Source organism: Nomia melanderi, chromosome 2 (assembly GCF_051020985.1).
Source record: "Nomia melanderi isolate GNS246 chromosome 2, iyNomMela1, whole genome shotgun sequence".
NCBI lineage: Eukaryota > Metazoa > Arthropoda > Insecta > Hymenoptera > Halictidae > Nomia > Nomia melanderi.
The window spans coordinates 1,000,430-1,577,145 of NC_135000.1; the positions used below are offsets into that span (position 1 = coordinate 1,000,430).

Sequence of the window (576,716 nt, forward strand, 5' to 3'; positions counted from 1 at the left end):
CGTGGGCGTCAGCTAGACGGAGACAGGAATAAGCTTTCTCGATGCGCAGGTTCTTTGAAGGCGACGCGATGCGTTGCGACGGGTGAAACGGGCGAACAAGCGAAATAAATATTGGAGAGCTTTGGAGGAACGGTCGAAAAGGGTTTCTTCTTTTGATGCGTCTACTTTGCGCGCCGCGCTACGCAACGCCGCGCCACGCTACGGCGGGGGTCTGTGTCACGGCGTCGTGTGGCGCGCGTGGAAAGAGTACCCTTGAAACTAGCCGTAACGACCGGTAACCCCATCCTAAACGAAGCCTTAAACAGAGAAGGGGGCAGGGTAACCGTGTAACAAGAGGTCGTGCGAAGGGGCTGAAGAGTCGCGAAACCATGAGGGGGATGCATGAGCGACGTCCACGAGTACATAGCTGTATTGTGACCGGCGAGTGGTGAGACCGGGAGAACGGGGTGGGAAGAGTTTCCTTCGCGATGCGTCGCTCCTAGCTCTTTCTCTGTCTTCGCTTCTTTACGTTCGCGAATGAGAACCTTAGGCCAGGGGTGTCCAACCTTTTAGCTTCCCTGGGCATCATTGGGAGCGGACGGTTGTTGTGAGCAGCAGATACATTAACCTGTTAACCCTTTGCGGATGAAGATTCTTTGAAATATATGAAACCTCCAGGAGATTAAGCTAAATAATACACCAACTGCTTAATTAACAGGAAAAGAAGGAAACTACATGCTGATCTCTCGTCGTTTGACTAATTCAGTCATTTGTTCGCGACTTGGTTTTCCAAATGCAACAATTTCTTCTCGAATGCCGACATTCGTCCGCAAAGAGTTAACACTCTGACTGCCACGGAGGTCACCGGTGATCAGAGCTTTCAATTAGAAGAAAATAATTATGACATAACGTAAATAACTAGATGATAGGGTAATATAAACATTTTCATACCAGATACAAACTGGACCCACACACCACAAATTGAAGAAAAAAGTATTGTCATGTCGAAGAATTAATAATTCTTGCTTTGTATCTTTGCTATAGAAAGGATAAGTGATACATAAAACGCCGATATTTTTCGTGGCAGTCAACGTGTTAACTGTGAAATTTAGTTTATTATTACTAACTTCTTATGTTCTACACAGAACAGACATCAATAATGCTAAAATACAGATGAAGTACAGCGGTTAAATAGGAACCGTAGATACGCGTAGTAAATGGCATAATAAGACGTAAACAAGAAAAATTAGAAATCTCAGATGTGATATTTTGTAATAATAGTACTGGCCATCATTGTTAACTAACCGGGATTGCCATGTTCTTCTCCACTCTTTAACCTGTTAACTGTGGGATTTAGTTTCAAGAAATTCTCATTCTGTGCGCAATAAAATCAAACAATGAAGTGTATACTGGTCGAGCAGAGTTCAAATGCAGTCATAATATATTCTAACGAAAAATTAAAGCGAAACGATGAAAAATTACATGTTTATTTGAAAAAGTAAAGAATTCATTGTTGAAAGAATTAGTATTATTTCAAGCTTTAAGATGACGTGTATACTCGTCAAGCGCAGTTAATACGTTCATTACCATGGGGGTCACCAGTGATCTTAAACCAAATCGAATTACTGTACTTCAGTCAGTTAAATGATAATTATTTGAAAGCATTTCTATATTACAGATAATGCTATCTAGTGCGGTAGCATTTAGCTAGATGATAATGCAATAACAATAATTCAATTCCATCAAATGATTTAATATTACATTTTCTCCATTTTATGTAGCTTGCTCTATGAAATCATGCTGCGTTCAACGTGTTAACTGGTTAATAGCATGTTCAACACTAAAATCACCGGATGGTTCAAATTGATCCACTTCAGAAGTTTTATTTTGCAAGTACACTTATCCCTCGATTTAAATAGAAGATCAGTGCCTCGGAATACCGTATGAATCGAAAACAAAGCAAAAAAATTCATTAATTTAAATTCATTTATTTCAACGTAAAATAAAAGTAACATACTATGAGAAATATAAAAATATCAGTTCACTCGTGGAATAACAAATATATGTAGCTATAAGTACATAATTCATTTTATAGAAACGAAAAATATATAATCCATACAAAAGTAGAATCAAAAGTTAAAGCAAGAAACCAAGTTTATATTGTTATTAGTAAATTATAAAAATACTACAAAAACTATAATTGTTTATCATTAACCAGTAAGTATAACAGTTTGAAAAATTCTGATTATAAAAAGCACAACGATACACACCTTTTTGCTGCTAAAGATTTACCGAGCTTTACTGCGCTAATGCACGTGAATGGTTCTCGTGTGCGCACGAAAAGGGGAATTCCCTTTTTTGGATTTAATGTTAGTGTTACCAATTGAATGAGATTAAATATTTTTTATATTATAATATTAATACATTATGTTTAATAATATATATTATTACATAGCAATATGTGAGCAGCAAAAATATTTATTTTTAACATTTTTTTATCTATTATTTTGAAAACATTGTGAAAGCAAAATCGTGTAAATAAAGTAACATATAAATCGAGGAATAGCTGTATTTAAGTTATAAAGGCGTTTTTGTGAAATTTTCAATTAAATTCATGTATATGCATGGATACAAATTTAGGAGACACTTCGAATTTTAAGAAACGTTCAAAGTGTTTAGGTTTAGGGTTTAAGATTCTGTATGTTGGGTTATACTATCTTGTTGTTCTATACTACCTATACCAATCTATATTATCAAAATAGCAATTACCTCTATATGTTATCAAAAACAATATCAGTAAGTGAAAACAAAAACTTATTCATAAATAACTTATTTATAAATATGAATAATTTAAATAAGAAATATTAAATAATTTAAACCTATGATTTCTTTTATATTGCGCTCGCGAGGATAAGTAGCTACTTATATCACCTGTACCCACCTTTACTTCAGAACATTATATTTATATTTATATTTATATTTATATTTATATTTATATTTATATGTTTGGAAAATTATTATATTTTCATAGAATCTAAAGACTCAAATGTTTCCTAATAAAAGTATTTTTCTGGACGTTCTTCGGCGAAATATATAAAAAATATAGGAAATATAATCAAAGGTCGATTTTTATGTGCAGACAATGTAATTGCTGCAGCATCAATTGTCGTTTGAAAAACTTAATGTATCAAGTTAAAATACATATTTAACCGTTAATTGAGGCACTTTTGTCGTGCTGAATATGTCGTTAAATGGATAAAATATTTTATATATGTAATTTAATGTTCCCTTAAGTAAATACAATTTATAAAAGTGAAAAATAGTGTTCATTTTTGCTGATCATTTTTCACGTTACTGGTTTCAAAGGCAATCAAGAAACAGTCACAGCGTATTTGCCTCGAAAAATTGGCCCAAAACTACTTTAAAGTTATTTCAGAGTTTCACTCCTTCGTCTCGAATAGTATACGTGGGTATCACGAACATTTTAAATTACCCGAAAGCTAGAAAACGCCGTAAAGATAAAGGAAATTGTACCGCACGGGGATCGTTGTTTATGGCTGACAGTTGCTAATCAGCTGTCAGTACACGTGTTTCGGTTGATTAGTGAGCAACCGTAGGATTTCTTCGCAAAATTCATCAGTTATTCTAATGGCATTGTTTAGTTTGCAAAATACATATTCAAGGACAAATGGGTTATGATAATGTAGTAAGTCATAAAAATTTGTATTAATGTCAATTACAGCATTACGAAGTCGAAAATACACAATGACAGTTAAAAAGTTAAGGTGATTCTAACTTTTAATAAAAAAATGTTTCAATCTTTAATAACGAAAATAATAACACTTTATAATAATAATAAAAACTTTTAAACGTTTTTTATATTTCAATTTGTAATTGACTAAATACTGTGTAACTTTTATCTGAAACATTTCTTCCTTAGATTACTAGAAATGTTGTTTCCAAATGAAAATTTTCTGGGTGAGACATTGATTGTTGGAAACGGAATCTACTGTGCTTCCTAGTGGAGTAATCATCGTAAGGTTAGAAGTGGTTGATGCGATTTTAAATAACCGATATAAAGGAAGAACACCAGAAGGGGCATATTTCAAACAAATTAAATTACTCTATTCTTTATATTTTCTTTTAAGACCTTTGACTTTTCAAAAGCCTATTTATAAAATTCGAGTTGTTTTTGTTAGTTCAACAAAAACACTGTCAAATATTGGGCTGATGCGAAAGTTTTGACGTTTCTCTATAAGAAATAAAAAGAAGAGTTGTCAACTGTTCGCTGGTAAAACCAATACTAAGTAAAAACGCAGGAAGAAGTGTCCGTTATATACGCCATAGTAGTTTGAAAGCAGGTGATATTTGTTTCTCAAGAAAAAAATTTGTTTGCTGACCACGTACAGAGAACGTGAAAATTTTTGCATCAACTCAGTATAATAACTCTTTTGATGTTGCAAACATCAGGATTCCAATTTAACCATGCTTTGTACTTCAACCTTTATCTTTTGTTAGCAAATATTAAGAAAAATGCGTTAATACTTAAATTGAAAAATGATCGAAAATATGTTATTTTCAATATATTATTTAAATAAATGATTTTCTCACGAAATCATACTAATCTTGACATTTTACATGATTACTTTACCTGTAGTAGTTAGCAAGTTATTGGTTGAAATACTTTTAGCAACCCTAACCTTGAGGGCGTTGCAACAAAGAAAACACTTATAAAATCATTAGTGGCGCAAATTCGCGATAAATTTTTTTGCTATTATAAATAAAGAGTCCACTGATTTTGATGACACCAAAATAAGCTTTTGGACTACTTTGGAAGTATAGAAACATCATATGCGAAGTATTTGAAACCCAAAATATTTTACTGAATATTTGAATATCTTTGAACATCTTTGGTCATCTTTGAACATCAATAGTCACGAAAATATAGGTAATAGGTACGTAAGATATTCGTAACATATAAGTTACGTAAAATATACGTAACATTTACTGAAAAGAAAAGAGTAGACGTTTCTAAAAAGCTTCTAAAAATATAAAAATCATTAATGAACATACGGCAATTTGGAGATGAACTGAGAAAGTAACATTACCATAAAAACTCTTTGCTTTTAATAAAGAGTAACGTTTTATGAGTGGATAAACAAAGAAAACAACGTTCGTGCATTATTTTTCATATATTCAACTTTCATAAAAATAAAATATTTTTTGTTTTTAAATTTTTAACGCGCAGTTAGGAATAAAATGCCTGTATGAATGCAACATGATGTCACACTAATCAAGAAAGATAACGTAACAGTTTTTTGCTAGTCAAATTCTGCTGATAACTATATCTAATAACTTATTACTTAACTGAAAACTAGCGATGACTGATAACTTATTACCCTAAATAAAATTTTCATCGCTATCCAAGAGATCTGTATAATATATTTGTAACAATCATTCGAAAATCACGTTTCTTGAGTTACAACTTTGTTCCAACAGGAGAATCTATAACAGGATGTACCGTCTAATGGTGTCCACTATTTTTTAGGTATTTCCAATAATTTTACAAGACAATTTCTCAAACAGAAGTTAATTAGCATCAACTTAGCTGCAAAGTGCAAGAACAAAATTGTTTAAAAATTTATCAATGTATTCTTAGATACATATTTATCAAAAATTTATATCAATGTTATCTTAGTTTTTTTTTACTATTAACATATTATTTCATATCTTATTATAGTAAGGACAATTAACTTTCAACGCGATTTGTTACTCTCCTTTCTTTTTATCCGTCTTAGTTAATTTATCAAAATCAACACAATTTATAGTAGCATTTTCGGTGATCTGAAAAAATGACTCCTAATATGGAACGCCTACACAGTTAATTTGTCAACAAAACTCATTTTTATCACGAACAATGAATAGTTATGGAATTGAAAAGGTTAAAGAAATGAATTTCCCACCTTTTTCAACTTATATTACGTTAATATTTTTCTTTTATTTCTTTTATATATTGGATATGTGAATAATACACCGGCATCATTACATTCTTCGTGAACACAATGCATTGGACATATTTTTTTCTATTTTATCATTCTTGTAATTTCCATCATGAAATAAAAATGTAATAATAACATGTAACGTTCACAAAGAATGTGCTCCCAATATAGGTACGTGTGCCACATTAGGAACCCACATATTCCAATAGAAAAATAATAACTATTCTAAGAAGAAAATTAATTTGGAGCAAATTCCTTTTGAATAGTGAAAAACAAATATGTTCAATGACAAATCATGACAAAAAATTTTTGGCCGATACATATTAAGAAATTTGACTATTTAACTCATCTTTCATAAATTTAGTGTACTGCCAAAGACAATAATGCTTCGCATTCAATGGCAAATTCTTAACTGACGTCCGACCATTAATATGATTATTTTCTATTACTAATGAAGTGTTTCCCATGGCAACTGGCACATCAAGCTATTTATTTTCGTCACCCTACTTTGAGTGCAAAAGATTAATAGGTCTTATTGCCGCGACACCACTAAATTTGAACCGGTTAAATAATATTAATTAACACGTTGACTGCCACGAGGATTTCTGGCGTTTTGCACAGTAATACTTATTCTTTAATAACAAAGGCAAATGGTATAGAAAATAATTATTATTGATTTAGTATCACAGTAGTCATTTTATCTAGCTACTTGTGTTATTAAATATCTTTATTTAACATCAACCTTTTTATCGCAATTGTTCAGCAATTTGGAAGCTCCGGACATTGGTGATTACCGTGGGAGTCAACGTGTTAAACAGTAATGAAGTAATGTTCCTTGCAAGATGAAAACTATCCTTCGTTCTGTCCAACGAAAGTCTGAGACGCTAGGAGCAATCGATGCGCGTATCGCGTGCCCGTCAGTCGTTTTCGACTTTTCGGCAACGGGGCCATTTTCCAGGCGTCTAGAGCCGGCGGAGTCAGCGGTTCTCCACATGCACGCGATGCAAATCCGTTTATTCGGGCCGGAATCTCGGCGGGACTGATTCCACGAGAGAACGAAGACGGTCGTTGTGGACAATGGATGGAAGTCTCGAAAGTTGAACACGCTGCGCGAACTTTGGATCCTCGGTTGGTGTCCTCTCCTCTGTTTCTATCAGCGATTCGACCGCTGCCAAACGCAACGCGTTTCCTGTTCCTTCGCTTTCCTGCTCTGTCTCTCTTGGCGACGAGTCGCGAGCGTGTATCTTCTCGTTTCCGTTTGCCCGTCTCTCCGCTATCTGCGCGCTTCCGTCAATTGGACGTTCTCTTTCCCCTGTCACTCGACCTTTTTTCTTCGTTATCTTCGTGTTTTCTCCATGACTCCTCCGTGCCCCTTCACGATCGCTGGATATCTTGATTGTCGTGGAATTTTCGATTCCTAAGTCGTTCGACGATTCAACTATAACTCGTCGCTTCGCCAATTGATTCGGGATCGTATCGCGAAAAATTCGATGAAAGATCGGTCAAACACGCGGTTGCTGAAAAGAAATCGAACGTGTAGGTTATGTTTAGGCGCGGGAACGCGCACGGTTGAGACCCCGATCGACGATCGTTCGAGTTCCGCAACGCGTTCGCCGTTGTTCGCCGGCTACGCCATTTTTTTATCTCCTTTTTCTTCGTTTTGTTCTCGTAAATACGCGCAAACACTCGACGACGAACGGCTGGTTGACTGGCTGCGTGGCTGGCTGGCTGACTGGCTGGCTGGTTGTTATTCCTCTTTCTCTTCGAGGTAAGCCATGCAGCGACGGACTCGAGTGTATCGTAGGAACAGTAGACAATACTCTTTTGTATATAACCGAAGTCGCGTACTGTAGGAATATTGCGGGACCTCTAGATTAACGCAAAGATCGCCGGATAAGGAAGCTCGCGGCCGCGACCGTCGCTCCCCGATTTTCCGCGGTTCGTTCGACAAGCAGTTTACACGTTCTTTCCACGAACGTTGATTTTATAGTCTTCATAACCGGCAGACGTTCGACGGCGAACTTCTTTCACGAACGAACGACCTGAATCGGATGGAATATCGGGCGCACAATGATGTGTTTGTGCCGAAAAACCGGACAAAACTACTTTGGCGTTATTTATAGGCTCGATGTGATGATGCTGTAGGTCGTTCAATTCTACTTAAAGTCAGTCGTAATTCTGTGAAATCGGATATTTGTTTTGACGTTGAAAAAAGTACGGTGACTTTGGTATTTTTGAAGGTCTTGTAACTATTAAGAGATCCAGATTAAGTTAAGTTTGGGTTAGGGTAGGCTAAGTTAGGTTTTGACGTTTAAAAAATAACGGTGATTTTAATATTTTTTATGTTCTTGTAGTTACTAAGAGATTATTACTGCTGTATTTTATTCCCTTTTATATTGAATGACTTTTGTAGATACAGGTTTTTCGTGTTTCGAAAAACAACGGAGATACTCAGATGCAGATGCTTAGTGAATCATTCTGCGTATGTACAGTTCCTGATTGAAAAAATAGGCTCACCATTGATGTCATCTTTGAGATCAGCAATGACTCAGCGATCGGATTCTTGTCTGGCCGTTTCCTCGTATTAACTTTTTATAACTCAGGTTTAATTTCTTTGCTTAACTCTTGGTCGTAACCGTTTACAGTTTAGAGGCGCCTCTCAGTCGTCGATCGATTTGACACAGGAAAATTGTAAAGTTTGATATTTAATATTGAACTTCTCTAATATATTAATATGCGAAATATTGAAATAAAATAGTTTTGTTCCTTTATTAATATGCGATCTCTCGTCAAGTTAGTCAGAAAATGTCGTCTACTTCTCATCAAAAACTGTTGAGTACTTCCAATGAGACACTTCTGGAGTACAAAGGGTTAACACTACGACGAAGAAATTATTATTAACTTACCTTTTAACCCTTTGAACTCCATAGGTGCCCCTCAGTCGCTATTCGTTTTGGCACAGAGAAATTGTGAAACATACTATTTAATGTTCAGTTTCGTGTGATGCATTAATATGTGAAATATTTAAATAAAACAGTCTCTTTCTTTAATTTATGTGCGATTTGTCATGAAGCTAGTTTCAAGAAATGTTGACCATATTTCATCAAAAAGTGTGTTGGGTATTTTTGGTAAAAAACTCTTGGAGTGCAAAGAGTTAATCAGGGACGATACAATGAAATAAAATGGAACTGCGTATGAAAAACAAGTATGACGATTGCATTCAATAATAATAATTTGAGTTCGACGATATGTTGAAAATAGACTAATTAATAATAACTGTCTGTTTAAAAAAATATCACTGAATTGTTGCCATTGAATTCTTCTAAAAATTAACGAAGTTATGAAACGTTAATACGGATGTATCCGGATGCAATTATTTTTGCATCCTCACACAAGCCTTTACGAAGCACGGCTATGTTTAAAATAACGCAGGGTCTCACTCTTAAGTGTAGCAAAATTATTCATGGAGTGGTATAATCATAAAAAACGTGAGTGATGTACCAGTTATGTTCAAATATAGATTTTCACATAAAGATGCACGGTAAAAAGGAGTAGAAGAAAAGTGTAGAACATTTTAAAGAAAAATTTACATAGTCTTTCTGAAAAATATGAAACTCGTTTCAGAGAAATGCAAAAATAAATGGTACAAAAATGTCCAATTTTCAACAGAGTTCAGCACTTTACGAATACACTAAGATTAACAAAATAATTGATAAATACGTTATTCTTCTTACATTTAATTATCTCAAAAAGCAAACATCACATGGGTTATTAACCCTTTGCATTCGAGAGGCACATTTGTTTAAACACAGCTAAATTATAAACGTTAAAATTCAATATTAAATTTTGTACAAGATATCAACATATGAAATGTGGAAATAAGATAACTCTGATTTATAACCTTAATTTATGCAAGACTTTTCTTTATATTAGTTACAAATAGTATTATCAATATTTCCTCAGAAAATAATGAACATTTATAAGGAAAAATATTGTCTAGTGAAAAGGGTTAAATATCAAGCGTAGTACAAAGGTACACACGATTTTTCATTAAAATCGAAGTTTTACTTAACAAAAGACGGCTTGTATGCAGGATGTACTCCAAAATTCGGTATCCTAAGTTTAACGCTGGAACTACTGAGCTTTTAATATGATCAGTACGTAATTCTTACAAAAATTGTGACGATAGACTTTCTTTGAGTTTTTCATGTATTTGTTGTAGTTATAATAAAAGATTATTGTAAAATAATATGATATTGTTGAAACATTAATGTAATAATGTCTCTTATTTCACAATACAATGTAATACTGTAATAATCTTTCTGGTAACAATGCAACATTATATCAAGTGAAAGCTATTTATTTTTGAAATCATTTCGGATATTTGATACTTTTCAGGTATAAATAATCGCGGAATCAGAAAACTGAAACTCATCATTCTGACGAGAGCGTCGATTCTAGTGGTAAAAGGGTACTTCATTACGAACGTCACAGAATTCATCAACCTTCATCCACTTTCAATTTTCAAAGAAAACATTTTTGCAGTAACACTCTACAGTTAAACTTTTTCTGATTAATTTGTAAAGATACCGTACGTCATTGATCCTGCGACTGTAAATATAAAAAGAGGATATCTATATCTTACTAAAACTATCATTAACCCATACGCATCATCAAGTGATATGAAAAAGAATGCTCTAGTCACCAATTTTTAAAAAGATTTTATTTATGTAGGAAAATTACAACAAATAAGAATAACTTTTATTAATCAGAACTATTAGTTTCATTTCCGATAACACCTTCCATGTTTATTTTCTAGTTATTGGAAATATAACGTCACGCTCAATTCTCTTGTGATACTGACCAACAAAATTGAGCGTATATATACGCTCCAGTGATAGTGACCAGGAAAATTAGACGTTTATATACGGTAATGATGCAAATGAGTCAACTTATTTTTTTCCAAAAATGGATTTGTACCACTGAACAAGTTAACACGTTTTTTCCAAAAATGGACGTTCAAAGTACCACTTTCAAAGAAAGACGGCTGGATTGTTGAAATTGTCTTTTGTCCGGTTTTTCGGTGCAAAATACCCCGGTGTGCGTCGACGCGACGGATTTACGGAATCGGATATCGCGTGTAGGCACTCGACTGCACGGTACTCCAGGACGACGCGAACGGCGCGGCGAGACGATCGAGATTCTTTGAGCTCGGGAATAGGCAACATTCGGCCAGGGTAAATTGTGTCGACGCATCGGAATTAGAGTCACGTACGAGTCCTCGAGGACGTACGAGCACTCGAGAGGAGAAAGGAGGCAGGAATAGACGACAGAGGACGGAGGACGGAGGATGGAGGGTAGACGTGGGCCGACGGAACGCTCGTAGAACAAACATTTTACACCGTTTCGGCGGATCGTGATTTTTAACCGCCTCCGATCGAGCGATCGTTCCATGCTAGATCACGATTGAGAGCAGTGCTGGATAACATTTGGCGAAATAAATATTGCAAACACTATTCGGATATTTTAGGTACTCTTACAGGAAATGCTAGTTTATGTGGGATGCAAGAATTCGGCGAATAAAATATTTCCGTTTGAATGCATGAACTATAAAATGAAATATTTTATTTTAGCCCTTTGTCCTATGATTTTTTTCCAATTGCGGTCAACAGAGGTATTTTATCGTTCATAATTCGTTAGGGAAAGAGAAAAAGTGGACAGTTATGTTATGTGTTCGTTTACTTAGAAGCATTATAATTAATAGTAGAAAAATAGTATTCGATTTTGATTTGGAAGAATGAAGTGACGTTTATATATGTTTAATTCTATTTGAAATCTTTACCACGAATTTGACGTGATATTGTTGAGCAAGGGGTTCGTAATATGAAACATAAAATTGTTTTAATTATTTATTTGTTTATTGTTTTTCTTTGTTATGGGTGTTGTTGTCAATTGAACGTGTTTAATAGGGATTTCTTTGAAAATGAGGTTAGAAACTAAACAAAGTAATGTTATTTTTCGTACACGCTGTATTATTGTAATTTTTGGTTTTATTTTTATATACAGAAAAATTATTTGGTCAGGTGTATTAAAATTTGTAGTATGGTTTGTGTAAAGGAAAATGAGGAAAACATTTATATTCATGGATCTATTAATGTTAATATTTCCAGCGGTAATAATAAAATACCATTTTTAAATATTACTTGATTAACTTACTGTATCAAATAAAATATTCCATTTTCAAAATTATGCGTGGACTTTAAAATAAATGGAGTTATTTATTATTCACTATTTAAGATAATATTTTACTCACCACTGGCGGAGGATAACGTGTTACGATGATTGTAACAGCACGGTTCAGCAGTTTTTATTTGAAATGAATTTCGTTCATAAAGAAAATAACAGATAAGTTGGTTCGCAAATAAAGACGTGCAAAAATAAATTTTAGAATTTTATATTTTGAAATATAAGTTTTTAGGTATTAAATATGCAGTGCATTCGGATGTATGAAGTATGGCAGTTTCGCAAAAATCATTATTATTATATTGATAAAATCAAATAAGTTTTTAAATCTTAAATAAATATCAAGTTTTTGAAACATTTATCTCTTAAATACATTATTATTCGAACAATATGGAATACAATAAAGGAACAAAAGACATAAAAAAATAATTATTAAAATCAGCCATCAACTAAATATTTCTACGCAATTTCAGTTAACAATTAACTAGGGATTTCTTATTATCTTTCAAAACAATGACAATTATAATTAAAAACCAACAATTTCCCTTATATAACACGTAACAAATATTTAAATATCTTTTGAAGTTGCCAGGAAACTTATTAACAAACATTGCAAGGTCTATTTATAAATTTTCCGGTAGACAAAGCATTAATAAAAGCGTTCCGGGTAAATTGAAAACATGGCTGCACAGTGAACCCCCGGCTAATCAACAGTAAACCAACTAATAGACTTGCCAGCCGCATACAATACACGACATTCATATCGAAAACGATAAAAAAACGTCTGCTCCTAATTACGAGACTCGTTCAGCGCGACTGCATTCACCCGACCGTGCTAAATTTTCCAAAATCCGCGGTACTCAGAGCCACCCAATAATCTCAAACTTAATGCACAGCGGAGTCGAAAAAGCATGAAAAAAAGAGCACAGAACGAAGATCAAAAACCGAAACGAAAAAAATTGCTTACAATTATCCGAAAATACGTGGAAACAAAAACACAACGAGCAGCGTTATTCGAATCGAGTCGGTCGGCTCGCACCACTTGCGTGCGTCGGTAGCGCAGCGCCTCAGTTCGCCAGCGCTCGGGAGGTCTCGGTTCTCCCCGCCGGCAAGTAGCCGAAGAGTGGCGCGCGGCGCACGGCGCACGGCGCGTCAGTCACCGACGAGGCTTCGCCGCGCGATTTTCGTTCTCGAGTTGGTCCGGCGACCTTGGGGCTCCAGGCGAGAGTACGCCCGCGATCGCGGCGAACAACGGTTGTCCGTGGATAAACACCGCAACTCGACGAGCGTACGGAACATCAAACTGCCAGAACCGGCGCGCGAAAGTCGACGGCCCGAGGTGGCACGGGTACGAACGCGTGTCAGTGCAAAGTTACGCAGTGGCGTCGCGTCGCTCGGCCCGTTCAGTGATTTGTTTTGACATGTGTGTGTTCTGCCATATTGGATTATCTCATCGTGCCTCAAGGGCTATGCGAGCGCGAGTTTCGCATTAAAGAGGTACGTGTCGCGTCTACTCTACCTCCCTCCCCCGTCCCGCTCCCCACTGCTGGCCACCGACGTCCACGATACGCGTCGCGAACGCTACCGCTAACGAAATCGGTATCCTCGGCGACCGGATCGATGATAACTCGTGCGCGTCATAGTAATTCGGCTCGATCGCAAACCGACCCGATCATTGGCCGCGTTCCGCGGACTATTTCGGGAAACGGCGTATTTCGCATCGGGAAATGGCTGTCGCTTCTCCGTTGTCTGTTCCGGAACCCTACGACCGTGAAGCGAGTCCTTGTACGCTTGTCTCGATCGGCGCGTCGATTCCCTCGAACGTCGTCGGAGGAACACACCGCGTTTAGAGGGAACCGTCCGCGAGCGTCCGGAAGCCGACATCTTTCCCCACGGAATTTTCTCGTCGGTTCGATCGCGCGGTCCGCGACGAATTCGCTTCCGGTTTCCGCGTTTTCCCGATCGATCACGGGGTCCGCGAGCAGCCAGCCGTCGGGGCGACGCCAGCGAAACGCTCGCTCGCCGACCACTTTGCGTTTTATGGTCCGACGCTCGGCGGGTAGGAGGCTCTTTCTCTTTCTGTCGCGGGGGAAGTGGAGGGGGGGAGGGGGCACGCGACTCGCTGGCTGTGCGAATTCTATTCGATAGGAAAACGCAACACGTTGGAGGGACACCTCCGAAGGTTCGTACCGGGGGACCGACGGGACGCACGTAATTCTCGCACGTAATCGCTGCTCGTCAACCGCGGAACGGTTGTCGTTGGTTAGTGAGGGGGGTGGGGGCGGCGGGAGAAGTGGAAGAAGTGGAAGAGGCTCGACTGGCCGCGAACGGATCTGTCAGGCGCGATGCGTTTACCGCACGGCGTTGTTTATCTCGACGTCTAGTAGATGTTTTTGAAATTCAAATTTCGCGCCGCCGCCTCGACCAATCAGCGGTATTGATACTGTCAGCGGCGTAATTTATCGGTTCAGGCTGGGAGCTTAGAATTTCGAATCAGGTATTGGAAGTAATTCAATTATGGAACGGTTGTAGGATTTATGGTTAGGCGTGGATGTTCGAGTCTGCTGTTTAGCGATTGCGTTCGAAAAGGCATCGCGCCGGCATTGAACGTGACCTGTTTCGACCGAGAGAGTTATTCTCGGCCGATATATCGGTCGCAGCCGCGCGTTCCTTCGGACCCGTGTATACGTTCCCTGTTTCGCAACCTGCCCCTTTCTCGACGCGCGTTCACGCGTCTAAATTCGAATCATCGATCAACCCTCCGCGCGTGTCGGCTCGGAGCGGTGGCGTAGTAGGCTCGCTGGCGATACGTTGCCCGTATTCCGGGGTCGAGGAAAAACGGTTTTCTCTCTTTTGTTCTCGAATTCCGAGCGACTTTCTCCGGACTTGGGGCACGTTTACAGCGGAGCTGTGATAGAGGCTGATTGTGGGAGAGCGGTACGTCGATCGGAGCGACGATATAATGTTCTTTGAACGATGTTGACGATGAGGAATTATCGTTATCTTGATGATACACTGAGCAATATCGTGAAATGACGCTGACGTGAAATAACGTAAACGATGTATACCGTATTTCTATTGTCGGTTACCAAAGACAGCTCTGCGCGTCGCTCGTATTGTGAAGCTGCGTGCCCACTAGCAAGTACCTTGCGACACTTTTCGCTGGTGCGACCTGCAGAGGCGTGTATTTATATTTCTCTGGCAATATTGATGCAACTCGCTCTCTGCAATAGGTGTCGTGAGACTGGTCTTTGAACTTGCTCAATAAATGTCAGGGGTGTTAGAGTCGAAGCAGCTGTTTGCACGTTGAGTTTCAATCAAAATGTCGGCTCAGCAAGTTGGATGTGCTGCTGCTGGTACGTGGATTGCGATTATTTTAAACGAGGAAAGGAGGAACAGAAAAGTTCGCGTCGGGAACTGGATATTCTGAAGCTGATGCTTGTGAATTCTGTCTGAATTAAGAATCGAGTGTCTTTATTCAGCCATTAACCATACCGGCACTTTTCCTACCGTAACTAATCAAATAACCGGCTACAAAATAGAGATAAACGAATTGGATGATAAATCTTTCTCAGTGGAAACAGAAATTAAAGGATGAATGAGAATTGAAAAACCAATTAATCGGATAATGTGGGAATTGATGTAATACAGTAAAACTATAAAATTAGATATTTAATGTTATGCTTTGTATAATGCATCAATTTGAGAAATATTGAAATAAAATAGCTTTATTCCTCAATGTACGTGTGATTTCTCTTCAAGTTAGTTTCACAAAATATCGTCTTCACCTCATCAGAAAATGTAAAAATACTTCTAGTGAAAAACTTCCGAGTGCAAAGGGTTAAATCTGGCCATTTGATTATTAATATATTCTACAGCATCAGTCTGTAATTAAATATCCTGTAACATAAGTCCATCTGATTCTGAATTTCTTTTGAAACTTGTAGGTACTAACACAGTGAAAGAAGGTACAAAAATTCGTCCTGTCATTTTAACTATCAACGAACTCTTGCCAGTTAACATTAGAACCACCGAGCATTTAACATGACTCATATGCAGTCTGTATAAAAATTGTAACAATAGGTTATTTTCAGTTCCTTCAAGTATATTCATTACAGTATTCAAGTGAATCTATTTATATTTAAAATCAATTCGAATACTTAATACTTTTAAGGTATCATCAACTGCGAAATAAGAAAACTGGAACCAGTCATTTTGACTGATACGGTAGTTCTAGTGTTAAGTACATTTACGTCTCTGGCAAGAATGCTAGTAAAATCGCACAGAAGCCAAAGGAGTTTGCTTTGTAGCAGCATTGATAAATAATACATCAGTATTGAAAATAAGATGAGAACAGAGGAAAATTGACCAATCAGGTTCGCTTTACTAGCACTTTCGTCAGAGCTACAAAATACTAATGACGCAGTTCGAAGCTGGAGGTTTCTGGTCAAAACAAATGATTCAACTGTATACACGACGAATTGCGTTGCTATTTGAGATTGAGTGTAGGAAATTGATTGAACTTGTCACCCGCTATTTAGCTACAAATATACTCGCAAGAAACTCGCGACATTTTTTTCTGATAGTAATTCTCATGACGTGTGTAAATGCATTTGAAATTGCTGACATCAAGTCAAAGTCACTAGAGATAGCAATCTCGATAAGTTGCTATTAGAACAAATATGTCGCAAATTTATATATTTAAATTAGAATTCTGTGAGGACTCGTATACGTTGGGAACCTGAAAGAGTCGGATTTAAGTAAAAGTAAAGCGCAACTCTGCGGAATTCTCGCTACACTACCGATTTTAATAGAATTTGGAAACTAAACGTTTGCATAATTTTTGTCAGCAGAAAAAGTCGTTCAAACTGTGCATTTCTACATTTGTCAATTTTACGAAAATTGGAGATGCAGTGAGAATTGTACAGTATTACCATTATTTGTACTCTATAGTTTGTTCTTTAGAATTTCAAAAAATTCAGGAATCTGTCCAGAACTCGGAAAAAATACCCGATCCGACCCGAATTCGGAAAAAATACCCGACTTGAACCTGAAAAGAAGTACCTGACTCGAACCTGAAAAAGTACCCGATCCGTATCTAAAAGAAGTACTCGATCCAATCCTGAAAATGTACTCGACTTGAACCAGAAAATAATACCCGATTCAAACCTGATAAAGGTATCCGACTCGAACTAGAAAAAAGTACCCAATACGCAATTGAAGAAAAAACACCCAATCCAACCTGATATTTTCGGATTTACCGATACTTCTAGCTTTCATACGTCACAAGAGTCGCTGTCACAAAAACTGTTGCAAGTTATGTGCTAGTGAACTCATCCTCTGATGGAGTGCTATCGCAGCGCCGCTGTAAACATACTCCTTTACGCCTGTCATATCGGTCCGACATTTCCTCGAGGATTCCAAGCGATACGGTGGTCTAATGCGTCGCGACGTTTGGCGAAGCTTTTTCAGTTATGGTTGAACGATAAACATGATGCTCAATCGAAATTGTGATCACCAATGCACAATGGAAATTCGTAACCTATATTAACCCTTTGTGGTTCGAGGTATTTTCAATTTTTCATTTTGGAGATGAAATGAAAATTCGCATTGAAATCTTTTATCTTGAATGTAGTACGCATTCACATCGGGATATCTTTTTTTATGTTTCATTATAGATGATAATAACAATAAAGCAATGTTTGCAAGATTGACGTTGAAATGGATTCTTTTGTTACATATTTAGTTTTCTGACTTTAGGTGCTAATTGTGGTTGAATATTAATTAATAATTTAATAAATATATTTATTATTAATGTGAATTTGTTTTAATGTTATAAATTAGCTGTGTACTTATTTAAAAGTATCTGATAAACACTAAAATTACCTACATAAGATATTACGATGTTGTGAATAACTGTAATAAAACTCAGTAAATTACGAAGAAATTGGAACGAAATTGAATGCCAAGTACCTCGCTATACGATCGTCAAGGGTTAACGCGAGTACTAATTGTGTTTTTTTTTTTAAACTTTTGCTTTTGCGAGATTCGGGAACTCTCGAATGATTGATTAATTTTTTTCTCTACGTTCAAGATTCCCTTTCGTTAATTTTAGAGAATTTTGAGATTGTAACAAAAAATTATTTGAATGACGATATTTGTTTTAGTAAGAAAAAATCAAAATAAAGCAATAAAATTTGACAATCATTTTAACACGATGTTAATGGCGTTATTACCTTCATCGTGTGACTCTTTTGAAATCTTATGCTTTGATTTATAAATTACATAAAGATTTACGAATTTACACAATTATGATACACATGTAAATGAATTTGCAGATATTTTTTCAATTTTTTGTTTTTCGGAGGTCTACTCTCGAGAATTAAGAATTTCAAAATATGAAAAATGAAAATTCTTCGAGAATCGAGAATTTCGAAATAAAAAGTAAAAATTCTTTGAGAGTTAAGAGTTTTGAAATATAAAAAGTGAAAATTCTTCGAGAAGCGGAACTTGAAGTTCTTTTTGTCAATCTTGAGATTTCTCGACATTCCTCAACATTTCTCAAGACTGGATTCTCGAGCACAATCGCTAAACGCGAGAAGCTTGGCGTGTCTTGTCCCGAACCCCTTGCCTTACGATTCGTCTCACAGCTGCTCCCACCGGAAGTATTTATTGAAAGAATAGAGTTTTACTTTCACTGCAAACTATGCATGTAAATCCAATATTGTATACCGATAAAAAAGTCGCGCTCTGTTTCTACTTTAAATAAAGAGAATATGCATTTTTGTTAACTTTGTGAATCTCGTTGGGGTATATAGTTTGTCTTATTTTAATACTAGAACTACCGTACGTCAAAATGACGAGTTTTACTTTTCTTTTTTTGAAATCATTAATATTTTGAATGATTTTGAAAATAAATAGTTACACCTGAATACTATAAGGAATGTCTGAAGAAGTCGTACAAAATTGTATTGTTACAATCTTTATAAGGATTACATATCAACTCTAATGAATGCTCGGTAGTTCCAATGTTAATGAACGATTGCTTTTATTTCTAAAACTATTTACTATACCAAAGAATGTTTCTCACGAAATTTATTCTATTTCAAAGGGGAAATAGTTCAGTGCAATTATTTTGTTCGTGAATTTACGTGTGAATGAGGCATACATATCAAGTTCATTGTTTTATTCCTTGCCATACAATACCGAGTCAGGCTCGTGAGCAAGTTCTTAAACGAAAGTTACAAAAGTGAAATGTTACTCAGTTGTTTTGCATTCAAACTAAATATTATTTTTCTATTATTAATTGTTGTGTTCTGAGGTAAAGGTCGATACAGATGGATTGGATATGCTTCTTTGTTTTTTGATAAATTATTAAGGACGAAGTTATCCTAGTGAGATCAGTTATGAAAGAAATGATAGGGTAAAGGGTTAAATGGACTCATACGATTTTTTAGACATTATTCTATACATTTTAGTATCCAGTTCAAAAAAGTATTATATAAACTGTGAAACTAATTGCTCTGAATTATGTTTCCCTTGAAACAGAGTTTTCATATGAAACATTTGTTTAAATAAAAAATTATTTTCAAAATAAAAGTATTTATTGATTGAAATCGTGAGTGTTCAGAAAAATAAGCCCTTATAAACAAAGTTTTCTTAAAATAACCACTTAAAACATTATTTTTTATATTTATATTGGTGTTTAAACATGACTCATCTAAGCACTTTGAAGGAATTGCAGTTTAATAGCTACACGGAACGCTCCTGCATTAAGTTGCTCCGTATGGGAAGGGTTAAATTGAGTCTGAAACCTTCATCACGAGTCTTGTTTAATATTCCATGACTAAAGGTTAAAAAGTTTGTCCTTTTTAAAATCTTTTCTTAAATTTTGCGATTCGCAGTGTTTTCAGTGTTTTACTTTGAAACTTACATTAGCATTATTTAGCTCAACTATAGTTTAATATCACTTTACTACTCAGTATATCCAGGGGGCCAAAAAGAAATCTATTATTTTTAGTCTCGACAGAAAGCTGTGTAATTTCATATTGATTTTTAAATATTAATTCAAAATATAATTCCTTTCTCTCTTTAAAACCATTTGCCATCTAGTAGTGATCTATTTTTAAAGTTCCCTTTTTGGATTAATATTTAATCCCTTCTCCGATAATATCGAGCCAAAGTCGTGACGAAAATTTGTAATATTACTTGACTATTATCAATCTTTAGTCTTTAGAATAAACGTTAGACACAGAATAAGCATGGAATTCTTTTTTTTTCTACTAAATCATCCATCGAGCACAGTTGTGAAAGAAATTATAGGACAAGGGGTTAACACTAAAACTACCGAGTATCTATGTGCCCGCAGGTAAATGAAAGCTTATTTTTCTAAGTACATACAGGGTGTCCCATTTCAATCAATAAATACTTTTATCTCATAAAAAATTATACAGTGCAATTACACGATTGAAATATCTCCCAAACTAATGATTTTTCGATATAAGGGAGTTCATACTTTTTTATAGAGAAGACCGAAATGTATAGAGCAGTGTCTAAAAAATCCTATGACTCTATTTAAAGTAATGAAATTGATATTTATCCCTCTTTCACACATAAATTCCCGAACAAAATATTTGCACTGGATTATTTCCTCTTCGAAACAGAATAAATTTCGTGTGAACGATTCTTTGAAATAATAGTTTTATAAATAAAAGCATTTGTTCATTAACACTGGTACTACCGAGTATTTATTAGGGTTGATACGTAATCCTTATAAAGATTGTCACAATAAATTTTTCTTTATTTCTTCAGATATTCCTTATAATATTTAAGCGAAACTATTTATTTTAAAAATCATTTCGCATATTGAATACTTTACAAGTATCAGTACTTGAAAAATAAGAAAACTAAAATCATTTTGACGGACATGCTAGTTCTAACGTTAAGAATCTATGCGAAATAAAGCTTCCTGTTTTGAAAATCAATGAATTTTCTTGTGATCCTCCAATTTTTGGAAGCATAGAAACAATAAAGGCGGGATTATGTTATTACGAGCAATTAGGGTAAGAATTACCTAGTACGTAGCTATTGGAACGAAATTGAATGTCCAGTGACTCAACCAAGAACTCCGAAAGATTAACTCTTTAGCTACGGTCCAGTTGACCGCAAGTAAGCTGCCACGATTTAGGGTGACCGAGTCGCAACTGTGCCCTTTAACTCGAACAAAGCTTAATACGTTGAACTCCAGACAATTTTACAAGGAAATATACATAAAATGAAGAGAATATCAAATTATTTCATTGAATTGAATTATCGTTATTATATTACACATTCATTTTACAAAATGCCACCGTCTTAGGTTGCATTATTAATAACATAGAGAAGTTTCCATATAATCATCGTTTAATTTAGCGAATTTCAATAATTTGATCTAGTATTAATAACAAATGTATTTTGTTGCTCGAGTTCCATCAGTGGAATTTTCATTAAAATGTTGTTTAGAAGTATTATTCAATTTTCCATGGAAAGTTTCAAGGATGGTTGAGTGCAGTCGCCTTTTAATATACAATGAACGTTCAAAGTTAGATGACTATAGTCGCTTTTAGCAACGAAAGGGTTAAGCACTCGTCCCCCCTCCACTAAGTAGTTTAACCTTTTAGCTACGCCGTAACTAGCTATGGAGCTACACTGTTGTACCACCAGTGCCATCGTGGAGGGCGAATCGACAATATCGACTTGTTATATTTTACCGTATTAATTATTAGTTACATGCTTTATTACCTTAGCAACAGTTGAATAAATTAGAATATTTTTATATATTTCCACGTAAAAACTCGAAAGAAGAAGCATTATAATGGCTTTTCAGCCTAAAACGCGTCAGACTATTTAACAGATAGAATGCCTAACCAAATCGAACCACTGTAAGTCACTCAATTAAACGGTGGTTATTTGAAAACGTTTCCATATTATAATTAACATTGCAATATCAATAACGCAATTCAATTAAGTAATTCAATATTATATCTTTTCTCATTTCGTGTATTTTGCTCTGTGAAATCGTGCGGCATTCAACGTGTTGAAATCAATCGCGGTTGTTTTTGGAAAAAGGATTTACAAACACAAGTGTGGAACTCAATAAATTGAGTTAGAAGTTATTAATTTTAATTTTAAAATTAAGTTTTAGTTTTTTCAGTAGCTAGATTATTACGTTTTCAATTATTGTTAGTTACATGGTGATTAGAGATTAAATTTTGTGGGAACATATTCAGTAAATTGAAGATATTTTATCGAGGTAGAGATCATAGATTTATAGATCCTTTTCCCAGGAACATCCTCAATTACATATTTAATAAAAATTATTCACACACATCGTGTGATCATGAACAATGGTTATGAAATTTTATTATTAATTAATAATGAGAAACAAGTCGGAGATACAAAATATTTTTTAAATAAAGTAAAAATCACAGGTGTGTAAAAATTAAAACTTATACGTGCTTTATAAGCACTTTGTGCTTATACTTTGCTTGCTGCAAAGTTTTCGAGATTCCGTCATTTCTAACGCTGTCATTCAATTGTGTACTAGTTTCGTAAAGCTCTCACATTTTTGGGTCTAGGAACTGCTGACATAACTTAATGAAAAATGTATTAAGGTTCAAAGAGAATTTTAAAAGACGATGAAATCATTAATTCAAAACTGATTTGTGACTTATCTAGTACTTTCCAGAAACTTTTGTAGCAACCCATGAAAATGTCGTGTAAATTGAAGTCGTGCAATTTGAGTCCACTTACTATAAAATATATTACAAGAAATTACGAATATTACTTTTTATCTTATCAGCATTTTCTTTATATACCACGTAAATACATTTTCTTCCAATTCCTTTTCTTTCTTTCTGTTTTTTGTTTTTAGCTTCTTATTTACTGAAGATTTTTTTTAGAAGAGTCTGTTCCGCTAGTACCCATTTGGTGGTTGTAATATTTCAAAAAAGAATTAATGTAATTTTTGGATTTGTCTAACCCGATCGTGTTAACATTTTGCTTGCCAAGTAAACACTCATCAAAACTCCTATACAGTCGAAACACTTTGCTTGATAGAACAGAAACTAAAAGGTCAAAATTCTTCATAATAATTGCTCTACTATCCTTATGTCTTATACATCCAACAAAATTCCGATCGTTCGATACCTCACCAAGGAAATTAATGTTCAAGTTTATGCAAAACATGATATCGCCCGAATTTGGCTGATACAATTTTTCTTGCTGACGTATCGAAGGAACCGAATTTTAATGGATGTATCAAATATAAATGGAGCAATCGTTCTGAGGAATCTTGAACTTTCATTTAATCGAGTGCTTAGTTTCCAAACGTGTTAAACCGAAATCGTGCAATTTGAATGCCACGCAAATCGAAGGCCAAGAGTATTAGCTTTAAGCTAGTAGGACTTCAAACTGAGTTTCGATAAGATTTAAAAAATCTTTTCTGAATTTTTTATATAAATCGAAGAAGAGTCTTGACTCTTAAGGACTGTCTTTAAAAAAATTCGGGTCTCGAACGGGTTAAATGATACACTTGAAGGGTTAATCTGAGGAATTCGGTTTGGTTCCAGAAAAAGAGCTCTCGAGGCAGCGATGGATCCTACGAGCAGAGCCGCGTGGATCAGTTAAGGTAAAGCTACGTTCCCATTGAAGCAACATCGAGCAACATTTCGTTGCTCCTCGTCGCCTCTTGTTGTTGCATGCCCTGAAACGTTTCCAATAAACATTAATTTATAAAGTGAGTCCTCATGGAAGCAACAACGAGGAACTTTCGATTCGTGATTCGATTGCACTGGTCCATAAAAATATTTCCAATATGTCTTATAATTAGACAGTCGATCTTTATGCAAATTCAAACTTTTAAGAATAGAATTAGAAAGGTAGATGGTTATTCCTGACTAATATTGTAGGAAGCGGTACACATTAAATATTTTATAAATCTTTTTATTATTACTTTTAGTAAGGTCTGTCCTTCAGAGTAGGTTTACTCAATGTTCTCTTGTTTGTTGATAAATATTTACAGTTATACCTAAATTCATAATGAATCGCAAGAGTATTCGCGCTTCCTGCAAATTTCGAGGTTCTTACCGACAAGAATGTATGTTGGAATTACGAAATTTTCAAACTTATATATACTTTATTGCAAAACAGTATGTCAGTATAACAAAAATGTAATTTCATGCAAACCGGAACAAAATTGGTCTCACAAGCTTGATGATTCAGATCATCCTCATGTCTTATCGTCTCAAATGTATTATAAAATGCAAAGGTAGTCCAACCAAATATCAGTTATTAACACATTAATTGTATTCTTAGTATAGCTTGTATAGGTACGAATACTCTTGTAAGACTAATTTTCTTTCTGTTTACGTAAAATTACATTTTTGTTATATTAATATGTTGCTTTGTAATAAAGTACATATAAGTTTGAAAGCTTCTTAATTCGAACGTATATTCCTCTTGATAAGAACCCTGAAACTTGCATTGTAAGCAAATATCAATCATTTATATAAATTCAGCAGTTCAGGAGATAAATACAGTCTTTGATGATTGGAAAATTGCAATAATAATCAAAGTTACTTCAAGAACATACCATTTTATGTATTTTACATATTTGTTAGATTGAAGCTGTACCTATGTTAATCAAGTAAAATACACTCTATTATAATAATTCGATTTTGCATTTAACACATTGTCTGCCACGGCAGTCACCGATGACCGGAGCATCCAGATTACAAGAAAATAATTATAACTTATAAGACAACTAACGTCGAATACAAATGTTCAGTAATGTAAATAATTAGACAATAGTATAATGTAAGAATTGTGATACCAAATAATTAATAATTCTTCCTTTTAATCTTTGCTACAGAAAGAATAAGCAATACATAAAGTGCTGATGTTTTTCGTGGCAGTCAACGTGTTACAGGGAAATTTTAACAATCAAATATGTAACGATTGTGTTACTTCTCTCTACTTTTTATTTTGTGGAGTTAATTGGTTTGTTCTATGAGTGGCTCAGATACGACAAAATGTACATGACTTTATAGAAATTTCGTTCATCTCACTCGCACATTTTCTAGAACATTCTTTCGCCACCGTCCATTAACTTCAAGTACATTTGGGATATTCTAAATTCGTTTGACACAATTGCAAAAATCAATATTTTAGGAAATCGATAATCTAGAACATTTACTCGTACTGCACACACAAGCACACTCATTGGTTAATACACCTATATCCTCATATGAAAACACGTCGCGACGTGAATATGTTAAACTACATACAAGTTAAAAGATTTTTATGCAAATTTTCATTTTATTTTTTTCATATTTTATTTCTCTGTTTGTTATCTATGTAAATAATGCAGTTTATACCTTCTATCTGAAAAAATTAGGGTAAACAAAACATTTCGTAATCGTTCTATAATGTATAGATAAGTAATCTGCAGATAATAAAAGAGACCATACTTTAGATTAAAAACATTGTATTTATCTTAATTGTTTAAAACAGGAGAAATATAAAACAACTGCATTATCTATGGAATGATCCAATATTTTTAGTTATTAAACACTTTCGAAACTTCGGTCTTCTAACACTATTTCTATTGAAGGTGTCAAAAGATACCTTTTAACATTTTAACTTAAAATTACTTTTTCAGTTCAGTCATTTTTTCACAATTGAATTTTCGACATTTCTTGCAGTTAATTGTATAATCGTTATTGGGAAAATTTCAAAAGGTGTCTTTCGACATCTTCGGTGGAAATAGCGTTAAGTAACCTTTTCCTGCAACAAAATGGAATCTTATACGTGTAGCGCAGCGGCACACGATTCTAATTAACACGTTGAATGCCATGGGGGTCATCGGTGACCCTCAACCAAATCCAATTAAACAATGATTATGTGAAAACATTTCTACATTATAAATAATGACACCTTTCACGATGCCATTGAGCTAGATCAATGTGCAATAATAATAATGCAATTCAAACAAACGATTTAATATTATATTCTTTCCATTTTGTGTATTTTGCTCTATGAAATCGAGTGGCATTCAACGTGTTAACCTTAATCGTGGAATTTAGTTTGAAAAATCTCTCATTGTGCGCGCAATGAAAATCAAACAACAAAGTGTATACTAGTCAAAAGGGCAAATGTGCCTATAATATATTCTCAGAATAAACTAAAACAAAACGATGAAGAATTACATGTTCATCCGAAAAAATAAACAATTCGTCGTTAAAGAAATTACATAGTACCGTTCTGTGTTTTAAGATGATGCGTATTGTGCGTTGCACTCGATATTTGATTTTACAAATATTGATTATTTCCTGATGAAATATCAACAACATTATTTGCAACTAACGTAAAGAAAAATCTTGCATAAATTAAGAGACCAAATTATTTTATTTTTATGTTTCACGTATTGATACCTTGTACAGAATTTAATATTGAATTTTAAATTTTACAATTTTACTGTGTCGAATCAAATGGCGACTAGGAGTTGCCTCTTCACTGCAAAGGGTTAAATATTTTCGTGGATCAGTGTATCTTGAAACGGTCTTCGTCGTCGAATGTTCCCCTATGTTTCCTTCTGTTTCCGTTGCCAGCGACGAATACTGTCGTTCCCATTCTCGGCGGTGAAGATCAAAGGGAAATAGTAAACACGGGGTAACATGTTGCGACAAAAAACAAATGTTCCTTCAGTGTGTTTGCACTTGATGCAAATAAATGTCGCCTTGAAACCGAAACAGAATCGGATGTTCCTGAAACTATGTTGCTTCAGCAGGGACAGAGAGTTTCTATGTTTCGCTCTCAGCGGGAGAGAAAAAGATGCAACTTCCTTTTGCTTCTTGTTGATGCATGTTCCAGTAAACACCAACTTTCAAAAACATTTTGTTCACGCCGGAGTAACATTTCTGTTCTTTTTTTTTTTGCTTCCATCGCGTGTTTCCGCTTCAAATGGGAAAAGATTGAAACAGGAAGAAGATTCATTGATAAGTAGCTACTTCTTTGAATCGTTTGTTTAGAAAAACGAAGTAGACTGATCGTTGAAGGCAGACTGTTCAGGAACGAGTCGATTTATTTCACATTACAATATCTTAATACTTTATCTATAGAAAACTTATTAATAGGGTTCTTAATTGTGTGTTTTACAAATTCATTTTTCAATTTTAAGCAAAAATATGAGAACTTTTCATTCATGCTGTTTAATAGTTGGAGAATATATTTACGAAAAATGTATTAACAAAAACGGTGGAGTTGAACGTAATATGGACAAAACTATCCGAAACACCCAATTTATCATCCCGAGTTTACTCGGATTAACAATTTTTAATACAACGAAATTCTCAAGGTAAAATGAAATAACTGTTTACGAAACTTGCGAAACACCTATATAATATGGAACACCTGATTTGAAAAGCTTGATATTCAGACCACAGTAAAAAATGTAAATAATGTTAAAAACAGCGATCTGAAAGAATAAACAAAACTCATTTTTATTATAAGAAATGAATATTTGTGGAACTAAAAAAGATAAATAAATGAATTTCCCACTGAACTTTTTGAACTTATATAATGTTAAATATAACCTAATAATATGTAACATTAACTAAGAATTTGTACTCAATTTGGAACGTGTTACATATTAGGAACACACGTATTCCGATATACAGATAATAACTCTTCTAAGAAGAACATAAATTTGCAGCAAATTGCTTTTGAGTAGTGAAAAACAAACGTGTTCAATGATAAATCATAAAAAAAAGTTTTTGGCAGATCTATATTAAGTAATTTGACTATTTAAGTCGTCTTCAATAAATTTAACGTACTACCAAACACAATAATGCTTCGTATTCAATGACAAATCATTAACTGACGGCCAACTATTAATATGATTGTCTTCTATTATTAACGAAGTGTTCCCCATGGTAACTGACACATGCAGCTATTTATTTTCCTAAATATTGTGATGTTTCATATCAGGTGCCTTTATCCTGTATCGAACATCTACGAAAAGTGGGTGGCCGTTGTTTCAGTGGGGACGAAGCTTAACAAGGGTGGGCGCGGGTGGCCGCGCGCCGAGCGACAAACGAGCCGAACATCGGGTTCGCATCGGTGGTCCGTGATTGGGTCATTGGGTCGAGCCGAAGGAACGGCCGCGCGCCGAGCCGAAAGCGGCGAACGTATTTTTCGAGCGTTGCACGCGTGCCCGCGTTAATTTTAGAAGGAATTCGCCTTTCGTCGGTCGCGCTCCTCTCGCCTACGCCCCTTTCCCCGTCGTTTTTCCAACTTTCCGCTCGACGGTTACGCGGAAACGCCATCGCGATCGGTCCGCTCGGTTTGCTCGGTGAAATGGTATCGAACTTACGATCGGGGGCTGTCAACACCGACGCGAGCGGACGATCTTTCCTGTTCACTTACTTTTGCTGTGGCTCACAGTGGTAATGTCTGTCGGAAATTTGGTCAAAATTTGCGATTTCACGAAATTTTCATGAAAGTTGGTATTTCGTAGGATTCTCGTAAAATTGGAATTTCATAGGATTTAAAAAAATGGTATTTTATAGGATTTTTATAAAAATGGTATTTCATAGGATTTTTATAAAAATGGTATTTCATAGGATTGTTATAAAAATGGTATTTCATAGGATTTTTATGAATATTGGTATTTCATAGGATGCTCATAAAACTGGTATTTCGTCGGATTCTCTTAAAATTGGCATTTCATGATTCTGATGAAAAGGGTATTTCATAGAATTTAAAAGAAAATGATATTTCATACAGTTTTTGTGAGACTTGATATTTTATAGGATTCTCATAAAATTGGTATTTCATATGATTTAAACAAAAAATTGTGTTTCATAGGATTTTCAGAAAATATGATATTCGTAGAGTTGGTATTTCATAGAATTTCCATAACATTTTTTTACGACTAACATCATTTGTAATCAATCCACCATTTTAATTGGATTATGTGGAAACGTGGTGATTGTAAAGGCTTCGGTGAGAGTAGCGCGCTTTGTGTTCCTCTGTGTTTTAACTTTAATTGCGTAGCCTCCGGTCTTAAGTGACTTTAACGATTTGGGAACCAAACCGTTAAGGCAAATCTGAAGCATATCTCTTGAGTCTTCGTACAAGAACATAAACTATAATCTCCAAAAGTTTGTTCATGCAAATTAATATTTCCTAAGCAAGTGCCTAATCGTAAACATAATTATACAGAAGTAGGGATTTCTTCAACTTTTACGATCTACAGCTCAACAATAATAAAATTGTTAATAATTTTATTGAACGCTTTAATCTATTTCGTTTAATAAAAAATGTAAGAAAAAAATTGTAATAATTAAGAGATGAGTAACAAAAATGATGTTTTTTTTTTTTGATTAAGCAATGTTAGCTCATATTACAATTTTTCAAGATTCCACCTAATTATTTCGATATTTATACCTAAAGAAAAATTATGAAATTATGCAAAGTAACAAACCTTTGCAGTTAAAATTTGTCAACATGTTCTCCATCGTTTCCAACATAACTCTGCGGTGGTACGCGCCGGTGTGAACGTGTCAAACGTCTCACCCTGTATATCTTTTTCTTTGCCATTTCCGCTTCAACAGCCTCGTTCAGTTCTTCCCAGGCTTGTTGTATTCCGTTCTCTGCGAATATTTCCTTCACTCCGTGTTTGTATTTAGTTAATGCATCCTCACTCCATGCGATAAAATCAAACAACGATTACGTATTTGTTCGTTATCCTTGTTCAAATAAAGTTTTATTCGAATAATGCCCAACAGTGTTGCGCGACTCTGTCTCGCGATATTCCGTCCTTACTGTGCCAGTGTCATGAATCGATTTCATTTCTGTACGTTACGTGAGAGAAGAGTGTACGAGTGGCGATTTATTATTTGCTTGACCCTACAGAGGTCACGGTGGATCTGATGGATACATTCTAATTCTAAATCTCTGTAGATAGAATCATTTCGTTCCACTTGTTTACAAATATTAGCTGTTATCTGTATACAGGGTGTCCCATCTTAATCTATCAACGCGATTATTTCTGGAATTGTTCGTAACTTGAAAGTTGTCTATAATGTAACTTTTTGGATAAATGTCTAGATGAGTTGCCTTCTCACGGATTTCAATGGCACCGAAATATATTGTCAAGGACGCCATTCCGAGTAACTTCGCTTATAATTATAATAGGCAGTCTCTTTTAGTTTTCAAATTATATGTAAAAATATGTGGTAAATATCTGGGCGAGCTCCTTGCACAATAATCAAATAACTTTGAAATATGTCAACACGTTCCGTGCTGGACTATTTTTTTAAGAGTTTCCGTTCAGGCCGTATGGGGCGTATACGACCCACACTTTTACAATAAATTAACATTAAATAAACGCAGTATACATGATATTAAAATATCTATCTTTGACTCTACAATAAATTTTTAAAAAGTTCTTCGTTTTTCAAAGAGAATTCATTTTCGGTCTGAACGGAAAATTCAGCACGGGACGTGTTCAGGGGCATCATTCTGAATAACTTTTTTCTATTCATCTCGTTGATCGATCTTTCTTGGTTTTACCTACCACTATTATCTAAATGAAATTGATGCGTACATATAGCAAAAAACAATATGAATAAATAAATGTAAAGGCGAAAGATTTGAGTTTCACGCGAAATTTTAATGCTTCACAATTTTTTATCTAATAGTCATTGTTAAGAAATTTAAATTGCTAGGTACACAGAAACAATGTCCTTCACAATATATCTTAATGTCAAGGTCATACAAAACTCCGTCCTTTTTCTAAATAATTTCGATAGCTTCTCTTTCCCGCTCATATTTGTGCGAATATCTTGAAAAATGAAAGAGACCGCCTATTATATGTATAGGAATAAGTTGTTTAGAATAACGTCCTTGACAACAGATTTCAAGGTCATTGCAATCGGTGAGGAGGTAACTCATCTCGACATTTACATTTTTTTGTTTTGCTGGGTTTTCGACGTAGATAGGTTAACATTTTTTTTGTAGAAAATGACACATCATTGATTGACATACAAAAAATACATGATTATCCTGTTCTCGACCAGCGTTTGTTTCAGTGGCAATCGTCATAGTTGCAATACTTTATTAAATGTAACAGTCCTCTTTACAAAATATAAATAAAATTTAAGAAAAAAATTTTGTTAGTTCCTCCCACGTTACGCTATGCGTCATGAAGTTAAATGAAAATACAGGTGAAAATAATTTAATTTTCTTTACGCAAGATACAGAACGTTGAGCCTCACAAATATGTAACGCTCGTAGTGAAAGTGTTATATTGGAGAAAATAGTACCTATTTACATATCTTCATATCTTGTACAGATCCATTTGTAAGGAAAGGTATCGAACCCGGAAATTAAAAAATTATCTAACTTCGTGTAAGTAAAGTAAGTCGTGCCTAACGCGTAGCTGCTTTTTTTTTCTTGTAAAATTTTAGTTTTGGATAGTGAAACCGCCCCTTGAAAAAATTAAAACATTACTTTTTCGTGGATTATATCGAAAAATGTTTGAGAAGAAATGCAGTATTTTTTCTTATATACAAAACTGATACTTTTTTTTTTTTAAATTCGAATTTTTCGAAATTGGAAAATATGGTTGATGGTTTAAAAAATATTTTGAAAAATTCGAAACAAGAGTTGGCGATTTAAAAAATATTTTGAAAAATTCGAAATTTTTGAAATTCGAAATGAGGGTTGATGGTTTAAAAAATATTTTGAAAAATTCGAAATAAGAGTCGGTCGTTTACAAAATGTTTTGGTGGTATCAAGAAAATTCTTTAGTTTCTAGGGAGTAGTTTCATCCTATAAAATTGAAATTCAACACGAACAAAAAATAGTTACACGTTAGGCTTGACTTACTCTACTTACACACAAAGTTTCATAATCTTCCGACTTCCGGGTTCGATGGCTTTCCTCGTTAGAAACAAATTATGTATACCAATTTACCGCTCTCTAAGAACAGAAAAAACTTTGCATTTGAAACACTTTCTAGAAAAGGAATAATTCGATTCATATGCTAAACTCGCGAGTCGACTCGTTGAATGGGGAGGTTCACTTTTCTCTAATTCGATCGTTTCCTTTCTTAATATGATCAAGCGGCAGTGCCACAGTCGATCCGTTGAATGCCGGACGATTTCACGGAACAAAAATACACAAGACGCAAAAACTGTAATATCAGATTGTTTAATAAAACTGTGTTATCATTGTTGCACGTTTATTTTGCTGAATGTCATCGTTTTAAGTTATGCTTAGAATATAGACAAATAAATATAGTAAATATAATATAATATTGCGATGACGTAAAAATGTTGATGTTTTTTGTGCGTGGTTGACAAGAAAATTTGTTGCTACGAAACAAACCACATATATATCAAACTATTATAACGCATACAGAGGACGCTTCTTTTTTCGTTGTTACTTAGTTTCGATTTAGCCAGCGAATAGTTAACTCTTCTTTTATTTCTTATAAAAAACGTCAAAAATCTTTGTATGAACACAATATATATATAATTTATAATATAGTAAAATAAATATAGTAATGTAGAAAAGTTTTCAAATAACTATCGTTTAATTTAGTGAATTAAAGAGAATTGATTTCGTTAGGGGTCATTGGAGACCCTTGTGTTATTCGACGTGTTAGCTTCTCGATGTGCTTCTCATGAACATAATTCACATCATTTAAAGGTTGTCAGCGATTATTAGTTTGCCATATTTTGTAGTTGAATTAAGCTATAATTGATTGTTATGCTAACGTAGTGGTATACAACGCTTTGAGCAGGCATATTAAAAATTCGGACAAAGAGTATGGACCGAATTTTTTTGTGGAATGCGATTCCACAGTATAGGGGCTGGATGAAATAATAGAATCGTTGCTTATTAATGGACTGCGAATTTTTATGCATTTATGCTTTCAAAGTGCAAAATTGCACGGAACGCAGTATGTACAAGGTGTTCTATATAACTGTCGCTAAGATTTTTCTTAGATGAAAGTCAGTCAGCCTTAACCCTAATCGTACCACGCGTTTTTATAACGAATCATACCACGATGTGACTCTCAGTCACTTATGAGAATAAAAGGAACGATTAAAATGTTATTGTTTTTGTTTATAGGGCACAAATTTTAAAAGCCCAAAAAATCTTTTAGAAATGCAATATGAAATAATCAAAGAATTTAAGTAAAAAGTTCAAATGTGACTCAAAGTCACATCGTGGTCCGATTAGGGTTAAATGAGCTGTTAATTATGATGCAACGAATTTCCATAAAGTTTTGCTGTCGTCAGAAAAACCTTGGTCCCCTTGGTTTTTTAAATTGCACTATATATTTTTGAATGGATATTCTTATAGCCACTGCCAGGACGATTTTGACTATCTACCGAAGCGTGACTTTGAAGTGACCTTGTGCTTTGAAATTTGAACTCCACCAGGGGAACGGTGTCACGAGAAATTATTTGATTAGGATAAACTTTTTGCATTAATTGAATCAAATTACATAATTTTTAACATAAAGTGTGTGCACCTCGCAATACTATGAACGTTCGAGGATATCTTAACCATAATGATCTCGAACAATAAAAGCAATGTATTTTGATTCAATTAATATAAAAAGTTGATCCTAATCAAATTTCGAAGCCCAAGGTCATTTTAAGGTAATACTCTTGCGAGTCGTTGAACTCGAGTCTTGACATCGACTATAAGAATATCTGTTCAAAAATATACATTGCAATTTTAAAAAACCAAGGTGACCCTTACTTTTTTAACGACAGAAGAGCATTTCGGGAATTTCTCGTATTGCAATTTATAGTCTTTTTAAGGCTCGTTAACTTTTATTCGTTGCTCATGAATGTTGTGCCTTCTATAATATTTATAATTTCCTAGAAAGAACTATTCGCTATTTTCCAGTACTGTTACTATTCTTCTTTCATTGCTAAATGTTAGTTTCTATCGTAACTCTGTTTCTTCGATTATGGTTTTAAACATTTGCATAAAGATCTACAGTCTACTTCTATTAGTCGTGCATCGTGTAAAGATTAGTAGTATCTAACTGCAAACACTCGGAAGAGTTTCTGCACGAGGAATAATATCCCGTTAAATGTTACCGAGAATTCGCATGATTACGTTCTCAGAACAGTTCAGCTGGAATAAATACTAATGATGGTCTCATGTGATATCGATGAAAATATGTTTAACATATCAGGTGTTTCTATTATCTTGTCCAACCACTATATACGAAGCGATCCGTTGTCTACTGGGAATTAGAAGTACCAATTTTGAACGGGGATTAAAGGAAGACGTCACCTAAAGACGTTTTAAATGTAGGTAAACATTAGGAATTTTTTTGTTAACTATTAAGTTGAAACTTCTGATTTTTTCTGGGGGTACAACTGTAACCTTCTGCTTTATATTTATATTTTTTCTAAGCCAAAATGTTACATACTGACGCAGTTATTCGCTAGCGTCGGAACCCCTTTTCGTAAAACCTCCATTGATGGCCGGCTCGATTGCAAACAACTGAAACATCCGAAAATGAAAATTTGTTGTGGGTTTATAAATAGAAATATATCGTCTAAAATGTAGCGTTCGGATTTTTCGAAATTTTAATTATGGAAATGGCAAGCATTTGAAGCGAAAAAACCTGTTTTTACCCTAAAAAATTGGTTTCAAATGTTTATAAAAAATTAAATAATTGAGATGTCGAGAAGTCCGTATACTGTACTTTAGATAATATATTTCTGTTTATAAATTCACAGGAATTGTTGTCTACGGATGTTTCAATTGTTTGCAATCGAGCCGGTCAACAAGGGGTTGGAAAAGCGAAAAATTTGTTACGATTGTATTAACCCATTGTGACACGTAATTTCTAAATCATGAAAATCTCTTTGAAAAAGTTTTAGAATACTGTAATAAGATGTAGCAAATATGTATTTTTTATTTATTTTTTAAAAATTAAACTTCCATTTTTACTGGCCTTGGCATTTTGCCAATAGAGAAACGAGTAAAATTAACACATTCGGAGATATGTACTGAAATAATTAACAAGAAATAGTTCGAGGAAAAATTATTTGTGTTTAGTTCCTTTTGTGATAAAAATATGAGTGAAATCACATTGCAAATTCGAGAAATAATAGAAACGAAGGGTTAATCTTTAAAATGGTTTAATTTGGAACACACTTATTGTTAGTCACAAAGGGTTAATTATCAAACGACCATTTTAGTAATAAAGCTTATATAAAAGTGAAGTATGAAACATGATTTGAAAGTTTTATTGTTTTTGCAATGTAAATAGAATATGAAAAATATTTTAATTTGGAAACATTTTATTTTTATCTTTTGTAACATGACAAACCACAATAGGTCCATAAGACCCAAGAAAATTCCATTTGTTTTATAAAAGGGGAATACCCAAAACGTCTATTTCGTTTATATTTTCACATTATGTTTCATTTCGCTACTTACAATTAGTTTTGGTGGTTTGGTTAGGTGCATTCGAATATGCTCGGAGCATTAAAAGAATCATTACGTGTGCATCGAAACAATGTGTAAACTGAACCATTAGTTTAATTAAAAGTTTCAATTCATTGTTATTATTAGTTTTAATTAAAATAATGTAACAACAAAATTTATTATATTTCTCAATATATTTTTTACACGTGTGATAGAATTATGCAGTGTAATGTGTATTATAAGACATTTAATAAACCAAATATATAAAATCTACAGATCAAACCGACACAATTAACATTCGACATACAAAATAGAAAACACACGCAAATCACGTGTACGCCAAGTTCACTTTGCACACTTTACATCCATTATATGAACCCTCTATGGGCCGAATTTCGTTTCATGATTATAATAAAATTTATGCAGTATGAAATTAATAAGTATCAACATATAAACACAAATTAACAATGTATTCGGTAGTTTTAATAATTTTATTGAAACGAATATATTTGGTCACTTTGAAGTTACAATGACGTTGAACGTAAATGCCTGTGTGTACAAAAGTTTAAGTTAATTAATTATTTAATGTCGTTCGTCATTTTGCAATAAAAAATTAAATAAATCAATTTAACCCGGTATATTGATGTGTGACTTCAAAGTCGCACGAGCCTATAGAGGGTTAATTGACATTCGTCCAACAATGTGGTCGTCTACGTTGCATTTTTTAGGATAGTTTGATAGTTAACCCGTTCGAGACCAGAGTTTTCTTTATATAGTGATTAGGTATATATAAAAAATTTAGAAAAGATTTTTGAATCGTATAAAAACCACTTTTGATGTTTTACAATTAATTTGAAACCAGTACGAGTTACAATCCTTACACACTTTTAATTCTATATTTTACTTCCGCCTGATTGGTCTTCACCGCTAACAACTGCATCACACACCTGGTGTGTAATTGGTTTCGAATGGGTTAAAGACACACGCGTTATGAATGTGTCCGTGTTTTAATTCGCGTAGTCTTTAACGTACTGTAACCGTATAGTTTTTAATAGCCGCGTAGATTTTATTACCCGTGTAGTTTCTAATATACGAATATACACTTCCCTGGCAATTTAAGCTCAGGACTTAAACCGTGTCGTATAATCAGAAATTTATTGTGTAGGGTGTATCTAGTAACCGGGACAGCCTATAACTTTATTCTCGTTGAAGTTATTAAAGAGATTAGGAAATTAATTAGAAAATTAGGAAATCTTTAACAAAATTAAACAGTTGAATAAATCTAAGAAGCTCCGTCTAATAGTGCAATACCAGTTGTTTCATAAAGCATCGATTATGCCATTTGCAGTTGCAAAACGAATTTGCACTTCCTTTTTAAACGAAGTTGTACGTATCTGTGTTTTACATAAATAGTTCATTTGCATAATTTTGTGTGAGGAAGGGTTAAAGTACTATCATTGGAAACTGAATATTTTTTAAAAATATTTTACTTTGAATATTCAGTGTTGTACGTGTTGACAAATCCTGTTACCTTATCTGCTAACAGCAAAGCTAATATAATAAAGTATCTTGAAAAATGCTCACACTTCGAACCTTTCTTATTTACCCTTATTTATATAAAAATTAGAGTTTCGTTTCAAAACAAAAGTGCAAATCTGCTTTGCAGCTGCATCAATGAATTTTTAACTCATTGCACTCGAGATGTGACTCTCACTCACCACTCGATTTCATACAGTAAAACTATAAAATTTGACATTTAATATTATACTTTGTACAATGCATCAATTTGGGTAACATTGAAATACAATAGCTTTGTTCCTCGATGTACGCGTGATTTCTCTTCGAGTTAGTTTCACAAAGTATCGTCTTCACCTCATCAGGAAATGTAAAAGTATTTCTAGTGGGAAACTTCCGATTGCAAAGGGTAAAAAAGAACTGATGTATTGTAGTTTGATCGAGCCTGCTAAATAGTGCTAAGCTTTCATCTATGATTTTTTTCTAACTTCAACGCGAACGAAATTGTAGCCTGTCCCAGTTACTGGATACAGCCTGTAGATCAATAACCGCACAAAAGACTGATCAATAACACGTAAATACAACAGTATTGTACATCTCGATATATTCCGATTACATCTCGCGCGTGTTTCAATATGCAGATACAGTATTCTCGCGATAGTACCCGGTCCGATCTGCAGGATTAATGCTCGGTAGTCATCCCTCCACTGAGAGGCGAGTCTCCTCGGCAAGCCGCGAAGTTCGACGATCGAGCAGTTGTAGCGTGATACGTTGTTCAGTGATGGTAGATACCGGTGAGATAATATTAATGCAATTATACAATCTTTTTATAAGGATTCTATTGTAAATGAAACTTTTATCAAGGCATTTCTGAGATTCTTCTGATTAAAACGAGACCAAACATGACATGCTTTAACCCTCTGTAGGCCCATGTAACTTTGAAATCACGTATCAGTACATTGGCATCTTGTTGATTTATTTCATTCTGCACTGAAAGTGGTGAATAAAATTAAGTAATCAGTTAACTTAAACTTTCGTACACTCAGGCGTGAAAGTTTAACGTCATTATAACTTGAAAGTTATAAAATATATTCGTTTGATGAAATTATTGAAACTATTGAATACATGGTTAATTTGTGTTCACATGTCGATATTTATTAATTTTGTACTGCATAGATTTTGTTATAATCGTGAACAAAAATTCGGCCCATAGAGGGTTAAGTCACAATTTACTAGAAGAAAATAGAGTTTTGTAATTAATTAAATAAGTAAATATGATCCAAGATGTATCGTGTTTGGTCTCGTTTTAATCAGAAAAACTTTACAATTGAATTGGTAAAAGTTCCAATTAGTAAAAATGAGAATGTTTAACATTGCATTAATATTCCCTATATCCCCTATTATCTCGACTTCGAATCAGCACCATTGCACGATTGGCGTCCGGTCGCAGTACCGATTTTCGAGTACTAACCGCGAGGATACTGTACCCGCATCGTTCTATATCTGTGTAGCCGTGTATGATGAAATACATGCTTTAAAAACACGGTTATATTATCACGTTGAATGCTGCACGATTTCATAGAGCAAAATACACAAAATGAAAAAATATAATATTAAATCATTCGATTGAATTGCATTGTTATTGTTGCTCATACATCTGGCTGAATGTCACCACATTAGGAAGTATTATTTATAATACAGAAATGTTTTCAAGTAATCATCGTTTAATTGAATGAACTATAGTAATTCGATTTGGTTGGGGATCACCGGTGACCATGGTATTCAACGTGTTAATCAGTTAACTGTGCTTTACGCTAAAATTAACAGACAAGTCAAAATGTCTCATTCCTGATTTCTTTTTTTTGCAATTATTAAAAAGGTAGCAGATGTTTTTCTGAGGAATTATTAACCCTTTCCATACGGCTGTCTTCCGCGCATATGGTTCTACTGAACGGCCAGATGAAACGCGAACGTAGACTTTATCGAGTAGGATGAGATATAATAATGTAATGTATTATAAATATTTATAATAACATTAATTATTAATCATAATTAATAATGTAATGCATTTTAAATATTTAGACTTAAAAAATTGGTTAATAGTTTAATTCGGCGTGATAAATCTGAAAACTGGAATACACACATACACCTAGATCACATGACTTGAAACAGTAATGATTTATTTACAAAAATATCAAGCTATAGTCACCGGTAAGACACAGTGAACGTGCGACGGTGGGTGACTATAGTCTAGTACTAGTATCGAAAGGGTTAAATAAATTGATTTAGCAATACGCAAACTGAATTGTGAATCAACTAAGTCTCAATGGATGCACTCTCGGAGTTTCTATACAGGGATTTCGAAAAGTCAATTCAACTGCTCGATAGTTTTAGTATTAATGAGCGTACCTGTCCTCTTAACCCTTCCACTCCGAATAGTAAAATGTTCCACGGACATTTTGAACTACCGAAAAGCTAGAAACTCCCTTAACACGTTGACTATTACAGGGTATGTTGGAATTACGAAACTTTTAAGTTTATATATACTTTATTGCAAAACATGTTAGTATAACAAAAATGTAATTTACTTAAACCGGAACAAAATTGGTCTCACAAGCTTGATGATTTAGATCGTCTTCATGTCTGATCGTCTCAAATGTGTTATAAAATGCAAAGGTGGTCCAACCAAATATCAGTTATTAACACATTAATTGTATTCTTAGTATAGCTTGTATAGGTACGAATACTCTTGTAAGACTAATTTTCTTTCTGTTTACGTAAAATTACATTTTTGTTATATTAATATGTTGCTTTGTAATAAAGTACATATAAGTTTGAAAGCTTCTTAATTCGAACGTATATTCCTCTTGATAACAACTCTGAAACTTGCATTGTAAACAAATATCAATCATTTATATAAATTCAACAGTTTAGGAGATAAATACTTTGATAACGTAAGAATTGTGATACCAAATAATTAATAATTCTTCCCCTTATTAAAACGCTGATGTTTTTCGGGGCGGTCAACGTGTTAGACAAATGAAAGTTGTACCACGCGAGGATCTTTGCTTATGGCTGACAACTTAACCGGTTAATTGTGGAATATAGTTTCAAAAGTCTTTCATTGTACACACAATGAAATCAAACGGTGAAGTGTATGCTGGTTGAATGGGAAATTAAAGCAAAACGAAGAAGAAGTACACGTTTATTTGAAAAAATAGATAATGAATCGTTGAAAGAATTAATACTATTTTGACTTTTAAGATGACGTGTATTTTTGTTTTTCTACTAAATTATTAACGATAAGATCGTTTCATCTAGTACAGTTGAGAAATAAATCATAAGGTAAGAGATTAATTGTAGATTTTAATTTAAAAATTCTCTAATAATTCTCGCAATGAAATCAAATAATGACGAGTATACTCGTTAAACGTATTCCAAATGCACCTATAATATATCCTAACGAAAAGCTAAAGCAAAACGAAGAAGAACTACACGTTTATCTGAAAAAATGAATAATTGATCGTTGAAAGAATTAGTACAATTTTGATTCTTAAGATGACGTGTATATTCGTTAAACTCGGTTAATTGGTTAGGTGTCAATTATTATTATTAGTGCTTATTTTGTTTCTTTTACTGAAAAGCTTCAATTTCAGTTGAATGCAGCTCTTGGCTCTCTCTTTGATTTAGAGGAAAAGATATATATTCAGAGACGAAAGAGTTAAAACTCAAAACAAATAAATGTGTAGTTCTTCTTTAGATTGCTTTAGTGTTTTATTGACACGTATCATAGGTCCATTTGCTCTCCGTTTGATGCTTATATTCATCATTTCTTGATTTTATCGCGTAAATTACGAGAGATTTTTAACTGTAAAACTACCAAGCAGTTAAATCGACTTTTCGAAATCCCTTTATAGAAACTCCAAGAGTACATTTATTAAGACTTTAATTGATTCACAATTCAGTCTTTGTATCGCTAAATCAATTTCTTTAATCATTTCTCAGAGAAACATCTGCTGTCTTTGTAATAATTGCAAAAAAAGACATCAGGAATGGGTCAGTTTGACTCGTTTGATAGTTTTAATGTTAACCCCTTCACTTATAATAACGTGTGAGACTCGCGATGAAGATTTTAAATAGAATTTAGCAAAAATAAGTATTACTCAAGTCTTGTGAATACAAATGAAATATCATGTTTCCGTTATCAATTATTACATTTTAAATTTAAATTTCCAATACATTATTAATAACGAAGTCATTGTATTGATCGCAGTTGAGAAATAAATTATAAGGCAAGAGGTTAAAACTAAATTCTACTTTTAACGGGTTAAATTGGGGGATGAAAAGAATTATGAAATCAATTTCGGTTTTCAAAATAGTTGCGGAGAATCGAAATAGAGTTACAACTGTTATTAGATACCTGTATCGGTCCTGACCTATATTAGTTTCGGTTTCGGCTCTTCAAAATCAATATTACAGCCGCCCCTCCATTTACGCGACTCTCGTTTTACGCGGTAAGTAATAACACTGTAGTAACATATACACAACCGTATAGTTTCTTTTGTAGTGAGAGATTCTTTTTACGCGATTTTCGTTCGCGTAAAAAGAATCACGTGAAACGGATACTCCGCGTAAATAGAGGTACCAGCGTATATCGGTTCTGAATCTCTATTGATTTGAGCATGTATTTATTACACGCATAAGTTCTAATATATGTAATTATATAATTGTGTATACAATTAAGAATAACTTCTAATATATGTAATTATATAATTGTATATATAATTACGAATAAGTTCTAATATATGTAATTATATAATAATATATACAGTGTGTCCTGTAACTGATGCCACAAGCGAGAAAAGGTGATTCTGCGTGAAAAACAGAATCGAACATGTAGAATAAAATTTTGTGATACGAAGCTTCGTTTTCGAGAAGAATAAGTTTAAAAATTTCTCGGGTACGTGTGCACTTGATCCAGTTTCAGCTCTACGGATTTCACTGTCTTACTTTCCCGAGTAGCAGAGCATTTCTGTACTTTTTGAAATGTTTACAAACGTTGCGAACACGATGATATCTCTTGTATTGATTCTACTTTCTTCTTATGTTTATGGATCGGGGTTTTTAGTTTCCGAAATATTGTGAATATAGCCGAGAAGTAAGACGCTTCTTAAATGAGAATTATCGCTGATGGATCGGCAAAATACTTTAGCCGCCACGAACTCTGGACCTATCACCTTTAGATTTTTATTTCTGTGGTCATATCAAGTCATTTGCGAATAGTGATAATATAACGAACGTTTAACAGTTAAAACAAAAAGATATTACAGCGTTTGAACGATTAAAATTGCATAACGATACATTATAAAACGTTCGGTGTCATTTAATAACAAAAGCACAGCTATATTTGCAACAGCATGGACATCGCTCCCAACGGTTCATAAATTAGATGAATTCCCGAAAAGTGAGTACTTTTAAAGTCATACTTTTAATCATCGATCCATTCGGTGTATACAAACATTGGCAACGTTTACAAACCAGAATGGAGGTGGTCCACAGTGAAATCCGTCGAGCTGAAACTGGATCAAGTACACGCGTACTCGACAAATTTTTAAACCTATTTTTCTCGAAAACGGAAGTGTCATATGACAATTTTATTCTATATTTTCGATTCGGTTTTTCACGTAGAATCTCCCTTTGCTCGTTTGTTCCGTCAGTTACGAGACACCTTGTATAATTACGCGTGAAATTCTAATATATATCATTTATAACTGATACATAATCATTCTAGGATTGTAAGATGTCTATTTAGTTACTACATGTTTATTACGTAGAATCAAATCAAATCGCAGCCGAAATGCAGAACCGAAAAGTAACAAATAAAACCGATACAGAACCAATACAAAACCGATGCAATACCGATTCTGGAGAACCGTAATCGAAACCAATATAGGTCAGAGTCGATATACCTAATAACAGTTATGACTTTAGCTCGGTTCTCCATAACTGTTCCATTCGAAACCGATATACACGGTGGACCACGAAGCGAGATCAGCTTAGATGATTCTACTGCTAGCTCGATTGGAAATTTTATTAGTTAAATAACATGGTTCAACGGGAGCTTTAAGATGATTGTACCAAATTTGTTGTCAACCCTTTCTTCTCAGAATTATCAAGATCACCTTCAGTACCGTCTGTTGCAGCAAACCCGGCACTTTTGCCTCAATGGTCAGATTCGAAGGCGCACGCCTGATTGGCTGAGGCGCTCACGCCCACCAATCGGATCGCGTGATGAAGCGCGAATAGCTGCTTCCGTACTCGTAATTAGGTTTCTCACAGTCACTGTCACCGCCCCTATGACGTCACGAGTGCCAAGTTCCCAGCAACTGACGGTACACGCAAATCACGAAATACTACTAACACTTCATATCTGATATTAAATGTGTCCCAACGTACAGAACGAAATGTTTACAAACAGTACGCGAGGGATCAAGTCAATAATGATTAATACTTATCTATTAACAACTCTAGAAAGTGTACAACAGTGCAGCTTGCTATTCTTCTTTAACACTAGATTTACGGACATTTATTGTACATTATATTCTAGTGTTCCCAGAAAGATTGATGTTCATCCGTTTAGATTATAACAATACATTTTCAGACATTTGATTGATTTGATTGATCACGTAATTGAATCAATCAAAATCAACCCAAACATTTACCAAATAATGTTCATAAAATTCAATATGAGTCAAATTGATTCGTATCGTAAATCTAGTTAACAATCTTTAAGAATCTTGGAAAGCTCTTCCAACTAAGAGTTTTCTTCAGTCTTTTTAGCTTCAGAAAAAAATATTTGTGATGATGCTTGTCGAATTCGTCTCAGCGTCCTCCAAAAGGTGGGTGTAAAAAGATCGTAGGTTTACCTGTAAGATGACCTTGATAATTCCAGAAAAAGGGTTGACACCAAATTTGGCACAATCATCTTGAAACTCTCCTTGAGCCATGGTGTTTTAGCTAACAACATTTCCGATCGAGCTGCTAGCAGCAGGATAATCTAAGCTGATCACGCATCGTGGTCCACCCTGTATAACGGTTTGAAAGAGATCATTTCAGAACTTTCGCAATACCTGTGTTAAATACACGTGTTACCCTAATTGTAAGTACAATTACTTACATTAAGCACAAGTGTAATAGGGATCTCTATTAAGAACTTTAAGAACTTTCAGGGCAAATGCTCACGGGTGGATTTTCTGGGAAAATGTTGCAGCGTCTATTGTTTTAGAGTAACAGAGAGAAAGACTTTTTCTGTCCCGCTAAAAGAAAGATAAGAGAACTTAACGTTTCTATTCTTCTAAGACAATCGCAGCTGCGACATTTTCCCGCGAACCACTCGTGTGCATTTGGCATTAAGGAGATTCTTTGAAGGTAAACGAGCGAAGCCAATTAATTCTTTCGTAAGTGAAGATTTTATAATTTGATAATGATACTTTTAGCTATAAAAATATGATTTTCTGTAATTTATTATATAAAATAGGCGTTAAATATAATATAAATATTTTTGATAAATTATGCACTATTAAATATATTCGGTTGTATATTAACCCTTTGCATTTGAGAGGCTCTTTCTAGTCGTCATTCGATTTGACCCAACAGATTCATGAAATTGAAAATTCAATATTAACCATTAGAGTGCTAACGTTGTTTTCAGCGACTCTTTATTTTTGATAGCGATTAATGTAATCATCAATGGAATTTTAAATATTTTCTGTTGTTTTTTTTTTAATTGTACCTCGGATTATACATTATGATATAACGTTTTTTCATTTTTATTCGATTTACAAATGGCACTCAAAGGGTTAAATTTTATGTGATGCATCAACACGTGAAAGATGCAAATAAAATCGATAAATGTTTTGTCCTTTAATTTAAGTCACACGTTTCTTTATGTTACTTCCAAAAACATCATTGAAATTTCGTTAGTAGGTAATAAATATTTGTTGAGAAAACTATTCTTGAGTGCAAAGGGTTAAACTTCGCAATTCTGACAATTCCAGCGACTCTGCAGACATTTATTTGGACCTATCATTAAAAGTTGCTGAAGCGAATATTTTGAATTTATATTTTATTACCTCTTGTTTGTTACTGAGCAATATTATATTAACTAGAAAATTGAATAATGCAAAGGTTGTAATAAGCACAAACAGTGTTTGCTGCAATAAACAAAACTGTTGGATCATCCCCTAAATAATATGACTCTTTATGCTTCTTTTATCTTTAAAAATGAAGATAACGGAAACTTTTTTAAGAGTAATTATAATGTATAGACAGACAATTTATAGATAATGAAGGAGGATATGTTTTATATTAAAAACTGTTTTGTTTTCCTTTATTTTTAAAAATAAAAGAAATATATTAGCCCTCTACAATCGAATATCGTCGTAATGCCGACTTCAAGTTTTTGTATCTAACATCGCAGACTGCAAATGGATAATTTAACTATTTAAACGATGAAAGATTAATAATGTGAAGAAGCTTTTAAAAGTTTAGAAATTTTCGTCCGCAAAGAGTTACGAAGATATTAATCTTTAAATTTTTTATGTGATTTCTTCGTTGAAATGTACCATAATTTACATTAGAGAGGTAAATTCAGAAAAAGTCTGATTTAATGGCAGTTGCAATGGATAAAAATGTCGAGGGTAAAGGGATAATTCTGAAATGAATTATTTTCCGCAGCTTTCAACTATCTTAACCTAATATTTTATTACTTCTTAGCAGAGTCGAGCAAAAAAAATGTATTAGCAATTTTAAGTGAAGCTGCAACTATTTAGCAATTATTTTAGTAGCTGATTGTCAATGGTATTTTTGTAATTAATAATGAATTTTAGTAATTTTATAGAGACACATCCTTGAAAATAAACGTAAACATTGACTAAATTTTATACAATTATCTATCTACTTATTTATTAATTTATTAATTTATTTATGTTTTCAGTAACTTTTAATACAACACATTTTTTAAACATTTCATCACATTGTTTTTGAAAAGTCTGAAACAAATCATCATTTGGCTGTTAATTGAACCTGCAATTGACTTCTCTTAACACTGTTCACAATTAAAACAACGGAAATCAATCGGAACTGAATTTAAACGCAATTTAGTCGAACAATTAATTCTCTTCAATTGATGAATCAATTGCGATAGATAATAATTGATTGTGACCCAACACTATTTCTCGGCCAGCCCGTTATAAACGAGCGTGATAAAATGTCAGCCGAAAATACATGTCGACAATTGAATTCGGCAATCACATAGAATAACGATTTCTCACCTATTTTAATGACCTTGAAATATATTGTCAACGTCATAATACAAAACAATTTTTGTCTATAAATGTCACCACCGTCCGAACTTAATTTTCTAGACACACCCAAAAATATTTTTAATATAATGCAATTATATAATGTTTTGCAGTTTTTAAAAATTCGAATGAAATTTTAGTTACATTGAGGTTAGGTTTGATTTGTACTTAGATTTAGTAATATAAAAAACAATAATTACAATTTAAAATCGTGATATTTAACAGTGTCGGGTAGGAAATAAGTAAATTGTCGCCTGGCACTATGATTTCTTTCAATCGTCTATAGAATTATTTTATTGTCCATAATGCATACATGCAAAAAATGCAATACAATGCATAACTCAACCAAATCGAAATACTATAATTCACTCAATGGAACGATTCTTATTTGAAAACTGAATTTCATCTGCTACACATTCAAGAACACAAAAAATGTCGTCCTCGTTAAATGTCGTTAACCTACAAAGTATTAATACGTTCGTGGGCAGTTATTGCATATGCAGTATTTTAGTTCTGCTCTCGTGGGTTAACATTATGCAGTTACATATGCAGTCAATTTTCTTTTTTTAATTTTTATAGTCAATACGGTGGAGAAATTTGTTAACGAAATTATCTGTCTAATCTACATTCATCATACATACAAGAATTTGAATCCCGTCTTTTTATTATCAACGACAGTAGAAAATACACTTTGAAAAATTCGCCTAACAAACATCGAAATTAAGTTTCCGAACAGTGCTTTTGCACTAGAAATTAATTCAGAGATTCATCAAAGTCTCGCTCGAAGAATTTTGTTTTTCCTATTTTACACGAATATGTACACTAATTTTGTTTATCAATAATTTTGTATAGAATGATCTATTTCAAAACAATTTAGCAAGTGAGACTATCGATGTGTATAAGACGTCATTGGCAATTTCGGAACAAAAACAAAAATGACTAAATTAATCAGAGAGTATCTTAAGATTTATCTAATTAATAAAGGATATTCTTAAAGTTTATTAGTTTAATTATTAGGACGTGGTACGTCTTTCCAACGCTAGAGGGTATCTGCGACTCGCGCAAGCGGGATATCTCATCCATAGTATTGTATCTACGATGTATGGAACCGAGATATCTCATCGTCCGTAGTGAAGGGGTTAAACAAGGTCAAATAGAACGTAAGCACATATAAACCTTTTATATTATCTTCGTATCCCCTATCCCCCTTCTAACAAGAAAAGGTATCGAACCTGGAGATTCAATGAACTATGAAACATTGTGTGTAAGTAGAGTAACTCAATCCTAATACGTTGCGATCTTTTTATGCCGAATTTTATGTCGAAGGGGTGAGACCACCCCTTGATAAAAATACAAATTTTTCTTCGCCCTGGATTACCTTGAGAACGGTAACAGATAGCGAAAAAAGTAAACGAAAAATACATTGTTCTATCCCGCCTATAAAAGTGAAAATAAAATTTTCAAAATTCAAATTCAAAATCGAAATATTGAAAAATTGTGTACAATTTTATAGACGCAAGAGAACAACGTATTTTTCGTTGAAACTTTTTGCCACTGTCTCTTACCATTCTGAAGATATGCAAATAAAACAATGCAAATATTAGTATTTAATCAATCCAAGAACATTTCACAACAACTGTCTTCCTCGAGAACTCATAAATGAAAAGTTCAAGTTTTGAAGAATTTTGAACAATTTTATTTTGCAATTTTATAGATATGAAAGAACAATGTATTCTTTGTTTAAACTTTTTTTCTACGTCTTACCGTTTTCAAGACGATCCATGGGAAAGAACAATTTTCATTTTTTTCAAGGGGTAGTTTCAGCCCTCCAAAGTGAAACTCGGCACGAAACAGGATTACAATGTATTAGGCTTGACTTACTCTACTGACACAATTTCATAATTTTTCGAATCTCCAGGTTCGATACCTTCCCTCGTAGATAAGTGTATCCTTTATTATCGTACGTCCTGTATAATTACCCCGAAATCTCCGTTCACACACGGCGAGTTCGGTGAATCGGTGAGAAAACGAACGGAATAACGACGCTCGGGGGGCGTCTAGAGGCGTCTAGAGGCGTCTCTAGAGGATCAGTAGCGAAACTATGAAACGCGGATGTTGCGCCCGCTCTCTCGCGTTTCGTTGGCTCACGCTCGCCCGGCTAGGCCTGGCGGGTCGCGCTTCGCTCGTTGGAACGGACGGCCGATGTGGGAACGCCGTGCCCTGTATTCCCGTGTCTCTACCACTTTTCGATACCGACTGTCTTCCCGTCGAACGAGTCGGACCGATTCGGCCGACCGCGTTACCTTTCTCTTCCCATTTCCCGTACGAACTTCGCCGCTGAAGACTCAATCTCTGTACCAAAATAGTGCCAGCCTGCATTTCAATTTTCCACGGGTCAGAGTGTAACTACAACCTACGAACATTTTCAAATTTTTCCGTTAGCCCCTTTTGCTTCTAGTGCCGACTGTGGTTCGCGTTCATTTAACACGTTGACTGCCACGAGAATTTCTAGCGTTTTGAATAGTAATGCTTTTTCTTTAATAACAAAGGCAAATGATATTGAAAATAACTAGTAACGGTTTAGTATCACGGTAGTCGTATTACGCTATGATCTAGCTAATTATGTTACTAAATAGTTTTATTTAAAATAAAGTTTCTTATAGTAATTGTTCTCGAGTAATTTGGAAGCTCCGGTTATTGGTGACCATCGTGACAGTCAACGTGTTAACCCTTTGCACTCGACAATAGTTTTCATGACAGACATTCATTATTTTCTGACGAAATATTAACAATACTATTTGCAACTTACATAAAGAAACATCTTGCGTAAATGACGGGACAGAGTTGTTTTATTTCTACGTCATGTGTTAATACCTTGTTCAACGTTTTATATTGAATTTTTCATTTTATCATTTTGTTGCGTTCAGTCAAATGGCAACTCTCGAGTGCAAAGTACACTTAGCACACTTTTGTTACTAAGCTCATGTAATATATTACTATTCAAAATTTGGTAGGAACGCAAACAAATTTTCTGTTCCACAAAAAGTGCAAAGTTACTTTGAAGATAATAAATTGATAATAGTGAAATAGATTTGTACTTTGATCCGTGTATATTGAATAATATTGATTTGTGTTGAACTAACTCGTTATTGTGTGGCAAGGGGCTGAGGGGGTCTTTGTTATAGAATTTTTAAAATATCGATTTGGCTGTTAACTTTTTAGATTCACTACCTCGGGAATTTCGTACACTTTAACCTTTTGTAGTCTTATATCGGATCTGACTTGACAATGAATTTTATCTCAATGCCCACTTATTTCACTAATTCTTGCTATGGTTATAGTAAATAATGATTATTTACAGTATTATAAATGCTCGAATAAATAATTAACACTTTGGACTCGGAAATCTTTGAGGGCACATTTTGAATGCAATATTGAATTCTGTGATTTTAAAGGTTTAAAACGCTATATTAAACTACAATTGAATTAAATAACATCGATGTAAGCTTCAAGGTGAAAAACATTTTGCATTGCAAAGGATTAAGAATATTGCTTTTTGGTTTCAGATTTATAGTCGACGGGCTAGATGTTCTATTGTCTTAGAACATTATATGATATTAAATCATTTTTTGTGTGTTCAGAATATATGTAATTGAATGTCGAAAACCACAGACAGTTATATTATCTATTATATATTATATTTAATAAGATAATTATATTATCCATTATTATATATTGTCTTCTTTACTTTGCCAGAAAAAAGGTTCTCAAGAATTAACTTTTTTTCAGCTTTTTAAATCGGAATGACCTTAACCCTTTTACTGCAACTTTAATTGAACAAAGAATTTTAAAATGAAATTCTATTGTCAAAGGGTTAATCGCTTCAAAGGAACTAGGAATTCATTTCTTTAAGGTATTAGACGCAGTTTGTGCACTTTCTACAATAAATAACCCAAGTTGCTGCAACGTTATTTTATTTCTGTCCTATATAACAATTTTTCCTTACACAGTAAATAACGTTATTGCCCAATTGATTCGTTTATTCTAATAAAAGAAATATATTTTGCTAGTTTTATAGAAATTTCAATGTTTATACTAAAGGGTAATTAAGTTTTTCTCATGCCGAGTACACTCGTCATTGCTAAAAAATTGTCCATTTTCTCATGACGAGTATACTCGTCATTACTAAATAATTACCATTTTATCGTGATGAACATACTCGTCAAACACTATTAAAAGATTAAGACGTGTTAACCCTTTGCACTCCGCAAATTTCTCATTACAAACATTTAATTTATTCTGATGAAATATAGATGACATTTATTTAAACTGACTTAACTTAAAAGGGCCAAATGTGTTTTATTTCCACACTTCACGGATCGACGCATTACTTGAGATTCAGTATTAAATACGAAATTTTACAATTTTGATGTATCAATCGAGTACTGACTGAGTAGCACCTTTAGACTGCAAAGGGTTAAGATCTGTTACTCTTTGTATCGACCATATGTGTCTTTCAGTGCCGTCACAGTCATTTGAATACTTCTCCTTTTCATTAACAATTTTATGCTAAATCTTGTATTCATTAAGATTTCGAAGTTTATTTCATAATACTGAGAACATACCAATTGTTAAAAGCTAAAACCACGTACCTACAGATTCGCGTCGGAACGAAAGAAAAGAAACAACATAACACTAAACCTACAGAGCACTTGAATAGACTTTTCGAAATTCCTCTAGAAACTTTGAGAGTGCATCTATCGAGACTTTAATTGACACACAATTCAGTTTCCGTATTGCTAAATCAATTTCTTGAATAACTTCTGAGAAATATCCGTTATCCTTTTAGTAATCACAAAAAGAAGTAATCAGGGATGTTTCATCGTGACCTGTCTGGTAGGTTTAGTGTTAAAATTGATTAGTTTTTTATTTGCCTTCGATGAAATCCCTCTAATTTCCGTTTTACGGACTTAATCCATTTGGCAAATGACGAAACACGACTCTTTTGTGTACGTAGTATGGTGGAGTGTCGGTTATACGAGTCTCGTTTAATCGAGATCCGTGTTATCCGAGGTGCTTTGAAGATATCACGCGACGATGGTCTATCTGCTATAGAAACAGCTGTATCCTATATTGAACAGCAGTACACCTGCCGATATTTCATTTCTAACACGTCTACCTAACGCAACGTCAAAGAAACGAAGATCTATTGGGTCCAACAGAAAGTTTCGTCGGCGAAGTCCTTACGCATTTGTTACGGAACTTCCTCCGAGGACTTCATCCTTTTCCAGATACCTTTCCTTTGTACGTGTTTGAGAATATAACATTCTATAAGCCCGTGTGACTTCGAAGTCATACATCAATATACTAGATTAAATTGATTTATTTAATTTTTTACCGCAAAATTACGAATGAAATTAAAGTAATCAACTCAAACTTTTATACGCAGTCGTAAACGTTCAACGTTATTGTAACTTCTGAGTTATAAAATATATTCGTTTTAATAATATTATCAAACTATTGAATACATCGCTAATTTCTGTTTATACGTTGATATTTATTAATTTCTTACTACATGAATTTTGTTATAATCACGAAAAACATGTGGCCTGTAGAGGGTTAATTGTTTATTTGTTAATTCTTGAAGGAAGATGATTTTTTATTCTCCTAAGTTCTATAAAAATCTGAGAAATTTTTGAGATATTGATTATAGTCCCTAATTTAATATATAAACGATACTTCAGCGAGATGTTCATATTATTTTGCAATACAAATCAAAATCGTGGTGATGTCACGAGAAAATGAGATTTTCGGCAAGCCTTTAACAAGGGTTTTAAATATATGAATGTTTAAATATTATTCAATTAAATAAACATTTACTTTTCCTTGTTCACTGACGAAACCTTCTGTTCAATTTAATACACTTAACCCTCGGTTCTCATAGTATGTCTGAGCGATCCACTCATTACTTTTGACAGAGATATGTTCAAAGCAACAATATAATGTTTTAATGATAAAATTTTGAGAAATTCAAAAGTTATGGATTTATATTTATTAGAATGACGACATTCTTCTTCGAAGGATTAACTTACTGTATCAGTTTTATATATAGGATTCAACCCAATAATATGTGCAGCTGGGCATAAGATGATTCCTCATGAAAAAATAACAAAAAAATATACAATAAAGTTTACTCATTCTCAACTCACGAGGAAAGGTATCGATCCTGGAAATTTAACAAATTATAAACCTTTATGTAAGTAGAGTAAGTGAAGCCTAATACATTGTAATTTTCTTCCGTGCCGAATTTTACTTTGAAGGGGTGAAACCACCCTCTGAAAAAATGAAAATTTTTTTTTCCCATGGATTATCATGAAAACGTAAGACATGGCGGAAAAAAGTTCAAACAAAGAATACGTTGTTCTTTCACACCTATAAAATTGTTCAAAATTGTTCAAAATTTGAACTTTTAATTTCTGAGTTCTCGAGAAAAACAGCTTCTGTGAAATGTTCTTGGATTAATTAAATACCAATATTTCAATTAAAAATACTAATAATTAACCTTCCAACCGTGGGTAATTCTTTGAAATATAGTTTGTACTGATTTATTACAAGTAATTAGGTCTAAGAACTAGGAAAATAATTGAAGATAAAGAAAACATATTTATTGTTCTCAAATATTTGTATATTTTAAAATTAATTTGAAAGTATCGAATGTTATATTAAGAAATAAATTATTATCTATTTTAATAAATACTTACTGTTTGCTGATTGCTGGCAAAACTTTCTATTCAACCTAATAAAAGTATGACGCCCTTTTAGAGAAGTGAGGTCGTTGTAATTTCTGTAGCTGCCAGGCAGATCGCAGAACTTCACAACAACGCCTGTTTTGTTTGACACCGATATGCGACGAGCATCGCATATCTTCGTGCACTAAATGTGGGAGAAATGATTGAAATTTCATTATTTCGCTGTTAGTATCCACTTTTGTAAATAAATAGATGTTTTCATATAATTGAATTAATTTCTGTTACCCAAACATTGCTCTTCTTCAATATTCAAATTATTTATTCAAATAAATATCTTCTTTAAAGCTTTCACAAGAAAACTGTTTTTTGGTCTTCAAAGTATCTCATCTTAACAGTATCACTTTAAATTTTTAGGTAGAAATGTTAAGGTACAGACAATTTACAATTTTCATTAGAAAATCCTTTCCTTTTAGAATTTACGATTAAGAAACATATTTTCTAAAATTAGTGTAATCTTGTTTAATAATTTATTTGATCAAAACGTACTTTACGATATTCAAACTGTTTCTACATTCATTTTGATTTAATATCAGAGCTACTTTTTGAACAGAAATCGATTAATGTTTCGAAAATTGAACTAATCCTAGCTTCTGCTAATCAGTTTCATTCGTACAACATATTTTACGACGTTCAGACTGTTTCTAAATTCATTTTGATTTAATATCAGAGCTACTTTTTGAACAGAAATCGATTAATGTTTCGAAAATTGAATTGATCCTAGCTTCTGCTGACCTAACTAGCACAATGACAACTATGTTTTCTAAAAGAAGCGTGATATCCTACTTCGAGAGTGTGCTGAAAACACAATTTTCTTTTTAGTACTTATACACATGGAATATCTTCATCCCAAAGCAAAGTGCTTTATAATCTCAAATTTCTCGAAAATTTCTGAAAGAGGATCTTGAATCTCTAAAAATGAATTAATTACTAATTTAAGAATTCCCAAGTCTAAAGAAAGCAAAACGCCCAGAAGAACATAATTATGAGGAAATATAAATACGTCTGGGTTCAAGTATCAACACGTTCTAATTCTCAGAATCTAATCGTAACTTATCGCAAATGTGCACAACTGTGGTGAATAAGAAACTAGTTCTGGTCAGTTGAACCCTCTACTCTATGATGTCACCTCTGATGTGATAACGCTATTTTTAAACCAATCTGCATTGCATTGTTTATTGTACACTTCACTGTGCTATTTTTAAGAAAAGGATGTTTATCTATTATTTATAGATCTTGGAAAGTAAAGTCCCAGAAACAGAGAATTAGTTGCATCAATCAAAATCGAGATGAAATGTTACTAAATAATATTTATAACATTTATTATCAATTTAATGAAAATTGACTGATTTCGTGAATTCAATGTTACATAACTGCAAGTAGTCACGATTCCTTGTTAATCAACATGAGATATCAGAGACAGAAAAATTAAATCACTGTTGACCAAGGACAAAATGGAAAAACAATTACAGTGCAACGGGTTAAATCGAGCACTATTATTTCTCTGTTTTACGTAACTAATAATCAGTGTTGGGTAACGATCAATTAATATCTATCTGTTGTAGTTGAGTAATCAAATAAATAAAATTTATTCCTCGAATAAATGTCACTTACATTCAGTTGCGACTGATTTCAATTGTTAATTGCAGTTTATGCACAGAAATGTATAGAAAATGGGTAAAATTTAGTTCTTAGCTATAGTATTAAATATAGTAAATAAGTAAAGTTGTAAAGTATTAAGTATATGTAAAAACAAATGTTAGATTTCTTTGCATAATGTTTTACTACATTATTTACAACTAAATACTAGATAAAATTACCAGAAATTAAGACACACGAGTGGCATATTCGAAATTACTATTTGTGGTGGTGGGGGTGTAACAATAAAATTAAAATGTGTAGTATACAGTTACATTTAGAATGAACAAGGACAAATTGGATCATAGGGTGAATCGAATCAGAATAAAAATCTAGCCCACTTATATTTCTTACTTCAGTTAAATTTTTCATTTCTTATTTCTTTACAAAAAGAAAATTTCAAAATTCGCTCCCATTTCTTATTACTAATGTTCAAGTATCTTTATTTGAATACTGTCGAACAGAAAATGATCTAATTCTCCTCGGACTGTCCCATATATTTTCATTATATTATATTAAATTATTTATTTGATTATAGCAAGTAATTTAATGGATTATTTAATTACCTCTTGATAAGAGTGTAAGAATGAAATGTTCACTTTCTATTAGTAACTTCTTTTTTATTGTGTATTTTAAGTTACGTCAACCTAATTGGGTCAGTGGTAACTACTTTAAATTATGCAGATGGGTCATCCATATATATATGATTGTATTGTTAATCCTTAATTGTGGATGGCTGATTAAATTAAATATAGCATATTGATTTCTTTTAGAAATTTCGAAATATTCGAACACAGTTTCTATTAGTAATATTTCAGTATTTTATTCCTGTCAAAGAAACAACAATTCGATTTGCCTCTACATTCGACCCTACAGATATATGAACGCAGCCTCAATATATTTATTAACACTTTAAATACCATCAGAATTTCGAACGTTTGAATAATATTTGTTCGTGCACGCTGTCCAGGCAATGTTAGTGGACGTTGCGTAACACTTTCACACGCCGAATTAATTTTATGTGAAATAGTTGGGATGAAAAAGGCCTCCTCCTTTTCTCTATTGAAAGTGGCCTGTATTTGTTAGTTGATAATGAGTGAAAGGAGTGTGTATGCGTGTACAAAGTTGATGTGTGTGTTTGTCCAGTGAGTACAGCGTGAATCGTAATTAACTTATGTTGACTACATATCTGTCTGATCTTATCGCGAGTCTGTAACTCTATATACAGGGTGGAAATTATAAAGCGTTACAGTCGAATATCTTCGAAAATATTGATTATACGCAAAAATGTTTCAGACGAAAGTTGTTCAGTACCGAGGAGAGCATCACGTGGTGGAACTTTTATTTTTCCTGGTGGACACTGCAAGGTGAGGCGAAGGTCAACTTTCTTTTTTTTTAAATTGAATGATACGTTTTTTTATCCACCATCAAATAGTGCATTTCAAGACGAATTCAACGAATTATGACTCAAGGTCAGTCAAGGTCAAACTTGAAGGGAAATGGAGAAAAGGTGTGATCGTTTCATTTGTACTTTAGTCCGTGTCTTCGAACATTCACAGCGACACATAACAGGTGTCAATGTCAGCATTACTCGGGACAAAATCAAAGTCATTATCAATGATATGAAGACAAACGTATTTACGTATTACTGTGCTCTTCCGCAAGATATTCAGTTTACTTTCATTACCATTCGTGATAAGATGAAAACATAAAAGTCAGAATACGCGAAGCTTGTGGTAAGATAAATGTTGAAATGTTGAACAAAGTTACAGAATCATTAAGAAGAAGAATTGTTAAGTGCATTGAAGTAAGAGGTAATCATTTTGAATGCATACTAAAGTACAAATAAAACGATCATACCTTTTCTCCATTTCCCTGCAAGTTTGACCTTGAATGAGCTTGAGTCATAGTTTGTTGAGTTCGTCTTGAAACGCACTATTTGATGGTGGGTAAAAAAACGTATCATCCCATTTAAAAAAAGAAAGTTAACCTTCACCTCACCTTGGAGTGTCCACCAGGAAAAATAAAAGTTCCACCACATGATGTCCTCTTCGGTATTGAACAACTTTCGTCTGAAACATTTTTGCGTATAATCAATATTTTCAGAGATATTCGACTATAACGCTTTATAATTTCCACCCTGTATATAAAAATAGTGGTGTAGGGCGGTGTTCTTAGTATCAAATCGGAAAGCCGAAGGATCGGTGTATTATCGATGATAGTTTTTCGCCGACGCCCACATTACTTGTGGTGAAGGTAAGGAGTACGTCTTTCCTTCTGTTCTGCGAGGGTATCGGTGGCTGCGCGCTTGGGGTTCAAGTTGTTGAGCTGCCGTTTCGGTCGGTTTATGGTTTGTCAACTGCTGGTCATTTATGACACCAGATAGTAAAATGCAGCTATCAATAAGACACTTCCAAAATTTAGTTATATTGTATTAGAAATGAGCGAGCGTAATTGTCCGTACCATAAACTTACTCGCATAGACGGCTGTGTCGCAATAAACCGTGCCGGAACAATATTACTTATTCTTTCGTAACAAAGGTAAATGGTATTAGAAACAAATATTAATCATTAGGTACCATAACTCTTAAGTTATACTGTTAGTTATTTACTTATGACTAAATATTTTCATTCAGCATCAATTATTTTATTGTCATTGCTTTCAAGCAATTTGGAGGCTTCACCGTGGTCAACGTGTTAACTAATTAGTATCATCTCTAGCCTACGTAGCATATGATACAAAATATGGCAGATTTTAATTTGTATTTACAGGTTGATATTTATTAATCTCATACTGCATACATTTTGTTATAATCACGACAAAAATTCGGCCCATTGAGGGTTAATGGTCGAAGGAAGTTGATTTATTATTCTTGTAAGTTTTATAAAAATTTTACAAAATTCTAAGACATTAGTTATAGTCCCTAATTTAATATATAAACGATACTTCAGCTAAATGTTCATATTATCTTGCAATAGGTATATACCACAGTGCTTAAGTTACACTATTAATTAATTACTTGTGTGACTAAATATTTTCATTCAGCATCAATAATTATTTTATTGTAACTGCGTCTAAGCAATTTGGAAGCTCGCAAGCTCTAATTAATCATTATCATCTCTAGCTTATACAGCATTCGATACAAAATATCGCAGATTTTAAATGAATGTATATGAATTTATAATAAAATAGAAACTATTATTTTTGATTCTAGAGGGGATGCAGCCACGCAATCCCTATGAACGAACGCCCCTGGCGTTTACGTACTTGGTATTTTTAGTAAATACTCATGCATACGAATTTTAATTATTTATCGGAAAATTCAGTAAATAATGTGTCTAATATATACTTCAGTTTTTTTGCATATGGATTCTTTTTATGCGTTCGATCCAATGTACTTACTGCTAGGTTGCGTCTATATAGTTCTATAACCTGTGATTTTTTCGTTCTTCACTAGTCGGCGTGGAATCGAGGTGAGCAGACACAAAGAATGGCATTAACCCCTTACCCTATGATTTCTTTCATAACTGCGTTCGCTAGGATAACTTTGTCCTTAATAATTCAGTAAAAACAAAGAAAAATTCCCAATTCATCCACGACTACTTCATAACATAATTAATAACTGAGAATATCCACGTGTACTTCAGAATATAATTAATTTACTGAAAAATAGTATTTCATTTGAACCCAAAATAATTGAAAAATAATATCTAGTTATACATAAAATAAATAATAATTGAAAAATAGTATCTAATTTGAACCAAAAATAATTGAAAAATAATATTTAGTTCTATATCGAATAATTGAAAAAACTGAAAAATAATATTTACTTTGAACCCAAAATAATTGAAAAATACTATTTAGTTATCTATAAAATAATGAATAACTGAAAAATAATATTTACTTTGAACCCAAAGTAATTGAAAAATAATATTCAATCCTATATAAAATAATTGAGTATTATTTAATTTTTGTAACTTCTGTTCAAGGGATTAAGGAATATTAAAAAACACAAAAGCAATGTATAAAACATATAGCTTATATTATATTTTAAAATTTTTCCATGATACACAGGGTGTCATGTAACTGTTGGTACAACCGAGTAGGGGCTGATTCTGTGCCAAAAAGGAAGTCGAAGATGAAGAATAAACTTTGTTCACACGAGGCTCAATTTTCACTTGAAAAATGTTTACTGTTCTTGAGAACAATTTGAAGTTTTAATATTTAAGAGTTTTAACCCTTTGCACTCGTGAGGCAACTCACAGTTGCCATTTTGTTTGATACAGTAAAATTACAAAGTTCGATGTACAATATTAAAGTTCATTTAACGTAATTATCCATGAAACGTTAAAATAGAATAGTTCTATCCCTTGATTTCTATATTATTTATATTAATATTACTTATAAAACCTACCATTGATGTTTCATTAGAAAATGAAGAATATGTCTGGCGAAACAATTTTCGAGTGCAAAGGGTTAATCCGTTGCACTCCGAAGTTTTTCGCTAGAAATATTTCAACATTTTCTGATGAGATGAAGACGATATTCTGTAAAACCAACTCTACGAGAAATTCATGTGAATTGGCGGACAAAGCTATTTTACGTCAATATTTCTCAGATTGATGCATTATATGAAGTATAATATTAAATATCAAACTGTATAGCTTCACTGTAGGAAATCAAGTGGTGACTGAGAGTCACCTCCCGAGTGCAAAGGGTTAATAAATGGTTACTGTAGACAATATTCGCACAGTTAGTGTTTGTTTGGAGGTGAATTCTATCCAGCTAAGACGGCCACTCCGTACGCTGTGCGATACAACGAACGTATGCTCTGTTCACGGTCGAAACGATCATCTCGGAAACTTGCTGGCGCTTCCGACCGATAACGGGGCAGGTTGTTCCGCGGGTTTCTAATCGAATTTATCCGCTGTTCCACTGTCGCATCGCGGCGCTTCGCTTCGTTTCCATCCTGCACTTTCTCCGGCGAGATTCTTACGTAACGTTACGCTCCGACGATTCCGCCGGCGGGAGAGTCGGGCATATCGTATCCCGTGGAGGTATTTAGGGCGGAAATTCGCCGACGAACCGTTCGTTCGCAATCTCGAACCGAAACTTTCGGTCAAAGATCGTCTTGTTTGTACCAGGTATCGGAATTAACCCTTTGCGTTCGAAAGTTTTTTCATTGTAAATGTTTCCCGATGAAATATCGATGGCATTATTTTCAGTTGACACATTCGCGGCTTTTCGAGTATAATAATTTTCAAAATATTCTATTCTTCTTCTCTTTCCGACTGGGAACTTTGTCCCTTTGAATGTCAGGGGAAACTTTCATGCATATTCGAGAAATGCCTGAGAATTTTAAACAAAGATGCATGATTATAAACAAAAATTTATATTTCGGTCAATTTTGATCTAAAGTTTTTTATCCGATCCTAAAAGCATGTTAGACTTTCTTTATTACTGGGAAAATTTTCGCACGTGCAGGAAGGGGCGATGTATCGATCCTTGGCGCTTGAAGGGTTAATGGAGGACACCACCTAGAAACGTTTTGAATATAGGTAAACATTGGGAATTGTTTTGTTAACTGTTAAGTGGAAACTTCTGATTTTTTCTCGGTGTACAATTCTAACCTTCTGGTTAATTTTTATAGTTCTTCCAAGATAAAATGTTGTAAAATGACGTAGTTGTTCGCTAGCTTCGGAACCCTTTTTCGTAAAACTTCCATTGTTGGCAGACTCGATTCCAAGCAACTAAAACATCCGAAGACAAACATTTTTATAGATTTATGAACAGAAGTATATTATCTAAAATGTAACTTACGGATTTTTCGAAATTTTAGTTGTTATAAAAATAACAAGCGTTTGAAGTGCGAAAACCTGTTTTTACCCTAAATAATCAGCTTCAACTGTTTGTAAAAATTAAACAATTGACTAACTGAGGCATAGAATAAACAATAAAATTGCTTTTTCCTAATAAATCATTAATTATAAAGTAATAGTACATCGATCACAATTAATATTTCCTTAATATTGCCTTTTTTGAAAAATCTTTTTCAAAAATTCATTCCATTATTACTACTCCTTCGTCTATAATAATTTACTAGAAAGTCAAAAGAATTCCATGCTATGTTTAGGTCTACTTTAACCCTTTAAGAACGAATGTCATCATTTTGTCAACATCAAACATTCTAAAGTATAAAATTACAAGCAAACAATTTAATTATTCAACTAACAAGAAATAGATATATACATAATTCTCTTTTTTCAGTTTTTAGGAATACAATGCATAATTCAGCTTCCTCTGCTGAAGGTTTTGTGTCATTTAAAAATCCTCAACCGGAAAGGGTTAAAGTACATTGATTGATAACAGATAAATAATATTTACTTCAAGCTGAAAAGAATGATATTTATTAAACTACATCTGAAATCTCGCTACCAGCCTGATATGATATGCTATTACAAAGGGTTAATTTAAAGACCTAACCCTTTGACTACGATAGACTTCGCGACGCATCAGTCGTACCCTACAGTAGGAATTCAATGGCGACGTACACCGAGAACGGCGAAACTTTTCGTTAGCTGTGCATTTCTGAGAAAGTATATTTTAACCTTCTGCACTCGGGAGGTGACTCAGTCACCACTTGATTTGACGCAGTAAACCTATAATATCTGATATTTAACCCTCTGCGATTGATGCCGCCACAATAGCGACATTTAACATTTCTTTTCGAAATCGGTGTCGTCAATATGGCGGCATGTTCTTTCTTTCTGAGTATAGTATTATTTTACGATCGAAAGATATTGTATTGATTATTCTTTACACAATTTATATTCAATAAAACACATTGATGTCAACAAATTTTTAATATCCATATATTTATTATGAACTACCTATAGGAAAATAGCTTTGAATACATATATAAATATATTCAAAATATATATTTATATATATTATCGCCAGAAATATTAAGGGTTAACATTAAGAACAGTAAGAAGTTAATATTAAGAATATATTAATAACATAAACATTAAGGGTTAATGTGGAACTTTGTATAATGCATCGATACGTGAAATATTGGAATAAAATAGCTTTGTTCCTCAATGTACTTGTGATTTTCCTTCGAGTTAGTTTCAACAAATATCGTCTTCGCCTCGTCAAAAAATGTTAAATACTTCTAGTGAAAAACTTCCGAGTGCAAAGGACTAATAATCAAGATACTAAATTCCACTACATTAAAACAATACTATTTATTTCTTTGTACTTTGCATTCAGTTGTTAGTGTACGCACTAAAAGTTTAACATTTGCATTAATGTTTTTTCACAATATATCTAATAATCTAATGAAGCAATATTTTTAACCTCTTGCGTTGGAAATGAATTCAAAGATTTCGCACAGTCTTGCCTGAAGAATTTTATTTTTACCTATTTTATGCAGATATATACACTAACTTTATGTATTAATAATTTTGTGTAGAATGATATGTTTCGAAACAATCTAGTATCTGTAGTAGTCTAAAACATTTCGACCTGCGTCATACGTCTTTCCAGCGCAAGAGGTTAAGCACCTTTAGGCGCCTACAGTATCACAAACGTCTTCTCTGAACGCCTTTAGGCGTCAACAGTAGTCAAAGGGTTAAATCAAAATTTAAACACAGAGAAGGTTGTCGTAAAATGATTTTATTTCATTTGACACCAATAAAATAACATAACTTGCTGCAAATACCAATTTCATTCGTCAAACTAGTGAACTACTGATCAAAATCGAACCTCAGGTCATTAGTACCAAGAAAACCGCATGAACTTTTTCCAGTGCTCAATACATCATACAGAATTTAATCCTTTGAGAACGTATCTCGACATGTTGGCATCTGTCAGGATGTGGTTTGTTGGAGCACAAATTATGTAATTGAATGCACGAATTGTTGCATACGTACACGATTTACTTCAATATAAAAGTTAAACGATATTTACGCTAATTACGGAACACGCGGACTCTTTCTCACGATGCCGGTTACTACTCATTTTCGGTTCAGTAGGTGTCACTAATTACTTGAAGCATCCGTTGATGAATTTTCTTAACACAAAATATTGCCATATTCATGACGAATTTACTCGTCGATCACATCTAACTGGTTAATACTTCAAGTAAAGAGCACATTCGGGATATCAACTGAACTACAAAAATTCTTAATTTGCCTTGTTACTGTTTATAGAATAATATTTAGAAGTTGCTAGAATTTTTAAGAATTTTGTCAATATTGATGAAGAAATTACGATGTCGTTATGACAAAGAATCGTTTATTTTTACATCGTATGAGTTCCATTACAATCTTGGAACTTTTAGCCTTAAGAGCTTCTATTTACCTGTACTTATCGGGACTTATAATTTAAGAACAGCTTTCAGAGAAGTCCCACGATTCGCGTTTCAAATAGAATCTATTTAAAAGTTGCAGAACTCTTTCGACCCCTGATTTCCATATTTCCATTCGAACTTTCCTTTCGGATTCGATTCTAACTTATTGATGACCCGATATCGTAGAATAGGTCTTTCCTCGTTTACAGGATACTTTCAGGAATTCGTGAAATATGCGTACAGTTTTTTTGAAGAATAAAACTGTTTTATTAAAAGAAATCTTTCATTAAGTCCTTGTCTGACGATTTCTTTTAATGGCTTAATTAATTACTGCTTATCAATTATTCTCCTTTTTAATTCGGAGTATCAAGCCTTTTTTGTTGCGCCTAAAATTACTGTCGGTGTATTTTCCATTGTATGTTACTGTAAAAATAAGAAAACATTCCCAGTGTAACAATTTTTTACTTAAACGAAGCAATTTGAATATAACATCAATGTTGTACTATGCTGAAAATGTGTTATAATGTTAACGCATTAGAAATTTGATACAATTTTACTATTATTTACTATTAATTATCATTATTTATTATTTATTATTTACTATTATTTAGTATTATTTATTATATACTGTTATTTATTATTTACTATTATTTACTATTATTTACTATTATTTACTACATTGGTTGTTTCGAAAATGAATATTCCCTTAACGAGTTAGCTGTTTTTGGATGAGTATATTCGTCATAACACAGTCTTGCCATTTCTTTATAACAAGTATACTCGTTACAGTAAAAAATCTTGTCATTCCTTCGTGACGACTATACTCGTCATAATACAAAATTTTGCCATGTCTTCATAGCAAAGCAAAACAGCTAACTGGTTAAGTGCCTATTGTACACAGATGACGTCGGAATAAACGGACAACGCATGCACAGAACACGTCGTATAATTGACAATGCGCTCAACAGTAGTTCGGATAATAGAGGTCCATTTAGGAGTTCATATATCAGAGGTTCGGAGGGTAGTCTGATACTTCCTGGGAAGAAACCAGCTCATTATGCGGACCATTTACTTGCAGACCATATTACGTCCGGTACTAATGGCGTATACTCCATTAACAAGTTAACTGTGTTCGACGAGTATACACGTCACACGTAACACTAGTGTCAACTATCGCACCCGTCATAATGACGGGTTTCAGTTTTCTTATTTCGCAGTTACTGGTACCTCAAGACTTAGGTAACCGTCTAAAAAGAACTATGGCTGTAACCTCTTCTTCATTAACTTTAATTGAACTCCTGTGACTGACTTTGTTAAAAACATTGTTTTATAAGAGGAAGAAAGGTATTTCATGGATTATAAATAATCCCAGTTCAAGACTTACTAAATAATAAAAGAAATTTAAGCAAAGGAGAAATGCGTTGTTAAGAGAAAAGTGGGAGGTCTCCAAATTCGGTTGGCTAAATGTTAAAAGTGTTAAATATCCGAAATGATTTTAGAAATAAATACCATCACTCGAATACTATGATGAATTTATGAAAAATCAAGAGAAAATATTTTGTTACAATTTTTGTAAGGATGAGTACAGAATTCAGCGGTAATCAGTAAGCAACGCATAAAGGAAACAGCTCTTCAAAACCACATCCCCCACAACATACTTCAAATTCATCGAAATCGGTGCGGTCTCAGTACATCGACAGGTTGACCGTTGCTTTCAGTAATAGTACTTTACGTTCGATGGCATATTGAAAAAAGATCAAAACGTTGACTGCCACGAGAATTTCCAGCTGTTTGTATAGTAATACTTATTCTGTAATAACGAAGGTAAAATTACGCCATGATCTAGCTACTTATGCTATTAAATATTTTTATTTAAAATCAAGTTCTTTATTGTAATTATTCTTCAGCAGACTGGAAGCACCGGTCAGTCAACGTGTTAATAATCTTTGCGTAAAACAGTTGCGTAGTAACCTTAACACGTCGAGCGCTGCACGATTCCGTAGAGCAAAATACACGAAATGGAAAAAATATAATGTTAAATCATTTTATTGAATTGCACTATTATTATAGCATATTCGACAAGCTAAATGTCACTGCATTATATACTATTTATAATATAGAAATGTTTACGAATCATCGTTTAATTGAACGAACTGTAGTCATTCGATCTGGTTGGAGTCACCGGTGACCCCCGCGGCATTTAACATGTTAACCCGTTGCCCTATGATTTCTTCTTCAATTCTGTTCGATGCGGCTACTTTGTCATTAGTAATTTATTGGGAAAAGAGAAAAATTGTAGGCATATTCTATGTCTATGATTGCTGTTAACACATTGCGTGCGTGCCATTTTGTTCATTTCAACTTTATTATTCAACATATTTTCGAGAGTTTCCATTACAAATAGAAATACTTTCAAGCATACGCAAAAGGAATCAACTATCTACATTTGCCAAAAATGTTAACGAAGTTATACAAGTATTTACTTAACACTAGAACAACCGTACCAGTCAAAATGACTGGTTTCAATGTTTTTATTTCGCAATTACTGATATCTTGAAAGCATTGAATATTCGAAATGATCACTTGAATACTATAATGAATGTCTCAAGAAATTAATAATAATCAATTATTACAATTTTATAGGGATTACACATTAATCGTACTTTATAGGGATTACACATGGAAATAGTACTTTTACGTCTCCCGCGTACAATGCGTTAAGTACAATAATAATCGATAACAGAAGAATAATATTTACTTTGAATTCGAATAAACCGAGTAATATTTGCGTTTGTCGAGCGATGTTGAAAATCTTCACCGCGAGTCTGACACGTTGTTAGAAGGCGAGGAGTTAAACAATTTCGTTTATTTTCCGCTAGAAGCCCGGCATTTACCGGTTCGGATAACCGAGGTTCCGCCGTAAAGGGAATAGCGAGTGAGCCGCGGGACTAGTGGTTCGATAGCGGATCGCATTCGTTTGATACCCGTTCGCCGAGCGTCGGTCGTGTATCGATCGCCTGGCGGACGGTACTGACGGCACGGCACGGCGCGGCGCGGCGCGGCGGCAGTCTGCTCGCGGAGATTTTGAAACGCTCCTCTCGGTTATTCGGTCCGTCGGGTTCGCGCATGAAACGTGCCTTCGCGTGACAGCCCCGCGACTGGATTGCAGCCAGATATAGGACGACGATGAGGAGAATTTATTCGTTTGCACGCCTCTGAACGTTGCCGCTGCATCGCTTGCCGAGCTCGTTACACCTCGATGCCCTGTCTACTCTATATACCTCTTTCTCTTTCTCTTTCTCTTTCTCTCTTCATCCGTCCGTCCGTCCGTTCGTCCGTTCGTCCGTCCGTCCGTCCGCTCGTCCCTTTCGTTTATACGATCGATGGATTTTCTTCCTTGGGTATTCAATGTTTCGAAGTGTGTACAGTAGAACCCTCATATGAACTTACTAGCTGCTATCCGCGGCTTCGATCGCCTGGTTGTTAACCCTTTGCACTCGAAAGTTTTTCACCGGAAATATTCAACGGTTTCCGATAAGGTATACACGGCATTCTTTGAAATTAACTAATGAGAATATTTCACATATTGCTGCGTTGCGCGAAGCTTAACCCTTTGAACTCGATAGCTATTCAGTGGAGGTTTTCAACGTTTTCTTGCGGTACAGATAACAGTTAGAACTTACTCGTCGAGGAACCGCACGGAAATTGAGGAACAGCGGTGCTTTATTCCGATATTTATTATATCGGTGCATTGTGTAAAACTTAACACGTTGAATACCGTGCGATTTTAAAGCGCAGATATGCGTAAAATACGATATTCAATTATTTAATTAAATTGCGTTTTTATTATCGCATGATTGTTTTGCCGAATGACGTCGCATTGGGTAGCGGTATTTACAATATAGGAGTGTTTTCAAATAATCGTCGTTTCATTGAGGAAATTGGAGTAATTGAATTTGGGCGGGGGTCACCGGTGACCGCCGTGGCATTCAATGTGTTAATGTTAAATAATAAACTTCATAATCTGGCAATCATATTTGGAACTCGGGAATTCCAAAAATTATGAAACTTTATGTATAAGTAGAGTAAATTGAGTCTAATATACTGCAATTGTTTTTTGTGCCAAATTTCACTTTAAAGGATGAAACCACCCCTTTTATTTCCCGTGGATTATCTGAAAAATGAAACGAGATAGTGAAAAGAAGTTTAAACGAAAAATACATTATTCTTCGCGTCTGTCAGATTGCAAAATAGAATGTTCAAAAATCGAAGTTCAAATGCAGCATTTTGAAGAATTTTATTTTACGATTTTATTGGCATGAAAGAACAATGAATTTTTTGTTTAAATTTTTTAACGCTATCTCCTACCGTCTTCAAGATAATTCACGGGAAAAAGGAATTTGTATGTTGTTCGAGGGGTGGTTCCATCCCTTCAAAGTGAAATTCGGCAAAAAAAATTGCAGTGTATTAGGCTTGACTTACTCTAATTACACAGCGTTTCATAATTTTTGGAATTTTCGAGTTCGATACGTTTCCTTGTGAGAGTTGTCTTTCGAGTGTAAAGGGTTAACATTATGCATAAGGCTTTATAATTTTGCTATACCAAATCAAGTGGTGACTGAGAGTTTCGAATGCAAAGAGCTAATATTATTATCCTATGATTTCTTTCACAATTATGCTTAATAACTTTTTCGTGAATAATTTAGTAGAAAAATAAGTGTATTTGATGCTTATTCTGTGTCTGCGTTTCCTCTGAATATACCAGATTGATAGTAGACAAGTGATATTTCATTCATGCGAAAATTAAATAAATAACGTTTTAATTTGTCAGATTCAATTGAAAATTTTCGTCACGAGTCTGACTCGATATTATAGGCGAAGAGGTTAATAAATTATTAAATGCTTGCGATTTTGTTCCCGTGAAATATGAACTGCGCGTAATTATTCATTCGTGTAATGGGAATATAGTGATAATCTCAAAGTAGAATTTTTGATATGCGTATTTTATGCATAGAATTGATTTAAATGTTTGACACCCTGTATTTTACACCCCTTATCACAATTTTAGAAGTGGTAAAATACGTGTTAAACTATTTGTTTTATGAAATGTTCATGCTAAGTTTTAAGTGTATTGTAATTTTAAGTGTCGAATAAGTTTTTTCCATACAAACTTTGATACTCCCCTTCAACCCCTTAACCTCTTGCGCTGGAGATTAATTTAGAGATTTGGCGCAGTCTTGCGCGAAGAACTTTGTTTTTACCTATTTTATGCAAATATGTGCACTAATTTTGTTTATTAATAGTTTTGTATAGAGTGATACATATCAAAACAATTTAGTATCGGTGTGAATAAGATGTCAATGAGAATTTTGGAACAAAAATTTCTCAACGTATGTAGTACATTTGTTTAACGTAAGAGGTTAAGGGTTGAATTTCGAAAAATCTTTTCTTAGTAAGTTTATACGTCATGAAGAGAAGCTACTGTTCTAATTTCATGTTTTTAGCTTCAGTGGTTTCAGTTAGGACATTTCGCTTTAAACAACGTTTAAGATTAATATGTAATTCTTATAAACAGTGTAACAATATATTTTTTTTTTGGTTTCTTCGTACATCAGTTACAGTATTCGACTGAAATTATTTATTGTTCAAATCATTTTGGATATTTATCGCTTTTAAGATATCAATTATTGCGAAATAACAAATTGAAACCGTCATTTTGACAGATGTGGCTGTTCTTGTGTTAATGCATTGAATGCCACTGACCCATAAATTGGACTACTATAGTTCACTCAATGAAACGATCATTAGTTGAAACCTGGACTTCATCTGCTACATATTCAGAAATACGACAAATTTCGTCTTTGTTCACCAATTGGCTGTTTATGACGAGTATACTCGTTACGAATGCACTTCTCAAAGAGGTCGCGACAACTATCTGGTTAAATGTCGTTAACCTACAAAGTATTAATACGTTCGTGGGCAGTTATTGCATATGCAGTATTTTAGCTTTGTTTTTGTGGGTTAACATTATGCACTTGCAAATGTAGTCAATTTCCTTTCTTTAATTTTTATAGTCAATACGATGGAGAAACTGGTTAACGAAATTGTCTGTTTAATCTACATTCATCGTACATACAAGAATCCGAATCCCGTCTTTCTATTGTCAACGACAGTAGAAAATTCACTTTGAAAATTCGCCTAACAAACATCGAAATTAAGTTTCTGAACAGTGCTTTTGCACTAGAAATTAATTCAGAGATTCATCAAAGCCTTGCTTGAAGAATTCTGTTTTCCCTATTTTACAGAAAGATGTACATTAATTTTGTTTATCAATAATTTTGTATAGAATGATACATTTCAAAGCAATCTAGTATGTGTTATGCAGCGAGACTATTAATGTGTATAAGACGTCATTGGCAATTTCGGAACAAAAACAAAAATGACTAAATTAATCAGAGAGTATCTTGAGATTTATTTAATTAATAAAGTATTTCCTTAAAATTGAATAATTTAATTATAAAGACCTGGTACGTCTATCCACGACAAGATGTTAAGTGACAAACTGTTTACATAATTCCTGTGATCACACAACTCATTTTGTTTCAATTTTACGTCACTCTGTACATTGCACTTAGTTGCAACCTTACTGCGTCCGATTAACTGTAGTTTATAATATTGTAACATTAAATATAATAAAATCGTGTACTATAATATTACATTTAATATTGTAGTACATTATTTTATTCTATTATTATATAAGACTTTATTATATTTTATTATATTTAACACTAGAACTACTGTAACAATCAAAATCACTAGTTACACTTTTTTTGTCTCGAAATTATTGATATCTTAAAAGCATGAAGTATTCAAAATGATCTTAAAAATAAATAGTTTCACTTGAATTCTATAACAAATATCCGAAGAAACTAAAAATGATCTATCGTTACAATTTTTATAGGAATTACATATTAATCGAATTAAATGCTCGGTAGTTCTAGTGTTAAAGCGCTAGAACACGCACACACGCGCGCGCGAGTTTTTATATTTACGACTAGAATGCAATTGGGTTAACGGTTAGTTCAGTCGCCTACAGTATCGATTAAAGATAAAAAAGAAAAATGGAATCGTACCGGAGACTAATTACTAAAAGCAACACATAAAACAGCATATAATATGAGCTCTGCTACAGTTCACTTAATCACATACGTACTTGCGTTTCGTTCAGATAAACGGAATTCTACTGTACATAGAAATCTCCGTTACATGAACTAATTAGGGGACAAAAGAGTGGAGTAAGAGAAAGATAAACGATTAAGTCTTGATTTAATTGAATGATTCACCCAAATTGAAATACAATTGGTATGTTTCCTTTTTTTGAAATGATGATTGATTTTTGGAACATTTATTGTGAAAATAAATGTATTTTTCCTAACAGTTCTTATGTGGGACCTATAGGGTTAAATATATCTTGGTAAACAAACAAAATATATAATTGTTAATTAAATCTGTCATTCTATATTCAAATTCTGTCTCATTGTTTCTTATTTATTACGTTCTATTTATTAATCTTTAGTTCATTATTATTCTGAAACATGTTAAAAATACAAACTTTCTTTTTATTTTACCGCTTCTACTTTGAATAGCAAAAAACTGTTTTCCTCCAGGACGAGTATACTTGTAATTAAACAAAAAATTACCATTTTTTTCGTGACGAGTATGCTTGACGTGAACATCAAAAGGTTTAACACAACGTGTGCTGAGAGTACTTCACGAAAAGTTCTACTCGGAGCGAAAATACAAATTCTGTTAAGATAATTTGTTTTGTTATTAAATTAAAATTGTTTGTCCCGGTTTTTTTTGTAAATGTAGGTGATATATTATGGAAAAAATGTTACATAAATATAGGATGTTTAACACGTTAAACGCCAGGTGGTCAACGGTGACCCCCAACCAAATCAACCTACTATAAATTAGTCAATTATACTAATAGTATAAGTAGTAGTCATTTATACTAATTATACTAATTAGTATACTACCTAAAGTGAAGTTCGGCGAGATAAACGTGCAATAATAATCAAATGGTTTAATGAAATAATTTCATACTATATTTCCTTCATTTTATGTAGTTTCATTAAAAGTGTGACAAAAATATGAAATACGAGAACGGTTAACAGACACACGTTTACCATCACAGAATATATTCATGTTCACTGTATTTATATAAAGATAATTTATATTTCATATTTCTGCGATAACTTTTCTATAAAGTTCTAAACAGTCTACAATTAATAAATATTCTATTTTCTTTGTTACATCTCTAGAATTCTCCACTGACTTTTTAAAAACTTGGACGCCCTGTATATACTTACATATAAAAACTATTTCGTAGTTTAATATTTGAACTTTACCTATACTCTATAACTAAAAGTCAGACTAAAATGTTACATATAGTAAAAAGTTCACAAATGTTTCGTTAAAATAATAAAATGATATTTTTTAACACTGAGTGGAAAACACACAATTTTAAAAAAACAGAAAGTTTGCTTATTTTCTCACTCGTCGCATAATGCAGAAACATCATAGGAAAAAGTGGCTTATAAAAGCTGAAAATAGAAGCTGCATATTTTACAATCACACACTCTAAGGTAGAATGTTGTAACAGGAATTTTTATGTTACAGAAGTTTGAAGATTCTTCAATAACATTTTAGTGATTCGTTAATTTTCTGAAGTATATTCATTGTGTTTAAAAAATGAACTTTTATTATTGTATTCAATGAACATATAAAAAAATTTAAATAAATGAGTCCATTTCTGGGAGACGAGACACTAAAAATGTTAATGAAGTGTTTATACACTAAATTTAGAATTTTGAGGAATACTTTCTTACAAATGTTGTAAAAAATCATCAATTTTCATGAATGTTTTTGGTAATAATGGTTCGACTAACGTTCTCAGTTATTATTGTACCTTGTTTAGAGCAGGAGTGACCAGCTTATCTATGTATTAAAAAAATATGTCGCGATTTACTTATTAGCACGTTGAATGCTGCACGATTTCATAGAGTAAAATACACAAAATGGAAAACATATAATATTAAATCATTTGTTTGAATTGCATTATTATTATTGCATGTTGATCTAGCTAAATGACGTCACAGTGGGTAGCATTATTTTTAATACAGAAGTGTTTTCGAAAAATCATCGTTTAATTGAATGAACTATTGTAATTCGATTTGGTTGGGAGTCACCGGTGATCCCCATGGCATTCAACGTGTTAAAATCTTGTCATTTAACTGATTTTGAATAGTATAAATAGCTTGCATCGAGTTGAAATCGTATAACACGGTCCTAACAAGTTCTACATGTAGTTTGAGATCGACTGCAGAGTGATGCATGAGTTATTTTTCGATTGAAAGCATTGACAACATATTCGGTGAAAAAGTTTTGATGTTACGTAGATATTGCATTTGTTTCGACCTTTCGATGAAAAAATTGAACGAGATAGCTACAGTATTGGATTCTACGTTCCTGGAGCTGTATTTTTGATACTTCAGTTATTTTTTTATCCTATGCCAACCTGTCAATTTTAAATGTTTTTCTAAATTTTGTATTTGATAAATGATTTGATAAAATTTCTTGCTATGTGCTTTGTTTATAATTTTAATTGATTACGCGTAATTGTATTAATGTATAGCAAATTAGAATCAGAGATGAGACAGAAACTGTCCAATTATTGTAGATTGCACCAGTGCGGACAAAGAATTAAAATGCAGGATCTCGCACAAAGAATTTTGTTTTTGCCCATTATATACCAATATGTACAATAATCTTGTTTATCAATATTTTTGTACAAAGTGGTAGATTTCAAAACAATCTGGAATACGTAATCCAATAAGATTATCAGTGTGTATAATGTGTCGTTTATATTTTTTGAATAAAAACATCAGAAAAACTTCAAACGCAAACAGTTAATACAATATATAAGACTTGATAATTTCGTTTCGCCAAATCAAGCGGTATCAGAGTTATCTCTCAAATACAAAGGGTTAATACGATTTATTTTTCAACTATGGTTGACACAACTACTTTGCTATTAATAATTTATTGAAAAGAGAGACAAATTGTAGGTATATTCTATGCCTATGTTTGCTTTAAACTATAATAATTGATAACAAAAGGATAATATTTTATTTGTATTCACAATAATTGACTAATATTTATATTTGTTAACTTCTGTTTAAAACCTTCACCACGAGTCTCACACGTTATTATAAGGCAAGGGGTTAAAACTACCGAGCAATTAAATGGGCTTTCTGAAATTTCTCTATAAAAACTTCAAGGGTGCATCTATCGAGACTTTAATTGATGTATAGTTCAGTTCTCATATCGCTAAATAAATTTCTTTAATAATTTCTTACAAAAATTGTTACTTTTATAATTATAAAATATACTTAATCAATTATTAATTTGTAATTAATCTTTTATTGTTCATTTGAAATGTTTTCTGTTTAATAATTGCAAAATGAAGAAATCAGGAATAGGTTATTTTGACTCGTCTGGTAATTTTAGCGTTAATCATATTAAGCTCAGTAGTTCTAGCGTGAAACTTCGGGTATCGAACTCCGGAATAGATTCTGTATGTGAATAACCTGGCACCGAACATGTCGGAGACATTGAAGTTCGATCTGGCAAGATCGACGCGACACCACGAAATTTTCGAAGTGGAAAACCTTCGAATCGCCGATTAGCCGAGGGACCGAGATTACCGGGGCCACGAGATTACCCGGCGCCGAGGTGGGGAAGGTTACCTCCCCGCGGAAATGCATTTACGAATTGCGATTCCTCCATCTCCGGATCCAGCGGCGGCGGGTCCCGATATTGCAGGTGCCGCTCGAAACTCGATTTACTCCCTGAGGCCCGCCGCAGCCGATTTCCTCTGCGAAACTTCGATCGACGGTGTTCGAGATTCAAAAGCATATTCAGTCAGCGACGATTTCTAGAATATTCTTTAACCCTTTGCAAACGCCAGATAACTTGAATTATTTCTTACAAATTAACCCTTTGCAAACACCAGATAACTTGAATTATTTGGTAGAAATTAACTCTTTGCAAACACCAGATAACTTGAATTATTTGGGAGAAATTAACTCTTTGTGTACGAACGTCGACGTTTCGGTGAAATGAAATTTTTCCATCTGGAAGGCTAAGCCGTGAACAAATGATTTAATACTAAACCTACGAGCAGTAAAATTGACTGTTTGAAATTCCTGTATAGCAACTTGAAGGGTGCATCCATCGAGACTTTAATCGATTTAAAATTCAGTTTGTGTATTGCTTGAATAATTTCCTAGAGAAATATCTATTATCTTTTAAATAATTGCAAAAAGGAGACATCAGGAGTGGGTCATTTTGACTCGTCTGATAGGTTTAGTGTTAACACTAATCGTACCAACACTTTTCTTGCCGGAACCAATCAAGCAACTAGCTACAAAATGAAGGTACACCAGTTAGGCGATACATTTTTGTAGTAGAAACAGAAACAAAAGATAAGACAAAAATTGAGGAACTGAATAATCGGACAATAAAGGAATTAATATAAAGTTAAATGAAAGAATACGCAGAATTTTAAATCCGTTCATTTGACCGGCTTCCGGTACGGTTAGTGTTAATTGGTCAAACAGTAAGAGATCGGTACATAGTTTCTGTATTTTCTATTATTTAACACTAGATTTACGGACGTTTGTTCTATACTTTATTCTATTGTTTCTCGAAAAGTACGTGTTCGTTTATATAAATCGTGAAAACTGTAGCTTCAGAACTACAGTATTACAATACGTATTCGCATAATTGCACGAATCAAAATCGACTTGAACTGTTAGTAAAATAATGCTTAAAAAAATTCAGTATCCGTCACATTGACGGGTTCGGTAAATCTAGTGATGAGCAATTGACAGAGAGATGTCCTTAGTCTTATTTCCGAGTTCCTGCCGTGAAGGCCTACCTCAGAACGTCCCCATGGTCGCGAAATTGGGATCAGGCCCAATCAACCGAGGCCGAAGCCTTATCAGCGTTGCCTCCTGGGGATGACGAGTCCTGTGGAAGTACAGTGCGTTATTGACGTGAGCCAAGCCGGCCTGTGGCTCAAAAATGAAAGGGGGTAAGGAAACTCGGCCGCACGCTCCACCTCAGTTCACGGCTCGGCCAGTAACAAAGACGTGCCGAAACTAATTCCGCCATTACTATCGAGCCGAGCGCTGTGAGTGGACGTCTCCACTTGCCCCTCTTCACTTTTGAGCTACAGGTCAGCTGGTTCACGTCAGTAACGCACTATAAGTATGAATGCTTCGTTGGGTTTTTAGTGGAATGACGTTTAAGTTAGGTCGATGATAAAATGTACCTGTGTTTCGCAACGAACAGGAACACCACTGTTTTTAGCTGCAACTTTTAAGATTTATCCTGGACATTCGGAAAATTGTTGTATCAGGTTCTAAGATAAATTAAACATGTAATGTATCTATACAAGTAGAGTGCGTTACTGACGTGAGGCAAGTCGGCCAGTGGCGCAAAAATAAAGAGGGGCAAGGAAATTCGGCCACACGCTCCACCTCAGTTCACGGCTCGGCCAGTAACAAAGACGTGCCGAAACTAATTCCGCCATTACTATCGAGCCGAGCGCCGTGAGTGGACGTCTCCACTTGCCCCTCTTCATGTTTGAGCCGCAGGCCAGCTGGGTTCACGCCAGTAACGCCCGTAGACTGTTGGTAGCGCCGAGCTCACTTTCCAAAACTCTACCAAATTTTGTGTCTGGTCCAGGAGCAGCGCTGCTCACGTGCCGAGATCCTCGAAAGGTCTCTAGCACAGCATGCGGTCTTTAACCTTTTAGGTATGACATGCCGCTATAATGGCTTTCGTTGATGTCATTTTATATTACGATGCGTCACTATAGTGGTTTTCGCGGATATGATCTTTTTGAACGGTACGTCACTATAGCGGCACAATTCATTCTGTCATCGATAGTCGTGCACATTATAATCTAATTGAACGTAATTGCAGAGAGGAAAATTCGTTTAGCTTCAGATTGCAGTGATATTACATTTATTATATGTAGACCGTGTCAAACCTTGTACAGAGGTATAGCTTCGTGGTTAGTACCGTAGGTAAAAGGTTAACACTAAAACTACCAGACGGGTCAAAATGACCTATTCCTGATTTCTTCCTTTTGCAAGTATTAACACTAGAACTATCGAACAGTCAAACTGACTGTTTGACATTTTTCTGTAGAAACTTCAACAGTGCTACGATTGAGATTTCTATTGGTTTCAGTTTGCCTGTTGGTAAATCAATTCTTGTAGTAATTTCGCAGAGAATTGTCTATTATCTTTTTCATAAGTGTAAAAAGGAGAAATCAGGAATGGGTCAGTCTGACCTCAATGGTAGTTCTAATGTTAAAAAAATAATAGATGTTTCTCTGAGAAATTATTAACCCTTTGCTGTCCGAGGTGCTCTTGGTTTCTCAGTTTGAGGTTCATGTCGACGTTAGTTCATTCAATTACAGCTTGATACGACGCTCTATTTATTTATTCAAGAATATTTGGGAGTCATTGAAATGTTACCTTTAAATGGTACAATTGTGATACTACAAATAAATATAGAAAAAATTGTTAAAACAGGTAGAGGTTGCAATAAAATAGAATGTCGGGTCTGACTCAACATAGGACTGCTAAGGGTTAAAAAATTTGCCTTGGCAATACGCATACTGAATCGTAAATCAATCAAAGACTCAATGGATGCACTCTTAGAGTCTCTATGGCGGAATTTCAAAAAGTCAATTTAATTGCTCGGTAGGTTAGTGTTAACCTTTTGCACTTTGAACAATTTTTAATATGAGCTACCAGCTACTCCAGGAGTATTTACAATGATAGAAGCGCATCTCTGTGAAAGATTGAAGATCCTGTTTTGTCATTAAAAGAAAATGCGTTTACGTTTTAAAGTTGTTTCATCGAAAACGGAGTTGTCAAATCACCTTACAATGTCACCGAGCGGCGATAACGGAGTTCAAAGGGTTAAACCACTGCCACTAGGGACACTCGGACCCCTAGTACTACTTGTCGCAGGTCTATTGATGGGACCTGTTCGATTTCTTAACCCTTTGTACTCGAAAAGTTTTCACTAGAAATATTCAAAATTTTCCTATGAAATATACACGACATTCTTTGAATTTAACTAATGAGAAAATACACGTAAACTAAAGAACCAAGCTATTTTATTTCAATATTTCATGTACTGATGCATTGCATAAAGCTTAATATTCTACATAAGACTTGTTAACTTTGTTATATCGAAACAAGTGGCGAATGAGAGTCACCTCTCGAGTGCAAAGTGTTAACACTAACAATATCGGCACTTTTCCTACCGTAACTAGTTAAATAATTGGCTACAAAACAGAGATAAACAAATTAAATGATACATTTTTCTTAGTGGAAACAGAAAAAAAAGAATGGATGAAAATTGAAAAACCAATTGGACAATATAGAAACTGATATGAAATTCAATGAACAAAAGAAATCGCAGAATTTTAAATCCCGTCATTGGCCGATTTCCGGTATGGTTAGTGTTAACACTATTCCTACCACGACCAGTCGAATGACTGGTTTTAAAATTTCGATTAGAATTTTCTATAGATAACGTAATTGAATCGCCTTTATACTTCACGACTTTTCCTAAAATATATGTATAAAAAATTTTTCAATATTCACCTTTTTTTATTGCTTATTTTCTGAGAAAAATTTGTAGTCTGTCTTACCCACCATGACCGGTCATTTGACCGGTAGAACGATTTATATCTTTTTGTAATAGTATTCTCTCAAAGACTCAATTCCGAAACTATAAAGTCATTACAAACGAAAGGTAACGCAATTGTGGCATGCTTTTAGCCAAAAAGTGCCTTTCAGGAACTGCTCTACGGTACTTCCAAGTGTTTACAGTTCTCGCTCGCCTATCGGCCTCGGTAAAATCGGTAAAATCTAAATGTCGGAGATGGCCTTTACAGGTATTTTTCTATATCCTAGATTTAGCCGGGATAAATGCACGGATTTTATATAAAGAATCCACGGGAGAAGAAATTTCGAGACAGGAATTTTTATTTCAATTGGCAGAAGAACTTGCCATTGAATATCAAAAAGAACTAGAGTTAGGCAAAGAAAATCAAGCAACACCCATCACAGATACAAGTACAGGTTCACGCGAACGGAAACCTGCCAAATAAGATATTGCACAAACAATAAGACTAACAGGATCTGTCTAAAATGTAAAAAGTACGTGTGCGGGAAATGTAGAATCGACAAATCTATTTGTAAAAAATGCGGTGAAAACGAGTAAAATGTAAATTATATACTTCTAAATAAAAGAAACTATATTTGTATACTGTCAAATTGGCTATTATCTTCATTCTATATTAAAAACTATAAGTTGTACTAAAGACCAGTCATTTGACTGGTCGCGGTAGCAGTAGGTATACATGCAGTGTTGGTAAGAGTAGTGTTAAAAAAAATATAAGCAGTATCTGCTGTATCAAGGTATCTCGTCCAACCAGGATTCCCATACCATAAGCCATGGTTAACACGTTGAATGTCGTGGAGGTCACCGGTGACCCCCAACCGAATCGGATTACTATAGTTTACTTAGTTAAACTATGATTATTTGAAAACACTTCTATGTTAAAAATAATGCTACCTACTTCGGTGCCATTCAGCTAGATTAACATGCAATAATAATAATGCAATCCAAACAAATGATTTAATATTATATGATTTCCAGTTTGTGTATTTTTCTCTATGAAATCGCGCGGCATTCAATGTATTAAGCAATTGACACAGTTTAGCTTCGTCTGCTGAAGATTTTGTATATTTCAAAGAATCTTCATCCCCAAAGGATTAACCCCTGGTACTCTGTTGTCGCCACTGCGGCGACATTGTATGATAAGTTGATAACTCCGTTTTTAATAAAACGTAACTTTAAAATGTATACACCAGGTGTAGGTGCCAGGTTCCCAGCACCCGATGGTACACGCAAATCACGAAACACTTCACATTTGATATCATTAAATATGTTCCAAGGTACAGAATGGAATGTTTACAAACAGTACGCGGAGATCAAGTCAGTAATGACTAATACTGATTTATTAACACCTCTAAAAAAGGCACAACAGTGTAGCTTGCTATTCTTCTTCGACTTTAGATTTACGGACATTTATCAAAGAAGAAACCAAATGTTTATGGTTCCTAATAATACATTTTTAAACATTTGATTGATCTGATTGATCACGTAATTCAGTCAATCAATATCGACCCAAACATTTACCAAATCATGTTCATAAAATTCAATATGAGTCAAATTGATTCGTTTCGTAAATCTAGTTAACAATCTTTAAGAATCTTGCAAAGCTCTTCCAACTAAGTTTTCTTCAGTCTTTTTAGATTCAGAAAAAAATATTTGTGATGATGCTTGTCGAATTCATCTCAGCGTCCTCCAAAAGGTGTAAAAAGATTGTAGGTTTACGTGTAAGATGACCTTGATAATTCCGGAAAAAGGGTTGACGCCAAATTTGGCACAATCATCTTGAAGTTCTCCTTGAGCCATGGTGTTTCAACTAACATTTCCGATCGAGCCGTTAGCAGCAGGATAACCTAAGCTGATCACGCTTCGTGGTCTACCCTGTATAACGGTTTGAAAGAGATCATTTCATTGAACCATGTTATTGAAGCTAACAAAATTTCCGATTGAACCGCTAACAGCAGAATAATCTAAGTGTATCACGCTTCGTGGTCCATCCTGTATAACGGTTTGAAAGAGATCATTTCCTTGAACCATGTTATTGTAGCTAAGAAAATTTCCGATCGAACCGCCAGTAACAGAACAATCTAAGTGTATCACGCTTCGTGGTCCACCCTGTATAACGGTTTGAAAGAGATCATTTCGTTGGACCGTGTTATTGAAGCTAACAAAATTTCCGATTGAACCGCTAGCAGCAGAATAATCTAAGTTGATCACGCTTCGTGGTCCACCCTGTATATAAATAAGCAAAGGACCAAACAGCAGCGAGAAAAGCTCTTAGGTGTCAGTAGTCCCCTATTGGGAGAGTAAGAAAGGTGTCGCCACAAATCTAATAGATTTTTCAAGAGTTTCAGTATAAAATCATCATTTTATATAAAATCTGTTTGAGAGCAATCAATGCTCCCCAGTCAAGCGTTTGGGGTACTGGGCTACCTGGTCGTCAAACGATGTGATTATATTGGTTGTGCACATAGGGGTTAATAACAGGGATTGAATAGGTTCCGAAAATAGCTGTTTGATACTGTTATACATCGGTGCCGACTGAAACAGTTATGAAGAACCGAAATAAGTTATACCTGTTATTCGGTATATCGATTCTAAGCTGTATCACTTTCGATTCTGGTTTTTCAGATATTATATCAGTTCTGAAACGGTTCTGTACCTGTTATTTTTTGGTTGTTGAAACTGTTATGGTGAACCGAAATGAAAAACTGACAAAAAAGCAGTTCTATAGCTGTTATTTTTTGGTTGTTGAAACTGTTATGGAGAAACGAAATGAAAAACTGACAAAAAAGCAGTTCTATAACTGTTAGGTTTTGGTTCTTGAAACAGTTATGGAGAACTGAAATGAGAAACCCAAAAAAAAGCAGATCTATAACTGTTAGTTTTCGATTGTTGAAACAGCTATGGAGAACTGAAATGGAAAACTGAAAAAAAGGAATCGAAATACTTCAGATATATAAATATATTTTTTCAGTTACTTTTTGATATTTACTGTATTTTATCCATATTAGTTATAACAATAATTTTGTTTACAAAAAGCGAAAGAGCATTTGTAATTTTGGCCAACAGAAGTCGCTCTCCAGACCACTGTGCGTCGATGAGAAAAAAAGAGAAATTGGGGATTGATACTTTATCATTTCGATGTCATCGTTACTAAGGATTTCGAAATTTGTCATAGTTCATTTGTCATTTTTTAATAGATTTATCAGTAATGTCGATGGAAATGAAAGAGAAATCCCAGATCGACATTTTAACGTTTGAAAGTCATCGTTATGAAAAGTTTCTAAAATTGTCATATCTCATTTGCTATTCTCGAGCAGATTTACCAGCGACACTGACGAGAAAGGAAGAGAAATTGGACATTGATACTCTAGCATCTCAAAGTCACCTCTACTACGAATTTCTAAAGTTGTCATAGTTTCTTCTCTATCTTGACTAGATTTACCAGTGACATTAACAGTGAAGTTACCAGATGGCTGAAAATTACCCATTGCCTGATTTCTTCTTTTACAATTACTGAAAAGGTACATATACTTCTACGAAAAATTATTAATGAAACTAATTCAATAATGCCAAAACTGAAATACAGCTCAATTGAAATCTTAGTAAACGCATGCTTATGGTTTTTATAAAGAAATTTGTAAAAATCAGTTTAAGTGATCAGTAGTTCTAGTGTTCAAGAAGCTGATTTAGTAACACTTACATTCAAATGTAAATATAACTAAAATCTTGATAAATTCACGAATCTTTTATAAAGAAATGTTCAAAAGTCAACTTAAGTGCTCGGTAATTCTAGTATTAACGAGAAAGACAAAGATATTAGCGGTTAACATTTTAGCATCTCAAAGATACCACTATTAAAAATTTTTGCATTAAAAGAATTTCTCATTAATATTGACGAAATAGAAAGAGAAATTAAATCGACGCTCCAGTTACTCGAAGTCAGCAATTTCAAAATTTCCATAATCTTCTCTTTTCTTTTAACCCCGGATAGATTCTCCACGGTATATTAACGAAAAAAAGAAACCCACGATCGACACTTTACTGACTTAAAGTCCTAGCTACCAAGAATCTACAAAATTCTCGTAGTTTATTTTTCATTCTTAGATAGATATCCGAATATATTGATTTAATGCAAGAGTTTTGACGTTGTAGGAACGTGGTTCATAAAAAATTTTATCTTTGAAACAAATTGCATTTGTTTTCAAAGCACTACAACGTGTAGAAAGGACACTTCTTTCTTCGCTTTCACTTAGTTTTGGTTCAGCCAGCGAACAGTTGAGAACTCTTCGTTTTATTTCTTATAAAAAAACGTCGAAAAGTTTGCATCAACGAAATACATTACTAAGAAAGAAACACACATCCACGATCAACACTTCGGCAACTCAAAGTTAGTGCTCCCAAAAATCTTAAAAATTCCTACATTTCATCATTTTATTCTCGGAATATCTACTTTAACATACATTAATCCTGCTAGGTTCTTTGGGAGTTTTACGATCCACTCATGTTTTTATTTTCCTAGCACCATTTTGTTTGTTTACTGTTTTCCAATTCAGTTACTTTCGAATTCTATCAAAGGTACTTCCAAATTATGCGATAACATGAGAAAATTATTATTAGCTTATAGTTTATAAACTTATAAACAGCACTGGGTTTAAAAGAAAGGTTAATAAGAAAGAAGGAAAAATCTTTGATAAACTGTAAAGAAAAAATCGAAACCTCAATAACCTATTTGCATAAATTTTACAAGCAACCACGAAACAGTCAATTTCACTGCTCAATGGTTTCAGTATCAGTAAGAAAGGAACGAAAATCCTCGACTCAAACTGTTTTCAAGAATGCTCAAAGCTTCTGCACGATATCATTTTACTCACAGGAAAACGCTACAACCTGTGTCGACAAGAAAAAAAGTATCATAAACTCCAACGGAAAAGCTGAAGCTTCAATGAAACTGTTTGCATAAATTTGATAAGCAACCGCGAAACAGTCCATTTCTCTGCTCGATGATTCCAGTATCGGCAAGAAAGAAACAAAAATCCTCGACTCAGACCGTTTTCAAGAACGCCTGAAACTCCCGCTCGTTATCATTCTACTCGCAGATAGTCAGTGCAGCTTGCACCGGTAAGAAAGAAAGAGAAATCCGCGATCGACTGCAACGGAAAGTGCAAGGTTAGGTTACGTCGTCGACGGACAGACGGATCCATCGCGTACAACGAACGGATGAAGAGAGACCGCGGGAGCGAGCGAGAGATCGAGTGGGAGGGAGCGAGTGGTTCGAGGTTAGTCTCGTGAAATATGCAAGCTGCAATCACGTCCCTCGAATAGAAAAGGTCAGAAACAGAGAGATGCCAGTGGTAGAAGGAGAGAAAGGGAGCAGAAAGATAGAGAGAGGGGATGGTGAGAGTGAGAGGGTTGAGCGCGGAAACCGGCGGCGGGGGTAGACAGAAAGAGAAAGGGAAAACGACGGTTCTCTCCGTTGAAACGTGGAAAAGGGAAAGGGGGAAAGAATGGCGAGAGCAGCGAAGGATGATAGCGACGGCTGCGAGCAGAAGCCGAAGCGCGAATACGGACGGATAGCGTGTCGGTGGCAGGCGGGGGCCCAGGGGGGAGCAGAAACAGGGGAAACACAGGGAGAGATAGGTGACTCGGGGCTGATGGCTAGGGTGGAAAAAGGAAAAGGTACCCTTTGCGGGTTCGTTTCGTAGACCAGCGTCCGAGTCCCTGCTGCGTCCGCTGAAAATTTTCATAACTCCCCCAGAGCCGTCGATTTTCCAGGCTACGCCGCGCCGTGCCGTGCCGGGACTCGATCGACGAAAACTCCTCGGGAAAGTCCCGTCTCCCGTCGACAATGGGGGAGAAACGATTCGCGCCCGCGGCGCGGCGCGGCGTGGCATGGCGCGGCGCATCGGACCCGACCGGCAAATGAAAAGTACATGCGCGAGGGCCGGTGTTTTCTGCTGAGCAAGTAGGCGCAAGGATAGGGACAGGGTGAGCGAGCGGCGGTAGACGTACCGTCGATTGGGGATGTGGAGGGACGGGTCGGGGGAAACTGGGGGTTGAGGGAGGAGCGGAGCTGTCGGCGACTCTCGAGCATCGGGTAAGCGCGGTTGAAGGGATTCCTGCTGGGAAAAAAACGCGAGCGAGTCTCGAGTGGCAGCACTTTGCTGAAATATGCACGATCTAGCCGAAGTTAGCGGTACTGTACCGCTGCTTACATAATAAGTGTAAACGTCGGTCTCGAGAGACGCGATCGAATCCCCCGAACCAACACGCGCGGCCGGGACGGAGCGTCGTTCGGACTGGAGCTGCTACTTTTACTCGGGGTCTATGAGATACCTAGTAGAGTTCTGGCTTATGATAGTCGGGTATCCGAGTTAGTCGTGGGATGTCTGCTGGAGCTGTGACTTATGAAACACGGGCACCAGAGTTACCCGTGAGATACTCGCTACAGTTGGGACTTGCGAGATACCCGGCTACGTGGTTCACTCGTGAAGTATCTGGTAGAATTCTGACTTATGAAACACGAGCACTATAATTATCCGTGAGATACACGGTACAATTGAGACTTACGAGATATCCGACTACCTGGATTACCCGTGAAGTATCTGGTAGAATTCTGACTTATGAAACACGGGTACCAGAGTTACCCGTGAGATACACAGTTCAGTCGAGACTTGAGATATCCGACTACCTGGATTACCTGTAAAGTATCTGGTAGAATTCTGACTTAGGATACTCGAGTACCTGGATTATTTGTGGGATACTCGGTGGAGTCGTGACTTATGATACTCGGGTACCAGGGTTAACCGTGAGATATACGGAGTAGTTGGGATCTACGAGGTACCCGGCTACTCGGATTACCCGTGAGGTATCGGGTAGAATTCTACGTTATGATACACGGGTATCAGAATTATCCGTAAGATATCTGGTGGAGTTGTGACTTACGAGATACTCGGGTAACTGGATTACCCGTGAGGTACCAGATTAGAGCGAGATTACTCGGGTATCTGATGACGCAGTCGAATACTCAGGTACCCGAGTATCTCATGAGGTCTTGTTACCGATTACTTGTTACTTCCTTGTTACTCGTTACTGGAAGTATTACTGTTCGATCTGCCGGGTTTTATTTTCAAATAATTCATTGTCTTATTTTTATAATTTCATACAAAAGGTATGAATTACGTAAATTGTAGGGTGATACAGGTAGAGTACTTGAGTAAAACGTACTCGGGAATATTCTGTATACCTTAGTAAATACTTTCTATCTGAGAATATCGAATATCTGAGTATTCGATAGGTCTTGGTAGCTTCAATAATCAGTTATAAAATTATATGAGATACTCAAGTATCCGGATATTCGGATGTTTCATAAGATATCCGGATATGTCTGCTTTACCCAGGTATCTCATGGACACCCGAGTACTCGACTATTTCTTAAGGTGTTGTAACTGGCTACTAATGCTTCTATTATTCTAATTAATTCGAGTACTCCTATGGTATCCGAGTATATAGCAAATCCTTGAGTATGTTCCATTCAAGTACCCTACTTGTGTTACCCAGGTATTCGAGTATTTCATATTTTTGTAGAAAGTCCCAGTGGGTCGGATACCAACAGCACTAGTAGCCAGTTATAAAACGTTACGAGATATTGGAGTACCCGAGTACTAGGTGATCTCATGAAACCAAGGTAACCACCGAGTAGGAATGTCGAAATCACGAGTACTCGGCCTTAAAAAGAATCTGGCAGGCTCGTGCGAGTACCTGAAGCATACGAATACCCGAAAAATCTGAAAATTTCGGGTACCTTGATGTTAATAATATCTATAATACGATATAAATATTATTATTATCTACTGCCCAGTAGGTTATTATCATTATCTATTACTACACTGTAGACATTACTACAATATTACTATTCACACTAACAATAAGGTACTAAAAAATGTTGGGTTGCCCAGGTACCTACATATTTCGGGTACCCATCCGATTCTTTTCAATCCCGAACCGAATCTGAAATCTGAGGAGAATACCCGTACACCTCTACTAGCCGAACATATCGCGGGCAACTCGAGTACCCGAGTATTTCATAAGTCGCGGCTCCAGTTCGTTCCCGGTCGTCGCGTTTCCTTCCGTGCGCGCACACATGTCGCAGCGAAATTGATTAGAGTGCTTGGCATGTTTCAGGCCAGGGGCGGTCGATGCCTGATGGCGTGGTTTGGAACGCAACGCTGGAGAAATCCCGCTCCAGAGTAAGTAGATTATCCCCGACGAAAGAAAATACGCGCGATCTTCGCTTCGCCTCGCCTCGCCTCGCCTCGCCTCGCCACGCTTCTCTCATCCTGCCGCTTCTTGCTTTGTCTTTCCCCGTTTTTCATTTCTAGCCAGCTCGATCCAGCGACTCGAGAGACACTCGGGCCCGAGATATTGCGGCCTCCACCCCCTCCGCGTTCGATCCGAATCAATCCGGCACCGAAAAGCCGGGCAGAGGACGCACCGGTTCGCAGGTTCACCCGCACGAGTCACCCTCTAGAATACTCTAGATCGATCCAAGACTCGGAAGTTCTTGCCAGGGGAGCATCTTTGATCAAAGACGGTCTCGATTGGCTGCCCGGCCGATTGGTCGGAATATTCTGATTATGAATAATCGAGGATCCGGGGGCAGATCCGCGTGGTAAGCGCGATTGTATCCGAGCGGATCGTTAACCGCTACCCGACCAGCCTGTACCCGGTGTCTTTTTTTTCACCGGCGAAAACCGCGACACCGCGACACCAGCCGCAGAAGAAAGGGAACACCGGCGCGTTGCCTTTCCGTTTCCGTGATCAGCTATGCGGGCGATACGGATTAATTATCAGTTACTGGCTCCTCGGCTGAGTGAGTGGGTGGAGGGGGAGGGGGGCAACGCGAATGGGGGCGGGATTGAAAATGGGAATGGCTGGGGAACAGGGGGCGAGGGGTTAGCGGTATCGGGCAGCAGACCAATTAACTACTTACGACGGCTTTCATCGGCTCGACAATCGGACGGATCGATTCGGGGTGAATAACTTTTCTAGCCGCGCGCTGCGTGCACCGACCGAGATGATGCCACGTTGCGTAGAGCCTGGCGACCGGGATAGACACTGGCCCTCGTCCGCTTCCGCTCTTTGGAGCCTTTTCAGGCTCCGTTGTCGGTCGGCCGAGCTTGCTCCGCACACCTCTATTCCTTCCACCCAACCCACCCCTCGATCGTGTCTCGCCTTTATCGTCCATTGACCAACGTGAAAAGACCTTTCGTTCCGAGGAATAAGCTGATCGAATAGAGAGCTGCAGCGAAGGTAGCTCGCGTTTTTTGCGCTGTGATTAGGGGATGGAACGGGCTCGATGCGTTGTGAAGGATGAAGTTCGAGATGGAAGAAAGAAATCGGTCGCTGATTGGCCGAATTGATTGGCGCCTTAACCTACGATTTATTTTATAGCTGCACCGGCAAGAAATAATTTGTGGTTTGTAATTTAATTCGGAGAAAGGAGACTCCGTATTGCTCTGTATCCACGTTTACTTTAACTTTTACGCGTGGACGCGCGGTCTCATAGATCTCTAAATAAAATATTCTGAATTTTGAGATCAGTGAGATTTTGACTGAGTTTGCTATCGCGAAATAATAAAAAGTCTTTTGACCGTCTAAAAATTGCAATAATAATAGAAATTACTTCGAAGATTTACTATTTTATGGATTTCACATGTTTATTGGAATAAAGCTGTATCTGTTATAATAAAGTAAAATACTTTCTATAATGGTTTTTTGATTTTGTATCTAAAGGAAAATTTTTAAAATCAATGTATTTGCATCATTTTTCTTTACTTTGTGTTTTGTGGAATTATGTAGTTGTGACTGTTGATATGTAGAGATATTTAAATGAGTAAAAACAAATGAATTTAGTAAACTGTTTTACTAGTTGCTAAAAACTAGATTATTTAACATTATTCGGTAATTTTCAGAGTTCTATATTTAAAGGTTGAATTCACGTTTATACTTACAGGTTAAAGTATAATAGTTGCTAACAGAAATATAATATTTATTTGGACTCAGGAGAACTGGGATTTATTTATTTTTGTTAATTTTAATTAGAGATCACGAGCCTGATATAATATTTTATGGCAAGAAGTTAACTTAACTATTTGAATTTTCTAAGTTTTTATTGTCAATGCAGTTGATCGACTTTTAACTTTTTATATTTAAAACAAATTGTCTTACAGTACTTTGGAGCCACGAAATAACAAATGTTCTTTTGGCTATGCTAAAATTGTGCCAATAATTAGCTACACCTGTAACAATAAAATGAAATACATTCTATAATGTTTACTTGATTTTTTATTTTATGAGCAACTTAAAACAATTAATGTATATTGCTGCATCATTCTTTGCACCGTTAGTTTGTGCAGTTCGACGAAGTAATGAAATGTAACTTGAATTCGATGAGCTGTAGACATGTTATTTAAAGTTACTTAAAGTCGTGGAATTATTGATGGAATAGTGAAATGTAAATTTTACCATTTGTAGACGGAAAAATGAAAGGTAATTTGAATTTGGATTGTTGTAGGCGAAGAATGAAAAAAAAGAAGAAAGAAAGAAAAAAAAATGAAATGTAATTTGACTTTGGCGAGTTGTAGACAGAAACATGAAATGTATTGTAATAATTTGACTGTGGCGTGTTGTAGACGGAACAATGAAATGTAATTTAAAGTTGGGGAATATAGACGAAAGAATCAAATGTAATTTAAAGTTGGGGAATTATAGACGGTAGAATCAAATGTAATTTGAATTTGGAGAATTATAGACGAAAAAATGAAATGTAATTTAAAGTTGGGGAATATAGACGAAAGAATCAAATGTAATTTAAAGTTGGGGAATTACAGACGGTAGAATCAAATGTAATTTGAATTTGGAGAATTATAGACGAAAGAATCAAATGTAATTTGAATTTGGGGAATTGTAGACGAAAAAATTGAATGTAATTTGAATTTGGGGAATTGTAGACGAAAAAATTGAATGTAATTTAAAGTTGGGGAATATAGACGAAAGAATCAAATGTAATTTGCACTTGGGTAACTGTAGACGAAAAAATGAAATGTAATTTGAATTCGGGGAATTGTAGACGGAAAAGTGAATTATTATTTAAATTTGGGAAGTTGTGGACAGAAAAATGAAATGTAACTTGAATTTAGCAAGTTGTAGGTGAAAAAATGAAATTTGAATTTAGGAAATTATAAACGAAAAAGTGAGAGGTAATTTGAATTTGAGGAATTATGGACGAAAAAATGAAACATAATTTAAATTTGGTGAGTTGTAGGAGGAAAATGTGCACTAGGACCTCGCTTATCTGAACAATTCGAGGGACAAATCTGTGCGGATAACTGACGAGTTCAGATAATAGAGGTTCACCAAATATTCCCACCTGCAGATCTTATCTGTTTCGATAAAATAGCTGTATCCTTGGTCACGTTCGGATAATAGAGTCTGTTTACGTACAGTAGACTCCCATATAATGCAGCGCTAATACTTTAAATTAGTACAATTAGCGATATTCAATTGTTTAGACACTCGCGAGACATAAGCGAAGATCTATGATATTTATGAATATAGTCTACACATTGTGAATAAATAATAAACGTAATACAAATCGTTCAATTCGTTTAGAAAAATACAATAATAAAAATGCGTAGTACAATTTTTAAAAATTGCATTGACCTTGAAATTTCTGTTTTTTGAAGAGTGCATTCTTTTTTTACGTGTCTAGTTTTCTGACTTCAATATCTAATTGTGGGTAAATGTTAGTAGAGATTGAAACCAGAAAGCTATTTTTTGCAAATTATTATTATTACGATATACAGTGGCGTTGAAAAGTTCTTGGCCGGATCTATTTTGAAACTCTTTTTACATGATAATGGTTTTTTTATATATATTTTTTAGAAATAAAGAATTCAACATGTTCAAAGGTTTCCAGTCAGAGTGATTAAAAAAGAAAATAATGCTTGCTTTCTATTGTAATAACAATTTAATGTATAATATTTAACACATGGCATACTGGCAACGAGAAATCTCGTTTTATATAAAGGTACTTGGCTATGTAACGTCGCTAATTAGCACAGCATTTAAAAGATATTAAATTTCATTAGGACTAATTATCTATTTGAAATGTATTACATGACAATATGATATCTCAGTTTTTTAATATATAGTGTTCTAAGTTGATCTCACTGAAAATCGCAATTCGCATAATTCAGTTGTCGGAAAATTAGCCGATACGCAATGTGTTAACATATTATATTTAATATTTTGTGGTCATAATCTTTGCATTAATTATAGCGGCGCATCGATGTGGTATGGACTCAATTCCGAAAACGATTCGGCCAGGAACTCTTGAACGTCACTGTACATACGTTAATCTCAGCGTCGGCAATCGTCTAAAATAAAGGAAATGCTTCCTTAGCTTTTGAATTCGTAAATAGTCACTCTAATACTACATTAAAATTCATGGTTGAAATTCAAATTATTCATGGTTGAAAATATTCAATGAATAAAACTCTTATTCCATTATTCCAATTTTGGTTATACATCGCGTGATACATAAACAGTGTCTAAATGTAGACGTAATGAGCATGAAATCTTTTCCTCCTTCTACTGAATTAGAAGCAGTAAAATAATTTTCACGAGCACAAAAAAAATTTGAAAAAAATCATAAGACAAGGGGTTAAGTTCCAATTTAACCAAGACTCTGGGTAATCTAGATCGTGGAAAATTGTGACTCGGTTAATTGAAGTCCTATCATGTTGTAACTTTTACAAGTCCGAGTTGAATTTGATAAGGAAGATGGGTTTTTAAAACGATAAAGTTTTAACGAGTATACTTGTAATGCAACATCTGATTCTTTCAGCAGTGGAAGTACCAGATGGGTCAAGATGATTCATTCCTGATTTCTTCTTTTAAAATTATTGGAAAGATAACAAATAATTGACTGAAGAATTCTTGGAGAAATTGTTTTCGTAATACGCAGACTGAATTATAAATTAAAGAAAAGTCAATTGACTACTCGGTAGTCCTAATGTTACTGTATTGTCTGCTCGGTTTATGGAAATTGGCTTGGAGGTTTAGGGTGAGTACTAGGATTAGAGGAGAAGATCTAAATATGGGCTAGTATATACTTGGTACTTGGTACTACTAAGTACTAACAGTAAAGTATTTGGTTACTAGTGAGTAATAGTACTAAAGTATTTGGTGTTAGTGAGCAATAGAACTAAAGTATTTGCTACTAGTAGGCACCAGCACTAAAGTATTTTCTACTAGTAAGCACTAGTGTTAAAGTATTTTCTGCTAGTACGCACTAGTACTAAAGTATTTGGTACTAGTAAGCGCTAGTACTAAAGTATTTTCTACTAGTAAGCAATAGTACTAAAGTATGTGGTACTAGTAAGCGCTAGTGCTAAAGTATGTGGTACTAGTAAGCGCTAGTGCTAAAGTATGTGGTACTAGTAAGCGCTAGTGCTAAAGTATGTGGTACTAGTAAGCACTAGTGCTAAAGTATTTGGTACTAGTAAGAACTAGTACTAAAGTATTTGGTACTAGTAAGAGCTAGTACTAAAGTATTTGGTACTGGTGAGTAATAGTACTAAAATATTTGGCATTAGTGAGTACTAGTACTAAAGTATTTAGTTTTATTAAGTACTTGGTTTCATTTCAGAAATTACTGTCGAATTTGTTGAAACTGTTTTAAAATGTATCACTTCAATGTATATCTATTAACACTTTGTATTCTATAGGCTCCACTACGATATCATTTATAGCATTGAATATTTTAATAAACAAATTTGACGAAAGTACTCTAAGATTATTGTATTTGCAACGTTATTACAATTCAGTTTTATTATATTAATAAACAATTGAATCGATAATTTGTAAGAATTAACTTTACCTCGTTGGCACACTACATTTCTGTAACTCGAAAAGACACTAATGTTATTTTAATGGTGTTTTTAGTCAAAACATTCAAGTACACAAATCACTTCACAAACCGTCAGTCACAATCTTCCCTCCCATTCACTCTAATTGACACATCTCTCTTTCTCTTCTCTCTTAACCCCTTGCACTATGATCTATTTCTCAACTATAATCGATGCAACAACTTTGCCATTAATAATTTACTGAAAAAAAGAGAAAAATTCCAGACCTATTCTATATCTATGTTCCTTCTGAAGTATAATTATTTATAACAGAAAAGTAGTATTTAATTTGAATTCAAAAGGATCGACTAACATCTTGCTTTTAAATTCTCTTTACAATCATCACTACAAGTCTGACACGTTGTTATAAGGAAAGCGTTTAATAATAAAATCAATCATACACACACAAAAATGCTATAATACATGTTTTAATTTCCGACAGTACTACTATAAAAATGGCTTATTACTGATAGATTACAAAATCAGCTGAACTGTTAAGGGTTAGCTTTTCTTCAATAAAAAATCCTTTAATTTTACTTACTACGTAGTATACAACATGTTTACATTATAATATAGAGCTCCATTTTCTCTACTTACAGGTTTCGAAAATTTACTGATAAGTAGTCCGAGGGATTAATTTTGATTAATTTCACACAGATATTAATACATCTCATGCCACGTCATTCATGTGCGCATGATAGTAATGTTTCCTGCGAAGCCACGTCATTCATATGCAGGGTCCGGCCGAATAACATGTAAAAGTGGGCACAAGGTGACTCCTTATGACTGCATGTGCATGTATCAAGGTGACTCCTTATGAAGCGAGAAAAAATATATCAGGTCTAATAATAATTAATTTCGATTAACTCACAATTTACAATTTTTTTCACAATAATGCATCAGAAAACTACTTCACCCTTAACCCCTTGCTTTATAATAACATGTCAGACACCTGGTGAAGATTTTAACCCTTTGGAGACGAATGTCTTCCCAATGGTCACATAAAATTTAAATATCTGGAATTGGAAGTTACAAATAAAGAATTTAATTATGTAATAAATTTCGTTACGATCGATATGTAATTTCGTTATTTTCTAGTAATTAGGAATTCAGTGTATAATATAGGTTTCTATGGAAACATTTTTAATGCTGCTAAAAATTTTCGTCCGTAAAGTGTTAAACGTATTTTTAATTCGAATTAAATATTATTCTATTGCTATCAATTATTATACTTTGGAGCTAACATAGAGATAGAATGTGTTCGAATTTGTCTCTTTTTTTAATGAATTATTAATGACAATTGATCAGAGTTGAGAAATAAATCATAGAACAAGGGATTAATAATTGAAGAAAAAAACACAATAATTTGACCTTATTTTACGTCTGCGTTTACTTCAAAGATTAACAGTTCATAATAGAAAAGTAATGTTTAGTTCATATTTAACAAAATATATAACTTGCAAATTTAGTAAATTCAGTTTAAATTTTCGTCGCAAATGTAATACGATATTAACCTTTGTACACGACAATATTTTTTTCATTATATATATTCATTACTTTTTGATGAAATTTTGGTAATACCATTTGCACTTTACACAAAGAAGAATCTTGCATCGCTTAAGGGTCAGAGCTATTTTATTTCTATGTCTCATATATTGATACATTGTTCAAAATTGAATATCGAATTTTTGATTTTATAATATTTGCGGTATTAATTCGTATAACAACACAGAGTCACCCCTCGAGTGCAAAGGGTTAATATCGTTCTTCTAGGTATACTTTTGGAAATATTTATTTCGAAGATAAATAAAAATTCATCTGTAATATAATTGCTATTATTAACTTCACATTTTCTGTACATATAAAATGTTTTTAGGTTAGGTTGTTTAGATTATCATGGAACAAATTTAACCCTTATTATACTACCATATTAATCCCTTATACTTTGGTCATTTTCTGGTACTGAACTCTAGTTCATGTTCTTTAACAACAAAACTTTTGAAAATGAAAAATCCTGTTTCGAAAATATGAATTCAATTTTTTATTCATTTAACAAATATGCCTTGTTTTAATGCATAGGTTATGGTACTTTTACATGTGGTATTTATACGTAACTACGTTAATAACAACTGTCTTCGTAGCAAAGTCAGCAGAGTGAAAAGGCTTAATTATTATTGATAAAATCAAATTTCTTCATTCTTCGCTTAATCTTCAGCGAAATCAAATTTGAAAATTTACATACCTATGTTGTTACGCAAAGTTAGATTATGCGGAATGGCGTATAACGCATATCGTATTCATAAACATTGCTCTACGATACCGAACATAAAAGAGAAAGCGTACTAAGAAGATATTAAAAATCGGAATAAAATTAATACTAACTATTAATCATGCATTTGATGAATGATAAAGAGAAAATACGTTACCGAGGGCTTCTGCTTCGGTAGTCAGAATAGAGTTATGCATCCAACTACGAGGAAAATAATTTGAGAAATTTTGCAATAATAAGAATAAATAATAAAATAAAAAGCATATTTTTTATCATTAATTTTCCTTATGCTTTTCTTTGTACCCAGTAGATTCTAAAAGTAGTATAGATATTGTTTATAGGCACAATGCATACTATACATCACTCCAGATTCGAATTTTGTAGTAATAACATAGGAATATAGCAAATTTTCAAACCTTTCATAATGAATTTTCAAATTTTTCACCCAGTGGATTTTAAAAGTTGTATAGACATTGTTTATAAGCACACTGCATACTATACATCACTTAAGATTCGAATTTTGCAGTAATAACATAGGACTATAGTAAATTTTCAAACACGATTTTCTTAAAAACTAACAAGGAATGCTATCGAAATAAAAAATTAAACAAATTATGAACCTTTGTGTGTAAGTAAAGGAAGTCAAGTCTAATACATTGCAATTTTTTTCCTGCCGAATTTTGCTGAAAAAAATAAAAAAATTTTTCCTCGTAGATCTTGAAAACGGTAAGGGATAGAGAAAAGAAATTTAAACGAAAAACACATTGTTCTTTTACGTCTATAAAATTGCAGAATAAAATTTTTCAAGATGTTGAATTCGAATGATGAATTTTAAAAACATAGATTAAAAGTTTCGTTACGTTGATTATAATGAGAATGTAAGTGTATTTGATTTTATTTGAATTGATATTTTAATCGAGTAAAAGTTGAAACTAACAATTTACATAATAACTATGTAGTATTGCCTTGGGCTTCGAGAAAACATTCATGAAATTCTTATAGCACACGATACATTTTAACTAGAAAAAAATTGTGTGATCTTTATGATAGCCATGAGGATCATGAGTGTTTTGTACAAAGTGTTTAAAAAAAGAGTTCACTATGTTTAAGGCAAATAGTGAATAACAAAAAACCATGTATTATCATTCACTACCAAGTTTGTGAATATAAGAATCTTAGTAATATCAATAAATATAACTTAATATAAGACTCTTATTTATATGAATAAATATAACTTAATATAAAACTCTTATTGATATCAATAAAAATAACTAATATAAGACTCTTTTTAATATCAATAAAAATAACTAATATAACACTCTTATTAATACCAATAAACATAACTAACATAAGATTCTTATTAATACCAATAAAAATAATTAACATAAGTCTCTTATTAATATTAATAAACATAAACGCAATCGCAATTCATTCAGTTCAGTTCGTAAAATTCACTCAACGAGTATACGGCGATCTATGATTCATAAGCGTATGTTATGCATCCAAATGCAGGAAGACATCATTTATTATGAAGATTCATGCTATATTTGCATCTGTAGAGTGTGTATGACCGAGATTCTGTAAAAGGTAACGCCACTGACGTACGATAAATAAATCATGAGAGTTGTTTTCTTATCGAAACCATTGCTTTTAGACCCTACGTCCATTAGAAATTTATATCCATCAGTGAGTATTATACGCCTTTCACGTATCGAACCACTTTTTTTAATACTCCGTATAGTATTTATTCATTCGTAGCGAAGATCAATGGAAACAATTATTAATAATTTGGTACTCCAATTCTTACACTATTACACAGTCACGCTATTTAGTTACTTAACATATTGACACATTCACGTAGGGACGTGTTCTGTATGTTTATTCATACAGTGGCGTTCAAAATTTCCTGGACAAATCATTTTTGGAATTAAGTCCATGTCACATCGATGCGCCGCTCTCATTAACGCAAAGGGTATAGCCACAAAATATTAAGTGCAATATGTTAACACACTGCGTACCGGCTAATTTTCCGAAAATTGAATTGTGCGGATGGCGATTTTCAGTGAAATCAACTTATATCACTATATGTTGAAACACTCAAATATCATGTTGTTATGTAATATATTTTGAATGGATAATTAGTTCTAATGAAATTTAATATTTTGTAAATGCTGTGCTAATTAGCGAAGTTACATAGCTAAGTGTCTTTATATAAAAACAAGATTTCTCGTTGCCAGTATGCGATGTGTTAAATACTATACATTAAATGAGTATGTAATACTCATAGAGTAATGAAAATAAGTATTATTTTCTTTTTAAACACTCTGACTGGAAACCTTTGAATGTGTTGAATTCTTTATTTCTAAACAACATATATATAACAAATAGATGGTGTTGATTCTTTGACAGTATCCCCTCATGCATTATGCCTTTTATATATCACAATAACAAGTTCTGAAAAATCTTTGTTGCATAAGAAAAATTCCAAAAAGATCCGACCGAGAACATTTAAACATCTGCAAAAATGATGATGTTAGAGTGCATTCTCCCGCCACGTGTCTAGTTTTCTGGCTTTAATCTCTATTAACATATACCCACAATTATAGATTGATGTCAGAAAATTAGGCACGTAACAAAAGAATGCACTCCAACGTCATTTTTTAAAAATATTGAAATATCCGTTTCGCAAAAATGGTAAAACGAGACACTCATGTACAGTCATGTACAATTACAAAATTTTTATTTCAGCTAAATTAAATTTACTAGCTGAATACATTTAATTGTTACTTGATATACATAAACTATATATAAATTTATATATATATATTTTTTTGTGAACAAAAATCATAAATAAATGTGCCATCTTCTTTGTCTGCATTGGTGTAATCTACCTGGTCGATTTTTGTCTCATCTTCAATTCTAGTTTACTTTAAATCAATACGATTACAAGTAACCAATTAAAGTTATTTGCCCCGCGAATCATAATTCAGAAAAACATTTAAAATTTACAGTTTGGCATAGGATAAAGAAATAACTGAAGTATCAAAAATACAGCTCGAGGAACGTAGAATCCAGTGCAGTGGTTATCTTGTTCAATTTTTTCATCGAAAGGTCAAAACAAATACTTGGAACATCTATGTAACATCAAAACTTTTTCACCGAATATCTTTCCAATGCTTTTAATCGAAAAATAACTCATGCACTGCTCTGCAGTCGATCTGAAACTACGTCGAGGATTTATTAGAACCGTGTTATACAATGTTAACTTGATACGAGCTGTTTATCTATGAACAACATCGTTGTCCCGTTCTACCTGACTGGTCCGGTTTACCCTACTAATAGAATTACACACTGCAATGTGAATTATAAGACACTTGACCAGTTAACTGCGTTTGATGAGTATACACGTCATCTTAAAGCTTGAAATGATACTAATTCTTTCAACGATGAATTATTTATTTTCTCAGATAAACATATAATTCCTTTTTGTTCTGTTTTGGTTTTTCATTCAAGTATACCCTAGGTGCATTTAACAAGTATATACATCATCTTTTTATTTTGTTGCGCGTAAGTCGAGAAACTTTTCAAACTAAATTACATCGATTATATAAATTAACATTCACCTAACACTTACTTTCTCCTATATTTACACCGTTGCCTTACGATTTAATTTCACAGTTACACTTGTTAGAACCATTTATCGTTACCAATGCACTAGTAAAATCAAAAATTCCTTGCTCTTTCTACGTCTAGATTCACTCTAGATCATACAGATTGCTAACAAGGAAAACAATGTTACACTTGAACTCAAAAGAACTGAATGACATAGTTTTTGAATCACATTAGAAACGTTCGCCATGAGTCTCACAGGATATTGTAAGTCAAGAGGCAGTTACACTTGTTAGAACCATTTATCGTTAACACTGCACTAGAAAGACCAAAAATTACTTACTCTTTTTACGTCTAGAATCACTCTAAACCATACAGATCGCTAACAAGAAAATAATGTTTCATTTGACCTCTAAAGAACTGAATGACGTTTATATTTGATAAACCATACTAGAAATCTCCGCCACGAGTCTGACACGATATTGTAAGGCAAGGAGTTAAAAAAGTATGCGTTAAGGGTTAATGAGAATAACCTAGAGAACAGATTCAGCTGAATAAAGTGTTTCGGTTAGCAGAACTGAGAAGTTAGTTATGAACGAAGAACTATCGTGGGCCACAGGCTGTGAAATATAGATACTCATGAAAGATTCCGATCGGCTCGGTCATACTTCGAGCATACTTGGAACCACCGTTTATACATTTCTCAAAATACTTGGAAAGTGTTCGAAACTGTCTTATCTGGGTTGAATCCACTTTATTCATTCATTTCTTTATTTATTTACGACTAACCATTCGAATAGAATACTCATTCTCCACTTTGGGTACTCTCTGTACGGAGTGTCCCATTTTAATCTATCAATGCAGTTATTTCTAGAATTACTCCAGGTATTTCTAATTATTTTCAATCGAGGTTTGTCGATAATCTTATTTCTTCGTGAATTCGTCACGATTCTACATTTTTACTAGAGAGTGATGCGAATAGTTGGATAAAATGTGTTTGTATATTAAATTATGAACTATAATCAGTATCTTCGAATTCTTTCAGATTTTTGTAGAACTCGCAACAATAAAGAATTGAAACAGGCAATTGAAGGTCCATATTGCCGGTAGAGAGTTAAAGAATGCATTTTTTAAATGCAAATTCAAATACAACGTTTTCTGTTTTGATCATTTTTATAGAAAACGACTTACTACCTCGATTGGCGTAAATAAAATTAAATAATCACACTTGGAAGAATTGAAGAGATCGTATCTACACATGTACACTTAGAGGTAAACTATGTAACTGTGCTAAATTACTGCTCCCTTAGAACAAAAGATAAATATTCTTGAGACGTTCTTCAACCCTTTGCATTCGAAACATTTTTCCACTGATATTACCAGCAACTCGAAGCACTTATAACAGAAAAAGCATATTAACCTTTTGCGGAAGAAGATTCTTTGAAATATACAAAACCTTCAGCAGATGAAGCTAAATTATGTATCGGTTGCTTAAATAATAGAAAGAAGGAAACTACGCGCTGATCTCTCGCTGTTCGAGTAATTAAATCATTTGTATGCAATTAGTCTTTGAAACATGAACATTTTATTTAACCGAAATACCGACATTCGTCCGCAAAGAATTAACCCTTAGCGGACGAAGATTCTTCGAAATATACTAATACTAATATACTAATCTGTTACTGTTTGAGTAACTAAATCATTTGTTTGTTATTCAGTGCTCCAACTATGAAAATTCGATCTCCCCGAAATGTCGACATTCGTCCGCAAAGGGATAATGTATAAATAAATGATACGCGCGTGGAAAGAAAAATCATTGATGAATTTTACTGCTTTTATCGATTGTAGATACAAATATTATAATGTATTTAATGACAAAATTTGACAGTTTGTAACGAATCATTTTAAATGGCTCTGCACCGAAGCCCTCGAGTTCAAACAGTTAAAGTAACTAATAGTTTTAAAGATAATTGCATTTATATGTTAAAATCGAACACCCTGTACATGTGTGCGTTTTCAAAGATGAATGTTTATAGCGTTTTTCACGTGTAACCCTGGATATGATAATAATATCATAACATTTTGTTTAAATACTTAATGACTGACGAGCATTAGGTCGTCTTAGACTGCACGTAATACTCTCTATTACAGTACACGTCAATTATCCGAACCAATTAGGATCAAGGTAGTGTTGGAAAATCGGATTATTCGGATCATCAAACAGTTCAGATAATTAAGTCTGTACGATGTTACGCGGTTTGTGTTACTCGAAATATGAATTAATATTCGAAGAAATATTTTGCAATAATAATATATATTTGTTATATACATACGTGCATAAAATTTATAGATCCTAAAGTTTATGGTATTCCTGTAATGCGAAGAGAAATAATTCCACAATCAACTGATATTGATGAACGATGTGTGTTTAATGATAATGAAGGATTTTACATATGTTTGTTCATTCAAATAAAAAGATAAATTTTTGAGAATCGCTAGAGATAACGACATGAATGACGATTTTTATATAATTTATAAAATATAATATAAAATAGTAGTTGGACTGAAAGTTAGAGCTTTTTAAGATTGACAAAACTGTGCGAAAATGTTCCTGAAATAATCAGCTATAATGGAAATTAAATTTAAACATTGATTTTATGGAAAGACTTTAAATAAATATTTATGAGTGTCAAGAACTTGCCCTTCTTAATTAAACCATTTTTTAATATTTCCTATCGTTTACAATATGTAAGCAGTTTCATCGAAGGTCCAGCTTGATTAACATTAGAACTATTGTACCCATCAAAGTGATGCGTTTTAGTTTCCTTATTTTGCAATTATTGATATTTTAAAAGTATAAAATATTGAAATGATTTTGAAAGTAAATAGTTTCATCTAAATACTGTAACAAATATCTGAGGAGGTCGTAAAAAATGTATCGTTACTATCTTTACAAAAATCACGTGTCAACCCCAATATATTTCTTTGGAAGCAATTACAATAAAAAGCCACATATCGGATAAAAACATTTATTAATCTACGTGACTAGATCATAGTGTAATTAAGATTCATAATATCAAATTATTAATAATTAATTGTAATATTATTTGCCTTTATTATGAAGGAATAAGTAATATACAAAACATTCAAAATTCTCATGTCAACATGTTAAAGTAAAAAAGAAATAACAATTTACTGCTAAATTCTTAGATAGGTCTGATAAACAACAGTGGAAAGTTTTATCAAAATTATTATAAAAAGCCAGATATCGGATAAAAATATTGAGTAATCTAGATGACTAAATAATAGTGTAACTTAAAAACTATAATACCAAATTGTTAGTAATTAATTCTAATATCATTTACCTTTGCTGTGAAACGTTAAATAGTACACAAGACATTCAAAATTCTTGTGATGGTTAACGTGTTAAAGCAAAAAAGTAAATAACAATTTACTGCTAAATTCTTAGTTAGATCTAATAAACAACTGTGGAAAGTTTTATCAAAATCGGTGTCTATCAAGATTCCTTTGTCAGAGTCCATCTGACGCCAGGATGCGAAAAGTATCGCGAGTGGCCGAGATTCTCGAGGTACACGAAAAGAGCATCCTGATAGTGTATCGTTGTGTTAAAGTGGCCTTAGTCCATCGACTGGAAAATAAAGCAGCGTTTAACATGCCTGAGAATTCAGTTGGAGCGTTTAAAACAATGTGAAGTAAATTGAAACAACTTAAAACGATACTCGAATATATCGCTTTCCTTTGTTAACACGTTGAATGCCATGGGGGTCATCAGTGACCCCCGACCAGATCGAATTACTATGATTCAATCAATTCAACGATGATTATTTGCAAACATTTTTATATTATAAGTAATACTGCTTAATGTGGTGACACTCGGCCAGATAAACGTGCAATAAAAATAAAACGATTCAATGTGATAATTTCATATTATATTTTTTTCATAGTGTATAGTCTGCTACATGAAATCGTGTGGCATTCAACGTGTTAAAATACAATGGGGTATCTTGTAATCCTTGTAAATTGTAAGTATAAATTGTCTTTTTCATGAAACTGAAATTTCTACAACAAACGAGTGGGTTAAATAACTAATCGATTAACGTTATATAAATATGAATATTTGATATTTAACACTATTCCTACCGACACTCCACGTATACCTATTCCTACCGCGACCAGTCAAACGACTGGTCTTTAGCACAACTTATATTTTTTAATATAGAATGAAGATTACAGCCAATTTGACAGAATACAAATATAGTTTCTTTTATTTAGAAGTATATAATTTATATTTTACTCGTTTTCACCGCATTTTTTACAAATAGATTTGTCGATTGTACATTTCCCGCACACGTACTTTTTACATTTTAGACAGATTCTGTTAGTCTTATTGTTTGTACAATATCTTATTTGGCAGGTTTCCGTTCGTATGAACCTGTACTTGTATTTGTGACGGGTGTTGCTTGATTTTCTTTGCCTAACTCTAGTTCTTTTTGATATTCAATGGCAAGTTCTTCTGCCAATTGAAATAAAAATTCCTGCCTCGAAATTTCTTCTCCCGTGGATTCCTTATATAAAATCCATGCATTTATCCCGGCTAAATCTAGGATATAGAAAAATACCTGTAAAGGCCACCTCCGACATTTAGATTTTACCGATTTTACCGAGACCGATAGGCGAGCGAGAACTGTAAACACTTGGAAGTACCGTACAGCAGTTCCCGAAAGGCACTTTTTAGCTAAAAGCATGCCACAATTGCATTACCTTTCGTTTGTAATGACTTTATAGTTTCGGAATTGAGTCTTTGAGAGAATACTATTACAAAAAGATATAAATCGTTTTACCGGTCAAATGACCGGTCGTGGTGGGTAAGACAGACTACAAATTTTTCTCAGAAAATAAACAATAAAAAAAGGTGTGAATATTGAAAAATGTTTTATACATATATTTTAGGAAAAGTTGTGAAGTATAAAGGCGATTCAATTACGTTATCTATAGAAAATTCTAATCGAAATTTTAGAACCAGTCATTCGACTGGTCGTGGTAGGAATAATGTTAAAATACAATGGGGTATCTTGTAACAAATTGTTTTTTTCATGAAACTGAAATTTCAACAACAAACGAGTGGGGTAAATAACTAATCGGTTAACGTTATATAAATATGAATATTTGATATTTAATACATTGAATGCCATGGGGTCACCAGTGACCCCCGCCTAAATTCAGTTACTCTAATCGTCTCAATTAAACGATGATTATCCGCCAATACTCCTATGTTGTATATAACGCTATCTAATGCGGCGACATTCGACAAAACAACACTGCGATATCAACAATTAAATCGTGTAATATTGTATTTTTTACATTTCGCACATTCGGTACCGTAAAATCACGCAGTATTCAACGTGTTAATGTAGATATTTTAATATTCTAATATGAATATTTTAATATTTTAACCCATTGTACCTCAAAACTTTTTCACTGGAAACATTTTCCGAAATTGACTTGACAAGAAATCGCACATACATTGAGGAGGAAACCTATTGTCTTTCAATATCCCACATATTGATGGATTATACAAACTTTAATATTAAGCACCAAACTTTACAACTTTGCTGTGTTAATTCAATTGGCGATCGAAGGGCGCCTCGGAAGTGCAAAGGGTTAATATAAATATTTGTATAGCTTAATATAATTATTTATATTTATACAGAAGTATATTTATCTTATAAATATAATCTGTATAGCTCTAACTGGTTAGTTATTGCTACATTTATGTGCCTTAAATTAAAACGATACAAAAAAACATAATTGATTGTTATGTCGAATACATAAAATAGGAATATAATAATAAATTAATTTTGTGATACATAAACATACGTATATTTGTTATTTGACACATTTTTTATCAGGAATGTATGCTCTATCCTTAACACGTTGAGTGCCAGACGATTCCATAAACCAAAAAAAAGAAAATGAAAAAAATTTTAAATTAAATCATTTGATTGAATTGCATTATTATTGTTATTGCATATTCGCAAGCTGAATGTTACCGTATTAGATAGTAGTATTTATGATGTAGAAATGTTTACAAATAATCATCTTTTAATTAAATGAACTGTAGTCATTCGATCTGGTTACACTGCTGGTCAAAAGTTCGGAATCACTTGATATTTAACGTCATAAAAATGATACATCTTACAAATATATAAAATAAAATAACAAAAATCGTATATATATTTACATTTGACTAATACACATATGTCCATGTTCCTTCATCATACACAAAAATTCTCCAACGAATGTTATTCACAAAAAAAGGGAAGTTTTTCTTTTATCCGATGCATTAGTCCCAAACTTTTGACCGACAATGTATATACAATAAGTATCCACCAACGAACAAAGGTTTGGAATAAATTAATTCTTCATAAAATACCTTGTTCTACTCCTGGAATTTACTAAATGATCCAGTTAGATTCGAACCTGGAAGTATACCTTATTCCAACAGAGAACAGGAGAAAAAGTACCATTGTTACATTTGGCCTAACTACCCATTACCTTTCAGTGGTACAAGGCGGAAAATGATGTCTTTCGAAAGTATATTTATTGCTCTGTCATTTGACCCTGATCTAGCCTTATGTGACTAATAATCGAGGAGTTACCGCAGTTTTCCACGGTGACTACCACTGTCAAGGACAGAAGCACGCACCGTGAGAACGAAAGTCACATTAGCCATTTCAAAGAAAATTAAGTAACAACACTTTCTGCGGCATCAAATAGAATTTTTTATTATAAGAAACTATACAAAAAGAGATACTAAATACGCGTTGAATAAAGATAAAAACGTATTTTAAATAACGAAAGATAGAAAGCACATTTCTATTGTATAATTTGGTTCCGTTTGGATTAAATTGTAATCACTCTGAAACCTTATTACAATATATGTACCTAGTGGAAATCCCCTATGGTGTAGTGACTTGCTACTTTTGTCCCCAGCCATGATTTTCAGAGTAGAGGCGTTATAACTTACAACTTGTACAAGACATGCTCGAACTAAGTGCAAGAACCTGTAAAGGCATCATGTAAAAGAGATCTAGCAAATAATTCACTCAATATGTACCTTTAATTATTGACATTTACACTAAGTTTACCGAACACGTCGATTTGACGGTTATTGAATTTGATAAGCATCATTTGGTAAATATTTATATTGTAGTAATTTTGAGGTTTGTATCAGAGGTGTAGTGGGCAGAAACAGTAAAATTGCTATAGGAAAATAAAGAGTACGTTTATTGAGATGTGGTTTAAAATACAAGATCTATTCTACGCGATGGTTCGGCTGTGACTGAGTGCAGCCAGCGATGGGACACTTAATTTATGGTCCACCATCGGGCCACGTGCTTTAAGCACTTCTTAAAGAAAACAGTCCCGTGTCGCACCAGGCGCTCGAACCGAATCTCCTATTACAAATTTGGAGAGATCACCTTCTAGCGCGACATATATCGATTTTGAATGGTGCAGTTATACGAATGTGTGCAGTAAACCTTGGATAATTGCAATATCAGAATCCCCTTGCTAATTGCAACGTCGCCGTCCTCACCACATCCCCAACAGGTTCCTTTTGACACACCATAATCCTCGACACCGACCGCGGTTGAATGGTGTAACATGATCCGACTAACAAGGGAAGTTATCGAACCCGGAAATTTGAAAAATTACGGAACTTTAAATACAGGGAGTCAAGCCTAATACATTGCAATTCTTTTCGTGCCGAATTTTTGTAGGGATGCAACCGCCTCTTGAAAAAATTAAAACATTTCTTTCCCGTAGATTATCTTGAGAACAGTAAGAGATAGTGAAGAAACGATTCAACAGATGATACACTGTTCTTTTACGTCTATAAAATTGCAAAATAAAATTTTTCGAAACGTTCAAATTTTTCAAAATGTTGAATTTGAATAAGTTTTGAAAACATACATTGAAAGTTTCGTTGATTATGATGAGAATGTAAGTGTATTTGATTTTATTTGAATTGATATTTCAAACTAGTAAAAGTTGAAACTAACGATTTACAAATCCAAATTGAAAATTTTGAAAAGTTTTAACTCTTTTCGATTTTTATACGGTTTTTCTACAGTATTCTTTAATCGTCGTTCGTCGATATTGCACATTGCTATAATTTCCTCAAACATTTGAATTTTGAAAAATCCCTTTCTCGAAATATTCTACATACTTCGTTTCTTTAAAACATGAAAAAGAATTCAATTCTCTGATCCATCAGAGTGGTCTCATCCTTTAAAATAAAATAATATAAAATTTAAAAAATAAAATAATAAAATAAAATACTACAAGTACGTATACATTAATGGAAAATATATTTTTAATTTATTGACCTCATGCTAAGAAAACCAATGGAGTAGGTTTACATAATTCTAAGTTATACAAATTATTTTATTTAAATGTTATGTGTAATAATAATAATAATAATAATATAACAACAACGACGACGACGGCGGCAATAATAACAATAATAACATTGACGACGGCGACGACATTAATAATAATAATAATAAAACGACGGTAAGAACAGTACACTCTCTTTATTTTTATTCTACCACGTCGCTGTGCGCTGCACTTATTTTCTCTGCCACTTACCTTCTAACCTAACTTAACCCAACTTAACTTAACCTATTGGTCCGTTTTCACCCTTTTCTTCCTCTTTTCTCTTCCTATCAATTTTCCTCGGCCAACCCTCTCTACCCTCTCATCCATTCTCCCCCTCACGACCTACTCAACGTCCGTCCCTCTTCCCATTTCTCTACATTCTCTTATCCAGTGTTCTATACACATACAATTGTGTCAAACAGATTGAAACCTTTGTGTTTAATAAATAATTCATATTAAAGATTAACAAAACGGCGAATGTTTAAACTACAATTTCTAGAATCTTTCCCTGTTTTAATAATTTCTTAGTGAAAAATCAATGATGAAGTCGATATATAAATATTATTTTACTTCGAATGAAAACGACGGGTATATTAATTAAATAAATATTTCTTTATTGTTTCGTTTTGTCCACATTCAGTGCTTCAATCATTTATATCAATCTTTAAGGCTTGCCTTCATTCTGATATGGAGGAAAATTTAATTAACATTCTATAAAAAATTATTGGGCCACTATAAAGTAACTGAATAAGCTACAACAAAAATTGAAAACGTTACTTGAACTGTAATTAAAAACAAACATTCACGACAATTAATCGTCTTTTCTTTTTTTGGCGCTGTTTGTACTGGAAACACCTCCTTAATAGTTTGTTATATATTGTTTATAAACTGCATTGGCTTTTTAAGTAAAGTACTGTTGTATTTAACTTTTTGGTGACTTTCATATGTGTTCATATGATTTCTTTTCCATTTTCTCACAAAATATTTTCACATGTTTATTAAAAAGTATTTTCTTACACAAACCGATATTTATTGAAAATGGTACACGTGCTCAACCCTTTAACGGTGGAATTCATTTTAAAATCCTGAATTTACTAGTAAACTTGAAACTTAACAATATCGAGTATACTCGTCGAACATTATTAAAGGATTAATAATTATGCTCCGAAGTATATGTCATTCCGTAAATCTTCCTTTAATCCTTTAACCCTTTAAAGATGGAATTTCATATCAAAATTTTGAAGTTTCTTATAAAATTGAAACTTAACAATATCGAGTATACTCGTGAAAAATCGTTAAAGGTTTGATAATTATTCTCCAAAGTATACCTTGTTGACTAAATCTTCTTTCAACCCTTTAAAGATGGAATTTCATTTCAAAATTCTGAATTTTCTTATGAAATTGAAACTTTGTATACTGCAAGTATACTTTGCTGACTAAATCTTCTTTGAACCGTGTAATGGTAGACTTCCGCTTCACAATTCTTCATTACTACATATAAATGAAACCAATGATGACACCGACGACGAGTATACTCATCCAATACCGTTAAATCTGTAGATCTATTTATTATCAATAAATATTACGATATATAGCGTTATGTGTTATATTATACAACGTTAATTCGCTATAGATTCATTTATATAAACTTCTACGAATCGTATTACCGACAAAGAAAAATTAATTTTTCGACTTTGGTCTCGGATCGACGAACTGTAACACCGTTACTTTGGTCTCCGTATTCAACGGCACGGTTCCGTTGGCCGAAGACAACTCGGGGGCGTATTACCGTTCGCCGTCACGGAGTCGTCGACGAATTTCCGAATTTCGAGGGCAATCGCGTTCGACGCGACATCGAAATTTCGCGACGTAGCCGATAGCGTCGCACAGTGGTGCTTTCTGACGACAAGCTAGCAAAAATTCATAATTTCATGGGATCCTCATAAAAATTGGTATACTTATATTTTTGAATTTGATAAATCTATCAAAAATATAAAATTTACAAACGGTGGATATAATGTCACTGATATAAGCATAACTTTTAAGCAAATTTTTATCAAAATTAATTGCTTTTCAATTTCTGACAAAATTGAAATTAAAATATCGAATTTATATTATTCTTATTTAATATTAGTTACTACCATTTAATAGAATGCTGTTAATTGCAAAACGTTTTGCAAATATTTTACTTTCAAAAGAATTATTGAACTGACCGCTCTAAACCGAAGTTTTATCAAGTTACAATGTCGAAAATACTGTTAAGCAAGGCTGTATCAATGATTCAGATAAATTTCCTTATTTTATATTCAATTTTTGCAAATATGTTAACATTACTAATGCCAGACGTATCGTTAATATGATTTAATGGGACAGACAGTATATAGCCCTTATTAGCAATTTAAATTTAAATACCTGAAAACGCTACATGTGCAAATTTTCTCAACGGGATATCATACTAGACACGTTACCTGATATCAGGAAACTTGTCCCAGCGTGACACTCGGTGACACTCAGCTTCGTTTTACTTCTGATTTATCAAAGCATGACCAAGATTTATGCTACACTGAGAAAGGAATTACAAGAGTGTTCTATCCTTAAGTTTAAGGATATTCCATTTTACGTTTATAGCTAATACATGCTCGTACCATCTATTTTAACAGTCAACTATTTTAGACAAGAAATTTTTTAAGAGAAATTTTTCCTGACACATTGAAGAGTCTCTCATTTTCCAGACATTAACGCTATTTCTACTAAGGTATCGACAGACACCTTTTGAAATTCTCACTTAAAATTATTTTCCGAGCTTAGTCGTATATTCTAAATTGACTTTCAGACTTTTCCAATAACCATTATAAAATCAATTCCAGGAAATGTCCAAAATTCAATTAAGGAAAACTGATTAAACTGAGAAAGTAATTTTAAGTTAAAGTTTCAAAGAGTGTCTTTCGACACTTTCGGTAAAAATAGTGTTAACACTAAATCTACCGAGCAGTTGAATTGATTTTATGAAATTCCTCTATAGCAACTGAAAGGGTGCATCTGTCGAGAATTTTAATTGATTTACAATTCAGTTTACGCATTGCTAAATCAATTCCTCTAATAATTGCTCTAAATAAAAATAGATAAGATACATTTTCCCAAATAGAAATTGTTATTTTTATAATTATACAAAAATAGTTATTATTAAAATAATAATATCAACAATTATTTATACCTATCAATTATAAATTTATAATTTATTAGTTATTTTTTATAATTATAAAATTTATTTAAAAATTTTTTTTTAATTTTCTAATTAATAATTCCTTATTGTTTATTTGAAATGTCATTTTTTGAATAATTGCAAAAGAAGAAATCAGGAATAAGTCATTTTGGCCTGTCTGGTAGGTTTAGTGCTAAAAGGCCCGAAATTTCGTCAAGTTCGTCTATATCCCAGTACCCAGTGAATATATTTAAAAATTGTAAACAATATTGGATACAGTGAAGCGTATGGGATAAATCTACTGCATGAAAAAAATGCTGGCACATACTTCGAAAATTGATTTTCGGCCAGGTTTTCGTGAAAAGGCACCGCTGTGCGCCGCCTTCCATCGCAGCAAGTTGAACGACCGTGGAACCGGGTCCGCGCGCTCGCTCTCTCGCCTCCGCTGTAGCCGATGTCGCCTCGGTTCGATAATTGACAGCGCTGAAAATCCCGACAGACGCTAGAAATTGCATTAGCCCGGAGGAGAGGTTCCTCGTTGATGTTGCATTAACGATGCCCACGGTGTCTAAGAGAACCGCCGAGCTGTCCTGCAACGCTTGCAACGGAAAAACGACGGGACAGGCTCTGGCCTGGCGATCAGTCGATCCTGGAAAGTACGGAGAATATTGCATGCAGAAAAATGTGAACGCTTCGAGTGGACTGTGGATTTTTATGCATTTGCTGAATGCACACAATACGAGAACGTTAGGTTGGCAAGAAAGTCTCGTTCTCTTAGGGAGAATTTAATGTTATAGGAGAATCCGGGAAGAAAATGCGACGAATAATTATTTGTTGTACATAATTACATTGTCTTTCAAGTGAATGTTTCGTGCCACTTCGTATTTGTCATTGATACCTGACAGTAATGCTAAAAACATAAACTTTTTAATGAAATTAAGGAAAGTATTAGGTTAGCAAGAAAGTTTCATCGCTTTTTTAGGAAAAATTCAACGTTATAGGAGAATGCAAGAAGAAACTGTAACGAATAATCATTTGTTAAACATAGTTACATTGTTTTTGTCCTTAATACCTAACGGTAATGCTAAAAACATAAACTTTTTAATGAAATTAAGGAAAGTATTAGGTTGGCAAGAAAGTTTCATCGCTTTTTTAGGAAAAATTCAACGTTATAGGAGAATGCAAGAAGAAACTGTAATTAATAATCATTAGTTAAACATAATTACATCGCTTTTCAAGAGAATTTTTCAAAAAATTCAAATTCAATAATATTACCTCTGGATTACTGCAAAAGTCATCCGTGGAGAAACCAATAAACGACAGAACTTTCTTGCCAGTCTATTATATAAAAGTTTGCATTTGTCGTGCAAATGGCAGATTTTTTATGTATCATTTTTTACTATCACTAAATAGTAAACATTTGAAAATCTTAAGGAAAGCTGGTGACATATTTGAAATGGCAATAATATTTACTTATCGGTTTAGCAAATACTAACCACTATGCATACTAATTTTAACCCTGGAACCACCTAGCAATTAGAGCCATTTATTTCTAATTTTTAATCAAAATCAGAACAATCCATTTCTCAAGATTTGAAAAGTTTCTTATCCTTCTATCTGCACAAGTACGCAAATTGATTTTACAGTCTGTTGCAAAAGCTTCTTCACGATTTAAATAATTGCAAAGGAAACATAATAAAATCGATCGATCTAACTCGTTTGATAATTCTAATGTCAAGTATTTACTGGAAAATCCAATGAATACCGTCTATAGTAAATGCTTCGCTCTTTATGCATATACGATCAAGTATTTACTCCAGAATCCCCGGTGAAAGCTAATACTTCTATCCCTGCACACGATCCAATGCCTGTACTTCTCACATAACGTATCGTACATTGTCCAGAAGCGCTCAAGTTAGAATGTTTACAAATTTGGTTTAGTTGATGGAAACGAAAATTCTTAAGTGAACCGTTTATTACACAAGTGACGTAAGTATACTTTAAGAAATTGGGGGAACCATTAACCAGTTAACTGTGTTTGACGGGTATACTCGTCATGGAGAAGTTGCAGGATTTTGTCATGACGAGTATACTCGTCATGGTAAAAAGTAGTGATAATTGTCTTTTCACAGAAATTACAATTTAAATAGCCAATGGTCACTACTTTTTACCATGACGAGTATACTCGTCAAACACAGTTAACTGGTTAAAAAATAAAAAGGTCATATAGACTTGTACTATCATAACGATTAATTGATATTTTTGGAAAGTGAACTGAAGCCACTTTCAAAATGAACATCTCTAATATCTCAATACATGAATAAATGTACTTATAAGATCAGTTAACACGTTAACTGTCACGGTAGTCACTGGAGCTTCGAGATGACTTGGAAACAATTATAACTCCTAAGACAACTGACGTTGAATAAAAATATTCAATAACGTAAATAACTATATAACAGTGTAACGTTAGAATTGTGGTATCAAATAATTAACACATTGAACCTTATGTCAGTCACTGGTGACTAACGCTTCTGAATGACTAGAAAACAATCGTAACATACAAGATAACCGATGTCAGATGAAAATGTTTAATAACGTAACTAAGTTGATGATAATGTAATGCAACAATTGTAATTCCAAATAATTAGTAATTGTTCCTGCTTTTCTTTACTACAAAAAAAAACGCTTAAGATTTTCGTGCCGCTTAACGTGTTAACCCTCCGCACTCGACAATATTTTTCATCTTTACAATTTTTTAACTATTTTTTCATAATTAATTATATAAATTAAGGGACAGAACTGTTTTATTTCAATGCTTTATGTGTTGAAACATTACACAAGGTTTAACCCTTTACGATCGGCACATTTTTCTGGCGGCAGTACCAACTAGTCGAAGCAAATATATATTTTTAAAGTTATTCTTCCAAGGTGATTTATAATAAATATATGGATTATGTTTTTAAGTTAATGTATTTTGTTGAATATATATTATAATAGAGAATACTAAGTACGTATAACAGCTCTCGATCGTAAAATAACACTGTACCCAGAAGAAAAGATAATGCCGCCATATTGTCGACACCGATTTTGAAAACATGTTAACCTTTTACTCTCGAGAGGTGAGAGGTCACTCACCACTTGATTTCATACAGTAAAAATATAAAATTTGACATTTAATATTGAACCGTGTATAATGCATCAATTTGAGAAGTATTGAAGTAAAGTAACTTTGTTCCTCGATGTACGAGTGATTTTTCTCCGACTTCTCTTCGATTTCTCTTCACGAAATATTATCTTTATCTCATCAGAAAATGTTAAAATATTTCTAATAGAAAACTTGAGAGTGCAAAGAATTAAATGTCGCCGCTGTAGCGGCACCGATCGCAAGGGGTTAACCCCGAATTTAAAATTTTATAATTTTGCCGCGTCGAATCAGGTGACGACTGAAAGGCGCCTCTCGAGTGAGAAGTGTTAATAATTCCTATTCGTCTTTGCTACAAAGGAATAAATGATACGTAAAACGCCGACGCTTCTCCTTACAGTCAACGCGTTAACACTAGAACTACCGTACCAGTCAAACTGACTGGTTTCAGTTTCTCTGTTTCGCAGTAATTGATATCTTCAAAGCATTGAATATTCGAAATGATTTCGAAGATAAATATCTTCGCTTGAATACTATAATAAATGCCTGAAGAAACCGAAAATAATGTATTACTACAGCATTCATAACGATTACATTTCAATCGTATCAAATGCTCGGTAGTTCTAGCGTTAACACATTGAACGCCGGCTAAATTTCCGCTACTAGAAACGCGAGCGTCGGTGATTATATCGATACATTTTTGAACATCGATTAAACGAAAATTTCTAACTTACGGAAGAGAATTCTATTTTGTAAATTTTATATTATAAATATAAAATAAATAATAATCTATATTATATATAGACTAAAAAGAAACGACTCGCAGGACAGTTTCAAACAGTTCTACGTAACCTTCTCAATCCCAGATTCCACCTCGCTGCATCTTGAAGACGACTGTACCAGGTAAAAGTCGATCGGCGCTGTTCGACGATTCGAATTTTCGTATTTAGAGCAGCTGCGGTTGCGGTCTTGCTCGTGGTCTCGCGCTCTCGTTCCCGGAGTACGTATCGGTTTATGAGTTTGCGTGCGTCCGTCCGTCCGTCCGTCCGGCCGGCCGGCTGTCCGTGCGCCGCGCGAGTCTAGCCGGCGGATAATTCGATAAAGAGTTACGGAGTACTCGGGTCTGGATATGATTAGGTCGTTAGCCGAGACGCTTTAACGCGATTTGCTCGGTTGCCGGAAGGGCTGCGACCTTATTACACTGCGGATTAACCGAAGGTTCTTCGTGCCCGCGGTAAAAAGGTTTGGCCGGACTGCGAGCCTGAAAAACTGGTATCCGCGAGATCCTGCGGACGAGTAATTCATCTTTCGCCTCTGCCGCGGGCTTTTTAGAAAGTAGATTCAGGCCGAAGGATCTTGGTTCGAAAGCTGGACGAAGGAAGCGTAAAGAGGTTCGACGAAGAATGATCAGAAGAGTCGCCGAGGTTTCTAGGGGATAGATCCGTGATAGATGGAGTTGTGTAGGGGTTTAACCCTTTGCGGTCCGAAGTGCTCTTGGTTTCTCACTTTGAGGTTCACGTCGACGTTAGTTCATTCAATTACAGCTTGATACGACGCCCTATTTATTTATTCGAGAATATTTGGGAGTCTTTGAAATGTTACCTTCGAATGGTACAATTGTGATAATACAAATAAATGTAGAAAAAATTGTTAAACCAGGTAGAGGTTGCAATGAAATAGAATGTCGAGTCAGACTCGACATAGGGCTGCTAAGGGTTAACGTGTTTGCTAGCAGCGTGACATATTTGTGATAGGCGTAAGCTTATATGTGGTATTAATGGAAATAAATATGTTTTATTTTTAAAAGAACATAGGAATAGTTAATCTAATAAGATAGAAATAAATAGAAACGATATTGCTCGCAGTGTACAGGTCTTTTCTCTTCTAATGTCAACCTGACTCTCTCTCTCTCTCTCTCAAATCTCTCGCTGTCCGCACTTAAAAATTATCCTCTCCCCCAACAACCACTCTCAACCACACCCTACTCTCACCACCACGCACTCATCCTCGCTTACACATCGCTCGGGAAAACTCGCCAACCCTTGGGCCTGGTCTCCATCAGTCCCTCTCTCTTTTATGGTCCTCAGAATACTCGCTGACCCACTGCCTTAAAACTACGATACTACATATATTTTATACAAAGCAAATGAAATTAATCTTATAGGTATTATTACCAAGGAAGCGTAAAAAGCTTCGACAAAGAATAATCAGAGAGCTTTGCGGTCCGAAGTGCTCTTGGTTTCTCACTTTGAGGTCTACGTTTGACTTCTACGGTTGACGTTAGTTCATTCAATTACAGCTTGATACGACGCTCTATTTATTCATTCAAGAATATTTGGAAGTCTTTGAAATGTTACCTTTAAACGGTACAATTGTGATACTACAAATAAATGTAGAAAGAATTGTTAAAACAGGTAGGGGTTGCAATAAAATAGAATGTCGAGTCAGACTCGACATAGGACTGCTAAGGGTTAACGTGTTCGCTACCAGCGTCACATATTTGTGACAGGCGTAAGCTTATGTTTTATATAAAGCAAATGAAATTAACCTTATAGATATTGTTATTTAATTATAAGCTACTTGTTCCAGTTTCATTTTTTGAATATTTTGTTTAGAAGATTTATTGGGTTGAAGAAAATATTATAATTAAGGAGACCGTCATCGAAGTAAGCAATGGTAGCGAACGTGTCAACGTATTTGCCACCTGCGATTGTTTCGGTGATCGTCTCGGTTGTAAGAGTTTCTTTCATCTGGGGAATCTTCTAAAGAATATTGAAATAATGGAGGTAAGACGTAACTAAATGTGATATGTTACAACTTTAACCCTTTGCGGGCAAACGTCGACATTTCGGCGAGATGAAATATTCATATTTGGAAGACTAAGTCGCAGATAAGTGATTTAACTACTAGAACAGCTATAGATCAACACGTTTACTTTTTTATTGATTAAGCGATTGATAGATAATTTAGCTTCGTCTATTGAAGGTTTCATACATTTCTAAAAACCTTCGTCCGCGAAGGATTAACGCTAAACCAGACGAAACACAATGATCCATCCCTAATTTCTTCACTTTGCAATTATTAAAAGATAACAGATGTCTCTCTGAGAAATTATTCGAGAAATTGATTTAGCAATAGATTTAGTAAATCGATTGACACTAGAACTACCAGTGGGTCAAAATGATCAATCCCTAATTTCTTCTTTTAGAATTACTGCAAAGGTACCGATACTTCTTTAAGAAATCATTAAAAAAGCTGACTTAGTAATACCTAAACTGAAATATAAACTAATTGAAATCTTAATAAATTCACGATTATAGCTTTTGTAAAGGAATTTTAGAAAGACGGTTTAAGTGCTCGGTAATTCTGATGTTGAAGTCTCGATAGATGCAGCCTTGAAGTTATAGAGGAATTTTGAAATGTCAGTAACTGCTAGGTAGGTTTATTGTTAACGCTATTTCTACCGAAGGTGTCGAAGACACCTTTTAAATTTTTAATTTAAAATTATTTTCTTAGTTTAATCATTTCTCCAGAATTGAATTTTGGACATTTCCTATACTTGATTTTATAATATTTATCGGAAAAGTCGGAGAATCGATTCAACTGCTCGGTGGGTTTAGTGTTAAATGAGGATATCTATAGGATTAATCTAGTTTCCTTTATGTAGAGTGTAAGATTGCATCTGTTAGAAGTATATGACGCTACTAGCGAACGTGTTGAGGTTAATAGCTTCGAAGATTAATCAGCTTTTGCGATTCGGATCGATGAAGACTCTTTTATTGACCAAGCTTTTTTAAAAGATGGATTCGCGATAGACGAGGGAATCGTGTGGAAGTTTAAAACTGATAGTTTCGAAGACCAATCAGTCTGCGGGATTCCGATTAACGAGGACTGTTCTACTGTCCAAGCTTTTTAAAAGATGGATTCGTAATAGACAAAGGAATCGTGTAGAAACTCGAGACCAATAGCTTCGAAGATTAATCAGCTTTTGTGATTTGGATCGATGAAGACTCTCTTTTATTGGCCAAGCGTTTTAGAAGATAGGTTCATGATAGATGGAGGGTCTTTTTTCATTGGATAAACGAAGTAATTCGCGGGAAGGTTTAAAACCAATAGCACTGGAAATTGATTAGCCTTTCGGTTTGGATTGATGAAGACTCTCTTTTATCGTCTAAGGTTTTTACAAGATAGATTCATGCTAAACGAAGGATTTCTTTTCGCAAGATGGATGAAGATGAGTTGCATACGTAAAAAACAGAGTAATAATATTGTACACGAAGTTATTCGCGATCGACGAAGGATTTTTTTTCGCGCGATACATAAAGGAATCATGAAAAGGTCCAAAGGCAATAGTTCTCAAAATTGATGGACTTTTACTGTTCGAATTAGCGGGAACTCTATTCCCGTGTTCGATTTCTTTAAAAGATACATTCAAGATAAATAAAAGACCTTTCTTTAAACGATGAATAAAGAAATTACAAAATGTTTTAACCCTTAAGTATGGACGTGTGTTCTCACAGAGCTCTATATAAAATATTATGAATTCTTTTTCGTTATATAATTGATACTATTGCTATGCAAAGATATTTAAATAAGTAAAAACACATAAATACAGTCAATTTTGTTATTACTTGCTAGAGACGATAATATTTAACATTAATCGGCAATTTTAAATTAATTTGAATTACAAAATATATTTAAAAAATATTTCTTATAAATTAATTTGAACCATAAAATAAGTTCAAACAAATTTTTTTACAAATTAATTCAAATCATAAAATAAATTAAAACAAATTTGTTTTATACATTAATTTAAATCATAAAATAAATTATCTTAACCCATATCTAAAGGTTAAGACTAATAGTTCTGAAAACTGATTAACGATTTTGATTAATAAAGAGACTCTTTCACTGTTCAAGCTATCCACAAGATAGATTCGCAATAGGCAAAGAATATTTCTTCGCGCGATAATCACGGAAAGATCTGAGGCTAATAACTTCGATCAACGTTCGCTATTTGAATGAACAAAGAGTCTCTTCCGAGCCCAAGCTTTTTAGAAGATAGATTCGTGATAGACGAAGGAACTGCTTAAGCTTTAAGGCCAGTATCTCCGGAGACTACTCAGCTTTTATGATTTCGCTTGACAAAGGCTCTTTTATACTGTACAAGCTTTTTACAAGATACATTTATGATAGATGAAGAATCTTTCTTCGCACGATAGATAGGAGTAATCTGGCAATGAGGTGAGACCAATAGATTTGAAGACTAATCAACGTTTATGATGTGAAACGGTGGAGGCTCTCTTCTACTGTTCAACTTTTTGCTAGATAGATTCACGATAGACGAATAACATACCTTCACACGACGGATACAGGAATCATGAAGAGGATTAAGGCCAATAGCTTCTATCGACGTTTGCCATTTGAATTGACGATCATGTTTTCCCAGATACAAGCTTTTCTTTTCTTAGTTCATTCTTATGAACGATGACATTGTGAAAGCGGTTAAAGTCGCAATTCTGAAAAAATCACCTAAGTTTGTAATTTGGATTGGAAAAGACTCTCTTCCAGTTTGAGTGCTGAGTGCAATTATAATTTTCTTACTATGTTTTTCAAGAAACAAATCAAAGTAAGTTTATTTGAATAAATGTTTTTGTAATAACACAATATTTGTGATCTAATTAAGTGACTACGCTTATTAATTTGTTTTCATGCACACCCAATCACTTCCGCTTTTTTGGTATATATCCACAACATTTTTTTAGCACTCGAATGGTTACGCGTCATGTCAATCACCGATGACAGACACTTCTGAATTACTCGAAAACAATTGTAACATGCAAGATAACCGATATTGCATGAAAATGTCCAGTAACGTAACTAAGTTGATAATAGTGTATTACAAAGATTGTAACGGCAAATAATTAACAATTGTTCCTGCCTTTCTTCGGTCAAGATTTTCATGGCGTTTAACGCGTTGACCAGTAAACTGTGGAGCTTAGTTTCAAAAATCTCTCATCCTGCGCGATTAAGTCAAGCAATGAAATATATACTCGTCAGACGTAGTGCAGATGTACCTATAATATATTCTAACGAAAAACTAAAGGAAAACGAAGAAGAATTATCAGAGTTTGTTATTGAAATGTACGAAGATTCTCTTCCAAGTGCAACTTTTTGAAAAGCAAATAATAGATGAAGGAATTGCGTTAAAATCCTGTATCATCGAAAACCAATGAACATTCGCTGTTTGGAAATGAAGGATCATTCCTTTACACGGTAGACGAAGAAATCTCGTAAAGTTCTCGATAGTTTTGAAGATTATTCAACATTTTCGACGTGAAATGCTGAAGACTCTCTTCTACAGTTAAAGCTGCTCACAAAATGGATTTACGATAGACGAAAAATCTTCCTTCGCGAGATAGACGCAAGGAATCACGAACAGGTCTGTGGGCAATAGGTTCGAATATCGATCAACGTTCGCTATTTAGACAGAAGTCCTTCTTCCAAGTCTAACCATTTTGCTAGGTAGATTTAAAATAAGCGAAGGCATCGCGAGAGGATCTGAAGCTAACAACTTCATCCCTTTGCGCTCGAGAGGTGACTCGGTCACCACTAGATTTGATATAGCAAAATTATAGTCTTATACAGGGCGTCCCGCGACTCATGGCCAACCTATTAGGACATTCTACATGTAAAAATGAGTTCTTCAATTGAACTTATTTAACTGATTTTATCAAGAACTCTGTTTTATAAAAGCAAGAAAAATATTTGACAAATTGCAAATAACTCGAATTCAAGACTTACTAAATAACAGAAGAAAAAATGAACAACATAAAAGGCAATGCGTTGCTAAGGGAGAAATGAGAGATCCTATTCGGTTGGCGAAGTGTTAACACTAGACTTACGGAACCCGTCGATTTGACGAATAGTGAATTTTTTATTATTTAGTAAATAGAATTTTAACATTATTTAGTCAATACAATACCCTGGTTTTGAAGTTACTATTCTCGCGATTTATATAAACGAACACGTAATTTTCTAGGAACAGTAGAATACAGTGTAAAATAAACGTCCGTTAATCTAGTGTTAATTTACGTAGGTTTCCTCGTTTGTTAGTGTCGAAGAACGTCGTTTATGTCCCATTAAGAAATATTACACATTTCTAGTGAAGAACTTTCGAGCGCAAAGGATTAAAGAATTGTCAGAGTTTGCGATTTGGAATGGCAAAGACTCTAAAATTCACGCTTCTTAGAAAATTTATTCACCATGAATGAAAGAAAAGAAAATCGAAAATAAGTAGCTTTAAAAACAGATTAATATTTACATTTTCCATCAACCAAATGACTCTTTCACTATCCAATCTTAAAGCTTAAAATTCGAAAATCAATAGCTTTAAAAACGGATTAATATTTACAGTTTCCATTAAACAAATGACTTCCACTATCCAATTTATTCATAGAATATATTCACGAGAGACAAAGAATCTTTATTCACACAATGAATAAAAAAATTACGAAAACCTAAGCCCTAAAAACGAAGGCCAATAGCTTCTATCAACGTCTTCTATTTGAATGAATGAAGATTCTGCCTCTAGTCTAAGCTTGTCACTAGGTAGATTAAACTCTTGCGCTGAAAAGACGTGCCACGCATGTCGAGATGCTTTTGTTCTGAAATTCCCAATGACGTCTTATACACATCGATAGTTTTCTTGCATTACACATACTGAATTGTTTTGAAATTAACCCCTTGACTTACAATATCGTGTCGTGATGAAAATTGTAAATTGAATTTCAGACATCCAAGTGTTAATTGTTTTCTTTAAATATAAATTAAATATTACTTTTCCATTATCAATCGTTAACCTTTGGAGTAGACACAGACATAGATACGAAATTCTTTATTGTCCTAGTAAATGATTAATGACAAAATAGTTGTATCGATCACAGTTAAAAATAAATCATAAGGCAAGGGGTTAACCCATTAAGTCCCATGAAATTTTTTTTTTAATTTTTAAATGAAATTTTGTATTTCGAGTAATGAGTGTCCATACTATCTTGGAAAAATAGTGAAAAAAATCTGACATATTCAATATACTATATATAGCAGTGGCATATTCACAGATCACCTAATGTAATTGTTCATAACATTGTTTATATTCAATGTTAATGCATATAAATAGAGGTTTCATTATTCTGGAAACATTTATTTTGTAATTCCAAGTTACAAAAATTTTAACTTTATTATTTCAAATTTTATAAAAAATTTCTCGCGGCAATGCAATCATAGACCGTTTTATAAATTTTCGAAACTTTAAATGAAGTATAAATTTTATCTGGAAATAACGTCTGATTCAATTTATTCATATTTATCCTAATCATTAGTTACATTATTTATTAACAAATAAATTGTCTATAACAATTTAGAGTGAGTGATCTATTAATAGATCACTGGGACTTAATGGGTTAATAAACAAACTTACTGTACATATAAAATAAAATAGGTAAAATAGGTAAAATAGGTAAAGACAAAATTCTTCGCACGAGACTTTGCCAAATCACTGAATTCGTTACCAGCGCAAGAGGTTAAGGGTGAACGAAGAAATTGCGAAGAGGTCCCAGACCAACAGTTCTGAGGAATGTTCAGAATTTGTTATTTGAACGAACCAAGATCCTCTTGCAAGTAGAAGCTCTTTAGAAGAGTCACAATGAATGAAACATTCGCTTAAATCTCTAACATCGGTAGCTCTAAGAACAAATGAATATTTGTTGGATATCATGCGAAGGCAGTCTAGCCGATAAAGCAGGGATCTACTGCTAATTGTGTTTGCACCTATTAATGAGAACTTGGAGCAGCTGTCACTGTTATCAATTACGGAGCACGCTCTCGTGTAATGTCTGCCGTGCGAAGTAGTCACGTTCCCTCTCTTCTCATTTATTTGTGTTTTTATATAATGTGCATAAATATATTTTATTATGCAGTGTTATCCTGGTTTATTTATTTACCCAAATAAATAAATAACATCGATATTTACAGTTCTTTGTCTGTTCTTCTTCAATCCCAGAAATTCTCGAAGGAATTATATAAACCTGTAGGCGTGTCTTCGAATCATCGCTCTGTTAGTAAATTAGTATCATTATTAACACAGTACTGAGAAATTACTTATTTTCATGCCGAGTACTTTTAACACTAAAACTACCAGAGGGGTCAAATGACCCATGCCTAATGTCTTTTTTTGCAATTATTAAAAAGGTAACAAGTGTTTTTCTGAGAAATTATTAAAGAAATTCATCTAGCACTACACAAATTAAATTGAAAATCAATTAAAATCTGAACAGATGCACTCTTGGAGTTTCTATAGCGAAATTTTAAAAGATCAATTGAAGTGCTCGGTAGTTTTAGTGTTAACTACACCTGACCCTCGATTTACGCGAAAATCCGTTCCACGTGGGTTCGTTTTACACGAACGAAAATCGCGTAAATAGAGCCTGTCGGTACAAGAGAAAACAAAATATTGAAGAGAAAAGCTGGTATAAGTTTTAGAAATACATATTTATTTCACATAGCTCAACAAAATAAATAATAATAATGACATGTTAGAAAACAAAAGTATATTTTATTCGCTGTTACTAAATACAAATCGCGTAAATTGAGATCGCGCGTAGAAACTCTACGTAAATAGTGTTCCAATTTACCGCGTGAAAAAAGTCCGCGTAAATCGAGGGACAGGTGTACTATGGGTTTTGCAAAACACAGCATGAAAACGTGTTCCGTCTGTTAACACTGTTTCTACCGAAGGTGTCAAAAGTCGCCGTATGAAATTGTAAAAAATATTTTCTCAGTTCAATCATTTTTCCTTAATTGAATTTTGCACATTCCTATAGTTGATTTTATAATCTTGATTGGGAAAGTCGAAAAGTCAATTCAGAATATACCACTAAACTTGGAAGACAATTTTAACGCTTAGGCGACCGCCTAAAAAGAACTATAACTACAACCTCCTCCATTATCTTCGATAGAACTCATTCAATTAATTCGATTAGAAACTGTGTTTCGTAAAAACAAGAACCGTGTTTGATGAATTGCAAATAATCCCGCTTCAAGACTTACTAAATAACAAAAGAGAAGATAAACAGAATAAAAGGCAATACGTTGCTAAGTGAAAAGTGGGAGATCTCCTCGTTCGGTTGGCTAAGTGTTAAGTTAAAGGTTCAAAAGTTGTCTCTTGACACCTTCGTTAGAAATAGTGTTAAATGCTGACAAAGTGACTCTTCCACTATCGAATCAATTCACAAAATGGATTCACAATAGACAAACAGTGTCTCTTCGCACAATGAATGAAAGAATCTCGAAAACCTCTGAGGCAACAGCTTCCACCATCCCCTATTTAGATAAGTCCTCCCTCGAGTCCAAGCATTTCAGGTACAGTCAGCAACAAAAGTGTTCGAACGTTGTGCTCGCTTATATAGACACAATAAATATTCCATAATTTGTTTGCATATTGCTAAATATTTCTTTAATTTTATTTTATTTGTTTATTGCAATTTATCCTTGACGCTGCAGATCTTACGCACTGATATCGCTCAATACTCGACATCAGTTTTATTCACAAGTGTGCTTCTTTGTCAAAATATTTTTAAAATAGATTTATTATTGTGTTATTTTCAATATTATTAATAAGACGAATCGTTTACACTGCTCTCTACAAACTATCTATTTTTTAAAATGCATTCAAATAAAATATCGTTATAATACAGAGTTATCGAGGAGAAAATGCAAACGAAATCCGGAGTTCAAAGGGTTAAAGTGCAAATATTGCTGTGAGCGACGCTGAAAATTTCTGCAAATAACACGACCACCAAAAGATGAAAACGTTTACTATCCCTTATAAACGTTTTAGTACATTGATATTGTAAGATAATTTTAGGGATGGAAGAGTCGAACGCTGATCGCCTGCGTTTCGTCACTCGGTGCTTCCTTAAGGGGAAGCGTCCCCGAGTCTCGGGGTGCAATAAATAATTAGGTAACTATAATTGTAATTGACATTTAGCCAGCGTAGAATGTGTTAATAAACAAAATTGGTGTACGTATCTGTAAGATAATCTTAGTGAAGGGAAAGCCGAACGCTGGTTGTCTACGCTTCATCAGTCAGTGCTCTCTTAACACTAGAACTACCGTACCAGTCAAAATAACCAATTTCGATTTTCTTGTTTTGTGATTATTAATACCTTAACCCTTTGCAGTCGAGAGGTGACTCTCAGTCACCACTTGATTTGATGCAGTAAAATTGTAAAATTTTTAATTGTAAAATTTGATATTTAATATTGAATGCAATATTGGAATAAAAAAGCTTTGTTTCTCAATTTACTTGTGATCTCTCTTTGAATTCGTTTAAAAAAATATCATCTTTTGTCCAGTTAGAAAATGTTAAGTATTTCTAACGAAATACTTTCGAGTGCAAAGGGTTAAAAGCATTGAATACTCAAAATGATCTTGAAAATAAATAGTTCCACTTGAATTCTATATCGAATGTCTGAAGAAATCGGAGATAATCTATTGTTACAATTTTTATAGGGATTACGTACTAATCGTGTTAAATGCTCGGTAGTTCTAGTATTAAGGGAAAGCGTTCCCGAATCTCGGGGTGCAATAAACAGTCGGAGTCACGCTGACAAGAGGGGGTCCTGTGGCTAAGTAGTCTCCTTCTCAGGAAATGCTTCCTGTAATCTCCAGGCGAGGAACATCAATTTAAAAGACGAGGTCAAACTTTCATATCTGTAATACTAAGTTGCACACAAACAATTGAATTATTTAAACAGCGAAAGATCAGTCCGTTGCTTCTTTTTTCTCTATTATTTAAACATTCGATGTGTAATTCGACAGAATCTGCCTTGGGTTTCGTATACTATAAGTAATCTTTGTCCGGAAAGGGTTAAAACCAAGTTTGCACCAACCCATTATTCAGCCTACCGTCTTGCAATATAAATAGTAAAATTTTTGTAGACATTTTCCGTAAGCTAAGCATTTCTCGATAAAACTGCATGGGAATTTTCGAAGGAATTGTAGCAATCACAAATGGCACTCAAAGGGTTAAAAGAGTAATATTCAAACCAAGTTTCTACCATTTCATTATTCAGCCCATAAAATCCTGTCTTAGAGAGGGTTCTTCAATTTCTACAATGCAACACGAGGAGTCACGACTTATCTAAAGTCTTTTCAATTTCTATGCACCCTTGTACCAGCGGGGACTGTGTCATTATTTGTATTCGCGACTTTTTGATTATTACTTTCAGAAGAATAGGCTATAGCTTCTCGTAAACTCATGTAACACGTGCCAGGAAGTTTCGAACTAACAGCTAAGACCTCTTTTACCTGCGGACCCCCCTTCGCGAGGGATATGGGCATTAGGCGCGTACAAATAAGAGGCTTACGCGCCAAAATAATGTACCACGAAACTTTGGAAAACCAAAACCCATCACTTGTAGCGATGCGTGCATCGCCGTAAGTTTCAACGTGTATGGGGGCCTTAACCCCTTCCGGCGTGACTTAACCCTTTGCACTCGACAATATTTTTCGTTATAAATATTTATTATTTTCTACTGAAATACTAATAGTACTGTTAGCAAGTAATATAGAGGAAAATCTTACATTAATGTTTGCAATTAATTTATTTCTAAGGTTCATGTGTTGACACCTAATACAAAATTGAATATTGAATTACAGTGTTCATAATTTCGGTGTATCGAATCAAATGGTGAATGAGAGTCGGCTCTCGAGTGCAAGAATGATTTTTAACACTAGATTTACCGGCGTTTATTCTACACTTTATTCTATTGTTCTTAGAAAACTCCGTGTTCGTCTATATACATCGCGAAAATTGTATGGCGTTTGCTCGTTCCTTTTGAATTAAAATTAAATATTCTTCTTCTGTTATCAATTAAATAATTTTGTTTTTTCCCTTAATAGATCATTAATGAGAAAGTAGTTGTATAGTTAAATCAAAGGGCAAGGGGTTAATCTTATTGGTTAACCCCTTACTGTTAATCTTCCTTGTTTGGAGGTTACATAAACAGTGCCCTGGAAGGGCAATGTTTAGCCACGGGACCTCCTCTTGTCAGCGTAGTCCTCACTGTGTTTATTGCGCCATGGGGGTCACCGGTGACCCCCAACCAAATCGAATTACTGTAGTTCACTCAATTAACACTAAAACTACCGAGCAGTCAAATTGATATGTTCAGATTTTTGTATTGAAACTCTAAAAATGCAGCTCTTGGGATTTCGATTGGCCTATGATTCAATTTGCTTATTACTAAATCAATTTCTTTAGTAATTTCGCAAAGAATTTTGTCTGTCTAATAACTGGGAAAAAAGAATTTAGTAATGGATTAATCGCTCAACGGAACGATGATTGTTTGAAAATATTTCTATGTTATATGTAATGTTACCTAATTTCGTGACATTCAACTAGAAGATTGTGCAATAATAATAATGCAATTCAACAATAAAACGAGGATTATTTGTAAACATTTCTATATTATATATAATGTTACCTAATTTCGTGACATTCAACTAGATGAATGTGTAATAATCATAATGCAAATCAATCGAACAATTTGGTATTATACTTTTCCGTTGTGTGTATTTTGCTCGGTGAAATCGTGCGGCGTTCAACGTGTTAATGAAAATTTCAGGTTTCGTGTCATTGAAGTATATAGCGTTTAACATAATTATAGAGCATTTAACAAGATTAGTATATAATCCCAATAAAAATTGTAACAATAGATCATCTCTAGACATTCGTTATAGTACTCAAGTGAAACTATTTATTTTCAAGATCATTTCGAATATTCAATGCTTTAAAAATATTAATAATTACAAAATAAGAAAATCTAAACCGGTTATTTTGACTGGAACGGTAGTTCTAGTATTAAGAGAGCACCGATTGACGAAACGCAGACCACCAGAGTTCGACTTTCCCTTTACTAAAATTATCTTACAGATATGTACACCAATTTTGTTTATTAACACATTATACGTTGACTACATATCAGCTACAGTTATAGTTACCTAAATATTTAACTTATCAAAAAGAACAAGCGGTTTTTTCGTTTTTTTTTAGGATCTGTATTATATACATCTAAAATGTCGCAATAATGGAGAACCAGTCGTTAAGCGGTGGTTTAACCCTTTGCACTCGAGAGGTGACTCTCAGTCACCACTTGATTTGCTGCAGTAAAACAATCAAATTTGATATTTAATATTCAACTGTGTATGATGCATCGGTATGTGAAATGTTCGGCTAAAATAGCTTTGTCTCTCAATTTACTTGCGATTTCTTTTTCAGTTAATTTACACAAATATCATCTTCGTCTAGTTAGAAAACGTTAAGTATTTCTAACGAAAGGGTTAACACTAAAACTACCAGACGGGTCAAAGTGACTCATCCCTGATATCTTCATTTCGCAATTATTAAAAGACAACAGGTGTTTCTCTAAGAAATTATCAAAGAAATTGATTTGAAGAATAGTTAGTTTGTAGGAAACAGTGTAAACAGTTTTTTTTATTAAACCTTAACGGCCGAGAGCTTTTCTTGTAATACTCGCCCATAAGACGTTACATTACGGTAAATACTTTTTGTCAGTGCATTATCAATAAACTAATCATGTAATAAGTTGCAATATTTGATAAAGAAAACTACAGCGATGATAAATAAATGAAATGAAAGCTAAATTCTTTTCATGTTCCAGTATTGAGGCATTTCGTTTTCTATGGAATAAGTGCTATGTCCACGTAGAAGGGCCTTTCGGCTGTTAACCTCTTGGCTTATGACTTCTTTTTCAACTCTGATCGATACGGCTGCATTGACATTAATCATTTATTGGAAAAAGAGAAGAATTCTAAACATATGTTAACGCCTCTATTTTCTTTAAATATAATTTCCTCGGTACATGTCGACTTTGTGCATCTCACTATACACTCTTGTTTTGATTCTTATTTGTATTTAAAGACATAATAATGACCTCGGTAGATAGTTTATCGTTTGGCTTATTATTAGTATAATGTGAGGAAGTGGATTGTGTATAAAAACAAAATGTTTGCTATTGCAATAGTTTTATTTTATTAATTCACAAATTATTGAAAATGCTGTCCTTGCAATCGCATACATAGTTCAGTTCTTCGCAGATTATTACGGACGCTTTGTAAAGAATTCTGAGCTTTTAAAGATTCAAATGCGAATAATATTTTATCTTTTAAATGCTCTTTATTCCTGATTTATTCAGAGTATACGATATTATTGATATGACTCCAGAGGTAAAAATCGAGTGATCGCGGTGGCTAAAGTATTGGCCCACTACGACCTATCCAATGTTCATAACGTTTATTTAAGAAATCTCTAACTAATAAAAAACGAACTATAAACTATCAACCGAGGTCATTACTATGTCTTTAAATATAAATACGAATCAAAACAAGAGTGTATAGTGAGATGCACAAAGTCCACATGTACCTAGTGTACACGTGCCTAGAAAATTTTCGACTTCGATTTTCTTTTTAACACGTTGAACGCCGCACGATTTCGTAGAACAAAATACACAAAATGGGAAAAATATAATATCAAATCATTTCATTGAATTGCATTATTATTGTTACATGTTCATCTAACTGAATGTCACCGCATTATGTAGTGTTATTTATAATATAGAAATGTTTCCAAATAAGCAACGTTTAATTGAATGAACTAAAGTAATTCGATTTGGTTGGGGGTCACCGGTGACGCCCGTGGCATTCAACGTGTTTATCTTTTTTTTTCCGACTCATTTTTACATGTAGAATGACCTAATTCATTGACCGTAAGTATATTTGTTGAATCATGTTGAAAATCTTCATCACGAGTCACACTCGTTGTAGAATAAGAGGTTAAGGGTTAATAATATTGAAAACCGCGTAATAATATATTTTATTATAAAAATATCTTGACCAAGAAGCACACCTGTGAATAAAACTGATATCGAGTCACACTCGACATAGAGGCGCAAAGGGTTAACCCTCTGTACTCGGAAGCTTTTCACTAGAAACATTCGACACTTTCCTATGAGACGTAGATGACATTATTCGAGACGAACTAATGAGAAAATATACGTAAATTAAAAAACAAAGCTAGTTTATAGAAATATTTCACATATTTCGAAACTTAATAGTATATATATAACACTTTGTAATTTTATTATATCGAATCAAATGGTGACTGCGAGGCACCTCTCGAGTGCAAAGGATTAACACGTTGAATGCCATGAGGGTCACCGGTGACCTCAACCAAATCGAATTACTATAGTTCATTCAATTAAACGGCGTTTATTTGAAAACATTTGTATGTTAAAAACAATGCTACCTAATGCGGCGACATTGAGCAAGATGAGCGCGCAATAATGATAGCGCGATTCAATCAAATGATTTAACCCTTTGCGGACGAATGTCTACATTTCGGTGAGATGAAAGTTTCGTATTTAACACTATTCCTACCGCGAGCAGTCAAATGACTGTTTTTAAAATTTCGATTAGAATTTCCTATAGACAACGTACTTGAATCGCCTTTATACTTCACGACTTTTCCTCAAATATATGTATAAAACATTTTTCAATATTCACTCCTTTTTTTATTGCTTATTTTCTGAGAAAAATTTGTAGCCTGTCTTACCTACCACGACCGGTCATTTGACCGGTAGAACGATTTATATCTTTTTGTAATAGTATTCTCTCAAAAACTCAATTCCGAAACTATAAAGTCGTTACAAACGAAAGGTAACTCAGTTGTGGCATAATTTTAGCCAAAAAGGATCTCTCAGGGACTGCTTTACGGTACTTCCAAGTGTTTACAGTTCTCGCTCGCCTATCGGTCTCGGTAAAATCGGTAAAATCTAAATGTCGGAGGTGGCCTTTACAGGTATTTTTCTATATCCTAGATTTAGCCGGGATAAATGCATGGATTTTACATAAAGAATCCACGGGAGAAGAAATTTCGAGGCCGGAATTTTTATTTCAATTGGCAGAAGAACTTGCCATTGAATATCAGAAAGAACTAGAGTTAGGCAAAAAAAAATCAAGCAACACCCGTCACAAATACAAGTGAAGGTTCACCCGAACGGAAACCATGCCAAATAAGATATTGCACAAACAATAAGACTAACAGAATCTGTCTAAAATGTAAAAAGTACGTGTGCGGGAAATGTAGAATCGACAAACCTATTTGTAAAAAATGCGGTGAAAACGAATAAACTGTAAATTATATACTTCTAAATAAAAGAAACTATATTTGTATTCTGTCAAATTGGCTATTATCATCATTCTATATTAAAAAATATAAGTTGTGTTAATGACCAATCATTTGACTGGTCGCGGTAGGAATAGTGTTTAAAAACTAAGTCGTCGACGAATGATTTGATTACTCGAACAGCAAGATATCAGTACGTAGTTTCCTTTTTTTGTATTAATTAAGCAATTGACAAATAATTCAGCTTCATCTGCTGAAGGTTTCGTATATTTTATAGAATCTCCGTCCGCAAGGGGTTAATGTTATACCTTTTCCATTTTGTGTATTTTGCTCTATGAAACCGTGCGGCGTTCAACGTGTTAACCCTTTGCACTCGAGCGGCGCCATTCAATCGCCATTTGATTTGACCGAAAAAAATGATCAAATTTTATATAATGTGTCGACACATGGTACACCGAAATAAATTAGTTCTGTCACTTAATTTACACGAGGTATTTCTTTATGTCAGTCGTAAAACATATCATTGATATTTCATCAGAAAGTAATGAATATTTGCTGAGAAAAATATTCTCGAGTGCAAAGGGTTAATAGCGAAAGTAAAGAGTACGGCGAGGGGTTAACACTAACCTGTAGATGCATTGTCGCGAAGGCGAGCAGCTCGATCGATCTTCGCGGCGATCGGATCGGTGAACTTGACTCGTTTAGGTTCGCCGTTCGCCGACGCGTGCGTCAGCGACAGGAGCGGGAGCGATTGGCAACCGGTGCGATGAATCACGGAGCGGCTACGCGTTTCTCATATGGCCGGGAGTGTGCAGGAGAGCAGGGCGGGCCGCGTCGCGCGATGCTGCACGCCGGACACATCGGACACGCGTATCGACCACTGACCCACATACGGAAACGGCTGCGCCGTTCGATACTCGCCGATTCGCTGAATTAGACGATACAGCCACGCCACGCCGCACAATGCTCGATGAATCGACAAAACTCGCTCGAAAATCAGTGTTACTTGAAATCTTACCTTTTTCTTTTCTTTTTCCTGATATTAACCCTCTAAGGGCCGAATTTTTGTTCATGACTATAACAAAATCTATGCAGTACAAAATTAATAAATATCCACGTATGAATACGAATTAACAATGTATTCAATAGTTTCAATAGTTTCAATAATTTCATTAAAAATTTAATTAAACATTTCAATAATTTCATTAAACATTTAATTAAACATTTAATTAAACATTTCATTAAACATTTAATTAAACATTTATATTTTGTAACTTTCAAGTTGCAATAACGTTGAACTGTCACGCCTGAACGTGTAAAAGTTCAAATTAACTGATTACTTAATTTTATTCACCACTTTGCACACCGGAGATTACTTTCTGACTAAATATTAAAGACATTTTTCGCAACTAACATAATTAATTATGTGATGTAAATTACGGTACAGAACTGTTTTATTTCGATGCTTCATATGGACCGTTTATTTTGAAAGTGGTGTAAGTCCATTTGCAGCCCGTAAGTATACATCAGTTTAGTAAAATACGCCTAAAACAAATTTATATAAGCAAATTACATATTGATAAAACAGTAGAAACATTGCCAGACTTCATATAATTTGCCTAAATTTTTTAATTAACAGATATGTTAACCTCTAATTTCCTCGAAACAAGAGAAAATGGACTTACACCACTTTCAAAATAAACGGTCCATATGTTGATACATTACACAAGGTTTGACCCTTTACGATTGGCACATTTTTCTGGCGGCAGTACCAACTAGTCGAAGCAAATATATATTTTTAAAGTTATTCTTCTATAGGTGATTTATAATAAATATATGGATTATGTTTTTAAGCTAATGTATTTTGTCGAATATATATTATAGTAGAGAATAATAAGTACGTATAACAGCTCTCGATCGTAAAATAACACTGTACCCAGAAAAAAAGATAATTCCGCCATATTGTCGACACCGATTTTGAAGACACGTTAACCCTTTGCTCTCGAGAGGTGAGAGGTCACTCACCACTTGATTTCATACAGTAAAACTATAAAATTTGATATTTAACATTGAACCGTGTATAATGCATCAGTGCGTGAAATATTGAGATGAGGAAGCTTTGTTTCTCAATTTATTTATGATTTCTCTTTGAGTTAATTTCCAAAAATATCATCTTTGTCTAGTTAGAAAATGTTAAGTATTTCTAACGAAATACTTTCGAGTGCAAAGGGTTAAAATAGAGTCGCTGTGAGCGACGCTGGCACTTTTCGGACAAATTTTCAGCGTCGCTCACCGTCCTGTACACGCTTCATTCTCACGGTCCCAAACACTCCTCGGTAATTATTCAGTTCAAGGTGTTACCCACCGATTTCGATGATTTTTAGATATGTTGTCGGGAACGTAATTTTAAGTAACTTTCTCCTATGTACATAAGTGTCGCTATTTCTTAAGTTTCAAGGTAATCGCAAAAAGTTTTTACGTTTTTACCTATACATACGCAACTATCACACAATTCTCTCTGTTATGTAGTGTACTGGCGACCGTCAATTGCCCGATGACGTAGTAACGGAACAGACCGTATTATGCATAGGGTGTACGTTAAGAAGAAGTACCGCAACAGTAGTAGAATGGCAACAGATCTTCACAAAATCAGCGTATATTATAAAAATCGATGTTTACATCAACTTTTTTCTGTGACAAGAGGATTACTAAAGCTTAAATAAAATTTAAGGGGGATTTATTTTATTAATGAAAAATTAATCAATAACAAATTTTTATTAATATATATATAGTAAGATTTCATTTTAATATTAGTAGTTATTCAAAAACGTATATAAATTTATTCCTATATTAAGGAAATTTTCGCATTGATATTGTTTGGGGTAGTTTTTTAAGGGCTGGGAGGATCTTTTATTTCATAATTGCCCAAAAAACGCATTCAAACTAATTGTTAACAATTATAAACGAAAAGAATACCCCTCCTCCCCAAAAAACTACTCCGACCAATACCAATACCAATTGCTGTTATTCTTCTCAAGGGAAAAATTTGATGAGAACATCGATTTTTACAATATACATCGATTTCGTGAAAATTGGCCTTACCGTCATGGTTTCTGTTTCAGTCAGTTCACCCGTTATATCTACGTACTCTCGTTCACTACGATGTGTTTGTAGTAGCGGCAGATAAGCTGTTGCCTCAGCCGACGCATATGCTAGTCGAACGTGCACGTATAAGCACAGTTCAATGTAGTAATACCAAAATGACATATCGAAAAATTATCGAAATCGGTAGGAAACACCAGAAACTATAAATTACTCACCCTTCTTTCGCACTTCTCCAAGCACTCGAATTTTTCACATGCTTTCACGTTTATTTCCAAACAAACTGACATCGGCCAGTAGCAACACGACACCGACATGCTCGAACAATGTGTAATAATTTTGAGGTTTGTATAGGAGGTGCAGTGGACAGAAACAGTAAAATTGCTATGGAAAATAAAGAATACGTTTATTGAGACATGGTTTAACCCCTTCGCGACGGCGCACCTGTACCATTCTTCGCTACTTTTCGCAACAGTGCGACTGACCATACTTTGCCACTTTTCGCGACGGCGCGACTGACCATACTTTGTCGTCGTTCGCGAAAGCGCAAGTGAACCATACTTCGCCACCAATGTATTTATAGCTTTATTTTGAGTTCGATATTAAAATAAAATAATAATATAAAAGAACCAGTAAGTGACTGCCGTATCTAGCCGGCGTCAGCCGCTGTAAAGTAATAAATGACTGCCGTATATACACGGCGTCAACCGCTGTGATGCACCAAGTGACTGCCGTATATACACGGCATCCGTCGCGAAAGGGTTAAAATACAAGATCTATTCTACGCGATGGTTCGGCTGAGACTGACTGCAGCGCCGCTTTCGCCAACGATGAGACACTTAATTTATGGTCCACCATCGGGCCACGTGCTTTAAGCACTTCTCGAAGAAAACAGTCCCGTGTCGCGCCAGGCGCTCGAACCGAATCTCCTATTACAAAGCAGAGAGACCGCCTCCTAGCACGACACAATCACCCGGTCGAACTTCGCAGATTTTCCAAACCGCAGTCATTGCACTTTTGTCTAAACAAACCGATCAGGCAACGCGATCACCCGAGGCACGCTCGACTATCCATACTGTAGCGTTACTATCAACCGTTTGCACTCGATAATATTTTTTGTTATAAATATTTATTATTTTCTGTTGAAATATTGGTAATACTGTTCGCAAGAAACGTAAAGGAAATTCTTATATAAATTAAGGTTTGGAACTAATTTATCTCTAAGGTTCATTTGTTGATGCCTAATACAAAATTGAATATTGTGTATCATTGTTCATAATTTCGGTGTATCGAATCAAATGGCGAATGAGAGTCGAGTGCAAAGGGTTAACCATTTTCACTTGAAATATTCAATACTTTCCAGTTAGATGTAGACGAGATTCTTTAAAATTAATTTATCAAAAAATCATGTATAATTAGGGAACAATGCTATTTTCTTTCAATATTTCACGTATTGATGCAGTGTACAAAGTTAAATGGTGAATACAAAAGTTTCTAATTTTACTGTATCAAATCATCTGGCGACTGGTAGTCACCCCTCGAGTTCAAAGGGTTAATTAGCACCCTTTTCGGGAATGCGGACAGCGGGTTCCGAGCGTCCTTCAAGGGGAGTAGTACAGGGGCGTAGCATTTTTAACGCGTCGAATACCGCACAGTTTTATCAAGCAAAATACACACAATGGAAAAAAAAGATATTAAATCATTTAATTGAATTGCATTATTATTATTGCACATTCTTCTAGCTGAATATCACGAAATTAGATAACATTGTTTATAATATAGAAATGTTTCAAAACAATCGTCGTTTTATTGATTAATTCCATTATTATTATTGCACATTCTTCTAGCTGAATGTCACGAAATTAGATAACATTGTTTATAATATAGAAATGTTACAAAACAATCGTCGTTTTATTGATGAATTGCATTATTATTATTGCACATTCTTCTAGCTGAATATCACGAAAGTAGATAACATTATTTATAATATAGAAATGTTTCCAAGTATTCGTCAATTCATTGAGTGAACTATAGTAATTCAATTTGGTTGTTCAACGCGGCATTCAACGTGTTCAAGTGTCCCCTTCAATACCCACAATAATACTGATTTTCGTCCCACTTTGTAGATCAATAGATCAATCGACCACTGTGCACCACTCTCTCTCTTTTTACCCACGTTCCACGCGGCGAGTCTCGTTACTCCGGCCGCGGTACGCGCGTTCGCGCCTTCCTCTCTTCAGCCTCTCACGCGAACAACGAGACGCGCGCGGATTGCTCCTCGAAGGTAATCGCCGCTACCCCCGCGACGATCGATTCTCGTCTTGGAAGCTCAAGGTCTTGTCGGATGCCCGAATAACGACGTCGAACCGGTTCGATGGGAATTTATTCGAACGTGTATAGGCGATTACGCGGTATCAAGTGGTTCCAGTGGCGATTCGTGGTGAGGCTGCAGCGAGGAAATTTAGAGTACAGTGGACGTCGAATGATTGTAATATAGACTTCTTCGTAATCGCGACATCGTCGTTACCACCCCATCTGGTTTCTTTAACACCAGAACTGCCGTGCTAGTTAAAATGAGTGGATCTTTTTGTTTCGCAATTATTGGTATCTTGAAAGCATTGAGTATTCGGAATAAATAGTTGAAAATAAATAGTTTCACTATATTTATAATATACACCTTTTTTAGGTTATAAATTCATCAACGCACGAAATATTCAACTAATCTATCTTTGTTCGTTAATTTATCCATGTACCCTTAAGAGCACCTTTGGAAAATATCGTCAATCATCAGAAAGTTTTCACTGCTTTTAATAACAAGCTCTCCAGTGCAAAGGATTAAATGCAGGTTGAAATGTGAAACGATTCAATGGGTAAGCTTCAAACGACCAAAAGCCAGGTTTTTTCGTAATCCTTATCTCCAGTGAATCAACCTAATAGCGACTGATTATCCAGCAATCTGCTCTTCACCGTTCTCCGCAATATTCATCCCCCTGCCCCCGCAACCCCTGATATTGCTTTTTCGAATGTCAAAGGAGTCGAATCGAAAACGCACCCAATTCACCGTGGAATAATTTTCAAAGACAGCAATCGACCCGTCGAGCGATTCCAGGGAAAACATTTTTTCTACGGCACTCCTTTCTTTTCTACCCCCTGATTGGCAAGCGCGCCGGTCGTTAGGCCACGGTTCTCGTTAAAGCGATCTCGTTTGCTTTCGAATCGGACGAACGCACGGCGCGTTTCCGCGCGAGCGATCACGGTATCCGTCGGAAGCGGAAGTGCCAGCTGGACGCGTAACGAAGGGGAGTTTTCATGATCGCGAAACGAATCGAATTTGGAAATGGCACTGCTCGAATGCGCCGTTTTCTTAGGGCTCGAACATATGGTAGAACCTCGTTCACCCTAAACCGTTGGAAGCCAAGTCGCGTTACTGCACAAATCGTCAAAATAAACCATATAAAATTAAATGATTAATTTCTAATGAAATAGAATAAAATTTTAATCGATCGATTAATAAAATTTAATTAATATTCACCATTTTTCTCTTTCCTTTATTTCAATGTACAAAATAATTGAGGAATAATTCATGCTTTTGTCGTGAGTTTTTAATGCAGCTTATTGGCGGTGTCAGATAATAGAAGTTTACTTATCATGTGAGACAGTTTTTATTATTCCAAATAACAGGAAATCATTAAATTACACGCCACTATTTTAGTAAATTACACAAACAAGATACTTAAACAGAATGAAATACTTAAAATTGCGTATCGCTCTTCTTTCTTTACATCAAACCATAGAATACTAGAATCAAACAGAATCATCATTCACAATGGAACGTCATCTAATGCCTTTCCTATTTATCAGTCCTTTACCTATTTGTATACAGGGTGGATCACGAAGCGTGATCAACTTAGATTATTCTGCTGCCAGCGGTTCGATCAAACACTTTGTTAGCCAAAATGACATAGTTAAGGGGAACTTTATGATGATTATACCAAATTCCAGAGTCGTCAAGGTCACCTTCAGTTCGAACATCACGAAACACTACTAACACTTCACGTTCGATACCACTTAACGACCGAAAGGCCCCGCTACGGGGACATAAAAAGAATTTCCTTTTCATTTTATTTATTTATCATAGCTGTAATTTTCTTTATCAAATATCGCAACTTATTACATCATTGGTTCGTTGATCGTGCACTGGCAAAAAATATTTACCGTTATATAACGTCTTATGGGCGAGTATTACGAAAAAAGCTCTCGGCCGTTAACACTTTCACGTCCGCACGATGCACAAAAATTTTCTTTTCTACCGCCGGAATTTTTTGCAAAGTTGTTCATTAAAATGTACAAATATAAAATATAAAATTCATTACAACATAATAAACTTAGCTGCTTTTTATTAAATGATAGTGTAAATACGTGTAATACGTGTAATACGTGTATTTAAAATAATACATGTAATTTCCAATAGCACCACGTTGAGGTCACCGCAAATAATAAACGGGATGCAAATGGCACCACGTTGGTGTCACCGGACGTGAAAGTGTTAATCAAGTCAATAATATAGTGTTACTATAGTGTAAATAATGGAAGGATGGATCTTGAGTAATCGAGAGCTAGGAATAAATATCATGTATTTAATAAAATAAAGCTAAAACTATGGTCAAAATATAAAATATGGGAACAACACGGACAACACGTAAGAAGTACAACTCAATGCCACGGAGGCCAACACACGACTCTGCTCCCGCAACTCTCTTACAGGCTCTCCCAAAAATCATTCTCTCCCCCACAAGCATTCTTCTCGCTCGCACTCATCAGAAACACTCGGATGCACCCCTGAAAGGCTGGCCCTGCAATCTTGGGTCCGCGACGTTGTGCAGGCCATTTTCCCTCGACCGTTTTACAACCTGTCCTTCACTCACACTCATTCTTACATTCACTCTTCTTAAAAATACCTTAACCTACGCTAGAATTCTAGATACTACAGTAATGACTAATCTATCAACACCTCTGGAAAGTGTACAACAGTGTAGCTTGCTATTTCTCTTTAATAATTTTTATGAATCTTGCAAAACTCTTCCAGCTAAGAGTTTTCTTTAGTCTTTTTAGATTCAGAAAAGAATATTTGCCGTGATGCTTGTCGAATTCGACTCAGTGTTCCCCGAAGGCGGATGTAAAAAAATATGTAGATTTACCTGTTTAAAAGCTGAAGGTGACCTTGATAACTTTGAGAAAAAGGGTTGACTTTGAACCATGTTGTTTTAGCTAATAACATTTTCGATCGAACTACTGGCAGTCGAGTAATCTAAGCTGTAAATTATTACCCTGTATAGTAGAACCTTGATTATCTGATTTAATTTGGCAATTAACGGGCAGGATAAATGGCGATTTAGGAAGAAAATTTTCGAAATGTATATATGAAATTTTATCGTACAGAAATCAAGCTAGGGGAGAATGAGGTAGTGGCGGTGACTTAAGCAGCAACTGTAATAAAATGAAAGTATTAGGTAAAATGTTTATTTAAATGAGTATTTAAACTTAAATTAATTATTTATTAGTACAATATAAATTATAATTTTAGGTTCATTTAAATAACAATTTGTAAAAATAAAAAAGGTCCACCAAGACCATATTTTATCATCAAAATATTATCAACTCGGAAGCAAATATGGCATTGTTTATATCAAATTCATCATAGCTTTCGATAACAAGTTAATTTAATATTGATTAATTTGTGAAATTAATTTTTCTTATTTTTCTCCCTTCTTCCTTTACAAGATTTTCTTTCATTTTTCTTTGATTTTATCTTCTTCCTATCAAATATTTGTTGTTTATTGAAAAAATTGTAACATTCTTCCTTTATCGACCTCGAGTTATCTTGTCTTTTTGTCGTTAACTATGAAGCTAAAAAAGGAATATTTAATGATTTATTGGCAGTTCATTGAGCTTTCTCAATTTTTCTAGACCGTGCTCTTATTATCCACCAAGTAAAGTCGTTGTAATAAAGAAGAACTTTATAACGCGCAAATAAATAACGATACATGCAATAACGATACAATCAATCAATAAAATTGAATGTTAAACAAATAAAAAATATTTACATGAAATATATTCAATATTAAACATGTAAATAAAAAATATTTACATGAAATATGAATACAGTTCCTTCTACTGATAATCTATCAATAGAAAATTATATAGATAGAAAATACATCAATCATGTTAAAAAACAGATAAAGCTTGTTTTTCTTTGTTGTTAACCCTTTGAGTGTTGAGGAGTACTACAGCGCTCTTGTGTTGTGCCAAAATTCTGAGGAGCGTGATAGCGCTTCTGTTTATCAGTATCAATTATAATTTTCTTACTGTTTTTCAAGAAATAAATCAAAGTAAATTTATTTGAACAAATCTTATTTTTTGATATTCTTTTTGTAACAACACAGTATTTGTGATCTAATTAGATAACTACTCTTATTAATTTATTTTCATACATACTCAAACACTTCCGCATTTTTAGTACATACAGAGTTTTCTGAAGTTGGTAATGACAAAATGAAAGGCACAATTGAATTAAATCGTCATATAACTGTACGAGAGATTGCAAAAAGGTTGAATATATCACACACAACAATTGAAAATCACATAGGATGTCTTGGACTCGTTAAGAAGCTCGAATTGAGTTTTATTTCACACTGAAAAACCGAAATTACTTTCTTGCCAACCCAGAGTTTCAGCATTCGCCAGTTCGAATAAGCGAGGTTCTACTCTATATAGAACGTACACACGTTCGTACAATTAAGAGTACGCTGAACATCAGTTCGAATAGTAAATGTTCAGTTATTATTGCGCGTATTAAAGGTTCAATTACGTTTCCGCATATGAAAAATTCATTTCTGTATCCATATATTAGAGTTTCAGCATTCACCAGTTCGAATAAGCGAGGTTCCACTGCATTTAGAACGTACACACGTTCGTATAATTAAGAGTACGCTGAACCTCAGTTCGAATAGTAAAGGTTCAGTTGTCACTGCGCATATTAGAAGTTCAATTACGTTTTCGTACATTGGAAACTTATTTATAAGAATTCGTATATGAAAAGTTCAGCATTTACTACTTCGGAGAAACGAGATTCTACCGTAGTTCGGATAATAGAGGTTCGCTTATGAGTTCGTACACCGGAAGTCCAGCAATTGCTGGTTCGGATAAGCGAGGCTCTATCGTGCCCGATTGCGGCTCGCTCTGGCAAAGACCGCATTGCGCCAGCACGCGCGGGGTGGTTTGTCGGTGCCGGCTCGCAGCGTCGCTCGCCGACGCACCCCCGCTTCCGCCGCCGCCATTGCCACCGCCTCCATCTTCGTCTGTCTCCCCCCTCCCGCCCCTCCTCGTTTCCCCTGACCTTTGCACGTTCTCGGTTCTTTGCCCCTTTCATCTCCCACCCTTTGCCCTCCGCCCCCCGCCACCGCCGTTCCACCTCCTTGTTTTCTGGAATCCTTTCTTCGTTTCTCGAGAATACGTTGTCTGCTACCACCACCCGAGTCGTTGTATCCCTTACGCGATCAACCGGCGTGCCTAATTAAACCCCTTCGTTGCTGGAGGAACTCCCTCTCGCGTGATCGTCGCTTCACCGAGGAGAAAGAGTAGTCGTAGCTAGGAGAGCCGATCGAATACAGTGGAGCCCCGTAAAGCGCGATTAAAAAGTTGCTGAGGAATAACTGTAGAAGTAAGATTCCTCGGATATATTCGTATATTCGTGTATTCTTCGTAAATGATATAACTAGAGGAAGAAGTTGGACTAATGTACAAAAGATGTCCGTGGAATTTGACGCGAAATCCGAGAAAGTGAAATCCTTGAAATTCTCCTTGTAAACGTTTTGCTTTGTAAGGGGTCCTACTGTACAGTGTTTTAATAATTAATCCTAAGCTGTAGCCGCGGCTCAACCCTTAACATGAGTTCTCAGGACTCGAATCTTGAGCTCTGAAAGCTGAAGCCTTTAACGCTTGCGTCTTTGTGTTCAAAGACTTGAACTGTCTGTTGCTATGTTAACATCGTAAAGCTTGAGCCTTCGGAGTTTCAAAATTTAAGGTTTAGAGTTCAGTCTTCAAGGCGGTTTTCGTCAAAAGTGTTAATTGTTTATAGAATCTTGTAGTTCACTGTTTTCTCGATAGCTCAGATCGAGGCTTTGAACCTTCATGACTAAGTCATGAAGCTTCGAAGACTCGAGCTTTATAGAACTCTGAACTTCCAAGATTCAATCTTTGATTGAATTCAAGCTTTCCAAAACTCAGCCTTTGAAGTTGAGCCTTGAAGCTTCGAAGACTCAAGCTTCATAGAATTCCAGTCTTCGAAGACTCAGCCTTTAAGACAGCCTTGAAGCTTCGAAGCCTTTAAGACTACCTTGAAGCTTTAAGATTGAACCTTGAGGCTTCGAAGACTCAAGCTTCACAGAATTCCAGTCTTCCAAGAGATACCCTTTAAAGTTGAACTTCGAAGACTCGACCTTTATAGAATTCTAGCTTCCAAGAGCTTCCTTCGAATCAAGCTTCGCAGAATTCCAGCTTTCCAAGACTTAACCATTAACCTTTGAAGCTCCAAAGACTCGAGCTGTTTACAGCGCTAGATCGAAATTCATCGGGTGTAATGTCTCTATAGAAATCGACCGATACGTTTGTTCCAGAGGTGACGATGTACAACGATCGATCGAGTTGCTGGACAAAGTGCTCTCCGAGTACGACGAGCACGAGCCAGAGGGTGAAGGCGGAGGAGACGGCGTCGACCAAGTCGGAGGAGGAGGTGGAGGTGGAGGTGGCGGTGGCGGAGGAGTCGACAGAGCTGAAGACGGAGACAGGGACGGGGACGGCGGAGGACGAAGGGGCGCCGGAGACGTTGGGGATTGTGGAAGCAGCACCGAACCGAGTATCGGTCTCACACCCGACGACGAGAGTCCGTCCTTAGGTATTTTTTGGTCCTGTTTCCTGCTCCCCTACCGCGATACCCCTGCCTCCTATCCCCTCCACGGATTCAGAGACGTTTTCCCTTCCCCCGGTTTCAGATCGTCGACGGTTCAGACGACCGTTCATGCGACGAGACGGGGCCGAGGTCGATGAGATTCGCTGTTGGCAACCGATCCCGACGAAATCCGTCGGGTAGGGGTGCGTTTATACTATCCGTTCAGACGCGTCACGTTTCTGTTCAGGCGAAAGTTCTGTTTATACTGAATCTGCAACTTGTGGTGTACCCGGTCTACCCGTGACGTACCAGAGTAGAGAAACATTGCTCGGTTTACCCGTGGCATACCCGAGTAGAGCAAAATTACCCGTCTTACCCGTGATATGCGCTGATAATGAAAAATTACCCGAGTTACCCGTGACATACTCGAGTAGAAAATAATTACCCGCGTTACCCGTGAGATACTCAGGTAGAACGAAATTACTCAGTAGAGCAAAATTACCCGAGTTATCCATGATACATGTAGATAAATAAAAATTACCCGCGTTACCCGTGAAACAGTCGGGTATTATGAATTACCTGAGTTACCCGTGAAACACTCAGGTCTTATAAAATTAGCCGAGTTACCTGTGACATACCCGGGTAGAGCAAAATTACCCAAGTTACCCATGATATACGTAAATAAATAAAAATTACCCGAGTTACCCATGAAATACTCGGGTATTATAAAATTATCCGAGTTACCCGTGAAATACCCTGGCAGTGTAGAATTATCCGAGTTGTGGACCAAATTACTCAGACATCTCATGAGATATCCAAGTACCCAAGTATCCGAATACCCGAGTGTCTCATAAGGTTCTATAACTGGCTACTAGACCTATTACTACCCGACCCGCTGGGTCCTTCTCCAAAAATAGAAATATTTAACTTTTAAATGATTAATTGTTTTATTCTTAACGCATTGTGTACCGGAAACGAGAAATCTCGTTTTTATTTAAACCTACCTTTACAGTTTTTCGAACTACCACACCATTTTAAAAAATATTAAATTTTATTGGAACTGATTACTTGTTTAATACTTATGTAATAATAATAAGATATTTGAATATTTTGCATATTGTGATATATCGCGAACTTATAAGTTGATCTCATTGAAAAGTCGGTCAGTTTTCTAAGAATTAACAGGTACGCAATGTGTTAACACGTTGAACGCCATGGGGATCATCAGTGACCCTCAACCAAATTAAATTATTACAATTCACTCATTTAAACGAAAATTATTTGAAAACATTACTATATTATAAATAACGCTACCTAATGCGGTGACATTCAGCCAGATCAATATGCAATAATAATAATGCAATTCAATCAAGTGATTTGATATTATATTTTTCCCATTTTGTGTATTTTGCTCTATGAAATTATGCGACGTTCAACGTGTTAATACTTCGTACAAAAATCTGATTTACCTGAATATTGGGATAGCTTAAGTAGAGTACTCGAATGAAACATACTTAGAGATTTTTTGATTGATCGGGTAAATACCCTTCCGGGTATCCGTGTACTCGACAGGTCGAGTAGTAATAAGCTCCAGTAGCTACTTATAGCACCTTATGAGATACTTAGGTACTCATGTACATGGTTATCTTATAAGATATCCGGATAATTTTTGGTACTTTAATATAAATGGTATTTTTGCAAGTTTATGCTATATTTCAATAGATTAGCGTATTCTGAGTATAAAAGCACTGAGATAAATTTGTTCTAAAACATCCGGTAGTTCTAGTGTTAACCGAGTGAACTATAGTAATTCTATTTGGTTGGAGATCACCGGTGATCCTCTTGGCATTCAACGCGTCAAGCATGCAATGAAAAATAAAATTAGAACCACAAGAAAATTTGTACATGCTAATTCGGTACCCGTGAGATTGAATTACCGACAATCACTTTACCGACAGTGTTTTCATCGATAACGAGTTTGCTGATAATGTTTATTTACCGACGCATTCAAATCACCGACATCGATTTTCATCGACAATTACCGTGATTATCGCTATTGACTGTGGTCGACGTGTCCTCATAAACACATCGGCTTTGGTACAGAATGAAATTAACCCCTTGGCCTATGATTTCTTTTTCAACTCCGATCGGTACGGCTACTTTGTCATTAATAATTTATTGGAAAAGGAGACAAATTCTAAGCATACGTTATGCCTATATTTCCTTTTAAGTATAATAGTTGATTACAGAAGAATAATACTTTGAATTCGAATGAACTAAATAATATACAGGGTGTCCCGTGACTCATGGTCAATCAATTAGGAGGTCATTCTACATGTAAAAATTAGTCGAAAAAATAGAATAAAATTTTTTCCTGCGAGTCTTCGTATTCGAGAAAATCGAGGTCGAAAATTTCCTCGGTACATGTCGACTTTGTGCATCTCACTATACACTCTTGTTTTGATTCTTATTTGTATTTAGAGACATAATAATGACCTCGGTTGATAGTTTATCGTTTGGCTTATTGTTAGTATAATGTGAGGAAGTGGATTATGTATAAAAACAAAACGTTTGCTATTGCCATAGTTCTATTTTATTAATTCATAAATTATTGAAAATGCTGTCCTTGCAATCGCATATATAGTTCAGTTCTTCGCATCAGATTATTACGGACGCTTTGTAAAGAATTCTGAGCTTTTAAAGATTCAAATGCGAATAATATTTTATCTTTTAAATGCTCTTTACTCCTGATTTCTTCAGAGTATACGATATTTTTGACATGACTCTTGAGGTAAAAATCGAGTGGTGACAAATCGAGTGATCGCGGTGGCTAAAGTATTGGCCCGCCACAACCTATCCAATGGTCATAACGTTCTTTTAATAACTAATAAAAAACGAACGATCAACTATCAACGGAGGTCATTACTATATCTTTACATACAAATAAGAATCAAAACAAGAGTGTATAGTGAGATGCACAAAATCGTCATGTACCGAGTAAATTTTCGACCTCGATTTTCCCGAATACGGAGACTCGCAGGAAAAAATTTTATTGTATTTTTTCAACTAATTTTTACATGTAGAATGACCTCCTAATTGATTGACCATGAGTCGCGGGACACCCCGTATATTTGTTGAATCATGTTAAAGATTTTCACCACGAGTCTCACTCGTTGTTGTAGGACAAGGGGTTAATGGAGGAAATGATAAATCATACTCTTAATTCAAACCTATACACTCGACTATGAATACAGTAGAAAAATATTTGTATTGATATACGACAAACATTAATCGACATAGGTAATAATAGTATGTCACGATAACTTGGATCATTTGTCAAAATGTTTTTATTATGCGCAGAGGCTAATGCATATTTAAAGACACGTAGGCTATAATAAACGATGATTTATCATAATAGTATAATAATTGTCGATGAAAAAAGGTATGAGGTGAAAATATTGTTGATATATAAACATTGCCGGTGATCTCAATGCCGAGAAGAACAATAAGACATACGCATGGAAAAACGTAAATACTTACAAGTATTACAAGTATTATTAAAAACGTAAATACTCACAAGTATTATTAAAAACATAAATACTTACAAGTATTATTAAGGATAAGTGAAAACAAATGCAAGATTTCTTATGTGCAAACTTTATTAACACTAGGTAGTAAATGCTGGAAAATCTTAAATAAATATTATAAGTATTTACTTCCTGATTTTAACGTTTGTTTTGTTATGATTGATGTTTGAAAAGTTTTCGAAAAAACGTGGAAATATCGATATAAATGATTAACCCTTTGATGATGAATATTGTAGTTTTAGGGACATCGGATTTTGATCTCTGAACTCGAAAGTTATAAGCAAGGAATATAATTATTTAACACTGAAACAACCGAGCGTTTAACATAATTAATACGTGGTTGTTGTACAAATTGTAACAACAAATGTTTTTCAGTTTCTTCATATATTAATTGTAATACCGAAGTGAAACTATTTATTTTTCAAATCAGTTTAGATATTTAACGCTTTTAAGATACCAATCATTGCGAAATAAGAAATCTGAGACCTGTTATTTTGACAGGTGCGGTTGTTCTAGTGTTAAAGCAAACAAATAAATAGCAATTCTAGTATTTAGAAGTTCGACATATAATTTAGCTTCTTATGGGGAAGCTCTTTAATAATTCGAAGAATCCCCGTCCGCAGAGGGTTAACCCATCTGCTGCAATCTAGCATACTTAAAATTAGTATAGAATATACAATAGAATAGAAATTAGAATATTTGCTTGATATTTTCAGTAAATACCAAGTGTTATGCATACGAAATTTAATTATATATCGGAAAATTTGGTAAATATATTATTTATATTAATAAAAATTATACTATTTATTATAAAAAATATATTATACAGTATAATATATTATATATAAATCTAATATAACATATTATCATACAGTAATATATTAATATTAATAAAATTATATGGATAAAAATATTATTGACAAAATCTCTGGTAAAAGCTAGTACTTCTTTTTATACATGCGACCCATTGTCGGCGATTTAAAAGTAACCTCATTGTTCTGCAGTCGACATCAGAGTGACGTCCTTAGAGAATCTTTCTTGAAGGATACTCGATTCCGCGTAGAATACTTCGTTAACGCTTTGACTACAATGGGCCGTATGCATAAAAAGAAGTGTTAGCTTCTGCTAGGAACTTTGTGAGTAAATACTCGGTTCTCTGTACACTCAGCAACGAAAGTTTAAACAAGATGGTAAGGAATAAAGTACCGTTAAAACAATGGTACACCGTATATTGCTATTCATTGAAATTAAATAAGTTGCATTTATGGTATATAGATGCAATACAAATTTTTAAATACTTAGCAATATGCAAACAAATTGTACAACATTTATTGCGTCTGAGCATGCATAACGTTCGAATACTTTTGTTGCTTTTGTTACTTTTGGATATACATAAAGAGTGAAAATATTTACTGGAAAATTCGTAGGTGTCACACGTAGTATTTATTAAAAACGTTAAGTAAATAATTTCAAATATGCCACTCACTTATATTAAGATTTTCCAGCATTTATTGTATTTTTTATTGTAAAAAATATTTTTATGAATAACAAATCTGATATTTGTTTTTATTTATACTTAATACTTGTAAAAATTTACATTCTTTCTATGCGTAGAACCCCATGTCACATGTTCGGGACGCTTTTTGTATAGATTTCAAGCCAAATTTTGTATGTAACATATTAAACAAATCAAATTTTGTTGAATCTCTGATTCAAAAAGAATTAAAAGATTAGAAGAGCAGTTTACAACTTAATTACGTTTTCATAATAATTGTCGATGTTAAACTTGTAATAAAATAATTCATTTAATAATTGTTGATGCTAGTTTTATAATAAAATAATTCGTTTGATAATTGTCGATGCTGGATTTAAAATAAAATAATTCATTTAATAATTGTCGATGGTGGATTTATAATAAAATAATTCATTGTTTTATTTAATCAATGTTCAAAGTCCTTGTAAAAATTCTTAAATATCAACACTAACCAATCTCTTCCTCCAATCAAACTGACTTACTACGCAAATAAAGAGAGGGTTTTTATTATTATTTATTTAAATAGGTCGATAAAGTTTAATATTATCCTTTTTAAAACCTGCGATGTGTTAGGAGCAAGATCGTTAAAGGGTTAACACTTTATCCCTTTATAATCCGAAGTACTTTATTTTCACTTGACCCTTACCTGATCAACCGAAATGTTCGTGGTTATTTGAACTTTAATATTACCCTTCGATATTGTTACGTGAATATTTTATGTAAATCGATAAAAGAGTGGAAAATGGAAATTCAAAACAGTTCTGTTCAATTTTAACATGATAAATTACTTGGCAGGGAATTTAGAAATTAACCTAAGGATTAAGTAATTTTCATCATTGTTTCTTGATTCAATAGTTGCATACAGCACCATACAAACTTATTTAAGAACACTTGTCGAGGAATATAATGAAAATTGGTAAGATACTTAACAATTGGAATAAAATCGCATGTCGACACTATGTCGACTCTGGTTCACAAATAGTTAACACATTTCCGGGTAAGCTGTCTTTGAGTAGGTGAATTATTCTGAATAATTCAAAAAATATACATAAAAACTACCTATATCCTCGCCCTGTGTGAGCTATAAGGGTGAGCTGGAAAATTGTTTAATATTATAAATATTAAAACTGCAACCACAGAATAAAGTCTTACAAATATCATCACAAAGATATAATACCATTAACCCAAATCCTCGATTTATCTATGCATCTGAAATATTATTAACCCTTTGTGAAATTCTAAATGAAACTCTTAAATACCGAAAAAAAGAAAACCGTGTACTAATCCTATTTGTTTAAATAACCAAATTATTTGTTTGCAATTTTCTACTCTACATATGAGAGTGTGATATCATTAATATATCGACAAAAGATCCTCAAGCGGTTAAAAGGAATATATAGTGTAGTACCAATTTTCATTTTATTATTATTATTACTATTACAATATAATTATCATATAATTATTATAGTATATTATATTTATAAATTTAAAATATTGTTAATAAAATAAGAACTCGACTTAATTGAAAATGATTAAACGTGCAAGCTGATGTTAAAAAAATGAAATCGTGATTAGATAAAAAATGACCCAAAGAATATTCTTTTAACCCTTTACACTCCTCTGTTGAACGTGACTCGATATCGGATTTATTCAAAAGTGTGCTTCGTTTTCGAGACATTTTTAAATTGTATTGTACTATTACACTATTTTCAATGACATTAGTCAAATGAATTGTTTACACTGTTTCCTATCAATTAACTATCTTTCGAAATGCTTTTCGAATAAAGTAATGCAAAATTGTCGAAAGGAAAATGTAAAATGAAGTTGAAGTGTAAAGGGTTAAAATACAATAAAATTCTAACATTCTTCGGAGCCTTTTAGAATCAATAGCGTTTTTATCCTCGCAACATCATCAAATTTATCGTGCTTTTCTATTTGTCCGCCTTTTATTTTGATTAAAAATCAATGCTTTAATTCGAGGAAATTTCAAGCATTTTGTGTATAGTGTACATATGTCTAGTTTTTCAATAGTACTTCCAATGTGTAGATAAACTGAGAACTGCGGCAGGGTTAAGGGTCACGTAATTAGCAAATTAAATATACCGAAATATTGGGGAAACTAAAATTAAAACTTCTAACGCAATTTATGAAATTCGTCGTTTCGGCTTGTATTTTTCTATTTCGTTTAAAAACCTCCCCCAATTATTTTCTTGCTCTTTATATATTTATAAACGTTCGTTTATTTATTCGTGAGGAATATCTGAAATTGAAATTAACGAAGACAAGTAAATCTCAATTCTCTTAAGTCTAAATTAAATATTATATTTCCATTATCAACTGTTACGCTTTAAAGTAAACATTGATATATTGAAGATGGAATTCTCCTTTATTTCTGGTAAATTATTAATGACAAAGTAATCCTTGCTAGTGCAGTGATGAAATAAATCATAGCTTAATGGGTCAGTAAGAAAAATATTATTCAGTTTTGAAACAAGTTTTCAATACACAAGGAGATATTAAAATGAAGGGAGAAAAAACTAAAGGCGCAGTGCCACTCAGAAATAATCTCGTTACTTTATAATTTAATTTCAAGATTTCAGAGTGAAACTTACTATTTAATTCAATCGCTTGACGCTCTGGAAGTGAACGCTTCATCTACAATTCTGTATTCGATTTGTCGATCGAAAGACGCATTTAAATAACATAGAAAACTACTATTATGAACGGCAAGCAATTTGCATGAGAGAAAAAACACGATGAATAATTTGAAAAATCGTATGACCTCACCGGGACACGTCATAATCAAGTTGGCACTAGATGACGCCTTTCGGACATCATTATAGACCAAAGGATTAAAGTAATATGTTTTGATTTCAATTTTTACAAAGTCACGGAACGCTTTTGATTAAAAAAACATATGCACAATACTAAAATCGTAGACGATAGATATATCGTGAGAACCGCTATTTTAATATATTTTAAATTAATTTTTTCTTCCTTGTTTATAAATTTAACACTCATGTATATAACTTTAAAAATAAAAATAAGTATACACGTATGTTTTACTTAAAGTTATTATATATAACTAACAAATGATTATTCTCAATCCGTCGTATATATACCAGAATATTTTCATGTGATACGAGAAATCATATCGTATTTAATTTAAAAAATTCTTAAACTTAATTATCATAACAAATTGAATTTTAAAAATTCTTAAATTTAACTATCACATCAAATTTAAATTTAAAAATTCTTCATTTGACCATCATCAAATTTAACTTAAATAATTAAATTAGAATCCTATTTATTTGTATTTATTTTTTACTCATAGTTCAGAGCTAGGGGGATATCCTTTTCTACTTGGAGAATATTTTCTAGTTAAAAATATGCCACTGCTTTAAAATATACTATATCCGCAAAAACTATGACTTCGTTAAAACTAATTAAAACTAATTCCATGATATTGCGAAAAACTCTATAATAACAAGTGGAAAACATGGTAAAATTTCTCGCTTAAATCAATAACAATCAATATTATTCATTGCACATAAGTTACAATAAAAAACTATTTTGCTATTAAAAATAAAGCCAAAAACTTTCGAATTAAATCGTACACTTACTGTGAAAAGAACATTTTCTTTCATTTTGTCGTAGACTAATAACCCTTGAATGGCGATGGCCGGGTCTATTTTGACCCAGTGTTTTAGACATCATTCAGTTTTTTACGCATTTATACATAATTCGCATTCGTGGTTAATTATTTCAGAGTTAAGAACCAGACTGACGTAACCCGTATAAATATGTTTATAGAAATATGTAAAGAAATTAGTAAATAACAATTTAAATGATTCATGACGTCTCTGCTATCGAAACTATAAGAAATGTCCGATTTTTTCAATGGTCAATGGATAATAAAATAAATTTAACGAGAATTGTACAACCGAAGCAAGATTGATTCCACATATTTCGAGGTGCCGTTTAAACATTCAAATCATTAAATTCTCACGCAACTAAAATTTTGAACGGTTGAGATCGTGGCAAATGGCAATTCGATTAATATATGAAACATATAAAATATATGAAATATATGCAGCGGTGACTCGTGGGAACTTGCTGCGCTGGGGCTGCATCAATAAAATTAAAGTATATACTTCCTACATAATATACAGGTGTTACATGGCACAAGTATATGAATGCAGCACCAACGTTGGGTGTATTTGTTAATTATTATCTTCCCCGCTCTAGACTATAATAAAACAAAAACTTTCATTTTTATTCTGGAGGGGTTGCAGCCCTCCAGCCCCATACACGCACGCCTCCGAGTATATGAAATATCTGAAATACGTGAAATACGTGAAATAGGGTAACTCAGGAAGAGATGGCTCATTCTTTTGTAAAAGAATCATTACATAATGATTCTTATTGTTACCAGTTACTAAGAAAAGGAATACATTTACAAAAGCAAATACGTATAAGACAAACAATTAACATGTTCGCGGACAGCAAGAATTTTAATGAGCTGCAAAAATACAGAAAATGCAAATGCAGTACTCCGGGGACTAAAGAGGAGAATAATTCGAAAAAGTTAATGGTATATAGAATTAAATGTATTATAATGTGACTTATTATAGCATTCATGTCATTTTGCATCACAATGAAAATGAATGCTACAGCATTCGCGTTGACGAACATGTCAACCAGCCTTCTGTGTAAGAATCAGTGTATTATCAGAAACAGTTAAGGATATAGACATTTGACGGTCTAAATGAGATTAGATCATCTTACCCGGTATTATCCTATGTGAAACATATAAAACGTGTAAAACATATAAAACATGTAATATATATGTAACATATGAAACATATGAAACGCGTAATACATATGCAACATATGAAACATGTAAAACATGTAAGACATATGAAACATATAAAGCATATAAAGCATATAAAGCATATAAAAGATATAAAACATACAAAACATACAAAACATGCAAAACATAAAAAACATGCAAAACATATAAAACATATAAAACATAAAAAAAACTTGTAATACATATGAAACATATAAAGCATATAAAACATATAAAACCTATGAAATATCCGAAAATGAGCAAATCAGCAAAAATTCACCAGCTCCCTTAAAATAGCGAAAATTGCCTTTCATCCAGTTTTCCGCTGCAAATACCCACGGCCCCGTGCTCCAGCCAGTTCGCGCGTGCTCCGAAATGTCGGTATACGCTAACGAGTGGCGTTCTGTCAACAGGACACCAATCCGAGGACGACGGTTACATGAGCATGAATGGACGGAAAGCGAAAATGGCCCTGGTAGCGCTGCGTCCGGTTCCAGATTGTCCAGAGCCGCAGGACCCCACGGCCGGGTTGCCCGCGCAGGAATTCCCTCCGCCGCCGGAAGAAGCCGAGAGAATCATTTCCACCTTGTTACCGATGTGAGTCTCGCCCCCTAATCGAGAATCCCCGTCTGCCCCGTTTCCACTCTCACGATACGCGATCTTCCTGCGACAGGGTGTCGCCGGGTAACTCCTCGAAGAGGAGCGGCCGCTCGTCGGATCGTCGCAACGGTCGCCAGCAGTGGATGATCGCCATGGAAGATAGTATACGAGAGGGGACCGGTAGCGCGGTTACCACGCAAACCACGCTTGTAAGTATCCGCCGCGATAAGTTCGCCCTTTAGGTTTGTTCCGCGGACCCTGATCAACAAATTAGGACCACCATTAACCCCTTCACTTACAACAACGTCAGAGACTCGTGGTGAACATTTCAAATAGAATTTAACAAACATAAATACCACTCAATTCCTTTGAATTCAAATTAGATATTATATACGTTTTTGAGTAACTATTGATATTAGAATGAAATTTCACTATCAATGTATTTCAATAAACATTTTTTATTGATTAATTTTTTATTAATAATCTGTTATCAATTATTATGTTCTAGGGCAAACATAGACGTAGAATATGCATAGAATTTTTATCTTTTTTCAACAAATTATTATTGACAAAGTTGTATCGATCACAGTTGAAAAATGAATCATAGGGCAAGGATTTAAGGGCCACTCTAAAATTTTCAAAAAAACGATTTTTTTTATTAAATGATGAAAATGTTTTAAGTCAGGGAAAATTGGGAACACGATTTTTTCCGAGGTGGAGTGCAACTTGCGCGCTGTAGGTCTGTTTATTGTAACTCGTAGGAACGCACACGATAATTAGCTATTTACAATGTATTCGTTATAACGCTCCACGTAATGAAACGTGATTTTTATTCCCAACTTTCTCATTTTTAATTTTCTCTTCAAAACGTTTTATTATCCATTTCCGAAGTGTCAGAGCTTCTTGCGAGCGAAATGGCAACCGAAACTTTAAATGCATTTTTCTCGAAACCACATTTTTTGAACTGGTCAGAAACATAACTCAAAAAGTTTTCAACCACTCGACTTGAAATTTTGTGCAGAGGTTGAAAATAAGATAACTTAGGGAACATCGTGGAGGTTTTTTGATTACTTGACAATTCTTTTTTTTTATGAACACTTTAATGCCAAATTTTTCATTTTCTTGACGCTCTTCTTTAAATGTTCGCTAAATTAACAGTTATCAATATTTTTTCACTTCCTTACGATGTTCCCTAGATTTTGCTATATAATATCAGAGAATCTTTTATTTTTTCTTCTAAGACTATCCGGTATAGAAAAACTTTCCCGGCCATGCAGCCCTTCGAAAAAAGGTGTTATTGTTTGCCAGCACCTACAGCCGCCATTTTGGATCCAAAATGTTTATAAAGAAGTTCACAAACCTTCCTGAAAATATATGCAATGAAGCTTTTTTGTTCTTGATTCTATACTTTGTATGGTTTTTATTTTAAAAATTCCCATCGTCCTATTTTTCGACCTCTAGACTGGCGTTACCCCTTACTGCCATTTTTGAAATCAGCAATGAACCATTAAGCTGAATCATGCCTGGTCGTTTTCTCATATTAGTTTTTTATCAGTGAGGCTTCATGTCTTTGCTTAACTCTTGGTCATAACGCAAAGACGTAGGAATTAGTATTAAATTACTCTTTATAGACTTTCAATTCTATGATCACCGCGAAAAATGTTAAAAACTATGGTGGCCCTAACTTTTTGATCAGGGACTGTAAGCTGAACTTTACTTTGGGAAGAAGTTTTTTGCGATTATTTCGGAAACTAAAAGAAAGTATCAGTTTTCTTAGAGGAAAAAATTGTTCAAAATGATGAGCTTAATAACATATTTCAAGGTCATCAAAATCGGTGCTGTCTATAATATTGTATGCACATATTTGTTAATTAACTTTGTACACGCATAACCTATAAACTAATGAATTACTAAGCCTAAAATTTGAAATTTCGTCTTTTGTCATCGAGTACTGTCGGTATATTTAAAAGAAGTTTAAAAAAAGTGTCCCGAAGTAAAGTGTAGCCTTATTCTATACCCTTCACCCTTTTCCATACACAGGAACATGTAACTAAACGTAAAACACCGGTATTTCTTGGTTATATCTTCATAACCCACACAGAAACTATAATATTAAAAAACTAGCATGACATAATACCAGTATATTTAACCTATATAGCAGTATTATTACGGTAAATATTATCTCGGTCTTTTTTTTTATCTGTGACGAGAACTTTCCTATTGATTACTTTTAAGTTTCCTCCAAAATTTCTCTATTATTTTATCTTTAATAATTTACCAAAAATAAACAATTGGTAATAGAAAAATAACATTCAATTACAACTTACATCTATATAATGGCACTTAACTTCTCTTCGAAATTTTTATCACGACTCCGACACGCCATTGTAAGACAAAAGGATAATCCTTTCAGTGTTGAATACTTTAGTATCCCTAATGTATTGCATAGTTAGCATAAAAAAGTCATGAGAAAATTCTGCAAGTTCTCCAAGAATATTTTATAAATACATAAGTATCTTTATAAGTCGAGATTCTTTAAGTCTGTCGCGTAGGTAGAAGAGGACCCTTTCACTAAAGATGACGCTCAGTACTTACAGCTACTGCTAGACATGTACTTACTTACATGCGGCGCTTACAGCACTGAAAGGGTTAATGCACTTCCATTATTTAGGCTAACCCCTTACACTAGTAGGCTTGAACCCACCGACCATGGGATTTATAACATAACCAACTCTCTAAGTAATTCTTTGGACCTCTCAGGCTTGCTCACCTCGTTTAGATAGAAGCTACTTCCACCCTTAAGGTGATTTATATGGTCACTCGGTATTTCAACGTTAAAGCTCGCTAACATTTATTCATCCTGTCCTTCCTTGTGCAACGTTTCTTAACCCTTTAAGGACGATCGTCTTCATATTGCTGGGCTGTGTCTAAAGGGCTAGAAAACATGGGTTATTCCGATCTTATTTAGATTGACCTACATTTTCATTTGTTTTTAAGGGTATACCGAAATTTACACTGCTCTTCTTATATGTATTTATTTTCATAAATATATTTTGTTTGTTAGTTAAGTATCAATGATACTTACGATGTAACAGTTATGTTATAAGAAGTGAGCTCTTTCCCTAGCTTATGCTATATCTCTAAGTATCTGCAATCGAAGGTTAAAAACAATTCTATCATTCGCAAAAGATCAATCTATAGTCTTAGATTTTCCAATTTTCAAGTATTTAACACATTGAGCGCCGGCGACTTTAGAGACATTTAAAGCCTGAGCGCCGGCTTCATTCGCTTGTATCTGACCAATGAGTAGCCAAAGAAAATATTCAAAACATTATAAATTTTCGTAAAATAGTACAGTTTAATTGCATATTCGTCATATACAATTTAACGGAAATCCAGAAATCCGCATTATTGCGGGGCCGGCGGTCAAGCGATAGACTCAGAATCCCGCGTTTTCACGGGGCCGGCGCTCAATGTGTTAAGAGTAAGACTTTCCATAAGAATTAACCTTCATATAAAACCAGTTTTCGACATTTCAAGAAATCCTCGTCTACCAAGGGCTAACCCTACATCACCTCTCCTTCCTGCACTAAAAGTCTCTCCACTCCCAGTGCAAGAAGCGAACAAAACGTAACCAGAAAATAAACAAAATTCGCTTTCCACGCAGCCAAAAACGCGCCACCAAAGACCATACGGCTGGAAGAACGGTAATCCGGAGCCCGTGAAGCTGACCAGCGGACTAGCGCCCAGTCCGCCGAGCAAATTCGCCAGCCTGCCGTTCGACGGCAAGGTGTCCTTCGGCTGGATCCCACCGAGGACCAATCCGATGGTGTCGGACAGGCACCGCGAGGTGCGTCGTCGCTCTTCGGAAGAGGACGAGGAGGAAGAGGAAGAGGACGACGAAGAAGAAGACGAAGAAGAGGAGGAAGTCGAAGAGGAAGAAGAAGAGGAGGAGGAAGGCCGGTTCAACAGATTGGACAGGGAAGCCAGGAACCATCGCCAGAGCTTCGACGAGAAAGACCGCCCGTCGATCCTGCGCCAGCAGCGGCAGCACGAGATGATGAAGTCCAGCAGCGTGGAGGACCGGCTGCTGATGAACCACGACCGCAGGGTGGACCAGGGGCGCGACAGAAGAAGAAACGACTCTGACTCCAGCGAAGGCCGATTCTCGAGAAACTCGGAGTCCGAGAGGTCGTCCATCCCGCGGTCCAGTTCGGTCAGCGTCGAGAGGTTCTCCATGCGAGCCATCTGCGACTCGTCCGACTTCTCCAGAGCTAACTCCACCTCGAACTCGAACGAGAGATTCCACTCGGACTTCTCGATAGCCGTGGCCAGCGCAGGGTCCAACGACCGTGTCTCCGTGCCAACCTCCGACCCCTTCTCCATCCGCAACCTGGACTTCGTCTCGTTCTCCCTGCCGACTAGGGCCGACTCCAGCGAGAGATTCTCCGCGCCGACCTCGGACAGGTGTTCGGAGGAACGGTACTCCGACATGTTCTCCACTAGGAACTCGGATTTCTCCACGCGCAACTCGACTGACTTTAGAACGCAGTCCGAGGAGGAACGGTTCTCGGATGACTCGCTGGAGGAGGCTCTGCCTCCGCCTCCTCCGCCACCTCCTCTGCCCATAGGCAAGAGACACTCGATCGCTTGGGAAGTGTCGCTGGAGGACGATCCTTTGTACGCGCCGGGTAGCACCAAGGTGATCGGCAGGAGGCGACGCAAGAGCAGCGATATGTCCAGTAAGTTGTTGCGCCTGATGGGTGGACTGTGGTATTGGGAGCATGGTATGGTTTTGTGGGTACTTTAGCGGTCAAACGCGGTGTGGCTAGATCAAGAGTCGTCTCTTACTTTTTTCTATCTCTTTTACGACTCCCTTCCTCGTCAGCAGGCATCCCCCAAGATCCCGCAAACACCTCAGACCTGCCACGTGACGTAGTCTGCGCAACGTAGGCAACACTTATCAGCTATCGGTAAATTACAGTATCATGTGACTGATCCAGTAATACCAAGCAGAGGGTAACTCTTTTTCCCTTGATTCCCTCTATCTGGTTATACTGGTCAAGAGTTTGGAACCACATCGGTTAACACTTAACCAACGTTTATTACTGTAAAAATACCCGTTTCGCCTTTGTTGTAGATTGAAATTATTTCTAAATTGTCCACCATAATAATTATCTATTTCTTTATAAATTTATATATTTCTAGCAAGAATCACATGCTAACGAAATTCATAGTTCACCTCCTCTTTCTGTAAACTTAGAAAATACTGCCAGACATTAATGAAAATTCTCTTTGTCCTCTTTTCTCTCTCTCTCCTAACTACCGACCGGTTAAGTGTTAACCCTTTGAGACACGGAATTTTATAAAATGGAAAGACCCATGTTGTACAGAAACTTTATTTCTTTTCAAATTCAACAAAGTTGGTTTATTTTTATTAATAAAGGAATAACATAATATAGAAACATAAAAAATAATAATAATTCAATTAAGTTTTTTGTTATAGGGTGGGACTCAAATAGTTCCACCGTGCCACATGGGTTCAGGAATGGTAGTTATTAAAACACATCCTTTTCCCAAGGCACAGAGGTACTTTGCATACAGTACAAGACCACGATGTGCAAACTTCATTTTTTTTTTTGGTATTACAAAGCACACATCGTCTACGAGTAGAATATTCCGCTTGATGTTTTGTATCTCGTCTTCTTATTTCTAATGAAATAAGTGCACGTAGCTATTGCAATATTTGGAGGTAGGACATTTTTAATACCGCCGTGCCTCAAAGAGTTAAGAAAAAAAATGTCGACTTATAAAAAAGACTTTTACTTAAGAATGTTTGTACGTAGTAATGGTATATTAATAAATCTGCAGACATGTCTACATGTATTAATTAAATATAAAAATTTTAAAAATATTATAACATGGGTCACATAAAAAATGTAAGTGGTGCCAAATTTTTGACCTGCAGTTTCTACACGATATAGCGTCAATTACCCGGATCTATGTAGAATTGTTGTTTTCATCAGGAATTTTTGGAAATGAGACTTTGGTCTGCATTTTCTCTTATTGTTTCCCTCTCTATTCGACAACCTTCTGATTTTTTCCTCTTCCTCTTGCTGTACCTTTCTGTCCATTCTAGTCTTTTGCCATCATCTGTAGGTAATCCTCCAAATTCCTTTTCTATCGTGTAATTTCTTCATATTCTCATCTCAGGTGCCTAGCTATTGGAATTCTTTTCAACATAACTCGTATTTCTTCTTTTCTTCCGCCATCCAATATCTATTCCCTTCTTCCTCGTTTCCACATCTGAGTTCCATCTCAATATCTCTTTGTAACCTAACCAACTATTAGCATTTAATAAATGCATCAATAGAAATCCGCAGCGTTATATTAATATAAATAACCGAATTTTTTTTATATTGTGCAATTTATAATCATTATCTACTACTTATTTAGAAAAAACAATTTATACGTATAATTCAAGTAACAAACGCATCAATCGAACGCTACTGAATCGTTAACCTTTTAGCTACTATACGCCATTATAATGGCGTTCGTGTATAACATCTTTTTGAACGATACACTACTATAGCGGCATAATTCTCTTTGTGTCATCAATAGCTATGCACATTATAATCTAATCTAACGTAATTGCGCAGTGGAAAATTCTATCAGTCTCAAATCGCAGTGCCACATTTATGATACGCAGACCGCGTCAAACCTTGCGGTGCGGAGGTACAATAGCTTGGCGGCTAGTCCTGCCGTAGCTGAAAGGTTACAGATCAAACGTTGCGTCGATTTTATAATTCATATACATTGAAAGATTCATTTACGCTTCTTCGGTGAATTTTATTGAGAAGGTTGAAACGAAGATAATAGTTTCCTGTAAGACTAGAACTGCCGAACAAATAAAGTGACTTATTTTTCTAACATTCTACAATAATCATAAAAATTTCTTGAGGTTTGAAGAGTCTCTTACTCTAGTATCAGTACAAATACACAAATTTATTTTATAATCTCTCACAAAAGCGTATTTACAATTTGAGCAAAATGAAGATTCCGGGATGGATCAGTTCGACTCGTCTAGTAGTCCTAGTGCCAAATGCCACAAAAACTAGCCTTCAGCCTTTCAAATGTCCCACAGTTCACACCGCGTTTCGCCATTTAAACGGAAAGTCAAACAAAATCAGCTACGCATCGAGCGCATTACTCGCTTTCACGAACGTGATCAGCCCAGGTGGTTCCCCTTTACCGCTATAATACAACGTGTCGAATTGTTTCAGGCGCCGGATCCGTGTCCAAGCTGCGCGATTTTGACGACTGGCAGGATCAGCGGCTCTCGACGACGGACGACGACTTGATTTCCCCGTACTCGGACTCGTCGACGAACGAGCTCGACCAGATTCGGCCGCGGGACCTGACCAAGAACGGCACCTACGTGATACGCCGCGGCCGAAAGAAGGAACGAAAGGGTTTGCCGAAAGCGCCCACCAAAACCAGGAGCTTGTCCTTCGAGAACGGTGAGGAGACGCGGTTGTCGGACGCGAAACGATACTCGAGCACCTTCGACAACATCAGAAGCTTGCTGAGGGAGGGCAAAGTAGAGCCACCGCCACCATCACAGTTGCCATCTAACGGACAGTCAGACTTTCCGTCGGCAGTCCCGCCAGACCTGGTCAGAGGCGTCTCTCTGCCAGCCATCAACGACGAAGTTGGTACACGTGGACAGTTAGAGGTAACTGTGGAGGAGGAAGAGACGTCGGACTTCTCTGACAAGGACAAGACGCGAGACAGAGTCCAGCTGGCTTCTAGATTGTCGCCTTCCCTCGAGTCCCAGCGTCGCGCGAAGATCGAGCAGAGCGAGTCCACGAACAGAGTCTTCATCTCGACGTCGAAGAGCTGCTCGAACAACAGCTGGGGTGGCAGCAACGATCGAGGGAGGATAGGCACCTCGAACGCGATCGAGGAACTGCCGATGGGCGGCTCGAGAAAGTCGCCTAGCGCCGCTCGTGCTGATCATAGGTTGGCCTCTAAAATCCCGGTGAATCTGCTGATCGAGGAGCAGATCGTGAAAAAGGCCTTAAAGGAGAACCGCCGGCAGCTGGAGAAAGTCAGCGACGCTATCAAGGAGATCGAGAGCGTGAAGAATAGTGAGTCCTACTCGGAGAGCAAGCGATGGAAGAACGCTGTTGGGGACTCGAAGTCTCTGTCGTTATCGACCAACAAGAGGAACAGCCTCGAGATCGAACCGAAAGCGATCGACGGCCTAACGGAGGCTCGCGGCAGGAAGCGACACGACTCGGACATCGAGTCCGATAATTCGAAGAGCGGCGGCGGGCCCGAGGTGGACTTCGACGGGAGCAGAACGAACGGAGCGGATATAGAGGGAGTGATCTACAGCTCGGAGAGGAGGTCGCGGCAGAATGGCGTTGTGGAGAGCCACAAAAATGACCAGAAACAAATTGAGAATGTTATCGACGCGATACTCGAGGATTCGAAGAATCCGGAGTTTCAGGTACTTAGTAGTATGGACAGTTTTGAGCCTGGTACACACTGTCGGTTAGGTCTCGATCCACTTTGGTCCGCTCTCGGTTCAATCAAGTATTCAGTTATAGTGTTTACGATATGAATTGTTAATGTGATATCAGTTGCATTTTGCTCAATTTTCGTTCATTGACAACAATAGACAAGGAAAGAACTTTGAGTAAAGAGTAAGTGAACCGAGAAGGGCTGTTAGTGTACATCGGGCTTTAGAGGATCAGTAGAAACTACTGTTGTAAAAAGGATACTCTAAGTCTTGAGCTCTAAAAGCTAGTGTTCGACGTTCGAGACTTTGAGATTGAAGACTCGAGCCATCTGTTGCTATATTAACACCGCAGAATTTAAAGCCTAACTAAATTAGAAATGTCTTGAAAATTGAATTCAAAGTTTGAAATGTTCAATGCCGTGTTACTGTAGTAAGGCTGGAGTTTTCGACTGTCTTCAAATATAAAGACTCGAGCGTTGAAGGCTCTCAACAGTCAGTTCCAGTTTTTAAAGCTTCAAGGCTGCGTCTTGGAGCTTCGAAGACTCAGCAATTGCAGTTGAACGTTGAAGCTTTATTGGACTCTAAGTCTTTAAGATTAAGCCTCGAAGCTTCAAAGACTCGAGCGTCCGACAACACTAACAAACAATGCAGGACCCATTCTAACCGTGTAATTTTTAGGTGAACGTCGAGGTCCTCGAATTTCCTCCGTTGCCACCTTCGCCGGTAGAGGAGGCGGACGAGGAGAATTCGGACATAGGACAGAGCGGCGGTGCGGTCGCGCCTAGACCCAAGGCTCACAGCAGCAACCGAACGATGGAGTACAGACCCAGGGTGCCGCCGCATCGCGGGCCATCGGCCTGTATCGCCAGCGACTCAAAAGACCATCAATCTTCCTTGAACACCAGATCCATGGACGCCGGATACTCTCGCGGTAGACGCACGCCCGGGACTGCCACCAGTTCCAGGCGAGAGGCAAGTCAAATCGAGTCGAGTTACTTCATCTCTGTCCCTTCACCACTTAACACGTTGACTGCCACGGTGGTCACCGATGACCGGAGCTTTCAAATTACTTGAAAACAATTATAATTTGTCAGACAACTGACGTCGAATGACAATGTTTAACAGTGTAAATAAAGAGATAATAATGTAACCCAATGATCGCAATACCAAAAAAGAAGTAATCGTTCCTTCTATCTTCGCTATGGAAGAATAAACGATACATAAAACTCTAAAGTTTTTCGTGGCAGTCAACGTGTTAACCTTCGGTTGTTTAGAGAACGCTTAATCCCGACCCGATACAATAATCACGGTATCATTACTATCGAACGAATGTCTAACTGTTAGATGGTTTGCTCCAACAGCAAATACCTGCAGAGCGACGGACTCTACCCACGGATCTACCCGGGCCGTCTCGCCGGCGGCCATTGACCAAGCGGCACTCGCCGTTGACGGAGCCCTGCTCGAGCTCCTCCGGCAGCGGCAGCAACGGCAACGGCAACGGCAACGGAAACGGTAACGGCAATGGCAACGGCGGCGTCGCCGGCGGCGCGGCCAATGGAATAGGAGGCTCCGTCTGCGGCACCACCGGCGCGACCAGCGGTAACGTTTCGGCAGGTTCCGGAATGCAGACGTCCTGCTCGCTGCCGGAGACACCGGTGTTCACCAGAGGCAGCGACATACCGAGGACGCCCCAGCACGCGAGCAACCCGACGCAAACGCGCCGGCAACCTGGTTGGTACGCTCCGACCACGTCTACCACTGGGTAAGACGATGACGAATAGAAAGTAGAAGTAAAGTATCCAAGAACGTTGTCCAGACGCGCTGTATTCTCTCGGTGCAACGAATGGGGCGCCTATCCTGCAGCGTCTCGGACGCTGCCTCGCCAAGTCGTTCAGTTCCCGGGCACTGAAACAGAATTAATATTAGCGGTTGTATCCGTTTCACCGAGAATACCGTAACCCTTTGAATTTATCATGGATCGATACAGACCAGGAAGACATTTGCTAATCGTTGCTGCGAACAACGGCGACAGGTATCGGAGAAACAATCCGGGTTTGGAACAGGCGATCATCGGTACGGAGCTGCTGCGGCTGGCCGGCGGGCCGAATCGCGGTTGGTATCCGACGAGGAAGGCGAATCAGCCGCGGCCGGCATCGATCGAGCACCTAGAGAGGTTAAACAACGCGTTCGACGCTCGGCTGACCGGACCCGGCGATCAAAGGAAACCCCTGACTCTGCCCACGAACATCACACCGAACAAATACTTCGGCCAAAGTAAGCACAGCTCCTCCTCCAGCACTCGCGAGGCGCTACGGAGGGTCACTAGCTTGCTCATCAAGAAAGGTAAGCGCTGGAATTTGCGCTATTACGGAGAGAGAGAGAGAGAGAAAGGGAGAGAGCCCGCGGTCGCCACGATAATACCGATTATGAACGCGCCGCCCCCGTCGAAGGCGTGACGGTGCCTCTCGCCAGGCCGCCACGGTTCCTGATCAGACGTTATTCCGTTCGCTTTCCCGTTTCGCTTTCGTTTTTGGTCCTGCGCGACGGTAGGGTAGTTCGCCGCAAACGAGACACAATGTTGGGCAAATGTGAATTGCATTAACGGTTAACACCGTTCGCTACCCGCGTTTGTTTCAGTGGCGATCCTCTCAATTATAATATTTTATTCGATTCAATAGATCTTCTAAACAAACTATTGAAACAAATAAAACGAGTCATTGAATCCCTAAATGTAATTTCGTAGTTTATAACTTTAACTAACTATATCTGTAGAATTACATTTCATTTTCTTTATATAAAATATAGGATTGCGGCCGTCACAAATATATGACACTGGTAGCGAACTTGTTAACGAGTTAACTGCGTCTGACGAGTGTACTTGTCACCTGGAAATCTAAAATAATAGTAATGGTTTCGGCAATTGTTTATTTCTTTTTTCAGAAACACATAATTCTTTTTCTATTTACTGTCTGTTTGTTTTCTGTTTTAATATGTGTAAGTGTATTTGTACCTCCTTTGATGCGAGCACTTGTTATTATATCATTTTAATTGATTATTAATTATTGTAATTGATAATTGTTCATGGAGATTTGTTAATTGTCTTGGACAAGAGCATATAATTAATTCTAAAGAGATATGTTTACAAATGAATGTAAACACTTACTGAATTACATATAATCATTTATGTATGTGACAGATAACTTATCGGAATGTCTTTCCGAATTTCAGGACTTAAAATCGTCATTCACTTGCAAATTGATATCGCTCGACATTATTTTAATTGACAATTAAATTTTTTGCGATCAACTCCAATTACAAATTAAAATCACTTATCACTGAATATATATGCAATTTACTTGGACAATTAGTTTTATTTAATTAATTGATCCATCGTACTAAACATCTCTGAATTGGACCGAACCCAAAGGACCATAAAACGATAACTGGAGCATAATAGCGAACGCAGTAATCTTGATCGCGAACCGGCCACGGTCGCGAATGATCTTCGGAAATGACGCTTGGAAAGTTGCCTTGCTACTTGCTGTTCCAACGATCACGCGAATCAAATCGCGGACGTTCTCGTCATTTCCAAGATTATCCGCATCGAGATTACGGACAGTGTCTACCTTTCTTTTCGAAACCTCGTACGTACCCGTACGAAGCTGCCTTGCGTGAAAAAAGAAGTAACTTTGCGGGTTGTTTCCTGCGTGACCTTTCGTGGCACTTGAGCGCCACTAAAATTTACTTTTAGCTGTTTTACATTTCTTCCAGTAGTTGTGTCAGTATTTCTTTTATATGCAAGATTTCTGTTAGCTTCATCGATGTCTGAAGCCGTGACGTCGCGAGGAAGAGGTTAACTCGAGCAGCTTCTTCTTCGCGACCAATTCTATATAATGAATGGTCGTGTTTGGCACGTGTTCGCAGCGTGATTTCATTTCATTATTCATCTTATCGTCGTTATTATTTTTACTTAGCTCCTTGTTGCTGATTGACGATGCTTCCGCAAGCTTGTAGAACATTGCAAGTGGATGCTGTGTTTATTTCGAATCGATGATGCAAAAGCACGCGCGAATTCGTTTACGCGCTCGCCGAGTTCACGACTTCGCGGACAGATGGCGACTCGAATCCGAAAAGCAACCGACCACCGAAAAGAAATTTAGAACTGAATTTTTCGTGTAGTCAGTGTGCTGGTAACCATCGTGTACGCAGAGGTTAGATTTCAAAAATATTTCGTGATATGTCAGGCACTAATTTGTTAAAAAATATACTTACCTACATATCTATAAATTTCCCTTTCTATAAATTTCCGGTAGAAAATCAAACACAAATTTAAGGGGCACGTGTTATGTACAGATTTTTAAATCGCGTGTTACAGTGCGTGAAAAGTAGCGATATAGCAATTTGCAGATATTTTGCGTTATATCAGAACTACAAGGGTACCTTTAATTTATAAATAGTGTTGTATAAGTACAACGCTATACAATGGTTACCTATAAATCCAAAATGTCCACAACGATTCGGAAACAGCAATTAATTCTTCGCTATACAATCTTTGCAACTATGCTTCTCAAATTTATTTTTATTAACACTAGAACTACTCAGTCAAAATGAATGGTTTTGGTTTCTTTGTTTTGCAGTTATTGATATCTTTAAACAAGCATCGAATGTTTAAAACGATCTTGAAAAGAAATCATTTTATTTGACTACTATAATGAATATCTGAAGAAACTGAAAATAATCTATTGTTACAATTTTTATTGGGATTCCATATTAATCGTATTAAATACTTTAGGTAGTTTTAGTGTTAACAATACTCTACGAGGCCATAAAAGAATTTTCAGTTAACAATAAGTATTACATCAAACCAGAAATTTTCATTAATACGTTGAACGTCGCACGATTTCGCCGAGCAAAATATACACAATGGAAAAAGTATAATCACAATAAAACTAAATCGTTTGATTGAATTGCATTATGATTACATGTTCATCTATCTGAATGTCACCGTATTAGGTATCATTATTTATAACTTAGAAATGTTTTCAACTAATCATGGTTTCATTGAGTGAACCACAGTAATTCGATTTTGTTGGGGGTCACCGGTGACCCCCATGGCATTCAACGTGTTAACCCTCTATGGGCCGAATTTTTGTTCATGATTATAATAAAATCTATGCAGTACAAAATGAATAAATATCCACATATGAATACGAGTTAATAATGTATTCAATAGTTTCAATAATCTCATCGAACGAATATATTTTGTAACTTTCAAGTTACAATGACATTAAACTTTCACGCCTGAGCGTATAAAAGTTTAACTTAACTGATTACTTAATTTAATTCACCACTTTGAGTGCAAAATCAAATAGATCAAGATGCCGATATACTGACACGTGACTTCAAAGTTACATGGGCCTACAGAGGGTTAAGTATCTCATTCGCTTCGAACAGCAGGCGGTTAACCGCGCGGGAATCGAATTTTTCGCGATTCGCAATTTACCTGTCCAGTGTCTCCACCTACCGAGCAGCCAGCGCGGCGCGCCGCGAGTCAACGTATTTATTCTTCGATCGTCGAAGCGACCGACCTTGAAAATGCCATAATGTAGCAGAGCGGAGACACGTGCTGAACGAGAAACTCGTTCGCGTTACAGATCGGGGCTCGTAGCTCGCGTTTTCATGGGTCAATCCTTCGTTCGGTTTTCTCGCTTACCGCGCTAAGCGTTCGTGGAACCGGCGGGGCAATAAAAAAGGCATAACCTGGCCGAGGTGCAAAGACCTACGGCAACGTCGCGGCCGAATTTCTTTGTCCTTCGAGGCTTTCTTTTTTTCAAATATTCTCGAATCTCTTTTCTGTCGTCCGCCGCAGCCGACCGTCCGGCCGAGCAAGATTTCGGTTGCGTCGGCGGCGAGGACGAAGCGGCGGTTAGCACGGATCAATACTCATCCGCGCGGACAGGTACAGTGTCGTCGCCGGTCCTAGCATTTCTTCCGTTTCGTTTCCTCGGATTCCGTCGAACGTGTTCGCCCGAAAAGAACGGTCGCCCGACCCCGACGCGAATCCGCGAGGCGACTTCCTTTTATTATACCGAGCGTTCCACCGAACGCATACAGAGGAACGCGAGGACAATGCACATCGCGCGACCGATGTGCACGTCGAATCTTATCGCTGCCGGTTATTTTTAGAACGCCGCCGCGGTACCGACGCGGAAAAAACACGGAGCCTTTTCCGCGCCCGCTCCGAGCCGCGGCTCGAATTTTCGCGATCGTCATCCTCCCTCGAAAGTTTCGAGTGCTCTTCGCGAGTATCGCGTGGACGGCAGGGTCGAGCGCAAGCTTCGCGGCGTATCGTGCGCGGCGATAGGCTTGCGATAAGCGATAAACTAGCCAGACGCACGCCGATGACCAGCCGCGCTCGCGCGTGCGCCTGAGCGGCCCGAGTCTCGTCTCGACGTTCGTTCCTCTTTCCACGAAAATCGGCGTCTCGCGAGCCACGGAACTCGATCGAGTAAACGACCGAGAAATGAGAATGCTTACGTGAGAGCCTTAGTGACACGTGTATGATGATTTTGATGAAACTTTGTGTTCGGAAGTTTCTCGCTAGAAGTATTTCAGATTTTTTGACAAGGCGGAGACGATATTCTTTGAAATTAATTCGAAGGGAAATCACAAGTACATTGAGGAACAAAGCTATTTTATTCCAATATTCCACGCATCGAGGCATTATACGAAGTTCAACGTTAAATTTCAGATTTTATAGTTTTACCGCGTCAAATAAAGTGGTGACTAAGAATCACCTCCCGAGAGCAAAGGGTTAATCCTTTACGATCGGCACATTTGTCTGGTGACGGTACCAACTAGTCGAAGCAAATATAAACATTTTCACAGTTATTTTTCTATAGGTGATTTATAATAAATATATGAATATTAAAAATTTGAAGTCAATGTGGTTTGTTGAATATAAATTCTATAAAGAATAATAAATAAAATGACACTGTACTTAGAAAAAAAGAACATGCCGCCATATTGCTGAAACCGATTTCGAAAAGAAATGTTAAATGTTGTCACTGTAGCGGCACCGATCGCAAAGGGTTAACTTGCCGTACAATGACGAGAAAGACTCGCGATGAAGATTTCTAGACTAATTTAAGAACAATGTTGTTCGTTAGCCGCAGATCAAAGCAAACAACTATTTTGCTATTCAATGTATTATCTTCAAACGAAATTTCCACTTGAAGTAGAATGGAAAACTTTGTTGCATTTCTCCCGAATTGTCGATAATAAAATATTAGACGAGGTTAGTAGCAAAAGCAAATAGTACACCAAGGGGTTAATCAGCTTTTGCCTAAAAATTTCGTTGTAATTCGTTCGTGTTTGACTGTTGCTTTAACCGGTTCGCCACCAGCGTCACATATTTGTGACAGCCGTAATAATATATTTTACATAATGAAAATGAAATTAATCCTATAAATATTGTCATTAGAAATGATAAACTACGGCATTATATTTAGGAACTCAATGACTCGTTTCAGTTTCATTTTTCTAATATTTTGTTTAGTTTCTCTTATCCGAACGATTCTGTGTAAGTATATACTTTTAAACAAAAGATGTTACAAAGTGGTTGAAACAAAAGTTACATAGTATTTTGAGACGTATGAATGTACGTGAAAATTTTTTAAAATAATTTCGTATGAAAATTAAATTAAAAAATCAATTCCAGAAGAAAACCTTTTACGGATGTTTCTGGGTTTCTTTGTAACCATTTTTTAGTATCTCCTATTCTTTATAGTTCATGAACACTTACATAGAAGCTGCGTTACAAAGGTCAATTTTTCCTTTAAAATAAAAACTAAGCACGAACAAGTCACGGAAATATTAGACAAGTTAACGAACATTTATTCAAACTTCCATCAAAACTAGCCTATAGAAGTCATCGAAATTCCCTGCGTTAAAGACAAAGGCGATTGAACCATGAATGATCGCCTTGAACCCAAATCAAATAAGGCACTCGGCATCCTCAAAAATAGACAGACACTATTTATTAATAGATTTTACAAAACACAGTTGCAAAAGTCTCAAACAAGCGTAGATCAAAGAAAACACAACCATAACCTTGCTTAGCAACCACAGCAGAAACGATTTCCGAATCCATGAATCATGGAAAAATGTCGAAACAAGCAATTGAAAGATCCGAAAGACACAAACCCCGAAGGGGTAGCATTACAAGGGGATGTTTTTGGATCAGTTGGCAACCGGTTCGACCCGACCCAACACAACCGGACTGAAGCAAAGTACCCGACCCTAGCCGACCCGATCCAACCCCGTAGATTGTCGGCGTGGCATCGGGAGAGGCGGGGGAGGGAGCGGCTCGTCGCGCTCAGGGGGGTGGCGCACTGGCAATCGTTACTCCTGTCTGCTAGTCCGTCTAGCGAACTAGCAACCCTCCAACCGCCATTCCGAAGCCGGTCGCATCACGGTCGATCGTTCACCGCGCCGGAGTCTTTCGACCCCAACAACAACACCAGTCCGAGCGCTCGCCGGTAGTGACGGACATTCGAGTCCTCGGCTCCGATACGACTCGAAGTTTTTCGATATTGCGAGAATTTAAACCATTTCGGGCATGACTCCATTAACTCCTTGGAAGTTTTGATAAGATCCGAAGTCTTGAGAGTCTGAAACGATTAGTCTTGAAAGTTTTGGAAAGATACGAACCCTTGGACGGTCTTGTTTACTTTGGTGTGCGGGTTTCCCGGATATTGATAGTGCTTGCTTTGATTTTCTGAATTTGGGTATTCAAGCTCTCGCGGTCCGGGTGTTCGCGGTTTCCTTTTGACACGTTGTATGCGGGCGTTTTTTGCTTGTCTTAATTCATATAAATTTTATTCGATTTGTTTATTTATTGTTCTACATGCTTTTGAGAGCTTTCATTGAGAATTGTGTGGTTTTCTAGTTTGGATTGTTTAGCGTAAGGAAATAATGTGAACATGTATTTTGTTAATATTAATTGTATTAATTAATATAAACTATTTTACGGCATTATTGAACAACGACTGAGCAACGGCGAGTTATAAACACGATTGAAATAAACGAACTTTGTGTTGCTATGCTATGTATATTGCATATCGGGTGTAATGTTTTAACATAGCAAACACTCTACATTTATATGAAGAAATAGAACTATTTTCAAATATACATGGAAGGAACGAGACTTTTATTTTTAACGTAAATTGTTAATGCAATAAATATAAACATTTTCTTCTCGACAGTACACGGAAAACGAATTAGCACGTCTCCTGCATACAATGTGTTCAAACTTGACTCGAACATGGCTAGGCAAAATAAAAGCATAATTATTCATAAAAGAAGCGAGATAGATGTAGTATATGTTGAACATTGAAGGACGAAATTCAACACTTTAATACTAGATTCATGAACATTTATTGTACATTTTATTATATTATTCCTAGAACAATAAAGGTTCATATAGATTTCGGAAATTTGAGTTCCCAAAATACAGGATTGGGATATGTATTCCTATAATAATTGCGTCAATCAAAATTGACATGAACCTTTATCAATATAATGTTTATGAAATTTAATATTCGTCAAATCGTAAGGTCCTGTAAATCTAGTATTAGAAAAGGAATGTCAAAAGGAAAATGTCACACACATGGGTAGAAAATAATACAATAAAGAAAATTTTAGTTTTAGTCATTTTAATTGTTACTTTTCCTAATGTAGTGCCAGTAGATTTTAATTAAAATTTTTCAAAAAAAAATACGTAAATTGAACTAGTTTTATTGATTTACAACAAACTCAAATTTATGTTTGATTCAAATCAATACAACTGGTTCAATTTACGTGTTTGGTCACAATTTGATCGAATAATTTGCAACAATCTACTATATTTGAAGTGTTAAAATTAAAATGACTGAAATTTTCCTTACCGTATGATTTTTTAAACTAGCTTATTTTTAAACTGTGTCCATTCCTTTTCCCATCATTGTATTAATTTTCTAGTTCGAAAAAGTGGTGGAAGTAGAGTGTGGCTGAATCTTTAAAATTTAATCGAACAGGGTGTAGTCAATTTTAACCGGGTATCTGTATTAACATCACCGTGCCTTCGACTGAAAAACTTCGAAACCGAACAAGACTTCGAATCTTCGAAAATTTTGAACTTTCTCAAGTCTTTAAAGATCTATGAAATCTTCCAGGACTTCGGATTTTTTCAAGTTTTCAAGACTTTAGATTTTTTCAAGTCTATAAAGATCTCTCGATACATTCAAGCCTTTCAAAATCCATAGAATCATCCAAGATTTTCGAAATCTATCGAATTGTTCAAGACTTTCAAGATCTATCGAATCATTCAAGACTTAAAAAATCTGTTGAGTCATTCAAAACTTTCAAAACCTATCGAATTATTGAAGACTTTCAAAACCTATTGAATGATGAAAACCTTCATTCTGTATTGAATCATTCAACATTTCCAAAACCCGCAGAATTCAAACAATGGAATTATACGCTAAGCGATTCTAATCCTTCATCATAGATTGGAAGCGATTCACATCCTTCGTAATAGACTTAAACCGATTTAAATCGGTTCAAAGCGGTTCTAATCCTCCGTAACAGATCCAAAGTGATTTAAATGCATCGTCATCGATTTAGCACAATTCAAATCCTTCATCATAGATTCAAAAAGGTGTTCAAAATGCATCATTGCAGATTCAACGCAATTCAAGTCCTTCGTTATCGATCCGAATCGATTCTAATCCTTTAACATACATTCGAAATAATTTAAAATTCCTCGTCATAGATTCAACGCGATTCAAATCCTTCGTTATCGATCCGAATCGATTCTAATACTTTAACACACATTCGAAATAATTTAAAATGCCTCGTCATAGATTCAACGCGATTCAAAACCTTCGTTATCGATCCGAACCGATTCTAATCCTTTGCAATAAACTCAGAATGATTCAAAGCCTTCAACATAGATTCAAGGGTTTTGAAATACTTCGGAGCCGATCTCTACTCACTGGTAGCCTATTGTCCATCCACCACTTGATGACTAACGTAATAACACAGGGACAAAAGAAATCTCTCGCTGTGCATCTTATTCATAGTTTTGATTGGTTACGTGCAACCCTATTGACAAATAGCAAATTAGTATCAGAAATGAGATAAGAAAAGATGAAAACTGGCCACTTATGTCAAACCTGCATTCCTCAGTCTAGAAATCAAGTATCAGACGAACTACACCTTAACACTCTTAATACGATTAACCGTCTGGAAAAAAACTGCACCTATAATCTTTTTCATTAACCTGTTAACTGTGGAATTTAGTTTCAAAAATCTCCCGTCTTGCGCTCAATAAAATCAAAAAATTAAGTGTGTATTCGTCAAACGCAGGACGAATGCACCTAGGCTATATTTTGATGAGAAATCAAAGCAAAATAGAGAATTACACGTTTATGTGAAAAAATAAAAAATTTATCGTTGAAAGAATTAGAATCACTTGTATACTCAGTCAAACGCAATCCATTGGTTAACTTTAGCTAAACTCGTTTAATAGATTTTATTAAAAATTGTGTTTTATAAAAGCAAGAAAAGTATTCAATGAATTGAAAATATCTCCGATTCAAGACTTACTAAGTAACCAAAAAGAGAAGATAAACAAAATAATGATAATGCGTTGTTAAAACAAAAGTGACAGATCACCGCACCTGATTGACCAATTATTAAAGCCTCCATACAAGTTGAAACATTCGGCGAAGCATCACTATAAGCAATTGGTTTGAGCTTTTTTCACTTTTTGTTTGAGTGCAACATGCATCATGAAACCTTGAAAGACTCGAACCCATCACTTGCAGCGATCTGAGCATCGCTGTAAGCAATGTGTTTGAGCTGTTTTCACTTTTTGTTCGAATGCAACATGTATCATGAAACCTTGAAAGACTCGAACCTGTCACTTGCAGCGTTGCTTGCAATATGTTTATAGCGTAGCTGCGATAGCCGCATTGTTTCAGTCACTTAACCCTTTGCACTTCAGACTCGACTGTAGGGACATGGAAATTTTGTCTCGTCAATCTGCAGGCTACAAAATCATTTATAACACACCCATCTCCCAATCTAGCGAACTAATCCAGACACTATCCATCTAGGCAGATAACGTTTCTATCCAAACAAACAGCAGTTCCATTGCTCTTCAACCTGCACACAGCAGAAAAAGCTTTTCCGAGTCTAAACGTTAAAGGTCTCTCATAAACGCATATGCAGGTATCGGCACAAGTGATGGGTTTAACACGTCGACTGCCACGGTGGTCACCGGCGACCGGAGCTTCCAAATTGCTTGAAAACAATTGCAATAAAAAAATTGATATTGAATCAGAATATTTAGTAGCATCAGAACCTAGATAATAGTGTAATATGAACACTGTAATACCAAAACATTAATAATTATATTTAACACTACTTTCCTCTATTATAAAGGAATAAATCTTACTATAACAAAACCCTCGAAATTCTCGTGGCAGTCAATGCGTTAAGTGTTTCAAGTAAAACCGTTGGGTTGATATGGAAGCTGGAGGAGGTTCGAAAAGATTAGTACAGTAAGTACAGATTAGTTATAGTAAACCCGTACCTTATACACGGGGACGAGTGTATTTTCTTTCTTTCTTTTTAAATCAGGTGGAGCCTGATTGGTCGTTACCTGAAATTAGAAGAAAGAGAATTGTCTCGAGTATGTTCCGTAAAATTCTGAAACAGAGTATAAAAGATATTAGATAATTGTGAGAGGTTAAGTTGACACACCATGCACGAAGCGAGAAGTAGCAGGACAATGTTCAAAAACCTACATGCGTGAAACGCAGGGACGAGTGTTAGTATGTTTACGGACGGTGTATATACAAATAAAAATATAAAACCAGTAAAGGACTGAGTAGGACTTTTAGGTGTCGGTAGCCTTCTGGCAGAGTAAGAAAGGCGTCGTAAAGGTTTCATGATACATGTTGCATACGAATAGAAAATGAAAAAAGCTCAAACCCATCGCTGCAAGTTTCAACAAGTATAGCAACCTTAACACTTAGCTAACCGAATGAGGAGACCACCCACTCCTGCCTGAACAACGCATTGCCATTTGTTTTGTTTATTTTTTCTGAAGTCTTCCAAGGATTCACGATACACATTGCATACGAACAAAAAGTAAAAAAGCTCAAACCCATCGCTGTAAGTTTCAATGAGTATAGCAGCCTTAACCATTTGCGGACGAAGGTTGTTCAGAGCACGCAAAACCTTTTGCGGATTCTGTTAAATTAGATATTGAATGCTTAAATAGTAGAGAACAAGGAAACTATATTCCGATTTCTTACTATTCAAGTAGTTGAATCATTTGTTTGCAACTTGTTACTTCAAACATGAACGTTTCATCTTGGCAAAATGTCGACGTTCGTCTAAGGGTTAATACTTAGCTAACGGAATAGAGACCTCTTGCTTCTACCTGAACAACGCATTGCCATTTGTTTTGTTTTTCTTCGAAGTCTTCCAAGGATTCATGATCACGAACGGAAAGTGAAAAAAGCTCACACCCATCGCTAGCAGCGATGCTTGCATCGCCGCAAGTTCGAACGTGTATGTGGGCCTTTACAATTTCTTCCCTTCCAAGCTTTTCTTTGGACCTTTCCTTCTCGCGGCTTCACGCGTTTGCGTGGAACGCTCCTCGACTTCTCCCATGGAGGAGGACGAATGGAGAGCTGGCACGCGGCACTCGTGCAGCGGCCCCACGAATTTTCCAGCAGTAGGAACCGAGGTGTCCTCGGCGAGATACTTCTAAAATTATACTTTGGTCGTACGTATCGCGTACTTACACGCCTCCGAGTCAGCCTCGAATAACGCTCGCGCTTGATCGGCCGCGCTACGTTTTCCCGACTGTACCGGACGGACCCGTGGCGACTCGTTGCACCCGCGATTATACAGAGTGTCCCGGAATAAACAGGGAATATATTTTAGGAGTGGCGTCAGCGTATCTGAAGAAGGAGAAATGAAATGAGTTCATATAACGAGGGCGGTTTTAATCCTCATCCAGTGTTGGGGAATAATTAATTGGATCGACCATTAACGACTATGTGATGAAATTTTTATTGAAATTGCAATTAACCCAGAAATTATTTGAATTATTACTTGTGTTTTTGTTATTAGTTGTAGATAATTGGTTATTGTATTTTGGCAAGTAATAATGGTTAACTATTAACTGTACTTTGATTATTAATAATGGTTAATTGTTAATTGTATTTTAGCAATTAATAATGGTTAATCGTCTTTTGACAGTTAATAATGGTTAATTGTTAATTGTAATTGTGATTGAACTTTGCAGCTAACTTTAATGCTGCATATTTTTGAAAATATATATAAACCGTTTATACTTAAGTTATATACAATTATTTATTGGTTCTTTTGTATAACAATTAGCATTTAATACAAGACATTCTTCGAATATTTCATCAAGGATTTCGCACGTAGATTAACAATTATATTCTCGCAGATTAATTGAAATTGGCAAATGAAATCAATCATGATTGAATTTTATTGTAATTCGTCCAAACAATGAAGTTTCTTTAATAGATCGATCGGTTGCAATAGATGTTGTTTGTTTGTTGCCCAACACTTTCCTCATCCGACTGTTACTTTCGCAACTTAATAAGTACTTGTGACAAATTAAAGTAATTTGATATCTGTTTTATAGGAATATATATTCATAGAGCAAATTGCTCGCGTTCCAAAATGAAAGGATGCATGTGCTACACTACCCCTTTATACTGGGGTGGTTCATAACGATATGGGTCTAATCCCTATTAATTTAAGTTCTTTAAAAAAGAAGATTTTGTAGAATATTTTTGGATTAATTAAGGACTAATATTACAATTACTAAATATTAATAATTAATAATTATTAAATATTAATAACATTGTAATATTAGTATTTCATTAATCTAACAACATTTTACACAAGTTTTATTTCAAGAACTTAGAAATAGTAATTTCTATTTTTAATATTATTATTCTAAGCTGCTTATCTATTGCAGCGTGAGCTATGTAAATACAAGTGTGTGATTCCACACCTTCAATCTAAAAGAAATCAATGTAAGGGTTCACAAAATTCACTTTCACCTTGAAAAAAAAAAGATAAAAATCTTTTTATTGTTATATCATATTCTACTAGTTAGGAAAGTGAACAGTTGAAAAGGAACCATGAATACAAAATGATTGGTTTTTTGAAAATTCCCATAAAAGTTCGCATAAGAAAGAGAAGGATCGCAATATCCAGTGTCCTTTTTTATTACACGATGGGTCACCGGACTTGACGCCATAGGTCTTCGTCCTTTGGCAAAACGTGAACGACATTGTTTATCGATCGGTCGTCCATTCAGTCATGGAGAAATTGCGTCACGTTTTGTCATTTTACACCGTAGCAGAACGCAGTCGTTGTACTCGCTACCTTGACTAATCGATACTCGTGTATATACGATTCTTTATTGTTTGGACGTGTAAAAATCACATTTAAAATATTTTCTGTTTATTTTTTGGACGCCCTGTAGATTACTCGGAGAAATGCATCCGAGGAGACTGAAACTGGTAGAGAAATGATTTTTGTGAAAGGGTAGGAGGAATATGTTTTTTGGAATTTTGACAGTGTAATTGACTTGAAACAGTAGCGGTCTAACTCTTTTTTCTGAGTTGTCGGGAAAAAAGTCTTTGTGAAATATTTCTGGATTAATGAAAGAATATTACAGTTACATGTATTGATAGTTAATAATTATTAAAACTATTAGTAGCATTGTCAATTGGAATATTGTGAATTAAAACATTGCAACATTACTAATATCAATAATTAATGATGATGAATATTATTATTAGCATTGTCAATTGGAATATTGTGAATTAAAACATTTCAACATTACTAATATCAATAATTAATGATGATGAATATTATTATTAACATTGTCAATTGGAATATTGTGAATTAGAACATTGCAACATTACTGATATAAACAATTAATAGTAATCAATATTATTAACAGTATTGTAATATTACTACTTAATTAAACCAAAAGTATTGCACTAGACGTGTTTCCTTTTCGAGAACTTAAAAACAGAAAGTAGACCGTTATTATTTTTAACCACTCATATTTTTAATTGCAGCAGGGAATCTTCTTTTCTTTAAAAATTTCGCATACTTCACTGACATTACGTCGGCCATTTTAATAAGACGCTATTTTTAACATGAGGCTCCAGAGTTTCATAAAAATTGAACAATTTTAAATGTATGAAATAAGATGATTATTAAAATAAAATTGTCATATAGCTATCAATATTTAAGTTCTTGCGAAAAAATGTTCTTTTCTCAAATTAATTAAAAAGAAATGGAACTAATGAAATAACTCTGTGAAATAGGGCTGAACCGGTACCATGAATTGCAGCATTCAATGATAAATGCAAGTTGCACTCAGGCATAATGAAATTTTTTCGACTTATATGCTGTTATCGATTTCCAAGCTGTGTAGTGACACTTCTGTCAACGTTGTGGCCTCATTTCATTCTTTCAGCAGTTCTTTGTGCCGAATACTTACTGCGTTTGAGCTTTCTTCTTTTAGACGTTCGGGTAACACTCAATCATCAGGCGTTGTCTCTGGCATCTGATAAGCTTAATTGATAACTTCAAGGCATTGTTTATCTTTTATTGCCATTAATAATATGGTTGCTCCATCGTTGATCACATGTGACGTACCCGCAGCAATATTTAAAATAGAGACTCTATTGTGAGGCATAGGAATATAAATAAACTATATAGTCTGTTATAATATAATATAATTAATATTATAATATTAAATATAACGCAATGCATCAATACATCATTGTTTAGTATAATATATGATATGATTATATTATACAGTATATAATATTATTTATATTAAATATAAATTGCATTTAGATTCTCGAGTAACATTATTCTTTCATTACTTTTCAACATTTTTAAAAGTACCTTTTTCTAATGTACGTTTGTCCAAAGCTTCGTAAATTGATCTTATCGAATCAAGTATATAATAGAGTTTTTAAGTCTCATAATTTTATATTTCTACACTCGATCAATAGTTTTTGTTCTTTAGTAATTGATCCTTAAATTGAATTGACCTTTCTTCTAGATCCATCTATAATTGAAGACGTTCAGCTTTAGTACCATTTATTGCCTAAATCTCTCTATATTATTGCCTCTGTAACGTCTATACGTCTCTGTGTTTTTATTAATACCTTTATTAATTTGTCTCTTTTTGCCATTACACATTATCTTTTATCAATCTTTATCTACTATTTTATTTCATTCGTACGTTCATTTATCCTTGTATATTCTATTTTTACTTGGAATACAGAAAATACTACATCTATAGGGTGAGTCGTTAGATAGTACCACTTTAATTTACTTCTAAACTATTTATTTTATAAAAAATGTTTGAAACAAAAGTTACACGATATCAGACGGTGAGTCAAGTGTAATAGTTAGTTTTTTTTATATATAGGAGTTTCGTCAATATGTAAAGGTGACCTTGAGTTTACCTATAATGTGTCATATTTGATTTTGCCATTTAAAAGGAAATTAAATTTTGGCTTAAGGCATATGCGATTAAATATTAATATTTATCGAGATACTGTTATAAACAATATTTATAATCACGGTAAATTCGCGTATCGAATAGACATGAGCTGCATGACTTTTTCATTCACATAAATTCCATCACTTTACCTCAAGAAACATCTCAATGCTCATTAATTTTTCATCACATGTACCCTTATAATTTTTTAAGCAGAATTCAGTTCTCCTTCGAACAGCAGAATCAAATATTTAAGTATCATAAACTAAAAATACAAGGTCACCTTCATATCTTGATAAAAAAACCATATATAAAAAGATTAATTATTACATTTTACCCATCACTTATTTCTTCTAATATCTTTTTATAATTAATTACTTATTCTTTGAATAATTCTTTTTAATAATTCTTCCAACAGTTTCCTAACAGCCCCCTCTGAATAAATTCTGAGCAAACCATTTTTTAATAGAATATATAGTTCAGAAGTAAATTTAGGTGGGGTCGTTAAATGACTCACCCTGTATAAATAAATAATGATTTTCGTTCACTTGACCGCCATCAAACCGCCCCAACCTCGTCCCAAGCAACTCCTGAATGAAACATTCACCGAGCCTTGCACTTTCGACCGAGCACACGATCATTGTTAAAATCGATTTCCCCCGAGCCATTCAGATGCACGGTAATCCCTTAAGCGCTTCGCAACGTCTCGAGCATTCGACGGTGCTCCGCGAAGTAATACTACACTTCATCCCGAGACGCGCGTGACAGCCAACGGTGTAACATTACGCCTCGTTGTGAACTCGTCTCTTTCTTTTGACCTGATACGTTTCTGAGAGAGAAACAGAGAGAGAGTTAACCCTTGCACTACCAAGGGGAGATACCTCGAACTCACCATGTCATATTTTCTGTCTTTATTTCCTTATCACTGCGGGTAACATTTTCAGAGAATTAAAGTTAAAAATTCTTTAAAAATTGGTAGATAAAATTCTGAGAAAATTAACCCTTTGCACTCGAGAGGCGACTCTCAGTCACTATTTAATTCGATATACCAAAATTCTAAAGTATTCCATAAAATATTAAGTTTCGCGTAATCTATAAATATGTTAAAAATTGAATTAATAATTTTGTTTCTTAATGTGTGTTCTCTCGTTCAGTTCGTTTCAAAGAATGTCATCTATAACTCATTGGAAGATCTTGAATATTTCTAGTGAAAGACTTCCGAATGCAAAGGGTTGAATTGAAATATTAACAAAGTTCCGAAAAAATTAACGGATAAAATTTAAAAATAATGAAATATTAAAATGTTCTTCGAAAAGTAACGAGTAAAATTATGAAAAAATTAAGTTAAAAAATTCTTTAAGAATTAACTGGTAAAATTTTGAAAAAATTAAATTTAAAAATTCAGAGGAGTATAAAGCAGTAACCTGTAAGAAACGCCAGTCATCGTCAGAAGACGATTAGCATAACGATTATATCAAAGCGCAAAATATTCGAAATGTATTCAGCAGAATTATATACACGGTGCACCACCTAATTTGAGCACCTCAATTATATCTCGCCAATCTTTTACGATGGAAGGAAAAAAGTATTTATTTCGAAGGGATAAATGTAACTGATAGGCAAATAAAATTGTCTGAAGGTCATTTTTCTCAAAATTTCAAAACGCCAATAATCGTCTTCTTACAGTTATTTTATCATTTTTATCGAGTTCGTAATCTTTATAAATTTGTTATACTCAAGGTCGTATGAAGGTCATGGTAATGTAGGTCGTTGAATTGGTCTCAAGGTCGGTTATCTCTTATCAAGATAACAGAAACATGTACACCCATCTAAAACATCTTCGATGACCATGAAAGTTCAAAAAATATGTCCTTGAGAAAATTGTTTCATCTACTTCCTCATTCGTCCTTTTGAGCCAAATATTTATTTCCTTCGACATTTCTTTTTTTGTCATAAATAATAAGTGTGATAGTTAAAATGCTCAAGTTAAGTGAGACACCTTATATACAATTCTTTTCGAACAAAATGTGCATTGATATAAGCGTTATCATCACTATCTTCTGATGATGGCTACCGTCTCTTGCAGGTTACTGTTTCTTACTTGTTTGAATTTTTAAATTTCATTTTTTCAGAATTGTTCATCTGTTAATTTTTAAAGAACTTCTTAATCTAATATTTAAGGTGCTGAAGTTAAATAGGACACCCTGTATATCGTAAAGGTATGAAAGGTTTTATCCACAGCAAAAATGCTAAGTAAACGTTAAGTCATCATTTAGTGAATTAAATTTAGTAAATAAAACTAAGTATTTCGTAAAGGTGAATACAAAATGGTCCCACCCCTTTTAGCAATTCGCATTTTAACTCGTTAACTGTGAAATTTAGTTTTAAAAGTTTCGCCAATGTTTTTTTATAAAATATAATGATAAGTACATACATCAAACGTCAGGCAAATGTACCTATAATATATTTTAATAATTATTTAAATATTCATTTTAAAAAAATTGATGAGCCGTTTATTTTAATAGTTACTTAACTCTATTTTTTAAAAAATCAAGGCAATGGTTATAATAGTTACAATTTTACATTGTCTTTTTATTTTCAAATGATTCTTTTATGAAGATAAGGTAATTTCAAAATAAACGGCTGAAATAATTCATTATTGAAAAAATTAGTATTGTTTGAGATTTTAATATAACGCGTATATATGTCAAATGTAGTTAACTTTAATTAATTCTCAGAAAATGGATGAAAATTTTGTCTCATAATACAACCCCCATTTCACGTAAGTTTTAAACAGAAATTCTACATTAAACGTAAAGCACATTATTAACTGCGCGCATTAACATTATTTATGTGTACATTACATGATTGCATAAATGAATTCCTAAATAGGCAAATGCATACAAATACAACAGTAAATTACCACTGAATAACATACACTTTGTAGTACGAAGGTTGACCCTTTTAATTCAAAAGTTTTTTCGCTAAATATATTTATAATCTAATTTTTTTCCTATATTAGATACATAATCACAAAACAGAATATAGAACTATTTTATTTCGATACGTAAAATCTAATTACATTATATAAAATTTGATATTGAATATCAACTTCCATCATTTTGCTATGTCAAACCAAATGGTAGTTCTGAGTTGAGTGTAAAAGGTAAACGTTAAACGGTACTCAAAGGCATACAAATCGAATTACTGTTACTCGTTCAGTTAAACGATAATTTTTTTAAAACTTTCCGTATTTATACTTAATGTTACATAAAACGATGACATTCAGCACGATAAACGTGCACAGATTGATAACGCAACTCAATTACATAATTTGATATTATATTTTTTGTATCTCTTTCACTTCATTGTAGTCGATAAGGAGCAAAGATTTTTATAAGAAATATGAAACAATGTATTAACTGTATATTTTGTACTCTTGTTATTGTCTAAAAGATTATTAGAAAATAGTAGATAATGTCACACTTTCCCAATCTCGAAAGAAGGCAGAATATAAAAAAATAAAAAAAATGTTTATGCTGATTTAACCAAGAATTAATTATCTTCAAGGTAACGTTCGATTTTTTTAATATCTTCAGTATTTTTAGAAATACTGAAAATTTGTCTTTTTTGGCGAAGATCAAAACCTTGCCTTTAACTGTCCGTGATTTTCTCATTTTGTTAACTAATAAAACAATTTTACTTTATTTTGAAGATAATCTGTTTTTCTTTAACTAGGTATCAAAATTTATTTTTCTATTTCAAACCTTTTTTACATTGAGTGCACATTAATACGGTTTTTCTAGACATGAAGTAAAAAACGTTCTATCATTTTATAATTTTAAACAATAAAAAAAGTATTACTCTTCAGGTAAGACATCTCTTAATCCTTAAAAGGCCGATATTCTTTCAAAAATATAGCGTTCAGTATTCTCCGAGTTGTGTATATAATGTATACTGTACACACAATATAAATATACAGGGTGTTAAAAAAGATGGTTGCAGTATTTATGTGGTAAATCGAACACACTATACCCACAAAGAATTTATTCTAAGGCTCTTTTGAAAGCGTTACTAAAAATAGAATGAAATTTTAACCTTTCAGGGTTATTATATTAGGTCAATCTTAATATTATTATATTAATATATTATATTTTTATTTTTATTATATATTATTACATTAATATAAAATAATGATATTAAGATTACTTAATTTTTTACTTTTATTATGTTACGAATATAATACATATTTTATGGCATTCGATGGACCAACGTGAATAATATAAATTCGACGCTTCACATGTACCTAACCTAATTATAGGCACATAATAAGTAAATACATATACATGGTGTGAAAAAGAATATTGTTAGATTTTTGTATATAAGTAGAATAATTTGTGTCATTTGTTTACTTTGAATCTTGAAATGTTACTAAACACGATTTTCTATTATTTTTTTAAGGATATATATTATCTCCTTAAGTTTTCGACAAAGATATAAAAATGACGATACATAGTATTACTCCCCCCGTTATACAAATTATCAGTGTTTGTCTGTGAAATACTTCAATATTTACTATTTACTAAAATTTGTAGCTGAATTTCCTTTACGTCTTTAAATTTGGTTTAAAAAACGCAAATGATGTTCAACATTTTAAATGGCCCCAATTTATTGATCAAGAAATATATATTATATTAACACATTGTTACCATATCAAATCATATTTTGGAAACTCTTAAGATTTCAATCTATATTTATGTACCAATTATAATGTTATATATATTTATGGGTACTTTTGTATTATACGGACTGCCTTTGTTTTTACGAAATAAAATATTCATAATAAAAGTAATAATAATGACAGTAATAATAGTAATAACATTCATAATAATAATGACAACAGTAATAGTAATAACATTCATAGTAATAATGACAACAGTAATAGTAATAACATTCATAATAATAATGACAATAATAATAATAATACTTAATAGCTCCTTGTTATTAGGTTGTCTCATAAGTTTCTTCAACAAGTTTCTTAAGAAAGAAGGTAACAAATCGAAACAAATTGTACATAATTCTATAACACAGTATAAACATAAAATATCGTGCCTGCATTAAGTATTACCACTAGAACCACGGAGCACTCAAATTGACGTATATAAATTTTACTAGGAGATCTCTAAGAGTACATCTATTGAAATTTCGATTCACTTATGACTTAATTTGCGTATTAGTAAATTATTTTTTTAATCATCGTGAAAGCGGAATTCAAAAATTGGTTCGGACATTTCAGAAATTTGGGTATTTACTTATTATACAGACTGCCTTTGTCTTTAAGAAATAAAATATTAATAATAATAGTAATAACAATGATAGTACTAATAACAAAATATCAATAATGTGTTATAATATTAACACGTTCACTGTCACGAGAATTTCGACCGTTGTGTTATAGTAAATTCCTTTATTATAGAGGAAAGTGGTATTAGAAATAATTATTAATGTTTTGGTATTACAGTACACATATATAACACTATTATCTAACTTCTTGCGTTACTAAATATTTTGATTCAATATCAATTTTCTTATTGTAATTGTTTTCAAGCATTTTGGAAGCTCCGGTCATTGGTGACCACTGGCAGTCAACGTGTTAAAGAAATACTAACCCAGATCTAACCTAAATAACTGACCAGCGCGACGTTCAGTCAGAAAACAAAAGTGATTGTACGTAAGTGTCTGGTATTCTCATTATTGAAAGCAAATCCGAACCGATGGACCTACAATCGCATCAAAGTAGTTAAAAATTTTGCGTTGCCCTGTATGAAGTGATAAGATTGCGGGTATCTACGCGTTTATGATGCAGCCAAATGATAATCGATTATTAAATTCAGAAACTTTATTGTCCACTATAAGTTATAACAGCAAAGAATGAACTCGAAAGATCCGAATGAGAGTTATTCCCAGATCTAAGATGAAATTAACCCATTTATCATACAAATGGGTTGCTCATTTGCTAAATTGATCAACTCCTTCTTTCCGAATTTTTTAAGATTCTATCATTAAAGCGTTTCGTTGGCTCTTAATTTTATATATTTGAAATAAAAATTATAACTGAGTTTGGTACTACAAAACAATAAAAAGTCTTTTGATCATGTAAACATTGCAATAATAATAAAAATTATTTTGAGGATTTAGTATTTTAAACATTTTACATGTTCGATAGATTTAAACTACACTTACAATAATAAAGCAAAATTCATTCTATACTGATTATTTGATTTTGCATTTAGAGGGAAATTTTCAGAATCAATTGTATTAATAATAATATTAATTTAATAAATCAGCAATAATTTAAAGACATGCCTACGGGTTCATATAATTTCTTCAAAAATTCCTAGGACTGGAGAAAAGTAGACAAAAAACCACCCGTCCGTTAAGTATTAATCGATTTGCCCAATGAATCGTTCGAATGAATGGCTCACTTGTCAAATCGATTAACTCGAGTTTTTGCATTTAATATTTTATCGTTAAAACGCTTCATTGGCTCTTGACTTCTCATATTAAAAATAAATTTCCTTATTACTGTGTGTAATACCACGAAATAACAAAAATTCTATTGCCCATAAAAAGCTTGCAGTAATAATAAAAATTACTTCGGGGTTATACTATTTTATACATTTCACATACTCTTTAGATTAAAGCTACACCTGTAATAATCAAGTAAAATACGTTCTATAATGATTATTTAATTTTCTATTTAACACTAAACGTACCACGTCCGGTGAAATGTCCGATACTTCCAAATTAAAAAATGCATCTATAGTTTACCTTTCTGGTTAACAACAAATGAAAATACGTAATCGGTTTCTTATTATTCAAAAGTTATTTTATATATTGTCTCCGTATGAACCCTTTGCGCTCGGGAGGTGACCCTCAGTCACCACTTGTTCTGACGCAGTAAAACTATAAAATTTAATATTTAATGTTCAATTTCGTGTAATGCCTCGATGCGTGAAATATTGGAATAAAATAGTTTTGTTCCTCAATGCACTTTTGACTTCCCTTCGAGTTAGTTTCAAAGAATATCGTCTTTGTCTTGTCAAAAAATGTTAAATATTTCTAGTGAGAAACTTCCTAGTGCAAAGGGTTAAATCAACTATCACCTATATTCCTGTCGCAAAAATATGATCGGCAGCTTAAGTGCCGGTATTTTTAGTATTAAATGGAAATTTTGAAAATTATTATACCTACTGTATCGCTTTCCTCCACTTTTGGTTTTATGGAGTCAACCCTTTGCGGTTCGAAGTGCTCTTGGCCTCTCGCTTTAACCCCTTGCCACATTATTTACTTTTGCTACGAAGCTCGTACCAGATGTTTCTATCAGCAGTTTAGAAGAAACGCAAAGAAATTGTCCATTCCACTTTAAGTACAAATTTACTTTCAAGATAATGTATTGGTAATAGCAAAATAGTATTTTGCTTTGATCCATGCGCATTGAACAACATTCATGTTTATTAAACTAGTCCCGAAATCTTCATCACGAGTCTCACTCGTCATTGTATGGAAAGGGGTTAATGTTCATATCGACATTATTTCATTTGATTACAGCTTAATATGACGCTCTGATTACTTATTCAAGAATAACTAAAAATCACTGAAATGGTACCATTAAATGGTACAATTGTACTACAAATGAACATAGAAAAAATTATTAACACTTGAACTACCCAGCATTTAATACGATTAATATGTAATTCCTATAAAAATTGTAACAATAGATTATTTTCAATTTTTTCAGACATTTATTATAGTAATCAAGAGGAACTATTTATTTTCAAAATCATTTCGAATATTCAGTGCTTTGAAAATATCAATAATTGCTAAACAAAGCAATTGAAACCAGTCATTTTGACTGGTACCGTAGTTCCAGTGTTAAAATAAGTAGACGTTGCAATAAAATCGAATGTCTGACTCGACATAGGACTGTTAACCCCTTGCCCTATGATTCCTTTTTCAGTTCTGTTCGATACGACTACTTTGTCATTAGTAATTTATTGGGAAAAGAGAAAAATTGTATGCATATTCTGTGTCTATTATTGCTCTTAACACTTTGGCTGCCACGGTGGTCACCGATACCGGAACTTCCAAATTGCTGAAGAACAATTACAATAAAACAATTGATCTTAAATAAAAATATTTAATAACATAAGTAGCTAAATCATAATGTAATATGACTGCTGTAATAGTAAATTATTAATAATTATTTTCAATATCATTTGCCTTTGTTATTAACCACTTGCACTGGAAAGGCGTGCCACGCACGTCGAGACGTTTCTATCCCAAAATTCTCAATGATGTCTTTCGCGCATTGATCATTTTGTTGCATTACACATATTAGATTACTTTGAAATGTTTCAGTCTATACAGAATGATTAACCCCTTGTCCTACAACAACGAGTGAGACTCGTGATGAAGAGTTTCAACATGATTCAACAAATATATACATTATTTAGTTAATTCGAATTCAAAGTGAATATTATTCTTCTGTAATCAACCATTATACTTAAAAGAAAATATAGACATAACATATGCTTAGAATTTTTCTCTTCTTCCAATGAATTATTAATGACAAAGTAGCCGTATCGATCAGGGTTGAGAAAGAAATCATAGGCCAAGGGGGTAACAAACAAAACAAGTGTACATATCAGCGTAAAATACGTAAAAACAAAATTCACCGCAGGAGACTTTGCCAAATTTCAGAATTCATTTCCAGCGCAAGTGGTTAAAAAATGAGTATTATTATTCAATACGCTGGAAATTCTCGTGGCAGTCAACGTGTTAAGTATAATAACTGATTACAGATAACGTTTACTTTGAATTCGAATAAATCGAATAATACTCGTGTTTGTTAAGTGATATTGAAAATCTTCACCACGAGCCTGACACGTTGTTAGAAGGCAAGGGGTTAAGGGTTATTCGATTTGGAAAGTAAGCCATTCGGATATGGCAACGTCCTTTCTGAACACCGTGTATATCTCGAACCAGAACAGAACAGCCGTCGTGCGGCCGGTGTATCGATCGCCGCTGGTGGTGTACCGTACAGTTCGTGTCGGGGCTCTTCTTCACGGTCACGACCTCTCCGCAGAGGTCTAGGCGATTGACGAGAAGCGATGAAAATCTAGAGGGCCGCAGGGAAAAGAAACACGAGGATTAGGACGGGAGGCGGACAACACACGCCACCCGATCGGACCTTGAACATTTGGACAGGCTGGGTCGGCAACGTCAGCTGGTTTCAATATGTTGCATCGTTGCATCCTGTGCACTGCCCTGCGGAACACGATAAGCAGAACCCCTACGAGTTCGGACCGCTTCGAAACAAAACCGTTGGGAGATTAGGCTTCCGGTGTTGCCTGGAGATTTGGAATTTCCCGATAACGAATTCTTCTGGCACGTTCGCTACCGGTGTTTAGGTTACGTCTGCGCGACGACCGATGTTTCGTACTCTCTTGCGGTCGGAAACTTTTCGAGGCTTCTTAATTGTAAAGCTGCTTCTATAACATTTTCTCCGATTGTGAAGTTACAGTTTATGATGATACAATTCATATTTCAATTTGCAGTGCTCTAATTTATAGTATTTTAATTTAGAATGGTACGAATTACAATATTTTAATTTATTCTGCCTTAGTTGGTAATATTACTTTTTACAATGTTTCAATTTAGAATGTTTGAGTGGACAATGTTACAATTTACAATGTTACAGTTCATTATGTTTCAATTTGCAGTGTTCTAATTTATAGTATTTTAAGCTAGAATGTCACAAATTACAATATTTTAATTTACCCTGTTTTAATTTGTAATATTACAGTTTACAATGGTATAATTTATAATGTTTCACTTGACATTGTTACAATTTACAATGTTACAGTTTACATTGTTTCAATTTACAGTATTATAATGTACCGTGTTTCAATGTATATTAAACTTTACACATCAATATACAACGTCACAAACTACGATACTTCAAACATTAATTCCTAATGTTAGTAATTATAACATTAGTGTCCAATTAATCCAAGAACATTTCATAAAAACTTTTCTCTCTTGAGAATTCAGAAATAATAATTAGACCACTATTATTCCGAGCCACTCAAATATATGTAGGTCTTCTTAAAGAAAGTCCATCGACTCCCGATAACCGGGTTACAAACGCGAAATTCGGCTGCAGAAATTTCGTACCCTTCGGAAAGAAGAACGTGCATCGGTTATTCATCCAGGTACATACTTATTGATTTATCGGGGGGTGAACGATCAGCGCCGACAACGAACCGAACGTCGAGGCACACGCGTTATTGTTCTGCTGCTTGTCGTACCGTATCCTATATAGCTGTGACTTATGAAATACCCGGGTACCCAAGTTATCGACGAAATACCCAAGTAACATGTGGGCTCATAAAATTTTAACTGCTTTTGTAACTGACTGCAAAATATATAACTAGTAGTACTTGACCCTCCGAGTTTTATTTTCAAATAACTGTTTTATTTTTATTATTCTATACGAAAAAACGAATTATATATATACCGAATATTAGGCTAACATAAGGATGGTACTGGAGTGAAACATATTCGGAGATCGTTTGCATACCCGTGTAAATACCTTTTCGAATACCTGAGTATCCAGCAGGTCGGGTAGTAATAGCACTAGTAGCAGTTATAAGACTGAATGAAGCCTTTGCGGTCCACTGATTTTACTGGAGTGTCAGTAGGCAGGTCCAAGTTAATTTATAGAACGAAATAAGTCAATTTGAATAAATGAAAAAAATATAAAAGTGCAATGAATTACTTTATTTGCTGATGAAAACAAATTATAATTTAAAATTGGTTAACATATGGCATCTTTTAAAACAATTTCCTACGTGAATTGCAATTGCAAGAACCGTTATAAGTATGTCAATGGAATATGTCCAGTGGTACTGGGCAGTGGACCCCAAAGGGTTAACCCCTTGTCCTACAACAATGAGTGAGACTCGTGAAGATTTTCAACATGATTCAACAAATATATATATTACTCAGTTCATTCGAATTCAAAGTAAATATTATTTCTCTGTAATCAACCATTACACTTAAAAGGAAATATAGGCATAATATATGCTTAGAAGTTTTCTCTTTTTGCAATAAATTATTAATGACAAAACAGTCGTATCGATCAGAGTTAAGGAAGAAGTCATAGGCCAAGGGGTTAATATCCTTATACTCGAGTACCCATCAGATTCCCGGGTAAGAGTAGTAGCTCTAATATCCAAATATCCATGAGGTACCCGGATAAAACTGTTAACTCTAATACCCGAATACTTATGAGGTACTCAGTTAAAAATAGCTTTAACCCTTTGCTCTCAAGAGGTGACTCTCAGTCACCACTTGATTTAATTTGCAAAATTATAAAGTCTTATATATCTAGGAGAAAGAGAATTTTTATTTAAGACAGTATAATTGTTTCATCGCGGCTCACAATAAAACAATCAACGAATCGAACAACACGTATACTATTTATACACTCAGATATTCTTGCCTCACTCGCACACTTTCTAGAACATTCTTTCATTACCACGCATTAACACGTTGACTGCCACGAAAAACAGCGTTTTATCACTTGTCCTCTCTATAGCAAAGGTACAAAACACGAATTATTAATTCTTTGATATGAAAATTCTTATATTACCCTATTATCTAGTTATTTACGTCACGGAAGATATATATTCGAGATCAATTATCTTTCAAGTCATAATTATTTTCTTGTAATTTGAAAACTCCGGTCATCGGTGACCGCGTAGCAGTCAAAGTGTTAACTTCACGTATATTTGAAATACTCTAGATCCATAAAAAACGAACATTACTAGATAGAGCAAATCAATTTAATCTAGAATATTCCAATGCTTTGAACATTCATTCAAAACGCGCTCACACATTCATCACTCATCAGTACATCTATTCTCACACTCAAATACATCCATTCCCACATATATAATATTAAGCTTTATATGATGCATCAATATATGGAACATTGAAATAAAATAACTTTCCTTCTTAATTTATATATGTCTTCTCATTAATTAGTCTCAAAGAACATCGTCTGTATCTCATCGGAGGATATTGAATATTTCTAATGAAAAACTTTCAGGTGCAAAGGGTTAATATTCCAGTACCCATGAGATACTCGGACAAAAATATTAGCTCTAATACCCGCGTACGCGAGTACCCATAAGATACCAGGGTACGTTATGAGATAGCCGAGTACCTGTGTAATCGAATATTTCATGAGATCTTACAACTGACTACTAGAACTAGTAATCGACCCGCCAGACTTTTTTCAAATAATTAATCGTTTTGTTTTTATTATATCAAACACAAATATGAATTATACCTTAACACGTTGAGTGCCGCACGATTTTATAAATCAAAATACACAAAATGGAAAGAAGATACTATTAACACTATTCCTACCGACAATTCACGTATACCTATTCCTACCGCGAGCAGTCAAATGACTGGTCTGTAGCACAACTTATATTTTTAATACAGAATGAAGATAATAGTCAATTTGACAGTATACAGATATAGTTTCTTTTATTTAGAAGTATATAATTTACATTTTATTCTTTTACAGCGCATTTTTTACAAATAGGTTTGTCGATTGTACATTTCCTAGACATGTACTTTTTATATTTTAGGCAGATTTTGTTGGTCTTATTGTTTGCGCAACATCTTATTTGGCATGGTTTCCGTTCGGGTGAACCTTTACTTGTATTTGTGATGGGTGTTGCTTGATTTTCTTTGCCTAACTCTAGTTCTTATTGATATTCAATGGCAAGTTCTTCTGCGAATTGAAATAAAAATTCCTGCCTCCCGGCTAAATCTAGGATATAGAAAAATATCTGTAAAGGCCATCTCCGGCATTTAGATTTTACCGATTTTACCGAGGCCGATAGGCGAGCGAGAACTGTAAACACTTGGAAGTACCGTACAGCAGTCCCTGAAAGGCACTTTTTGGCTAAAATCATGCCACAGCTGCATTACCTTTCGTTTGTAACGACTTTATAGTTTCGAAATTGAGTCTTTGAGAGAATACTATTACAAAAAGATATAAATCGTTCTACCGGTCAAATGACCGGTCATGGTGGGTAAGACAGATTACAAATTTTTCTCAGAAAATAAACAATAAAAAAAGGTGTGAATATTAAAAAATGTTTTACACATATATTTTAGGAAAAGTCGTGAAGTATAAAGGCGATTCAATTACGTTGTCTATAGGAAATTCTAATCGAAATTTTAAAAACAGTCATTTGACTGCTCGCGGTAGGAATAGTATTAAATCATTTAATTGAATTGCGTTATTATTAATACATGTTCATCTAGCTGAACACCGCATCAGGTAGCATTGTCTATAATGTAGAAATATCTTCAAATAATCATTGTTTAATCGAGTGAACTATAGTAATTCAATTTGATTGGGGGTTACCGGTGACCCCCATGGCATTCAACGTGTTAATATGCGGGTACCATACGAATGATACTCGAGTAAAATATATTCGGAGGTTTCTTGCATACCTGAATAAATACCTTTCCGAGTATCTGAGTACTCAGCTGGTTAGGTAGTAATAGCTCTAGTAATCAGGTATAAGATCTTACGAGATATTCAGGTACTCGGATACCTCGGTAAAAATACTAACTCTAATATCTTGGAGTTACGGTAACTAATTAGTTATTTGATTGAGTTATTTGATTGTCTAATTGAGCCACTCATAGGACAAATCGATTAACTCTACAAAACAGAAATTAGAAAAAAGAAATGGAACAGTTATATATTGATTTTGAAAATTTCCCTTTAAATGGACAATTAAGTAATCATTCTATGATGTGTTTTACTTTATTATTACAAGTACAGCTTCAATATAACAAATGTGTAAAATGTATAAAATAGTATATCCTTAAAGTAATTTCTATTATTACAGTTTTTACATGTTTACAATTTTTATTATTTCATGGTGCCAAACCCAGTCATAATGTAATTTATTGTACCACATTGTACACCATGGGGGTCACCAGTGACCCTAACCTAATCAAATTACTATAGTTCACTTAATTAAATGAGAATCGTTTGAAAACATTTCTATATTATAACTAATGCTACCTAATGCGCTGAAGTTCAGCTAAATCAACGAGCAATCATAACAATGTAATTCAATCAAATGATTTAACCCTTCACGGACGAATGTCGTCATTCCAAGAAGATGAAATTGTCGTATTTGGAACACTAAGTCACAAACAAATGATTTAATTGGTTAAACAAAAAGAGATCGGTATGTAGCTTCTTCTCAGTATTATTATTTAAGATAGTCGATATATAATTTAGCTTCATCTGCTGAAGGTTTTGTGTATTTCAATGAATCTTCGTCCGCAGAGGGTTAATATTATATTTTTCTCCATTTTGTATATTTTGTTCCTTGAAATCGCACGGCATTCAACGTATTAAATATAAAATTCGAAAACTGGAGTTCATCGATTTGTCTAATGAGCGGCTTAATTTACGCCAGCCAGCTTCCCGAAATTCCTTCTCTCCGAATATGCTCGCGATGTCGCCTCGCAAACGGCAATCGAACGCAAGGCTCGACCGACGTACACGTATTTCCGGCACTTGAAATTTCGCCTGATGACTCACACCACCGGTACAATGACTCACGAATTTGTTCGCGAAAGGGTTTCATATTTGACACGATGGGAAAGTTGAAAATCGAAAGGAAATATTTTATTTCTGGTAATTGTACAGATGGGCGTCATCTATCGATGTTTACACTTAAAGCACTGAGCAGTTAAATCGACTTTCTGAAATTTATCTGTAAAAACTGCAAGAGTATCTATTGAGACTTTAACACGTTGAACACCGCACGATTTCATTGAGCAAATACACAAAATGGAAAAAATGAAATATTAAATTATGAGATTGAATTGTATGATTATTATTGCATTTATTATTGCAGGTGCATTATTTATAATATAGAAATGTTTTCAAGTAATCATCTTTTAATTGAGTGAACTACAGTAATTCGATTTGGTTGAGTGTCACCGGTGACCACCATGGCATTCAACGTGTTAACTATTCTTTTCATATGTATTTACTTCTATAAACTATATTTTTTTAGGTATCAATTATATTTACAATGTGAGAATTCGTTTAAACAAACGTGGGCCATCTCTCACCGACAACTTTTTTAATCACCGATCCCTTAAAAATTTTCGAAACCTTTTATCGACCCCCAACAATTTATTTTTAATAACTTATATATGTGTTACAAACAAAAAAAGGTTTTACTATTTTTATGCCTTCATTTTGTTATAAAAAATTTTACATTTGTTAACCCTTTGCGGACGAAGATTCTTTGAAATATAGAAAACCTTTAACAGATGAAGCTAAATTATATATTGATTGCTTAAATAATAGCAAAAACAGAAAGTACATACTAATCTCTTGCTCTCCGAGTAATTAAGTCATTTGCTTGCGACTTAGTTTTCCAAATATGAACGTTTCATCTTGCCGAAATGCCGACATTCGTCCGCAAAGGGTTAATATACGTAATAACAATTTTATAATAATCATTTTTTAACCAATTCTCCCTTCAACCCCTATTAATGTTACATCGACCACTTTGGTGACTCCTGTCTTACACTGATGTATTGTTCTTCTCCTCTACACTTTGCATTTTATCATTTCACGTCTTGGTTCGTGTAACGTCCTTCATCCATTCAATATCCATTCTTGAATCATCCATCAGATTTTCCATTCTCTCATCTTCCCTCGTATATTCACGTATCGTGACGCGTTGTCTTATCTCTTTCGCTCTCCCACATATTCTGCACCATCTCTCCTTCTCCCTTGCCATTCAGTACTTAAACGCGTAACATGAATCTTGCCATCATCTTCATTTTCTTTCCATTCTCTTCCCCTTTTAAATATTGTAGCATCTTCTCTAGCGTCCAATTTTGTTACTTTTGAGAAATATTCATTCAGGATTACCGATATGATCCCTTTCAAAGTAATCTTCGTGGAACGTAACACACTTGTGGAACACATTGTTTTCAATATCGTTTGAAATGCATTCTTTTGGAATAGCCTATTCATCTTTGAAAATAGTGTTTCGAAATACTGTTGTGCTGTTTCTTAACAATAATTTCTAAAACTGTTTTGCTATGTATTTTAAAACCATCGTGTCGTGTATTCTTCTTAACTTCATATTATTCTTCATATTATTCTTAACTCCATAAAGCTTCAAGCTTTATATTGAAATTAAGTAAAATAAATTATAGGAAAATGCAAACAGAAAAAAGTAATGAATTATCATATATATATCAATGGTTAAATATAATTGTGTTGTCTTTCAACGCTATCAGAAAATTTCTTATCATACTTCGTGTTCTCCCAATACTATGCTTAATTTCAATGGTAAATTTGAAGCTTCAAGAAAAATACAAAAAGACAATATAATCAATTATGAAATATAATCGTATCGTTTTTTAGTGAAAATTTCAGAGAACTTTTCATCGCATCTCGTGTTTCTCCTAACTGTACCTAAAACTTCAGACTATCCATCAGAGTCAAAACTTTTGCAACGAAGCGTATCCACGTGAAATCCGAGAAGGCGACTGCCAGCGCAAAACCGCGCGGCTGTACTTGCGTTCGTCTCACGGACGCGCTCACGTATATAGAATTGAATGTAGTGGTAGCATAGTTTTTCACGGTTATCTTTTAAACTAAATGTCAGCGACATTTGTCTCAAAGGAAAAAGTTGTTCGAAATGTCCAATTCTTGCAGTATCGGATGGTTTCATTGAAATCGGTTACTGCGGCGATCTGCTGATGTTCTACCCGGAACAGTATCTCGTCGAAGTTTGCTTTCGCGACGAACGGAACCGTTTCCCGTATTGTTCCCCGTCCGTTGTGGCGCTATCCGCGGTGGAAAACGCGCGATCGGGTTGAAAGTGGCCGAAACTTTGCGAGATTTACTCGCGACAGGGCAGGGGCGCGAACGCGCGCGTCGCGGTTTATTATTATCCCTCTAGAAATAGAGCCGCGAAGATGAAACTTAGCTCTCCGTTCGAATAATTCCGCGAGCGATGCAATGTCGGCCCGCAGTTGGATCGAATGAAGAATTCCACCGCCTCCGTGTTGCTCCACCACTAGTGATAGGATGCAATATGTCGCAAATGGGTTCGAACATTAACACTAACCACACCGACACTTTTCCTTCCGTAACTAGTCAAATAACTGGCTACAAAATAGAGATAAAAAAATTAGATGATAAATTGTTTTCATGGAAACAGAAATAAGAGGAAGAGATACAATAACGAGGCAGACTCATGACGAAAATTTTAAACTGAATTTGAGAAATCTGATTGTTATTCATTTTGTTTAAATGTAAATTAGATGATAAATTTTTTTCATGGAAACAGAAACAAGAGGAAAAGATACAATAACGAGGCAGACTCATGACGAAAATTTTAAACTGAATTTGAGAAATCTGATTGTTATTCATTTTCTTTAAATGTAAATTATATATTATTTTTGTATTATCTTTGGATTAAACATAGAAATACAACAAGCATAAAAATTCTTTCTTTTTCTAATAAATTATTCATGATAAAGTACTCATATCGATCATAGTTAAGAAATAAATCATAGGGCAAGGGGTTAATCGGACAATATAAGAATTGATATAAAATTAAATGAACAAGAGAACGCAGAATTTTAAATCCGGTTATTTCTCGGTACGGATAGTATTAACCCTTAGCGGATGAGGATTTTTTGAGATATTCTTCGGTAGAGAAAGTTAGATTATATGTTGAAATCCTACAGAGTAAAGAAAGGGGGAGCTATTCATTGACCTTTTGTTATGCGAATGATTACATTGTATGTTGTGTTAACTCTGTACCTCGAATATGAACGTTTGATATCTCAAAAATGCCAACGTTCGTCCTTAACACGTTGCGTACTGGTAACGAGAAATTTCGTTTTTATATAAAGACTCTTAGCTAAATAACTTTGATAATTACAGCATTTAAGGAAATATTAAATTTGATTAGAACTAATGGTCCATTTAAAATATATTACATAACAATATGATACCTGAGTTTTTTTTATAGATAGTGGTATAAGTGGATCTCACTGAAAATCCGCACAATTTAATTTTCTGATAATTATAATTAACTGGTATGCAATGTGTTAACACTATTTCTACCGAAGGTGTCAAAAGACACTTCTTGAAATTTCAACTTATAATTGTTTTCTCAGTTTAATAATTTTTCTTCCATTGAATTTTGGACATTTCTTACAGTTAATTTCATAATCGTTATTGGAAAAGTCGGCAAGTTAATTTAGAATATGCAACTAAGCTTAAAAAATGATTTTAAGGTAAATTTCAGAAGGTGACTTTTAACACCTTCGGTAGAAATAGTGTTAAAAGATTAACTCTTAGGGCGCGCAGTTTTAAAGAAACAAAATTTTCGAACCTGTACGGAATAATAATATAAGAGTATAAGTAATTTTATTTAAGTTTGATGAATTACAAAATATCCAAATTTTTGAAATTAACTGCCAGAAAGTAGTGGGATAAATTGAAATCCACCTAACCCCAAGGGTTAAGAAGGGACACCACGCAGAGACATCCTAAATATAGGCAAACTTTAGACATTTTTTAATTGATAACTATCAAATGAAAAGTTCTGATCTTTTGTATATGTATAACTGTGATCTTCTGCTTCATATTTATATTTTTTCTAAGCTGAATTTTCAAAATTTTATCTCAGAAGCAACTTGTAAGTGATTCTTAGTCTCTCTTAAACAAAATATTCAGTTTTCTCAAAACCGATTATTTGTTTAGAACATATTAACCCATTTCGGTCGAGAATTTTTCAAACCTCTAAAAACTCTTTTGATAAAACACTGAATTATGTTTCGAAATTTTAACCCTTTGTGGACAGAGATTCTCTGAAATATATAAATCTTCCAGCAGATGAAGCTAAATTAATCGATTGCTTGAAGAATATAAAAGAAACTATGTACCGAGTTCTTGCTATTTTAGTAACTAAATCATTTGTTTGCTTTTTAGTGCTCCAAATATGAAAATTCAATGTCGCTGAAATGTTGACATCCGTCCGCAAAGGGTTAAATATCAGAAAAAAACCATATATAAGTCTCTCATTATTTGAATAGTAATTAAATTGTTCATTCGTAGCTATCGATTTCAGACATAACAGCTCGAAGTGGTCATTATGGCAACATTCGAAAAGGGTTAAGTAATAAGATATTTAAATTTGTCTACGTACAGTGATGCAAGTTACTCTCATTAAATATCGTCAGCCAGTTTCCTAAAAATCAATCAATACGCAATGCGTTAATTTAGAAACCTTCTTCCAATCGCGAGAAGGATCGTCATTGCTAACTCGTAATTTATGTCATTGCTAATTTGCTGTTTAACGATAAGGTTACATGTAATCAATCAAGAAAGATTCTTCTCGCCCATGTGCCATTCTGCTAGACATCGAGTCGTCTCGCAACTGTACGTGCGAACCAATACGCACGCGCTCGATTTGCTTACTCTCGCTTTTATTCTTCGAGCCCTCGCAACGCGTTTTGTCTTGCGAATCGTATACAGGGTGTATCTTGCGTGCGACCTACTTTAACCCCTTGTCCTATGATTTTTTAATAACTGTGCTTAACACATTGAATGCCACGTATTATCTATAATCCCAGTATCTTGAAAATGGTAAGAGATAGTAAAAGAAAGTTTAAAAAAAAATACATTGTTCTTTCACTTATATAAAATTGCAGAATCAAATTTTTCAGAAAGATCAAATTGTTCAGAAAGTTTAAATTTTCCAAAATATCCCCACCACCAACCCTTTTTTTCTTGTCGAATTTCACTTTGAAGGGGTGAAACTACCCATTAAACAAAAATGACAACTTTTTAGCGAAAAGGAATTTAAATGAAGAATACTGTGTTCTTTTACTATAAAATTGCATAATAAATAAAATTTTTCAAAAAGAGTTGGTGGTGGGGGTATTTTGAAAAATTTTATTTTGCAGTCTTGTATTCGTGAAAAAATAATATATTTTTCGTTTAAACTTCTTCCCACTATCTCTTAATGGTCTCAAGATGATCCACGAAGCAGAAAAATTTGCATTTTCTCAAGGGGTGGTTTCAATCCTTCAATCTGAAATTTTGGACGAAAAAAGATTGCAGTGTATTAGGTTTGGCTTACTCTGCTTATTCTAAAATTTCTCTCATACCCCTGGAAATGCTTTTTCGCAGCCCCAGAGATGCAAGCACCCCAGGTTAAGGATCACTGAATTAAACAAAAAAAAAAAAAGAATTTAATACTTATTCTATGTTTACGTTTGCTTTAAAGGTTAACAAATTGATCGCCACGAAAAATTACAAATGCTTTATGTATTACTTGTCATTTATTATTAAAACATTGACTGCCACGAGAATTTCGAACATTTTGCATAGTAATACTTATTCTTCCATGATAAAGGCAAATGGTATTGGAACTAATTATTAATGATTTAGTATCAGTGTACTCATATTACACTACTATCTAGCTGCTTATGTTACTAAATATTTTTATTCGACATCGATTTTCTTATTGTAGTTGCGATCAAGTAATTTGTAAGCTTCGGTCATTGGTGACCACCGTGGCAGTCAACGTGTCAATCGTTTTCATTTGATATTGGTTATCTGATAGAGTAAGTCAAGGAGAGATGGTCCACTTTTTAGAAAAGAACTAATACATCATAAATATTATTGATGCCTAACAAGAAATAAAATATATTTATGACAATAAGTATACCTATGTAAGAAGAATAGTTAAATAGATCTCTGTACAAGAGTCAGTATGGCACTAAAAACAATAAAAAATCTTTGACAATTTTAATGAAATTGGGCCATCTTAATCGAAATTACCCTAAATTATAATTGTTTTACAGTCATTTGGAACGACTATTGGTGACTGTCGTGGCAGTCAACGTGATAACAATTGATAATAGAAAAGTAATATTTCACTTATATTCAAAAATAATAAATAATATTCAAAATTTTCGAATTCAGTTTAAAATTCTCGTCAGGTGTTTGGCGATACAATAGGACAAGGAGTTAATACTAGAATTATCGAGCAATTAGAATTAATTATTTAATATTTCATACTCTAGGGACAGGGGAATAAAGTGTACAATAAATGACCGTAAATATAGTGTCAATAACGAATATTATAGATTTGAAGGGACTTCAATTTATAAATAATTATTATTCATTTCATTATTGAAAATGTACTCAAATTTCTTTTGTTCAAGGTGTTTACGTTATTTTTATCCGCCGTCTTTTTTGGAAATAATAAATATGAGAAGAAAATGGTAAACAACAATGTTTATGATTACAATATTTTATATTTTCATTCATATTAACAATAAATAAACTTTCATATAAACTTTCATATAATTTCATATAAATAATAAAAATTATATATAAGATTTCATGTAAAGAAACAAAAAAATACAGTATTCTATGAAAAAAATGTAAAACCACCTTGGTTTCCTGAAAAATACTATAAACATAAAAAATTATTATCACTACTGTGTTGGTCGCAACAAACAGTACAACTGCATCCTCGGCCACTTTTTTCTCATCTGTACCATTTCCAAGAAAAACGGTGGACAAAAATAACGCGAACATCCCCCACATATTTCTATGAACTTGTCTCATTATTTTTCGTCGTTTTGATTGTTCCATGTGTTACAAAACACCCTGCATACACGGCTTTCATTATCGTTTCGCGGTTATATCGTGTTCGTTACTTTTGCTCGAGCGTAGGACAACTTGTTGGTCAGCTTTGTTGGTTTATTCGTTGAAGCACGATCATAGGAACGATCGCGAGAGAATATTTCTGTTTGGTTGTTCCAGGAAACGGAAGCAACAAGGACGGCAAGGGCGCGAAGGATGCGTCGACTTCGTGCGGAGGTCCCTACGCCGGTGAGTCTACATTCTTGTCCGTTATCCATTGCTATTAAAGGATAAAATTAGTAATATCTTTAACTGATTAAAACCTTCCGATGTTTATGTCGAGTACACTCGTCATGAACACGTGGAACGGTTGTGGTTAATGGCGAATGTACTCGTCTTGAAAAGATATGATTTTGTTCAATGACGAATATACCGGCGTGGAAAAATGGCCAGTATTTGTTTAGTGACGAATATACTCGTCGTAGAAAGATACCAAGGTTTTGTTTAATGATGAATATACTAGTCTCGAGAAGTTGGCAAGTTTTTATTTAATGACGAGTATACTCGTCTTGAAAAGCTGGTAAGTTTTTGCTTAATGACGAGTATATTTGTCAAGAAAAGATGACAAGTTTTTTTTTAATAACGAGTATACTCGTTTTGAAGGGCTGGTAAGTTTTTGGTTAATGACGAGTATACTCGTTTTGAAGGGCTGGTAAGTTTTTGGTTAATGACGAGTATACTCGTTTTGAAGGGCTCGTAAGTTTTTGGTTAATGACGAGTATATTCGTCATAGAAAAATGGCAAGTTTTTGATTAATGACGAGTATACTGGTTATGAAGAAAAGAAATTCTGTTGCTATTCAAAGTAAAATTTAAGATATTCATAACTTTAACACGTGTAGCATGATAATGAACTGAATATTAATAACCAAAACGCGATACTCGAGAAATAATTAGATAAAATTTAAATAGGGAATGTCAGCTTTAATTATTCCAGTCGGTAACTTTTACAGACGCTGAATATGACTCTGCACTATAAACAAATTACATGTTTCATTCCAAACATTTCTCTTTTACATATTGTTCCTTTGTGAATTAATAACCTGTACATTCTTATTCCATGAATAATAATGAATCTTCATACAATGGAAATTTAAATCTTGTAAAATAATATGATAGGAATATTCGTCATTTGGTTATAATTTATTTTAATTTTTTGCCAAGTACACTTACTCTGTTTTTGTCGAGTATTTTCATTATTACTAAAAAATAATTAAAAATATAAAATATTTTGCAATATTTATTTATTTTATGTATTTTGGAAGCAATCGAGTTTATAAAAATTTATGCACTTTTGTAAGGATAAAATTTATTTCTTGCACAAGTCGAAAAGATAAAATTCCCTTTCTACAATTTAGCAATAACAACTTTAAAAACAAAGAAAAGGAATTTAAAAAAATTGTAATTTTTGTTTTTGAAGTAATTTTGTAAAAGACATAAGGAATCTACAGTTTTCTCTGATAGATTATATCTGATTTTGCTTAATTTTCTTTTTATTATACATTTTGAAAGAAATTTATAAAGACAACCCACTGGTTTTTAAATAAAACCACTGGTTAATTGGTTAAATTGTTTTGGTGAAGGATTATGAATTTAATTGATTCATCATCATTCCCTAATGAATTATTTTTAACCAATTAATAGAAATAATTAAGAATTAAATAGGTTTACTCTTTGTTTTTCATACGAAAACGAAATGATCTAGATCTTTACAATTAAAGAGATTTTTAATTCACGGAAAATCATTTTAACACATTGCGTACCGGTAACTAGAAATCTCCTTTTTATATAAAGACACTTAGCTATACAACTTCATTAATTACCACAGCATTGAAAAAAATATAAAATTTCATTCGAATTGATTATCTATTTAAAATATATTACATAACGATATGATATCTGAGTTTTTCTATGTATAGTGATATAAATTGACCTCATGAAAATTGCCATCCGCACAATTCAGTTTTCTGAAAATTAGCCGGTATGCAATGTGTTAATATGTTCTCTATTATTGGCACCGGTCGACGCTTTTCAAATATATATGTTTGGCAATGTTTCAATAGATGTCACAAATTGCTTCAAAATTTGTTCATTCAGTTATTGCAAACAGAAAATGTATCCTCTACATTGTAAAATAATATTATTTATATCACTAACAAGGAAAGGTATCAAACCCGAAAATTCAAAAAATTATGAAACTGTATGTAAGCAGAGTAAATCAATTCTAATACATTGCAATTTTTTCCCATATCGAATTTCACTGTGAAGGGTTAAAACCACCCCTTGAAAAAAAATGCAATTTTTTCTTTTCTCTGGATTATCTTGAGAATGGTAAGAAATTGCGACAAAGGTTTCACCGAAAAATACATTGTTCTTTTACGTACATAAAATTGCGTAATAAAATTTTTCAAAATTTTGATTTTGAAAATTATTGATTTGAAAATATTATTTTGCAATTTTACAGATGTAAAAGATCAATATATTTTTCGTTGGAACTTTATTTCGCAATCTCTTATCATTTTCAAGATAATCCAGGAGAAAGAAAAATTTGCATTTTTTTCAAGGGATGATTTCACCCCTCCAAGATGGAATTCTGCGCAAAACAAAAATTGCAATGTCTTAGACATACTTACACCCAAAGTTTCATAATTTTTGGAATTTCCAAGTTCAATATCTTTTTTTTGAGATATCTTTAAATTAATCGTGTGACATTAGGAAATATATTCATTCAACGTATCTGTAATACAACTTCATTTACAACGACAGATCGTATTTATGGATACAGCGTTTTTAAGATGTCACGTATTATCAATGTAAGACAAGTTAGTATCTCATTTGTGTTCTTGAAGTTCAGTGAATGTAAAACTGGTATTATGGAAAGTGGTTATTTTATTACCATGCTTAGTAATGGACGTCACGTTTAGTAATAGGCGGATGACTGAGACGCTTGAACATGTTCATCGTTTGCTGATAACCTGATTACATATGTATATTGACTGTAATGGATACTGTAGGAACACCAGTTGAAATTATATATCTACTTCAACGCTGAAACTATTGAGCAGTCAACCTGACTCTTTGAAACTTTCCTACAAAATCTCTAACAGTGCATCTGTTAACCTTTCTATTAATGTACTATTAATTTTATTCGATATTTGTGTGTTGCTGAACCAATTTCATTGGTAATTTTTCAGAGTATGTTATCTTTTTAATAACTACAAAAAGAAGAAGCTGGTTATGGATCATTTTGACCTGTTTGGTAGTTTTCTAATGTTAACACTTGGATAACCGGCTCAAAAACTATAACTATAATCTTTCTTATTAAATTCATTGAACTCATTTCACTGATTTGATTAAAAAATGTGTTTTATATAAAGCAATATATAAAGTTTAAAGTTTTATATAAAGCAAATTTCGATAAATGCCAAATAACGCTAGTTCAAGATTTATTAAATAACAAAAGAAATAAAGAAATAAGACATTGCGTTGCTGAGGGAAAAGTGGGTGATTAATGAATCTTCCCATTGATTAATCATTCATGAATTATAAATATTATTATTAATATCCATTAATAAGTGAGTATTAATCTTGAACCTTACTTTGTATAATAATAATTAATGAATTATAAATATTGTAATTGTTAATATTCATTAATAAGTAAGTATTCATTTTAGACCTTGTTTCGCATGATCATTTTCTACGTAAAATTTGATGCTCTACTCAAATCTAGAAATATTACGCACTCCATTGAGTAGACTGAACTTGACCTTCAAGTCTCGATAAAAAATATACAGTATTATAATTGGTTTCACTCTGTTTTGTTTTTTTATCGAGATCTCAAGATCAATTTCTGTCTTTTAAATGGAGTATAAGGTTTTCAAATAGCTCGAAAATTATTTATGGCGCGAAAAATGTTTTATACAAAAGCTGCTTGGTTTCCAGAGGATATACAGTATTATAATCCGCTGTTTGCTCTTTTATCCCCTGGAAACTAAGCAGCTTTTGTATAAAACATTTTTTCCTGTCGCGGGAATATACTCGAAAAATAATTTTCGAGTTATTTGAACCTTATATTATTATTTGACCTTGTATTACGAGACTCACCCAGTATATTGTACAATTATTGTAGGAGAAAGATTAGAATAAACTATACTTAACGACACGATTTTTTTTCAAATTATTTCTACAACTAGAATTTTCTAAAATATTATTTTATTTTACACGCGTGTCAAATGTTTCTAGAATATTTATATTTGTAATAAATATATATTTATATTTGTTCACGATACACACACATGCATACTCATTATGCATGCATAATTTTACACATGCATATTACAAACATCAAATTACCATGAATAATAACAGTATAAATTGATAAAATGGATAAGTACCGTAATAGAAAATGATAAAGCGTTTAATCCTTTGAAGCTTAATGCACACTACAATGTACACTGTTTTCTGTTTTGATCATCTGATAAAATATTAAAACTATGACAGGCAACGAAGTATACTATCATTTTTTATTCGCTATATGTATATGTCATTACTCGCGATGCATTGAATAGCAATCTTTCGTTATTATGTAAGTGCACGTCATTTTGAACAGTGCAATAAAGTGTACAATAAATAATCCTGAATCTAATGTTAATTAACAAATGTTATAGATTTGAAGAAATTTGTACACTTTACAAGCAATCATTATTTATGTAATCATTGAAAATGTACACAAATCTTCTTGTGTACAAGACGTTAGCGTTATTATTGTACATAATTTCGTATGAAAATCAGGTCCGAAGAGGTTAAGCGTCGCAGTAAAATTCATTGTCGACTCAATATAGGATCGCAAAGGGTTAAAGATCTCGACAGACGCAGGCCGATGATCGAACGAGGTTTCACCTCGGCGCAGAATGGTCTAGACGGTTAAATTGAAAAGAAATATTCTGATATTATTCCTTTATTGATCACAATATTATTTTCTGTACAATCGTGTATTTTAAATGGAACGTGAACAGAATCAAATGATTGAAATTACCTGATTTTAAAATACGGTGGAATTTAACGCTAAAACTACCGAGCCGTTAAATTGACATTTTGAAATTCGTCTATAGAAACTCCAAGGCTGTATCTATCGAAAATTTAATTTATTTACAATTCGGTTTCGGCAGTGTTACATTAATTTCTTTAATAATTTCTTAGAGAAACATCTGTTATCTTTTTAATAATTGCAAAAAGAGGGAATCAGGAATGGGTCATTTTGACCCGCTTGGTGGTTTTAGTGTTAAATTTAGAAAATTCCTAACTTGCTAATAAGTTTTTCAAATAAAACCGTTTAACAGCTTAATTAACTGGATACGTAGGTTGCGGCAAAAGTTTGGAAAAAGTTGCTAGAAACTTTGCTTTATTTTTAAGTATCTAATTACTGGCACCGGCTGCAACTTGATTTCTATTGAAGTTAAAAAAAATCGTAAAGGAAAGCTGTGCACTGTTTAACAAACTCTATCACACTATAGTACCATTTTTTCATAAATGGATTGGCACAGTTGCAAAATGCAATTGCACTAATTATTTTTTATTGGTACTTTGTATTTGTCTTTACATAAATCAATTCTTTGCGTCATTTTACTTAAAACAACGTTAAGATACTATAATCGAAACCATAATATTTTTCAAGATTTTTTACTTTGAATATTATTCAGTGATTCAAAAGTGATATATTCCGAAAACCATTCAGTTTCCAATGATAGTACCTTAACCCCTTGACTTACAATGTCGTGTCAGACTCGTGATGAAAATTTTAAACTGAATTTGAGAAATTTGTGTTATTTATTTTCTTTAAATATAAATTAAACATTACTTTTCTATTATTAATCGTTAATCTTTAGAGTAAAGGACAAGAACAAGCAACAAAATTCATTCTTTTCTTAATAAATTATTAATGATAAGGTACTTATATCATAGTTAAGAAATAGATCATAGAGTAAGAGGTTCAACCATTTTCCCGTAAAACAATGCCAAAGAACAATTTATCTAAAAGAACAAAGGGTCTCATTAAAAACGAAAAGTGCAACTGCACTTCGCAACGGCGTCAATAGATTTGTGAAAAGTCTGGCATCTTACAATAAATAAAGTTTTCTTTTACGATGTTTTCCTAAGCTCAACAAGAACACGGTTACAGCCTGTCCCAGTTACTAAATACACCCTGTATATAGCACACGAAACATTCATCAATACTCGGATTCTCCCACCTTTATTTCTGGACTGTTATCCTAATTATACGATCTAGAGCACTGTGCACCGATTCATGTGACTGACGCATCGATCTCGAATCGTTTGACGGATTGCCCGGCGATCTTGGTCGCGGTTCAAGGGGAATACGCAACGCGGCGCTCCGGTTCCAAGGACTCGATTTCCAGGAGGCACACGCGCGCGTTACGTTAGTGACTATTTATAACGCTGCTCGACCGCGTCGGCTTTGAGAAATAGTCGAAATATCGGGACCGGCGAACGACGAGCCAGGACCAAAATAAACGAAATCCTGAACGAGACGCATAGACCCGCAACTTTGTATCTCTTGAAGCGACTACTCTAATCAATGATAAATATGTATGACGAGCGAACTTTACTTTGGACCATCAATTTAACGATAGAACTACCGAGCATTTAATGCGATTAATATGCAGTCCCTATAAAAATTGTAATAATAGATTATTTTCGGTTTCTTCGGGCATTCATTATAATATTCAAAGGAAATTATTTATTTTCAAGATCATTTCGAATGTTCAATGCTTTGAAGATATCAATAATTGCGAAACAAAGAAATCGAAACTAGTCGTTTCGACTGGTACGGTAGTTCTAGTGTTAATATAATTTGGCTATTTTAAATTCTACTTTTCTAATGTTCTTGATTTTGGGACTTTAGGTGGTAGTTAATACATTAACCCCTTGACCTTCGATTTCTTTCTCAACTATGATCGACACACCTGATTTGTTATTAAAAATTTATTGAAAAAAGACAAAAATCCTAGACATGTTCTACATCTATGTTTGCTCGAAGCTATAATAATTCGTAACAGAAGAGTACTGTTCAATTTGTATTTACAAAAATTAAGTAATATTTATGTTTGTTAAATTCTGTTTAAAATCTTCACCGCGAGTCTGACACGTTGTTATAAGGCAAGGCGTTAATTGCCACGATAATCTTGAGCGTTTCATATATCACGCACCGATTTTTAGCAAAAATAAATACAAACAATTATGTATTAATTATAATTGATAATAATTGCTAGGCATCACAATTCTTACGTTAACCTGTTATCTAGTTTCTTACGCTGTTAACTCCTTGTGAACGAGGATTTTTAGTGTTATTATTGATTTCTACAAAAATATCTTTTATGTGCATCGATCCAGTCCACGTGGATTCGTTTTACGTGAATGGAAATCCGAGGAAAGGTTGTTCGAAAGGATGACCTTGGGGACATTTGAAAATGATGGAAATCAATGTTGCCTATGACATTTCAATGATTCACTTGCCGAATCGATTAACTCTATACAACGAAAACTGGAGGAAAGTGATAAAATAATACAATATGTTTTTTTCAAATTCCTTTACAATTATAAATTCAAATAAATATTGTAAAATGTATTATTACAGATGTGCTCTTTATTTAATGACGTATAAAATGTATAAAGTAGAATATCCTTGGAGTAATCGTTATTATTACTACAATTTTTGCATGATTGAAGGAGTAATGGATTTAGCGAGTGAAATAAACATCAAATTCAATCTCCATTTCTGTATATTGCAGAAAAGCTTTATTATATAATATTATAACGGTATATTTTTTTCCTTTTTTTAAAGACTGATACCAAAATCGAAATAATTGTTTAAAAATCACAAGTGACTGGTTCAGTGGCAGTTTTCCTGTAATTGATTAAATATTTTTTATATTTTATTTGTTTTTATGATGATACAACAACAATAAACAATTTATTGTTATCATTTCGTATTACATCATTGCATTACAAAAATTCTTAACTAATTTTTATTACGTATTAACAATAATACCAAAGATTTAAATTAGAGTATGGAATTATTTAGATTGGCTTCTGAAATAAATAATTCAATGACCAACAAAATTTTCTCATTTATTGGTGTTAATCCTTATTAGTAAAGAAATTTGTATAAAATATAAGTAGTTAGTAGTAAACCAAGTTCTTTGGCACTAATATTTTAAAAAATTCAATAGGTGAAGTTAATCAATTTAGCAAGTGAGCTGTTCATATATAAGTACACATTTATTAATTAACTTTATATACGCATAACTTGTGAACTAATGAATTCTTGAATCTGAAACTAAAAAATTAATCTTTCCTCGTCAAGTACTATCAATGTATGTAAAAAAAATTTGTTAAATGTTCTCCCGAAGTAAAGTTCAACCAAGCTGGCAGACTTTAATGAAAAAGGAAAAGAAAAATGCGGAGTGCGTTTCGTTCGAGTCTGTTGGAGGACTTGTCCGTTGGATTTATCAAACAGACTCTGGCTCAGACGCAGAGATATATGACGTTTCCTTTTTTCTTCTTCCTCTTTTTTTAATCTGCCAGGTGCCTGAGTGTACAACTGAATATTTTTACGAAAGTGCCCTGGGGTTAAAAATTATTTCCTAACGTTGTAAAACAAACTTTTAACACGTAACCATATTATAGTTGTAAAAACTTGCATTATCCAAACTATATATTTGATTATCTGAACCATCTTCCAATTAATTCGGATAATCGAGGTTTCATTGCTCTTATATTTTTTCATCCATAATTTTTAACTTTTCTTCTCCTAATTATACACTTTAACATTAATAATACTAAACAGTCAAATCAACTTTCTTACATTCTTCTATAAGGTTTATGGGAATGTACTTATTGGGATATTTAGTACCTTATATTTTAGTTTTTGCATTACGAAATCAAATTATTAGTCCGTTCAAGACGAATTATATACCAGATGTGTAATGATCATAAATCTCTGTTATCAATTAGTAGTGAAAAACTACTACATTACTGACAGTAATGTAGTAAAACACTATTATATAGTATTAATGATTTATTTAAATTAAATTGAATTTATTTATTTGTTTAAATACAGAAACAAGAAATAGAATTAATCATTATTTATTTATATACCTTTTTGATTTATTAAAAAATCAATCATCAAAACTACCTTTCTTTACTAGGTAGTAGTAAAAATTAAAGGTGTGGAAAAATTCAAACTTGGATTAATTTCAAGCTAAGACCCCAAAAAGTAAGACACCAAGATTACAAAAAATGAATAAATTTAAAAAAAGGTTACTCTCACTCACCATTTAATTTGATACAGCAAAAAGATACAGTTTAATATTTAATATTGAATTTTGTATAATCTACTGTAAAATATAGAAAGAAAATAGCTTTATTCCTTAACTCCTTGCCCTATGATTTCTCTCTGAACTGTGATCGATTCAGTTACTTTGTTATTAATAATTTATTGAAAATAAGAGAAAAATTCTAGGCATATTCTATGTCAACGTTTACTCTAAAGTATAATCATTGATAATTAAATAATATTTATGTTTGTTATATTCTATTTGAAATCGTCACCGCAAGTCTGAAACAATATTATAGGGCAAGGGTTAATTTATCTGTGAATTATCGTTAGATTAATTTCAAAATACATCCGAATATTCCTAGTGGAAGGCTTTCGAGTGCAAACAGTTAAGTAGCGTGCGTAGGAGGCACCGCTACATTTTATTGCTCGGTCCTGTTCGCAACGAGTTCCTCGCCAAAGTATATCAAGACGCGTCGCACAGTGGTGCCTTTCGACGAAAACCTGGCCAAAATTTATAATTGCATAGGATTTTTATAAAAATTGGTATACTTATGTCCTTGGAGTTGCTAGATCTGAATATTTTTTTCGAAAATGCAAAATACAAAATGGCGAATCTAACATTAATGGCATAAACGTAATTCTTAAGTAAATTTTTGTAAAAATTGATTGTTTCTCAACTTTTGACCAAATTCATGCAATTAAAACGAATTTAATAGGACGATGATAATTTGAAAACGTTTTTGGAAAGATCTTTACTTTTAAAAAAATTATTAAACCGACCGTTCTGAACTGAAGCTTTGGCAAGTTACAATTTCGAAAATATTGTTAAGTAAGATTGTATCAATGATTCAGAGAAATTCCCTTATTTTATATTAGATTGTTACAAATATATTAATCTTACTAATGCCAGAGATATCGTCAACATGATTTAGTGTGGCAGACATATAATATATATACACCCATCATTAGCACATTAAATTTAACCCTTTGCAGACGAATGTCGACATTTCGGCGAAATGAAATTTTCATATTTGGAAGACTAAATTACAATAAATGATTTAATTACTCGAACAGCGAGAGATCAGCACTTAGTTTCCTTTTTTTCTATTATTTAAGCAATTGATACATAATTTAACTTCATCTATTGAAGGTTTTGTACGTTTCAAAGAATCTCCGACCGCAAAGGGTTAAATATCTCAAAATACAGCAAATTTTGACAAATTTTCTCAACGGGATACGATACTAGGCACGTTACTTGACACGAAACTTGTCCCAGCATGACACTCGGTGACCTGTGTTTCCGGTGACCTAAGATTTATAGTACATTGAAAAAGAAATTACAACTGTAAATTCGAGGATATTTCACTTTATTTTTATATCTAATACATGCTCATACCATCTATTTTAATAATCAACTGTCTTAAATAAGAAATTTAACACATTGCGCATTGTTAACGAGAAATCTCGTTTTTACATAAAGACACTTAGCTATGCAACTTCGCTAACTACCAAAGCATTTGAAAAAATATTAATTCGAATCGATTATCTATTTAAAATATATTACATAACAATATGACATCTGAGTTTCCCTATATATAATGATATAAGTTGATCTCACTGAAACTCGCCATCCACAGAATTCAGTTTCCTAAAAATTAACCGGTACGCAATGTGTTAAGAGAAATTTTCCCTAGCACATTAAAAGGACCCTAATTTTCCAGACATCAAGAAGCTTAAAATTTCATAAACTTTGATGATCTGTGTCTCAGTAACCAGTGAATATATTTAAAAAATTTCGATATTAGATGCACTATACAATAAATCTGCTGCATCCGTAAAACGCTGGTGCATACTTCGAAAATTGAATTTCGGCCAGTTCGTCGTCGAAAGGCGCCGTTGCGCGTCGCGATCAGTGGTAATCCCAAAAGTAGAAATCGATCCGAGATCTCCGTATCCGAGACCTAGAAATCTAGCACATGAGTCGACATTGGTCGAGCAGCATAACTACAGAATAGTGATGTTCAAAAATATCCATCCCTCTTCTCCCGCGTCGAGGGTGTTTACCGATGTGTCTGCTCCCGCCTCGCCCCCGGTTTCTCCTTAACCGATCTATTAATATTCTCCGGTTATTTTCGGGAACCGCCACTTACCGAACCTAACAACCGAAAGAAGAGACCGGTCCTGACCGAAATTTCTCGCCGATCGCTTATCGGTTCTAAGAAAGGAACGCCGCCGCAGTGGGCCAGAATCGTAAAAACCCGGACTAAATACATACGCATTACTCGTATGTTTGTTATTTTTGTATGAATAATTACACGATAACCTATTCCTAAGGCTTTCGGAATTGTAGAATCTGATTCTGGCCTTAGTTTTTTAGTAAGATCAGAAACTACCCTTATGGAGGGTGTTTCACCCTAAGAAAATGAAACTTTGCTAATTGATTCGGAGTGTGGTTTTAAGTAAAAAGTATTATGCAAATGTAGCCTCGAAACTTGATACTAACCCTTTGAACTCTGTAGGCTCCAATATTGCACCAGTTCTAATATTAAATATTTTAATGAATTTTAAGAAAACTACCTTAAGATTATTAGACCTTCCAAATATACAAAGTTTGTACTGAGAAGGGAATTAAAGATCTAACAAATGTTATAACATTGTTAATTTTCAGTAGAACTACTATCAAAATTGGTAAGCGCTGCTGACATATCACAAAACTATGTGGAGTGCTAAGGGTTAAAGAGTTATTCTTGATAAAAGATAAAGTTCCTGTTCGTATTGGTATTTTCGGACGTGCTGGACGAGTTTTGAATGGTTACAGACTCTTAAAATGGTAAATACACATTGCTGATCAAAAGTTTGGAACCACTAGATATGTAATGTCGCAAATGAAAAATTATATATTTCATAAATATATAAAATAAAATAACAAAAATTATACACCTACGCAAAAGTATTCGAACGTTTAGATTATCAACATTTAACACGTTAAGCGCCACGAAAATCTTGACCGTTTCTCCGTGAAGTTATTCTTTTGTAGAAAAGAAAAGCAGGAACAGCTTTTAATTATTTGGCGTTGTAATCCTTGCATTACACTATTGACAGCTTAGTTATGTTATTAAACATTTTCATTCGACATTGGTTCTCCTGCAAAATTTCTTCCCAATCAATTCTCGATCCTAGTCAAATTTACTCCAATCAAATATCCTTCTACATGGTCCTCATAACTAACGAATTCTAATACAGTGAACATTGGATAATTGCAACATCGTCATCTCCACCATATCCTCGCCACGTTCACACACCATAGCCCGCGTCGACCGGCCACGGTTTAATGGTGTAACATGTCGAAGTTACTATCGTCGAAGTCGACGATTTCAACGCCTTTATTTTTTATCCGCAGTCCTTTTCTACATCCAAAACTCCAATCGCTTATTATACAAGCAATTACGATCGTAATTCTATCATGTTTGGTGTCATTTTAATCAAAACGTCATAACAAACGTAATGGTAAAAGTTTCATTCATCAAAAGTCAGAAATAAAACAGTTTGATTTTTGATTTAAAAGTCTCAAGCTCTTCGCGAGCCTTCAACCCCTTGCCCTTCGATTTAATTTCGCAGTTGCACTTGTTAGAACCATTCAACGTTAACATACACTAGTAAAACCAAAAATTCCATGCTCTTTCTACGACTAAATTCACTCTAACCATAAAGGGTACTAACAAGAGAAGCAGTGTTTCATTTGAACTCAAAAGAACTGACTGTCATACTTGTTAACCCCTTACCTTTCTTTCTCCACTGTGATCGATCTGACTACTTCGTTATTAACCGTTTGAGTCCCACGCGTTTTTGGGAAAACCTGTTCAAAAACTGCCAAGCGGTCGCGCTTCTTTCGTTTCAATTCAGAAACTGAATTACGTTTTTCTATTATTACAAAAACAAATTTTAAACAGTGCGATCGTATCATTTTTCCAGTTCAAAGCAGGTAATAACAAAAATAAAAGTAAGTAATTAAAAGGAGAAGATATAAATAAGCTTAAACAGCCAATAAACTGGCACTTTTACGCAATGAAACGGAGAAGCGCGATCGCGCTGCTTGGCACTCAAACGGTTAATAATTTATCGAAAATAAGAGAAAATTCCAGTCTTATTCCATGTCAACATGCTTGAAGGTTTAATAATCGATAAGAGAGGAATAATATCTAATTTGCACTCAAGCAAATTGAATAATATTTATGTTCGTTAAATCCTATTTAGAATCTTCCAAAAGAGAAGGAGTTAAATCATATTAGAAACGTTCGTCACGAGTCTCACAGGATATTGTAAGACAAAAGGCAATTGCACTTGTTACAACTATTGATCGTTAACAATGTACTAGTAAAACAAAAAATTCCTTGCTCTTTCTACGTCCAGAACTCAAAAGAACTGAATGTCATACTTGTTAACCCCTTACCCTATGATTTCTTTCTCCACTGAGATTAATCTGACTACTTCGTTATTAAAAATTTATCGAAAATAAGAGAAATTTCAGCCTTATTCCATGTCCACGTCAACATGGTTGAAGGTGTAATAATCGATAAGAGAGGAACCATATATAATTTTCACTCAAACGAATTGAATAATATTTGTTTGTTAAATTCTATCTGAAATCTTCGCCACGAGTCTGACACGATATTGTAGGGCAAGGGGTTAAATCATATTAGAAACGTTCGCCACGAGTCTCACAGGATACTGTAAGGCAAGAGGTTAATGTGACCGAACACTTCGACCCCAGTCTTCCTTTTTCCTTCACTCGCGTTGTCCTTTTCTACGTCCGCCATGCTAATGGCTAAATGTTTCTTGGGGTCGAATCGATTCTATAATTCCAACGTTCTCCTGTTGAGTGTTGCCATTACCCAGTGTTCGCTGTACAAGTTCCGTTCGGATCCGTGACCATTGCTACTCAGGATGCTGCGCATAGGAGATCAGACACGCCCAAGAGTCTGCTTGTCTACCGAGCGTTGCATAGTGGCACGCTATCGGCGCTATCGATCCGTACGCATCTTCCTCTCTCCTCTTTGCTCGGCTCCTACTATTTCCGAGTCGGCTGCGTCCGTTTCCGCGTGGCCGTTCGATAAGAGAATCGATCTCGATCCTCCCAACGTGAACCTCACTTACGCTTAGTTAAGGGGACCTTACACTTTCTCGGTCGAAAATCTTGACAATTTCTGTGGGACTGATAAAGTAATGGAAAAACAGTTTTTGAGTCCGTAATTTTGTTGACATACATCTTAAGTTTTCAAATACAAGGAAAAATTTGTATATAATTTTATAAATGATATTTTATAGGGGTTTTTTGCAGTCCCATGGAGGTCAAATTAAAAATTTTGATCTGCTGGCGTGCATGATTACGGGTCACTGGAACGTCTAAAGAAAAAGGAATTACCCTTAGAAAAAGTATGACTATGACTCCAGTATAGACTACGATTATTTTGTTTGATCAAAAATTCTAAAAATGGTGGACCTCCAAAGTTGGTGGTCTCAAAAATGGCATTTTCTTCGTAAAAGAAACGTTAAAAATTGAAGACAAAATTAATCAATCCTATTTATTCTGGTCTATACTGGAGCTGTTGTTGTGTAGAAGAACATTTTAAAATTTCAGACCCATTGATTAAATGGTTTTTGAATTATCATGCACGCCAGTTACAAAAACGTTTTGAGAAAAACGCGTCTGAAGCTTTGACAAACGAATTTTCACATATAAATCTACTTAGGTTCAATCAGCTATGCTTGCTGCATACAAAATTCCTTCCGACTCCTCATACGCCACGTTCTCAAGAGTTCTTTTTTCTCTCGTTAAATTCATTTAATTAATAATTAATAAATTAATTTAACACGGCCGAAATAACGCAGCCTGTATTTCGAATTTTCCTCTGAAATTTTCAGAAAATATTATTAAAATATGATACTTCCGAATTACTTTCTAAAAAGTCGGTTTTTCCGACCCAAGAAAGTGTAAGGTCCCCTTAACACGTTGACTACCACGTAGTTTCGAGCGTTTTGTATCGTAATAATTATTCTTTCATAACAAAGCTAAATGGTAACAGAAATATTTATTAACCCTTTGCACTCGAAAGGTGACTCATGGTCGCAACTTGATTGGACGTAGTAAAACTATAAAATTTGATATTCAATGTTGAATTTCGTATAGTGCCTCGGTACGTGAAATATTGGAATAAAATAGCTTTTTTCGATTTAGTTTCAGAAAATATCGTCTTCGCCTCGTCAAAGAATATTAAATATTTCTAGTGAGAAACTTCCGAGTGCAAAAGGTTAATGATTTAGTATTGCAGTACCCATATTACGTTATTATGCAGCTACTTGTCACCAAATATTTTTATTCGACATCAATTTTCTTATTGTTATTGTTATCGAGCAATTTGTTTGTATACACGTCATCTTATCACTACAACTACCAAACGGATCAAAACGACACATGCCTGATTTCTTCTTTTTGCAATTATTGAAAAAGTAACAGATGTTTCTCTGAAAATTTATTAAAAATACTGATTTACCCATACACAGACTGAATTGAGAATTAATTAAAGTCCCAATAGATGCACTCTTGGAGTTCTTACAGAGAAATTTCAAAAAGTCAATGTAACTGCTCGGTAGTTTAGTGTTAACTTCCAGATTAGAATTCTTATCAAATTCTTATCAAAGATGACGCTTTGGATAATAAATGAACCGCTCATTGGCCAAATCAATCAACTCCACTTTTAGAATTTTTGAAGATTTTATCATTAAAGCGTTTCCTCGGCTCTTAAAGCTCTGCTCGGTAGTTTTAGCGTTGAAACTCTGAATGGTGCTAACTTTCTCAACGATAATTCATTTACTTTTTCTAGACAAACATGTAATTCCTCGTTTCGATTTAGTTTATCGTTAGAATATATTATAAGTACATTTGGCCTGCATTTGACGAATGTACACTTCATTATCCGATTTCATTGCGCGTAGAATAGGATTTTTTAATCCTTTGCACTCGGAAGATTTTCACTAGGAATATTTGAACACTTTCTGATGAGATAAAAACGATATTTTATGGAACTAACTTTTATTTCAATATTTCTCAAATTGATGCGTTATATAAGATATATTAAATATCAAATTTTATAGTTGTACAGTGTGAAATCAGGTGGTGAGTGAGAGTCACCTCTCGAGTGCATAGGGTTAAACTAAATTCTGGACTTAAACGAGTTAAATCACCAGCACTCATTTCATCGGCGGTTCATCGAAACTAGACCCGACAGACGACAGTTTCGATCTAACACATCTTTTCGATAAACACACATCAGTTCTGATGAAACTTACGTGAAACATAGTTCTCAAGAAAATATTTGACACATTTTTCTTATCAGCCAACATCCACTTCGAAGGTGAAAACACTCCCCAAAGTTCAGAGTTGAAACTATATTTTTCACAATATCCCTGACACTGGGGGACGTGGAAAATATCTTTTTTAAATTGCTCGCCTCGAAATGAACAATTTGGATTTCTTTTATACACCCCGTGGCTTCAGAGATATTGTAAAAAATATACTTTCAACCCTGAACTTTGAGGGGTGTTCTCATCCCTTCAAAGTGGATGTTGGCCGATAAGAAAAGATACGTGTGTTATATTGCCACAACACATAGGAGGAACACTTCCGAAAAGGAGGATAAGATCTTGTCCGGATCCGGAGGGAAAGCAAAGTTGTTTATGTTTTGTGTTTTATTGTGTCACACGATGGCGAGTCCAAGTTGGAAACACGAGATAAAGATTTTGGCTTGTTGTTGGCAGTTGCGTGGTTAGGATGATTCTGCTCTTCTTCTTAGTTGATGGAATTTAGATAAACTCGGAAAAGGCAGAATTTAGCAGAGAAGGGGAAACATTTGGGCCGATGATTCACGTTGGAGGTTGGAGTGATTAACTCCTTGCCCTATAATTTATTTTCCAACTGTGATCGATACAACTTTGTCAGTAATAATTTATTGAAAAAAGAGAAAAATTCTATGCATATTCTATGTCTATGTTTGCCTTACAATATAATCATTGATAACAGAAGAATAATATCTAATTATAATTCAAAGTAACTGAGTAATATTTATGTTTATTAAATTCTATTTGAAATCTTCACCATGAGTCTCACAGGTTATTGTAAGGCAAGGGGCTGAAAGCTTCCATACACGTTGAAACTTGCGGCGATGCAGGAGGCATCACTACAAGTGATCATGAAACATGATGATGCACTCAAACAGAAAGTGAAAAGTGCTCGAACCTTTCACTTGTAACGATGGGTTTGAGTTTTTCAAAGTGTCTTGGTACATGTTGTACCCAAACAGAAAGTGAAAAATACTCGAATCCATCACTTGTAACGATGGGTTTAAGTTTTTCGAAGTTTCATGGTACATGATGCACTCAAACAGGAAGTGAAAAGTGCTGGAACCCATCACTTGTAGCGATGGGTTTGAGACTTTCAGAATCTCATGGTACATATTGCACTCAAACAAAAAGGTTGAAACCCATTGTAGGTAGCGATGAGTTTGAGTCTTCTAAAGTTTCATGATACATGTTGCACTCAAACAAAAAGTAAAAAAGGCTCACACCTGTCGCTTGTTACGATGCCTGTATCGCTGTATGTTTCAGCGTGTATGGGACTCTTACCCCTTTGCACTCTGAATTTCTTTTGCATTTTTTTCCTCGATAACTCTGTATTATTTCGATATTTTATTTGAAATGCATTTTTAAAAATAGATAATTTATAGAGAGCAGTGTGAACGATTTTTCTTACTAACAACAATTGGAAATGGGTGATTAACCTCGACACAGGAGCGCAAAGAGTTAACACATTGAGCGCGGTGCCGATTTTCTTCTGCTCTTCGTTCAGGTGGCAGAGAACAATTGCACAGTCCGAATACAATGTTCGCTTAGGCTGTGGTTCTTCGTTTACAAAGTTTAAACCCCTTGCTTTACGATTTATTTTTCAACTATCATCGGCACAACCACTTTGCCATTAATAACTTATTGAAAAGAGAGACAAATTTTTATATACCTATGTTTATTTTAAATTATAATAACTGATAACAAACAGATGATATTTCATTTGTATTCACAACAATTGAGTAATATTTATATTTGTTTAGTTCTGTTTAAAACCTTCACCACGAGTCTCGCACGTGATTATAAGGCAAGGGGTTAATTAAACTTCGTTAAAGTTACAACATTTATCGTTTAACTTTGACACTGCCGGTGTCACGCACCGATGTCGCATAAACGAAAAGTTCGCTGTCAGTCCACAGGGACTGACGTCGCGCTCAACGCGTTAAGGATCTGGATCTATTTTAGAAATATCTTGACAAAGAAGCACACCTATGAATAAAACTAATGTGGAGTCACATTCGACACAGGAGCGCAAAGGGTCAACAGTATCCGTACGAACAGTATCGTATCAGCACTCTTCATTTTTCCCGGCTCGACGAAACCGTTCGAGTCGGCTACATGCAACGTAGCCTCGCCACACAGGCTGTCACGTATTTCAGCCACGTTTTTACTCTCGCTATATGTTAATGGGGGAAGCGTTAGCAATTGTCTGCCAGCTGCATAATAATCGACGGTCTTTCCGGCTCCGTTCGATTCGACGGAGTTTAGACACGGGGATAGCGGACGACGTCCGTCATCGAAGGTCCTCCATCGCCGTCACTCGCGAAAACGGAAAAGGATCAAAACTCGAGTCGCCAGGAGGCTCGAAGCGGAACGAAGTGGAACCTATCGCATACAGTGCCTGATGAAACAATTAGGGCCAACATTGATGTCATCTTTCAGATCAGCAATGAAACAGCAGACTGATTCTTGTCTAGTCGTTTGTTCATATTAATCTTGTAAAACTCAGGTTCCATTTCTTTGCTTAATAGTATGAAAGAAGTTACTATTAAATTACTTTGTGGACTCTTGATATTATGATTATTATCAGGAATGTTGGCGCAAAGATTATGGTGGCCCTAATTTTCATGGGTTAGCTTCATTGATACGAAACGGATACCAATGATGATCGACGATTGTTTTCAATAATATCAATTCTTAGCTCTTGTTTAATTTGTTACTTGGAGTGAAATTTAATGTATGTTACCCTGCTGGTCAGGGTGGCTAGTTCGAATAATTTTTATGAGAATTAATTATATAGTATAACGGTTTTAATAATTATTTAGTTTAAGAGTTATTTAATTAAATAATTTATAGTATAATGCTTTTAACAATTAAAGTTTCGTCTTGAGATCAAGACAACATTTGTCCAGACCGAAATGTTCGGTTAGCATTATAACTGCGTTCACTTGTAAACCTAACCGCTCTGTAAACATCTTGTACATCTGACGAAGCCATACATAGCTGACAGTCCGACGTCCAGATCCTTAACGCGTTGAGCGCGACGTCAGTCCCTGTGGACTGACAGCGAACTTTTCGTTTATGCGACATCGGTACGTGACACCAGCAGTGTCAAAGTTAAACGATAAATGTTGTAACTTTAACGAAGTTTAATTAACCCCTTGCCTTATAATAACGCGTGAGACTCGTGGTGAAGGTTTTAAACAGAACTTAACGAATATAAATATTACTCAATTGTTGTGAATACAAATGAAATATCATATTTTTGTTATCAGTTATTATAATTTAAAATAAACATAGGTATATAAAAATTTGTCTCTCTTTTCAATAAGTTATTAATGGCAAAGTGGTTGTGCCGATGATAGTTGAAAAATAAATCGTAAAGCAAGGGGTTTAAACTTTGTAAGCAAAGAACCACAGCCTAAGTGAACATTGTATTCGGACTGTGCAATTGTTCTTTGCCACCTGAACGAAGAGCAGAAGAAAATCGGCACCGCGCTCAATGTGTTAACTCTTTGCGCTCCTGTGTCGAGTGTGACTCGACATTAGTTTTATTTATAGGTGTGCTTCTTTGTCAAAATATTTTTAAAATAGATTACATTACTATGTTATTTTCAATGTTGTTGAATTATTACTAATGCTAAGCTAGCAAAAGCAAAAATGCCCAACGTTCATATATCTTCAGTCTAAACAAAGGCGATAGACAGGCAACCAAAAGTGCCTGGATTTTGTCACGCAAAGTCAAGAGGCTTTTATCCGGGCAAGGTCATAAACGATCTTGTAAAGAAAAGCGGACCACAACTTACTTTTGGGTGTTCCGATTTATTCGCATTCGAGAACTTGAAAGAGCTAGACATGTTTTTCAAAGCCGTTATAACAGAATCACACTGTAGAATGTATACTGTTCCATTATTTAATCATCCATTTCCAATATTGACCTATTTCAGAATGTTTGTTTTACAAGTATTGAACACATTGTTGATCGTTCACGAGTTAACTCATTGTACTCAATTTATTTTCTATGTTGTTGGATGTAAATTTGCATTTATTTTTAGGGAACTGAATGAAAGTAATTTATATCGGTAGAATTCAACGTGTTATGTTTACTTTATTTGTTACTGATATAATAAGATTTAATTTTTATAATCATTTAAAGTACGGTATTTTTTCAAACTGTTGTATACCGAATGAAAAGGTCGATAGTCGAAAATATTCTGTGATAGAAATATATTTCAACAACTCACACGGTTATTACAATATATTTGAATTCGAGGTTTGAATTTGAATGCACAGACTCTTTTGAATTCGGGTACTTACACTACCGGCCAAAAATTTGGAATCACGTGATCGGCATAACTACTTTGCCATTAATAATTCATTGCAAAGGGAGACAAATTTTAGGTATATTCTATGCCTATGTTTGTTTTAAATTATAATAATTGATAACAGAAGAATAATATTTCATTTGTATTCACAACAATTGAGTAATATTTATATTTGTTAAGTTGTACGGTACTTCTTTAAACTGTTGTATACCGAGTGAAAAGGTCGATAGTCGAAAATATTCTGTGATAGAAATATATTTCAACAACTCACACGGTTATTACAATATATTTGCATTCGAGGTTTGAATTCGAATTCTCTTTTGAATTCGGATACTTAACTACCGCAAACATTTGGAATCACTACGTAAATTTAAAGGAACAAAAGGTTTTTAAGAAAGAGTTAGTGTCAGAGTAACTAAGGAAGGTTTATTTATCAAAAACTTGTAAATAATATGTTTTACAGTTTGTATTATTTTTTTCTATCGAAGGACGAATACTTTCCTTCAAATTGTCTTTTCATGAAAAAAGTCGCCTTCACTTTTAATGACAGCTTGACATATCCTGGGCACCCTGGCTATTAGTTTTTCGAGTGTTTCTAGTTTTGTATCTTTTCTGTATGTAATGCTCAACGCTTGTTAGTGAACAAAAGAATCACGGGTTTCTGTATAAGCCGACAACAAAACATCTTCCCCGGTAGTAGGGAAGTTCATTCCGAGAATTGCCAAACTGGGCGTGTTACCTATATAAGAGCGCCATTAACATAAGAACTAGCTGAAATCTCTTAAATCATGATGTAGTGTGTTAATATCTTATATAATAACAAACGATCGTTTCAAAGTTAATCGGTATATTCGATTACGATGAAAATCAACAAGTGATTCCAAACTTTTCACCAATAACGTATGTGTTACAGGCAACATGATAAGGCGGGGGTTATACTAACACGTTCGCGACGGGATGTACCACCGGTGGTACATTCTTGTCTCTATTGTCGCGTCATACCATTTAACCCTTTGCACTCGAGAATATTTTTCTCAATAAATATTCATTATTCTTTTATGAAATGTCAATGTTATTTTTTGCAGTTGACATAAAGAAATCACCTTGCATAAATTAAGTGACAGAACTATTTTATTTCGATGTTCCATGTGTTCGTACATTATATAAAATTTAATATTGAATTTTCAGTTTTACAATTTTCTTGGGTCAAATCGAATGGCGACTGAAAGGCGCCTCTCGAGTGCAAAGGGTTAACACTTTGACTGCCATGGCGGTCACCGATGACCGGAGCTTTCAAATTACAAGAAAATAATTATGACTTGGAAGATAATTCATTACGAATACAAATTTTACGTAATGTAAATAATTAAATAATAGGGTAATATAAGAATTTTCATATCAAAGAATCAATAATTCTTGCTTTGTATCTTTGCTATAGAAAGGATAAGTGATACATAAAACGCTGATAATTTCGTGGCAATCAACGTGTTAACCGTTTGAGTACCAAAGGTTTTTAAGAAAACAATCGAAAAAAGCCGAACAGCGCAATAGCGCTTTCTGGATGGGATGCGAAAAAAGCCATGCGCGATAGGCGCTTCTTTTTTTTGTGTCGAGAAAAGCCAAGCAGCGAGATAGCGCTCGTTTTATTTCATGTCGAGAAAAGCCAGGCAGCGCGGCAGCGCTTGGCTTAATCTATGTTAATACTATTATAAATGTATATTAATTTATAATAGGTAACGACGAAATACAAAATATATTACTTGTATTATCTACATACAAAAAAAGTAGCAACGCGACGTACATGTGTCTGAAAAGTTGTGCTCGTTTCGCCAGATTGTGAGCGCCGCCGTCAGTTCGTATCGTTCAAACGCGCTGAGTTTTTTCGACGTGAACCCTGAAGAGTGCGAAAGCGGCGCGTGGGACTCAAACGGTTACATAACTGGTTAATGTAACTAACAAATTTATTTACTTCTTTACATACATAAGAGATCTACTCTCTGAGGCCTCAAGTGTAACACCAAGGAGAAAATAAATACATACATAATTTCGAATTAGCCCCAGATGGGAGGAAGTACGAAAAACAACACCGCCCCACGGCGGGGACACTAAATTCAAGCCCCGCCGCGACGTATTAACACTATTCCTACCGACACTCTATGTATACCTATTCCTACCGCGACCAGTCAAATGACTGGTCTGTAGCACAACTTATATTTTTTAATATAGAATGAAGATAATAGCCAATTTGACAGTATACAAATATAGTTTCTTTTATTTAGAAGTATATAATTTACATTTTACTCGTTTTCACCGCATTTTTTACAAATAGGTTTGTCGATTGTACATTTCCCACACACGTACTTTTTACATTTTAGACAGATTTTGTTAGTATTATTGTTTGTGCAATATCTTATTTGGCATGGTTTCCGTTCGGGTGAACCTTTACTTATATTTGTGACGGGTGTTGCTTGATTTTCTTTGCCTAACTCTAGTTCTTATTGATATTCAATGGCAAGTTCTTCTGCCAATTGAAATAAAAATTCCAAATCTAGGATATTGAAAAATACCTGTAAAGGCCATCTCCGACATTTAGATTTTACCGATTTTACCGAGACCGATAGGCGAGCGAGAACTGTAAACACTTGGAAATACCGTAAAGCAGTACCTGAAAGGCACTTTTTAGCTAAAATCATGCCACAACTGCGTTACCTTTCGTTTGTAACGACTTTATAGTTTCGGAATTGAGTCTTTGAGAGAATACTATTACTAAATCGTTCTACCAGTCAAATGACCGGTCGTGGTAGGTGAGACAGACTACAAATTTTTCTCAGAAAATAAACAATAAAAAGAGGAGTGAATATTGAAAAATGTTTTATACATATATTTTAGGAAAAGTCGTGAAGTATAAAGGCGATTCGATTACGTTGTCTATAGGAAATTCTAATCGAAATTTTAAAAACAGTCATTTGACTGGTCGCGTTAGGAATAGTTTTAAAGACATAATAACGACAAAGTGCGGATACCGCTCTTGATACAAACGCGAAGCGGCACTCAAATTACCCTCGCACGCTCGAAGTGCGAGAATCATATTCGTATACTCACTATTCGAATAAGCTGCTGAATAATTATACCGAGATGATAAAGTCGACATGTATCGCATGTACACGTACCGAGTAAATTTTCGACTTCGATTTTCTCGAAAACGAAGACCCGCGGGAAAAAATTTTATTTTATTTTTTTCGACTCATTTTTACATGTAGAATGGCCTAATTGATTGACCATGAGTCTCGGGACACCCTGTATACTGAAATATGAAAGAGAAAGAACAACGTAGAGTCATTAGGGCAACATAGATCGAATCATTAGAGCAACGCAGCGCAGATAACGTGGATTGGTCATCCAACGGAACAATTTCCAACGTTCTTTAACACGTTGAATGCCGTGGGGGTCACGGTGACCCCCAAGCAAATCGAATTACTATAATTCACTCAATTAAACGATGATTATTTAAAAACTGTTCCATATTAGAAATAATGCAATCTAAAGCGATGACATTTAGCAAAGTGACCGTGCAACAATGATAACGCAATTCAACTAAATACTTATTAATATTATATTTTTTCCATTTTTTTGTGCTTTGCTCTATGAAATCGTGCAGCATTTAACGTGTTAAAAGTATTAAATATGCGAAATAGTTTTTAAGATGAATAGTTTCACTCAAATACTCTAATGAACGTCCGAAGAAATCGGAAAAAGCTTTTGTTACAATTTTTATGAGGATCAGTTCTAGTGTTAAAAATCTCTCGCGGGGTGTCGAATAAAATCAACCAACGATGAATATACACGTCGTACGCAGGACAAGTGTATTTTTCTCTTATTATTCACTTAATTATTTTTACTGCGTAAAATCGTTCGGCATTCAACGTGTTAACAAACTTGTATAGTCATCTCCGGCATGACGTACGAGTGCGTAGGGTTAACTCGTGTTTTCATGGCCAAACGTTGTTGACTGGTCACGAGTTAACCCTTTGTGTCTTTGACTTTGAAGTCACACATCAATATACCGAGTTAAATTGATTTATTTAATTTTTTATTGCAAAATTACGAATGACATTAAATAATTAATCAGCTTAAACTTTTGTACACATAGGCGTTTACGTTCAACGTCATTGTAACTTCAAAGTTACAAAATATATTCGTTTCAATGAAATTATTAAAACTATTGAATACATCGTTAATTTGTGTTCGTATGTTGATATTTCTTAATTTCATACTGCATAAATTTTGTTGTAATCGCCAAACAAAATTCGGCCCATAGAGGGTTAACTCGTGTTTGAAATTGCATTAGCTATTTTCATTTTTGAAATGCAAGCAATATAGAATACTGCAAAAACTAAATATTCAAAGTTATATAAAAGATAGATTCAAAGATTCACTTCAGTTTTTTATGTATGAATAAAGTATACTGAAGTTTATTTAGGTTGTTTCACTTTCATATGTAACGCCGCACAATTTTACAGAGAAAAATACACAAAATGGAAAAAATAAAATATTAAATCATTTGATTGAGCTGAGTATCATCGCAGGCAGCATTATTTATAATACAGAAATGTTTTCAAATAACCGTCATTTAATTAAATGAACTATAGTAATTCGATTTGGTTGGGAGTCACTAGTGACCCCATGGCATTTAACGTGATAATTATGAAATAATAATCGGTGACGTGGGATAGCTTCTGCGTACAAAAGCTGGTTAATGTGTTAAGTTACGGAAACGTTCTTGCAATAGATTTTCAATTAACCCATTCACTGCCAGTCACGAATATACTCGTAGCGAGAGATTGCCAGTTTGGTACAATCTTGGTTGTATTTGAAATGTATCGTCATATAAAGCAAAATAAATTGAAAGTACAGATGAAATCACACATTTTATGCTAGCAGTGAATAGGTTACTATAAGATTTGTCATTGTTATAAAAGAATAAGGAATATTGTATAGAATGCCTAAAATTCTCATGGCAGTGAACGAAAAAAAATAAAAATACACAGAAACGAAAAGGAGTAAAGAAAAAGGAGTAAAAGGAAACAGAAAAAATAAAAATACATAAAAACGAATAGGAATAAATCAAAATAAATAAAAGTAAATAAGAGTAAGTAAAAGTAGATAAAAGTAAATAAAAGTAAATAAAAGTAAATAGAAGTAAATAAAAAAAAATAAAAATAAGTAGAAATAAATAAAATAAATAAATAGACTTAATTTAACTCTGTGAACGGATACTCTGCCACAGGCAGTAAACCTGAGAAGCGCAATCTGAACGTCTGGCACACAAATGGTTATGTCATTAATAATGACCTTTATTAAATCAGTTATTAAGGAAATCAGCTTTGCACAGAACCTTTACATTCCATACGGACCTTTTAATGGATTAAAAATGAACGATTACTTCCAAGATATTATTACTAGTGCCCCTTCGCCTTCAATAAGTTTTTCGCTCACTTCAGCTTAGAATCAATTTGTTTTTGGCAATCTGTCAAAGTTTTGTTGGTCCTGACGCCATACATGAATGACTGCTTTAGTAAATTTATTTGCGGTGGTAGAGTCACTTCTGAATAATGTGCCCACACAAATATTCCATAAATTTTCCATGAAATTCAATCCTCGTGAATCTTCAGGCCAGACCAAATAATTTAGCTTCCTTTCTAGAAAATGTTTCTGGAACGCTTTAATTTTTGGCATGGAAGCGAATCATATTGGAAAATTGATTTGCCATTTGGACAAACATTTTTTAATCCATTATTCAAATGTTCCAACAATTATTTATGTACTTTATTTTTTATGTTCATCGTCATTTCAAACTTTATAAATTTAAATTTTATTATTAAATTTAATACTTATTATTAAGTTATTAAATATTTATTAGTATATTATTAAATTTACATAATTTAAATTATAAAAACTTCATACTTTAAATTATAAAAATATGAAAAATTCGGTTTACAGTTAATTTTTTATATTAATTATTGGATCTTCCTTGTGGGGGAGGGTTGTACTTTTATTTATTTAATATAATATATTAAATAAAATGGATTATTTTAATGTTTTACTCAATAAAGTTTAGATTTACTTTTCACTGTGATTTTATATCTGTAATATATTTAAGAACAGTTTAATAATTACTGGAATCATTATGTTTTATAGAATTAATTATATAGAAAATGATTTATATATTAACCGATTTAAATTTATAATTTCTTTATTTGTATTATCAATATGTTTCTTTTAATTGGAACTAGTAATTCGACTAGTATTCGTCACATACAAAAACAGAAACAATCACATAAAAATCTCAAATGAACATATATTTACATTACTTTGATCTGCATTGTAGAAAACATTGTAAGTGTTAGATTTTTCGAGAGGCAGAAGAAAGTTGCATAACGTTGCGTTGGAGGCACTCGCAACATCTTCCAGTGGTATCAACGATATTTACAGAAGGAAAATTGCACTTCACATTAGAAGCAAAATTTATTCTTCCTTTATAATTATTGGAAATTTAATAGACACTTTTTTCGAAGATCATTAAAGAAATTAATTTAGTAGTAACCTGTTGACTGAATTATAAATCAGTCGGAATCTTAATAAATTCACATTTAGAGCTTTTACTGAAAAATTTAGAAAAGTTAATTACTGTTCGATAGTTCAAGTGTTAAATTAAGGGATCCAATGCAAGAAGAAGTTAAATAACAATATTAACTTTCCAAGATATTAAGGCTTCTATGAAAAGCTGCTCTTTAACTGAAACTATATAATTAAAACTCCAATTTTTTAATTTACACTTGTTACAATATGGTACCTAGGAAAATTTCCAATTTTATTTTATTTCCTATATTCTTAAATCTAAAAGATAGATTGAAAAAGGAACTTTACTAAACTATCTTATTTAAAACCATTTTACTTGACAAATCATATGCTTTTGTACGTTTCATTTGTGCTGAAATGTATAGAAAAATTGTAAAAGTTCTAGAAAAAAATGTATTTCACTTGAAAACCTAGAAACAAAATGTGGTTTATACATTAGCAGCATGTAACAGTTATTACAAATATAAGCATATATCAAACCGTTAACACTGCAGCATAAAATACTAAATTTCCAAATTCAGTTCTATAATATAAATCTCTTAAGCCAATTTTATATTATTCCAATTTTAATATTGAATATCTGTATTAAATCTTCCCATCTCTTTCTTTCTCCGCTGTTCCTCCTTATCCTCGACTTTCTTTAATCGTTCTACCACATTTTCTTTCCTCTCTTTTGGTAAAATCTCTTCCACCGTCGATTCTCTTCCGTTGATTCCGTTGCATTCCTCACTTCGATGTCCCATACCCATTGTCTTCTCCTATTCCACAGAGTGCACATTTCCCCGTATCTTCTTATCGCCAGAATTTATTCTCATTTTCCGAGCAGCCGCATCCAGCCTTTGCTATAATTCTTTGCTCGCCTCTTCCTTCCCTTAAACAACCTGCATCAATTCTAATTCTCTTGATCTTGATAGTGTATCTTTTTTCTCGCATTCTGTCCCATTGCTGTTATTTTTGTACTTTTCTCCTGGAACAACTTGCATCAATTCTAATCCCCTTGATCTTGATATTGTATCTTGTATCTCGTATCTTCTCTTACTATTATTTTCGTACTTCTACCCGTTTTCCTTTTAGTGCATCTCCTATTACTTTACCTTCTCTCAGCTGGCTCGTTCCTTTTTGACTATAACTATATTCTTGGAGGTGGTCCAACCTCTGTCCGAGACAATGTTTCTATTACTTTGATCAACTTGTCAGATCTAGGAAATGTTTTCATTATTTCCTCGACGGTTTTGATATCGTTTTGCATATGTGATTTAAGAGGAATAAAATATGTTTCTGCGTTAACATTTTTAATCGTTTAGTTAAAATGTCTGCGTTCAAGGTCACGCGAAGGTCGCGCGTTATACATGATTGAATTTGTCTAGGTGCCAGCGATAACTCTACCAAGTCGAAAATAGTGTCATTCAAAGAGAAACTCAGGTGATCTTGACTTTTCGTTTAAAGAAAACGAAGTTTAAAGAATCTTTTTTATTTGTAACCAAGTCGATGCTGATCAACTCTCGTTTCAAACATTCTTTTGTGAGATTGTTGGGATTATTTTGTGGGATACTCTTAGATGATACACACTGTATAAGGGAAACCAGGAATGGATGACTCCTTTCTCTTAAAAGAACTATCACATCTATGACTAGTGTATTAATATCTAACAAAAAATACAGTATGTTTATAAAAGCAAAAATAAAAGCAGTTAAACATATTTAAGAAAAACAGTTAAATAGCAGTCTGTCCAAGATACAGTTGAACCCTAAAAACAATTGAAAATACAGATATTTGACAACATAATTAAATGGGCAATTTTATAAGACATTATAAAGCAGTGAAAAGCTTGAAAGATTTTCAGTTGAGCATTTCTGATTTATAAACTAAGCTTCACATTTAAAGTACAAATGCAAGTTGGTTAGTACCTATCGAAAAACAATATATTCATGAAAGCAAAAATAAGAATAATTAACACGTTGAACGCCGCACGATTTCATGGAGCAAAATACACAAAATAGAAAAAATATAGTATCAAATCATTTCATTGAATTGCATTATTATTATTATTATTACATGTTCATCTAGCTGAATGTCACTGCGTTATGTAGTATTATTTATAATATAGAAATGTTTTCAAATAATCAACTTTTTAATTGAATGAATTATAGTAATTCGATTTGGTTGGGGGTCATCAGTGACCCCCATTTAACATGTTAAACATATTTAAGAAAAACAGTTAAATAGTTCTCTGTTCAAGATTCAATTTACCCCGAAAAACAATTGAAAACATAGATAGTTGACAATATAAATGAGATCGGGCCATATCAGCTTAGGACACGCCGTTCAAAGAGATGGTATCCACGGAAACCACTACAGTTATGCTCGCTTAAATTTTACAATTTCGGGTCTCACCAGTGAAATTTAGCCGAGCAGAAAAACAAGAGAAAGCTATTTCCTTCCAGGAATTAACTCGGGCACAGCGTAACGAATAATTAACTATTAACAATAAAGAAAATTTGAAAGAATTTCTGAGATCGTTGTGATTAAAATGACGCCAAACACGACGAAGATTATAAAATTGAAAGATTTGAAAAGATTTTTGTTATATAAAATGTTGATAATCATCTAAATACTTTAATTCCTCTTGGCACAGCAATTACTATTGTAGCTGCAGTAAAATATGCTCGTGTACCAACATCTAGTCCTACAGTAAATATATGGTGAACTCAAGCAATAAATCATTGAATCGGCAAAACTAGTCCGATTTGCGTCGTGTTTGGACTGAATTTTAATCAGAAAAATTTCAACAACCCATCGGTATTACATTTGAGAAGGTAAGGTTAAACTACTAGCACAGCCTGACAAAGGCAGAGAATCGATATAGTGAGTGGAAGTGTAACTATAAAGATGCAATAAAGAAAATTTCAATTGCAGTCATTTTAACCTTACCTTTTCAAATCTAGTTCCAGTGAATTTCTGAGATTGTCGTGATTAAAATGAGTCCACACGCCATGGGAATTGGACTAGTTTTACCAACTTAATGTAATTAACAAAACTAAAGCTTCATTTCCACTAAATCGGTAAAACTAGACCGATTTACGTTGTGTTTGGACTCGCTTTAATCAAAAGAATCTCAATAAACCACTGGTACTACATTTGAGAAGGTAAATCTGAAATTCGTGAAACTGAAACTTTCCTCGATGCATGTTTATTTTTGACACGTGCACCGTCGTTTTGAAGTCCCACGCCTCGACCTTCGATGCTCGACGGACTGCATCTACCCCGTTTCTGCTCATTGTATTCATTTTCTGTCCCTGTCTACTGGGATCGCGTTACACTGACCTCGAGAGAGCGGGTAGTGGAGGAAGAGTAGAGATGGTCCAATGGAATTTAGCCGAGCAGGTTTTGTAGAATTTAAGCGATCACTTACAGTGACTAGCGTGTAATAGTTAACCCTTATCAGACGCAAGCTTTTCATATATGATTCTCACTAGATTGCAGTTGATTTGGGTAAATATGCGAAAATTACGATGTTAATAATTTTTTCTATATTTATTTGTAGTATCACGATTGTACCATTTAAAGGTAACATTTCAATGACTCCTAAATATTCTTGAATAAATAAATAGAGCGTCATATTGAGTTGTAATTGAATGAACTAACGTCGATGTGAACCTCAAAGTGAGAAACCAAGAGCACTTCGGACAGCAAAGGGTTAACCCTTTGCACTCGATAATATCGTTCATTCTAAATGTCTATTATTTTCTGTTGAAGAGTTGAAACTAATTTATTTCTAAGGTTCATGTGTCGATACCTAATACAAAATTGAATATTGAATATTGAATTTCAGTGTTCATAATTTCTGTATATTGAATCAAATGGCGAATGAGAGTCGCCTCTCGAGTACAAAAGGTAAATTGCTCCGTTGCTGATGCTTAAATGACAAGCAATCGCGCCCACATTTTACAGACAGCGAGTTTCAACATGATCCGTGTCACCACCCACGTGACATACTTTTGTTACTTTTTTACCTTTTCACTCTTTAATGAAAAAAGATCATTAAAACAAAAAGGTTCACATTAAGAAATAAAGGGAGAATGAATTAATGCCAAGTGTATTTCAATATTTGTTGAAAATCGTACTAAGCATATTTATTCAAAGTCATCAGGAAAAATGGAAAAATCAATTTTCTTGTATAAACAGTATTTGCAAATAAGAAGAATCATGGTTTAGCCTTAGTTTGATATAGGACACGTAGTGTAAAGCATATATACTGCATTTTCAATTATTTGTTACAAAATTACTTATAAAGGTAACTACAAAATTATTTCTAGCAAACCCCAAGTGTCAAATTTCTTATCACTCTAACGTATACACAGTCTCGGTACCAATCATCGCGAAATATAACGAAAAGTTAAACTCAAACAATTTTACAATTCCTGGAACATCTCACATAGGGCTCGTAAAGAGGAATTCAACCATTTATAACATTTTATAAATTTATATTGCGACAGAGTTCTCTTGCGATGCGAATAGTAAGGCGCTATCGCATACGCGACGATATATCGTCATTGACGCTTTCCGTAAGTTTCGCTAACAACGATAAATCGTTGTTCGGCACTAAAAGGGTTAAGGGTTAACCGTTTGAGTCCCACGCGCCGCATTCGCGCCGCTTCATGTCGAGAAAACCCAACGCATTTGAACGATACGAACAACTGACGGCGCACTCACAATCTAGCGAAACGCGCACAACTTTTCAAACGTGTATACGTCGCATCGGTACTTTTTTTGTATATAGGTAAACCAAGTAATACATTTTGTATTTCGTTGTTACCTATTATAAATTAATATATATTTATAATAGTATTAACATAGATTAACCCTTTGCGGACGAAGATACTTTGAAACACAAAACCTTTAGCAGATGGAGCTAAATTATATATCAACCGCTTACACAATAGAAAAAACAGAAACTACGTGCTAATCTCTTACTGTTTGAGTAATTAAATCATCTGTTTGCGATTTAGTCTTCGAAACATGAACATTTCATCTCGCCTAAATGCCGATGTTCGTCCGCAAAGGGTTAAGCCAAGCGCTGCCGCGCTGCTTGGCTTTTCTCGACATGAAATAAAAGGAGCGCTATCGCGCCGCTTGCCTTCTTTCGCATCCCATTCAGGAAGCGTTATTGCGCTGTTCGGCTTTTTTCTGTTTGGTATTGAAACGGTTAAAAAACTAAGAAGGTTGCAGTTAAGAATAAGGTGAAATTTTAGTGACCTTTCTGTTTCAGCGGCCGAGTGCAGCGACGCGCCGAAGAAGAAAGGGTTCTTCAAGGGTTTCTGGAAGAGGTCGCGGCATTACTCGCTGGAAAACCAATAGCCCAGGTGCGGCAGGTTGACGGGCCAGCAACGGCACAGGCACGTGTCGAGGCAACAGCAGCACTCTTACCGGCAGCAACGCGTCGCCACCGACACCCTGGCGAACAGTCCTTGCTGCTGCGTCGTCCAGTAGCGAATCTCGATCGAATCCCGGAGGACAACGCCGGTCTCCCTCCTCGCGCGGTTCCATCGACCCATCAGGATCAACTTGCGATGGCGACAGCGACGATCCCTGCGACTGCGACCACTCCGACTTCGAGATCGTGCGTCCGTCACACCGACACCGAGACCCGAACCTCTAGACCCAGAGTTCGAGGGAACGTGTACCACTTTTTGCCACGGGTAAATCCACTTTTCCGTAAGCCTTTCAGTTTCGACCGACTGTACCTATCATCAGTTTCTTCTATCGCGTTTAGCCTCGGCTTCCGTTTCTTTTCCCGCGACCAGGAAACGACTAGCAGTATTCCGAAGGCCATCGTACACGTTGAAACCTGCGGAGATAGGTTTGAGTCTCCCAAAGTTTCACGATACATGATGCACTCGAACAGAAAGTGAAAAATCCTCGAACCTTTCACTTGTAACGATGGGTTCGAGTTTTTCAAAGTGTCTTGGTACATGTTGTGCTCAAACAGAAAGCGAAAAATACTCGAACCCATCACTTGTAACGATGGGTTTGAGTTTTTCGAAGTTTCATGATACGTGATGCACTCGAACGGGAAGTGAAAAGTACTGGAACCCATCGCTTGTAGCGATGGGTTTGAAACTTTCAGAGTCTCATGGTACATATTGCACTCAAACAAAAAGGTTGAAACCCATTGTAGGTAGCGATGAGTTTGAGTCTTCCAAAGTTTTATGATACATGTTGCACTTGAACAAAAAGTGAAAAAGGCTCAAACCCATCGCTTGTAGCGATGCCTGCATCAACGCATGTTTCAGCGTGTATGGAGGACCTTAAGGGGTTGCTTTCGAAAAGTAAGTTACACTCAGATGAGGAAGGGTGGAATATTTAATGTTTCAGGATGTTCTTTTTTACCTGAATTTAATTTGCAGAATATTCTTCTAGGCGATCCTCATTTTTTCTTGGTTAATATATTTTATATATAATTACATAATTTCTGTATATGCATAATCTCTTGGATATAGCTTTAGATCTTGTATGTCTTCGCTGAAAGTTTCAGTTTGAAATGGTTCGTTGTTATATTGTTTTTTTCAAGGTTTTGTTCTATTTATTGGGAAATATCGAAATTGCGAGATTTATTAATTAAATAGATTCTCCTAGGGAGAATGTTGTTATTTGATATAGAAGTTGAATTGTTTATGAATTGGAAGACTTTGATGTTAATGGACTCGATATTTTATTGACAGAATATAATTCAATCACGACGATCTGTCATATCTAAAATAAAAAATTACAAGCAAGTAATTTAATTATTCAAATAACAGATCAATTTATAGTTTTCTTCTTTCCTAGTGTTCTAGTGTTTTACACATAATCTTCTTAGGCAAATTGTTTGTAACGTTTCAAAAAATCATCCTTAAATAGTTTACCATAGAATGAAAGACAAATGCAACATCAAGAATATGATTTCTGTCGACAACACTCTCCTCATTTTCTCTTATTTTCTTTACAATCAACTTACAAAAATCAATATTTATCTAATTTATAAACAAACAAAACTTTCGATAAAATTTGAATGAAGTTGCTTTTGGAACATTTACATAATCATTACTAAAATCATTATTTGAGCCCCTCAATGAGCAAATCGATAACTCCACAAGACAAAAAGTAGAGAAAAGTGATGCAACAGTTATATATTAATTGTTAAAATTTCTCTTTAACTGCAAAATCAAATAATCATTGTAGAATACATTTTACTTTACTATTACAGATGTAGTTTAGATCTATGAAACATTTAAAATGCATAAAGTAATTTATTCTTGAAGTAATTTTTATTATCATTGCAATTTTTACACGGCCTAAAAGACTTTTCATTATTTCATGGTACCACACCCTGTTCTAATTTTTATTTCAAATACATAAACTTAAGAACCAATAAAACGCTTTAGTGATAAAATTTTTAAAACTCAAAAACTGGAATTAATCGATTCAGCCAGAACTCTAATTTCAAAATTAACACTAAAACTACCAAGCAGTTAAATTGATCACAAAATTCCTCTATAAAAACTCCAGGAATGCCTCTATCGAGACTGCAATCGATTCACAATTCATTATACGTATTCCTAAATCAATTTCTCTAACAATTTCTCACATCAAAACATCTGTTATCTTTTCAATAATTGCAAAATGAAGAAATCAGGAATAAGTCATTTTGTCTGGTAGTTTCAGTGTTAAATATAACCCCTTCCATACGACGACTGAGACTCATGATGAAGATTTCTGGATCAATTTACCAAAACTCAATGTTGTTCATCTCCCACGAATCAAAGCAAAAATCTATTTTGCTATTATTAATGTATTATCTTCAAATGAAATTTCCACTTGAAGTAGAACAGAAAATTTTGTTACATTTCTTCAAACTGTCGATAGTAGCTACACGTGTTCAATAACGAAAGTAAATAATACGCCAAAGGGTTAATTATTAGATATTTGAAAAAATCTTGGAAATAAATAATAACAGGCGATAAGTTCCAAGCAAGTGTAACTTACTTTTCGAAGGTCCCCAGTAAATACACGCGTCATCGATGGGATCGAACGGTCCGTTCGCACAACTAGACACTAGCCGTGATAGAGGCTCGCTCTTCCAGGCTGCGCGCGAGTGCTGAAACGGTTAGGTCTCGAGCTAACCGTACGACGTTTCAACTGCGTTCGCTTTCCCAGATAATCGCGTTCGAAATAAGGTCGACCGGTTGATTCGCAGTGCCAGGAAAACGCACCGACACCACCCCTGCCTCGTCGCGTTCGAGGCAGCACCTTTCTCTTTCGTTCTCATCTTCCGTTCTACCGTTTTCCGTTTTTCTTTTCTTTTCACACGCTACACGAAGAGATTCTAGGTAATCGTTTGCTTTCAGAGGCACTACGTTGGATGACCTTGACCTTAACACTTTTTGTCGAGGACATTACTCTGAATTGCTTTTCCTAGTAACTTCTGTTTACTCGTTCTAGTGACTGGTGGTCTGTTATGGTTTTCGAGGTATTTGTAAATAAGTGATTTTGCTGGTATATGTCATTTCTTCGACATTCGTGGAAAAATCTCTCGTGGTCTGTATAGTTTTTGAGATATTTGTAAAGAAATGGTTTTGGTGGTTTCTCGTGAGTATTTGTGAAAAATGGTTCTGGCGGTATATGTAATCTTTTACGTTTTGGTGGTTTCTTGTGATTTTTGAAGTATTGTGAAAACGTTTCTGGCGGTCTGCATAGTTTTTGAGGTATTTGTAAAAAATGGTTTTGGTGGTATACGTAATCTTTTAGATATTCGTGGAAAAATGTCTCGTGGTCTGTATAGTTTTTGAGATATTTGTAAAGAAATGGTTTCGGTGGTTTCTTGTAATTTTTTAGGTATTTGTAAAAAATGATTCTGGTGGTCTGTATAGATTTTGAGGTATTTGTAAAAAATGGTTTTGATGGTCTATATAGTACTTGAGATATTTGTAGAGAACGTTCCAGAATTTTGGTAAGAAGAAGGAGCGTGGTTTAATAATAAAATAAGAAATATAAAAAAACGAAGTGGAAACATTATTGAGTGCTATCCACACGTGTGAAACGCAAGTATCATTAAATTTGCCAGTTGGCTAAAGAGCCAGTTGTAAATGTAACGTAGAGGAAAAGAAAGGAAAATAGAAATTTTGGTAATTGAAGATGTTTTTGGAAAAAGGATCTATGGATTCGTGAGGTCCTCCTTTGATAAATCGTGTAATTGTAAGTTAATCAACTATCATACGTTTAAGAATATTTTTGTAAAATTTCATTTTTATGACCTACGTAATTAATGATTCAAACATATCAATCTAGTGAGGAAGCTAAAACTAACATTTCTAACGTGATTTATTCGATTCGTCATTTCATTTTAAACATTCTTAATTACTTCCAATCAGTATACCCTACCGAGTTCGATGACCTTGGAATATATTTTCAAGGACACAAATGCAAATCACTAAAAAATATATTCAATATTACATGCAGATTATAAAAAGATTATAAACTGTGTTTAGCATTTGTTATTAATAATAAATTGAATAATTAAGCCGTTCATTGATTGCATTAGTTAACAGCACAAAACAAACGGTCCAGAAAAATAATGTAATGTACACATCGATTTTTCAAATTTTCCTTTACATGCAAAATCGAATGCATCGAATAACATATCCTTGAAATAATCTTCATTATTATTACAATCTCTGTATGAAAGGAATTCTTATTTTCTCCTTGCACCAAACCCAATAACAAATGCATATTAAACATTAAATTGAATGTCGATTGAACCCTTTGGCAACAAATTCAAACAAGTTCAAAAAGGTGAGAACCTGATCAACCAGATTAACCAGTTTATTCAACAGCCGTATCAACCATCAATTATACTCACTCTCTATCTATTAACAAATCCAAGTACTCGTCAAACGTAACCTCACTTCAACCTAATCGTAACCCACAACTAGAAAGAATACATAACGCGCTAAAAATATTTCCACGAACATCCACGAGTATCTCGAAAACTATAATAGACCACCGATTAGGTCTATTAGGTTATCAGGAAGAGTAACTCAGAACCGTGACCTTGACTATACGGATCAAGGTTAAGGTCAGCGCCGCGACGTGTCCCTGAAAGTAAATATTTACCGATTCCAGATAACGAAGTATTAATTATCTCGTATCCGATACAGTCCGTATATTTTATAACGTCGTCGACGTTGTGCGTAGACGATGCGACGACGACGAACGGATCCGTTCGTCGTATCGCAGCCAAACACACACAAAAACAAAGCCACACTACATACAGACACACACACACACACAGAAAGCGCACGACTCGTTATCTATCATCGATACGATTGATATTTCCTGGAAACTGTCATACGTCTCCGCTCTCTTCTATTATATTTTTCCCCTTTCTGTCTTTTTTTTTTATTTATCGCGATATCGCCTCCTCGTTGTTAAGCATTACCATTACTATTATTTCTGCGAATTGTTTTTCCTCTAATATTATCCTTATCGTTTATTACTATTTCTCCATCGAGCACACCCGGTACATTACGTTGCGTTTCTGATCCTCGCTGTCGACGTACGTCGTACGACCGTCGTCGTTATTGTTAACATTCTTCTTCTTCTTCTTCTTATTATTATTATTAATATTATTATTTATTATTGTCCTTATTATTATTATTACTATTACTATTATTATTTCTATTATGATTATTTATTATCACCGTTCTTGTTGTTGTTGTTGTCGTTGACGTTGTTGTTATCGTTGGCGTTGTTACACTCGTTATTATGATTTCCCCGCATCTCGATACTCACACGGATACATACTTACATATACCTATACATATACATATACATATTCATATATACATATATACATATATACATATATACATACGTACACGCACACACGTGTATATTCACACCTATACACACTAACCGTAACGATTTCTCGCACGCGCTGCATACGCGTTTACGCGAGCCGTGTTGGTTCGTCAGCCAAAAATACAGAAAAGAAAGAAAGATAGAAAAAGAAAGAAGGAAAATAAAACGTTCGTGCACAAAACGGGGTTCAGAGGGTGGGCTGGGGAGGGGGGAAAGGGGGGGTAGGGGGTGGGTTGGGGGGAAAGAAGAAAGCAGAAAAGATCTGTCTCACGGAATGGCAAACGATTATTATTACGATTCTAACTAACGAATTACTTACTATTATTGATAATCGGTATTATTATTATTAAATAACACACACGTAATATTATATAAACGGTATACATACATTATAGATGATCGAGATTATATAGCTGAATAATATTAAACGGGAAACATGGCGGGCGATTAATGGTCGGCGCTGAAACTAACGCGGGGAACGGGCGGCTCGTGTCCCGAGCCGTTCTTTTTTTTAGAAGATAATTTTCGAGCTCGTAGAGTGTTTCACGGTTTCCTCGGGTAATCGACGAGGGAAACGTGAAAACGCAAGAAAATCGGAATAAAGAGGAACAGAAACAGAAATGGGGGAAACGAGAGAAGGTCGATCGTACCGGAGAAGTCGCTTGAATGCCAAAGACCGCCTCGAGGTGTGTTCAGTTTTAATCCTTGTACAGACGTACGGTATTTAATAATTCGTCGGGAGGAGAAAAAAAAAGAGGAGAAAGAAACACGACGAAATACCTTTTTTTTTCCGTTCGACCCTGTCTCGACGGATCTCGGGCGCAACAAGCAGCGGTCGGTTCCCTCGAGAAACTTCATTTCCCTTCCGGCGAACCGAACGACACCGCAGGAACGCGTTTCTCGTCCTTTCTGTACAGAGGCAAACGATCGAGGGGAAAACAGGGAGGAGGCTCTTCCTGAACGGAGGACGCGCCGGTGGAGATAGAAGTGGGATGGGGCCGGACGAGGAATAGAAACTACACGACCACAATTTTAAAACGCATAGATTTTGATATATACGTAAAGTACGCCTTTCAGAAGTTCGCTGGTTATTTGGAAGCTAAAACTGCACCGAGCGAAGCTGAATTTTCTCGCTGTGTTGAGCACTGTAGGGAGGAGGATGGCACACTTTTTGGGTTAACTTCTTTTTAGGTTAGAATCCCTTGCCTTACGGTTTGTTCCGATTCGAGGGTTACTACTTGCGCTATTTATTTCTTCTTTGTGGGTACAGTTGTTACGAAGAAGAGTGTTGCAGGTTTAATTACGTTCGTTTGTGAAAATAAGAAAATTAATTTGGTTACGAGACGACAGGTTTAGAAAGTGATCTAATCGAATTGTGAAGAGAAGCTGTAGAGTTATACGAAGTATTAAAAGATAGAACATTTAACTGACAATAATGTATGAAGTCATTTCCAGTCAAGGGGTTGAACGAACTATTACGTCGTGAATATCATTGATACCTAAGGGAAAATGAAATATGTTTATGAAAACGAATACATGTGGGAAGAATAGTTGGATAGGTCGCTGTGCAGGATTCAGGGTATCACTAGAAACGATTGAAAAGATAAATATTTGATCATTCATTATGAGATCGGGCCATCTCACCCGAAATTACTCTAAATTATAATTGTTTTCAGGTACTTAACCCCGTTGTTTATTATGACGGGTCTAATTTGTTATTCTGGCAAAAATTGTATTATTGTAGCTATATATATATATATATATTTATATATATAATAATTATTATTATTAGTATTATTTTCTATTCTTTCAACTCTTCAAAACTACCGAGCAATTGTAGTTACTTTTTTCCAATTTCTTATAAAAATTAGAACAATACGTTCCTTCACATTCGAAGAGTCTGCTAGCTTTGTATCTGTGCAAATACACAAGTTTAACCCTTTGCACTTGAGAGGTGACTCTCACTCACCATTTGATTTGGTATACCAAAATTATAAAATTTTACATACAATATTAAACTTGATATAATTTATAAATATGTGAAATATATAAACGATGACTTTATTTCTTAACTTATATATGTTCTATCATTCAGTTCGTCCAAAAAAATGTCACCTATAACTCATTGGAAAATGTTAAATATTTCTAGTCAAAGATCCCAGTGCACAGGGTTAATTTCAAATCTTTCGCAAAAACGCCTTTATAGTTTAACACGTTCCGTGCCACGTGTACCATTTGTGGTACACGCCTAATTTTTCTGAGGAAATATTTTTTGTGAAACACGTGCAAATAATAGCAGCACACGTTGCGAAACAGCGAAAACGTGAAGAAATAATATCAAAATATACATAAAAGTCACCAAAAACTTGAATGTAACTTAATATTTCATTTAAAAAATCAGTGCACTCATAAGCAAGATATAACCGAAATTTCCGGTGGCACGGAATGTGTTGAACACTTGCAAAATAAAAATTCTGAAGTGGGTCAGTTTGACTGGTCCGGTAGTTCTAATGTTCAGTAGCCGAGTTTGATTCTGAGACTACAAGTTCAACTATTAACACCTTAATTATTTAATTTTCTCGATAAACAATATTATGTTGCTATTCAATTCCTAGTAACAAAAGCTTTTTGTTTTTTAGAAGAAAACAAACCGTTTTCCTGAGTTTAAAGAAATCAGTAAGATTCATTTGTTTTCAAAGTTTTATATTATTAATTGAATTGATTCTGTAAAACTTCTGCTTTTTTGTTTAATGCTTTTGTAATTTATTGATGTATAAAACTTGGCCCTCTGATTCTAAAAATGAGGTAAAAGGGAAAAGAACATTTTTCGATGAACATTCGTATTCCTAGAAACCATTGAATTGTGTTTTCTCGATCTATTCGTTTTTTCAATGTCCATAATCACCTCGATAATTTAAAAAATATAATGAAATATCCATCAAAATATACACAGAGATATATACACACACGTGAACCTGTATGTGAGTTTTAATTTATTACTACACAGTCCACGTGCAATTTATAATCATTGAATCACAGATCCTTAATTTCTTAATACTTAATAAGTTTCGTTTATAATCTTGATTAGTTACGTGTAACCGTATTGACGAATAGCAAATAAGTATCGAAAATGAGATGAGAACAGTTGAAAACTGATCAATTTGAGCTGTATTCTTTAACCCCTTGCCCTATAATATCGTGTCAGGCTCACGATGAAAATTTTAAACGAAATTCACCAAATCTAATTAATCTAATTTTTCTATTATTAATATAAGTGGAATATTACTGGTCTATTATCGATCTTTAATCTGTACAACAGACGTAGACACAGAATAAGCATCGATTCTTTTGTTTTTCCACTAAATTATTAGCCTTTTAACTGGGTGTTCTCCAAATGACTAGAAACGAATTCAATGAATATAATAAACATTGGATAACTATACACTTCAATATACCATGGTTCGTATTAGTACGAATATTCTGATTTGATAACGCACGATTATTTATCGAATGAACACGAAAATGAAGAGCTATTGAGAAATTAAAGTAAACTTGAATTGAGCCGTTTTGTCTAAAATGGTAAAAGTCCATGCTTTCAAACATTGAGATATTTGAGGGTTGTGTTTGAATCAACTTAAAAATATTGGCAAAGATTAATCAACTCGGGTAATATTTATAAAACCATAAACTTGTTAAGTTTTATTATGCAATAATAATCGGTAAAACTGTTAAAGAGAATAAACGATTTTTTTGCTACAAATAGACTTATTCCACTTTCAAAGAAAACATTTTTACGATAATATTTCACAGTTGAACTTCTTTTGATTAATCTATGAAGATATCGTACGTCATTGTTGTGTAATTATAAATATGAAAAGAGGATATCTATATCTCACTAAACTACCATTATTTTATTTTTTTCCAAAAATGAACTTATACCGTTTAAAAAAACGGCGCAGTGATATGAGATTAAGAAGAGATATTAACACGTTGACTGTCGTGGGGGTCATCGGTGAGCCCCGATCAAATCGAATTATTATAATTCAGTCAATTAAACGATCATTATTTTTAAATATCTTTATATTACAAATAATGCTATCTAATGCGGTGACATTTGGCAAGATAAACGTGCAATAACAATGAAACGATTCAATGAATTGTTTTCATTTTGTGCATTTTGCTATGTGAAATCGTGCAGCATTCAACGTGTTAAAATTATTTAAGATTGATATATTAAAATTAATCCCCAGTTAACAGGTTAACTATAAAGTAATTTTATCAAGCATATAACCATGGAAGAAATCATAGGATAAGGGATTAAGAACTCTTCTCCTGAGCAACAAAGACCACACGTATATTTTACTTTACATCCAAATAAAAGACCTCCACTGTGAATCAAATCATAGGAGTTGTTTTAGAAGAAATCAGGAGAAAGGAGAGCACGTCTCCTTTTATCATTGTGTAGTTTTAGCTTGTAGATATCCGGCTAACTTCTCAAAGGCATATGATACCCTATGTTCTAACTGGATGTCGCGCGACGACAAAATAGCTGTCGTATGGAACAAAACCAAGATCTTTGACGAACAAATGAAAAATGACAATGCGACGTCGTATTTATCGGTCACCCCGTGTAGAATTGCAACTAGTTTACTTTTTACCAAACTACACGTACGACAGATAATCAATAATTGATCGATTGCAACGGACAAATATGCAGTTACATGAAATTGTTGATTTTCGAAGTGCCAAGTCGACCTCTTTCATTGTTCCATCGTTCAGTCGTGCAATATCTTCGAGTTAGATTCATAAGCGTTTTGGCCTGTAACGTACAGTTACGTAGAGTTACAGAAAGTTTTACAGTTTAGATTTGTTCAGTTTCACAATTTAACCCCTTGCACTCGGAAGTTTTTCTCTTGAAATATTTTAACATTTTCTGATGAAATAAAGATGATATTTTGTGAAACCAACTCAAAGAGAAATCGCACGTGCATTGAGGAATAAAGCTATTTTACTTGCATATTTCTCAAATTGATGCGTTGTACAAGGTGTAATATTAAATATCAAATTTTGTAGTTTTACCGTATGAAATCAGGTGGTGAGTGAGAATCACGTCTCGAGTGCAAAGGGTTGAACTGTAGGGGTTCGACCGAGTGTTCACACAGAATTTAGTAATTCCTTGTCAGATGTCCGTAGTAACCGATTTCAATAAAACCATTGAATACTGCAGAGAATGCACATTATGAACAACTTGTTCCTTCGAAAAAATTGTCGCTGACATTTAGTTCCCGAGATAATCGCGGAAAACTTTTGCTACCACTACATTGAATTCTATATACGCGAGCGCGTCCGTGAAACAACACAAGCATAACTGCGCTGATCGTCGTTTTTTCGGATTTCACATCGGTGCACTTCGTTATAAAAATTTCGACTCGATCGTGGCAATTTCATACCTTTCTTCGTACATATAGAACTAAATTTCACTCAGATAATTGATATCGATATAGGTAGGACTAGTTTTTTGGGGACGATGGAGTGGAAACGCATTTACTGTATAATTGCCCAAAATTCTTTTCAATATTAACCCTTTGCACTCGAAAGTTTTTTGCTACAAATATTCAACGCTCTTTGATAAAATATAGACGATGCTTGTTGCGACTAATGTAAATAATTTAACCGATAAATTAAGGGACAAAAGTAATTTACTTTGATATTTCACATAATGATGCGTTTACAAAGTTTAGTATTAAACATCAAACCAAGTGGTGACAGAGTCACCTCCCGAGTGCAAAGGATTAAATAACTTTTGTCGAGAAGAGTACTCGTAACCTGAGAAGATCGAAGGCTAAATAATGCAAGCCAAAGCAACTGTGCTTGTGTTCATCTCGCATGTGAGATGCGAAACGACATGTGCGACATTTTTTCCAAAAGAAAAATGTGCATTTCTTGCAGTATTCAGTGGTTCCATTGAAATCGGTTATTACGAACATCTGACAGACTATTAACTTCAGATTTCATGAGTTTTACAGTTCACAACATAGAGGTTCGACTGTGTATTGCCACAGAATTGAACAAAATACTTGTTCATTATACGACAGCGATTTGGTGTTCGCGCGATGTCCAATCAGTGCATAGCCACACACGTGTACGCGCGTCGCGAATGACGAGAGGAGGCCGAAACTCCGCAACGGAGAATGATAAGCAAGGTGTAAATAACGATTCACAACGATAGGGCGAAGAACAGAGATAGGGGAAGGGTAGGGCGAGCGATTTTTCGCGGGGAGGATCATCCTCGTCGGGAGACGACGTGAATGGGCATTCGTGGAGCGCCGGCTGATGCCGGGCCACCCACTGTTTTGAAGGCGCAACGATCGACCGTTGCTGTTTGTTTTGTCGTGCGTGTAGAACACCTTCCTGACAAAGACACCGACTCGATCAAACGTAGTTTCAATAAAGGTTCATTGGAAAAAAATCCCTCTCGTCGTGACAATTACATGACAACCACCCTCGCGAAGAGCTGATCGTCCGATCGCGTGAATCACGCGGTTCGATGCTGGACTAGTTTGAAAGCGGTGCAAGTCCTTTTCTTATATCTCGAATAGACGTTTATTGCAGAAACAGTTCTCTCGGGGATTAACTGGGTTACTGTCTTTCCACGATGAAGTTTTGATTAATCAAGATTTTTTAATAATACGATTACTGATTATTACTACATTTTTGAATGGTTCAATTAGTAAGTACTACAGTTTTTGATAGTTTAACTACTAAGTTCTACATTTTTTAACACTGGAACTACTAAGTATTAAATTCTTTGACACTGGAATTTTCAAGTACTACAGTTTCTGACACTAGTACTACTAAGTACTAAATTTTCTAGTACTGGAACTACTAAGCATTCAATTTTTTAATACTGCAACTACTAAGTACTACATTCTCTGACACTGGAACTACTAAGTACTAGATTTTCTAATGCTGCAACAACCAAACACTGAATTTTCTAACAGTACATCTACTAAGCATTAAATTTTCTAACACCAGCACTACTAAGTTCTAAATTTTCTATTACTAGAACTACCAATCACTGAAATTTCAAACACTAGAATTCTTCGAATATTTAATAATTCATTTTACGTATTACTAAATCAACTTCACCACTAATTTTAAAGAACAATCCTCTTCTCTTCAACAATTATAGGTAATTCCAACACCACTTAATGGTTCTATCATTAAGAGATCAACTATAAATCTGTTATGAACGAAGAATTTGCATTTTCTCAATTTTCCAAAAGACAGGTTTACACCGCTTGCAAAATGGACGAGTCCGATGCGTCGTGTTTTATTCGAACGGCGCGTACGCCTTTCTTCTCGCGGCCGATTACCCCGACGATCGGTTTTCCGCGTACGCCGGGAAACTCGCCGTTATCGGCGACTTTTGTTCGGACCCGGCTTCATTGAAGGAAGGATGAATGCGTCGCGTCGTCGCGAGTCGGGTTTATCGCTTCCCTCTGCCCGGAGGCGATTGTTCGAACTTCGCTGCCTCGGCCGGCAGCGATTATCAATCCACTCGCGGATTCTGCCGCGTTGTTAACCAGTTAGCTGTTTTTGACGAGTATATTCGTCTTGAAGAAGGGGCAAGGTTTTGTGTTATGACGAGTATATTCGTCATGAAGAAATGGCAAGGTTTTATGTTGTGATGAGCATACTCGTCATGAAGAAATGACAAGGTTTCATGTTGTGACGAGTATACTCGTCATGAAGAAATTGCAACGTTCTATGTTGTGACAAGTATACTCGTCATGACGAAGTTGCTAAGTTTTGTGTTGTGACGAGTATATTCGTCATGAAGAAATTGCAAGGTTTTGTATTGTGACAAGTATACCCCTCAAAAACAGCTATAACTTACTTCTTGCGACACATTTTAAATACACGATTTTCAAAAAAGTCGCAACAGCTAACTGGTTAAAGAGGGAAGATAATGCGCAGGTTAATAACATTTCTCACCAATTTCCATGATTTTTAACCTTCCTTGGACGAGAACTTTTAACCTTTTAACTGGGAATGACGAGTGAACACGCCATCCAATTTCAATTTCATTTCTCAGTAGTTCTTCGGTTTCGTGCAATATCGAAGTGAATCATCGTACAATATTCACTGCACTAAGTGAGACTCGTGATGAAGATTTCTGGGTTAATTTAAAGAACTCAATGTTGTTCATTGTCTATGATTCAAATCAAAAAACTATTTTGCTGTTGTCAATCCATTATCTTCAAAGTAAATTTACACTGATAGTGCAAAATATTAATAATAATTTTCCTGCGTTTCTTCTAAATTATCGATAATAAAATGTTACGCGATCTTAATAACGAAAGTAAATACCGTAAGGGGTTAATTTAATTCGCTTCGAGTTGTGGTTTCACGAATGATCATACTTGGAAGATATACAGTTAAAAGGTTAAAGTATCCGCTGAAACTCCAAATACTAAGGAAAAAGTTCTTTGAATAATTAAATTATTTTTCTTAACATTCGCCCTTGAAGGGTTAAATGTGTCGCAGAAATCGATATTTTGAATAAGTCTTTTCTCTTACGAAAATGTTGGACACTTTCAGTTTCTGAGATATTTGTGAAAAAGTGTTGATACTAGCATAGTGAATTTTATCAGTATGTGTATATTTGTGACACTACAGTCCTGTAGGACTGCGATATCACTTATCACTGGTTGCGGCTTGAGTGTGCCTGGTTTATATCTGTTATAAAAAGGATGTTTTCTTTTAGTATCGCCGTGTTTGGTAGGAGATTCTTTTCATGTTGCTTTTTACTGTGTATAGGCTGTTTCCAAAATTGTGATACAACCAGAAAGCAATTATTTTACGTAAAATGTTAAATAGAGAATATAGAATGACATCTTTCCAAATAGTACTTTTCTATCATATATTTTCTATTATATATCTTCAAATAATACTTTTCAATTATATATCTTCAAGTAATACTTTTCAATTGTATATCTTCAAGTAATACTTTTCAATTGTATATCTTCAAGTAATACTTTTCAATTATATATCTTCAAGTAATACTCGAATAATACTTCGCAATAGAAATCACATAACATATCTATCTATGACTTACTGTTTCCACTTACAAATATCAATGCGTGTTGACATTATAAACTTCTTAATTGTAACTTTTAATCATTTTAATTTTAAACGTGTTGATAATAAACTTTCGAAGTTGATTATCTCGTAACTGAATCTTCCTATAAAATACTATTGTTCTATGTTTGACTTACTTTTTTATAATAGATACATTCTTTATCCGGTTCTACGATTTTGGAAACACCCTATACAGGAATAATTTTCCTTCAAATGACAGAGATTGATACCGGTGAAGCTAGTTTTCGTTTCACGATTTTATTTTAAAATTGTCAAAAGTCCTGCCAGTTTGGACTCAGCGATTTTTTACAAACATCTCGTAAACAGAAAAAGTCCACCATTCTCGCAGGAACAAAAAATCGTTCGAAATGTCAATCTCAAAAACATATTTAAAAATCATGAAAATGGGTGAAGGGGTGAGTAATTAATCCACGAGTTCATCAAGAGGGATGGAAACTAGATGTGTGCGGATACTTGGAATCGAGTGTTCCGTCGAGCTTACAAAAAATTGGGCAGACTCGCGCGGGTACCCAAAATATAGAGATGTTCGGGCAACCCGAAAATGTGGAGTTTGTCCAAAAATATGGGATTATCCGAAAATGTCGGGTAACTCGAAAACATAACACATGAAAGTGTCGAGTTGCTCAAAGGCATCATATTACCAGAGAACGTCGAATTATCCAAAAATATCCAATTACCCGTAAATGTTGGGTGATCCAAAAATACCCAAATAATAACGTCGGGATACCCAAAAATAGCCGACTACCTGACAATGTCGGTTTGCCCGGGTACCCATATATTTCTGGTACCCACCACAACCCGCCCCATTCTTTTTAACCCCGACCCGAACCCGAAGTACCGGGTACCCGTACGGACCTCTATCAGAAGCATACCCGCAAAATCGAGTCGGCAGAACGGAAAAGGTCGGAAAGTTTGCGAAGCCGTATGCCTTATCGAAGATGTTCACGCGAGGGAAGCTTGGAGTCGCGTTGCACGAGGCCGTGCAACGGGTCACGTGTGTCTTTATCGTTCGAGTAAGTTAAAGGGGAAGGACCGGGTAGCCAGGGGGATTGGGAAGGATGCCTTTTTCTCGAAGGAGAGATCGTCTCAACCGTGGCCAAGAGAACTTTGTCGACAATCAACGGTGAATTAGGCTCGCGGTTCAAGCAAACAGAGGACAAGCTAATTGCAATCGTTTCTCGGGCGATCGTTGTAACTTATTTTTTTAAGCGCGACCGATGATGATGATGATGGTGATGATGATGATGATGATGATGATGATGATGATGATGATGATGATGATGATAATTACGATGATGATTATGATTATGGCGATGATGATGATGATGATGATGATGATGATGATGATGATGATGATGATGATGATGATGATGATGATGATGATGATGATGATGATGATGATGATGATTATGATGATGATGATGATGATGATGATGATGATGGCGATGATGATGATGATGATGGCGATGATGTTGGCAATGATGATGATGATGATGGCGATGATGTTGGCAATGATGATGATGATGATGATGGCGATGATGTTGGCAATGATGATGATGATGATGATGGCGATGATTATGGCGATGATGATGATGATGATGATGATGATGATGATGATGATGATGATGATGATGAAGATGATGATGATGATGATGATGATGATGATGATGATGATGATGATGATGATGGCGATGATGTTGGCGATGATGATAATGATGATGATGATGATGATGATAATGGCGATGAGTTTCAAGCTGGTAACGGGCGATCGTTTAGTGGCTAAATTTTCGCGAGCAATTTCTAATGGATCGCGGGCATCGTCGGTACAATTATACTTTTTGCCGATGCTGTAACGGTGCTCGTCGCTTGCCTAAGAGATTCTAATGTAACGTTGACGAATTAATCGAATCGACTTTCTTCCAAAAACGCGGCGCAACGCGGAACGGTGCCCGGTGATCGCATCGAAGGGGCTCTCGGATTTCGAAACGAGCACGGTGACGTCGGGATTAACGCTTCGAGTAATTTAACTTTAGCTTCCGAGATACTTGTATAAGTATTTTTAGAGCTTCCTGATTTGAAGCTTCTGTCAAGTTTGGATTTAAAGAATATGCGCACGCAGCGTAGATAGACATTGGACGAATCTCAACTGTATATGAGAACATGCGATTTCGCGTGTCAAAGTTGAAACGAATATTTAGCCTTATAATCGACGCACTTCGATATGCGAATAGCATTTTTCAATGTTACGGTTATAATGTTCCAATTTCTACTGTAACAGGGTAGTCAATAAGAATCCAGTCTATTTATTATATCACAAATCATGTGTCTCGATTTTTTACTTTATTTATGAAAGATTTAAAAAATCTCATTCCTTCTTACCAATATTCAACTATTTCTACTTTAATATTGACAAAAAGAAAACGATACGATTCGCCTCGGTCTACCCTAAAATATTTCCACCCCTCGCCCTGTGATGTCTCACAACTGTGCTTGATGAAACTCTTTTACCGTCAACAATTTCTTCGGGAAAGAAAACAGATGTTTATATTCGAAATAAGTAACCAACATTTGAACTCATCGGATTCAGTTCAAAATTTTTGATCTGACACGATATCATAGTCCACGGGGTTAAACCCAAGCGAAGCTCAAAGTTAACCCAAGAAGCTTCGAAAATATTTGTACAAACATCTCAGAAGCTAAAAATAATCGACAGTTACACTTGCAAGGGGAAATCACCCAGAACACAGTCCCGACGCGCCCTTGTCGATGCCATCATCCCGCGCCGAAGTGGAGAACAGTGATAAGTAGACAGCGGGTTTCACGCGGCGACAAACAAGTGCGTAGAATATAAAGTAGAGAAATGTTCATAAGTATGTAAGAAACCGCTATCACTTTATTTTAACGTACCAAGATCATTAACCCTTCAACTGGGTATTCCCGAACGACTCGAGGCGAATTCAATGAATACAGTAGACACTGGACAACCGTACACTCCAATATTGCGCGATTCGTATTGCTACGATTGCGGTTGGAGCACGATTGTTCACCAAGTGAACACGAAGACGAAGACCTCTCGAGAAACGTAACTAAACTTAGACGACTTGTTGACACTAAAACTATCGAGCGTTTTACATGACGTAATGCTTATGAAAGTTGTAAGGGCACATTTTTATCGGTTTCTTCATGTATTCATTATAGTATCACTTTATCCACCGGTTGTGATCGGTACGGACACTCTTAAATGACCGATATAGTTTCCCCTTCGCGTTGGAGTGCACGTTTCTACTTGTAAAGCTGTACTTTAAAACCAAAGTATGATGGAATCTTATTACGTGGCTTTGATTACTTTTACTTTATAGCGGCGAAATTTGAATTGGTTGACAGCTGTTAAATATTCGGAATCTGAAAACCGATTAGGCTTGTGGTAGATAAAGTGATTTTCGAGTGAAACTATTTATTTTTTCAATTATTTTGCATACTTAACACTGAACCTACCGAGTACTCAAATTGACTTTCTGAAATTCCTCTATAGTAACTTTAAGAGTGCATCTATTGAGACTTTAATTGATTTACAATTCAGTTTGCGTATCGCTAAATCAGTTTCTTTAATAATTTCTCAGAGAGACATGTTATCTTTTTAATAATTGCGAAAAGAAGAAATCAGGAAAGGTCATTTTGACTCGTCTGGTAAGTTTAGTGTTAACCTAGACATAAGCTAAACATGACCTATACAAAACCTAGACACCTCCAAGGTACCAATAATCGTGAGACAAGAAAACTGGAGCCCGCCGTTTTATCAAGTGCGGTAGTTCCAGTGTCATAAAGATAAGCTGCACATAACGTAGATACTGTCAAGGTATCAAGAGCCGCTAAGAAGAGAACAGAGAGCCGCCTACTGAAAGGCGCAGTGGTTCTAGTGTCAGCTGGTCGTCCCCGGTTAAAAGGTTAAAAGGGCAACGTAGCTCCTAACCCACTCGTCACCGCTTCGACGAACCCCGGTTTCGCGTGTGGATCCGCTGTCTAGCGAGGCGAAAGAATTCCTTACACGATTAGCGTTAACACGTAGCTGTACGATATTAAAGGGTAGACACAGGAATATGTAATAATCACACGACTTAACGAACGAATCCCGGCGGCGGAGAGGTTCTAGTACAAAATCGATAGCTTTACCAGTTGAAACGGAACGAGGAAGAGGAAGCGGGCACAGGAGCAGTGAGAAAAAAAGCAGTGGCCGATGAGGAGATCCAACGGTGGACGCTGATCTTCCGACAGCTTCGCGAGACTGTGCCTCGCGGCACGGTTCTAAATGGGATTCAGAAACATTTCGGGGAATCCCCGGACGCGTTCGCCGAGCGATCCAGATATTCGGACTCGAATGATCTGTGCGTGTCGGGTGTGCCATTGACTTTGGAAAGGTGCGTGCGCCTAATGCATCGTTCCGTCGTGTCGACCACTTCTCTTCTGGGACGCGCTGAAGGCTCGGACACCGGAACCATCGCGATCGATCCCTCGGGACGAGCCGGGATGGCTTCGACTCGACGGGAATAGAAAAAGGGAAACACTCACACATACACAGACCCATATGTATACACACGTACACACGCCGAGCGACGCGCGGAAAGTGAACATTTTATTCGCTAATCTTTAGAAAGTAACGTTTCTTAGAGTGAAGTCAGTGCGGACATGCGAGAGAGCGATTTTTATGTAAATCTTCTCCATAATTTTGTAAAAAATTTTATTTCACGTTTTAATCTACCAATAAACCAGATGAAAATTTATGACACTCGCGTAACCGTTGACGTGGACGTAGGGGGGGGGGGGGGGGATTGGTGGAGCTGGAAGGTAAGTGCATTGTTATTTATGCATGATAAACGGACGCATGGATAGACGATAGGTGTAATAGTTTAACACGTTCGCTGGCTGCGGCACATGTTTGTCACGGCCGTAATCCTATATTTTACATAATGAAAATGAAATTAATCCTATGGATACTGTTATTAGAAATTATGAACTACGACATTATATTTAGGAACTCGATGACTCGTTTCAGTTTCATTTTTATAATATTTTGTTTAGAAGATTTATGGGATTGAAGAAAATATAATTGAGGAGATCGTCGCCGAAATAAGTGGTAGCGAGCGTGTTAACTCGTCCGCTGTTGGGGAAATTAACCTTTTGCACTCGAGAGGCGACTCCTAGTCGCCATTTGATTCGAGTGAAATAGTAAAATTTAAAATAAAAATAAAATGTCTCTTAATTTATGCAAGATTTTTCTTTACGTTAATTACAAACAATGTTATGAATATGTCATCAGGATATAACGAATATTTATAATATCAAATATTACCGAGTGCGAAGGGTTAAAGATGTCTTGCATTGAGTGACAAAAATGGATTTCGAGGAAAGCGAAATTATTTCTGAATTATTTGTAATGAATTTTGCGACAAAATTGAATAAATCATAATCGACAATGGATAATTATTTGTAATGAATTTTGTAAAAAAATTGAATAAATCATAATCAACAGTGGATAATTATTTATAATGAATTTTGGGAGAAAATGAAATAAATAATAAATAAATAATAAACAATAATTAATTAGTTATAATAAATAAATAATTGTTTATTATTTACTTGTTTTTTGCCTAAAATTATCGTTCGTAAAAAATAGCTGTTAATCCAAGCTTATAACGCAAAGTATATCTTGTAGCTGGCAGCGAACGGGTTAATCACAAACGGAAGGAACACCGCGATGCGGTTTATAGGGAATTTCGTGGCGCGGCGACATCCGCACAGTGGTCTAGATTTTAACACATTAACACCTTGCTAACTGTTCACGAGTTGATTCGTATTTTCACTATCCGAACCGTTCACGAATTAAGTTACATTTTTACTTTGTGAATTTTTATCTGAAAACAATATCCTTCAGCAGGTTCTTATAAAAACGTTTTAGATCATGTTCTTTAGTTCAATCCCTTATCCTATGATTACTTTCATAACTGTACCTGATAAAACTACTTTATCGTTAATCGTTTATTAGTAAGAAAAGAATTTTATACTTACTTTATGTGTACGTTTACTTTAAAACTTTCGAATTGATAATCGAAAAGTGATATTTAAGTTTTTATTCAAAAAGGTAAATAGCAATTAGATTTATTGAATCCCAGTTAAAAGTTTTCATTGCTAGTCTAACACGATATTGTAAAACTAAGGGTGAAACTTAGTTAAATATTTTAACATATTATATGTAAGTAAAGTGTGTATATTGAAATTTAAAGGAATAATTTTCAACGATGACATTTAGCTAGATGAACATGCAATAATAATAACGCAATTCAATTAAATGATTTAATATTACACTTCTTCCATTTTATGTGCTTTACTCTATGAAATCGTGCAGCATTTAACGCGTTAAAAGTATTAAATATGCGAAATAATTTTTAAAATAAATAGTTCCGCTCAAATATTGTAATGAATGTCTGAAGAAATCGAAAAAAGCTTTTGTTACTATTTTTATGAGGATTAGTTTTAGTGTTAAAAATCTCTCGCGGGATGTGTAATAAAATCAATCAATGATGAATATATACATCGCACGCAGGACAAATGTGTCTAATGTATATTAAAATACAAAACTGAAGCGAGATGGAAAAGAATTATATGATTATTTGAAAAAATAAATAGTTAATTGTTGAAAAGATTAGTATTAGTTTGGTTTAAGCTGGCGAGGATTTTTTGAAGACGTAATCCAAAAGCCAAGACTCGAAATTATCACTTTCATCATTATTCTTAGTTTTTGCAATCCTGAAAATCTTAACGCTTAGGCAAAGAAACTACAGTACAATCTCTTACATTAACTTCAATTAAACTCATTCAAGAAGAAAAACAATAAAATACAAGAATTAAACCAAAAGAACAATAATTGAAACAAAATAAAATAATTTTCCTATAATAAAACTGCTACAGCCCAAACGACTTGAATTTGCCAGCATTAAATTTCTAATGCAAAAACACAAAGAATTTTTATATTATGTACTTGGAAAATAATAAAATAAAATAATAAAATAATGATAAAATATAAATTAAAATAATTTTCCAAAATAAATAAAATTTTCAAAAATACATAGAAAATAGTATTACTCTAAAAAAAAATGATTTAAAAATCTTTTCCTCCTAACTAGTCGATCTAGACCACCGCAATCCATTTCACCAACACTTTGCAATGCTCGTTTACCTACCTACTCGAACAAACCACGCACAAACTCGGATGAAAACAAAAGACCTTTGTTGCACCGCTTTATACAAATTTATTATTCTCTTAAACATTACTGTTCGTACGAATCCGAAACTTCTTGTCGACGTATGCAAAAAGAGGACCTTCAAAGGAAAGTATTTTTTATGATGACTTACAATGTGGTATACATATATATATATAAAATATATATGTAATATATATGATATATATATACATATACATATATATCTAATATTTCAACCGACACAAATATTATTCACCCCCTACCCCCGCCGCCGCCGCCATCACCGCCATCTCTCGCACTCTCACTCTCACTTTCTTCGTTCCGCCGCACGTTCATTTCCTTTTCCCATCGCTCTCGGTACTTCCCCGTTCTGTTCCCCACCGAAAGCTTTAACCCTCTTAGTACACCTTACCGTTTCTCCGCGTACCATCTAGAAAATCTCTTCCACTGAAAACACGCACCTTGAAATCCACACATTCCTCTCAAGAAATAAAGATAACGTCATACTTTCTTTCATAATTTATCATAAAATGTATTTTGTTTTCCATAAAAAGGAGACATTCATTTCTTTACGTAAATCGACATGTAAAAATCAGTTGCTCAGCGTAGAAACCAACTCGGTGCCTTCAAAAGTTCACCGTCTATTTACAAATAAAACCGTGCATATGTCTATCCCCGAAACATTCGCCGTTATTTCATCCGTCTTGCACAAATAAACGATCCCGAAGCGGCAAGGAAACCTCTAACCCTTTGCACTCGACGACTCCCAGTTATTAAGTTCCGTACAACGCAATCGATGAGACATCGGAATAAAATGTTCTCGAAACAAGAAATATTTCCCAAAAGCATCGCCTACGTCACGTTAGAGAACGCTGAATATTTCTAGCGAAAAAATATTCGAGCGCAAAGGGTTAAATTTGAAAAAGAAATTCCTAACTTGATGAAACGGAAAGGCACCGGATTCATTTCTAAACCTATCACACGCGACAAGCCGAAATATTGGGTCAAAGTGTTCGTGGCAAAAGGTTGAGCCGATATTTCGGCTTTCGGGTGCTAAGAGGGTTAAGGGTTCGATGCACCCTCGTTATCCCAGCTCCCGTCCGTCGAGAAGCGCGGTCCGCCGCCGTTCGCCGTGTCCTTTCGTTTCTCCGCGTGTTCCCTCCCCGCTCGCCGGCTTGGCCGACGAGCGGCGACGGCGTAGGCTCGTTGACGTCGAAAGGAACCGACACGGCGCGGCGGAAACGATACTAGCCGCGGCATCGAAAGAGAGTTTCGAGTGGACACGCACATAACACCTAAAAAAGCGAGAGTGATGCAAGCAATTTGGACGACGCGTGACAGTTATGTTATTTTTTTTTCATTTTTTTTTTACCTTTGATTACAATTATTATTTCAATGTTTATTCCTTTCTTGTATCCATAAAAATCGTTACATAGTAGTTTAGGTTGCTGCTTGGCGTCAGACGAATCGTCAAGCAACCAGTTATAGTAATAGTAGTAGCAGTAGTATTACAGTAATAATAAGTGGTAGCGGCATTGTGTCGTGTTCGTGTACGTGTACGTGTACGTGTACGTGTACATTTTTACGTGTACATGTATATGTATATGTTCTATGTATATGCATACACGTGTGTACATGTATATATATATATATGTATATATGAAAAAAGTGTCTATCTCGATGTGTACAAGATGAAGCTACACGAGTCGAACGGGCAACGTGCACGCGGCGCAAACGAGTCCGCGTCGCTTCTGCTTTCTTCGTCGCTGCTTTCCTTTCGTTCCAAAGAAATCCATCGATTCTTTCCCGATACAAAAAAAGAATATATCGATCATCGCTCGCGCGGTGCTACGATTAAACGTGCCAGAGAAAGAAGACGCGTCAAGGAACCACGAGCAGAGGTAAACCATAAGAAAAAAAAAAGAAGAAAAGGGTTGCCGCCGCGTATACGTTCCGTTTGTCAACTTTTGCAGTCGCGCTTATGCGTGTGCGTGTGTGCGTGTATGGTCGGGTACGGGTACGTGTACGTGTACGTGTATATACGTCTGTTATGCGTGTAATGTGTGTCTCATATTTTTTTTGTTGCTTTCTGTATGCGTGTACGCGCGCGCGTGCTCGCGCCTATCATATATATGTATGTATATACACATATACGTTATGTATACCATATTCCGGTGTACGGTCTCGCGACTCCTCGTCACTCCTATTATATCACGCCCTTATCCCGCTCTCTTTCTCTCTCTCATGCTCTCCCTCTCTCTCAAACACCTTCTTCGTCTTCTTCTTCGTCGTCATCGTCTTCTTTTTTCTTTTCTTTTCTTTTCTTTTTTTCGTTTGTTTGTTTGTTTACCGATAAAAGTCTCAGCAAATATGACACATTGTTCGCCGTTCCTTGTTTTTTTCTTTTATTTTTCCTTACATATAGCAGTAATAAAGACAGTAAATAGCTAAAAGGACCGTATCGATTTGGGGGTGGGGGGTGGGGGGTGTTGGGAGAGGCGGCCAGGACTGCGGCCAATCCGTGCCGTTTCACCCGCTGCCGCACGCTCGCCTGCCTGTCTCTCTCTTTCTCTCTCTCTCTCACTCACTCTCTCTCCCCCTCTCACTCCTCTCTTATTCTCTTACACGCTCACTCACTCTCTCGCTCTCTCTTTCTCCCGTTAATCGTCGTCTCGTATAGTCGTGGCGTTTATATCTCTACCGCGCACTCTCGCACACCAAACTCTCCCTCGCTCCTCTTCTTCATTCTCCCTTTCTCTCTCTCCCACTCTCTCCGTCATCCTGGGCGTTTGTTCCGACATCGAGGCTTCTGTTAACCGCGCGCGCTCGAATTATCATGTCGCGAACGCTTGATTTCCTTGCGCGCGTGTGCCTCCCCTTCTGCTATCACACACACACACACACACACACACACACACACACACACACACACACACACACACACACACACACACACACAATCACTCACTCGCTCACTCGCTCACTCACTCTCTCTCTCTCTTTCTCTCCCTCCCGATCTCACTCTTTCGCTCTCGCTCGTGCAAACACACATACTCTCTCTCTCTCTCCCTCTCTCTCTATCTCTATCCATCTCGTTCGCTGGCTATGCTCAAACACTGCTCGATACACTTTCTCGCATTTACGCCCTTTCGAACTTTGACTTGCGCTCCTATGTGACTGCTTGCTTTCTCAATCAATCTTTCTCTCTCTCTCTTTCTCTCTCTCTTTCTCTCTCTTCTCTCTCTTCCTCTCTCTCTCTCTTTCTCTCTCTTCCTCCTCTCTCTCTCTATGTTGCTCTCATCCGTTCGTTCGCTACAAAAAACAGAAACTGTAAACCTAACGCAATAGTTTATTACTTATTACTTGTTACCTCTTACGTTTAATGCATGCTCGTGTACATGTTTATGTATGCGTGTGTGATCATTCCACGTCGACGGACGACGTTCGCTCGTGTACGTGTATCAAGTGTGTACGTGTATATGTGAAAAAAGAACAAAAAAAATATAGAAGAGAAAAGAAACAACGATACTACCGTTTTCTCTGCCTAGCCGCGTCGCACACACTTCCCTTCTCGCGCCGCTGTGTCGCGTGTGTGCGCCCGTGGCCGTGCCTGTATGGGGGAGAGCGCGTGTGCGTGTGCTTGGTGGGTCGAGTGGCTGTGTACGTGTCCGTGTGTGTATGCAACGCGTGTGTGATGATCGGTACCTATGCTTCCACATAGCTTTCTTGTATTTCCGCGAGTGTGTATCGTTAATTGTGCGCGCGCGCGCGCGTGTTACCGCGCTCCGATCTTCGCCTTTCCTCGTTCTTGTTTTTTTTCTTCTCTTCCCGTATCACAACGATCCTTCCTTTCTCCTTTCACTCTAATTTTCCTTTCTCTTTCCTATTCCCGTTGTTCCACGCACGGTTCCGTGGCAATGTCACCCCGCAGAGAAAAGCAGCATTTTACTGTGTCCGGAGTTCCGTCCCGCGAATGGAACCGGAGGAGAGACGAGAAAAATCAAATGAAGCAAGAAAGGATACAGAGACGACACGCGAGGATGAATGCGCGCAACCGCGTCCGGAAAGTTGTTCTTTACGGTGTTTTGTTTGTTTTTTTTTTCTTTTCTTTTCTTTCCCCCTTCGTTTTTCATCCTGGCCCGCCGATGCAGATGGTAGTGTCCGTTCCATTTGGGGCCGCGCACGCGTCCGTTCCCGAATACATCGTGTGTCTGATCGAAAAAGGAGAGAACGACGACTCAAGTATTCGAATGATATTATAACCGTTGTTACTGTGTGTTATTGCTGTTGCTGTTGCTGTTGCTGTTGCTGTTGCTGTTGTCGAGGGGTGGCTGTTGCTTCTCACAGAGTATTGCGCGGCAAGCTTGCGGCAGTTCCGGCGCGACTCGTGCGGCATGACGCATTCCATTCGCTGTTCAGTAAAATAATCGATCGTATCGTTTAGTATTAATATTAGATATTTGTGTGTTGGGTCCCAGAGGTTACTGAAACAGAAAGCAAACGGAACAATGGCCTAGCGTTCGATTTTTTCTCCTCTCTTTTTATTTGTGTATTGCGTGACTAGCCGAATTAACCCCTTGTCTTATGGTTTCTCTGTCGAGTGGACGCTTGATGAAGCTATTTTATCGGTAACGGCTTATCGGAAAAAGTAAAGGCTTTAATAATTATCGAATGTCTACGTTTGCTCCATTTGTGAACTACTGATAATAGGAAAGTATTGTTTTATTTATGTTCAGGGAATTGAAACAATATTCAGATTTGCCAAATTGTACGCTTGCTCCAGAGGTTAATGACTGATCATGGGAAAATGTTATTTAATTTATATTCACGGAAGGCAAATTATATTTAGATTTGTCAAATTCTACATTTTCTCCAGAGGTTAATGATTAATAAGAGGATAATGAAAATTATTTAATTTATATTTAGGAATTAAATAATATATAGATTTGTCAAATTCTACGTTTGCTCCAGACGTTAATGATTAATAAGAGGAAAATGAAAATTATTTAATTTATATTTAGGAATTAAATAATATATAAATTTGTCAAATTCTACGTTTGCTCCGGGGGTTAACAATTGACAACAGGAAAGTAGAAATTATTCAATTTATATTCAGCGAAAGTAAATAATATTTGCGTGTGTCAAATTCAGTTTAAAATATTCATCGTGAGTCTAACACGTATCATAGGGCAAAGGATTAACCCTTTGCACTCGAGAGCCGACTCTCGGTCACCGTTCAATTCGACACAGCAAAATTATAAAATTTTCAATTCAATATTAACCGCTTATCTTATGTATTCGTTTCTAAAATTTAACGAAAAATATGACAATTTTTTATTCGTGTTTCTTAGCATTTGTACATGTTATGAAACATATATTCATAAAAAAAAAAAACAAATCAACGATAATCTGGCAAAAGCAATCAGAAACACCCAAATTAACTCGAGATAATAATTTTGATAATTTTTTTTAGTAGCTTTTTAAATAATTTTTAGAACAAAAAAAATGCCAAGTACACTCGGGATGAAAAGGCAAGTGGTCAATTCTTTGCATTCGAAGGTTTCTCACTTGAAATATGCAACATTTTCTGATCAAATACGGACGATACTTTTTTAAATTAACTTAACGAAATGTCACACATAAATTAAAGAATAAAGATATTTTATTTCAATATTTTACATATTGATCTATTACAGAAAGTTTAATAGTAAATATGAAACTTAATTATTTTGCTGTATTAAATCAAGCAACGAAGGATTAAATTTTGTGTAAGATATCAACGCACGAAACGGAAATAAAATAGTCCTGTCTCATAATTTCTGTAATATTTTTCTTTACATTAGTCGAAAAAAATATCGAATATTTATCATGAAAAATATTGTCAAGTGCGAAAGGTTAAATCTTCAGAGACGACACCCAATTCTCGGTTCCCCTCAATTCATTTAAATTCGTCTCTATGTTACTGATATTACCAGAATTTCTTAATAATTTAGACATTTTTAATATTCTTCGGAGCAATCTTTAATTTTTAAAAATTAGAATAAATGATAATTAAGTAAAAGAATACAAAATAAATAAAATAAACTTCACTGATGTAGTCTGTAAAGGGTTAAACCGAAAGTACAAAATATATATGGCTATGCAAAAGAAACAATGGTGGAATAAAAAGACATTCAAAAATTGCGCGAAAACGGACAGAAAAATATATGGAGTTAACACTAGAATCACCGAACGGGTCAAAATGGCCCATTCCTGATTACTTCTTTCCGCGATTATTAAAAACATAGCGGATGCTTTTCTGGGAGTTGAAAGAAAGAGGGAAAGAAATTGATTTGACAATACCTAAATTGAATTATGAATGAATTAAAGTCTCAATAGATGCACTCTTGAAGTTTCTATAGAGAAATTTCAAAAAGTCAATTTCAGTGCTCGGTAGTTCTAGTGTTAAATCTCATTTTCTCGTCCGACGGAACGAAAACTGCCAAGTATCGGTGACTTCGCGAAAAAAAATGATAATAAAACAAAGGATTTAAAGAGTCACGTAGCAATAGCTTCTGCACAAAGCCGTTGAATGAAAATATTGGTCCGCGATTCGAGTCGACTTTTGCGATTGCGAGCACAATTGCCGGCAGCAGATTAGTCATCGCGGTGAGCTGATACCAGGTTCGGAGCGAGCAACTGATATTACGCGTGCGCGCGCGCGAATGATTCACTTTGAAACGGGACAGGGACCAACATTGCTCGTTGACGTCCACATTGGGTGAAGCCAAAGCGCTACTTCCTTTCAGAATTCAATGATTCTTTAGTATGCTGTGGAAATTCACATTTTGAACAACTTTTGTGTCAGCATATGTACAGTGTCGGGATTAGTTCCCAAGATATTAATAAAAAACCTGTTGGCACGATACATTGAATTCTATTCATATAAACATGTCTATCAGCAGTTTCTTGTAATACACAGAAATGGGTTTTATTTAGGTAACTTCTAATGTCACTCTTTACTTTTAGCTAATAAGTACTTGTGTCTTATCTCTCTATTAGTTGTATATCTTCAATTTATATTACTTGTTATGTACTTTCAATTTATATTATTTCTTAGATATTTCCAATTTATATTATTTGTTATGTATTTTCTATTTATATTGTAATATTATTACATATCTTCAATTTATATTATTAATTGTGTATCTTCAATTTGTACTATTAGTTATGTATCTTCATATTATACTTAATTGCTCCTGTATACTCAATATCTATACTGTGTAACGATTAGTTAAGTTCTATTCTTCCCGAGTTACAACGCCATCTATTTTGATAAAAATTCCCCTGATGAATTGACTACAAATATATTTAACGGCAAAAAGAATTAGATAGCACGGACTAGTATTAGTGAGGTTAGTTTTTCCAGGGTGAAAATACACTTTTCTTTCATAATTTCTAAAAATTCTTCTGGTCTGAAGCTGTAGCCTTAAGCGATCGATTTTTCGTGGGACACCCTATAGACATTGAGGTCAATATCGCTATTCACTCAACAACTCACTGACAACTACTGCAGCGAGGACAATTGTATTAGTCATGTCTACACAGGCTAAATTCAATGTGTTGTGCAGAAACCTTTTCATTAACATTAGAACTACCAAGAATTTAATACGATTAATATATAAACCTTATAAAAACTCTTTTAATTTCTGCTAATATTAATTAAATTATATTAATTATTCATTTTTATGTAATTAATTACTGTAAATTACGTAAAAAATCAATTTTTTAATCATTTTGAATATTTAACGCTTTCACACTGTCAGTAGTTGCAAAATAAAAAAATTTTAACCGGTCACTGTAACTAATACAATCGAACTATACCTGAGTAATAGTTTTAGTGTGAATATTTCTTAAATTAAACCCAACCGCCGATTACACACAGTGGAAAAAGTTGTTCAAAATCGTATTTCCTACAACATATCCGAGGATCATGAAAACCGGAGGGGAAGTACCTTTCCCACAATTTGATGGCAGTTTATTTAAATTCACGTTCATTAACACGTTCGGTACCACCATTTGTTTCATTGACAATGTTCTTGCAATATTTTACTAAATCCAACAAATCATCTAAATAAAATATTGAAAAGTTGAAAATAATCTCCTAATTGATAGTTGATAATCTCCTAAGATAGTTGAAACTATCTCCTAATTGTAAATAATAATATCTATACCACTAATTTAATACGTATAATAAACATGTTATAATAAATAACACTATGTATAGCATTAATTTCGTACAATTAATCATCTTTACGTGAAGTATAACGGAATATCCTACAACGAATCGATTCGCTCCTAAACCTTCGTTGCAGGACACACGCGTATAAGTATGCTCATATTAAGGACAGCGCATACATTAACAACAGGAAGTATATAAAATAAAAACATACAAGCATGCTTATGTATCACAAGTTTAATTTATTATATTTAAATTTTATATATTTTTTTATCTTTTTTTTTTTTTTGTCAAGCCAATCGTATTTCCCCGCGTTGTAGCGTACTCAATCGTTGTAGCAGTGTCAATTTCACGAAAAGGACTGTTCGTTATAGGTTAGAGTCCACTGTATAGGATTGTGGCCGTCACACGAATATCTGAGGTTGGTAACGAACGTGTTAACAGTTGCGCTTGAAACGACTGGAAAAAGCGAGTAAAACAGAAGAGAGGTACAGTAACATTGTAAGCGAAGCGTCTTATTATTGTTAGTGTATACCAACCTAATAGCCGCAGGCCAAGAGGTAGTCGCCGAGTTTTTCAACGACCGACGCGGCTTGCTGTGGCTGTATGGGGTCTTCGTAGAGGGAGACGACCACGGCTTGCGTCGTCTTCATGCAATGGACGCCGACCTTGCCGAGTTTTGCCCTTATCACCCGATCCGTGCCCGACAGATAAATGTACCTGTTGCCGGCCAAGGTGACCCCCGACGACGTCAGAATGTCCTGCTCGTCGAATCCCTGGACCAATTTCGCCAGCTCCTCTTTACTCACCTAGAGAAGGCACACGCACACGCAAACGCCGGTTAAACGGATGCAAATTTAGACCAGGCGGTCTTACATCTTTAAAAATATTTTCGCCGCCCGTCGGAATACGTTCACGACCGCCGCGTTTTTCCCGGTGCTCGTCGTTTGATAATTGAGAACAGTTCTGGGAAAGAGTCTGTAGATTTATGGATTCCTTTTTCAATCTCCTCTGGGTAACTTAACACTAGAACTACCAGATGTATCAAGGTGACCAATTCCTAATTTCTTTTTTTGGAATTAATGCAAAGGTACAGATACTTCTTTAAGAAACGATTAAAGATGATTTAGCAATAAGCTAACTGAAATCTTAACAAATTTAGGCTTATAACTTTCATAAAGAAATGTTCAAAGGACGTTTCAAAGGTAGTTCTAGCGTTAATCGTATAAAATTGTAATCTTTAACACATTATTCACCAGTTATTGAAAGGTTTGTTGAAGATTCATGATCAAGTAAACATTTCTTAATAAATGTTTCAATAGCGACAGCAATTGTAATCCTGATTCAACAAATCATTCTGGGTAACATAACCTAATCACTTTCCTCGGGGACTATTATTCAAAGAAAATTGTTGAGCTGCTTTTTGATAGAAGACAGTCATTAAGGAATCTATTAATAGACGGCCGGTAAATAAAGTGTTAAAGTCACGTACATCCAATCCTGTTTTTACGCGATAGATGCGTTCCATGTAAAAAAAATATACTATGCTTATGAAGAAACAGAGATTGATCCCAGATTTCAGAAATCAGGAAAATAATTATTCCTTGTATATTGAATTCGAGAATTTTTTCCTTGCAATGTGAATGATCGTGTTAAAATCAAATTTGTATAAAAACAGAGTTGAGTGTATTTAACATTTCGAACATAGAAATATATCGGAAAAACTAAAATTAAAATTTGGCACGGTTCATCGTTTCAACTTGTGGGCTCTCTCCTCTGAAAAGTTCTCAATTGAGAAGTGTGTGTAGAAAACACTGTAAATGCCGAGTATAAAATTTTTAAAGGAAAAAGGTTACCTAACTTCTGTTATTTTTCGACATTACTGACAAATACTTAGGAAACCCAAAAGTACATTCAAATTGTACATTACAGTATTCACATTGACAAGTAGAACATTTTCCGATAAAAAAGATTTCCAACCGTGGCATTTACAATATGTTCTACAAAGTCTCTTTAATTCTTGGCTTGAAAATGAATTAAAACAATGAAAGCAAGTTAAGACGAAACTTGCGCTTGTCATCGTATCAATTTGGTAAATTTCTGCATTGTAACCGGAAATAAATGAAAGCCAATCGTTCGTATGTCCCTTGGCGTACGATTTCTTTTATGATTATGTTCTTCATAAAATATTTCCTTTTATTTCAACAATTTACCTATCGGTAAGTATTCAGTACTTTTTTTTAAACATTAATAACAAATAGTTACGGATTTCCCGGTAAATGTTTAATATAATCGAAGAGCGATATGTCACTCGTGTAACATAACCTAACAATTTCGCTCAGGATTCCTATTCAGGAATAACAATAAAATAATTGAACTCCTTTCTGATATAATATTGTCACTCATAGACTTATCAATAGACTTTCAGTAAGTAAACCATTAAAAACAGTAACATTACTTTTTATCAAATTAAATGACAAATCTTCACCGCAGGTTTCTCTCATACACTAAGGGATCGCCATAGGAGACATTTTTTTGAGAAAGGAAACGGCGGTGTCGCTCGGCTAAATCTTTTTCGAAAGTAACTTCAAACCAGATTTTCTTTTTGCGGTGTAAAGCGGGTCGCGGGTCGAACGGAGGACGTACAAAAAAAGATCGGGACATCCGACTCGGAATTCCTACCAATTTCGTACAGCGAACGCTCGGTTCGAGAATCCGTTCAGTTCGCAGGCGACCGCGAAAAAGCGAGGAATACAACCGACACTCCGATTTCGGCGAGCGAAGGCCGCGCAAAAGCCCTGACTCACTAATTTCAAGTACGAGCTAGCGGACGTATCGCCGCGAGAAATTTGCTTCGTGTGGCCCTGACTAACCGACGACCAGCGCGACGATGAATCAGACACCGAGCACGTTGCTCGGCTAATGCGTCGTACGCTCTTCCCTTTCGACAATTCGACACTGTAAAATGCGAGATTTCAATGGGAACGATGAAAAAAAGAAACAAATTCATCATATAATTACCGATTTCGTATTACACGATGATATTTGGGGGAAATTACTAGAAAGTTGGCAGGCGTTGACAAGGGAAGCGGACAGGACGGTCGGACGGACAGTCGCCGGGTTGGCGGGTCGAATGGCCGGCCGGCCGGCATCGCCATTTTGGCATTGGCAAGCGGAAAGTGTTCGCACGACATGGAGCGGCGCCTACGACGCGATGCCAAAGCCGCCAACGACCTTTGTGCGGGCTTTCGACCTTTTTCCGACGATTCGTTTCGAAATTCAATGCATTTCAGTTGCTCGGCCCCTAACAGCGGTGTATGCGCACGCGCAGATACGTACGCGCAAATAAAAAGCGACAGTAACACGAGTTTCTAGGAATTTAATAACGCCGCGTGCTATGATTGAGGTTATGTTCTTCCATTCGGAGAAAGGTAGATGAATTTTAATATTCGTTAGGTATTTCATGAAAATTCATTGAACTGGTCGTCAAAATGACATTAATACTTGTGCACATCGCTATTCTGTACCGACATCCAGGTATTTACCGACGAGATACGACAGGAGTGCCGATAGCTACTCGCTCGCAACACTGATGGCGCCGCGATCGCGTCGAACCTTTCTGGAACTGTCGGTTTTGCAATTTTAAACGACATTGCCGTACGGCGTACAATGAAAACGGAGTGACGAAACAAAAAGTCGATCGGTACAACGTACCGAAACCATCGAATTCAATCCGCTGTTCAACAGCCCCGTCCGTTATCGTAAACACATGCACGCGTACAGTAAGTCCCTCCGTCGCGTTAATCACGCGTCGCGATTACGAGATTTTTCGCAAAAGAAATTGAACTTAACGATCGGAAAACGTACGTTCGCAGTGCCGCACGTATGTAGGCGTCTTCGCGCGTCTCTTTCGATAACGGAAAAACGCTGCCGAAGAAATGAGTCATCGTTCGCAGGCGAAATCGTTAATGACACAGGGGACAGAATTCACGTGGAATTATCTAGGATCGAGTATAGCCTGAAAAAATGCGACCGTGGACATTAGAAACGCAGTGGGAAAGACGAGAAGAGACCACCATTTCCAGCAGCACGAGCAAGACGGGCGACAACGTGCCCGGCAGGCAGCCATGTTAAACTTTGTCGAAAACCGTTCAACTTCGGGCTAGACAAAATTTTCTGCAGCGAGTATTGCCACACCCAATTTCACCTCGGGATAGCCTCCATCCCGGGTAAATCCGTGCCCGACACGATTTTGGAGCGATCGGCTGCCTTTCGAGTCGACCGGTCGACAAATTTTCGATCGAACCAGCAATTTACACGAGAGCTGGTCCGGTCCGGTCCGGTCCGGCCTAGCCTGGTCTGGCCTGCTGCGCTCCTAGCGAACACATCTGGGCGGTGGAGAGAATTTCACCGGAGAATTTTCGATCGGAAGAAGCTTAGCCGGCCGGCGACAGACTGACTCGGTGTCGAGTCAAAAATATATTTGCCCGTTTAGCCTTTCCGATGCTGCTTTACGTCTCTCAGCCGGCTTAGGCAGCACGAGGCGGAATCGTGCCGGTTCAGCACGCGGAACTTTCCGAAGGATTTCAACCGTTTCGTCCGATGCAAGGATTTATCGTTGGTTTCGGGAAAGTCGAGACGCGCGAATGGCTACGTGGCACCATTTTTCCCCCCTATTTTTTTTTTCTTCAAACGATTTAACCGACCGTACTTGTCATCCCTCGTGAAACACATTTCGGGTCCCCGCTCACGGCGACTACATTTCGACTCGGCGCATACCGGATTCCGGCGACACGAGCCGCTAAGTGAACGAACGAGATATCCCGAATATTTCTACTGATATTCAGGATATACGTGTCCTACGCGCACGAGATATGAATGCGTGCACATGTGTGTACAGTATATACGCTACGAAGAAAAATGTTCACGACGGTGTGTCCACCGGGCCACAGCGAACAACAAAGAAAGGCGGAGAGGAGACGAGGAACTTGAAAGCTACGATGCGTTTTCGGTTTTCCTGTATACGCGCATTCGGCTTCTACTGCCTTCCTTTTAGCTGGACGAGTTCGGCTACGAAGACGGCCGACGAGGACGACGGCCACCACCACCACGATGACGATGACGGCCACGGCGACGAGGACGACGACGATAATAGTAATAATAATCATGATAGCAATAATAAACCTCCGAAGCGTTAGTCGGGCTCGGATAATGCGATTACTCACTTCGAAACCCTCAGACTTCGCCCAAAGGTTGCCATCGTGTCCCGCAATCGCTGCTTTGGTAACACACCTAGACGCGAGCAGCTGCTTGTCAACGTAATCCTGCCAGCTCATTTTTGAACACAAGCGATTCGACTCAACTTTTCACTACGGCACTAGAGACACAACCCGTCACCGACTGACTCCTCTCACGACTACCTATATGCGTTGAACGCCGGTCACACTTCTCTTTCACCCCTCCTTATCCCTTCGTGGTTATTCGTAGCCCCTCTTGGCCCCTCTACGCCCCCTCGTTTCTCTCTGCCCCCCCGAAAACCCCGGTATCCAGCGATCGCGTCCCCCCACTTTCGATACCAGCACGGTAATTGACTGCCGACCAATGCTGCCAACCCCTGCGACAACCTCTTTACATTTTCAAAGTTTGCGTATAATACGATGCACACGGTGTTGATCGTTTCTATTATTTCGCTAGGTACACCGGTTGCATCGATTCTCTCATTCGAATCATTATTTTAATCGAATTTTTGGTTTTTGCTTCAGCCGGTGTTGCCAGTTGAACATGCGCTACTTTTCCACCTATTCAACTTTAAAGATACCAGATCTTTTTTCGTTCTAGACTGTAGGTGTATATGCGTATAGTTTCATTGAAAATGCTTGTTCTGTATTCTTTTTTATTTTCGAACGATTATATTTGCAACGTCAAGTTAGAAGTCACGAAAACGTGTTAGAATTTTCATTAAATTATTGTTCGGGTATTTCTTCTAGTGATTTTCGTGTTTACGAATATTTATGTAAATTAAATTGTGGCGACCTCTTCGATAGGGACAAAAATTGTCTAAACACGTACACATGTACAATACGTACGTACGTCGCTACTTATTATGATAATAACGTTCCACGTGCTTTGCTGTTAACAGTTTATTATTTTCGCGCGATGCGAGTAATACGTTCGTTATATTGTTAAAAATTTCTAACATTCGTCGTCACGATGCAAGTGTCTTGTCCCAACAATGTGAAAATTTATAATTTAAGCGCTGGAAAGTCTCTTCCAGAGGTACATGTTTATTTATTATTGTTTTTCAATCTCTATCAACTTTATTAATTTTTATCATTTTTGTAATTTTACCAGTGGTTAACTGAACGCAAAAGGCGAAATTTATTAAAAAAAAATGTTGGTAAGTCAATTTACATACCAGATACATTTGTACCTATGCAATGTGTAAATGATTTCAATAATACCTTACCACACATATAGATATACGGCGACGTATTGAGCTTATCCAGGATTTTGATATGCCTGGAATTAGTAGTAACATTAAAGTTTCTAAGGATGGACAATACATTATAGCGACAGGAATATACAAGCCACGTGTGAAGTGTTTTGAAGTTCAAAATTTATCACTAAAATTTGAAAGATGTTTCGATGCTGAGGTTGTAACTTTCGATATACTTTCTGACGACTATAGCAAGGTATTTATTTACACATTTTCTATGAATCTGTATCTTTATAATTATAACAATTCATATTTTGTATTATAATTCAGATGGTATTTTTACACTGTGATCGAACTATTGAATTTCATGTTGCCCATGGGAGATATTATAGGCTAAGAGTACCACGTTTTGGAAGGGATATTAAATATCATTATCCCCTGTGCGATCTTTTTGTGGTCGGAGATAGGTTTGTCCTTGTAATATTTTCAATTATAAATACTATTCGTAACAATACTTTCTTACAACTAAACGTACTGCAACCAGTCAAATGACCAGTTTTAAAATTTAATTTAAAATTCTGTGTTTTCTTTCATTCAATTAACTTCATATCAATTCCTATATTGTCTAATTAATCAGTTTTTCAATTTTCGCCTTTCCTTCTGTTCCTATTACCATTAAGAAACGTATATCATCCAACTTGTTTACTTTTATTTTGTAACTAGATATTTGATTGGTTATAATGGGAATAGATATGTACAAAGTGCTGGTATATTTAGTGTTAAAACATCCCTTTCTAAGAACATATTCTTTTACAGTAATGAGATCTATCGAATAAATCTTGAAAGAGGACAATTTCTACAGTCCTTCGTGACAGATGCATCGTCAATAAATAAATGTGAAATAAATCCAGTACATCAACTTATTACTATTGGAACTCAAGAAGGGAAAATTGAAGCATGGGATCCACGAGTAAGAAACAAAGTGGGTACACTGGACTGTGCTTTGTACTGTGTTGGTCAAAACAATAAGTATGACAGTTTATTATTGACTATCAAATAATCAAATAGACATTTCAGTTTTTTGTAATTACATCAGTTTTGTTGCTGTTATACAGAGTAGAAGCGGTTCCTGCTGTTACTAGTTTAAAGTTTCAAGGAGGATTAACATTAGGAGTTGGCACATCGACTGGACAAGTATTATTATATGATATTCGCTCAAGTAAACCCTTTTTAACAAAGGATCATATGTATGGATTACCAATCAAGAATATAGAATTCCATCAGACAATGGATATGGTTTACTCTATGGACAGTTCTATTGTTAAAATATGGGAAAAAGATAGCGTAAGTAGATATAATTTAAATTAAGTTAATTTTCTCTACATATTGATGCACAATTGAAATAAATAATAGCAACTGGAATTTGCTTATAATTAGGGCAAATTATATACATCGATTGAGGCACAAAATGATTTCAACGATTTATGCGTCGTACCAAACACTGGAATGCTTCTAATGGCTACTGAAAATACAAAAATGCAGACATATTATATTCCTACTCTTGGACCTGCTCCCTATTGGTGTAGCTTTTTAGACAATCTGACGGAAGAGTTAGAAGAATTAAATTATGAAACTATTTACGATGACTATAAATTTGTTACCGAAAAGGAATTGGATGAGTTAGGCCTAGCGCATTTGAAAGGCACTAATTTACTTAGGGCCTATATGCATGGCTACTTTATCGATATTCGGCTATACAAGAAAGCGAGAGATGTGATGAAGCCTTTCGAATTCGAGGAATATAAGAAACGAAGAATACAACAAAAAATACAAGAAACTTGTGGCAGCAGAGTACAGGTATTAAAATATTTTATCATTTTACGATGCTCATTGTATATTGTATATTTATTCTATACAATACGATACATTATATATTGAACAATTATTTGTAGATTCAAAAGATGCCAAGTGTAAATAAAGAACTCGCTTTGAAATTAATGGATGCTGAATCAAACGCAAAGAAAAAGAAGAATGCGTCCAATATTTTGAAAGATGACCGTTTCAAAGCACTGTTCAGTAATCCTGATTTCCAAGTGGATACAAATTCGGAGGAGTATTCCTTGTTAAATCCTGTTATTTCTCGCCTCGACAAAACCAGAGCGAAAAAATTGGAAGCTCAATTGGCCGCGGAAGAGTTACAACGAAACATGGAAATTGATGACAAAGAGCAAGGTAGAATTTTCCACGTAGTCGATTTCAAATATTTAGTAATATGTATTGAAACTTTTAGATCACAGTTCGGATGAAAGTTTCATTCATGATGATAGTAGTTCGGATGACGAAAGAGGATGGGTTAAGGAAGTGAAAAAACAATATCGGTTAATACGGAAGAATGAAAGGGAGAACGAAGAAAAAGAGGAAAATGCGAATAACGATGAAAGTTCAGAAAGTCGTAGCCATCTTTATGAAATCAAAGACGGTGTAGAATTTAAAGACGCGAAACCGATCGCACAGAAAAAGAACAAGTATGTATATCTAATCATATGATTGGCCGAAAATTAACATTATCAAACATGCGTGTGGCGTTAATAAATTACTTTTGTATTTATATTTTTATAGAGCTACCCTGGGAGATAGGTTGAGAAACGAAAACATTCACGATGTTAAAATTTCTGGTGCTCGTGGTAACCGAGAAATGACTTTTCATGTGGAAAAGGTACGTTTCTTTATTATATAAATACGTTAACGTGTACCCATTATATTTCGTATCGTATTTTATATATATGTATATATTCTTTATATAAATGCATATATTTTTTTCATAGAAAAAATCTGGGCGAGCAAAACTGCAAGTAAAAAGACACGAGAAAGAATATAAACACCTCTTAAGGCCAGCCGGAAACTTGTACAGAAAAAAGCGCTGATATTTATTGTTGTACTAACATATTGGTTTTTTTTAAAATAGTAAATAATCTTGTTTTTTAAAACGATTTCTTCTTTGCTCACCCATTTCATAGCATAGGAAAGAAAACAAAACGAAACGGCATCTCCTCTACTTTCCCAATATCCTGTGTTAGAAGACGCTTCCAACACGAATAAAATAATTCGTTTCGGAGCAATGTGTGTGTATATCTTGACAGAGGTGAAGTGTCATCTCAAAAGGCTGATATAATTTAAATTCATACGTTAGGGTGATTCACACACAAGGTGCCGATACAAATGTTTTCTTTTCAAGTTCAAAAGCATTGTGCTCGTCTGTCGAGAAAAATGACATTGGTAAGTCTAACGATTATTTAATTATTAAACATTTAACGAACTATTTATTTTATATATATACATATATAGGAAATAGCGTAAGATCGGATTTCTGTTTTCGGGACATTTAGTTGTGTCTCATTGGAATTAAATTTTATGTTGATAACTTTAGTCTTAATCGTCACTGTTTATTTTGATTCTGAAGGTCCGACCGTACTATTGTAATTTGTCAGAAAGTTCAGCGTTTCGGTAATTTCACGATGGCTCGCGTCGTTCCATTTGCGATAGATTCTAAAATTCGAATGACCGATAGCGTATATTCACTCGCTTTAATTACACTTGTAGTTAAAGTAAGAAATTCTGTTTTAAAAATGAAAACACTTTTCAATCACGACAGAAAAGTTATTCTATTATACTGTGTTGCTTTTAATAGGCAAGTTCGAACAATGAATCCAAAAATGGGAAAGATCCTCCTCAACAAAATCACGAAGAAACGACACAAGCATCTACACCATCCGGATTATCAGACCTGCAAATGCAAAGCACAGAAGTAGGAGCACGTATTTTCACAACTAATGGTAGTGAGGTAGTTAAAGATTATTTTTATTAAAATTACAGGTAGGTGAAATCACGGAAATGCCAGATTTCGAGATGCTGAGCACATCGGCAGTACTCCATTACTGCAAACATAAGATACTGAGGCCGTATCTAAGGTTATTAGGCGTTATGGGATTGAGACCAATGAGTACTGATGATTCCGAACGTTATTCACGTTATTGCATTCTTGTGAATCTCCATACCTTTCAAGTAACAATATTTATGTGCATTGGATATATTTTACAGTTCATGGCATGCTTTAGGTGAGATGCAGCTAGCGATGCTCGAGTTACTTCTAATTTAATGTAATTCTAATCAAGTATAATATATTTACACTTTCAGAAGAGACCGTGGTTTTTGTTATAAATCGTCACCATTAGAAGCTGAACTTCCATCAAATACAAGCGAAGATGAAGTACCACAGATTGGTTGCTTTGGCAATGTTGTGTTCAGCTATTTCGTTCCGAGTATATTACACTTAATAGCATACTTGTATACCGTCTACCTGTTTCGAATTAAAGAGAACGAGCAGCTACAAAATTTAATGGAGAGAGCGTTTCTTCTCTCCTCTAATCCTGTGAATCGTGGAAATCAACGGAGACTCGTGCGAATACTATGGTTATTCATAGCATTAAGCGTGGTGTGGATAATTACGGCACTACTTACAGTAAACGTTCTAATGGCCCGAGGAGTTATTGTATTCCAGTGGTTGGAGCACAGGTAACTTATGCGCTTACTCAACGTAGGCTGCACACAAATCTCTTACATTTTATGTTGACGTCAAAATTGTTTTCCTTCTGTTATCAAATTATCGCGTTCGTTTCTTTATTTCAATATGTTTTATTGTATCGCGTATACACGTTGTATCATTTAACATTCCATTCAAATTTATTTTTTTGCACAGCCCGTATCAAGTAAAAATAACGTTGAAGGTATTTTTAATCGTATGCACGTTGTGGCACGATATGGTGCAAGGAACGATTATAACCAGTTACTGTTTGCAAGGACAACTTTTATTGGCGCATCTGTACTTCCTTCGCGGGAAATTACTTCATCATACTTTAGCACCCATTGATTGGATGCGGGTTTGTTAAAATTCGTTTTTGCATAAATTTTCAACGTTTGCTGTTTACTTAAGATCAAAGTTATACGAACATTCTTATATGTTGCAGGAAATTTGTGAGTTCAAAAAATTGTTGAAATATTTTAATGACGAATTAGGCCCAGCTGTATGCATATATACCGTTGTGAATTTATCGTGGGCTGCAGCGGGAACAATATGGTTGCTTCAATATGATAATAGCGACCCGCAACGTAATTCTGTCACTTGGGTCGGAATACTGAATGTTATTTTATGGATTTTAATATCGATAGCTCCATTTATTCAGGTATATATTTTAGTAGAATAAAATTAGCAAGAATTATGTAAATAAATCTAAACATCTTTTATTAATTGCCACGAAAATTCCTACTCAAAAGATACTAAGAGTAAGTACGAAGTTATTGGTTTATTTTTTACTAGGCAGCTCGTTTAACTACTGCTTGTTCGATGATACAAAATATTGGTCACGAAGTGCGTGTTCGACCATTTGTTTATCAATGCACGCCGGGTGAAGATCTGGATACCATACTTCTGTACACATCGTCGTTAAAGATGTGTGCTAGACTTTTCAGAGTACCAATCACAGGTAGATATCTTTGCCTTCTACTGACTGTAAGCAGCATCGTGATTCTCACGTTAGGACTGTGCCAATTTCTCTAATCGCAGTATTACGTTTAAGTTAACTGTAAATATGCAAGATACTCTTTTTATACATTTCTCATTTTAAACATATCATGTATTAAACCCAGTCTTAATGTTCTATAACATCCCTGTTCAAGTCAGTTCCTTTTTTGTCTTGTCATTTATTTAGATCGATTTTCACAATTAATAAATATTATACATTTTAACTACTGTATATGTATATACTGTTTGTTAGTGGTATGCAAGATTTTATAATGTATTATATGCAATGAATTATTTACCTAATAAAATGTATTTAATTCATTAATTGAATTTTTTATTGAATAAAGTAATGAGCGTAAATCTTATGCAGCTTGTACTTCTATGTGATTCTTACATTAGAAATTTGTTACCATGTAAACGCCATTCAGCGATACTTCGATACTTTATAGCGTTTCACGAACGGTAAATTAATATTTACAAACTTATTAACAATTAAAAATCTATACAAATTACGATCGAGTATGTAGTTTAATAGTTACAATTCATTATAGTTTCTTCAAAAATTATTTTCCATTAATTATTTCTAATTACTAGACTACAGAACATAATTAGAAAAATAGAATTATGGCAGAAAAAGATTTTTCCTAATAAATATTATGAAGAACATTGTACTTTAAATATTTTATATATTTTTCAAATTTCCCATAAATGCATAAAAATCCAAACTCTACTTTTAATAATAATTACAATTTTAAAAATGATTAATTTTATAACATAGTAAATTCGCACAGCATATGTAATATATACAATGTTTATACTATATTTAAATATTAGCAAAAGTCTACATGACTATTGTCAAATTGTTTATTACAATCTGTATCAAGAGTATCCCAAACATAATTCCTATAACACATATTTTTATAACTATTTAATAAATCATTTTTATTTATCGTGTAATATTTTCACTCTCTGACTCTTTCAAAAGGTATTAATTATTGTGTTTCCTCTATTTATTTTTATAAATTGAATAATGTTGTCTTTGTACAATGTGTACAGTTCTAAATACTAATCTCTTATTTGAATTAGATTATACAAGCAAGGTACCAAACAAATAATATGTGTGTGGTATCTCTCGATTAATTGCCAGTCTCAGAGGCCTTGAGACTCCCGTACCATTTTAATGTCGTGCACGACATTACCGATAATTTAAGAATTTAGGCTTGTTAGTAAAAATTGAGTATCCTATATATTTTATTTCTACTGTGAATAGTAGTACGATTTACAATTATCAGTATGATACGTAAGTATGTATGTACATTCAAGCGATGAAAATCGTGTTTATTTAACATAATACTACAAAAATGCAGTTTTTATTCATTTATGAGCATAAATACTTTGAAATGTATATTTACTTTACAATTTACTCTACACGTATAATCATTCATATTGTTATATCTATAAATATTTTCATTAATTTCTCTTCATAAATTTTTCTATCAATTTAATTGTTCCTCAATAATTATTCGACATAAGTATATACCTAAAAGCATTTGTTATTTATTCGTTTTACGCTTTAAAACAATGTTCCAGTTCTATGTGAGAATGCCAGTATGAATTGTACGTGATATGTGAAAATATACGTACATTTTTTTATTTTTCCTCATTTTTTAAATAAATTTCTGTTAGTTTATGTTTACGTAGTACATATTTTTAAAATTTTAGCTTCTATTAAAACATAAGATTAATTGATGAAATTTTATTACTAGAAAAAAATCGTAATTATTATCACGATATTGTTTTAAAAAATTGAATATTTCTGTTTTGCAAATTAATAAAACCAATCTGTTACATAAGTGGATATTCGTATATTACAAATTATACGATTTAAAATATAAATACATGGAACATAAATTTAGTAACTCAATGTATGATCTTTTACAGTTTTTGGGATATTCGTGAAAAAAGTTTGACATTTTTTTTACATAGACCCAATGCTACTTGTGTTTGGGCTAATGTAATAATTATTTGCAAAAAGATATATTTTATTAATTTCAATGATCTTGAAATTTATTATCAATTATTTATAATAAACGGTTGTCGGCTGTAAACACGAGTTTTTTCAAATAAGGTATGTTATATCAAATATATTTTTATGTATATTTCTGAAACTATGGCTAAGTGACAGTTGTGTATTTCAAAGTCACTGCAATCGGTAGGGTGTATTTATGTATTTTTTTGTACATATTATCAAAATATCGAAATGCTTTTACAAATACATATTTCAAAAACTATAGGATGTTGCCAATTTAATTATTAGAAAAAGCTATTTAGAATCGTATCTTTAAAAACATATGTGAAGGTCAAACTGATCATCGTGGTATCCTTTAACCCAAATAATTACAAAAATTTATATTTGGATAAAAACATGCAGATTAATTTGTTTTCTGTTTCCATTTACTTTTATTTGTTCATTTGGATGTATTTATACTATATCAATGTAAAATAAGGTAGCATTTCCTGCTGAATATGTTAATGAATGTGTATATAATTATTTCATGAAATATTTCATGTATCATGCATTGATTTCAATTATAATCTAGTCTTTGAATTTTAATCATTTATAGAAGTAGGTTAAATAAAGAAAGAAGAATTGATCTTTTTATTTTTTAATCTCACTGATTTTCTTTTGAATTTAACTATTTAGGCACGACGTGATTATATTTTCTTAAGCATACAATAGCATAAAAATTTAATCTCCAAAAACACTTTCAATTAGAATCTTCTGTGTTTCAATAATTGACCGCTAGGAGTATTTTTGATAGCGTCGGTATTTCAGATCTGTAGACAGATTTCAGAATGTTGATTAAAGAGTGTTAAAGATATTAGGACAAGTTATTAAAAAATAGTGATGGACAGTTATTTTTTTGTGGACGTATTAGTTTTTGAAAAATTCAACGTCTTCCATTAAACTCGAAAACGAATTGAATAAATAGCCGGTATCAGTGAAATTGATTGCATAGCGTAGGTGGCAGAGGATTAGAATGAATCACACACGTTCCTGAACATTTTGGTTGAGGTTACAGTAAATCAGGTATTTTTAAATGACTGTTAAATAATAATTTCTTAATAATTGAGAAATTTTACTTCAAAACCGCTAGTATGTTTTCTGATAAAGAATATTTCGTTCCGGTGGATATTATAGGTTATGTTCCCGCCTTTTGAATACGTTTATTTTGATGTTATAATATAAGAAGATAAAGGTTGACACGTCGTGGATGACCAGATAGTGAATTGTTCAACTAGTTTGGAGTACTGTGAACCAAAAATATGGGAAAAGAAGTGAATACCTCCACAAATTATGACACACCTATAGATGGTAAGCCACTTTATTGTTTTCCTTCTTCTTATCTCCAATTTCTTTCTCTTTCTTTCATTTTTCTAATAACTTAATTTTGTATAATGTATACATATTTAACACGATGTAGACTATGATCAACTATGATTGCTTTTAAAAATAATCTCTAACAATAATACTGGAAAAGGAAGCATTAGTTCATTTATATTAACCGAAAATAAGATGTGTTATCTGTTACGGCATTGAATGTTTGATAAACTGATAAGTGTTGTTGCAAAGTGACGCAAAAGAAATGTAACGCATATTCTATTGCACATCGAATCGGACACAGCTTAGGAGTGGTTCGATTATCACAAGGCAAACATGTAGGATAGATGTTTTACTATAGAAAAAAAAATGTTTAAGTCGCCCAATCAGGGAACTCAGATAAATTAAAAACATAAGTGCCCCAAGTGGAAAATGCAATTGTTGTAACAAAAAGTGTGATGATACTTGGCCCTATTCCGGCTATTGCAAAATCCTTGGTTTTTATATGGGCCGCAGCAGTGACGATTGCATTTGGGGGTGTTCCTACGGGTAGGTGAAATGAAAAGGAACAACAAAGGGTGGCCGGCAGCATCAAGTACAAAGGATGTATTCTCATAGCAATGCTCTGAAACAACCACTTTTATTAAGAAATCAGTCCACATAAGAAAAAATAATGAAATTGATGTTGCTTACCATTTCGGCCAATACTGGTAGAATAATGTTGGCAACGGCAACGTTAGATGTCAGCTCAGTTACAGTTTCCGCGAACAAGCAGACGATGAACAATATAACGACGGGATCGATCGATTGCAAAGCGATCAGAGCGTGCCCTAGAATGGAAGAGAGGTTCGAAGTAGTACTGCCGGCCGAGATGGCGAAACCGCCGCCTAATACCAAGATCAAGCTCCAGTGCATCTTCTGATGTATCATTTTCCAGGTGATCATGCCAGGTGATGGTTTGCTAGGTCGTTTAGCAGGATCCGCGTCGAACGATCGCAAGAAATCAAGCTTAGACGGCAACACAAAGAACAGAAGGGTAACGAAAGTGGCCGCCGTTGAATCTTTCACTTGCCTGAAAGAATACAGGATGTTCCTCTTTCTCTCCGCCGAGTATATCAATTGCTACATATTACGTACAAATTGGTGATGTAAGTTGGCCAACCAGGAGCGAATCCAGGACTCCTGAAGAACCAAAGTAGGACAACCGTGATAAAAAGGATGCCGACGCACGATTCGTGCCATGTGATCGGTCCAAGTTCCTTGTACTTGTTTTCGATCACGGTAGCAGCAACTTTTTCCCCGTGTGGACCTATATCAATGGCACTCGCATCCTTACTGTCTGGCCGGAACATTCCCATATACATCACTTGAAGCCACAGCCACGTCAGGAGTCCCATTATAAGCATGGGAGGAACCGAGTAAAGCATCCACGAAGTTAGACTGATGCCAGGACTGTTCGGGAAGCGTCTGGAATTAAAACCACGCGTTGAAAGTCCAGACAGGCAAACGCACATGCTTGTTCTTCAGCAACGCTGGCTCGTTCTTTATTTCGATAAACCTATAGAAACAGAGCGAACGACAGGTAAACGTGTCTTACTTCTCAAAGAATCCTTTCAACGTTAAATTGGTGCCAGTACCGACTAACGTGCCAATACCGCCAAGACTAGAAGCGTATGCTGCCACCAGATAATAAACCATGGTGGTGCGCGTTGGTTTCTTCTGCCTGCAAATATAAAGAGAATCATTCCGAAACTATTCACTTCGGAATCATAGTCTAAACTACAAAGTTACGGGTACGTACGACTCTTCGGCTGCTCCGTCCTCACCACCGCAGTCGCTGTCATCCTGCACGAACATGCTACCCAAGCCTTGCTAGAACACGAGCACAAAGTTTCAATAAGAACAATCTTCTTCAGCCAGTCTGTCGACTTACCGCTTCGATTTCAAGGAGAACGGTCTCGATGATTGGTAACATCATCGCGGTAGCTGCGGTGTTCGAGATCCACATGGACAGGAACATGGTCACGAAGAATAGGCCCAGCGTTAATCTGCGAGTTGTATGCAGGTTGTGTGTGTGCGTGTGCGTATGCGTATGCGTATGGGTATGCGTATGCAGGTGCATGTGTATGCATATATCTACGTATGATGTACATTATGCATGTCATTTTGGTAGGAAATGACCTCCGATAACGCCCTCGGAGATTGTTGCCTTTAGAGAGGACAGCGGCGAGACTCACCTTCGATGACTGCACCCGATCGTCTTGATGATCAACAACGCCACGCGCATGTGGAGGCCGGAGTTCTCGATCACCACCGCTATCACCATGCTACCGATAAACATCATCGTCGTGTCGTTCATATAGCAGGCGCAAGTGTCGCTGGTGCTCATTATGCCCATCAGCGGATAGAGGACAACGGGGATCAGTCCGGTGATCGGCAAAGGTAGTACCTCGGTCATCCAGAACATCGCCATCAAGCTGACGACGTAAAGGCATCGCATCGCTATCACCTGCGTCGAATCGAGATCGAGATGGTTGTTTTTCGTGTTTCTCCTCGAACCGAGGAAGTAAAAAGTAAGGGATAAAGGCAGAGAAGAAAATAATAAACGCTGGGAAGCGCATATTGATCAAGAGAAGAGATACCGCAAGAGTATAAACCGTTCATTGTCCACGAACCTCGGTGGTGTTTACGACGAAGATGACTGGCAATAGAATCAGCGGCCATAGTACGATCACGAACGATCTCCAGTAAATCGAGAGGAATCGGGCCAGCAGACTGCTGAGACTCCCCGTCTTTCTGAAACAGCTGGCATTCAGAGTCACGATGCTGCGCGTCCGGTTGCTTGAACATTCGATGGAAACATAGGAGCACACACGGAAAAGGGGAAAACCGGCTGCCCCTAAAGCAGCTCCGGCTTTTTATTGGAATTGAATTTCAGCTGTGCACGAAGCACGCACACGTACCTTCTGTCCACGGAATTGTTCATTTCCGGGTAGGGAATGTCGGATTGCGTGGCCATTGCTCCTTATCGAGCTAAAAAAGAGGATTGCTGTGATGTTTTGCGTAAAGTTGGGAGCTCGATTGACAGCGAGACTGAGGAACGATGGTCTGATCAGTCAGTTTTTATCTTTTCTTATCTCATTTTCGATACTAATTTTCTGTTTGTCAATGCTTTTACGCATAACCAATCGAAACTATAAATAAAATGATCGGCGAAAGACCTCTGTTGCTGGGCATCGAATCATTTCTCAATGAAAACAAAATGAAAAAGGAAAAATTGAAAACAATGTCGGTTGGAGTTAGCCAATGTTTGGAACTGGTGTTGCGAAAATGAGTCCTGAGCCGTGAGCATTAAAAGCTTTAGCCGTTGCTTAAGAGCTTTTAGCCTTAACACTCTATCTACCGGAAGCATATCAATCGGCTTTTCGATTGCGAAAGCTGGATTAGAGTCGGTGACTTATTAAAATTAGGCTGGTTTAAAACAAAAGATGACCTACTGAGATTCACTGGTATCTTGATTTTTAAGTTATAAAGTTTTACGCGATAGCAAAACTGTATCGGTCGTTCGTGAATGGTTGATCACGAGCGGTAGATAAAGTGTTAGACGCTAGAGCCGTACAAGTTGATGTCTGTAACTCGAGCCGTCTATTGCTGTATTAACATCGTAAAGACTAAGACTATGAAATTAATAAATTGATGATTGGAAGTTCAGCGTTCAAGGCATTTGAAATTAAAGGAAGAATTCTTGTTTCTTGGTAAAAAACATTAACTTTTTAGTAGAATCTTGTAGTTTGTTACCTTCTTGAAAGCTTAGGTCGAGCCTTCAAAGTTTTAAAGTTGAATCATGAGCTTTGAAGACTCAGTCTTTAAGGTTGAGCCTTAAAGCTCCGAAGACTCAAACTTTATAAACTTCTAAATTTTCGGGCTTTATAGACCACTAAGTTTTCTAAGTTAAAGCTTTATAAACCTCTAACCCTTCACGACTCAAGCTTCCAAAACACAATCTTTTCAAATCTCTAAGTTTTCAAGATCCAAGCATTACGGATCTCTGAATTTTCAAAAGTCAATCTTTATAGATCCCTAAGCTTTCAAAACTCAAACTTTACAGACTTCTAAGCTTTTGAGGGCTCAGATTTGATAAACCTCTAAGCTTTGAAGACTCAAGCTTCATAGACCTCTAAGCTTCCAAAATCCAATCTTTACAGGCCCCTAAGCTTTCAGTGCTCAGCCTTTAAGATCAATCCACTAACTTTTCACAACGCTACTTAGAATATTCGTTCCAAGTGAAACCTTCGGTTCAATCAAAATTACGGAATCGATGCCAGGAAAACACGGATTGTTTAAACCGACGATACAAACGTTGCATAACACTCTCCCCCTCCCACCGCGAGTGTCTTCCTTTGTCTTGTGTGGATTACGGCTCAAGTAATTTTGTTAAGCGACACCGAACGAGATTGACCTCGGAGATCTCTCACGATGGCTCGTTTAACCCCGCCACCGACGGCCGCGGTCGGCGTGTTTCACGCGTTCCGAGCATCGGCACGTCCAACGGAAAATCCGATGGACACGCGTAGACCACCGAACACCCCACAATCTCCGGTCCTCACCGCAACGAGCTGCCACCAGTGGTCGAAAGTGTCCCACCGAATTGCACTTGTCTCGCATTCGTGACACATACCATCCGAAGTTTCAAAAAAATCACGTGAAAGAAATGTGGGGCTAATTGACCAAAGCAGAAGGCACGTTCCTTTTCACATTTTTGGCACTAATATGTTATTCGTCCATAAGTTCAGACGCACACACTAATCCGATGACGAGATAGTAAGAATAGACAAAGCACACAATAAAATACCCTTTTTGCTTCATGCTGTCTCACGAAACTTCTTGCCATCTCTGCATAGTACCTACAGTTGGAAGATGACTTAATGTCTAGCTGAACGTAACAGGGGCAAGAGATGTCCTATTTTACAGCCTCATAGTTTCGATTGATTACCCGTATTCCTATTGACGAACAGTAAACTAGCAATCGAAGATATCAGAAATCAGTAGATACGACAGAAAATCAAGGTAGGAAAAACGAACACTAATCAATTAGCCGAATTCCTCAGCCTACCCGTCGAAGTGATCCCGTAGCAGTACAGTTGGATGATGACTTGACGTCTAGCAGACCATCACAGGGTCTTCCTAGTTCACAGTTTTACACTTTCAATTGGTTACACGTAACCACATCAACGAACAGCAAATTAGCAATCGAAAACACCAGGAATTAGAAAAACCAAGAGAAAATTGGCTGGAAAGAATGAGCACTGGTCAGTCAACCGAATTCTTCAGCCTAGCCATCAAGTGATCTCGCAGTGGTACCTACATGCCGTGTCCGTTTTCTCTCTTCGACGCCGTTCACCGTGATCCCGCTCGAAATCCGTCTTTTCAATGGCAGTTTCCTCGAGTCCCTTCGAATTGCGTTACTCGATCGGAGAGACCGTTGGATCGTTGCTCGAGGATCTATGTTTCCATACTGGCGTCCTGTCGGGGCACGTGTGTCGATGGTCTGCGCGGCTGAATCGCCGCTCGGCCCGGCTCCCTTTGACCAGTTGAAGATCCTCCCGATTCGGGGAATTCCTTTCGAGAAGCGGCGGTCCCACCTCGGACGGTTGCACGCACGCTGCTGCACCACTGCTCGACCGCCGTGCCACTCGAAGGCTTGCAGAGAGTCGGACCTCGTCTGATTAAGCTATCACCCCTCTCCTCTAACGAGCGGGCTCGCCCTTTCTCTTGCACTCGCTTTTCCTCTCTTTTTCTGTGTCACTCACTCTGATCTCGGCTGTTGGAGTTTTGTGGTCGTCTTCTTCTTCTTCTCCTTCCTCTTCTCCTTCTTCTTCGTCTTCTTCTCCTTCTTCTTCCTCTGCGTCTACTTGTTCTTCTTCGTCGTCGTTATTGTCCTCTTCGTCTTCTGCTTCCACTGATCTTTTTTCTTTACCCCTACCGAGAGAGATTCGGTGCCTCGTACGATACTCTCTGTCGGTTCTCCAACGACTGGGTACGTGAACTCGATAAAGTATATCGGTTCACACTGTAAAAGTCCGCTGCCCGTCGCTACTGACCTTGACACGACGACGGATCCTCCGCGGTGGGCAGGTTCGCGGCCGGCCGTGAACAATCGCCGGAGCATTCCGACAGGAAAAAGATTTCCGCGTTCGTAGGGAGAAAAAACGATCCAGTTTGAGCGGCGTGATGCCTTTCGCGATGTTGTGTTGAATGTTGGTGGGATTTGTTCGAGTGACGTTTATGGTTTTCTTGGGGATTCGTGTGTTCTTGTTTGTGGATTCATTGAGTGTTAATGTTGCGATTGTCGTTGATAGGATTGATTGTTGTCGGTTGCTGATTTTTGGAATTCTAATGCTGTTGGTTATGATGTTAGACTTTGTAATGTTTTAATTTACAACGATATAATTAACAATATTTCAATTTACAACATTATAATTTGCACAATTGCAATTTACAATATCACAATTTACGATGATTCAATTTACAACATTATAATTTGCACTATTGCAATTTACAATATCACAATTTACGATGATTCAATTTACAACATTATAATTTGCACTATTGCAATTTACAATATTTCAAATTACAACATTTCAATTTACAATGTTATTAATAATATTAATTACTAATATTAATATTTGTAATATTAGTACGCAATTAATTCAGAAACATTTCTCAAAAGCTTTCTCTTCTCAAGGATTCACAAATGAGAAATGATTAGACTATTATTCTAAGTTACTTGATTATTAATTACTTGGTGTTGCAATTCTTAAATTATACTATTATCTAACTACTTATGCTATTACATCTTTTTATTCGATATCAGTCGCCTTACATATTGTAATCGTGCCCAAGCAGTTTTGAAATACTAGTCCCAGTATCCGCTTGTCTGTTTGTAGAAAAGATTGCGAATAATATAATTTCTTGACATTGGGTTAGACGTTATGTCACAATAATGTTATCCTTCAATATTATCAGTAGGATTATTGATGACTGCTATTACTGACGACTATATACAAAAGGAAAATTACTATTTAAATTGTATACTACAGGATAAATTTCAGTTATTCAGTTGATAATGCATTATACAAACTTTGATATAGGAATTAATTTAGTTGCCTCGAATCAAATGGTTTGAACTCATCACTCGAGTGCAAAGAGTTAATTGAATGGGTGCCTAGAATAAGGGCCTACGTTACATATCATACATTCTAGAGGACAACGGAAAAACAAATTAGCGCATTCTGTAACGACTGCACAGATGGCTGATGCAACATGTGCTCTTATTCCAAATTAAAAAATGAAAATTATACTTCAATAATTAAAAAATAGTTCATTACTTTTAAAAAATACACAATTTAAGCAACTCTTTCTTCCTCTCTGCTAATAGAAAATTAATTTTTTGTATAGAATCGGTGAATTATTAAGTTCTGGTATGTCGACTGAAATTAGAAATATAGTCCATTGTTTTATTTGATTGTCAATGTTCACTCTGCCTTTATGTGTAATTTCTGACAGATAGAATTATAATTAACCGCTTGCTCTTGGTAATATTTTCCCCTATAAATATTCATTATTTTCTGATGAAATCGATGATTTCTGTTGCAAACTAACACGAACAAAAATCTTGTATACATTAAGGAATAGAATTATTTTATTTCATTTGTTGATACATTATATGTAATTTAATATTGAAATTAAAATTTCATAATTTTCCACGTTTAATCAAATGACGACTGAGAGTCGCCTCTTGAATGCAAAAGGATAAGAAACAAAATGTTAAGAAATGTTCTTTACACCATATTCTGTTCTTTTCTCATAAAAAATAAATTTTTGTTAAATTTATAACGTAGGCTTTTCTTCTAGACGTCCATTTAATTGTGTCAATTTTTTAATACTTACATATGCATAGTGAGATATGTTGTATACCAATTGAAAAATTAAATACCAAAAAAGACTGTTTATGTCCTGCCTTATAATCAAATATTTAAATAATCTTTCCTTTTACTAAATTTGAAGTAATTCTACTTTTCAGATAATTAAAATAAGCCTATTTCGTCAAATTTGATAAAAATAAAATTTCATTGCAACACCGATCTCATTTATTTTCTTAAATTCGGAACTTTAAAGAATTAACTTAATTATTAAATTAATTGTGCACAGAATATATACGATACGAACAACTTAATAAGATATCTAAGGTGTAGCGGTTTTTATAATATTGTTTGAGGAAAACCATTTTCTATTGTAATTCTACTTTTCTTAACACGTAGTCCTACGTCGTTCCAAAATAGGCGTCATTCCTTACAAAGACTGTGTAAAATATGTCCAAAGAATGGTAAACGTAGAGACACTACATTCATATGCAAATTATCTCAGGTATCGTGATGTAAGAACAATTATTTTATCAAATATCTTACTAAAAAAAAATATTACCAAATATTGATTTATATTATTAAAATAATTAAACTGTTGTTATGTTTTCTTTTAGAAATATATTTTATATTTCAAGTTCTTAATAAATACTATACAAACTGTTATATGAAATAAATATGTAAAAATGTCATTATAAGTTATTGTAAATTTTATGTACCTGTAAATTCATCGTATTCATTTCATTGGAAAAAAATATTTTTTCTATACTCGTTCGTAATATTTAACTTTTTAAAACTTTGAACAACAAATGGTTACAAGTTATATATAAATTATGAAACTTTGTGTGTAAATAGAGTAAGTCATGTCTAATACATTGCAATTGTTTTCGTGCTGAATTTCACTGTGAAGGGGTGAAACTACCCCTTGGAAAAAGTACAAATTTTTCTTTCTTCTCGAACATCTTGAGAATGGTAAGAGACAATAAAAGAAAGTGTAAACAAAAATACACTGTCCTTTCACGTTTATAAAATTGCAAAATAAAATTTCTCAACAAGTTTAAATTTTTCAATATACCCCCACTATCAACCCTTCTTAAAAAATTTTATTATAGTTTCATAATTTTTTAAATTTCCGGGTTCGACATCTTCCCATGTCAGCTACAGATGTTTGAAAATGATATGTTGTATTCAGCTAAACACTTCGTCTGATTATCGTCTGTCACGAAAATGTTAATTACATTCATAAAAAGTTAAAATTGAAAATAGCTAGTAATTATTCAAATTATTAATATCGAATAGAAATGTTTAACCCCTTGAGGATAGTTACAAGCAAAGAATTTAATTGCATAACAAATACAAGATCAGTGCATATTTTTTTTTTATTTCCTGGTATTTGAGAATTTAATTTATTATAGAAAAAATTTTTAATAATGCTAAAAATCCTCGTTCACAAGGAGTTAATAGCGTATGAAACTAGAAACAGTTTAACGTAAGAATTGTGGTGCCTAATAATTATTATCAGTTATAATTAATACATAATTGTTTCATAATTGTTTAATAAATGAATTTAAAATAGCCAAATTATATTAACACTAGAACTACGTACGAGTCAAAATGACTGGTCTCAAATGTTTTGTTTCGCAATTATTGATATCTTAAAAGCATTGAATATTCGAAATGATTTTGAAAATTAATAATTTCCCTTGAATACTATAATGAATATCTGAAGAAACTGAAAATAATCTATTGTTACAATTTGTATAGGGAATACATATTAATCGTATTAAATGCTCGGTAGTTCTAGTGTTAAAAGATTAGTAATCTTATTAATTATTTTTCACAGTAAAATTTAACGTGTTTACAGTTGTAAAGAAAATTTCCCGAGTTAATTAATATTTACCAATTTTTTTACTCATTGAAAATGAAAACCGTTAAATATCTCAATATACCACTCAAAAAAAAGACGGCGCATATTTAGCGGAGAATGCAATAAATTTTATTTTCAGTAAATATTCCAATGCGTAAAAATCGAATGTTTATTTATAGAATCCCTTTTAAAACTTGATATTTCTTTGTATGCATATGATCAATTATAGATAAAGTGTTAACGAAGAATTCTACGCGGAATCCAGTATTGCTCAGTAACGATCCTCCAAAGACGTCGCTCTGATGTCACTACAAAAACATTGAAATTATAAATAGTTTATGTTTATGTTTCTATTTATGCTTTAGCAGGAATTTATGATTCGTCAGTGGTTCGAAGGGTCTGCTGAAACTTTTATAATTAGTATTGTCACGTAACATTCGAATAATGTACATAGAAAGAGTCTTGAACGCCATCAATTAACCATTTATTGCATGAATTTTTATGAAATTATATATATATTTTTTTTATAATTATATATATAAAATTCTTTTGATTAATTGTTGAGGACATCGTACGCCATTGATTGTGTGATTATAAATATAAAACGAGAATATTTTACTAAAACTACCATTACCTAATTTTTTTCCAAAAATGGACTTATACCAATAAAAAAAAAGTGGAAAGTGAACTGAGTCACATATTTTTAGCGTAGAGATAAAAATTTAAAGGTTGGTGATTAAATAGATTAAAAAATGTTTTTATACTATGTAACAAAATATTTCAGAAAATATTTAGTTTCGTCAAATGAGGATTTATTATAACTGTAATATAGAGTGTAACTTATATGGAATTATAATTTTTGATGCTTGATATGACTTAGACCATTTTCAAAATTAAGGGCACGTATATTTACAGGACACGTGAAAAAAAAAGAAGAGTATGATTTCATTCAGTCGAAGTGTTTTCTCGTATGACTGACGTATGTTACTCACGTGTTACATTGTGCAATACAGTATCAGTTCATCTCTATAATTCAATGTACGTTCGGATGCTTGAAATTTTTGAAAGTCTTGTTTGGAACATTTTTACATTCCATTCTCCCTCCATTACATTTCTTGCTACTATAGACATAATATACTCTTTATCCAATATTATCGTTATAATAGTAACAATAATAGTAAATCGTATAAGAATGGCTGAATATTTTAACACAGATGTTTTATTTAAGTTTCTCCAAACTTACTCGTTTTATTTAATTATTTTGACTTATTTCTCAGCTGTACTAGATAAAACAACTTCATTGTTAATAATTTAGTAGAAAAAGAAAAGAATGTTATACTTACTGTGTCTACGTTTACTACAAATGTTAGAGATTGATAATAATCAAGTAATATTTAATTTTTGTTAAAAATAAATAAATATCATTTACATTTGTCGAATTCAATTTAAAATTATCATCGCGAGTTCGACGCGTTATTATAAGGCAAGGGGTTAACTAAAAAATTGTTACGTACTAAGAATTTCTTACTTATTTATATGTCAACTCTCTATAAGCCCGTGTGATTTTGAAGCGCACATCAATATACCTGGGTTAAATTGATTTATTTAATTTTTGCCACAAACTGACGAATGGAATTAAATAATTTATTTATTTAAACTTTTATACACACAGGCTTTCAGCGTCATTGTAACGTCAACTCTGCACTCGAGAGGTGACTCACTCACCACTTGATTTCATACAGTAAAACTATAAAATTTGATAATGAAATAAAATATCTTTGTTCCTCAACGTACGTGTGGTTTCTCTTTGAGTTACATTCACAAAATATCGTCTTTATCTCACCAGAAACTGTTCAAATATTTCTAGTGAAAGACTTCCGGGTGCAAAGGGTTAAAGTTACAAAATATATTCATTTTAATAAGATTATTAACCTTTTGCACTCGGAAGGCTACTCTCAGTCGCCACTTCATTTGATACAGTAAAATAATAAAGTTTAATGTTTAATATTAAATTTTCTATAATATATCAACTTATGAAATACTGCAATAAAACAGCTTTCCTTAATTTATGATCACTAACTCTGTAAGTTAGTTTTGAAAAATGTCATCTACACCTTATTGAAAAACGTTGAATATTTCTAATAGCAAAAAACATTCGAACGCAAAGGGTTAAGATTATTGAATATATTGTTAATTTGCATTTATAGGTTGATAGGCATTAATTTCATACTGTATCGATTTTGTTATAGAAAAATTAATTAAGATTTGTTATAAAAATCATGACAGTATATAAGGGTTAACACTAACAGTGTCCTTCAGATTTATTTAATCCCCTCACGTTACCATTATCTCGGCACAAATCTCTTTGTTTGACCATTTCTAATACATTCGTGTTATCAGTTTATCAGTGACGTTTGTAAATTTGAGAGAAGTATAAGGAAATTGTATAATAACATATAAATATTTCTATTTTTTAATAACATGCCAAATGAACAAAAATACTGAGGATCGCATCAAGATTAACTCGTTGAATGCCATGGGGGTCACCGGTGACCCCCAAGCAAATCGAATTGCTATAATTCACTCAATTAAACGGTGATAATAATCTAATTCAGTCAAATGATTTAATATTGTATTTTTTCCATTTTGTGTATTTTGCTTTATGAAATCGTGCGGCGTTCAACGCGTTAATCTTTATATTCAAGAGCTGACTCTCAGTCATTGCTTGATTCGACACAACATTCGATAAACATTTGCTTATAATTTTTCTTTTAACCAAATAATCCATACATATGCATGAGAAGCCTAAAAACGGAGTTGCAAAATTTACCTTGGCAAAAGCTGTAGTGCAAAGGGTTAAGCTACATATATTTTCTCATTAATTAATTGCAAAGAATATTGCCTGAATCTCGTCAACAATGAATTTTCAAGCACATGTAAAATTCAAAGACGCAAAATTGCAAAAAATACACATAACACGATGGAATTTACAAAATATCTAACGTGCAGTATCAAAAACTTGTAAGGTGTAGAGGAATATTGAACACAGTAGAATCCAGTACAACACGATGAAAAAATTCTGTGTTAAATTTTACGTTTATGAATCTCGCGTTGGACTTTCTTTTGTAATACTGGTCCAACTTCTTTCTCTGCTTTTTCTACTGTCATAAAGAATCTCACTTTTACAGTTATTTCTGCAATAATTCGTTCACCTTTTCACTCGAGAGTCAGCATTCAAAATGACCCATTCCTGAGTTCTTCTTTTTGCAATTATTAAAAAGATAACAGGTATTTCTCTGAGAAATTATTCAAGAAATTGATTTAGCAATACCCAAACTGAATTGTAAATCAATTAAAGTCTCGATAGATGCACCCTTGAAGTTGCTATAGAGGAATTTCAAAAAATCAATTTAACTGCTCGGTAGGTTTAGTGTTAACACCAATCGTGCCGGGAACCAATCAAATGACCGGATTTAATATCCTAGATTTTTTTCGTATATTTAACCTTAATATCAATTCCTATATTGTCCGATTACTTAGTTTTTCAATTCTTGCCTTCCATTTTATTTCTGTTTTCATTACAAAACAATTATCATCTAACTTGCTTATCTTTATTTTACAGTCAGTTATTTGACTGGTTATGGCAGGAAAAGTGTCGGTACGGTTAGTGTTAACTCTTTGCACTCGAAAGTTTTTCACTGAAAATAGTCAACATTTTCTGAACAGATATAAACGACATTGTTTGAAACTAATTTAACGATAATTCACAGGTAAATTAAGCGACAAAGGTATTTTAGTTAAATATTTCACATAGTAATACAATGTTTAATTTAAAATACTAAATATTCTACTTCATAGTTTTGCTGTATCAAATCAAGTGGTGACTGAGAGTCACCTCTCGAGTGCAAAGGGTTAAAATCTAATATCTTTTGTACGAAGTAACATTCGTAGCAAATGTAGGAATAAAATAGTTCTGACTCTTAATTTACTCAGAATTTTTCTTTATGTTAGTTCGGAATAGTATTATCGACATTGGAAGATAATGAATATTTATAGTGACAGATATTGTCAAGTACAAACGGTTAATCGCGCTATTGGGAGTTCTACTGTATTTCCAACGAACTTTCAATTATAAAGGGTTAAGATCGCATCGCGTTATATATAAAAATGTATACAGAAACATCATTTTTCTTATTTATCTATTAACACGTTAAGTGCCACGAAAATCTTGAGCGTTTTTCGTAGAGTTATTCTTTCATAGCGAAGAAAAGCAAGAACAATTATTAATTATTTCGCGTTACAATCCTTGTATTACACTATTATTATCTTAGTTACGTTATTAAACATTTTCATTCGAATTACAATTATCTTCGAGTAATTCAGAAACGTCGGTCATCAGTGACTGACATGGCACTTAACGTGTTAATTAGTACCATTTTTTTACTTACATTTATTGTTAAATTAAATAAATTAAACCGTTCAATAATGTTATTAACAATTTCTTTATTATTATGTATTATACATAGTTTCTTAAGAAAAACAAATTAAAAAATAAATTAAACCGTTCAATAATGTTATTAACAATTTCATTATTATTATGTGTTATACATAGTTTCTTAAGGAAAACTTGCTTTTCTTTTGTTTTAATGAGTTATAAGGTAATGGCACCTAATATGGAGATACAATTTTTGGCCAATATATATTACAAAATTCGGCTATTCAATTTATCTTTCAGAACATTTAATGATACTCAACTATTAACACTAGAACTACTGTGCCAGTCAAAATGACTGTTCCCAGTTTTCCCATTTCGCAATTATTGCTACCTTAAAAATATTAAATATCTTAAATGATTTGGGAAATAGTTTCTTTCGAACACTATAATGAGTGTCTGAAGGAACCGAGAAAAATTTATTGTTACTATTTACATACGTATTACATAGCAGTTGTATTAAATTATCGGTAGTTCTAGAGTTAATACATTGTTGACCGGCAATTTTATGCAGAAGCTATCCCTTTCCTAAAGTGAAACAATCTAGACAAACGTCAATGTACTTTATTTATACATGATGAATTGAAATGAAACTTTGGACTTTTTTTTTATATAACTTCTAATATTTTGCTTTTGCAATATTTTTATAGACATTATGTATATTTTATACATGGTCAGTTCTCAGACAAAATGGGACAAAATTGGGAAAAAACGTTGTTTTAAAAATTGAAAATTTTTATATAATTTAATTTATTATAGTATAATATAACTGATATATTTTATATTATTTACTCTTATTTGTAGCCGAAAAAATGGAAGTATTTGGAATTTATTTAAATTTTAACCCGTTGCCGTGTGATTTACTTCTTAACACGTTGAATAACATGGGAATCACCAGTGATTACTATAATTCCCACAAGTAAACGACGATTATTTGAAAACATTTCTATATTCTAAATAATGCTACCTAATGCGGTGACATTCAGCTAGATGAACGTGCAATAATAATAATACAATTCAATGAATGATTCAATATTATATTTTTTCCATTTTGTATACTGCGCTCTATGAAATCGTGGATACAGCTACTCTCTATCCTTCATTCCGTTCTCGCTACATTCATTCAATTTAGCGCACCTTCTATTTTCCTTCCTTTCACTATCTATCCTTCTTAACCATTCTATTTGCAATATTTAATATACCCTGTGTTTCAAACGTTGAAACAGCTAATGCAAGTGCAAACACGAGTTAACTCATGACCGGTCAACAACGTTTGGCCATGAAAGCACGAGTTAACTCATGACCTGCCAACAATGTGTTAATACGATTGTCTTCTATTACCAATAAATTGTTTCCCATGACAACTAACACATCAGGCTATTTATTTTCCAAAATATGGTGTTCCATATTAACACGTTTGCTATCAGCGTCACATATCTGTGCCAGGCGCAATCTTATGTTTTACATAAAGCAAATGAAATTAATCTTATAGATATTATTATTTAAAATTATAAGCTACGGCATTATATTTAGAAACTCAATAACTTGTTCCACTTTCATTTTTTCCATATTTTCTTTAGAAGATTTATTGAATTGAATAAAATATTACAATTGAAGAGGTACTCGTCGAAATAAACGCTGGTAGCGAACGTGTTAAGCACCGTTACCTTATATAACTCGTTTCCGGTCAACAATGTGTTAATACGATTGTTTTCTATTACTAATAAATTGTTCCCCATGGTAACTAAAACATCAAGCTATTTATTTTTCGAAATATTATGATGTTCCATGTTAACATATTGTACGCCGGCTAAACTTCAGCTATTAGAAACGCGAACGTCGGTGATTATATTGATACATTTTTAAACATCAATCAAACCGGAATTTGTAACTTACGAAAAAGAATAAGGAAGACGATTTTGTAATTTTACTTTGGATTTGTGTTATAAATATCTGAAATATTACATTAATGTAGGACTAGCAATTAAACCATAAAAAAATCCCTCATTATCGCGGGGCCGGCACGCAATGTGTTAAGCATTGTTACCTTATATAATTCGTGACGGGCCAACCATGTGTTAATACGACTGTTTTCTATTACTAATAAATTGTTCCCCATGGTAACTAATACATCAAGCTATTTATTTTTCTAAATATCATGATATTCCATGTTAAACATTGTTACCTCATACAATTCCTGACCGGTCAACCATGTGTTAATACGACTGTTTTCTATTACTAATAAATTGTTTCCCATGGTAACTAATACATCAAGCTATTTATTTCCTGAAATATTATAGTGTTCCATATTAAGCACCGTTACCCTACATCAGTCGGGCTCTTGTCCCACTGGATTGCTGGAACAAACCACTGCACGTCGGTTTCGGAGAAAAGTCAGGCCGAAAACACGAAATCCTTTTGTTCGCAGTCTTTTGTTCAATATGCCCGAGGCGTTCGATAAGGCCGACCGTAACCGCGTCTCGGCCAAGGGGAAAGAAGTACGCACAGCATTCAAATCAATTTAATCGGGTAATTAAACCAGCTCACGCTACTGTTCGTCCTCGTCCGTATTACGTAAGAGCGTCACGATTCAAAGGAGGACGTAAACACAATCGCGCGGGCAGCGTTCGCGCACCTAACCCAACCTAATCGAATTTGCCCAACTTTCCACCTTTTCCTCGGTTTTTGCCGTTCATTTCGTCCGCACCTGCGTCAATCTTTCGTGGCTCACTTGCTGGAACCTGCCTCGGAGAAAGGGCAATCGAAAGTCGACGATTTTCGAACTGACCGTTGGCAGATGTTCCTTGTGGGACATTACATGTTTAACATGCTGACAGCCACGAGAATTTAGTTTTTCTTATAATTTATCATGTCGTAACCGGAGCAAATGGTATTAGAGTTGATTAACCCCTTGCCTTATAACAACGTGTCAGACGCGTGGTGAAGACTTTAAACAGAATTTAACAAACATAAATATTACTTCATTTTTGTGAATACAAATTGAATAGTACTCTTCTGTTACGAATTATTATAGCTTAGAGAAAACATAGATGTAGAATATGCCTAGGATTTTTGTCTTTTTTCTATCTATTTTTAATAACAAAGTAGGTGTGCCGATCATAGTTGAGAAAGAAATCGTAGGTCAAGGGGTTAATACGTTAAGCGCCATGAAAATCTTGACCATTCTTCTGTACAGTTATCCTTTTCAGCAAAGAAAAGTAGCAACAATTATTCACTATTTGGCGTTACAATCTTTGCATTACATCTTGATTATTTTGCATGTTACGATTGTTTTCAAGTAATTCAGAAGCGTCAGTCATCGGTGACTGACATGGAATTTAACGTGTTAACAATGATTTGGTATCATATTTTTTAACCCTTTGAGTGCCAGGGGAAATTTTCATACATATCCGAGAAATGCCAGGCAGATTTAACACTAAAACTACCAAGCAGTTAAATCGGCTTTTTGAAATTCGTCTATAGAAACTCCAAGAGTGCATCCGTTGGGGCTTTAATTGATTTACAATTCAGTTTGCATATTGTTGAATCAATTTCTTTAATCATTTTTCAGAGAAACATCTGTTATCTTTTTAGTAATCGCAAAGAGAAGAAATTCGGAATGGCTCATTTTGACTCGTGTGGTAGTTTTAGTGTTAAAGATGTATGATTATAAACAAAAATTTATATTTTGGGCAATTTTGATTTCAAGTTCATAAAATATGTTTCACAAATTTTTATAAATTTTGTATTACTAATAAAATCAGAAAGAAACTTTTCGTAAGTGCATGAAAAAGCTCCTTGGCACTCAAAGGGTTAATTTACATTATTATTTAGCTACCTATGTAACAAAATATTTTGATACATCAGTTTTCTTCGTGTAATCGTTTTCAAGTAATTCGGAAGCTCCGGTCATCGATGACCACCGTGTTAACACTTTGACTGCCAAGTAAGCACTCATCAAAACTTGTATGTTACAATTTTCTTAATAAAGCCGAAACTAAAAAGTCAAGAGTCTTCATAACGATTGCTCTACTATCTTTCTTACATTTCATACATCCAACAATATTCGGCTCTTTTGATAAATCACCAAGAAAATTGATGTTTAAGTTTAAGTAAAAAATGATATCACCCGAATTCGGATAGCGTGCAGTCAAAGTATTAACCTATTCGCTGCTCTAGTTTGCGTTACAGTGATGCTCGGTTAAATTTTAAAACTTCTGGTCTCAGCATTAACACTAGAACTGCCGAGCATTTAATACGATTGATATGTAATCTCTATAAAAATTGTAACAATAGATTATTTTCAATTTCTTTGGATATTCATCATAGTACTCAAGTAAAACTATTTATTTCCAAAATCATTTCAAATATTCAATGCTCTTAAGATATTACTAAGTGCGAAACAAACAAATCGAAACCAGTCATTTTGACTGGTACGGTAGTTCTAGTGTTAATTCTCGCCAGTGCAGTGATGCCCGCTTGAATTTCACAAAATCCGCTCGGCTAAATTCCACTGTTCCTAAATTCCACCGTCCCTATTCTTCCCTCACTGTCACGCGTTCAGCGTAACGCGATCCCAGTAGGCAGAGACAGAAAATGAATACAATGAGAGGAAGAGAGACAGACGCGGGTCAAAGAGATGCCGCACGCAGGTATAAACTTACCTTTTGAATCATAGTTTTCATATGAATCATAGTAATCATATGGAATGTCGAGATTCCCATTAAAATAAGACCAAACACGATGTAAATCGGTGTAGTTTTATCGATTTAGTGGAAATGAAGCTTTAGTTTTGTTAATTACATTAAGTTGGTAAAACTAGTCCGATTCCCATGGCGTTGGGACTCATTTTAATCACGACAATCTCAGAAATTCACTGGAACTACATTTGAAAAGACAAGGTTAAAATGACTGTAATTGAAATTTTCTTTATTGCATCTTTATAGTTACACTTCCACTCACTATATCGATTCTCTGCCTTTGTCAGGCTGTGCTAGTAGTTTTAACCTTACCTTCTCAAATGTAGTACCGATGGGTTGTTGAAATTTTTCTGATTAAAACTGAGTCCAAACACAACGCAAATTGGACTAGTTTTGCCGATTCAATGATTTATTGTTTGAGCTCACCATATATTTACTGTACGACTAGACGTTGGTACACGAGCATATTTTACTGCAGCTACAATAGCAATTGCTGTGCCAGCAGGAATTGAAGTATTTAGATGATTATCAACATTTTATACAACAAAAATCTTTTCAAATGCTTCAATTTTATGATCAATAAGATTTATTTCATTATTTACCACTGGAGGTTATCAGGAATTATATTATTAAATTCATCAATTGATATTATCAACAAGATTGCATTTATGATTCACAGAGCAAACAAAAAATTAATGTAATTTTGCATTTGTCCAATCTCACAGTTAACACATTGCGTATCAACGAATTTTCGGAAAACTGAATTTTGCGGATGGATTTTCAGCAAGATCAGTTTACATAGTTATGTACAGAACAACAAAAATATCATATAGTTATGTAACATATTTTAAATAGATAATCAGCTCGAATCAAGTTGAATATTTTTTCAAATTCGTGTTTCGAGTCGCTGGTAATGTCAGTGAGAAAAAGCTTCGACTGCAAAGGGTTGAAAAATGTCTGAAGAATATTTTTCTCTGTTTTAAGGGACTGATAATTTGATATAGTTATTTTATCTCTAAGTGTACGTGTGTAGGCAATATTCCATAATTCTTTGAAGTACAATCGTGTACATTTTTTACGTCAATTCGTACAATTCGAATGCCGTGTAAATCGAGGGCTAAGTAAATACCGTATAAATATTTGGCATTTTAGTGATAGTGAAATATTTGGTTTCAAGACGATGCCATCGGGAACTAACGGGCTAATTCTTGGCAAACAGGGCAAGACGTTATTACTTTTCCGGCGGGCAATGGGTTAACACCTTGTCCTATGATTTCTTTCACAACCATGCTTGATAAAGCTACTTTATCGTGATTTATTTATTAGAGATAAAAGAATTTGACACTCGTTCCACGTCTACGTTTACTCTGAAGGTTATCGATTAACCCCTTGCCCTATGATTTAATTCCCGATAATTGCTATCGATACAACTACTTTTCCATTAATAATTTAGAGGAAAAGGTGGTAATTCGTCTCACAATTTTAGATTTCTCTCTGAAATTTCATTCGCTACTTAACACTTTGCTTGCCAGGTGAGCACTCATCGAAACTCCCACACAGTCGAAACAATTTCTTAATAAAACCGAAATTAAATCGTCAAGATTCCTCATAACGATTGCTCTATCGTTCTTATATCTCGTACATCCAACAGAATTCGGTCCGTCTGTTACATCACCAAGGAAATTAACCCTTTGCACTCAAGAGGTGACTCACTCAGCATTTGATTTGATATAACAAAATTACAAAGTGTTATATATCATATTAAGTTTTGTATAATGCATCCATATGTGAAATATTTATATAAAATTAGCTTTGTTTCTTAATTTACGTGTGTTTTCTCATTAGTTCATTTCAGATAATATCGTCTGTTCCCATCGGAAAGTGTCGAATATTTCTAGTGAAAAGCTTCCGAGTGCAGTTAATATTTGAGTTTCTGTAAATACTGGTGTCGTCCAAATTCGAGTGACGTTAGTCAAAATGTCAAGTTGCTTCAAATTTTCGCGTAAGATGTACGTAAATTGGTGAGGTTACTTGCGACAAAAGATGGAAGTAAAAGGAAAAAAGAGGTCTATGTTTGCACTAAAATATAATTATTGATAACAGAAGAATAATGTTTAATTCGAATTCAAACGCGTAGAGTAATATTTATGCTTGTTACATTTTGTTTAAAATCTTTACCACGAGTCTGCCACGTTTTTATAATACAAGGTGTTAATAAAATCAGTCACACGCAGCATTTGTTAAGTACACCAGCAAACTTTGTTCTAAAAAGGAAAATAAAAATTTGTTTAAATATTATAATACAATATTTTTTAATTATCGATGGTGTTACTATAAAAATGAGTTATTACTGATAAGTTACAAAATTAGCTAGAGTGTTAATGAAGTAGTTAATGAAGAGTTAATTTTCCCTTAACACTAAAACTACCGGGCAATTGGAGTGACTTAGTTCTAAATTTTAATAGAAATTAGAACAATATATCTCTCGATATTCGGTGGGTCCTGTATTATTGTATATGCACAAATATACAAATTTATTTTACAATATTTCGCAGAACCCTCGTTATAGTTCAAATACTTGCAAACTAAAAATTCTAAAATGGGTGAATTTAACCCATCTAGAAGTTTTAGTATTAATTAAAATTCCTTTAATTGAATTTGTATTCAAAGAAAGGTGAATAATATTTAGATCTGTCGAGTTTTCTGTCAAATCTTCCTCATCAGTCCGACACGATGTTATAGGACAAAGGTTAACCTTTTGGTATACGATTTGAATTATGAAAAATCATGTATGAAAGAGGTATTTTATTATTTATTAAAGCAAACAGCATATTCCAATTTATGATTCGCACATTTTGTTCAGTAAAAGTGTATTATTGATTTGGATAGAATTGTAATCACAATCTTGATTGCATGGAAACATTACTAAACAAATTAATGTTCGTTCGTATAGATCAAAGCAGACATAAAGTTTACCAAGTAATGTTTATAAAATTCAATATGTAAGTCAAATTGACACGTTCCGTAAACCTAGTGTGGATTTTATATCATTTCCTATATTGTCCAATTAATCAGTTTCTCAATTTTTGTCTTTTGTGTTAAATGTAAACATGCAATATTTAAATATAAATATAAACATAAATTACTTTCTGTTGTTTTCTCGTTCTGATCTGAAATCAGAATATACGGTGTAACGTCGACTAACTTGACGAGATTTTTTTCTTGGATTTTAATACCATTTTAGAAAAAGAATATTGTTAATATACTGTCAGATTCTTAAAGCCAAATTCTAAAATATAAAGAAGTTATAATATATTTGACATTGTAATTATTAGTCAGTCGAATTGATTTTTTTTAATTTCTTTATAGAAATTGTGAGAGTGTATCTATAAAGACTTTAACTGATTTGTAATTCAGCTTGTGTGGTGCGTGAGGTACTGTAAAAGTTTCGGGAAAGTATAAGAAAAGTCACAAATAAGTTTGAACTAATGGTTTTATTGTTTCCCAAAAATTTTCCCTTCATAATCATGCATTTTCTACTGTGTTGTGTTGACACTTTGTAAGCTTAAGAATGTGAAGCTTTACAAAAATAACTAACAACTGAATGGCAACGCTAGAAATGGCGGATTCATGAAACTTTTATATGTGAGGAAATAGAATATTAATTTAAAATAAGGAAATAATGTAAATGAGAAAATAGAATATTAAGTTAAAATAAGGAAACAATAAATAAGAAAAAAGAATATTAATTTAAAATAAGGAAACAATAAATGAGAAAAAAGAATATTAATTTAAAATAAGGAAACAATAAATGAGAAAAAAGAATATTAATTTAAAATAAGGAAATAATGTAAATGAGAAAATAGAATTATTAATTTAAAATAAAGAAATAATGCTTGGGAAAGTAGAAAATTAATTTCAAATAAGGAAATTATACTTGAGAAGATAGAAAATTTATTTAATATGGAAAATTGATACAGAAACAAAAAGATATGAGTAATTTCACTTGTTTATGCACGTGTTGAAATAGTAACTTGACTAAACCAGCCACCTGATACGACAATCATAGATTTGTCCATGTAGAGAACTTTGAAGCAGAATGTTTATTCAACACCAGTCCACTCAGAGAGCAACTGAGAAACCGAATGGTACTGCAGTACACCAAATATTACCAGAGCAATGTCAAACTGTAATTAAAGCGGTCAATGTTAGATGTACTATTGCATGTAACCTTGCAAGAGGCTAACATTTCAAATAATATCTTCATTAACGTACATGTACCACTGTCTAACCAGTCAAGGTTATATAAATATAAAGAGTTAATATTTAATATAAGTATTTTAATATAAATATTCATTTCAATATAAATTTGTAATTCCAATATGAATATTTATTTTGATATAAATTTTGGATTTCGATATCAACATTTATTTTGATATAAACTTTTAACTTCCATATAAATACTTATATTTGTATTCATAATATAAATCTATAATATAAATATATTGTCTTTATAGTCTTAGCTACATAGTTAGTTATTGATACATTTACCTTAACCCCCTATAAACCAGTGCCACTTTAAAATCGCATACTAGATAATATATGAACATCTCATTAATTTATTTAACTTCCTCCCGTCAGGTGACAAATGAAATTAAGTCTTGTTCCGAATTCTTACGTTATAACGTGTTTCATGTAAAACAAAAGGATAAAAGTTATATTTAACACTTTTATTTTAAGAACAGTAGCATACTCATGCTCTAATTGTATATAAGCATAAAAAGATAAAATGAACAAAAGAAGAACAAGTTATCATTGTTCCTTTTCCTCTCAATTCCACTTTACAGCCTTTTTATTCTATTTCTTCACGTTTTTTATCCTCTTCGTCATCCAATAAATCGAAGTCAGGATCTTCGTGTTGCATATTTGTTGTCACGGACAAATATGCTTAAAATAACCTAACATTTCCTTAAGTTGACCCAACATAGTTAATGAATCGCTTTTCTTCGAATATATTTACTGGGCCTTCCTGTAGCAATTTTAACACGTCGACTGCCACGAGAGTTTCGAGCGTTTTATTATACTAATATTTATTCCTTCGTAGTAAAGATAAATGGTTGTGTGCTGGAGTGCTAAGGGTTAATAAATGATTAACGGTAAAATAGTTTTATCGATCGCGATTGAGAAATAATTGATAGGGCATTAACACGTTGACTGCGCGAGAATTTCGAGCGTTTCGGTATAGCATGATTTATTCCTTTATAATACAGCTATTGTCTAGCTGTTTATGTTTCTAAATATTTTTATTCGATACCAATTTCCTTATTGTAATTATTTTCAAGCAATTTCGAAGCTCCGATCATCCGTGACAGTCAACGCGTTAATTTTCCATTATGACGTCTATTAACCCTTTGAACTCTGTAGGCTCCAATATTGCACCAGTTATAAGATTAAATATTTTAATGAACCTTAAAGAATCTACCCTAAAATTATTCGATTTTCCACACATCCAAATTTTTTACTAACAAGGAAAATAAAAGATCGAAGAAATGTTATAGCATTTCTAATTTTCGCCAGGAATACTATAAAAATTAGTTGCAGTTGCTGATAGATTACAAAACAACCTGGAGTGCTAAGGGTTAACCCTTTGTACTCAGGAGATGATTCTCAGTCACCACTCGATTTGACACAGTAAAACTATAAAATCTGATCTGTAATATTTAACTTTGTATAATGACCCGATACATGAAATATTGGAACAAAATAGCTTTGTTCCTCAATGTACTTGTGATTTCCCATTGAGTTAATCTCAAAGAATATCGTCTTCGCCTCGTCAAACAATGTTAAATATTTCTAGCGAGAAACTCCCGAGTGCAAAGGGTTAACACATTGCATGCGAGTATATTTCGCCACGGACTTACGCGTGTAGCGGGCGTTTTTCGTTAATTTCGCAAGGGTTCGGTCATTCGGTAAAAACGCACTAAATTAATAACCACTTCGTTTTTCTTAAGGAAACTTTTTTTATTTTACACTTAAATGTATGCTCTATGATTATTAAACTAAAACAATGCAAATCGTTGCCTAGCAGTATAAACATTGTACATATAATGCTCATCGTATTTATACGATACTCGCTTTCCAGCACAAATCTACTAAATATGTACTCTTTGACACACGCTCCAGTGACAGACTGCGAAAAATGTTTCCCGCATGCAATGTGTTAATCCTTTGCACTCGAGAGGCGACTCCCAGTCGCCAGGTGATTTAATACAGAAAAATTATAAACTTTGGAATTTACCATTAACCTTTGTATACTGCACCAATACGTGAAATATTGAAAGAAAATAGCTGTATTAACTAATTTATGTATGATTTCTTGTTAAGTTCATTTTAAAGAATTTTGTCTACATCTAATTAGGAAGTATAGAATATTACAAGTGAAAAACTTTCGAGTGCAAAGGGTTAATACTAGAGCTACCGAGCCCTTGATTTTTAAACATTCTTCTATAGAAACCATAGAAAGCCATTGATTAAAATGTCAATTATATATTTTATATATAAATATAGAGTTATATTTTAATCTGTTGATTAACCGCTTGAGTAATAGAGGCTTTTAAAACAACACGGTCGAAAAAAGTCGAATAGCGGAATAGCGCTTTCTGAATCGGATGCAAAAAGATCCAAGTGGCGCGACAGCGCACCTTTTATTCTGTGTCGAGAAAAGCCAAGCAGTGCAACAACGCTTGTCTTAATCTATGTTAATACTATAGAAAAAAATAATAAATATTAGAAAAAAATGAAAGAGGAAATAATAGTGCTGTTTTTTATACGCAACTCAATGACGTATGTAATCTTTTTGTGTTTATACTATTTTGTTAGATATGAAGGTGACCTTCATTTTTTTTAACAGAATGCTATATATCTTTCTATATCACATAAAAGCGTGTGTCTAGACGAATTCATTCGTATACTGCACAGTAACCTTCAAGGTCATATCAGGTCAGAAATGGAAGAAACATTTTGAAGTTTCTTCCTTTCTTCCATTTCTGACCTGATCTACGATTTACGAGAAAAACGCTGCCTAGTAATAGTGTGAACACCCTATTATATGTATAAATTTATAATAGGTAACAACGAAATACAAAATGTATTACTTATATACAGAAACAGTAGCGATGTACATGCGTCTGAAAATTTGAGCGCATTTGGTCACATTGTGAGTGCACCGTCAGTTGTTCGTATCGTTCAAACGCGCTGGGTTTTTTCTAAATGAAATCTGCAGAGCGCGAAAGCGGCAAATGGGACTCAAACAATTAATAAATCATGCATTTTAACCAGTTAAGTGTGGAATTTAATTTGAAAAATCTGTCACTGTGCGCGCAATAAAATCAAATAATGAAGTGTATACTCGTCAAATGCAGGCCAAATGCACTTAACACTAGATCTACGGAACGCGTCAATTTGACGCAGATCGAATTTTATAAACATTATTTGGTAAATGTTTCAATCGATTTTCGTTGATCCAATTACACGAATATGAATCCTGCTTGTCTATTTCTACATCTACAATTTCCAAAATCTAAATGAACGAATATCAACTTCCCCGGGAACAATAGAATAAACTGTACAATAAATGCCCGTAAACCTAGTGTTAAAATATATCCTAACAAAAAACTAAAGTTAAACGCAGAAGAATTACATGTTTGTCTCAAAAAATAAACAATCTATGAAAAAGTTAGCAGCATTAAGAGTTTTAAGATGACGTGTATACTCGTCAAACACAGTTAACTGGTTAATCATTTCTCGAAGCAGCATTTGTATGCTTTCAATAATTGTGAAAGAAGGAATAAGCAATGGGTCATTTTGATTCATCCGCTAGTTCTAGTGTTAAGCTCTTCCTTTCTTCCATCCTCCCCTCCCTTCACCCCTTGCCGTACAATGACGAGTGAGACTCGCGATGAAGATTTCTAGACTAATTTAACAACAATCAATGTTATTCATTACCCACGGATCAAAGCAAACAACTATTTTGCTATTATCATTGTATTATCTTCAAATAAAATTTTCACTTGAAGTAGAATGGACAATTTTGTTGGATTTTTGTTCCAAATTGTCGATAGTAAAATGGTACATGAGCTTAGTGGCGAAAGTAAATAGTACGCTAAGAACATAATACGAACCCAAAAAATCTGTTATTATGGGGTGCGACGCGCAAGGCCTGATACCTCAGGTATACTCGGACCGTTTATGACCAGGCCACTTGAACTCAGATGGTTCGCAGGCGGCCTATCAGCAACTGCAACTAATTTTTATAGTGTTCCTAGCGAAAATTAGAAATGCTATAACATTTCTTCGATCTTTTATTTTCCTTGTTAGTACAAAATTTGGATGTGTGGAAAATCGAATAATTTTAGGGTAGTTTCTATAAGATTCGTTAAAATACTTATTATTATAACTGGTGCAATATTGGAGCCTAGAGAGTTCAAAGGGTTAACACTAGAACTACCAAACTACCATTCCTAGATTTTTTTTCTACAACTACTGAAAAGGAACAGATGCTTCTTAGGGAAATGAGTAATGAAATTGATTTAAAAATACGTAAACTAAATTATAAATCGATTGAAATCTCAACGGACACAATATTGGTGTTTCTATACGAAAATTGGGAAATCTAATTGAATTACTCGGTAGTTCTAGTGTTAAGATCATTGTAAGGCTTTTGGGGTAGAGTGTAGTTTTGCGAGTTGAGAGGAGCAGTACAAAGTAGACTAGCGTTGAACAGTGTAGTACTGCGTAGAATAGATTAACACGTTGAATGCAGCGCGATTTCAAGGTACAAAATACTTAAAATGGAAAGAATATAATATTAAATCATTTGATTGAATTGCATTGTTATTATTCCAGGTTCATCTAGCTGAATGTCACCACATTAGTTAGCATTATTTATAATATAGAAATGTTCTCAAATAATCATGGTTTAATTGAGTGAACTATAGTAATTCGATTTGGTTGGGGAATTCAATGTGTTAAGATACATAGTTTAGTTTAATTCTGGTCCAGCTATAGTCTGTTTAAATAAAATTACAATTACACCTGTGCTTGTTTTCGCCAAACCTTCCAATCCCACATTCTTATATTAATTTCTGTTTTATTTTTCTTGTATTACACAAACATAATGTTATGGGAATCGATATTCGATAGATTAATATTGAAAAGTACAAATTCACCACCTATACGTACTCAATCTAATTATAATCATATAATGGATGTGCATAACGTGACAAATAACACAATACAATATTGAAAAGTATAAATTCAGTACCTATACGTATCTAACCTAATTATAATCACGTAATGGATGTGCATTACGTGAACAGTAATACTGTAAAATTTGTATACGTAAGCAGAGAAATTTACTTTGTTTATATAGTTTTAATTTAAAAATATATCTAAAAGTAATTTTTCATGATTTTTGTTAGGTGACCATACTAACCTGCACAATGATGAATTTTCGTAATACATATTCGATGCAATTAAATTGTTTTTATTTCACTTTCAGCCTTCGTCACGAGTAACCTTGTTAGTTGACCTACATTTTACAAGAAATTACAAAAAATTCAAGCTATTCGTGTTACGAATCAGATTTTAGAACGAAATACCAGACTGGGCACCATATTATCAGTTGATCCTCTAATATGTCGGCAGTGAGAATCCGTGACAAGTGTTTTTCTATATAACCACAGATACTATTCTACGGATATTTAAGTACTTTTTATATATTTTTGCCAAACTGTGAAATCGGTTGCAGCAATAGGCGTGACTCAGCTTCTGGTCGCCAGTGGCTGGCAATGAATCTATTTTCATTAAAATTTTCAAGGACCTAATTTAATTTTTCATCTTCCTATCGCTGACATAAATACATTACATAAGAAATATTAATAATGTTACATATGTGTTGTTATAAATATACGATATAAAGAAAATTTGAATTTCCTAACAAAAGTTTTTTCTTAATTGCTTTTCATAAATATTATTAAATATTTGTTTCATTGCTTTTAATTATAAATTATTATTTCCGACGTATTTTTGTGCGAAAAATTAAAAAAAGTCTTTAACGAGTTTTTCTTTATTTTTTCTAAATATTATTAAATATTTGTTTTCTTTGTTTTTAATTGTAAATAACGATTTCCAACATTTTTTGCGTGAAAAATAAAAAACAATCTTTAACGTGTTTTTTCAAATCATTTCTTCTAAATATTATTAAATACTTGTTTAATTGTTTTCAGTTATAAATAATGATTTCCGACATATCTTTGTGCGAAAAATTAAAATAAATCTTCGTGAGAAGGTTAATAGTCTTTTAAAGATTAAAGAATTTCTCAATGAACTTTTGGACATCAACAATTATTATCGTGCACCGATAAGTCATCTTGTGTAACATAATCTAATCATACCTTTCAACGGTCATTATGCAGAGCAGAATAATTAAACTGATTTTGAATATAGTATAGATATTCAAAAATTCGGCGATAAGCTTTAGACAGATAAAATGTTAATTTATCAGTTAATCAGATTGAATAAGGTTCAAGTAGAAGCGTCTGCGAAAAATATTTGAAAATAAGAGGAATTGGTAACCAAGAATTCCGATGGTTCCAGACGCCTATGAAACCATAAAAATTCTCTGGGGATTAACAGCAGTCCTAACCATCAGTGGAATCGACTGGCTTGTATTTTCTTATAGGAGTGCATTTATTAAAATTCCGATCGATTTATATTAGGTCGACCAAAAAATCTTCTCACGATTTTAAATGTAGTTAGAAAACAAAGTTTGCTATGTTAAAATCGAATGTATTAAATAAAATTTACTGTGTTAAATAAAAAATTGTGTGTAAACTGTTTTAATTCCTTGCTTTACAAGTGTGAGGCTTGTGTTGGACGTTTTAAACAGAATTTAATAAACATAAATATTACTTAATTCCTTTGAATTCAAATGAAATATTATTCTTCTGTTATCAATTATTATATTGTAGGGCAAACATAGATAAAGAATATACATAGAATTTTTCTCTGTTTCCAATAAATTGTTACTAACAAAGTTGTATCGATCACAGTTGAAAAATAAACTATAGGGCAACGGGTTAAATAAATATTAAAATTTGTTATTATATACTATGTCAACTTAGTTGAACTGTGTTGCGTATTTGATTCGAAAACTTACTATCATCTTTTAGTTTACCTGTTTGTAATGATTATTAGTATATTATAATATAGTTAATTAGTACATTATAAATGTCATATTGAACTCTAAAATGACAAGACATTTTAGTTAATCTAATATTTCAAAATACACGTTGAAAAATCAAATTATACAAGGATTTCGCAGAAAAACATTCGTGCCTTTTCAACGGTCATAAAAAAAGTCTGAAGCAGGTAATTTTGATAGTTCCAGTATTTATAATTGCAATTAATAATTATTCGACAAAAATATGTTTAATTTTTTGAATATTTTAAGCTTGTATGTTAATGTACTTCCACCATCGTTATTTTGAAGTCCAAAATAATACTAATTTTTTCAATAATAAATTATTTACTTTTTCAAATAAATAGGTAATCCTTTATTCTGCTTTAGTTTTCCATTAAGATGTATCATAGGTGTATTTATTCTGCGTTTGACGTTTATAGTCGTCATTGCTTAATTTTAAATGCGCACCCGACGAGAGATATTTACGTAAAATTTGCACCACTCGTCGATCTGACAGATATTAATTTTTTTCATAAACATGATTTGGTAAAAGTGTATGTCAATTTTGATTGGCGTATTTGAGCGGCTCGGAATAATAGTGGTTTAACTTTGTTTTTATGTTTTGAAGAAGAAATTATTAATAAAATGATTAATACTAATATTAGTAATTAATAATAATCAAGATTAACAAGAAGAATAATAACAAGAAGACTTCACACAAGTCTATTTTTTGAAAACTCAAAAATAGTATTTACTTAGAAAAATTACTTATGTGAACAAGTTTAGACGATTCTTGTCAATGAAATTTTCAGAAAAGTACCAGATGTACTCAAGTATATCGTCCACCTAAATACAAACTGAATCTACCAAATTACTGTCCTCTATATTTACAGAATTTATAGAAACAATGCAGTTGAAACATTTTCTAAATAACGAATAATCCCAGAGATAATTACATTTATAACTTAAGGCGGGACACCCTATATATAATCATTCATATATGGAAGTTTATACTGCTATTGTTCTAGGAATAGTATAATAAAATACAATAAATGTCTATAAATCGAATGTTAACCCCTTGGCTTACAATATCGAGTTAGACTCGCGGCGAAGATTTGTAATGCGGTTTAACAAATATAAATATTATTTAATCGTTTTGAGTTGAAATGAAATAATATTTTTCTTATTAGCAACTTCTGTAGTTTAGAGTAAATCCAGACATATAAAGAGCATGGAATTTTCTGTTGCACTAATGTATTATTAACACTAGGTTTACGGAACGCGTCAAATTGACGCATATTGGATTTTAGAAATATTATTTTGTAAATGTTTACGCCGATTTTGATTGATGCGATCACACTGATATGTACCCCAATTACCTACTATCAAATCTCCAGTTTCCGCAATCGAAATAATAGTCCTAACAACTGCAACTGCGAAATTGAATCGTAGAGCAAGAGGTTAAAACCAAGTGTCTCAATTAACAAACTAAAACAATTGTTTTCCATGAAATTTCCAGAAAAATACCGGATCTACGCGAGCATATCGTTCGCGGTGCTCCTGCTGGCCATAGGGGTTCCTCTTTGGTGGCACACGACAACGGTGCCGCGCGTTTCCCTCCCTTACACAGGGATCGACCAGCTGTCCGATCTCGAGGTGAAAATCGGGACCAAGATCATCCTCGTTGCCCTCTCCAGAGACCGAGCAGAGTCGTTGTCTCGCGACATAACGAAGGCGTTCGAGGCAGCCGGTAAGTCGTCCACAGCAATTATATTTGTCCTCGATCTCCCAGTGCCGGTATCGAGTTACGTTCATTTCTTTTTTTGCAGACGTTTATCGAGTGGAAGTGGTGCAACGCGTAATATCCAGCAGCCTGGTAGCTTCCGCATACACTCAGCACGATTTGGAAAAGGTAGCAGCAGCTAGCTTCGATTTGGACGTTGGTCAGCTTTTGCTCCTAGAATCGAACAATCTGAACGACGCGGTTCTCGTCGGGTCGAAGAGGACGATTTTCTTTTCTACGGAAACCAGTGAGAACGTTTTCCCGTTTTCGCTTGCTAGATTATGTTTGTAGCGGACCTATGGTAGCCACATGGTGTCAATGATTTACGGGGACCTTACGCTTTCTCGGGTCGGAAAAACCGACTTCTTAGAAAGTATCTTATTGGAAAGTATTATATTCTAATAATATTCTCTGAAAATTTCAGAGGAAAATTCGAAATACTTTCAAAGTTATAGACGATTATAGCACCAAGTGTAAGGCAAACCAAATCGACCACGCGGTATTTCGGCCGTGTTAAATTGATTTATTAATTATTAATTAAATGAATTTAACGGGAGAAAAAAGAACTCTTGAGAACGAGGCGTATGAGGAGTCGGAAGGAATGCAGCAGGCATAGCTGATTGAACGTAAGAAGATTTTATATGTGACAATTCGTTTGTCAAAACTTTAAACGCGTTTCAAAACAACATTTTTGTAACCGGCGTGCATGATAACTTGAAAACCATTTAACCAATCGGTTTGAAATTTTAATATGTTCTTCTACACAACAATAGCTCCTGTATGGACTAGAATAAATAGTATTGGTTACTTTTTTCCTCAATTTTTAACGTTTCTTTTACGAAGAAAATGCTATTTTTGAGACCACCAACTTCGGAGGTCCACTATTTTGTGAATTTTTGCTCAAACAAAATAATCGTAGTCTATACTGGGGCCATAGTCATACTTTTTCTAAGAGTAATTCCTTTTCTTGAGACGTTCCAGTGACTCGCAATCATGCACGCCAGCAGATCAAAATTTTTAATTTGACCTCCATGGGGCTGCAAAAAACCTCTATAAAACATCAGTTATAAAATTATATAAAAATTTGTTCTTGTATTTGGAGACTTAAGGTGTATGTTAACAAAATTACGGACTCAAAAAATGTTTTCTCATTGCTTTATCAATGCCACAAAAATTATTACAATTTTTGACCGAGAAAGTGTAAGGTCCCCTCAACCCTTTGCATTGCGTAGGCTCCACTGCAAGGCATTGAAATTTTGCTTTCGTTAGTCTACAGACTACAAAATCATTTATAATACACCTAAGGTAAAGGCACCAGTAATTGACCTGGTATCAATAGTTGACCATTTTTCAGGAAAATTTAAAAAATAAGGTTTTTAAAGGTAATTATTTGATAAAGGTGCATTTATAGATGCTATTAAATAGATATGATGCATCTATCGACCCAACTCCGAAACATTTTTACCTAAACTGTTTATTGTAAAAACTAATAATTTATTTCATTGACGTTGGTTGTATACCTCCAATCTCCGACATCGAATTAACTTCTGTCCATTTATATTTGTCCTTTTACTCGTAATTTCTCATGATCGTTGCAAATAATCGATATTAAAGTAATCATCTGAAGTGTTTTTGGTTTCACTATAAGTGTTCAACTGGTAACTAACATGTAGTCAATTACTAGTTTCCTCGTTTTAAAGGACGGTCAACATCTGACGCAAGTTTAGAATTTTCAAAAATGTCTATAAAATTTAGATAATATAACTATTTCATAAAAGTTCGCTTTGTTGCATAATGTAAGAGGTTCAAACAACATTTTCATCCATAGAGTCTCTCTATTTAATAAAGGAGCAAGCGTTTACTGTTATTTACGCAAATAATTTCTTTCTTTCTTTTGGTCAATTATTGGTGCTTTTACTTTATCTCCCGATCTAGGGAGCATTTATACTACTCGTTTAAACAGGTAAACTACAAGTTTCGACGCAAACAAAGAGCAGTACCGTTTCTTTACAACTCAACAGGGGAGGATTTTCCAAACCAAAACCTTAAAGGCCTCCGTACACGTTGAGACTTGTGGCGATGCAGGTATTGCCATAAGTGATGAGTTTAAGGCTTTCAAGGTTTTATTATACATGTTGCACTGGACAGTGGCGGCTCGTAGCTAAAATTAGTGGGGGTGCTGCCCGAGAAAATGTTTAGCCTTCGTTTTAAAACGTTTGTATCTTTTCCATAAACTGAGGGATGGCTACTGACAATAACCCTTTTAGTGCTGACTGAAGGTATCGTACCTATGCAAAGAATACCGGAGCAATTTGATGAATTTGCTAGGAAAAAGCTGTTAAAAAACAAAATAAGAATGATATTTACAAAATTTAAAAAGGAGCATATCACGAAATAAACGGAGAATAAATTAATGCCAATTGTATTTAAATATTTGTTAAAAATCATACGAATAACATAAATACAAAACATTATGAAAAATAAAAAAATCAGTTCTCTTTTACAAACAGTATTTGCACATAAGAGAAATCATCGTTTGGTTATAGTCTTATATAGATCACATATCATGAAGTATAAATATTGCGTATGAAGTATAAAATCATTAATATCAAGTCACAAAACTAAAGAATAATTCCATGATGCACGCAAGCGTCAAAAAGACTATCTGCTACAAAAATACTTCTACTAAATATAAACATTTATATTTATATTAATTCATATTAAATTCTATAATAAATTTCTATTACATTCTAACTAAATTTAAACATTTATATTTAGTTATCTGGCTATTGAGAATGTATAACATTTACTTATCATTACTGATACAAATAATTTATTTAGTATTGATGCTTACAAATGCATACACCATGTAATCCTCTATCGCACAGGTATATCGTCGTTCGGCACTAAAAGGGTTAAGCTTAAGGATTATACAGGGTGTTCACACTATTACTAACCAGCATTTTTCTTATAAATAGTAAATATTAGAAAAAAATGGAAGAGGAAGAAGTAGTACTGCTTTTTGTACGCAATACAATGGCGTATGTAATCTCTTTATGTTTATACTATTTTGTTAGATATGAAAGTGACCTTCATTTTTTTAAATGGCATGCTATATATTATTTTATATCACATAAAAGACGTCACATGTCTAGACGAATTGACCCTGCATATTGTACAAGTATAAAGAAAGAATTAAAGAAAAAAGGACTCACCATATTAACACATTGCGCGCCGGCCCCGCGATAATTTTCGTCTATGGTTTAATTGCTAATCCTACGTTCATGTAACATTTTAGATATGTACAACACAAATCCAAAGTAAAATTACAAAATCGAATTCCTTATTCTTTTTCGTAAGTTAAAAATTTCGGCTTGATCGATGTTTAAAAATGTATCAGTATAATCACCGACGCTCGCGTTTCTACTAGCTGAAATTTAGTCGGCGTACAGTGTGTTAAGTGTTATCGATAATATCAAGTGGAAACTGGGGGTGCTGCAGTTCCACAGTGCCTATACGCGAGCCGTCACTGGCACAGGAACAAAGAGTGAAAAGGCTCAAACTCATCGTTTGTAGTAATGCTTGTAGCAGGTTTCAACGTGTAAGGGGGCTTTAACGTAGTCCGAAGGTTCGAGAGGCTGGTCCGAATGATTTATGGTTGACCCTTTCAAGTATGTTCTGACACTCGATAGTTGCCGTTCAGACACGTTTCGCCAACCTCTTTCGATGCCTGCTGCATATTGGAATCACGACGGATGGTTTAAATGCACTGCAAATTAAAAAAAAACGACTTGCGCATATTTTATTCAGTTATTTAACCCCTTGCACTCGAGAGGTGACTCTCGGCCACCACTTGATTTGATGCAGTAAAATTATAAAATTTGATACTTAACCCTTTGCACTCGAGAGGTGCCTCTCACTCACCATTTGATTTCATACGATACAACTGTGAAATTTGTTATTTAATATTATACCCTGTATAATGCAATATTGATAATATTGTATAATTGAGAAATATTGAAATAAAATAGCTTCGTTCCTCGATGTACGTGTGATTTCTCTTCGAGTTAGTTTCATAAAATGTTGTCTTTATCTCATTAGGAAATCTTGAAATATTTTTAATGAAAAATTTCCGAGTGCAAAGGGTTAACCCTTTGCGGACGAAGGTCGACATTTCAGCGAAATGAAATTTTTGTATTTGGAAGACTAAGTCGCGAACAAGTGCTTTAATTAGGCAAACATCAAGTAATCGGCACGTACTTCCCTTTCCTTTCATTATTTAAGCAACTGATGTATAATTTAGCTTCATCTGCTGAAGATTTTGTATATTTTAAAGAATCCTCGTCCGCAAAGGGTTAATATTGAAGTGTGTATAATACATCGGTGGATGAAATGTTGGGCTAAAATGGCTTTGTTCCTCAATTTACTTGCGATTTTTTTTAGTTCGTTTAAACAAATATCGTCTTTGTCTAATTATAAAGTGTTGAGTATTTCTAACGAAATACTTCCGAGTGCAAAGGGTTAATTAAATTAATTTATTTCAACGTAAAATAAAAATGAAATACAAATGGGAAATAAAACATATCAGTCCATTCATAATACAAAAGACACCTAAGACAGGTATCAATCTGTGAAGTCACTATATTTTGACTCTAAGAAAAAGGAGGAATTCCCTCTGTTAAGTTTAATGCCAGTATTAACTCTTTGCACTCGGAAATTTCTCACTAGAAATGTTTAACATTTTTTGACGCGGCGAAGACGATATTCCTTGAAACTAACTCGAAGGGAAATCACAAGTGTATTGAGGAACAAAACTATTTTATTCCAATATTTCACGTATCAAGGCATTATACAAAATTCAACGTTGAATATCAGATTTTATAGTTTTACCGCGTCAAATCAAATGGTGACTGAGAGTCGCCTTCCGAGTGTAAAGGGTTCAGAAAATGACTGCAGAAATATGCATAAATTTTTATTTTTTAAAATCCGTTATTTGAAAACCGTGTGATAGGTGTAACCCTTTAGTTACTATGCAGCATTGTAGTGGCTCCTACGAAAGTCATCTCTACAAATGACACGCCACTATACTGGCTCTCTTCTTTCTCTGTCATTCATTGATGGCTGTGCACATTGTTGCCTATTCTAATGTAATTGCACAGTGGAATACTCCATTAGTCTCAAGTCGCAGTGCTACATTTGTTACGCGCAGTTCGCGTCGGCCCTTGTCGTACAGAGACATAGCCTCGGCCAGCCCATCTGTAGCTAAAGGATTAAATATTTTAATTAACAGAGTTGGGAGACAGTACCTTAAGATTATTGCATTTGCTGCAGATGCAATTTATCCTGACAAGGGAAGTAAAAAAACATAAGAAATTTTATTATGTAACATTTTTTAATTTTCACTAGTGATATCATAAAAGTGACTTGATATTGCTGGTACATCGTGTTACACCTTAAGATTATTGCATTTGCTGCAGATGCAATTTATCTTGACAAGGGAAGTAAAAAAACATAAGAAACTTTATTATATAATATTTTTTAATTTTCACTAGTGGTGCCATAAAAGTGACTTGGAATTGCTGGTACATCGCGTTACAAAATCGGCTGGAGTGCAAAGGGTTAAGCTTTTACGTAGACATTTAAGACACATTTAAAATATGTGATACATTCATTGATTCTGAAGAGGAATTATTAGAATTATTATTACCCTGAAACTTCGCGAAGTGGTGCATCACGAAAGAAGTATGCTATATACGTAAATGTTTCATGCATCTAATTAATGGCAAAAGATATGAATGCAGAGAGTCTCATAATTTATATAACGACTCAAACCAATATCCTGCTCAATTTTTCAGATATGTGAGAATGAAAATAGTTTTAAAATAATCTCATAATTTGTCTAAAACAGTTTCGTTATATTAACGTGTGTCTTTATGATCCTATAAAGGAGATCTAATAATAAGTTCACTTATTGATTGTTTTATATCCAAAAATATAAAATATAGGCGATGGTAGAGCAAAGAAGTAGAATTCACTTCAGATTTTTTTGTTTAACAATTATTGATATCTTCAAAGCATTGAATATTCGAAATGATTTTGAAAATAAATAGTTTCACTAGAGTACTATAATAAATGTCCGAAGGAACTGAAAATAATCTATTGTTACTATTTTTATAGGAATTGCATATTAATCGTATTAAATGCTCGGTATTTCTAGTGTTAAGCCTTCTTGTTTTCATGATGCATCACACTTTGTGCTTGAAGATAATGATAATTGAATTCCAAAACAGCACAAGTCAACGAAGCAGCATTTCAAGAAAATCATTTTTCCTTTTCATCTTCGTTCGTTCGCTCATTCATTATCTATTTTGTTGATTCTTGCTGCGAGCATTGGCTACGCATACATCTTCATTAACACTTTAACCGCCATGTCGTCCGAATTCGGGTGACAGCATTTTCTCCATCAACTTAAAAATGAATTTTCTCGGTGACGTATCGAACGAACTGAACTTTGTTAGATGTATTAAATATAGAAAGAACAGTAGGGCAATCGTTACAAAGAATTTTGACCGTTTAGTTTCTGTTTTAGTATGAAAATTATTTTGATTGTGTGGAGGTTTTGGCGAGTGCTTATTTGGCAGTCAACGTGTTAAGTGTACATTTTTAACACATTGCGTACTGGTAACGAGAAATCTCGTTTTTATATAAAGACACATAGCTACGCAACTTTGCTAATTACCACAGCATTTAGAAAAATATTAAATTTCATTCGAATTGGTTATCTGTTTAAAATATATTACATAACAATATGATATCTGAGTTTCTGTATGTATAGCGATACAAGTTGATCTCAAATTGCCATCCGCACAATTCAATTTTCTGAAAACTGCCCGGTACGCAACGTGTTAATATTATTAAACGGGCCAGAGTAAGCTGGAAACGGTTACATCAATAACTCATACAGATAATGTCCAAAAGTAGACTTATGCTCTTAGAATTCATTACTTTAATTCCTCTTCAGTTTTAACAGCTTTTAGTATCTGTACTATAAACCTATCAAAGAAAGATGTTTCGTTATCACAGCTCTCTTAACACTAGAACCACCAGATGGGTCAAAATCACCCATTCCTGATTTCTTTTGTTACAGTTACTAACAAGGCACAGACGCTTCTGTGAGAAATCGTTAACCCCCTGCTCTACAATTTATTTCATAACTATGATCGATGCAACTACTTCATTCTGAATAATTGATTAGGAAAACAACAAATTTTGTTGCTTATTCTATCGAGGTTTACTCTACAAAGGATAACAGTTGATAGTAGAAAAGTATCATTTAACCCTTTGCACTCGGATGTTTCTTACTAGAAATATTTAACATTTCTTTACGAGACGAAGACGATATTCTTTGAGACTAATTTGAAGAGAAATCACCAGTACATCGAGGAACAAAGCTGTTTTATTCCAATGTTTCAGGTATCGAGGCATTATGCAAAGTTTAACATTAAATATCACATTCTATAGTTTTACTGTGTCAAATCAAGTGGCGACTGAGAGTCACCTCTCGAGTGCAAAGGGTTAACTTATATTTAAAAACAAATAAGTAATACTCAGGTTTCTCGAAATCAATTGAAAATTTTCGTCGTGTGTCTGACACGATACTGTAAGTCAAGGGGTTAAAGAAGTTGAAATCTTAATAAATACACAGTTAATTTTATAAAGAAATTTAGAAAAGTCAGTTTAAATGTTTGGTAGTTCTAATCTTAATTCCTATCAAAACTCCGCTATAAACTCCTACTCTAAGAGCGTCGCTAATTTCAATTGTTTCCAGCGGGATGGACCCTGACCAGGTTGCTATCCGAATGGATGCTGCACGAGAAGTCACTGGCCCTGACAAGAGACGCGCTCACTCACCCTACCCTCTACAGTTTAGATGAAGAAAACCGGAGAAGATTTCCGGCTAGCCCGGCCTACGACATATTGATCACGCTTGTGAATCCTGATCCAGAGAAGCTGAAGCTCAACTGGGATCTGCATGCAATGTCCGAGGGTGAGTACACTAGAACCACCAGATGGCTCAAAATGACCCACTTTGTGTCCCTTCTTTCACAATCATGGGAAAAGCGCAGATTTTCTCAGAAATTATTTAAGAAATTGATTTAAATAAATACAAACTAGAATATAAGAAAATTGAGAACTCAAGAAAGGTATTTTTGTAAGTTTTGTAAGATAATGCAGAACAATCAATTTTACTCATCGGTAGTTCCAGTGTTAACACTTTGCACTCGACAGTATCTTTCATTGCAAACATTCATTATTTTCTGACGAAATATTAACATTATTTGCAACTTAGATAAAGAAAGATCTTGCATAGATTACGGAATAGAATTGTTTTATTTCTGTTTCACGTGTTAGTACCTTATTCAACATTTTATATTTTTCATTTTATCATTTTATCATTTTATCATTTTGCTGCGTTCAATCGAATAGCGACTGGGAGTCGCCTCTGGAGTGCAAAGGATTAAATGTTTTTTAATTTTTCCTGTTCCATTTCTACATTCTTATTCGATTACTTTTTTTAGAATACGTTGAACCCTTCCTCTCCGAGATTTCAATTTCGAGCAACTTTTCCGTGAAGTCGCAATGGCTGTACTTCCTGCCGTTAGAGGTTACTCCGAAACGTGTACCTGATAGCAGCCCGTTGGGCAGACACTTTGCTTTACCTGAGGACGTACTGCCGCAACTGATTACACCGCTAGAGAAGAAATTGGGTAGGTACTTGCCAGCTGTCTGATGGCACAGGATCTTGACTTTCTACAAAAAGAAATTTCCGCATTTCAGCCTCGCATGTCAGTCTTCATCCGACCATTAATTTTGTGATATACGCTGTCCCCTGTGACAGTGCTCCGTTGCATATTTACACTCGATCCGGGCACAGATCGAAAACCAGCTTCAACGTGGAGGCATTCCTCTCGCCAAGGTAATTTGCTTGCTACTTTCTAACACGTTCTAGCTGATTCTTATACGTCTTACTCGAGGCGTTAGATTTTTCAGGAAAACCACAATATAGCTCCTCCTTTGATTTAAGCAAATTCAAGCAGCTGAATGCTTGCAAACGGTATAGCTTATGTTAGTTTTCCTGCCAAAAACTAACTCTGTTACACTTAACGCTTGGTATCTGTCCTTGGGCAAGGTTTCATTAAGCTCGAGACAATTTAGTTGAGCACTGTTGTATTCTTTATGGTAAAATGTAATAATCAAATAATCTAATTGAGTTGCTTTGTCATTCTTAGCGTGCATATCTTGCCGAATATCACCGCTTTATCGTCATCATTGACAACGTTGAAAAATGTCGGGTGCATTGTTTAGCTGAATAAACTACAATAATTGATTTAATTGGGAATCACTGATAATCCCCACAGCGCCAGAAAGTGCCAGCCATCGATGACCCTTCACGGCATTCAATGTGCTAATTCATTCGCTTCGCATCCACTTATGTTTCTATTTAACTACAGATGGGGTGGCGTCGTGTTCATCAACCCACCGATGGAGTCTTGCAACGCTAGCAACCCCAATCAGCCAGTGACCGTTGTCCCGGAGGAGACCACGATCGTTGGCACGTTCCTCGCGCAGTTGAAGCTCCTTCTAGGTATTCCAGAACCGGTAATCGAGAAACGATTCGTCCTTTTATCCTATCGAGCATCCGTTGCGATCATACAGAGGAAGGCAGCCAATTTACTCTCCGTTCTCTTTTAGAAATTCATACACAGCGTTACCAGCGTCCCTTCCGTGGGACTGAAATTACGGGACTGGGAAGTCGACGCGCTGATGCGTGTCCGCACGATCGAGCAATTGACTTCGGCTAAGCTGACCCTGCAATCGCTCGCCCAGCTTCTCAAGGAAATCGGAAATATCGTCATCACAGACGTCGTTGGGAATAGAATAAAAACAGCGTTGCATTTGGTCGAGTACTCGGCCGAACGACTAGGCCAAGGGGATCTCAGGCAAGGCTTTCTAGCTAGCAAAGAAGCATTTGTTGCCGCGGAAGCTGCTTTCTCCGATCCGACGCTTTTAGCCTTGTTGTACTTCCCGGAGGATCAGAAGTAAGTTAATCATCAACACGTTGAATGCCGCACGGTTTCATAGAGCAAAACACCCAAATCGAAAAAATATGATATTAACCGTTTGAGTGTCGGAGGATTTTAAAAAAAAAACACTTAGCGCTTTCTGAATGGAACGGGAAAAAATCCAAGGAGCACGATAGCGCTCCTTTTATTTCATGTCGAGAAAAGCCAAGCAGCGCGACAGCGCTTGTCTTAATCTATGTTAATACTATTATAAATATATATTAATTTATAATAGGTAACAACGAAATACAAAATGTATTACTTGGATTACTTATATACAAAAAAAGTAGCGATGCGACGTACATGCGTCTGAAAAGTTGTGCGCGTTTCGCCAGATTGTGAGTGCGCCGTCAGTTGTTCGTATCGTTCAAATGCGCTGGGTTTTTTCGACATGAAATCTGAAGAGCGCGAACGGTTAAATCATTTGATTGAATTCCATTACTGCATGTTCGTCTAGTTGAATGTCATCGCATTAGGCAGCATTATTTATAAAAAGAAACCTTTTCAAATAATCATAATCTAACTGAGAGAACTATAGTGATCCGATTCGGTTGAGGGTCACCTGTGACCTCTACGGCATTCAACGTGTTAACACTAGAACAACCGAGCAGTCAAATCGACATTTCCAAATTTGTCTATAGGAGCTCTAAGAATACGGCTACTAAGATTTCGATTGACTTATGATTCAGTTTAGGTATTACTAAATCAATTTCTTTAGTAATTCCACAGAGAAGCATCTGTTATTTTAATCCTTTGCACTCGACAGTTTTTCACTAGAAATATTTAAATATTTGATGATCAGCTAATGACGATATTTTGTGAAATTTACTTGGGGAAAAATCATACGTACATCGAGGAACAAAGCTATTTTTCTCAATATTTCTTAAATTAATATATTATATGTAGTATAATATTAATCCTAATCGGACCAGGATGTGACTTTGACTCACATTTGAACTTTTTACTTAAATTTTTTTATTATTTCATACTGCATTTCCAAAAGTTTTTTTGAGCTTTTAAAATGTGGGCCCTATAAACGAGAACAATAACATTTTAATCATTCCTTTTATTCTCGTAAGTGACTGAGAGTCACATTGTGGTATGATTCGTTATAAAAACACGTGGTATGACTAGGGTTAAGTATCAAATTTTATAGTTTTACTGTATGAAATCACAAGTGGTGAGCGAGAGTCATTTCTCGAGTGCAAAGGGTTAACAATTGGGAAAGAAGAACGTAGGAACAGGTCGATTTGATCCATCTAGTAGTTCTAGTGTTAATCGAATCGATAATCCTTCTCATGTTCCTTCTCTTTTTCTCTTCTCTTATCGTTACAGATACGCCGTGTACATTCCCCTTTTCTTACCGGCCATGATACCAGTGCTGCTCTCATTGAAGAACGTACATAGATATTACACTCAAGCGTCGGATGGACGAAACTCGTAACGTGTAAGTTGAACATATTTGCGAGAGCCGCGACTCTCTGCCGAATGTACATGGAACTGAGAATTACGAAACAAACGGGGACGGATAAAAACGAAAAAAAAGTGATTTTTTATTGTACAAAGAATGTGTTTGCGAAATCGTTTTTTTCTCTTTTTTTTTCTAAAAAAAAAAAAGAACAGGAAAAAACGAGAGAAAAGAAAAAATATATTGAGCCAGTCGGTATTCCAACGTTGAGTGTTGTTGACATGACTTTTCTCGACTGTACATCGACAACATACACGCACGCGTTCAGAATCCCAACTTTTTCTCGTGAATCTTCTTGTGCACGGATAATGCGTTCACAATAGTTTTCTCGTATTACGCGTCACGGTGTACAACACCATTGGTTAGCGCTAAATAAGATGTTTGTTCGTACAGGTACACGTATGTCTCGTCTCTCTGTACACATTCGCGCGAGCAAGCAGGCAGGCAGACAGGCAGGCAGGCAGGCGAGCAGGCAGACATTCACGCACGCGCGCACGAACGCACGAACGCACGAACGCACGCATACACCGACATGCACTCTCAATGCGACAAAATATCTTGCACGCATACCCAAATTACATTCTTTTTTTTTTGTTTACCAAATTTCAAATTATTTATCATTAGATCGTTAAAAACAACTAGTAATCTATGTACAATACATGTGTATCAATCCTCAACCAGTAGTAGTTACCAAAAGGTTACAAAATTACCAAGTTCAATCGCTATAAAAAAATGTGTTCAATTACCGTGAGACATTGTACTAGAATTTTCAAAAAAAAGTCGTACGCGACCCAATAAAAGCTTTCCAGCTTCACCGAACGGACGAGCAAATTGCGAGCAAAAATTAGACGCAATTTCTATCTAACCTTTCGATTAGCGTATACATACGCGCGCGTATGTGTGAGTATATATCGCAACTAGTCCCTGGAGGTTGTCACATTTTACCTGATATCTGAGTAACAAGGCCGACGCTTTTCTTTCTCTTCCGGATCTCGATCGGTAGTTGAACGTTACTAAGTGTAAAAATAAATTAATCGATGAATCGCAAAGCTTACACTTATGACAAAGAGATAGAAAAAAGTCGAAGATGAAAAAGAAGAATAAGAAAAAATAGAAGTACGACGGGGAGACGGGAAGGAAGGGTGGGCGGAGGGGAGTAGAGAAGATAAAGAGGGGAAAGGGAAAAAAGATAGTCAACGAACGGTTTGAACTAGCTGTATCGCGTGTTGCAGAGCTTCTGCAATTTTCTGAAAGACAGGTACACCTTCGCGCGTCGCGTAGTCTGACAGGTACATTCTTCCCCGGTTGTAGTCTTTTGTGGCTTGTTCGGTTAGCTAAATAACAAATTAATATTTCATATAGAAAACGTGGAAGGCTTGGAAGAAGTAGTCAATAAGTCAATAAGAAAGATTAACCCTTTACACTCGAAAGTTTTTCATTGACAATATTCAACATTTTTCGACGAGATATAGCTGACATTGTTTGAAACTAATTTAACGATAATCCACAGATAAATTGAGCGACAGAGCTATTTTATTTAAATATTTCCTATGGCAATACAAAGTTTATTTCAAAATATTAAATATTCAATTTTATAATTTTGTTGCATCAAATCAAGCGGTGACTGAGAGTCACCTCTCGAGTGCGAAGGGTTAGTATACACCTGACCCTCGATTTACGCGGTAAAATAGAACACTATTTACACGGTGGTTTTTATGCGCGATTTGAATTTAGTAACACCGAATTTCTTTCGTTTGGCCATGTGAAATAAGTATGTATTTATAAAACTTTTCTTTCCAATATTTTAATTTCTCTTGTACCAACAGACTCTGTTCACGCGATTTTAATTCGCGTAAAATGAATCCACGTGTAACGGATTTTCGCGTAAATCGAGAGTAAGGTATACTCAGAAAAGTGTACACGTTTGGATTGATGCAAAAATTTTGACCTGTTTTCCTATGCGATTAACAAAAAAATGTTTTTCTCTGAAACAAATAGCATCTGTTTCCAAACTTCTCTTTTCGTGTTTACTTAGTTTGAGTTTAGCTAGATAACAGTTGAGAAGTCACTTTTATTTCTCATAAAAAGGAGAAAAAACGTCGAAACTGTTGCATCGACCCAATAAAAAAAGAAGCTTACCTTTTCACCGGAAACTACACAACCTTCGGGAAGCGTCTGAACGCATAAAACCAGTTTCGCACGCAGTCCAATTAGATGAGCTGCCAATGCCATTATACTGATGCCACGAGAGTGCTGCGGCACGACGAGTAATATTAATCGGGAATTTTTCATTCTTTGTAATTCTTGTGGCAACACCTTCGCGTTGTACTCGTTCACGCTCGACCGGTAAAAAGACAATCCCATGGACCTAAAAGAAGAAGAAAACTTACACGTAGACTCAACGACACTGCCATGCTACGTTGAGAAACGAAAGATCGCGTTACATCTCATGAATGCTCACTCGATGATGGATGTTGCGGCCGTTTCCAACCAAAGCTGGTCTTCGCCGATCACACCGATGTACAGGTCTCTTTTCTCAGTTTCCGGCACAATTGAATGGGTCCAATCTAAACAGTTCACCGGTTATAACGAATCGTATTTTCATACGTTCGTAGAACATTCTGTGCGCTTTCGAGTAACGTTAATGATCGAGTTAGGAATATCTTTTTTTTTTTTTTGCGACCATTCGTTTGTTTGTTTGTTTTCAGATACGCTAATCGTTCACGTGTGCACTACCGCGGTGACTGGAAACGTTTGAGAATAGAAAATACCTAGGAAGCGGCTAAAAGGTTGTACGATAGCCCTGCGAAGAAATTTCGAGGCCTTCCTACATATTATACTCCAAACTGAAGATATCTCACTTTCACAAGAAACGCCGTTGCTCTTCGTCCTCCACGCCGTTTCCGCAGCTAGGGCGCAGAACTGATCGAAATTTATCCGTAATTCCCTTGGATCTTTCTTCAATGGAAACCCGTCGTCTATCAACGTCCTGTACGTTTCTAAAAGCACATGCGAATACGGAAGATGGAAAACTTCGCGATTACAATTGGTTCGCATTTAATCGTACCCCGAGCGACAATTCTATAGAAGTAGTCTTTGCTATTAAGAAAATCAAGTAGGAATTTATTACCCGACTTATTTACCACATTCAGCAGGTCCGAAACTGACATGTTGCATTTGACATTTGACTGTAACGCCAGCCAAGCCTACGGATAAAAAGAATCAAATATAATATACCTTTCGAAACAACTGTCTTGCTTTTACTTGAAACGGTAACAATGACAATTATGATAACAAACTAAAAACTTACTTCGGCTAAATTAACACTACCGCTGTCGTTAACATCCATGGATTTGAAAATGTCTCTGAGCATACTACAAAAGAGTAAATTAATAGAATTAATGATAACGTGAATGTAGACGCCTCTTCTTGTACGCAAAGTGGATGTATTTACTGGAGCAGACTGATTGCATATACTGACAATAAAAAAGCCTTACACGGAGTCCATTCCATTTTGGCTGAGTGAAATTTTGATTGGTCTGCTACTATCTTCGGAATGCAGATCTTGTACTTTCATCTCTTCGCGTAGAACCTACGGAGCAATAGTACTTGAGACAACGTTGGTGATAACGAATTGTATGAAAACGGACAACAATACGTTTATTCGCTATTTTACTTCTCATCGGTTCAAATTACCTTGGACGTACAATTAAGAGCGACCGACACGCTCTCGAATATCGGTATCCTTTGTCTCTCCATAAGGTACTGTAGTACCAACAGACCATTCATCAAGTCGTAAAATTCCCTAAACAAGGCGTGTGGTGTTTGTTGTTTGTCAAGCATGCATCGTCGGCGTTCGACGGCAACACAAAGCAGAACGCATTACTTACTGAATGGATATAGGCTCGCCGAGTATCGTTTGACCCTGACGGTATGGATAAATGACGAGGATTAAAGACTCGCGACGAGTAGCTGCTAACTGTGCTGCTTCAATGATGCCCGCGCTGTTGCGCGTTTGATTATCTATTACGAAGAGTAATACTTTCGCCGTCTGTTTCGCTTCGTACTCTTGAGCTATCAGTTCTGGTCCCCATTGCGACACTTGCTGAAACGCATAACGTAAAGTGCCAACAGGTTCCGACTGTTACTTTAGCGATTCATATAGAAAAAGGAAGCTGTTGAAAACTAATTGTGAGACAAAACACATACGGGGTTGTAATAAGTAATGCCGAGGCTCTGTAGAGTCGGTATCGCTATTTCTGATCTCCATGTAGTTGGATTACAGGATCCACCCAGAAATACCTCATATGCCATTCTCTCTGGAAATCATACGATATGAAACTGTAACTTTGTAAAATTGAAAACGATATACGGGTGTATTAAATAGTAAACTCACTGGAACCGTTCTTCTTGTTATTATCTTTCCCATCACAGTTTAACGGACGAGAAGCGCTCATAGGAACGGTTGTTCTGAAATAAAATCGCGTTAAATACAATTGACCGAGATGTTTTCATGTAATTTCAAGCAGTATTATCACACTCAAACTATGTACTGATTACGTGTACAGCTAGATTGCAAGAGGATTCGATACATTCGGTTGTTTATCATTTTCATACCTAACCTTAGTTAAGTTGACTTTAGTTTTCTCAATCGTTGGAGTGTGGTAACAAAATCGTATCGCGAATTAATTTAACGTATCGAAATATCTAATAACTAAACATACTTCCAAATATCAAATCCTTTTGCAACAAGGAAAAGCACGCTACGCTGCATTGTCGACAAAATGTTTCAGATGCGATTATAACCAGGTATTTGTCGCTTCGAACCTATAACACACATATCTTTTCTGTCATATGATTCAAAACAATTACAAAATTAACTTTGCATAAATGTTACAACCGATAACTATGCTGTAACTGTAACATCTCATAGAAAACATAATTTAATTACCCTTTCTTGCACAAGCGTGCCAGTTCAATCAACATGTAAAATTCTTGGAGCATTATATAAATATCAGAACCAATGAAGGTGCAATCTTCAGTAACTTGGCATTCTTCGCAGGTTTGCATCCAATTTACAAGCAACAGCATTACGTGCAAGTTTTATCCCTGAAACAGGCATATATTTAGCTTGAAACTATTCTTATTCGATGATCCATAATACTTTGGCTCAACCGTAATACTCACATAAAATTTGTTGACATTCGTTCGCGTGTTCTTCCATGTGTGTACGAAGAAGCCTCATTGTTCAGAGAGGTATAAACGATAGAAGAAGCTTATTCTGATCCAATATACCTATCCTTAATTGTCCAGCAGGGGACAATTTTGAACTTTCCTGTTTCAAACAAAACATACATACCAGATATGATAAAACTAACGGAATAAAATCAAAATAGAAATATTGTTAAGTATCGTATCACTAATACTCCTATCCATATTACAATCGCCAGAAACGGATAAATTAAAACTAAAAAGAACGACAGATTAAAAAAGGAACTCTGAAAGACAGAAAATCATAACCGTCCATGATTGTCCAGCATCGTTAAAAAAAAACCCCTGAAACGAGCAGGAAAACAGAGAGGAACTGTGCCCGTGCCCCGTTCATTCTACAGCAGTTCTTGACAGATACACATCCGTTCGAACGGCTTGTTTAATTACCTATCGCCAACTGGTCGGTGCTACCCACTGAAAACGAGTGTAAGACCGCGTAGTGATGCAGAGAGCCTGTCAGACACACTAACCTTGACGATAGTTCGGTGCTGCATGCCCACGCATGAAAAACATATGTGGTAAAGTTTGACGACGAAACCATCGAATCTGGCCGCATCTGACGTGCATTCGTACAAACAGTTTCAGCGGTGACGAGAAAACGCGTCGACGGAACGCAAATTCTTTGGAAAAATGAACGGCGAGTACTCTGTTGTCGGTGCACTCCCGCTATTGCTCATACTTATTTATACACCGTTATATTTAAAATGTAAGAACGCGTCGTCGAAGAGCCACTGTTACGTACGGATCACAAATAAATTACATATTCGTGAGAACCCTCCCCGACACACCAGTGACACCGCGCGCGTCCTAACCGCGCGCGAAACGTACCCTTTCGTTCGAAAGCGTGTGCGTGTGCCCGGCCGCGTACCGTGCCCGATCCACATCGAGTTTGTTCCCTCGAAATCGGTAACCACCGATGAAATCACAAATCAGCGCTGCCACCGTTAAACGTCGCGCTTCGTATCCTTCTCCTTGTCTGCCTCCTGCACGCTCTCCTCCTCGCTCGACCGCGCGCCTCTCTCCTCTCTCTTCCTCGTGTACCTTACGGTTGGCCACCACCACTCTCTTTCCTCCGTCGATGCGTTGCCGTTCCTCCTTTTCTCTCTTAACGCTAATTTTTTATCGATTCCCCGTGGGTGCTCGATTTTCGCCGGATGTATTTCATGTTAAAGCCGAGATCCGTGATCAGGAAAACAATAGTAATTCGCATCGACGTGAAACGACATGCCCAACGCGTTTTGCGCAGCCGCGAGCGGTGATTCGCGTGTTTTTCGCCACTCTCGTCTCTCTGTCACTTCCCGCCACTGATCCGCACGCGTCTCTGTAGGCTACTTTAGATCGCGCGCACCAACTCAAGCCAGACTCGAGAATGACGTAAACCTCCAACAATGAAGCGTGATGTCACACACATTGAAGTTTGTGGAGGTTTGCTCGCTCTCACTCGTCGCTGTCGTCGTCGCTGATGCCGTCGCTCCGACCGTCGCCCCGACCGTCGCCCCGACCGTCGCCGTCGTCATCCCTATCGCTCATCGTATATCAGCACCTATCCAATCGGGATTTTTCGATGGAAAAAAGTCTGTATTCGAGTATACGCATAAACAACCTCGTCACGCATAATCTTCTCGTTCGATGGGACGTTTGCTCGATACGCGGATTTTGTCTTTTGTATTAACTCGCGAAATAACGATGACGCAACTTGGGAAAGTAAAACCGAGATACTGATTAACGAGTTATTATGCTGTTTACAATAGGGTATATTTTATATTGGGTTCAGATCATTCTTCTGTTCCTACTGATAATCCATCGTCGCCTCTTTAGAGATATCAGTTCCCCTGTCCTTATCCGTCGTCAATCCGCGGGTAGTTCTTGAATCTTGCGCAGAACACGTTACGAGGTGTGTACGTCATAGTTCATTCTTCGTATCGACGGAACTAGAATTTTTTATACGTGTCAATGATGCGAGTGTAATTATGGACATTCCGTAATCTTAAATTTGACTTTCAGTTTCCACTACGCTTTACGGAAACTGCTTGAAAAGACCTGTAGCGCCAGCTATGTCATTGTGTCGGAGCTACAAGTCAGTTTGGTCTACGGTTCTGTATTACCGACAGCGTCGAAAGTATTTTATCGCTTCAGCAGAGTTTGTCAAAATTATAAAGGTACTTACAGAAACGTCATATCACGATCAGTTGCATTTTATCGAAATTTGTATCGGCTGTATTTTCAAAAATGTATCAAATCCTGCTGAATAGAAATTCTCGTAATTCGAATAATAAGGTCTAAAATTTTGCAAAGAAAGTTTTTTTTATCTTATTTTCTGGCATAACGTGGAATAAAATTACAATAGTATTTCGTATTTTTTCCTTATTCGTCTGATGTATATACAGGTTTGATATTTTTTTATTGAAATAAATAATTTCAAAAATGGATCTGTAGGCATCGACGAATGTTAAAATAAGGAGTAACCCACGAATGTAGAACAATAATGGTAGATGGCGGTGATTAATGGAATAAGGCGCGAAAAATAAACAAAAGAAGCTTGACAGAAGCGAAAAACGTAGCACGCACGTGGAGAGTTAAAAAAAAACGAAATAAAAGTTTGCGTGAGCTACAACTAGATCGTAAACTTTAATAATAAGTGAAATAAACATTCTACTGTTATCGAAAATTGAAAATCAAGCGGAAATGAACCCTTTGCACTCGGAAGTTTCTTACTAAAACTATTTAAAATTTTGCAACAAAACAAAGATTATATTCCTTGAAACTAACACGAAGGGAAATTACAAATACATTGAGGAACAAAGCTATTTTATTCCAATATTTCACGTATCGAGGCATTACACAAAGTTAAACATTAAATATCAGATTTTATAGTTTTACTGCGTCAGATCAAGCGATGACTGAGAGTCATCTTCCGAGTGCAAAGGGTTAAAAACGAATAATGAAAACAATGAACCGATCGACAAATTGAAAGCTAGTAAGATCAATATCGAAATGCTTCCGTTTTAAACAGCTGAAAATATAATAAAATAAAAAGAAATAAAAAATATGGTTCTGCCAAGCGGAAGTCCAATTCGGTATCATTAATATATCATGCGAAGATACTAAATTCGATTATCTCATGGATTAATTAGAATTTAAGTTTATCAGAGGTATATAGGACATCGTTGAAGATAACGGTAGCAATAAATATAGCATGACAAAACAGAAGTTCTTGAGTACATTTAAGTAAAATGTAAATAAACGTATTAAACGATTAATCACGATAATAGATCTGTCTGAACTCCAGTCAGCTACTTCGTTAGTATGAGGTCATTAGAAAATATAGATCATAAATCAAATCGAATAAAATTTCCAGGATACTATGGCTCGAAAAATATCTAGACTACGTATAAAGCACCCTGACAGTAAGCAAGGAGACATTAAAAAAACTAAGAAAAATGGTAGATAAAACGTTAGAATGGTAATACGTTGAAAATTTCTGCCTTAACACTAGAACTACGTACTAGTCAAAATGACTGGTTTCGGTTCTTTTGTTTCGCAATTATTTATATTTTCAAAGTATTTAATACTCGAAATGAATCTGAAAATAAATAGTTTCATTTGAATACTATATTGAATGTCTGAAGAAACTAAAAACAATCTATTATTACAATTTTTGTAGGGATTACATATGAATCGTATTAAATTTGTTTTACTTCTAACCCCTCTTATTTTGCTTCGTACGAACATGGCCAAGTTGATATTTGAAGTTGACGAAATAGAATTTTATTATCTTTAGATATATTTTTAAAGGTGTTTCTTTAGGATTCAAGCGAAGAAATTAACACGTTGACTGCCACGGTGATCATCAATGACCGGAGCTTCCAAATTGCTTGAATGCAATTACAATAATAAAATTGATGTCGAGCAAAAGTATTTAGTAACATAAGTAATTAGGTAATAGTGTAACATTAGCACTTTGATAATAAGTTGGTAATAATTATTTTTAATATCATTTGTCATTGTTACGAAAGAATAAGTAATAATGTACAAAATGGTCAGAATTCTCATGGCAGTTGACGTGTTAAGGACAAGAAGTGAAAATAGAGAATCAACGTGTCATCGTATTAAGTTAGTATTGTAGTTATTGCTAAACTGAGATTTCTTATCCCTCTACAAGACGATTTTTTTCTCGAAACTATAAAAGAATTTATGAAATATGAAATTTTTAACGTTGTTGTAACCTTAAAGTTACGAAATATATTCGGTTTTATAAAATTATTACAACTATTGAATACATTATACGTTTACGCTTGCGTGTGTAAAAGTTTGAGTTGATTAATTACTTAACACGTTCGCTACCAGCATTTGTTTCAGTGGCGATCCTCTCAATTATAATATTTTATTAAATTCAATAAATCTTCTGAACAAACTATTGAAACAAATGAAGCTCAAACGAGTCATTGAATCCCAAAATGTAATTTTGTAGCTTATAACTTTAACTAACTATATCTATAGGATTAATTTCATTTTTTTTTTATATAAAATATAGAATTGCGGCCGTCACATAGTATATGTGACACTGGTATCGAACGTGTTAATCTCATTTGTTACTTTGCAGTAAAAAATTTAATTAATCAACAAGATGTTAATATATTGATGTGTGACATCAAAGTCACACTGGCTTACAGACGGTTAATAAGTTCACGCCGGCATGTAACACTGGTGGTAAATGCAAAGCTAATGTAAAACATGGAAAAAACGTCGGTGTGACCATGTTAACACGTTCGCTACCAGAGTCACATATTTGTGACGGCTGCAATCCTATATTTTACATAATGAAAATGAAATTAATCCTATAGATGTTATTATTACAAATTACAAACTACCACATTATACTTAGGAACTCATTAACTCGTTTCAGTCTCATTTTTCTAATGTTTTGTGTAGAAGACTTATTGAATTGAAGAAAATATTATAATTGAGGAGACCGTCACCGAAATAAACGCTAGTAGCGAACGTGTTAAACGTATTTGCTATCTGAAATTGGATTTTCTAATACAGCTAACAATATGGAATTGATATGTTATATCATTGATTGCTTCAAAAACGTCTTTTTGTTTTTTTTTTGCAATCTGCGAATACCACCTTGAAACTGTGGAATGATTTATAAGAAAAAGGTATTACGTATCTCAGAGGTGTCTAATTTACTCCTCTCACGTTAGTAACTTGAAAACAGCGTTCCCCACTACTAGGAACTCTTCAAGACCACAGACAAGGTATGGGATAAACGTAACATGCAATGTAAAATTTTCACAGACACTCTCCGGAATACTAATAGTTTAACCCCTTGCCATACAATGACGAGTGAGACTCGTAATGAAGATTCCTAAATTCATTCAACAAAACTCTGTTATGTTTGTACTCTTGTACTCAAAATACTGTTCATTCCCCACGAAACAAAGCAAAAAACTATTTTGCTATTATCAATGTATTATCTTCAAATGAAATTTCCACTGAAAATAGAGCAGAATGTTTTGTTACATTTCTTCCAAATTATCGATAGTAAAATGCTACGCGAACTCAGCAGCGAAAGTAAATAGTAGGGCAAGGAGTTAATTCGTTGTAAATAACGATAACAATAATAATTATTATAATATTATTATATAACGATAATAATAATAATGTAAATAATAGTAGTTCGGGATAAATAACATTAATTCATTCATTTCGCGAGTTTTTCTCTTTATTCTGGTTCACTTAACCATATAAGCCTGCCGCATTAGACGATAGCGCGAGCACCACCCTATGGTGCGCTCCACCGATGACCTTTCGAGTCGGTACACCGATGTACGAGGACGGCAAAACTAATTGATGTGACATACGGCCCGATTCACTTGCATAGTACAGAGGAAATCTAGCTTTACGTCCGGTACATACCCAGAGGACTTCATCAGACGGCCAGATTGAGTTTAGCACGTCTGTGCCGGACCGTTTTTTAAGACTTTTCGTTCAAGCCGTATGGGGTGTATACGACCCACACTTTTACAATTAAATCAAATTAAATAAACGCAGTATGCATGATATTAAGATGCCCATGTTTGACTCTACAATCAATTTTTAAAAAGTTCTTCGTTTTTCAATGAGAATTTTTAAAAATTTATTACAGAGTTAAATATGGGCATCTTAACACTAGAACTACCGAGCATTTAATGCGATTAATATGCAATTAAAAATTGTAACAGTAGATTATTTTCAATTTCTTCAGACACTCATAGTACTGAAACGAAGCTATTTATTTTCAAAATCATTTCGAATATTCGATGCTTCGAAGATATCAATAATTGCTAAACAAAAACATCGAAACCAGTTATTTTGACTGGTACGGTAGTTCTAGTGTTAATATCATATACACCGCATTTATTTAATTTTTTTGAAGTTCTTCTTTTTTCAATGAGAATTTTTAAACATTTATTGTAAAGTTAAATATGGGCATCTTAATATCATGTATACCGCGCTTATTTAACTTTTTTGAAGAACTTTTTTAAAGTTCTTCGTTTTTCAATGAGAATTAATTTTCGGTCTAACGGAAAATTCAGCGTGGGTCGTATACGCCCCACGCAGTACGGAATATGTTAGGCTCAATCAGCTAGGACCGAAGTCCTACCAGCGTTGCCTCCTGGGGGTGACGAGTCCCGTGGAGGTAGGCTGTTGGTAACGTCGAGCTCACTTTCAAAAGCTCTACTATCAACCGCATAGTACCGGAGCAGTTGAGACGCTGCTCACCCGCCAGGAAAAAGGGGTCCCTAACCCAGCATGCGGGCTTTAACCTCTTGCCCTATGATTCCTTTCTGAACTGTGATCGATCTAACTACTTTGTTATTAATGATTCATTGAAAATAAGAGGAAATTCCAGTTTTATTCTGTGTCAACGTGTGATCTAACGTATAATCATTGATAACGATTTCTTTCTGAACTGTGATCGGTCTAACTACTTTGTTATTAATGATTCATTGAAAATAAGAGGAAATTCCAGTTTTATTCTGTGTCAACGTGTGATCTAAGGTATAATCATTGATAACGGAGGAATAACATGTAATTTGCATTCAAGCAAATTGAATAATGTTTATCAAATTTTAGTTGAAATCTTTGCCACGAGTCTGACATGGTATTGTAGTTCTTTCTTGATTCACCTCCTTTACCTTTTGGCCCGATAATTGCTCGTTGACTGTAACCCATGTATAGTCATTTTATAAAGTTAAATTAAGTTAAAATGAAGTTTGTATCATCCTCATTTTACTCTATTGTTAATTAGAGATTTCTTCTCTGATTTCTCTCATTTTCGAATCAAAGACTTCTTTCTTGATTCATCCCCCTTACTACTTCGATCAATGTATAGTTTAAGTTATCCATTAACCCCTTGGCCTATGATCTCTTTCTCACCTCTGATCAATACGGCTACTTTGTCATTAATAATTTATTGGAAAAAGAGAAAAATTCTAAGCCTATGTTACGCCTATATTTCCTTTTAAGTATAATAGTTGATTACAGGGGAATAATATTTACTTTGAATTCGAATGAACTGAATAATATATATATTTGTTGAATCATGTTGAAAATCTTCACCACGAGTCTCATTCGTTGTTGTAGGGCAAGGGGTTAAAGGTGAATGAAATTAAAATTAAGTTTGCGAAAGAAGACGTCGACCATCCGCCATGGGATTTTTCATTTCTATTACTCTTGTCCTATATTACTAATTATGTTATATTTCTTTAATGAGATTTCGACTCAAGAAAGAAGACAGCCGCCGAGGGAGTAGAATTAATTGCGTTAATATTAAAATGCGTTAGGTTAAAGAAGGGAGATTTGATGCAGTGGTTCTACATCTATCTCTCGAGGTTTACGCTCAGTTTAAAATGAGATTTAATTTACGATTTAATATTTCAGATTTAATTTCGAGAAAGAAGTCATCAATCATCCACCTGGGAATTCCTCATTTCTAATTATTTTTTCTTGTAATTCTTTGTTGTAATTCTCCCTTGTAATTCTCCCTTGTAATTCTCTTCCATAATTTTATCACATAATTCAATCTCATACTTGTTTCTTATATTGCTGTTTTTATTCGTGTGTTTCTATATGTAAACAGTTTCAGATTCAAGGTGAGAGACATGGAATCATCCGTCATATTTTATTTGTTATAATTCTTTGATATAATTCTTTCTTATGTTTATTTCTTATAATATGTACGTACAGAGTGAGACACCTATCTTGATCTAAGACCTTCAGAACCTTAAAAAATCGCAATATTTTTTTTTTCTATAGGATGTTAGTATAACATCTTAAGAGTATGGTGCCAAAGTTTTAAAGCGAAATTCGGAGTCCTTCTGATGCTATACCCCATAATCGGGACTCATAGGCGGTAGCCCACCGCAGGTATATATTCACACGCTCGAAGCGGAGGACCTGCCTTTCATAATTCCCTCGTTTCAATCATTGTAAACATGTTACTTTACATTGTTTGCATTATACAAGAAAAATTATCATACTGCCGGCTTCGAAATATTAAAAAAAAAAAACAAAAAACCTCGGTGGAAAAGGCAAGCTGATTGATGCGCTTATCAGGAAACTCACCGCATACTATGGCTTAGCCATACGAAGAAATATTCATAGTGTGGAAAACATGAAGAAAGCTATAATGGCCTCGTATTATCACTTATGCTCCACCAAAGAAAATCCAAGGCACGAATACTGACTTATAGAACATCCTGCACCACTACATCCAGACGTGCAGAAGCATATCCTACCAATTTACGAAGATTTATCTGAAGAGAATCTACTTGAGAGGTGCTTGGGCGGACACACTCAGAACAATAACGGGAGTTTCAATTTAACTGTTTGGCGGTTCGCTCCAAAGCACCTGCACTCAGGAATAAAAATTATTGAAATTGCAGCATATTTGGCAGCTGGCTTATTTAACGAAGGATATGCTTCAGTTTTAAGAACTATGAGTGCTTTGAATATTGTAATTGGAAAACAAGCAAAAACATACGCCGACAAAATCGACGAACAGAAAATAATTCGACAGGAGCAACGCACCTTATTAACTACCAAAGAGGCTCGAAAAGCAAGAAGAGAGCAACGTATGGAGGAAAATCAGCTCTATGAGGAAACAGAAGGAATATTGTATGGCGCAGGAATCGTAGACTAGCTGATAAGTCATTGAAATTATTGAGACTTATCGAAACTTTGAACGTGTTTATCTCAAAATTACATTTTCGAAATCGGTGGAATCAATAACTCAAAAACTACTCAATCAATCTTGCTGAAATTTTGCACACATATCTATAACAATATTGTCTTCTATATGAACCTAGAAATATGAAATAAATTGTAAATAAAAGTACCTTTTTATTGCAAAATATAGCGAAAATTTCATGTAAAGATTCTGTTTAAAAGCGTGCCATTTTTTCAATTTTCAATATTTTTCACTTTTTGTAGGTTCATCTACAAACTGTAAGTGTTAGTTATCGAAATATGTCTTGCTGGTTTGTTTCAAATCAGTGTAGCCAAAGCTAGAGCTTACACCATTTAATAAGTCGCACCACAACCTTCCCGAAAAACAGGGACATAACTCCGCCATTTTTAAATATTTTGAAAAACAAAAAATACGTTGTAATAGAGAAAGAATATAATAAATAATAACCAACGTTTCAAAAATGTAAAACAATCCTTTCCTTTACAAAAAAATTCATAAAGATAAGCTCGTTTTCATCCGTCTAAAGGTATTTCCCCTCTTAACGATATAGTTTATGAAAACGTTGAAACATGATATTTAAATGGCATCAGGGAGCACATCTTATAAGGTGCGTGTTTTTTGTGAGTATTTTTGTTAGAAATATTATAGTTTAAATAAAAATGTATATTGAACTTCAATTTTATTTGTTAAAATTTAGTAGTGTAACTAATTAAAATAATTTCTTATATAAATTGTATAAATATAATTTATATAGTAAATGTATTTATAAAAATCACATTTATAAATTAATAAAAACTGCATTGTCATGAAGTTCTATTGAATAAATACTACTCCTATCGTTTAACCCTCTACAGTCCCGTGTTACTTTGAAGTCACATGCCAATATATTGGTATCTTGTTGATTTATTTCATTTCGTATTGCAAAGTGGCGAAACAAATTAATGTAATTATCGTAATTTCGAAATTACAAAGTATATTCGTTTTAATACAAATATTAAAACTATTGAATACATTGTTAATTCGTATTTACAGGTTGATATTTATTCATTTTATATTACATACATTTTTTATAGTAAAACATTCTGTGTGTAGAGGGTTAAATGCACACGCCTTATACATTTGTTGCTAAATCACGACACACTCGATGCAAGAATGAAGTATACAGTTAATCCGATTCCTGCTACAAGCCTAAATTCTTGTATTATAGGTAACATGGAGCGCAATACCAAAATGATAGGAGGGTCTTGAAAGCCCTGAAGACTTAAACAAAAATTCGCACAAGCTGCAACGTCTGTACGTATATCGAGTCTTATAGCGCTGTCATGCTAAACCAGCTAAAGTTAATATGACAGGGCGTGACATGTGTTAGAAAAGTATATATATATATACTATATATATATGTACATACATACGACGTATGTTTTGTTGTTCTGGGTAACGATTTTGTTATTAGTTGTTTGGTTTGTTTGTTTTGTCCTTCGTGTTAATAGTCCTGTTGTAATAAGATTTGTATTCTATTTAATAAATAAAAAAGTGTCATTATTTATTAAACCCAACAACATGAAAATGGTAAGGGTACTAGTACCCCCGAAAGCGTGTGACAAAATTTTACATTGCACTTTATGTCTATCTATACCTCGTCTGTGGTCTCGGACTATCTTTGAGTAGAGGTAGTGGGGGAACGCTATGAGGGGAGTGTCACTAGAGTACACAAGGGCACCGATTTAGACACCCTTGACGTATTTAACACTAGACTGCCAGGTAGGTCAAAATGACCCATTCCTGATGTCTTCTCTTACAATTGTTACAAAGGCACAGCCACTTATTTAAAAAATGATTAAAGAATTTAATTTAGTAATACTTAAACTGAACTATAAACCAATTGAAATCTTAATAAATTCACACTTTTAGCATTTATAAAGAAATTTTAAAAAGACGGTTTAAATGCTTGGTAGTTCTAGTATTAACGTATTACTGTGATTTTTACTGTGTTATTTTAACCCTACTATGATCCTCGATTTATCTGCGTATTTGAAATATTATTAACCCTTTGCACATGAGAGGTAACTCTCAGTCACCATTTGATTCAATATAACAAAATTACAAATGTTATAATGTTATGTTATATATAATATCAAGTTTCGCATAATGCATCAATATGTGAAATATTTGTATAAAATAGCTTTGTTTCTTAATTTAAGTATGTTCTCTCATTAGTTCGTTTTAAATAATGTTATCTACGTCTCATAGGAAAGTGTCGAATGTTTCTAGTGAAAAGCTTCCGAGTGCAAAGGGTTAAAATAAATAGATACACATAGTCTAGTAACAATTTTTGTGGCCATTTCCAAATTCGAAGTATTCTTAACTATGTAAATGAGAACACGGCTAAATCGAAACAAATTGAATGAACGAAACGAACGAAGATCCGAAGAACACATTCCGTTAACAGGGTTAAAAACTGTATTACTAGTGATAGTAAAAAACCGTGTATCAAACGATAAATCTCGAAGATGACGGACACAACAAAAAGTATGAAAGAAATAATTCCATAGAATATTATTTTTTTCTTACAAAAATTATGGAAGCTATTTATTTAATGTCCTACTCGTTATGCATGTTACAATAAGATATATTTCAACTGTAATAACGTAAATGTTGAGAAACTTAATAACAGCTTCTCTTAAAGTTTTTAGGTTTCCCTTTTTTTTTAACAAATTCATTTTGCGAAATTTCAGTTGTGACCAGTGATGTATTGACTTAATATTTACTCAATCAATTGCAATTATAATTAGCAGTTAATCTTTATTAATTATCATAATAAAATTAAGAATTCATAATGAAAATAATTGCAAGTTAATTACAACTTTAATTAAGATCGTCATTTAATTTTCAATTGTTAATATAATTATGTTCTGTCTAATACTGCTTGTAGCACCAATCTGATACAAAAATGTTTAAACTTAAACATTAATTATATTTAATGAGACACAGACTTAGGATTTGCACAGACGTTATATTTTATAGAAATTAGATTTGCTATACCATTTTCGTGTCGCGCTCAACGTTACCGATAATTCAAGATTTTAGGTTTATTAGTAGAAATCGAATTAGCTATATACTTCATTTCTGCTATGAGTGTTTAACGTCACTGACAACGATAAATGCAAGCGGCGGGTATATTTAAACGATGGAAATAATATTTTAAAAATGCAACTTTCATTGATTCGTAAGCATACATTTTTTTACGCGTACATTTATTTTATAAATAATTATAAACATATTAATTTATAGTTTTATTTGTGAAATTACTTTTATTAATTATGTAGTTCTATAAAATTAAGAGCAAAGTTATATTGAAATAATTCTTTGTTTTTTCATCTATTTAATATTTAGATCTAATACACTAATACTCTATAAGATTGTTCTTGTGTGGATATTTTAGAAAATTTAATATTATAATTTAATCCCTTACTTTATGTTTTGTACCATATTTCTCATTGTTAATTAAATAAATATTAATTGTGATCATCTATCAATTTTTATTAAATCTTATGCTCATTAGGATAAAATTTGAATAAATTTTTAATATCAATTAATGTGTTCATATTCCATATTTTCATTATTATACATACTCTAGTAATCCTGCCGTAATTGAGTGAACGTTAAAGAAATTTTTATTTTACTAGTTTTTATGCTGTTTAAATCAAGTTCAATAGTATATAACTTTATTATCTACCTTATATTTTATGTTTTTCAATTATTTTTCTAATAAAACAATACCAGTTTTCTAATTACATAGATCTATTGTAGAGTATTAAATTTTTTTCGGCACTTCTGTTCTATTCTGTTAAACAATTTACCTACAAAGAATTTCTTTTGTTTCAGTCTAATACAAGCCAAGAAGTCTATTATGTCTACCGTATAATTAATTTTAATTTCTATTTCTTTAAAAGATTATGTATCTTCTGCTAAAGATTTGAGAACTACTTTTTATATCATCATTTCTAGAGATCAATGGAAGGTAGATTAAATTATTAGTAAATGAATATACCAGTTATGTTGAAAAAAATACAGATTTCAAGCAAATTGTATTTCATGGAATATTTTCTTCTACGAGAATTACTATTTTAGAAACTTATTTGAATTTTAACAACATTAGTAATGAGATCATCTAAATATCTATTATACATATGAAAAAAATTCTTTTTGTTGTCTTGTGACTCATTATTAAGTGTAGCTACAATCCTGTTACTTTTTTGTATCATTCTTATTTTTCCTATAATATTTCTTTGTGCATTTGAAGATAAATACACAGTACGTTATATAATTGATTGATAAAATGAAAAGCTTAAGGTTTAATCTTTATAATATAACTTGCAATTGAGACGAATTACTTAAAACTACAATTTAAGAGAATTACTTCTTCAATATCCAGTATAATAACAAATATAAATTACAATATCCTTTTAAACTCTTTATACGCTACAATTTTAATGTAATAAAAAATACTCTGTGGAATTATATACATGGAAATCATGTTCAAAAACTAAACAGCGAAGTTTCTGCTTTTATAAATATAATTATTAAAATAAAATACTGTAAATTATTACACTTAAGAGAAATCATTGAGATTAATATTAATAAATGATTTAAATAATATAATCACTTGGCAAGTCTAAAATATTTGTAATATAAATGTATATACATTTGTTTTGTTTCAGTTCAATTAGAGCTCCTGAATGCACTTCTGAATATTTTTGATATAGAGAACTTGCAATTGCAACATTGTTCTTTATATATTTTTTTTAATTTGTCCTGTATTATGCATTTGTCTTCACAGTGCTCTTTACATAATATATAATATTTTATACTTATATTCTTATATATATTTCAACAAATATTTTCAATTATAAGCAGTCATCTATTTTATAGCCTTAAGACATTAGTGCACGAACGTAGCTTTGCAATATTTTAATCTGTATTTAGCAATCTGATTAAACGTAATAACCCCCCTCCCTCAACCCCTTCCTCCGATAAGCACATATTTTTACAAACCTGCTCCTACACATCTAATATGGCAGGGTTTTACAGCTACATTCATAGAAAACTGTTATCGCACGTATCCGCAATTGATAATTAGTTCTCAAACAACTCAAGAGTTTCGTTCATTTAAGAGTTTGTGACCAAAGTTTCTGTCTTATAGGAATACTCTGTGACAATACATTACACATACATTTACAGAATGATTTTATTTTCGGATATATTTTATTCAGATGTATAGTAAAATTATACTTAAAAATTAAATTAATTAAAATATAAAGTATATCTAATAAAGACTAATACCTTGATTCTCACACCTAAATACGTATTTGCTATAAGCACGTTCATTTAGAAACACCCTATACATTGGGTACATCGTTTTACTACAGTTTCGTCTATGCATGTTTATAAATTATTCTTCCCGGCATAAATCGCTCACAAGACATAACATTTACCAACAAAATCAGCCTCAATCTATCTGAAATCAAATAGAAAAATTTCAATTCTAATTACGAAGACTTAAAATATTCGAACGTTCCGCAAGTGGGACGCCATGTTGCGTTTAGGAAGCGCGCGCAGCTATCATTCTTGTAAACGCATGAGACGTCGGGGGGTGGGGAGACTTCTTTTCCAAAAGCGTGCATCGTCTGTCATCGGGAAAAAATTTTATCGGTAAGATTCCTCCGGTCAAACATACTCTGCATAAAAAAAAAGGATCCCCTCGCGGACGCGCGTGTTCCTCGTAACGTTCGTCGAACGATTTCGTTTAATTTCGCCCGTGGCGTACGCAGCCCGTTCGATTCGTGCGTACGAAGTGTTCGATTAAAAAGAAGAATTAAGCCGAGGGAGGTGAAGTGTGATCGATAGTTAGGAAAGTTTCACAGACAGCGGCACGTTGTAAGTCATAATAATAACGTGCGAAAACTGGTAACTTTCGGGGGGTAGGTATTCGCGGGAGCAGGTGCTTCCAAATAAGGTGCTCTCAAATGATCCAGCCAGTCCGTGTCGATAGCGCCGCTACGTGATGGTCGGTTGAATTACGATGCGAAACGTTATTGCTCGCCGGCGGGAACGTTGAAATTCCAAAGTGTTGGCTTTTAAAAGTATTCACGTAGCCACGGATGCAGTCTTGCATTCTTATCAACAACACAGAGGACTCTTGTCTACTACTATGTGTCAACAGTACGCTGGTGTAATGTTTGATCGTGAGCTGTACATCCGTGCATACGTTTAAATATTTCTTTTGGTGCTCGTATGTGTCCTGCACCCACAGTGCGGTATATCTCGTAACGCAACAGAATCGCAGGTGATTTCTCGATTAAAATATAGGTATTAATAGTTTCTTTCTTCTTTCGGAGGCTTTTTTCCCCTCCCTAAAAAGGGATTTCGAAAAATCGTCGGAGTCACCGTAGTTCTTAACGACGAGCGGTACTGTGATTCCCCGTTGAAGCTACCGTCGTTTTATTCCGAATTTATACTAATTTAATGTGTTCTAGCACGTTCGCTTCGATCACCGGCCAATTGAAAAATGAACTCGACGCTGCACCGAATTTGATTTTTGTATGTTCAATATTTCAAATTTTTGAATTTTTTTATTAGTTAAAGGTGAATGAGAAAATTTGATAATGTGATTCGTAAATTCGGTAATTCTACGCTGCGTGAAAAGAACAGTGGATTATTGCTGATACAAATACAGTTAGCGCAAAAGGATAACAGTGAGCGTCAATCTGTCGACGATAGCAGAACTACTAATCGGGACGTAGAACTTATTCCGTTACTCAGCTTTCTAAAGGAGCGTGTGATTCATACGCTGAATAATTGCGTTCCGTGTTTAAAAATCATTCATCGATGAGACTGGATTTTTTTGTCGTCGTGACTGTTGAAAATAGGGGCATCACGTTGAAGGGATGATAAACATTCTGCGATTTCGTCGCTAAGGTAGAGCTTCGTCTATTCACACGCGAAAAGACAATTTAAGTCAATTTCACCGTGGAAGATATTAAATTGAATGCAATTGACCTATAAGTGCATTCTCCGGTAAAGTGATTAAAATTTCAATACGCCCCCTAACCGGAACCGCCTCCCGGTCGACATATACAGTATCAACGTTGATCTTGAAAAATGGCTGGATAATATATAATTTATTGGTATATATATATATATATATACATATACATATACATATATATAATCCAATTTACAGGATGAATGGGATTAGTGTAAATCGATTTCGAAATGAAGCAGAAAATTACGTTAACGCTATTTCAAATTCAGCGAGTAACGCAAATTCGGGAACGCTATAACGATTGGGGTGTGAATCATCGTCATATAAAAGCCGCGGCTGGTTTATTTTCGGGTGGATCCGATCTATTTTTCGATTCGCCAAGTATGGCCTATACAAGGATTTCCGACGATATTCGAGATAATTGGCAACACTGTGGTGCAGTGTATGTGTACGTCGAAACCAGGCGAGCATTGAACACTGTAAATCCGTAAAAGTCATAGGATTCGAAAATATTCTTATTCCCAGTCGCGCTCATTTCAACATCGAGGGTGGGGAATCTATTTATAAAACAGGGATGGTCCACGCGACACCCACGCCGACGGTGGGCACGTAATAATAATTTATTAAAAAAATAATCTTAGTAACCGGCACAGCAAGGTACCCCATCTACTTTCTTTAGGTTAATCGCCGTCGCTTTCATTTTTCTTCCTCGTTTGTTTGTTCGTTGAACGAAATAGGTGCAGATATGTCTTTCCGTGTTGTGCGCACCAGCAAGTTCCGCCACGTGTACGGAACACCTTTAAAACGTGAACAATGTTACGACAATATAAGGGTGTCCAAGTCTTCCTGGGACTCGACCTTCTGCGCCGTGAACCCAAAGTTCCTGGCTATCATTGTGGAATCCGCAGGCGGTGGTGCTTTCATAGTTTTACCACATAACAAAGTAAGTTTCTCTCTTCTCTTCGCTAGTAAATGTATTAAGGTATCAAACGAATAGTCAATGCGTTTGCTACCAATGAAATTGTAATGCGGCAGTACTATGAGCCTAGCAGATGTAATGAAATCTTGGCGAAGCGTTTACTAAAAGGGTAGATTACATTGTATATATTAGGGCTAACTTTCATTTGAAAACAACGCGATAATTATTTACAATGAGAAAATACCAAATAATATATAATATAGAATTTCTATAGAACGATTAAAGCTATTGATTGATTTGATTGAATGATTTATTCCATGATATATGGAATAAAAATACATTACTAAGGTGGTCTATGGTAGCAAACGTGTTAAACGTGTAAATCGACATTTATATTGTTATATAAAACCATTAAGAAAAGTTCCCTTAAGTAAATCTGATGTTAATTTCAAATTATTATAGGTTGGACGGATACCAGCTGATTATCCATTAGTAGGTGGACATAAAGGTCCAGTGTTAGATATTGCATGGTGTCCTCATAATGATAATGTCATAGCATCCGGTTCTGAAGATTGCGTTGTAAAAGTATGGCAAATACCTGATGGTGGTATCTCTAGGACATTAACGGACTCAGTGGTAGACCTTCAAATACATCAACGTAGAGTCGGTCTTGTTCTATGGCATCCAACCGCATCAAATGTGTTGCTCACAGCTGGATCTGACAATCTTGTCGTTATTTGGAATGTTGGTACTGGAGCAGCAATGGTACAAATAGATTGTCATCCAGACATGATTTATTCTGCATGTTGGAACTGGGATGGATCCAGATTAGTCACTACTTGTAAAGATAAGAAAATTCGGATTTTGGATCCACGATCCGGAGAAATATTAGAGGAGGCTATTGCGCACGAAGGCAGTAAAGCTACACGTGCAATCTTTCTCAGGTATGTAAAAGCTAATTATTGATTAGCACACGAGTGCTTTTAGTACCAAATAATTGTTGCATTCCATTTTAACAAACCTGTTATGCAGTACACAGTACACTCACGATTTTAATCTTCGCTTGCTTATACCAATTGGCAAATAGTTTTAGAATAAAAATACTGATTCCAATTTCACTGTTTACCTTTTGTATTAAACAGCTACATCTAATTGTAAATAGACATGGTTGACTAATTGGTGTGAGCAATTATAAAAATTGAATGGAAAATATTTTATGCGTCTATTTCACAGGTGTGTTATTTGTATCTTTATAAATTGTACATATTTTTTTATATTTATCGATAATGTATTAAAATCAATTGTAGATGAATATTTTTATTTGCATGTTTCTAGCGATAACAACTATTTCTATTATGCGAAACACTATCAACATACCTTTCACATCAAATAATCATCAAACAGTATACATCCGCCTTTTTACACAATAAGCATATTGAAGATAAAAAAAGAACGATTATATATATACATACATATATACATACATATATAGCTGTATGTATATGTATGTGTGTATATATACATATATATGTATATATCAATTATTACTTGCAGTGATAAGACTAATTGTATTCAAGATGTTTTAATAGAGCGCAATAATTTCAAAAGTGTACAAGCGATCTACATTTTGTAGAAGAAACATTCATAAGAATTCTATAAATGATATACTTACTTGCATATTAAGAATACCTTTATTTTTTATTATCACATGGTCTTTCCAATTTGTGTAGCGCGAGATTTGGTATTTTTTAATGGAAAACTGCAAGATTGAAAAGACAACATCAGGAGGATGTCAGCTTAATAAATGCAAATATCAAGATGTCCACTGTGTAATATCTTCATAAAAAGTTGCAGTAAGTATTGTATCTCAAGTTATTACTTTAAAGTGTAACATTTTGTACATGTCGATCAATGAATATGTATATAAGTACAATGGACTGTGATGTAACTACGCTAATACAAAACACATTGCGACAGAGAGGTATGATTTTTCTGTATTCAGAATAATAAGATAGTTAGCGTAGTTTCTGATGTTATTAATATCTGTTTCGAAGAACAAGTGAATAGACGATTCATTCAGGTATACCATTTACAAACATAGTGTTCGGCTAGTACAGTGACTTCTATTTGCATACAATTCACAATGACTTTTGAGTATACAAATGAAGCACTTTCCCTTAATTGTCGCTGTACTTGTTTCATGTTGTTTTACATATATGTGTTCAACACGAGTTTAAAACTTTGTGCGAGAAGCACTACTTTCAAACGATGTAACAAGGTGGATGTTATTCAGCTTTGATGATTAACATAAGTAAGAGAATTTGATAAGCCAAGATTGTACAAACAATTACAATAGTGTAAGCATGCAGTAATTAGAAATAAGTTGTAAGATTTCGATTTGTATGTATGTTTGTACGTTTTAAAAGTATTAGTATTCGAACGAAGCTCTCTATCCACAAGGTTCTGTTTAATTATGTTTTCAGGGGAGGCTTGATTTTTAGTACAGGTTTCAGCAAAATGTCTGAGAGGCAATATTCGTTGCGTGCCCCTGACATGTTAGGTGAACCTATTGTGATGGTAGAACTGGACACCAGCAACGGAGTGATGTTTCCTTTGTACGATCCAGATACAAATCTGGTGTATTTATGTGGGAAGGGTGATTCTGTGATTCGATATTTTGAAATTACTCCTGAACCCCCGTTTGTTCATTATATCAATACGTTTCAAACTCCTGATCCTCAAAGAGGTATAGGAATGATGCCAAAACGAGGCTGTGATGTTAATAGCTGTGAAATAACTAGATTTTACCGGCTCAATAACTCAGGGTTTTGCCAAGTCATTTCTATGACAGTACCAAGAAAGGTAGCATATACAAAGCCGAAAAATGATTATAGTGAATATTGGATAATTGTAACACTCAACGGGATTGGAAAGTTACCATTATGAAGAGGTATAATCGAATTTACCCCAAGAAACGGAGATTTTAGCATGACGGACGTAGAAAAGGACAACGCGAATGAAGGAAAAAGAAAGACTAAGAGTTAAAGCGTTCGACAATATTAAAGACTTGCATGAGCTTGGGACCTTTAACTCAGAAATCAAATTTCTTTATTTTTTACTTCTGGCGAATGAAACGTTCACCGTCATGTTTATTATATTTTTCTGATTAAAATGACACCAAACATGACACAAGATATAGTGGGGATGACGATATTGTAATTAGAGGAGATCCCCGATGTTGCAATTATCCAATGTTCACTGTACAACCATTCAACTGGCGTACTTATTAATATTTATCAATTTTTAGTCTGGATTATTCCAAGAAGATTTATATCCAGATACTGCAGGTGACACGGCTGCAATTTCCGCGGAGGAATGGGTAGGCGGAACCGATGCAGAGCCCATACTTATCTCTTTACGAGATGGTTATCAACCCTCGGTAGCTAAGAACGATCTTAAAGTTCTTAAAAAGACGAACGTTCTCGGTAAAGGAGCAAAAGTTGCTTCTAATGCGCAGAATGCTACGCAAGCAGTACCAGGCATTACTGTACGTATACAAATATGAATAGTTTGCATCTATTAGGTTGGTGCATATGAAATGTCGGATTTTGTGGAAAAAGGGAAACCATTTTTGATCTACAAAATGTTTTCAATGAATGTATTCCTTTTTTGAAAAATTCTGAATTTTTAGAATTAATTTCAAGCCATCGTTACAAACTACTGTTTCGAATTTACCACGCACTTATTTTGCGAAGAAACATCACCGAAACGAAATTTTGCAAATCAACACTGCACTGTTCTTTCATTCACAATATTATCCCCAAATGCTTTCTTTATATTTCGAGCGGTTTTTACAGCATCACTTCCAAATTTAAATTCATATAAAAAAAGTACACGAATGTTAGCGGTATCCATGTTCTTAAAAAACTATTCAAGAAACAGTTATTATGCACAATTTGGAAAAATTTTGTTGCAGAACGTAACTCTGATAATAGACAATGAAACTGTTTGTTATGTGAAAAACAAATAAATAACGCTAGGAGTATAAACATTTTTGAGTAAGAAAAATCTGACATTTTATATAATACATCAATCTAATATTTTTGTTTAACCCTTTGAGTGCTATGGACACATACATGCGTTTTTCAATCTTTTTAATATCACATATGCTGTGATGACAAATATAAGGTGTAAGACATTGTAACAATATACACATTTCCTATCAGTATTCAAGTTGGTGAAACTGAGAAATTACAATTACAACTTAATTACACCTTGTATGAATTAACACAGTTCATCGATCTTCAAACGGTAAGAAGTGCAAAAAAATATTTCGTCCACACTGAACGTTTCGGTCGGGAGTATTTAGCACTAAAAGGGTTAAAGGATGCTTTTTCAGTAGTATATAAATCTTACGATATTCCAACAGGAGGAATTGTTGAAAGAATTTACCGAAGAAATAAGAAAATTAAAAGCGGTAATCGTGAAGCACGAGGGAAGGATACGAGTACTCGAATCAGCTGTTGCTCTTCAAATGAAAGAGGAAGAAAGAAAAGAGAAGGCTGCGTCGCCTGCTGTATCTGAGGTGCTTGCCTCTGACGAGGTGTAACTTTTTAATTCTATTTTTTAGCTCACGGACAAACATTTTACGAAAAAAAATAACTAATTATGTAATAAAAAAAATATATTTTGATATAACAATTTGTGTAAATAGTAGGTTTTAGTTAGCTCGTGTGTCTTGATTCTTTGGAACGATCTTTGCTATTTATTGTACATCCATTCATCATACATCCTTTGCATTTGTACCATGTTTTACATCTTTTATTTTATTAGACTGTAGCTAACACATGACACTGCTTTGTTTATTAGCATTAAGATATTGGCTATTATAATATCCAGTACTCGAGACTTCCATGTATATTTCTCTATGAGGATAAACGAGTGCCTAATTTGTACAGACACGCCGCTGTAAAATAACGAAAAATTTATTTTATTCTGGTATAGTATCAGTATGTATACATGTAAGGTCTCCTGAAAGGACGCGTAATTTTGTACATAAATTATGCGGGACACAAAGTAATAAACAAAGATTGCTATTTTACAATTACTATGAGAATAACAATATATGTGGTATCAATTATATTTGACTAACTTGTTTTTCAACATTGTGAAGAGAATACATTTTGTACAAAAAATGTGAATATAATATATAAATTGATTTAAATATCATACATTTCTTTCTTGCGTGAAACACCAATTTGTGATAAGTGAAATAATTGAAATATCAAATACATCAGAAAAATCAAACGATTTATGTAATTTTCTATAAATTAAAAATACTAAAAGTAACTGAAACTATCTTTCATTAAAAGTGATCCGTGATTTAAAGTGCACGTATAAAATTGTAATTAACTATATGTGTTGGATGATTTATAAAATAAATGTATGTTGAAAGATATTTACGTTCGTAAAGTAATGAAAATTGTGTTTCTGTAATACTGTACTTTATAAACGCTATTTAATGTACATACAGTGTACAGAATAATTCCGCGTTATAAGAATTCACGTTTACAAATTTTGGGTTGAATTTAACTGTTAGATACTAATCCAACTTCCTTTACTTGTATTATTTTCTTATGAAGTGTCTCACTTTTACAATTATTTTTCAACAATCCTTTAATCGTGTTATAAGGAGTCTTACTGTACATTTGTCGCCATAAAATACTATCGCATTCAATGTTCACCCTATTCTCATACTTCAATAGCGGTACCACTACAGTCGGTAGTCACGCGTCTATCGGGTTGCTTGTACAAAGGCGTTTTGCTCGGTAAACAGTTGTATACTGTTAGGAGCAACGGTTGCTGGGTTGCATACCACAAGGTGACATTACACAAATTGCATACATTCAGGCGTGTATAGTAGTACCCTGACAGCTTGAACTCAGCGGGAACGTCAAAATCGAACGTCTATTTCGAAGGGGTCAAGTATTTGTTCATTCCAAAACGTGATACTCGGTTAAACCCCGTCGAATTAATTGGATAAATCGTTTTAACGTTCCCTGCATCAAGTAACGTTCGCGTTTGAAGGTAACATGCAGTGGTGAGCTTGCAAGGTAAGTAAATCGAGTTTTTATAAATATACCATGAGAAACATGAACCGATGACAGTAATTTGCAGCCCTCTAGTGGTCACCGCGCGTCGCGACGGTGTCGCCACATCTCTACAACTCTTGCCCGATCGTTCACTGCGATCACGCGAATCAGTGAAATGTGTGCCGGCATCCTCATCGAATATGTACACCGTTGAGTTTTAGTTAAGCGGATCTGCTTTTCGAGAACCCGTCAGCGGGGTGTAGCTGTCGTCGAATTACCTTCGCAGTGAGTATCGTTGCAGCGTTAACGTACAAAAGATTTTCCAGCATTCGCTCGGCAAATAATGCTTTATTGTTAATCGCGTTAATCGTCATTGACGATCGTCCCTACGGCCAGTAATTCAACACCTGATTATTTAACGCCTAGGCCTTGTCATCCGTTTTGCATACATTTTTATAACCTATCTCGACCTTCCTCGACGACTGCGAATAGAAATGCGAGAAACGATTAGTTTGCCAAAGACCAACGTCTGGCCATGGTCGTCTTGATCCACTGGATTTCATCAATCATAGTTGTAATACATCTTACTCTCGTTGTTCCCGGCCCCGGCGATTTTAGTGGAGCACGGATCTATAACACATAATGAGAACGTGACCAACACAAGTGTGACATTAGAAGGCATTTGGCACGGGATTTGCGGTGTACTATTTTCAAACGCAGCCTTGCGAAATTATTTACGGCTTTGTATTTTATTGCAGTTCATCCGTTTTCAAGGTGTACCTTCTGCGTTAAGGGGCGCGATAAGGTGTCCGACCATTGTCCACTTCACAGGAATCAGTTTCCGTTAACGGTTTTCCTGGTTCTCCTACTCATACGTTTCAACATTCGAATTGTCTCGCGACACGTACCGTCAGTTTGAAAGAGAAGTCCTCTGGAAAGAATGCGAGTTTCATTGGTCAGCTTTCATCTTTTCTCATTTCATTTGCGATACTAATTTGCTGTTCGTTATTATGGTTACACATAACCAATCAAAACCATAAACAAAATCCCTAGCGGGAGACCCTTCTTGATTCTGTGTCGTTCCTGAGGACTTTTCTTTTAAACAACGGATAGTATCTATATATACATTCGAAGGAAGATGACTAGGGAAATGAGGAACACTGGATCTGGCTGGTTACCCGAACGCGTCAACTTACATAACCCCCACGTGCTTCAGGGGACTGTCAAGGTCTCTTAAAACAGTGTCATGTGAATTATTTTTCGACACACAGTCGACAGTGACGTCGGATGTGCGAAACTTAGCAATGAAATGCACGTCACGCGTGTATATATATATACATGCCTGACGGTTCTTTTCCAACAATGTTTTTTACAAATTCGATTTCAAACACGGTCGCTTGTTTCCAGATGAAATTAACTCCATCGTTCGACAGACGAGAACGATACGTAGACAGCACGTGCCTTGCACGTCCAGGTAGCAGATACTTACGTGTCTCGTTTTATCGCGTGACATGGATCATTTTCACTGGAATGAGAGAAACTGATTAAATCTGTCGGTGTGATAAAAGGCGACGAGGAAAGCTCTTCAAGTGTTACAATCCTTCAATCCTTGGCTTAGCAATCAGTGGAACGAATAAAGTGAAAATAATAAAGATCATTATTGTTGCTATTATCAGTATTTAACTTTCGAAAGAAGCGTATTTTATACTCACTTCTGACGAATGTAAAATTCCATTTTCAATTATGTAATTAACGATAAAGTTTAGCGACCGTTATTTCAAACAGAATCGAAGCAAACGATTTATGAGTTTGTGAAGTTAACTAACAAAACCACATATTTCGACACGAATGTATTCAATTCTATTTTCCGCGTTCGCTTTTTAGAAGTCATTGAATAATATTTTTCAACGCATTACCATTCCAAATTATCCTTTTTTGCGTGTCCAATGTGCAGTGATTTAATCATTATTTTTCCCCTGTATTTTAATGACACGCTCATATAATCTATTAATCTTTTAACATCCGCATTGGAAATTTTGTTTAATCAATGATTTTGCTATTCATATATTAATTTCAATAATTATTCCATATTGTTTAGTATGACCAAGCTGATCTAAATAACGTTCGTATCATCTATTAATCTTTTAACACATGCCTTGGAAATTTTGCTTAATCAATGACTTTGATCGTCGTACGAACTTTCGTATATTAATTTCAATAATTGCCCTATATTGTTTAGCGCGACCAAACTAACCTAAATAACGGAAAAGAATGAGTTCACGTTTGCTTGGCAAACCATCAACCATTGGCTCTGAAAATAGGGGTACCGGTGTGCTCGACTTGCCAGGTGGCAGAGTTTATCAAGGGCTCATTAAAAAGTCAATGTCCCAGTTGGGGAGCTCTCCGTGTTTGGCGGTTCACCTTTGACACCGACGCGTGCGCGTGAATGGGAGACGCTGAGGGTTAATCCGGCGTCCTCGTCACGAGATCAACTATGCGTTTCAGTTTATTCGGTTTCATTCTGTTTCCGAAGGCAATGCTCCGCCTTCTTATCACGCCGGCTTTATCTTTCCGTCAATATGCGCAATCGAGTTTTAATCTTCCGAAATACTCAGTCTCGACATTGGAATCTCAGCGAGCCAGACATCTTTCCTGTCTGGCGTACGCCAGTGACCCTCAACTTTTTTTCAGTCCCACCTCGGCGATTCAGATTTTATTGTTTCCGCTAATATCACAGCCAACGAAGTTATGAAATACTACAATTTAACACTAGAACTACCAGATGGGTCAAAACGACTTATTTCTGATTTCTTCTTTTACTACGAAAAATTATTAACGAAACTAATTCAGTAATAGCAAAACTGAAATACAACCCAATTGAAATCTCAGTAAACGCACGCTTATGGTTTTTATAAAGAAATTTGTAAAAGTCAGTTTAAGCGATCGGTAGTTCGAGTGTTAAACAAGTACTTTAAATAAAAAAGATAAGTTGAATTATCGGATATGTACAAAAGCTTTGGTGGTCCAAGTAAAGGATTTTTGTGGTTCATGAAGCAAGGGAAATTCTGGTTTTAGAGAAATGTTAAAATGTTTGGAATGTGTTGGTAACACGTTCGCTACCAGTATCACATATTTGTGATGGCCGTAATACTATATTTTACATAATGAAAATGAAATTAATCCTATAGATATTGTTATCAGAAATTATAAACTACGACATTACACTTAGGAACTCAATGACTCGTTTTAGTTTCATTTTTCTAATATTTTGTTTAGAAGATTTATTGCATTGAAGAAAGTATAATTGAGGAGACCGACACCGAAATTAGCGCTGGCAGCGAACGTGTTAATAATAATGAAAATTATGTAATTGATTAATGTAAAATATTTTTGTTTTCATTTTACCTGTACTCTTTTCTGCACATTAATGAGAACTTTTGTAGGTATCCAATATTTTTAGTTTGATTTTCTTCGGTGAAAAATCGGTTTTATATTATACTTTGTATATTACAAAACGAATATACAATATCACCGCCTAATTACCGAACACCAGTGTCCCTCAATCTTCTTTAAATTAATTTCTTTCTCAAGCATTTGCAATTCTGAAATAGTATGTATAATCTAAGTAATTTATAAATCATGGGTTATGCATGTCATTTCTTAATTGTCCAGGGAAGAAAGTCTAAAACGTCTTCCTATGGAGCGTACATTTCCGTTTGCAATTCACCAGTGTTCCTCAACTATTTGATGTTCCGAGACAGTATTATATAAATAGTACATAGATTACAATCATCATTACCTAACTGCCCATAAAAAAAGTATCTAAATTACCTCCCAGTAAGACGTACGTTTTTATGTAGCATACACCAGTGTCTCTCAACCTTATTTTAACCCTTGACCATTCGAAGTTCTGAAACAATACAATACAAATAGTTCATAAATCATAGATTACAGTCCTCGTTTCCTGATTGCCTCGAAAAAAAATGCAAAATCCGTGCGCACACAGTGAGAAACTCTGACGCTCACGTAGATCACGTTAAGTCGGACTGAGTGGTTCGTGTTCCCTTTTTCTTCTTCTTATCGGAGTACGACTTTTTGCCCGATAACTCGGCGACTCCAGCTGCTAGGTTCCGTTATTTATCGGCGGTTATTCCAAGGCTGCCCGTCGATTTTTCCACAGATCAGCGGGGATCCACGATTCGTCGTAATACGGTTACGTCATTAACTTATTCGAGACCGACAATGTAGTCCTACGTCATTTTAAATTTCTCAGCTGATTACTAGCAACTATGTTATTTTTGATTCTTTTTAGTCCCGATTAGGTAGTCCTATGTTGTTTTTAATTCTTTTTAGACAAAGCTTAGTAACGTAGTCCTACGTTATTTTTAACTTTTTTTGGAGAAAGCTTAGTAACGTAGTACTACATTATTTTTAATTTTTCGTAAGAATGCCAATAACGTAGTTCTATGTTATTTCGAACTCTGTAGCGAAATATCAATAATACAGTTCTATCATATACTTTTCATGTTCACACATTTGAACAGTGGACTTTATGGTATTCAGCTACAGACTTCGGAAAATTAACACTAGATTTACAAATTTACAAAACATTATTTGACAATTGATATTTGACTATTTGATAACAGTTTAAGTTCATTTTCTCTGTGAACGCGATTATTGATATCTTAAAAGGCTTAAATATCCGAAACGATTTTCAAAATAAATAGTTTCACTTGGATAGTATAATAACTACACGAAGAAACCGAATGGAATCTATTGTTACAATTTTTATAAGAACCAAATATTAATCATAATAAATGATCGCTAGTTCTAGTGTTAATTAATACTTCATCTCCGGCTTGATGAGATGAAAACACGTCGCTAATACTGGCAGGGTGACTTCGATTAATTATAGAGAAAATAGTTTCAAAATATTTTATCTGTGTAAACAGTTTATAATACGATCACCAATGTGTGAACAATGACATAATTGATGCAATGTTATTTCACTCGATAATCACTGGCTTAAAAAAGAATTCCAGTCGATAAGCAGTGGCATTAAAAATCCGATTATTCGGATCTCGCTGGGTAAAATGTTAATACTAAAACTACCAGGCAGGCCAAAATAACTTTCACAATTACTAAAAAGATAACAGACGATTCCTTGCGAAATCACTATAGAAAGTGATTTAGCAACAGGCAAACTGAATTGTAAATTAATAGAAATTTTGGTAGTAGCACTCTTGAAGTTTCTATAGAAGAATTTCAAAAAGTCCATTTGACTGTTCGGTAGTTCTAGTGTTAACCCTTTGCGATCGTAAGGCGAACTATGCCCGATAGAACAATCTCACCGTTTTGATAGTATAAAATAAAAATGATTAAAATATAAAATCATAAGTTATAAATAGAAGTTACATAATTAAAATATAAAATCATTAATTACAAATAAAAATGAAAAAATCATAATATATATTGTTAAAATAATGTATATAAAATGCAGATCTATTATTGTATTAAACTTGTCCAAAATTTAAAAACAAGTCAAAATTGTGTCGTTTGTACATAAAGTTAATACGACTGCAAAGGGTCAAGTCCTAATTCCCGAGATCCATAGAACGAACATCTAATTTCTTTAACACTAACCGTACCGGTACTTTTCCTATCATAATCAATCAAATAACTAGATAGAAAATAAAGGTAAACAAGTTAGATAATAAATTTTTCTTAGCGGGAACAGAAACAAAATGAAAGTCGAACGTTGGAAAACTGATTAATCGGACAATATAAGAATTGGTGTAACGTTAAATTGTTTAACGTTAAAATAAATTAAAGTACCAACCGGCACGGTTAGTGTTGATACATTAACTGTCACGAGGATTTAGAGCATTTCGTATAACATTACTTATCGTATCATAACAAAGTCAAATGGTATTAGAATCAGTTATTAACACTAGAAGTACCGCACCAGTCAAAATGTCTGGTTGTTTTTATTTTGTTTCGAAATTATTGATATCTTCGAAGCATTGAATACTCCAAGTGATTTTGAAAAAAATACTGTTATTTGAATACTATAACGAATGTCTGAAGAAACTGAAAATAATCGATTGTTACAATTTTGATAGGGATTACATATCAATCGTATCAAATGCTCGGTAAATTCTAGTGTTAATGGCTTGATATAATAATTCTTAAGTTATACTATTGTTTAATTACTCATATTACTAAACATTTTAATTCGACATCAGTTTTCTTCCTGTAATTGTTTCCAAGTAATTTGGACACTCCGGTCATCGATGACCACCGCGGCGGTCAACACGTTAAGAACGATACCACAAAACGTACCATAAATGTTAAGTCTAGCGTTAACACTAGAACTACCATATGGGTCAAAAAGACCCGTTCCTAAACTCTTCTTTTACAATTATCGGAAAAATAATAGTTCCTTCTCTAAGAAATTTCAAAAGAAATTGTTTTAGCAATACGCAAACTAAGTTTCGGGTGATCGAAGTCTCGATAGATGCACTCTTGGGGTTTCTATAGAGGAATTTTGAAAAGTAAATTTGACTGCTTGCTAGTTCTAGTGTTAAATATGGTCTTGAACGCTTCGCGCGACGATCGGAATGCTTCATGTGACCGTGGGCGAGATCTGCCGACTACAGAAATGGCCACGGTCACGTGCGATCAGCTGCAGATGAAATTCCACGGTAGGGTTTCTCGGGACCGTTGCCAATCCCGATCGGTCTTTTAAACAGTGGACCGCGCGGGAGCCAACGAACCACACGAAATGATGTTTGGCTGATCTCAGCGTCCATCTTCTCGGGTACGCGTATCGTGATTCCACTTGAACCGTGTTACACCTGTTGATCCCTTGCCAAATATTAGGGGGACTGATTCATTAGCTTGCTAAGGGGTTATAGTGAACGTAATTGCAACATTGAGGACCTTTTTATTATTGCAACATCGTCATCCCCACCACATTCCCAGTTTTTCTTCTTTTTACCCTGGATAACCTGTATCAGGCATTCCTCGCTCATTGGGGGAGCAAAGGATATTGTGGGATTTTTACTCACGAAAGCTCCAAGGGTGTTCCATCCTCGGCCATAATGAAGTCCCAGAATCAAACATTTACATTTTCCTTTTAACATGTTGACTACCACGGGGTCATCGATGACCGAAGCTTCACAATTACTGGAAAATAATTATAATTTGTATGATAACTGACGTCGAACAAAAATGTTCGTTAGCCTAAATAATTAGATAATAGTGTAAGGTTAACATTGTAATAACAAATAAGTAACACGTTGAGTGCCGCATGATTTTGCCGTGGAAAATATGCAAAATGAGAATAATCTAATATCAAATTATGTAATTGAAGCGCGTTATTATTATTGCAAATTCATCCTGTTGAATGTCACTACATTAGGTAGTATTACTAGCAATACAGAGATGTTTCCAACTAGTCATGGTTTAATTGAATAAATTATAGTAATTCGATTTGATTGAGCTCACCTTTCTCATTTTTGCAACAAAGGAATAAATGATACATAAAACGCTGAAGTTTTCAGTGGTAGCCAAAGTGTTAACTCTCTGCGGAGGAGTATTCTTTAAACTGTTAACTGTGGAATTTAGTTTGAAAAATCTCTTTTGCGCGCAATCAAATGAAAAAATGAAGTGCGCACTCGTTAAACGCAGGACGAATGTGCCCAATGAAAAACCAAACAAAAACAAAAGAGAATTACATGTTTATCAGAGAAATAAATAATTCATTGTTGAAAGAATTAGTGTTCAAGCTTTAAGATAACGTGTATTGTCGTTAAACGCAATTGTCTGGTTAAAGTATTCAAAACCTTCATTAGATAAAGTCGAATTATATATCGGGTGTTTAAATAACAGAGAGAGAAGGAACTATATACTGATGTTTTAGTGTGTTAGTAATTACTCTGTCGGAAACCGTTCGAGATCGATACATCGTTTAAAAGGGAAACTTCCACCTTTTGTAAACAACTTTTATTAGAGAATTTTTGTGCATGACGAAGGAACATGGATATATGTGTATTAGTCAAATATAAAGATGTATCACTTTGTTATTTAATTTTATACATTTATAAAATACATAATTTCTCATTTGTGACGTTACGTATCGAGTGTTCCAGACCTTTGACCGACAGTATAAATCATTTGCAACATAGTATTTTAAATATAAAATCTTGATCTCGTCAAAATGTCGATATTCGTCCTCAAACATAGTTTGACAGGACGCCATAGTCCTCGACAACCGGCAATAGCATTATCAATGATTGTCAAACTCGACGATTTCAACGTCTCTTTTCTATTCGCAGTCCTTTTCTATATCCGAAATTTCAATTGCTTATTATACAGGCAATTATGATTGTAAATCAATCGTGATTGGTATCATTTTAATCAGGAAAATACAAGAAACATGAAAGTTTCATTCGCCAGAAGTGAAAAATAAAGAAGTTTGATTTTTGAATTAAATGTCCCAAGCTCATGCGAGCCCTTAACGCGTTCGCTACCAGCGTCACATATTTGTGACGGCAGCAATGTTGTATTTTACATACAAAAGATTAAACTATTCCTATAAATATTGTTATTTAAGGCTATAAGCTACGGCATTATATTTGGGGACTCAATGACTCGTTTCAGTTTCATTTCTTCAATATTTTGTTTAGAAGATTTGTTCAGTCGAATAGAATATGGCAACTGCGGAGATCGTAACCGAAATAAACGCTGGTAATTAACGTATTAATGATGTCGAACGCTTCGACTCTCAGTTTTTCTTTTTCCTTCACTCGCGTTGTCCTTTTCTACGTCCGCCATGCTAATATCTCCGTTTCTTGGAGTGGATTCGATTCTGCCTCCTCATAATTGCGTCCTTCCAGTCCCGTTGAGTGTTGCAATTATCCAATGTACACTGTACCACTGTCAGGTGTGTAAAAAGTAGGTGAAGCTTTGAAATCTTTTTTACTATTCCATGAATGAGAATGTTCAATTTTTGTGGTATGTACTAATGTAACTTTTGGTTCTTTATTTGAAGCAATTTTTAACATTAGATTTACGGAACGAGTCAATTCGACTCATATTGAATTTTATAAACATTCTTTGCTAAATGTTTTGGTCGATTTTGATTGATTCAATTGCGTGATTATGGTTCCTAATAATACATTTTTAAACATTTGATTTTCTAGATCTAAACGGACCAACATTAATCTTTCTGGGAACAATAGAATAAAGTGTACAATAAATGTCCGTAAGTTTAGTGTTGAGGGAAAATATTATAAAATGGCCGAGTTATTCGCTTGTTTCTAAACCTGAGTGTTTTCCATTTCTTTTTAATCCTCTATAGGACCGTCTAACTTGGAAGTCATACCAATATATTAACATCTTATTAATTTTGTTTATTTTGTATAGCAAAGTAGTGAATAAAATTAAGTAATTAATTAACTTGAATTTTTATAGACGTGAAAGTTCAACGTCATTGTAAGTTCAAAATGACAAGCTATATTCGTTTTAATACAATTATTAAAACTATTAAATAAATTGTACGCAGATTTTTTTATAGCCACCAAACAAATTGGGCCTATAGACAATTAAGCCTTTGCGCTTGGGAGGTGACTCTCAGTCACCACTCGATTTCCTACAGTAAAGCTATAAAGTTTGATATTTAATATTATACTCCATATAATGCATCAATCTGAGAAATATTGACGTAAAATAGCTTTGTCCTTCAATTCACGTGAATTTCTCGTCGAGTTGGTTTTACAAAATATCATCTCATCTCATCAGAAAATGTTGAAATATTTCTAGTGAAAAACTTCGGAGTGCAAAGGGTTAATATTTGTATTTGTAAATTTGTAAATGGAAATGTATTATGTACATAAATATAGTATTGTATAGATTTCCAATAATTTTAATTATTTCAAAGATGGCGAGTTAAAAACATAAATACAATTTTTCTAATGAGAACAATGAGGCAATCAAGTTGTGTATAAAATGTTTATCAAATGTTTATCAAAAATTCAATTCAATTTAATATAATTAAATTAAATAGTTAAAATATCAAAACATCCTACGCTACATTTTAGAATAACCCATATAAACAACATAGTATAAATTCGTGCAGAATCGGTTATATAATGTTAGAGATATTCTGCCGGCCTGGTTGGAGAACACTATTTCGAGAAAAACGTCAAAGCGGTCTTAGAGTATTATTTTTCCCACGTAACGAAAGCTTTTTTAAATGTTACCTTCAATCAACTATTTTAGGTTCACCCAATATACTTGAAATTTTAAGAAATTTTAAACAGAATTTGATTCTTTTAAACCGTCAAGGGTGGTGTAACCAATTAATTAATCAAAAAAGAGTCAGGATATAGAAATTGATTTTGAAATTATACTAATTACGAATTCTAATGTGAAACTAATATGTAGGTCCAACATGGCGGTCTGTGGAATGGAAATTCATTTTCTCTTTGTTCGTTTTTTATGTAAATTTTAAGTCTTGCATAGGCAACTAAAATTTCACGGTTTGTTCAAGATTTAGTATTGTAACTTTCCATGTAAGTTTTTTATTTTGAAATGAGAAATTGATAGAAGTGTCTAGTACGACATTTTTATGAGAACTTGATTACAAGATAAATTATAATAATAGAAAACAATTGTAATGATGGCAGTAAATTTTTATTTTAAATTATATTTTTCTACATATTAATATGAATATTAATATTATCGATGATTAGAATGTTGCTGATGTTTTATGTATTGCAGAAAAATTATTTATAGTATCAGAGGTTAAATGAAATGCCATTAGCGCGTTTAATGTCATTTAATTCACATGATTTTCCATGCACACTGTTCACGCGATACAGATTATCCTATTATTATAAGATGTGCCTCAGAATTCTGCTGAGACTAAAAGAATGATTATTATTAGCAAGAAGAAGGGGTGATGTAGAACGTGCACTATAAAATGAAACATATTCTTTTGTTTAAAGATTATGTGCATAATTAAAAAAATATGTATTGCATTTTCTTACGACAAATTGTATCAACGAATTTTGAATTAAAAAAAATTGTACCTCTTCTTCATGCATAATCTTTACAAAACCAAATTTTGATAAAACAATTAAATGTTTAACTTCAAAAATTATTTATAGAAATCTACGGCACAGATTTTACTTCCAATTGAAAAATAAAATAGTTTTACTTTTATTTTTAACAACTTTATCTTTTCAGGAGAAAACAAAATCTTTGTTACAATTTTCTTTGATATATCTCGTTTCAGTTCCTTAGTTTCCAAAATAGACTGAAAAATACTAGAAAAGATTAGAACGAAACGAATGTGTGAACTTCGAAAATTGTTTGAATATTTTAACCGTATATCAAGTTACAAAAATGTACATCGTTTTATTTAGCAGAGTCTATAAAATCATTTTTACTACATCGCTTAGAACACAATCTTTTCTATTTTTCAGAGTTTTCATCGTATAGATACACTTGTTAAAGTAAATACATCATTCGAAAGACGGTTTTCAGATATGAATCGTGTTTAAAGTACAGAAGTACACATGGAATTGCCTATTGGCTGTTTCATCAGAAAATATGTTTTGAACGATGTTATCAAAAACGTGATTAGAAATTTCATCATAGCTCATCAAATAAGCTGAGCACAACGTAAGCTGATGATTAAAGATTGGAAGTGGTACGAAATCACGTAATTATTAAGCGATTAAGTGATTACGATTCACGAATAACAGCGAGTACAATCGACAGAGGTGATCTACTTAATAAATGTTCCTCGTGATAACATTCTTGATTATGATTAATTCAGAAATTTAATAATATTATAGTAATAATGATACTGGGTAATAATTACGCAGTGAATAGATTAAACGAAGTATTTATATATAATGAAAATTAAGAAAAAGAAGAAAGTTTCATAAAAGAACAACTATTCCGTTAGAGATAGTAGTGGAGCGTTATATACGACAAAATTATTCTATCAACAGTCTGTTTCGTTGTAAAACCTCCAAAGCTAAATTTGTAGTTTCAATGAAATTATTTACAAAATTGAAAAGCTTATCACAAAGTGTTTTCTTTTTTTTATTATAATACATTAGCTACCAAAGCTACGTCATACTTTAGAAAAAGTAGAAAGTAATTTATTATTACTGATTAAACCCAATAACATTATATAGTAATTATGATAATTAATTGACTAAATGTCAGTTACAATAATTAATTGATTTCTTATTTATTATAACGAATAATTGCTTGGATGTTAATTATTATAATAAGTATGTAAATTGTAATAACAGCAATTACTATTAATAATTAACTGTTGCTCAACTTCCTCACCGACGACCCATGCGTCATCCACCGTGTTAACGAGTGACTTGTCCAATTGTTATCAATATTATCATTATAAGTTAAATCATAACTAAATATTGATTCTGTAGAAATATTTCAAAGAAACAGAAAATTTTCGAATATCCAGTATCATACTCGAACCCCTTGCGACTGCAACCATTACCTAATATCACGTGTCTTACAGCTAATTGTAAATTATTATGAACATACAAAACTTTCAAAATCAAAGGGTATAGCAGAATAAGTTTCATTCGATAACTTACCCATAAAAAAATATTGTACACCAATTTTCAGTCCTCTGTCTCAACCAGAAGGGTAGTTACAGGGTAAATTTGAATGATCAGTTTTTGTCCTATTTTCCCTATTTAAAAAAAATAAATAAAAATTGTAAAAACGTTCTCAGCCATGCACTGCTATGCCAAAAATGTCTCCGAATATTTTTACAATTTTTATTTACCATTAACCCCTTGCTCTATGACTTGTTTCTGAACTGTGATCAATCCAACTACAGTGTCATCAGTAATTTATTGAAAATAAAAGAAAATTCCAGTCTTATTCTATATCAACGTGTGCTCTAATATACAATCATTGATAGCAGAGGAATAGTATGTAATTTGCAATCAAACAAATTGAATAATATTTATGTTTGTTAAATTCTATTTGAAATCTTCACCACGAGTGTAACACGATATTGTCGAGCAAGGGGTTAAACAGGGAAAATGGGACAAAAACTGATAATTCAAATTTACCTTATAACTACCCTTATAGTTGAGATAGAGGACTGAAAATTGGTTCACAATATTCTTTTTATGGGTAAGCTATCGAATGAAACTTTCTCGAGACAAATTTGTCTAAAGGAATTTTTGACCCCCTTATCTTGCTATACCCTTTCTTAAAAGTGAAGACTCATTCTGTGGAATACCTAAAGATTTTATAATGCTGAAATTTATACCCAACATCATTACCAAGGTGATGGCCACATCCTGACGCTCTCTTTGTAAAACGAAACAATCACTTGGCTTGCAATGATGTCCTTCACACGTGAGTGATAAAGTCAAAAGTGAATTGCACGACTCCCACTCGAGGTTCTTTCTTGCTCGTATGTAAACGTGGTTTTATTGAATTATAACTCAAGCCAACACGAATTTACTACTTTATCTCAGATTCTCCCAACTGAGCAGTGTAAAATTCAACAGATGTGTTTCACTGGCCCACGCAATCATCGATAAAATCCCAATCCAAGTGGTTGACTCGTTGTTCATAATTTACCCTTTACACTCTAGAAGAGACTGACAGTCGCCATTTGATTAAACGCAGCAAAATTGTAAAATCTTGAATTCAATGTTAAATTTTGTATAATCTATCAACACATAAAATACTGAAATAAAAGAGTTTTGTCCCTTAATTTACGCAAGATATTAGTTGCAGAAAATATCATTAAATACCAGAAAAATGATTATAATGAAAAATATCGTTGAAGTCAGAGGGTTATCCATGCCCCTCGATTATTCTTAGTTCTCTTACTTATTTGTCACAAAATCCTTTGACTTAGTTATAATTTAATATTTGGTAATTATAAATATTAATATAAGGTGAATCGCTGCGTATCGTTCTTCCCTTCAGTTCTCCTTAAGTGGGTCAGGGTCACGATCAAACGGTCAAGGAAGGTTACATCAAGACTACAATGACGCCGCCTAATTCCAGGGATCAAGCCTTTCAATTTCTTAAACTGCATCCATTTCTTTTCACTGACCCTGGAACGTTATAATATTGTTTTCCCAATTCACGCAATCATAATAATAATAATAACTAACAATACACTGAGAATAACAAAACATTTTTGTAACAGCAAGTAAAGACCGTAAGTAATAAAAGTAAAAGAAGACACAAAAAAGTTGAAAAAACATAATAACGATAACAATGTACTTAGAATAACAAAAAATATTTGTAACAACAAGTAAAGACCTTAAGTAAAAAAGATACAAAAAGTTGAAAAAACATAATAACAATAACAATGTACTGAGACTAACAGAAAATATTTGAAACGGCAAGTAAAGGCCTTAAGTAATAAAAGTATAAGAATGAAAGTAGAAATAGATACGAGAAATTGAGAAAAAAAACAGAAATATAAATTAATTAGTAAAAAATAATAAGAAAGATTGCGTGTAATGTTGTATAAAACTCGCCGGCGAAGCACCGCTGTGAACCAGATACAACTAGACAAGAATAAAGTAGAAGGAATAAAAAGAAAACGTAAATAGAAGTTGGAAATTGATAAAAAGAACAAAATCGAACGGATTACGAAAGCGTGACGGAAATGATGTAACGGAACGGGTAAAAATACGAGTATAAAAATGACAGCCGGGTGCAAAAAATAACCGATAAGAAAGAGCGATAGGGTTGGATTGCCGAGTAACTTTGAGTGGCCTGTATTTTCAGAGCACGTGCATCTGCCGGCGATATTATCGGTAACACGTATGACTAATTGTTCCGTATTGCGTATACTTCCAGATCTTTCTGGGAAGATTGTCGTCCCGGCTATAAGTGACGCACACAATGGCATCGTTGAGGCTGTTGGTAGGGGTGACGAGTGCCATAGGCGCCAGTGCCCTCACCTCTTATATGTTAATGTACGATGTAAGTATGGAGTAACCAATCTGCAAGATGGAACCTGTCCCCCAACTGACTTTCGCAGAAAACAGAAAAATAAGATCATTGACCCTAGCAAGCGTGGAGCTTTTACAAAAAACAAATGGAACGCCGTTACCATTCTCTCCCACGAGTCCACAATATTGGGTTGAAGCAAAATTTCTGATGTTTTTATTTGTAAGAAATAAAAAGAAGTGTTCTCAACTGTTCACTGGTTAAACCGAAACTAAATAAAAACGAAGAAACAATGTTAAAGTTTGAAAACAGATGTCATTTGTTTCGAAGGAAACAATTTCTTTGTTAACACTAGAACTACCAAGCACTGACATTGACTATTTGAAATTCCTCTATAGAAACTGTAAGAGTGCATCTATTGAAGTTTTAATTGATTTACAATTCAGTTTGCGTATTGCCAAATCAATTTCTTTAATAACTTTTAAACAAAGAATCTGTTATGTTTTCAATAATCGCAAAAAGGAGAAATCAGGAATGGGTGATTTTGACCCGTTCTAGTGTTAATCATGTACTTAGGAAAAAACGTCAAAATTTTTGCATCAACCCAATGCTCCGCAGGCTCCCGCATGCTTCCCGAAATCCAGATGTAGCCGGTTAGTTTCTCAAGACAAGAAGTTATTACAGACCGTAGTCTGAGCCGGTAGTCAAGGCTGCGAGACGATGTTTCGTGATCAGGCAACGGTCACGTGGTCGCCAAAAATTTTACCGTCGGTAGAAGGTCTGTGCCAGACAAGACCAGGCCAACCTATTTCGAACGCAATGCGAATTGTTCCTGAAATCGTATATCCCTATACATGCATGTACTGTTAAGAGATCACTTGATGTCTAGCGGAACGGCACAGGTGCAAGAGATGTCCTTTTGATTTACAGGTTTATAGGTTTGATTCGTTACGTGTAACCGTATTGACGAATAATAAACTAGCGATCGAAAATATCTAGAGTTAAGAAAAAAACAATAGGAAATTGGATGAGAAGAACAAGTTATCTCCTAGTAGTACAATCGGGAGATGACTTGATATCTAGTGGAATGGCACAGAGACAAAAGGTGTCCTGGTTTACAGTTTTGACGAATAACAAATTAGCGATCGAAAATATCTAGAATTTAAAAAAAACCAACAGGAAATTGGATGAGAAAATAAAAAATGAATCAGTCGAATTCCTCAAATTAGGCAACAAGTTATCTCCTAGTAGTACTTGCAGATAAATCAATGTAAAACGCCGTCAGGTTACAGTCAAGGAAAACCAATGAAGTAATTTTGTGGTTAGAATATGATACAAGCATTGAGAAAGCCTAATCGGGTTTGAGAAATCAGTTAATCCTCCCGTTTGAACGCAATTGATTCGCCTGTTGCCCGATTAAAATTGATCTGCACAAGGCTGCCGCGCCAACGGGTCAGCGTTGCTGTGATAATTATATTGCGTACCGACGCTAAGCGCGCGCGACGGCAAACAATGAATTGCTCTCAATTTAGCCTGATAAACAGTCTTCTACATCGCGGAGATCAACACCTTTCATCTTCCGATTTCTATGAGTCACGCGACTATATTGACCTCGATGATCTCCCTGTGGTTTATTTAACCGGCGGCTGATCCTTGTTGAAATAGTTACCCCGGTTGAGGTTAATTATAAATGACCCATTCTGCTGTGTATAACGCTGTGTTCTCCTTGATGTTAGGTATATACGGAAAAAATGACGAGGCCGGCGAAAAGGCCGTTGCCAACGCGTGAGGAACAGGTGAAAGCCCTGAAAACCCATGACGAGTATGATGTTCTTATTGTTGGCGGTGGTGCAACTGGTGCTGGATGTGCATTGGATGCCTGTACACGAGGTGGGTATAGATTTTATTTCTCTAGACTAAGAAATTCTATTAAACCAGTTCTAAAAATCTATGTAATTGATGATTTGTAGGGTTGAAAACAGCATTGATCGAAGCTGATGATTTTGCATCGGGCACATCTTCCAGAAGTACAAAGCTGATTCATGGTGGAGTACGTTACTTACAGAAAGCTATCATGCAATTGGATGTCGAACAATATAAGATGGTCAGGGAGGCTTTACAGGAACGTGCCTCCATGTTACACAATGCGCCTCATTTGGCTCATCCTTTACCAATTATGTTGCCTGTTTACACGTATGTTGTATATTCATTGTCTCCTTTTGTGTTAAAATTCACTATTGATTTACTGACATGCAACAGTACGCCCTTTTCAACAGGTGGTGGCAAATTCCTTATTACTGGTTTGGTATTAAGATGTACGATATAGTTGCTGGATCAAAAACAGTCAAATCATCATACTTCCTCAGTAAATCTAATGCACTAGAGCTGTTTCCTATGTTGAAAGGAGATAAACTTACAGGAGCTATTGTCTATTACGATGGTACATAGTTCATTTTTTTTCTGTCACAGTCATTTAATCTATATCAATATTTATAAATTCTCTTCTGATGCAATAGGTCAGCAAGATGATGCCAGGATGAACTTAGCAGTTGCTCTTACCGCATCACGACACGGTGCAACTGTAGTGAATCACGTTACAGTTGTTAATCTCTTAAAAGGTCTTGATAAGGTACTTTCATTAGTCCGTTCCTCATGCTTGTGCAGATAAAATCTCACACAGATTCGTTATCAGAATGAAATTCCTGTTGTATGTAGGATGGCAATCGAGTACTCGTTGGTGCCCGTGTCAGGGATGAACTCTCCGGAGAGGAATGGGATGTAAAAGCGAAAGCAATAATAAACGCTACCGGTCCTTTCACGGACTACATAAGGAAGATGGATGACCAAAGCGTGAAAGAGATTTGCGCGCCGTCGTCTGGCGTTCATATCGTTCTTCCTGGTTATTACAGGTGAGTAACTTGAAATTGTGCAGCAGTGATACGGAAGAACAACTTTAATCGACAGAGAATAATTTTATACAGTCCTGATCAAATGGGTCTGCTGGATCCATCGACCAGCGACGGCCGAGTGATCTTTTTCCTACCTTGGCAGAAGCAAACGATCGCAGGAACGACCGATTTGCCCTGTGAAATAACGCATAACCCCCGACCGACTGAGGACGAGATCATGTTCATTTTACACGAAGTCAAGAACTACCTGAACCCGGACGTTGAAGTTCGTCGAGGAGACGTGCTATCCGCGTGGAGTGGTATCAGACCCCTCGTCTCCGATCCGAATAAACCGAACACTCAATCGCTCGCTAGAAACCATATTGTACATGTTAGTCCTACGAAACTAATTACGATAGCTGGAGGCAAATGGACCACTTACAGAGCAATGGCCGAAGAAACCATTGACTCCGCTATCAAAGGTATTTTCTTAAACAGTAAGCTTGTTCGATGAGCGTAGTGTTGTTGAAAATGTGTTAATATTCGCATCAATTGTCAAGCTTGCTCTTTGGAACCGGAAAGACCTTGTCAGACCAGAGAATTACTTCTGGAGGGTGCTCACGGTTGGAGTCCTACCATGTACATCAGATTGGTACAAGATTTCGGACTGGAATGCGAAGTAGCGCAACATTTGGCTAAGAGTTACGGAGACCGTGCATTTGCCGTAGCAAAAATGGCTTCCCTCACTGGCAAACGATGGCCAATCATTGGCCAAAAGATCCATCCCGAATTTCCATATATCGATGCCGAAGTAAGTACCATTTAGTTTTCCTAATAATGAAATACTTTCACCAGTGTAACAATTTCAATTAATTTTAGATTCGTTACGGATGTCGCGAATACGCAAGAACAGCAATTGACATGATTGCACGAAGATTGAGATTAGCGTTCCTTAACGTTCAAGCGGCCCAGGAAGCTCTTCCAGGTATCATAGACATCATGGCGGAAGAACTGCATTGGTCAGCCGAGGAGAAAAAGAAACAGCACAAATTAGCCAGCGACTTTCTTGCCAACGAAATGGGTTCGATGGTTAATCGTGCTTCCCGGGACAAGATTCCTATCAATCTCACCAAAGAAGAAATACAATTGTACATCAAACGCTTCGGAATCATTGATAAGGATAACAAAGGATACGTATCCATTAATGACATCAGACGAGGACTTAAGGTATATACATATATTTATAAAGTTGTACTAATTTTATGCTTACTCGGTCCTTTCTTTCGACGGCTTATCATTTAATTGTCAATGTCCAGGTACTTGGAATTAAACTATCGGAAGATGAGATGCATACTTTGCTCAATGAAATTGATCTCAATTACAATGGGCAAATGGAACTGCAAGATTACTTACAGGTAAATCATAGAACATTTATTTAATTATTACGTTTTACTATTCGCAGCTATTCGGTGACAAGGAAGTACCTGGCGAAGAGCTTCATGAAATACTACGCGAAATCGACACTAATATGAATGGTCAAGTCGAATTGGATGAATACCTTCAGGTCTGTGAAAGCTCGTATGCAGATTTGTAACAGAGTTCTGCTGCTTTCATATTCTTTTGTTGCATAACACTATGACTTTCTTTTTTTTCCTGATACAAAAAACAAAGTAATTTGCAAGACCTGTTGGATATTAATGGACTGGCTCATAATACTCTACTCTATTACACATACCCAATTCCGCGTTTTTAATAACAAATTTCTTACTAGTCTTTTCCTTTTATTTGCACGAACAGAGTTATACTTCCTTACTTTTACACTACAAATTTATATTTGTAACCGTAGTACTAAAGAACCTGTCTAATGTAGCGTTTCGTCTTGTATTGTGATGTACATTACACTTATACTGCTCTGCTTCTTTTTCTTGTAAGTTGTTTTAATATCATGCTGCTCTTTTGTCAGATTGTGATAAACTTGTTTGAAAGTTTTTACAATTGTTTGTTTTGGTTTAACATATACAATTTAAATAACTCGTATTTATATTTATCTCTGTATTTTCCTCCTATAGATGATGTCAGCCATAAAATCTGGACATGTAGCATACTCTCGTTTCGCGAGAATGGCAGAGATGGAGGAGGCGCAACATGAGAAAGAAGTATTGAAGAAACAGATCAGTGTGGAGAGATCGGGTGGTGGTCTGTGAAGAGGTTCAAAGTATGCAGCGTCATATCAAAGTAAACATTTGCAATGTGATTAACACATTGAAACCTCTGCGACAAACTGTTTATTATAGGATTTTTATTCACCCTGAAGTTCAAGTGTAGCTCGATCTAGTACAAATGTTCCAGAATCGCAATGATCACTTGTATTTCATACTTTATACAGCAACTTTTATCTGCAAATCAGCTTTCAAGCTCAAACAGAAATTAAACAGCATCCGTTAGATTTTAATAATAAACATGACAAAGTCATCAAAGAATTTGAACGTTAATGTAAATATTTTGTGTACATCTTAGGTACACTGAATTAGCTGTGCCGTGCCTGTATATATGTTTTCTGCAAAATGCAGCACGCTCAAGGTATATCGATGATTGATTATACCGTCATATACTGATCATTAAAATTTATGTAAAATTATACATTTGATCTCGCATTGTAAACTTCCATATGTATGTAACAGACTTGCAACCCGTTACAGGGAACAAGCACTTTAACGATCATAATCATTAAAATACTTCACGACTACAAAAATGGAACACAATGTAGTTTTGTGACCAAAAGCAAGTACCACGAGTAATCTTGTCTCTTGGTACGTTACATGTAATAGTCATGTATTACGGGTTAACTTATGCCATACTACAATTTTATTTTTAGTATTTGATGAGATGACCTATTTATAAATTATATTAATTGCTAATGTATGCTAGAATCAATCTATATATCACCATTATTTAAATAACTCCTTATTTAATTTATTGCCTCTAACATTGCGAAGTCACAACATGTACACCTCTGTTAGAGATTAATTTATTTCACTATCATCAGTCATTATCATTGACTTAATAAAACTCATATTAAACTATCACATCTGAATATATTTTACTCGGTGTACCTTCCTCGCTTTTCTAGCTTCCCAGCTTTCAATTTTAACACTTAAAATACTTACAAAATTCAATCACCGACTAGCGCGAAATCGTAACTTTATGTATAATATAACCTTAAAAATTTAAACGAACGATTTAAACGACATGCAGATACCCATATCTCGAATAACGCGTTGCAAATTATAATCTACACACTTGTCGGTATTGAAATAGTACATAGAAATTTATTAAACAAATATTCTACCAAAAAGACGAAGTCTCGACAGGGAAAACAGTTCACGCGAAAACATGAAAAGCATATCGGAAACTACAATGGAAAGGGCGGCGGCATAAAAGGGTGTGCAGCTCCTCCCTTCCCCGTTTCGGGTATCGTGCGATCCGGCGTTCATCAAATCCTCTCATCGTTGTTCACGGTAGCCGATGCAAAAGCGAGAGAAAGAGAACACATGTCCAATAACGACGTCGTGTCGCGACCCCAGCGTACCGCGGCCCTGACCGTTCGGCGGGGGGAGGGAGCAACCGCTAAAAAGAGGGGAAGGAAGGCCAGAGAAAGTAGGAGGTGTGCATCGTTTATCCCTCTTCGACGGGGTGGGCGTCCGACGGCTGCTGCGTACGCCCCTGTCTAACGAACCTCTGCTCGTTGCCAGCAATCGCGATCCAAACACGACCAATCAGAGCCCTCGTTCGTTGGTCTGGCGGATAGCGACGTTGCCACCTCGTGTACCGCCCCACGGCGAAAGTAGTCGTCTCATAGCGGTATTCGTAGCCCTGTTTTCGCGAGGGACGGCCGACCAACACGTTGTCGCTATACGGGTATATACGTGCACGTGTTGAAATCACGTTGGAAATTGGATTGCGTGCGCTCCAGGTGTCCCAAGATAATCGAGGCTCATGGTTCGCTAGCACGAGCATTTGTGGCTTACGAGGAAGAAGCTTCTCTACGCCGGAACAGGGATATCAACTCAGCTGCATCCACAACAGTGCTTTTGGCGGCAACTTTAAACGTAGCGTCAATTCAGCTCGTTCGTTTGAAAGGTTGCTTCTCCCGGCGATCACAGGAGCCGGCGTTCCGCTTCGTTTCACCGATGATCATGTTAAGGACGTAAAAACTTCGAGTTCGACCGAACAAGGAAAACAGTATCACCGACTGTGATTGCTCGGGGTGACGTAGTGCGCTCGCGCGCTCGCTTCGTTAGGACACTTGCTTATGTGTGCAGGGTAACTGAGTAACGTCGGTGAAACGCGGGCCTAGCGGTAACCGGTGCTAAACAAACCCAGTGTATTTTAAAGCATGCTACCGCTAAAGGTCGCTTGGTGATTCCTAAACGCGGAAGGAATGGTCGATCCGATCGTTCGCCGCGTTCTGTAATATGGCCGCCTACAAACTGTTCGGGCGATGAAATGCAACGAGCGCGGCAGGGGTGAGATATTTGGTTCGCTGAAGGGTGGTAGCCAGTGGCGGGAGGCAGTGTGGACGTTTCCGCAGAGAAGCACGTGCCAGTTCGCGAGTTAGGTGGAGTCCCATGCGCAAAGTGGGTGGAGGCTGCATCGTGAGGCTGGCTTCCCCGTTATCGCAGGTACGTGAGCGTGTGTGCGAGTGGCGAGCCGACCAGCGCGACCGAGTGGGCGGGTGTGACGACACACATTGCGCGGCTGTGTGTCGGTGGGTATGCGCGTCCTTGCCACGGCGTGCGATATTTCGAGAGGCGGGTGGGGCGGCAGGAACAGGGGCGTAGAGAGGCGGTCCTCGATTGGGTTCTCGAGGAGTGCTCTCTAGCCTTCTTTGTCTTCGGAGTGTGGTCTTTGCACGTGTCGATATAGTTTCAGTCGGTGAAGCTTCTTAAGATTACGCCCCGTAGGTGTTTCGTTGACATCCACAGCGTCTTCCCTTAATGCCGCCGATTCGGAATGAGGCTCGCGTGAGACGCGTTTCTCCTTGATCCGAGAAACAGGAAACGGATCCCCTGATATGCTATTTCGCTTAAGTGGACGAGTACCCGTAGAATATTTTTAAGAGGAAGATGAATTTTCAGATCAAGCGCTCGTGGAGCGAGCGTTTCCATGTACCGCGGACTAAATAGTCGGCCCAATTTGGTCCAGCGAAGAATGAATTCCTAGCAGAAGAGTGTTCAACGTAAAATTAGCGTTGACGTAGACGTTGTTTTCGTTAAGGGAAATATACACGACGAATATTTTCAATATGAAGCGTAGCTTGGATGGGAGAAACATTAGCCAGGTAAAAATAGATTATGAGAAAAATGAATGGACAGAGGTAAACGAAGGGGAAAATTAATTGACAGGAGGAGATCGAAGATCATGACCCGCTGCAGGTGCAACAGCAGCAAGACGATGTTGAGCAACAGCAACAGCAAATGGAACAGCAAACGGCCCAACCACAGATTCGTTTTTTGAGTACAAACGTACTACAGCAGTTACAACAACAACAAGATGTTCAACAACAAGCGCAACAGCAACAGCAGCCGCAAGTAATCACGTTGCAACAGCTGCAAAATTTTGTGCCTTTACAAGCTCAGCAACCGCAGCATGACCAGCAAAGACCGCAAACGATTTCTGTGCAATCGTTGCCACAACAGTTTTTGCAAGTGAGTATACTCTATTAATATGTATAATTCAACTATGTACGCTCTAATGTAATCACCAGCAAAGATATAATAATCTTAGGGTGCTCAGTTAATTAGTACTCAAGCGCAAGCTGCACTTCAACAGCAACAGCAACAAACGCAACAGCAGGCACAACAGCAGACTCAACAGCAGCAGCCTCAACAACAGCTTAGTTATAGTGTAATTCCACAGATGCAAACTGTTAATATTGACGGTCAAGAGGCACTGTTTATACCATCTTCTGCTATGTCTGCGACAGGCGGACATCATCAGACCCAGCCTACAATGCAATTTGCTACAGCTAATGGGCAACAAGTTCAACTTGCTAGTCAGCAAGTGCAATTAGCGAATGGTCAGACCATTATTACACCTCAGCCTGTCAGTTTGATAAGGGCACCCAATGTCTTTCCCACTTCTATTATACAAAATATCACTGGTCAGACTGTACAGTTGCCAACAGGTATGTACTATGTATGCATAAAACACGACATAAATGTTTAAAGATGTCACAATAGCGTTCAAATTACAGGTCAGAGTGTGCAAGTTAGACCACTTCAATTTCCAATGCAACATGTTCAGCAAACTGTACCTGTACAAGTACCAGTTACTGCTAGCAATGGACAAACCGTATATCAAACAGTTCATTTTCCTGTACAAGCATTATCCAGTGTTTTTAATGTGCCTACAACACAAATGATACCACAAATTACTCAGGTAAATTGTACGAAACGAATACATATTTTTTTAGTAATCGCGTAAACATTCATTTTTACAATTTGAAATTTATAGCAAATACCACAAGTAGCGCAAATAATAACACCAAATGGACAAATTCAACAAGTCCAAATTGCTAACTTGCCACAGCTTCAAAGTTTACAGGTAACTAAAAACCAACACATTCTGTGTTTAAAGTATACATTGCGTTTTTGTTAAACAAAATTCTTGTTACAGAGCCAGCAGGTAACGCAAGTGGCTCAGCAAGTTGCACAGCAACAAGCGCAACAGCAAGTGGTACAGCACCAAGCTCAACCGCAGGTATTACAATCTGTACAGCAACAGCAACAGCAACAAGCTGCACAAGCCCAAGTACAACAACAACAGCAACAACAAGTGCAACAGGTTGTTCAACAAGTTATACAACAACAGCAACAGCAACAGCAAGTTCAACAAGCACAACAACAATCATCAGCACCATCCTCTACTGTAGCAACATGGAGTACAACTGTAACAACTCCGAGCAATGTTCAGGTAGAAAATAGGATAATTGATCATGATGTAACTGAAAAAGAAAGTTTGTATATTCTAGGATTATAAATTTAATAATCAGTTTATTAAAACAAAAAGATAAAATACAGACTATCTTGCTCACTCGTATCATCGCAGTCGCTATCGTATCGCACGTCTCACATATCCCGCACGCCCTGATTTTCACACCTTATATACAGGATATCCCATAATTGGTAGTACAAGCGAGCAGGCGATGATTCTACGTAAAACACTGAATTGAAAATGTAGAATAAAATTTTGTCATATGAAGCTTTGTGTTTGAAAAAAATAAGTTTGAAAATTTCTCGAGTACGTGTGCATTTGATCCAGTTTCAGTTCTACGGATTTCGCTATCTTACTCTCCCCGAGTAGAAGAGTATTTCTGTGCTTCCTGTAAAGTTTACAAACGTTGTCAACATAATGGTATCTCTTGTATTGATTCTATTTTCTTCTTATGTTTATGGATCGGAGTTTTTAGTTTCCGAAATATTGTGAATATAGTTGAGAAGTAAGACGCTTTTTAAATGAGAATTATCGCTGCTGGATCGGCAAAATACCTTGGCCGCCACGAACTCTGGACTTATCACCTTTAGATTTTTATTTGTGGGGTCATGTCAAGTCGATTGTGAATAGTGATAACATAACGAGCGTTGAACAATTAAAACACAAAAATTATTATAGCGTTTGAACAATTAGAATTGCATAACGATACATTAGAAAACGTTCGGTGCAATTTGATAAGAAGAGCACAGTTATGTTTGCAACAGCGTGGACATCGCTTCCAACAGTTCATAAGTTAGACGAGTTCCTGAAAAGTGAGTACTTTTAAAATCGAGGTCTTGATCATCGATCCATTCGGTGCATATAAACATTGACAACGTTTACGAACAAGAATGAAGGTGATCCACAGTGAAATCCGTAGAACTGAAACTGGATCACGTGCACACGTGCTCGACAAATTTTCAAACTTATTTTTCTCGAAAACAAAGCTATATGTGAACAAATTTTATTTTACATTTTCGATTCAGTTTTTCACGTAGGATCTTCCCCTACTCGTTTGTACCGCCAGTTACGTGATACACTGTATATTCGTTCTCACTTGCTTTCTTGTTCTCTCTCGTCTATACGTAACATTCATGCATTATTTTTTGATAACTCGAAAGGCCACGGCAACCTTCTCAGAGTTTATTGCACTTGTTAATGTTTTTGTATTCGTATGCCACTATTTTCGAAGATGAGCCACTTTGACCTAATAATCGGTTTACTCCGGTTATTAACCTTGCTATCGCTATTTAAAAACACGTTTTATTTTCTTCATCCTAACAAATACGTGCACACTTATAGAGAGGCGCGAAAAAAAGTCATTCTACGGTATGAGTTTAAAAATTCATATTTTACGCAGGTACTTGGAATTGGTGCACTTGGAAGGCCAGTAGCGGCGGGTGGCAATGTAATTACCACGAAGGATGGTCAAAAAATTGATGTGCAAACGTTGTCAGCTTTAACGAGACCACCAGAATCAGTCGAAGGTGATATAAAAGTAACTAGCATTGATGCCAGGCAATTAGCCAGTGGTCAAGTTATACATATTCCAGCTGCTCAATCAACACAGCCTGCTGTCCAACCTATTACGATTACAGGCATGTTTTACTAGCGACAGTAACATTTTGAAACTAACACTGTTATTCTACTTGTATTGTTTTTACATTTTAGTTCTTCTGTTCTATACAAAAATATTGATATGTATTATATTTATTTGTTACAGGAACACAAGCTCAACAGTTAACTTTAATTCCTGCCTCCGCGTTAGCAAATTTAACTACCCAGCAAGGCAATATGATGAGAGGTGTAGGTAGCGGAAGTATAATGCAACTCCAGCCTGCCGCGGGTATGAATGCAACCAATGGTTTTCTTCAATCGATACCTGTACAAAATATCCCAGGTTTGGGCAATGTACAAGTTATACCTGCAAGTGCACTTCAACCTGCTACCGTACAAACTTTGCCTGCGACAGCAGCCGCACCTATCGTGGCTGCTCCAACGGTTCAGTTAGACTCTAATGATCCAACGAAATGGCAAATTCTTCAAACCCTGCAATCAAATAACGCATTGACAACACCTACGCCTACTTCACATCAGCATCAAGTCACTACAGCAGCCTCTACAAATGTAGACAGTGATACTAATAAGCAACATAGAAGAAGAGTCGCTTGTACGTGTCCCAATTGTGGCGATGGTGATAGGTGAGCAATGTTCGATACTTTTTATTCTAAATTTCCCGTTAGAATAAAGAGAAAGAAAATGTTCCCATTACTCTGTAAGTGCATTTTAACGAATCGGATATTTCCTTCACAGAAATAGGGACATGACTAGAAAACGGCAGCACGTCTGTCACATAGAGGGATGTAATAAAGTATATGGGAAAACGAGTCATCTACGGGCTCATTTGAGGTGGCACACCGGTGAACGACCATTTGTTTGTAGTTGGATATTTTGTGGTAAGAAATTCACTAGATCGGACGAACTTCAAAGGCATCGTAGAACGCATACCGGAGAGAAAAGATTTCAATGTCCTGAATGTACGAAAAAATTCATGCGATCAGACCATTTAACGAAACACATAAAAACGCACACAAAAATAAGAAGTACGGTAAGGAAAATTTTAAATCTAATATAATTCATTCATTTTTAACACGTTCGCGAACATGAATGTAATATTCATTTTCATTATGATGCAAAATTACATGAATGCTATAACAATCAAATTTATAAGCCACATTAGCATGCATTTTAATCTTCAGAGTACTGTATTTGCAATTTTTTTCTATTTTTACAACTAATTAAAGTTTCTACTGTTCGCGAACGTATTAGAAGAAAACAAACGCATTATGACTAGTAAAATTAATTTTCATTTCTATTCATTGTAGGAAGCAGCTACTTCGACGCAGGAAGGTTCATCTGACAGTCAATCTTCTACAGAAGAAAAAATTATTATTGCTGTTCATAAAGAAACAGACCAGTCTGATATGGTTATATCAGAGCAAATGGACGACATTAAAACTCAACCAACGAATCATGTGACGAACGAATAAAATATGAATATTCGTGCAGTGTAAAGATTCCACTGCCCTTGAGGATTTAGATAAATATGTTAGTTGAACAGTAGTTCGTTGGTTGGTCGGTTGGTTGGTTGGTTAGTTGGTTGGTTGGTTGATTAGTTGGTTGGTTGATTGTTACGATACCAACGTCAAAGAAAGATTAAATTTATTAATAAACATAACGTTAAATTGTTTGCAATCTGCAAAGATTATTGCAATTATTTTCTGCAATTAAACAAAACAGAGAGAAAGCAGAAACTTTTTACAGGGATTATCGTAATTCATAGTACATAGAAAATCTATTTTTGTATTGAAATGATATCTGTAAATATGTACATAATGTATATCAATGTAAAAATTTTTGCACAAAATGAATTTTACACTTATAAACCGTTTTTGATATTATAATTCATAGATATGGTTCAGTCTTTCACCTTATTGTAACAAAATTTTTATGGCACCTAGGGACAATAATGTGTTATGTTGAATTAATGTTTTCATACACACTAAATAGTATAACGTAAAAAATAAACAAACAAAAGGTTATTTTGTATTTTTATGAGATTGATTATTGCTTTTAGTTGTTTGTAGACAAAAACATTGGATAACTATCTTCAAAAAGCTTTGTTCTACTATTTACACGCGCATTTTATTGTACGTTAATTATACCATTCATTAAAAGACTGCTTCATCAAATGACAGGTTATCGTCTTTTTTCATGCATTTTAAGTGTAACGTGTAAATATTATTACCTATAATTGAATCATTAAATTTCGCGTGTATTATAAACATTTTACATACGTAGTTTTTTTTTAAATCAGCAATATTATTTACCGTTTCATTTATTTTTTAATAAACGATGAAAATAAATTATCGCGTTTCTTGTTATCGACGAAGGTGACATACATCTTCGGAAAGAGACAGAAATATATCAATAATTAGAAACAATGGATTTGCTGTTTTATTGTACACCCTAAAAGTGAGTTTTTTGCGTCATTAAAAAAACAGCAGGACATCTATACATAAAATGAGAAATACGAATTAGGAAAGAATTTTTATTTTTAGAGTTCATGCTTTTTAATTTTATCATTTATATGTATAACACTTTTAAAGACGGATGTGAGTTTCTTTAACGGAAAGCGAGGCTACTGAATGATTTTCCACGACCAATTAGAAAATGGTTACAAGAGAAATACACCGTTCTTATTTCGCTGTATGATTTTAAGGTCTCTCAGGTGTGGTGTGTATTCAGGTGCACTCGACGTATGCATGTTCAATCGAATCTGACTCGTCAATGCCATAAACAAACGGACAACTATTATCGGAATGTGCATAAACTCGATCGTTTGTACACGTATCAGGTCTACATTGACTTGCATCCGTATTAAGTATCAGTGTATTTGAATTGGCCGAGTTCTGGAAAATTTTGGAATGTCGTGGGTTCCGTTCATTCACACTGAATCAAAACCAGACACAAATTGCGGTAGTTTCAAAGATCGTACCGCGGTAGGAAGAAAATCGTGTTGTCAATTTTAGGTAAGTAATTCAAACGTTTTACATCATTTTTTTTTAAACCGTTCGTTGCGACAATAATACATTTTAATGTGGACGGAGAACGTCCGGTCGAATGTGGAAATTATTTCTCTGCTAACCTAATTGTACAGTTTCCTCTATAGGAAGTCTAATCTTATCTTTCAAAATGTACATCAGCCATTGTGTCGTTTACCACCCACGATTTCAGTCGAGCCTTTAACGATCATATTGTATTCTCTTGAATTATCTATATATAATCAGTTGATTTATATTTTTTATTAGGATTACCAAATATTTTTTATAAAAAATTCAAAGAATGCCTGCTCCACCACCTCCTCCACCTCCTGCCTTCAATGTATCCAATTCTGGCCCCGGAGAACAAGATAGGAGTTTATTACTTCAGTCGATCAGAGCTGGGAAAACTTTAAAGAAAACCGTAACTGTAGATAAAAGTGGACCTGCGATTAGCGGTATGTTAATTTTATACGTGTGTGTATTACTTACAAAAGTGATTTTGATTGTGTTTTATTCTTAGGCAAAGTAAGAGGTGAAGCAGGAAATTCTTCTTCTTCGAATAATAGGGAAGCTAATAATTCAAATACAGTAGTCAGCGGTATTAGTAATTCAAATAATGGAGGACCCATAGGATTAGGTGGATTATTCTCTAGTGGTATGCCAAAATTGAAACCCACAAGACTTAGGCCGACTTCAGGTGAAAAGGACAGTAACAATGTAAATAATACAAGTTTTAATCAAGTGGCAACGCCTAGTATAAAACGAGGTCCTCCTCCAGTTCCACCACCAGTTACGCAAAAACCACAAGTATTTGGTCAGGTAAAAATATTGAAAAGTACCATATTGTATGTCCATAATATACCTTAAAGTGTTAATAATTTACATTTTAGAAGTCCAATTTAAACCAGGGGCAGAGCACTACAGACTCTGCAAATTCTAATACAGAAGTACCCAAAGGATTTGGGAAACCAACTCTTGCTCCCAAACCACCTTCAACGCCATCTTCTACAGTACACAAGCCATCGCCACCTCCTAAAAAGTTAAACTTAACTACAGGAGCAAGCGTGTCAAGAGCACAAAGTATGCGATTGCTTAGATCACCTCCTGTGCTTACTCCCACTCCGCCATCTCTTCATCAGTCACAAGATTGTTTGAATGAAAGTCAATCAAGACCAACAAATCGAGTCCTTAGACCTCCAGTAGCTAAACCTCCATCTCCACCTACTTCCAGAGCAAATAGCTCAACTACTACTGCGACAAGAGCTGCACCACCACCACCCTCTAGGGTAACAGTTAGCGCGCCTTGTATACCACCTCCACCTCCTCCACTTCCACATCGTCCTGCTCCTGTTCATCAAAGGCTAGCTCCACCACCTCCGCCACCACCAACACCTCCAACGAGAAGTTCTTCGATGCGTAATGGTCAAGCCATGAGTACCCTGGACCTAGAGGTACGATTCGCAGACATGTTTCATTCTATTGCAAATTTTCCACCACCGGAGCCATTCAAAGGATTCCCAAAAGTCTACAGCAGCAGAAATGGTGAGAATTATATATTTGGAAATTGGTCGTCATCTTTCTCGAATTTTACTATTAGATTGTACACTTCTCAATTATTTTTGTAAATTTCATTTTGCATGAACATTTTTCGCGTATTTCCATTACTAAAAATACGAAATGAAGCTTACTAATTTCATCTTATGACTCAATGCAAGTTGAGTCACCATACCATATTGTTGCATGATGTTCCTGCTTCAATGATTTATCGTTTGTCTTCAGTGTAATATATGAATGTAATTTTTCACATTGCCTGCAAGCACTGCCATTGGAAATTATATTTACATTGAATGAAATGAGTTGTGAGAGTACTGAGAATAAACGCACATAACATTTGTATTTGTAAATTTGTACACATTGCCATGTTTGTACGAATAACAGTGTTCTATAATAATTTCATGCTTTAATTAAATAAATTATCTGCATTTTGCTTTATCACGCATTGCAATATATCAAGAGATTACGAATGATTGACATGTATTGTATTGAAAATTGCTGATCTTAACACATTCGTGACCGGCAAATTTTTCGCTTTTTCAATACTCATTGCCGGTGAAAATGAAAAAAATCTTCAGTTAATAGCCGCAAATTTGTTTTGACACATTAGTCTTGTAACAATGTGTTTGAAATGAAGAACTTTTCGTTAAAAAAGTCGCAAATGGAGAGGAGCAGATGAATAAAATATTTTGGAAATTATTGTATTTGAAAAGACGTAAATTTGCATCAGTGATCGGGAATGTGTTAAACGTATGCATATATATGTATATTTAAGCTAACTTAAAGATCTTTTAATAATAAAAATTAATTGCATGCATACTATAGAAATAATAAATCGCTCGGTTAAAATACATGTAATATTTATACTTTTTTAAAAAAAGAAAGGTAATAAACATGTTTGAAAATTACAGCTGCGAAACAACAAGCTCCTGCACCACCCCTGCAAACGCCTTCTATATCTAATACAATGGTACCATTAAATACATCATCTGGGGGTTAACTGTGGCGATACAACGCGACTTCTCTGGCACATTAATTATTTTCAAATAATTTGTTTTATTTATTACGTTACAAGATAGTTTAAATAACATTCGAAACATTACTACAACGAAATGAAAGGCTAACTATAAATAGAAGAGATTAGGTGAAAAAAGAAAAAGCTGAAATAAAGTATTAAAAGTATTAATCATAATTTATATGTTGAAAATTTCGTTTCGCTGGAACGAGAGATGTTTTCCTTTTTGTTTTTCTTCATAAATCATTGTTGTGGTACAAGACTGCATTAAATTACGACATCGTAACGGTGTTGAAAATTATGTACATTTACACAAAAACTACATAAGACAGTTGTATGGTACTTCTGATGGCAATGAAAACTTGCAATAATAATACACTAATTAATCGTGTATATTTATCAATGTAAACTTTTAACGGTTTTTATAAGAGAAACATAGAATATTATATACTTTTATTTATAACAACGACCTTTTATTATTTACTAATGTACAATATTAAATATCATAATTTGTTTAGATGTAGTTATTGTATCTGGCAGTGAAACAATGTGATACTTTCCTAATCCTATTTGTTGTGAATCCAAACTCAGTCTATCGCAATAGTATTTTATTGTTGACAGTGAAATATATATTATGAATTATACTTTAATGAATGCACTCAGTTTTCTTTAAAATAGGCAATATATTTTCACGGCGGTCGATAAATATCTACATCAACGAACAACTTAGAATATGCATTGTTCCGGGAAAAGAAGAAATATCTTTTTACAAACGTTCTTCTCCCCTTGCATTTATTTAAATCAGTAAACATATTCGCATCGGTAACTTAGACCCGAGACAATGCAAGAATGACGAAGCAGTAAAATTGAAATGGTACTTAAATCTCGAGTTCTCTCTCGATAATCTTACGGTATTCATCGAAACCTCCTTCAATGCATCGCACAGAACCTTCTCCGCATACCCAAAGTTCAGTGCATACCATACGAATTAATCTTTCGTCGTGCGAGACTAGTATTACACCGGCCTGAAATATTATTACAATTAATTAGCATACACGTTTCAAACGTGAGGAAAGTACGTGAAAGTACATGGGGATAGAGACAAACTGAAAACAAAATATTACTTGACAAGTATTAAGTGCTTTGCCTAAAGCTTCGATCGATTCAATATCGAGATGGTTCGTGGGTTCGTCAAGAACTAAGAAGTTTGGCGTAGCGGCACACATTAACGCAAATGCGACTCTCGACTTTTGTCCTCCGGACAAAGAATTGATTGTTTGTAAAGCTAAATTACCACTAATTCCGAAGCTGCCGAGCATTCTCCTATATTCCTCGACAGGTTTACCTGAGATGCAACAGAGGAACAAAGTGTAACAGATTAAAACGTCTGATTTGCAAAATGTTATACTTCATACCTGGAAAATGATTTTGCAATAATTCTACCGGGCACACTCGCATATCCAACTGATCAACGTGGTGTTGACTGAAGTATCCAAATTTTAAATTTCGATGGACATGCACTGTACCTCTGGTTGGACTTAAAGAACTTGTGATTATTTTCAAAAGTGTCGTTTTACCTGTACCGTTCTCTCCTACGATACAAATACGGGATTGTAAACTAGCGGTAAGATTTACACCGGTAAATATTGCGTTTTCACTTCCTCCGGTGTAACTGAAGGATACTTCGTTAAGTTGCAATATAGGAGGACTTAACGGTTCAACGTCAGGGAACCGAAGTGTCACTTCTCCCTCTTTCTCCATTGGTTTCAATTCCGGCCTATTAACAGTAATATCAATTTTATAATTACGTTCAAAATTCTTTCTACTGGGTCGATGCAAGAATTTTGGCGTTGTCAAAAATATTATTATAACTATATAATTTTAAACAAAATTTATCTTAACCAGTATAAATCCTCCTTAAATGCTACTTCAAATAAATTGTGTAATTATTGATTCATATATATATAAATCTTTTCCTAAAATACTATACAACCTTATTTAAATTAATAAAATCCATTGAACTATTGGCAATTAATTCTCTTCAAGTGAATTTATAGATAAGATGATGAATTCAATTCATCTTATCTATAAATTTAAATTGGCAATTACTTCTTGTACGTGGTTAACAACAAAAATCTTTCTTTAAAACAAATAATATCTGTTTTTAAACTATTATAACGTATATAAAGGACACCTTTCTTCGTTTTTACTTAGTTTTGGTTTAGCTAACGAACAGTTGAGAACTCTTCTTATTTCTCATAAAAAAAACGTCGAAATTTTTTCATCAACCCAATACTTCTTACCAAATAGTATCAAACTCACAGCTTTTCCAACATCTTTATTTTACTCTGTACGCTAGAAGCACGATTAGCATTGTATCGAAATCGGTCGATAAACTCTTGCACATGAGCTCTTTTGGCTTGTTGAGCCTCGTATTCTCTTTGCTGATTTCTTTCACGTTCTCCTTTGGTTTTCGAGAATTGTTCATAGTTGCCTCGATAAGCCTCTATTTTCTGCCCGCGTAAATATAGTATATCGGTGGGTACCTAATATAAAATATATAATTTATTGTGTTCTTTGCAAAATAATATATATTTGGTAACATACCGTATCCAAAAAGTTTCGATCGTGTGAAACAACCAGCAATGTAGTTGGCCACGATTGCAAATATTTTTCCAACCAAAGAATTGCTTTGATGTCAAGCATGTTTGTAGGTTCATCGAGTAACAAAAGATCTGGCCTAGAAAACAATGCTCTTGCAAGAGCTAATCTCATCCTCCAACCACCTGAGAAAGCCTTAGTTGGCCACGATTGTCTTTCAACCGAAAACCCAAGACCCGATAAAATGGCGCTGGCTTTAGCAGGAGCTTTATCCACTTCAGCCAGTTGCATCGCTTCATATACTCTGGCTAATTCTTCACCTAACGCGTCTCCTGCTTTCCCACCATCTTTTTCGATTGCTACCTGCAATTCTGTTTCCCTGCTAAGCAACATACTTCGCTCCTGATCACATTGTAGTACAGAATTCAAAGCAGATGTATCGTCACCAGCAACTTCTTGTTCTACATGTAACACTCGTATGTGAGATGGTATTCTTAACTGCTTGCTATGATTGAAAGAAAATAATAATGTAGGAAACAATTATAAACAGTTTATTATCTAAATAATTTTGTTTTTAGTACCTAGATATCATTCTCAACAAAGTTGTTTTACCGAGACCATTTCTACCAATAAGACCGTAGCGTCTACCAAATGCAAGGGTTAAATCTGCTCCTTGTAATAAAATTCTGTCTCCGTATGCTACATCGAAATTCTCTATCCTAATATCTTGAGTTTTATTTACACCGCCTTTAGTTTCCATACGACTATCCTTTTTGCTTGTCATCTGACTTGCACTTGCCGATTCTATACCTTGATTTACATTATTAATACGTCCAGTTGATTCATTATTAACTCGCTTCTCTTGCTTCTGTTGTAATTTTGCTTCTGCTTTTTCCAACTTTTTTGCATCTACTTTCTAATAAATAATACTAACACAATGACATAGGAACAGAACATTTGTCATCTCTAATTTAACCCTTATCGGACATCAGCAGTTTAGCTGTGATTCGTTCCTAGGTTGTGATCTTACCTGGTACTTACATGTAAAATATTGCACTGGTGATATGTATATCACAAATGAAAAGACATTTTATTGCACAAAAACATATATCTTAATTTTTTTCATTAACATTTAAATATTTAAGTTTTAATTGTTTGATTTTGTTACCTTCCATGTAACATATATCCAATGTGGTAAACGCTGTTATGTCACTTAAGAGATAATAAATGCCAATTATAATGAAAACTATAATGTCATATGGAAGGTGACATATATCCGTTAAGGGTTAATAAATAATAATTTACTACTCACCATAGCATCGTCTCTAGTAGTAACCCATATACTTTTAATTTGTTCTACTTGAGCCTCTAAAGTAGCAGCCATAGTACCCAAATGGACAGGCGCATTTAATACTTTATTCACCCCATTTTTCCTCCTTTCAACGTTCTCATCATTCGAACCACCTTTCAATATTTCCAATAACTTGACGCATATTTGCCTATATATAAAAAGATTCCAGATTCTAAATTATAAGAACAAAAAATATATAAAGATAATATTAAGTAATAAATATAGTTGACAACACATTAATGACAATGTATTTATGTAATAACATTCGTATGATATAACTAATCTGCAAATATTTATGCAGATATAGGTATTTAAAGACTGAAAGTAATCAAATAGAAGTTTTACCTTTAGGGGTTTATCTATTTATTGAAGTACGACAAAACTTTCAACGAATTCAATTAAGTAAATCCGGTATATGAAATTTAAAACAATTAACTTTACTATGAATGCATAAATATTGACTACGCCTAGATATACTCGATATAACAAGATAAAAGATGACAAATGTGAACACGTTTACAGACCTAACCTCATTCTCTGGTTTCTCCGCGACTTCGTGCAACACTTCTCCGATTGCTTCGTACACTTCATCGGCATCTTCGAAATCATCTTTCGAGCTGTCTAAGATACCTTTATACGACGAAATATTGTATATTTAACTTTAGTATTACAAAGTAGTTTTATAATTTGTAGGTTAGATTCTTTCTTACATACCTTCCACATATTGATACAAATCATCATCTATCGTTGGAAACTGACTGCGAATGTATTCGCCACAGACTGCCATGCCAGTTAAGCTAGCGAACAAATATGTCGAAGTGAATTCGTTTAAAATAGTTGAAAAAACGATGCGCTTGACAGAACGGACGTCAAAGCTCTCTCGGACACTGCGAACACATGTTTACGCCATTTTGAAATATAGTACCGCAGTCGGGACATCGTCCGGGACGAATATATTTTCGAAATCAAAGAAATTTTTAACATATACGATTCGCATACATTCTTGTACGTAGTGCTCCCGTTTATATTTTTTCGAAATTCTGTGTTCGCATCAACATCTTTTTAAATTTCTAAAAAATACACGCATTTTCCTCTTCGGTGCCGAATCCATTGGCGAAGTAGCCATGTTGAAGCTGTCAAAAGCGATTCTTGCTGTTTGATTGTATGTGCAGTATGCTTTTTACGTATTCTAACAATTACCGTTGATTACTGTTCACTTTTTCTGTTTTACGATAGTTGAATAACAAGAAATGATCGTAATTTTCAATGTTAAACACTTTAAGATCTAATTTCCAATCTGTAGTGAGTATTTAATGTTGTTCCAAGAAAAATGTCGAAAAGAGCTGAAAACATAACTAGTTCTGACGGCGAAACGTATAATTATCTGTTAACGTTTACGGATTAATATTTTCGTGAAATCTGTATAACATATTTTACGTCGTTTTGAAAAAGAATTTAAGTTTGAAGCATACTTACACAGAAAATCTAAAAAATGGCGACCGACATTGAAGAATCTGACACTGATGATCATGAAAGACCTGCTCCATCAAAACGACAGTGCACACGATTAATTAAAGTTAATGAGACTGTCTGGGAAGAGGTAATTATACAACATAATTGAAATTATTATCATAACAATTTCATTAAATTTTAATTGTTAATTCATGTGAATATCATTTCCTTTAATTGTTCAATGTATAAAAATTTACTCATACACTCATATTATTTTAGAAGAAACTATTAGTTTGAATATATTTTTAGAATAAAAATTCGGATACAAAAGAAGAAACAATAGAAGATCCCGAACACGTTCAATATGAAAAATTAAAGAAATGGCAAATGTGTCAAGTGGCCAAGGGATTTCTGGATAATACTATCAACAAAGTATTAGAAAATTATATTATGGGAGCGCCGCCTTCTTATCCTTTGGACGAATCCAGATTTCAATGGATTAGAGAAAACGACATGGAAGACACTGCAGTTCTAATGGCAATTCGTAATCACGGTTTAGTTCAGTCCGGAGACTTTGTATCTCAGTCCAATGCTTCTTACAGCCATAATACTTCTGAATATTGGACCAACAATGAATTCACAGATGCGCATTATTCTTGTTCGTCTAATGGTGTTGAAAACATTGAAAATCGTGGAAGCTCCATTGCTACTACGTCTACGAACTCAATAAGATTAAATAATTCGAACAGCACCGAAGAATATATTAAACACGACTGGGATTTAGAAAAAGCAGATGATAACGACCAACAAGAAAACTTCTTGGAAAGGGCCGTGGCAGAAGCCATTAAGAAGAAGGGACTTACCGCACTTAGCATTGATTACGGTTGAGCAAGTTGAATGAAATCTCACCTCAAAGTATGTTTATATAATAGCAATGCATATAATTTTTTATCTTTGCAAATCTATTTCGATTTGTCCAACCAATTTCCTAGATGATATTCATCAGAAGTTATTTGAATAATTCTAATTATGGAATTGCAGTCTACTAAGAGGTAAAAAGTTCTGATGATTATCTATCTCTTATCTATCGAATATGGATAAATCTAGTTACACATAGAAGTGTAACATATGTATGCTACAGCAAAATATCTATTGAAGTGCTAGATTTCATTGACATATAATAAAAGATGGATGTAGTACAAAATTTTGTTGACTGAAATCTATGGCATAAAAAAGTTATTATTTTTGATTATAGGAGAAAATAATGTTTATTGTATCTACTTTACTAAGAAGAGTATTATTATGAATGCAATTATAATAAACTGCGATCTTTAGTTAACGCAAACCACTGCAGACGCTCCGACGAGTCAGAACTAAATCAGATACGAATTAAAAAATGAATTAGTTATCTTTTTAAGTCGTTCAGTGGTTCTAGTTCATTCCGCGCGGTATTCTATTGCTTTTATCCATTCCTGAAGATGTATTACATCTTTTTGTATATTGTAACTTTTGTGTAATACATGAGACAGGTTTATCTTTTAAAATTCGTATTACATAAGTGCGTATATATATATCTCTTTTAAAACAACGGAACGTTGTTGTATGTAAAAATGATGATGTTGTATGTAATTATGATTATTTCCCCTTTTTGTGTACAAGATCTTCATAATATATGTATTTTATATTTATGAATAGACTGTTACGCGTATACCGTATAAATTTTCATTTATTTTACACAAAGGTGTGTACCTCTATACAAGATATGTAATACAGTCTCGATAATTCGTATTTCTAGCAATTATAAATAAAGAAATAAAACTTAAAATTGCGGCGTTCTTTTAAAGTCTACAATTTTCCGTAGTTCCTAGTGTCCGTGCAAAGTAAAATTCGGCGGAACGACCTAGCAGAAACTGAGGTGATTGTTCGATTGAGAACAATTGAAGGGTTTACGGTATTTCCGTAGGTATAAAGCTTCCTTCAGCTGCAGCAGTTTCATCCTGAACTGAAATTTTAAAAGTAAATCTTCCTATTTGATTTATTTATTTGATTTATTTATTTAATAAGACTCTCAACATTATTTATTTGATTTATTTATTTAATAAGACTCAACATTATTTATTTATTGGATTTTTTATTGTATATTCATAAACTTTCAGAAAAGCTAAATATTATAAAATTATTAATTATATTTTGTTTTGATTAAAAATTTTATCAGAATAATTTAACATTTTAAATTTTATCAACGCCATCTAATGTTGAAATGAATGCCGGTGCATCAAAAAACTAATTAGGTTTCAATATATTAAAAATAATAGGCATTGACAACCCATTTACTAATTTAAATTTTCTTCCGATCACAGACTTGTATTGCATTACGAATGTATTGACGACCCAAGGATGTCGAACCGCGCAAAATCAATAACATACACATTACGTTTATTTTTTAAATTAGGAATAAGCCACGCTTTCGGGGAAAACCGATGCGTGTCGATTACATTCAGTTATCTACTCTTTATCGAAAAAGTTGATACAGACACACACATATATAATATATATATATCATACATATATATATTATATATATATATATATGTATGTACATACTTTTATACATATATAGATGTGTATATATATATATATATATATATATATATATGCATACATACAACATACATATATATATAATATAAATATATTATATTATACACATATATATATATATATTGTACATATATCATATATAACATACTTATATATATATACACACATATAGGCCGTGGGCTATTAATTGCATCGCAAATCATACACGCACACAGTGACAAACTGCAACTCAATTTACATCAAACTAAAATGGAGGAATTCTCCGAATAATAAATCGTTCGCGAACTGGCAAATTATTATTTTTTGATATAAAATTATTAACGTTCGCCGTGGCGATTATAGCAAATTTGGACGCCCCTCAATTTCCTAATACCATGACAATAATTCTATAATGATTATAAATAAATGCCAGAAGTTAATTCTATATACCAGTGATTCTCAACCATTCTACGCGATAAATTCTTTCTATAATTCGGTGCAACGTGAGGCTGATACGAAATAAACTTATACATCGCGTACATAGCGAATTAGAAAGTCAAATCGAAAATAATAATTCCTATGCGGTTTCTTATTAATCTATGCAATGAAGATTCGTCGTTGACGCTTACGAAAATGAAACCGAAACACGCACGATTGCGCGTGTCATCGGCAAGAATAATTAAACCCTGAGAACTAACGACGATACACGAATTTTCCCAATAACCAGTTATCGACCACGACATCGACCAAGTTGAGAACCCTCGCTGTACACAATACCTATAAAACAATACATCATCCCGAAATAATAATAGTCATAGAAAAATACGCTCCAATTTCTCTGATTTCCAAAAAAAAAAAAAAAAGTCATACATCTGACGGTACCCAACGAAATCTACGTTTCAAATAGGATTCCGTTCAAGACGGCAATAGCAAACAAAAAAAGGGAGAAAAATCAAGAAATACATAGGACCAATGTAACGAATGACTCCGTCACACAGAAGTTCCTCGGGATTGATGAAAGAAGGAAGAAGCATAGAGAGGGAGGACGGCAGGGAGCGAGGGATGGACAAAGGCAGACCAAGAAAAAACTGATCTTTTTCAAACAACCAAAAACGATTTTCCGAAGACGCGAGATCGGCGAAGGGGACGAGGATGGTCGAGCAGGAGAGTAAAAAGAAATAAACGCGACACGGCGGACCCATTCGCGTGCATTCAGCTACGGAACATGCTGTAACGGAAGGACACGGCGACGAAACGTGGGGCGGGAAGGGGGACGGAGGAGAAGAAACGAACTCTCTCACAGCCGGAGAGGGGAATATTGAAATCGGAAAATAGTGGGGGAAAGAACGAGGAGAACCGACGAATAGCGCGAGAGAAGAAACGTTACGGCAGTAGGTGCACATCGGTGCACGTACGCGAGAGACGAAGCGACGGCACGCCGAAAATCGGAAAAGAAACGCGAAAGAGAGCGTCGACCATCGACTCCGAATCGAGTCTCGTTTAATGCCGTTCTTGTTTCCGTGCTGTATTTCCTTCCCGTGAGAGCGTTATCCTGACCGGTATCTCGGAAGCGGTAAATATCATCGGTCCGTGGCTTTAGAGCATGGCGTCCGACGAGGAGGTGGACGAGAGCTACGCGGGTAAGTGCACGGTTACGCTCGGTCACGAATACTACCGGAACGTTATATCTCTCTCGGTACACGCAGGACGCGCGCTTTTCGTACGATGGCTGCCATGCCAATCGGTCCTCTAGTTTTCCGTCGTCTATCCTGTATACCTAGCAGCTCCGTTTTACCCGCTATTTCTGCCGAGCTTTCGATTGGACTCTCCGCGTCAAGCGGCGAGGTTTCTCGTTGTCCACTCCAACCTCAACGGGCACGGGTTTGATTTTCAATAAAAAATTCAGCTAACCCGTGAATTGTCAGATAAATTCATTTTTCGGAGTCTGAACGATAGCGACGCGTTTATGCCTCGTGTGAACAGAGCGGAATCGTTGTCGGGTATAGGTTATTGTTTACATCCAACAGTTGTATGGAAATCACATGGTTTTTCGTATACCGATAATTCTGGGCCGTTGTCAACGTTAGGATGTGTTTCTATGGAAATTATTAATTTTATACGTGACATCGTTGTGTCTATTGTTGACCGGGATTTTGAACGGCAGTCGGACGCTTCGCTTCGGTTTCCATGTGTCACATACGCGATTCGCGGCGAGATGAATATTCTGCGGGTAACGACGGATTGTTTGGGATAATTTCGTGTATTCGCGTCGAGCGGGTCCTTCCTTTTCGCCGTTACATGTGAGAAGGGAAATTTTGCAAGGCACGCGCCCTTTCATCGCGCGGCGCGTGTTCTGGTATGATCTTAATCTACTTTAGCCGTTTGGTTCGCGAACAAATCATTTTTAGGTCTAACATCCGATTCGGTATTGAAACACTTTGAATTTCTGAAAGCAATTTCGCAACTGTTACTTTAGTTTTCTGATCATTTGTGTGCGTGTGTACCGTCGTTCGCATAGCACACAGATTTAACTCTCATACAGGTGCGCTTATATATACAGACACATAAACGAGAAACATGGGGTGAGAGAGAGAGGGGGGAGGGAGACAGAGAGGGAGAGAGAGAGAGAGAGAGAGAGAAAAAGAAAGAAAGAAAGAGATCGCGTGTCTGAGACTTATTAATAATTTTAAATATATCTTATAATCGAAAAAAAATTATCGTTTTCTTCATATTTCTCTACCGCAATCGAAAAGTAACATTTATTTTGTTTTTGAGTTTCGCTATAGTTTCGAATATAAATTATAGACAGCCAATGTGGTGTGAGCCCTTTCAAAGAAAATGGCGGACGCACACTCGCACAAAGCATTCATCGAAGTAGCGAATTAGTCTGAAATCATTTGTATTTTCGGATTAATTCGATCTTTGTATCATTTTTATTTTTTTTTTGTTTTTCTTTTTAATGACGTTCGTTTGTACATGCTCGAATGTATTCAACGAAGATTCCTGAAATTATTTCGTTTTTATCAGGTTGATCGATTTTTATGAATAAAAAAAATTCTGTTCCTTGCAAACCTTGCTATCGATTCGGCGATTATTAATATGACGCCGTTTGGTGCATTGTAGTTGTACGAATCAAAAGTTCACTTGCTCATTGGCTCATTTGTTTTTTTAATAGAGAAATTTTGATTTGTATGTTTTACTAAATATTGGATTAAAAAAATTCAAGGTCAAATTATTGTAACTTTGAAATTTACCAAAATTTTTGAAAAACTTTTCATTGGTATCAAATTATATTGTTTTAATGTACACAAATGAAATTAATATTAACATTAATTCTTTAATCTTGAATTTATAATATCGAAATGTTGATGTTAATTGTGTATAAGAGCCAATGTAGAAATGAATCCACTGTACATATAAGTATTGTAACGGTAATATAGTAACGAATATTTATTATTTATTTCTGTATGTTTTACTTATAGGTGAAGATGATATAGAAGAAACTGGAGGTCAAGTTTCGAATGTTACCCAGCCAGTGGATGGTTCATCAGATGCAGAAGAATCTCAGAGATTAGTCAGTAGAATTTGAATTCATGTATTTTGGCAAGTTGTCAAGATAATATTCCAGTGGTATAATAATGATTTTCAATGCAGGAGGAAGATGATGATTATGAACCAGAAGAAAGGAAGAAGAAGAAAGGAAAAAAGCGAAAAGCACGCAGTGAAGACAAGAAGGGAAAGAAAAAGAAGAAAAAGAAAAAATCTGATTCCGGAGATGTAATTATTCTGTTTGGAATTCAGATTAGATGACATAAATTATATTAATTTTATGCATTGTTAATTTGATAATTTTTTTCAATAATCATTACAGGAGAGCGATTTTGGAGGTGGTGGTGGTGAAACAGGTGACGTAGGTGGAGATGACAGTGACTATGCAGGAAACAGAAAAAGTAGGAAATCTTCGTCAAGAAAGTCATCTAGTCATACAGCACCAGCTCCTCCAAGTCAGGAGCCTACCACAGGCATGCCTACCATTGAAGAAGTTTGTAATACCTTTGGATTGACTGATGTACAGATCGAATACACTGATGCAGACTTCCAAAACTTAACAACTTATAAATTATTCCAACAACACGTTAGACCTCTTTTAGCAAAGGAGAATCCAAAAGTAAATATTTTTTTAACGAGTTTTAACAAGTACACATTTTTGGATTATTCAATGATTCTTGTACTTTGTCACATAGGTACCAATGTCAAAACTTATGATGTTGGTAGCCGCCAAATGGCGCGATTTCTCCGAATTGAATCCCCATACGCAACCCGATGCAGACGTATCATCTGCTAATGTTGACGAAGATAATAGAAATTCAAGGTCGAATCGTAGCGGTACAGTACAAGAAGGCGAGGACGAAGAGGACGACGATGAGGACAGTGATAGAAAACGAAAATCGAGAGGGTCCAGAGCCAAAAAAGGAAAGAAAGCGTCTAAAGTACCCACATTGAAAATAAAACTTGGAAAGCGTAAACGAGGAAGCTCGGTAATTAGTATTAAACATACTTTAACACTTAGCCAGTCAAATGGGGAGATCTCCCAGTTTTGCCTTAACAATACATTGTCATTTATTTTGTTTAATTTTTTTTTTTCGTTATGTAGTAAGTCTTGAATCGGGGATATTTGCAATTCTTTAAATAGATTCTTTGTTTTTATATAAAATACAATTTTTAATCAAATCTGTTAAATGAGTTCAATTAAAATTAATTGTTTAAGTGTTATCCAAGGATGTAGTTTCATATTCAGTTATATTAATTATCGTCGCTGTTTAGGATGAGGAAGCAGAAGGAAGCGGAGTCGGTACCGACAGAGACTCTGACATGGAATTTGAACAGATGTTGGCTGATGCGGAAGAGCCGTCTGGCGCGGATGGAACAAACAAAGGGAACATCGAGGACAGCGGGGTTGAGCCACCAGCAGAACCCCCAGTCCGTAGGAAGGCAAAAACTAAAATTGGTAACAAGACTAAGAAAAAGAAAAAAACGAAAACTACATCCAAGTTTCCGGATGGAGAAGAAGGTCTTCAGGTACATTCAAGTTTGTTCCTCTTACGGATCCATGGTGATTCTGTCGTATAACGTAATTCTTTGTAATAATATATATTTTCTTTACATAGACCGATCATCAAGACTATTGCGAAGTGTGTCAGCAAGGTGGTGAAATCATATTGTGTGACACATGCCCTAGAGCATATCATTTAGTATGCTTAGAGCCTGAATTAGAAGAAACACCCGAAGGGAAATGGAGTTGTCCTCATTGTGAAGGAGAAGGTATTGCAGGTACCTCCCTGGGAACCCTTTTCCTTTATCCCGTCCCATATATAATAGTTAAACAATGTAAATCGACAAATCAAATCGAATTTTTGTAAATCGTGTGATCAATTTTTCAGGCGCAGCGGAAGACGACGACGAACACATGGAATTCTGTAGAATATGTAAAGACGGCGGCGAATTGTTATGCTGTGATAGTTGTACTAGCGCGTACCACACACACTGTTTAAATCCACCGCTCTCCGAAATTCCCGATGGCGACTGGAAATGCCCCAGATGTTCTTGTCCACCTCTACGTGGGAAAGTAGCAAAGATTTTAACGTGGAGGTGGAAAGAGTGTTCAGAAACACCCTCGGAGGAGCCTTCTACGAGCAAAGCTGCTCCCAAGCAGCGTAAAATCCGCGAATTCTTTGTAAAATGGGCGGACATGTCATACTGGCATTGCGACTGGATTACAGAGTTGCAATTGGATGTTTTCCATCCACTTATGTTCAGGAATTACTCACGAAAATATGACATGGACGAACCGCCGAAGTTGGAGGAGCCATTGGATGAAAGCGACTCTCGCGTAAAACGACTGAAAGAACAGGATGGTGCTACGAACAGAGATGAATACAACTTGGAAGAACGGTTCTATCGTTATGGTGTTCGACCGGAATGGCTCGTGGTGCATCGAGTAATTAATCATCGACTTTCACGAGACGGCAGGGCAACGTATCTAGTTAAATGGAGGGAGTTAGGATACGACCAAGCTACTTGGGAAGACGAACACGAAGATATTCCGGGCTTGAAACAGGCAATCGAGTATTATCTGGATCTCAGGGCAGCGAACTGTTGCGACGGTAGTTCCTCGCGCAAGGGCAAGAAGGGTGAGAAGAGTCGGTTAATTTATTTTTCTTTTTCTTTTTCACTCTGTTACAGTTAATACAGTAATCATATACGTTATTCAGGTAAAGCTAAAAAGTCGAAGACTCGTGAGCTTATCGACGATGAAGAAAGAACACCTAAAAGATACACTCCGCCACCGGATAAACCTACCACTGACCTCAAAAAGAAATACGAGCGACAACCAGAATACTTGGATCAAACAGGAATGCAATTGCATCCTTATCAATTAGAAGTAAGAACAATCGTCGATGAATATGCATGTTTTCGAGAATTTTTTTTTAATTTCATCGCTTCGTAGGGATTGAATTGGTTGAGATACTCCTGGGGCCAAGGTATAGATACTATTTTGGCGGACGAGATGGGTCTAGGGAAAACTATTCAAACCATTACTTTCCTGTACTCTTTGTACAAAGAAGGTCATTGCAAAGGACCTTTCTTGGTTTCCGTGCCTCTGTCAACTATCATCAATTGGGAACGTGAATTTGAAACCTGGGCACCTGACTTCTACTGTGTTACTTACGTTGGTCGGTAGACGCAAATAATCAGTGTATAACGACATTGAAAATTATTTAACTCGATGTGATTATTAATTGTATTCTTTACATAATTGCAGGTGATAAGGATAGCCGTATCGTGATTCGTGAGAACGAGTTGTCTTTCGAAGAGGGTGCTGTACGCGGCGGTAGAGCGTCGAAAATTCGGTCTTCTCAAATCAAGTTCAACGTGCTGCTTACCAGTTACGAACTCATTTCTATCGACTCCGCGTGCCTGGGATCCATAGATTGGGCTGTGTTAGTAGTAGACGAGGCGCACAGATTGAAATCCAATCAGTCGAAGTTCTTCAGACTTTTAGCGTCCTATAATATCGCGTACAAGTTATTATTAACTGGTACTCCCTTGCAGAACAACTTGGAAGAGTTGTTCCATCTGCTAAACTTCTTGTGCCGCGACAAATTCAACGACTTAGCTGCGTTCCAGAACGAATTCGCTGACATTTCGAAGGAGGAGCAGGTGAAGAAGTTGCATGAACTCCTTGGTCCTCACATGTTGAGGAGGTTGAAGGCTGACGTATTAAAGAACATGCCAAGTAAATCAGAGTTCATCGTTCGCGTTGAGCTGTCGCCGATGCAGAAGAAATACTACAAGTACATTCTGACGAGAAATTTCGAAGCGTTGAATCCCAAGGGAGGAGGTCAACAAGTATCGCTTCTAAACATCATGATGGACTTGAAGAAATGTTGCAACCATCCTTACTTATTCCCGGCCGCGTCTCAAGAAGCGCCAACTGCGCCTAACGGTAGCTACGAAACGTCTGCGTTGATCAAAGCTGCTGGCAAATTAGTATTATTAAGCAAAATGCTGAAAAAGTTGCGGGACGACGGCCATAGAGTACTGATCTTTTCGCAAATGACGAAAATGTTGGACATTCTTGAGGATTATTTGGAAGGAGAAGGTTACAAGTACGAGAGAATCGATGGCAACATCACAGGCGCTCAGCGACAAGAGGCTATAGACAGATTCAATGCTCCCGGTGCGCAGCAATTCGTTTTCTTGCTTTCCACTCGCGCGGGTGGCTTGGGCATCAACTTAGCCACAGCCGACACTGTGATTATTTACGATTCCGATTGGAATCCGCACAATGACATTCAAGCGTTCAGCAGAGCTCACAGGATCGGTCAGGCTAACAAGGTGATGATTTATAGATTCGTCACCCGTAATTCCGTGGAGGAACGAGTTACACAAGTAGCGAAACGCAAAATGATGCTGACTCATTTGGTCGTTAGACCTGGAATGGGTGGGAAAGGTTCGAACTTCAGCAAACAAGAACTAGACGACATTTTACGATTCGGTACCGAGGAATTGTTCAAGGAGGAAGAAGGTAAAGAGGATGAAGCAATTCATTACGATGACAAAGCCGTCGCCGAACTGTTAGACAGGAGCAAAGAGGGTATCGAGCAGAAAGAGAATTGGGCCAATGAATACTTAAGTTCCTTCAAAGTTGCGTCGTACGTAACCAAGGAAGGTGAAACAGAAGAGGAAGCAGACACCGAAATTATCAAGCAAGAAGCCGAAAACACGGATCCTGCTTATTGGATCAAACTATTGAGGCATCATTACGAACAACAGCAAGAAGATATTGCTAGAACACTTGGGAAAGGTGTGTGTGTGTGTGTGTGGGTGTGTTTGTGTGTCGCATACTACTTGGGCCCGTTGGTTAAGAGAATTAACTAATTTCAGGTAAACGAGTACGTAAACAGGTGAATTACAACGACGGAGTAGTAACCGGGGAACAAGGGACAAGAGACGATCAACCTTGGCAAGAGAATTTGTCCGATTATAACAGCGATTTCAGTGCGCCGAGCGACGACGACAAAGAGGACGATGATTTCGATGAGAAAGGTGACGGAGATCTATTATCTCGCAGGAGCAGACGAAGATTAGAAAGGAGAGACGAAAAGGATCGACCTCTTCCGCCGTTACTTGCACGAGTGAATGGAAACATTGAAGTAAATTCATTTGATACTTCTTCGTTTAAGGGGGGACACCACCTAGAGAGACGTCTTAAACATAGGTAAATTTTAGGAATTTTGTTAATAACTATTAAGTGAAAACTTCTCATTTTTTCTGGGCATATAACGGTAACCATCCGCTTTATATTTATATTTTTTCTAATCCAGAATGTGACAAAATGGCGCAGTTATCCGCTGGTTTCGGAATCCCTTTTTGTAAAACATCCACTGTTAGTGGACTCGATTGCAATCAACTGAAACATTCGAAGACAAAAATGTTTGTAAATTTGTAAACGGATATATGTTATCTAAAATGTAGCGTACTGATTTGCCAAAATTTTAATTATTATGGAAATGGCTAGCATTTGAAGTGTAAGAACCTGCTTTTACCCCAGAAATTACCTTCAAATGTTTACAAAAAATTAAATAATTGAGATATCGAAAAATCCCTACGCTACATTTTAGACAGTATATTTCAATTTATAAATCTACAGAAATTATTGTCTTCGAATAATTTAGTTGTCTGTAATCGAATCCGCCAACAACGGATATTTTACAAAAATGGATTCCGAAGCTAGCAAATAACTGCGCCAGTTTATAACATTTTGGCTTAGAAAAAATATAAATATAAAGTAGAAGATTCAATTATACATCCAGAAAAAATCAGAAGTTTCCAATGGTTGTTGACAAAAAAGTTCCTAGTTTACTTATATTCAGGATGTCTCTAGATGGTGTCCTTTCTTAAGGAATTAATGATAACACAAATTAATGACAAAATGTTAATATATTAATTCCCTTTAGGTGCTGGGCTTCAATGCCAGGCAAAGAAAGGCATTCTTGAATGCGATTATGCGTTACGGAATGCCACCGCAGGACGCATTCAACTCTCAGTGGTTAGTCACTCGCACAGAATACAATTGGCAGTCAGTTAATTTAAAGTACTGTTAAAGTATATTGTCGCATTTTAGGCTGGTACGGGATCTCCGCGGTAAATCGGAGAAGAACTTCAAAGCCTACGTGTCGTTGTTCATGCGACATCTCTGTGAGCCAGGCGCCGATAATGCTGAAACATTTGCGGATGGCGTGCCGAGAGAAGGTCTCAGTAGACAACACGTTTTGACGAGAATCGGTGTGATGTCATTAATTAGGAAAAAGGTATGCGTTTATTTGCAGTATATTGTTCTTTAAAGTAACTTCTTTAAAGTGTAATGTTTTCTATCGATTTTTCTTAAATTTCGAATTCTCAGGTTCAAGAATTCGAGCACATAAACGGGTACTATTCGATGCCTGAAATGATCCGGAAACCAGTCGAACCTGTCAAAGTAGAACCTGGAGACGCGGCAACCGGTACTAGTAGTACCAGCGCTACACCAGCCACTTCCAATGCCCCTAGTCCAAGTCCAGCCGCAACTCCAACTCCAACTTCCGCTTCTGGAACCACGGCCAGCGATGCCAGTAAAGCAAATTCCGATACGGCTGAAGTGAAAGAGGTGAAGGAAGAACAGAAAGACAAAGAGGTACGTGTTTATCGTTGGAGAATCAAGTTTGGGAACAAGATGTGACAATAAAAAGTATACATATTATTTTTTAGAATGCAGAGGTAAAGGATCTAAAAGAAGAACCTAAAGATTCAAAGGAGGATGAAGAGAGCAATGCTGAGAAGGATAAGGACAAGGAGGATGTGAAGAAAGAAGAGAAAGACACGGAGACAGAACCAATTGACAAAGAGAAAGATAAAACAGAGACCAAGGACGAAAAGTCCGCGACGAAAGAAGAGAAGTTAGAGAGCAATGAAAGCAAACCGAAACAGGACTCCGAAGAAGATGTAGTCATTGTTAAAGACGACGAGGAAGAGACCGAGAAGCGAGAGGACAAGGATAACAAGGAAAAGGACGTGAAGGATTGTGATTCGGAGGTGATGAAGCCCAAACGAAAATTCATGTTCAACATTGCTGACGGCGGGTTCACGGAGCTGCACACATTGTGGTTGAACGAGGAGAAAGCTGCTGTACCTGGCCGTGAATACGAAATTTGGCATCGAAGACACGACTACTGGCTATTAGCTGGTATAGTCACACATGGCTATGGTCGTTGGCAAGACATTCAGAATGACATCAGGTACTGTAATCTTCTGCGATTAACCCTTTGAAGACGAATGTTGTCATATCGAAGACATCAAGCTTCCATGTTTAAAGTAAAAAATTGGAAACAAGTGATTCGAATATTTGAACTACGAAGGATCAGCACATCGTTTTTCTCCTCTCTATTATTTAAGATTTCAATATATGATGTAGCTTTTTATGAAAGCAATTTTTGATACTCCGAAAAATGTTCGCCCGCAAAGGGTTAAAACACGTATTATCTTGGTTTTCCTTCAGTGCTCAGTATCGTCATTTTCCGCAGGTTCGCCATAATAAATGAACCGTTCAAGATGGACGTAGGCAAAGGTAACTTCCTAGAAATAAAGAATAAGTTTTTAGCTCGACGCTTCAAACTGTTGGAACAAGCGCTAGTGATAGAGGAACAGTTGAGAAGAGCCGCGTACCTGAATCTAACGCAGGATCCTAATCATCCTGCGATGAGTCTAAATGCGAGATTCGCTGAAGTCGAGTGCCTTGCTGAATCCCATCAACATCTTAGCAAAGAAAGTCTTGCCGGTAACAAGCCAGCGAACGCTGTATTACATAAGGTAACTTTAAACGGATTCTTTTCATTCTTTCTATTGAATTGGTGCAATAATTAATCGTTTTGTTTATTTACGTGTTTTATAATAGGTACTAAACCAATTGGAAGAACTATTGTCCGACATGAAATCGGACGTGAGCCGTTTACCAGCGACTTTAGCTCGCATTCCACCTGTTGCGCAAAGACTTCAGATGTCTGAGAGATCGATATTAAGTCGATTGGCTGCGACTGCGCCAGGTGGCAATAGTTCTCAATCGGGACAAGCAGCTCTGTTAGCACAACAATTCCCTGCAGGTTTCTCTAGCGGTCAATTGCCAGCCACTTTCGCGGGGGCAGCCAATTTCGGCAATTTTAGACCACAATACTCAGTACCAGGTCAACCTCCACAAGGATTTACAGGTTGGTTGCGACAGAAAATTTGTTAACAACCCTTTTAGTGCCGAACAACGATAAATCGTTGTGTACGCGATGGCACCTTACTATTCGCATCACGAGGGAACTCTGTCTAAAAATAAATTTTAAACAAAATTTATAAACTAAGTTTCACTTTTTGTTATATTTCGCAATTATTGATACCGAGACTTTGTATGTGCTAGAACAATAACATGGAAATTCGAGACGGGGGATTTGCTACAAATTTTGTTACGAATAATTGGAAATGCAGTATTTATGCTTTACATCACATAGTTAATCCATCACGTAGTTAATGATGTATCAAACTATGAACAAGCGATAATTCTTATTTGCAAATACTGTTTATAAAAGAAAACTGATTTTTCCATTTCTCCTAATGATTTTGAATAAATATTATTCATATGATTTTCAACAAATATCGAAATACAGTTGGCATTCATTCATTCTTCTTTTATATCAGAATATGATCCTTTTTGAATTTTGTAAATATTATTCTTACATTCTTTATGACTTTTTTCTCAAACCTTATTAAATTATATCAAATTAGTTTGGTATTCTTCGCTTAGGTACAATTTTTTTGGCCGGCACTAAAAGGGTTAATTAGTTGTTTCCCTAGAGACAGTTATTTACTAATGTAATTTGTGTTTCAGCTTGAAATGTGAATGGTTGACGAAAAGTGGCTCAATTTGAATAATTCAAGGTGGCATGGATCGCACTACCTTGACACGAAATCGTGTGCACTGTATTATTTTTCGTAAATTACGATTTTTAGCTGAATTTTCATTAGAGATGCTAAGATTTCAAAGAAACTGTAATAGGCGACACATATTACACAGCATACATGGGCGCGTAATATCTTAACATCTAAATTACGTTATTTCTTGTATTTATTACACATGTACATTCGGCGATTAGCATTGAAGTTTTCATGTTTCTTTTTTGTTTTCTTTTTGTATTTATACATGCGGTCTTTGTAGAAATCGAAGTAAATTATTTTCTTAAGATAAATTGAGAGCATAATTTATATTTTCTTCATTGGCCGGTGTATCGTAAACGTAACGATAATAATACCATTTTACTTAAATAAGAGAAAAAAAGAACTTATTTAAGAAACGAATAGTTTTACGTCGTGGATCTAAATGTGCGGTTTATAGTAAGATACGCTAATTTAAGCGGTCGTTTTGCATAATTTATTCCCAACGTTCTTTTTTCTTCATTGACGAATTAATTTTGGATCGCATGCTCGTACGAAACAGCGAGAACCAACGACAGAGTACAATGGCAATCATTTTAGTTAAGACTGACGTTGCATATTGTATCAGAGAAAAAAAAAATTCATTTCGTATACTATACATTGACTACTGTAATGCATGGGTTTATATAAACGAGAACTCGATCAAGTTCTTTTTCTACGTTTTTTTTTCTTTTTTCTTTTTTAGCTTTTTAAAGGAATCACAAATTACTGCACGTACGAATTATAGAGAGCGGAGGCACAAAAAGAATCTGTTTGATACTTAAATGCAACAATGCGCATGGTATATGAATTTATATACTATATATACATAATTCGACATTGCAGTTAATTCTTTTATTCAAACCACACGAGGGCAGACACAGCGAAATAAATAGGTTTCATATAATCTTTGTACATACTATCGTTACATTCTATTTGCACCATACATCAGAACACCGCATACATACACATACACGTATCATATAGTAATGGATAAGTAAAACCAGGAACGCGTGTCATACCCCATGCATTATGTTAGTATACAAACAACTAAAAGAACGTTAACTGATTTTTGAACAAGTATATTGATTATTCAACCTTTTCTACCCCGGGGTCTGGAAACACTAGAGCATTTTTAATTTCTTTGTGTTAATCAATTTTGCCAAATTACTGTGTTGGCACGTAATAAGTTTTTAAGGGTAATTTTAGATCTTATCTAGTTAAGAAATTCAAACAAGTGTGTGAACAAGAATGAGAGCGAACGAGAAGAATGACTGATTAAGTATAAAACAAATCAAACCACGGAAAATCGTTTGTTGTATGTATTAATTCTGCTGGAATAAATGAATAATAATTAGAAAACACGACATTCTCTTTTATTGTCTTATCTGCATCAGTGATTGAATATGTGCACTTTGCATAATATAGAATACAAAATAGTTCATATATGTATTCATTTACCAAAACAAAGACATCTCGAAAATCTGTTAGTGTTTAAATAGAGTGTCCTTTATTTTTTATATTACAAAAAATATCTGTTATAAATCCAACAATGAGAATACAGTTGATGAACGAATTGAAAAGAAATACAGTGCGAAGTGTTTTCAAAATGCGCAATGACAGAACAATGTTTGCTTCTAAAGAACTGACAGGTACCCAGGTGCACCTTTGCCCTGTTTCGGTTTAATTATTTCTGCAATATTCTTCTCAAATTTTTTCAAGTTTTGCTTCATATATTGTTGTTCCACTTCCAGAGAGGCAATTTTCTTCTGTGTTATCTTAGATCGCTTATGAATACCTGTTAGAATATTCTCTGGATCATCCAGAAAGAACATTCTGCCTACAGACTCATAGGTTTTGGTATTCTTGGGATAAGAATTTATCAATGCGACTGTGAGATCACCAATTGCTTTCGCTTCTTTCAATTTTTCTATCTGCATTTCCACTAATTGTATTTTTTGCTCAGTATCAAACATTTTCTCATGGAATTGAGAAAACGCCTCTTGCAATTTCTCGTCCGGTTCTCTTGCCATTTTTGACTCTACAATGATCCGAAAATAGGTTGGAACATATAAATCATTATTATCATCTAACGAAGGATATATCTCTAACGTTTCTACACTATTTAATGTAATAAAAAATGTAGACATTCATTACATACATTTTAATTCATATCATCTACTAATATGCATTGACAAACATGATAAAAAAGGTGTAAATACCTTATATTTTTCACCAACACGATGCCAAAAAATAATTTCGTACGACTTCGATATATCCTTCGATATATCCTTGTAAGGAGTTACTGTCAACCACAGAACACTCCTACAGAGGTGAGAGACTTTCGTCGGGATCTTTGATTTTCGCGTCCCCAAATTGGGTAACTTTGAAACACAACTCTGCTACTTCACATTCGTGGGCAACTAGATACAAGAGGGAGGAGAGGTTATGTGCGAGACGACACACTCATACGCATGCGCTCTAGAAATTGGTTCTCAAGAAAATACCAGAGTCCTACCTTTGTAAGAGTTTCCTGTATTTCAAGATTATTCAATATGGGGGCACAAACATTAAAGATTTTGCAAAGAAACTTTTAAAAACAACAAATTCTATATAATGTTTATTTACTTAATATTGCAGAGATCTGCAACTATATTCATGAGAAATCGCTTTCACTCGCATGCGCACTCGATATTTCAAAGTTTTGCGGCTACGTTCGTCGCACGCAACTTCCATACGCGTGCGCACCGAAAATTGGTTCTCGAAAAACGCCAGAGTTTCGCCTCTTTAAGAGTCCTCTGTAGCCTCTATAAGACTACTCCACGGTGTCGCACAAATGTACGCACCACTTACCTTTCTATCATTCGTGACGATCTTCCTGAAAGTTGCATATGGTTGCATGCATGTTTTGTTGTCGTGGGCGATGTTATGTCCAGATGATAAGACAGTGAATCTATTTGTACTTTAACGCATTAGTTGGAAGGAAATGGGTAATCAAGTGGCACGTGCTGGACATGCATCGTCCAAAAAAACTGAATCCGCTGTACATACCGGCGATACGACCAATGCAACTAGCCTTTCGAAAAGTTCGTCGGGCTCCGAATTAGAAAGTCATTCGCATATGCAATTTTTTCCAATTGAGAATCTGGCGAAGGTATGAGGACGTAGTCTTATGAATGGATAATCATATCATGTTTATTACGCTGTTATAAAAAGATTTATTTCTATGACTCGCGAACAAGTTCATTAATTATTATGGAAAATCATTTGCGTTCTAGAAATTTTCAATTCCCTTAGCCTTTTTATGAATGATTTGCAGGTCATTCTGCGACATTCTTGAAATGTCATAGTATATCTGCAAACACTTTGATTCACATAACCTATAATCATGTTCCTAATATAAAATATTGTTGCTTTTCAAAGAAACATTTAAAACATATTTATTCGTTAATATCTTTTTTTCTGATAATGACAAAGTAAAATATAGTTATCCTTGCTCGATTCCTTTGCTATAAGTTACAAGCAATATATTTATGTACATATCAGTAGCACTGCATGTATTTTCCAGACTTTATCTCATCTAACTCACGACGAGCAACGTATTACTGGAATTACCCAATCTGTATTTCAACGGTACCTTTTCCCTAATTATCCAGAATTAGGTGAAAATTTGTTCAATTATTTGCATCATGCTGCCAATGTTAATACCTCCCATTTGAGCGCAAATGCTTTCAAACAACAAGCAGAAAAGTTCCTCTCCGTAATGAATGATCAAACTGTATTAGAAAATTATGTAAAAATGTATTCGAATCTAAAAGAAGATGGAAATATTACTCCTGATGGGTTAAGAGGTTTATTGAATATTTCTTATAAAATTGCAATGGATAGTAGTGGAACTCCTTCCTGTATTTTTGCTGAACAAATAATCAATGCGGTTATTGTTTCATGTGTTAGTATTTCTAATTATTTATTCAAATGTGAGTTCTAAATCTGCACTATATATTATAGAATGTACATTACAGTTTCACGGCAAATATGTGCTATCTGTGAGTTACGTGACTAACTGGATTTGTCAGCATTGTCCTCGTATGATACACGGTCCCCATCATTACGTAGTACACGTATTGACAACTGCTTATCGAAACGGTACTGCTCTGTTGTCCAAAGAGCAGCCTCAACCACATTTGGAAATACCAACACCTATATTGGAGCAACCAGATTCTATAGATTTTCCTCGAGTTTTACTACCTGTGAGCTATGTTTGGTTGCTGTCGAGTACCCTACCTGAATGTTACCTTCAGGTATATTATTATTTAAATTTACTGTGTTGTCCATTTTAACACTTTCACGATGGGCGATAGCTGGACAAAACGTTTAGCTGAATACAGTATGTAATTTCCAAAAATCTACAGCTGAGTATGGCAACGTTCTGTTATTCATAGGTATGTGAATTACATCTCAGCACAATACTTATAGTCATTTGTTGTTTAAAGTATTAAGGACATTAAACATTACAAATGTGTATAGACATTCTTTTTCTTAATAAAATGTATTCAGCTAAGGAATTTGAAATGACGTAGGACTATATTGCCTGTATTCTGTTAAAGAATTAGAAATGACATAGGACGTTTCCCATCGTGAAAGTGTTAATGCATCATTAAATAATAAGGTAATAAATAATGTTTAGGCAGAGGAATCGCCAAATGATGTTCCTCATGCTTTGATAGCTAAAAGATTGGGCAATGTATGCCCTAGACATTGGACGTTATTATATAATAACTCGGAACATGGAACAGGAGCCAACCGTTTTTTACATCATGTATTAGGATATAGGGGTCCCACGTTGTTATTCATAAGAGCTGTTAGCCCAGACAAGGATACAGTATGTCCTACATACTGCATATGCTCTGCAGTAGAATGGCGTGAAAGTCACCTGTATTGGGGCGATGAAGATTCTATGGGCATTGAATTATTTCCATCGTACAGAGTTATAGAAAGGGGAGCTAAAGTATTATATTTGAATACTAACATCAGGGGTTACCCTCATGGTCTACGTTTCGGAAGTAATCCACGTTCACCACATATCAGCATAGACGAATCATTCCAATCGGTCAGTATTGCAGGTGCACCTTATCCGATTGCTAGTTTAGAAGTTTGGGGATGCGGACATACAAAACTGAGGTAATTATATGATGTATTAAAGAAATAATATTAGACAAATCAGTTTCGACAAAAAATTCATACGAATATATTTTAGGGAACGTCAATTGGAAATTAAGAAGTGGCAAGTGAAGGAAGCTGAAAAACAGAGGATTGTTAAGTTAAGTGCTAGTGATTGGATAGATCATCCTGATCGCTATTTACTCGAATTGGCGGGCAGGGCATCCTATAATGAAACAAATAAATAATTATTTTAAGACAATGTATGATAGCACAAAATTGGTTCCAGAGTAATAGTAGATTGCTTGTACATATGTATATATTACCAAACATACTGTTATACCGATATGTACTTATGCTATATGTTTAAGATTGAAAAAATTTGTTTTTAAGCGCACGTACTTATCCACAAATGCGCTGTGAGTGCAGGTTTTAATTTTGCGATCATGAAACATAATACATGATTTAAGTATCTTTTATGATAGCAAACATACTCGTGTTAAGTATTTAAATATGCCGTGTTACAAAAGAGCAAAAATTAACGGAGTATGGAAATTACATGATAACCGGAAGAGGTTTTATTAACTTATTATTTTATCAAAGAATGACTTAAAACTCAAATCGAAGTACTTAAAAGACCTAAATGCAGTATATTTTAAATATAATTTAAAATCATATGTTTCTGCTCAATAATGTTAAATAATCTAAACGATACACGAGTGAAATATTAAAAATATTATAAATGAAAGTATGCCATTTTATACGATGACGATTTGCAATTTACGATACGTGGATAAAAAGAGGAAAAGAGAAAATTGAAAAGTTTGTTAACGTCGTAAATGCTCAATCGTTGTTAGAAGAAAATTTAGATGTATTCGCTGAAGTAAGATCTCAGCGAATTTATAGGTGCTGCTACATATTTTCATGTGATCTTGCGAATATGTACATTTCGGCTACTGCGTGCCTTACGTTCATGTTGTTTATTACGATTTAGTAAACAACCTGAAAAGAGTCATCAGACTTAGTATTGATATACCTAAACGCCTAAGTGAACTTTGAAACTATTATTATTGCGCTTTAGGAACCTGTTATTTGCGTCTAAGGTAACACCTTCCTTTTTTAAATTACCAATGTTTAATAATTTATTTCGACCAATTGAATCGTTTAGAACGCGAGATTTGTATTTAAATAAGTAATAGAAATACCAAGAGATTGTTTTTATTTTAATGAATATGAATTGCGGAAATGTTACTCCTTAATTGAAAAATAAATAAGGTACTTAACAAATTATTTTCTTATTCTTGTAAGTCCCATTGAAGTAGTTACACGAATAGCATATTAACATTTTACAGGAATAATGAAGTAATATAGTCTGTCGTTACACTTTCTGAGCATTATATTTTTGTCATTTTCATTTTCCTATCACATTCTTTATTTTATTAAAGTACTATAAACATAATTTAATATTATACTCAGAAATTTACTATACTTTAATACAATCATATTTAATGTATCATATTTCCGTAAGAAACCATAAATTACAGACGATTTTTATTATCTTCCCTTATCATTTAATCATAGCAATTTATAAATTATATAATACCTGAAAACAACAAATTCAAGCATATTCGGAAAATTTATCGTGGGTCGTATTATTTACTTTATTGTAAATTCATTTAGACCTGTCATGAATTGGTAAAAGAACATAAATATAATTTCCGTAAGTACCTACATTGATAAATTCGTAGCCTGTTATAAGAAACAAAATCGAAAGGAAAATTCCTTACATTCATCATTCATGCTTATCGCGTTGCAAAATATCTACAGAGTTATTATATTTATATAACATGTTTACAATTATTTAAATAAATACATAACATTATTTAATAAGTTTTATATTATTTATGTCGGGTGGTACGGGAAAAACTACGAATATAAAGTACAGAAAATCTGATATACTTATGTTTAGAGTAACATGAATTACCGATTACTAACTACATTAATACAATTACAAAGACGCATATCTCAAGATCCGTTAACCAAAGTGGAAGGTAAAGACGCCAGGACGATTACCAGAGAAACCTCCCATGTGATTCTGAGAATAGTGTTGCTTAAATAATGTACGATAAACTGCATTTGGATCAATGTCTATAAAAAGATATAAAAATTGTTTAGCATGAGTTACTTCGTAAAGTTATGTACGTTGCACTATAATTAACCCTCTGCCAGCAATATATTTTTTCACACGCGGTCAGCAATATGAACTTTTTATGATCAGATCTAATTTATCATTGTCGTAAGTTTTACAAAAATTTGAAAAAATTCTGAAACATTTATTATATTCCCTGCTGTACTTGTAAGACTTATAAAACTATAGCCTTGAAAATAAAGTGAAGCATTATTCTAAAAAATAAAATTGTAAACGATGTTTAAAAGTAAATTATGAACAAATCATAAAATATATATATTAAAAGGAACAACTTTTTCAATGGTGTGTTCGGTGCTCCTCGCATATTGCCGCTCTGCATTGAATACTAGACAATTAGACATTTGAGGAATATAATCTTTATAAGGATACAATTTTTTAGGTGGTAGGCCGAGGCAGTCTGATTTCTCCGTTCTGGAGAAGCTAAACAATGAAATTTTCGACAGAACCATAAATGGTCCATATTGCCGGCGGAAAGTTAAGTGTAATTACATAAGGATGTGCGGGTACTTGAGATTATAGGTTTGAGTTGGGTTGGTAAAATTCAGGTAAAATGGGACGAAAAACCAAAAAGATCTCCCTATATACAAATTCTCAGAGCTTAGAAATTTTTGGGTACTCAAACTTTGAGTTTAATTTAAAAATGTTGATAATATAATCTACCGTAATGCGAATTACCCGCACGTCCTTAACATTTAAGAATTTATTGAGAAAAAAAAAACGTTTGTACCTTGGAATCCACCGTCAATATCATTTATGTCGTGTCCATTATCATACCGCGATCTCTTTTTAGGGTCTGATAAGATTCCATAAGCTTCTCCAACTTCTTTAAACTTCTTCTCTTGTTCCTTTTTCTCTCCTTCCGTTGCATTCGAATGTCGATCTAAAGAAAATGACATGAAAAAAACATTTCACAATCCAAATGAGTTATTGGAACATGTTTTTCAACGCACCTGGATGATGTACCATGGCTCTTTTCCTATACGCCTTTTTTATGTCATCGGTCGACGCATTTTTATCAATACCTAAAATCTTATAATAGTCTTTTCTCTTCGATTTATTCAGTGCTAATTTAGCTTCCATAAATAACCGTTTGTGTTCTGTAAATTGATATTAAAGGTTACTGTAATACAACTAAAAAAAAATAATTTTTACAATGCAGATGATTTGTTTATACCTCGATTGTTACTCATTTTAGACACTTTCTCAAGATCTTGAACAGCTTGTTCATAGTCTTCAAGTATCATGTATGTGGATGCTCTTCTTAGAAGAGCTTTTAAATAATTTGGATCTAACTTTAATGCTTCTGTACATTCCGATATTGCTTCTTGCAAAAGACCGCACTGTTCAACAGTAAATAAAATTAATGATCTAATTCTCGAAAGATCTGCTTTAAGAAAAGTAAAAGTATGTTACCTTTGCGGCAGCTGTTGCTTTATTAAAATGAAGTTTTGCATTTGTTGCTACATTCTGGGGATCTATAGTCAATGCTTCTGTATACAGTGTATATGCTGTTTGATATTGATTCTGTTTGTATGCAGCGTTTCCTTCTTCCTTCTTTTTCTTTAAGTTTTTAGCTCGCTATAAAATTATAAAACAATATATAATTAATATAATATAAAATTATAAAACAATATATAATTAATATAATATAAAATTATATAACAATATAATTTCCTACCTTGTATAGTTCTAATGCCTTAGCATGATCTGGAGCCAATCTAAGTACTTGTTGAAAATGTGCAAACGCTTTGTCAATATTATCTTGAAAGTACAAACACATAGCACGGACATACAGAGCATCCACATTTTGTTTGTCAATGTGCAAGATATCGCTGAAATAAAAAATACAATGCAACAACACAATAACAATATGTACAAATATAATAATAAATAACATACTTCGCGATTTCTTGAGCTTCTTGATATCTTCCTAAAAGTGCTAGACATTCTGCTTTAGTTATTTTGAACCTGGGACAAGAAGTACTAATACTGCAACAACGATCCATACAATAAACAACCTGTAAAAAACACAATAGGTTAATTGTTTATTATATTAATAACTATCGGGTCGACGCAAAAATTTTGATATTTTTTATATGTGATTAACAAGAACATTTTTGTGTTCAAAACAAATAACATCTGTTTTCAAACTATTATGCGCATAAAGGACACTTCTTTCTTCATTTTTACTGAGTTTTGATTTAATCAGTAAACAGTTGAGAACTGTTCTGTTTATTTCTTATAAAAAAATATCAAACCTTTTGCATCAACTCAATACAATGGTACCTTCACTTACGAACTTTTTTCATACTCCATTTTAACCTTTAGATACAAACTTAATTTCGAGAAATAAACCGTGATGCTTTTATAATCTCGAGTTATAATATAAAAGAAAACTGGGTTTTGAGATACGAACTTCAGACTGGAACGAATTAAGTTCGTAAGTCAAGATACTACTGTATATTATATATAAATTTCCTTTTACATTATACATGGTAACATACCTTACGGAAATCCTGTTTGGCATATGCAACATCTGCTTCTTTCAGATATCTTTGTACATATTGTATCTCTTCTTTCTCTGTATTTATTGCTTTATTGGTGGGATCAAGAGTTGATAATTTTGTTAAAGTAGTTTCAGCTTGAATAATATCACCCAAAATTAAAGAACATTTTATAATTCTCGCATAAGCCTACAAAAATTAATGAATTATCCAAATGTTCCTTCGACATATACACATTCTTAGATGTAATGTATAACATACTTTGAAAAACTTATTATCCAGTTCAATAGATTTCTTTGAATCTTTTATAGCATTGCAATATTTATTAAGCATCATGTAACACGCAGCCCTGTTTCCATAGTATCGAGAATCATTTGGGCATAATTCTATAAAAATAATTGAACTGTCGATTAATTAAACAATATTATAATAAGTTTACAATTAAGAAGAATACTTACCAATGAGTTCATTATATTTCTTTAATGCTTCTTTATAGTCTTTCTCTAAATAAAACTTCTTAGCAGCGTCGTTTTTCTTTTTTACTAATCTGAAAATAAATTTTAAAAATGTATAACATAATAGATATTATATGTAACTCAAAAAATTTTAGATAATTTTAAAGATATCGTAAAGGCAAAGAAAATACTAAATATAACACTGGTACAAAATTATTTACTTTTATCCTAAGTAACTATAAAAAAAAAAAAAAAGACTTACTACTTAGACAATGACATAATATTTACTAAAGTACTTTATAATTACAATTCGTAGAATAATCCGTGTCATGTTGCAATGAGATTTCGATTATACGAGAATTGAAATATTATTCATATATATTAAAGAGTCGAATGAAATACAATGTTGTATACTAGTATAAATTGTATACTTACTCCTTAACAGATTTTTCAGTATCCATGTCACTAACCATTGATTTAAAATTTTTGTTTATTGAATTACTTAATACGACTAAAGCGTTTTTTTGTTTTGTTACGAAATTACAATCTCGTTGAAACGGGACGTACGTAACTTAAAGCGTGCTGATACCTTTTCTACGAGAGTCCCTCCGACCCCTTTAACAGTGCCAACCAAAGGGCCTCGTTTGTAGTAATGATCCTGGGAATTCTATGTCTCAGCGTTCCAAAACTCATTTTATACAATTTATTGAAAATTACAATTCATTATATTTATATTAACGAAATTGAATAAAAATATTTCATTCATTATAATAATTATTTCTTATAATTACGAATATAAAAATACAAAAACGCTGATGAATACTATTATACAGGATCTGTTGCGTTTTCAATAAGTTGTTGTTATTATTATTCTATACGAAAGAAAAAAGGAAGTTAAATATATTCTACTTGAAAAGCAAGAAATTTTAATATTAACAAAATTAAAGTGTAATAATTAGTTAATCGGACAGAAGTATCAACAAGGTAAGTTTTAAATATGTACTATACTTTTCATTTTTGGAACGCATTTTAGTCATGCGCTAAATTCAATGGCGTATTCGCCTTTAATGTCGTTGTCATTCTAACCTGCGGTAGTTCTGCCCTTTGAAGGGGAAACGAAACAATAATTTTGTATTCTGTAAGTTTTTTAAAATAAGCAGCACTCATATTTTTAAGATAACTTTTGTTTATTATTCAATCACATGAAGTTTTAGTCGTTATTGATAAAAGTTCCATGCCATGTGTTTAAGGGCATCGCGAATTGCCGCATATATATCGTTTTCATGCTTACACATATGAAAGCTTCTCAATATTGTTATATTGTTGTAAATTGTTACCACTATCAAACAAATATTACTTAAGTATGCATTCATACGTTATATTAAAAATAAATGATATTAAAAGGACTTTCTTTACCACTATAAGGAATGAATATTTTTTAAATTATTTCATTTTTTGTTGCAGTATATTTTTACAATATGAGTCGTTTCTTTGCAACTGGCTCAGACTCTGAGTCTGAGAGTGCATCCGAAGAGGAACAGGTACCAAGGGGACCAACTGCAGCTTTTACGGTACGTACGAGTTATTTTTATAATGGGTTTAATTGATGTTTGAATTATTTATTTCTTCAATTCTTTTTTTATACAGTTCAGTGATGAAGAGGAAGAAACAAAAAGAGTTGTTCGCTCAACAAAGGAAAAGCGATATGAAGAAATTGCTAATTTGATTAAGCTTATAAGAAACTATAAGAAGATCAAAGATATGAGCAGTATGCTTTCCAGTAAGTGGTTACAGTAATTAGTGTTATTTAATTTCAATAAATATAAATATTTTTTGATTATTAAAAATTATGTGGCATATAATTATAGGTTTCGAGGATTTGATGCGTGCCTATCAGAAGGCATTACCTGTAATTGCTAAAGAGGAAGCTGGTCAAACACCACGCTTTTATGTCAGGTGTTTGGTAGAAATGGAAGATTTTATTAACGAAGTATGGGAAGATCGTGAAGGTCGTAAAAATATGTCAAAAAATAATTCAAAGTCTTTAACTTCATTGCGTCAAAAGCTTCGCAAATACAATAAAGACTTTGAAGATGACATATCTAAGTTTAGAGAGAATCCAGATCAAGATGACGATGAAGAAGAAGAAAAACGTAAGTATATAGAATTTATAAATTACATATATACATGTCCCAGATATATCAAGCAAAAGTTAAATGATTTTAAGGGATAAGGAATGACGAAATAATAGACTGATGCATTGCATAAATTAATGAATTAAAAAATATATGATTCCATTTCAAATAAAAAGTTGCTTCTTGGAACTATTTAGCTCTTGTCTAATGTATTTTCTGTTTTTCATTGATTTAAATGAGTCCCCATATATACATATATCTTATTGTTGCAATTAATGGCTGTGGCAATCATACTTTATTTTTTTTCAAAAAGCTGACCAAAATACTTCTTAGAAGTGGTGCATTTTCATCTAATTTTTTGTAACATTAAAAGAACAGTTTAAAAAAAACATGTATTTTTGAGGGCAATCTTAAAAGAAAAATGTCACTTTGTGTATATATATACCGTGAAAATCCCACGTTAGCCATACCGACCTTCGGTTCAGAAGCGAAAAGGGACAAGGGTACTCTTCCACTCCCAACGCTCATTAGTATACAATATATACCAACAAAAAATTAATTCAATTAATAGTAATAAAAATTAATTTATATGTTTCATTTTAGCTGAAGAAGTTGTAGAATCTGAAGAAGAAGAAGACAATACAGTTGCTTTCAAAAAAGCTGGTTCTGAAGCAAGTGAACCAGACATATCTAAATTCAAGGTAATGATACTTATATGTTCACAAGTATACTTATACTTTATATATATATATATATATATATATATATATATATATATATATATAATTTAATTTAATTCAACAAGTTTATATAATAAAATATGTATAATTTCTCAGAAAAGTGTAGCTGATGGCGAAGAAGGTAGCGAAAGCGACTCTGACTGGGGCAGTTCCTCGGATAGTGAAAGTACAAGTAGCGAAGATGAGGGCCAATATCAAAACATTCGTGACCGTTTTATTAAAAAGTATTTTCAAATAGAATTATGCATAATTAATAGTAGGTAGGTGATACACACAATTTTATCGATACAAACTCCTATTTTAACAGGGCAGCAGATAAAGAAGAAGAAGAAGATAAAGCAAAGCGGAAAGAACAGCGCAAGGAACGTAAAGATAAAGAAAGGAAAAAGAGGAAGGATGAAGATGATGGAGAAGGCGAATGGGAAACTGTGAAAGGCGGTGTCGCTATTCCATCCGAAAAACCAAAAATGTTTGCTAAGGACGCCGAAATCAACGTAGCTGCTGTTTTGAAGAAGTTATCCGAAATTATAGCAGCTCGTGGCAAAAAGCGCACAGACAGACGAGAACAGATAGAATTGCTACACGAATTGCAATCGATAGCTGACGCTCATAATCTTGGACCAGCAGTGGCAGTAAAGATTAAATTTTCCATTGTGTCGTCTATTTTTGATTACAACCCTAAAGTGTCGGATGCGATGAAGCCCGAGTATTGGTCCAAGATCTTAGAACGCATAACAGAGATGCTTGACATGCTATTAAACACTAAAGAAATGGTAATCGCTGAAAGCGTGTCGGAAGATGCGGAGGAATTCGAAACCGCTCCGTATAAAATTCACGGATGCGTGTTAACGTTAGTGGAACGTTTAGACGAAGAATTTACGAAACTTTTGAAAGAATGCGATCCGCATAGTAATGAATACGTGGAACGATTAAAAGATGAAAAACAAGTGTCTATGATAATCGACAAGGTTCAAGAGTACTTGGAAAGGCAAAGAACCGTGTCTGAGCTTTGTCGTGTTTATCTACGGAAAATTGAGCATTTGTATTACAAATTCGATCCCAATGTTCTTAAACAGAAAGAGGTATGTTTGCTATTACTAAAGATACGTATGTAGAAATACCTACAAGCCATGTGCTACTGCTAACGTATCATTTTAGGGTGAGCTGGGTCCAGATGTCATTACGTCTGTCCAAGTAATGGAAAAACTTTGTAAATATGTTTACGCCCACGATGGAACAGACAGGTTAAGAACTCGAGCAATCCTTTCTCATATTTATCACCATGCGCTTCATGATAATTGGTTCCAAGCGCGCGATCTAGTTTTAATGTCCCATTTACAGGAAACCATTCAACATTCTGATCCAGCTACGCAAGTATGTGTTGTTTACAATATAACATATTCTTTTTATACTATCTCCTGATTTACACGATTTCACTTTTGCACGATTTTCAAAAGAACAGATTTAAAGAAAAATGTTAAAAACAAACAGTTTTTCTGCACTTATATTTCTATAGTAAATTTTTTATTCCATTCGATTGGTCATACTGGCGTTAAATTTAAAAAAGGGAATTCCAACACCTTTTTGTGTACGCACGAAACCCATTCATGTGAATTAGCGCAGTAAAGCTTAGTAAATCTTTAGCAGCAGTAAGATGTGTTGTGCTTATTCTAATCGGAATTTTCTGAAACGTCGTATTCATTAGTTAGCGATAAACAATTACAGTTTTCGTAACATTTTTATAATTTACTTAAAATTGTATAGGCTTGGCTTCTTGATTCAAATTTTCGTTTCATTTGCATGGATTTTATATTTCTCGCTTCTATATAATGAATTATGCACTTATAGCTTTATATATTTGTCATTTCATGAATAAGCTGATATATTTTTCATGGTATTTTACCTTTATTACCTTTATTACCTTACGTTAAAATAAATGAGTTTAATTGAATACGTAACCGACTAAATTGTGCGCATTTTGGTTTGTTTTTTTATTTATACGGTATTCTGAGGAACCGATCTTCCGTGTAAATCAGGGGATAGGTATTTTTTAAACATTACTAAATTTTTGCTCGTTTGCAGATTTTGTACAATAGAACCATAGCTCATTTAGGATTGTGCGCGTTCCGTCATGCAAATATCAAGGACGCGCACAATTGTTTGGTAGATTTAATGGTAACAGGAAAGGTAAAGGAACTTTTGGCTCAAGGTCTTCTTCCTCAGAGACAACACGAGCGTAGTAAAGAGCAAGAGAAAATTGAGAAACAAAGGCAAATGCCTTTCCACATGCACATCAACTTGGAACTTCTGGAATGCGTTTATTTGGTTTCCGCGATGCTCATTGAGATCCCGTACATGGCTGCTCACGAATTTGATGCGAGAAGAAGAATGATCTCCAAAACTTTTTATCAGCAATTAAGATCAAGTGAACGCCAGTCGTTAGTTGGTCCTCCAGAATCGATGAGAGAACACGTCGTGGCTGCAGCAAAGGCAATGCGTAACGGAAATTGGCTAGCGTGTAATAATTTTATAATCAACGAGAAGATGAACGCTAAAGTTTGGGATCTTTTTTACCAAGCGGACAAAGTCCGAGACATGCTCACGAGATTAATCAAAGAAGAAGCTTTGAGAACGTATTTGTTCACTTACTCGCACGTCTACGATTCTATCTCTATGCCCAAATTAGCAGAGATGTTCCAACTGAAGCGACCTGTTGTTCATTCCATTATAAGTAAAATGATTATTAACGAAGAGCTCATGGCGTCACTGGATGACCCTACGGAGACTGTCGTTATGCATCGTAGTGAACCAAGTCGCCTTCAGTCGTTGGCGTTACAACTCACCGACAAAGTAAACAATTTCGTCGACTCTAACGAGCGTATCTTCGAAATGAAACAAGGTAATTATAAGGAATACGTTATATCGTATCTAATGGATGACACCACCTATAGACGTTAACATAGGTAAACTTTAGGAATTTTTTTGTTAATAACTATTAAGTGAAAACTTTTGATCTCTTGTGGATGTATAACTGTGACCTTCTGCTTTATATTTACATTTTTTCTAACCCGAAATGTTACAAAATGGCGAAATTATCCGCTAGCTTCGAAATTCCTTTTCGTAAAACATCCACTGTTAGTGGACTCGATTGCATACAACTGAATCATCTGAAGACAAAAATTTTGGTGAATTTGTAAACAGAAATATGTTATTTAAAATGTAGCATACGGATTTTCCAGAATTTTAATTATTATGGAAATGGTAAACATTTGAAGTGTAAAATCTATTTTTACCCCAAAAATTAGCTTTAAATGTTTACAAAACATTAAATAATTGAGATAGTGAAAAATCTGTAAGCTACATTTTAGATAACATATTTCTGTTTACAAACCCGCAAAAATGTTTGACTTCGAATATTTCAGTTGTTTGCAATCGAGTCAATTGACAATGGATGTTCTACGAAAATTTTATAACATTTTGGCTTAGAAAAAATATAAATATAAAGCAGAAGGTTACAGTGATACACTCAGAACGTCTCTAGGTGGTGTCCACCCATAAATTGTTTACCGATATCTAGAAATAGTTTATTTTATGTTACAGGAAACTTCTTCTCGAGAGGAAATCAAGGAAACTTCCGTGACAGACAAAATTATAACAGGCAGGGACAAGATTGGGGTCGGCAAAGACGTGACCGTGATAGAGATCGTGCTCGAGAAGAGAATCGAAATTATTAAATCAGAAAATATCGAATGTTATTTACTTGGGTGTTTGACAATGGAATATAATTATACCGTGTATGCACTCATGTAAATAATGTTGAAAATAACAGTATATAAAGTAACAGTATATTGTTTTAGTATACCACTGAAATATCCGTGTTTCTATATTTACAATTTTTATTTTCTAAATATAAAACAATCAATTTACAGTAAAACAATAAAAAATATCAATTACATCTTTCTAACTTATATAATTCTAAGGTTCTTATATTTCTTGCGTTTTTTCAAGTATTTTATTACCTGTCGTAATACTGTCGGATGTAAGAACAAGTTGGATTTTAGTCAACTTTTCTATAAGTCTGCAAGCAGCTATTTCAGCGTAAGTGATACCACCTATAACACATATTACCACCGTTTTTGACTGCAATGCACCGTGTTTCCCATTTATAAGACAATTCGGCAAATTTGCTAATTCAGTGAAATTCTTAAGATCTTTTTCTTGATTTACAACAGCATTCAATACTTGAGCCTATGAAGAGGTTGAACTTGTTAGTTTTAACAAAATATTAATTACATAATAATAATCATGATACTAACTATTATGGGAATATACGCATTATTGAACACGTAGCTAGAACATGTACGGCCTTTTTGTTCTGTTTGTTTCGAGTAGCTTGGCAAAAGTTTCAGCCTCTGAGCATTGTTGTTCCATTCACTGGTCCAATTCGGTAATTTATGCAAAATATTTTCTTCTCTACATTTTAGTAAACCAATGGTTTGCAATTTATAAAATAATGGTATATGTTTATAACCATGTGCATGAAGGTGAAGTTTCTGAATGGAGTGTAGCTCATTTTGAGTGATACCATCACTTGCGATGGATAGTAAACATAGTAAACGTAAAGTTCTCAGTGGATGATCATCTGAAAAGTTAATTGTTTTCTTAACTTGTAATATTATAATTTTAAAATAATGAGAAAATGTATACCAATATGTCTTTCGATGTAATTTAAACATTCTTTCCTATCTTTGCATTCAATTATAGATTTCTCTATCCTTTGCAAAGTCTGAAAGTCGGACCCCAATGTATCTGCAATAAGTTGGCAGGCAGAAATATGGAAAGCTAATTGACGTTTCATGTCCCTGGTTTTCTGTAATCTTGTCGCTACATATTGCTCCATTTCAGACAACTTCATTGTTTGTATGGCATCTTGTTCAGCTAACATATAATATCAAAGATATTATTAACTTCTGTTAAAATGTAATTAGTGCAAGATATATATAGATATATAAAAAAGATATGTGTACATTTTAGGGATTTAGCTTTTCCATGTAAAATAGGGAATACATCACTACATGGTGTATCTCTTACTTCTCCATAAATCTGATCTTTATCTGGATCCAATTTGGTTTGAGATTTGTCTAAGGTACCTATACCAACATTTATTTCCACAACTTCATGTAATAAACCAGCATACGTTACTGGTGTCAAGAGTGGCGTAGCTAGATCATAGTTTCTATCCATCAAAATTAATGCTCCAATGTTATTCTCTATAATCGATGAATCAAACATCGTTGTCATGGTGTTTATAATTTTAAGCATCTGCTGGCTGTGTTTGCCAAGTGAAAGTGTAAGCAGGGGCGAGCCAAGTATAAGTTGCAGTGACCATAAGCTCCGTGCTAGTGTTGGTAGTAATGCAGTATCTTTATGATAATAAAGATCAGTAAACATAGAACTTTCTAAAGATAAGACCTTGCCATCTAATCTTATGAATTCCCAAGATAACGCTTGTACTGTCACTAATCCAGATAAGCCTAAATAAACGATATTCTCATTATTATAAAATCATTCTTCGTGTATTCAACGATAGTATATAAACAATTACCCTCTTCTTCGATAATTGAATTTAGAACCATTGGAACAAATGGAGCAACTAGAATATGATGGTATGGTTGTATGTGTGGTTTGATATTTGGTGAAATTTCTGATTGTACATGATCTAATACCCTTTTACAAGATATCAAGTCACTCGAAACTAAGAAGATACGTTGAGAATTTGAGAGCTTTAAACCTTGCTCCATTTCATATATTTTATCGACTCCATAGTGCCTGAATAAGAGACAAATTATGCAATGTTCATTTCAAAATAACATACTTTAACTATTGTCAAGAAACAATTACTTGAGTACGGAAACTCCAATGAAACTGTCTAATGTTTTCATAAGTTTCTGTTCTATCACCAGGTCTTTAACCCCAGGAATCGCATCCAATATTCCAATGAGCTTTTGCTGGCTTATTTGTTGTAATACATTTAATCTATCGTCGATCGTGATATCCATGCTTTTACTCTTACAAATTCATTTAATTCGAAGCAAATATTACTGCGAAATAGGCTGAAACGTCATTTCGAATTATTATGTTTTATTTCAACTTTAAACACAATTGTTCGGCACCGGTTATTATAAACGAATGATATCGAAGTTCTTTAACCCCTCAGGGTTATAAGAATCTTGTATTTTTTATTGACCAACATGAATTCGACACAAAGCTAAATACCGTGCGTGCAATTCTTATGTCTCGTTAAGTCTATCGGTTCGTTCATCTAAACAGTGGATATTCTTTGATAATTCTTCCAACGGATTGGAAAATCGTAGGATTAAGATAGTATTTTCGTACTTCGCAAGGGAGGCGTGAAAACAATTCGACTGGTGCGCCCATGTGGCAAACCTTAGTGAATCGTGGTGAATTGTATTCTCCGATCTTCTGGACGCTCCTCACGCGTATCTTTCAGTAGGGTTATTTAAAAATGGCGGACGCATCGTCTTCCGACACTACCTCAGACTGTTGCAATGAATGGTTCTCTGATATTACCTCCGAAAGATCGGAATACGTTATAGTGGGTCAGAAACCGGGTCTTTCACATCGTCGCAGTAAAAGACATTTCTTACAGAAGCTATTTTTAAGAGAGGTAGGGTTGCTTAACCTTCAATGTGCGGAAGTGTTAATGAAACTGACAGACATATACAAGACATATATCTGTCAAAACGCGTCTTCGATTTGAACAAAGAAAAAAACAAATGTACTGTCGTAATATCGTCGAGAAAAAACTGTTTCATTGTTTCTCGATTAGCTCGCGTATCCGTTACTGGTTCATTTACAATGCTAAAGTACCAATGGTTGCAAGAAAAAATATGCTTTTGTTCTTGGCCATTTAATTATTTATCCCTTCCAATTTATGTTATGATTTGAATGAAACGGTAATTGCATGATATCTAGGAGAAACAGACAAATAAAAAAAATTACTGTTAGCTTGGACAAATTTTAAATAATTCCATTAATATTATTATATTCTTAGTTTTTATACACTGCAGCCAGTTGAAATAATATTGCATGATTTCGAATAGTCCCATTATTTATAATGTAACTTAGTAGAATGTTGTTGTGACGTTATGAAAAAATAATATTGTAGATCAGAGGTTGTCTAGCGGCGCACAATTATGCATCAGAGGAAAGACTTTTTGCTACTGTACCTTCATGGAGACACTTGCCACTTTTACACGTAATCCCAAAATCTGCGTTAGAAGCAGGGTACGTGTATAATGTTTATGTATTTTTATTATGAAAAATTACTGAGAAGTTTATGAGAGAATTTGTCAAATATTTTTTTCATTGATCTTATTTTTTAAGGCACATTGTAATGGGATTGACGCAATGTGGTCAGTTTTTACTTACATATACGTACACAATGGATGTGAGTGGGAATACCTCTTTGTACAAATACTTGTTACATTGGTGGGCTTTTACACCGAACCATGTTGCTCGTAAAGTTGCAGAGGTTACACTTTTTGGTAATTACACTATATATAGAGAGCTTAGCATTGTCATATCTCAATGGCCAATGGAACGGAATAAGTTAGTAATACATGGCCTTTGGTAAGCATCGCTGTAATTATTAGGTAGATACAAAAGTTTTGACGTTTTTAGCTTTTAGATTTAGTTTAGTAGCTTAACTGTTCGCTGACTAAACTGAAATCAAGTAAAAGCGAAGAAAGAATTGTCCTTTATACACATAATAATTTGAAAACAGATGTTATTTGTCTTGAAAACAAAAATGGTTTTGTTAGCCGCATATAAAAAATGTCAAAATTTGTACATTTACCCAATACTTTAATTATTAAATTTCATTTCAAACATTATTTATCAATTAATTAAACGATCGATTTCTAGTACAAATTGGCTGCACTTACAGCCAACGGATAGAGCATACTTAACGATAACTACAGTTCCATCTCTCGAGAATTGTAAGGATTGTTTAAAAGTTGCTGCATCCTATGAAGAGGAGGGCGAAGGTAATAGTATACTGATCGTAAAGCGTGCCTCCACGATAGTCAAAAGCATATAATATACATTTTTATAGAATTGGCTGCAAACTGGGATGGTTGTGTCCGATGTAACTGTTTGCAACACGGACTTACTGTCCATACTACTTATGAAGTAATTTCCCCCTATCCCAGGTTCCGAGCTACTGTCTGTTTGAATTATTGGAATCACGTAGTAGTTAACACAGGAAACTTTTTGCATGTACTCAGGGTGGATTTGGACATTCCGAAATCAAAAAATCAGAAGACTTGTGATAAACAGGACACTGTGATTCCTGACACGGTGCCATTAGACATGAGTGACGTGGAAGAATTGGATTATACAAAGGTGGAACGTTATGAAAGTTTAGACGAAAAAATAGGTACACCTGAGCGAGTGATTGACCGATCTCCAAGATGCGAGTCAAGTATAGAACATGACTTTCTAGAAGAACCAATTAAAGTAAATGATAAGTTAGCTCACGATCCATCGAATACCTCGAACAGTAATCAAAGCGACTGTGTCTGTGATATAAGTAAGTCTATCGATACCGTAAGTGTTAAGTCGTGCGAGTGTGCGGATCCCACCGAATGTAAATGCCTAAATATAAGACCGCAAGTCTCTCGGATCGAGCAACAAGCGATATCGGTTAGGGATAAGATCTTGCAGGACTTCTGCGAAGACATGTCTCAGGAACTTAATATTGGTAGTGATTTGATTACTCTAGTGAAGCATCCCTCGTGTTCCCCTCGATCAACTCCACAAAGGCTTCCCTCTGATCTCAAGACGGCTAGCAGTTGGTCGTCGCCTATTCTCACACCGCCATCAGATATTCTAAAGACCCGCAATTCGGAATCTAGTCATAAAAGCAGTCGCGGTCAACGCTCAAATTCCCCGCAGCCAGGTGCTTCAGAGGAGAGCAACGTGACTTCCGTTAATTCTCCGCTTCACTCAGTCTCCGTGAATCCTTCCTCTTCGTGTTCTTCGCGTTTGATGTCTCCGCCTGTATCAAGGTCCTTCCGCCATCCGAGTCCTCGTAAACGGTCTAATTTACATTCTCCCCCGCCCATCGTGAATTCGTCACAGTCAAGAACAAGGGCAACGCACAAACTTATCCTCGAGGCGGAGAAAGCTTACGAGTTTACGGACGAAGCGCAAGAGACTTGTGAGAAGCTCAGCTCGTTCAGAAAACGTAGACTCGCCGATAAAAAATACGAGTTCTGCGATGAAACAGAAGACGCCGAGAATATAGTTCCTTTCAAACACATACGGGATCAGTTCAGACACCGTGGCTGTTCGATACATCAGATACCTTCGTCTCCGACTATGTCACCTGTACTGCCGAATGGCAAAAAGCACTGGGTAGATTCTGATCAAAGTGAAACTGACGATTTTAGCGTTAACCAAGATATTGGAGCGTCGAATGACGTAACTGTGGATTCAGGTAAATCAACAATCCATTCTGAGAGAATACCTTTGTCTTTTAATTGACCTGGTGTTCCTATCTTTTGAACAGAGAAGAATGTCTTACGTCCACTGAACCAAAATCAGCTGCCTAATGGAGCTATAAGCAGAGACCGTTTGGGTAAACATTCTTTGTGTTCTTCTCCGCTTGTCCCAAAAATAAATTTACAGTATCCTACCATAAAGTGCACTGCGCACTTTAAAAGAAGTTACATAGAAATGGATGATGAAATGATATCAGTGATTACAGACGTTGAAGGTATGTTTATTGAAACTGGGTACGGTAATGTTAATTAGAAGTGAATAGTACATATGTAAATGTACATACATTTCAGACGAAGAAACGGGAGGGTATGTGAGTTATCAATGCGTGCTTCCTATGCATGTCCATGGGTCTGGATATGTGCAAATGCAAATGATCAGCAACAGCAAAGCTGAAAAATTGGTATTACATTTTCAGTTGATTTTTCTTCTGGTTAACGATGTATTTTAAGAAAAATGTCCTGATAAATTTAAACGAAGGTATTACTCTATTTTCAGATAGTACCTTGCGTGTCGATAAATCAGTTAAGTTTCGATATAGAAACGTTCTCTCATCACATCGCTGACTGGATTTGTACGAGGTTTAAAAAGAGATATTGGCACTGTAGTGATTACGACATTGAAATCATAGATATATGCGCGTTAAGCGGTGATATCATCTGTTTGTTAATTATGAAAATTCAAGCTAGTGAAATTAACAATCAGACACAGTGGTCAGTATCAAGCCGTATTAGAAATCGTCGTTGTACGTAGAGTCTTTATTTAAAAGTATAAATTGTATATAGTTCCCAAGAAAGGAAACAATACGAAGTGGGATGCAAATTTACGTGGAACATCGATACGAGTCAATACAGAATAACGGACATATTGCCGATGGAAGAAGTAAAACCAGAATCTTGGAAACCAAACTGCATGAATGTCCCAAATTTTCGAAGTCCATTGTGGAATCCAACTCGACGTTTAGCACCAAAGTTACGTGAAAAAATACAACAACCATACGCGCATACAGTACGGTTCTTGCATAATGAAATGACTCTAGCCGGTACGTATTCCAAAAACATTATCGAATAGAAGAATGAAAATATATAAAAATAAACGTTTTATAGGTGAATCTATAACTAGACTTTACGATTTGGATAATTTGGTGGAATTCTACATAACGCCGATGCCAAATTATCCTTCGATCGAATAAAGTAATTGTCAGATCCAGAATATGTTGCAAACAATAATTTATTTATTGATACAAATCTAAGAGTTTCATCATTAATAAGGTAACGTGTACAATGTAATGAATGTATTGAAACCGTACCGTACATATAGTATATATAATAACTATCTAAAAAAATTGTTAGTTCCAAGCGTGGATAACAGCAGATATGACACGTTGTATAGATTCAGTACTTTTTTCACAAGACTACTGAATAAGTTGATTGTTAAGTGCTGCCCGTAGAGATTGTCTAAAAAAAAAAACTTAATAATTGTAGATTAAGAGTACTGATCAACGATACAACGAACATTGTAAGCGTTTGCTCGAATTTGTAAATTGTATTCTAGCATTATACATTGACTATCTATAATACATAGATAACTTTGGTATCTATCGGATACAGGTGACTAAAAAACTGATTGTCAATAAATGTATTGTATGTGGTTTAAAGTAAGAGAAAGAAGAACTAGTGAAAAATCATTTAGTACTTGGTCCCAAACTTAATTGGTGATCTAAAGGAAACTATATCTTAAGATCGTAGTTGATTCTATGCCGAAATTTGCCCTACTTATATTTATAGGATTTAAATGTGTTAATTTAATTTTTCATGTCATTTCATGACATTATTGTATTATAAAGCCATTTTACCATAAACATTTTTATATTCGAAACTATGAACACATTATACAAATGTGCAACATGTACATCTAATGAATGCACTTGTATTTTATGTAAGTACTGATCGAACTTTTCGACAAAGAACATTTAAAACTTACGAGATAAAGTTATTTAATTGCTAAAGCAGTGACATTGAAGCTGGTGAGGTCAGTTTCTTAATTGCAATAAACGTTTCATCAGTAATAGCAAATGTGTTTTGTGTTTTATGTCTTTACCTTTATAAATGCACGAGATGTTTAAGATGTATAAATCTGTCCAAATGGCAAAATAGAGTTTGTTATAGCTTTAAACGGGTATTTTAATAGGTGGTCCTACAGTAACATCAGATCCTATTCCATCTAACTTTAAACCAGTAAGAATTTCTTCCCATGCATTCATACATTGCTGATAATGACGAATTTGTCGATCTGCCATAGAGACCAGCATATTTTTTAAATCCATCTGTTTCTCCACGTTCCATCTTTGTAAATCGCTGCGCAAGTTTTCATTAGCACACTCTACACGATCCTGCAACACTTCTACTTGTTTTGCTAATCGTGGGATCGTCTGTCCAAGTCTTTCTAATTTTTCATCGCGAGATTCTGCTTTCCACAAGGATCCACCCCAATTTTGAGTTGAAACCGTACCACTCGAGGGTCCCATTAACTGTTAAAAAAAATTAATATTATAACCTACTTTAATTTGTTACATTAAGCATTTCACACACCCACCTGATCTTTTTCTGATCTTTTCTTTGTCAAGTCATCGATAGTCATTTCATATTCAATTTGCATTGAATCTCGCCGAGATAGAGCACTTTTAACTGCGTCTATATATGAAATATATTCTCTTTCTTCATGTGGAACATTTTCCAGAAGCTTTTGTTGAGCCACTGCGTTACATTCTATAGCTTTGGCCATTGCTAATAGAATAGAGGCAAGTTCTGGTTCAGAAGTTGCCCATAATGTGAATATTGGATGTAGCTGATGTAGTTCAAGCAAGTAGTCTAATCAAACACAGTAACAGTTTGGCGTATTAATGATACATGTTAAAAATATGCAAAAACCAGACATTGCTTGTAATACCTTGCCTCTCTTTGTATATTCGGTGATTTATTTTATCTATAGTAGTTAATTTCTCGCTAAGAGCTGTACAATAGTCTCGAACTTGCTCAAACTCAAAGTGACGTTGCTTCATAGTATATGTGCTTGCTATATTTTGTAAGGAATCAGTCATTTTGACAAGAACATTTGCACGATTTTTACGATGAACAAGGAATTCCTAAAATGTGAAAAACTATAGTATCTAAAAAAATATTAAATAAACAAATAGTAAGTAATGTACTTACTGCAGGTTTAGTAGTTAAGAAGATATACAAATTTTTGTCGCAACTAAGAATAGGATGATTAACAACTCTGTTAAGAAATATGTGTAACAGTTTCATACGAGCTATAATAAATTCTTTGGAGTAACGATCTAACTGAGCAAGTAATGTATGTTTCCCAGGCATCGGCTATAATAATAAAGTTAAGATGCAATCTTTTTAAAATATTATATTACCCTAGAAGGTAAAGAAGTACATATTTAATTAATGTGCTTCCTAAATATATATCCACTCACTGGTATGATATGTGTTGGATACGAATCCACTAACTTCTGTCGCAGCCAAATGAAATCATTATATCGTCTTCGAACAACATATTCAAATCCTCCCTCTTCAAATTCTGGTCTTGTCGACTAATGCAAAATAGGAATATTACCAAATGATCTTATAATATAGTCTCCAAAGACAAACTAAAACATAAACTTACTTTTGTTGTTATACGGAAGGTAATATAAGTTTCGAGCGTTTCAAGGTGTTTTTGCGGATTATCCACTTTTACCTGTAGATCTCGAGAATCTGTTTGAAAATCTGATATTTCCTGTTCTGGTAAAGTGGAGAAGCTATCAAGAGAAGGAGACGCTACCTGAAAGTTTCATTTTCTTTAATTGATTAAAGAATGTTATTATCACCCTTCAATAAACAAACTGAAATGAAATGTGATATTCACGTTGTTTTCAACTCTTTACAATTAAGGTCATTTTTCAAAAATAATTCAGGTTATATTCTTACCACAGAGCCTTCTATAGAGGTACTGCAATTCGAAAGAAAATCTGCATCGCGACTTTCTTGTTTGATAACACCCCCAACTGCCATTGTGCTTACTTCCAAAATTGCGGAGTCGTCTGTAACTCTTTCACTTGAATTTTCTACATCGTTTTCCGACATCATCTTTAAACTGTCAAGTTAGAGAACTTCAACGATACTGCGTCACAATGCGCAGCATTACGGAAAGCACGAATACGATATACGCGCATCGATCATGTTTCAAGAAAACAATTAGGAAAACTTCGGTTACGTTATGCCGATAAAAATGTATTTATTCGTTAGTACGGATGCAATTAAATAAGCATATAATAAACGTAATATAATAAAGTATATATCATGCGAATATAATTTACCCGCCTTTTTTCGTCACATATTTTTACGAAACATCGCATTTTCTTGTTCTTTCATAACTGAAGACCAATAATTTGATTTTCAATTGTTGCGAAGCGTAGTGAAAAAATAAACGTACAACTTTCCAAAGTAAAAGCAAAATATTTTGCACCCGTGGAAACCGTATCTCTGGGATACACTCGACACTTTTTCCCGCGATCAAAAATTCGAACAATTTGCTCAAATGATGGACTGGGCGGAAAATGACGAATACGGTTCTGTTTTCTCCAAGAAATATTCTATACTGATGGCGGAAGATTCCTCACTGCCAATTATTCATTACCGATCACAAAATCCGGTGACGAGTAAGTTTTATATTTTCTAAAAATATAATTTTCAATTTTTATAGTTTTCATCAATTTTCGCGTATGAAAACGTTTGTATTTATTTTGAGTATGTATTTAGTCATTAATTTACGAATATATATTGGGGTTCGCTGGCTTTCCATGTAATACATTATCAATTACCAATTGCACTTATACATTCATCTATATTAGATAATTTATAAACTTCATGTAAATTATTCGATAATTTCGAACAGCGCGCCGTTCAAAAGCGCGGTGTTACTTACATGACTCATTAACCTGAATGCATTATACGACCATTGCAGTCGCTTACAGAAAATGTATTATTACATTCTGTATGTTTCATTTAGTAGAAAGAGGATATGCAATCAAAAAGCAATTACATTTATCGAGGTAAAGAAAATGTCACAATGCGACTGACTGGTATTGTGATGTGCGCATTAACACGCGTTTGCGCATGCACGTGAAGATATTTCGTGCAAGCACTGCACGGCCTTAATTTATAATATTTACTGCTTTTAGACCAGGAATCCTTTATAAAAAAATAAAAGTAAATCTCCACCTAGCAAGCAATTCTGATTTGAATGATTTAATCGATCGTTTGAGTGCTTATCAAAGCCGGAATAGGGGCACGCGCGGCGTTATTCAGTGGCGTAACAAAAATTTAATGAAACTTTCACAAACAGATTTCATTCGAATGTTTTAATTTCTTTTGACAATAACGAGTACTCGTTTTCTTTTCTATGTTAAAAATATCAGATACATTCAAACTTAATTATATTTCAGTGTAATTCAATTCTACTTATATTCTACTCTATTGCTATTTATTTTTTAAATTATTTATACAAATCTCGTTTCATTAGATTATTTACAATTGCTTCATCGTATTATTAGAAAATACTATTTTTTTTGTTATATTTTAAATGTATTATACACCCTGCATATCGAGGTATTATACCCCATGGAGAAGTAAATACTTGGTACGGTACTGGTTGTGACGCGGGCAGTGATGCCGTAGTCAAGGAGACCGCAGCAGCAGACAACCAACACTCCGACCAGCCGTCGACAACAAAATATACAGGTTTGTCGGAGTGTACTGCTCCGGTTTTTCACTTGCACGGTGGCTTGGCTGTCCGCGTGGTTTCCTGGGTGACAGGCACGGCTTTTCCTTGAACGGGAAAAGGCCGACTGGAATACGTGGGGGGAAACGTTCGGCCGCGCAAGTGCACCCGGGCGTCGTGTTCAGAGTACACGCCATTCATGAATACAGGTGAGTAAAAAGAGACATACAAACCGCGCTTTATCACTATTACAATTATCATTTTCCTTCCATAATATTTTCCTCCCGCAACTTTCTTATACGCATTCGAAAAAATATCGTGTATAAAGTGGAACTTCAGTGTTAGAGTATATCGTCAATATAACGATGTTTTAACGTTCACAACACGTATTTATTCACTGACAATTACTGTGAGCTTAATACACTTGCGTTTATCAGTTTACTAACTATTCATCATATTTTCCTATTTCTAATTTTAGTCCAGTTTAAAATCCCTCGTGTGTTTTCTTTATTGTAAATTTTTGTACCGAATTCCCCATCCAGTTTGTTTTGGACCTCTGTTCAGAGATATAAACAAATTAAGTAATAGAAAACTTTGGGTACATTCAATTTAAAAGACCATTGAATATTACATTTCAAACATTTTATTCTCTTACAAATTTTATACTATTTTCTGTTTTAATGATTTTTCTTGATATGTCTATGCCAAAAAATAATCAATTCCTTCGATATTGCTCCCTCGATGAAAGGAAACCATTGCAGATTTCTCTGTTGTGTGTTCCCCTGTTGTATCACGCTTTAGTGATTTTATTATGTCCCCTTATACGTGGGGTAGTATCTAATATTTGGAAGCCTCTGTAGCTTTCAATTAAAATGAGCTTATCAATTACGTCAATGAATTTCCTGAAGCATAAAAAAGGTGGTGCAATTTTAAAGCAGCTATTCTCAAGCATTCAGCTGATGATAAACTATTTGATCGTTAACTTATTTTAAACTTATAAGCTTTTAACTGTATAAATATTTTAATATAATAAAAGAACAGGGAACATGCAATGCAGGATAATAGATAAGGTATGCAGAACAGTCCCAAGCACCAGTCATGCGTAACAAGCCAGGTGCACACACAGTATGTTTCCCAATGTAATTACAATTTTGTAGAATGACACAGTACCTTATGTTAAAGAAGATTCATGCAAAATATTTTTTTCTCTTTTTCCATTCATTATAAATAGAAAAAAGAACTTTATACACCTGACCCTCGATTTACGCGAAAATCTGTTCTACGTAGATTCGTTTTACGCGAATCGCGTAAATAGAGTTTGTTGGTACAAGGAAAACAAGTATATTGGAAAGAAAAGCTGGTATAAGTTTTACAAATACATATTCATTTCACATAGCTTAACAAAAAATAATAATAATACATTTGAAAAAACAAAAGTACGTTTTATTCGGTGTTACTAAATTCAGATTGCGCATAAAAACTACCGCGTAAATAGTGTTCTAATTTACACGTAAAAAAAATTGCTATGTAAATTGAGGGACGAGTGTAATATGAACTAAAACGTTTCATCCTTTTGTACCCGTAAATCCTTCATTCGTCTCAGGAACATTTGTGCTAACTATTAAATGTGTTATTATCAATGGGAAAGGAGTTTAATACTCTCTAATTGCATTTATAATCTGACCTTCTTTACTGATACTTTTAACCCCCCCCCCCCCCCCCCCAAAGGACCCTACATGTCCAGTCACGCGTATAGTGCGTTTTAGCTGTTACCCTTCTCCCTTTCGTTTCCTTCCCTTTGAAACATTGTGTTTGGTACCTGCCACCCTACAGGTACAGGGTGCACTAACACATCTTGATACATTACACGTTGTAACTACAATGTCATGTTTCATTTGTATTGGAAGCTCTTCAGGGCTTCCCTTTGATCTATAGATTATTGAATGCTGCACACCTGCAAGAAATTACGTACCGATCGTTTTTTTTTATGTAGGTTAGGGTACTTATTAATATGTACATCGGTGTATCTAATGTCCACTTCGGGCGTCGACAATTTTTGACCCTATTTAATTTATCTGTAACATACACATGACATGTATTATTCAATATTTGATAATAATAATAATAATAATGACAATCAATTTTACGATATATTTATTACCATCTTCTTTCATTTCTTACTTATAGAACATATATAAATGACAGTTATAACATGTAATCAATGTATGCTGTATATCTGTTATAGAATATTCTACTTTACATATAAAATGTAAACAATGCTTATTCCTTCTAAGATGATCCAATCTTTTGTTATTTTATATTACAAGCCTAATATTTTATTCCTGTAACTCATTAGTTAACTATTTACCTTGAGAATTGTACTTTTCAAAGTGATTAAATTAATGAAAGATTATTATAGTAGTTGTTCAAGCTTTGAGTCTGTTGGAAGACGTTATTGATATTTGGTACATCTGTGTGTGTTACATGTCTACGTTGCAGACCCTTCTCTCCAGAAACGGAGAGGTAGCAGTAGTAGTAATATCGTGGGAGCAGAGAGAGGTGAAGGAGTGATTGCCATGACTACGACAGGAGCCCAGTATGCCCTCGCAGCATCCACCAGAGCTAATAATAGTGGGGGTAACTCTGCAACAGTGGGGGTGGAACCTAAGTCAAGCGTTGTTGTCGTGACTACTTCCAGTTCCAGTGGCAGTGGTAGTGCAGCACAGAGTCAATCGACAAGGGGCCAGCAACTTATCACTGTTGTTACCAGTCCTGATCCTTCCAGTCCAAACAATCTACAACCTATCCAGGTTTGTTACATTACGTGATACTTTATTATTTCAATGTTACTGTAATTAATGTTACAATAATATTACTTGTAAGATGTTTTAAGATGTGCTATTAATATTTTATATACAGCTGCGTTATAATTTTCTCAAAAATTAATTTTCTTTATTAATTACATAATATTTAAACTTGTACTGCTTACTAAATATTTATGTTAATATATAGAACATTACCGTTGATACAGAGGACATGCCTACTATAAATAATAATACAGTTATTGGTTCAGGATCCGCTTGAAACAGCTGCAGATTCTTCCAACGGCTCAACAGGTACTCCAGCACATGTTACAGCCCAAGTTGTAGTGAATACTACTCATTCAGGTCAACACACTCTCGTTGATTCTGACGCTGCATCCACATCAGCTGGTACTATCGTTGGTGGCTCTCCACATTTTATTACTGTTACAGGTGAGTTTTCGATAAAACAGATTTATTATATTATTATTTCATCTATATTGGATGTAAAATTATTCATTACAAACATATAAACATCCATTAAATTTGAAATGTTAGTTTTGTAACAATTAGTATAAACACTGTCATGCGAGTATAAGTCATTAAACGACTTCTTCCAAGTCGTTTTATATTAAGGGTGAGTATCAGGATCAGTTTGAAAAATTATAGTGTTTGAGTAGAGATTTGGCCCTTTCCATGCTGCTGAAAAACATGCACCTCTGTTCTTCTACTCTGACTACACTAGGCACCAGTGATTCACCATCCTACGCATCCCTCACAACGGCAGTAGGTGAGGGCAGAATATAATCAGCATGTATTATCCATTTTTACTAATTGTATGCAGCATATACAGGGTGTCCTGGGTTTTTCCGGGCAGACTGCGGAAGCATATTCTACTAGCAGGAATAAGAAAAAAATGTTATTTAAAGTTGGGTATGAAACACTTTATTTCAAAGTTATGAACAAGTGAAATTGAAATAGGTAACGGCGGATTTTACTTTTTGTAAACACGTCCAATTATTCATATTCTGTGAAGTAAAATTCGCCATTGTCTAATTCAATTTCATTTGTTTATAACTTCGTAATAAAGTGTTTTTAATCGAACTTTAAATAACATTTTTTTCATGTTTCCACTTGTAAAATATGCTCCCGCAGTTTGACCGACAAAATTCGGGACACCTTGCATATAGAACTACAACATATTCTTTGTTGGTGAACACCTGATTTTGCATGAATCAGTATATTATTCATACATAACAGTTATATCTGCATAATGATACTATGAAGAAAAAGAAATATAAGTATGTGAATATTAAATTCAGAGCACGTCAAAAGTACACATATTTTCTATTAATTTCTTTGAACAAGTACAATCCTACAGTACTTAAGTGTTGTGTATTCTCTGTAAAGCTTTATTTAAATGGAAAGATTATTTACTGCATATAGATTAAAGTTTATTATGTTTGTTTCAGTATCAGGAGAACCAGAGGCAGTGGGGTCCGAATCAGTTTCTCATCCTACCTATGTTCAATATGTTGAGGGGGATGGTTCCACGTATATACCGACAAATGGTCAGATGTAAGTAGAGAAATATTATATCAAATGAAAATGTTGATAATAGAAAGTAATAAAATAATGATAAAGTTGCGTATTTGTAGGACATATCCTGTATACGCTGTTGGAGAAGCAGGAGCAATGTATACTCCTGCTTCGAGCCAATATTATACACCAGCATCTACACCAGTAACATATGCACAGGTAAAGTATGACAATTTTTTAATATACTAACGATATACTATACAATTTATATCAGAAAATTTATTTAAATGTGTTATTAGTGATACATGTATGAATTTAGGTTACTGGGCAAGGTTCGAATTCGACTACTGGACAGTTATTATCTCAGGGTAATGGCACGTATCTGATCCAACAAAGTGTTGTGGATGGTGATCCCACTGCACATGCATTAATATCTGCAGCTGCAGCACGTGCTAGTCCACAAACGGAAAATGCGGTAAGATAGAAATGCATGTTTATAATGATTACCCTTGACTGCTTTTATTTTATTTACTTTCTTGTGAGTAAACGTTTAGAAATTGCAGGCATGGGAGCCCTGCATGATAATAAGGGGATGGAAAGGGTAGTATTTATTGGATACTACATTTTTGGAATGAAACATGAATGATAATCATGAAATTATTCCTAGTAGAAATACATTTTATTCTCCAGTGAATGAAAATCTATAACGAGAAACATTGTGGATCTTATAATTGGGGTTTAATGAGCTATTGGTGTCTTGGGTTGTTTGATAGGAAACTGTGGTTAGCGGGGGTGGAGGGGCATACTTGATCAGCGGTAATTCAGGAGGTACTACAGTCACCGTGGAAGATGCTGCAGCTGCAGCAGCAAACATGACGCATGCTACTAGAGTTTCCCAAGCAACAGTAAGCTGATACATAATCCCTATTTACAGGCTTCGCTGTATACTAATTCATGGTAGCATGTCCATCGGCAATTTCTTTAGGGATGCTTTTGTAAAATAAAGTTTAAGGTTCCATCCACTTGTGCAGTAACATAGAGAATTTTTTTTTCTAACATATATACTGGTAGTAACTAAGAATGTTAAAAGTAGTTTGTAATGTTATGTTCCTTTTGTAACATACATTAGATTGTGTAATATGAAATGTCGGATTTTTCTTACTCATAAGTGTTTGTACTCCTACAATTGTTATTCCTTTGTTTTTCATACAAAAAGTTTTTCCGAATCATGTATAATAACTATTTCTTGCATCATTTTTTGAAAACATGGATACCGGCAACATTCGTGTAATTTTCTTGCATGAATTCAAACTTGAAAAAAATGCTGCAGAAAGCGTTTGAAATATAAACAAAGCATTTGGAGACAATATTGTGAATAAAAGAACAGTACAGCGTTGATTTGTAAAATTTCGTTTGGATGATATTTCTTTGCGAAATTAACCGCGTGGTAAACCCGAAATAGTAATTTATAACGATGTCTTTAGAATTTACTAATTCTAAAAAGAATATACTCATTAAAATCATGTTGGCAGAAGTGTATCGAATCGAATAGAGCATATTTTGGTCGAATAAACGTCTTTTAGAACATCAATTAAAGTTTCTTTTTCTCCGCAAAATCCGACATTTCATATTACACGACCTAATACAATGTATTGTAGTTAGGAAAAATAGAAGTTTCTTCTATACTTGGAAATCATATCAATTATTATCTAATTAGGTTCACTGGTTGCTTGAAAATTATGAAACAGCAGATGGTGTCTCTCTTCCAAGGTCTACCCTTTACAATCATTATTTACGTCATTGTTCTGAAAATAAATTAGATCCTGTAAATGCAGCAAGCTTTGGAAAATTAATTCGCTCTGTCTTTTTGGGTTTAAGAACCAGACGGTTAGGCACCAGGTAAAAATCTTACATTTTGTGTAACCCTTTCGATACTACTGATGACTATAGTTCACCCATTATTTCGTGCTCATGGTGTCACTATAATTACTCATCACTACACGCTTACCTTATTCTAATGGTGACTATAATCACCTATCGATGTTTTGTATTGGTTCACAGCTTTAATACTATAACTACCAAGCATCTTATCTAATATGTATTTTAAGAAAGCATTTGTATCTTTTCCAAAAATTGTAAAGGAAGAAATCCAAAATGGATTATCTTGTATTGTCTGGTAGTTCTAGTGTTAATCGAATAACACAGCTGTTTTACTTGTACGATTACGGATCTCTTCACAGTAAAATATGGATTTGCGTTGTAACTGTTCCGTACAGTAAAATCTTGTTCGCAATTCGAGTATCCAGAACTATACTCGCGAACCACATAGCCGTATCGAAAGGGTTAAAAAAAAAAACAGTTAGTGTTTTAACGAATTAATAAATTATGATTATATTTCTTTATAGAGGAAATTCAAAATATCATTACTATGGAATTAGAGTGAAACCTAGTTCTCCATTGATGATGTTAAATGAAGATGGGACACCCCGACAGCAACAAAGTGCAAATTCTCAAACAAAACGATTCAAATTTGTAAATCAAAAGCAGGATACTACGTACGAAAATAATACACATTCAAATACGAATATTTCTTCAAATGCTTCACCGCCACAGTACCATCAGTATCTTGGTGAAGCGAGTGGTGCAATTCCAGAATTCCCTGAAATAATAGTTGGCCATGGATCCTCCCTTCCTGAGGATTGTACGTTAGAAGACATCGATACATTTCGAAGTATATACAGGGAACATTGTGAAGCATTTTTGGATGCTGTTCTTACTTTTGAATTTGCTACCGTGGAAAGCCTTTGGAGAGAATTTTGGCGTAGTCAAGACAATAATAATGGGGATGAGTGTGAAGAAGAAAAATATTTATCGAAGTAAGTTCACATTTAAAGTAAAACTTTCTTTTCCTAACTAAACAGTATTTTAATTCAATCTATCATGTATTTAGAACCAAATTGTATCAGATGTGTAAGTGTTCGGAAGTTCAAGATTTCATTAGGAAAGTAGACTACACATTTTATCAAAACTTGGTTGAAGTATTAATGCCTAATGTATTGCGACCCATACCGAGTAAGTAATGCCATTCTCTTGTTTATATGCCTGGGATTTTGATACATTTCGTGATAATTTCAGGCTCATTGACACAATCTATTCGAAATTTTGCGAAAGGATTAGAATCTTGGTTAACATCAGCAATGGCTGATTGTCCAGAAGAGATGACTCAAATAAAGGTATCAGTAGAGTAGTCTTATAGATTATATGTTTATAAATTAATTCTAAGTAAGTAAATTTTATTTCAGTTAACAGCTGTATCGGCATTTGCTCAGACATTAAGGCGTTACACGTCTTTAAATCACCTTGCTCAAGCCGCGCGTGCAGTACTTCAAAATCCGAGTCAAATACATCAGATGTTAGCGGATTTGAATCGTGTTGATTTCCATAATGTACAAGAACAGGTATTTCCATTAAGAGAATACAATTGGATCTCTATACAATTGATATTTGCACAGAATGTATAAATCGATCTTTTTCAGGCTTCTTGGGTTTGTCAGTGTGATTACGCAATGGTGCAACGCTTAGAGGCAGATTTTAAAGTAACATTACAACAACAAAATTCATTAGAAGATTGGGCGATTTGGTTGAAAAGTGTTGTGACGCAAGTTCTTAAACCATTCGAAGAGAAACCCACCTTTGCAAAAGCTGCACGTCAATTTTTGCTCAAGTGGTCCTTTTATAGGTAACTTCCAAATATATGTATTTAAAAAATGTACTTAACCCTCCGCCGGCAATATGGACCATTTATAGTCCTGTTGATAATTTCATTGTTTAGCTTCTCCAAAACGGAGAAGTCGGATTGCCTGGGTTACTACTATCTAAAAAATAGCATGGTTAGCTACCACCTAAAAAATCTTGTACCTATAGAGATTAGACATTCCAACTACCGTTTTTCGTGATCAGTTCAATTCTAAGTTTTAAGAGGATAAAATAATTTTTGTTCCCTTAATGTGGTTTGTTAAACTATTTTAGAAATATTCAATGCAGAGCAATAGTACAGTTTACAGTATTACAGTACATAGTTTTATACATCGTTTACAATTTCATTTTTCAGAATAATGTTTTACTTTATTTTCCATTGATATAACCTACTGAGAAATCTCCCAAATTGAAATCTCGAAATAATTATATTTTTTCAATAGTTGGCAAATCTCTTTATAATTTTTCGAAAGATCATACTCTTATGAATAAAATCCTACAGTATCTTCGTTTAATATTTTCTTATTACAAAGTTATGCATCTTTAAGCAGAATCTCATTTTTTCACGACTTCACCTCGATTTTTAATTTTTATTGCAAAATGATAAGAAGATTTAACTAAAGTGTCATTTATGCATTAAAGCAAGGACTATAATAAATGTTTTAGAATTTTTTTAGATTTTTACAGAACTTGCAACAATGATGGGTCAGGTCTGATCATAGAAGGTTTATATTGCTGACCGCGTTAATAAAAAAGCATGTTACCGGCGGAGAATTAATTAGCATATTTATATAAAATGTAATTAATCAATTACTTTTTCCTTGTACTATTTATTCGACAGTTCCATGGTCATTCGTGATCTCACTTTAAGAAGCGCAGCTAGCTTCGGGTCCTTTCACCTCATGCGGTTATTATATGATGAGTATATGTTCTACTTAATTGAACATCAAGTAGCAATTGCTACAGGGACGACTCCAATAGCTGTAACGGGAGATGTACGTATTCTTTTTTTAATTTTTCGACAATAATAACTACAGGATGTCGCAAAAAAATGTTACTACACTTTAAGAAAACGTTAATGTAGCTTGTTATAAACATATTGTATGATATTTAATAAACACTGTATAAATAATTAAAGTGTGATAACATTTGTTTGCGACACTCTGTGTATGTTAAGAAAATGTGTATTTGAAACATGAACGATGAACACTTTATGACGGTTTTTAAGATAAATTCAGTGCGATCATTTACAGTTCCTTTACCAAAAGACATCTTTATTTTCTCCACTTTATGAATATATGCTTTAGATACTATGTTTTAATTTTAGAAAATTTAGTGTTTTGATAGCTTGCCATTCTTAACACATTCGCGGCCGCTGATGTGAATTCACGTCTTTCCAAATTCTATTCCTGGTTGCCGCTGTCATGAATTCCCGTTTTTTTTTCAAATATAATAACTTTCAGAATATTTTATTCTTCCACTCTTTTCCATTCTTCGACTTCTTTAACGGAAAGTTTTTTATTTCAAACATCAGATCGTTACAAGACTAATATTTCAAAAGAAATTTTCTAATTTTTGTCCCTGTTTTAACGTCAAAAATTTTAGGCAATTAGCTTAAGATTTTCTTCATTTTCACCGGCAGAGTATTAGAAAAGTAAAAAAATTGCCGATTAACTTTAATGCGTTAACTTTCATCCATTACTCTCTTATAATTTAATTTCTGTAATAACTAATCATTGAAAGACCCAGTACACCTGATAACAGGTCTATTTCAACGTATGTTACAAAAAGTAAGATGTTTCATTGAACCTACCAAGACTAACAGTTCGCACATTCTAACTACGAAAAGCTATTATCCATTTTTTCGACACAGCTAGTACATTTCAGTGCTTTGTAATGAAAAGTAATCCAATTGATCTGTAATCACAAAAAGTATCACGTTTAATAGTGATAGGATTCTATTGGTAAAATAAAAGGATAAACGATTTTTTTATTTATATAAACATCTTTAACGAAGTAAATAAAACATACAAATGAAATGAAATGAAATAAAATGAATTATATAGAAATATATATAAATTATATAAGCAATAATATCATTATAGAATTAGTATATATTATTTTGTTTATATCATTATATTATTTTGGTATGAGACTTTTACACATTATTGCTAATAAATCTTCTGTTTTTTAAAACAATAACTGAATTGTAGTGTCATATCAATTTTTTAACATACAAAATAACATTCTGTTTTCAAATGAATCGTTTTAAAATTTTTATTTCCATATATTTTTTATCTAGACCGTATTTAACTTTAATTGTGATGCATTACTCTTCACTACATTGTTTTCATAGTATATTTGAAACATGCTTATTATTGACAGAAACATTGAAATGTCCTCGTAAAACAAATGAAATGTATCATACACAAAACCTTGTCACAAATCCTTTGAAGGCTAATTAGCGACTTTCCACTCACCTTCAATTCTACTGAAGATGTGTTGATGTGTATGTAATTATTATTTTCTTCTTCACAATAAATCGTATTTCCTTTCAGAAAAGTCAAAATTGTACTTTGGTCAGTGCATTTGGTGCGACTTCTAATGGAGGTAACTTACTTTTTTGTCACCTGTACTAATTCATAAAAAAAATATGTTGATGTAAAGAAATATTTTTTTGTTTTCCAGATACATTAAACACAAATCAACCAAAGCGTATGAAATTAAGCTAACTGCGTGCCTACATGCCTTAGTTTGCGAGTTAGCCAGTAGCACTTGAGAATGAAATATTAGCACAAGAGCATGCAGGCCTACTAATACACTAGTCCTATAAATTATAATTTTGTATAAGACAGAATCTTGTCGAATTATGACTTAACAAAGAAGATTTTTGCATAATGCCCAAGATATACAGTAAAAAATGAAACCGAACATACGTATCAGATCCTAACATAAATAATATTTCATTGAATACTTGCATATACAAGACAAAATACACGAAATGTAGTGTTTTGCAGGATTCTTTAGCTTCCCAAATAAAATTTTGCAATCCTATTATTATCATTATTTTGGTGGATATAAATTATTTTCGTAGAGTCGATTTCAACCCACAATTAATTTGGAATGAAAATACTACGTTTCTTGTAAGTTTAATATTTCGCCCACAATTCTTTCGTCTTAAGGGAGTACGCCACCTAGAGACATTTTAAATATACATAAATTTTAGGATTTTTGTTGTTAATAACTATTAAGTGAAAACTTTTGATCTCTTGTGGATGTATAACTGTGACCTTCTGCTTTATATTTACATTTTTTCTAAGCTGAAATGTTACAAAATGGCACAGTTATACGCTAGCTTCGGAACCCCTTTTCGTAAAACAGCCATTGTTAATTGACTCGATTGCAAATAACTGAAACATTCGAAGTCAAAAATTTGTGTGGATTTGTAAACAGAAATATGTTATCTAAAATGTAACGTACGGATTTTCCGAAATTTTAATTATTATGGAAATGGCAAGCTTTTAAAGTGCAAAAACCTGTTTGTACTCCAAGAAATTAGCCTCAAATGTTTATAAAAAATTAAATAATTGAGATATCGAAAAAATCATACACTACATTGTACAGTATTGTATGTAGAATATTCCCACCAAATTTAAAGGAAATCGGACGTGTAGTTGCAGAGATCTCGTGTCCGTCGGTATGTTCTATGTATTTGCTGCTTCAAAAAAATTATTTTTATTCATCTATGTGGTGTCCCCCCTTAATAACATTTTAAACATGCTTTAACATGTTCCGTAAAATACTTTCGCAGTATTTTGCTGTAATAGAATGCCACTGTCCTGCAGTTTTTGCCACAACTGAAATATGTAGGACCATCATTGTAATATCATTTCCAAATTGTTTGCACTATTGACTGGCTAATACCAAATTTCGTAGCAATTTGTCCCATTGATAAACCATTTGTAAGTTGAGAAACAATAATACTATCTTTTACACAGCGATAGCGGTTTCATTACGATCTTTTAAAAATATTGTATATTCCTGTATAAGCTACGAAAAACTAACTCAACACTAGTACAAAGTCATGAACATCACAAAATCGATTCTACAAAAATAATCTATATTTACTAAAACAATAATGATGACACAGGGTAACATTTTTTTTGAAAAGACAAAACCACTTAAATGACATTATATACTTTGGTTTTTTATTATTCCATATGTAAACATTAAGTTAAATATTATTTATGTTAAAGTTCCATATGTATGTTCAGTTTTGCTCTTTACTGTGTTACGATCTAAGTAAGTCTGTGTGATATAACATGTACGAATATGTACTGCAAGTCTTGTTACGTACAAGCGAGCATACAATTCAAGTGTAAGGTATCGCTGGCACGATGTTTAGTATTTTAATGTATCTTCTAGTCGAAACATTTTTTAAAAATATACGGGACCATGAATTGTCATGCCCTTATAGCATATAATATCAAAAGCTTACTCGATATAGTTTCCTCTTTCTATAATGTTTCGCGAAATCGATACTTTGACGAATTGAATGGAATATTATTTATTTATTTATATTAATGAATGAAATGAATAATTTATTTAATCAGTTGTTTAGTAATGGCTCGCCTTATATGCTATTTTATCTACGAAGTTTCCAAATGTTTCATTTTTATATGAAAACAGTCGAGTAGGCTTAAAATAATAAACATCAGTTTATGTGAAAAAAAATGCATTCATATCGACGGATTCTATTTTGCACAACTACTTGAGTAACGTTTAATGAAATCCGCCCTGCCGACGGTATTGTCAAATAATAAAAGAATATTCCTACTGAAGCAGATGCGAATTAGATTACTATAATTATATACTTGTACGAGTTTTAGATATTTCTGACATTCATATTTTTTAACACGACTTATTAATTATACATCGAGCTACATAGAAAACAATTCTGTTGTAAGCCGTCTGTTACACTCCATATATATATTCTTTCAGTATTTTTAAACGAATAGTACAAAATAATACTTGAAAGGTATGGGTGTAACGATATAATAATGTAATCGTTTTAATTTACTGATAGAATATACACTATGGTTCTCGCATTGAAATGTACATATACAAATAATGTGGTGGATAGGCAAAAGTGCACAGTTGTTGAAGTTTAAAAAAAAAGGGGGAAAGTGAAACTGCAAATTGTAACAGTAGAAACTGAGAGTGTCTGCTACTTTGCTTTGCGTTTAAATACTTTTAATTAATATATTTATTAGATCGGTACATATGAAATGTTGAATCTTTTTGCAGAAGAAAGGAAACCTAAAAGATGTTTATTTAATCAAAATGTGTGTTATAATGATTTCACTTTTGCCATCGTGTTTTTATTCTTAATATATTATCATTAATATATTTCTTTTTTGAAAAATTCTTAGTTTTAGAATTAATAAATTCTGATGACATTGTTATAAATTACGGTTTTAGATTTATCACGTGGCTGCTTTTGCAAAGAAACATCATTCAAACGAAATTTTACAAATCAATGCTGCACTGTTCTTTCGTTCATAGTATTGCCCTCAAATGTTTTGTTTATGTTTTCAGCGGTTTTTGCAGCATTATTTTCAAGCTTGATTTCATATAAGAAAATTACACGAATGTTAGCGATATCTATGTTTTCAAAAAACTATTCAAGAAATAGTTATTATGCACAATTCAAAAAAATTTTCTTGCAAAACATTACTCTGTTAATAGACAATGAAACTGTTTAAGAGTTTATGTGAAAAACAAATAAATAACAACACCAGGAGTATAAACATTTACAAGTAAAAAAATCTGACATTTCATATGCTCCAACCTGATACTATAAAAGAGTTTGTGTCAATATATGTTTTATATTCATAGACATTCGAGTAACTCTTTTGTGTAATAAAGCCCTAGGTCTAAGAGTGCATTGTGAATTTCACGTTATATTCCTTTTTGTTATACATGTATGTAATATGGCAAAAGTATGCTGATATATTTAAGCTGTTTTAAATGTTGAAAACATACGTAACAACATTCTTGTTTTTCTCTTGTCTACAGCATTCCAATGCTGCTGTTTTCGTCAAATATTTAGTAATTTATTATAATTAAGTTTAATCATAACTATATATAAATAAATAAATATATATATATATATTATAAATAATATATATATATAGTAGCCATGCTTGAACATGAGAAATTACACGATATGCTGGCTAATTTTTATTTATAATACACCAAAAGACTTATGTGCTAATTTAAATTTATTGAAAGGGAATATAATCTGGTATGTATCACAGATTCATTAAAACTTTGTATATATTATTTTTATATTCCAATGAAAAATTTGTTCAGTCTGCAATATTTTCATATTTTGTACATTTACACTTCTATATGTTCTAATGTACTACATTATTTAATTTGTGTGATGAGTAATATGGTTGATTATATTCATGTGCTATCATATCTCTCTAAATAAGTACAAAGTTTCAATGAAGTTGATATGCATTACATTAAATATGTTCCAATGATATGCTTATTGTGTTATACATTAATATCACAATACTACTTATTGATAAAATATTTGATCAAATACTTGAACTTAAGTGAACTTACATTGTGCATACAAATTTAAGTTTCCTAAAATGCAGTATACATATATGTAATTAATTGTTTTCGCGATAGTGACTACTATATATTTTGCAATGGACATATAATGAATATTCGTTTGAAATTGTTACAAATCGCGTGTGAGTTCTTTCAGAGACAGAATCAATATTAAAAATGTATTTTTTATTGCAAAGCACCGCTGTATAGAACATTTGTCAAACTTTGTGAATATATGACACACGTGACTTAAAAATAACTGAACTTTAATAAGCAAGAACACATGAACTGCCTAAAATTACAGAAAATTCTAGACATTAAATGTATCTTACAGCATTTAAAAAAAATAGAAGAATGTAATCGATATGAACTCCTACGAACAAACTGGATGTTTGGCAAAACTTGGTGCCTTTTATTTCATACAAAAAAAAAAGATGAACATTTTTTTACCGTACTTTAATTATACAAAGAACAGATAAGTAGCTTCCAACGCCAAATGACCAAAATGAATGCATGAAATAAAACTATGCTCTTCCCGCAGGGCTTCTTTGCAAAGCTATTCAATTTTTATGGCGTTTTACTTTAAGAATGAAGAGTAAAAGGACAAGTATTTAAAGACCTCGAATGCATTATAAAACTGACGAAAATTTGGAAGAAAATGTATACGTTATACCTTCGAAATATTGTGTCCGGAAGTATCGTTTACTTTTTCAGTTTTCTTAGATTTTTAATGAGAAATTCTTCCAAACTATGATTTACTATATCGAAGGTCATGATAAAGGGTACTAAACACTGGTCAAATTTATCGCATTGCGATATTCGCAAATAGTTTTAACAAAGATAGGATAAATGTTTATTTATTGTATAAAAATATTGCATACTAGTCAAACTTCGTAGACTTAAGTCGAGAAACAGGGATTGAGTATCACACAGTACATCGACCATTGGTTATGCATGCATTATTTGTGCAAGCAGAAAGGATAGAATATTTCTGTAACTATAATGAGCTTATATATGTAAAAATTAATGATAACTATGTGTACTTAGTATAAGAATGGCTTTCTAAGGAATTTCTATGTTTTTTTTCTTGTCAATGAGAAGTCATACAATGTTAACAAGAATAGTCGAATATAGAAATCCACATCAGAATTATTTTGACACTTATATAATTTTCTGAAGTGTAAGAGATTTAAGAATCAAAATGGAAAACTTGGGTCCTATTGACAAAGATGATTCAATATAATAACAGTACATAATTCTATATTCTTCTATACTTGTTTATATTTTTAAGTAGAATTGCTGTTTGTAAGTTTCACAATTATCACAAGGTGCAAGCAATTGTAGTCTTGTTGTTGACAAATGAAAAATCAAACTTATCATGGTTTCCTATGTTGCGGAAGAAGGCCTTAAATATTTCCACTTGTAAAACACATGAAAAAAAGATTTACTATGTTGTTAAAAGTGAACACTGGTAATACAAACGAAAATAATAATAATAATAAAAAAAAGGAAATCTTAAGAGATACTGTCGCGCAAGGAAAGATTGAAAAAGAAGTATCGTTTTCCTTATGACATGTGAAAGATATTTTGATACCTCCAGATTTGCACAAATCAAGTGTCATTCATTACTGCTTAAATAAGATTATTTTTACTGAATGCAGCTCAAAACAATAACAACATATATAAAAATTACGCGAGGTTAAGAAGTTCTAAGAACTGTGTGAATGTGCGAATCACGAAACAATTAAATAATAAATATATGTTTAAAACTTGTAAAGTTGTGTTTGTTATAAAAATCTTTGACGTCCAATTATTTTTATTATACGGTAATATTAGCAATTTTTATTGTATAGAAGAATTTAATTAAGTATACAGAAATGTTTAAAAGTAAAGAAATTGAAAAGATACCATTGCGGAACAATAAACGTTTGAATTACAAATCTATGTTCTAATGCATGTGGGCCCTCTAGTGTCTTACATCAGTGATAACATCTTAAACTGAATATTTATAAACATTTGATCGTAAAACTTCGTGAATGGAATTCATTAAAATTATATAATAGATACATACTTTTTATTGCAAATAGAAACATTTTTATTTCGTAGCTTACTCGCATAAGGAAGGTTGTTGTTTCAAACACAGTTTGTACCGTGAATTATTCAACACGACATCCATTGAATGCGTACTCATTAAGAATTTGATATTTTTATATTTCTTAATATTACAGATGACATTATTATTATTACATCTTCAAATTTATGTTTGTTTAAGTTTCTCAACATTTGAGGAGAACCTCTTCGATTAATAGGGATATAAAATAAAGTATAAAACATTGAAAACTTTGGTAGTCTTTTATTCAATTTCCAAGTATTTGGAAAAGTTAATGGCATAGTGCTAACTATAATATTTTATCTACATTTTAAAGTATGTAAATATATTTTTTTAATTTACAGTAGTGATTATAAAAATTAAAGGTTCAAATTATAGTTAAAAGTTTTCTTTTACGATTTTATCATATACATTGAACCATAGATTTATATAAATTTCTGTAAATAATGACAGCGTGGGGTTTTTTACTATAAAAAATTGATAATAAATGTAAAAAGGCGGGGATTTTAATTTTGAGAGATTTTGAATTTGAATTGGACAAATAAAACTTAAAAATATGTTAATTTTTATTTATAAAAAATGATTTAATAAATTATGTTATTTACGCAAAAACAATTAAATAAATCAGTGGATGAATTCCAACATCTCGTATAAGAGAAATTCTGCGACTAAAATTGTTTATTTGATTGACAGATTAATACTTTTGATTAATATAATTTCGTCAAAAAATCGACGATTAATTTGATTGATTACTGGAACTAATCGATAATTATCAATAGTTCATTTTTACATTGAATTTGAATAAAACGTCAAGTAAATTGGAACTTACTAAAGTTTGAAATTATAATAAGGGGAGAGAAAGGTGATGAAATGACAGAAATATTTTTTAACACAAAAATATTTATTTTTAATTTAATCCTTAATTGTAGTTAAAGATTAGAACAGAAATTTATTTTGTTGTTAAATTTAATTGTTAATTATTGATTAATTGTTTGCACAATTTTAAAAGGAAATAATAATTTCTACTATTTCCGATAATAAACATTTCATCAACTCTATAAGTCAGTACAAATTGAAAAGTTCTAATTATTATCAGTAGTAAATGAGGGCCTGAGGTTTTTGCTTATGCTATCATTTTAATTCATTAGTATATTGAAAAAATTGTTATTTTAAAAACAACCATTAAATTTGTTTATAGTTATGGGACATGTTTTTGAAAATACAAGAAAAAATATGGAGGCAAATAATAAAAAATAGTTGTAAGTTGATAATAATCGGTGCTTTGTAGATTGACTATAGTTATGTAGTGACGACTATAGTAGTGTCTTCGCCATCTGTGATTGTCAGTTCATTCTTTGGAATTATAAAAATATGCAAAACTTAATTTTTATTCGATAACATTTGATAGATGGGTCAATTTGATAATCGGTAGTTAATAAGTATTTTTTTAATGTGTTGTTGTGTATGTAATTTTGACTGATATCACCGAAAGAAATACAAGAAAGAGGTATTTGATACTATCATAATAATTTTTACCTGTAACTCTAAAAATGCTATACCCTTCTATTGCCATTTTTAATTTTTAATTATGGGATATTTTGGAAAAAATTATACTTTACTATAATTAGTAAAATTATTTTAGTAATGGCACCATATTGTTAATTTATCGAGGTTACCGAAATATTAAACGGTATACACTTGAAATTTCACGTATGCAACCGTTGAAAAATATACTTTTATAAATCGATTTTAAACCTTTATATAATTTAAAAAGAATTTATTTGTACTTTCATTGAGTAATATTTTCTATTTAATACATTTTAACAGCATAAGAGGAAATAAACTGAATTATTTACTTGTTACAATCAGTTACCATATGGAAAAGTAAAACGTTTCTTTAGCATTGAGATAGTAGTAATGAATCATTCATTATAGTTTGTTCTTTATTTATTAGATACAAAATGTCGTCAAATGTAAAGAACTTTGACAATTCAAATTCAAATGTGTCTCAACATCAAATATCAGTAGAAAACAAACAATATAGTGTTGTTAATCAAAAAGATGATTTCAATGCAAGATCCAAAAGTGGTATGCAAAATATGAGTGAAAAATTAATTGCCAATGAGTCTGGTATATATATAGATCCAACCTATGAGTCAGAAAATGAATCTTCTACAATGGAAACTTCAGTGGATATTAAGGAAAAAAAAGCTGAAGGTACTAATATATGAATAAATAAAATATTTTTTTATGAATAATATTAAAAGTAGTTAACGTTCCTATTTTATTAATATTAATATACATACCTTTGTTCTTGTCAATAGTTTATTTAGTCGATATAGTTTTATTGAAGGGGCACTTTGAAACAGCTAACGTTCTAAGGTTTCAAACCTATAAAATCTTTCTCCCTCTCTTTCGCTCTTTTGTCTCTAATGTAATAATGAGATCAATGTAAGACCACTGTTTGAATTATAGGATGAATTTACTACAATAGTGCGCTAGTGCTTTCAAAATGCCAGTGCAATACAGAAACAGACGAAAATTGTCAAAATATCAAGGTATTATTATCAGTTAATTATAGTGTTTTACATAAAACATTTATTATTACAATGAGACATTTGCTACGAACTTATTTAATTTCAAACATCGTTAAACTATCCGTTTCAAAGAAGATTTTTATAACTCTAGAAAACAGTGAGTCAGGAGTAAGTTCTAATGTTCAGTCCAAAAACGATCTTAAAAAGCATGATATTATTGGATCGAATCAAAATGAATACGACGCCAGTATAGATGAAAGGTTACCAGAAACAGTGGAACTACTTACTACGCCTTATGGAGCAAAGTTATATTTAGTGGGAACAGCGCATTTTAGTATTGAAAGTCAAAATGATGTGTCTATGGTAAATAGAATTTTAGTTGTTTATAAAATTTGAGAATAATCAAGAATAATTGAATATATATTTTCTTACAATTTAAGATAATACAAGCTGTACAGCCTCATATAATTGTGGTTGAGTTGTGCATAGCTAGAGCTGAGATAATGCAACTTAACGAAGAAGTCATATATCAATATGCAAAAGATTTATCGTTTCGTAAGTTTTTATAATGGTTTATTAAAGTGTCTACAATTACCTTTGTTTTTTCTTTGCATTCACATATATTAATTCTACAGAAAGTATTACCGAATTACTATCAAAATATGGATTCTACAATGGATTATTATATGTTTTATTATTGAGAATGGTAGCCTATATTTCTAAACAACTTGGAGTGGCACCTGGTGGTGAATTTCGTAGAGCATTTGAAGAGGTAAACTAGAATAAATAGGTTAAAGGTTAAGTACTAATCTAAATAAATATAAATGATGTGGTATCACTTTAGGCGAAAAAGATACCAGACTGTATTATTCAATTGGCGGATAGACCCATTAACATAACAATTCAACGTGCCATAAGATCGTTAACTTGGTGGGAAACTTTGAAACTGGGATGGCATCTAGTACATTTAAAAGGTGACATTAATCAAGAAGTTGTGGAAGTTTGTAAACAAAAGAATCTATTAGACAATATAGTTCATGATTTGAAAGAGAGCTTCCCAGCAATGGAGAAAGTGTTTGTGGAAGAACGAGACTTGTATCTTACACACTCTCTTCAGTTAGCATGTATGCTTCACCCTACTTCGAATGGGGTAGTAGCACCTAGAGTTGTGGGAATTGTTGGTATAGGACATATCTCAGGCATTTTAAAAAATTGGGGAAAAGTGAAGCCTTCTGACATACCACCTATTATGAGGTATATTTATTTAATGCAGTTACTAAAATAAAGCTGTAAACCTACATATTTATGTAAATCAATACTTTTCTTTTTTTTTTACAGAGTTCCTCCTCAACCATTGTCAAGTAAAATATTGAAATTTACCGTTAAAATCTCGTTGTTAAGTGCTGTTATTTATGTAGGATATAAAATCTTACCATTGCCTTCTGGTATTACACTGCAATATCTGAGATCATCGGTTGAAGGATTATTAAAGGTCAGTGGGGGAAAGTAGAGTTCACGGTATTTGATCTCTAGGACTATAAACTAAAATAACTAATTTTTATAAAACCACATTTTCTTCTTTATTTTGTGCTGCAATATATTTAAACATTTTATTATACTTATTTGGGGCTTACATTGATGTACAGTTGTGGTAAGTATGGAGGCAACTGCTTGTGGAGACGAATACGAGCATAATATTCCGAGTGTTATGTACATAGTAAATAATATACCAGGTCCAGGTATAGATTTAGGTGATTTTGAATCAGAATACTCACTAGGTTGTTTATGTACAGATAGATGTTCGAATTGTTCATGTACACGTGGTTCCCCTAATTACATCGATGATCGATTATTAGATGAGAAACTAGAAGGGCCCATTATTGAGTGCAATCCTTATTGCACGTGTAGTGAAACTTGTGGTAATAAAGTGGTACAGAAAGGTCCGTTGAATAGTTTAATGGTATCGGAAGTTGGTGAAAAGGGACTTGGTTTAATTACAACTAAACTGATTAACAAAGGACAGTTCATTTGCGAATATGCTGGTGAGGTAATAGGTATTGAAGAAGCACGACGAAGAGTAGAAGCAAATAAAAATAGTATGAACTACGTTTTAATAGTTTCTGAATATGCTGGTGAACGAATTATCGTAACGTGTATAGATCCTAAATATTTTGGTAATATTGGACGCTACTGTAATCATAGCTGTGAACCGAATGCTAATCTTGTACCTATCAGAGTTGAAACAGTAGTGCCTCGATTATGTTTGTTTGCATCTAGAAACATAGATGTTGGTGAAGAAATAACTTTTAACTATGCCGGTGGAGTTGTAAATTCTGTCCATGAACTCAGTGATACACCCTGCCTTTGCGGTTCGAAAAATTGTATTGGCTATTTGCCTCATAATTCTATTTAAAAGGAATTAAAAGTAGTAAAAACTATCAATTGTTTTACTCAGCGAATGTGTCTTATATTAATGATATAATAAAGTAGTTTGTTTACAAGTTTGTAAATTATATCTGTTCATTGTCGTCTGGATAAGCAATATAAAAAGCATAAAATGTGCCGTTGCTTATTTTAATTAAAATCAGCGTATTGAAATATATTTAACGCAAATTTAGTAGTAGTATCAGATCAGCGCTTTTATCTGTATTATAGAATGCAAAGAGTTAATGTGCCAATTGTTTAGAAAAATTGTGAACATTTTCTAATTTACGTGGAATTGAAAATATTCCAATAAGTCGTAAGGACGTAATATTTTTAGTAGTTTGTCTGTGTACTAATTTTTTAAAACACTTTATCAAAGAAAACTTGTTTGCTGTATGATTATAACTGAAACTAATAGTCCGAAAATTAGTTCCTCGTTAAGGAGAAGCAGAATACTTTAAATAGTGATAGAGTATGTTGCGAAACATACAGAAAAATTTTCAAACCACGGTTTTTTAATAAATCGAATTTAAAATGAGACCAGGGTAAGACTAATATTTGGTATAAAAATATTAAATACTTTATAATTGATACAGTATTCTAATAATGGAATATCATTATTTCATGTGCATCGATTTATAATATTCAATGTTATATACATGTAAAACATTTTTGTAATCGATGAAAGTTATATATTATATAACAATACACAGTATACATACATTTGTACAAACATACATATATACACATATATATAATTGAATAATAGTTCAGCGGGTACTGTTCAATGCAAAGTGTTTTTTTAATGCATTTAATATCATGAGTTACGTATAAAAATTTAAGGGTGATCCGAATTTCTCGTGTTTTTTAATGCAAATTATTTATAAAGCACTTTGTATATTAATCTTCCAATTGAATAAAGTATTGAAGCAATTTAAATACGTTATATAAGTTACTATATTAATATAAGTTATATAAGTTACTATAATAAGTTATAGTAACGAAAACGAATGTTAGTTTTGGTTGTGGGTGTGTTTATATTTTAAAAGAATATAATTTTATTCGATATCACTATAAAGTCTTTGAATAGTTAAGTTTCATTAAACTACTAAATCTCCAGAATCAATTTTTTAACGATAAATAATGTTTATAAATACGTTTGTTGGATATATTCGGAGTAAACTTTTTATTTTACCTTGATTCGTTGACATTTAAAGAAACGAATTTTAATGTTATATAACGGTTTTAACAATTTTATTTTCTGTTGTTTCACAGTAACAATATGTTACAGTAATATACAAGTTAGTTTGAAAGCTGTAAGTTGGTTTTCAAGAATAAATCATTATATGAAGTTATATGCAAACAATGTAAAAGTGCATGTAACAATATTGTCACTTTAAAATTGTCCTTGGTAAAAAATAAAATTGAATTTTGAATGAAGTTGTTTTTAAAATTGATTTTTTTTGGCAGTAAATTTTAAGTATCGTAATATCTTTCGCTGTACAAGTTTTTAATTTCATGTATACTTAAACGCGTATATTCGTTTTAAATATTAATGTATATACTTGGTTGCGTATATAATTATAATCTGCTGTTTTCGTTTTTTTAAAATTGTACATTATTTGAACATAATGTCCTGCTTTTCAAAACTAGCACATCATTAGAACACTGATGCTTTTCCAGTCTACTTAGTATCTAATTTCCTTTTTTATTGTGTTTGTTGGGCACATTCCGATTCTGCTGATTCGTTACAATATCTCCAACGCCACCATGTTACCTTCATGCGATCCCAGACATTTTCTATTGAATCCATAGCAGGTCTTACGTCGAGTAAAGCAAAAGTGTATTTGTCATTTACTTGACCACCATCGTAGTAATCTATAATATATCTAACATTCTTCCCACACCTGTCTATGATCCAATCGTGACGATCAAATGGCAATTCATATCTGAAATCATTTCATTCATATACATACAATACTTATGTATATAATTAAATCGTAGTGAAATTATAAATTACCCCATCCAATGTCGAATACGAGCACGTGGTGAATACTGTGTAGCTTTACCTCCAAAGCTGCGCAACTTTGGAGTACTGCATTCACGAGCATGTAATGCTTCCCATTTGAGTACTTCTTGCCATGCTTGTTCATTGTTGGCATTATGAATTTTTATTATGTTGCTCATGTCATCAGGCGATATGTCTTCTTTCTTCCATCGCCAGCCTTTCCTTAACATAGCATTCCAAAACATTTGTTGAGAAGGATATACCCAAAATTCATTTTCAGCTGTCGCCTTTGGTATTGATGAGACTTGTCTGTCCGTGGGCAAAGGAAATGGTTGATCTGGTGCTGGTTGTTGATTAGCAGGTGGCATCTAAAAGTCCACATGAATATTTATTTTAAATAATAACTGATTGTGTTAGAAAATAAAAAAACATTGGGTATACAAACCATGTTAAGAGGATTAATATCTTGGCCAGCATGATCTACTGGACATTCGGTGGTAACCTTAGGAGGTGTATTTTGCGCTGATTTATGCATGGGGCATTCTGGAGGTGGTTCTCCTTCCAGTTTATTTGTTCCATGATGGTCTAAGTTATTTGATGTTGCTTGTTGGGGTTTTGATACAAATGTATTAGGTGTTGATGCAGTAGATGCCAATACATTACCCATTATTTTTGGAATTTCTGTAATATATACTCACAAATAGTATTCATTTAACTTTTCATTAAAGAAAATTGAATGAACTAACAGCGATGTGATAACCTATATGTAGATTATGCAATACCCTATATTTCTCGTGGCTAAAATTAATACTTCTATTTCACAATTAGTATAATCTATGTCCGACTATAAAATTAAATGATATCTTTTCGTGACACTTAATATTGTAAGTTTTAACGCTTACATGTGACTAACGTATCAAGTGATCGTTGCTTTGACGACTTTATTTGTCAATGTCCTTTGATTGTTGTTTTCCACTATTCAAGTATGTTGCAAGAATCATTGATAAGGCAAGAACATCAATAAAAAATATATTGCATTCTGAAGAATTGAAACATCTTAATTCCGAATTCTTCTCAGCATGCGGTTGTACACAGTAGTGGTGTCACGCACCGATGATCAAAATAGTTACTTTTCCCATACTGATCATCTGAATCAATTAAATTTAGATGTTCTATCTCATATCGCAATATTCTATGGTTAATAATCAATATTTAAGCCAAGGATGTTAAATCGGTGGCTGCGATCACTCTAGTGACACTCCCCTCACAAGAAGTTACCCTCTCCATACCTACTTTTACGTATTTGATTGAACATTGCATAGAACTGCTCATGTACGCAGTCTCGGCACAGATGAGGTATATGATAGACATTGCAAGTTTATGCGACTTGGTGTCACATGTTCTGAATTACCGACTTTGTAAAAAATCAGAGGTTTAAAGAACGGTTAATAGAAAAATCACATCAAGCAAAATGATCGAAGTTGATCAAGTAGTAAATATGATAAACCATATACAAATGTATCTGTTGTAATGTTGCCATGTCAAGCTTCCAACGCGTAAGTAAATAAGAAAAAGTGTTTACCTATTCCATGAATAATCTATTACAAACATGATCTAGAGTAATTGGAATACACGTGTTCAGAGTATTTATTTGGACCTTGATGATATTATGTATTTTATTCTCACCATTGCTAATCACTCACATGTTTAAATAATAATTTTATCATGCTCATTGCTCTTACTCTCCCAACTAGCTTTTAATCACGCGGGAGAGATCGAGCAATGAATATGGGAACAATATTCTGAAAACTCATTTTATAGCTAGAATTTTCAGACGTTAGTTTCTGATTTCTCTAACGGATTAATGTTCTTCGATTCTCAACAGTACTATAATTGACTCGAAATTATGAAGTTAATTCTCTAACTATAGAAATGAAAGGTGTACTAACATACAAATATTTTGATATTCGTTTAACAACCTATTATCGGCGTCCACACGAGTGACCTCCCACATCGGTAACACTTATGTACCAGCTTGAACGTTTCGCCACGGATGTCGCTACCAGTCAAAAACGCAGATTTTTCGGAAGTCTTCTAAATCTAAATTCTAAATCTTATTTTCAACGCACTTCTTATTATCGCATTTATTACTATCGCACTTAATACGTTAAGCGTTATGAGAATCTTAAACGTTTTATGCATGATTTATTCCTTCGTAGCAAAGGTAAATAGGAACAATTATTAATTATTTTGCATCAGAATTCTTACATGACACTATTGTCAACTTATTTATGTTATTAAAAATTTATAGTCGACAGCAGTCATCTTGCATATTATAATTTTTGTGAAGCAATTCAGAAGCGTCAGTCACTAACCGATACAGCATTTAACGTGTTAATAACACTATGGAATAAATTTGAACTTTTTTTGTGTCTTGCAATAATCACTAGGTGATTCTTATAGAGTTTTTTGTCCTAAATACGAATCCGAAAAACAAATTGCTGGGTCACGTCCAGTTTTCGAAAAAACTGGGTTTTTGTAAAAACGGTCGAATTTTTCAGAGAATCACGTGTTACGTGAAAACTAAAAACGATAGACAGTTAAAATTTGTCGTAGAAAATAGAGGAGACTTGCCCAAATATGTAGCTATAAAAATTTTGAATTTTGCTTATCATTAAATGCTTGTAAATGATGATCAAAGTTTAAAAAGGGGTAGATGCGCGTACTTTGTATGCACTTCTGTTACATTTCTACAAAAAGTGTGTTGGCTAGCACGAATTTGCTATGCACCATTGGATTCTGCAGACATTTCTGAAGAGGAACCCCCCGCGAGAAGTTGTGAGAGGTTAAGAAAATGTCCGTGAAAAGCGCGTGCACGGAACTTTGGCGCCACATGGCCATCGCTTTCCGGCCACAGCTATTAACACTTAGCCAACCGAATGGGGAGATCTCCCACTTTTCACTTAGCAACGTATTGCCTTTTATTCTGTTTACCTTTTCTTTTGTTATTTAGTAAGTCTTGAAGTCAGATTATTTGTAATTTATCAAACACGGTTCTTATTTTTACAAAACACAGTTTCTAGCCGAATTAATTAAATGAGTTCAATTTAAGATAATGGAGGAGGTTGTGGTTATAGTTCTTTTTAGGCGGTCGTCTAAGTGTTAAGGGCCGTGACTACGCGCTGTATAGACCTGGACCCCGGTCACTTCTTATATGTATATATAATGTTTAATTGTTTTATAAATTTTCATAATAGTTATGAGAAAGCTCCTCACGATCGTTTTATTTTATTTCCAGTATATTTAGCATACATTTGTATATTCTTGTATATGTTGACGTATTATTAATACATATTCAAGATATGGTGCTTGCATATTTTAATATATTTTAGTGACATAAATACCCGCAGTCTACCCATCACTTACAGTGCTGCCATGCAAAATCAGCCTTAGTCGATATGACAGGGCATGACATGAAAATGGTAAAGGGCACTAGTACCCCCGAGAACGTGTGACAAAATTTTATATTGCTGCGTGAGGGGAGTAAATTATGTAAACACCTTTGCAATAAGTGGTTAATATCATTTTTAAGGGTAAAAAATAATGGAAATTGATTTTAGGATTTGAAGGAGAAATAAACTGAAACTTGGGGGATTTTTAAGTGCTTTTTTGTCAATTAAAATACTTATAGTATATACACTCATTATCAGTTCGCGGGCTTCCGGATACGAATAGAGACGTACATTAGTGGAAATACGAACATTTCTCGTTACAATATGTACAGAACATATGAAAATTTTGCTACCGATACATGGCGGAGAATCATCGTGTTTCGTCTTATTCATAACAATTCATTATCCTACAATACTGTATAAAAAGTATACAATGTGAAAAGGAAAACTTGGACCTTGAAGGATCGCTATGCTTAGTAGGGCAAGCCTTGCTACTCTTTACAACAAAATCGGTTTTCAATACAGTACGCTCGCTAAATGCTATCATCGAAAGCCGATTCTGACGACGCACTGGCCGCCGTCGTTCGATGAAAACGACGGTTTTACAGAGTAGGTCCTTGACCTCAGAGAATACTCGTAGAGACGAAACTCTAATGTCTTCTAAGAACCAATTTCCCAGATGCACGTGCATGGAAATTGTGTTCTATGCATGAACCACCAAACAAATTATGTAATATCTGTATAAATATAAAAATGAAATGCGTACGAATACACATGACAAATATAATTTTCTACACAGAATTAAGTTCACGAAACTGAGCATACTTAACACGTTTGCTACCGGCGCTTATTTCGGTGACGGTCTCCTTAATAATATTTTAATATTTAATGTAATATAAGTATATAAATGTTATAATATAATATTATAATATAATATAATTCAATCCAATAAATCTTCTAAACAAAACATTAGAAAAATAAAAATGAAACGATTCATTGAGTTCCTAAATACAATGTCGTAGTTTATCATTTCTAATAACAATATCTAGGGTTAATTTCATTTTTATTATATAAATATAAGATTACGACCATCACAAATATGCGACGCTGGTAGCGAACGTGTTAACCCCTTGCCCTACAATATCGTGCCAGACTCGTGGCAAAGATTTCAAATAGAATTTAACAAAGATAAATATTATTCAATTTGTTTGAGTGCAAATTACATATTATTCTTCTCTTATCGATCATTACACCTTCAAGCACACGTTGACATGTAATAAGACTGGAATTTTCTCTTATTCTTAGAAAAAGAAGTCATAGGGCAAGGGGTTAATATTTAACTACCTATAACACTACATTCCAAATAATACACGTTCTCAAACTTCTTTTTGGTTCGTCACAATCTTATTCTCCCTCTTTATCTAATGGTCTGTAGAACGTAATGGAAATGTCCTCCACAAAATAGCGGGTGGTGACCCGGACTGGATTTCAAGTTCACCCATCTAATTTAGAACGTCGAAGATCCATTGAAGTTTCGTCTCTGTAAGAGTTCTCTGTAGAACCAGCGACTCGGTTAGCGCGGTTTAATCAAAATCTCCGTTGGAAGGAGATCCGGAACTGGGATCAATTCCTTGCGATTTTCGCGGATTCCTTGTTCCCGGCCACGTGTTCCAGGTCAAGGCTGTCGTACTCGAGGCCCGCGGTGTTATCGTAATAGGCGTAGTCGTAATCGGATTTCTTGCCGGATCTCGGTCGCGGCGTAGTGGTCACCGGCAGTTTCGTCGTTGACGAGAACGGTCTCGCTGACCCGCTGACGTAGGTGCTTCCCCTGGGAGTGGTAGGATTTTGTGGGGGCCTCTGGGTGTTCGAGTTGAACGTATTGGGATTGTAGGTGGTGGCAGTGGAGATCCTCCTGTCGAAATGAACATGCGTGTCTTCATTCATTCTCTTTTCTGAACAACGAAAATCAACGAGATCCTTTGATCGATCGTTTATTTTTCCTTTTCGAATTTGAATTTCAATTTACTTTAAATTGCGGCAAGGTGGGGTTAAACGGTGGACGGACCTGGTACCCCAAATTCAAAGGGGGCTTCCGCAGTATGCACCTCGGTATTACTTCGAAATGTGTAATTATTTTCGCGAGTTCTTACATCATACATGCTTAGTTCCTTCATTAATCAATTTACATTTAGTTTTATCCATTCGACATCTAATGAATGTTACTCTTTCTTTTGTCAAAGCAACTAAGGAATAATAAAGAAAGCAGTCGGAGGCTATGGACGAAGGTTGGTCGAGTGGGATCTGATTACCTTGGCACCGGAGTGGTAGATCTAGGCGTTTCGGCCAAGTGGTTGATGCTCGCTGGACTGAATCCGATCCCGACGGAAGATCTTGCTATGTCGTAGTTGCTCGTGCTGGTTTCGGTGTAATATTTACTGTTGCCGCCGTCGTAATTGTTATACTGCGTGGCCTTCTTCGGCGCTTTGGTGCTCTCGTAATACTGCTGCGAGGAGCCCTTGGCCGGCTGGCTAGTCTTGTCGTAGTACTGTGTATTCTCGTTGTTCCTCGTCTGGGCCTGACCATTGTCGTTTGCCACGTACTTCTTCGTAGCCGGACTGTAGGTGGTCGGCGCAAAGCTGCTGCTTCCCGTGTAACTAGCAAAGTACTTCGTGCTGGCTTGAGAGATCTCCTGTCTCGTAGACGTGGGTCTGTATTGTCCGTTGTTGTTATTGTTATAAGCGTTATCGTAGACAGTGGCCGCAGGCGTCGTGGACTGGTAAGGCACGTTGTTGTTCCCATTGCGTTGAATGTTGTTATAATTCCTTTGGTAGTTGGTGTAATCGTTCGCCTGGTAATTGGTGCTGGGTTGCAAGGTGGTCGGTTGCGGGAATTGTCCACCGTTGCTGTAGCTCTGATAGTTCTTGTTGTAACTAGTCGGCTTCACCGTGGTGCTCTGACCGAAACCACCGCCGTTTTGCTGACCGTTCGAGTTTGAGTTGCCATTGTAGGCGGGGTTGTAAGCGGTCGTGCGGCTGGTGGTGCTGGGCGATTGGAAGTTGTAGTTGTCTTGGTAATTCGTGTTGGGCCTGTAGGTCGAGGACGGCGTGTTGTACCTCTGTGTGTTCTGGTTCCTGTTCTCCTGCGGCCTGGCGCTAGTGGACGAAACGAAACTGGTGGCTCGTTGGTTGTAATTGTTCCCGCTGTAGAAGCCGGTGTACGTGTTCTGATTGTTAGCGCTGGATGGGGCGGGAGCCGGTGTGCTGGACTGGTAGTTGTTGTTGCCGTTTCCGTTCTCGCTGAACTGTTGCTTCCTGCTGACCTTTCTCACTCCGGGTTTCTTCCTGGTGTCCTGTACCTCTTCCTTGTAGATCTTCTCGTTCTCATAATCGTCCTCCCTGCCGTTCCTCCCGTTATTATAGAAGTTACCGCTGCTGCTGCCGCGCAGATCTCGGTTGTTGCCGTTCTGGTTCGCGTTGTAGCTGGCAGAAGACACTCTGTTGAGGGTGTTGGCTGAGGAGCGGACTGGGTCGCTGGTCTCACTGCGCTGCAGGTGGTCCTGCGGCTCCGCGTCACTACGGTAATTGTCGTAGTGTGGCGACTCTAGTCCTGACCCGATCCTGTACAGGTCGAAGTTGTCGCTGGCGTAGTAGAGCGTTGCTGCCTCGCAGTCCACGTCGTACCAGTCAGCGCACGTTTGGCTTTCTTGGTCGAACGCGGTGTCGTTGGGACACAGGAACCTTTTGTTCAACAAAGTTGGGGTTTTAGAATGAAATGATCACGCCTGTATTTGGTATAGAGCAGGTATCTTACAGGTATGAAGCCAGTCGAAGTCTTATGTATGGGTAAGTATCGCAAATTTGATTGTCAAGAGCAAATGATTATAGAAACTTACGCAAATTCGTTACGTATGGCTTAAGACAATTATTCTCAATTTTTCTTGCCCAGATAAGACAGGGGAGTGGACACCCGTAGTCTATTTCTAGAGTGTGCGAGTTAGCTTACTTGTAGTCTTGGATAGTGCCTGATACGGACACGCAGACGTGGAACACCTGGCAGTCAGTCTCAGGGTCGGCGTAGTAGCTTCCTACGATCTTGTTGCGACAAGTGAAGGAAGTTTCCGGCATGTATTGCTGAGAGTATCTGGGCGGTGGCCGTTGAAGACCGAGAACAGAGACTCCAAGCACAGTCACTGGAACGAGAAGAGAATTATTAACGTTGACCTATTTGAGACCAAGGTTTTTGTAAAAGCTGACGTCTAGGAGCTATTATTTTCTTTTGGTTATACTGAAAATTTAGAAAAGAGAAGAGTTTTGAAAGGCGAAAAATTTACATTGTAGACAAACTAATATAAGTTCTAATTTTCACACACCTTTAATTTCTATTTTATTTATCTCCACGTACATTGTATTATATATCTATTGTGTTAATAAATAGATTTCAGAAAACTTTTGTTTTAATAATACATTAAAAAACGTTTTTGTTAATAGTTAAATATTCATATAAATGAATATTTTTATTTTTGTATTATAAGAACAATTATTGCAATTGAACGTTCTTGTTCTAACGAAATTAAAATGGAACATTATCGCAGTTTGAGAAGTAATGAAATTTTCACAAATAGTATTTTAATATGTTGTTTTCCTGCATATTGTTATATTATTTAAATGATATTTATTTCTAATACTTACTTAGGTGAGATTAGGATTGTCAGTAGACGGTTTTTTATTCAATTAATTAAGGCTGCAAAATATTTCTAAAGTTCAGTATATTTTAAGAAATTTTATGATACTTCAAGCAATTTTTTTTTAAAGTATCATTTAAACAAAATAAAGTTGTTTAAAATCTGTTTACACAGTTGTTTTTCACATTAAAATATACTTAGTTTTGCTGGTTTCACTAGTTTGCAAAATATTTGACTAATTATGTTTCTCACCCCTAACTTTAAGAGTAATTTCCACTCCTTCAATATATATGATACCTAATGAAAAAAATACATTTCAATGATTTCTACGTAAACTACTTTCTACCACAGTTTCATTAAAATTCTTGTTAAAAATTCGTCGGATTTTATTTCGATATGTATCCTTAATACTAAAAAATGGAGCTTTTTTACAACCCTCATTGATATTATAAAAAGTATGCATATTTCTCAAATTTACACGCTTCAAAGTTGAAGCTTTCAAAAATTCCGATAAAAAAATCCTTAAGCGAATCTGATAAAATTTGAATCAGACTAGTCAACGGTACGGTTAGGTAACATGATTATTATTAACACAATAACATGTAATTTAACGAAACAATTCATAAGTAACGACGCGGTTAATTAATACCAAAATTCGTTGATCATTGAGTTTATTTGTTGGCTATTAATGCATTTTTTATTATAATTATTCTGGGCGCCAACTGTAAACATCTAACGGTCAAAAAGAATCAAGGATACCCAGCAATTAACAAAGAACAGTTAATTAAATGATTTTAGTAGAAAGAAGAATATTGTGACTCATCCTATAAAATGAAAATATAGATGGAAATCGGAATTAAATTCGTTTTTTGTAGACATTATGCAATATCTGTTGTACCCAAAAAGATTCTCTATTTGACAGCAATGCAATCTCTTTATCACCAAAAATTAAGCGATTTTTATTAAATCATATTCGGAAAACATTTTTCTATCTCTTTCTGCCTCTCCCTCTCTCCCTCTCTCTCACTCTCCCCCCCCCTCTCTCTCCCGAACAAAAACAATTAATTTCAACCCTGCCAACCTTTAACAATTTTTTAACTTTTCTCCCCAGAAACGCCAGCGAAATTTACAGCCTCTATAATAAAGTTTGTAAGAGCAAAAAAATAGTAAAAATGATTAAAGATAAAGAGTAATGAATTATTAATATTAGAACAACCAGATGGATCAAAATAATCCACTCCTGATTTATTCTTTCACAATTATTGAAAAAATACAAATGCTGCTTGGAGAAATTACCAAATAAATTGATTTAGTTACATGCGAATTGAGATGTAAGCCAATGGACGTCTCAATAAATGCCCCCAAATAATTCTTACAGAAAAAGAACAAAATGTCAGTTTGACTGGTCAGTAGTTTTAGCGTTAAAAGTATTTTAGGACATGATACGCTGTAAAGCGTGGTGTTATGGATAGATAAAATAAGATCAAAATTCTATAAATTTTCAACAAATTCTTCAAAGATTCTTAAAAAATTTGTTAAAAATTTTTCAAAAACTGGATCCCACCTCGCTCTTCGAAATTACTAAATCAACCCAAATATGACCTCATTAATCACATCACCCGCGACTGAATTTTTATAGAAAAAGAACACAAAGTCAGTTTGATTGGTCACTAGTTGTACTGTTAAAAGTGTTTTTGGACATGATACACTGTAAAACGTGATGCTATGGATGGACAAACCAAGATCAGAATTCTATAAAAATTCTTCAAAAACCCTTCAAAAACCCTTGAAAAACCCTTGAAAAACCCTTGAAAAACCTCTAAAAAATCGTTCCAAACTTCTTGAAAAACTGGATCCCACATCGCCCTCGAAAATCCCCAGACCACCCAAACTACCACATCACCCGCGACTGAAACGTCAAAAAGCCCAAATCCCCTAACAGCATGGCTTCATCGGCACGAGTGCATCAGGCAAGACCGATTAAAGCTGCTCGCGGAAGATCACGCGATCTGGACTGAATTTCTCCGGCGCAGAAGACGCGAGCACGTAACCGTAGAAAAGAAAAACTCTCCCTTTCGGTTTCCCCGTGAGAGCGAGAGGGCCGCTCGATTTGGAGTGAAACTCCGGCGCCGGCAACGTACCCCAGATGAGGATGAAGCGTCGTCCTACGGTGTCCATGGTGTCGATTCGATTGTCGTTGCACTGTTGCTGCGCAGGACCGGTATCACTCCTGCGTTACCTTTGCGAAGGGATTCTTGGAGGCGACTGCGGCGTCGTGGAGAACGTCTCGGGCCGAGAAGAGGATGGCTAGCAGGGAACGGTCTCTAGGAGAGGATGACTCTGGGGCCAGGCGAAGGTAGGGGCAGCGGCCCGCTGCTCCTTTCTGGAGAGAAGGTGCCCGCACGTGTGATGGGGGTAGAGGACGTAACGCTGCCGTTACGTCACTCCCGGCACGACGGTGCACGTTTCAGTCCCCGGATGATGAGTCCCCTGGTATTCCGATCCCTCCTCCGTACATGCGTGAACACAATTCACCGGAGAAACCGTGAACCGAGAGAAACCGAGGGAACAATTTGCACCTGGGACGTATCTGTGGTCTCGGCTTTAGCGGCTCTTCTCGGTTTCGAGAGGAATGGGTTTGATTTGTTTCGTGGGTTTTCGCTTGGAGCGCTTGTGCAAGGACCTTTGACGCTTTTGTTCGACGCTAAAACTATCGGACAGTTGGCAGTGTTTACGGATTTGAAACGCTTGGAGGCCAATGCGGTTAAGTCGATTTTTTCATATTTTCTGATTTTTCGGAGTTTTAATGGAATAAATAATATTCTTTTCCGTTAGTAAAAGATTTACTTGTTCTTTGTTCTTCCTAGATCAGAAAGATCTTTTTATAGCTTTTTATAGCATTTAATCGTATTGAGCATGTGATGTTCGTTCGTTTAGATCTCGGAAGTTAAAAATCGACGTGAACATTTAACAAATAATGTTTGTAACATTCAATGTGCGTCAAATTGATGCGTTCCGTAAACCTTGTGTTACATTGACTTTTTGAGATTCCTCTATGGAAACTTTTAGATTGAATCTATTGAGACTTCCATTGATTTACAGTTCAGTTTGCGTAATGGTAAGTCAATTTCTTTAATAATTTCTCAGAGAAACATTCGTTATCTTTTTAATAATTACAGAAGAAGAAATCAGGAATGGATCAAGTTGACCCGTCTGGTAGTTTTAGTGCTAATGGCGATTTCGATTTATAGCGGGGGTAGTGAGCGAAAATTACAGGTTTTTGGGGTTGTAGTTTAGTAGTTTGCAATGGTTTTGTAATCATGTTTACTGTTTGGACAATTAAATTCATGTTTTACAAATCAAGTTCAAGATTTTATAGACCAAATTCACCCCTTTGCAAATCGTATTCACTTTTTTGCCAAGTAAGTCCACTTTCCTGCAAATTACATTCAAGTTTTAATAAACTAAATTTGTCCTTTTGCAAATCAAAGTCACACTTTTGTAAGTTGAATTCATCTTTCAATATACCAAATTCATCCTTTGGAAAACCAGGTTCACTGTTTCATAGACTAAATACACTTTTTTGCAAATTAGATACACCTATTCATATAGTAAACTCACTCTCTTGCAAATCAAGTCTTCCTAAGAAAATATTTTCTGAAAAAATTGTAATAAATATAAAATATAGTGTAAAGTTATGAAGTTCACACACACACATCAGTACAAGTTCATCAATATAATTTAAAGTAGTCTCCAAATTAAATTCAATAAGTATAAATATTACTTTATTCCTTCCAGTCAGAATTAAATATTAATTTCCTGTTACGAATATTTACAGTAAACGTAGACATGCAATGGAAATAAAATTCTCTTCTTTACCTAGTGAGTTATTTATAGAAACGATGCAGCTCTATGAAGGTAATTAGGTAATTTAAAGCTAATTTTAATCAGTTAATTGTGAAATTTAGAAAATATCTCATTGTGCGCGTAATAAAAACAAATAATAAAGTGTATACTCGTCCAACTCAGAGCAAATGCACTTGTAATATATTCTAACGAAAATCTACAGTGAAATGAAGAAGAGTTATACGCTTATCAGAAAAAATAAAGAATTGATCGTTGAAAAGATTATTACTATTTTGCGTTTTAAGATAACGTGTATACTTGGCAAACGAAGTTAAATGGTTATACATGTTTAGACTTTTATAATGTCATTAAAATTACATCGTTGTATTCAGGAAGATCCATAGAATAATACTGTGCAAGAAAAGTTTGAGAAATTTTCATAATTAACACGTTGACTGCCACCTCGGTCACCGATGAACGGAGCTTGCAAATTACTTGGCAATAACTATAATTTGTCAAACAACTACTGTCGAATGAAAATATTTCATAGCGTAGATTACTAGATAACAGTGTAGCGTAAACATTGCGATACCAAATACTAAATAACTGTTCCTCCTTATCTTTGCTGCAAAAGAATAAGCGGTACGTAAAACTGAAAGTTTTCGTCAAGGTGTTAAGGTACAACAAATGTTCAAAGTTGAAAAGTATAGTTCTTTTTCAAAATTGTAACTCTATCTCTTACTTTATGCAAGACTTTTCTTTATATTTTCTTTATATTTTCTTTATATAGCTAAATTTATCGGTATTTCATCGTAAAATGATGAATATTAATAACGAAAATTATCGAGTGTAAAGGGTTGATGAACACTGCTTTAAAAGGAAGTCGAATCGATCGGCGAATAAATATCGGAGTCTCTTGGCCGAGCAAGGCGTAGGAACGCAGCTCGTAGGTGCAAATATCGTACCATCTAGGAACGAGCCGAAGACGTATAACTTTCGCCCTCCAAGGCTGAGAAGATTCCTGGTCGCGAGCGCATCGCGCGTAATAAAAACGGACGGCCATTGAAAAATAGAATGGGCCCCGTTAATTAACCGTTACGAGGAGCGTAAGTACACGAGCGATGACGAAACGCGCGATGGTTCCGTCCACTAGACGTCCAAGACCATCCTTAACCCCTCGCATTACCATTTACTTTAAGGCGAATTCAACTGTTTCACCATAATCTGAAGTTTCTGCAAAGGGAATGGGGATATTTCAGTTCTTATTGATTTTATTGGAGAAAATGTGGAATGATGATTTTATATTGTATTAGAGAAAATCTAAAATAATAATTTTATATTGTATCAGAGAAAATATGAAATAATTATTTTATATTGTATTGGGGAGAATATATAAAATAATAATTTTATATTTTATTAAAGTCAATATATAACATAATAACTTTATATTATATTAGAGAAAATGTATAAAATAATAAATAGAAGAATATGAAATATTATTAGGGTAAAAAGTTTAAAAGAAATAGAAAGTATTGTTTAATATGAAACAATAAACATATATATGTAGAAATATATTTATATATGTATATAGAATATATCTAAAACGAAAAGACAAAGTAATTACAAGTGCAGAATACGATAAACCACATGTTTTCCGTGTAAAAACTGTAGAATAATATTTTACACAAGAAGTTTGCTTAATTTCAGTAATTAAAACAAAAAAAATGTTCGAAATTGAAAATTCGATTTTTTTCAAAATTGATTTCTTCAAAAACTGAGGAGAAAATAGATTGCATACTTGAATTCAGTAGAAAAAGTATTGTTAATACTTTGTACTATGTGTCTGCTTTAACTTGACATTTCACACAGTTAGTAAATAAATTAGTAGTGAATAGTTCTACTCAAAAACTGCATAAACCTTTTATTAAACCCTTTCAGCATTAAAATATCAATGATATCAATACTTATCGAACTTCTAATAATATTATTCATACTCAATATAAGGTATCAAAACCGCAGAACCTATAAATCCGGATTAATCGATAACAAATTATAGAAACGGCTACAGTTCAAAGGGTTAAAATCATGCTCTCAAACTTTTCCAACAAAGATGATGATGTCTAGTGCAATTTACTAAATATTCTCACGAGAAAATACTAAGTTACTTCAATTAAAATGAGAAAAGAACAAAACAAAATCGCTCTTACACACTTTTCCAACAAAGATCATGATGTCTTTATCGATTTACTGAATATTCTCAGGAGAAAATTCTAAATTACCTCAAGGTAAAATGAAAAGAAAAGAAAAACCAATTCGTACAGGAAACTTTTTCTTTCCTCGGTTATTATGATGAACAGGCTGGCCGAGGAATACATATCCGGTGATTACGAAATTTCGATCGTCGAGGTACGACCTCGATCTTCGCGGAATAATTCGAGCCACGTGACTCGGTTCTGCCCTCCCGTGTTTCACTTTCGATCCCTCTCGCGCGCATCGTTTGCACTTTCATCTTCTGTCGATGAATTAATTAGTCCCTGTTGCGCCGTGAGTAACGGGACGACGCCAGTCTATTCAACTTTCTTTCTTTTCCATAGTACCAACCGAATCGAACGGTAATGCTGAGTTTACGTTGGTCCAATTGAGGTAGGGTGGGGTGAAACTCCGGTTTATCGTATAAATATATGTAAATTTTGGTAATAACGATCTGGAGATAACATTTTTTTTATGTCTCGTAAACCATAACTGTTGTGCCTTACATTGTTTTTGATTGATATTAATGTTTTTCATTAAGTTGTAGAATATAATGTTTGCCAACTCAAAATGGACTATACATGACGGACGTACGACTTTACAACTGAATTCTCATGTAATATAAAATTTATGTAACATATTCCATGTAACTAATTAATGCAATTAATTACACACGGTTAATTGATTAATATAATTAATAACACGTTGTTAATTAATGTGCTGAATTTCGCACAATTAATTATTTAATGTACTTAATCTCACTTAATTAATTAATATAGTAAATTTCATGCAATGAAATGAAATTAATGACATCCTTATAATTAATTTCGTACAATTAATTAATTCATTTATACATGTACTTAACACTAGGTGTACGGAACGCGTCAAATTGATGCATATTGGATTTTAGAAATATTATTTTGCAAATGTGTACGCTGATTTTGATTGATGCGATCATACTGACATGTACCCCAATTACCTACTATCGAATCTCCAGTTTCCACAATCTAAATAAACGAGCATCAAGTCTTTTAGGAATAATAGAATGAAGTGTACAATAAATGCCCGTAAATCTAGTGTTAATCTCGTACGTTGTATCAAACAAAATGGACTACTCATAATGCGGACGTACTATTTTACAACTGTCCTTTCATGTAATACAAAACTAAGTAAGTAAGAGATTTGTTTCTAATTAACGCATATTTATTAAATAAATCCTTTTTCACGTATATGACTTATTCTCTACCACTTATTCTCTAGCTATTCTACATAATTTCATTCTTTCCTCTATTACACCTTTTGTAACATATTAATAATTTAACGCCGCGCTTAGCTTGTTTTTTGTATTGTGGCACTCTAATATAGAGATTTTAAATGAGGGGACGATAAATCTTTATATGAGGTAATAAGTTTTATTAAGGGACTTTTTGTCTCAATGGTACCTCCATAGTTTTTTCGATACATACATTGAAAAGAGTTATCACCCACAAATAAATCGAAACATGTATATATTCCTAAAGAAATATATAATCTTAATACAATTTAATTGATGGGAAATAAGAAAAGATCACATGATAAGCACGATAAGCACTAGTTTCAAAAATTTCAGTCGAAAAGCATTGGCACTGAAAATCTGATTCTTCCGGACCCTGGTTGAGTAAGGTAAGTAACGTGTTAAAATAAACTAAAATAAATAAATAGATTGGACCACTGGGCTGAAGAAGGTCCACTAGGCACACTTCACTAAGTAAAGTGTTAAAATAAACCCAAATAAATAAATAAATAAATAGCTTATACCACTGGACTGAGAAAGGTCCACTAGGTATATTTTACTATGATAGAGTGTTAAAATAAATTCAAATAAATAAATAAGTAAGCAGCTTAGACCACTGGTCTAAAGTGCTACTGGACCAATGTTCAATGCAAACCCAGCATGAGGTCCGCAGAGATGGCGGATGGAATGCGACCCAGCACTCCCTAGATGCACCTTTCCAGAGGTGCATCCGAGGAGTCTCGATCTCTCCCCCCTGGCAAAGGGCACGGGACGACCGAACGGTCACGCCGAACTTACGTTTTACGTGTCGCTGAAACGAGATCCTATCGTCAAGGACTTGAATCCTAACCGGCTAATTGAACCGAATGATCTTCCACCCATATCGTTTCTTCTTCTTTGCGGAGGTTCGTCGATCCCCGAGATTTTCTCAGGATTTACCCCTTTATACTCCAGAGGCGCCACTCAATTGCCATTTGATTTTTGATACAGTAATATTAACACTTTGCACTCGATAGACGGTTCAGTCGCCATTTGATTTAACACAGGAAAATGATAAAATTACAAACTCAATATTAAATTTTGTATAATGCATCAACATGTGAAACATTGAAATAATGTAATTCTATATTATAAGTTATACAAGAATTTTCTTCGTGTTAGTTACATAAGTACCATCACCTTCATCAGGAAATATTGAATATTTATAATGAAAAGTTCGGTGCAAAGGGTTAATTTTTAATTGTATAATGCATCGATATATGAATTATTGAAATAAAATAGCTTTGCTTCGTAATTTATATGTGATTTCTCGTTAAATTAGTTTTACAGAATGTCGTTTATATTTTATTGGAAATTGTAGAATATTTTTAGTAAAAAAATGTTGGGAAGGGTTGACTCTTAACCCCTTGCCAGCCAATATCTAGTCTGGCTCGTGAGGAAATTGTTAAACAGAAGATACAAAAAGTAAATATCATTTAATTATTTTGTGTTCAAATTCAATAGTATTTTGCTATTATTAATTATTGACATATATATGTTCTGAAGTAAAGGTGGATATAGATGAATTGGGAATTTTTCCTTTTTTTTTTTGATAAATTATTAATGAACAAATTATCCTAGTGGAGTTATGAAAGAAATCATGGGACAAAGGGTTAATACGTTGCAATTTTAACCGTCGTATATTTTTATCTTAAATTTAGTAAATAAATATATGAGTTTTGGAAAGCAAATGACAATAGTAGCCATCTAGTTTTTTTTTAGAAAATCTGTTAAAAGATGAATCCTTTTGCGCAGAGTACGAGATATTTATTGAAAAAAATACAAACCTTAATAGATTTTTTAAAAATTTGATTTTAGGACCGCGTGCGTTTTAAAAGGTCATATTATTAAAAGATCACGGGGGTTTATTGAAGCTATTTTAGTACCAAAATCTTAATTACGGTTTAGTAATTTAACCCCTTGCCCCCTTAAGATTCCACTATGATACCAGTTATGATATTAAATATTTTAGTAAATAAAGTTGAAAAACTACCATAAGATTATTTCATTTTCTGTACATGTAGATTTTGTTCTAACTAAAGGAAAAACATTGTTAATATAATGTTTTTTAATTTTCACTAAGGGTACTATAAAAATGGTCTGAAGTTGCTAGAAGGTTACAAAATTGGTTAGAGTGCTAAAGGTTAAATTCAAATGTTTTATAAATTAACGACAAAAATACATTATTTGTATGTTATTTAGACGATTAATAATGTCCAGTTAATTTAAGTAAGTTACAGTTTTCGAAGAATCAATACATGAGCTTATACGTTTGGAAAATAAAATGTCACAAGAGCGCGAGAAAAAGATTCAGTTACTGCAATACCTGTACAAACTTCAATCTCTGTTCTCCAAATATAGAACTGGTAACATCCAACATCGTAACTGGTCAATATCCAAGTTCGTAGCTGCATTGACATTGTGGGTCATTTATCAAGCTTGTTTGAGGAATGCTGTTAGACCTACAAAGTACCATTTAAAAAGGACATTGAAAACCTTTTAAATAAGTTTGAAAATAAAAACGATCTACAAATTTCTTTGTGTCATCATGTTTTTAGATTCAACTAGTGTACATACTGTTCTGGATATTTTCTGCTGTCTTCAATTTGACTATGAAATTTTAATATTGAATTCCATGTTTTATAATTTGGCGGGGTTGTATTAAATTACTATTGAAAATCGCCTCTCGAGTGTAATTTTCAGTTTTAGATTGAAAGAAATTTAGAACAGCATGTTTTATTCATTTTCAATTTTAAAGAAGAAAATTTAGAAAAGAAGGGAAGAGAATATCAATAAGGAAAGAGATTTAGAAAAAGAAGAAAAAGAAAGAAATTTAGACTATTATTAAAAATTAGATATTTATTATTTATTATTTCCAGAATTATTAGATTATTATTAAAAATTAGAACTTTAGATAACATTTGATTAATTTTTAATTTTTATTAAAGTTGCTGTTCTAAGTTTTTTCAGGTCTCAAATTCGAAATTAACCGTTTGCATTGAACAGACGATTTTCAGTCGAAATTTGACTGAAAGATATAACAAATTATAAAATCTGAAAGATATTAAAATTTCGTATAACGTATCAACACATGTAGCACTGGAATAAAATGATCCTGTTCCTTAATACATGCAAGATCTTTCTATATATAGAGATACACCAAGATATACGCAAGAAATACCATCGATATTTTTTCAGAAAATACTGAATATTTATTTATTTAACAATATTGTCGAATGCAAAGGTTTAATGTACAAGTTGAATCTCCAGGCGAATACCTAAATATCTTGGTTTCAGTGAAATATCTATAGTACTGTATGCTCAGCAATAGTTTTCTTACACTTTTTCTTGATTTCGAAAGTATCCTTGGCAAAACGAGAACGCGATTAAATTGAAGAAGACTAATAATAAGCGTACGTAATAGAGCGAGGAAAATGGAAACCTAATTGGGTCGAGAAAGATCTGAAGAACGCAGCAGGGTTAACGGGTTAAGGTTGTTTTTATATGAAAAAGTTTTCATAATTTGCGATTTGATGAGAAAAGAATTTGAGGTTTCTTTGATTAGAAATAATAAAATAATTTAAAATATGTTAGAAAAAAATATTTTATTTTTTTATTTCTGTTTTCTATTTTTTCTATAGGTTTATACTATATTACTATATTACAGCATACTATACATTAGTGTATATTAGTGTGTTATTATTATAGTTCTTATTTTTTCAACGGTATTTCAAATATGTAAGTAAACTGATTGTTACAACAGGTTTAAGTTATTTCGTCTCATATCCTCAAACATATCTTCCAACTTGGAAAAAGATACAAAAAGATCATTATTCGTATTTTATATGTTTATGTTTCTAAATAATATTTCAAATATTTAAACCAATTTAATTTAATTTAATTTTAATTTATTGTCGTATAAAGATGAACTTAATAAACAAAAAATAATAAACAGGAAAGAAAATAGTAAAACTAAAAATAGTACTAACAACGAAAATTTATAACAGTAATAAAATATAAACGAGTTACAACATAGATTCATCAGCAGAACTAATTTAAATATGTAAATAATCTAAATATTATTTTTTTACCTAATCACAGTTTAAAATTCTTAAATACATTTTACAAATTAAAGAATACAAAAATCATTATTCGTGGTTACACACTAATACCTAACAATATATCATGTCAAACGCGTAAACAAACCGATTACAACAGTCTTAACCGCAGTATGGTTTAAAATCGGATGAGCCAACTAGCTAAATATACTCAGCCAAGAGAAACAGCAGACCTCACAATCAGATCATATTTCATATTTCTAAATACATCTTTCAATTTCAGAATAGTACAAAAAAATCACTGTTCCATCAATACCATGTCAAACACGTAAACAAACCGATTACAATAGCTTTAACCGCAGTATCGTCTAAAATCGGATGAGCCAACTAGCTAAATATACTCAGCCACGAGAAACAGCAGACCTCACAATCAGATCGCATTTCATATTTCTAAATACATCTTTAAATTTCAGAATAGCACACAAAAATCACTGTTCCATCAGTAACATGTCAAACACTTAAACAAACCGATTACAACAGCTTCAACCGCAGTATCGTTTAAAATCGGATGAGCCAACTAAGCCAAGTAGCGTGGCTCATCCGATCATACCCGCCCGTTGCGGAACCTCCAGTTCAGACATGATGGTAATCCCGGTTTCGCAACTGGGTGATCCGGTTGTCATAGTTCGCCGGGCACGGTACGTGTAAGGAGAATCGGTTGCGGATCGCTTTAGGGTATCATGCCGTAATTTCAGCCGTTGAGAAACACGTGCTCCTAATTGAACATTTTAGCAGGGGGGAAGAGCAGCCGTCTACTATGCGGTATACTTTAACGGGGCAGCTCCTATCCGTCTCTTCGGCGTGCGAACGAAAGTGGATACTTTTTTGCACAATGTCCAGGGCTTCCGGTTTCGCTCGGCGAACGCCTACGTTTATAAATAACGATATTCCCCTGGGAAATCGCCGAGAGCATGACAACATCCTTCGGCGATCGGTCGCTCGGAGAAAGCGCGGAAGGTCAAAGGTGAGGGCGGACCATTTTTCCAAGATGGAATATCTCGGCTGACGTCCGACGGCCGGGTTCGCGAGAAATGTAGCACCCCTGCAATCAATTCACTAAATGAGAGAATTCTTTGTACCTTTGGGACGGGTCGGCACGGTTTCTTCTAGCGATCTTTAATCTGATTGCGTTAATAGCGTGGATAATAGACTCTTAGACCAGAGTGTGTATTAACAACAATAACAGTAATAGCAGCAACAACAACAACAACAACAACAACAACAACAACAACAACAACAACAACAACAACAACAACAACAACAACATCAATAACAATAATAATAACAATAACAATAATGACAACGCAACAATAATAATAATATTAATAATATAATGATATTGTTATAATTATAGAATATATTATAGTATGAAATTAAAGGTTCATTTCCAATAAAGTGGTAAAATTAGATCGATTTCCGTCGCGTGTGGATTCATTTTAATTTGAAGAATCTCAATATTCCATCGGTACTACGACTGAGAAGATCAGGTTAAAATTGTTGCATTAAAAATGTTCTTTACTGCATGTTTGTATTTGACGCATGCGGCATCGCTTTGGAGTCCCGCGTCTCGACTCTCGATTTTCAGCGGACTGTGTCTACACCGCTTCCACTCGCTATATTGATTTTCTGCCCTTGTCAAGCTGAGCTCGAGTCAGTTTCTGGAAGGAAATGGCTTCCTCCTGTTTATTCTGCTCGGCTAAATTCCACTGCCAGGACCCGAAATTGTGGAATTTAAGCGAGCATTACTGTACAAGCGCAATCAAATCGTCGTTATTTTGTTTTTCTCATAGAAATTATGAGGGTACATTTTTTAAAAATTCGATTAACCTGCATTTTAGTTTGCGTACTATGAAATCAACGAATTCAGCAATTTTTCGGGGAAGTATTTGTGGCTTTTCAATAATTGGAGAAAAGGAAATCAGGAACGGTTCGTTTTGACCCATTTGGTAGTTCTAGTGCTAATTCTAGTTCATTACTCTGCAGTCTGTTTCATAAGAACGTACTGTTGTTATTTAGAAAACTTGATGCCTAATGAGGAAAAGATTGTGATGATGTAAATATATACAGTCCTATGCAGTACGTAATGTCTAGTAACGTTTTAATTTCATATTGATCATTACGAAGAACAATAATTGAAACAGCGTGTGCTCCAGTTTCTAGATTTGTAAAATTTATCTTGTGATGAACAACTAAATAGTTGTTTATAGCTCTCGTTATATAAACATTTATATAATTTCCGACAATTAGAAAGCTTTGTAGTTAAAAAGGGGAAAACAAACAATTAATTATATTTGTTCAACACAGATCCAACACAACCATTACGCTAAGTTAATTTTACCTTTTCAAATGTAACACGAAGGGATTATTGAGATTCTTCTGACTAAAATTTAATTACAAAGTTTAACATTGTTATTCTGTCATTTACATTTGCTGTTTGCAATGAAAGATTAGTAAAAATATATATTTTACTTGTAACAGCATTAAGAGCGTCCTTATTTTAAAAAAGAGGTACATATAACAGGTACTAAATTTTAATACACATTATTTATTTCGGTAGTTGCACATGATTATTTGAAAATCATTTTTAAAGCAATTCTTTAAAGAAGGAAATAGTTGATACACAAAAAGTAAAGCTATTTTCCAGGCTTTACTGTGATTAAAATATTTATTCTTGGAATTACCTTACCAATATAAGAAAGTACATTTCTTGAACTACTTTCTGTGAAAGTTTTAATAAGAACCATTGATATTTATAGCCACAGTAACCGATGGTATGAATCGCCTCAAAAAATTCTTCCTGAACAGGCACATGGGTACGATCAAAAATGAAGGTTCCTAATTAAAAGAATATAAGTATTTTTCAGTTTGAAGGGACAGTTTCAGTTACATGTACTATTGAACTTTCTTAGAAATTATTGAATTGAAAGAGAAATTATTCTTTAAAATTATTAGTCAAACATAGTGGAGATATTTAGGTGTTTCCATTTACGTCAGACACCCTGTGTATATCCTAATACAACTAAAACTTTTTATAAAACAACGAAAGCAACGAAAATATCGAAAATATCGAAAATAATGAAAATAACGAAAACAATGCAAACTACGAAAAATAATGAAAACATTAATAAAAAGAGATATACAGAACATTTTAAGTGTCCTGAGGAAATGATGAAAAACAGTGGCCAATATATCGTTAATCCATCTTCTTCCTAACATTCAGTATATAAAATTGAATTTTCCCTGAGAAAACGACGAAACTTTCTTACCAACCTAATATTAACGACAAAGTAGTTTTTTGAAGCACAATTGTTGATACGGACAATTTTCTGTAGGATGTACAAATATTTCCATGAGCTGTATAAATAGCGACTTTACGAAAATTTGTGCGCCAACAGAGAACAATGCGACGCAGATCAGCGGCGTGATTCGAATCTCGACATTCCTGTAGATCGCCGCGTGTTTCCTCGAACGGGGAGGATCGCGTTCGCGGAATGTTTCGTTTTCCTCCAACGGATGCGAAAAGGTGTTAAACGTATGCGGGAACATTCGACTTCCGTCAGGAAGGTCCGTACTTGATCTAGCCACGCAGGGGTCCAATGGAACTGTTAAAACTTCTGCAGAAAAAATTATTTGATGGATTTTTAACTTTTAAATAACTTTCTGTTTTAAATGATTAAAATAGTAAATAATAATAGAATAATAATAATAATAACAACAACAATAATAACAATAACAATAATAATAAATAAACAAATAAATAATAACAGATAATAATGAATAAATAATAAATAAAAATAAAATAATAATAAATACATAATAAATAAAAATAAAATAGTAATAAATACATAATAAATATCTATCTAACCCTTGCGTATGGCAGTCAACAACGTTAAAATATAAAGAAAAACATAAACTGTCCATAATTTCGATGATTGAACATTACAGTGTAATTGAAAGGTACGTGGTACAAAGTATAACGTTGCAAGTTACGTAACTTATGCAACCAGATATAGAAAACTTTTTAGTGGTCTGGCAAATCGACTGTAGCACTTACGGGTTAATCGCAAAGAAACTCGTATGGCATAACATTATTATACAGCTAAATCCAAATAAACTGATACGGTTACATCAATGACTCATATAGATAACGTGAGAAAGTGGACTCGTGCAGTTTTGGAATTCACGACTTCAACTGTAATTCTATCAATCGTTTGTGCAAGATTTATTGGAATTACCCCATCGAAAAATTTCAATCTTCAGCATTTTTCAAGGTTCCACTTAACCCTTGACCACACACGCCCCAACGAAGCATATCGTATCCAAACTTTTCGATCGTTCGAATCGTGGGTCGAGCAGGGCTAAGTTTCTCTTCATCTTCGCATCCGATTCGACGCTCGTGACACGTCGGTGCACGTTTGCTCCAGTTCTATCTGCTTTCCCCGTGGATCCGCGCCGCCCATAAATCGTGAATTCGTGAGGCAGACGAGCCCGACGATCGCGGCGAGGACGTTCCGCGGCGTGTACCTAACCTACAAGCATCCTCCAACACGCTTTCACTGAGCTCGGCTCGCGGGGAACAGGAAAACGTGGACCAGACTCGTTCCTTCTCCGAGCCAAGGACGTATCGATCGCGATCTAAGATCCACGGCAGCTTTCAGTTGCGAAACGGGCTTGAAAATAAGCCGCCTGCAGGTCAAGCCGACTAACCCTTGCATTGCCAACTGAAATGTCCGCGTTTATCGAAATTTTAAGGTCATAGTACCTTTGCTTGAGGGGTTACTTTCATTTGGAGTTTAAAAAAACAATTGGTTTGACATATCTGATCGCATCACTGGTACTTTTTAACCAGTTAAGTGTGGAATTTAGTTTTAAAAATCTCTCATTGCGCGGGCAATAAAATCAAATAATGAAGTGTATACTCGTTAAATGAAGGCGAATGCACTTAAAATATACGCTGTGCTGAAAGCAAAATGGCACCCAAAACGCGCCGATTTTTGCGGATATTTTCCACTTTAACTTAAAAACTGTACGCCTAGGGGAAAATCTAATTTCAGCGTGCGATAGAGAAGACATCTACTACTAGTTTTTCAGATAAATTGAAAAATATCCTCTCAATAAAAACAAATAATGAAGTGTGTACTCGTCGAACGCAGACCAAATGCACCTATAATATACTCTAACGAAAAACTAAAGCGAAACGAAGAAGAATTACATGTTTGTCTCAAAAAATAAATAATCCATCGTTGAAAAAGTTGGCACCATTAAGAGTTTTAAGATGACGTGTATACTCGTCAAACATAGTTAACTGGTTAAGATAATTTGGCGCTTTCAATTCGGTCACAATGCATTTTTCCAAACGAAACCTATTTTTATCTTGGACATCTTTGAGATTTCGACCAACGTCTACTGAGGTTTTTTACTTGCGAGGAAAGGTATCCGACATTCAAAAAATTATGAAATTTTGTGTGTAAATAGAGTAAGGCCAAGCTTAATTGCAATTTTTTTTCGTGGAAAATTTCACTTTGAAGGGGTGAAACTACCCCTTAAAAAATGCAAACTTTGTTTTTAGTGGATTATCTCGACAACGGTAAGAGATGGCGAAAAAAAGTTTCAACGAAAAATACGTTGTTCTCACGTCTATAAAGTTGCAAAATAAAATTTTTGAAAATTATTGATTTGAAAATGTTGAATTTCATTGTTATTATATATTACACGTAGTTTCTTAAGAGAAAGTTGCTTCTCTTTCGTTGTTATGAGTTATATATCAATTGAGACTTTTGTCCTGGATTGCCGAAACGGACCACCGTGCGTTGCCTTGAAATCACTTTCAATATCAGTAAAATACGAGTCAGTGGAATAATTGCGAAGTCACCAGTACAAAATCAATATAATAATACCACCTACTTTCTGACAGTTAAAATATAATTTTTTATAAAAACATAGAAGAAAATAGATTTATCTTTCCTAAAAGTGTTTAAAACGAAATTTCATCGTCAAAGGGTTAACAGTAATATCGTTTAGCAAGCTGTTCGAATAATTGTTTCATGAGAAAATAAATCTCCGTCGTAATTATTTTATTACATCTTATATTCAAATATTTATATTACAAATTTCACTATGGTTTCGCGGAATCACAAAGTCGGATAGACCAAAAGAAAGATTCGATCAGACAATCAAGGAAAGTGAAGGAAAGGAAATTTCTCTGTACACTTGAAATTTAATTGAACCAGGAATTATATCGTACGGTGGTTATTATAAAATAATCATACACCTTGCGGCCACGATAAAAATCGATGGGAAGACGCTTGGGCGAATCGATGCCCCGCGTTCCTGACCTACCGCGACCCCGATTGCGCAACTTAAGTGCGTCTGCGTCGCGACTCCTCGCGAGAGAAAGCTCGCGGTATTTGTTTAGAACTCGTTCTTTCCTTCTTTTTTTCTAATGTCGTTGCGGAATATTTCCTTGAGATCAGCGAGGTTTCTCTTGGTAGATGTAGAATCGATTAATTATTTTATCTGTGAACATTGCATTTGAAAAAGTAACGACGGATCGTTCGTCTGTTGATCTTCTGTATTGTTTTTTAGTACAATAGGAGTTTATTCCGATAGACATATTAACTAGTTAACTGCGTTTAACGAGTATACACGTCATCTTAAAACACAAAATGGTATTAATTCTTTCAACGACGGATTATTTATTTTTTCAGATTTAATTCGCGTTCGATGAGTATGTATGTCATCTTAACACTAGAACTACCGAGCACTTAAACCGTCTTTTGAACATTTCTTTATAAAAGTTATAGGCGTGAATTTAATAACATTCCAGTTGATTTATACTTCAGTTTAAGTACTACTAAATCAGCTTCTTTAATTATTTCTTAACCTCCTGTCCTATGATTTCTTTCACGGCTGTGCTTAATAGAAGTACTTCATCGTAGATAATTTAGTAGAAAACGATAAGAATTCGATGCTGATTCTGTGTCTACGTTTACTCTACGGGTTAAACGTTGGTAATAAACAGACAATATTTCATTCACATGAAAAATAAATAAATAACCTTGAGATTTATCGAATTCAGTTAAAAGTTTCCATCACGAATATGATTCGATATTATAGGAGAAAGGGTTAAAGAAGTATTTGTACCTTTGCAGTCATTTTAAAAGAAGAAATTGGCAGTTTGAGCCATCTGATAGTTCTAGTAGTGTTAACACTAGGTTTACGGAACGCGTCAATTTGACGCAGATTGAATTTTATAAACATTATTTGGTAAATGTTTCAATCGGTTTTCGTTGAGCCAATTACAAGAATATGAATCCTGATTGTCTATTTCCACATCTACAATTTCCAAAATCTAAATGAACGAATATCAACTTCCCCAGGAACAATAGAATAAACTGTACAATAAATGTCCGTAAACCTAGTGTTAAAGCTTGAGATGATACTAATGCCTTCAAAGATTAACTATTTATTTTTCCAGATAAACATGTACTTATTCTGTATCTTGCTTTGGTTTTTAGTTATAACGTACCTTAGATGCATTCGCCCTGCATTTGGCCAGTGTATACTTAATCTTTTTATTTTATTGCGCGCAGGGCGAGACATTTTTGAAACTAAATTCCACAGTTAACAAGTTAAGAAACAAATTGTTTTTTAAGAGTTCACTAACTTTTCCACCAAGGAAATTTACTAATAATTATGTAACTGGTTAAGACTATCAGGATATTATAATTTAAACTGTAAGTACTTACAGTGAATAACAAGAGTATTCGTAATTGCTGAACTGCGGAATTTAAACGATTGATATTTGTTTACAATGCAAGTTTCAAAATTCTTATCAACAGAAATGTATGTTGGAATTACGAAGCTTTTGAACTTATATATATATATACTTTATTGCAAAACATGTCATTATAATAAAAATATAATTTTACGTAAATAGGAACAACATGGGTTTTACATTGGTCTTATCTTCTTGATAACTGCGAAAGAAGACGTAAGGAACGCATCATTTTGACGCATATGATAGTTCCAGTGTTAAACGACGAAATAAATAAACAAATAACGGCCAGTCCAGCTCAAAAGGTTGCTCTCTCTTCGAATATTTTACTCGCGTGCGGGAGCTCGTGCACGTTATCTGCGGGCCGCATCACGGCGTTGATTACATTGTCGCAATTACGTTTTGTATCCTTTTGCCCCGTTTTCAGTTTCAATCTCTCGCCTATCGTCCGAGGGGACCCACCGATCTCCGTCGTTTTAGATCTGCGATGCACAACCTGCGGCTCGTTTTTAACCCCTTGTCTTACAATAACGTGCGAGACTCCTGGCGAACATTCTAAATAGAATTTAGCAGACATAAATATTACTCAAGTGTTGTGAATTTAAATGAAATATTATTCTTCTGTTATCAATGATTATATTGCAGGGAAAACGTATTCATAGAATATGCATAGAATTTTTCTCTTTTTTCAATCAATTATTACTGACAAAGTTGTTGCATCGATCACAGTTGAAAAATAAATCATAGAGTGAGGGGTTAACATTTTTGCACCCCTCAGATTTCTATTTATTCCTTTGCCTTGCGAAATTGTAGAGTGATTAATAAATAAAATTAGTGTACATACTGCTTAAAACAGATAAACACAAAATTCTTCGTCCAAGACTTTGTCAAATCTCTAAATTAAATTCCAGCGCAAGAGATTAAGAGTTCGATATACAGGATGTTCCAGTGATTCTGTTACAATGGTATATTTTCGTTATTCATTATGCCACACAAAATGTCAGAGCTGCTAATTATTTTATGGTAAGAGAGAATCTATTGTATTATATTTCTCTTTCCTACAGTTTGTTTGTCAACATTTTGACGGCCGCATATTTCAGTCCTTAACTGTTTGCTTATCGCCGGTGTCTTTCGCGTGGGTGTCACCGCCTATTACCGGCACTTTTTCTAAACAATGGGATTAAAAACAGGAAAGAATAAAGAAACAGTTGAAAGTCAGTCGGTTTGGGTCATGTTTAACAATCGTTGCGACTAACGCAAAATGAAATCGCATACCCATATTATGGATGACGCAGGCCAACAATAGGCTGCGGAGCAAGATCACGTCGATGTGACAACGGCTGATAATACCAGACAATGGATTTTATTCATTTATGACAAATACAAGTGCATAGAATGTTATGTGGAAAAACATTCGCAAGGATTTTAGAATGGCATTGCTTAATTACTCTTAAATATATTAAAGCTTGCTTAACAATAAGTTCAAATTACGAATATCTTTCCTGTTCCACCTAAATATTCACTTTAAACAACGAAACAGAATTTTTCTTCTAATAACAGAGCTAAATAAGAAATTTTGAAATAAATTATTTTAATAGTTATTTCTCAGTTTCGTTTCAAATGCAGTTTGCAAAAAACAATTTCTTTTTAATAACAGAACTGAATAAGAAATTTCGAAATAAATGATTTTTAGTAGTTATTTCTCAATTTCGTTTCAAATGCAGTTTGCAGAACAGAACATTCTTTCTAATAGCAGAGCTGAATAAAAAATTTCGAAGTGAATGATTTTAAATAATTATTTCCTAGCCATATTAAGTGCCATTTCTTCAGATCGCTGTTTTTGACTTCATTTACATTTTCTACCGCGGTTTGAAGGCATTTCAATTTTTGCATTGTTATCGATCAGTACATGAATGTTTACTAATTTCTTCGTGTTTTGATGCAGATTTCATTGAAAAAAATACATATCTATCTTTTTTGGCAAGCTTTTCAAATTAAATGTTCCATATTAGGAGTTGTTACCCTGTATATTTACTTCTATCACAACCAGTCGAATAATTGGCTACGAAAGAAAGGTAAACAAGTTAGATAATAAATGTTACTTAGCAAAAACAAAAACGAAAAGACAGATAAACATTGAAAAACTGATTAATCGGATAATATAGGAATTGATGTAAAGTCAAATGAACAAAAGAAAATCCAGAATTTTTAATCAAATCTTAAAATCGGTCGTTTGACCGGTTCGCTGTACGGTTAGTGTTAAATAAGATCGGACCATCTCATCTGGAATCACCCTACTAGACGTTGCACGCGGCATTTTATGCAGAAAAGATTGCGCATCGCTGCTCTAGATCTTCCTCCGTTCGTTGCAAGCGTTCACATACATGCGAGTCGAATCCGCATTCATCCGTTCGAGCATCGGTATGTAACAATGATCTACAAAATTTAACTTCTTTTTGTCACAGAAGGTTTAATGGGTGATTTTAATAATATTCCTTTTATTCAATTCAAATATGCGACCTCACAGTTTTTGAGGGAACCAATTTTGAAAAAGAACTATACTTTTCAGCTTTGAACATTTGTTGTGCCTTAATACGCGGACGAAAACCTCCAGAGTTTTATGTATTACTTATTTTTTTGCAGAAAAGATAAAGAGGAACAATTGTTTATTATTTGGTACCGCAATGTTTACGCTACACTGTATATCTGGTAATCTACGTTATGAAATATTTTTATTCGACAGTAGTTGTTTGACAAATTATAATTATTGCCAAGAAATTTGGAAGCTCCGTTCATCGGTGACCAAGGTGGCAGTCAACGTGTTAATTATGAAAATTTTTCAAACTTTTCTTGCGCAGTATTATTCTATGGATCTTCCTGAATACAATGATGTAATTTTAATGACATTATAAAAGTCTAAACATGTATAACCATTTAACTTCGTTTGACGTGTATACACGGCATCTTGGAATCAAAATGATGAATTTAAACTTTTAACGATAAATTAGTTATTTTTTCAGATAAACATATAATTCTTCTTCGATTTACTTTAGCCTTTCGTTAGAATATATTATATTGGTGCATTTAGTCTGCGTTCGACGAGTACACACTTCATTATTTGTTTTTATTGAGAGGATATTTTTCAATTTATCTGAAAAACTAGTAGTAGATGTCATCCCTATCGCACGCTGAAATTAGATTACCCCTAGAAGCACAGTTTTTAAGATAAATTGAAAAATATCTGCAAAAATCGGTGCGTTTTGGGTGCCACTTTGCTTTCAGCACTGTTGGAACATGTTTAAACATTTATAATGTCAATAAAATTGTATCATTGCTTTCAGGAAGGTCCATAGAAGGGAAACTTTACAAATTTTCATAATTAAGACATAAAAAATGTTCAAAGTTGAAGAATCTAGTTTCTTTTCGAAGTTGATTTTCTCAAAAACTATGGGCGTTGGAGACAAACGGGTCGCACATTCGAATTCAACGTAAGAAATACTATTAGGATCACCCATTAAATCTTCTCTGACAAAAAACAGTTAAATTTTGTGTAATCAGCGTACCGCTGCAACCCGTCCGTGTTTCACGCACCGTTGCGCACACGCGCCGCAGCGTCCGCGAGTCATCGCGCGCTTAGTCGTTGCAAATCGATCGCATTGAATTGCGTAAGTGACGAAACTGTTCGAATTAATCGCGGCAATATGATCGTAAACTTCTTTAGTATTTGTCGATCGATTTCACTCGAAGTTTTCCTAGGTAATTTGTTGTGCACCGTGGAACCTGCTTGTATAACCTATATTTTATTGTGCGTAACGAACCGCGATGAGGTACGCGTGCTTTAACATGTTCACGCCGACCCTGTAATTTACGTTTTTGCCCATCTGTCGGCGGAATGGTAAAAATTTGGGGAATTATTGAAATTATTGGACACTGGGAAAATGTTAGGAACTATTATTCCTAAAAGAATTGATGCTCGTTTATTTAGATTGTGGAAATTGGAGATTTGATAGTAGGTAATTGGGGTACATGTCAGTGTGATCGCATCAATCAAAATCGGCGTAAATATTTACAAAATATTTTTAAAATCCAATATGCGTCAATTTGACGCATTCCGTAAACCTAGTGTTAAGCAGACACCACATATAGACGTCCTAAATATAATTAAACCTTAGGAATTTTTTTGTTAACACTAGATTTACGGAACGAGTCAATTTGACTAATATTGAATTTTGTAAACATTATTTGGTAAATGTTTTGGCTTAATTTTGATTGATTCAGTTATGTAATTATGGTTCCTTATAATACATTTTTAAACATTTGATTTCCTAGATCTAAACGGACGAACATCAATTTTTTTGGGAACAATAGAATAAACTGTACAATAAATGTTCGCCAATCTAGTGTTAAGGAAACACTACATATGTAACAGAAAGGGAATTTTATTAGAAACAGTATAATTATTTCTTGATAACTCACAATAAAACACTCACTAAATCAAGCAACGCATACACTATTTATGTACTCAGATGCTCTTGTCTCATTCACACACTTTCTAGAACATTCTTTCATTACTACGCATTAACTTCACATATATTTGGAATATTCTAGATTTATAAAAAAAAAACAAACATTATTAACATATAGAGAAAATCAATATAATCTAGAATATTCCAATGCTTTGAACATTCATTCAAAACGCGCTCACACACACAGTCGCGTCATTCATCTATTGCACACACATTCATCGCTCATCAATATATCTATTCACACACTCAAATACATCCATTCCCACACATAGGGATGTCCTAAGTATAGATAAACTTTAGGAATGTTTTTGTTAATAACTATTTAGGATACAATGTAAGTAACTTTATTGATCATAATATTTAACCCTTTACGCTCGAGATGTGACTCACCGTCGCCAATAGATTTGGCATAACAAAATTATCGTCTTGTATATAATATTATACTCTGTATAATGCATCGAAATGTGAAATATTCAAATAAAATAGCTTTGTTTCTTAACTTAAATATGTTTTCTTATTTGTTAATTTTGAAGAGTATCGTTTATATCTCATTGAAAAATGTTACATATTTCTGAGGAAGAACTTTCGAGTGCAAAAGGTTAAATCAAAGGAGTTAAGTTTCAATAAAAATTTAAGCTTTTTTTAAAGTTTTAGGAAGTTACACTCATTTGCAACGGGTCTTATTGGTACTATGTTAAATAATGAACTTTCTTCTTTTAGGAACAAAAGAAATTGGATGCTATAAGGCGCTAACTTGTAAGATATTAATTATTCAATTAAGGGTGAATCCCCCCCTAGAGACCTCCTAAATATAGATAAATTTTAGGAATTTTTTTGTTAATAATTATCGAGTGAAAGCTTCCGATTTTTTTCTAGGTATATAGATCTAATCTTCTGCTTTATATTTTTTCTTAACCAAAATGTTACAAAATGACAAAATACTTGGAAAATAAAAAGACTGAAATAGGTCAATTTGACTCCTTTGGTAGTTCTAGTGTTAAATAAAACTTGTTATGTTTACAGCATCTAACAAGAGAAGTCATCGAACCCGGAAATGTAAAAAATTCTGAAACTTTGTCTGTAAGTAAAGTAAGTCAAGCTTAATACATTGCAATTCTTTTCGTGCCAATTTTCACTGTAAAGGGGTGGAACCACCCCCTGAAAAAATGCAAAAAGATAAAATTTTTAAGAATGCCTTCAACCACTAATCCTTTTTGAAAAATTGTATTCTTCAATTTTACAGACGTGAAAGAACAATGGATTTTTTGTTTACATATTTTTCCACTATTTCCTACTGTTCTCAAGATAATCCACGGGAACGAAAAATCTGCATGTTTTTCAAGGGGTGGATTCACCTCTTCAAAGTGAAATTCGGCGCGAAAAGAATTGCGATGTGTTAGGCTTGACTTACTCTACTTACAGGCAAAGTTTCATAATTATTTGAATTTCCGGGTTCGATAACTTCCCGTGTAAGATAAGTATCTTAATTTACTGAAAGAGCAACACATTCATTAATTCCACAAACAGTAGTATAATGTAGACTAATAATTCCAGAAGTATCATAGTGATCTAACACTAATCACTTGAAACAACGTCTCTCGCGTGTGGATACATAGATCTTGCCAAAAGTGAATTGCACGTCTCCCACGCGTGCGCAGTATAATTTTATTCACCTATAATTTCAAAATCAGCATGCATCGGTTATTTAATGACTTGCCAGCAGTAAACCGGTTGCACTAATCAAAACTATACAGTATTGGATCAGCACCTACCATAAAAGTGTTCCAATCAAGATTGCTTCACGTGGTTCGTGCCTAGCTATGGGATCAAGTTCAGTATGTACTTACAGTCAGTTTTAATAACCAAGCCTCCTTTCAACAGTTTCGATTACTACTCGAAAGCAATAAAGATTCAATGATGATAACGATAATCCGCTTAAATCGAGAAACTGCCGCACTCGTGAAACATTAGGAACTAGCTCCATTTCAATTCAGTTTCAATGTACTTACATATCTTATCCTGTTTGTACTCGTGCTTCTATTATAGGATCAAGTTCAGTATATACTGTACTTAGGTATAAGTGTAACGATAAGTTAAATTTATTATTTGTATCTGAATTTTATCTCATAAGTTTCGAATACTCAAATCGAAGTTTATCAAAAACAAACGTGTTTCAATGAGTATACTTAGTATATAAATATTCATTTTATATTACTTGGTTTCGAATCCTGATTGAAAGTATCAGGGGTTAAGACATAAAATCAACAGGAAATTGGATGAGAGGAAATGAAAACTGATCGATTAGCTGCATTTACTGTTATAAAATGCTCGAGTTTCCAAAGTTTCGAGGGTTAACCTTAAAGGCTGAGTCTTGAAAACTTCAATTGATTAAGAGTTCAATTGATCAAGTGTTAAATGCTTAGTATTCAATAGAGTTCGAGTCTTCGAAGCTTCTAGGCTCAACCTTAAAGGCTAAGTTTTCGTAGCTTCAAGATTCAGCCGCGAAGCTTTGAAAGCTCAAACTGTGCTTCGAGATCTTTCAATGTTTGAGTCTTTATGCTTGAGAACAGTTGAAGAGTCAAGCCGTCTGTTGCTACATTAACACAGCATTAAAAATTTCAAACTCAAAGTTCAATCTTCGAGGCATTTTGAATTTCTTAGGCATTAGCTATGCAGTGTTCATATAGCAATATAAGTGGCTCAAATCTTCAAGCTAAAGACTAGAACGTTGAAGACTTCAGCTTTCAGAGTTGAAGGCTAGAACCTTAAGCTCTCAAGTTCTAAAGGCTCAGTTGTAACGACTATAGCTTTCAAGACCCCAGACTCAGGGCTGATTTTGATAACACTAGCCTAATTCTTCAGCCTATCTATCGAGTGAGTTCCTAGGAGTACTTATGTAAAGTTCGAATCTACTTGGAAGATGCACCGTCCCACCCCCATTCTCTATTACAATTTACATTCACATTCGAGCGGCCAGGTGTCCCGCGTATTAGGAACGGCGTGGTACGTGCAGGCCTCTGAAGATGGAACAGCGAACGGTCTCGATAAATCCGCTCGTGAGGACGATCCTCCGGGAGGACTTTGGTATGATAGTATGATCCGTCCGCGGGTTGGAGGGGCCGGGGAGTAGAGGATATTCCCTCGTCTCCTCCACGTGAGAAAGTGAAAGCAAAAGGCGAGCGGCGCGCCGAGGCATCGTCTTCTAGCGAATACGACTTGTCTCGTCTCGATCATCCTGAAAATTATTTCTGTTCGATGTCTCCGCGCGGCTCGCTAAGCGGACTGTGAAATTCAATGGTCTCTTCGAGATTTGTAACTGGCGATGCTGTGTTCGGAGATGTTCTTTTGTTTATTTATTTATTATGTATTTATTAGTTATTTATTAGTTATGTTTTAGTTATTTATTATTTATTTATTAGTTATTTATTAGTTATTTATTAGTTATTTATCATAGCATTTATTATGCATTTATTGTGCATTTACTATGTATTTATCATCCATTTATTACGTATACATTGTCTATTTAACATTTATTTATTATTTATTACATTTTATTTTAAGATGGTGCGACTAATAGTAAAATTACTAGTGATCAATAAACATTAATAACTACATACTTATTTTACGTTCATTCTCTTATTATTTATTTATTTAGTTAAGTTCATTTTAAGGTCTTCATATTAATAATATCTAATGTCATTAGAGATCACTAGAAGTTACATAGTTATTATGTTCGTTCATTCGTTTGTTTATTTATTCGAGTTTACTTTATGCTGATTATATTAACAGTGAAGCTATTACTGACCACTAAAGTTAATATTATTATATTATAAAGGTGAAAAAGATTATTTTTCATTCTTCCTTATGATAATAATAGGTTAACAATAATTAAAGCTTTTTTTCTTCCACATCCCCTCTGTGAAAATATCTTCATATATAAAAGAGGAATCTCATTTCTTTTTTATGAAAATATATGTATTCTTTAATATTTTTTCTAAAAAAAAATATGAATATTCTTTAGTTGAAATTTTGCATATGCTTTTACTATACTTTCCTTGAGCTTCATGAATTTTTTCAGTTGTATTTATTGAGAAATACAGTTTCCAAATCCAATAGATCAAAATCGTACTGAAAAGACATTTATATCTTTTTCTATAAAAAAATGTTCTATCAAATTCTACTAAAGCATCGATGTTTTTCATCAAAAGAAATGAAAATAAATTTTCCTCATGAATACATTTCTATTTTTCTTTCAGGATGTCTCACAGCTCTAATGAACATTTTGGAAATTTTTCACGATTTCCTGGATTAATCCTTCCTACAGCACTTCAACTAGATTGATCAGCTAACTGAAATGGTCATTTCGTAGCTTTCATTTCTGTAGTACTTTCTATTTCTTACAAGTTGTGCGAATTTTCTGTAATTAATTGATGACCGAGGAAATTGCATGTTTACGTGAAATGCAAATATATTTTTCTTTTTTCAAAATCCCTCTCACCTGTATAATTGCTGTTTTTCGAAACCGGAAAGCAGATATTCTGTGACTTTTGAATAAGAATGTAATTTCAGGAAAGTAGGAAATCGAAGAGTTCACTTGTACTGTTGAATCAACGCTAGGGTCTAACCTAACAATAAGTTCAAGTTTAGGTTCGAATAATTGAAACATAGTACTAAAATGTAATAGTATTCTCTTCCTTCAACGATCTTTTAATTATGATTACATTAAACGTTCACAAAGTTGTAAAATTTGACTTTTGCATGTGTGTCGTTATATTACAAAAACATGCAGTAAAATTCTTATACAATTGTTATGCATATTAATAATGTTATTGTATAAACACTATAATACTATTATATTATACTTAATTTTAAATTATTAACATGTGTAATATTATTAATATTAAAAAAAACTATTATAGTATATATGATATTAAATACTATATACAGGGTGGGACATGTATATAACTGCGCAATCACTTCGATTTCACCATAAGTAGTGATTTGATTGAAAATTGTTTCCAATAAAAGTTTCATGGTTTTAATAAGGACATAGTTTTGTATCTTCGTATAGTCTTCTAATAGGAAAACACGTAAAGGTCATGCGAAGGTCAAGTTTGTCTTTTTAAATGGAGTTATACATTTTCTAGCGTACAATCCAATTAATCTTGTACTTTTCTATAAAAATGTATTAACCTGTTCATATTAACCCTTTGCCCTATAATATCGTGCAGGACTCGTGGTGAAGATTTAAAAAAAATTGAATAAATGCAAATGTTGTTCAATTCTTGTGAGTTCAAATTAAACATAGTTCTTCTGTTGTCAACTGTTTGTGCTTTAAAGTAAACATAGACATAGAATGTGCACAAAATTTCTCCCTTTTTCTAGTAAATTATTATTCCTTCATCAGCTATTTTTCCTTTAATTATTCACAATGGCACAATTGAAGCACTGCAGTAATTCATTTGAAAATTTGCAAATGACTTTGAAATTTTATACAATTCAAATGATACCATCAATTGTAGTGGTCACTGAGTTACCACAATAGTTCCATTGTGCCATTTTGAATAGTCGAAGATAATATGATTTAATATGTACAGATTAATATTTCTTACAGTGAACTGCAAGATCAATCGAATTGTACAATAAAAAATATACGGTGCTATTAAAAAGCAGCTTGACTTTCAGATAACCTCTATGCGTTCCTCTATTAAAAAATCAATAACACCAAAATATTCCCCCTTGAAATCATTAAACTTTTACTTGAACCATTTTATTTTAAAATAATAACTGGTGCAGTAATCGAAGTGGTTTCAGTTATACCCGTCCCTCCATTTACGCGGTACTTTTTTTACATGGAAAATTGTAACACTATCTACGTGGTATTGTTTATATGCGATCTGCATTTAGTGACATCGAATAAAATTTACTTTTGTTTTCTGACATGTCACTATTATTATCTTCTTAGTAAGTTACGTAAAATAAATATGCATTTCGGAAACTTATACCAGATTTTCTTCCGAATATTTTTTTTTCTTTCATACTAGCAGACTCTATTCACGTGATTTTTATTCGCGTTAATCGAACCCATGTGGAACGCATACTCTGCGTAAATGGATGGACGGGTGTAGGGGAAAGTGAGGTAAAACGGAACAGTAATGTTTCTTATAGATAAGAAAAGATAACATGGTCCAAATAACTCCTCGATGTAGTTTGACATCGACTGCAGAGCACTGCATGTGTTATTTTTCGATTAAAAGCATTGGAATGGTATGCAGTGGAAAAGTTTTGACGTTACATAGATGTTTGAAGCACTTTTTGTTACGTTTCGATGAAAACACCGAACAAGATAACTACAACACTGGATTCTACGTTCTTTAAGCTGTATGTTTGACACTTCAGTTATTTCTTCATCTCATGCCGAACTGTACATTTTAAATGCTTTTCTAAATCACGATGCAAAATGGAACACTTTAGTGCAAGGGCAACTGGAGTTCTATACTATGTGCTTTGTTTATAGTTTTAATCGGTTGTATAACAAATTAGAATCGAAGGTGAGATAACAACTGACCAATTCGATTGAACTAGTATAGAAAAAGATGACTCATTTATTTGTGACTTTTGTTCATAAAACCATGTGTACTTTATTTATATCAGCTAACAATTAAATATATTCAATTAACAGTTTTGATGTAGTAGAAAGATTTTGCATTTTATATGATTTCACATGAGTGTTTCGTTTTACCATTTTTGTGAAGCGAATATGAGTCGCTCAAAAGCTAATGGTTAAGTCTAGAAAACAAAAATTGGGGAAATTAATATCTTGTAAATGAAAATTCTTATACAACATATTCAGAAGCTATAAAAAGAAAGGCCCTCTGAACTAGAGAAAACGAATCGAGTAAATCCTTTAATAACTAAAAGAAATATTATTTATCCCATTAAAATTTACAAAAATTAAAAAATATACAAAAATTGGTTTCTGAATGACTCATATTTCAATATTTTAAAAAATCGTATTTTCGTTCGTAACTAAATATTTTTATTAAAAAAGTCTTTCATTTCCTCGTAGTCAAAGGTCTGTTTAACACTTTCAAAGAAGGTTTAATGCGTTTCAATAAATTCCAGATACTATGCTGTTACGATTAAAGAAAAGTGCCATTCTACCCTACTTCCTACGTGTCTCACCCTGTATAGGACTTCCAGAAAAAGCTGAAAATTCACCGGTGGTTCTAGAATCGCGATGATGTCGCAAACGGTAATCCCGTGTAATTTATTTCCGCGTTTTCGACGGCATGGCATCGTGAATACAATTAACGCCGACCGCAGGGACAGGCTCACGCCGCGATGCGACGTCTTAATTACACACACTGTGCGTCGTGGAAGGCTCGCTCGTTATTGTGACACAGCTACGGTATACCCCGCGGCGCAATTCCGTGCGAAAAACGGAATTATCTGCTCATCAACGTGATATGCGGCACTCTTATGTAACGTGGCCGCGTTCGGCTCGCCTACCCTGGCGAATGAGGAAAGGCAGGGGTCGAATGGGGCTGTTAACCCTTTGTACTCCAAGAATTTCCTGCCAAAAATACTCAACACACTTCCTGAGGAAATGTAGTCAACATTTCTTCAAACTAACTTAACCCTCTATGGGCCAAATTGTGTTTCGTGATTATAATAAAATTTATGCAGTATGAAATTAATAAATATCAACATATAAACACAAATTAACAATGTATTCAGTAGCTTTAATAATTTTATTGAAACGAATATATTTTGTAACTCTACTATGTTGAACGTAAATGCCTGTGTGTACAAAAGTTTAAGTTAATTAATTATTTAATGTCGTTCATCATTTTGCAATAAAAAATTAAATAAATCAATTTAACCGGGTATATTGATGTGTAACTTCAAAGTCACAATCGTGCATAAATTGAAGAAAGAGGCTGTTTTATTTTTAATATTTCATGTATTAATGTATCATACGAAACTTACCATTAAATATTATATTTATAGTTTTGCTGTAACAAATCATGTGGCGACTGAGAGACGTCTATGGAATGTAACGGGTTAACGCGTTGAATGCCGCACGATTTCACGTTGCAAAATACAGAAAATGATCAAAATATTATATCAAATTATTTCATTGAATTGTTTTATTATTATTACACAATGACCCCGCGAATGACCCCGCATTGGGTGGCATTATTTATAATATAAAAATGTTTGGAAATAATCATCGTTTAAACAACTTAATTATAGTAATTCAGTTGGAATTCAGTTGTCAAACCGTCGTGAAGGAGATTTTTTAAATTGAAAAGTTTCATTAGAGGAAGATCACTTGGGTAGATGAGTGGTTGAGAATGATAATGTAACTATTACTTTCGAGTTGTTGAGGAAATATCTTTTTTTATTTATTAAATATTAATGGTACAGTGATATTTATAATATTGGTAAGTTTGTCATTATTTATTATGTTTACAATTACAATTTGTAATGTTCCCATTTATAATATTACAATTTATAATGTTCCAATTTTACAGTGTTACAATCTGTAATGTTCCTATTTATAATATTTCAATTTACAATATTCCAATTTACAAAGTTATAATTTATAATATTATAATTTATGGTGTTATAATTTGCAACGTTCTAATTTACAGTGTTTCAATATATAATATTACAATTTAGACTGTTCCAATTCACAGTGTTCCAATTTACAGTGCTACAGTTCACAATGTTTCAACTTACAATGTTATTAATAACATTAATCATTATTAGTTATTAATATTAGTATTTAATTAAGCCAAGAACATTTAATGTCATTCGTTCTCAAAGGGTTAAATAACAGTACTTCCACAACTATTATTATTCTACTCGCAAACATATTGCAAAATGCAATAACTATAACTTTTCTATTCGATACAATTTTGCCAAAATAAGAAACTGTTACTTCCTTAAAGGAGGAAAGAAATTCTAGTCAAACAAGAACACTGATTCTACTCTGATAAAATTAATGATCAGTTTCAGAAACACAACAATTACTTTATACAATTATTATTACAATATACACAAGTGTATATTTTCGTTTATTCGTTTGAATTGCGTTTCGATATTCCCTACACTGATAAGACCTACTTAGAATAGATTCTGTACAACGGTTTTCTCTATTTATAAACACGCCGCATACCTCTCGATGGACATTCTTGGGTAATGGCCTTGCGCAATCACTTTTACTCATTGGATCATTGCTTTTTTATGTTCCAGGTACCCACGGATAGATCGAATTCCAACATGCAGTGTTTTCAAATTATTTTAATTCCCCAAACTCCTCTATACGAAATTGTACAAGTTCTCGAGTACTTCGACTATGAGGTTGCTAAATTTTTCAAATTCCAAACTCACATACTTGAACAGAAGTGAGCAAGAAAACATCTCCATCCAGCTACCAGTTTTCACTGCATTCCTTATATAAAGAAGTAATGCATAACATGTTTTCGTAGGTCATTGTAAAGAGGGGACATCAGTCTTCAAGACCATGGTTAATTTATTTATGCATAGCATTTTGCAGTGTTTTTAGAGAGATTTGAATTTTTACAAATTACGGGATGAACGTACCGTTATATATAAGGTAGCATTATTTATAATATAGAAATGTTTGCAAATAATCATCGTTTAAATGGCTGAATTATAGTAATTCGATTTGGTGGCGTTCAACGTGTTAACCGTTGATCAATACTGTATATTTCACCATACAATATAAAGGGGATTGTTGTACCGTTTTCTTCACAAAATTACAAAGTACATACTGACAACATGACAAATATTTGCGTGAGACATTGTACGTGGAGTAGTTAGTTGGTGGACATAAATTTTATGTGGGAAAATGAAGGGTTATGTGAACAAATGGGAGGCTGAGAATCATTGTGGTGTAAGTCTAAATTTTTATACTTCGAGTTAATAACATTTTTCATGATCATTCACGTCGTAACTGCATTTATTACCTAGAAATGATAGTGTACCTTATTTCAGCACTTCACTAAAAAAGAGCAACTCGTTCATAAAGATAATGGTGTGAGACCGACTACAAACTGCCATTCACTTGAAAGGCTGATAATCATAGTGGTACAAGTCACTTTTATGGCGTTTCCGTAAAACAGTGTGTTGCATTTTTTATAATAAAAACTTTCATGTATGTATGCATATATTATTAACAATGGAAACACCTGTACCAGCTCCAATATTACTTAAATACGTATACGTATAAAATTTAAAGTATAGGAAGTAAAATACGTACGATCTATAGAGGAATTTACTAGTGAAGGTAGACTTACATTATTTTCGAAGGACTTACTTGGAGGACTTAACCCTTTGCACTCGAAAGTTTCTTTCTAGAAATATTCAACACTCTTTGATAAAATATAAACGATGCTCGTTGCGACTAATGTAAATAATTTAATCGATAAATTAAGGGACAAAAGTAATTCACATAGTGATGCGTTATACAAAGTTTAGTATTAAACATCAAACCTTATAATTTTACTGTATCAAATCATCAAGTGGTGACTGAGAGTCACCTCCCGAGTGCAGAGGGTTAATACTACTACTATCGAGCAATTAAACTGACTTTTTCGAATTTCTCTATAGAAACTCCAAAAACACATCCATTAAGACTACAATTGATTTACAATTCGATTTCTGTACTGGTAAATCAATTTCTTTAATAATTTCTCACAGAATCATTTGTTATTCTATTAATAATTGCAAAACCTAGAAATCAGTAATGGGTCATTTTGATCTGTCTGATTAGTCTCGGTGTTAAAGGAGGACACCACCTAGAGACGTCCTAACACTAGGCAAGACATAATAAATGATTCTCCGAGAAATTACTGAAGACATTGATTTAGTAATACACGGATAGAATTCTAAATGAATAGAAATCTCAATAGATACATTGTCAGAGTTTTTATAGGTAGATTTCAGAAAGTCAATTTGACTGCTCGGTAGTTCTACTGTCAAATATAGGTAAACTTGACGAATCTTTTATAAATAATTGTTACTTTTTGTTAATAACTGATTTTTCTCTAACTGTGATCTTCTGCCTTATATTTATGTTTTTCCTAAGCTGAAATCTTACAAAACGATGCAATTGTTCTAACAAGGAGAATGCAAGGCCTTCGGGTCACCGATTTCGTTGAAACTTTGCATATTGGTAGATTTGGTTTTCCTGTTTAGGAATATATACCATTATAAGGGCAGATACTCAATAGTTTTTTAGATATTCGTTATTAAAAATTTATCACGTCAATAAGTGTTGTGTACGCGTTTTCTATTCGAAAATCTTATAGGGAAACCCGTACGTCGCACGCCGACTTAACTTTGTGCGAACTGTTTGGAAAGTGGACTGTATCTAATTACTTCAGTGAAGAATACTTTAGTGTTTATTTTTGCTTAGTTCAATAATAATCGTCAGCGGCGAGAGTATACAACGACGTCTATGTTCCGTCTTGTGTCTTATTCAAAAGGTTTCTTGTGTCTCGTTCCAAATGTTTCTTGTGTGTCTCCAAATGTTTCTAGTGTGGGCTTTTATAAACCTTTTTTGGTAGGGGAGTACAAACTTTGTCCGAGTGGGACTCAACCGGTGATCCTGGAGGGGGTTGCCGATTGCAGCCCCTGGGTGACCCACGCAAGGGTCTTGAACGTTCTTGACACTGACCATAGCGAGTAATAAAACCAAGGATCGCCTCGACTTCTGGCAAACAGATGTAAGTTAAAGTTATGGTAAATCTACAAAACTGGCAAAACGTGCCGAAGCAAATACGACTAAATTATTGAAGTAATGGTTCCTTGGGCTTTTATTTCTGCTATGGTAAAAAATATTCAGGGCTCCAATGTGCCTCGCAGAAGGTGTCTCAATAACCCTCCTAAAGAGGTTTAGCGACGCAACAATAAGTACAGTATTAATTAGAATAATCACCAAGTTGAATAATGGCGTGAGGGTAACGTTCTGGAATTATACTCTGTAGACCAGGATTTCGCGGTTCCTCGTTGGAAAGAACTATTTTTCGACTTTTTTTATTTAAATTAATTCTATTTTGTGCATGTTAAATGTTAATTTATTTGATTGCAGTCGTTAAGGGAAACTGTTATATACTATATTTTTCTGTTTTACGTATTTTTGTACTATTTGAATTTTGTATAGCTTTATATATTACATTTTGTACTTTTTTACATAGTTAAGTCTTCTAGGAAATAAAGTAATTTTTTATTAACATTTAACATGCACAAAATTGAATTAATTTAAACAAAAAAAATCGAAAAGTATTTTTCTTTTACATGGAGAACCGAACCCTGGTCTACAGGGCACAATTCCAGAACGTTACCCTCACGTCATTATTCAACTTGGTAATTATTCAGATTAATACTATACTTATTAACGTAATAAATTTTTAATAACGAATATTTAAAAAACTATTGGGTATCTGCCCTTATAATAGTATATATTCATAAACAGGAGAACCAAATCTACCAATACGCAAAGTTTCAACGAAATCGGTGACCCGAAGGCCTTGCACTCTCCTTCTAAGTATGTACCAAATACCAAATATGTACACATTGCGTGTGAACAGTCTTCAGGTTTACAGTGATGCTCGCTTAAATTTTACAAAATCTGCTCGGCTAAATTCCACTGCACCATCTATATTCTTCTCCACTATTCACTGTCTCGAGCTTGTGTAATGTGATCCTAGTAGCAGGGACAGAAAATAAATACAAGTAGAAACGGGATGAAAGTAGTCCATCGAGCATCGAGGGTCGAGACACGAGACTTCAAAGCGACGCCGCATGCATCAAATATAAACATGCACTGGAGAAAATTTCAATTGCAATCATTTTAACCTTACAGATGTTACAGATTATATAACGGAAGGTGTCCTGAAAACAATGAGACTTGTTCGAACCTGGGAGTACTGGAGAGTTGCAAGACATTCCTTATGAATTGTAAAAGTTTCTTTAATTTATTATGCTATATCCAACATTACATCTTGTTAGGTACTCGTGGCTACCGTAATGGTGATCGAACTTTGTAGGCGTTTGCAGGTGGTGTGCCGACTTATAAAACTTATACGTCTCGAAGGACCACCCGAATGATCGGGAACAAAACTTAGAAAATGAGTAGGAGCTGAAGTAGACTTGGTTCTTGTGGTGACTTGTTACGTTGTAATGTTGTACTATTTGTGATTGACTTCCTGCTTCTTACTTCCTATTCCGTCTTGCCTACTTCCTACTCTGTATTTCTTACTCGGTACTTCTTACTTCTTACTGACTGAACCTCCCAAAATCGTCTACGCCACTTGTAATCATCCAATGTGCCACGTTTGGCGCATGCGCCACGGTTTTGCCACCTCTGCTCTAGACTCTCAAACTGCACTGTTCCACGCTAGTCCACTCTTTTCTTCTCCTCTCAACTCGCGAAACTACACACTCCTAAAAAGGCCTTACAATCGTCTTAAATACTAATCCCGTCAACACGGGGCATGATTCTGCAGGCAATCATCGGCCGCCTGCGAACCATCTGAGTTCAAGTGGCCTGGTCGTAACGGTCCGAGTATACCTGCGGTATCCGGCCTTACGCGTCGCACCCCACATTATAAACAATGCTACTTAACGCAGTGACATTCAGCTACATGACCGTGCAGTAATAATAATGCAATTCAATTAAATGATTAACCCTTTGCGAACGGAGATTCTTTGAACTGTACAAAAGCTTCAACGGATGAAGCTAAATTATATATTAATTGCTTAAATAATAGCAGAAACAGAAACTACATGCTAATCTCTTGCTGTCCGAGTAATTAAATCATTTGCCTGCGACTTAGTCTTCTAAATATGAACGTTTCATCTCGCCGAAATGTCGACGTTCGTCCGCAAAGTGTTAAATATTATACTTCTTCCATTTCGTGTATTTTGCTCTATGAAACCGTGCGACATTCAACGTGTTACTTTTAGCCGCTCGGATCGGACAAACACCCCACAGTGCGGCGTTAACCCCTTGCCTTACAATAACGTGTGAGACTCGCGGTGAAGGTTTTAAACGGAACTTAACAAATATAAATATTAGTCAATTATTGTGAATACAAATGAAATATTATCCTTTTGCTATCAATTATTATAACTAAAAGCAAACATAGGCATAGAATATACCTAAAATTTGTCTCTCTTTTCAATAAATTATTAACCCTTTGCACTCGAGAGGTGACTCTCAATCACCACTTGATTTGACACAGTAAAACTATAGAATGTGATATTTAATGTTAAACTTTCTATAATGCCTCGATACGTGAAACATTGGAATAAAACAGCTTTGTTCCTCACTAGTGAGTTCTCTTCGAATTAGTCTCAAAGAACATCGCTTCACCTCGTAAAGAAATGTTAAATATTTCTAGTAAGAAACATTCGAGTGCAAAGGGTTAATGGCAAACTGGTTGTGTCGATTATAGTTGAAAAATAAATCGCAAGGCAAGGGGTTAACACTAGGTTTACGGAGTGCGTCAATTTGACGCATACTGAATTTATAAACATTACTTGGCAAATGTTTACGTCGGTTTTGGTTGATGCAGTTACAAGAATACGTATCGTAATAACCTAATTTTAAATACCTAATTTCCAAGATCTAAATGGTCCAACATCAGTTTTTCTAGGAACAATAGAATAAACCGGACAATAAACGTCCGTGAACCTAGTGTTAAAAGCGAAAGGGTTGAACAGAGTGGTATTTCCACCCTCGGCAACTTCACGTGTCACCCAGCTTCAACCGGAAACGGGTTCGGATAGAGAGGGTTGTCGAGGTGGTGTCATCTCACGGCGGATGGCGGAGGACGATGGGAAGCGGAGCGATCCCGATCGAACGAGCCGCTTGAATCGTTGCTCCACTTTTTATCGGGAACGCCGCCTCACGCAACAATCGCGTTTCCCAATATTGTTCGCGGCTGGAACAATCGATGCAGTTCCCAAGCCGGAACGAAGACCAGCGAGCATTCCGTTGCGGAGTTTCCGTTTAATCGCGACCTGGATATTTACTAGACGCAGAAGGAAACAAACCTATCGACAAAGGACGATTGTCGGGAAATCGGACTTGTTCGGATAATTTTACGTGATTTCTAATTAGACTCGGACTTCGGTTATTCGTTTCGATCGGGCGGCCGATAATCTGGATAAATAGAGACATAAAGAGACATTTTTGAAAATATGGTTATAAAATTCGATGGTATTTGTATAAGGTAATGGCACCTAATATGGATCATTTGATTTTAAAAGCTTGCTGAAACGAAAGATTATTTTTTTTACTTGGATAAGGGTTTCGTGTGAACGTTGCATACGAGTCAGTTGATCATAACCTCTAAGAAACTAGCCTTGGAAATGGATGACCATCTGCATCAAAAGAGGAAGAAATTAATAAATATTTGTATACTGGTCGATAAGATTGTAAAAATTGAATTGCCCTCAAACCGAGGTAAAAAGTGTAAATACAGTCAAAAACAAATGGTTGGAACAAAATGGCACGTAATATGGAACTTCTATGTACACAAAACTCATTTTTACTGCGAGAAATGAATATTTATGGAATTAGAAAGAATAAATAAACAAATCTTAATTTAATCTTTAATTTATACTCATTACATTCTTCTTGAACACAATGCATGGGACATATGTTTCTCCATTATTATCATTATTGTAATTACCACCATAAACGGAAATTTGTTATAATAATATGTAACTTTAACAAACAATGTACACCCAATATGTGTTCCTTATTAGGAACCCACGTATTCCGATAGAAAAATAATAACTATTTTAAGAAGATAGTAAATTTGCAGCAAATTGCTTTTGAATAGTGAAAAACAAACATGTTCAATGATAAATTATGAAAAAATAAAATTGTTTGGCCTATATTAAGAAATAAATCCTAACTATATTAAGAAAGTTGACTATTTAACTCGCCTCTCAAAAAATTTAACGTACTACCAAACACAATAATGCTTCGCATTCAAAGACAAATTTTTAATTGATGTCCAACTGTTAATATGATTGTTTTCTATCACTAATGAAGTATTTCTCATGGTAACTGACACATCAAGCTATTCATTTTCCGAAATTTTATGCTGTTCCATATAAAACGTTGTTACCCTACTTCGAGGGACAATTTAACACTAGGTTTACCGGCATTTATTGTACAGTTTATTCTATTGTTCCTGGGGAAGTTGATATTCGTTCATTTAGATTTTGGAAATTGTAGATGTAGAAATAGACAAACAGGATTCATATTCGTGTAATTGGATCAACGAAAACCGATTGAAACATTTACCGAATAATGTTTATGAAATTCAATCTGCGTCAAATTGATGCGGTTCCGTAAACCTAGTGTTAAAAATCTGAATTATTGAGTTCCAATTGAACCAAGAATATTTAGATCGATCTAGCATTGTCCCGGCTGATCGAGATCTTAGTGTATAGAATATCTAAAATTTGGTCCGAAATGCAAGAATTATTGCTGTGATTTGAGATTTGGCGTATATTATACAAAATATTAATTAGTGTTTTGAGAAATTCACTGTAAATTGTTGGAGATAAGAACTGATTCAGATAATTATCGTTGTTTTACAGTATTATTTTACATGTTTAACTTATGAGAAGTGTAATATCTATTTGTTAATGAATACCATTTATTATCAATTGACTTCTTAATTAATTCACTTGATAGTAAAGTTATATAAAACATGGCTAATTGTATTTATTAATCATACAGTCATACAATTCCTGTACCTATACTGAATTCTTTAGTTCCAGTTTCTTGTAATGGTAATTTAATGTATCAGCAAAATAATCATTCAAATATTCTACTAAATACTATTTACAGAAATAAACACGTTCCCTATTTGTTTCGACAGTACTCTCCATAGTCGCAGTATTTCATTAAATCTAACGTGTTTAAAATTGATTTTGAAACACACATTTTCAATTTACTACTGTTTATCAAATTTCTAGAAACTGTAATAAAGAAGCTTATTGGTATTTCGAGTGTCATCTATGCTAGATATACTAATCATTTCCATTGAAAGCTATTATTAGCATTTACGTATCACCAGAAATACGAGATCACAGTCCTTATAAATATTCTGGTAGCAAACGTTTCAGAACTGTTCCATGATTGAAATATTTACATTTTATTTCGAATAACTCTCGAACTTACAAAGTCACGGAAGTGAAAATATGCGACGATGTCGTTTCAAAATCAATTCTGCGGTCGTGACTCTCTCGTAGCCTGACAAAACACTTTTACCTGGTCGTAAGATATGTTATGTCATGCTACGCCTGACATGCGTAATTTATTTACAGATGCCACAGCGCAAAGTTAACGGTCCAGGCTATTCCAAGTTTTTCACTGCAGAATCCTTATGGACGTTATTCAGGTCGAATACAGATTGATACACCATTGCATCGATTTATTTGGAACTATTTGCAAGGCTTTGAAATGTATTTTACAATAAAGAAATTGTCAATATGTGACTATCAATAAGAATTCAAATTAAATGAGGATACAAGTGATATAAATGGATTGAGATGTCAATGTGATTTACTTTTTCATCACGGGGATAGAAATGAATAAATACCGCTTACTCGTTCACGGTAAATAATTAAGAAATTAACTACAAACATTTCTTTCTGATCTAACAGAACATACTTCTATTGTAATGTATTTTAATTATATATATCAATTTTTCTTACTATTTGTAACATTATCATCGTATCATACAAGTTATTCATTTGCTAAAGTGATTATAACTCTGCGAAACAAGAAGTAGAGAAAATTGATAAAATAAAATAAGTATCAATCGAGTGTTTGAATTTTGGATGTTAAAATTTGATAGCATTTCACAAGAAGATTCACTTTCACCTGTGGACAGTGTATATGATCCATATTTTATTATAGAGACGATTTTATTTAATTAATTTTGTTTAGGCAGGTTAATATAATTTGTGATTGTATTCCTTTATTTTATTTCCAGAAACATAGAGATTTGACAGATATTAAGAAAGGTGTTTAATTTTTATTCTTCATCCTACCAATAAAATTCAAATAAAAATCTTCCATTTATATTTCGTCCATTTACGTATTTGTGTGTATATATAGCTAAATAACAATTGCATTACAAACAGCGTGATTGAAATAATACAATTTTCAGCAATAAAACTAGTTATCAAAAACCACATCAAGATAGATAAATTGCTACATTTAATTTCATCAAACAGTTATTTTCTATTTTATCGTACACATATTCAGATCAAATTAACTCACCTCAGAATTTTTATTTTGTAATTATAATATTTAAATTACGAAGCGGCTTAATTACTAGAAAACAATTACAAGAAGAAAACTGGTATCAATTGAAAACGTTCAGTAACACGAGTATCTATGTATACAATAATATAACTTGACACTATTTCTATCGAAGCTGTCAAAAGACAACTTTTGAAATTTTAGCTTAAAACTATTTTCTCAGTTTACTCATTTTTCCTCAATTGAACTTTGGACATTTCCCGTGGTAAATTCTGTAATCGTTATTCAAAAAGTCGGAAAGTTAATTCAGAATATACGACTAAACTAAGAAAATAATTTTATGTTCAAATTTCGAAGGGTGTCTTTTGACACGTTCGGTAGAAATTGTGTTAAGAACTATGACACCATACAATGAATAACTAATTCCAATACTATTCGCCTTTATTAATATACGATAAGTAATGTTACACGAAATGCTCTAAATTTTTGTGCTAGTCAACGTGTTAATTAAATGTGTCTGCTTACACAGACACAAAATTAAAAGACTCTTTGGATCTCAAGAATCTTATGGTCCTAATATTTATTAAAGATAATAAAGAAACAAGTCACTCTAATTGCTCGCTTGTTTCAATGTTAACACGTTGAATGCACGATTTTAACGTGCAGAATATGCGAAATGAAAAAGATACAATATTAAATTGTTTCATTGAATTACATTGTTATTATCACTTTGCTGAATGTCACCGCATTAACTAACATTATTTACAATATAAAAATGTCTTCAAATCATCGTTTAATTAAGGAAATTGCAGCAATTGAATTTCACCGGTGACCCCCATGGTATTCAAGGTATTAACCGTTTGAGTGCTAAACAAAATCTGTGGATATACACCAAAAATACGGAAGTGATTGGGTGTGCGTAAAAAGAATTAATAAGAGTAGTTATCTCATTAGATCACAAATATTGTTATTACAAAACAAAAACATGTATTCAAATAAATTTTGTTTTATTTCTTGAGAAACATAACAAGAAAATGATAATTGATACTGATAAATAGAAGCGTTATCGCATTCCCCGCAATTTTAGCACAACACAAGGAGAGTATTCAAACGGTTAAAGATAAATGGCTCGGCGTTCGCTTCAAGGCAATTCCATGCGATGAACCACCGAAACACCCGCGCGCCACGGTCCCAAGGGGTTAACATTGAGGCTCGTCCTTCCCGTCTCTTTTCCGGCAAGAACGTCTGATTTATGGATACATATATCGTACGATGATAGCTCGATATTGCGATGCAGCATGCGCGGGCAATAGCAGCCGGAGCCCTCGTCGAAATAACTTTCACTCACGGTGTCGCTGTTCCGATGCTGATGCTGCCGTGCGTACCGCGAATCCTCGAGCAAAGTTGCATAAACGGCTGTGCGCGTCCTGGAACGTGGAAGCCTGTCGCCGTCGCGGTTATACAAGCAGCCGGTTCCACGACTCCTTCTCTTCTCGTTTGAATCGATCCTACGCGTAGGAGTCCGCGGACTCTCGATTTCTCGCGTTTAACGCCTTTGCCTTGCTATCCCCCATTGCTCCGGCGAGCAGCCTTCGTCTTGCCGCGGGCTGGAATTGGAAAGATAGTATGCTTTGCAAATTGATTAGGCAGCGGAAAAAGTTTCTTCAGGTTTTTCAATCGATATTTGAACGAGTTTGTAATGTAATTTGATTTTATTTGATGCCAATGGTGTAAACTTGACTTGCTAATGATAATTTCAGTTATTTAACTGGCGGAATGCTGACTGGTATCAAGTCGTTATTAAGGAAAACAACGAAAAGAATTTTCTTCGGTGCCTACTAGAATTGGAAAAGTAGTATTTTTTGCAAGTTAATTGGGCGCCAGAAAAAGTCCCTGTGGGTTTTTCAATCGATATTTGAACGAGTTTGTAATGTAATTTGATTTTATTTGATGCCAATGGTGTAAATATGACTTGCTAATGGTAATTTCAGTTATTTAACTGGCGGAATACTGACTGGTATCAAGTCGTTATTAAGGAAAACAACGAAAAGAATTTTTTTCGGTACCTAATAGTATCGAAAAAGTATTCTTTGCAAGTTGGAAGTAGAGAGTTAATATTCTTTGTGACCTAGAATCGAAAATCTAATATACTTCACGAGCTAGAATTCAGAACTTAATATCTTTTGAAAGTTAGAACTGAAAGTTAGTATTCCTTATGAACCAAAATCGAAGACCTAGTAATCTCTATGAACTAGAATCATTAAAAAAAACTAAACTAATAGACAATACTTCGAAGAATCATTTCAAATAACGTTTCAAACAATTATAAACTAAAATAGCATATTATTTGAAATAATATTTCAAAAGTAAACATCCCAAGTGCAAAGGGTTAAGACGAGTCAGCCCACATCCACCTATCACTGAACACGATACGAGTCGAAGAATATAAAATAAATAAAGGAGAGATCCATAGATCGTAATGTTTAGATCTCAGTTGGCGATCTGCTGGCAAGCATCTCCAGAGTCATACGCAGCCCACGAGCTTCGAGTTGCTAAGCACTAGACTATTGCATTGGACGCCGTTGGCTGCGGAGAAGAGGTTAAGGGCACGGAACTCGACTCGTCCAGCGCAAGGGAGTTTCAGTATCGGAGGATGGAAAAGTTCCAGGTGCTTGGGTGTTTGCGGATCGAGGACAACGCCTGGACGACACGCCCACGGTCCTCATTGTTCCTCGAGTTGACTAGTTCCATATATAGTCTTTTGTGGAAAATTCTCTGAATAATTTAACGGATTTTTATTATTCCTCTTCTGTTTCCGTTCGTAATTTACCGTATCTCTTGTAGCGAAGCAATTCGTGGGTGTTTGCGAATCGATACAATCTGGAAGAAGGTAAATGTATCGAGCTCTTAGTTTCTCGGTCAAACAGTTAGCGCCTTTGCTATGACACTGCTACAACTGCATTGGATATCTGAATTTTGAAAGATCTTTCTGCCAACATGTTTTATAGACTTGATACTTTAAGAAAATTTAAAAATTAATTTACCTTGTACACGTTTGAGCGCATTCATAGAAATAGTACAATTTTTATAGAGTTTTTCCATAAGCTAAGCATTTCTCGGTAAAATCGCAATTTTTTATCATTACATAATTTTACCGAGTAAATTAAGAGTTACAAATGGCACCCAAGGGGTTAAACGTTGTCAAGCATGGTAATCAAATATCTCTGTCCATTATCCCTAAATCGTGGCTGTTAAAACTGCGTCCTTAACCCCTTACCGTACAATAACGAGTAAGACTCGTAATAAAGATTTCTAGACTGATTTAACAACAATCAATGTTGTTCATTACCCACGGATCAAAACAAACAAATATTTTGCTATTATCAATGTATTATCTTCAAATGAAATTTCCACTTGAAGTAGAATGGAAAATTTTGTTGCATTTCTTCCAAATTGTCGATAGTAAAATATTACACGAGCTTAGTTGCGAAAGTGAATAGTACGCCAAGGGGTTAACTATCCATATTGCAAGATACTGAAATATTATATTGTCACATTAGAAATAAATAATTATTTACTCCTACTTTTCAAGCCCCCTGTTCCTCGCACAAGATTTCAATCCACCAACCCCCCGATCACGACTAACTCCAGCGAAAATTCTCGAGCCACGTTAGCTGTTGGAATGCCGAAGATGTCCCGGACGGATCGCTTCCTCTCATTACCGAAGGGAATAATAATCACGATCGCGTGTCGTTTCCGTTGGAAACTCGGCTCGAAGACACCTGGCGCTGAACGGACGAAAGCGCTCGATCGCAGATGCGGTGCGTAAAATGGGGGGCAGGAAAAATCCGCACGCGAAAGTGGCACGATCGCAGAGACACGAGCTGTCGGGACGTTGTTGGTTGGATCGTGACGAGCCCAGCCACCGCGCCGCGCCGCGCCGGGCGTATCTGCTTGGCCGTGTGGTACTTACGCGCCGCGGAACACGCAACGCACACGCTTGAACGAGATTCGAAGATGGCTGAGTTCGATAATGCCGTCAGAGAAAGTCGATCCTCTCTGGGGGTCCTATGGAAATTTCATGCCGTCCGGGCGGACGATCGCTGAATTGTTCGTCTCGTTGCGAACCTTGTTCTCGCTTTTGCTTGACGCTTAGGCTGCAATCACACTGGACGCCTGCTCGTATTGAAGCTGATACTTTTGCCCGAGAATATGAAAGATCTGGGTACCCAGGTATCAGTAACACAGCCGTGTGGGGCAAAATTATTCGGGTATGTGAGGTACCAGGGTGAAGTGAAATTGTTCAGGTATTCGAGTACCCATAAGATACCTGGGAGAAAACTTACATGGTACCTGATTATTGGTCAACTGGGGAGAAAACAATTACACAGGTACCCGTGTATCTATAATGTATCTGTGTAGAGCGACATTATTTATGTATGTGAGTGTTGAATATTTATTTACAGAAATAAACAACACAGTTTGAAAAGCTAAATGTATAATTATTAAAGTATGTAGTACTTCGGAGCGTTTGCTCCGAAACTGTACGAACGACGTGGAGGAAAAAAAAGAACGCTCAGCGCAACAAAAAGACAGCTGTCCTCGGGAAAACATCTGACCGCGAAACAGAGGACTGCACCAATGGATAACTTGCAGTCATTAAAATTATACTTCATGCTCATTTTCAACAGTGAGGTGTCAGGATACTCGAGAGCCTATAAGACACCTAAGTGGAGCAAGAACACCTGAGTAGAGCAAAATTACCTGAATATGTGAGATGCCAGGATAGAGAAATTATCCGGGTACCCGAGCACTCATAAGATACTTGAGTAGACAAAATTAACCAGGTACCTGAATATTCATAAGATATCTGTGTAGAGAAAAATTGCTCGGGTATATGAGATGCCAGGACAGAGTGAAATTATCCGAGTACCCGAGTATTCATAAGATATTCTAGTAGAGCACAATTAACCAGGTACCTGAATATACATAAGATACCTGGGTAGAGCAAAATTAACCAGGTACACGAAATATTCATAAGATATCCGAGTAGAGCAAAATTACTGGGGTGTCTGAGATGCCAGTGTACCCGAGTACCTATAAAACACTTGGCCACAACAATTTTTTCCCGGGTACCTATATGATACTTGTGTAGTATCCGAAGACCTGAGTATCTCATAAGATCTTATACTAGGCTATTAGAGCTCTTAGAGCTACTAGAGCTATTAGGTCCGCTGGATAATCGAATATCTTGTCCTCGAGTGCTCTACTTGTATTACCACAGCATTCCAGTAATTCATATTTTTATATGAAATATTAAAAGTAAAACAATTTATTACCTGAAGATGAAATGTTTTAATTTTTGTAGCGAAATACCAGTTATCATTTCTAATCAGAGGACTATAGTCTCATAGTATCTGGGTAAATACATAGGTTATTCTTTTTTCCTGGGGTATCCTTTAACACTAGAACTACCGTGCCAGTAAAAATGACTGGTTTTGATTTTTTTGTTCCGCAATTATTGATACTTTGAAGGCATTGAATATTCAAAATTATTTTGAAAATCAATAGTTTTGCTTGACTACTGTAATGAATGTCTGAAGAAACTGAAAATAATCTATTGTTACAATTTTTATGGGGATTACATATTAATCGTATTAAATACACGGTAGTTCTAGTGTTAATGGGGATAATGTGTTTTTTCATTCGTTATTTTATAGGTCCGAATATTTCGTAAGTAACAGCTTTACTTCGTATCTATTTAACGTATTCTGATTGTACTCGTTAACGGTGCTTACTTAATTGTCAATAATTCGTCGAACAGAAACAAAAATGTTGTGTCCATTATAAGATAATATTTTTCCTGAATGTTAAATATCGACCACAGAATAATCGCATTTCACTTCGACATAAGGAAATAAAATAATACTTACATTTACATACGAAGCAGTTACATAATTGATCGTATCACTCAAATTTGTAGTATTTGAATATTTGAAATATAAGTATTGACTCTAGTTTAGAAATAAATGTTCAACCAAAGTTACCAAGCATATCTTCTCACACATATTTGTTTAACTTACAATAAAATACATATATTTATTATTTAAAAATTTCAGTATTTAAAATGATCGCCGTCGAAAAAGAATGTTTAATATTTAACATAAATACTTAATACAGTATAATTAACACAAAATAATTAATGTAATTCCAATGGGAGATAGCCATTCTCTAAAATGCATTTAAACAAAAATTAAAAGCATCAGAATACCAGATACGATTTCTCAATAAACTTTAATCGCTTTCTTACGACACAATCAACAAGAATTCAAATTACAAACGAAAAAGCATCAGTTGCAATTCTAACTATATCAATTAATCATCCAAAACAATGCAACTGGCTATCTCTCCTAAATTACTCTAATTGTCCCATAACAGTTACAAAATAATCATTTCAATATAATAATTAATTACGTCTACTTATTCTTATCACGAAGGAATACGTAATACACGATATGAAACGTCCAGAATTCTCATCGCACTCACGTGTTAACACGTTGACTGCCACGGTGGTCACCGGTGACCGGAGCTTTCAAATTGCTTGAAAATAATTACAATAAGGAGATTGATATTGAATCAAAATATTTACTAACACGAGAAGCTAGATAATAGTGTAATATGAATACTGTAATACCGAAACATTAATAATTATATGTAATACTATTTTCCTCTGTTATAAAGGAGTAAATCTTACTATAAGAAAATGCTCGAAATCCTCGTGGTAGTCAACGTGTTAATGAAGTAATTAATTCCAAAGGTTAACCGCGCGCGGAACGGAGGATCCAATTCGAGAGAGCCTCCCTTTCTAGGAGAAAGAAGCTAGCGGAGAACGTGGCCGAGGGGGGAAAACGAAACGACAGGATCCAGCTGACCGGGAAACGCATCCTTGTGCCAGATACGAGAGCCCGCAACGACACATTCGTAGCACGGAACCGATCTAACGATCTCTCGATTGCAAAACACGCGCGCGCGAGAGCCGACAGCCAGGCTCGTTCCTGTCGAAAACGCGCGTCGCCGTTTCCTATCGTTCCGCTTGCGAAATCAACCGACGACGATCCCACTAGATCAGAGTTTCTCAATGAGATTCATGTTTTTGGAGAAAGGGTTTAACACAGGGGTGGTTAACCCTAATCGTAAATACGTGTTTTTATAACGAATCATACCACGATGTGACTCTCAGTCACTTCTTTTTTATTATCAGTCGTCAACGTCTGAAGTAAATATGCCGAATAGAATAACTATCAAATTCATTTTTCTTCTAATAAGTGATTAACGTTGAAGTATTTTTACTAAGTACAGTCGTGAAAGAAATCAAAAGATTCAAAAGTCATTTTCAAAGATCATGTCTCTTCATGGACTCTTGACAAGTTTCTTTTTCATTTTATTAGGAATAAAGGAAGTTTAACATGTTTTTAATTCTACGTAAAAATTGTATGAACTTTAGAGCAAAATTGACTGAAATATAAATTTTTCTTTATAATCGTGCATCTTTGTTTTAAATTGCATTTTTCGAATATGTATGAAAATTTCCCTCGCCATTCAAAGGATCAGTAATGACAAATTTTAAATAAACATTTAGGTGGCACGATTTTTGTTCATATTTGTTAATTATTAACGCGACTATACAAAGATCATGGTAGATTGACTCGTTATTTGACTAAACGGAAACAAAAAAACGATGCGAATTCCCTGCGGTCAGTATTTACATTCTATTTTATGATTTACCAAGGAAAAGTAAGTTTTCAAATAATATTGATTTTCGTCTCACTTCTTTGATTCTTCGATCATTGTCGAGACTCACAAGGAGAGGGCCAGACATAAAAATCAGACATGAAAATCCCTCATGGATTTGTCTAACAATAGTCCTCTGTTTTCGAAAAAAATCAGCTTTAAGTTTGTACGTTACTGTAAGGTAAAGGCACCAGTAATTGACCTGGCATTGGTAGTTGTCCATTTTTCAGGAGAATGTAAGAAATAAGGTTTTTAACCCTAAGCTTACCACGTGTTTTTACAACGAATCACACCACGATGTGACTCTCAGTCACTTATGAGAATAAAAGGAACGATTAAAATGTTATTGTTTTTGTTTGTAGGGCCCAAATTTTGAAAGCCCAAAAAACTTTTGGAAGTGCAATATGAAATAATCAAATTTAAGTAAAAATTTCAAACGTGACTCAAAATCACATCGTGGTCCGATTAGAGTTAAAATGGACGATGTCGACCTCTAGGGGCTGAGATAACATCATTTTGGGTTGATGGAGAAATTGATTAAAAATCAGAAGTATAAGTACATAATGTATATTATCTTTGCATATTGTTTCAATGAATTTAATACCAGTTTGTTTACCTGCGAAAATTATACAACTCACCACTGTGTACTTACAAGGGAAGGTGTCGAACCCGGAAATTTAAAAAATTGTGAAACTTTATGTGTAAGTAGAGTAATACATTGCAATTTTTTTCGTGCTGAATTTTAATTGGAAGGGGTGAAACCACCCCTTGGAAAACATGCGAATTTTTATTCCCTGTGGATTATCTTGAAAACGGTAAGAAATAGCGAAAAACAGTTTCAACGAAAAATACATTGTTCCTTCACGTCTATAAAATTGTAAAATAAAATTGTAAAATAAATCATGTTCAAACCCAAAATTTTGAAAATTTTGAATTTTCTGAAATATTCTATTTTACAATTTTATAGACGTGAAAAAACAACGTATTTTTCGTTGAACCTTTTTTTCGCTAAGTTAACCCATGGGAAAGTAATGTTTGTCTTCTTATAAGAGTATATAAGGGTATATAACCCTTTAAAGTGAAATTCGGCTCGTAAAAAATTGCAATGTATCAAAAAATTTTATAATTTTTCCTTGTTAGATTCAAAGAATGTCGTCTATATTTCCTCGGAAAATGTTGAATATATCTAATGAAAAACTTTCGAGTGCAAAGGGTTAAATGAAGCTGTTGTAAAGATTTCTCAAATTTAAAATTCTCTTCGTTACATATATATTACTTAATGTATGTTATTTTTGTTACATATTATTTTGGAGATTATTGTTTGCCATACTTCAAATAACAGGAATAATGAAATAATTCTTTGTAAACGATTATTAACCAGTTAACGGTGTTTGGCGAGTATACACGTTGTCGTAAAGCTTGACATGATACTAATTCTTTCAACGATGAATTCTTTATTTTTTCACATAAACATGTAATTCTTCTTTGTTTCGCTTTGAGCTTTCATTAAAATATACTCTACGTGCATTCGTCCTGCGTTCGACGAGTACACTCTCCATTTTCGATTTTATTGGGCGCAGAACCAGAGGTTTTTCCAACTAAATTCCACAGTTAACTGGTTAAGACTTACTGTAAATATTTACAGCTTTATTCTTCAATTACTAGCAATTATTTAGTGCAAAAAATAGTTTCTAATCGATTTAACTATTATGTAGATGCCAATCATCATTAGTGATGCGTAATCAAATTACATTTTTCCCAACTCCGTGAGAAAATCGGTTTTACATAAGTGACGTTCGTGGATCTGACCGATTCCCACGGGCGGATTTCTAATAATGACATTTCACCGAGCGGAAAACTCCTGTCACGCCGTCGAGAAACATAGATCGGCTCAGACATGGTTAACACGTTGACAGCTACGACACACAGTGGACAATTCGACTGATTTAATTAGCCAAAATTAAAAACATTTATATATAAAGTGTTTCCAACAAAATATGATAATATGTGTATATGTATAATAATGCGTAATAATAATTAGTTATAAAGTAATAAATCAATAAATATTAAATATTCTTAATTATTACATATACTTATATAAACATTTGTATATTTACGTATAACGACATGCATTATATAATATATAATAAATAATAATATTATAAACAATAATAATCAGAATTTCCAAATGGTTTGAAAACATTTATAACAAAAGGATTGATATGGAACAGAAATATTTAGTAACGATTAATAATTGCATAATATAAGAACTCTGATACCAAATCGTTAATAGTTATTTCTAATTATTTATCTCTTCCATAAAAGGATGATAAAACACTAAAAAAACGTGTTAACACTCTGCCACTTTAACTGCCATGTTATCTAAATTAGAGAGTGATACAGTTTTTGATGTAGATTTCAAATTAATTTTCTCGGTGATATAGGCAACGAATGAAATTTTATTTTATGTATTAGGTGCAAGAACTCTTGATTTCACAATTTTCGTATCATTAAGATTTTCTTTTAGATTATATGGTATTTGATGAATGTTGATTGGGCAATTAATGTGTTGTAACGTTAATCTCATTTGGAATCGAAATGTTCTTAATTTACTTGTTGTACTTCAATTTGAAAGGTTTAATCATTTACATTAACGAGATACGGTTTGTAAGCACGATAAAATCAAGAAACGATCAAGTAAAACTGTGCAACTTTGTATACACGAAAAAATAAATGACTAACTAAACTACAAAATGATTATACCTAAGATCTGTTATACCAACGATTTAAAAATAGTTTAAAAACTGTCAAATGTTACAACGTTCATAGAGGAATATATTCAGAATTATCATTGAATTTGTAAATAAATGTTCATAATTAATATTAAAGTTAATACTAAGTACTATAATTAATATCATAAATACTATAAACTATAATTAATATCATAAATACTATAAGCTATAATTAATATCATAAATACTATAAACTATAATTAATATTATAAATACTATAAACTATAACTAATATTATAAATACTATAAACTTATTAAATATTTTTTCTTAAAACTTGTACATATTTTACTGATATAGGTTCTCTAATATTTTCTTACAGTTTGGTAAATTATATAATTATGCAACAGATAATATTAAGACATTGTTTGCTGGTAGTTGTTCAATTCTCTCTTATGGATTAACAATTTGAAAGTTACGACTTTTCTATGGATTATGCAACAGCAATAGTGATTATAATTGTGACGCAATAAATCCTTTCAAATAACAAAACGAATCAATTTGATACGGTATTATTACTTAAAAGATGAAATTCAATTTCTTTTCAATGTAATATGGGCATTACAGAATCTATTACAGGTTTCCGGTAGATAAAGTGTTAATTGCATCCTTCTTTAAAGAGGTCTGAATATGTTCCCGGTCAATGACGCTCAGTTAACAAAAGACATGTTGATATGTTAATGATATGCGATCTTAAGTGTTCTTCGTGTTTCATTCCGGAACTTGCAACAATGTTACTTTATTCAAATACAGTTTAACCTATTGCCTTTATGACATGATCCTTAATAACTCTGTTTACAAGAGCTGTTTCATTTTTATTTGTCTTCTAGGAAAAATGGAATGCTGGATTCATTGTAAGTCTGTTTATCATTTAGCTAATTAAATAAGTATATTTGTGTATATATATCTATGCATATAGAAATGTATAGAAATGTATAGAAATGTATAGAAATGTATAGAAATATACGGAAATATATGGAAATATATGGAAATATATGGAAATGTATGGAAATACATGGAAATGTATGGAAATGTATGGAAATGTATGGCAATATATGGAAATATGTACAAATATATACAAATATATACAAATATATACAAATATATACAAATATATTGAAATATATGGGAATATAGAAATATATATATATTACGATTTGAAAGAGTCAAGATGTCCTAGATTTCTTACCGAAAAACAAATTTTTCGACATGTTTTTAAATTCTACATTTCTCAATTTGTTAATTAAATTAGTGTCTCAAATAGTGGCTCAATCATATAATATTTTACAATCATTTGAAGCTAATCTATAGGGTAAAAACAAGTTTTTGCACTTCAAATGCTTGTCATTTCCATAATGATTAAAATTTCAAAAAATCCGTACGCTACATTTTAGATAATATATTTCTGTTTATAAATCCACAAAAATGTTTGTCGTTGGATATTTTTATATTTTAAAACAGTCTATACGAAGTTGCAGTTGGTCAGAGTGTTTCGAATAAAAAAACGAAGAATAAAGTTTCGAGAATCTATCACTCTTTGATGCTTCGTTCTCGTCTACAGATTTTCAACTGAGTGAATGTCCCTAAGCATTTTGCTATATACGTGCTTATCCTTGTTGACTAAAAGACGCAACAAGCGTAACATGTTTATATAGTTGTGTCGAGTCAAGATCCATTCTTCGAAGTGCGTTTTGTACAGTGGCACGCGTGGGCTGTCGGAGATTTCCTTATAAACTCGCGTGGTAGAGTAAGTGTTGAACAAAGTACATATTCAGGGACGAAAGTTTTAAGCTCGTCCCGATGAATCTGTATAAAATATTAATATTTTCGCTTCAATGTTTAAATCAATTTAGTAGAATAAAATTACTAAAATTAAAATTTCATTACATTATAATTTCGAATTTATATTTATTAACCCCTTGGCGTACTACTTACTTTCGCTACTAAGTTTGTGTAACATTTTATTACCGGCAATTTGGAAGGAATGCAACAAAATTTTCCACTCTACTTCAAGTGGAAATTTTATTTGAAGATAACACATTGATAATAGCAAAATAGTTGTTTGCTTTGATCTGTGGGTAATGAACAACATTGATTGCTGTTAAATTAGTCTAGAAATCTTAAATTAGTTAAATTAGTCTAGAGTCTCACTCGTCATTGTACGACAAGGGGTTAAGATTCATACTTCCTGTATTAGTTTAGAATTTAAACGGCTTAAGAAATAGAGTTTTATATTGAAAATATAACGGTGATCTGAACACTTTTCAATATTTATAAATTGATAGATAGATTAAATTTATATTGAAATATAATGTATTAAATAAACTCGTGAGATCCGTTCGGCTGAGAGATGGATAATTAAGCAGCGACCCAGGTTGCACCATTTCTCTAACGAGTCCGCGCTTCCCTAAGCTTCCCTCCAATTACGCCGCGGATCTTTCTAATGGAATTCATCTCCGATCACGCAACATACAGGCGAACGTACCGCGCTTTCATCGGTGTTTCTTAGTATGCGGTAATCGACGCATGCACACGCACGTGCAGGATAGAGAAGAAGTTAATCTGTTGACTGTGGAATTCAGTTCCAAAAATCTCTCGTTTTGCGCGCAATAAAACCGAAAGATGAAGTGTGTACTCGTCAAACACAGAGCAAATGCATCTGTAATATATTCTAACGAGAAACTAAAGCAGAACGAAGAAAAATTACACATTTATCTGAAAAATGCTACTGATTTTTTCGACTTATTCATTTTTTCAGATAAATGTGTAATTCTTTTTTGTTCTGCTGTAGTTTCTTGTTAGAATATATTATAGATGCACTTGCTCAGCGTTTAACGAGTACACACTTCATTTCTTTATTTATTACGTGTAAAACGAGAGATTTTTGGAATGGCCCTAATTTTTTCAAATTATGCATTTCATGTTTTAAGATGACGTGTATACTCATCGAATGCAGTTAGGCATCTAAGGCAGGGTTTCCATAAATTTTTTTCATCTTTTTATGATCGAGATTTTCTCGCGACCAAGATTTAAGTGTAAAATAAAGATATAAAAATAAATATTAAATTTTCACTATCCCGTGTCGCTTTACAACCCCATTCGTGATCGTGTCCCATACTTTAACTTCTTGCTTTATAATAACGTGTCCAACTCATGGTGAAGATTTTCAACTTGGTTTAACAAACATAAATAGTACTCGATTCATTCGAGTTCACAGTAAATATTATTCTTTTGTAAACAACCATTATACTTAGGAAACGTGGACATGGAATGCGCCTACGATTTTCTATTTTTCCAATAAATTATTAACTGACAAAGTAGTCGTATCAATCAAAGTTGAGACAGAAATCACAGAGCAACGGGTTGAGAAACGCTGACCTAAAGACTACCATACCGAGCCTTTTTCGCTTTTTGTTTGAATACATCGTATCATGAAATTGTGCAAGATTTTAAACCCATCACTTGTAGCGATGGGTTTGCGCCCTTTTCATTTTTTGTTTGAGTACAACATATATCATGAAACTTTATAGACTCAAATCCATCGCTACAAGTGATGGGTTTGAACCTTTTTTGCTTTTTGTTTGAGTACATCGTATCACGAAAGTATGGAAGATTCAAACCCATGTTGCTTGTAGTGATGTTTGTGAGTTTTAAGATATACTTTAATTAAAAACCACAGTAAGACAAAGAAAAATTTCATGTTTATCTAAAAAAATATTTATAACATTTGCAAATGCAATAAATGCATAAGAATTCAAAATGTAGTGATCATATTCTATTGGACAAATAATGTTCTACCAAATATCGTACTTAAACAGGATTTTCCCATTAAAAAATTTTAATTAACCCATAACTAAAGTAAATATAACATAAAAATACCGTCTCCTTACATTTCACAAATCTTCAAACCTTAAAAACCCATGACAATCTGCTATGTAATAATAATTCTATTATTAGAAATTTCCTATTCCAAAAAAAACAATGCAAAACCAAATTTATAGAAAATATAAAATTACAGTTTCTTGGCTACAAATATTTTCTTACATTCTATACATTCATAAAAACTATAACAGCAAACAAATATAAAGCATAAACAATTCAACAAAAGAATATCAAGCATAAACAGAACTATCCTATTAAAAAAATCATAGTTAACCAATCATGTCAGTAACAATTACATAAAGATAAAGTAAAAACACCATTACCGTCATTCAACAACAACCATCTTTATTCATTTGAAAAATGTGCAAATGTAAAATTTAGTGGCGATTCTATCGGCCAGACAATGTTGCTGCGGATCTCGGATCTAAAAGGGGTCTTTCCGTTGAAAAAAAAAGTCTCAGCAGACCAGTACAATCCCCAGGAATAAACACCATTTTCCTAGTGCATTGTTAAGCCGGCGGGTTCACGGCTTAATTAAAGACTCCGCGCCTGTCTCGGTAGCCCTCGGCGAAAATCTCTCACGGGAGTTGCGCACACGTCAGATCGTCCCCTTCCGCGCCGCAGATTCCCGCCACAATTATCTCCGAATACGCCTGGAAACGCGTGTAATCCAGATTTACGTAATCCAATGGTCTGTAAAACAGCGATAGACGCGAGCAGCCCTCGCAAATCGAAGTACAGTGAATCATACAAATATTCGGACACTAACGTATGCTTGGCTTTAACCACTTACATATATCTTTGATAATTATGAAAGGAACTAACTGTAATTTTTTTCGTTGAATAGTGTATTTATTGTATTTAACAAATGTGTGCAAGTTCATTACCTAACTTGCCGTAGTTCGATAGTGAATATAAACAAAAAATACATAGTTCTTTCACATCTATAAAATTGCAAAACAAATTTTTCAAAATTTTGATTTTGAACCTTATCGATTTAAATGTTATTTTGCAATTTTATAGATGTGGAAGAACTGTGTGTTTTTTGTAGAAACTTTTTTGCTATCTCTTGCAAAACTGCATCTCTCTCAAGATAATCCATAGGAAAGAGAAATTTGCATTCTTTTTAAGGGGTGGTTTTACCCCTTCAAACTAAAACTCAGAACGAAAAAAAATTTGCAATGTATAAGGTTTGACTCTAATTGCACAGAAAGTTTTATAATTTTTTGAATTCCCGGGTTAATATTCAGTACCTTGCCTTGTAAGTAATGAGAAAACATATATAAATTAACTTTTTGCACTCGGCAAGATGATAAAATTATAAGTTCAATATTAAATTCAATGTAACAACACACTGAGCGTCGAAATAAAACAGTTCTATTCCTTAATTTACGCAAGATCTTCGTGTAGATCAGTTGCAAAATATATCATCGATTTCATTATCAGAAAGTAATGAATATTTATAATAAAACATATCGTCGAGTGCAAAGGGTTAATAAGAAAGCTATTTTGATTCAATATTTTCAAGTGGTAGTTTCACCCCGTTAAAGTGAAATTCGTCATGAAAAACACAAAGTTCCAACATCTTTTGAATTTCCAGGTTCAATAATTTCCCTTGTAAATACTAGAGTTACGAGTTCGTATACCAAAGGTTCGGCATTTACTGGTTCGGATGAACGAGGCTCCAGGTAGTGAGGTTCTACCGTGAAAAACAACGGCACAGAAAAAGTAGAAGTAGAAGACGTTCGAGAAATGTCGGAAATGCAAAGGTCAGCGAGCCGGGTTGCTCAAGTGGCTCGGCAAAGGTTGCCGATTGGCCCTTTCTGAGACTCTCGTCCCGCGGATTTATTGTCGTCGAGGTGACTCTGGGAGAGCGTTACCACTAAGAATTGAAAACGCTCCGAAAATACTTGTTCGAAACTGTTATGTGTCGGCTCCGACTGAAACAGTTAGCGGAAACCGAAATAAAATCATAATTGTTATTCGGTACATACAGAGTGTTCTGCGACACTTGGTCAATCAACTAGGAGGTCATTGTAAAAATGCTACATGTAAAAATGAATCGAAAAAAATAGAATAAAATTTTTTCCTGCGAGTCTTCGTATTTGAGAAAATCGAGGTCGAAAATTTACTCGGTACATGTCGACTTTATGCAACTCACTATACACTCTTGTTTTGATTCTTATTTGTATTTAACTAGTTAACTGTGACGATCTCTTTGCAAAGCGCCCACCAGTGTGTGTCGCGATAATCAAGCGATGACGAGTATAGTCGTCAAACACAGAGTAAGTGGCGCTGTTGAAATATTGGGTCAAAAAGACGACTTTATTTTAGAAAATGAACAATTTCATTAGTAATATTTACACAGTCGCTCAACATGAACATATATTTATACATAATGAACGGAAAACTTAGAAAAAAAATCAAATATTTATAGAAGTTAAAAATTTAAACTGCTACTGTCGTGTGATATTCACGAAAACAAGGAACAATGCATAGTAGAAAACGCATAGCGTAAAATCAGGATAATCAAAGATCCAGTGTTACTGCACTGCTTACGAGTTAGCTCTCAGGAAGTTATGAATCCAACTCAAATTATTTATAATTTTCATTTGTTTCTTTCATTTCGTCTTGACCTCTAAACATTTTAAACACATTAAAATTTACGAATATAATTTAGTTTTCGCCAGAAGTACAATTTAGATATCAAATTGTAACAAAATTTTACGCATGACGGATATAATCGTCATGACACAAAATTCTGCCACATCTCCATGATGGATATAGTCGTCAAACATACTTAGCTGGTTAAAGACATAGTAATGACTCGAATTATCCTCGCACGCTCCAAGTGCGAGCATCATATCTGTATATTCACTATTCGAATAAGCTGCCATATTGAGAAACTGTTAAATACTGAATAATTATACTGCTAATAGAATAGCACGAACGATAAACTATCAACCGAGGTTATTAATATCTTTAAATACAAATAAGAATTCCATTTCTGACTTCCATTTGTGACCTTCCAAGATCTTGGAGGTCACTCTGCAGTATATGGATGAATTTGTCTGGACACACACTTTTATGTGACATAAAAAAATATACAGTATTCCATTTTAAAAAATGAGTCACCTTCGTATCTAACAAAATAGTATAAACACCAAAAGATTACATGCGCCATTGTGTTGCGTATAAAAAACAGTACTACTTTTTCCTCCTTCATTTTTTTCTAATATGTACGATTTAAGGAAAACGCTGGCTAGTAATAGTGTGAACACCCTGTATATTATAATATATAATTTAGACTTCTAAGCATTGTAGTTGGAACAAATAAATAAATATATATAAAACTGACTTGAATTACGTTAAAGTACAATAGGAAGAATGTATTCATAAAAAATGGCTAGTTTGTTACTTGTGGTTACTATAATTATCACCGACTGTCACACTGGGACAAGTTTTCTAATATTAAGTAACGTGTCTAGTATGATATCAGGTTGAGAAAATTTGCACTTTGCAGCATTTAGAGATATTTCAATTTAAAGTGCTAATGAGGGGAATATACTATTAAATCATATTAACGATATTTCTAGCACTAGTATGGTTAATGTATTTGCAAAGATTTAATATAAAATACAGAAATTTATCTAAATCATTGATACAGCGTTACTTGACACTATTTTCGAAATTGTAACTTGACAAAGCTTCAGTTTACAGCGGTGAGTTCAATGATTTTCTTAAAAGTAAAAGATCATTCCAAAATCCTTTTCAAATTAACACATCATCGTATTAGATTCGATGCTTTAATTACATAAATTTCGTTAAACGTTGAAAAACAATCAATTTTTACAAAAATTGACTTACAAATTATCTTTATATCAGCGATCTTACACCCATCTTTTTGTATTTTGCATTTTCGATGAAATATTCAGATTTAGCAACCCTAAATTTTTATGAAAATCCTATGGAATTATGAATTTCGGCCAGCTTTTTATCAAAAGGCACCAGTGTGCAGCGTCGTTGATCCTTTGGTATCGAACTGTTCGAGCCCAGGCTTCTACCACGGACATCCGTTTCGCATTGTTCGTCACATAGGCTTCTCTTTGTCTTTATTCAAAATTGTTCCTTCAATTAGCAGCGTGGATCCGAGCTTGTCGGACGGCAAAGGACAACAATATCGGCGAAGATCTACGGTGCCTAGCTGGCCGTTTCGAAATCGGATTTACCTTGTTCGGCGATCGGCTGGCGTGTCCGGCGGCGGCTTTTCCTTAGCGCCGATCGTCGGTCACGCACACATCGGTTGGCACTCAACACATTGCGGATGAATGATGAGATATCTCGCGTTACGTGTATATTAACAGCGCGCAGTGGGAGAGCATCAAAGCGTCCATGGACAAAAATCAGGTTTTCGGAGTTCTTAAAGAAATTAAATGATTGGTTTAATCGAAAACGAAATCGTAATAGTAAACGCAATAGGTTTCTGAAGAAATAATAAATAAATGTATAAATATATAAATATAAAAACATACAAATATACAAATATACAAATATACAAATATACAAATATACAAATATACAAATATACAAATATACAAATATACAAATATATAATTATATAATTATATAAATATATAAATAATAAATAATCAAGATAAATCGTATATAGCAATAATGTAGTTTAAATAACTGGTAATAGATATAATCCTTAATTATTTTGCGCAACTCTGTTTAAGGTAATTATGATTTATTTGTGAAATTACTAAAACACTTTTCGTTGTTATACAATGAGTCATCGAGCTCGACACCATACAGGATTGGGCAAGAAATATTTTGAATAACAAATAAAAAGATAACGAATAAATTAATTTGTTTGTTATTTGATGTTCAATCCTGAAGACTCGAGCCACCTTTTGCTATATTAGCACCACAAAGCTGAAGGCTAGAAAATTTGAGATGCCTCGCAGATTGAACTTTAAATTTGAAATTTGAAATGCCATGTTAATATAGCAACAAACGGCTCGAGTCTTCAACTGCTTTCAAGCATAATGATTCAAGCGTTGAATACTCGCAAAGCTCAGTTCGAGCTGTGTGAAGCTCCGAAGACAAGCTTCATTAATTTCCAGACTTCCAAAACTTATCTTCTAACGTTAAGCTTCAAAACGTCGAAGACACAAGCTTTATTGAACTCAAGACCTCCAAGGTTCAATCTTTATGGTGAAGCTTTGATATTTCGAAGACAAAGGCTTTATAAAACTCTAAGTCGTCATGATTCAACCTTTCAGATCGAGCCTTGATGCTTCCAAGACTCGAGCTTTATTGAACTGTAAGTCTTCAAGACTCAACCTTTAAGGTTAATCCTTAATGCTTCAAAGATTCGAGCTTCATTAATCTCCAAACCTTTAACACTAGAACTACCTATCACTTAAACAGACTTTTACAAATTTCTTTATGAAAACCATAAGCGTGCGTTTACTAAGATTTTAATTAAGTTGTTTTTCAGTCATGCTATTACTGAATTAGTCTCGGTAATAATTTTTCGTAGAAGTATCTGCACCTTTTCAGTACTTGTAAAAGAAGAAATTAGAAATAAGTCATTTTGACCCATGTGGCAGTTCTAGTGTTAAGACTCAGCCTTCAACATTAAGCCTCGAAACGTCAAAGACACGAGCTTTATTGAACTCAAAGCTTCCATACTCAGCCTTTACGGCGAAGCCTTGATGCTTGGACGTCTCAGCCTTTAAGGTTAAGTCTCCAAGCTTGAAAGACTCCAACATCTTACAGCACTACTTTAACCCTTAGCAGTCCTATGTCGAGTCAGACTCGACATTCTATTTTATTGCAGCCTCTACCTGTTTTAGCAATTTTTTCTATATGTATTTGTAGTATCACAATTGTACCATTTAAAGGTAACATTTCAATGACTCTCAAATATTCTTGAATAACCAAATAGAGCGTCATGTTAAGCTGTAATTGAATAAGCTAACGTCGACGTGAGCCTCAAAGTGAGAAACCAAGAGCACTTCGGACCGCAAAGGGTTAAGTAAGTAGCTTTATCTAACATCAATCGCTAGATCTTCCAAGTCCACATTTCGTGCGGTTCGTGCACAACTTTCGTATCAGAACCTTGACGAAGTCGCATCGGGAGTCGAGCCAGGAAGAAATCGAGAACCGATCGAAGGAAGGAAGTTCGTAATTGCCGGAGGAAGAGTGAGAAGGAGAGAGTGCGAGCCGTATCCTGGAATAATCGTGGGGCCGTTACTTCTTTCGCCTCGACGAAGCTCTCTCGTGGGAGGCTGCCGCCGGGAATCTCACAGTAGGCGCGCAATCATTTTATTACGCCGCCAGGTATGCGCGCCGTCCGCGTCCGTCGTCGGGTCCCGTAATTGTTGGTAAAGCGGGACTCCACTGTACCCCCGCTGGATCGCGTAACCCGCGGCCACCTTTCTTTATTGTCGGCGAACGGGCTAAGAGGGGGGCAAGACAGGATTTTTTCTTGATGGTGTCTTCCTGCCACGGTTTTGAGACCAGGAAGCGGCCTGGTTGCGCAATGGGAAGCGCTTTCGAAGATAGAATCTCTCGGAGGGAAATGTGGAACGTGAATTATTCGGACGGTCGTCTCGTGTAACCTTCTTTCGGATGGTGATAGCACAGTTGGCCGATGACTCGATGTTTAGAGTCGCGGTTTCCAAGCTGGGAGGCGCGGACATTGCCAGGGGAGGCGGCAAAATTTTTGATAAAATATTAACCTCTTGACCTACAACATCGTGTCAGAGTTGAGATGAAAATTCTCAATTGAATTTGAGAAATCTAAGCGTTCTTAACCCCTTGCCGTACAATGACGAGTGAAACTCGTGATGAAGATTTCTAGACAAATTTAACAACAATTCATGTTGTTCGTTACCCACGGATTAAAACAAACAACTACTTTGCTATTATCAATGTATTATCTTCAAATGAAATTTCCACTTCAAGTAGATTGGAAAATTTTGCTGCATTTCTTCCAAATTGTCGATAGTGAAATGTTACACGAGCTTAGTAACGAAAGTAAATAGTACGCGAAGGGGTTAATTCTGTTTAGATATAATTTATGCATTACTTTTCTATTATCAGCCGTTAACTTTTGAAGTAAACGTGGGCATAGAATAAACATTAAAATTTGTTGTGTTCTTAATGAATTATTAAAGATAAAATAGTTGTATCGATCGTAGTTAAGAAATTAATCATAGAGCAAGGGGTTAATGTTCATACCATAGTATCTACAAGTAAATAAACTTCATATCGTAACGTAACTACAAGTTCAGTGAAGTAATGTTTATTTTGTAATAAAGTTATTATTTAACACTAGGTTTACGGACATTTACTCTAAAATTTATTCTATTGCTTTATAATCTTTCTAATCTGATCTTAAAAATTAGAGCTTTAGAAGTAGACAATTAAAATATATATCAGTGCAATTGTATCGATCAGAATCGGTTTAAAGACGTACCGAATAACGTTTCTAAAATTCAATATGCGTCGAACTGACGTGTTCCATAAACCTAGTGCTAAAACTATATTATTATATCTATTAAATTCTGTCTATATTATTATATCTATTAAAAGATAGAGTGGAGCGGAAAAAGAATTTTTTTAAGAAGGCGTAGTAGTATAAAGGTTGGAAACCGCTGAGTCTAGCGGAACGACACAGGGACAATAGGTGCCTGTTTAGTTTACATTGTTTTGATTGGTTATGTGTAACGCATTGACGAACGGTGAATTAGTGATGGAAGACATTAGAAATTAGGAAATAAAATTTCACAGCTTAGTCGTCGATTGATCTAGCAGTACTTAGATACACCTGTTCCTCCATTTACGCGACATTTTTTTTAAGCGAGTCTTTGACTAATACGGTAAATTCTAACAATGTATTGTTTCTATGCGATATCAATTTATGTGTGGTCAGAAAAAAGGGCGCAGGAAAAAAGGACACAAAAAATGCTGACAGATAAAATTGTGTATATGGATAAAAATGCATATAACAAAGCGCACAATGTAAAATGCATAAATGGGTGCAGAACATAAGCACGTATAAGGAATATGAAAATTTTATTGAATTATTGCAGAAGAATTGGGAAGAAAGGTAATTTACGAAATGATAGATAATCAAAATCATTCATTGTTAAACAGATTATTCATTGGAAATTCGCAATTCTTCTTAAATAAAACAGTTTACCTGGCAGTTTGTTATAAGTACTATTGGCTGCTGCTATTGTATCCAAAAAAGTTTCACTTTTACAGGGTGATTGTACCAAGCTTTTCGTCAACCCTTCTTTCCAGAGTCACGTGAAAGATTTGTTTATTTATTCTTTCTAATTCCACAAATATTCATTTCTCGTGATAAAAATAAGTTTTGTTAACAAATTACCTAGAAGTTCCATATTAGCTGCCACTTCTTCAGATGTCTGTTTTTGACATTATGTACATTTTTTACTGTTTTAAAGACAATTCAATTTTTACATTGTTATCGATCAATGTATTGTATAAATGCTTATTAATTTCTTCGCGTTTCAGTGCAAATTTCATTGAAAAAATGCGTTTTGGCAAGATTTTCAACTCATGTGTTTCATATTAGGTGCCATTTTATTCAGATCGCTGTTTTTGACTTCATATACATTTTTTACCATAGTTTGAAGGCAATTCAATTTTTATATTTTTCTTCGATCAGTATATAAATGTTTACTAACTTCTTTATGTTTCGATGCAGATTTCATTGAAAAAATGCACATCTCTTATTTTCGCAAACTTTTCAAATCAGGTGTTCCATATTATATATCGTTACCCTATATACGCTCATAGTACAAAAAGAGTTAAAACTTTATCGCCTCGGACCATCGACCCCAGTTACTCATTCATAACACACAACTTAACCCCTACCCCACAATTTCTTCTCTTTTTCAAATAATTTCACAATTATTGATATTTCACAAGTACCCGATATCCGAAATGTTTTTGAAAATATTTTTCCTCACTTAAATTCTATAACGAATATCCGAAGAAACCAAAAAAATGTGTATTGTTACAATCCTTATAAGAATTACATATCGACCCCGATAAGTGCTCAGCAGTTCTAGTGTTAATGGAATACAACCTCCCTAAGTACCCGAACAAAACCGGGCGACAAAAACAGCAAAACGATTCGTCAACGTTCGACCAGTTCGTCTTCATTCACTTCGTGTTCCTCGTAATCAGGCGTAATCCTTGAATGCATAACCTTTCGATGAAGTCAGTGAGCATCCGAGCAGTTCCATCTAAATGCCAGAGGAGTAACATCACGACGCGCTCATTGATCTTAGGGACGGTGTCGGTCGCGCGCGAGATGGAAATGCTTCGCGGAGAAAAAAGCCAAGGATACGTTCTTATTCCTTGACTCGGCGTGGTCGACGTACTCGCATCTCTTGCCCGCAGCTGTATTCTTTCTCCTCGTTCATAAAAGGTGCATGTTGTTTCTGTTTTATCCCGCGGTGCAGTCGCTTTTTCCCCGATTTCTACGCGAGATGGAAATAATCGAAACTTTCTGGCTGCATAATTAAATAGCGAACGGTCGATCGTTGGGGATAGATAGAGTTTTTGTCGAGATTTTCTCTTTCTATGAGCATCCCGGCAGGGGAAAACGTTGCCTTTAAGGACGAATTTATGCATTCTTCGTGCTCGATGATCTGGCGATTTATGCTGCTCGAGGAGAGGAAAGATCAGCGTCTTCCGTGGTTTACAGTGGATCGTAGTTCGCGGCTAAATTATCGTAGCTCTCCGTTGGTAAGGATGCGCTGGCATAGATATAATGGGAATATTTGTTAGGTATGTTTAATTATGTTTATTAATTGTTTTGATTGAGTTATTAACACGCCTTCTCGTTTTGACTGATTTTAGTGATATGAATAAGCGATTATAATAACTACAGATTCGAATGATAAAAAGGACGATCTATTTCATGGAATTCTCTGTTGGCAATGAAAATTCTTCTGCAACAACATCGTATGGTTAATGTATTACCATAGTGGCTATTAGGTCAGTTATAATTTATAATTAATATGTTACTACAGTGAAGAATTGTTGTTGATAACTAGCGTGAAATTTATAAAATTGACACCAATTCAAATGTAGTAGACCGCCATAATTGTTTGACCGGTACAGACATCTATTGCAAAATGATACAACTACAGACGGGTTTAAGAATCACAGCAGAAACTCGATTGGTACAAAGGTTAAAAATAAATTATTTTCATTGCATTTTTTAAAGAAAAATTATGTTAGAAAAGAATATGATAATTATCTAAGATGCACGAGTAATGAACATAAAGGTAAAGTAATTATGATTTTGAATGTGTTGTTATATTAATTCTCCGATGACAGTGTTTGGGTCTGTTTTGATCAAAATTTTCGACAATGGTATTCGGAGGGTCCTAAAACTACCGATGAATGGATTCAGAACGATATATTTTTCAATGACGTTCAGTAAATATTATTTAATGTTTCTCTCGTGAAATTAAAGCGTAAGGATTGTACTTTAAGAATCTATCGTTGAATCTATCGAAGAAAAATTACGCTACACGCTTAACACGTTCGCTACCAGCGCTTATTTCGGTGACGGTCTCCTCAATTATAATATTTTCTTCAATCCAATAAATCTCCTTAACCCTTTATGGGCCAAATTTTTGTTCATTATTATAACAAAATCTATGCAGTACAAAATTAATAGATATCCACATATGAATACGAATTAACAATGTATTCAATAGTTTCAATAATTAATTTCATTTTCATTATGTAAAATATAGGATTACGGCCGTCACAAATACGACACTAGTGGCGAACATGTTAAAACGAGGGGTTTAGACTTTCAGATTTTTGTAGCTGTTACGATTCCAGCCTGTGACATGAAAATAACTTACCCTACAACCGTTGTTGGCCTATGAGATTGTGTTAAAAAAGTTTTAAAAAGTTGTATTTGTGATATTTTTTAAAATGAGTTTCTTGGAAGAAATTCCTTATCAACTACAGCAGAAAAATCAGTCAACAATATTTATACTAATGAAATTTATTCGTTAATTTCCTTGCAACACATTAACTAGATTAATTAACATTAACATGTCATCAGAGACAACGTATTTCTATGTTCTAAAATTGAGAACGATATAAAAATTTAGGATTCATTTGTTACTGTTTAATAATTTATTATCAAAATGAAACTGTTGTAGTTTTATGTTTAGTTAGTTCTGCAACTGATTGTTGAATCCGCATAGAGTTCGCTAGTGCAATTTGCTATTTTTAAGGGTGTCGATATCTTTGTGTACCAGTCGGTAATGCAGAGAACTAACATTATGCATTTGACACGAAAACGAAAAATAGTTTATTGTGAAATGTAGTTATAGTGTAGTAATTATAGACAGAAATAACACGGTTTGTAATACTCCTTTAAATATTCTTTTTAAGATATTTATAATTATTAAAAATTGATTCTTTATTTATAAATAATCCAGATATATATATATATATATATATATATATATATATATATATATATAGAGAGAGAGAGAGAGAGAGAGAGAGAGAGAGAGAGAGAGAGGAGAGAGAGACTTATATATATATAGGAAAAAGTTCACAAAATACAGTGATGCTTGCATAAATTCCACTGCACCATCCCTACTCTTCCTCCAGTACTCACTGTCTCGAGTTCAGTGTAACGTGATCCCAAGTAGCAGGAACAGAAAATAAATACAATGAGCAGAAACGGCATAGACACAGTTCGTCGAACATCGAGGGTCAAGGATCGAGACTTCAAAGCAACACCGCACGCGTTAAATATAGACATGCAATGAAGAAAATTTCAAATGCAATAATTTTAACCCGACCTTCTCAATCCGATGGAGTGTCAAGATCCTTCTGATTAAAATGAGCCCAAACACGACGTAAATTGGTTTAGTTTTACCGATTTAGTGGAAACGAACCCTTAATTTCATTAGTTATGTTAAAGTAGTAAAACTAGTCAGATTTCCATCGTGTTTGGACTCATTTTAATCACCACAATCTCAGAAATTCACTGGCATTATATTTGAGAAGGTAAGGTTAAAATGTCTGCGATTGAAAGTTTCTTCATTGCATGTATGTGTTGAGGCGTGTAGCGTCACTTTGAAGTCTCGCATCTCCACCCTCGATTTTCGGTGGACTGTGTCTACACTGTTTCCATTCGCTATATCCTCACTATTTCCGGAAGCAAATAATTTTCTTCTTTTTTTTCTGCTCGGATAAATTTCCTGCTGGGACCCGAAATTGTAGAATTTAAGCGAGCAGTACTGTAACCCTTTACCATTTTCGCAGTGTGCATTGCAGTATTATCATACTGAAAAACAAATTTATTTCCAGCAATTCTTGTAGCATATGTATGTATCTGTTGACCAATCAATTCTACATACATGTCGCTATTCATTCTTCTCCTAATAAACCTTATTCCCATTTTTTTGGGTAGTCAATACGGACCTATATCATTACGTTTCCGCCTCCTATTTGACAACTCAAGTTGTGTTATTCTTTTCTTAAGTCATGATAGTACAAATTGAAACCATCAGGTCAATCTAGATTACAATTTTATTCGTTTGTGATCGCATTTCGCCAGTTTTCCCTCATACGTATATACTTTTCTGCAAACTGTAAACGTTTTATTTGATGTTCTTTGGCTTCGTTTGGGTGCTGTGAGCAGTGCCCCGGTAGTGGTGCCCGCTCGGATCTTATTGTTATTTCGTTGGAAGCTTGGAACTACTTATCGACTACGCAGTGGTACATAGGGAGCTAACTTATCAACCACACGATGGTACTTAGGGACCTGACTTATTGACTATCCAAACGTCCGCAGAGTAACACTATCCTATACCACGTCTGTGCCATCGTGAATTGGTGCTTATCCTCTAACGGCGATGTAGAGAACGACACTGAAATGGTAAAATGCCTTTACACCAAATTTTCTGTCCTATCTTCAGAATTGCCAAATATCCTTCTCGTAGATATTTCTACAACGCAAAATAAAGCTACAAGTAGAATATTAGTCGAATCAAAACATAACAGTTCCCGAAGTTACAGAGAGTGACATTTAAATGGTAAAATACTCGTTTGAAAAATTATAAATTTTAATCTTCGTATCGCCAAAATCTATCTCGCAAACATTGTTTCTATTTCAAAGAGACCTATGTGCAAAGTTTCAGCCTCATGGAATTTATCAGGTTTTCGAAAGTACAGCTACGGTGCTTCCGAAGAAGGTGCGCGTGTGAAGGAACGCGACTCGAGCGGTATCAAGCCGGAATTACCCGGTCCAGAAACGTCCAGGTTCTAGCCGCCGTTAAATGTGTTATTTCTTGCGACCGGTCGGGCCCAGGCTATTCCCGCATGAAAGCAACAATGAGAGAGGATCGTCAAAACGATGGGATGAGAGGTCCGAGACCGGTGATTTTGTCCTGTTCCTCGAGCATCGATGATGCTGGGGCCCTAAGTCGAACAGCCGTGCCTTGCCAGCACACGGCCCGCCTTGGGCCATCCTCTTCCGCGTTTCGCGTCGCCGGAAAAGGAAAAATCCGCGGCGACCAGGCGATCTGCTAGTTATGTTGCGAACCGTGTGCTGTTCGCGATTGAACAGATTGCAGTAGTTTGGTAGACTTGGGAGGTTAAATGATAAATGTCGCAGGCGTTGCTTCTAAATTGCCGATTTAATCTCGTAGAGCTTTGAACTGGGTGACTTTATGTCGATCGTAAGAGAGTCAGCTCTGGTTTGGGTCTTAGATTCAACTGAGGCTTAACTTTTAGGGCTACTATCCAATTTGAACTGTAAACGAAGATGTGCTCAAAAGACACTCGATTCTGCTTTGAAACTATGCTTAACACTAGAAGTACCGGACACGTGAACTGATTTTTAAAATGGTTTTTATAAAATTTATGAACGCACAGTTGTTAAGATTTCAATTGGCGTGTGTTTCAGGTATTACAGCATCAGTTTCTTTAATAGTTTATCAAAAACGTGTCTGTAACTTTCCAGTCATTGAAAGAGAAGAAATCTGGAATTATTTTAACTCATCTGGTAGTTCTAGTGTTAAAGTTTCTACGCGGTGTGATACATGTTGCTGATACATGCATCGATATCTAGGTTTCATGATGCATGCTTCAACGTGTACAAATCGGTGCCGGTGAATCGGTGTCAGTGCAGCTTGTATCCGATGCAAGAATTAGAATGGTCCAATATTTGGTGGTCTTATTTTTCGAGATGATCGCAGATTTTATTATTTTATTCAAAGTAAGAGTCGGAAGCGATGACACCTTCAAATTCTTCGCGATCGCGTAATAAACTGGAAACAGTCGAAGCTGTAAAAGTATTTTAAACTAACTATTATGCTTATAAAGTTTTTTCATTCTACGTAATTGTAACTAAGAATTACAACGAAAACTACTTGTGGTGCAAAACAACAACTACAAATGACAACATTCCACTTGACTGATAACTACTTTGACTTTTCAACTACGACTGCGTTTCAGACAATAACCGAACGACTGACCTTTTCACTCCTTACTTCTTTCTTTCCCATTTTACTACTCCCCCAAGATGAAGTATTCTTTGCAAATTTTTTACACTTTTACTAATATAAATAAAATACACCTCATTCGCATAGCCATAATACTTTCTGAAGCAAGTAACAGTTCCGTGAACTTCTCGATTATACCTCGTATTCTAAAGTATATTACACATACGTTCGACAAAACAATTTTACTATTCAGAATTGAACAAAAAAGGAAAAAGATTCGTCGGATTTACATCTTTCACGGCGCTGGACTCTCGAAGGCAAACTGCACGATCACCGCGTAATGAGCTAGGACCATATGCAGTTATTAGAGAGCTTGTTCGATCCCGAAAGATATGTCCTGCCAGGTTAAGTTATCCTAAACAATTTTGTAGATGGATTTCAGGGTAGCTACAAATCAATCCAAATTTGTTCTCTTTAACTAGTTAACTGTGGAATTTAATTCGAAAAATCTCTCAGTGCGCGCGCAATCAAATCAAATAATAAAGTGTTACTCGTCAGACGCAGAACAGATGCATCTATAGTAAATTCTAAGAGAAACTAAAGCAAAACGAAGGAAAATTACACATTTATCTGAAAAAATGAATAATTTATCGTTGAAGAAATTAGTACCATTTTGCGTTTTGAGATGACGTGTATACTCGTCGAACGCAATTAGCTGGTTAATACTATTTACTGATGAGGCTACTTTTAACAACACTGCACGTGTTAACTTACATAACACACATTATTGGTCAATGTAAAATCCTCACTGGCTACGAGAAACTGACTATCAAAGACGATGGTCCATTAATGTGCGACGTGGAATCATAGGGCAACAAATAATTGGGCCTTATTTCATTGACGGCAGTTTTACTGGTAAAAAACATGATAGGTTCTTAACGATAGATTTACGGACACTTACTATACAGTTCGTTCGGTCATTCTTAGCAAAATTAATATTCGTTCATTTGAATCATAGAAATTAGAGGTTTAAAGTAAACAGTTAGGATATGTATTTGCGTAACTGCGTCAACCAAACTCGACCCAAATATTTACCAAATAGTGTTTGTAACATTCGATACGAGTCAAATTGACTCGTTCAGTAAATCTAGTGTTAAGAAATATATTATCAAATTTATTAGTAAACCTACCATTAAGAGTTCGTCAGATAATGTGGTATCATCACGACCAATGTTCAACACACCACGTTGGAAGGGTGAGAAACACTTGATGAAATATTCCCAAGTCAATGGACAGAACGCGGAGACACTACTTGCTGGTAGCATGAAGTCCAAATTTGACACCCCTTGTTCCGTCCTATACGGAACACCGTAATTAGAAATTCTCGAAGTTCAGTTTATGACATGAACGGGACAGACAGTTTATTTTAGTGCTTATCCTTCGTCAATATTTTAGAGTTTTAGTTTCTACAACTGGCATCTGTTCGTCGCGGTAGTAAAGTTTATCTTAGTTTTTTGGAATTTCATACAATGGCTTTAGATTTTCATTTCATCCGTCTTAATAACCGAGTCGACCCGAAGGAAATATCCGCGTCCCATCGAAACTTCGAGAATTCCCCCATACTCGTACTTTGCCCTGACCCCGCTCGGAGAAGGGGTGGTTAAAGGGCGTTAATTAGTTTTAAGAAATGACAAAGATGCGTTGATTGGAGAAATAGAAAAGAAGACTCAGCATACTCGACACGATACGAGCTGTCACTGTCGGGGACGAGGAGACAATTCATCACTTCCCACTAACCAGTGGTACAGTCAACTTCCCAGAATCCAGTGGGCCAGTCAGCTTTCACCACTTAGTGTGATAGTCACCTAAGATACAGTCCACTTAATACACATACGACACAGGACTTCACCGAACGAAGTTCCTCCGCGTCGTTCGATCGTCGCTAAAATAATTGACGACGCTGAGACGCACAAACACCCCTAGATCTGTGAAAAAAATGAATAATTTATCGTCGAAAAAATTAGTACCATTCTGCGTTTTAAGATGCCGCGTATACTTGTCGAACGCAGGAGTTTCGCTGCGGAAGGCCAGCTGTACGGTCACCGCGTAATGGGCCAGGACCATATGCAGTCGTTAGAGAGCTTGGCTGACCCCGCGAGATACGTCCTGCCACGTTAAGTGTGCGATTTAGAAGAGAGCCAGGATCCCGCGGAAAAATGCTAATGGAGACGCCAGAGTCACCTTCGTTCGGTTATCAAAAGGTATACCCAGCGGTAAGGGACATGTCCGTGAGCGGCGAGCGGATAGAATCTAAACGGCCCTCGCGAAGAAGATGGCTCTTCCTCGAAAACCGGGGGAAAACCGAGGAAACCATCGCCTCGGCGCCCGGCGAAGCGAAACACTCGGGCACCAAGAAGAATATACTGATCGAGGAGGAAGTAAAGTTGCAGGCTTGCGCAAGATTCGACCGCGCATTTTCCAGCGCGCGTGTGTTGGGGCACGTCGACGTGGCCCGTATTATAGCAATTCAATAATAAATTGTAGAACGCTCGGTCGTCGCATTATGCGCCGGTAATCACAGTAATAAGCAGTTCTAAAAGTAACGTAAGTACGTTGTAGGTAGTAACGAGTGGAGCGGTAATCTCGGGGATGCCCCCTTATCCTCGTACTCCCAAGGGAATCCGAGGCTGGACGGCGCGGCGGGGAGGGAGCACGGAGAGAAGAAGGATTCGCGAGAAGAAACGACGAGGAAGAGGCGACGAACCGCTGCGAGACTGTTCGGAAGAGGATAGCTAAAGCTGAGCCCATGGGCGTCATACGCGCCGCGATCTAGAATCGGCATAATTTACAACTCTCGCCAGGAAATTGAGCCGACGCGAAAGTCGATGCTCGCGGGCTGCCTCCGCTTCCGGCAAGCGGATCACGGTCGATCGATCAATCGCTGGCAGGGATTGAAGAGGTTCCGAATATAACTGTTTGAAACTGTTCTGTGCTGGTTACGAGTGAAACGGTTATGAAGAATCGAAATAGAGCTGTGACTGTTATTGGGTACGCATGTCCCTTCATTTTCGAGGCACGCTTTTTTACGAGTATCCTTTTCACGCGTAAATTGTAAATCTGCGGTATTCTTTGTACGTTACATCAATTTACACGATCCAAATATAGGAACACTTGATAATATTTATTTTTGTCTTTTGAAATGTCCTTATTATTATTTTCTTTGGCTGTGTGAAATAAATATGTTTCTTGAACTTATACTAGCTTTTTAATATTTTTCAATGTTTTGTTTTCTGTTGCATTGATAGTGTAAAATTGTTGTTGTTGGTATTATTATTCGGTTTTACACTTTTTTGAAAACCGAAATATGACAGTTACAGAATCGATGTAAAACAGGTATGATATATAGTATATAATATATAATACCGGTATAATATACAGTATATAATATATATACATATATACAACATACCTAATAACAGTTACGACTTTATTTTTGTTCTCCATAACTGTTTCAAGAACCATAACCAACAACATGACTGTTTCCAACCCCCGTTCCCTGAAAGCAGTTCTGCTCGGGAATCCCGCCCCGTGACAATTTTTAGATTCTCTTCTTGAACAGTGTTTACTATTATCATTTGCCGGATTTTTAGTGGTATGAAGTCGACTTTAGGTCGATAATCAAATGTACATTTGGCAAAGAAAACAGAGTTGTGGAGTGGTCACGCGATTAACTCGTATTCTTCTATATTTATTAAAATATGTCGCGATTATGTATCTCTTTCTCCCTTTAACACGATTCAACAAGGTAAATTACTCTTTTATGAAATTTCACGATATATTGTATTAAAGTTTGTGTATGGTAACGTAATTATGTTGAATAGTGTACGGCAACCATGAATTCTAATCTTAACGGAAGCTGAAATCATTTGAATAAAAATGAAATTTTTCGAAGGTTCTTAAAGATAATCCTCCGAAAAGTTGGAAATTGGAGAGGAATCTGCAAACTATGAGTTCGTATGTTTATCTTGGTCATGTGACCTTGTAAATTTTTGTTCAATTTTTATACAGGGTGTTTAGAAATTATGTCGCACGATTGAAAGGGCGTACGCAGCTCACTGAACTGGGTGAAAATCTCTAGTGAACATTGGTCGAAATCTCAATGGTGTAGGAAACAAAAATAGGTTTCGTTTTAAGGAAAATGTATTGCCATCGAATCGAGAACACCGAATTATCTCGAAAAATATCAGTGATACGAACAAGTATGCTAGACAAAGGTTATAGGGTGTGAACTGCTACATATTACGGCGGGAGCTATTTGACCGTTAGGTGACCGCGAAATGTCTTGCAAAGGTCGCGTTAAAATTCTTCAATAGAACTCTATAGTTTCTGCTCCATATTTTTAAAGCTGGCGTTCAGACCCTTTAGAAATTAAATGTTTCATGTAAGCCGCTGTGAAGATATCAGCATCCAAAGTTGACGGTTCGCTGGTAGTGATGGAAAAAAAGGATTACCCGTCAGGGATTTCTACCTAAATGTAAAATATCGGTACTTATTTCGGTTTTCGGTATTATATCGGTTTTGATACAATTTTTTCAATTTTATACCGGTATTAACACATTTGCGACGAGAGACATATTTTTACGTCATTTTAAAATTGGTGCATCACGTCACATCAGATGGGAATCAGTTTTCAGTTTCTAAATTATGTTTATTTAACACTAAGACTACCAGACAGGTAAAAATGACGCATTCCTGCAATACGCAAAGTGAATTGTAAATCAATTAAAGTCTTAATAGATGTATTTTGAAGTTCCTGTAGAGAAATTGCAAACAGTTGATTTAATTGCTCGATAGTTTTAGTGGTAACACGTTGAATGCCATGGGGGTCACCTGTGACTCCCGACCAAGTCGAATGACAGTATAGTTCACCCAATTAAACGATGGTTATCTGATAACATTTCTATATTACAAATAATGCTACCTAATGCGGTGACATTCAGCTAAATCGACGTGCAATAATAATAACACAATTCAATCAAATTGTTGAATATTAAATTTTTCCATATTGTATACTTTGTTCTGTACAGTCGTGCGGAATTAAATGCGTTAATAAACACGTGAACAGTGCATAAACAAGTAAACAACAATATCATAACAAGTAAATAACATCCAAAGAGTAATATTGCTGAATATGGTTTAATATTCATTAATGTTAATTCATCATTCATTTTAACCGTATTGAAAAAAATTATCAGTATCGTTATTTATATATAAATTATGTTAACGTAAATTAATGTAAATTGTATGTATTCGTAAATTCATCATATTGATTTTCTAAAAAGAAAAATATTTATTGAATATAAGCATCGTACTGAGGATTAATGCTTCTTATATTCATGTACCTACAAATAACAAAACCTTGTCGTACAAATTTTTGGAAATAATATGCAACATTCAGTTAAATGTTTTGTCTGACTATCGCCCACCACGAAGTTAACCCCTTGCCTTACAATAACATGAAAGATTCGTGGTGAAAATTTTAAACAGAATTTAACAAACATAAATATCACTCAATGATTGTGACCTCTAATTAAATGTTATTCACCTGTTATCGATTATTATATTTCAAAGAAAATATAGGCATAGAGTATACCTAAAATTGGTCTCTTTTTTAACAAATTATTAATAGCAAGGTAGTTGTGTCGATCATAGTTGAAAAATAAATCATAGAGTGACGGGTTAATACTACTTGGGTTGCTCCAAAACTTTCAGGAAAGTATGAGAAAAGTCACAAATAAGTTTAAATGAATGGTTTTATTGTTTTTTAAAATATTCTTCTGCAACAATAGTATATTCTGTTATGTCAGTGTAACCTAACCTCAGAAATGTGAGGCTTTACAAAAATAACAAGCGGATAGAAATGGCGGATTCCCGAAACTTTTGCACCTACATACGTATTTCGGTTTTAACTTCCAGGCCTAATACCGATATTAACCTCTTCAAGGGTACTGGCGCATATGTGTACATTTGATTTTAGTTTAGCACTAGAACTACCGATCACTTAAACTGATTTTTACAAATTCCTTTATAAAAACCATAAGCGTGCGTTTATTGAGATTTCAATTGAGCTGCATTTCAGTTTTGCTATTACTGAATTAGTTTCGCTAATAATTTTTCGTAGAAGTATCTATACTTTTTCAGTAATTGTAAAAAAGCAAATCAGAAATAAGTCATTTTGATCCATCTGGTAGTTTTAGTGTTAACATTACCATCCATTGAACGGACACTTGCTTTTTTCGATTCGTGCCACTTTGAATAAAATAAACTGCAGGCAAACGGAAACTAAGATCATCTTTGTTCTCAAAATGAATTCGGTCCTGAAGAGGTTAACTCTTTGCGAACGGATGTCGGCATTTCGGTAAGATGAAATGTTCGTATTTGGAAGACTGACTCGCGAACAAGTGATGTTATTAGTCGAATAGGAAGAAATCAGTACGTAGTTTTCTTTCTTTCTATTAATTAAGCAATCGACATGTAATTTAGCTTCATATGTTCTAGGTTTTGTATGTTTCGAAGAATCTTCGTCCGCAAAGGGTTAAGTCCCTGTTACCCATTCCCTTTGGATCGACCATCCGAGAGTACGTACGCCTATGAGATCGGGTACACGCGGAGACCGTGGCCGTACGTACCCGTTAAGCCAACATCTAATTCGATAACTGGCGAAAATAATAACGTAGCGATCTGTTGCGCTCGCGAGGAGGCGCAATCATCCGCTTTCGTACCGGGTGTCCACGGAATAACCATCGATTCTTGCACGTGGTAACCTCGATCGACGGTTCCCGGGCGCATCGCATCGCATCGCCGTGATCGTTTCCTTTCTCTCCTTTTTCTTTTCGTTGCCTGCCAGTTTTTTCTATCCTTTTCGCAGCTCGCGAGGCTCTCGGGGATCTTTGGACGAAATTATTCGAGAAGGTAGCGAAAAGATGGTAATATGGCCCCTTCGTGATTTCTTGTGTTGACCCTTTGTGACACGTGGTAAAAAGTTCGATTGCGGGTGGACTGATTTTTTGCAGGGAGAAGAGGGAGTCTTTATAAAAGGCATATAATGAAAGAGGGGAGAAGGTCACCGTTTAACGTGGAAATTAATTTAACGAGAAATAGAGAGAGATTGCGATAGAAGATATTGTGAATTAAGGAAACTTGGATAAGAAGAGTGATAAGAAAGTCATATGCAATAGGGGAACAGTGGATTAAAAACCAATGTCAGTGGCAAACTAGCAAGCGAAAAGGAAGAAAAATAGGAAAAATGTAAGATAAAGTAATATATGAACAATATGGTAGGGCATTATAACAGAATGTAATGAGAGTAAGGCAATGTTGTCGCAAAAGATCTTTATTAACTGTCTATAACTCCTGAATCATAAAAATCTGCTCGAAAATGTTTAACGACCGTTTCAAATATTGTAATAAGACATAATGAATATGTACTTTTTAATTTTTAATTAAATTTTCATTTTAGTTTGTGTTTGCATAGTAACGAAAGTGAGTGAAATGAACACGTTTGGGAGACATGCAGTACAATAATTAATAGAAATAATTCAAGGAAGAATTACTTATATTTAGCTTCTCTCTTTTTCTGGTACAGTAAGAAACAATTTTTTTCAATGTTAAGACACAGTTCAACATAATAGATTAAATATTACTTGTCTATTGTTAATTTGTAACCTTTATAGTGAACGTACGCACAGAATAAGTACAAAATTCTTTCCTCTTTTTATTCAATTATAGGCGATAAAATTGTTCTATCAAGCACAGTTGAGAAATAAATTTCAGGGCAAGAGGTTAACACCAACCGCACCAACACTCTGTGTATATACATACTTACACCTACTGTAGCTAGTCAAATAACTAAAATAAAGATAAACAAGTTAAACGATAAATATTTCTTAGCGGAAACAAAAACAGAAGGAAAGACAAATATTGAAAACTGATTAACCGAGTAATATGGGAATTGATGTAATATTAAATAAACAAAGGAAAACGGAGAATTTTAAATTATATTTAAAAACCGGTCATTTGACCGGTTCATAGTACCGTTTATGTTAAGCGTAGCAACTTTCGACAAAAATAAAATATCGACGATCGTCGATATAAAGACAATCATTGAAAAATTCAAGATTTTCAAGGGTGTATATAATTTTATATAATTTATTTAGTGTTTACATAATTTGTCCACGTTTCTCGCGGTTTTCGAGGTGCAGAAAATTCAGAGAAATTGCAGGGTCGAGGCTCAGAGCACGTTCTTACAACAGTGTTTTGCATAATTAAGTAGCTCGCGAACAGATGTCGATTTGCGGACAAAACGGGGCAAAAATAGAAAAGAAATTATTTTAAAGGTGGGCAATTTTTATATAACTCGATTTTTTATGGTCTAATACATGTAACTGATACACTTTTTATTTAATCTTATTTGTAACTGAAGAAAAGTAAGTATTCACAAATTATTCAAAGTTTAAAAAACATTTTTCTCGTTGGTTAAAATAAATATGTTCCAGATCATTTAAAAAATTGAAAATATGACTGAAAAGTGTTACAATGGTAAAGGAATTATTTGAATAACGAATGCAATTTATGATACAGACCATAATTTGCGTATTGTTACATAACTTTTTTGGAATCTATTGGAATCAGTTCTTTCATGTTGGATATATTTCAGTACTCATTATTAGAATTGCCAAATCTAAATGTAACAGCAGCTACTTGCTTCTCACTCAGTTATGTAGATTGAAAGTCATTATTAAAGGAGTATTCTCATTTGGAACGACAGCGTTCAAGCTTAATTTGGAAATTTTTTTCCTAAAATCTAAACGCTAATTTTCGTTGATTTTCTACAGGTATATTTACTAATATTTGAGTTATATTATGAACTTTTTTGAAGTCAAAATATATACAACATATTTACCTTTGATTCATTAATATATACAAAATATTGACCTTTGATTCATTTTCCAACTACGATCGATACAAGTACTTTATCGTTAATAATTTATTAGGAAAAGGAAAAGTGTTGATGTTTATTCTACGTATACGTTTACATCAAAGATTGACGATTGATAATAGGAAAGTAATATTTAACGTATATTTTAAACAAATAAATAATACTTAAATTTCTCAGATTCAGTTCAAAATGTTCAGTTTTAAAATTGCCAAGGTGTTACCCCTTGCCTTATGATATTCTGTCAGACTCATGATAAATAACATTTAGGTCTGTCAAATTTAGTTTAAAATTCTCATCTTTCTAAAATATAAATGAAACATTTCTTTTCTATTATCAGTCGTCAACGTCTGAAGTAAACATGCCGAATAGAATAACTATCAAATTCTTTTTTCTTCTAATAAGTGATTAACGTTGAAGTATTTTTACTAAGTACAGTCGTGAAAGAAATCAAAAGATTGAAAAGTCATTTTCAAAGATCATGTCTCTTCATGGACTCTTGACAAGTTTCTTTTTCATTTTATGAGGAATAAAGGAAGTTTAACATGTTTTTAATTCTACGTAAAAATTGTATGAACTTTAGAGCAAAATTGACTGAAATATAAATTTTTCTTTATAATCGTGCATCTTTGTTTTAAATTGCATTTCTCGAATATGTATGAAAATTTCCCTCGCCATTCAAAGGATCAGTAACGACAAATTTTAAATAAACATTTAGGTGGCACGATTTTTGTTCATATTTGTTAATTATTAACGCGACTACACAAAGATCATGGTTGATTGACTCGTCATTTGACTAAACGGAAACAAAAAAACGATGCGAATTCCCTGCGGTCAGTATTTACATTCTATTTTATGATTTACCAAAGAAAAGTAAGTTTTCAAATAATATTGATTTTCGTCTCACTTCTTTGATTCTTCGATCATTGTCGAGACTCACAAGGAGCGGGCCAGACATAAAAATCAGACATGAAAATCTCTCATGGATTTGTCTAACAATAGTCCTCCGTTTTCGAAAAAAATCAGCTTTAAGTTTGTACGTTACTGTAAGGTAAAGACATCAGTAATTGACCTGGCATTGGTAGTAGTCCATTTTTCAGGAGAATGTAAGAAATAAGGTTTTTAACCCTAAGCTTACCACGTGTTTTTACAACGAATCACACCACGATGTGACTCTCAGTCACTTATGAGAATAAAAAGAATGATTAAAATGTTATTGTTTTTGTTTATAGGGCCCAAATTTTAAAAGCTCAAAAAATCTTTTGGAAATGCAATATGAAATAATCAAAAAATTTAAATGAAAATTTCAAATGTGACTCAAAGTCACATCGTGGTCCGATTAGGGTTAAGAGTAACAATCTGTCAATAAACGCGCGATAGACATGCTGTAGCATCTACTAACCTAACTCCGAAATACTTTTACTTGAATTGAATTGTTTACTGTAAAAAATAAGAATTTGTTTCATTGACGTTGATTGTACGGCTGCAATTTTCAATATGGAATTAACTTATTTTCGTTTGTATTTGACTTTTCAGTTGTAATTTGTCACAATCGTTGCGAATAAACGATATTAAAGTAATCACCTTTTATGTTTTTGGTTTTATTATAAGTGGTTAACTGCTAAATAAGATATAGTCAATTACTAGTTTTCTCGTTTTACAGGATGGTCAACTTTTGGCGCGATTACTGTATTTTCGAAAATGTCTATCAAATTCGGGTAATATAACTATTTCGAGACAGATCACTTTTTTACATAATGCGAGAAGTTCAAACAGCATTTTCATGCATAGAGTTTCTTTGTTTAATAAAACAGCAAGCGTTTACTATTATTCACACAGAAAATTTTTCTTAACTGATCAACTATTGGTGCTTTTACCTTAATTAGACGATTAGAAGAAGTCTACTACAACAAGGTATAGCAGCAGCGGCAGCATCTCCAGTTGTGACGCTGTAGGTCGTAAGTTCCGAATCTTCGTGCTTGGAATTCTTTCTCTCCTCCGATTCTCTTTGTTTTCCTTTGAGTCCTAACCTCCAAATAACTTGTACTTTATTATTGTAATATTATTTATCGTATTAACAATTACACACAAACTCAAAGTTCGTTTCTTTCAAAAACAGAGGACCAAGACACAAAAGAGCCCTGACGATTTTTCATTTTTAAATATGTATTATAACAGGGGTAGCCAACCTTTTGCATACCATACGCTAATTTTGTTCACAGACGAGTTCAGATGCGCCATACAACTCAAGCACCTGCTCGACCTTCTTATGTTCATGGTTGGTGTAACAAAATACGGATAGGAGTAGGATTTGCTTCGCTTAAGGGAGGAAAAGGAATAACTCAATCTCGCAATTAAATGAATTCATTTACACCAGTTTAAACGACACACGTTTACTGAAGCACTTAAAAAGAATAAGTAGGCGCTAGAATGCAATGCGCCATTTGTAATCATCTAATGCGCCACGTTCGGCGTGTGTGCCACGGTTTGGTCACCCTTGGGTTAACACATTGTTGACTGGCAACGTTTATGCAGATGCTATCCTTTATCACCGGTTATCATTCCATAACTAAATATGAAAATGAAGCAATCTGAATAAACTTTAATCCACTTTGTTTATACATAATGAATTGGAATGAAACTTTAGACATCCTATAGATTATATTTTGCTTTTGCAGTATTTTATATCCCGTTTCAAAAATTGAAACAGTTAATGACAATGCAAATACGAGTTAACTCGTGACCGGTGAACAAAGTGGCAACACGTTGAACGCCGTACGATTTCACAGAGCAAAATACACAAACTGAAGAGAATAAAATATTAAATCATTTGATTGGATTTCATTATTATTATTGCACGTTTAGCGTGTGTGCCACGGTTTGGCCAGCCTTGTACTATAACATAGGATTTCATTGAAAAACAGAGTTTTATGTCTATCCCTCTCAGAGGTTACTCTTACTTACAACACTGTTGTGTGTTATACTGTGCATAATTGAGTGGCCCGCGAACGGATATCGAGTCGCGCGGTGGACGATTTCCGAATAAAATGAGAGACAAATAGAGGGAAGGTTGCGTGGGATAAATGAATGAGATCTGGAATGTAGGGGACCGATATCTCCTCTCGAACGAAGCCAGCGACGGTCGTTCCTGCCGGTCCTTTTCTCGCGGTTCCAAGGAATCAGATAATTTTCGGGACGCGTCTCGTAACGAAGGAGACTCTACGGGCCGCACGGTAGCAATTTATAACGAGCCGGTAGCTCCGGCTACCTCGGTAGCCAGATGACATTTATTAAAAGTTCCGGGCCGAGAGTCCGAGCCGGGCATATCGATCTTCTTCCTGCTCGCTGTTGCCCTTCCACGAGAAATACCGAACAGTTTAATAAGCAAGTGGTAGCCACGATACCGCGATACACCGAGCACCATCCATCAACCAGACCGCGGACTCGTCGTTATACTCGAATATATTTCGAACAACCCGGTCGAACGATCTCGTACTAGGTTTTCGACCGTGCTGGCCTTGAACCGGGTCGCGATCCTTTTCTTGTTGCCACGCGATTTCTCGTCGCGAAGTCAATTTGACCGGACGCGAGCGACATATTAACCCTTGGTACTTGATTTATTTTCAATGTTGTCGGGCGTGAACTTGTGCTTATTTTTTGGGAATCGGAATAAAGAAATTTCCAGCGGTGGAATTCAACGTTGCATATTCATTTTATTTATTATTGTAATGGGATTTGATTTGTATAATCTTTTAGAGCGTGGTACTTTTTGAGACAATTTCCAACGTTCTATAACAAAGTATTGTCATCTCCTGCGTGGATTACGAGTGCGAAGGTTAACCCTTTGAGTATATTTGACGTATCGGAAGGTCATATATTTTTCTTATCACAGTCGCATATGATGTTATGATACGTCATTGAAATTATGACAATATATAACCATTTGCATTCCAATCATATTCAATTTCGTTGGGTGTAAACTTGTAATTATTTTTGGGGAAATGGATTAAAGTAATTTACAGAGGTGAAATTTTTCTTGCGAAAGTCGCACATGAGGTTCTGATACGTTACTGAAATTATGACAATATTTAATATGTTTATTTTTGTTTATTTCAGAGTAATTTGTATTAGTTGCAATGGAAAGTATTTAGGTGAAACTTATTTGTGATATAGTACCGCATAATGTCAGAAATAAGTAATATATGTTATAAAAGTGATAACGACAGTTTTGGTGGAATAAATTACTCTATGCTACAAAAATTAAATCCATTCGAAATGCAAACATGTTTTCAAATAAACATGTACTCAAAGTGTTAACCCCTTGCTCTATGATTTCTTTTACAGTTGTGCTTGATGAAGATACTGTGTCGGTAGCAATTACTTATAAAAAGAACAAATTCTATGCTTATTCTATGTGTACGGTTACTCCAGAGGTTAACCATTGGCACTATAAAAGTAATGTTTAATTCACATTCGAAAACAGTAAATAACATTTAGATTTGTGAAATTTAAGTGAAAATTTTCATCGCAAGTTTGACACGATATCGTAGGGAAAGGAGTTAAGACGTTGACTACCGAAAGGAGAATTAAAGGGAAGGGTATATTCAATCCTTTATGGTTTATTTTGCGAATTTTCGCATCGTTTCACACCTTAAAAGTGAAATTTGAATAAAAAATTGAGTAAATTATGGAATTTTATTTCTGTTAAGAGTAATTGGTTTAAATGTTTATCCTGTAACATTAAGAGGTTGAATTTCAAATTCTCATTATTCGATATTAGGGTCAATTCGTTCAATTGCTCAATCTATTTCGCGCGTCGCACTATCGGCCATTTGTCTCCCAAATACGGTAAAAAGTCCCTTTTCATAAATATCCCGAAAACCAAAAGGAAAGTATAAACATAGTTACCCCTTTGCACTCGAAGCTTTTTCCCACTGATATTACCAGCAACTGGCAGCAACTTTAACAGGAAAACCATAGTAACATTTATATGATATGTGCATGAAAAGAAGAGTTATAGATGTATTTTACTGTTTTTTTATCGATTACAGATATAGATGTTATAATATATTTAACCCTCCGAATGCCAAGGAGCGATACATCGCTCCTTCATGCACTTTCGATAAGTTTCCTTTTGATTTTATTCGTAATAAAGGAGGACTAACATGTTTTTATAATTCTATGTAAAAATTTTATGAACTGTGGAGTAAAACTGATGAGAATATAAATTTTTACTTATAATCATGCATCTTTGTTTTAAAGCGCATTTCTCGAATATGTATGAAAATTTCCCCCGCCATTTAAAGGATCAGTAACGACAAATTTTAAATAAACATTTAGGTGGCACGATTTTTGTTCATATTTGTTAATTATTAACGCGTCTACACAGCTTTAACACTAGAACTACCAGGCGGGTCAAAATGACCAATTCTGAATTTCTTCTTTTACGATTGTTGCTAAGGTACAGCGACTTCTTTGAGAAGCGATTAAAGAAGTTGATTTAGTCATACCTAAACTGAAATATAAATCATTTGAAAGCTTACTACATTTACGTTTTTAGCTGTTATGAAGAAATTTTCAAAAGATGGTTTAAGTACTCGGTTTTTCTAATGTTGAAGAAGACAACCTGGAAAAGATGAAAAAGTCAAATAATCAATTGCAACCTTACTACTTTTACAACTAAAATAATCCCAAGTAGGATTAAATATACTATATATATATATATTTGAATATTGCCAAATTTCATGTCGATATCATAAACATTATTTTAATCATACGTTCTTTAACATTTTTTATGTTCACCCTCGATTTCAAACACGAGGTTAGTAGTGTTCAGTGTCTTGTACAGTATAAATGGAAAGAGAAAAGCCTAACCTTTAATAGAAAGAACAAAAATTGGTTGTCACTAGCTGCCACTGTGGTAGTTATGGCAATTTTTATTTATGGCGAATAGAATTTCCAATAAATACCACAATTGCAGCTCGTAGCAGCCAGATTTTATTCTACATAAAAGATTAGACTTCTCTCTTTCTAACAATGCCAAAAACAATACACTGAATTCTATTAAATAAATGTTAAAGCGCAAAATCTCGTAACGATACGAAGATTGCGTAACGCGTCGCGAGAAATACTGCGTAAAAGTTGCTGTAGCTACTGAAAATATGAATAGTAGCACTCAATTTATATTCAAGAGTAGACTTTACTCTTTCCAACGGTACCAAAAACGACACCAAATTTTACTAAATAAGCCGTATAGACACGATTGCACAGAGAAAATGTTTTTACTGCGTATGGGAGGCAAATGCCCCACCCCCTCCCATATAATGTGTCGTTCACATGATAAGTCACGTGACGGAACAGGAGAAGAAGTTATTCACTATATTCTTTGTTTATGATTTTGATTGGTTACGTGTAACCGTATTGACGAATAGCAATTAAGCAAAGTGCAGTAGGCAATTTTGAAAAGGACATCTCGACGTTCGTAGGACGTCTTTACAACGCAAGGGGTTGTCATTAGATCATTAACCCCTTTAGACCCAGCGCACATTATAATGTACATTGTTTTACTACTTCAATATTGATCTTGTATATTATTATACTGATCAACTTCAATCTGACAAAATGTTAACCCTGTGTACTTGAAGGTTCTTCCGCAGCATATATTCATCGTTTTTCTAATGAAATACTAATGAAATTTTTGATGGAATAAAATTTCTTTTTATTAATTTCAACGTTTCTTTACAATTTGTCCAGTAGTGGACATTTGGTAAATTTGTTTATCGTCTTTTGATTGTGGCACGTAGACATTTACCTCTTTAAATAAATGTCAATATGGAATTAAATAGACATAAAATAAGAATGAAAAGGTGGGACTATTTTATTTCAATACTTCATGTCCAATTGCAATACATGTCATTTGATATTGAATATATAACTTTATAATTTTTCTGTGTCAAACCAAATAGCGATTATCAGTCTCTCAAGTGCAAAGAGTTAAAACTGTGATAGGCAACCACATATATGTACATCTTTGGTTTTAAGCCTATTTCTATTGGAAAAGTAGTATACTATTTTATTTGAAATAATGCCATTATTGATGGTGCATTTAATGGTCGACTGTTGTTAGATGTGTGAATAATATAATTGTGTACGAAAATCACGGTTGAAGGAATTAATATGATTGATATATGAATGGCTCAGATGCAAAACCGATTAACTCCATGAAACAAAAAGTGGAGAAAAGTGATAAAATTCTTTTTAAATTATAAATTTAAATAAACATCGTAAAATATGTTACTACAGATGTATCTTTTATTTAATCACATATACAATGTATAAAATAGCATATCCATGGAGTAATCGTTATTATTACTATAATTTTTGCATGACTAAAGGAGTTAATCGATTTGGCAAGAGAAAAAAACATCAGATACAACCCTCAGTTTTTTACACTGCAGAAAAACTTTATTATACACATTGTTTACTTTGTAAACAACTCGTGAAGACTAATTAGAAAAATATTTATAATAAATTTGTGACAAACAAAGTCTGGAAAATTTAAAAATATACACTGTGTTCCCGCGAATTGTTAATTTTTTCGACAAAATATGGTTGACACGAAAATATGTTTTATGCAAAAGCTACAGAGTAATAAGTGTTATATATCATCTTCTTTGTTTGACCTTGAGATGACCTTGGACCGTTCCGCAAACGTCACGTTAAAATCATCCAATGGAACCATATATTTTCCATTAAATACTGTTATACCTGACGTCGAGGCGTTCCCAAAATATAATAACCTTCTTCCCGCTTAATTTATTGTCGAGATATAAACATGCAAATTTCACATGTCATCGTTCTCATTTACAATACTATAATTTGCAACGCTACAATTTACAACCTGCCAATCCACGACACTCGAATTTAAAATATCGCTAAAACCATTAACCATTTAATTGTCAATCATTATTATTGGATAATCTTAATATTACTATTGCCCAATTACCACTTATCGCTATTAAGCATCATCAATCGTCAACAGTTGCAACGCAACCATTCAATTAATCCAAGAGCACGTCGCCGACGCTTCATCCCCGCGAACTCATTAAAAGGGGTTAAAACCATTATTATATATCTCGAACCGCTCGCACGTGCATTTCGCACAGTTATCTTTCCCTTGAACAAAAAAAAATCTGTTACTTACAACAGTATCTCCGAGCACGCTCATTTTTCAAGCTACTTTTAAATAGTACCTAGAAAAACTCTGAACTACCGAGAGGGTTGAAGTCCGCGGTTCCGAGCGGGTTAGCTGCTCCAGCCGGCGACGATAATAAAAGCTCGACGCCGGCGTCGCGAGATCGACCCGTCGTACCGGCCGTGTTCGCGTGCAAAAAATACGTTAATTCCGCGGAACTCGCATGACCGTGCAAATAAATAAAACGGTGACACACGGGCTGGCTCGCTCGTTCGCGCTCGCGCGCGCGCGCGCGGACCAGCCGACCAGCCGACCGGTGTATTTTATATTTTATCCGGTTCGAATGATTGATTGCGCTCCGGGCTGGCGGGGCTCTGCCCGCCCGACTGATACCATCTCGCGGAATGCCCGGGCTGTACTTGTCGTTTCACGCATTGTTTATTATTGTCCGACGCTTTTATCGCGATCGTCGCCCTCGTCGTCGCCCGGTGACGATTCCGCGAGGAAAAAGAGACCGATTCCGCCGGCGACCGCGTTTCCACCGCGGGCAGGCCGCGCTTTCCGTGGCGCATGCGCGGTTTCTCGGTACCGTACCAATACGAACCGAGCGAATTTTCCTGTTATTTGGCATTGTTTGTTGTTTATTATACGTAATTCCCGCTTTACGGCTTGGAATGGCTTCCGATTAACACTTTCTTATTTTGTTCATGTTATTCTTATATTTAATTTAATTTAATATCTAGTTTCTAGTCGTCTACACCTATATGTTTACGAACTTTGTCTTTTTTACTCGTGTATCTATGTATTTATCAGCTATTCAGTGATTTTGTTATTAATCGCGTCTTATTCAGTGAAAACGAGGCTGGAAAAATGTAGAAAGGTTTTCGTGGTTGTGGAACCTGATTTTGGAATGATTTCTTTGGCAGACTGAGAAACTACCCTTATAGGGAGTGTCTTATTTGGAGAAAAAGCTTAGAATGGGCTTGTAGATTTTTGTACTGTTTGAAGCTCTATTGTGATTAATAATTAAATCGAAAGAGGAGGAATTCTATGTTGACTGTGAGTGTGTGGGCACTATGATGATTAAATGTTTAAACGAGGAAGATAATATTTCACCCTTTGCACTCGGAACTCCCTTCTAACATTTCGAACGAAATATCGAAATTTCCGAGTATAAAGGGTTAATATTCTATTAAATATTCAAATGTGATAAATATTGTTTAATGTATGATATTGATATATAATACATAATATTAAATATAGAATAATATATATATAATTGTTATTACATTATTGATTAAATAATATATATTATTTATACATAGATATAATATCGTATTTATTTAAAAGTAATACTTCGATTGTAATGGAATCATTCAAGATGTAGAACCAATAAAGAATTGATCAAAACTTGTACATTGAAACCATTTTTTAATGCACAGGTATATTTCTTTGGTTTCCCGGAAAAAGAGAAATGTCGCATGTGTGAAGTTTCACAACAACAAGGTGACAAATCTACAAAAATCGATGATCCGATTTGTAATTGTTACAACAATCCATTCGACATGCTACCACGCGCTAAAAATCCCAATCACATTCCACACCGATACACAACAACAAAATCATTTTCCTTTAGCCTTTACAATCCACAAAGCAATGTTATTCTACCTTCAAAAATAGTGAATATATCACCTGCCTGCAATATGAACACTAACTCGCGATTACTTATCAGTAATAATATCTTGAAACTGATATCAGTAATAAATATCTTGAAACTGTCAAATATCCAAAATGATTTTAAAAATCAGTAGTATCACTTGCATACTATAACGAATACCCGAAGAAACCGATAACGATCTATTACTACAATTTTTATAAGGATCACATACTAATCATGTTAAACGCTCGGCAGTTCTACTGTTACCACTAGAACTACCGGATGAGTCAAAATGCACCCATTCCTAATTTCATTTTTTCCAGTTATTCAACAGATGCTTTTCTGAAAAAGTACTACAGAAACTGATTTAGCAATACACAAACTGAATCGCAAACCAACTGAACTCTCAATAATTGCACTGTTCAGGTTTCTACAGAACACTATCAAAAAGACAATTTAACTGCTCGGTAGTTCTAGTGTTAACTACAAGAAAATGCCGAGAAATTTCAATGTTACATGTCCCAATGTCCCTTCCGTAAGTTGAATTTCAAAATTTCGCCTCAAGTACCACTCGACGCTACAAACCGAGGGGTAACATATCACAAATGAAAGAGACACGTGTCGACAATGGTCGTTCAACCGTCGAAAAGCGGGAAAGAGAAAGGAAGGAGGATAGCGAGGCGAACAGGGAGAACGGGAGGAAGAGAGAGACAGAGGGGCAGAGGGAAGTTCTCGTTTTTGGCACGAACCGGAGTAAAGAGGCAACGATCCTGTATACGCGAGGAAGATAGTAATTACAGAAGCGGGACTGAAAACGCGGGGTTCCATCAGACCCTGCGAGGCACGATCCTCGATAAGTATAGTTGTTTCAGGATCGCGTCGATGCCTCCTCTACTCCCGCTATCTCATTTTATTGGTACAGGTAACGCGAAAAATTTATTGGCTCCGACGCGAGCCAGGATCGTTCAAGTATACCTACAAAAGATAGAGAAACCACGATGCTCCCTCCCTGTCCCCCATCCTCTGTCTCTACGAGCAAAGAATGCTGCAATTTTAGCAGCTATCCGCGGCCATTAGGGCCCCGATCCTTTCCCTAGGAAATTCTTTCGATCCACCGGCCGAACGTGTTCGCGCGGATTCACGGTTCCCGGACGTTCCCCCGGCTGGGGGAGCAATGTTTAAATCTTTCTACATTTTACGACGGAATCGCGTAGAGCACCGTGGGCCAGCCGACGCTTTTTCTTCTTGTTTTCACTGCATCGCATCGCTTCGTGCCAGACTGGCGTCGCGAAACGCTCGAGGCATCAAAGCTTCAAGGCTTAAAGGCTGAGTCTTCGAGGCTAAGTCCAATGAAGCTCGAGTCTTCGAAGCTTTGAAACTTAACTTTAAAGACTGAGTCTTGGACGATTGAAGTTCAATGAAGCTCAAATCTTCGATGCTTTGAAACTTAACCTTAAAGGCTGAGTCTTGGATGATTGGAGTTCAATGAAGCTCAAGTCTTCTAAGCTTCCAGGCCTAACCTTAAAGGTTCAGACTTGTAGACTTGCAGTTCAATAAAACTCTAATCTCCGAAGCTTCGAGGCTCAACCTGAAAAGCTGAGAACTGAGCCTCGTACTGAGGGCTTTCAACGCTTATATCTTTATTGTCGAATGCGAGTATTTATATTTGAAGATTCGAGCGTTGTGGACTTCAGGTTTCGAAGCTCGAGGCTTGAGCCTTACGCACTCGAACATTGAAGACGCGAGTTGCGGCTGCAGCTTTCAGGGTTCGGTGCTCAGAGCTGATTTTTGCAACGCTAGTTTACATCGTTCTACGTTTCACGACAGAACCGCGTAGAGCACCGTGGGCCAGCCAACATTTTTTCTCCTCTTTTCGCTGCACCGCATCGCATCGTCCCAGGCTGCATCTATAATAGTTGGCGTCCCGGCTGCCTCGTGTTATTCCTCTTCTGCGGTGAATGGACCCGATCACCGGCACACGGCTACCCCCTCATTATCTTCCGATACAGTTTTGCCTCATTTTTTCTCTGCTGCGCGCCTCCTCCCGGACCAGGCCGCCCTCTTTCTGTTATTTCGCCCTTCGTTTTGCTCTACACCACCGGCGCACAGTGGGAAAACATGGATGTTTCCGTGGCCAAAAATCAATTTTTTTCTGAGTACTTCACACTTAGCCAACCGTATGGGGAGATCTCCCACGTTTCTCTTAGCAACGCATTGCCTTTTATTTCGTTCATTTCGTTCATTTCTTATTTAGTAAGTATTGGACTGAGGATATTCGACAGCAATTGAATTGAACCCAATTTCACTGCACAGTAGTGCTTAGTTTCGACTCAACCGTACAGCAATATTGCAACAGCCACAAATAGTTCGTAAGATATACATGTAGAGATATGACTGATTATGATGAAGTAATAAAATGTATTGTAGACTAAATGTATACAATGCTTTAGAAACTATACGCAATTAATGAATTACAAACAAAACTACTATTAATTCAGCAGAACATTATAATAAGAGAAAAACATTAATTCGAAGTGCAACTCTTCGATTACAACTGAACAACTAACTTTTTCGTCCACGCCAATAATCCCTCTTATACTTTAAAACAGTCTATTTTTCTACCACGTTGTGTTTTTTATATCTACGTTCAAACGTGCGGTATATCCTATAGGGTTCTACACAGCTGTACTTGGCGGAACCGTTTTACTATTTAGAATTCACTGGAAAAACGAAAAAATTTCACGATCATTCTGTCTGCTTTCAAGCATCACGATTGACAATAGGAGAATAATATTTACGTCGATTTTTAAAGGATCGAACATCTTTATTTGTCAAATTTTGCTTGAAATCCTCGCTATTAACCCTTTACGACGAAGTGTTTGCAGGTTGTAAACGCCCAGTAAATATCTCCGAGTATGTTAATTTTATTCACATTCATTATTGTATCCTATATGCAAAGTGCTTACAAAACGCCAACACCAGTTAAAATATAAGTTCTCCTTATGCCTTATTGTAATACCTCAAACCTCCTTCAAAATTTTTAAAGAGATTTTCGTGATTTAAGAGCTACTTGTCACAAAGAGTTAATAACGATCATCTTCAATAACATTGTCTTATTCTACTTACATTTTGTTACGATACCTTACTATAAATTGTTCATATATTACTTTGCCTTCTATTTTTCCTATATTTCTTCTTTTTCGCTTCCTTACTTTACAATTCGTTTTAGTTTTTAATCTATTGTTCCTCTATTGCATATACTCTTTCTCACTTCTCTTCTTCTTTAGATTTCTTAACCTATCCAGTATCTTCTCATATTTCCTTCTACTCGCAACATTTATTCTAACTTCTCGCTGTGTTCTTTGTTAAATTAATTTCCATGTTAAATGATGGCATTTTCACATCTTTCAGAGTTTCGTTATACGTGCTCCTTTTACGAAGGCTCCCTACTTTCTCTGAAAGAAGTTGGTCCAACCGCAATTTCATATCTTCGGAATCGAACTTTTTTCTGTCGAAGGAATTATGCAAAAATTTAAATAAGCGGTAATCGGAAGAGATGAGGTAGGGAGAGCACGAAGGACGAAGAAGACGGTCCCAATTCAGCTCGTGTAATTTTGGTAGCGTTCGAAGCAACGTGTGAAATCTTACGTTATCACGATGTTATTGGTGGTAAATCGTTCTTGTGTGATTTATCAATCGTCGCTCCAGTGCTTGTAATCTACCATTCCTTTAAAAAACTCACTTCTTTACAATCACTCCCTAAAATTTGTATGACTTCTTTTGTTACGTTAACAACATACGTTACAAGTACGAATGTTAGGGTTGAACAATGAAAATTCAAGAAATTTAATAGTTTTGTCGAGTTTTCGTTATTTTCAAGTATATTCAGAGGTATTTAAGTTTCAATGAGACTCCAATCTTCAAGAGCATGATGAATTTGGTTACAGAAATAAGTTTTAAACGATGTCAAAGCTAGTTGAATTTGCATGATTTAAAAACTAAGAAGTATCCACATGTTTCTATTTGTCATTTGATGTGAAAATATTAAGAAAAGAACAGAAGAACTGTAAAGATACAAACTTTTTTCTTCTAAAATGAGCCCAAATAGATTGTTGTATGACTTTTATTTACAAAATTATAACTGTTAAAAATATTTAGTGACAAATTTCTTTGGGGTGTATACAAATACTTTTTGTAACTATTGTAATGCCTCTGACGTTACTCTTCGTTCGGAAGGAATGAAACAAAAAGGGGAGGAAGAAAACGAAGAAATTAGTAAAGTACCTTAAAATACATGTTCAAAATAAATTATTCCAAATGGTTGTTTTTTACTTTCTTTTTAAAGTATCTTTTTAGGTATATAACAGCAGAGGAAGAAACTAGCAAAGTATCTACTAAAAATACATGCACAGTATAAATTATTCGCCAATACGTCCCATAAACTAAAAAAGGAAACAACAGAAGAGGAAGAATGAAAACGAAGAAACCAATAAAGTACTTACTGAAAATATATAAATTACTAAAAAATAATTAAAAATACCCAAATTGATTATTCCAAATACTTATTTCCAATTGAACTTTCTAACCAACTCAATAGAACGCAACAGCTTCACAAAACGAAAAAAGAATCAGCAAAAACCAAAGATATCTATAAACGATCCACTAAAACTAATCATCCATAACAAATTATCCCAAATGCCTTTCCTATTCCCATTTCAAATACAATTCCCCACATCAGACCCACGCAAGCACTCTAACCTGCACGACGCGAGAATTCCACGAACCGAAAAAATTCACAACAGTACCAAAGAAACCGGTGAACCACCCGAGCTTCCGGTAGCGTTCCTCTTCCGTCCCCGGGGAACGGTTAGCCGCGAGGCGTTTATCGCGGGGCAATTTGCGGGACAGTTGGTAAGGAACTCCGGGGCGATTGTTCCGCGGGCATTAATTGGCTACATTATACGGCCGCGGTCCGGCGGAACGCCGCGCGCGCTGCGCCGGGGAAATCGAGCGTGACGATCGGCCGGGACGATCTGCATCGCGGCGCATAAGCCTGCAGATATGAGCGGCAGGAAAATAATTTCGCGAGATACTCCGCGCGCGCTGAGTATCGTAAAGTCGAACGGGTTACGCGGCGGGGAAAGAGAAGGGGTGGCTGCAGATCCAGCGACGATACCAGCTCGCGCGACTCCATTCCTCGCGGTCTCCGTCCCGTAATCTCCGCGAGGCGCGTTCTCCCGTTCCGAAATCTTGACGATTACGGGTGGAACGGGGTACGAGCGAAATTTATGTCGGTTAATTGGTGCCTTTAGCCGGTTAATTAGCAGCTCGCCGCGTAATCGTTCGCCGCCGGGCTGCCTCTTCCTCCGCCTGTTTGCTCTGCGCGCTCGCGCGAGCAAGACGGATTCGACGCGGCCGTTCGCCGCGGGGGGCGCAATGAAAGCAGCGCTCCGTACAATTACGAGGAAACAGAAGTACGAAATTGAAAGTAAAAGAATATTGGACGGCGGCGTTGCGTTGGGTAACCGGTCACCGTTCGGGTTGCTTTGGTGGAAAAGGTTTTGGAGGAATGGTCTATGGTATGATTTAACACTAGATTTATGGGTTGCGTCAATTTGAGGTATATTGAATTTTATAAACATTGTTTGGTAAATGTTTGTATCGATTTTGATTGATGCAATAAATGTGCATCGCAATCGTGTATTTTTGAACCCCTAATTTCTAAGATCCAAGTGAAAGGATATCATCTTGCTAGGAACAACTGGATAAATTATACAATAAATGCCCGTAAATCTAGTGTTAATGGAGATCTGTGGGTTGGGGATAGCTTGACGGCTGTAGAACAGTGTGTGGATTGGTATGTGTGAATTAGTTAGTTTGAAACTGTGTGGTTGTTGAGGTAGTTTAATGGAGCTTTTTAATTTGTGTGAGAATATGGAGTGTGGGGTGATACTTAATGGTGAGCTTGATATTTTGGAAGAAACTATGTTGACAAAATATTTGTCGACATAAATTGTTCTCCTTGAATAGCGTAATTTGTCCGTAGAAGCTGTTGTTAGTTAAACATATAGAAAATATTTTGGTAATCAAATTTAGGTGGGACACCGTGTATATCGTTCGTAACTCTTCGGCGGACCCACCGGAAAGCAGTAGTGACGAGTACATTAGAAAATACAAGAGCTCAGAAATCGAAATAATTGCAAGCAATTCATTTACACGCAACACGAGGCGTGAAAATCAGAAAAATTGGATCGGAATTTATCAGAAACGAACCGAAAAGATAATTATATAATATTAATAGAAATATACTTTAAAATAAAACAATTTCAAGTGAAAATGTCCTTTACACTGTTCGACTTTTGAGTGTTCCATGTGCGACTATAACTTATTAGCTTCTTCTCAGGTCATCAAAATTACAATATCAATTATTTATTGTCAATTGATGCGAACAAAACGACGAATGTCCTCCAAATTGAGAAACACTGAGCTACATCCTAACAACGACACCTCTATTGGCCGAGTCGGTCACGTGCACGGCTTCGGACAACGTAAGTGGTTGACTCTTCTTTTCCCTATCGCCGTATAGCTTGATAGCAGTGGTGATCAATTGAGACGGGGAATAAGTAAATACCGTATATTTAAAAAATGCTACCAAAATTAAGAACATTTTGGGTAATAGTATATGTGGTTCGAAAGCGACATTTTTGCTGACATGCTAGTGTTCTTAGATTTTGGTATTGATTTAATTATTGTTTTGTTTCAGACGGAACAGTTAGGTACTGTCTTCAGAAATATTGGCCCACTATCCACAAACTATAAAGTCAAAGGGACAAGTTAACTCTTCCACTCACAATTTCAGGACTTCTCAGCTTCGACACTACACATGAAATTTTTTCACTAGAGATATCGACATTTTTTTATTAGATGCGGACGATATTTGTGAAACTAACCTGAAGCGAGGCTAAATACGGCAAAGTGAGACGTAACAAAAGAAAACGAAGTTGACCGTAATATAAAGGTTGCCCATAATTATCTTTAGAACATGTATAAGTGCAACACTTTTGATGAAATGTAAAAATATACTTATAGACCTAATCAAGACCCAACCAAGATCTGTTATACTGTCGTCATCTTTGTTCTCTATAACATCTCGCTCCGTAGCATTTGATCTCACTTCACTTTGTTACTACTAATAATGGCCATGCGTTGAAGCCCAAGGAAGCTCGAACATTTTGAGTGGAAAAGTCTCCTTGCCCCTGTAAATTTTCACCTCGCTGGTAGCCGGCCAACACGTTTGTGCTCGACTTTACGTAAAGTTGGGCAGCTGAAACAGCTCGGCTGTTTGTCGTTCGGTTCGCGGGGACATTATCGGCGAATAATGTACCCGGCCCGTTGGCCGCGTGCCGCGAGTATTGATGTCCTGGAGAACGGTTTCCGGCCACTTCCTAACGGTCGTGCTACCCTGGCCCGAGGTCTGCCACGAATCAATGAGAAATCCACCAGTCACCGTTCGCCGCCGGCGAGCTTTTTAATTCGTCCGAATCGATCAGCGGACACCGAGGTACCCATTTACGTCGATACAACGCGGGTAACTACCCGCTCGAGTCACTCGGCGCGCCTCTAGCGCGGGTCGTGCGGACGGATCGTCGCGAACGATGGATTTCAATCTTGATTTTTTTATGAAAAAAGTGGGGTAGATGAAAATCAGAGGAAGAATCATGAGCTACTTATGATTTACTTACCGGACGACTGTCAACCCTTTGCACTCGAAAGTTTTTCAGTAGAAATGTCGACATTTTTCGGTTAGATGTGGACGACATTTTTGAAACTAACCTAACAAAGAGCGTACGTATGTACTTAGAATTACATTGAAACTACTGAGCGATTAATATGATTAATGTGTAATCTTTATCAAAATTGTAACGATAGATTCTTTTGGTTTTAGTTATTGTGGTATTGAAGTGAAAGTACGTGTTTTTAAAATAAGAAATAAGGAAACTGAAACCCGCCATTTTGACGCATGCGGTAGTTCTAGTGTTAGGGAATATTTTATTTTTATATCTTAAGCACGTATTGATGTATTGTAGATACATTTAGATTAAATAGCTAATTTTACAGGTTTGCTGTATCAAATCAAGTAATGACTTAGAGTCATCTTTCGAGTGGGAAGAGTTAATAATAAGCTTTTGAATGACCGTCTTATATCAGAAAGCAGTTTGACCCATTCGTTGCCAGGACCAAATTATGTGATTTGATTTGTATCGCCAAATACAAAACGCTTCGTATTAGAATACATTTGAAATGCAACGAGTATATTCGTTCTAGTAGTGCTTAACATATTTATCTTACTAATATACTGATGGATGGCTGCGAAAAGGTTACTAATTTTCTTTGAATAATAGCTCTAAAGAAAAGTGATTACTTGCTCAGAATGAATGGTTAAAAAAAGATTGCAATTGGTATCACTGTTGAAATATTTATTCAGAAATCCTTAAGCATTGATTATGAATCTTCAATAAACTGTTCAATAATTGTTGCTGGGCAACTAATAAGAAGAAACTTCAAATTGAACCCCATAAACAAACTTCTATGATATAAAACCATTATTAAACCCGTTTGGACCCATTGTTCTGTCTTTCACTGAACATTTTGTTTACAGTTTCGATTAGTTAAGTGTCATCTTATTGACAAATAGCAAATTAGCGTCGAAAATTAGATAAAAGCAAATGAAAACTGACTAATTAGACGGACATTCTACAGTTTGGTCATCAAATGATTTTTAAATTTTATGGGATCGAACTTTGGTGTATAGCTACCATAAGCGAGATAAAAAATTGATACTTTATAGTTAATAATCTTCTATGCGTTTACCCCTTGCCTTATAACAACGTCTCAGATTCGCGGTGAAGATTTCAAAGAGAATTTAACAAGGATAAGTATCCCTCAATCCTTTCGAATTCGAATTAAACATTAATCTTCTGTTATCTATAATTATACTTTAAAGCAAACGTGAAACATGTTTAGGATTTTCCTCTACTTGCAATAAATTATTAATGACAAGATAGTTGTATCAATCTTACAATTCGTTGAGGAATAAATCATACGACAAGGTGTTAATCAATGCCCCATGATACATTAGCAATGAGGATTTTAGGAAAGATTTCAAGTATTTCAAATAATGTTATTTCAAAAATGATTAAGTACATGAAAATAACAATGAAATAAAATGAAACATATTTAAACAAATATTTTAATTATTGTCATTTTAATGCCTAGGTCTGGACTCGAGTAGGTTCGTTCCTTTGCTACAAGATGGCAGCAGTTGGGACTCAGCAGGGTAACCTTATCTACTGAGCAGAAGCACAACCGTCTTGGATAATTTCCTTGAAATTATATCTTTTACTCTGTTAATTATTAATTTCTACTTCTGCGTTGTTATGGCACGAGTTGTAAATTAATGTTTCTTATTTGCAGTTCTTCTTCTGATTGTATAGTATATTAAATTCATCCGTATATTGTTATTATCGTTACCTCTTCCTTAGACAGTAATCACATTGGAGAAACTGTTGAAACTTCCAAAAACTCTTTCCAAAAGAACCTGAATTCTACATCAAAATCTTCAATACTAGAATCAATATCAATCTCTCGTTATTTGAACAATCAATCATTCAATTACATTTGGTTATGATTTAATTTGAGATATCATAGCTCAAAGTCGCCATTATGACGATATTCAAAGAGTAAAACTTCATTTTACGCGCTTTCCGTTTCGTTTGTTGCGTACGTTAAATTATACACTATTTTAGACGCTTTTGGTTTCATTTGTTGAGTACATTAAATTATGTGTACTTACAAAATCACGCGTGAAAATGAAGGAACAGATAAAGATTACGTTGCTTGATGCTGCGATATCTCGGTCTGTGTCAGAGATAAATGAACAGGTATACAAGGGACTGGAGTAAAAAGAATATGGTCCGCTTGATCGGAGAGCGAGCTTCAAAAGTGAAATTCGAGTAGAATTCATTCAAGTGTAAGTAATTAGAACATAGAGTTCAGACATCTCGATCGAAAGATCGTAAAATCACAGACCGATGTGATTGAAAACCTTCCATTCGAAAATAAGTGCGGGGCATAAAACGATTGATCGATTAGTCGCTTCACTGGATCCAAGGAGTCACTAGTTCGCAGATCATTAACAGATGTAGAGAGTAAATGAAAGGTTATAAATAGAACTTTTTCGGATAATGGTGATATCTGCTGAAGATGATATTACTTTCAGTCTCCTTCGAACACTGTGGATGTTATTTATGCAAGAAGAAAATTGTTTTTTATTATATAATTTATTATTGTATTTTTAACAAATTGTTATCGAATTTTATGATTTCAACGGGAAATGACACGATACAAAAATGTTTACGATTTTAAATTTGACGAAGACTTATGTTCAAATTCTCGCTGCCATAGACGATCGTCGACAGTTTTCAGTACTAGAAGTATTAAGAAGTACTTCTTACTCTTACAAAACTGATAAAAAACTAAAACTAGTTAATTGTAATTTAGTGTACTATTAGTACTAAATTAGTTAAATTAGTTGTAATTATTACACTGCTAGTATTAAACTATGAACAAAAAGTCGTTAAAAATAACCGGTCAATAATAATAATAAAATTATGTTCACACAGGTTCACCCAAACAATTTAATTGATTAATCATTGCAATTTAAAAAGCCTTGCATTTTTTTCGAACATTTCTCGAAATACAGAACTAAAAAGAAATTCCTTTTCTCGAATGAAAAAAATGTACACTTTTAAAAGAGAAGACCACGCCTTACTGAAAAAACGAAAGAAACGAGAGAGAAATGAAAAATGCATCGTTTTTACGTACTGGTAACGTTTTAATCAAGTTCTTCATCTTTCAGTTGAAAGTATTTAGTCTCATGGAACATAAGTATAGAGTTATATTTAGAAAACATAGAAAGTAAATTACTTCTAATAATAATAAGCACGAAGTTCGCCTGTTATTTGATACCAAGACACGATGTGGGTATCACAGAAACTGATCGTAAACCACTAACTTGCACGTTCGATCAAAAACCTGATAAGACTCTGACAAGACAATCATGCCAATTCGATTTTATTAATCGATTCATCACCTCTATAGTCTAATAAAGTTAATAAAGTTTGTAATGATCCAATGATAACCGAAATGAAGTAGTTGATGCATTGTCACGACTGGATTTGATAAGCGTATCGGTCATAATCAGCACGCGAGAATTAGCAAATCATCTAGTTCAAAGGAAAGGGAAAGAGGCTTTAATTGTAAAAGAAAGGTAAATCACTCAAAAGAATTTCGAATTGATTATTTGTCCCACAAGTTGTGGGAAGAAACGTGATCTCCAAATTCTTTTTACTCTAACCCTTAATATTTTTGCAACGAAACATTTGAAAATTTTAAATTTCATTTTCAAATAGTATATATGCTATATAATCATGATTAATAATGTGAATGAATAATAAATAAAAAAATAATAATTGATATATAATGCATAATAATAATATAATGACTATTAATATTAATAGAAAGTAATAATTACTAATATTACTTTCATTATTATGGTTTCTCGTAATAAAAATAAACAACAAATTTCACAATTTGAAATTAACTATATAATACCTGCTATGCAAATTTCAAAGGGCTAATTTGCGTGATACCTTTCAGTAATGTAATTAAAGTCGTTAAACTTTTTGTTCGAATCATCAATATTCTAAAATTAAGGGATACAATAAGACGAAATAGAAGATTTTAATTTCAAACGACCGATTTCAACGTTATTATTATTTCAGTGACTCCAGCAATTCCAGTGAAGAATATGCATCATGTGTATATTATACGGGCATGATAACTTAATTGAATTTATTTTTATATAAATAACTTATATATTTAATAACTATTTTTATGTAAGTAATCCTATTTCATAGGAAACTTGTTTCTACATGTGAGTCGCTTAGAATAATGGTGGTTTAATTATTATTTCTGAGTTCTCGAAAAAAAAGCTTCTGTGAAGTAATTGAATATTAACTTTATTACCACTGATGTAAATAATTAATAGTAAGCAATAACGTCAACAATTAATACTAATTCATAATATTAATTAGTAATTAACAACATTACAATTAATAACGTTAATAATTAATAACATTTAATATGATTAATAACCTTGCAATATTAGTATTTAATTACTCCAAGAACACTTCAGCGAAGCTTTTTTTCTTGAGAATTCAAAACCAATAGATACACCATTATTATTCGAATCCACTCATTTGAAATATTTTATTCAAAGTGGACAGAGCAAGATGCGAATCGCCGGCGATTGTTGCTTCGGATCGCGGAAACCGATTTACAGAAGGAATTCCTCAGCGTCCCATCAATCTGATCGGTTGTAAAAGAGTTCGAGCTACAGCGTATCACCTGTCGTTAAATGGTTTAATAGAGCGTTGGTACCGCTCTCTTACAGCAGCAATTATGTGCAATGAAACGGAAGATAGGGTCTCAATTTGATCAACTGTTGGTGCAGCTTTAATTAGGATGCTGGCGCAGCAGCCGCGGAATTGCTATTTAAAACGCATTCGTGAAGCATTCGAGAGAATTTTTCTCCACGAACGTGGATGACCAAGACCGACATTCACTCTAAACAAGTTCAATGAACGCATTCGACACGTTTCGACCGAAAAATGTAGCCCCTTGCCTTATAATATCGTGTCAGAATCGTGACGACAATTTCAAACAGAATTTCACGATCAATTCTTCTGAATTTAAATTAAACATTTTTGTCATCAATTAATATACTTTACAGCGGAAATAGACATAAAATATCTCTACAATTATTCTCGTTCCTTCTATAAATTACTAATGACAGTAATTGTATTGATTACAATAGAGAAATAAATTACAGGGCAAAAAGTTAATGCAATTACTGGCCAAACAGTTAAATTTTCTAAATTAAGTTTTCTATATTTTCCGCGATTTCCGTAAAACGGAAAGGTTTCAATGAAATTTAACCCGTTGCATTTATATTCAGCGTTTGGACCGATACAGCAAAATGATGAAACTGTATAAACTGTATAAATTTGTATAAGGTAATAACATATGGAGCATAGAAATAAAATAGTTCTGGTCCTTAATTTATGCATAACTTTTCTTTAGGATAGTTGTTAATAATATTATCAATGTTCTATAAAAAAAATTATGAATATTTGCTATAATAAATATTGTTGCGTGCAATACGTTAATTGAAAACTTTATCAAATATTATTATTTGTAACCAAAAACCCTTCAGTTGAAGAAAGTAATTGTTACTCTCCTTCTATTTGCTTACAAAACTGATAGTCCCCGTTCTTTACTAATCATTAGACTTTAAGCGAATTGTCATTCGAACTCAACATTTCAGGAACACAATTAGAGAAATATAATCACAGTAGAAAATGGTATCCCTAACAAATATCTTAGATAACACATTATTTATATATTTCATATATTTTATCGTATGCTGTGTGAATCTTATACAGTTTCGTACATTCAATGCGATTATTGGGCAACACCTTTTGCATATAACATTCAATATGAGTTTCTAAGTGATTAGTATGCGATCAAACTGTTACAAACAGGAAACGAAACAGTAAAGTTACAATTAACCCTTTGCACTCGAGAATTTTTTGCTAGAAATATTCGTCGTTTTCTAATGAGGGATACACGACGTTTCTTAGAATTGACCAGGGGTTGAAAACAGTTGTCGGTTTCGGTCCTTCGAACAGTTATGAAGAACAAGAATAAAGTCATAATTGTTAATCGGTATATCAGTTCTATAACTGTTATTTTTAGAAATTCAGAACCGAAATGCAATAATTTATTTAATTATATAGTATACACGTCTATTAAATAAATACTAACTCTGACGATTGACATGTGCGACCTCCAGTTAACCCTTTGCACTCGAGAGGTGACTAAGTATGTACTGAGTAAAGCTATAAAATTTGATATTTAATATTGTACCTTGTATAATTCATAAACTTAAAAAATATTGAAATAAAATAGCTTTGTTCCTCAATGCTTGTGTAATTTCTCTTCGAGTTGGTTTCACAAAATATCGTCTTTATCTCATCAGAAAATGTTAAAATATTTCTAGTGAAAAACTTTTGAGTGCAAAGGGTTAATACTTACTGTTACGAATGGAGAGATCCACTTTTCCCTTAGTAATGCCTTTTATTTTCTTTAATTTTCCTTTTATTATTTAGTAAGTCTCAAACTGGAGTTGCTTGCAATTCATCAAACACCTTCCTTGCTTTCATAAAACAAAGTCTTTATAAAAATCAGTTCAATGAGTTCGATTAAAATTGATGAAAAGGTTTATAGGTTATAGGTCTTTATAGGTGGTCTACGGTAGCCTAAGAGTTATCCAAAGTAGTTCGTACAATACAAAAGTACCCGATTTCTTCGAGAACTACATATTATCGTGTTAACATAAAATGAAATTAATTCTATAAATATTGTTATTATAAATTATAAATTACGACATTATATTGAGGAACTCAATGACTCGTTTCAGTTATATTTTTCTAATATTTTCTTTAGAAGACTTATTGCTATGAAGAAAATATTATAATTGAGGAGACTATCGCCAAAATAAGCGCTGGTAGCGAACGTGTTAATCTCTTACCCTACGATTTCTTTCAGAATTGTGACGAACCTAACTCTTTGTTATTAATAATTGATTGAAAATCAGAGAAAATTCTAGTTTCATTCTCTGTCAACGTGTGCTCGAAGGTATAATGATTGGTAACAGAATAATATGTAATTTGCATTCAAACAGATTGAATAATATTCATATCCATTAAACTCTACTTAAAATCTTCACCACGAATCTGACTCGATTCTGCAGGGCAAGGGGTTAAACACGCGGTAGTTCTAGTGTCAAACACCCTCTCCTTTCCCATAAACCCTGAAACATCCGCTAATCAAATTCATCATTTACTCGCAATCGCCACACCTCGGCCGCAACATAACCTCCGCGCTGCTCGTTAACGAAACCCGAAGATTAAACGCGTCTCCAGCAACGATTCCGCATTTTTTCAATTAAAAGGGACAGTAAAAAGGGACAAAAGGAGGCGGAAACCCTTCATTTCTTTAGTAATAATCCCGCGGAGTCGAAAGCGTACACGTCCGCGAAACGGTGGGACGAGCAAAAAGGCGCGGGCCGCTCGATAGTTGCAGGCCGGCAACTGGGCTGTTTCTTTTCTCCTCTCTCTCCCTCCCAGCCCCTCTCTCGTTCTCTCTCGCTCCATCGTTCTCTGCCATGATCGTTTCGCGCGGGCAACTTTTTCGACGGATCCTGGACGCGTCGTTATCCGTTCGCCGGGGTGTATAACTCGAGGCAGATTCTAGTTGAGGCGCAGATTTATTAGCGATAGAGCAGCTCGATAGGCAGTCGTGCATCACCACGCCCAGCCGGAGGAGGCACACGCAGCGCGCACCGAGGCCACAGCGTTGCAACGATGCAACGATGCAACGGCGAGAAACGCAACGTAACCCACGGTCCGGTCTGGCCCGTCCCGTCCCGTCCCGGCTCGGCCCGGGTTTAATGCTATGCCTCCTCGCTCGATCGAGCAACGCGCGCCGCAGCCTTTTCGATTTCTCGCCCTTGGGCCCAGGATGCGGCGGCCGGCCCTCGCAAGCTCCTGCAATTTCCCGTCGACCAGCCTCCTCTCTCCTGGTCGTCCGCTTTCTGGATTGGGCATGGTTCAGCATACCCTACCGCAGCCGGGTCGCGCGTGACCCGTGGAGGAATGTGACTGAATATGGAATTATTGGAGGAAGTGATTTGTAACGCTAACCGTACCGGGAATCGGTCAATAGACCGGATTTAAAATTCTGCGCTTTCTTTCGTTTATTTAATTTTGCATTAACCCTTTGCACTCGAGAGGTGACTCTCAGTTACCACTTGATTTGATGCAGTAAAATTAGAAGATTTGATAGCTAATATTGAACTGTGTTTAATGCAGCGGTGTGTGAAATGTAGGGATAAAATAGCTTTGTTTTTTAATTTACTTGTGATTTCTTTTTGAGTGAATTTAAACAAACATTGTGTTTGTCTAGTTAGAAAATGTTATCTATTTTTAACGAAATACTTCCGAATGCAAAGGGTTAATTTCTATATTTTTCGAGTTTTTGGTTTCTCAATTTTCATCCTTCTTTTTGTTTCTGTTTTCGGTAAGGAAAGTTTATTATTGAGTTTGTTTATCTTTATTTTGTAGCCAGCTGTTGGACTAGTTACGGTAGGAAAAGTGTCGGTATGGTTAGCGTTAACCACTTTAGGGCCGAGTTCTTGTTGGGAACAGGAAAAGATGATTTTAGTTTCCATTTGACTGCAGTTTAGTTTGTTCTAACTGATAGGAATTGGGAAATAGTGAAAACAGCGTAGTGCTAATGCTTGTTTAATGAAGTTTGATGTTAAAGTATAATCAAATGTACATATATGTCCTTGAGGAGGTTGACCTCTTGCACTGTAATATTGTGTAAGACTCGTGATGAAGGTTTTAAACAGAATTTAAGAGAAACGAATATCACTGAATTCTTTTGAATTGGAAATAAATATTATTCTTTTGTTAATAGTTATTATGCTTTGGATCAAACATAGGCATAGAATACTTCTCTAGAATTTTTCTCTCTTTTTTGGTAAATTATTAATAACAAAGTAATTACGTTCGGGGCAATATGGGTCTCTAACGAAAATCATAGGAAAACATTGTTAGCAACATTTTAAGATTAAAAATGAACAAATAAAGCAAATTTTTGTATATACGAACATTTCACTATATTCCTCTTTCATACAATATTAACTTGTTATGTGCTTATGATAAAGCTTAGTTTATAATTAGTTATGAAACTCCTGATGAAGATTTTTAGATTAATTTAATAAAAATCCACGTTTCTCATTGTCCACGGTTCAGAAGCAAAAATTATTTTATTATTATCAATTTATTATCTTCAAAGTAAACTGGCACTTACAGTGGAATGGAACATTTCTGCGTTCCTTTCGAATTGTCGATAGTAACATGATACGCGAGCTCAGTAGCGAAAGTATGAATAATACCCCATTGGGTTCAAGACAATGACTCGTTTACTAAGTAAACCTAGCGTTAACACGTTAAGTGTCAAAAGAATCTTGACCAATTTACATAAGACTTATTCTTTCATAGCAAAGGTAACTAGGAACAATTATTAATTATTTGGCATTACAATTTGCATTACACTATTACCAACTCACTTACAGTATTAAACATTTTTATTCAACATCAATCATCTCGCATGTCGTAATTGTTTTCAAGCGACTTAGACTCGCTGGTCATCAGTGACTGACATAGCGCTTAACACGTTCGCGATCACAGTCGAATTTCAAATATCCTCGCTGTGGATCGTGTCCTTCTTACAATCGTTTCACATGATATATTATCGTATCATTTTTACACTTTTGGAATAGTAAACAAAGCAAACAAAGTATTGTACATAAATGTCACATATGTATGATATTCTGATATAGCCAAAATGATAATATAGTCTACCATAAGATATAGGTTGAATATAGATTAATATCATCATATTTAGATATAAGCTAAATGTAGGTTAATATTATAGCTAAATATCGGAGAAATATAGGTTAATATCATTATAACTAAATATAGGCTACACATGGGTTAATATCATTACAGTTAAATATCAGGGAAATACAGATTAATATCGTCATAACTAAATATAGGCTAAATAACTAATGTGATAGCTAAATGTAGCCAAACATAGGTTAATATCATCATAGTTAAATATCGGAGAAATATAGGTTAATATTATCATAACTAAATACATGCTAAATGTAGGGTAATATCATCATAATTAAATATCGACTAAATATAGGTTAATATCATCATAACTAAATATAGGCTAAATATAGCTGAAATATAGACTAACATTATCATAGCAAAATATAGGTGAATATGATCATAGCAAAACAAAGGCTAAATACAAGTTAACATCATCATATCCACCCTAATCAACAGCATCATAAGTGACACTAGGTTCTCCAAACGAACCACTGTGTCACATATATGACGCGTAGTCGCGAACGTGTTAACGTGTTAAGGGATGAAAAACGACACTAAAAGGGGTCGATCGCGAGAGAATCGAGGGATCCGCGCTTGCCGGTGGCGGGTCACTGGGAAAGAGATAAAGGGAAGCGAGGAATCTGTGTCAGAGGTTGCTTATGCCTCGAATTTATGGGTTTGATTACCGGTGCGCATACGTGTTGTGATTTTGTATGGGTGAAATCGTGATCCTCCACGCCTCCCATCCTCCGACTCTCTCCTTCTCCCTTCCTCTCTCTTTCTTTGTACACCCTGCTCGCAACCCTAGCTCGATCTCGGGTACATATAAAGTTATCGGGTCCTCGGGGCCGGTAAGTGTCCATTGTCTACTTCTGGGGGCCCCGCGCGCGCATTATGTTTCCAGGTCTCGCGCCTCGATTCTCCCGAGTTTATCGGCGCGCCGATGTAATTTCACTTTTACAATCCCCGACACCACCTTCTGGTCCCCGGATCGATCCTGGTCTCGGCGACAGTCGTGTCTTGCGGCGGCGAAGGAGACGATTAACCCGTTCGAGACGAATTACCGCACACCAGGTGAACATGTTAGCTACCAACGTCACATGTTTGCGATGACGCAATCCTGTATACTTAACACTAGATGTTCCGTCCTATACGGAACACCGTAAGTAGAAATTTTCGAAGTTTAGTTTATAACATGAACGGGATAGACAGTTTATTTTAGTGTTTATCCTTCGTCAATATTTTAGAGTTTTAGTTTCTACAACCGGCATCCGTCCGTCGCGGTAGTAAAGTTTATCTTAGTTTTTCGGAATTTCATACAATGGTTTTAGATTTTCATTTCATCCGTCTTAACACTAGGTTCACGGAATTGCATGAATTTGACGCATGTCGAATTTGGCAAATATTATTTATGAAGTGTTTACGTCGATTTTGATCGATGCAATGGCATGAATATTTATCCTAATCGTTTATTGTAGAACAATTTTTATTTCCAAGATCTAAACGACCGAATACTCATTTTTCTAGAAACAACAGAATAAACTGTACAATAAACGACCGCAAACCTAGTGTTAATAACCGAGTCGACCTGAAGGAAATTTCCGCGACCCATCGAAACTTCGAGAATTCCCCCATACTCGTACGTTGCCCTGACCCCGCTCGGAAAGGGGGTGGTTAAATGGCGTTAACTAGTTTTTAAGAAATGACAAAAATGCGTTAATTGGAGAAATAGACAAGAAGACTCAGCGTACTCGACACGATACGAGCTGTCGCGGTCGGGGACGAGGAGACAGTTCATCACTTCTCACTAACCAGTGGTACAGTCAACTTCCCACAATCCAGTGGACCAGTCAGCTTTCACCACTTAGTGTGATAGTCACCTAAGATACAGTCCACTTAATACACATACGATACGACTTCATCCAACGAAGTTCCTCCGCGTCGTTTAATTGTCGCTAAAATAATTTTCGACGCTACGACGCACATACACTAAAACTACCAGGTGAGTCAAAATGATCAATTCCTAATTTTTTCTTTTACAGTTATTGCAAAGGTACAGATGCTTCTTTAACCTTAATCGTACCACGTATTTTCAAAGTCACATCGTGGTCCGATTAGGGTTAAGCAGTGATTAACACCTTGCCTTACAATAAAGTGCGAGACTCCCGGTGAAGATTAGAAAATGGAATTTAAGAATCATAAATATCACTCGATTACTTTGAATTATAATTAGATATTATTCTTCTGTTATCAATGATTATATTGTAGGGCAAACGTAGACATGAAATATGCATAGGATTTTTCTCTTTTTTCAATAATTATTAGCGATGAAGTTGTTGTGTCGATCACAGTTGGAAAATAAATCATAAAGCAAGGGGGTTAAATAGTAATACCTAAATTAAAAAATAAGCCAATTGAAATCTTAAGGAATTCACGAATATAGCTTTTATAAAGAAATTTTAAAAAGACGCTGTGCTCGGTAATTTTAGTGTTAAAGAAAATGAAATTAATCCTATTACAGGCTGAGTCTCCTAACATGACGAGTTAAAATAACTTATAAGTCATTCGTTGCGTGCAAAATGTTTTAAACAAAATTTGCTTGGTACTCAGCGAGACATACAGCGCTCTAATCTGTTTTTTATTGCCTTGCTTTTTTAACGAGACACTAGTGTCACCTTCAGTGTCTTAAATGGAGTGTCTTAAGTGGAACTTGAAATCAATAGAACTATAAATAGAATATAATCGAACTTAAAATCAACTAATCAACTAATAATTCGACAAATATGAAACTGCTCCAAATGGCCAACGTATCTAGCCACACGATAACAATTACACTGATAAAATGTATCTATTTTTTCTTTCTCTGATATACAAACTACACATCATTTGCGAGTTCTCCTCGCTCAACTTGTTTCAACGAATATTGCAAAATATCGACCAGCAAATCTTGATGATAATCCTGGACTCGGTGTAATAGTATTCTTGTTCATACGTGTTCTGGTTGTAATGCCCAGAAGATAGCGCTCATACATGCGCTAATGATGCAAATACGTTAAACCCTTGCCATACAATGACGAATGAGACTCACAATGAATATTTCTAGATTAATTGGACAAAAATCAGTCATTCATTGCCCAATAGCTCAAAAAACTATTTTGTTATCATGAATGTGTCATCTTCAAATGAAATTTCCATTTAAAGTAGAATGGACAATTCTGTTGCACTGCTTCCATATTATCGATAGTAGAATGTTACACGATCTTAACCGTTTGAGTACCAGAGGTTTTTAAAAAAACACGGTCAGAAAAAACCGAACAGCGCAATAGCGCTTTCTGAATGGTATGCGAAAAGATCCAAGCGGCGCAACAGCGCTTGTCTTGATCTATGTTAATCCTATTACGTATATATTATATATATATATATATATATATATATATATAAATTTATAGTAGGTAACAACGAAATACGAAATGTACTACTCGGATTACTTATATACAAAAAAAGTAGCGATGCGACGTACATGCGTCTGAAAAGTTCAGCGCGTTTCGTCACATTATCGCTGAAATGTGCTGACTTTTTCCGAGATGAAATCTGAAGAGCGCGAAAGCGGCGCGTGGGACTCAAACGATTAATAGCGAAAGTAAATAATACGCGAAGGGGTGAATGCCCAGAAGAATCTTCGCCAGAGCGCGAAGATCGCTCGCCGAAACGGACAGTATAAACACGCCCTAATACGCAGGGCTGCCCGTCTCGCGGAGCTTCCCGTCCGCGACGGGACGAGGCGACGAGCTGGCCTGCGCGGGGGCCCGAACCGAGGCGGCCTCGTGACGACGCGTCCGGGAAGATCGAGCGTGAATGAGGCGCTAACGACCAGTGATTACCGAGCCTGGTGGGGACCGAGCGTGCGCGTTGCGAGCGTTGTGAGCGTGCATCGGTGCGGGCCAGGGGATCTACACGCGTAAAAGCAGTTACGACTTTAACGGGGCCTTGTGCCCGTGCGCGCGCACGCACGTATCGCGCAACCCCGTGGCACCGAATAATCGGACGTGTAGGTGAGGATGTCCATCAATCCCGGAGTGTGGGACCTCCCGCGACGTTTCTCATCTTCTCGCGGCCGTGTCTACGTCGGACGGCGTCTCCTCTGGGCCCGGGCCCTCGTCCGGCGGCCACGCGGCGCAAGATTGATGCGCGAGCCGGCGTGACGGCGTTTTTCGACGATTTCATGCCACCTCGTGGCATAGGTACCGGGAGTTAATGCTTTTCACTGGACGAGCGTTGAT

At 34.7% G+C, this 576,716-nt stretch overlaps 27 protein-coding genes and 3 long non-coding RNA genes across 95 annotated transcripts; 18 read left to right on the plus strand and 12 right to left on the minus strand.

Annotated features, from left to right (window-relative positions):
* The first annotated feature begins 13,372 nt into the window (after positions 1–13,372).
* On the plus strand, positions 13,373–250,098 carry LOC116426014 (uncharacterized). Of its 8 annotated transcripts, none has more exons than XM_076364450.1 (13): positions 13,373–13,718; positions 23,831–23,889; positions 86,433–86,497; positions 141,953–142,230; positions 152,611–152,794; positions 152,871–153,006; positions 156,465–157,539; positions 160,081–161,312; positions 162,003–162,296; positions 162,686–163,086; positions 163,357–163,667; positions 200,969–201,037; positions 233,817–250,098. In XM_076364450.1, exons 3-13 carry the CDS (start codon positions 86,454–86,456, stop codon positions 233,939–233,941), a joined length of 4,149 nt encoding a protein of 1,382 aa, XP_076220565.1. In that variant the 5' UTR covers positions 13,373–13,718; positions 23,831–23,889; positions 86,433–86,453; the 3' UTR covers positions 233,942–250,098. The 8 variants fall into 8 exon arrangements, with proteins under 8 accessions (XP_076220565.1, XP_031830300.2, XP_076220567.1 ...); XM_031974440.2 differs by having other exon boundaries at positions 233,834–250,098; XM_076364452.1 differs by having other exon boundaries at positions 163,357–163,598.
* LOC116426015 (uncharacterized) lies at positions 110,252–130,955 on the minus strand. Its single transcript, XR_004234824.2, has 3 exons — positions 130,803–130,955; positions 118,266–118,428; positions 110,252–110,413 (listed from the first exon to the last, which is right to left on the minus strand). It is a non-coding gene; the product is annotated as an uncharacterized LOC116426015 (long non-coding RNA).
* Positions 250,099–257,225: 7,127 nt separating the features above from the next.
* On the minus strand, positions 257,226–269,567 carry chic (profilin chickadee). Of its 3 annotated transcripts, none has more exons than XM_076364460.1 (3): positions 269,328–269,566; positions 264,642–264,911; positions 257,226–260,368 (listed from the first exon to the last, which is right to left on the minus strand). In XM_076364460.1, exons 1-2 carry the CDS (start codon positions 269,436–269,438, stop codon positions 264,642–264,644), a joined length of 381 nt encoding a protein of 126 aa, XP_076220575.1. In that variant the 5' UTR covers positions 269,439–269,566; the 3' UTR covers positions 257,226–260,368. The 3 variants fall into 3 exon arrangements, with proteins under 3 accessions (XP_076220575.1, XP_076220576.1, XP_031829966.1); XM_076364461.1 differs by lacking the exon at positions 257,226–260,368 and adding an exon at positions 260,756–260,766 and having other exon boundaries at positions 269,328–269,567; XM_031974106.2 differs by lacking the exon at positions 257,226–260,368 and adding an exon at positions 264,325–264,561 and having other exon boundaries at positions 269,328–269,567.
* Positions 269,568–269,970: 403 nt separating this feature from the next.
* Positions 269,971–273,506, plus strand: l(2)34Fd (nucleolar protein 10 lethal (2) 34Fd). The gene is made up of 11 exons (XM_076364456.1): positions 269,971–270,378; positions 270,454–270,499; positions 270,580–270,794; positions 270,869–271,005; positions 271,355–271,567; positions 271,654–271,882; positions 271,976–272,395; positions 272,491–272,770; positions 272,829–273,063; positions 273,158–273,254; positions 273,364–273,506. The coding sequence occupies exons 1-11, from the start codon at positions 270,313–270,315 to the stop codon at positions 273,460–273,462; spliced, it is 2,037 nt and encodes a 678-aa protein (XP_076220571.1). The 5' UTR covers positions 269,971–270,312; the 3' UTR covers positions 273,463–273,506.
* Positions 273,507–273,668: 162 nt separating this feature from the next.
* Positions 273,669–276,430, plus strand: LOC143174197 (uncharacterized). 3 transcript variants are annotated; one of them, XM_076364458.1, is made up of 7 exons: positions 273,669–273,814; positions 274,227–274,343; positions 274,412–274,653; positions 274,733–275,110; positions 275,295–275,475; positions 275,563–275,778; positions 275,913–276,430. In XM_076364458.1, exons 1-7 carry the CDS (start codon positions 273,758–273,760, stop codon positions 276,150–276,152), a joined length of 1,431 nt encoding a protein of 476 aa, XP_076220573.1. In that variant the 5' UTR covers positions 273,669–273,757; the 3' UTR covers positions 276,153–276,430. The 3 variants fall into 3 exon arrangements, with proteins under 3 accessions (XP_076220573.1, XP_076220572.1, XP_076220574.1); XM_076364457.1 differs by lacking the exon at positions 273,669–273,814 and adding an exon at positions 273,871–274,143; XM_076364459.1 differs by lacking the exon at positions 273,669–273,814 and adding an exon at positions 273,873–274,143 and having other exon boundaries at positions 275,917–276,069.
* Positions 276,431–278,903: 2,473 nt separating this feature from the next.
* PIG-S (phosphatidylinositol glycan anchor biosynthesis class S) lies at positions 278,904–326,345 on the plus strand. 2 transcript variants are annotated; one of them, XM_076365142.1, is made up of 11 exons: positions 278,904–279,207; positions 279,319–279,492; positions 311,241–311,471; positions 311,551–311,751; positions 319,333–319,551; positions 320,084–320,272; positions 320,343–320,481; positions 321,017–321,164; positions 321,258–321,604; positions 322,964–323,075; positions 325,805–326,345. In XM_076365142.1, the coding sequence occupies exons 2-10, from the start codon at positions 279,444–279,446 to the stop codon at positions 323,070–323,072; spliced, it is 1,632 nt and encodes a 543-aa protein (XP_076221257.1). In that variant the 5' UTR covers positions 278,904–279,207; positions 279,319–279,443; the 3' UTR covers positions 323,073–323,075; positions 325,805–326,345. The 2 variants fall into 2 exon arrangements, with proteins under 2 accessions (XP_076221257.1, XP_076221258.1); XM_076365143.1 differs by lacking the exon at positions 325,805–326,345 and adding an exon at positions 323,490–324,212.
* LOC116425999 (I'm not dead yet) lies at positions 279,487–285,583 on the minus strand. Of its 11 annotated transcripts, none has more exons than XM_031974390.2 (11): positions 284,864–285,583; positions 284,638–284,788; positions 282,462–282,531; positions 282,174–282,339; positions 281,736–282,007; positions 281,432–281,546; positions 281,300–281,370; positions 281,096–281,221; positions 280,636–280,965; positions 280,192–280,570; positions 279,487–280,123 (listed from the first exon to the last, which is right to left on the minus strand). In XM_031974390.2, the coding sequence occupies exons 3-11, from the start codon at positions 282,515–282,517 to the stop codon at positions 279,872–279,874; spliced, it is 1,767 nt and encodes a 588-aa protein (XP_031830250.1). In that variant the 5' UTR covers positions 282,518–282,531; positions 284,638–284,788; positions 284,864–285,583; the 3' UTR covers positions 279,487–279,871. The 11 variants fall into 11 exon arrangements, with proteins under 11 accessions (XP_031830250.1, XP_031830249.1, XP_076221255.1 ...); XM_031974389.2 differs by having other exon boundaries at positions 284,612–284,788; XM_076365140.1 differs by having other exon boundaries at positions 282,174–282,294; positions 284,864–285,582.
* LOC143174281 (uncharacterized) lies at positions 281,564–288,118 on the plus strand. Its single transcript, XR_012998100.1, has 2 exons — positions 281,564–281,600; positions 281,672–288,118. It is a non-coding gene; the product is annotated as an uncharacterized LOC143174281 (long non-coding RNA).
* LOC116426000 (uncharacterized) lies at positions 323,158–330,394 on the minus strand. 5 transcript variants are annotated; one of them, XM_031974401.2, is made up of 14 exons: positions 329,196–330,394; positions 328,284–328,431; positions 328,048–328,205; positions 327,493–327,566; positions 327,306–327,415; positions 326,987–327,201; positions 326,793–326,901; positions 326,594–326,688; positions 326,407–326,470; positions 326,227–326,302; positions 325,868–326,095; positions 325,558–325,663; positions 325,236–325,464; positions 323,158–324,430 (listed from the first exon to the last, which is right to left on the minus strand). In XM_031974401.2, the coding sequence occupies exons 3-14, from the start codon at positions 328,185–328,187 to the stop codon at positions 324,290–324,292; spliced, it is 1,587 nt and encodes a 528-aa protein (XP_031830261.1). In that variant the 5' UTR covers positions 328,188–328,205; positions 328,284–328,431; positions 329,196–330,394; the 3' UTR covers positions 323,158–324,289. The 5 variants fall into 5 exon arrangements, with proteins under 5 accessions (XP_031830261.1, XP_031830262.1, XP_031830259.1 ...); XM_031974402.2 differs by having other exon boundaries at positions 325,958–326,095; positions 328,838–330,394; XM_031974399.2 differs by having other exon boundaries at positions 328,838–330,394.
* A 6,562-nt stretch (positions 330,395–336,956) lies between these two features.
* Positions 336,957–337,623, plus strand: LOC143174208 (uncharacterized). The gene is given in 1 exon segment (XM_076364509.1): positions 336,957–337,623. A coding segment is annotated over 1 exon segment (528 nt). The 5' UTR covers positions 336,957–337,029; the 3' UTR covers positions 337,558–337,623.
* Positions 337,624–340,004: 2,381 nt separating this feature from the next.
* coro (protein coronin) lies at positions 340,005–350,787 on the plus strand. 11 transcript variants are annotated; one of them, XM_076364496.1, is made up of 7 exons: positions 343,696–343,951; positions 344,849–345,113; positions 345,388–345,593; positions 346,032–346,513; positions 348,053–348,431; positions 348,877–349,116; positions 349,999–350,787. In XM_076364496.1, the coding sequence occupies exons 2-7, from the start codon at positions 345,095–345,097 to the stop codon at positions 350,176–350,178; spliced, it is 1,506 nt and encodes a 501-aa protein (XP_076220611.1). In that variant the 5' UTR covers positions 343,696–343,951; positions 344,849–345,094; the 3' UTR covers positions 350,179–350,787. The 11 variants fall into 11 exon arrangements, with proteins under 11 accessions (XP_031830369.1, XP_031830370.1, XP_031830378.1 ...); XM_031974508.2 differs by lacking the exon at positions 343,696–343,951 and adding an exon at positions 344,350–344,583; XM_031974509.2 differs by lacking the exons at positions 343,696–343,951; positions 344,849–345,113 and adding an exon at positions 340,005–340,134.
* A 965-nt stretch (positions 350,788–351,752) lies between these two features.
* Positions 351,753–372,626, plus strand: Gpo1 (glycerophosphate oxidase 1). 2 transcript variants are annotated; one of them, XM_031974507.2, is made up of 12 exons: positions 351,753–351,946; positions 366,560–366,685; positions 368,389–368,542; positions 368,623–368,845; positions 368,929–369,092; positions 369,169–369,281; positions 369,368–369,561; positions 369,634–370,022; positions 370,101–370,351; positions 370,420–370,767; positions 370,857–370,955; positions 371,610–372,626. In XM_031974507.2, the coding sequence occupies exons 2-12, from the start codon at positions 366,605–366,607 to the stop codon at positions 371,742–371,744; spliced, it is 2,151 nt and encodes a 716-aa protein (XP_031830367.1). In that variant the 5' UTR covers positions 351,753–351,946; positions 366,560–366,604; the 3' UTR covers positions 371,745–372,626. The 2 variants fall into 2 exon arrangements, with proteins under 2 accessions (XP_031830367.1, XP_031830366.1); XM_031974506.2 differs by lacking the exon at positions 370,857–370,955 and adding an exon at positions 371,003–371,104 and having other exon boundaries at positions 351,755–351,946.
* Positions 372,627–374,238: 1,612 nt separating this feature from the next.
* Positions 374,239–380,691, plus strand: LOC116425859 (uncharacterized). Of its 2 annotated transcripts, none has more exons than XM_076364494.1 (10): positions 374,239–374,881; positions 374,946–375,248; positions 375,328–375,727; positions 375,797–375,981; positions 376,057–376,146; positions 376,219–376,515; positions 377,936–378,173; positions 378,299–378,776; positions 378,889–379,183; positions 379,461–380,691. In XM_076364494.1, exons 1-10 carry the CDS (start codon positions 374,846–374,848, stop codon positions 379,623–379,625), a joined length of 2,487 nt encoding a protein of 828 aa, XP_076220609.1. In that variant the 5' UTR covers positions 374,239–374,845; the 3' UTR covers positions 379,626–380,691. The 2 variants fall into 2 exon arrangements, with proteins under 2 accessions (XP_076220609.1, XP_031829948.1); XM_031974088.2 differs by having other exon boundaries at positions 375,337–375,727.
* A 327-nt stretch (positions 380,692–381,018) lies between these two features.
* Positions 381,019–384,271, plus strand: LOC116425967 (uncharacterized). Its single transcript, XM_031974337.2, has 5 exons — positions 381,019–381,167; positions 381,447–381,634; positions 381,700–381,998; positions 382,070–382,721; positions 383,645–384,271. Exons 2-5 carry the CDS (start codon positions 381,481–381,483, stop codon positions 383,731–383,733), a joined length of 1,194 nt encoding a protein of 397 aa, XP_031830197.1. The 5' UTR covers positions 381,019–381,167; positions 381,447–381,480; the 3' UTR covers positions 383,734–384,271.
* Positions 384,272–384,530: 259 nt separating this feature from the next.
* LOC116425860 (ATP-binding cassette sub-family F member 3) lies at positions 384,531–388,556 on the minus strand. Of its 3 annotated transcripts, none has more exons than XM_031974093.2 (9): positions 388,415–388,556; positions 388,225–388,330; positions 387,662–387,848; positions 386,931–387,265; positions 386,356–386,854; positions 386,071–386,294; positions 385,164–385,525; positions 384,873–385,093; positions 384,531–384,773 (listed from the first exon to the last, which is right to left on the minus strand). In XM_031974093.2, exons 1-9 carry the CDS (start codon positions 388,485–388,487, stop codon positions 384,627–384,629), a joined length of 2,154 nt encoding a protein of 717 aa, XP_031829953.2. In that variant the 5' UTR covers positions 388,488–388,556; the 3' UTR covers positions 384,531–384,626. The 3 variants fall into 3 exon arrangements, with proteins under 3 accessions (XP_031829953.2, XP_076220610.1, XP_031829951.2); XM_076364495.1 differs by having other exon boundaries at positions 385,326–385,525; positions 387,662–387,872; XM_031974091.2 differs by having other exon boundaries at positions 387,662–387,872.
* Positions 388,557–388,615: 59 nt separating this feature from the next.
* On the plus strand, positions 388,616–391,054 carry LOC116425861 (uncharacterized). Of its 3 annotated transcripts, none has more exons than XM_031974100.2 (3): positions 388,616–388,705; positions 389,181–389,300; positions 389,462–391,054. In XM_031974100.2, exons 2-3 carry the CDS (start codon positions 389,193–389,195, stop codon positions 390,038–390,040), a joined length of 687 nt encoding a protein of 228 aa, XP_031829960.1. In that variant the 5' UTR covers positions 388,616–388,705; positions 389,181–389,192; the 3' UTR covers positions 390,041–391,054. The 3 variants fall into 3 exon arrangements, with proteins under 3 accessions (XP_031829960.1, XP_031829959.1, XP_031829957.1); XM_031974099.2 differs by lacking the exon at positions 388,616–388,705 and adding an exon at positions 388,719–388,862; XM_031974097.2 differs by lacking the exon at positions 388,616–388,705 and having other exon boundaries at positions 389,152–389,300; positions 389,462–391,051.
* Positions 391,055–392,710: 1,656 nt separating this feature from the next.
* Positions 392,711–405,648, plus strand: Mi-2 (chromodomain-helicase-DNA-binding protein Mi-2 homolog). Of its 7 annotated transcripts, none has more exons than XM_076364491.1 (19): positions 392,711–393,372; positions 395,215–395,306; positions 395,387–395,509; positions 395,604–395,900; positions 395,977–396,270; positions 396,557–396,811; positions 396,901–397,063; positions 397,174–397,923; positions 398,005–398,174; positions 398,241–398,466; positions 398,556–400,100; positions 400,181–400,449; positions 401,254–401,345; positions 401,403–401,607; positions 401,700–401,969; positions 402,044–402,570; positions 402,856–403,141; positions 403,227–403,536; positions 404,202–405,648. In XM_076364491.1, the coding sequence occupies exons 1-19, from the start codon at positions 393,336–393,338 to the stop codon at positions 404,204–404,206; spliced, it is 5,916 nt and encodes a 1,971-aa protein (XP_076220606.1). In that variant the 5' UTR covers positions 392,711–393,335; the 3' UTR covers positions 404,207–405,648. The 7 variants fall into 7 exon arrangements, with proteins under 7 accessions (XP_076220606.1, XP_076220607.1, XP_076220608.1 ...); XM_076364492.1 differs by having other exon boundaries at positions 401,421–401,607; XM_076364493.1 differs by having other exon boundaries at positions 396,901–397,054; positions 401,421–401,607.
* A 123-nt stretch (positions 405,649–405,771) lies between these two features.
* Positions 405,772–406,980, minus strand: Pfdn1 (prefoldin subunit 1). Of its 2 annotated transcripts, none has more exons than XM_076364497.1 (3): positions 406,803–406,980; positions 406,446–406,707; positions 405,772–406,325 (listed from the first exon to the last, which is right to left on the minus strand). In XM_076364497.1, the coding sequence occupies exon 3, from the start codon at positions 406,315–406,317 to the stop codon at positions 405,922–405,924; it is 396 nt and encodes a 131-aa protein (XP_076220612.1). In that variant the 5' UTR covers positions 406,318–406,325; positions 406,446–406,707; positions 406,803–406,980; the 3' UTR covers positions 405,772–405,921. The 2 variants fall into 2 exon arrangements, with proteins under 2 accessions (XP_076220612.1, XP_031830198.1); XM_031974338.2 differs by having other exon boundaries at positions 406,507–406,707; positions 406,803–406,970.
* Positions 406,981–407,007: 27 nt separating this feature from the next.
* LOC116425834 (uncharacterized) lies at positions 407,008–410,731 on the plus strand. Its single transcript, XM_031974024.2, has 5 exons — positions 407,008–407,438; positions 407,853–408,233; positions 408,307–408,585; positions 408,972–409,465; positions 409,542–410,731. Exons 1-5 carry the CDS (start codon positions 407,271–407,273, stop codon positions 409,690–409,692), a joined length of 1,473 nt encoding a protein of 490 aa, XP_031829884.1. The 5' UTR covers positions 407,008–407,270; the 3' UTR covers positions 409,693–410,731.
* Positions 410,732–410,764: 33 nt separating this feature from the next.
* Positions 410,765–415,298, minus strand: Tpr2 (Tetratricopeptide repeat protein 2). Its single transcript, XM_031974025.2, has 11 exons — positions 415,048–415,298; positions 414,616–414,704; positions 414,419–414,543; positions 414,158–414,346; positions 413,553–413,671; positions 413,332–413,485; positions 413,067–413,231; positions 412,828–412,993; positions 412,604–412,750; positions 412,381–412,533; positions 410,765–411,592 (listed from the first exon to the last, which is right to left on the minus strand). Exons 1-11 carry the CDS (start codon positions 415,083–415,085, stop codon positions 411,480–411,482), a joined length of 1,458 nt encoding a protein of 485 aa, XP_031829885.1. The 5' UTR covers positions 415,086–415,298; the 3' UTR covers positions 410,765–411,479.
* A 341-nt stretch (positions 415,299–415,639) lies between these two features.
* On the plus strand, positions 415,640–421,330 carry eIF3c (eukaryotic translation initiation factor 3 subunit C). Its single transcript, XM_031974156.2, has 10 exons — positions 415,640–415,750; positions 416,077–416,183; positions 416,260–416,392; positions 416,481–416,765; positions 417,351–417,448; positions 417,584–417,711; positions 417,795–418,569; positions 418,646–418,861; positions 419,570–420,386; positions 421,088–421,330. Exons 2-10 carry the CDS (start codon positions 416,091–416,093, stop codon positions 421,219–421,221), a joined length of 2,679 nt encoding a protein of 892 aa, XP_031830016.1. The 5' UTR covers positions 415,640–415,750; positions 416,077–416,090; the 3' UTR covers positions 421,222–421,330.
* Positions 421,331–421,340: 10 nt separating this feature from the next.
* Vps33B (vacuolar protein sorting 33B) lies at positions 421,341–423,546 on the minus strand. Its single transcript, XM_031974158.2, has 6 exons — positions 423,389–423,546; positions 423,093–423,316; positions 422,515–423,021; positions 422,195–422,425; positions 421,804–422,129; positions 421,341–421,735 (listed from the first exon to the last, which is right to left on the minus strand). Exons 1-6 carry the CDS (start codon positions 423,544–423,546, stop codon positions 421,472–421,474), a joined length of 1,710 nt encoding a protein of 569 aa, XP_031830018.1. The 3' UTR covers positions 421,341–421,471.
* A 467-nt stretch (positions 423,547–424,013) lies between these two features.
* Positions 424,014–428,440, plus strand: LOC116425885 (uncharacterized). The gene is made up of 10 exons (XM_031974155.2): positions 424,014–424,175; positions 424,677–424,795; positions 424,895–425,140; positions 425,435–425,556; positions 425,625–427,010; positions 427,083–427,289; positions 427,366–427,475; positions 427,571–427,785; positions 427,858–428,114; positions 428,179–428,440. The coding sequence occupies exons 1-10, from the start codon at positions 424,014–424,016 to the stop codon at positions 428,262–428,264; spliced, it is 2,910 nt and encodes a 969-aa protein (XP_031830015.1). The 3' UTR covers positions 428,265–428,440.
* LOC116425989 (sorting nexin-7) lies at positions 428,285–431,713 on the minus strand. Of its 2 annotated transcripts, XR_012998057.1 has the most exons (8): positions 431,050–431,713; positions 430,748–430,903; positions 430,557–430,673; positions 430,285–430,449; positions 430,022–430,217; positions 429,668–429,942; positions 429,173–429,602; positions 428,285–428,529 (listed from the first exon to the last, which is right to left on the minus strand). XR_012998057.1 is itself a non-coding variant. In XM_031974377.2 (7 exons), the coding sequence occupies exons 1-7, from the start codon at positions 431,206–431,208 to the stop codon at positions 429,243–429,245; spliced, it is 1,428 nt and encodes a 475-aa protein (XP_031830237.1). In that variant the 5' UTR covers positions 431,209–431,713; the 3' UTR covers positions 428,285–429,242. The 2 variants fall into 2 exon arrangements, 1 of the variants encoding a protein (XP_031830237.1); XM_031974377.2 differs by having other exon boundaries at positions 428,285–429,602.
* Positions 431,714–432,655: 942 nt separating this feature from the next.
* Positions 432,656–449,901, plus strand: Rfx (regulatory transcription factor Rfx). 6 transcript variants are annotated; one of them, XM_031974367.2, is made up of 17 exons: positions 432,656–433,050; positions 435,341–435,651; positions 435,915–436,095; positions 436,388–436,432; positions 437,115–437,220; positions 437,301–437,400; positions 437,501–437,656; positions 437,955–438,086; positions 438,899–439,080; positions 439,587–440,057; positions 440,132–440,253; positions 440,317–440,414; positions 440,484–440,639; positions 440,718–440,920; positions 441,779–441,932; positions 443,496–443,547; positions 443,605–449,901. In XM_031974367.2, the coding sequence occupies exons 1-17, from the start codon at positions 433,041–433,043 to the stop codon at positions 443,667–443,669; spliced, it is 2,544 nt and encodes an 847-aa protein (XP_031830227.1). In that variant the 5' UTR covers positions 432,656–433,040; the 3' UTR covers positions 443,670–449,901. The 6 variants fall into 6 exon arrangements, with proteins under 6 accessions (XP_031830227.1, XP_031830232.1, XP_031830226.1 ...); XM_031974366.2 differs by having other exon boundaries at positions 432,658–433,050; positions 435,903–436,095; XM_031974368.2 differs by having other exon boundaries at positions 432,660–433,050; positions 435,903–436,095; positions 443,626–449,901.
* LOC116425993 (uncharacterized) lies at positions 433,478–452,953 on the minus strand. Of its 7 annotated transcripts, XR_012998060.1 has the most exons (7): positions 452,807–452,949; positions 451,981–452,103; positions 443,418–443,572; positions 442,751–442,854; positions 435,003–441,918; positions 434,814–434,916; positions 434,572–434,717 (listed from the first exon to the last, which is right to left on the minus strand). It is a non-coding gene; the product is annotated as an uncharacterized LOC116425993 (long non-coding RNA). The 7 variants fall into 7 exon arrangements; XR_004234817.2 differs by lacking the exon at positions 434,572–434,717 and having other exon boundaries at positions 434,767–434,916; positions 435,003–442,518; positions 452,807–452,951; XR_012998059.1 differs by lacking the exon at positions 434,572–434,717 and having other exon boundaries at positions 434,767–434,916; positions 443,418–443,567; positions 452,807–452,950.
* Positions 450,766–454,005, plus strand: LOC116425990 (traB domain-containing protein). 5 transcript variants are annotated; one of them, XM_076364849.1, is made up of 8 exons: positions 450,958–451,181; positions 451,629–451,891; positions 452,363–452,574; positions 452,652–452,766; positions 452,847–452,983; positions 453,056–453,465; positions 453,550–453,703; positions 453,858–454,005. In XM_076364849.1, the coding sequence occupies exons 2-8, from the start codon at positions 451,636–451,638 to the stop codon at positions 453,864–453,866; spliced, it is 1,293 nt and encodes a 430-aa protein (XP_076220964.1). In that variant the 5' UTR covers positions 450,958–451,181; positions 451,629–451,635; the 3' UTR covers positions 453,867–454,005. The 5 variants fall into 5 exon arrangements, with proteins under 5 accessions (XP_076220963.1, XP_076220966.1, XP_076220964.1 ...); XM_076364848.1 differs by lacking the exons at positions 450,958–451,181; positions 453,858–454,005 and adding an exon at positions 450,766–450,933 and having other exon boundaries at positions 453,550–453,721; XM_076364851.1 differs by lacking the exon at positions 453,858–454,005 and having other exon boundaries at positions 450,957–451,181; positions 451,817–451,891; positions 453,550–453,721.
* LOC116425992 (histone-lysine N-methyltransferase SETMAR) lies at positions 453,869–454,649 on the plus strand. The gene has a single exon (XM_076364852.1). It carries the CDS (start codon positions 453,869–453,871, stop codon positions 454,622–454,624), a length of 756 nt encoding a protein of 251 aa, XP_076220967.1. The 3' UTR covers positions 454,625–454,649.
* A 1,210-nt stretch (positions 454,650–455,859) lies between these two features.
* Positions 455,860–457,930, minus strand: Cchl (Cytochrome c heme lyase). Its single transcript, XM_031974379.2, has 4 exons — positions 457,546–457,930; positions 457,089–457,324; positions 456,656–457,011; positions 455,860–456,584 (listed from the first exon to the last, which is right to left on the minus strand). Exons 2-4 carry the CDS (start codon positions 457,308–457,310, stop codon positions 456,344–456,346), a joined length of 819 nt encoding a protein of 272 aa, XP_031830239.1. The 5' UTR covers positions 457,311–457,324; positions 457,546–457,930; the 3' UTR covers positions 455,860–456,343.
* Positions 457,931–461,718: 3,788 nt separating this feature from the next.
* Positions 461,719–466,954, minus strand: LOC116425969 (uncharacterized). The gene is made up of 4 exons (XM_076364889.1): positions 466,918–466,954; positions 464,098–464,284; positions 462,405–463,832; positions 461,719–462,007 (listed from the first exon to the last, which is right to left on the minus strand). The coding sequence occupies exons 1-4, from the start codon at positions 466,952–466,954 to the stop codon at positions 461,719–461,721; spliced, it is 1,941 nt and encodes a 646-aa protein (XP_076221004.1).
* Between the last annotated feature and the right edge of the window lie 109,762 nt (positions 466,955–576,716).

Bases quoted from the DNA above. Each gene is read 5' to 3' on its own strand.
- Vps33B (XM_031974158.2), bottom strand. From the start codon at position 423,546: ATGGATATCACGATCGACGATAGATTAAATGTATTACAACAAATAAGC. The intron at 423,317-423,388 runs GTAATTGTTTCT...TCTCTTATTCAG, and splicing joins ATTGGAGTTTCCGTACTCAA to GCACTATGGAGTCGATAAAA. The intron at 422,426-422,514 runs GTACACATATCT...ATTATATGTTAG, and splicing joins AAAAGCTAAATCCCTAAAAT to CTGAACAAGATGCCATACAA.
- Gpo1 (XM_031974506.2), top strand. From the start codon at position 366,605: ATGGCATCGTTGAGGCTGTTGGTAGGGGTGACGAGTGCCATAGGCGCC. The intron at 369,282-369,367 runs GTACTTTCATTA...TGTTGTATGTAG, and splicing joins TCTTAAAAGGTCTTGATAAG to GATGGCAATCGAGTACTCGT. The intron at 371,105-371,609 runs GTCTGTGAAAGC...TTCCTCCTATAG, and splicing joins AATTGGATGAATACCTTCAG to ATGATGTCAGCCATAAAATC.
- Mi-2 (XM_031974020.2), top strand. From the start codon at position 394,717: ATGTATTCAACGAAGATTCCTGAAATTATTTCGTTTTTATCAG. The intron at 400,101-400,180 runs GTGTGTGTGTGT...AACTAATTTCAG, and splicing joins TGCTAGAACACTTGGGAAAG to GTAAACGAGTACGTAAACAG. The intron at 401,346-401,402 runs GTTAGTCACTCG...GTACTGTTAAAG, and splicing joins GACGCATTCAACTCTCAGTG to TATATTGTCGCATTTTAGGC.
- LOC116425992 (XM_076364852.1), top strand. From the start codon at position 453,869: ATGGAGGCAACTGCTTGTGGAGACGAATACGAGCATAATATTCCGAGT.
- LOC116425967 (XM_031974337.2), top strand. From the start codon at position 381,481: ATGCCTGCTCCACCACCTCCTCCACCTCCTGCCTTCAATGTATCCAAT. The intron at 381,635-381,699 runs GTATGTTAATTT...TTTTATTCTTAG, and splicing joins AAGTGGACCTGCGATTAGCG to GCAAAGTAAGAGGTGAAGCA. The intron at 382,722-383,644 runs GTGAGAATTATA...TGAAAATTACAG, and splicing joins AGTCTACAGCAGCAGAAATG to CTGCGAAACAACAAGCTCCT.
- coro (XM_031974509.2), top strand. The intron at 346,514-348,052 runs GTATGTAAAAGC...TTATGTTTTCAG, and splicing joins ACACGTGCAATCTTTCTCAG to GGGAGGCTTGATTTTTAGTA. The intron at 348,432-348,876 runs GTAGCATATACA...ATCAATTTTTAG, and splicing joins CTATGACAGTACCAAGAAAG to TCTGGATTATTCCAAGAAGA.
- LOC116425999 (XM_031974390.2), bottom strand. From the start codon at position 282,517: ATGGCCACGCAATCCGACATTCCCTACCCGGAAATGAACAATTCCGTG. The intron at 282,008-282,173 runs GTTCGTGGACAA...GATTCGACGCAG, and splicing joins TCGTCGTAAACACCACCGAG to GTGATAGCGATGCGATGCCT. The intron at 281,547-281,735 runs GTGAGTCTCGCC...TACAACTCGCAG, and splicing joins ATCGGGTGCAGTCATCGAAG to ATTAACGCTGGGCCTATTCT.
- eIF3c (XM_031974156.2), top strand. From the start codon at position 416,091: ATGAGTCGTTTCTTTGCAACTGGCTCAGACTCTGAGTCTGAGAGTGCA. The intron at 416,393-416,480 runs GTAAGTGGTTAC...ATATAATTATAG, and splicing joins TATGAGCAGTATGCTTTCCA to GTTTCGAGGATTTGATGCGT. The intron at 417,449-417,583 runs GTAATGATACTT...ATAATTTCTCAG, and splicing joins CAGACATATCTAAATTCAAG to AAAAGTGTAGCTGATGGCGA.
- Tpr2 (XM_031974025.2), bottom strand. From the start codon at position 415,085: ATGGTTAGTGACATGGATACTGAAAAATCTGTTAAGGA. The intron at 414,544-414,615 runs GTAAGTATTCTT...TTATTTTTATAG, and splicing joins GAAATATAATGAACTCATTG to AATTATGCCCAAATGATTCT. The intron at 411,593-412,380 runs GTACAAACGTTT...ATCTTTTTATAG, and splicing joins TATTGACGGTGGATTCCAAG to ACATTGATCCAAATGCAGTT.
- LOC116425885 (XM_031974155.2), top strand. From the start codon at position 424,014: ATGGCGGACGCATCGTCTTCCGACACTACCTCAGACTGTTGCAATGAA. The intron at 427,011-427,082 runs GTAAATCAACAA...TCTTTTGAACAG, and splicing joins TGACGTAACTGTGGATTCAG to AGAAGAATGTCTTACGTCCA. The intron at 427,476-427,570 runs GTATTACATTTT...CTCTATTTTCAG, and splicing joins ACAGCAAAGCTGAAAAATTG to ATAGTACCTTGCGTGTCGAT.
- LOC116425859 (XM_076364494.1), top strand. From the start codon at position 374,846: ATGAAGCGTAGCTTGGATGGGAGAAACATTAGCCAG. The intron at 378,174-378,298 runs GCATGTTTTACT...TATTTGTTACAG, and splicing joins CCAACCTATTACGATTACAG to GAACACAAGCTCAACAGTTA. The intron at 379,184-379,460 runs GTAAGGAAAATT...TATTCATTGTAG, and splicing joins ACACAAAAATAAGAAGTACG to GAAGCAGCTACTTCGACGCA.
- chic (XM_076364460.1), bottom strand. From the start codon at position 269,438: ATGAGCTGGCAGGATTACGTTGACAAGCAGCTGCTCGCGTCTAGGTGT. The intron at 264,912-269,327 runs GTGAGTAATCGC...TGCCTTCTCTAG, and splicing joins CGAAGTCTGAGGGTTTCGAA to GTGAGTAAAGAGGAGCTGGC.
- Pfdn1 (XM_076364497.1), bottom strand. From the start codon at position 406,317: ATGGCAAGAGAACCGGACGAGAAATTGCAAGAGGCGTTTTCTCAATTC.
- LOC116425990 (XM_076364848.1), top strand. From the start codon at position 451,636: ATGTCGTCAAATGTAAAGAACTTTGACAATTCAAATTCAAATGTGTCT. The intron at 452,575-452,651 runs GTAAATAGAATT...TTACAATTTAAG, and splicing joins GTCAAAATGATGTGTCTATG to ATAATACAAGCTGTACAGCC. The intron at 452,767-452,846 runs GTAAGTTTTTAT...TTAATTCTACAG, and splicing joins TGCAAAAGATTTATCGTTTC to AAAGTATTACCGAATTACTA.
- LOC116425834 (XM_031974024.2), top strand. From the start codon at position 407,271: ATGGGTAATCAAGTGGCACGTGCTGGACATGCATCGTCCAAAAAAACT. The intron at 407,439-407,852 runs GTATGAGGACGT...TGTATTTTCCAG, and splicing joins CAATTGAGAATCTGGCGAAG to ACTTTATCTCATCTAACTCA. The intron at 408,234-408,306 runs GTTAGTATTTCT...TGTACATTACAG, and splicing joins ATGCGGTTATTGTTTCATGT to TTTCACGGCAAATATGTGCT.
- Cchl (XM_031974379.2), bottom strand. From the start codon at position 457,310: ATGGGTAATGTATTGGCATCTACTGCATCAACACCTAATACATTTGTA. The intron at 457,012-457,088 runs GTTTGTATACCC...GTGGACTTTTAG, and splicing joins ATATTAATCCTCTTAACATG to ATGCCACCTGCTAATCAACA. The intron at 456,585-456,655 runs GTAATTTATAAT...AAATGATTTCAG, and splicing joins CGTATTCGACATTGGATGGG to ATATGAATTGCCATTTGATC.
- LOC116425989 (XM_031974377.2), bottom strand. From the start codon at position 431,208: ATGATGTCGGAAAACGATGTAGAAAATTCAAGTGAAAGAGTTACAGAC. The intron at 430,218-430,284 runs GTAAGTACATTA...TTCACATTTTAG, and splicing joins TCTTAACTACTAAACCTGCA to GAATTCCTTGTTCATCGTAA. The intron at 429,603-429,667 runs GTGGGTGTGTGA...TTTTTTTAACAG, and splicing joins AAAGATCAGAAAAAGATCAG to TTAATGGGACCCTCGAGTGG.
- LOC116425861 (XM_031974100.2), top strand. From the start codon at position 389,193: ATGGCGACCGACATTGAAGAATCTGACACTGATGATCATGAAAGACCT. The intron at 389,301-389,461 runs GTAATTATACAA...ATATATTTTTAG, and splicing joins ATGAGACTGTCTGGGAAGAG to AATAAAAATTCGGATACAAA.
- LOC116425969 (XM_076364889.1), bottom strand. From the start codon at position 466,954: ATGGACACCGTAGGACGACGCTTCATCCTCATCTGGG. The intron at 464,285-466,917 runs GTACGTTGCCGG...TTCTCGTTCCAG, and splicing joins ACGCTTCATCCTCATCTGGG to TGACTGTGCTTGGAGTCTCT. The intron at 463,833-464,097 runs GTAAGCTAACTC...GTTGAACAAAAG, and splicing joins GGCACTATCCAAGACTACAA to GTTCCTGTGTCCCAACGACA.
- PIG-S (XM_076365142.1), top strand. From the start codon at position 279,444: ATGGGAAAAGAAGTGAATACCTCCACAAATTATGACACACCTATAGAT. The intron at 319,552-320,083 runs GTGAGTACACTA...TACTTTTTTTAG, and splicing joins TCTGCATGCAATGTCCGAGG to AATACGTTGAACCCTTCCTC. The intron at 321,605-322,963 runs GTAAGTTAATCA...TTATCGTTACAG, and splicing joins TACTTCCCGGAGGATCAGAA to ATACGCCGTGTACATTCCCC.
- LOC116425860 (XM_031974091.2), bottom strand. From the start codon at position 388,487: ATGGCAGTCTGTGGCGAATACATTCGCAGTCAGTTTCCAACGATAGAT. The intron at 387,873-388,224 runs GTCTGTAAACGT...CTTATAATTTAG, and splicing joins AAACCAGAGAATGAGGTTAG to AATCTGGAATCTTTTTATAT. The intron at 385,526-386,070 runs GTGAGTTTGATA...TACTGTTAATAG, and splicing joins ATAAAGATGTTGGAAAAGCT to GCCGGAATTGAAACCAATGG.
- LOC116426000 (XM_031974401.2), bottom strand. From the start codon at position 328,187: ATGCTGTTGCTTGTAAATTGGATGCAAACCTGCGAAGAATGCCAAGTT. The intron at 326,471-326,593 runs GTAAGGCTTTTT...ACTCTTTTGTAG, and splicing joins CAAAATGGAATGGACTCCGT to TATGCTCAGAGACATTTTCA. The intron at 326,303-326,406 runs GTAAGTTTTTAG...TTTTATCCGTAG, and splicing joins GTAGTGTTAATTTAGCCGAA to GCTTGGCTGGCGTTACAGTC.
- LOC143174197 (XM_076364457.1), top strand. From the start codon at position 274,054: ATGGCTCGCGTCGTTCCATTTGCGATAGATTCTAAAATTCGAATGACC. The intron at 274,344-274,411 runs GTAGGAGCACGT...TTAAAATTACAG, and splicing joins TGCAAATGCAAAGCACAGAA to GTAGGTGAAATCACGGAAAT. The intron at 275,476-275,562 runs GTTTGTTAAAAT...TATATGTTGCAG, and splicing joins CACCCATTGATTGGATGCGG to GAAATTTGTGAGTTCAAAAA.
- Rfx (XM_031974366.2), top strand. The intron at 440,254-440,316 runs GTAAGTAATGCC...TGATAATTTCAG, and splicing joins TGTATTGCGACCCATACCGA to GCTCATTGACACAATCTATT. The intron at 440,415-440,483 runs GTATCAGTAGAG...ATTTTATTTCAG, and splicing joins AAGAGATGACTCAAATAAAG to TTAACAGCTGTATCGGCATT.
- LOC116426014 (XM_076364450.1), top strand. From the start codon at position 86,454: ATGGCGTGGTTTGGAACGCAACGCTGGAGAAATCCCGCTCCAGA. The intron at 153,007-156,464 runs GTAAGTATCCGC...CTTTCCACGCAG, and splicing joins TTACCACGCAAACCACGCTT to CCAAAAACGCGCCACCAAAG. The intron at 162,297-162,685 runs GCAAGTCAAATC...TTGCTCCAACAG, and splicing joins CCACCAGTTCCAGGCGAGAG to CAAATACCTGCAGAGCGACG.